Below are 566696 nucleotides of genomic sequence, written 5' to 3'. Positions count from 1 at the left end.
TTCTTGTTGCGGAGACCGCCAGCTCAACCCAGTTAACTGCCCGATTGGTACAGTGCTGGAGTTCCTGAAGGATCTCCGCAGGGTTGACCCACTCCACCCTGAAGGTCTACGTGGCTGCCATGACGGCCTACCGCGCCCCTCTTGGTGGCCAGTCAGTGGGCAGAAACCCTCTGGTTACATGTTTCCTCCATGGTGCACTAAGGCTGAGGCCTCCGGCCAGAAGAAGCTTATGCTAAGCGATGATCAGGATGCTATCCTAAGCCTCGAGTCCTCTGATCTCCTCTCTCCTGGGGGTCAAGACTCTGAAGTTTGGCCATTGGATGGGTTGTCCCCGATTACTGTCAGGCTCCTGTCTCCTTCTCTTGCTTTAGCTCTGCTCTTTCACACTAGGCAGAGATTTGAAAGTCTGGCGGCGTGGGCATTCTCATTCCTCAAAGCATTCTCTTAGAATGAACCTTAGACGTCTAAGGTTACGTATGTAACCCTGGTTCCTCGAAGGAACGAGACACTGCGTTGCAGTGCCACACTTCTGGCATCTCTGGCCGGCGCTTGCTTCATTCTTTGAGCCTGGTTGTCGGCTTCACCGCTCGTGCTTTTATGCTTCCTGGTCTCTGATGTCACACACCTATGACGTCTAGCCCATCCATTGGACTGATTACAAACGTTATTCAGAGATGTCACGCTGGAAGCGTTCCTCAAAGCACTCTCGACACAGCGTCTCGTTCCTTCGAGGAACCAGGGTTACATACGTAACCTTAGACGTTTTCTTGTCAGCATTAGAATGTTATTTCAAGGTTACAAAAACATTCCTCACAACATTTAAAACGTTAGAAAGAAAAAGTTTTTTTCTAAATGTTCAACTAAAAATCATCATGAGAACTTTTCGAGAACGTTGAAAAGTATTCTCTCAATTTTATGAGAACATATTGTTTAAATAAAGTCCACAAACATTTTTTCCTAACATTTATATGACACTTCAAAAATGTTAGTGTAGGTTGTGAGAATGTTCCCTGTTAGCTGGCTTCGTCTTTGGTGTGAACGTACCTTCACAGCATAGGCTTAAATGTAGCAACCTGTTGAATGAAAAATGAATATTATTTAGTTGGTGAAATTTTACCACTTAAAAAAAATATTAATATGTTTAGGACACATCAGGTTAGAAAGAAAGAGCGTGACTTGCTTCTCTGACAAAGTTCAAGAAACAACCAGATAATCAGATCATTGTGATTGAACCAAATCGCTTTGTTCAATACTTCATAATCTTCTTGTCATAAGCTGCACAGTGCGGCCTATGCTGTTGGCATCAATCACATCAACAACAAGTCTGATCTTGCTAAAATCAAGGTTTTTTTGTGCACTGTTCTTATTTTTTCTGTGATGATTTTGGTTTGATGGACATTTCTAATTTCCAATAAACTTCTAGCTGTGAATAACAATCACTCTCTGGAGACTAGATCTGGCAGTAGTGTACATTTTGAACAAAGCAGAGCACACAAACCACTTTGAATAGAGTTGTTAAACAGTGAGGGGTATAACCTTCATGATAATAAAGCCATTATGAGACCATTCCCATTTACTCTATTGCATAACTTTTCCTTACAGTCCACCGTGACACTCCTGGAGATTATTAAAGGAGAATGTGTGGTTCACAGGTTGAGAAAAGCTTTGCGTCACTAACCAGAAACAGCCTCTACTGGGTTGGGTGTAATAGTAAGTTTTGGTGACAGGGAATATGTGAAATCTTGTCTCACTGCAGGACCATTGAAATGGTTTATCATTACCAATGATACACATTGTCCCTTATACACTCATGATATTTGAATCCCAAATATATTGATATTGATGACAAAAAAAACAAAAAAAAACTGTGCATCAACTATCTATGTACAGTACAAGTATCTGTGGTAAACAGGACCAAAATGAACTGTTAAAAATTAGACCAATTAAAACAATTGCTTTGCAATTAACTCTTCTATGTCATGCTATTGATCTGTATTATGTCCCTTCCCTGTAATGTTAGTAAATGACCCAGACTTTGATCCCAGGATTGGGAGAGAGAGAGAGAGAGGCTAAATCAGTGCACAGCTGCTTAGTGAACTCAGCATGAAAGGCCTGTAATGGAATGCTCAGTCAGACGCCAATGCCTCCTGTACAATATTAACTGGGGCTCAATGTGCGTCATTCAGCAAACAGCTGACCCTGGGAGCACTGGAGCAAGTGAGAACCTCTTACCCTTTCTCTCATATTACTTTGTTTTAATATCTTGCCTACTTGCCTCTTCCCTCAAAATAAAATATGTGACAGTAATTAATAACAATACTCCTACTGCTCCTGTTAATATTGATGATGATGATGATGATCAGTGTTTTGGGTAACGGATTACAAGTAACGCAAATTACATAATCAGATTACTCTTTTCAAGTAACTAGTAAAGTAATGCATTACTTTTAAATTTACAAGAAAGTTACTGGAGGTTTCAAAAAAGTAATGCCAGTTACTTTGTTTTCCAGTTTATTGACTTACAAGTCTCCTGTCCCCATACTGGGAGAAATCAATATATATAAAAAAAAGCATGATATTCAAATGACGATTGATTTCTGCCATCACATTTATCCACGTGTGATCATTCGTACGATGAGACTGGCGGCATACGAATGTTTCATGAATTACACATGAACTCTGTCGTTAGTTGATTTGTGTGCACAGATCTGCAGTCATTTCTACATTAGATTGATAAATGAGGGCCAGTATGCATACATAATTCAAATTGAATAATCTAATGATTTAATAGCAAGGTTTACACTACAATAAAAGCAGCCTTGCATTTTGTTGACTGTCCCACAGCAGGCTGTGGAGTAAGGGAGGTGTGTGAGACCCAGCGGTCTGTTTCCCATTCCCATGGAGGACATGCAGATCAGGTTTCCTGTCACGTGTCAGAGTTGAGGCTGACACAGGAGAGTGCTACGTGACCACCACTGCATTGTGTCATGTTGTGATGACAAAACACTCCACCGCCCAAGTAGGCTTGACCTGTTTCTCTCCCACTTTAGCACAGTGTCATATAATTGAGTCAATTACATAATGTGTTTTAAATCATCAATTCAGTTACAAAATAATGACATGCATTCAATATTTGCTAATGAAAAAAGTTCTATATTTGCTAAGGAAAGCACCCAAATATTTAATACATTATTATGAGACTACAGCATTAAATCGACTTTGCAAAAAGTGGCTTTAGAAGTCAATAAATTGTATTTCCATACTATTGAACTAAAGCATACAGATGGTCTGAAAAACGTTTTTCAAGCAGTATACTTTATCCAGTTAATAATTTGTCTTTCAATTAAATTGACCATTATTTGTTTCATTTTTCAAGGAAGTATTAAATTTAAATTAAGTTTATCTCCTGATCACGCCTCCCCACACTGGTGCTGCGAATCTGGTAACGACGCCATTAGTAGGGGTAAAAGATGCACATGAAGCAGTTGTGGGATATCTAAAAGATATAAGGATATATTATAGGATGTTTTTTATTTATTTATTTACTTTATTACATAAACTATATAATAATCCATGTTGCACACTCCGGTACGGTAGGTGGCAGTATGCGCATGATAAGTTATGATTCCAATCCGCGATTAAACTACACCAGTAACTGGTGCACAGTAAAATTTGTATAAAAGTTATTTAAATATCCTGACTGGCACACTGCACAATTAAATGTTAACCCTTAAGTCAGATGCCCTTATGTTTGCTCTTCACAGAAAAGCTGTTAACCCCTGACATTACCCATATGGTATTTCAAAGGCCAGCTCTTTTTACAGTAAACCAGGTATGGAAGTGCATTCATCCCATGTTGCTCCTTTACACTTAAGAAAGATTAAGGAAATCATTCTGACACCGTGGTATAATGAGCACATTTGCACCCTAAAGTGAGCAGTCCGGAAAATGGAGCGTAGTTGGAGGACAACAAAACTAGAGGTATTTCACATTGCATGGCGGGACAGTAACCTATCCTACAGAAGCGCATTAAAAACTGCTAGATCTGATTACTTTTTGTCTCTTTTTAAAAGAAAACAAACATAACCCAAGGTATTTATTCAATACAGTGGCTAAATTAACGAAAAATAAAGCATCAACAGGTGTTGATATTTCCCAACAGCACAGCAGTACTGAGTTTATGATACTATTAGAGATAAATCGTATCATATCAGATGATTGAGAGTGCACTATAGATCCCCTGTGGAAAAATTCCACTCATTCTCTAATATCGGAGTGGAAGAATTGTATAAACTTGTTCAATCATCTAAACCAACAACATGTGTGTTAGACCCTATTCCATCTAAGCTCCTAAAAGAGGTGCTTCCGGAAGTCATCTTCTTAGAGAAAAATGGTATCTGTGAGGATTTCCAGTCATCATTTAGACCGTATCATAGTACTGAGACTGCTCTTATTAGAGTAACAAATTACCTGCTCTTATCTTCTGATTGTGGTTGTATCTGTCTATTAGTGCTACTGGTTCTTAGCATTGCATTCAAGACTACTGACCACAACATTCTTTTAAATAGACTAGAAAACTTTGTTGGCATTAATAAAAGTGCAATAGCAATGGTTCAAATTGTACTTATCTGACCGCCATCAGTTCATAGCAGTGAATGAAGAGGTATCATATCGATCACAAGTGCAGCATGGAGTACATCAAGACTCAGTGCTAGGGCCATAAATTTTCACACTTTGTATGTTACCCTTGGGAGATCAGGAAACACAGTGTTAGCTTTCACTGTAATGCTGATGATACTCATCTCTATATTTCTTCTCTATATATACTCATCTCTATGGCGGCGCGTGTGCACGCAGCGGCTCGGAGCTCTTGGCTTTTTTTATTTTTTTGTATGGTTTTGTATGTGTTTTCGTTGCTTATTCAAGGACTTGCAAAAAAAAATACAATATGGGCGGGCTGAAATGTTGGAGTTGGGGAAAAAAATCGGGACTTTATGCACCCCCAAAGCTGGATTCTATACCACCGGAGCTGCAGCGGCTCATCGGGGCTTTCACTACCCCCCCTCTGTGGCTCAGGAGACGCAGAAGACACCGTAAACAAAAGTGGGGTAAGCGGAGCGGTCTGCGTGCTAGGCTATATGCTAATCCACACAGACCGGCGTTGCCCAGCCTTCTCCTCGCGAATGCCAGGTCTCTCACCAACAAGTTGGACGAGATCCGCTTGAGGTTCGCTTCGGGGAGGATGGACAGCTGTGTGGCGATCGTCACCGAGACCTGGCTGGATAACAACATACCCGATGCTGCGGTAGAGCTAGCGGGGCGTTCTCTGTTCCGAGCCGACAGGACCGCAGCTTCGGGCAAAAACAAAGGCGAAGGTTTGGTGCTTTACATTAATAACTTGTGGTGTACTGCTACTAGTCTTATTGGAACATTCTGCTCCCCTGATCTGGAATATATGGCAGTGAAGTGCAGACCGTTCAAACTGGTCAGAGAACTTGGCTCTGTTATAATCATAGCAGTTTATTTACCACCGAGGGCTAATGCTAAATTAGCACTGGAGGAGCTGTACTGTCTGATTAGCACGCAGATGAACGCTAATCCAGAGGCAGCTGTGATTGTAGCTGGGGACTTTAACCATGTAGAACTGAAATCAGTGCTTCCCAAATTTTACAGATTCGTTGACTTTCCAACCAGAGAAAATAATACACTGGATCAGGTTTATTGTAACATTCCGGGAGCATACAAAGCTCATGCAGCTCCACACCTGGGCATGTCAGATCACATCACAGTGAAGCTGATCCCGGCTTATAAACCTCTGATCTGCAGGACTAATCCCACTACTAGAACTGTGCAGATCTGGACTGAGGAGGCCTCCTCAGCACTACAAGACTGTTTCGAGCATACAGACTGGGATGTGTTCAAACAGGGCGCTAATCTTGAGGAATATACTTCTGCTGTTCTGTCCTATGTTCATTACTGCACTGATGTTGTCCTGCCCACAAAGACCATTATGGTTTTTCCCAACCAGAAGCCATGGATGGACGGCACAGTGTGGCACCTGCTTAAAGCCCGGGACGCAGCTTACGGGTCAGGAGACAGGCTGGCTTACAGTAGGGCCCGGAAAGAACTGAAAAAGGGTATCCAATTAGCAAAACTCAGATATAAACAGCGCATTGAGGAGCATTTCAACAACAACAATCCACGTAATATGTGGAGAGGTATAAGGACCATTACGGACTATAAGCACAGTGACCGGCAGGTCAGCCATGACCCCACTCTGCCAGATACCCTGAACAGCTTCTTTGCACGCTTTGACTCAGTGAGCAGCAGAGAGACTGTACACCTCCCCCAACTAGAGGAGCAGCACCAGCCCCTAGTCCTGCAGCGGCACCAAGTGTGTTCTACCCTAAAGAACATCAATATCAACAAGGCTGCAGGACCCGATAAGGTGTCGGGTTGGGCTCTGAAATCATGTGCTGACCAGCTGGCAGGAGTTTTCCTGGACATTTTCAACCTGTCCCTGCAGCTTTCTATGGTCCCTGTTTGCCTCAAAACCTCTATCATTGTGCCTGTACCCAAAAAATCAGTCGCCACATGCCTCAATGATTATCGTCCAGTTGCCCTAACCCCGGTAATTATGAAGTGTTTTGAGAGGATCCTCCTTAATTACATCAGAGATGCTATCCCTGTTGGACTTGACAGCCTTCAGTTCGCTTACAGGAAGAACCGCTCTACGGAGGATGCTGTCTCGCTAGCACTCCATATAGCCATGACACACCTGCAGCACCCCAACACTTATGTTAGGATGCTATTCGTGGACTTCAGCTCAGCTTTTAACACTGTTCTCCCGGATAAGCTGGTGCTGAAGCTCCACAACCTGGGACTATCAGTTTCACTGTGTTCCTGGATCAGGGACTTTCTCACAAATCGTCCACAGTTGGTGAGGATAGGGAACTATACATCTTCCACCCTGATCCTGAACACTGGAACACCGCAGGGCTGTGTGCTCAGCCCGGTCCTCTTCAGCCTCTTTACTCATGACTGTTCTGCTATTCATTCCACAAACACGCTCGTGAAGTTTGCAGACGACACCACCGTGGTGGGTCTCATATCTGACAATGATGAGACTCAATACAGAGAGGAGATCCAGCACCTGATACATTGGTGTTCAACAAATAATCTTATTTTGAACACCAACAAGACCAAGGAGGTCATAGTGGACTTCAGGAGGTCCAGGAAGACGAAGCACGCTCCTCTTTGCATACGGGGGGATGAAGTGGAGCGTGTGGATAGTATTAAGTTCCTGGGCGTCCATATTTCATCTGACCTGTCCTGGTCTGTCAACACATCACACCTGGTGAAGAAGGCGCAACAACGTCTTTTCTTCCTCAGGAAGTTAAAACGTACTGGACTCTCCTCTCAGCTGCTCAAGAACTTCTACAGTGCTACAATAGAAAGCATACTTTGCTTAAGTGCAACGGTGTGGTATGGCAGCTGCACTGCAAAGGAAAGGAAGGACTTGGCACGGGTGGTGAGAACTGCTCAGAGGATTGTGGGCTGCCATCTCCAAGACCTGGACACGATATATGCTGTCCGAATCAGGAAGAAGGCCAGCCGCATCGTGGCCGACCCCATCCACCCGGGAAATGGACTGTTTGTACCGCTTCCTTCAGGAAGGCGGTACAGAAACATCAAGACCACCACAACCAGACTCAAAAACAGCTTTTTCCCCAGAGCTGTGAAAGCTATCACCCCCCTCCATTCCCTCGCAGTCAAACACACATGCAACCTCCCTATATAGCCACACACTTACTCGCTCACATGCACCCTACTCCTACTGATGCAAAATACTTACTTGAATACAAAAACTCTGATTGTTTTGCATTGCTGCACTATGTTTTTAATCTACTTGATTTTAATACTCTAGTATATATATTTACTCTGCTGCTATTGAATGTATTCTGGTGTCCGGTGTTTACTTGAGGTATTTATTTCTATTTTATATTTATATATTGCTTGTGTTTATATAATTGCTGTGTCATTTTTTGTATGATAACTGTTTTAAGCCGAGAGTCTCACACAAAATTTCGTTATGTGTGAGCATAATGACAATAAAACATTCTGATTCTGATTCTGATTCTGATTCTGATTCGCGGCCCAGCGAAACATACCAATTTGAAAAACGTCTCGGTTACGTATGGTAACCCTGGTTCCCTGAAGGAGGGAACGGAGACACCACGTCGGTGACCGAACAATATGGGATATCGCTTCGATAGACCAATCTACTTCGAGTGTAAACTAAACGAGCCAATTATTGCATCCAGCTGCCGCTGATCACTGCGTGAGTATAAGAGGGCAGCAGGTGCAATGCATACCATTTTTTCGCTGAGGAGCCGAGCCCGGGACCCGGTAACTCAGCGGCGGTACAGCAACCATGGCGACGGGACGTGGCGTCTCCGTTTCCTCCTTCAGGGAACGAGGGTTACCATACGTAACCAAGACGTTCCCTTTCAGTCAGTCACTCTCGACGCCACGTCGGTGACCGATGAATATGGGATCCCTATCAAAGCGCCATGGGTGCTGCCCCTTCCAGTGCCCTGTGCGAGCCGCCTGTGCCCCTATTAGGTGTAGGCCAGGGCTCAGAACAAGTAGCTCCACTCACCGTTGTCAAAGCACTACCTCACTGGGTGAGATTGGATAACACTGGGAAAACGTACCCAGTCCGCTTGGAACCGGGACACTGCAGAAGCCCCATCCTTCCCGAAGGAGGTCTCGGAGGCAAATACACATATAGCATCCGTTTAGGAGTATACAGAGAAATTTAAGGTGATTAAAAACCCTCTTGGGAAGGCAGAAACATGGGCTCTAAGGCTATACCATGGACTATACACATACAAGTACCGCTTAGGTCTCAATATGGAACCCACCCTTCCATGGTTCTCACGGATACATCATAAAGGCCTGGCACCGGACGTTCCGCCGCATCCAGCTGCTTAGGGTCATGGATAATGTTAATGTTAGGGGTCACCCAGCCTGCAGCTCTAAAAATATCTGTCAGCGAGGCGCCACGAGCCAGTGCCCAGGAGGAAGCAACACTTCTAGTTGAGTGAGCTCGCAACCTGAACAGGCAGGGCACATCCTGAGCCTGATAAGCCAGCGAACTCGCAGTGACCTTCGTTGCTCGAAGCGCATGGTCAGTGGCGGTTCGGAGTTCTTCCAGAAGTGCTGGATCGTGACCACCCTCGTGCAGGTCCTTCAGTGCCTTAGCCTGGTGCACCTGCAGTAACACCATAGCGTGTTCCCCGCAAGCCGCATAGGCACTGCCGGTCAGACCAGACGAATGGAGGAGGAGCCCACCGGCCGGTTTCTGGCAGTAAAAGGTGCCGTCCACGACTTGGTGAGCTCGTCATGCACGTCCGGAAAGAAAGGAACTGGGGTGGGGCACTGAGAACCAGCGCGCGCCACCCCGAGAAACCAATCATCCAGCCGCGAGGGTTCGGGACGCGGTGGGGGATTCCACTCGAGCCCTACCCTCCTAATATTATTCTATTTCTTTATTATCCGAGGTCACCGTAGCCACCAGATCGAGCCTCATTCCAGACCAGGTGGTCACTGCAGTCACCCGGATCCAGTACGTATTCAGCCCATATGGTGGATCAGCACCTAGTGATGACCTCTACAGCCCTGAATGTCAATGAATATCAAGACAACTAGATGAGCCCCAGAGACAGATCCCCAGTGAAAACCTTGTCTCCTAGACAGCCATCGGGACAAGACCACAGGAACCAGTTGATGTTGCGTTGATGGTGTTGCCATAGAAACGCACAGTTCCCGGTCCAAGGACATGAACAGCTCTAAAAAGAACATGGTGTGAATGCACATGATCTTGAATATTTGACAACAGCATTATCTAACCGACTTTATAATGTTTTGACAAGCTGACAAGACAGACTCCAGTAAGAATCCTCAGCATTGATCAAACAAGTCCACATGTAACCCATATTGAGTGGGAATCATCTTGGAAGAAAATTTTTTCATACTGATTTATGCCCTGCACCTGGACTAGGTGTATGAAAAGCACTTTATATTTTATTCAGCAGGTAACGCTCATCCTCGGAAAAAGTGAATTTGCACCTATAATTCAGTACTACCAATTTTGTGAACTCAGAGTTGAATGCTGTTTATTGTGATTCTGAGATTCTGTTTTATGTTAGTTTGTTAAACTAGTTTTTTCATGTTTTATTGGGAAATGTTTTCAGATGAAAAATTCAAGTTTTGTTGTCTTTATTTGATAAATTAGTACATTGAACTTAAATATAGATTTAATAACTGCAAATGTATTTATGTTTTAGGTTAAGTAAACAGACATATTCATAAACAATTAAGTTAATTAATTAAAAATTAATTACTTCAGTATTTCAATAAAGCTAGTACACGTAAACGTAGTGCAGTTTTTGCCTTCATTGCTCTATATATTTTTCATTTCATGTATCAATCTATAGCCATACATGGTCCATATTGAAGTATACTGAAAAAAAATGCACTAGTTTCCCATATGTGGAAATGTGTGTGCGTGTGTATATGTGTGTTTTAATATATCTCATTATATTTTAGCATCTTTCAATATTTTTTTGTTTCATAAGGGGAACAGAATACAAAACGTCCAAAAATGATACATGATAATGGCAATATTTTTGTACATTTGACTGTGAAGTGTCTTGTAAATTTATGGCCTCCTTCTGAGAAACTCTGCCATGGGAGACTGGATTTGTAATCGTGCTTCACTGAACGTGTCAAATGGCTTCCTCAGCGGAAAAAAGGAACAGGCCGAAGACACGTCACGTCACGCTCATCTAACTTTGGCAGTGTGTCAAATGCATAGTCCAGAATGTTTACATAAGAGATAAACAACTGTGTAGCCAGTGGAAGGGAAACGACCTCATTGCCTCCAATGATTTTGGGTCAGACAGACATGATAGCGTGCGTTGTCAGTTGCTGAGCCCTGGATTCTGCCTCATTTGCACTGCCTGTCACCTCTGTTTGTGCCGCCTGCAGCAAAGCACCATGGGGACCTGTGATGTCATCCATGTGTGAGTGCACTTAAGGCCTTTCCACTGAGCTATTAAAATTCAAAAGGCTGTGCGAGACAGTGTCATATCTCAGAGGAATGAACTCCTGTCTGTCCATGAGAAACTTTGATAAACACAAATTGAACAGTATCCTGTTACACACACTGCTTACTGTCAATAAACTGCATTTATGTAATCGAGAAACCCACCGATGACGCAGACAGAAAACCGTTTATTTTCATACTTGAAGATGTTTCCTTTTTTATCAAACTATAAAAAACGACTAAAACAGAGTACAGGCTATACAGGATGGATTGAGAAATGGTGACTGAATAGAAATGGAAATACACAAAAAAGCTTCACTCCAATGAATAAAAAAAGTATTCAAAAGACTTTTGAACGGCTTTAAAATCTATTTTAGAGTCTAACTACTAACTACATGGCCATTACCCTGCATCAATTTTTCATATTTAATCCATATTTTCACTAAAATGATTATGCTTCAGACATAGCTAAGTTATCATGGAAAAAAAATAAATTAGAATTGAACATATTTTAATTAAGTATTCTGTTCTGTTTATTTTCATATTCCTAAACAACTGACATGAGGGTGGTGGTGACTTATATACAACCATTTAAAAGTTTAGGGTCGGTAAGATTCCCTAATCTTGTTGAAAGAAGGCTTTTATGCTCAAGGCTGCATTTATTTGATCAAAAATACAGTAAACCATTAATTCTATTTGAATATATTTTTAAATGTAATTTATTCGTAAGATAAAATTTTGACAAAGTTGAATTTTCTGCATCATCAGTGTCACATGATCATTCAGAAATCATTTTAATAAGCTGATTTGCTACTTAAGAAACATTTCTTATAATCTACAATGCTAAAGGGTGTAATTTTGTTGTTGTTTTTTTTTTTGTGAAAACCAATTTTTTTTTCAAGACTCTTTGATTAACAAAAATGTCACAACCACCATCAGTACTAATAGGCCAATTTCAGTTTCCAAGTCAATCACAAATAGGTACACAACAGCACTGTTGGGAACGTTACTTTAAAAAAGTAATTAGTTATAGTTACTCACTACTTGTTCCAAAAAGTAACTGAGTTAGTAACTGAATTACTCTATAATAAAAGTAAGTCGTTACCAGGGAAAGTAACTATTTGCGTTACTGTACGAAAAAAAAAAAAAGTTGCTATATGTCAAAGATTTATTATTTTATTTTTTTTAGCAGTTTTAACAAGTCAGTTGAAATAAGTAGAACAGACAGGTGTTCGTACATAAATTTCGAGATTTATTGCACGTCAACAGACAGCAAGAGTTTTATCCTGCACTCTTTGTAAGAAAAGTGTTTTTGGCCACTAGCTTTGTAGATGCGTGTCACACATTACATGTACACATTACATGCACGTTCTTGCCTTTGACTACAATGAATTTAAAGTAGTGCTTATATCTCCACCTTGAAAATGCCAACTTTTCATCGGATTGCTCCTGACTCGCCATTTCTGCTGCGAATCTCTGTGTAGCTGTTGCGTGTGTGTGACTGTGTGTGTTTGGCGCCGCTGGCGCGTGTGTGTAAAAACCATAGACAGTAAAAGAAATGGACACAGCGACCCCATTGAAACTCGATTGAGACAAGTGAAGCCCAGTTTTAGCTATTTTTAGCACTTCCGTTTCTGACGCGCAGACTCAAACTAAGCTTGATGACGTCAGCAACCTGTCTGACAGATGTACATCTTCTAGTAGCTGTGCGGGCAAACTGCCATCATTAATCTTGCAGAGACGGCGAGCTTGAGCGGGGAGTTCTTTGGCATGAGTGAGCAGGAGTAAGTATTCTGATTAATTATTTTGCATAGTATTTTAAAATGTAACGCCAGTATGCCATATTAAATTAATTGCCTGCGAGCTTCTCCTCCTGTCTGTACGGTAATGCGCCAGAGAGTCGAGTGGTTATGACGCAATCGTTAGCCTATTTTTACAAAAACTGTTTCTACGGGGCCATAATTTAACATAGAAGGCAATGGAGCCCTTTATACATTGTCGTGTATCTTTAGAAATAAATAATGGACAAATGGAGTCTTTAAACGCCTCAGATGTAAAGTTAATCGCTGTCAAAGTGACGCCAAAATGAATGGGAGGTCAATGGGATGCTAACGCAAGTGATGTTCTGCTACAAGATGGCAGAACCCGGCCGACTTCAACTTCCGGTCGGCTTCCTTGCCGCCTGGTAAAAACACTGGCTCTGATTGGCTACCATGAAACACATGACTCTGCCTTAGCCAATCATAATCGCTTATCTCGTTATTAACCCACCTGCTCACTCGCTGTGTGAGCCAGGGGTGCGTTCGGATTGCATATTAAATCAATGCATAGTAACGCACCGCATTTAACGTTCAGTAACGTTAACGGCGTTGTAATGACGGGAAAAGTAATAAGTTAGATTACCCCGTTACTGAAAAAATAACGTTGTTACCTAACGCAATTCTTTTAAACGCTGTTATTCCAAACACTGCACAACAGCAAGAAAAAATAATAATAATTAAATAAATCCACTGGAATAGAGGTAATGTTGACACTGGCAATTAACTTCATGAATGCTGAACATGATTTATAAAAAAGAAGAAAAAAAAAGAAAATAACAATTACATCCATAAACATCGATTTTCATGTAGGCCTACCCTAATCTCACACGTGACATAGGCCTACACATTGAAAGATTCATGTATCTCTATGTATCATTCCCTATTCCCTATTCTTAACTGCTGTATAGCACTAAAATCCGTCTGCCTCTAACTATAGTCTCGTGTGGAATAACTTCTGAATTTAGGAGACAGAAAAATCCCCAGGGTGTAAAGACATCGAGGCTGTTTCCCCTGAATAACGCCCATCTAATGCAGTTAGCCTCTCCCCGCGGAGAAGAAAAACTCCTAATAATCCATTTGCGTCAGCAACTTCGGAAAAGCGCTTTTGTGTTGATTCATACACATTTCACTAATGATGAAAGATAGTCCCTCCACTGAATGGAAGGAGCATTGTTAGTCGCCATCGCAATCTGCGTAATTACGAATAATCACCGCAATGAAGGTTTCATTAGAAACCGATTCATCAACTGCTTTGGCACCTTTTCTCAGCCAGATATCCAGAAGATAAAAATGCTTTTAGGCAATGCAACCATTGACATTTACAAATAGTATGTGATTATGGAGATTTCAGTGTAGATGCATTATTACAAAAAATGTGGCTTAAAATATGTTGATGCGTTCGCATGAGTCCAAGGTTAAGGGCTTCATACCTCATGTCAATTCAAGGGCGCCCTCCTCTGGTCCAGATCTCTCACACACATCTGAGGTCATGTAAAACACAATGACATTAAGAAATACAGACATTTATTGACATTATTGTTTATAATAGTTTAAGCAAGTAATGCGACACAGACTGTAAACCTCATTACGATTATGATCTGTTCGTTTATACAATGAAATCAAGTGTGAGGGTCAACAAAGCCAGCTTAGACATTAGCCTTCAGGGGGGCTGGTTCACAAATGAGCTCAAACGTTTGTAATACAAAAACAGTAGGCTACGCGTTGGAAGTGGAAGGTTATTAACCGCCTCTCCAGAATGCTCTCTCTTCTCACAGTCACAGGGTCAATTACTCACTCGAATGAGCCACAAACGCTTCTCTGCAGACCTTCAGATCAGAGAACATAGAGTCGGACTGCTGCTGAAACCTGCGAGAGAACAATGTGCATCCAAATACACTATAGGGAAATGTACAATAACTGACACATGATTCAACCCTTTAGAGGGGATCCTAAAGTTCTTGTGCAAAAATAAGTTTCTAAAACTAAAAAAACCTTGCATTAGTGATGCCAAGATCATGGGAATGAATAATACAGATTATTTTTATATGCAGGGTCCAATATTAAATGTGCAGAATCAGTTTTGACATTACCTATATGGTCATTATTCTACAAGAATAAACTCATAATCTGCATTATGAATGTTTTGTCTAGGCCTATAATAATGATCATAATAATCATCATCACAATGCATGTTTTATTACAATAAAAATGATTGTTTTTTTGTAGTATTTATAGTTATTTTTCTTCTTACATATGCCATATTTTTACAAAATCGTTTTGCAATCTAGATATATTATTGATCTTAAATCAATTTTTATCTACAGTTTTTCTCATAGCAAAATCATATTTTATCTCTTCGGTTTGGCGTATGGACAAGATATGCATTTCTTTTGAGAATTAATCATTGTTGATTGAAATTGTTGTGTACACATTGTTTATTTTTATTTTTTTAAATTAAAACAGAATTAATTATGCAAACTATATATATATTTTAAAAAGACACATTTTGGTATGCCTTACTGATTTCCAGAGCCAAGCCGCTGACTAACCCCACAGTCCAAACTTCAGAAAACAGAGGAGATAAATCTGCTGCAGCTAAAAATGCAGAGCTTATAGACACAAAAACAGGCATTTTTAGAATCTAAAAGTGAAAAGGTGGAAAGCCAAACACATGTTTCTCCTCTCTGCCTCAGGCTGCGCTCTGAGCACTGGCTGTGACGTCAGTTCATCATCAAAAGCACACAGCGACTCCTCTTCCCTTCTTTTCACTCTCAGCCTCACAGCCTCTTTTATTCTTCAGTCCTCTGATAACCTTTTCACTTCGACTCTCAGAGCCACTTCTTTCTGCTTTTATAGTGCTTTTCTTCTCTCTCTTTCTCGCTGCACAGTGATATTTCATACCTCGTTTGCCATATGAAGAAGCAGCTGAAGGAGTGGAGGACGGGGAGGGCGGAAGCCTGGAGTGGGGCTAATGGGATGTCATTTCCATGATTTATTATGGCATTCAAAGGAATGACGCAAAAGACTCAAATTGAAACCAAAGCTGTTTTTGCTTACGTCATGTCTACCCAACCATCAACCCTCCCAGCAACTTCCCCATTACGATTTCAAGCACAAACACCACTTTCTCCTGCTTTTCAAAATCAAGTAGCTCCTCTCAGTGCCTCGTATTATGTGGCGTTCTGGCCAGATCGCTCTCTGGAGGGGCCGAGTACAGCTAAAACACATCAGCCTTTATTAAACATTGACGTTCCCAGCAGGAGAATGTGGATGCATCTGTGTTTCTCTGCTAATAAATGTAGGTATGTTTGCGTATTGGACTTGCTTGTTTGTGTACATGTGCATATGTATTCCAGTCTCCACAGGTTTGACAGCTTTGGAATGGACAGGTGTGTCAAAACTTCTGAAGGAAACAGTGTCCAGTGCATAAAGCAGTGTGTGTTTTATTTAAAGTACCATTGAAGGGTTGACAGATGTCACATATAAAAATAAATAAATAAAAGGTCTAATAAATAAAGTGACCCCCATTATTATGCTTTGGGTAGGAGGTTGTATTCTCAAAACAAGGCTAAAGAATTATAAAAGATAAAATATTACCAATATCCTACAAAATGAAAAATGTAGTTGATGTTAATTTGTCATGAATAAAATAGTTCAAGATAAAATATTTCAATATTATTAAATAAAAACAATAAAGTGCCACTGAATTATTTTTCGGTTATAAAAAAAAAATAAATTTTTGTATTTGAATTTACTTTTTATTAAAGGGTTAAGTTTTATGTTTAAGAAGGTATTATGTATTATGTATGTAGATATTATTAATTTGACATTTTAATGTTTTAATGTAATGAAAAAAGGTACCGCTGTCAAACTGTGCCTAGGCATTATGATTTCTTCTTTACAGAATTAAAGTGGGGAAAAAAAGGAAATTAAAATTGGCATTGATTGGTTGGCCTGCATATTGAAGAAATGTTCCTTCAGTAATGTTTAAAAACATCTTGCACTTCATGAATTTGTCTGAATGAATGTCCAGAGTAAGATCTTTCAAATAAAGAAGTTTTGATTTGTTTACAATTTTCTAGTCCCTAAATAATTTCCATGGTTTTAATGACTATACAATTACCATCACATAACAGATGTTTACATATACTCCACAAGACAAAATAATAACTGAATGTATCAAATTTAACCCATTCAAAAGTTTTATTGAAACTTAAAACAATAGGTGTCATTTTCTGGATGATCCACAGGGTTTTTATATTGTTGTTGTTCCTTTTTGTCTTAATAGACTACAAATGTTAAAGTGCATTTCACTTGTTCTCTCTGACCATAAGTGAACTAAGTTTAGACTGAAAGCCCCAATCCCTCTCGCAGTGTCACAGCTGTCATTATTGGAAATTGAGAAGAACAGAAACCAATAGACTGAAGGACGTTGGCAGGGACGTTTTTGCAATAAAGTTTTATCATGCTCTTGGAGTTTGTCCAGCAGTCTGGGTTTAAAGAGGGCTGAACACCAACTGATTCAGACTTTTGAACACACACACACACACACACATTCCTTAACGCTCTTGTCTGAGGAGATTGAAAACAAAATAATGAGTTTGACTGACCACGGCCTGAGGCTGAAAACCATTACATGTTCTTGGCAGTGTAAATCCAGTTATACAAGTTTTTCTTTAAAACACACCAAAATACAAATCATGCTGACAGACAAAGCCAAAGCTATGTTTCAATTTCAAGGAGTTGTGTGGATGAACACTGCAGCCGCAGCAGTGACTGATGGACTGCATGCCTCCAATCAACAGTAAAAATTTGCATTTGAGTACTGACTCCTTTTAACACATTGTTGGCTCCTTTTTATGCTACACTAGACTGTACGTTTTTTGTTGTTGTTGTTGTTGTTGTGTTTAAAGGGTTACTCCACCCTGAATTGAAACACAATTTGAGATATTTTGGATGAAAACCTGGAGCCTTGCGACTGTCCCCATTGACTGCTAAGTAAATGACACTGTTCTAGAAAGGTATGAAAGACATCGTCCGAATAGTCCATCTGCCATCAGTGGTTCACTCTTTGCTTTTTAATAAACGCTTTGATGTTGATTGAGAGAGATTGAAACTGCACATTGCGGATGTCCTTTTTCCTTTGTGCACGCAGACACGAGAGGTCTCTCACATATTGAGAGCTAATAATGAAACATATCGGGATCTAACTTAATGAAACGCAAATAAAGATAGTTGTATGTCGCCACCTACTGGAGTAGCCGTGTAATCAACAGAAAGAGCAGCCTGACTGGAGCGTGTCACTTCAGAGAAGGCTGAAAAGAAAGCCATTCGAGAAAGGAATGTGTAATCTTGGCTCTGGATAATAATCTCAATATGAATGTTGCTCTTGGTGGCAGTGACGGAGAATGACGCAGGAGCCGTCATGAGTCACTCACAGGAGATACAGGACTATGTGAGTGAGCGCAGATCTGCACTGCTCATGTAATGAGTGGAAATGATGCTGTTAAACAGACTGGAGCGCTCGTGATGTTTTTGTTGGAGCAGGACTTTCCAGGCATGTCTCCTGCCAGAGCTGTCGGGTCTTTCTGCCTCATTAAGCTGCACTGCGGTGTGATTGTGTGCTGAGAGGAGACACTGTAGGACTCTTATACCAACACTGTGGCTGTGAAATTAAACGATTCTAAAATTGCTATGAAATGCTGTTCGGTAATGGAAGCCTGAACAAAAATTAATCATCTGTGAGGGCAATGCTTAATTTAATGTGTCCATGTGATTTGATTTATTCAGCAATAAACTATCCTGTAAATATTATCTTATAGATAATTTTATAATAATAATAATAAATATGATTTAATAATAATTTCATTGTAATATTTTATTATTATATTTTATATAGGATATATATTAGGTATTAATATAAACTATATACTAGCTTGCAAATGTTGGTTAGATTAAAAAGAACAGCATTTATTTAAAAAAGAAATCTCCTGAAATCACCATGTAGAAACCTTAACTGTCATTTCTGATCAATTTATTACATCTTTGCTAATTAAAAGTATTATATATATATATGAACCCAATTTCCTCTGTAATTTAACCTTTATGTTTTTCTTTTCCTTTATTTTAGTTTGAAAGCCTATATTTATTTATCTTTTTTTCCTAATAATTTGTATATTCTGCAAGCCTGTTTTTATTAAAGGAACCATCCCAACATTACTGAAACAATCTAATCCAAATCACATGCAACAATAGCTCACCACAGAGACACAGATCTGAATCAACTACAAGCTTGTCAACAATTCATAGCCATCAGTTAACTAAATAGAGCAGCACAAAACAGAAAGTGCAAACACAATCCTGTTAAACCACAAACAAAGGGAAAAGGAAAAGAAACTGGTTTTATTTTAGAAAGATTTCCTGTCACAGTTAGTTGTAAAAGTGATTTGTTCATTAAATCATTGAAGTTCAGGTCTAAATTAGCAGTGATGTGCGTTTGTATTATTGATTGAGTGGGGAAGGGTCCTGTACGACAGCAAAGGCAGATTTCTCGTAACAGCAGAGGCCCAGTGCCAGGAAGCTTCAAAGGAAAAATGAATGACGTTACTGATGGTGAGTGGAGATTGATTGGAGACTTGACCAGAGGAAGAAAAGTTTCCAAAACAACCTCCATGCACTCATGCAGGCCTGTGCAAGTTCATGCAGAGCACATTTTCAGAGCACATTTTATTTGTGAGCTAAATATGGGCAAAAAGTGTCAAATACTGCTTTTAAACATCAGTACTTTTCTCTAAAACTTTGCATATGCTGATTTATTGGGCTGCTAATATCACATGGCTCTTGAAGATGCAATGCTGCGTAAAAGCATATTCATAATTTCAGACATTTTAATACCGCATGAAATATTCCACTGATAAAAATCACTGACAATGAACAGCCAAGACAGATATTGAGCTCTCATACAGTCCAGCAGTCAAAGACCACATTATTAAATCAAGATCAAGATGAAGTACGTGTTAATCTTCATAACCCCAGCAGGCGGCGCTATTTGTCAGGTTTAAAGAGTTAACAGAGGCTGTATGGAGACTTTTGTAATATCTCTACATAATAAAAGGGTATGTGTTGTTAATATATCCGTGCCTATTATGAAATTAATGTTGATTTCTTTAAATATGTTCTAATGACTATTGGTGACCATTGACTAGTTTTCAGCATGCATCCTAAATTAATAATACCACAACTTTCCACATAAACTAAACTCAAACGTGTAACTGATACATAAAACTTTTCTTTTTTTTCTTCAACTGAGGCAGATACCAGTAATTGTGCTGCTGCATCATTAGTTTGTGTTCATTCATATAATTAATACTTAGTAAACATTAAACTGATTTGGGGAATTTTATGCCTTTGACTTTACAGGTGCATCTCAATAAATTCAACTAAAATTATAAAATGTGTGTATTAAATGCAGTGCACACAGACTGAAGTAGTTTAATCTTTGGTACTTTTAATTGTGATGATTTTAGCTCACATTTAACAAATACCCACCAATTCGCAGTCTCTGCACTATTTATCTATTACAAAATATTATTACTCACCTATAAGACCTTAATGGTTTAGCTCCTGCGTACCTAACTAGTCTTCTACCATGCTACAATCCATCACGCTCCCTAAGGTCACAAAATGCTGGACTTTTGGTAACTAGTGGTAACTAGGATTTACACAAGCTTCAGTCTGGATCCATAACACCTCAGAAGATGATACCATCCCCTCAGATGATGCAAACCCTGAAACAACATACAGAAATACCAAATTTTGCTAGAAGTTTGATTGCATCATAATAATTGTTGTTAATAGTGTTCATATTTATATATATATATATATGAAGACTTTAAAACATTTTCACTATTGTTTGGGGGGAGACTGATGACAAACTGTAATTCACATCAGCCTGAATAAAATGTTCTGATCTATTGACCTGAAAGACAGATGTAGTGACAACAATCATTACAACCAGTATCCCTTCCGGAAAAGAAGTCTTTATTTGTAACTCTCACTTATTAAAGCAAAAAGATTCAAGGAAAAGCAAATCAAATGAGTAAAGACATTCTGAGCCAGAGACTCCAGAAACCATGATCAGGAGTGCAAACTAATGCACCCTCACACATTCATTTACTTCACATTAACTCATATACAAACAATCTTATTCATTCTCTATCAGTTAAAGTTTTGATTTACAAGAGGTCAGACGAAAAGAACATAGAAAAATGAAACAATCAAATTTGCTCAACACAGAGTGATGTGTTTAAAGCAAGTCCAAACTGCTATTATTTATTTACACTCAATATCCGGTCTTGCAACAATACAAGAAAAATCACAAGTCATCTCGTCCGGGTGCAGTTTGCTTTGCTAAACACACTTAGTATCAACCTGCAAAACTCCTCACACGTTCCAGAGATAATTGTGCCAAAAAGCAGAGCATGAATCCTGAAAGTCGAAGTTTCTATGCCTGTCGTAATCTATTGCAGTCACTAGGTGGTGATTGAAGCTGTAGCTTTAACAAGAGAGCACCTGAATCCAGCACATAAACTAAACTAAATCAAACTGCATGCAGAGTTATTAAAATAATAAAATAACATTCTTTTAAATATATAAACCATCAAATTAAATCTGCAAAGTAAACAAAACTACAAATGGTGTTTGACTGATCTGTGATATAACTTCACTATGCTGATTGGCTAACAAAACAGCTATCTCTTCTTTAGAGATAAAAGAAGAACATGCTGTAAACAGAGAGAAATTTGTTTTACATGTAAATCTATATTGACTGGCTCTTATAAAAGCATATGTGGAGCATACCACTTGCAGAGAAATAAAGGTAAAAACTGTGAAAAGCTTCAACTCTTGGTTGTTCACTGATCTTCGGACAGCGAGCACTCGGACAGTGAGCGCTCCCTCCTCTCACGAGTGGCCACGTAGTTCAGCAGGTCAATGGCTGTCACCACCCCAAACACCATCTGCCTCATCTTTGGGGATCCATTGCTCATGTCTGGAAGACAAGAACTGCAATTCAGACGGAGGAGTGGACCATCCACTGCAGTGACACCATGCATTTACAGTACTTCATCTGACTGAGGTCCGGGGATATTATCATTAACTAAACCTAAAAACAGTAGTGAATAATAATAGGGATATTTTATAAAAGGTTTCTGCAGGTGTTAAGATGGTGCTTCTTTTTTTATTTTGGTACAGAGTAAATAAAATGTAATAATTTAAAGGGAGTGCGTTCTCTAAAAGTACATTTTAGGGAGCACACAAATAACTGCATTAGCAACTTTTTAATCATTTGTTTTTTTTTTTTTACAAAATACATTTTTAAAGGTGGAACAACTCTGCTCCCAAACACTGAAATATCGAAATAAGTTTGACTGTACTTTCTGATCACAAAAAAATTAATAAAAATAAAATAAAATAAAAAAACACAAGGAAAGATTGTGACTTGTATCTTAGTCTTGTTTTCCAGTCCAAATGTCTAAAGATTATTGAATCTAGATACATTTACTTGGGAAACAAAATGACATGAGATGAGAACAGCTTCATTTAAATGGACAAGTTATTTTCATACCCCACTGATAGATATTTGTTCTTATTTTAATCATAAACTCACTTCATTTTGCTCAGTTTCAAGACTTAATCTCTTTATTTTACACCTCAAGTAAATTTTTATTGATTTAAGGACGTTTCGATATTTGTATTGGTAAACAAAAATACTGGAAAATCTATTTTGTTTTGCTATGAATTGAACTATGAATTTAAGACCTCTTAAGCACTTCAGAATCACTGTTTTAATGCTTAAGTTGAAGAACTAAAATGACAAGCTATATAAATCTACATAGCCATGAAAAAATACAAAAAAAAAAAATGCACAACAAAAACCATAATAGTACAATAACGATGCTACAACAGCACTGCTGGGGTCGAAATAATTGGTGTTACAGATGCCAAAAAAGTGCAAAAATAATTTGATCAAAGCAGCCCCATATTCTTATATAATGTTTGTTAATTGTCGTTTGAAAAAGCTAAGCTCACTGTAGTGTTGTTCTAGCACTTGGCCGAGTTTGCCACAGCAGCAGGTGTAATGTCCTTGAACAGGTTCACAATGTAGAAATTTCTTTGCAACAAATAGCAACAGAAGGGGAGCAGTGATCCGGAGTTCAGGAATTGGTGCCATACTGCATTTAGCTCCATGAATAAGACTGTTGTTTCTGAATAGTGCTACATTTTGTGTGGTAAGACTTTTGTACACTTTGTACAATACCTGTTAATTCGGTCACATGAAGAAGAGGCTTTGAAAATCCTTTACATTCCTTACACAAATAGTTTTGCTGTAGGTCCCACCTTTTAAAAGTGCCAACCTAAATGCATTGCTAAATAACATCTGTATTTACTGTAGTCTGCACTGCGGTGTGATTATGTGCTGAGAGGAGACACTGTAGGACTCTTATACCAACACTGTGGCTGTGAAATTAAACGATTCTAAAATTGCTATGAAATGCTGTTCGGTAATGGAAGCCTGAACAAAAATTAATCATCTGTGAGGGGAATGCTTAATTTAATGTGTCCATGTGATTTGATTTATTCAGCAATAAACTATCCTGTAAATATTATCTTATAGATAATTTTATAATAATAATAATAAATATGATTTAATAATAATTTCATTGTAATATTTTATTATTATATTTTATATAGGATATGTATTAGGTATTAATATAAACTATATACTAGCTTGCAAATGTTGGTTAGATTAAAAAGAACAGCATTTATTTAAAAAAGAAATCTCCTGAAATCACCATGTAGAAACCTTAACTGTCATTTCTGATCAATTTATTACATCTTTGCTAATTAAAAGTATTATATATATATATGAACCCAATTTCCTCTGTAAATTAACCTTTATGTTTTTCTTTTCCTTTATTTTAGCTTGAAAGCCTATATTTATTTATCTTTTTTTCCTAATAATTTGTATATTCTGCAAGCCTGTTTTTATTAAAGGAACCATCCCAACATTACTGAAACAATCTAATCCAAATCACATGCAACAATAGCTCACCACAGAGACACAGATCTGAATCAACTACAAGCTTGTCAACAATTCATAGCCATCAGTTAACTAAATAGAGCAGCACAAAACAGAAAGTGCAAACACAATCCCGTTAAACCACAAACAAAGGGAAAAAGAAAAGAAACTGGTTTTATTTTAGAAAGATTTCCTGTCACAGTTAGTTGTAAAAGTGATTTGTTCATTAAATCATTGAAGTTCAGGTCTAAATTAGCAGTGATGTGCGTTTGTATTATGGATTGAGTGGGGAAGGGTCCTGTACGACAGCAAAGGCAGATTTCTCGTAACAGCAGAGGCCCAGCGCCAGGAAGCTTCAAAGGAAAAATGAATGACGTTACTGATGGTGAGTGGAGATGGATTGGAGACTTGACCAGAGGAAGAAAAGTTTCCAAAACAACCTCCATGCACTCATGCAGGCCTGTGCAAGTTCATGCAGAGCACATTTTCAGAGCACATTTTATTTGTGAGCTAAATATGGGCAAAAAGTGTCAAATACTGCTTTTAAACATCAGTACTTTTCTCTAAAACTTTGCATATGCTGATTTATTGGGCTGCTAATATCACATGGCTCTTGAAGATGCAATGCTGCGTAAAAGCATATTCATAATTTCAGACATTTTAATACCGCATGAAATATTCCACTGATAAAAATCACTGACAATGAACAGCCAAGACAGATATTGAGCTCTCATACAGTCCAGCAGTCAGAGACCACATTATTAAATCAAGATCAAGGTCAAGTACGTGTTAATCTTCATAACCCCAGCAGGCGGCGCTATTTGTCAGGTTTAAAGAGTTAACAGAGGCTGTATGGAGACTTTTGTAATATCTCTACATAATAAAAGGGTATGTGTTGTTAATATATCCGTGCCTATTATGAAATTAATGTTGATTTCTTTAAATATGTTCTAATGACTATTGGTGACCATTGACTAGTTTTCAGCATGCATCCTAAATTAATAATGCCACAACTTTCCACATAAACTAAACTCAAACGTGTAACTGATACATAAAACTTTTCTTTTTTTTTCTTCAACTGAGGCAGATACCAGTAATTGTGCTGCTGCATCATTAGTTTGTGTTCATTCATATAATTAATACTTAGTAAACATTAAACTGATTTGGGGAATTTTATGCCTTTGACTTTACAGGTGCATCTCAATAAATTCAACTAAAATTATAAAATGTGTGTATTAAATGCAGTGCACACAGACTGAAGTAGTTTAATCTTTGGTACTTTTAATTGTGATGATTTTAGCTCACATTTAACAAATACCCACCAATTCGCAGTCTCTGCACTATTTATCTATTACAAAATATTATTACTCACCTATAAGACCTTAATGGTTTAGCTCCTGCGTACCTAACTAGTCTTCTACCATGCTACAATCCATCACGCTCCCTAAGGTCACAAAATGCTGGACTTTTGGTAACTAGTGGTAACTAGGATTTACACAAGCTTCAGTCTGGATCCATAACACCTCAGAAGATGATACCATCCCCTCAGATGATGCAAACCCTGAAACAACATACAGAAATACCAAATTTTGCTAGAAGTTTGATTGCATCATAATAATTGTTGTTAATAGTGTTCATATTTATATATATATATATATGAAGACTTTAAAACATTTTCACTATTGTTTGGGGGGAGACTGATGACAAACTGTAATTCACATCAGCCTGAATAAAATGTTCTGATCTATTGACCTGAAAGACAGATGTAGTGACAACAATCATTACAACCAGTATCCCTTCCGGAAAAGAAGTCTTTATTTGTAACTCTCACTTATTAAAGCAAAAAGATTCAAGGAAAAGCAAATCAAATGAGTAAAGACATTCTGAGCCAGAGACTCCAGAAACCATGATCAGGAGTGCAAACTAATGCACCCTCACACATTCATTTACTTCACATTAACTCATATACAAACAATCTTATTCATTCTCTATCAGTTAAAGTTTTGATTTACAAGAGGTCAGACGAAAAGAACATAGAAAAATGAAACAATCAAATTTGCTCAACACAGAGTGATGTGTTTAAAGCAAGTCCAAACTGCTATTATTTATTTACACTCAATATCCGGTCTTGCAACAATACAAGAAAAATCACAAGTCATCTCGTCCGGGTGCAGTTTGCTTTGCTAAACACACTTAGTATCAACCTGCAAAACTCCTCACACGTTCCAGAGATAATTGTGCCAAAAAGCAGAGCATGAATCCTGAAAGTCGAAGTTTCTATGCCTGTCGTAATCTATTGCAGTCACTAGGTGGTGATTGAAGCTGTAGCTTTAACAAGAGAGCACCTGAATCCAGCACATAAACTAAACTAAATCAAACTGCATGCAGAGTTATTAAAAGAATAAAATAACATTCTTTTAAATATATACACCATCAAATCAAATCTGCAAAGTAAACAAAACTACAAATGGTGTTTGACTGATCTGTGATATAACTTCACTATGCTGATTGGCTAACAAAACAGCTATCTCTTCTTTAGAGATAAAAGAAGAACATGCTGTAAACAGAGAGAAATTTGTTTTACATGTAAATCTATATTGACTGGCTCTTATAAAAGCATATGTGGAGCATACCACTTGCAGAGAAATAAAGGTAAAAACTGTGAAAAGCTTCAACTCTTGGTTGTTCACTGATCTTCGGACAGCGAGCACTCGGACAGTGAGCGCTCCCTCCTCTCACGAGTGGCCACGTAGTTCAGCAGGTCAATGGCTGTCACCACCCCAAACACCATCTGCCTCATCTTTGGGGATCCATTGCTCATGTCTGGAAGACAAGAACTGCAATTCAGACGGAGGAGTGGACCATCCACTGCAGTGACACCATGCATTTACAGTACTTCATCTGACTGAGGTCCGGGGATATTATCATTAACTAAACCTAAAAACAGTAGTGAATAATAATAGGGATATTTTATAAAAGGTTTCTGCAGGTGTTAAGATGGTGCTTCTTTTTTTATTTTGGTACAGAGTAAATAAAATGTAATAATTTAAAGGGAGTGCGTTCTCTAAAAGTACATTTTAGGGAGCACACAAATAACTGCATTAGCAACTTTTTAATCATTTGTTTTTTTTTTTTTACAAAACACATTTTTAAAGGTGGAACAACTCTGCTCCCAAACACTGAAATATCGAAATAAGTTTGACTGTACTTTCTGATCACAAAAAAATTAATAAAAATAAAATAAAAATAAAAAACACAAGGAAAGATTGTGACTTGTATCTTAGTCTTGTTTTCCAGTCCAAATGTCTAAAGATTATTGAATCTAGATACATTTACTTGGGAAACAAAATGACATGAGATGAGAACAGCTTCATTTAAATGGACAAGTTATTTTCATACCCCACTGATAGATATTTGTTCTTATTTTAATCATAAACTCACTTCATTTTGCTCAGTTTCAAGACTTAATCTCTTTATTTTACACCTCAAGTAAATAAAGTTTCGATATTTGTATTGGTAAACAAAAATACTGGAAAATCTATTTTGTTTTGCTATGAATTGAACTATGAATTTAAGACCTCTTAAGCACTTCAGAATCACTGTTTTAATGCTTAAGTTGAAGAACTAAAATGACAAACTATATAAATCTACATAGCCATGAAAAAATACTAAAAAAAAAAAAAATACTAAAAAAAATAAAGAACAAAAAAATGCACAACAAAAACCATAATAGTATAATAATGATGCTACAACAGCACTGCTGGGGTCGAAATAATTGGTGTTACAGATGCCAAAAAAGTGCAAAAATAATTTGATCAAAGCAGCCCCATATTCTTATATAATGTTTGTTAATTGTCGTTTGAAAAAGCTAAGCTCACTGTAGTGTTGTTCTAGCACTTGGCCGAGTTTGCCACAGCAGCAGGTGTAATGTCCTTGAACAGGTTCACAATGTAGAAATTTCTTTGCAACAAATAGCAACAGAAGGGGAGCAGTGATCCGGAGTTCAGGAATTGGTGCCATACTGCATTTAGCTCCATGAATAAGACTGTTGTTTCTGAATAGTGCTACATTTTGTGTGGTAAGACTTTTGTACACTTTGTACAATACCTGTTAATTCGGTCACATGAAGAAGAGGCTTTGAAAATCCTTTACATTCCTTACACAAATAGTTTTGCTGTAGGTCCCACCTTTTAAAAGTGCCAACCTAAATGCATTGCTAAATAACATCTGTATTTACCGCAGTCTGGATCAAATTTTGTTTGAGGGCATGTTGGCATCTTTTTGATTTGCTTCTACCACGTAAATATGAAGTTCAAAAGAACAGCACTGATTTCAAATTGACATCTTTTGTAAGAATTTAACGGTTTTCCCTGATACTTGATCAATTTAATGCATCAATAATAAAATAAATACTATTTCACAAATACATACATACATACTAACCCCAAACTTCTGAATCTTTTACGTTTATAGTGTATACAACTAAAATAAGAAAATGGAGAGCAGCAGACTGGTTAGGAAAAGGTCTAACAGAGTCAAATGACTTACACTGAATCTGTTCATGCACAACAAGGGCGAAATGGTCCGTCTCAAGGATACGTGAGAGTTTGCCCAGGTTATCAGTTAGGCGCACCTACAAAGAGAGAAACAATATGACTATTGAGCGATCACATTTCATCTGTCAGTGCAGCTTAAGTAGCACTGTGTGTACTGATAATGTCTTTGACATGTACAATTAACATGTTATTATTCTGCTATTATTTGCTTCTCCGTGCAAGCTTCAGAAATCCAAACAGCAGGAGTCTTTATTACAGACCACAACAACACTGGATTATGATGCCTCAAGGTTTATTTGAACATGTCGTGTGCATCCTTTTTTCGGTCCTTCTGTTGCATGTACAGTATGACAGAAAGGGGGGTGTGTCTGTGTTTGCGTGCCCACCTGTTTAAACTGTTTGTAGAGAACTTTGTTTATAGGATCGGATGGCCTGACCTTCCCAGCCAGAACGGACGAGAGCATGTTCCCCAATGTGACCATGCCCAGAATCTGCCTACAGGGAGAAAACCAGACACCAGACTGAGCCACACTGTACTCCACTTACCATCTGTCTTACCATTTAGGTATTTTTAGGTTAATGACATGATTCAGGTCTCAATCTCGGTCCTGGAAGTCCCCAGCACTGTGCATTTTGGAAATCTCTGTCTTGGAGCTTCTACTAATGTGCTGATGATACAAATCAGGGAGATGATTTGTATTAAGCTAATTCAAAATAACTAATAAATCAAAACAAACAAAGAAACAACATTTTATCGACCGTGACCTCCATGATGAAATATTTCAGTATGTGAATTAATAATTAATCCATACCTATATTACACACAGCGTTGGGTTTCCATGTTTTATGGGGACATTCAAAAGGCCTAATGGTTTTTATATTGTACATACTGTAGTTTCTAGCCCCTTTACCATAACTCTAACACAAAACTTTTTATGTTTTCGAAAGAAATTCTGTATGATTTAAAAGCTTGTTTCCTCATAGGGACAAAAAAATATCCCTGCAAAGTCAAAATTTACTGCTATTACTATACTTATGGGAGCATTTGGTCCCCATAACAAAAGGAATAACAGGTACACACACACACACACAAACACACATATTTAAAATGAAAAATTAGGTGGGGCAGAAAAATCTGGAAAGTTACAATTTAAATGAAAAGTTGAAAAGCATACATTTTTATTCTGATTGAGACTGAAAAAAGATGCCTGTCAAACATAGATAGTAAAGCACTTGGTTTTTGTCGCGAAATCATTATTTACAGCGTAAATAGCATCTATCACTAAGAAAATATGTTATTTGCACTAAGTGTAAATAGAATGTAATTGCTATTTTCAGGGTAAACAGCATCTATTATTTACAGTGTAAATAGCCATGCCTAAATAAAATCGAAGAAGTTCAGCATTAGGTTTTTATTTTTATATATTTTATATTTGTTTTACTGTTGTGTGACAATATCAGTGAGGAACTTAAATATAGATATTTTGGCCTTTTTAAAATTATGTTTTCATGCGTCAAATGAAATAAGCCAAGAAACCTATTTCTATATAAATTATTTTACAATGTATTTTTTTATATGTACATAAAAATAAAAATTACCTAGCATATCATTAAATGCTTTTCAATATATTAAGAACATTTTTTTTTTACACACAACTGCACACACAATTTGTTAAAGACATATTTAAAGGATTTTTCCTTCTCATTGTTTGACATCCTTATCAGTGTAGTCCATGATGTCTCAACTGAACCCATTACGTAGCACTGAATATGCATTAATTGTGACAATTAATTTTTTCAAGCGATTTGCACTGATATGATCTCCTCGAGGACATGGGAATAAAATCTTCAGAGGCTTGAGAAAATGGTCATGTTCTAGTAAAACGGGTTTCTGGATGAATGACCTACCCGGCCTCGTCCACCACTGGGGCTTGGTCAAAAGCCTTCTCTTTCAGGATCTGAATGGTCTTCTTAATGGACACTAAAGGCAGCACAGTCAGTGGGGCAGAGAGCCGTAGCTCCTGTAGAGTCAGATTCCACCACCTACAGAGAGACGAGCGAGCGGGTGGAGGGGGAGGAGAATAAAGACTCACGGTGAGAAGACACACAGACAGTAATTTGGGAAAGTGATCACGTCTCTACATTTAGAAGCTGAACTGTAGCTGTAATGCAGACTAGTGTAGTAACAGATGCATAGAGTGTCTATATTTGCACAGGATATCAGTGTGTAAATAACAAGGGTGCTTTCAAAGAAAACGTGCGTATGTGAGTATGTATTTACGCTCACCATGGCTTGTTGACTACAAGATCCTCCTCACGCAGGAAGCCCTTTTCACACATCCACTTGTCGCTAAGAAATTTAGACCTGAGGGTGAGGAGAACAAAGAATTTGTTTTAAAAAGGCACATTAACATAAAGCTTAATACATAAAATTTTAAAATAATTTAATAAAGTAAGGAAGGATAGATGTTAGAAATGCATGCCACACTGCCGTTACATGATCTCAGAGTGTCACATGTTTATTACCAAGTGGCTTTTCAGTGCACTGCGTCATGGGAAACGGAATTTACATACTATGTACAGTACACATACTCCATTCATTGAGGAATTAGTGTTTAGATAATCAACTAAAACAGATTTTTTTTTTTAATAATAAATCACTTCATTAATTAACTTTTCTTTATTTTTATTAGTTCAACGCAAGATTTAAGTTAGCTTAACATTTAATGTCAACTTTTTTATGATAGAAAAGTTAGATGACTTTACTGTCAAATGTTGCCATTTTGATTTACAATTTATGCATATATCCAATTCATTTGTTTAAATGTAATGAGATAAGAAACATTAACGTGATTTTTGGCATACAAGGCATTTGATTTAGAGTGAATGCTTGCCTATTTTAACAAACATTATTTGCAAATTGTTCAAACACATTGCAATTAATTGTAGTTCTTTTGCTATCATTATTCTGTAAAATCCCTTTTAAATCCTGGGCCGGCTGCCACTGATCGCAGTGAGAGTATAAATAGACAGCAGGTGCAATGCATACTCAGGTTTTTTTTTTTTTGCTGTCATAAACAATCCTGCTAGCTCCTTATCCCTCCCACCCTCGACGGTGGGGCAACCCAGTCCATATGGACAACACTGAAACCATTGCATACATCAGCTGAGTGGCAAGGTGGTCTACACTCCCATCGCATGTCACAACTCGCTCACCACCTCCTACATTGGAGTCAGACATTCTCGAGGTTGCTTCAGGCCATTCACATTCTGGGTCTGCCCAACAGTGAAGCCGACGAGCTGTCAATAGCTGCGCTCCCAGCAGAATGGGGTGTTTTGAATGTTTTTTGCAAAGTAATCTATAATGACAAATCGCACATCGTCAAAACAACACTAACGATATTATCACAGACGATATATATCGCACACCCCTACATGGAGGGAAAATTGGAAGGGAAGCATGACCTGATTATCAGGTTCCTTGGGGGGCGAGAAAGTTGAAAACTCCTCTTCCTCCCTCTATACCCTCTTTGGGACTTGACTCTGGTGCTCAGAGCGCTATAGCAGGGCCCATACAAGCCTTTGCAGTCAGTCAGTCTTAAGTTTCTTTCAATGAATACTCTGCTCCTGGTTGCATTGACCTCCATCAAGAGGTTAGGGGACCTGCACGCATTCTTGGTTGACAAATCATACCTAGAGTTTGCAGTGGTGGACGAAGTACACAAATTAAGCACCGGAGTAAAAGTACAGATATGTATAATAAAATATTAAACCAGTAAAACTACTCGTTTTTCAATTAGAAATTTTATATAGACTACTTAATTTAATTAAGTTGCGTTACATCTGTGAGAACTGGTAGAGGGCTGTGTGTCATATGTAGCAACCTAAGTGGATCCCATACGTGTATTATGCCCACATTATAGCTTTGAGCCCATGTTTTCTCAAGACGGTTTCCTCACCTCTAAATCTTCCATATGGCCCTAAACAGTCATCAGTATGTGTAAGTGATCCGAAACCTTGTTTGGGAAGGATGGGGTTTCCGCAATGTTCCTGTTCAGTGTAGAATGGGTACGTTTTCCCAGTGTTATCCTATCTCACTGTTGTACTTTGGTAGGGATCCCAATTTCATCTGTCATCAACATGACATCTCCATTCCCTCCTTCAGGGAACATGGGTTACATACGTAACCGAGACGTTATTTTTAGTGGACATTTATCGGTTTAATCTTATTAAACATCAGCGTTAGGGATGATTTACATTTCTTTTTTATATATCGAACATTTATACAACTTAAGTTGTACGATTACCTTAGTTTAGCTACGTTTAATATTTTGAGAAGCTACACATAACAAAAGAGCTTCTCAACACTGGTAGTACAGAAGCATCCAATTCCAAACATATCATTAAACATCACATTAGTATTGTTGTTGCTTAATCTACCAGGCAACATAAAACACACATTCACAGCACAGCTAAGCACACTACAATGTTGGGAACACAGAAACCTACATGTAGTTGCGGATGGAGTCGGGGAGAATCACCACACAGCGCTGGCCCTCCTCCAGCTCTTTGGCTGCATGCACTGCTGCAGCCATGGCTGTGCCTGAACTACCACCTACAAAGAGTGACAGACAACAGGGTTTAGATACGCACTTAATTTGACACATATGAATTGAGAGTGATGTGCTGCAAGTCACATACCACACAGAAGACCCTCCTCTCTGATGAGCAGACGAGACATGGTAAAGGACTCTTCATCATTGGACTTGTACCAACTATCCACCACCTGAGACGCAGTAAACGTGGTAAAAATTGAACTGATATTGTCTTACGTTGGCTGGAATGAAGTGCGTTTAAACCATCTATTATTTGCCATTTTCCTTAAAAGAAATTGTTTACACAGTATCATGACTAAATATAGTGCAGACAGCAAACAGAAACAGGAAAACACTCATGACGGTCAGTTTAGGAATTACAGCTGATAACATGATGACACAAACAGAAAACAAAATGTACATTTATAACCTAAAAACAGCTCAAACAACAGTTTTTAAGTATGAAAATTATAATAGTATACCAATTACACTAAAACATCACTGTTCTCAATGCATCTTAAAATTTTTCTCTCACTGTGCCTCTTTTTATTTTTTATTAAGGGTAAAACGTCTATGCACTTCAAGATCTAAATATCTGGAAAAGACAAGACATGCATCCTCTCTAGGCAGCTTGTGTCATTATAAAAAGGCATATTTTTGAACGATTCTGCTTAAAAACTATGCATACTGCCTGATTTTAATATGATGATAGAACCAGTACGCTACCATTACAAAGACATGTCAATTACAGGACGTAAAATTTAAGACTGATCATGGCGATAGGGGTAACTGCCATTAGTAAACATAAAACACACAACTGCATAAAAGCCTACTGCACCAATGCAAACTTACAGATCTGTCCAGAACAGTGGGGATGAAGTCATATCCGATGCCCTCAACCTCATATTGGGTCTTATCAGTCTTATTCAGCTCCTCTGGCTCAGCAAGGATAGAGCCCTCAGGGTCCACTCCAACTATCTGATGTGAAAAAAAATAAATAATAATTCATATAAGTAATTATTCAGAATTCAAAATGAACAACAACAACAACAACACTTTCAAGACTTAAAGTAGTTACTCATAAGAAATAGTAATGCAAGAGTATTCCAAACCAAGTGTAACATTAAATAATTAGCAAACAGACAGACAGAAAACAAGTTAATTGACAGGTGTATGAGATTTTATGTAGTGATCACAGAGGCTCATCACCTTGATATTAGGGCATTTCTCCTTCAGCTTGCGAGCGATGCCCGTGATGGTGCCACCAGTGCCAGCTCCGGCTACCAGCATGTCTATTTTACCTACAGCGAAGGAAAAATAGACATTATTCATAAGCAGTTATTCTTGACCTTTTGGTCAATATTCAAATGCCTATTTAAACAAACAAAAAAACATGTTTAATGTTGGACATTTGATGGGCTTTCATAAAAAGCATCCAAGTTACTGAAAACAGAGGCGAATGTTTAATTTTGACAAAACCACAAAGGTTTTAATTTACCATCACACTGCTCCAGAATCTCCTCTGCAGTGGTGTCATAGTGGGCAAGGGGGTTGCTGGGATTGCGGTACTGGTCCAGAATATGAGCGTTAGGAATCTCGTTCTTCAAACGCCAAGCCACCCCCACGTGAGACTCAGGAGAGTCAAACCGGGCTGAGGTAGGGGTACGAACAATCTCAGCACCGAGAGCACGGAGCACATCCACCTGGGAGCATGTGAGGACACAAAACACATGACTATCACAATGCACATTCATACACACCACAAATATTAGGTGGAACACACCCACACCTTATTTATCTTTATTATCTCACCTTTTCCATGCTCATCTTCTCAGGCATGACTATGATGCAGCGATAACCTTTGACTGCTGCTGCCAAAGCGAGACCGATCCCTGAAAACACACATGACAGTCACATGGTCTGTACCACTTTATATTATCAATAATCTACACTTCACTGATCAGTAAGTGTTAGATGTTAAATAACACTTAGCACACTGTATTTGCACAGTCATGCTTTGATTTTGGTGCACGACTAGTTGAGTGGCACATTAAAACTGGTCCTCCAGCATTCCAGTGCCTGACTTAAACTAAATGGAACAAAGGTTCTTCCACAAGGCACAGTTAAAAACATTCCGTGCCTGTTTTCAAAAGAAATCCTAAAATGAGAATAATCATTATAATGGCTAATGGTGTAGACACACACCTGTGTTTCCTGACGTGGGCTCAATGATGGTGTCTCCAGGTTTCAGGATGCCGTCTCTCTCCGCATCCTCTACCATTCGCAGACTGATTCTGTCCTTCACGCTACCACCGGCGTTGAAGAACTCACATTTAGCCACTAGACCGATAGAAATACAAAAAAAGAAAAAGAAAAGAAAAAAACCTTAGAAATCCAACTTTTCCATTTGCACATGTTATCAATTACACATCATCAACTTGCTCGTTTAGATTATAAATACACTGGTCAAGGAAGAGAAAAGAAATGTGGAATAAAGTTTTTTTTTTTTTTTTGTGCACAAAAAGTATTCTCACATTATGGTTAAATCACTGATGTCCATTGTTGGGAGGGTTATAGTTTACATATGGTTTATAATGTAATAGTTTACAGATTACAAGACACCCTATTTAAAATATAAAAAGTAGTGTAACTATTTCAATTAAAGTAATGTAACAGATTATATTTGATTACTTTTCTAAATTTCTAACAAAATGGGTTTTCAATGGTTAATCCTTTTCAAACATTGAAACCTTGCAGTAGGACTCTCAACACTCAACACAGACTCTCGAAATTCTTCATTCTTCAATCAAGATTAGAATAATGTCATTTTAAACCTTAGCCACACAAAGATTAAATCAAGATTTAAAATCATAACAAAAAATAGCAAATTAATAAAAGTAGTATTCAGATGTAACCCCCTTAGTAATCATTAACATTTTCACAAGTAACTAATTTAAATACACATTTTTTTCTCAGTAACTGTAACAGATTAGTTACATTTATTTTGGGTAACACTTTTTTTTTTAAGGTGTCCATGTTACACGTTACATGCACTAACTATTATAAAAACAATAAATCATGCATAATTACATGCAAGTAACCCTAAAACAACCCTAATCCTAACCCTACCTTATAGTAAGTACATGTAGTTAATTAATATTATTCTGTAATTAAAATGTGTAATTACACCAACAAGGACACCTTAAAATAAAGTGTAACTTAAAATAAAGTGTAACATTAAGGTGAGTAATTTATGATAGAATATTCACTTTTGGGTGAACTTTCCCTTTAAACCAATGGAAGCCATATACTGTACAACTAGACCATCATAATGGCACAGCCACACATGCAAATATGTGAAATGTACACCTAATCAGATGCAGTTAGTCAGGTTATTCCACGTCGGTAATGCCAAAGCTGATCGTCTGAACTGGTCGAAGGGTAATCTTGTTCACATGAAATCTCTAGATGTATTGAATCCACATTATAAAGCTCATTAAAGCATTTTGACTCAAAAGGCTTTGACTTCCACACAATAACACGTTCAAACAAAGCTTGTTAAAAGAAAGAGGGGCTTAACAGTCCTGCTACACTTTTGACCCATGCAGCTAAACTCGTTCAACTTTGACAAAATGAAAGACTGCAGCCATTTTGTGAGCATGGTTTTGTTGTTCTTTCAGTTTTGGTGTTTGAGTGGTTATCTAGCCTTATGACAATTGTGGAAGCAAAACAGCCAAACAAAAAATAAACTTAGTCATATTAGGTATCTTTTCAGAAACTTTCCTTTTTTAAATCTATCAGGCATTCTTTATATATTTAGCATCAAACAAACAATAAATTGTTCACATAAAGAAAAAATCTGATCAGATTAAAAAATATAATAATAATAATAATACTGCAGCCCAGCAGGTAGCGATATGCACTAAGATCGTAAATCACCAATAAAACAAAACTAGCATGTTACGTTTTATACACAACACAACATGACTTTTACACAGATTTGGAGGATGAATCTATGTATCAAAATTCCTTAAAGTCAAAGCCAGTCTGCAGATTTTGGGCAGTCGGAGAAAAGCGCAAGAGCAAAGTGTAGCTTCAGATTTTGATTCCTTCCAGTTGGACAGTCTGGTAGTGTGTGATCTTTAGTTTATAATGCCAAGTATTTATCTGTAACCATTTAGTCAGCAAGTATTATGAATTCAGACATACTACTCTTTTTACACAGTTTTTCATCTATAAGGGAAGTAGGCATATTTGGATGCAGCTCAAATCTAAAAGGAGGAGGAAACCGAACACCTGCGTTGCTCATTCCAGAACACAGCCCCTTACTTCCCAACACAGACACACGTGCCAACACATGCACTTCTCAGGCTGCCCTTAAATGATCATGTGATTTTCATGTCCTCACAGGGCACGAAAAAAAAAAAAAAATGAAACCAGGTGTGAAGATACCCCCCCACACCTATAAGGTACAGGTACTTACAAAGCTCACACTTGAGGCCTGAAGCTTTAGGAATCTTGTTCATGCGGACCAGTGGGGTCTCTCCAATCCTGCTTAAAATGTTGGGAAGGATATTGGGTGTCTTTGTTCTGTGAAGGAGCAAATTAAGTGGTTACACACAACCACAAACACACAGTAACATCCACCATCAACAAACCACAATGAAACTGAATGAGCTGAATCACAGTGACTCTGCAGACTGTGGCATTGCTTTGAGTTAAGATAAGGGTGTGGTAATTCACGTTTACATTTCTAGAAGAGTCATTCTTTCTCAAAGGACACTGCTGTTAAACAAAAGTTACTTGCAAGGCCATGAAAGTTTCTTTCAAAAACAACAACAAAAACATCTGACATTATAATATCAGGAACACAGATTTAAATAATACAGGTGATAAAAAGTCTGTAACAGAGTTAGAGCCTGTTGAGTAAAATCTACCAATATGTCAAGCAAAAGAAAACGGCAATGTAACTTACATCATCGTTTCTGTAATGTTTTCCCTTAAATGAATCCATTGCATTTCCTTTTTTTAATTAAAATCATGCTGTCTAGCATAATCAAAGATTTAGACTTTCCACTGACACCCTTTTCATTGACAAATATGAATTCTGAGGAAAGCGTGTCGATATCTTACCTTTGGAAGTGCTTGTGGGGCGACTCTGTATTTGGGTCACCAAGTTTCCAGGTGCATCTGCTGGGCAAATCTGGCCGAATCCATTTCCTCTCCATGCTGCCTTCGGATCCATTCTCAATGTGCTCAGCAGTCACACTCTGCACATGGTGACCATTGGTTTCATTCACACTTAACTTGTGCCCAGCCTTCCCGTTCAATACAGCATCTCTGTTGAAGCCAGGTTCTCCATGTGCAGCATTTGTGAGGACTTTGGCAGCATGTGGGCAGACGGGGCCAGTCCCAGCTGACTCAGAACTAGATGGTACTGATGGCATGGTTCACCTGTGAAAGGAAACATTTTAACCGTCGTTCACCAGGTTTTTCTTTGTATAGTACTACAAACACCCAGTAAACAAATATAAACATTGCTAGGAAGAATTACGCAACCCCTCCATCATAAATGTGGGCATATCGCTCTAAATGTTTATTCACTCCATTATGTTTAAATACTGTTCTCATGTTCTTATGCAACACTGACAGATCACAACATGCCTCAGAGGAAGCCAAACTAGACTTTAAAGTAGCATGGAAGTCTCCAACACCACCTAAAAGATAATATTCCTAGAACATTCCTTCCTTTTTAAAAGGTAAACAACATTTTTGACAAATATGGACGCCAAAATACAATCTTAATGTATGATAACGCAGTTCATTCAGAATGTGTGCAAAACCCTCAACTTCTTGGTAACAACATTAGATAAGAAGTATTAGATTAGACCCATAAATCTCGGCAATCTCAAACACGAAGATCAAGCGCTCTTATCATTAAACCAACTTCATTCAGGTGAAAGCGTGAATAAGCAAAAGTTGATCCCTAATAAATCCAAAAAATAAATAACTAATTAAAAAAAAAAAAAAAAAACTTTGGATCTAGGTGAACTGGAACAGTGTCTGCAAAAGACTTTTCTTTCAGATCCAGCAGATGTTGTAGGTCTCGCTCAGAACAGAACGGTTATACTTGTTCATGTTCATAAATTTGACAGGAAATGACTTTAATGCAATGAACCATGAACTGAAACACAACACCAACAAAGCCTTTCAACCAAATGTAAACTTTAGGATGGAGCATTTTCGAAGAGGAATAAAAAATATCCCAGCATTTTGCTTCATTTCACTGGCATCTGGGATGTTTTGATTGTAGCCTTAAGCATTAACTACGTTAAACGTGAATAAAAAATTCCAAGATTAGCAAAAAACATCCCTTCTGCTCTCATCTGACAGCATCATTAGTCACATAATCAGAACAGTCATACATGCATCGAGAAAAAAAAAAAAAAAAAAGCATTTAGCAATACCAGACAAAGTGGAATAAGAAACTTCTGCTTTCTGCTCTCAAGGGGAGTGACTTTTCAGACAACTGAGATTATACAAAGGTAGTATTAGTCTGTACAGGGGAATTCACTCTTTCAAACTCTGTTTATTCATGATACTGTACACAACAACACTGAAACAGTATCTCACAAGCGTAAAGCTTCACAAAATATTCTCAAACTGAAGAAAATGTTTGACAAAAAAAAAATGCTGGTTATATACAGGATGCCTCGAGAATTCTCAGCGACTTAACTCATACCAAGCATTCTAAACAAGTTTTTTTTTTTATTATTACCCCCCTTATATTTATACACTCTTCGACAGCCGTCGACATTACAGAAAAAGCAAGGACAGTTTTGATGTCATCCGGCTTAAATAGAAGAGAGATGATAACGGTTAATAAATAAATAAATGACTCAAAATAATTTTTTACAGAAGGTGCATGTAACATATATACATGTTAGTACTGTATAACATGTAAGAGCGTCATGTTAACGACAGAACAGAAGTAAGGTAAGATGACGCAATCGCGTGGCTATTGGCTTCATTGTGCTCGCGCCGATCGTGATGCTGTGACGCAGGGCTCGGTTTCATCATGCTCGCGCCGCATTCACATCACTAATGACAGACGTAAAAATATATATAACGTTATATATATGATAAAATGGATGTATAAAACTCTGGCAAAATACAAACGATTAAGATGTGTTCCTCATCTACGAACATCAGTGTGTATTAGCGGTGGCAGATTGATGCTCTTATCGTGTCTTTAGCGTTCTTAATAAAAGGGTTGTCTTAAGGTTTCGCGATTAAAACACGAAGGACAGTTTTCACTCACCTGACTATCAGATACAGAGGAACTGTGGAGCTGGTGAGGACCGACTACTCAGATGACCTATCCGTTTGTGAAAAGAAGTCGGCTTGCCAGCTGCTCACATGCGTTAAAGAGTCACGCTGGCGTCCAATCAGGTGTCAGCATACCTTGTTGGGATCGAGCGCTGATTGGCTGCGGCGGGGGCGTCTGTTCTGTTCTCTTAACCAATAGAATGTCAACTTTCAGTCGGGCCTTCGACAACGCTGTTCTGCCGTGAGCGCGAGGGAGTGGAAGTCATCACTCAGACCGCTTATGATTGTGATAAACCTAACCTCGGAACACAGTATTAATTTTATGGTGAGCATAAAACCTTTGATTATTTGCTAGAAAATCAAAAACTTACTGGTCGGAGACAGAGTTGGATGAGAAACAAAGTAACGTTAGGAGGCGGCGTTAACATGTTAATAAGAGAGCAATTTAGATTACGTTACACATAAATACCTAATATTTCGGTTTAAACTGTGTCTTTTTCTATCGGAATCTTAAAGAATATGTACAAATAAGATTATTGCAAAAATACCGTTAATATATAAATAGCTTTAACTACCTTTTTTGTTATTATTAGAAGCCAGTGGATAATGATAAGCGTATTTCAGATACATTTTAGATCAATTTTTAGTTGTACTTATTTCTACAAGTTAAATTTGACATAATATTCTAATGTTCAAGTTTAGAAATAATGGTTTTGAGTCGTGAGATTAAGTTATGTGTTTTGAAAACAGGTGTTGAATGGAAACCATCAAATAGTGTCATGATTCAAATGTTTTATTACACCTCCTGAGAAAGATAACATTTGAAAAGCCTAGTACTTAAATTGTCCTTAAATGATCTTTACACATGTATCTCTTTGTAGGACTAAGTTACCCAATCACTGACATGTTAGTTATATGGTAGAATCAAAAAAACACAGTTGTTGCAAGCGATCCTAAATTAAGCAGGACATTGGTTGTGTGACCTCATATGTTAGGTTTACATTGCCCTTCCCTGCTATTAAAATAGGTTTAGCAAAATGTTAAGTCACCTATAGGGATTACATAGATTTTGAGAGCAGCATGATCATTTCTGCAAAATGAAAAACATTAAATCACTAGGTCAGAAAATCCAGAAACTTACTAAATACTGCTTTCACTGTTGTCAACATGTAAAAGAATAGCATATAATAGAATATGAGAATAATTTAACTACTGAAAGGCAGTGAATTGATCAAGAAATCTTTATTGAAAAGCAAACAAAACTCGCATAAAAAGGTCAGAGGACAAAGAAGTCAGGGAGGAAATAAATTCAACATTTATCACATTTCATCAGGAGAGACTAGGGTAGGACTTGGGGTTTGAATGTTGGTTTCAAGAAAGAAGGACATTTTAAAAGCGTCCAGAGCGTTCTCTATCTCTTGACCTCCGTCTCTCTCGTTCTCTTCCTCCTCCTCCTCCTCCACCACCGCCGCCTCCTCCTCTATTACGCTCTCTAGAGCGAGAACGACGCTCACGGGAGCGTGAACGAGAGCGATGCCTGCTAAAGAGAGAGAATACATTTACTAACGAGTCCAAAACCAGTCCATTATACACTACCTTTAAGAAAAATAAATAAAAATGTAGTGTATATAAATGATGCTGTCACTTCTTTAACAAAAGAAACTGCTCAAATGTGTGTAAGATTAACCATTTGCACAAATTTAGTACGCTGTTATAATCAGATCTTTATAACATAATAATAATCAAGAACATATAGAGGCCTAGTGACAGCGATGTGAGAATTACAGGATATGTTCTGTAACAATCTTTATTCTTTTGAGGAGTTTTAAATCTGACAGACCTCTTCCTCCTGCGGCCGTACAGTTCTCTTCGGAGTTCCCTTGAGATTGGCTTCAGGTGCATGAAGTTGCAGAAGCCTCCTCGAGTGCACTCTCTGCAGGAACACACAAAGTACTGCAATCAGTCACAGTGAAGCCGGTGGAAGCAGGTTTAAGAAAACACCTTCAGAATCAACAAATCATGTGCAATGGGACAGGTGAAGGACTCCGGTTTAGGCACCAGGTCTCAGTAAACAACAATCTGAAGAGGGGAGGGAAGTACACATTTATCTGTGGGAATGCAGTAGGGCTGGACGATTATGGCCTAAAATCAAAACCTCGATTAATGGAACATTTCACCTCGATTACGATTAATGAACGATTATTTTGTTTGTTTTTTGTTTTTTTTGCCCTCATAGTTCACTGACAAGGTTTGTACTGTAAATATGATTGACTATCAGCAGTTATTTTATCTATGTTCGTAACATTTCTTACTAGGGCTGGGTATCGTGTGAATTTTATCGATTCCGATTCTTATCGATTCGTAGTTTCGATTCCAATAAGATAAAAAATCCAATATAAAAAAAAATGAAGTCAAACATTTAGATGTCAAACATTTTTACAAAGCATTCTGTTGCAGCTGAATAACATGAGCAAAAATCAGCAGCCTACAAAACACTGCAAGAGGAATTTTGCCTGTGATTTAAAAAAAATACCATAGCAAAAACAACTAAATTAGTATAAATTTAAAATATTAAAGTGTTAAAGAAAAGTAAACAGTCAGTAATAAGATAGGAACAAACAAATCAATTAGCAATATCATAAATAAATACAACTAAACAAAATTTCAGGTACAGAAACTAATTAAAAGTTTAAAAACACTACATAGTTTTCTTTTTATAAATACAATAAAGATTAATCAAGTAAAGTTATTAAATGTATTCAGTCAAGATCAGTGAATGATTTTCTTTTGTTCTTTGATTAACATTAATGACAGTCAGCGCGTTTATTAGGCTGTTGTCTCTTTAAGCAAAAATACTGCACATCTGTGTTTTCTTTCTCATCTGTTTATGTTCACATAAGACAAAAACGCCTGCGTTTATGATGATATACTTATGTAGTTTTCTGTATCGTAGTTTCGACTCGGAACAACCTTTTCTACAGTTAAAATACACAGAACAGTCCTAGAACGGACACAAACCGGGAACCCGCAGCGTGACCGCCGACCGATTCTCTCTATGCACGCGCTTGTGCTTCATGTGCGCTGCACACAAACATGCTATAATAAGTTTTGAGATTCTAAGCTACTTTAGTGATAAATCACAGGACAGCGCTGACAACTAGTTTCTGTGTTCCTCTGTGCGAGCGATCTTCACAGTTACTGTTTATGAGTGTTTGTGCCACAATGCAGCTGCGCGAACATGGTCGATATAATAATACACATCCGATCATCTAATCGCTTGAATGTCCAAACCATAAAACAAATACAACTGACAAAGTTTAGTGAAGGCTCACCGCTCACGCGCCATCACTATGTGTTGAACCGGTGTTCACCTCCATGTTTTGCTTTTATGCCACTGGACGGGGCAGAGTCATGTGGCTACAGACGCGCTAGTATGCTTTTAAAGGGGAAGTGTTAACAGGATTAAAAAACCGACATGGGAAATTATGTCGTTTAGAGGTTATGAATTTAGGTTTTGATTACTTTTCGATTAATCGTCCAGCCCTAGAATGCAGCATTAGAGGGAGTTGTGCGTTCCTGTAGAAGGGAACTCTGTTGCTCCGATTATTCAGAGTGCCTTACCCCATTTCATACTGTCGACAACAGGCCTCTCTGAAATCAGTGACAGGCGAGAGCTCAGCATGGATGGGCTGACCATTAAACCAGCGGTTATTCAAGTTAATCACCGCTTTCTCTGCATCTTCCTCACGGCGGAACTACTCACACAAAAGCAAAAATACAAATTAATTTTCATAATAATATCATCTGGGTATCACCTTGGTAATGCTATCAATAAGAAAACACCACATAAAAGAGTAAAAATGTAGATATACGTTGAACTGTTCAATTCTGGGTTTGAAATTCTAATTTTATTACAAGTTCAACAATGACAATCAGTTTTAAGCAGTAAAATAAAAATGATTTCGACGTAAACACACTGCAAACCCTCTCACCTTCACATAGACATTTCCCACCAAGTGATCTCCTAAATTATCACAGACGTTCATCTCCTCAACCTCTCCATATTTCTCTTCCATTTCAGTGAAGACTTCCTGTAAACAAAATTTTTTAAATGATATTGGAGCATAAATCTGCAATTTATTTTCTTTTTAGACTAGACATAACTTAAGTTACAAACAGGGCCAAACTGTATCATATCATATAGCATAGGCTCACTGAGGGCTGCATTTCGTTTGTAAAAAAAAAAAAAAAAAAAAAAAGTAAAAATTTTTTTTTTAAACAATTCTATTTGAATATATTTTCAAATGCAATTGAATTTTGAAGCTGAATTTTCAGCAATCCAGCCTTCAGTGTCACACGATCCTTCAGAAATCATTCGAATGTGATGATTTGCTTCTCAGGAAAGTTTTTTTTTTTATCATTGTTGAAAACAGTAGTGCTACTTCATATTATTGTGGAAGAAACCATGATACATTTTTAAATAACTTTTTCTGGAGAAGTTTAACAGAACAGCATCAATACGAAATATAAATCTTTTGTAACAACAAAGTGAGTGCTGCTTTTAATTTCTTTAAAAAGAAAAAAAAAATTAACAAAAAAAACAACATTTTTCAGAGCAATCATTTTTGAAGCCTTCACCAGATTAAAATAAATAAATAAAAATCAGCAAAGTTTTGAGAAAAATGGTTTGCTTGGAAATCAGACATTACAACTGTACAAAACAGCAATATCAAGCCTATAAAAAAATGCAGAACAGAGAATATTCACAATAGAAGTGTCCTTGACTTTGGTTTTGAACTCAAAGCTTGGAAAACACTATTTTAAAAAACTGTATCCATGCCATTGTTTCTCCGATTGTGGGAGCTCTGTGATGGCTGGAATCATAACTAAATTGAGGTTGTTTCAGGCATGACCTGTCGTCCTCACCCTCTCCCCATAACTTTCTAAAACAGCCCACCTACCTCGAAGAACTCATCATAGTGTTCCTGCATCTCCACATCACTGACAGCATCTGATGAACGAGAGGACACACATGCAGTCAGTTACAGTTACCACTGCAGTGACTCCTGGATGTGCTCAGTTTCTGAGTAAATGCATTTGAGCGAGACTTACTGATGCCATCCGCAGACTGGGCTGTGTTCTGTGGGTTTCGGTAAATGTTCAACAGAGCAATGGTCTGAAACACAAATCCAATGCGAATTACAATTCAGATCTAATAGAAAGGTTACACATTGGTACATTATTAGAGGATCTCTTGTGTACCTGACTGAACGTGGGCTTGTTATGGAGTCTCGAGCACCGGTCTCCATGGCGACACGCTCCGATTTTAAAGTAGAAAGAGCAGTTAACCCTGATTAAGACAAGAGAGGATCAAGATACACACATGCTCTCACTGTTCACACACACACGCGCGCGCGCGCGCTGGTTTGTTTGGATTGCAGTTCACACGACTTTTTCTTTTCCATGAGCGAGACATCAAACGTAGATAATTTAATAATTATAATAATAACTGAAACATAAAACCGTTGAGTTTTTGTAGTGGTCCTTATAAATACGGTCGATCGATCGATCAACAACCAACACAATGAATGAAACACAATGGAGACACGGAAAAGCTGAGGCTAACCATAGAAAATAAAAATAAACATGTAATATAATAAGTATTCAGTATATGATAGCTCTGCGGCTTCATGTAAATGTTAAGCAGCATTATTATTGTTTTTCTAGACGCAAGGTTGGCAAACAGGTCAGTGATGACCACGCGAGGCGTGAGACTGAAAATACTACTAATCTTAAAGTCTACCCATTATCACCGGTTTTTAAAAATGCATACGATTGCTGAGAATAATCGAATGCACACGATTTTTCGAGAAAATGTCTGTTAACGTGACTTACTTGTCTTTTTCTGTACCGAAAATCGACGCCAAGTATTCGGCCATTTTGAAAAAAGAAAGACGGAGGGAAGTTTTTCTTCTACTGGAGAAGAAGCGCTGAGAGGAGCGCGGAGGGAGCGCGTGGCGCCGCCTAGTGAGAGACGCGCTACCTGCAGGGTATCGGAAATCAAACCTGCAGGGGGGCAGGGTTTCATATTTTATTGAAGCATCCCTGGGCGCCGCCATTGGCTAGTGGACCCCCACCTGCTGTTAGCATTCCATTGACTCCCATTCATTTTAGCTTCACTTTGACAGCGAATGACTTTACATCTGAGGCGTTTTCATTATTTCTAAAGAAACACGAAAATGTATAAAAGGCCCCATTACCTTGTATCTTACGTTGTGGCCCTGTAGAAGCAGTTTTTGTAAAAATAGGCTAACGATTGTGTCATAAACCTGCGACTCTCTGTCGCACAGTAGAGAAATTACCATATGGACAAGAGGAGAAGCTCGCAGGCAATCTTTTACTGTCTATGTGGCTATCCGGGGGACGTGGAGGCATGACGTCAAGGGGGAAGCCCTTAGAGAGTCCATAAAAACAACGGGTCAAAATTATTCAACAACGTCTGCAAAACTCGGTGGATGATTCAGATTTCTTTTGGCACAGCTATTAGAAGACTTACAATTGTCAGACAGGTTGCTCATGTGACATATGTCATCAATCTCAGTTTGAGTTTGCGCAGTTTGCTCGACCCCCAGGAAGTGCGTGCTTCTAATTGACTTCACTTGTCTCCGTTGAATCCAATGGGGTCGCTGTGTCCATTTCTTTTACAACCCGAATTCCGGAAAAGTTGGGACGTTTTTTAAATTTTAATAAAATAAAAACTAAAAGACTTTCAAATCACATGAGCCAATATTTTATTCACAATAGAACATAGATAACATAGCAAATGTTTAAACTGAGAAAGTTTACAATTTTATGCACAAAATGAGCTCATTTCAATTTTGATTTCTGCTACAGGTCTCAAAAAAGTTGGGACGGGGCATGTTTACCATGGTGTAGCATCTCCTTTTCTTTTCAAAACAGATTGAAGACGTCTGGGCATTGAGGCTATGAGTTGCTGGAGTTTTGCTGTTGGAATTTGGTCCCATTCTTGCCTTATATAGATTTCCAGCTGCTGAAGAGTTCGTGGTCGTCTTTGACGTATTTTTCGTTTAATGATGTGCCAAATGTTCTCTATAGGTGAAAGATCTGGACTGCAGGCAGGCCAGGTTAGCACCCGGACTCTTCTACGACGAAGCCATGCTGTTGTTATAGCTGCAGTGTGTGGTTTTGCATTGTCCTGCTGAAATAAACAAGGCCTTCCCTGAAATAGACGTTGTTTGGAGGGAAGCATATGTTGCTCTAAAACCTTTATATACCTTTCAGCATTCACAGAGCCTTCCAAAACATGCAAGCTGCCCATACCGTATGCACTTATGCACCCCCATACCATCAGAGATGCTGGACTTTTGAACTGAACGCTGATAACATGCTGGAAGGTCTCCCTCCTCTTTAGCCCGGAGGACACGGCGTCCGTGATTTCCAACAAGAATGTCAAATTTGCACTTGTCTAACCATAAAACACTATTCCACTTTGAAATAGTCCATTTTAAATGAGCCTTGGCCCACAGGACACGACGGCGCTTCTGGACCATGTTCACATATGGCTTCCTTTTTGCATGATAGAGCTTTAGTTGGCATCTGCTGATGGCACGGCGGATTGTGTTTACCGACAGTGGTTTTCTGAAAGTATTCCTGGGCCCATTTAGTAATGTCATTGACACAATCATGCCGATGAGTGATGCAGTGTCGTCTGAGAGCCCGAAGACCACGGGCATCCAATAAAGGTCTCCGGCCTTGTCCCTTACGCACAGAGATTTCTCCAGTTTCTCTGAATCTTTTGATGATGTTATGCACTGTAGATGATGAGATTTGCAAAGCCTTTGCAATTTGACGTTGAGGAACATTGTTTTTAAAGTTTTCCACAATTTTTTTACGCAGTCTTTCACAGATTGGAGAGCCTCTGCCCATCTTTACTTCTGAGAGACTCTGCTTCTCTAAGACAAAGCTTTTATAGCTAATCATGTTACAGACCTGATATCAATTAACTTAATTAATCACTAGATGTTCTCCCAGCTGAATCTTTTCAAAACTGCTTGCTTTTTTAGCCATTTGTTGCCCCCGTGCCAACTTTTTTGAGACCTGTAGCAGGCATTAAATTTTAAATGAGCTAATTAAGTGGATAAAAGTGTAAAATTTCTCAGTTTAAACATTTGCTACGTTATCTATGTTCTATTGTGAATAAAATATTGGCTCATGTGATTTGAAATTCCTTTAGTTTTCATTTTATTAAAATTTAAAAAACGTCCCAACTTTTCCGGAATTCGGGTTGTACTGTCTATGAGCTGAAGCCGTCAAATGAAATGGGCGGGAATTATTTAAAGGGGTCCTATCATGCTTTTTCACTTTTTCAACTTTAATGTTGCTGTTTGAGCATAAAAAGATCTGCAGAGTTACGAAGCTCAAAGTCCAATTCAAAAGGAGATATTTTATTTAACAGAAATCACTCTTCAAAAACTACAACGAACGACTTTGGACTACAACACATATTTTCCGGGATTTGTGATATCGCAAAGATCGACCAATGGGACGAGACTTGGTTGAGCTGCACTAGAGAAGGCTGCGAGTGTTATCACTATGTCGGAGACACGCTTTCCCAAGGCAGATGAAATTAGAGTGGTTAGAATCATCCGGGTGTAAATTGCACTAAAATTTATTTGATTTTGAAGCTTGCAGGCGGCTATGGTGAGGGGCGTGACAATTCCAGAGGAGGCGCAGAGTGCTGTCAATCAAAACACACACTGGCCCTGCTAACCAATCACAGCACAGATCGTATACCAGAAAGCAGGTCTTCATTTGAAACAGGAACTATTCAAGCCAGACTGGGGAGAGAGGTGTTGTAATAATGTAAAATATGTGAAAAATAATATGTGAAAAACAAAGTATGAGAGCCTGTTCTAGTACATCCGCAAAACAAAATCAAGACTTTGTAAAAGAGCATAGTAATAACCCCTTTAAGGAAATGACCGACTTTAGTTCTAATATATTTTGTTTATGGCAAGAAAATTGCAACATTGCACAAATTATTACACATGTCTCAAATTTGTGGACATGGAATACAGAAAAGTGGGATTTAGCTTGTGTGTCTTATACAGTCAAACAAAAATGTATTCAGACACATTCAACATTTCTCACATTATCACAGTTTATTTGCTATAGTTTCGAAAATGGTAATAAAATATGACAGAGATAAACTGTGTCGGAACAAATTCATCTTGATAATGTCAGATTACTTTGATAGAAAGGTAGCCTGTGTAGCTAATTTGCTACAAATACAATCAACCAAAAATTATTCAGCTGTTAAATTTAAGTAGGCTACACAATTAGATAATACCAATTTAGGTCACCAATTAACAAGCAATCCTTAATTTGTCTGTGGTGCCCCCACATTTTATTTTAGTTTATTGGTAGTCCACTGTATAAAGAAGTTTTGCGTTTAATATTTGACAGTTGCTTTATCCTCACTTACATAAATGAACTTCAGTGTATTGCACATTTTTGGTTTGACTGTATGTTTTTAGACACACTTGAGCAAACTTTTTTTTTTTATAAAATTTTGTTAACCTGTTTTAATATGATTGTTACATGTGTACTTTTGGGTACTTTTCAAATTATTATTCATTTTAGAAAAAAAATTAAATCTTCCATTTATTTCTAAAATTTTAGAAAAAGTTGTGTTTGCTCAGTTGTGCTCCTTCCTTCAAAAAAAAAAAAAAAAATCTCTATGAAGAATTTCAGTCAGGCTTCAGACCCCCCATAGCACAGAAACTGCACTTGTTAAAATTACAAATGACTTGCGTCAGACCAAGGCTGCATCTCATTGCTAGTTTTACTTGATCTTAGTGCTGTGTTCGACACCATAGATCATGATATACTCATAGATAGATTACAAAACTATACAGGTATTCAAGGGCAGACTCTAAGATGGTTTAGATCATACCTGTCAGATCGCTACCACTTTGTTTATTTACATAGGGAGTCATCTTAATTATCACCAGTAAAATATGGAGTGCCACAAGGATCTGTTCTAGGTCCTCTGCTATTTTCAATATACATGTGGCCCCTTGGTAATATTATTAGAAAATTCTGGACTAGTTTCCACTGTTATGGTGATAATCCTCAGCTATATATCTCCACAAGACCAGATGAAACTAAATTATATAAACTAACAGAGTGGGTTGAAAAATTAATAGACTGGATGACCTATATATTTATACTATTAAATTCGGATAAGACAGATATATTTCTTATTGGACCCAAAAAACAGTACACAGAAGCTCGTAGATTAGAATCTGCAACTAGACGGATGTACTGATACTTCCTCTACAGTCAAAAATTTGTGTTATATTAGACAGCAACTTGTCTTTTGAAAATCATATTTCCCATGTTACAAAAACAGCATTCTTCCATTTTAGAACCATTGGCAAGTTACAGAACATGCTAAGAATCCATGCCGGTTTATGCTGGATTATTATAGAACCATATAAACACTGACAAACCACTGGGCTTTGACAGGGTTTTTTTTTTTTTTTTTTTTTTTTTTTTTACCAACAAGAAGTATTACAACTTGATAACTATATTATAAATTCCAATCACCCTTTGCCTGGACTACAAAGTTTCATTGCTTTCACCAGTTTGTAATTTACCCATTTAGATATACATCATGCTCTCCTACCTTTGTTGCTGAAGTACTGTTTTTGCCACGCTGTTCCTTTGTGTTTTTGCTGGAGTTTACTTTCTGGGTTACCTTGTATTTGTGCTTAGTTTTTTTCCCTGTTTTGGATCTTTGCTTTGGATATTAAACTGCATTTGGGTCTCCATAGTTTTTTCAGAGTCAGTCCATGACATTAAGTCAGTGATATCACTTTAACATATCTGAGCTGCAGTATTTTGGATACATCATCAGTCATCAAGATGGAACAAAGGAACCTTATGGTTAGTGCAGACACAAGCAGTTTTGGGTTAGGAGCTGCTTTGCAGTCCATGGGGATGCAGACATATTCTGTTACAGAACTTTGACTGAAACTGTCATGAATCCTGTCCATGCACTTCCGTTCGCTCACCACCAGAGATCACTCTTTCACTACTATGGACTCTTGCACCACACTAACTGTTGCACTTCACCCCGGACTACAGTTCCCATCATCCATTGCACTGAATGCATTGAATACACACACACACACACACACGAACACTAATCCAATCAGACATGCTACATAATCCATGGACTTCCTCTTTTTCACCACTGAGTATTGTTTGTGTATATCGCTGTCCTAATGGTAGCACATTATGGAGCCTGTTTTCTGCCCTAGTTTAGTCCTTAGTCATAGTCTTGTCTGCTTTTCCGTGTAACCTTATTCTTGTCTGTGTATCTTGGATTAACTCTTTGCCTTTCTGTTTCAGACTGTACTTCGCCTGGACTATTGCTCATGTAATTGGATTTCCCCTCTTGTCAAGCCCTCTTGGTAACGGTCGCTGTCTACTGACTCAGGCCTGTTTTGGATTACTCTCTTGTTTTGCCCTCTATATCAGTGGTTTTCAAACCTGTTCTGGAGGCACCCCTGCCCTGCACATTTGGCATGTCTCCCTCATCTAACACACCTTATTCAATTCATCAGCTCATTAGTAGAGACTGCAAGACCTGATTTGGGTGTGTCTAATAAGGGAGACATACAAAATGTGCAGGGCAGGGGTTTCTCCAGGACAGGTTTGAAAACACTGCTCTATGTACCTGTTTGCCATTGTCAGAATCCTGCCTGTATTATGACCACGCCTTTAAATAACAGCTTTGCAGATGGATCCATATGTATCCCGTCTCGTTTGCGCCATAACAGAAACAGAGTGCAGTTACTCCAAAATGTAAAAAAAGATTGCGTGGCATGAATGTGGGTATGTGACCAGTTTGTTCACTAACTGCAAGGGTTGTATTTATCCAGCAGACAGAAAAAAGTTTTTCAGTCCCACACTGAAAAAAAAAAAAAAAACTAAATTGTTTTAAGGTAAGTTGTTGCAAACCATTTATTTTAGTTACATTAAAAAAAGGAATTTGTTTTCAGTGCACTAGTGAACTCATGATATTAATCATGTGTCATTGTCAGGGACCAAGACAGTGAGGCAAGAGGACACAGGAGGCGGTTTTTCAAAAAGTGGGGTTTTATTACCCAAAATATTGAAAGTTACATAAGGACCAAAATTAATAACTAGGCCTAAAATGAGATCAACAAAACAATAACTGAATATAAGCTCAAATACATCGACTCATAACGCAAGGTTAACTAAACAAAAAACGTACTCGGTTACGAACGTAACCTCGGTTCCCTGAGATACGGAACGAGTACTGCGTATGGGGAAAAGCTCCTTTTTTCCTGGATACTGAAGCCTTTTTTCAATAACGCAGTTATAACGCATTGGTTTAATCTGTAAACTTTTTTAAACCAATGACAGCGCTGCGTAGCTGCGCGAGCCTGTGGCGATGCAGCTCGCCAAAGCCCGCCAAAATGGGCGGGGCGAATGGCTATATAAGCAGGCAATCGCCAGAGGAAATCAGGTCATACGACTGAAGCGACGACACTGAACCCGCAGCCTCGTGGCACGGCATATAACGCAGTACTCGTTCCGTATCTCAGGTAACCGAGGTTACGTTCGTAACCGAGTACGTTCCCTTTCGATACTTCACTCATACTGCGTATGGGGAACGAATTCAACTGCGCTGTGCCACGGTAGGGAACGACAAGACTTATCTTGAACACCCTGGGGTCCAGAGGATAAGTGAGAGGGCCGGAGCCATCGAACCCTTGACGCTACACTGCTAAGAGGGAGCTAGCTCCCTGGAGGTGGTATGATGACGGAGTCTGCTAGAGGCTGTCGTATCAAACCGAAAGAACCCGAGCATGCAGGGTCGGGATATCCAAGTTATAGAATCTGACAAAAGTGGACGGCGAGGACCAGCCGGCTGCCTCACAGATGTCCTTGATAGAGACACCACTAGACCAGGCCCATGAAGAGGCCATCCCTCTAGTAGAGTGGGCTCTTACTCCTATGGGGCACTCAAGGCCCATAGAGGAGTAACATAGAGTGATAGCTTCAACTATCCAACGCGAGAGGCGTTGCTTTGAGACCGAGGACCCCTTGGTGCGGCCACCAAAGCAGACAAAAAGCTGGTCAGATTGCCTGAACGGCTGTGACTGCTCATTGTATATCCTCAAAGCCCTTACTGGGCAGAGTAAATCCAGCTCTCGCTCACCTGACAACGGAGGCAGAGCTGAGAGGGAAATTACCTGTGCTCTGAATGGCGTCGAGAGCACTTTAGGGACGTAGCCATGCCTGGGTTTTAAAATGACCTTCGAGTCATTGGGCCCAAACTCAATGCATGCAGGGCTCACCGAGAGGGCCTGCAAATCGCCAACACGCTTGACCGATGCTAGAGCAAGTAGCAGAGCGGTTTGAGCGTTAGGGGCCGAAGGTCAGCTGACCGCAGCGGTTCAAAGGGAGGTCCTTTGAGTGCTCCAAGGACCGTGTGAAGGTCCCAAGTGGGAACAGTGAGAGGACGTGGGGGCTTCAACCGCCTAGAACCTCTCAGGAAACGCACAATGAGGCTGTTTCGACCCACTGATTGGCCAGCAATAGGAGCATGAAATGCTGCGATGGCTGCTACGTAAACCTTGAGCGTGGAAGGGGTGAGACCCTTGTCTAGACGCTCTTGGAGAAATGACAGTATCGGAGATACGTCACACTCACCAGGGTCTTTGTTTTGTGCTAAGCACCAGTCAATGAAGACTGACCATTTCTGGCGTAGAGGCGTCTTGTAGACAGGGCTCTTGCCTGAGCAATGGTGTGTAGCACGTCCCCGGGGAGGCTCAGAGGCTCCCATCGAGGGACCATACATGCAGAGCCCAGAGTTCTGGCTGTGGATGCCAGATTGTCCTGTTCGCCTCAGAGAGGCAGATCCCTGCCAGGCCTCGGCCCGCGTGACAAGAGGCTGGATGGTGTCGGATGGCAGGCCGCTGATTAGGGGCCTGAACACTGACGAGTGTGGAAGAGGAAAACTGCTCTCTTTTTGAAAATGTGAAATATTTATTGTGTTCGCCATAACAATGGCGCTTTGCGTGGACGCAACAACGGTGGGCCCAGGTCGCATAGCAGGCAGGCGAGAGAGCTTCTGGGGTGGTCCGGCCGTGGCGGGACTTGGCCCTTCCTCTTTCTTCCCCAACGATCAGGAGGATTTAGAGGGCATCAGGTCCAGCACAATCCTTTACCGGGGGCCCTGACGTCTAGGCGGTTTAGCGCGCCTAGTGGGGCAAGCTGGGTGCTGCTCCTTAGGGGGCGCTGCCTGGGGGGTAAAAGGGACAGGTTTGCTCTGGTGCTGAGTCGGCGCAGTCCTGGGGCGACTCGGGGCAGAGGTGGAGCGCTTGGCCAGGAAGTGTTGCATGGCTTGGGACGACTTCTGTGCTGCAGTGAAGCCCTCTGTAAACCCTTCTACGGCTGGCCCGAAGAGACCGGATTGAGAGACTGGGGCATCGAGAAAGGCCACTTTGTCGCTCTCCTTAATCTCTGTTAGGTTGAGCCAGAGGTGGCGCTCCAGCACAACCAGGTTGGCCATGGATCGTCCGATGGCCTGGGCCGTGGCTTTCGTGGCGCAGGGCCAAATCTGTGGCGCTGCGGAGGTCGCGAAAAGCAGGTTCATTAGGACTAGACTCATCCAGGGAACGGAGAAGCTTTGCCTGGAACACTTGTAATATGGCCATTGTGTGTAGTGCTGAAGCGGCTTGGCCTGCAGAAGTGTAGGCTCTGCCAGCCATGGCAGAGGTCGTCCTGCAGGGCTTGGAAGGAAGGGCTCTCTTGTTTTTCCACCCCACAGCCGCAGGGGGACAGAGGTGAGCAGCCACGGCCTCGTCCAGGGGCGGCAATTGCTCATAGCCCTTCTCCTGAGAGCCATCTACTGAGCTGAGAGCTGCAGAGGAAGTGCGTAGGCGGGCCGAGTAGGGGGCACGCCACGACTTTGTCAGCTCATCATGAACCTCAGGGAAGAACGGGGCAGAGCGCTGGCAGGGGGCCTGGCGGTGTCCTGGCGGTGTCCTGGCAGGTACCACTCGTCCAGCCTGCTGCGTGTCGGCTCTTCAGGGGGGGCCCACTCCAGTTGGAGTTCCTCAACGGTCTTTGAGAGGATGCGGCCCAGTCCTCCGTTTCAGAAGCCGCGAGTGACATGGAGTCGTCAAGCGGCTCGTCCTCCGATCCGCCAAAAGAGACAAGGTCGCTCGTTCAGCCGAGGGACGCTGCTCTGGGCGTGAGAAGAGGACAGGGGACGGCTCTCTCATTGTAGAGGGTGAGGCACGCGGGTGCTGAGCCGGCGTGAGCTCACCCAAATCCGGGCGCTGAGCCCCTCTTCCCCGCTGTCTTTTCCTGGCCGGCTCGCGGGAGGAAAAAGACGGGGGGGCGCGAGGGGCGGGATCGCTTTCATTAAGAAAGCAATCCACGAGCGCAGAGAGGCGAGACTCATGCTCTCACAAAAGCAGCATGAAGTCTCAGTGAGTGCAGCCTCGGCGTGGGGTATTCCCAGGCAGAAAACACACTCACCATGGCCGTCGTCATCATGCAGAGGGGCTCTGCATGTGCCACAGCTGTGGCGCGGCATGGCCGCTGCCGTTAAAACGGCGTTAGAAACGCTCTTTTAGAGCGGTGAAAACCGCTGGAAAAAGCTCTTTTGTGATCGCCGGATGGGGGCAGGAGATCGCTGAGAAGCGGCGGGAAGCGGCGGGAAGCGGGAAGCGGGCGACCCGAGAGCGACCCTAAGAGCGGCTGTCTGCGAGAACGCCGGCACTGCAGGCAGTCGGCGGTCTCAGCTGGTCCGCTGCGTTGCCTCTTCAACGGCGAGAGCTCGTTCTAGGCGAAGGCGTTCGGCAAAGATCCAGCGAAGTGAAGTCGTTGCTGAAGGAGTAAGATCTGATTTCCTCTGGCGATTGCCTGCTTATATAGCCATTCGCCCCGCCCATTTTGGCGGGCTTTGGCGCGCTGCATCGCCACAGGCTCGCGCAGCTACGCAGCGCTGTCATTGGTTTAAAAAAGTTTACAGATTAAACCTATGGCAGTGCAGTTGCACTGCGTTTTTGAAAAAAGGCTTCAGTATCGAGGAAAAAAGGAGCTTTTCCCCATACCCAGTATGAGTGAAGTATCGAAAGGGAACTGACCTGCCCCAAAGACACAGAAGGAAGCTTATATAACAGCTTGACAAAACCAAATGACATAGAAGGGGTAAACAAAACTAACACTTGGGAACTCGAGAGCTACCTAAGGACAAAATACCCCCGGCACATGGTGAGACATGGTATGGCCTAATGAGCTGGCTCCCAGATATAGGTCTCCTCAGCCGGTGACAGACGGTGGCAGACACACTTCCTCTGAAAAAAAACATATGTACATATGTAGACAATTGTTATTCAAGTCAGAGTCAGAGTCCATATGTTTTTGATAAATTTTGGACAAAGAAAGATCACCATTCAAGTGGAAATTAAATATGCCATTGAGGAATATAGAAATTATTGTGTGCATTAATTTGGAAGTGAGCGTTTACAGATCACAATGCAAGTGGGAGAAGCCATATGTTATGGTCGTCACGATTGCAGATGAAAAAATCCCAGACCAACACTGTTCATGTACCGCAGGGTAAGTTTAAATGAATGTACATTTAACCAGTATAATATGAAGAGAGTGAAATGTAGACCTTCGTTTGTGTTTTTGACCTACAATGTATATGACATGACAATAGTTCACTATTTAGGTTTGTACATTAGCACTGACTGATAGTTTTAGCCAGAGATACCTTGCTGAAGTACAAGATATTTTCGTTCTGCTTGAGCAGATGAAAATTTTACCTCAATGAGTGCATGACAAACAGAAAATTAATTTTGTCGATTTTGTCTTCATTAGGATTGGGGGTGAATGCTTAGGGACATTTTGCTCTCTTTTGTTTGGCTTAAGGAAATGTAATAAAATAAATGATATTGCCTATCCTCTTAGGATAACTGGAATCAGTGTTACAAGTACCCCATAGGATACATCTATGCTGCCTTCAAAAGTTTCAAACGTCACTTACAGGCTTTTGCATCTGAACTCTTCATACAGATTTTTAGTCTTTATTTGTTAGCCACTTCAGATAAAAGCATTTGCATAAAGCTCTGGAAGAGCCAGAACATTTTATGTAACTCCATTCTTTCAGATGAATAAAATCAAAGTATTATACAAATGTTTAAAGGAGTGATCATCTGCAATTTTCACTTTTCCACGAGAATCAATGTATGTTATGATTGCCTAACGATTATACACTGGCCGGGAAGCCGATATTTAAAAGTGAAGCGTTTGTTTACCTCGGGGTGTGTAAAATAGCCCACGTGCACGCGCACTCAAATACGAGATTTTGATTTCTTCATATGGCAGGATATACCATATATGGACACCGCAGCAGGAAGCTCGCCCTTCCCCTCTCCCCCTCATATTCAGTCGCGAAAGATTTTTAATGACGCGGTTCCTTCAACCCCTCCCACTGGCTTATCGTTACGTGTTTGTGCTAAACATTGTACGCCGAAATCCTTCACAAATTTGGGGCAATATCAGGCGAAGTTGGCATCGAAGCTCGGGAAAAGCGCCATTTCAACAAAATTGCCTGCAATTGAAACGGTAAGACTGTGTTTTTATTGCTCTACTGTGTGTAACAAACAGCATCTAACCGCTAATGCGGCTATTGTATGCTGCTATTGCGTCTGTCACTAGACAAATAAACGAAAGACTCGTGGTGAAGTAATTATTTATGTTCCCTGTAAACTGACTGCAAAAACGGACTTTTGACTGCATTATAATGATTTCTTAATTCAGAATATGACCAAGATTGCGTAGGTTGATGTGTTCGGGGAATTTGCCAGTTAATAGTAACATTTAAAGCCCCTTAAGTGAACGAAATGACTCGAAAAAGATTTGTTCATTTTGATGAACGAGTTTGAACAAGAGAGTCTAGTGTTGCCAGATTGGGTGTTTTTTCCGCTACATATTAAGGCCGGTTTACGGTGTGTTTTAGGTGTGTTTTCGCCTAGAAGGCTTTATAGAAATCTGGCATCCTACTGAACGAAGTTAAACTGAGAGAGAGCGTGGCGTTCACAGACACCAGAATGAACGACTTCACAGTAACGTTCATCAGGCAGTAATTGCGGTACGTTCAGTTCATGTTCGCCCAAAATATGAACGAGTTTATGAACTATCGTTCAATGAACGCGTTCAGGCACAACACTGGCAGGAGTATTAGCTTCGAGGTATGGGGAATGGCTGCTAACCTACTTTGCAAAAAACAAATGACTGAGATCATCATGAATTCGGTTATTGTTTATTTGTTGCCTAACGCTTATATATGAGGCGCCGTCTAGTTTGTGTGTGTGTGCTGTGCTCGTCTTATATTTGTGTGTGTGTTCTGTGCTCGTGTCTCATATGAGTAACGTTATGTGCGTGAGTTCATATACATGTATGTGTGACCACTTAGTATATATGCAAGCGTGTTTCATATGTGTGCGTGAATGAAGTTTGATTTTAGCCCTAAACGGCGCCTCATACTTATACACTGGCCGGGAAGCCGGTCGCGTTCATTCACAACTTGAGCCATGATGTCAGTTTGTAATGATATGCTAAAGCGTTACCTGCGGTGTCAACCCCCCCCTTCCTGCAACCAATCAACGCGCCCCTCATTTGCATTATTATAATGACCGTCCACGACAGCCAAAATATCGCATCAGATCTCGCGAGACAATAATGCCTACAGAAATAAGGGTCTGAGGAGCTCTGTGTTTATTTTTTTTCCACTTTTCTTTTTTAGAAGGGCCTGAAAGACTATAATACAGCAGTAGGTATCCAAGGTAATACGAGGGTATGACTCCTTTAAATTATCTGGGTAATTTTCATTTTTGGGTAAACTATCCCTTTAATTTGATGTGTTGATGAACATTAAAGCACATGTAAAGTATACCCAATTAGAGATGTAGTTAATATTTGATTGCCCTAAACTGCAAAATGTATTTTCAAATATATTTAAATACATGTGTGAGGGAATAAGTACTGGACCCAAAAATACAGACAGACACAGGTGAAGTTTATTTTCAGTTTCTTTATTATTAATGTGCTCAGGATGCTGGCAGTATACTCCAGGCCAGGAAGTGGCTAAAGTGTGTGTGGGGGGGGGGGGGGGTACAATGGGTCAGTGATGGGAATAGAAGATCAGAGGATGGTCTGGAGGCTAGCAGAGAGATTCCAAGCAGGAACTGAGTGAATTGGCTTACTGATATCACCTGGAATCAGTATAGCTGACAGGTTAGGTGGTCTTTTGAGGTGCTGCTTGGGAATAGAACCCCGGTCTACCAAGTGACAGGCAGAAACAGTCCACTAACCACATAGGAGTCAACCAGTGTGTTCTAGAAGGCATTCTGAGAAGTAATTGAGGAGTAGAGACCAAATTGTAACAGAGACAACACAATCCAATTTCCTTTATCCTCTTCCAATCCAGTGTACAAAACAGTTCCACAATCCAAATCCAGAGCAGCAACTTAACAGTCAAACTTACTGCCTCTCGATAGGGTTTCGGGCAGAAAGAGAAAAATCCGGTTCCAGGCAGAGTCAAGTTCACACATGCTTAAAGGATCAGATTCAGGAACTTGCTGGAATATTCACCAATGAGATGATGAGACAATCTGGCAAGGAGATTAGAGTAAAACTGGTTTATATAGTTAGTGAGACAGGTGAAACCAATGAGGATAATTTAAGAGGTGTTACAAGACCAGGAACAGGAAACTGGATGCTAGTTGATAAAATAAAAGATTAACAGGAAGTGGTGACAGAATCATGACAACATGTCTTACAAGACTAAACAGAAATTATATTAAAATATATTTTAGATTATCGTTAATGCTTACATTTGGTAGTACATTTGGCAGTAGACTTAAGGACAACGTGAGAGTAGGCCGGCCCGAACACAAGGCACTCTTCACTTACCGAAAATGCTTGGAGGTCCCCGACCCTCTTGATGGAAGTGAGCGTGATCAGGAGCGCTGTCTTGAGAGACAGGAACTTAAGCTCGACTGAATCCAGTGGCTCAAAGGGACCCCTCTGAAGTCCTGTCAGGACAATAGTGAGGTCCCAGGAGGGAATCAGGCGTGTCCTAGGAGGATGTAACCTTCTGGCACCCCTCAGGAACCTAACGATCAGGTCATGTCTCCTCAGGGACAGGCCGTCCACTGCATCGTGATGGGCTGAAATGGCAGCCACATACACTTTCAGGGTGGAGGGTGACAGCCCACGCTCCAGCCTTTCTTGCAGGAAAGAAAGCACGACTCTGACCGGGCATCTCCGGGGTTCTTCTCAGTGAGAAGATCGCTGCAAACCAGTCCTGGGACTGAATGTATTTGATAATGCGTTTCTGCATCAGCATCTTGAACGGGAGCTTGTGCAGGGCCTGATTCAGGACTCGCAGATCCAGGATAGGCCGAAGGCCACCGCTTTTCTTGGGTACGATGAAGTAAGGGCTGTAAAACCCTGTCCTCATCTCGGCTGGAGGGACCGGTTCGATTGCATCCTTTGCCAGCAGGACAGCAATCTCCTCGCGCAAGACAAAGGCGTCCCGGACTGCCTACGGAGTCTCGAGCATGCCATTGCACTTGGGAGGTCGCCGGGCGAACTGAATCGCGTTACCGAGTCACGCAGCGCAAGCCACGCTCCCAAACTCCGTACAAGTGGCACCAAAGGGACAGTCGACATACCCGCAGTGGTGCAGCGATGGGGAGTTGTGTCGGATGGCCCAGAAGGCATTGCGTTCCGAGTCATCATAGCCACACTCCTGGTGTTCCCGGAGGAACTGGCCAGAGACGCGTGGAGAGGCATTGCGTCTCCGAACCACGACCTCTTGACCGCAGACGAAAGGGGGCATCGTGGGTGAGAATGAGGAGGCAGTGCATCGCTCATCGTCAACCCGCGAGCCTTGCAACTCGGAGGAAAGGGAAATTGCTATTTTATGAAAGAGTGGGTGCCGCCGGCCATTGGACCAGCGGCGGAACAGAAAGAAACAAAAACTGAGGATTCTCCACCCGGCCCTCCTCCGGGGGAAGGAGTGGCTCTGTCTCCGCCAGCTCCTGAAGAGCAGTCTCCCACATCTCCGAGTTGCCTGTGTCAGGGCCGCTTAGTCGTCTTCCTAGAGGACTTTGCAGTCGGAAGTGACAGGGGGGGCGCCGCTCTCCTGCATGGTGCTCAACGCGCCGGCCTCGAAGAACTCTCAGCACGGGGCGGAGCTGGTGTGGAGGATGCAGGGGGGCGCCCACGGCAACGATCAGGCTGAGGCACTGCCCGCGACGGAATGGTGGCAACTGGAGGATCACGTCGTGGCGAGATGTGCTGTATGGCCTCAGTCTGCTGTTGTTCTGTCAGGAACTGCTGGGCACAGCCCCTGACAGCGTCGCCACACAGGACAGCCTGAGAGATGGGAGCGTCGAGAAAGTGCACTTTGTCAACGTCTCTCATACAGACCAGGCTGAACCAGAAATGGCACTACTGGACCACCAGTGTGGACATCAGCTTCCCGAGGGACTGCGTTGTGACTTCCTTCACCCGGAAGGGTGAGGTCAGTCGCCGTGCGCAGCTCCTGCATCAACCTCGGGTTGGTTCTACCCTCGTGCATTTGTTAAAGCCTTGGCTTGGTGAGTTTGCAGGATAGCCATGGCATGCAGAGCAGAGGCAGCTTGGCCCGCAGCACTGTAAGTCTTGGCAGCGAGAGCGGCCGACAGCTTACAGGCCTTGGGTGAGAGGCGCGGACTATTCCTCCCAGTGTCTGCGTTTTGCGGACACAAGTGCACCGCCAATCGCACTCTCCTGCTGGGGAATGTCGACGCACCCCTAGCTGCCCCGGCATCGAGGGTAGTGAGGATGGAGGAACGAAATGAGCTGCTTCCGGCTGTAAAAAGGGGCCATCCACTACTACATCACTTCCCCATGCACATCCGGGAAGAAAGGAACCACAGCAAAACGCGGTAGTGAGCCGCGCTCTACACCGAGAACCAATCGAACATCCAAGAGCACTCAGGGCTGGGCGGTGCATTCACCTCCATCCTGATGCTCACAGCTGCCCGGGCAAGCACGGCTATCAACTCTGGGTCCAATTCGGCAGTGGCGACAACACCCGAGGGGGGCAGCCCAGCTGAATCTTCATCCACAGAGGTCAACAGCCCATCCCCGATGCTGCAATCGACATCTGATCCCAGGCGGCAAACTGAATGACCCGTTGGGACTGCCATAAGACAGCCCAGCAAAATCACCCAGCAGCCGCACAGGACAAACACTGTGGAAGGGGTAAGAGGTCCGTGGGGCGTGGCCCGGCGGAGAAACTCTCACTGTCACCTTCAAATCTCCCAGAGCACTAGCCGGTGGTCCTCTGCTCATGGCAGAGAAACCGGAACGGGTAGTGACCGAGGGGTCTGCTCCTTTCCCTTTAAGAAAGGGGAGACGCGATCACAGCGTTGCCATGGTCACACACGCAGTGCGTGCATGAACCATCCACGAACGCACCTTCAGCGTGCTGAGTGCCCAGACACGGAAGACAACAATCGTGGCCGTTGTCAGAGAACAGGAAACGACTGCATCCAGAAGGACGCGGACGAAACGGCGTCTTTAAAAAGACGCGAATCGTCCGTGATTTGCTCTTTTAGGAAATCTGCTCTCTTAGTTGAAGCGCCCAGGGGAATCGCTGAAAGGGGCACCACTGTTTGCGCCATACCGCCAACCAGAACAGCTTCCCGACAAAGCAGATGAATGGCTTTGTGGAGTTTAACCGCTTTCATACAACCACTCGGCTCGGAAGCAAAAATCTAATGAGTGGATGCACCTGTCGCCCTATTTATACCCGTTGGCACGGGAATGGCTCAGGTATGTTAAATCCACTAGCCAATTTTCATTGGCGTTTGCTCTTAAACTCAGAGATGATTGGCCTCCCAAGTGAGACCCCATATGTCGTTCGACAACTCGTAGTGACCGACAGATAGGGAACCATGTTTATATTTATATATATATATATATATAGATAGATAGATATATAGATAGATATATATATATATAGATATATGCTATATTACCATTTGTATTTATTTTTTAAATAAATTAATTTGTAAATTAATTTTTAATTTGTGGTTACCATGGTTTAACAATAGTAACAACTGTCTTTGGATTTATAGAATCATGTTTCAAATCAATTTTCGTAAGGGTTTTGTTGTTGTCTGCCGTAGGTCCCCCTAAACCTATAATAAAATATGATTATTTTTCTGCTAAATTACTTATATAAAATTAGAATAGATAATGATGTCCTTTATACAGTGTTTTGAGTGATGACTGATGAGCAATGTGCTGCTGTTTAAAGGGTTAGTTCACCCAAAACGAGTCAATCCTTCGTTATCTGGCTCGGCTCGGTGTTCATCTTCAGTTCTCTCTTCACAGCAGTTCAGTCAGTGTACTGTTTGAGTAAATGACTTACTCCGGGATATTGGTTTGTTTTAACTCAGAGGGAGTGTCAGCCACATTAAAAAAGTTAACCGCTTAAATCATTTGTGGATTAATGCTTATTGGAGACGCGAAACATTTCAAACGATTCAGTTCGATTTGTTGAACTGGTTCAAGAAGATCAGGTTACATCAAGTGATTCGTTCACGAACCGGATATCACTACACCGTTGTGAACGCGCTCACAACCAGAGGTGGGTAGTAACGAGTTACATTTACTTCGTTACATTTACTTGAGTAATTTTTGGGGGTAACTAATACTTTTCGGAGTATATTTAAAGATGGGTACTTTATACTCTTACTTGAGTAAATTTTGGGGGAAAAATCTGTACTTTTACTTCGTTACTGTGGGCGACGCTCCTCTCGTTACTTTATCTTAATGCAATAAATGTTATAAATGCTTCAGTTTATTCCAAACGTGCCGTCTACTTTTCTCTGGGCAATGAGCGATGCCCATTCGCGAATGATTCATTCTTTTGTGTCAATTCTGTTTAAAGGCTTGATCAAACCAATTGGCAAACGAGTGAATTGGTTCATGAATCAGTTTGAATGAGTCGTTCAGTTCCCTGCCGCACGCGCTGAGCGTCTGAAGTGGTTCACTCGGAGTTGTAACGTTTAATAATAATAATAATAATAAACTTTATTACAGATTCACAGGTCCAAATGTTTAAGAACAGAAAGAGCGTTGAAAACGTGGCTGGAACTGCACTGAATTTAAATCTGCAAAGGCTATTATTTGCTAGCGATGGAGATCCTTATTAGATGAACACCGCGTGTGCTGTCTACTGTTTAACAGGTAATAACTTGGGCTCAGATGAGTTATCAGATGAGTCATTGCTAAAATGCCGGTTCTTCCTTCACTCGATCACTGACTGAATACCTCTTTCTGGCGAATTCTCTCGTCAGAAACATCAAAGTGCAGATGTGTGTACGAATCTGTAATTAAGATATTGATTTCACAGTGTTAACAGTTTCAGTGATTTTAATGGGAGTTTCTGAGAGTGATTGAAATCTAGAGTGTCAGTGAAAATGATCTTTAATAATGTAAATGTTATTTGCTCTCTTTCTGAACAATGAAAGATTAGTAGCAATATTTATATCACATTAACTTTCAATGTTAAATTCACATTTAATATAAACTCAGTCGTATTAAAAATATGTTATGGCATGACACCTATATCTGTTACTTAAGTAAACAGACAGGGTTTTATAATACATTACATAAATTGGAGTAAAGGCTGATGAAATATATACATTTATACACACACACATACATTACATACATTTTATCTATATATCTAAATAAAAATAGGCTCAGTATATTTGACCCAAAGTAACTAGTAACTAACTACTTGAGTAGATTTTTTATCCGATACTCTTTTACTCTTACTCAAGTAACTATTCAAGACTAGTACTTTTACTTTTACTTGAGTAAATATTTCTAGAAGTACTTTTACTTTTACTTGAGTACAGTTTTTGGGTACTCTACCCACCTCTGCTCACAACAGACCCGGAAGAGAAGACAATGCTAAATTAAGTCATAGTTTTTGCTATTTTTGGACCAAAATATATTTTTGATGCTTCAAAAAATTCTAACGGACCCTCTGATGTCACATGGACTACTTTGAAGATGTTTTTATTACCTTTCTGGACATGGACAGTATACCGTACATAGATTTTCAATGGAGGGACAGAAGGCTCTCGGACTAAATCTAAAATATCTTAAACTGTGCTCCGAAGATGAACGGATGTCTTACGGGTTTGGAACGACATGAGGGTGAGTTATTAATGACATAATTTTCCTTTTTGGGTGATATAACCCTTTAAGTAAACAAAGAAAAAACTATATGTGGCAGGGGGGTGTGGTTTAGCGAAGTCTGCAGCGGGAGAGAGAAGCAGGAGACGAACGGTAAGTGAGTGGTTTGGGCGGAAACGATCAACATCTGTCTCTTGTTTCAGTAATTGGTGTGGAGAGAGTATAAAACGCCAGGAGAGACAGAAGCAGTCGAGAGAGAGATGGACTGCTGACTGGAACCGGAAGGAGTTACCCGGAAGCGTTTGGCAATAGTGTGTGCTAATGTCAAAGTAAGAGTCACCATTGGTGTTTGTAAAGTTTATTTTTGTTTATTAAACTTGTCAGCAGTCCATCTGACCCCTTTGTCCTCTTCCTTTCCTCCTACGAACGTACTACACTATAATAGCATCTTTACAGCTGAAACTGACATGCACTTGAAACCCTGAAGAGTAGTTTTGCTACTCTGCTCCAGCTGTGCACTTCCAGTGTCCATTTCATTCTCTCACATTGATTTCTCTGATCCTCAGTGCAATTTGGTAAAGAAATCACTTAAATCTGTATGTGGATGTGTGTAAATATTCAAATGTAATCCCCTGTGTAATCGTAATAATTTTTAAGAGTAAAGGCCAATTTATACTTACGGCGTAGCATACGCATTGACGTGTACCATACGTCGTACCCTTCGCCGTACCCTGACGCGCACCTCCTCAAAAATGTAACTACGCGTCGCGGCGACGCGGACCGCAAGATCTGTGATTGGTCGGCTTGGTAGCATCGCATTTCCGGCTACGCATTTCCGCCGTGTTCTTCTGCACCGCCCGCCATTTTTAAATTCAGAAGTTCAGGTGAAAGTTCAGTGAAGAAAATGGAAATGGACCGACCGAGCGATTAGTTGAAGAAGTGCGGAAATACAGCCATGTGTATGACTCGTCTTCTGCAGAATACAAAGACTGCCAGATGGCAGCGAATTCGTGGAGAGAGATTTCCTCCAACGTCGGAATCTAAACACAGTGGAACATTAAAACCCGCCCCCGCCAACTAGCGTTTCGGCGGTGCAACTGCAGAGCAACGCAGACATAACGCAGAAGTATAAATGCTCACGACGGCGTCACCTACGTGCGTAGCCTACGACGTACACTACGGCGTACCCTCGACGCAGAAGTATAAATTGGCCTTAACTGTAATTTAATTACTCATTTTTTTCTTAGTAACTGTAACTGATTACAGTTACATTTATTTTGTAATTAAATTACGTAACGCTGTTACATGTAACTAGTTACTCCCCAACACTGCTGCCCAGTGAAATTTGAGCTTAAGATGCACACAATCTGTAGCAACGCAATGGCAACCACATCTCAGGCTGACAGATATGAGTAAAAATAAACAGGTATTTTCTACGTTTTTGAGCCATTCATTACAGTTTTGTACACATTGTCATCTTATAATTTAAATAATTGCATTTTACTGACCACAATAGTATTTACGATAATAGTTGAGAGAGGGGCAATTATCGGGATGAGGTCGATCTTCTATTGGTAGCCCCATTCTGGCCAGGCTGAGTATGGTTCTCGGATCTAAGTTCTCTCCTCGACGGCGCTCCATGGGAGATTCCCGTCAGGACGGATGTCCTCTCTCAGGCGGAGGGCATGATATTCCACCCCCGCCGGAGCTATGGAAGTTATGGGTGGGGCACATCTTGTAGCTTCTGGTCTCCCAAACGAGGTTGTCTGGTCTCCCAATCCAGAGCTCCCTCAATGAGTAAACTGTATGCCTTGAAGTGAAAAATGCCCAGTTGGTACAGTGCTGGAATTCCTGCAGGCCCATTTCTCCACAGAGTTGACCCAATCCACCCTGAAGATCTATGTGGTGGCCATTGCGGCCTACCACACCCCTCTTGGTAACCAGTCAGTGGGTAAACACTGTATGTCCAGAAGGTTCCCTCGGTTATATCACAGCCTATCATGCTACAGGCCATCAGTCCTCCTCCCTTCAGGGAGCCAGACCAGCAGAAGCTAAACTCTATGTGCCCAGTGCGAGTACTGGACGCATACATCCACAGAGCTTCCCTGTGGAGAAAGGCGAACCAACTGCTTGTTTGCTATGGTCTCCTTAAGAGAGGTCTTCTGGTCACAAAACAGACCCTCAGTCGGTGGATAGTGGATGCGATTACTATTGCCTATGAGTCCTCTGATCTCCCATCACGATTGGGAGTCAAGGCCCACCTGACCCGAAGTATGGCATCCTCCAACGCCTTCTTGGCAGGTGTGTCAATGCAGGACATCTGCAACGCAGCTGGATGGTCCGCGCCCCTCATGTTTGTCAGATTTTAAGGTATAGATCTACGGGCCACTCCAGGCTCTTCTGTTCTCTCGCCTTAGCTGTGCTCTTCGTATACACACTAGGCAGGGATTTGCAAGTCTGTAATGCTTTTATAATACTTTTACCTTTATATTTGATAAAAAAAATGCATGCAGCCTTAAAGGATTAGTTCACTTCTAAATTAATTTACACATAATTTACTCACCTTTATTTATTGTATTTCTTTCTTCTGTCAAAAAGAAATTAAGGTTTTTGCGGAAAACATTCCAGGATTTTTCTCCATAGTGGACTTCAGTGTGGTTCACTGGGTGGAAGGTCCAAATTGCAACTTCAGTGCAGCTTCAAAGCATTCTACACAATCCAAGACAAAGAAGAAGGGTCTTATCTAGCGAAATGATCGGTCATTTTCAAAAAAATTAAATAAAAACATTTTGTGTATTTCTCCAATGCGCATTTGTGCTCAGTGCAGTTAAACACACGCATGTAAACATGGTTCCCTGAGAATAGTGAACGAGACGCTGTGTCCTCTGAAGGGTGCTAGGGGAACGCTGTCAGCGTGACCGATGTCCGAAGCATAAATGAAAAAATGACAATGAACTTGATATTGGCAGGTGGAAGCTTATGATGTAAGCAAATGAGCAACTGCAGGCATAAAAAGGCACCTGTAGAATACGTCACCCTATTTTTTGTCTGAGGAGACACAGGCATGAAACCGAGGCATGGTACAAGGACACAGCGACTCGTTCCCTATTCTAAGGGTATGGAACTATAAGAGTGGAAGTCTCAGCATAATGTCTCCCTAAGTGAGAGGAGACCTAGCTACACTCAACGCCAGAGGCAGGTAGTGAGGCTCAAATAGAAAGAGCCTACAGCTCACATTACTACCTAAGCAGAGCTCTGGGGAGTGGAGGCTTCAGCAGGATGACTCTCTAAAATGAGAGGAAGCCTAACAATGCTTAACCCTGGTAGAGGAGCTCTTAAGAGTGGATCCCTCAGCATAACAACTCTCTAAACCGAGAGGAGTCCTGAAAAAGAATCTGAAAAGAAAGAAGCTTCAAATTAATATTTTAAAGTGCGTGAATAAATACAACCACCCCTATAGATTGATGTTTCACTTCCCATAATCCGTGACCGACAGAGGAGCATCTTGGTGGCAGGGATTTAAAACTTTACCAAGACTCAAACTGACAGAGGCAGAGACTGGATTTTTTCGAACAGGTAGGATATGTTATTTACCTGAAATAAGATGCATTTGGTTTTGAGTCAAGCGCTTCATTGTAGTACTACGCTGATATCTCTTCAGTACACAGCATGAGCAGGACAAACAGCAACGCAGAATATGAATAACTATGACTGGGATTGTTATATACATACTATTATAATAAGAACACCATTATAATAAAACGCTGTGAATTTTTAGAGTTTAGCTGCTGTGTTTCTGCACATTGTTTCGTGAAGAACGCATTCTCAAAAGGAGTTCATTCAGAGCCACACAGACACGTTAATTTGCATTCAGGCACTTTTTGCAAATAGCCTATAAGTCCTAATATTAACGTTATGTTGTATAAATAACAAAGTGTATTGTACATGCAATTATGAGTTTAATCCCATTGATTAAAAACTTGCTATCAAATGCTCACTCTACTGGTCATCTTCCGCGTGCGCAGTTTAAAACAGAAATGCAGAACATTAATAACTACTGTCATATAGGCTAACTTTATAATGAGAGCACTATTGTAAAAATTGTGAATTGTTAGGGTTTCTATCTAGGTGTTATATATAGGTGTTAATTATCTTTTAATCAAAACATAAAATCATTATTTTCCCCATTTGTATCTGCATGGCATTTTTTACACGTTTTCCCTGTGTGTTAGCATTAGTAATTATGGCTGTCGAATGTCTGACTTGACGTATTTTTCCCCGCCTTCAAACATATGATTCGACTATCAGTCTGTGGCGAGTGGGGCGGGGCCGAGGGACGTGGGAACAAGGAGGGAGGCCGGCAATGATTGGGAAATCAGTGACACCTGTGACCCACTGCCGGTCTCGAGTCCCACGTAGGAGATGGAAGGATATAAAACTGGAGCGACGACAGTGAAGGACGAGAGAGGACCAGGCCTGGGCTTTTAGTTGTGTTTTGGTTTTTATTTGAGCGCACCAGTCGTCCGTGAGGGGCTGGGGCGCTGTTTTGTGTTTATTTTTGTAATTAAAATGTCATTTGATTGTCCGCCGGTTCCCGCCTCCTTCTTGCCGATGATTATGAAGGTTTAATTCATTACACAGTCGAATGTCAGCAAGATTCAAAAATTCAGATTCGACTATGAAATCCTTAGTCGAGGACAACCCTAGTAGAGACACACTGGTTGAGTGGAGCCCAAGGTACCGGGGTCTAACCAATTCAGAGAAAGGGAATAAAGCTAATATGAGTATCCCTTACTGTACAGGATTTCAGAAAGTTTGCAGAGTCGTGTGCACTGACCACTTATATGGATTTTAAAAAGTGTGCAAATGGCTCAGCGTGCACACTTACCACTTATGTGGATGTTAGAAAGTGCAAAAAATATTCAACATGCACACTTACCACCATGTGGATTTAAGAAAGTAGACAGATACTTAGTGTGGTTTCCTAGCATCAGCTCACAGATTTCCAAAAGTACTGATTGAATGGGAGAGGCGAGCTCAAATAAGGCGTCAGCAGGATTACTCTCCTAAGCAAGAGGAAGCGTAACAACACCCAGCCCTGTAAAGAAACTCTTAAGAGTAGGGGCCTCAGCATGATGACTCTCTAGAATGAGAGGAGACCTGACTACACTCAGTGCTAAAGACAGTTAGCAAGGCTCACAAAAAAGGAGCCTACATACCAATAGCGGAGCTATTGAGAGCAAAGGCTTCAGCAGAATGACTCTCCTTAATGAGAGGAAATCTACACCCAATCCTAGTTTGAGGTCTTAAGAGTGGATGCCTCAGCATAATGACTCTCTAAACTGAGAGTAGACCTAGTCACACACTGCGACACAGGCAGTTAGTGAGGCTCAAAATATAAAGACTCTACATTCATATTACTGCCTAGGTGGAGCTCTGGGGAGCGAAGGCTCCAGCAGGATGACTCTCTAAAATAAGAGGAAACCTACCAATGGTCAACCCTGGTAGGGGAGCTCTTAAGAGTTGAGGTCTCAGTATAACTACTACCTAAAGCCAGAGGAGGCTCAAACAAGAGCCAATAATGTAGATAGCCCACATTATACACAGTTCCTATTCTGTAAAAAAATAAATAAATAGAAACAAAAAGGAATTCGGGAAAAAAAAAGGATTCCTCGTCAGATTCCTTCCCTCCCCCGCCTACAATCCCTGTGATTGGCATGATTAACTGCCTCGGCAGCCACGAGACCTGAATTGTGGGTGAAAGGTGCTAAATTCTCAAAGAGAATCAGGCATTCTCAATGCAATCACATCTCAAAGCGTGGCTATCTCTCCTCCTAGAGCCATACACACTCTGTTCAAACACTTAATTCCCTCAAGAATCAGGCAAGAAAAAGAAACCGCTGAGAATGCATCGCATAAAGTTTGTTCAACTCTGCCGAGAGGCGAACACGCTCGTGCAAACACTGGCAAAAAACTTGAGTACAGACCTCTGCTCTAGTAGTTTCGCTAATGCAACAGTGAGTGATCCTTCTCTCTTGTGAGTCAAATGCATATGTGCTTTGTACACAAGGCTTGAAGACAAAAAAGAGGATGATACAGTTGCTCATTTGCTTAAGTCATAGGCTTCCGCCTGCCAATGTCAAATTCATTGTCATTTTTTCATTCATGCTACAGACACCGGTCACATTGACAGCGTTCCCCTAGTACCTTCCAGAGGACGCAGCATGGAGTTTCCTTTTGAAAGGGAACTCCCATCTCATTTTCTCCTCCAACTCAAAAATCATCCTCAATTGCTAACAAAGTGCTGACCCAGTGTTTACAAAGTGAACATGCAAAGAAAAATGGTAAAACAGCAATGTAGGACAATTTAAAATGATTTTGAAGCTGGAGGAGAAAATGAAATGAGTTTTTCGACATACCCTAACTGTCATGAACTGGAATGCACAGAGTTAGACAAGACAAGAGTTTGAGGTTAAAAAAATATATAAATTGTATTTTTTTTTTTTTTTAATGTCCGAACATTTCGCTAGATAAGATGCTCCAGAAGGAAACAAGATGCACTAATAGTTGGGGGGGTAAAAACTTTTGAACACGATGAAGATGTCCAAATTTTGTTGAAATAGATTTTTTTTTTCAGTTAGTTCTGCCCTTTGCAAGCAACAGAAGATACTTCCCCTTTCCCGGAACACAAATTAAGTACAATTTACCTTGATCTTCAAATTCCAAAAGTTTTCACCCCCCAGCTCTTAATGCATCTTGTTTCCTTCTGGAGCTTTCAATAAAAAAAGTTGAACCTTTTTTAATAGTTGTGTTTGAGTGCCTCAATTGTCCTCAGTGTGAAAATATGTATCTCAAAATCATACAGTCACTACTGGAAAGGGTTCAAATATGCAAAGATTCTGGAAAACTAAACAATCTGCAGGACCTTAAAGATTTTTCTGAAGGACAGTTCTCAGTTTAACTGTTCAGAACAAACAAGGGACTCATGCACAACCATCACAAAACAGATAGACAGTCGTGGATCATCCAGGTAACCACACACAGTATTAAGAACCAAGGGTTCCCAAACTTTTGAATGGGGTTATTTTAATAATTTCAGCAATTTTTTTTGTGTGTTTTGGACTAAATGTAAACATCTTTTATGTACAATATCTTATTCAGGACAGTACTAAACAAAAAATAACATGCATCTAGAATGATCTCTCTTATTTTGTTAATTCACATTTTCACAGATTCTGCAAGGGGTTCCCAAACTTTTGCATGCCATTGTATACAAACCTGATTCCAAAAAAGTTGGCACACTCTCCAGACTGTGAGTAAAAAAGATATGGAATAATAAAAAAAATATCATAAGCTTATAATTTATTCTCAATAGAATATAGCTAACATATCAAATGTTGAAAGAGAGACATTTTGAAATGGCATGCCAAATATTGGCTCATTTTGGATTTCATGAGAGCTACACATTTCAAAAAAGTTGGGACAGGTAGAAATAAGAGGCCAGAAAAGTTAAATGTACATATAAGGAACAGCTGGAGGACCAATTTGCAACTTATTGGGTCAATTGGCAACATGATTGGGTATAAAAAGAGCCTCTCAGGGTGGCAGTGTCTCTCAGAAGACAAGATGGGCAGAGGATCACCAATTCCCCTAATGCTGCGGCGAATTATAGTGGAGCAATATCAGAAAGGAGTTTTTCAGAGAAAAATTGCAAAGAGTTTGAAGTTATCATCATCTTGATGATGTTACATCCGGTTTAAAGAGGAGATGTTACGTGTTTTTGACCATTCTTTCCATTGCCCAGAGGCTTCTCGCGCCTTGTCCTCCTTACGACAGGGACGTCGCACTGTCACTGACTTTTCTGTGGAGTTCCGTACTCTCGCCACTTCATGTGGATGGAACGAGCCAGCCTTGGTGGCCGTTACATTGAGGGGCTTGATGCCGAGATAAGGGACGAGGTGTTGGCCCGAGAGGTCCTGACTCGCCTTGATCCTCTGATCGATTCCGCCCTACGAGTAGAGAAGCTATTTGAACTGTGCCAACGGGCTCGCCGCGATCAAACCACGCCTACCCTGTCATCCACTGGCTGCTTTCCATCTACAGTCGTGGCCAAAAGTTTTGAGAATTACATAAATATTAGTTTTCAAAAAGTTTGCTGCTAAACTGCTTTTAGATCTTTGTTTCAGTTGTTTCTGCTATGTACTGAAATATAATTACAAGCACTTTATACGTTTCAAAGGCTTTTATCGACAATTTCATGACATTTATGCAAAGAGTCAGTATTTGCAGTGTTGGCCCTTCTTTTTCAGGACCTCTGCAATTCGACTGGGCATGCTCTCAATCAACTTCTGGGCCAAATCCTGACTGATAGCAACCCATTCTTTCATAATCACTTCTTGGAGTTTGTCAGAATTAGTTGGTTTTTGTTTGTCCACCCGCCTCTTGAGGATTGACCACAAGTTCTCAATGGGATTAAGATCTGGGGAGTTTCCAGGCCATGGACCCAAACTTTCAACATTCTGGTCCCCGAGCCACTTAGTTATCACTTTTGCCTTATGGCACGGTGCTCCATCGTGCTGGAAAATGCATTGTTCTTCACCAAACTGTTGTTGGATTGTTGGAAGAAGTTGCTGTTGGAGGGTGTTTTGGTACCATTCTTTATTCATGGCTGTGTTTTTGGGCAGAATTGTGAGTGAGCCCACTCCCTTGGATGAGAAGAAACCCCACACATGAATGGTGTCAGGATGCTTTACTGTTGGCATGACACAGGACTGATGGTAGCGCTCACCTTTTCTTCTCCGGACAAGCCTTTTTCCAGATGCCCCAAACAATCGGAAAGGGGCTTCATCGGAGAATATGACTTTGCCCAGCCTGACATAATGATCTTCAGCCTTGTGCTCGTCAACATTCTCACCTGAGTTAACAAGACGATTACTGAAATGAGGGACACTTCGCCGCTGCGTGCTCTGTAAAACCCAGAGCTCACCAGTCGTAAGAGGGAGACTGGTGAGCGCCTCTTCTCTGGACCCTCAACCGCGCTTCCGGACCACCTTCCCTATTTCTCTCCCTCGGCCGAATCTGCTGCTTCTTGTCCAGCCTTGATAGACTCTGGAGCGGAGGGGAACTTTATGGACAAGAGCTGGGCCTTGGAACAGGGTATTCCTCTCTTAGATCTTCGGGATCCCACTTCTATCTTCGCCCTAGATTGTAGCGTTCTTGCCCAGGTTAACAGTTCCACAGCACCGGTGAGTCTCACCATGTCCGGTAACCACAGAGAGACTATATCTTTTTTAGTTATAAATTCCCCGGAGACCCCTGTAGTTTTGGGTCATCCGTGGTTGTCTGAACATAATCCTCATATTAATTGGGCTAAGAATTCCATACTCTCCTGGGGTTTGTCATGTCATGTCAGATGTCTTGTGTCTGCCTCTCCCGTGTCTTCTGTTTCTGTCTTTCAGGAGGAGCCAGGCGATTTGTCTGGGGTTCCTGAGGAGTACTTCGATCTGCGGGCGGTTTTCAGTCGTTCCCGGGCCACATCTCTTCCTCCGCATCGGCCATACGATTGCAGCATAGAGCTTCTTCCGGGTACCATTCCTTCTTGTTGGGAGGCTCTATTCTCTCTTGATCCCCGAGCGTAAGGCTCTGGAGAAATATCTCTCAGAATCGTTAGACGCGGGCATTATCGTTCCTTCCACCTCTCCTGCGGGGCTGGGTTATTTTTTGTGAAGAAGAAGGATGGCACGTTGCGTCCCTGCATAGACTACAGACGCTTGAATGGCATAACGGTTAAGAACCGGTACCTGTTACCCCTCATGTCATCAGCTTTTGAGATCCTGCAGGGGTCACAATACTTCACAAAACTGGACCTTCGCAATGCCTCATCTTGTACCAATCAAGGAGGTTGACGAGTGGAAGACGGCATTTAATACACCTCTTGGGCACTTTGAATATCGTGTTCTCCCGTTCGGGCTAGTTAACGCCCCCTCCGTGTTTCAGGCTCTTGTTAATGATGTCCTTAGAGACATGCTAAACCTGTTCGTGTTTGTTTACCTTGACGATATTTAGATTTTCTCTCCGAATCTCCAAGTTCATATGCAACATGTAAGACAGGTCCTTCAATGACTATTAGAGAATGTCTTTTTGTCAAGGCGGAGAAATGCACCCTTCACGCTCAATCTGTCACATTTCTCGGTTCCGTTATCTCTTCCCAGGGTATTAGTATGGACCCTGTCAAGGTTCGCGCTGTTACTGACTGGCCCAGACCAGAATCTTGTGTCACTCTTCAAAGCTTTCTGGGTTTTGCTAATTTTTACCGACGTTTTATCCGAAATTTCAGTCAGGTAGTAGCCCCCCTCACTGCGCTTACTTCAGTCAAGACTCAATTCTCTTGGATGGAGGCCGCCCAGGCAGCCTTCGAACGTCTCAAATCGCTCTTTTCATCCGCTCCTATCCTTATCTCCCCCGACTTAGAAAGACAGTTCATCGTCGAGGTCGACGCTTCAGAGGTGGGTGTTGGGGCCATCCTCTCTCAGAGCTCCTCGGCTGATGATCAGATTCATCCCTGTGCCGTTTTTTCGCATCACCTTACTACTGCTGAACAGAATTATGATGTAGGTAACCGAGAGCTTTTGGCCATTCGTTTCACATTAGGGGAGTGGTGGCACTGGCTGGAGGGAGCTGTGGTCCCGTTCGTGGTCTGGACTGACCATAAGAATCTCGAATACATCTGATCAGCCAGGAGACTCAATGCCCGTCAGGCTCGTTGGTCCCTTTTCTTTATGCGCTTTGATTTTACGATCTCCTACCGGCCGGGGTGCAAGAATCTAAAGCCTGACGCTCTCTATCACCAGTTCCCTTCTTCTGAGTCCATACCATCTGAGGAGGGCATCCTCCCTCAGCGGGTCATAGTGGGCGCAGCCGTCTGGGGAATTGAATGCCTGGTTAAACGCGCCTTGTCTCGAATTGGCACTCCTAGGCTCTGCATTAAGGGGCTTTTGTTTGTACCTCCATCCGCTCGTCGCGCTGTTCTTCAGTGGGGGCACTCATCTAATCTTCCCCTTCAGTACCCCTCGTGTAAGCTGGCTCCTAAATTCATTGGACCTTTTCGCATCATTAAGGTTCTTAGCCCGGTCTCTGTCAGACTCCGGTTGCCTGCTAATCTCCGTCGTGTTCATCCCGTGTTTTATGTTTCTTTTTGAAGCCTGTTATTCACGCCCCCCCCCCTCGTCCTGTCATGTCCCCAGTTCGTGTCGAGGGCTCCCCCGTCTACCGAGTTCGTAGATTGCTCGATGTTCGCCCCAGGGGGAGGGGTCATCAATTTCTGGTTGATTGGGAGGGTTATGGTCCTGAGGAGAGATGCTGGATCCCCTCCCAGGACATTCTGGACAGCTTGCTTATCGACGATTTTTACTGCTCCCGTCAGTCCCCATCTTCTGGTGCGCCAGGAGGCGCACCTTGAGGAGGGGGTACTGTCATGATCCTGGCTCTTTCCTTCTCTTTTTTTCATCCCTTGCCGCCCTCTGCTGGTTGTTTTATGTCCTACTTTCACTCTTACCCTCTATCAACCCCTCATTACCATCAGCTGGATTTCATTCTCTCATCATCACACCTGTTCTCTATCTGCCTCTTTCGCCTTCGCTACATCTAGCTCTCTTTTTCGTGTCTGTGTTGTTGGATTATTGTTTAACCTAGATGCACGAGTGCACGAGTGTAACCGTTACTTCGCTGTAGTCGTGTCTTGTCCTGTCTAATCTAGTCCAGTTCTGTCTACACAGTGTTTCACATAGAGCCTCAGTATAGCAGTTGTGTTTACCTCTTCTGTGCTGTACCCGGCGGTCTTCGTAGAGGGTTGCAGAGTACTTCGCATCTCACCAGTGCCCCTGGTCTCTCCGTTCAAGAGCCGCCCGGATCTCCGGCTGAAACCCTGAGTTACCATTTTGAAGAAGCGGTCAAGGACCCTGAATTACTTTTGTGAATCTTTCAGTTCTGTTTGTCAGCCGTGCGGCTCATCCTTATTTACTCATTAAACAAGACTGTACCTGCTATCATCTCTGGACCCCTCTCTTTCATCACACATCTAGTGCATAATATCATCCAAAGATTCAGAGAATCTGGAACAATCTCTGTGCGTAAGGGTCAAGGACAGAAAACCATACTGGATGCCTGTGATCTTCGGGCCCTTAGACGGCACTGCATCACATACAGGAATGCTACTCAGTTCCTTCCTCATACAGGAAGCACTCAGTTAAGAAGCCTGCATCTCTGTTGGTATGGAAGTTGCATGAGTGCGTGTGGCATGGGCAGCTTACACATCTGGAAAGGCACCATCCATGCGGAAAGGTATATCCAAGTTCTAGAACAACATATGCTCCCATCCAGATGTTGTGTCTTTCAGGGAAGACCTTGCATTTTCCAACATGACAATGCCATACCACATACTGCATCAATTACAACATCATGGCTGCGTAGATGAAGGATCCGGGTACTGAAATGTCCAGCCTGCAGTCCAGATCTTTCACACATAGAAAACATTTGGTGCATCATTAAGAGGAAGATGCAACAAATAAGACCTAAGACAGTTGAGCAACTAGAAGCCTGTATTAGACAAGAATGGGGCAACATTCCTATTCCTAAACTTTAGCTACTTGTCTCCTCAGTCCCCAGATGTTTGCAGACTGTTATAATGATGTGTTGATGCCATGAAATTTAGAATCAACTTATTTTTTCCCTTAAAATGCTACATTTTCTCAGTTTAAACATATGATATATCATCTATGGTGTATTCTAAACAAAATATTGAAATTTTAAACTTCCACATCATTGCATTCTGTTTTTATTGACAATTTGTCCAACTTTTTTGGAATCGGGATTGTAGAGAAAAACCCTTGAATGTTTTCCTCAAAAATAAGGAAATTTTAATTCAGAAGTGAACTAACCCTTTAAGAGTTAGCACTTAAACGTTAACATTGCTAGCTCACTATAATTACCATGCAGCAATCTTAATAAAAAATAATATAAGCAGTTAAAATGACTAAAGTTTAAATTAAGTAATTAAGTAAAAATTTGTTAATTACATATAATTACAGACCTCTGGACATTTTCTTCATGTTCGCAAGTCCTCTGATAATATAGGCTGGCTGATGGTCGTCTGCTGTCTGGGATGTTTTAGCCGTGATTCCCATTCACTTACATTATAAGACTGACAGATTGCAATGGTTTGAGCTAAATTGAAGAAACAAAGTCACCTACATCTTGGATGCCCTGGGGGTAAGCAGATAAACATTACATTTTCATTTTTGGGTGAACTATCCCTTTAAAGAGGTAGCCTAAATCGCTTACCTTCTGTCCCGCTGCTGAGAAGAAAATAAACAGCTATGGTAATGAAGTGACAGGAAACCATGTCTATTACAGGAACCTCATCCGCAGTCAGTGAGTGATGAAACTACTGTCATCTTCAAAAGTTCTTGTCATCTCAGGTACTCTAGTAAGTGCCACTGAAAGATTCAGGATGCAAATCCTTAACAGATGCGTAAAGTAAACACACCCAAAAGATGGGATCTTCTCTGATAAATTAAACACACATACACAGAGAGAGAGAGCTCAGAATTTAGTAAACTGAAACCTTGTTCACATTCCCTCTCAATCAGAGCCGGGCAAACTAGTTAACACTTTGATGAAAAACTACTGGGACTTTTGATATTACTCTGTTATCTGTTGTTTCCATTTCCCAGTAGCAACATTTAATCCCTCAGTGAGCAGTGTTTTTGTGCTGCAGTGTTGTAGAGTAAATTGTGGTTGCTCATGTTGTACTATATATATATAATCTTTGGAGAGGATTCATTGGTCCAGTCTCCACTTTGCCCTTTTGCCTTTGAACATTATGGTTACCTAATTATGCTCACATCGTCTAATTAAAGCTTCATCACACGGGTGTGTGGGGGGCATTCTGCCACACTAGGCCTATATCTACCGTCGTCACTCGATACCAGACAGATGCTGCACACTGGTGATGGTTGAGTAGCTTTCAAATTAAAGAGCGATTTCACTCTGGAAAAAAGTTATATATAAATGTAATTTAATATTTTTACATAAATGCTATTATTGTTATTATAATATCCTTTCATTCTTGTCACATCTTTCTTTCTTTCTTTAGATGTGTAACTAATATAAGATAAATCAATGTCACAGATAAAGAACAAACTTCAAAGCTACAGGTTAGAGTAGACAGTGTTTTCACATTAAAATGTATTGTTATTTATTATTCACACTGATCAGCCACAAATAAAACCACTGTGAAGTGAATAAAATTTTATATATTGTTACAATGGCCTCTGTCAGTGGGTGGGATATATTGGGCAGCAAGTGAACAGTCAGTTATTCAATATCATGTGTTGAAAGCAGGAAAATTGATTTTGGCAAAAAGATCTGAGTGACTCTGACAAGAGTCAAATAGCAATACATGACTGGGTCAGAGCATCTCCAAAAAAGGCAATTGTGAGTTTTTCCTGGTATGCAGTGGTTAGTTCATACCAGTAGTGATGCATGGAATGACAACTAGTGGTCTACTGAGGGGGGTTTTGGCCCTTGGAAAAGTTTGTGAAATTATTTTTTTCTTTTCTTCAGATGCTATACAGTATTACTATAGTACCATTGCATTGCATTCAGCACAAACTGTGCTACAATACTTAAAATATATCAAACACAACGTAAAATAATATAAATAATAATACTTGCTTGTATTTTTTTGAAAATTATGTTAATGTCTGATTAAAAAAGTCACAGAAATAAGGCCAAAAAACCACATACTTTACAAATGTCCATAACACTTGAACACTGGATATTGTCAGCTAGAATTTTAGTCATTAGGGTATATAGTCATGTTCCTTGAAAATATTTTGCACATTTCCTACTATAAATATATAAAAACTTAATTTTATGATTAGTAATATGCACTGCTAAAAACTTCATCAGACCCTTATGATTAGTTTTGTGGTCCAGGGTCACAATTTACCAACCGAAGCCCTAGACCTTGGTGTTCTTCGACATGGCATGTTGACTGTGCTGCTAGTATCTGCAGGCATTTACAAGAAACTCTTTTGTGATTGTGGCATAACTTATTATTATTTGTACCTGAACAAAAATTGCTATATGTTGTGTCTTTTTTCTGTATTGCCATTTTTATATGTTTGTCTTTTTTCTGTGTTGCTTTGAAATGGGTCTGATGAAATTGTCTAATAGACTATGGTCATTTTTAATCAATACATTTTTATCAATTAGTCAATAAATACATGTGCACTGTACAGATAACGAAAGAAGCTGGAATCCTGAAACATAGTAATGGAAAGTAATTATATTACCATACACTTAGGGAATTTTTTTTTTTTTTTTTTTTTTTTGGTGTTTTAAACAGAATAACGTGCAAAAGACCTTAGTTTCATAACTGAGACTGTAATGTGCCTGTAAGATTGCAGTGAAAAAAAAATTCCCAAAGCATAGATCTAATTGATCTAACTGTAAAACTGTGGGGCTGTGATGTTTCTAGCAGGCCAGGATCCTGCGGTCGAGCCTATGAAACCGGAGGGAGTGAGTTACAGTACATGACACACAGTACACTTTAAAACGTTATGTGCTCTTCCAGTCACATATTTATGGTTGCATGGAGGGTTTCCACCTTTAACTAGGCCAGAATAATTTTTATTCAATTCAATAATAGCAATTTATGTTATTATTTAGACATAATGTGGGTGTGTGAGATTTTTTTTCTCTTGCATTGAATTAACAACGAATGATATTTGTGCTCTAGAAAGGTGTAACAACTGTATAAGTATGCAAAAATACAAAACCACAGAACAAAGCTCTCCCGTCCAAAAACATGTGAAGCTCATCATTACATGTGCAAAATCACACAGAACAGGATGAGTGCAAGCTGCGTAGGTAAAGGAAATGGAAACCACAAGTATAAGAATGAACATGATTGAAGAGCACAAAGAGAGAGTGACAAAAATAAGTGTTCAGTCGAGAGATTTGGATGGAGACTGTAAGGATTAGACTGAATTAATTTATATTTTGAGAACATCTGTGACATACCTGGCTTGTATTTACAATGGATTCCGCATACCTGAGAAAGAGCGCTTTGACCCTTTACATGTTGGTAGTTTTTATCCTGCATGTGAACATTGATACACAAGGTGTACAAGGTGAGTTCATAGTATGTATGATGTCCAAGACAAAATCAACTATTGACAACATTCAACTGAATTTCTTTTAGGAAAAGTTAAACAAAATGTGGGGATGCGGAAGGTATTATTCAGTTAAAAAATGTAAGTGGAAATGCAAAGATAATAAATTAAATTATATTTTGCAGAATCAAATGGAATTTAAGGTGACATAACATTGGTTTGTTTAAAACCACATATTATTTTAGATTTCAAGTTAAATTTTTGCAGACAGCACTGCAAAAAATGTATTTTATTGTACCATTCACTGCAGTCTAAAAATATTTTTCAGGCAAATTCTTTACAGTTGAGCTATTTCAACCTCTGAGTGCAGAAAAAACGGTTTGAAGCCTGTGAAAACCCACTGATAGAAAGAAATGATCAGCTCCATAGCATTTTAATGATGTTGTAACTGTTTTTCAATGTGTTTATACTGTACATTTTCTGCAATGTTATATATTTTAGGTCAAGCCCCCAAATGTCCTCTCTTGAAAGTTCATAGAGGGACTGTCCATAAAGCCTTCATAAACAAGCCTTTCAAGATCTCCTGCAATCTGACATATTGTGTTGAACAGACAGTGAATGTGACATGGACTAAACAAAACATGAGAGAATGGATTCCAATATCTGGAGCAGATCAAATATCAGCATCACAAACTATTCATCACCTGATCCAAATATGTTGACTTCATATTTAACTTTCACAAATATATTAAAGCATCATGAAGGCTCTTACAGATGTGAACTAAACTTACCAGACTTCTCTATGAATAGCCATCATATAAATGTTTCTGTCTCAGGTAAAGATTTTTTATTTCCACGTTAACAAAAAAGATTATGTAAGGCTGAAGCCATCAGAATGATATGTGATCTTTAAAGTGATTTTTAAACCATTGTAATGCAGTTTTTGAACTTTTACAGACAACATCACGGAAAATGAATGTAAGAGCAGATTCAATTCTAATCAAACACTGACATGCATGTTCTTCTTTCAATTAATTAAAAAAATTGCCCTATATACATATGGTTGCGGTTACAGCTGAAAGGGATACTCCACCCCAAAATGAAAATTTTGGGGTGGAGTAAGCGATTAATGACAACATTTTCATTTTGGGGTGGAGTATACCTTTAACATTGCTTCTCCTTTTTGCAAATTACACTATTTTCTTATATTTTCTTAGTGACAGTAGAAAGAGACAACACTGATAGCAGCTCTGGTTCATATCCATGGTGGCTGCCGTATCTCTTCATCTGTTTGGGTGTGCTGATTCTGGTTCTTATAGTAATGCTGATCTCAATCCTGTGTATTAATGGATGTAAAAGTAAGTCATTGTGTCATTTTCCATTATTTTGAGATATTTACATTACACTATGAGCCTAAATTTGTCCTTTTATTGATCATTGTCAGGTTTGAGAAGAAAGAATGCACAGAGATCAAAGGTTCAGGTATGTTTTATAAAAGACTGATAAGTGTAAAATATATGTACTGTACATTTTTTATTCTCACACTACCAATTAATGTGACACTCAGAACCGAACTGAATGCCTTTTAAAATATTATTGAGTTTTTGAACTTAAATTGAGGTAGCAGATGCAGAATTGTACCTTGATTTATGATTTATGAATGTATGGCACTAAAATTATTTTGAAAGAAGTTTGATTAACTTTAACTTTTGTATAAACTACCCATAACATTTTAACAAATGAAAATATATATACAAATGACATAAATAATTAGTATTTGACAGTGGCATCTGGTGTAAATTTTTCTAGGTAGGGCGCCATGTCCAAAAACACCCTTTTTGATTTATTCTAGTATAACAAAGGTGAAATATTAAGACTTAAATCATTTGAAATAAAGATAATTGTTTTACCAAGTTCAAGATTAAGTTTGGGGATGATTCTCACAAAGCTATGTTTTCTGCCCAACTTTTTCAAGACAAATTACTTTTCATAATTCACAATTTGTTTATACAGTGAAAGTGCAAAAACTTTGAGGAAGAAATAAAAGTCACATTTATTTTCTGTAACTACAAGTCAAGGTGAAATACCAAACAGGATCATATAGAGTTGACTGATTGTATGTATAAATATATAAGGATCCATTCAGAATCATTAAACAGAGCAAAACACAAATTAAAAAGCAAATAAAACCATTCTGAATGTATCGAATGTGGTGATCTGAAGGCAGCTCAACATAATCAGTGAACACTTCCTCTCAGAGTGAGTGTTGATGCTGTTTAAACACCACTGACTATTGCAAACTTTCAATTCAATTCAATTCAAGTTTATTTGTATAGCGCTTTTTACAATACAAATCGTTACAAAGTAACTTTACAGAAAATTATGTTTCTACAATATTTAGTAGTAGCTAGTAGTTTGTGCACGTTTGACAGGATTTTAGAAAAATAAAAATCATAATAATAATACAAGACGTAGTCAGCTAGATGATGAACTATCAATATTATTAATTAATAGTAATTATAGGATGCAGTCACACATGTAGCAATAATTGTTAGTTCTGTTTGTTGATTCAAGGTTAGGATCATCTGGGGTCCTCTGAGGGTCAGCATCATCTCTTCTCAGGTGTTCTGGATCCAGACTGGAGCTTGTGTAAATCCTAGTTACCACGGGATGTAAATCCCGTGGCAAAACATAGAAACAAAATAGAGACATCATAAGCATAGCTGCTGATCCAACAAAGTAAAATTAGTTTAACCCAAGCTAAAGAATAAAAATGTAGATGCAACTACACTCACAATTTAAGAGATACATTATTCGAATGCTTGGCGAAAGAGATGCGTTTTTAATATAGATTTAAACAGAGTGTGTCTGAACCCTGAACATTATCAGGAAGGCTATTCCAGAGTTTGGGAGCCAAATGTGAAAAAGCTCTACCTCCTTTAGTGGACTTTGCTATCCTAGGAACTACCAAAAGTCCAGCGTTTTGTGACCTTAGGGTGCGTGATGGGTTGTAGCGTGGTAGAAGGCTAGTTAGGTACGCAGGAGCTAAACCATTTAGGGCCTCATAGGTAAGTAATGATAATTTGTAACTGATACGGAACTTAATAGGTAGCCAGTGCAGAGACTGTAAAATTGGGGTAATATGATCATATTTTCTTGACCTCGTAAGGACTCTAGCTGCTGCATTTTGGACTACCTGTAGCTTGTTTATTGACGAAGCAGGACAACCACCTAGAAGTGCATTGCAATAGTCCAGTCTAGAGGTCATGAAAGCATGAACTAGCTTTTCTGCATCAGAAACAGATAACATGTTTCGTAGCTTGGCAATGTTTCTAAGATGGAAGAATGCGGTTTTTGTAACATTTTCAAAAGACAAATTGCTGTCCAATATAACACCCAGATTTCTGACTGTAGAGGAAGTAACAGTACATCCGTCTAGCTGCAGATTGTAATCTACAAGATTCTGTGTGGTGTTTTTTGGTCCAATAATTAATATCTCTGTCTTATCCGAATTTAATTGGAGAAAATTATTTGTCATCCAATCTTTTACATTTTTAACACACTCTGTTAGCTTAGATAATTGGGAAGTTTCATCTGGTCTCGTTGATATATATAGCTGAGTATCATCAGCATAACAGTGGAACTCCTATAAAAACATGCTTCCTCACTTACCAGACATTAGACCTTATACTTAAATGTGTATAATATAATTATGTAACAATTATAATGATAAAATAGTTATTCTAGACATAATAATTCATAACTGCCATAAGTAGTAACTTACATAAGTTCCATGTTATGATATAACATACTGTAACGTTGCATCTACAAATGCAAGCGATCCAATCATGTAATGTGACAAAAGACAATAGAACCCACTAATAACATCGCGCCGGATGCCAGTGTGTTAAAATCTCTTCTACATATCACTTTGGATAAACATATCTGATTATTGGGTTCTGCTGTCTTTTGTTGTGTCGTGCTGCTTTGAATATTACATATATTATCAAACTTCATTATATTTTAGTAAAACTCCAATTGGTATTCTATTTAGAATTTATTATATGAATATGATTACTGATTCCTAATATGATGTACTTACTTTGTACTTTATGTAAATAATTTGTTTGCATTTGAGGGTCACATCACCTGACAGCTGCACCCCAAAACACAAACACACACACACACACACACATTCTTCAAATGGCTGTTACACCCCTGGTAACTACCCTCCCTTTCACACTTTTGTGGTCTGTCATCCTATCACCCTTATGAAGAAACCGCCCAGGGTGTTTGAAATGTTTGTTAAATTAAATTTAAATGAACTATCATCATCTTGGTCCAAGAACACATAATTTCCCACAATGCTCTAATTTACCTAAAACAGAATTAAGCAAGAGCATCTTGGGTACCTTAAATAAAACAGCTAAGAAGTTATATTTTCTGTTATATTTTGATGTCTGTCTGTTTAATTTCTTTTAATCGAGCACATTCTGCATTTCATTTCAATTCAAATTCCTACTCTTAAATTGTAAAAAAGCCAAATCTTTGCAAAATTCTGGATTTTGCATATCCAAATGTACAGTACTGTATTAATGATTATGTTGTTATGTCTGCAGTATACAGCAACATCTGTCTTGTCATCATCAAGCCCCATTGTTCTGAAGCGTGATGAATTTGTCTGTGGCCAAGAACTACAGAAGCACTCTCGTGACAGCAACTCATGCAATTTAACATTACAATCCAGACAGTCAACATCACACGTGTCAGATTGTAGTGATGATCCTTTGTCTAACAGGAAAGATAGCAGGTCAAGTCAGGTTGTATATGCATCTTTGCATCACCTCGCACCAACACCATCATCTACCACATCACGTCAGACACAGGAGGAGTTTTCAGAGTATTCATCTATCCGGGTCTTCTGATTTTCTGTCTGCATAACCAGCAGACACAGTAAAACTACATTTTCAAGTCTTCAGACTTATATAATGAGGCAGTTTGTGCAACTGTACAATACTGTTAATCTATTCTTTCTAACAGGAAGCAGGAGATGTATGCATGTTTCACTTTCCTCATTACATCACGGAAAAGCATTGCTGTGAGTTGAGTGAGGTTTCTGTAAGTGAAACTCACACCACTAATCACATGTGTCTGATGCAACACTCCCATATCCTGGAGACTAGTCTAAGTGTTATGCACTAAAACTTAAAAATAATGTTTCCAAGACTAGAGATAGATTTTTTTCAATACTGTTGATGTTACAGCCAAATTAGTTGTTGCTAGTAAAGAAGCTGAGAAGGTTAACTCATACTTGGTACAGTAATAGATTATAAGTTAAATTGGGTGGAAAATGCAAATCTTGTTTGTCAAAGCACACAAGTGATTATATTTACTTATATATTCAGTATTTTTGATGTGGACAAATTTATACAGATAATGTTTTACAGATATTTTATTAGAATTTGTATGCAAGTTCTTTCTGGATACACAGCCTGTAAGATCTTGCAGATCTTTTGTTTCAAATGCAGTTTTGATCATAAACGCATATTTGAAGCACATCAATATGGGTTAATTTAACATTTTTACATGCCATACCTTAAACACATGAGGAATGGTATATTGCTTATCCCTGGGTTTGTGGATGTGTATGTTGTGATCTTTTATATTATATTTCGTTTGTTTATCATTGTTGATTCCACAGAAATTCCCCTGTGAATGGACGACAAAGAGTACTAAGAAAATGAAAAAATTCATAGTTACAATAGTAGCAGCTATGTTTATTGTACAACCTTATACTGATTTTCAGTTTAGGACTTTTTGAGCCATGAACAATATTTTTCTAGCAGTCAATGCGATATGGGAAAGAAATCAATTAAGCTTATTTTAAAGTAAGTGTGTGTGTGTGTGTGTGTGTGTGTGTGTGTGTGTGTGTGTGTGTGTGTGTGTGTGTGTGTGTGTGTGTGTGTGTGTGTGTGCTCTTGTTTTTGTGACATATCAGGACACAACTCTGTATAATGACATGGGTATGACACAGGTATTACAAGGTGAGGGTGACTTATGAGGATATAACCCATGTCCCCATTTTTAAAAACGCTTATAAATCATACAGAATTAGTTTTTTTGAGAAAGTAAAAAGTCACAAAGTTTCCTGTGAGGGTTAGGGTTAGGTGTAGGGTTGGTGTAGGGCCATATAATATACAGTTTGTACAGTATAAAAACCATTACGCCTATGGAATATCCCCACTTGTGATTGCAGTTACATTTATTTTGTAATTAAATGTTGTCATGCCATGACATATAATATCTACTCCACAACACTGTGAAGGATGATGGACCATTGCAAAGGGAGTCAAGGTTTTGACAAGCCACAGTGAAGCCGATAAGTCAAAGAGCCAAGGTGGAGCTATGGGCTTTGAAGACCGCTTCAAGCACTGATGCTGGGGTGGAGCTCTACGTTGATGGGAGTTTCTCTGTTGGTTTGGGTTAATGCTTCCTGTTTGTGGAGGGCGTGGGCTCATGCTCGTGTGAGTGGCATTGATTATGCTCCTCCATCTTACCCCCAGTGAAAGAGAAACCACTCTGTGAGAGCAATAGCTTAGCAAAATACCAAAACCTCCCTCGAGGACAATCAACAGGGAACAAGTTTTTTTTTATTTTCTTCAAATCCAAAAAAATGCAATTGAAACGTATTTGTCTTATTTGACTGGAAGTCCTACTTTTGTTGAGCTTGTTGAGCCCTAAGAACAATCTAACAATGTCAACGCATCCCTTGACAGAACTGAAAAACACCTAAAACCATTGAGGCATAAAGTACTTAGACAAGTTTTGAAGGTTAATCTAATTTTCTACTTTTAATCTTTTTAATGTCAGTTACATAAAAATGTAAATTGCTCTTAATTAATTTCTCCTAATTGGTTAACTATTAGTTGGTCAGACAGTCTTAATATAGTGGCTGTGTTTATACAGCTGGCCCCAGGAGATGGAGCTATTGCTCTAAATATTGCTTCAGTCTACTAAGAGTAACAAGTTTGAAGTCCTTCGCAACATATTGACATGATACTGAAGGTTTACGGAATACTTTCATTGTTTAACAAAACTGTTCAGATATGACTCAAATGTTCACAGAGGTTGACTGTATCTTTGAATAAATAACATTCTATTTACACTTTGTGAAATTATTGAAAATCAGTCTTATAATATCAGGCCTGTTTAAAGCTATGCATACTCTTAGAAATAAAGGTAAGCTGTTGCTAATGCAGTACCTTTTCTTTTACTATGGACTTTTAAGTGATCAATATCCACCCTTTAGGTACAGAAATTAAATACTAAATTCATATAAATGGAAATAAAGAAATATGAAATGCTTCTAATAAGGAAATAAAAATAAAAATAAAGAAACCTTAAAATAAAGCTAATAAATAAATTGTGACCAAAACAAACCAAATAAGTCAGTTTAATAAATACATGTGTAATGTACACATAATGAAAATGCTGAAGCACTGAAATAGCTAGACCACTGGTCTTTACAGCAGAGTGGAAAAGGCCTATAGCTGGGTTACACTGAAAAGCATTTATAGAGACAAAAAGTGTGCATGTCACGTTAGAATTATCAGAGTTATTAATATGTTTTAAGAATTTAGACATTCATGCAATGAATAAAAAATAAATGAAAACAAGTGATTTTCTGTGATGGCTGGAACATAACATCGCAGGTAGGGCTAGATTTAGGAGTGGACAAATGTCTCATAAGAAATTACCAGCTCATTAAATACTTACATATTCTTGTTTTGCTCTTTGTGATTTCCTCAAATGTAATATAACTGCTTGAAGTACACTACCAGTCAAAATGTTTGTAATGTTTTTTGAAGAATTCCCTTCTGCTCACTAACATACAGTAATATTGTGAAATATTTGTATTATTACTTTCTATTTGAATATATTTTAAAATGTAATTTATTCCAAAAATGAAAAAAAAAAAGACAATCATGTCCAAAGTCATGTGAAGCTCACTACATGTGCAAAAACACACACTGAGTGCATGTTACGTACATAAAGGAAATAGAAACCAAATGAGAGGACTGAAGAGCACATTGTTCAGTCGTGTGATTTGGATGGTGACAGTAAGGACTAGACTGGATACATTTATATTTTGAGATCGTCTGTTGTGTCCCTGGCTTGTATTTAAGATGAATTTGCTATATTTGAGGAAGACGACTTTGTTCCTCGCTTTCATCCTGCATGTGAGCATTGATTCACAAGGTGAGTTCATTGCATGTATGATGTCAAAGACAAAATCAACTATTGATGTTCTGATTTCCATTCACTTGTTCTGGCATAATCAACTGAATTTGATTTTATATATTTAATTAGATTTTTGTAAAAGTTTATACTGAACCTAAATGGTTCAGTTCCATAGCATTGTCTCATTTAAACATAATATTACTATTTTTGTGTTTATACATTTTCTGCAATTTTATATATTTTAGGTCAAGCCCCCAAATGTCCTCTCTTGAAAGTTCATAGAGGGACTGTCCATAAAGCCTTCATAAACAAGCCTTTCAAGATCTCCTGCAATCTGACATATTGTGTTGAACAGACAGTGAATGTGACATGGACTAAACAAAACATGAGAGAATGGATTCCAATATCTGGAGCAGATCAAATATCAGCATCACAAAACTATTCATCATCTGATCCAAATATGTTGACTTCATATTTAACTTTCACAAATATATCAAAGCATCATGAAGGCTCTTACAGATGTGAACTAAACTTACCAGACTTCTCTATGAATAGCCATCATATAAATGTTTCTGTCTCAGGTAATGATTTTTTATTTCTATGTTAACAAAAAGATTATGTAAGGCTGAAGCCATCAGAACAAGATAGGTAAATATATGAACCTTTAAAGTGATTTTTAAACCATTCAATTGCAGTTTTTGAACTTTTACAGACAACATCATGGAATATGAATGTAAGAGCAGATTCAATTCTAATCAAACACTGACATGCATGTTCTTCTTTCAGTTCATGAAAAAAAGAAAACAGTTACCATATATTCAGTACATATATATGGTTGCTGTTACAGCTTAACATTGCTTCTCCTTTTTACAAATTACGCTGTTTTTTTTTTTCTTTTCTTAGTGACAGTAGAAAGAGACAACACTGATAGCAGCTCTGGTTCATATCCATGGTGGCTGCCGTATCTCTTCATCTGTTTGGGTGTGCTGATTCTGGTTCTTATAGTAATGCTGATCTCAATCCTGTGTATTAGTGGAAGTAAAAGTAAGTCATTGTGTCATTTTTAAGTGACGTTTCACAAACGAATTTCGGGAGAAGCGTGCACGGATAATTAACACGGCCTGTTCATCATCATCAGCAATTACACTGGTTACCAATCAGCTCGAGAAAACGCCTATAAATAATCAAGTAGGCCTACATCCTACCTTCGTTATCTCTCGACTTTCAGAATTCGGTTCGCGCAGTTTGCCATCTCATCACAGACCCAATTTTCCATCCAACGAAGAGATCTAACGTTAGACCGGGGATTTATTCAGATCTGCAGCAATTCGCCAGCCCCATGATCACTCCTATCCCGCCTAACACAGCCGCCGAGCATCAAGTGTTATCGCGACACCTGCTCTTCTCAAACAGCCACACGCTGTGGCCAACAGACCGTGCAAAGCCCCGAGCTCGCCTCGCTCGACACCACCAGAGAAGTAATGCCATTTTTTATCCATGAAGCCAACAAGGCATTTTTTCAGAGTTGTTATCCACACCGAAATGTCTGAACCCATTAACGTTACACCTGCCTTACCGTGCATGTCCAAACCTCACTCAGATGATACAGACATAAGTTTCATTTAAATTTTCTGGCAGGATCAATTTATTTATGGAAATATTTCACCATTTACTGGCGCGATCACTCAGAATTGATCTAAAACGCAACTGCCCTCGTGTTTTCCGCAGGACAGCAATCGTGAGTAAATTTTCTGTTGTCTTTTAGAACTGTAATATGAAAAGCATGCAAAATAATTTTTAGAAACCATGTGAAAGTGAATAGCACATAACTGTGAGTTAACTGCTATAAACCTGTCTATTGGTAGAATGTGTTACAAGACTAAACATGCTTCTTTTTCAAAGCCTCTGTTTCTACAGTCCATACTACAACGTGAAAACAGCATCCTCAAATATATCCACTCTGGAGAGCGTTCAAAGGCTGGAAGGCCAAAACGAGAGGAAAAGATGTTTTTCAACAGGAACATATTAATGTGGACAAGGCTCGAGGAATTGTCTAATGTTACTAATCCCTCTACTTTCCCGTAGCCAACATCTACAGCAGCCGAAGCAAGCATAAGCTGCTTTTACTTGCAACACTGGCCTGCACATCCCAGTATTTGCATCCTATTACTTCTAACCCCCTCCAGCTGTCCTCCAGCTCAAGTAGCAGACATTAGCATAAGGCTGCCTCTGCTAGCAGTGCAGGCAACTCAGGTTCAAAACTTCACACACCCCAACCCCTGCGCATGGCCTACAGCTAGAGCAGCTGAAGCAAACGTGAGGCTGCCTCCATTTGTAAAAATGCCCACAACTCTTCCGCTCCCTCATGCTATTAATAAACCATTTTCTGTTCAGCGGCCTCCAGCTCCCGTAGTAAACACTAGCGTGAGGCTGCCTCCGGTAGTAGTGCAGGTTGCACATAGGTCCTTCAGGATTCCCTTCCTGTGACCAACAACATGTGATGCAAGTGCGAAGCTGCTTCCACTTGCAACCCAGACCCTTACTTTCTTCCTGCTGCTACTTACCTCCTTTTTCCTTTTCAGTGGCCTCCAGCTCCCGTAACAGACGCTAACGCGAGCATGCCTTCGATAGCGGTGCAGACCCATCCACAACCCCTTTTCCGACAACCCTCTCCCCTACTCATGGCCTGCAGCCCCACAGTCTAACCCCAGTGTGACATTGCCTCTCATATTGGCGCAGGCCCCTATACCCGCCGTTCACCTCCTCTTTCCCCCTCTTTTCATCCACTTCCGAAGCCGTCCCAAGTGTGAGCACGTCTCCGCAGGCGGCTCCAGCAGCTATCTTTCCTCCTCCTCTCTTGCTCCCCCTTCCTTCTCTGTTCCGCCCTACCCATCCCTCCGAACACCCTTGGCTCAGGCCCCGTTGTCCGCCATTCCCCTCCTTTCCCCCTCTCTCTTCCACTCCCAGAGCTGTCCCAAGTGTGAGCATTCCTCCGCTAATGGTGCAGGCCCCAATGCCCGCCATTTACCCTCTCTTTATTCCACTACCAGAACCGTCCCAAGCGTAAGCACATCTCCGTAGGTGGCTCCAGCAGCTATCTTTCCTCCTCCTCTCATGCTCCTAATTACTTCTCTGTTCCGCCATACCCTAATGTCTCCATATAAAAGATCACCGAACCCTCATCAGCCAACCCCCTTAACGCCAGTCCATCCCTGTTCACTCAAACTCATGACCCACCATAACTAACCCTCTTTAAACATCCCCTTATCCATCCATAATAGCCCATCCTCACTCCAGCATCCCAACAGTGCCTGCTCCTGCAGGAGCCTCTATCTGTTTTTCTCCACTGCCGCAGCAGTGCCCGCTCTCGCAGGATCCTTTTTTCCATATTTCCTCAGTGCCGCAGCAGTTCTCGCTCCCGCTCGAGTTGAGCGATATGGTCATTTTTCAAATCGTCATATCGTCAGCCTGTAAGATTGACAATGCACGATATTATCATGCATGGGTGGAGCTAAACCCCTTGTTCTTGACAAATCATAACTATTGGATGTTTTAAACCGCGCAGGTGCGCGAGAGAGAGCCTATGGAATCACCAATAATCAAAAGCCGCCGCCCCCTCCATCGGTTTCGGAGGATTTCACCAAAATCACTGGTCCGCTTCTACATTGCCCTCCCAGCCGTTAGATTCTCCCCAGCCATTAATATCCTCACCCCTTTTCGAGCTATATCATCTTGTCCTGGCAGCCTTTCTGTGCATCGTTATTCACTGCGATAACGAGGCTACTGTACATTGAATTAATAATGGCCGTTCTCATTCACCCACCTTAATGCCCTTTCAAAGACGTTTAATCTGGATCTCCGCTAACGATCAGTTCATCATAACCTCAAAACACATTCCTGAGGCAAGTTTTGCCTTTCAGAAATTCAGGCTGTTGGCACCGCAGGCGAAACCACTCCCAGCCCCAGTACCTCCTTATTCAGAACTAATATTCCTCTGAATCATCCTCTGAGACCCCTTCTCGAAACTTCAAGAGATTCTATTCTCCAAGCCATTTCCCCAAGTACCCTGCAGTCATACTTCACAGCATGGAAATGCTTTAAAGCATTCCATTCCGCCTTTAATCTACCGTTCCCTGATTTTTCCCTGCTCTCCATCACCTCATTTATATCACACCTCAACATTAACAAAACCCTCCAAGTCAGCTCCATCAAAAGCTGTCTAAGTGGAATCCAATTTTTCCATAAACTCATATTTGGTTCACCCTCACAAGCCAATTCACAGACCTCCCTTCTCATCAAAGGCATTCAAAGAGCCCACCCCACGCGCCCAGACTCCAGGCAGCCCATAACCTTCGAAATCCTGATTAAATGCATTTCTACGCTTCGCAAAGGTTACCAATCCATCCACACTGCTCGAACGCTAGATGCCATGTTTATTCTAGCCTTCTTCGGCTTTCTCAGATGCTCAGAGCTCACTACCACTTCCAGCTTTAATCCAAATAATCCACCCCACCATTTCTGATCTAGCAGTCCTGGACAATGAAGCCATGTCAATTCATATAAAGCAAAGTAAAACAGATCAGACCATGAAGGGCCACTTTATTTTTATTTTTAACCAATCACCTATTCTCCAATACCAAACTCTCCTAGCCTTCCTCCAGCCCAGGAAAGCCTAAGCTAAATCCCTTTCCGACCCTCTTTTCACAGATGACTGTAGCCGCCCCGTCTCCCGTCTTTGGTTCCAGAAAAACTTGAAATCTGTCTTGCGTTTGTCCGGCATCTCAGCTGACGATTTCTCCAGCCATTCCTTCAGAATCGGTGCAGCCACCACAGCGGCTCAAAATGGCCTTTCCCAACGTCAGATCCAAACACTCGGTCGCCGGTCATCAGAAGCTTTTAAGAGCTACATCCGATCAGACCGCGTAAATCTCAAGAAAGCCCATCAAACCCTCATCAGCCACCCGTTTTTTTTTTTTTCCCTAGCCATCTCCATTTCCCAATTCCAACAGCACCCCGCTCCTTCAGGAGCCATCATATATTTCCCCCGCTGCTACAGCAGTGTCAGCTCCCGCAGGAGCCTTCATGTGTTTTTTCCTCACTGCCGCAGCAGTGTCCGCTCCCGCACGATCCTTTACGTATTTCCTCACTACAGCAGCAGCGTCGGCTCCCGCAGAGCCCTTACGTATTTCCTCACTACCGCAGCAGCGTCAGCTCCCGCAGGAGCCTTTACGTATTTCCTCACTGCCGCAGCAGTGTCAGCTCCCGCAAGAGCCCTTTTTCATATATTATCCTCACTGCCGCAGCAGTATATGCTCCCGCAGGAGCCTCTCCATATTTTCTCACTGCCGCAGCAGTGTCCGCTCCCGCAGGAGCCTCTCCATATTTTCTCACTGCCGCAGCAGTGTCCGCTCCCGCAGGAGCCTCTCCATATTTTTCTCACTGCCGCAGCAGTGTCCGCTCCCGCAGGAGCCTCTCCATATTTTCTCACTGCCGCAGCAGTGTCAGCTCCCGCAGGAGCCTCTCCATATTTTCTCACTGCCGCAGCAGTGTCAGCTCCCGCAGGAGCCTCTCCATATTTTTCTCACTGCCACAGCAGTGTCAGCTCCCGCAGGAGCCTCTCCATATTTTTCTCACTGCCGCAGCAGTGTCCGCTCCCGCAGGAGCCTCTCCATATTTTCTCACTGCCGCAGCAGTGTCCGCTCCCGCAGGAGCCTCTCCATATTTTCTCACTGCCGCAGCAGTGTCAGCTCCCGCAGGAGCCTCTCCATATTTTTCTCACTGCCACAGCAGTGTCAGCTCCCGCAGGAGCCTCTCCATATTTTTCTCACTGCCGCAGCAGTGTCAGCTCCCGCAAAAGCCTTTTCCATATTTTCTCACTGCCGCAGCAGTGTATGCTCCCGCAGGAGCCTCTCCATATTTTTCTCACTGCCGCAGCAGTGTCAGCTCCCGCAAGAGCCTTTTCCATATTTTCTCACTGCCGCAGCAGTGTCAGCTCCCGCAGGAGCCATTACGTATTTTTCCATTGCCGCAGCAGTGCCAGCTCCCGCAGGAGCCTTTCCATATTCCCTTACTGCCGCAGCAGTGCCAGCTCCCGCAGGAGCCTTTCCATATTCCCTTACTGCCGCAGCAGTGCATGCTCCCGCAGGAGCCTTTTCCATATTATCCTCCCTGCTGCAGCAGTGTATGCTCCCGCAGGAGCCTCTACATATTTCCTCACTGCCGCAGCAGTGCATGCTCCAGAAAAACTTGAAATCTGTCTTACGTCTGTCCGGCATCTCAGCTGACGATTTCTCCAGCCATTCCTTCAGAATCGGTGCAGCCACCACAGCGGCTCAAAATGGCCTTTCCCAACGTCAGATCCAAACACTCGGTCGCCGGTCATCAGAAGCTTTTAAGAGCTACATCCGATCAGACCGCGTAAATCTCAAGAAAGCCCATCAAACCCTCATCAGCCACCCGTTTTTTTTTTTTTCCCTAGCCATCTCCATTTCCCAATTCCAACAGCACCCCGCTCCTTCAGGAGCCATCATATATTTCCCCCGCTGCTACAGCAGTGTCAGCTCCCGCAGGAGCCTTCATGTGTTTTTTCCTCACTGCCGCAGCAGTGTCCGCTCCCACACGATCCTTTACGTATTTCCTCACTACAGCAGCAGCGTCGGCTCCCGCAGAGCCCTTACGTATTTCCTCACTACCGCAGTGCCAGCTCCCGCAGGAGCCTTTCCATATTCCCTTACTGCCGCAGCAGTGCATGCTCCCGCAGGAGCCTTTTCCATATTATCCTCCCTGCTGCAGCAGTGTATGCTCCCGCAGGAGCCTCTACATATTTCCTCACTGCCGCAGCAGTGCATGCTCCAGAAAAACTTGAAATCTGTCTTACGTCTGTCCGGCATCTCCCGCAGGAGCCTCTCCATATTTTTCTCACTGCCGCAGCAGTGTCAGCTCCCGCAAGAGCCTTTTCCATATTTTCTCACTGCCGCAGCAGTGTCAGCTCCCGCAGGAGCCATTACGTATTTTTCCATTGCCGCAGCAGTGCCAGCTCCCGCAGGAGCCTTTCCATATTCCCTTACTGCCGCAGCAGTGCCAGCTCCCGCAGGAGCCTTTCCATATTCCCTTACTGCCGCAGCAGTGCATGCTCCCGCAGGAGCCTTTTCCATATTATCCTCCCTGCTGCAGCAGTGTATGCTCCCGCAGGAGCCTCTACATATTTCCTCACTGCCGCAGCAGTGCATGCTCCAGAAAAACTTGAAATCTGTCTTACATCTGTCCGGCATCTCAGCTGACGATTTCTCCAGCCATTCCTTCAGAATCGGTGCAGCCACCACAGCGGCTCAAAATGGCCTTTCCCAACATCAGCTCCAAACACTCGGTCGCCGGTCATCAGAAGCTTTTAAGATATATTGCATAAAAATGGCTTCACAGGCAAGGATATTGTGGCTACTAAGATTGGACCTAAATCAACAATTTATAGGATCATCAAGAACTTCAAGGAAAGAGGTTCAATTCTTGTAAAGAAGGCTTCAGGGCATCCAAGAAAGTCCAGCAAGCGCCAGGATCATCTTCTAAAGAGGATTCAGCTGCGGGATCGGAGTGCCACCAGTGCAGAGCTTGCTCAGGAATGGCAGCAGGCAGGTGTGAGCGCATCTGCACGCACAGTGAGGCCAAGACTTTTGGAAGATGGCCTGGTGTCAAGAAGGGCAGCAAAGAATCCACTTTTCTCCAAAAAAAAAACATCAGGGACAGATTGATCTTCTGCAGAAAGTATAGTGAATGGACTGCTGAGGACTGGGGCAAAGTCATATTCTCCGATGAAGCCCCTTTCCGATTGTTTGGGGCATCTGGAAAAAGGCTTGTCCGGAGAAGAAAAGGTGAGCGCTACCATCAGTCCTGTGTCATGCCATCAGTAAAGCATCCTGACACCATTCATGTGTGGGGTTGCTTCTCATCCAAGGGAGTGGGCCCACTCACAATTCTGCCCAAAAACACAGCCATGAATAAAGAATGGTACCAAAACACCCTCCAACAGCAACTTCTTCCAATAATCCAACAACAGTTTGGTGAAGAACAATGCATTTTCCAGCACGATGGAGCACCGTGCCATAAGGCAAAAGTGATAACTAAGTGGCTCGGGGACCAGAATGTTGAAATTTTGGGTCCATGGCCTGAAAACTTCCCAGATCTTAATCCCATTGAGAACTTGTGGTCAATCCTCAAGAGGCGGGTGGACAAACAGAAACCCACTAATTCTGACAAACTCCAAGAAGTGATTATAAAAGAATGGGTTGCTATCAGTCAGGATTTGGCCCAGAAGTTGATTGAGAGCATGCCCAGTCGAATTTCAGAGGTCCTGAAAAAGAAGGGCCAACACTGCAAATACTGACTCTTAGCATAAATGTCATGTAATTGTCGATAAAAGCCTTTGAAACGTATGAAGTGCTTGTAATTATATTTCAGTACATCACAGAAACAACTGAAACAAAGATCTAAAAGCAGTTTAGCAGCAAACTTTTTGAAAACTAATATTTATGTAATTCTCAAAACTTTTGGCCATGACTATACATTTCCAGCAGAATAGTTAGTTGTCAACTTAATAGTATATAGTTTAACAATATGAAGTGGCTTAAAAGTACCAGAACATTGTTTTTTTTTTTTTTTTTAATTTTATTGCAATTGAGTAAATTCCTTCTGTCATTTTGATTCAAATTCCAGCTCATAAATTGTAAAGAGCCAATTCCTAAATTTTGAACTTTGCCCAAACATGCATATAACACTAACAATTGTCATCTTGTGTTTATAGTATACAGATCTTCTGAAGCAGAATGAATATGTCTGTGTGCAGTACTCTGTGGCCCTGTCATGACCACACATCCAGCTGAACATTAGCACCTGAACAGTCTGCACTGCATTTATTAGGTGGGGGTGATGAATGATAATTTATCCTGCATGAGAGATGACTGCTTTAGCTATGTTATATAAGCGTCTCTGCATTGCTTCATAGAAACACCAATGTCCCCACTGACCTGAAGCTTTATGTAATTTTGCAATAATATACATTTCTATACAATATACAAATGTACAATAAAAGTTTTTCAAAGGCTTATATTTAAAAGGGAATCATTTTCCATATTGTTTGGAGCTTGATCAAATTCTATTATGAGTTCAGACAAATGAAAACACATAAAAAAAAATTACATGTATTGACTGTTGCATTTGATATTCTCCAGACATGCTATATACCAGGACAGTTTATTAGGAAATGCAATGACATTCCGCATGATTCACCCTAACTATAACCTAACACTTGATAAAAACCAGTAGATGAAGCCATGCATCTAAATGCTGATCTTGTCTACCAAGAATAACCCAAGATTTTGACTTTGAATATAAATGCCTTGTTACTTAAAATAAATACACGTATGTTTAGTTTTTGTCCATTTTTCTGAGCACTTTATAAGATAAGCATTTCCTAGCAATGAAGCATGTTTCTGTGTGAGTTGTGTTCAGAAGTCTCAGTTATTTAGTGTCGCCCAGTTCCCTCTGAAACCCTTTAATAATGCTGGTAAGTGTACGATGCATAGCATTTAAAAATCTGTTCAGGTTTTAAAAGTTGTGTAGTGTATTTTGACCTTAAACCTGGCATTTGTCAGACTGGAGGAGGCCAGCAGAGTCACAAGGCCAAAACAAATTCATATCAAATAAGTGTCAAATGAAGCTAAACAGAATTTGGGCTGTTAGTCACAGCTACACACAATCTTCTTAGCCTACTCTGTTATCACATGAACAATTGGCTGACTTTTTTTTCCAGCTGGACAAAGCAGTTGTACCAACCATCTGACAGAAGAACAGGTTAAGATCTTTTAATCAGGAATTCTATAGTGGAAAATGAGTTCGATTTGGAAAGTGCTGAAACACATTTTTCCTGGAACACAGATGGAAAAATGTCTTTGCCAATGTTCTTGTCAGAATGTCTGAAGCACTGTGAGGAACCAAAATAATGTGTTCATTAAACTGACATCATTTTAAAGGGTCAGCTCACCCAAAAATCAAAATTATGTCATTAATTACTCACCCTCATGTCGTTCCAAACCAGTAGGACCTCCATTTATCTTCAGAAAACAGTTTAAGATATTTTAGATTTAGTCCGAGAGCTCTCAGTCCCTCCATTGAAACTGTGTGTACGGTATACTGTCCATGTCCAGAAAGGTAATAAAAACATAATCAAAGTAGTCCATGTGACATCAGAGGGTCAGTTAGAATTTTTTGATGCATCAAAAATACATTTTGGTCCAAAAATAGCAAAAACTACGACTTTATTCCGGGTCTGTTGTGAGCGCGTTCACTGCAGTGTATAATATCCGGTTCACGAACGAATCACTCAATGTAACCGGATCTTCTTGAACTAGTTCACCAAATCGAACTGGATCGTTTTATACGGTTCACATAAGCATTAATCCACAAATGACTGTGTGAAGCTGTTAACTTTTTTAATGTGGCTGACACTCCCTCTGAGTTCAAATAAACCAATATCCCAGAGTAATTCATTTACTCAAACAGTACACTGACTGAACTGCTGTGAAGAGAGAACTGAAGATGAACACCGAGCCGAGCCAGATAACGAACAAAAGATTGACTCGTTCATGAGTCAAGAACTGGTTGTATCAGTTTTTGGATCACCAGTAGTTTTTTCGGACAATTCGATTCAATAAACTAGTTGAAGAAAATTGGTTCACCGGTTCTTTTGTGCTTGACGTAATGGCATCATTTGCGGTGATTGCCCTTGATTCAAGCCTTCGGTTTACCCGCGCTCATAACACTAGCACAGAATCAGTTCAGAATCAATCACCAAAAGCATCAGTTCGGTTCAGATGCTCTGTGTGTCGGTCTGCTTCACGCTGAATCACACATGCGCAGTATCATCAGCTCCTTGGTTCTCGAATTGGACGTGTCCAACAGAAACGGTTCTTGACTCGAGAACGAGTCATTATCTGGCTAGGCTCTGTGTTCATCTTCAGTTCTCTCTTCACAGCAGTTCAGTCAGTGTACTGTTTGAGTAAATGAATTACTCCGGGATATTGGTTTGTTTTAACTCAGAGGGAGTGTCAGCTTAAGTCATTTGTGGATTAATGCGTATTGGAGATGTGAACCATTTCAAACGATTCAGTTCGATTTGGTGAACTGGTTGAAGATGATCCGGTTACATCGAGTGATTCGTTCGTGAACCGGATATCATTGAACTGTTGTGTTTTGAACTCTCACACAACAGACACGGAAGAGAAGACAATGCTGACTAAAGTCGTAGTTTTTGCTATTTTTGGACCAAAATGTATTTTCGATGCTTCAACAAATTCTAACTGACCCTCTGAATGTCACATGGACTACTTTGATGATGTTTTTCTTACCTTTCTGGACATGGACAGTAGACACACAGCTTCAATGAAGGGACTGAGAGCCCTCGGACTAAATCTAAAATATCTTAAACTGTGTTCTGAAGATAAACGGAAGTCTTACAGGTTTGGAATGACAGAAGGATAAGTCATTAATGACATAATCTTGATTTTTGGGTGAACTAACCCTTTAACACTTAGGCATTCAGAGAGTTTTATGTGAAGCAAGGACATAAAATAAGTTTCCCTTACAGTAAATTTAAGTAATCCCACATTTATCAAGAATACTGAAAACTAAATACTAAATAAAAGAACTGCATGTACTGGACTTCATTTTTTTTCTTTCTTGTCTTTGCCAGCAAATTTGCATCACATTAAATCGGTTCTGCATGTGATGAAGTGCTAGGTTTGCAAAATATTTTAAAAATGAATTCTGTGACATCTATTAATTTTTCTTTGCCCTTAACAATTCAGTAAAAAAGCAGCAATAAACCATTGCAACAGGGATCCTCATATCTGGCCCACGAGATCCACTTTCCTGCTAAGTTTAGCTCTAACCCTAATCAAACACACCTGAGCATCCTAATCAATGTCTTCAGGATAATTAGAAAAGCACATGTAGGTGAGTTTGATCAAGGTTGAAGCTAAACTCTGCAGTGCATTGGCCCTCCAGGACAAGATTTGAGAAACCCTGCATTGGAATAAACTTCTACATGACAAAGTGACGTTGTGACATTTAATTGAACAGAATTTGACATATTTCATAATAGATTCAATAATGAAAGAAAAAATGTGCAGAAATGCACAATATATTTGTATACAAGTCAATATCATTTACAATTTCCAACTCGAAGCACAACGTTATTTCATACTTTACTGAATAGAAAGAACGAATTCATTCAAGTGTGGCCTATGCTCTCACTTCCTCATATGTTGAATCGTTTAACATGCATATGAAATCTTTGACTTTTTATCAGTTGTCACTGGATTGGACATGTGCATCAATACAAAGAACAAAGCAACATGATTTCCCAGTATTGAAAGCAGCTCATCCATAGTATCTATCAGCATTTATTTCCACACCAGACTGCAGATAATGCATTTCCACTGATATAGTGAACGCACTGACAAGCAGGTCAAGACCTCTTTTCCCACCATTGCTCTGGGACAGAAGAGCTTAAACTAAATTGTTCTAGTTAGTCTCCATACCTCTAGTTGTCTAATTCTAGTCTACTGTGAAAAACAACTGTATAGTGCTCAGTCTACCACGCTAGACTTCCATCCACCTTAATAATGAAGGGAGAAAGCAAAATCAAGATTATAAATTATAAAGGAATATATTTGATCACCATAAGTATCATAAATCCAAAAACATATGATAGAATGCTTTCTTTGCTTCAATAGATTTTACTTATTCACAATGATTATTAAATAATGAAGTTTTCTTGCACTTTCTTTGAGTGAACAGCTAGGTTTATTTTTATTTTATGTTTTTCATAGAATTCAAGAAGTTAAGAATTTTTAGATGTTTCATTGTCCTTTTATATTTAGGGCTTTGAATAGGTATTAAAACATACAAAGGCTAAGTTTTATCTCCCCTCTGTAACAAGATAAAATGCCTTCTGCGACCTCTATATTAGTGATGAATTTACAAATTCTTCCAAATGTAGCATCTTTCTTCATGCAAAGAAGACATGTCACTGGTTTCTTTGGCTGGAAAAGCAGGGAACACAATGACAGGAGATTTTAATCTTCAGCATATCTGTATTGTAAAGAGAACTGAAGTTTGTCATCTGTGTCAATCAAAACTATTGAGACCGAGCACAGATCTAACTGTAACATCAAGTATTTAAACATACACACAACAAATAAAAACTTGAATGGTTTCTCATATCAGTAGGTCAGGTCTGGAGAATGTGTGTTGAAAGAAGTACAGGTCATCAGAGTTAAGCAGAAATAGGTCACAGGAAGAGGCTCAGGTGCCTACATTTAACCGTCTGTCTCTCTCTCTGCTCGGCTTCTTCTCTGAACCTGATGCTCTTCAGGATCTGCTCATGAAGAACAACACAAACATACACAAAATATCAGGATTCATTTATTGCAGATCATGCACACATATATGATACAATGACACTTTTTCTGTAATTATGTATTGAGTGGCTTTAAGTAAAGCTAAAGAAAACATAATTTTCTTCTAAATAAGCAATTTTGTTTTAAAATGACAACATTAAAGAGGTAGTTCGGTTGCAGTGCATGATGAAAGTCATAGAAAAGGAAAATATATCACAAAAAAAAAACCTTTAAATATCACTAATGATTTTTTTAATAGGCCACTTAAGAACAGTGAAGCTGCTTATTTACTTGGAGATATATTTATATATAACAGTCTTTGAGAACAAGGTTTTTAATTATGATGCTTTCAAAACTGTACTTCCTTTTTAGAGCACAGATTGGAAAATTAAATGAACTGTGTGAATGTTTCAAGATTTCAAACGTTGCGTGGTGAGGTGGTTATCTTAATGGTGACAGGAATTTGTATCCCTTTAAATATTAGTATATTACTTTGTGTGATCTTGGCTGTTCTGGATTGTTCTTGTTAATCTTTTGGATTGCTTTCTAATTACTCACCATCTTTACGGAGGACACACTTCCACAAACAGAAACAGAGGCAGAGGACTAGAAGAAATGCTACAGTAGTCACAGAGATCAGGATAGCGAGCGCAGTGCCAACTGGTGAGAGAAACAAAGTAAACCATAGAGTGCAACACTCATTTTAGAGCATTTGTTACCTTTTCACTTTGGACCACTTCTGAAACTTTTATCATTGGATGTTTATTAAACTTTGGGCACTATTGATGTTATGGGTCTGATTTTTATTTTTTTCTTCATGTTAGTGTGAAGTGACATTCAGCTAAGTATGGTGACCCATACTCAGAATTCGTGCTATGCATTTAACCCATTCGAAGTGCACACACACACAGCAGTGAATACACACACACACTGTGAACACACTCCCGGAGCAGTGGGCAGCCATTTATGTTGCAGCGCCTGGGGAACAGTTGGGGATTTGGTGCCTTGCTCAAGGGCACCTCAGTCGTGGTATTGCAGGCCCGAGACTCGAACCCACAATGTTAGGGTTAGGAGTCAAACTCTAACCACTAGGCCACGACTTCCCATATACGGAGGTGTTGGGGTCATATAAATAATTGAATCATATTTGCACCATGCTTGCATCATTTATTTTCGACATTTTTTGAACACCATATAATTTTTATTCACTTTGATTTCAGGTTTTTTGTTTTTTTTTACAGAATTCTAAAGAAAATGCACTATATTGTGCATAGTTTCCATTAAATTATGTCAAATTGTAAAAGTATTCAAATATAATTTACTAGATTTGTGTATTTAGGATACATTGCATGCTAACTGTGAATTTAGTCTAAGCTAGACAAATCTGCCTGTTCTAAATTCCCTATGTGTGTTTATAGTGGAAGGACTATTATTATGAATGTGTGCCGATAGTTTATGTGAGTTCCGCTATTCCGGTTTCACTTTCATTTTCAATAGCTGATTGCTCCGCCATTTTCATCAGGTGTTAATGTGCGTGATTGAATGTAAGTTTATTTAATCATTCCTGATTATAGGTCAGCTATGTTTATTTCGTTGTTGGGTTTAAATATTCAGCTTGTGTAATCGAACCTTGCATTGTTTATAATGTTGTTATATTTAAGATATACCGTGATTCAAATATGTATGCTCACTACCGTTAATCCTCTCATGTTGATTAATGTATACTGTGACAGTAGCAAGTTGTTAGTTCCATTACATGTCTGTAATTCACATTTAGCAGATGTAAACTGATGTTGTTTATTCTGTTTATTTCAGAAAGACCACATTTAACACTTTGTGGCCACAATTTGTACAATATCCAGTCTGATTGGAGTCATGTTGTGCCATCTGCTGTGAACCCTAAAATACTTCAGATAAAGAGTTGAACAGTGCTCTGTCTCCTGTCACACTTCTTACCGGAGTCCCGTGGTGGATTAGCATCAACACCCCTACCGATCTATTAGTCCCGTTCATTTTGGTCCTTCGAGCCGGATGCTATATTCACTTCGGTGATATGGAGCAACAGAGCCTGCTTCATTCCCCTGATAAGACACACGGTGTTCGCACACAGGCGAGAGCACGTCAGCTTTCCACACGTCTGCAAGCTTGTAGCCTTGTAGCCTTGCCGAAGTCTCTCATACCAGACCCTGTTCTTCACGAAAGTTCATACCACCTACCAAGGATGGATTCCCCAGGAGCGCAGTTCGACCTCAGTGGACAGGCCGAGCCAGTCTCTACTGTGGAGCAGTTGCCCATTGGTGATCTATCGCTGGTGCAGTATGGAGAAGTTTCCGCTATGAGTCATCAGTTGGATGTTGAGAGATCAGTCAGTTATCTTAGCTCTTCAGTAGCTCCTCCAGGGTATCACAGCCCATCCGAGTGTGATTCATTCAGCAGTGGTGCTGCATCACCCACGTTCCAGGTAGATGTACAAGCCCAAACTATTTCACCACCTGTAGTCAGACCGAAGGCTACTGCAGTCTCATCTGTCCCGCTTCCGCATTTAGGCCAGTCATTTCAAGCTCAGACAGCCCACATTGATATTTCTCAGCAGTCAGTTTTGTGGCACATAACACAAGGCACCCTTCCTGCTGCATATGGTACACATGTAATGCCACAGCAGGGGGCTCTGTTCAGCACAGCAGATTCTACATGTCAGCTTACCTCATCACTGCCACATACTGTTACCTCAGTGAAGCTGCCTTTGACCACTGCAACGTATAGCCCTTTAGTGCCCCCTGTATATCAGTTACAGGCTCACATGCCGAGCCAAGCCACACGGCAGTCGTTTGCTGTCTCTGACCCGTATCGCCCTCCTCTACAGACCGTTGGGTATTACCCTGCTCAGCCTCCCGTTCACACTTCTGTGCAGCCTGGGTATCCCCCTTCAGTGGTTCGCCAGCCACCACCTCCTTTTCCGGTTTACCAGCCTCTGCCAGTTACACCCGAGCTACAACCAGTTCCCATTCCAGCCTTGCCTAAGCTTGTGAACGATAGTGAGAGGGAGTTCACAGACCTGAAGATGGCCTTGGATAATCTTCTCAATCCTCATACCGAGCTTACAGAGCACTATAAATACAGGGTACTGATGGAGCAGTTGGTTCTTGAGGAAGCTAGGTTGATTGCACAAGCATGCCGGCATCATCCTGCGCCCTATAAGGCAGCTATGATAGCATTGCAACGACAGTATGGCCAGCCTCATCAACTGGCACAGAGCGAGATCGCAGCTCTGCTGAACTCACCTGATATTAGAGTTGGGGATGCAAAGGCCTTTCAGAGTTTTGCACTCAATGTTGACTTGCTAGTTGGTATGCTGATGTCACTCGAGGGGCCACAGGGACGAGAGCTCTCTTGTACAGGACATGTCGATAGATTACTCAGTAAGTTGCCCAAACACTACCGAGACAGCTTTATAGAGCATTTACAATTGCGAGGCCGATTGCACACTGACAGCCTCAATCCATATAACCTGCATGACCTTGCTGACTGGTTGAAGGTAAAGGCGGAAGCACAGCGTTTATCTACCAAGATGGTGCAGCGCTACCAGACAGAGAGAGTACAGGTCTCACGTAAGGACCGCCAGTCTGTACCCAAGCCCCAGACTCGATCCACTGCAGTCTATCATGGAAGTGAACAGCCCATGGAAGCTAGCACAGGGCAGTCTGTCCATACCAATGCTGCTAATTCTCAGTCATCGGCCAGGACACTGAAGCGTTTGTGTCTGTTCTGTAAGAGTCAGGATCATTACCTGTCACAGTGTAGCAAAATCACTGAGTGCTCACCTGATCAGATTCTGAAGTGGATAATGGATGGGAAAAGATGCTGGAAATGTGGGCGCACAAGTCATAAATGGGAGGAATGTACTTTGAAGAAGCCCTGCAGGGACTGTGGTAATATACATCTCGGAGTGCTGCATTCCATTGCCCAGGTTGGTCCTAACAGTGTGCTGCTGACAACCTCTCATGAGCGTGCATATCTTACTTCTCCTAGTTTGACGGGCGTGTGTACTTGAAAGTAGTTCCAGTGCTTCTGTGGAGAGGCAAGAGGTCTATTTCAACTTACGCTATCTTGGACGGTGGGGCTCAGCGGAGTATCATCCTTCCTGCAGCAGTCCAGCAGCTTGGTATTGAGGGAAGAGAGGAGGTTATGGCCCTTCGCACCATCCGACATGACATCACAGAATTGAAGGGGCAGTCAATTGACTTGCTGCTTTCCACACAGTCAAGGCCAGAGGAGAAGCACAGCCTTACAGGTATCTTCACCGCGCCTCTCCTCACACTTACCGAGCAAACCTACCCCATCAAGAGGCTCCAGCGATGTTATCACCATCTCAGAGGGATCCCCATTCCATCTTTCGCTAGGGTCCAACCCTTAATTTTAATTGGGTCTGATTATCCTACATTGATTACCCCAAAGGAGCCCATCAGATTGGGACCAGCGGGCGGACCAGTTGCTGTACGCACGCAGCTCGGTTGGGTCCTCCAGGGACCAGATGGATTGTTCCCACATCAGATACCTTCATCTCAGTGTTTGTTCACTTCTCTTACACCACTCCGAGATCCTGTCTATCAGCATGTTGAACGGCTCTGGCAGCTCGATGTCCTTCCATCTCGCAGCGAAAAAGTGATAACTCGGTCTAAACAGGATCAGATGGCTGCAGACATGTTGGAGACCAGGACGCGACGAGTAGAAGTTGATGGAGTCTGGCGCTACGCTACTCCACTACTTCGCGCGCCAAACGCTCCACCGCTGAAGGGGACTATGGAATCCGTTTTGTCCAGCCTCAGGAACACTGAGAAACACCTGAGTAGAGACCCTGAGAGGGCTAAGGTGTACGAAGCTGAAATACAGAAGCTCCTTGACTCAGGGTATGTTGTCAGGGTACCATCAGAAGGCCAGCAGGTAGACGAGGAGTCGTGGTTCATACCACACCACCTTGTGCAGCATAACGGCAAATACAGGTTGGTCTTCAATTGTTCCTTTGCCTACCAAGGTATGTCTCTTAACCAGCAGTTGCTTCCAGGTCCTACCCTTGGTGCCTCACTGCTAGGAGTACTTATGCGGTTCTGGCAGTACGCAGTCGCCATCAGTGGGGATATACGTGGTATGTTCCACCAAGTGAGATTCCTGCCAGAGGATAGACCCCTTCTGAGGTTTATTTGGAGGAACATGCGCAGAAAGGACCCGTCGGACATCTATGAATGGCAAGTCTTGCCTTTCGGGACGACCTGCAGCCCCTGCTGCGGCACCTTCGCGCTGCAGATGCACGTTCGCTGCCAGCAGTTCGGGAATGAGGAAGTGTTGCAGTCCATAGAGCAGAGCTTCTACGTGAACAACTGCCTACAGAGCCTTCCCACTGCCAAGGAAGCCAAGATGAGGCCTCTCTTAGCCTCTGGGGGCTTTGAAATCAGACAGTGGGCCACTAATATCCCTTCTGTTGTCCAGCACCTCCCATCTAAGGCTCGTTCAGAGAGCATTGAATTGTGGTTACGGCAAAATCATTCAGACCCATTGGAGCCGGCTCTTGGCTTGATGTGTCACTGCCTAGAAGACAGCCTGGGTTACAGGCATCGTACACTAGCAGAGGATCATCCGACCATGAGGTATATTTATAAGGTCTTGGCAACGCAATATGACCCTCTAGGATTCTCCATTCCTTTCACCACCCGAGCCAAGGTTCTCGTTCAGAGACTCTGGACCAAACCGAGGGATTGGGATGATCCGAATCTTCCTGCAGACCTGCTGGAAAAGTGGAACGTGTGGGAGAAGGAGCTGCCTGATCTCTGTAAGCTCAAGCTTCCAAGGTGCTATCTTCCTGCCGACTTTGATGTGGAGAAATCAAAATTAAGCCTTCATGTGTTTGGCGATGCATCTGAGGTTGCTTATGGGTCGGTGGCTTATCTCCGTGCAGAGCAGTACGGTAAGATCCACAACACCTTTGTCATGGCTCGCTCTAAGGTAGCCCCCAAGCGTCAACTGTCGATGCCACGTCTCGAGCTGTGTGCAGCATTGACTAGCGCTCAGCTTGCACAGTTTCTCAAACAGGAGCTAACCATTGCCATAGAGACAGTGACATTATGGACTGACTCGATTACAGTGAGACTCCTGCCAGAGGATAGACCCCTTCTGAGGTTTATTTGGAGGAACATGCGCAGAAAGGACCCGTCGGACATCTATGAATGGCAAGTCTTGGCTTTCGGGACGACCTGCAGCCCCTGCTGCGGCACCTTTGCGCTGCAGATGCACGTTCGCTGCCAGCAGTTCGGGAATGAGGAAGTGTTGCAGTCCATAGAGCAGAGCTTCTACGTGGACAACTGCCTACAGAGCCTTCCCACTGCCAAGGAAGCCAAGATGAGGCCTCTCTTAGCCTCTGGGGGCTTTGAAATCAGACAGTGGGCCACTAATATCCCTTCTGTTGTCCAGCACCTCCCATCTAAGGCTCGTTCAGAGAGCATTGAATTGTGGTTACGGCAAAATCATTCAGACCCATTGGAGCCGGCTCTTGGCTTGATGTGTCACTGCCTAGAAGACAGCCTGGGTTACAGGCATCGTACACTAGCAGAGGATCATCCGACCATGAGGTATATTTATAAGGTCTTGGCAACGCAATATGACCCTCTAGGATTCTCCATTCCTTTCACCACCCGAGCCAAGGTTCTCGTTCAGAGACTCTGGACCAAACCGAGGGATTGGGATGATCCGAATCTTCCTGCAGACCTGCTGGAAAAGTGGAACGTGTGGGAGAAGGAGCTGCCTGATCTCTGTAAGCTCAAGCTTCCAAGGTGCTATCTTCCTGCCGACTTTGATGTGGAGAAATCAAAATTAAGCCTTCATGTGTTTGGCGACGCATCTGAGGTTGCTTATGGGTCGGTGGCTTATCTCCGTGCAGAGCAGTACGGTAAGATCCACAACACCTTTGTCATTGCTCGCTCTAAGGTAGCCCCCAAGCGTCAACTGTCGATGCCACGTCTCGAGCTGTGTGCAGCATTGACTAGCGCTCAGCTTGCACAGTTTCTCAAACAGGAGCTAACCATTGCCATAGAGACAGTGACATTATGGACTGACTCGATTACAGTGCTCACCTGGATCCAGTCTGAGTCCTGTAGATACAAGGTGTTCATCGGGACAAGGGTGGCAGAAATACAAGAGTTGACTGAGCTCCACTCTTGGCGATACGTTGACTCCTCGAATAACCCGGCGGACGATATTACCAGAGGGAGGATGCTCAAGGAGCTGGCGAACTCTGACATGTGGAGTCGAGGCCCAAGATTCCTCCGTGAACCACCCAGACCGTTGGCCAGTCAAGCCCCTTGTAGAGGTCAGAGAGGATACCTCAGAAACAAGGAAAGCCGTATTCTGTGGATTAGTCACAAACGATCGAAATCCAGACATGCTTGATGCATCTCAGTATACTTCTTGGAGTGCCTTAGTCAACGCGACCTACCGGTCCCTCCATGGGGCGGCCGCCCAAGATACTAGTAAAGCATCCTTAGAATATAGACGTGCAGAAGCTCTCAACTTGAGTCAATGTCAGGATGAATCCTTCCCAGAGGAATTCAAGGCTTTAAAATCAGGGAACCAGGTGCCCACAGCCAGCCGTCTGAACACGCTTGCACCCGAGTTCGACCCTGAGTTCTGTCTAATTCGTGTGGGAGGTAGGCTACAGCGATTGGATGGCTTCAGCAAAACCGAGATACACCCAGTGGTTCTAGATCCCCATCATCAGGTGACAAAACTCATCGTTAAGGACTTTGATGAGCGTCTACTCCATCCAGGACCTGATAGGGTCTTCGCAGAGCTACATCGCCTTTCTGGATCCTAAGGGGCAGGCAAGCCATCAAACGACACCAGAGAGAGTGCGTAGAGTGTCAGAAGTGGAGAGCTAAACCGACTCTACCTATTATGGCTGACTTACCCTCAGCTCGCCTACGATTGTACCAACCCCCCTTCTTCTCTACTGGAGTCGACTGCTTCGGGCCATTCATGGTTAAGATTGGCCGTCGGACGGAGAAGCGATGGGGCGTCATCTTCAAGTGCCTGACAACCAGATGCATTCACCTTGACCTGCTTAGCAGCATCGACACTGATGCATTCTTACTGGCATTAAGGCGCTTCATAGCACGTAGAGGAACCCCATCTGAGATCATATCAGATCAGGGAACTAACTTCCGGGGAGCCGAGACCGAACTAAGAGAAGCTTTCAAGGAGATGGAGCCCAGACCGCAGGAGCAGCTGGCTAGCTATCAGATAACTTTTAGGATGAATCCTCCCGCCGCACCCCACTTCAGAGGTGCATGGGAAAGGGAGATCCGATCTATAAAGTCTGCACTACGAGTAGTCATCGGGAGTCAGTCTGTGCCTGAAGATGTCCTTCAGACTGTACTGATTGAAGTAGAGGGTATCCTGAACAGCAAGCCCTTGGGATACATTTCATCCGATGTGGCAGACTTGGATCCAATTACCCCAAATATGCTTCTCATGGGGCGGCGAGACGCCTCGCTTCCCCAGGTGGTCTACACCCCTGAGCCCTTGTCCAAGCGTCGTTGGCGTCATTCCCAGACTATCATCGATCATTTCTGGTCTTACTTTACACGACACTTCCTACCGGGTCTCCAGACTCGCCAGAAATGGCAGAGGGTAACTCAAGATCTAGCTGAGAACACGGTGGTCATGATAATCAACCCGCAGCTTCCCAGAGCCCAATGGCCAATTGGTCGGGTTGTCAAACTGATACCCAGTGCTGATGGACACGTTAGGTCAGCTCAAGTACAGGTCCATGATCGCATATACCTACGACCTGTGGCCAAACTTGTCAGACTTCCGGCACTTCCGGACGGAGGTGAAGCGGACTCCAATGACTAGGGAATTTATCATTAGACATATTAGCTATGCTAATCTGGGGGCGGCTGTTCTAAATTCCGTATGTGTGTTTATAGTGGAAGGACTATTATTATGAATGTGTGCCGCTAGTTTATGTGAGTTCCGCTATTCCGGTTTCACTTTCATTTTCAATAGCTGATTGCTCCGCCATTTTCATCAGGTGTTAATGTGCGTGATTGAATGTAAGTTTATTTAATCATTCCTGATTATAGGTCAGCTATGTTTATTTCGTTGTTGGGTTTAAATATTCAGCTTGTGTAATCGAACCTTGCATTGTTTATAATGTTGTTATATTTAAGATATACCGTGATTCAAATATGTATGCTCACTACCGTTAATCCTCTCATGTTGATTAATGTATACTGTGACAGTAGCAAGTTGTTAGTTCCATTACATGTCTGTAATTCACATTTAGCAGATGTAAACTGATGTTGTTTATTCTGTTTATTTCAGAAAGACCACATTTAACACTTTGTGGCCATAATTTGTACAATATCCAGTCTGATTGGAGTCATGTTGTGCCATCTGCTGTGAACCCTAAAATACTTCAGATAAAGAGTTGAACAGTGCTCTGTCTCCTGTCACACTTCTTACCGGAGTCCCGTGGTGGATTAGCATCAACACCCCTACCGATCTATTAGTCCCGTTCACTGCCAGTTTATTCAAAAAACATTGATGATTTTGAGATGGTGGAAAATGACTCCATTCTCCATGATTCATGCTTGTACACCAGACAAATAAACTCGCCTGTGTAGAAAGTGTGAAAAGTTAACCCTCCAACTGGGTTTATTTTCTAAGATTCACTGGGCCAAAGTGCATAGTTGAAGAAACACTGTTACTGCTATAACAACTATTTCTCTAGATTCAAATAGAGAACATACAGGGAACATACAGTATGTGCAAGTAACTATACATTATAAACAGAGACAAACAAAAACCAGGGAATGCATTTAATGCATTCAAACACTGCCATGCAATATCAGGCCGCAAACCTCATTGTGATCACAATCTCTCTGCTCCCTTTCCATTCTTTACAGAAAATATATTTGGCTTTAAAGATTAGTTTTCCTGAGCGTCAGTCTGATTTCTGTTAGAGAATGTAGAGATGAAGATAGAGCGAGGGCCAGGAAAAACACTAAATGATGAGCCCCAAATCCTGACATACCAGAAATGTGCTGCATGTCACGCTATAAACCACACTTCATACTGTACATAACACTGAAATTACAACCGTACACGTATTAGACATGTCATGAGAAAAGTATGAGATTCGGTGCCAGGATTTATCCAGATTTCATATTTCACTGTAACTTGGTTTGGTTTTACCAAGCATCGCAATGATAATTACTGTATGACATATAATATCACACCAAGGACAAGATTTTGTACATTTTGTTAAATCATTATAATTGTCTCCCTTTGGTCCACTTGTAATGTTATTATTAAAGGGCTTCGTGAAACACAACCATATTTCAATTTGTCTGATAATTAAGATGACACTTGTTCCACTGCTCCGAGAGTGTTCACAGTGTGTATGTTCACTGCTGTGTGTGTGCACTTTGGATGGGTTAAACACAGAGCACGGATTCTGAGTATGAGTCACCATACTTGGCTGTGTCACGTCACATCACGTCATGTCACTTTTTTTTCCTATCTGTGCCTTTAAGACTCTCTTTAATTGACCTCATCATTTCTTATTCTGGCGTCATAAAAATAAAAATAGTTTTAAATTAGTGTTGGGGAAAGTTACTTCTAAAAGTAATACTAATTGCAATACATAGTTAATTTCTATGGAAAGGTACACATTACATTGCTTTAGTGTTACTTTTTATAACATGGACTTGGCTTGCTTATTTATTTATTTTTTATAACAAAAAAGTCAAAAGGTACTTTTTACAACTATAAAGGTATATTCACAGAAAAAGTAAAATTAATAAGCATTAGAATGAAGGAGGTACCTCTGCACCTCACAACAAATTTATCTCAAAATAGGGACAGTAGAGGCGTCAGTGAAAAAATGGTTAAGTAACTGATATTTCATTGTAAATTTAAAAGTAATGCGTTACTTTACTAGTCACTTGGAAAAAGTAATCTGATTATATGCATTAGTTGTAACATGTTACCCCCAACACTGTTTAAACCTGCTTTAAAAAAAGCCATTGATTTCACAGGATGGTATTTTCAATGGTATTCACAATGCTCAGTGAACCTATTTACCTCAAACCAATCAAGGAAAAATTACATTATTTTATTCAATATAAACCTTCGTAATCAAAGTGCATAATAAAATAGTTCACACTTACTTTTAGTGTTCATGGAAACAGCAATGGCAGTCTCCAGTCCTTTATGATGAACGAGACATTTGACAGAGACATCCTTCAGGAGTCCAGCCTGGATGGTCAAGGTGCTGATGACCAGAGTCGTCCCGTCACTCTGCTGGACAGAGGTGGTCACAGGTGGACCAATGGTCCGGTTATTCCCCTCCACATTCCACACTATTTCAGCCTGTGGCCGGGCCACGGCAGTACAGTTAGCCTCGATCACTCCCGGAGACGTGGTCTTGTAGCTTACTTGAGGTTTGGGCAGGACTGTAAATGATACAGTATTGAGGTTGTTTGGGTGTGGAACATCTTATTTAGTCAGAAAACACAGTGACATGTGAATGTCCATCAGTGGAGGAAGATGAATTGTCCAGAGTGTCAGGGTCATAGACAATAATTTTGCTATTAAGTATTTGCTATTCTTAATGCTGCTTTGTTTGTTATAGAATGACAAATTTTTTTATTTACATTTTTAGGATTGTCTACCTCAGCATCCTAAAATTGACCATCAATGTTAAAATGATTGAGACCAATCAAATAAAAAAAGGTGGGATTTACTGCTGTCTCCCTCAGCCCCTGATGTTAAAAACATGGCCCTGACAGCATTTACCAGCATTGGTCATTGATTGGAGCCATGCTAACCAGCCAAACTTTGACCTCTTGATCCTAACACATAATCATGCATTGACTCTACTGAATGACATTGTGTTGGCTTGAAAAGCAAGAGTTGGCTTTGTAAATGCCATGCCATCTCTGAGTGTTTGCAGCCCACATATTTTCATCAGTAGTTCAAAGCTACAGAGATGACCATTCAAACCACAGCATTGGCCCAAAAAGAGGTATACACTTGGCATTCCAACAGAGGACAAGCATTTCACATTCTTACAAAACCATGACCCCTACATAACTATTCAAGATTGCTATGAATAACAGATGAGCGAATATGATTAAACATAATGCAGACCTAAAATTTTTGTTTTGGAGCCCACTGACATTCTTGTATGAACAAATTATTCAAAATATTGTGATGCAGGTTTGGAACGACATAATGACAGAATTTTTGAGCCTTTTGAGCTAAACTATCCCTTTGGGTCTCCGTTGGTGGCTGCATCCTAGTTTGGACAAATGCAACAGTACAGAACAACGAGGTACGAAGTGAACATCAATCTGAGAGAGACAAGGCAGGAGAATGAGAGCAGCACAAAGAGAGAAGCACTGTGTTAGTGGAACAGTGACACAGTCATTCACTTTGGCCACAGTCTGAATAAATCATAGATCTCACAGTCTCACCCTCCTACAATCAGTTTCTTTCATATAACTCTCTCTCTCTGTCTGTTGTCCTCATTTTTCTCCAGGCCTGTGTGTGTGTTTATCCTGGCCCTGCCCTCTCTACCACTCTGTGCTACAGTCCTACCAGCTGCATACACTGAACTGGATTTATGTTTCACCCTAAAATCAGCAGTCGCCATAAACAAATATCAACAAGGTCCGTCTTGACCATTAGAGTTATGGACTGTTTTCTGGGATGGATTTTAATGGTCCTTTTAGTTGAACAATTTAAAAAGAACCAAATTCAAGAACAAATTCAAAAGGATATAAATGGATTTACTGTAATAAACATAAATAAGAACACTGAAAAAATATATATTTTCTATTTTTATTAAAAAATATACACACTTTCTCTCTTATTCGTAACATAATAAAGCAAAATGTTTCTTGTCATAAATGATTTACTTTATTTTGATAGTCTACATTGGACATTCTGACACATCACTTTATTTTTTAGTATGTGTACTTATATACTCTGAAAGAAAGTACTGGATAATCCAAGGTAACTACATGGTTTAAGGCTAGGTTTAGGGGTCGGTTCAGGGTTATCAGCTAGTTATTAGCCAGTTATTGTAATCAATTACTATAATAAGTACATAGTGTGTACATGTGTTACTGACATTCCACTAACTTATATAACTGTGATTAAATGTCAACTTACTTTCAACAGAGTATCAGTAGACTGTTAGGTTAGGGTTAGGGTTAGGGTTGGTAGAATAAGTTGATATATATTTGCAAACTTACTTAGAGTCAGTTAAATGTCTGTTGGGGGCCATCAAAATAAAGTGTCAGCAGATATTAAGCAGAGAGTCTACTAATATTCGAATGACTGATGGTCAACATGTAATCGCAAATGTTCTTATGTCTAAAGTGGACCATTGAAATAAATCGTTTTGATTCAGCATATTTTTAATTCAAAACAGCGACATTTGGCAAAGAAGTTGAGTAGTTTGAAACACTGGATACCAGGCAACTGTTGGCTGTGAACCAGTGCCGATCCTAGACTTCTGGGAGCCTGGTTATGAACAAATTAATACAAATAATTTGTCCGTGTTTCACTCCATCTTGAATCGCGTTCATGTAAAAGGTTTTGAGAAACAGTGTCTCTTCAACGACTCGGTATGCTTTCAACACGTTTTTTTTAGTCTTGAGCAAGACTGTACTACATTCATGATTTTACTGATTTTTACGTAGAAAGCACAACAGCGCACCACATTAAAATTTATTATTATTCATGTTTTCATAACCGCTGGCCAAATTCAAAAACTAAACTAAAATTAAATCATCTTTGAGAGCAAGGGGGCCTTTCGAAGGCCCTACGCAGCTTGCGTATTTTGCATATAGGGAGGATCAGCGCTGCTAACAACAAACAGAGCAAGCATCAAGAATATCAAATATTGGCCCTGAATATCATCATCAGCCAACATGACAAATATCAGAAACATCCAGCTTATCAAGATTTCACTGTAACTGTGGACTAAAGCCTTGAGGGACTTACCAAATATAGTGAGGCAGCTTACGGCGCTCTTAGTGCCGTCTGGATACGTGTGGAACTCACAGGTGTAGCAGGCCTCATCTTCAGCTCGGACCGGCCAGAACGTGAGCTGCGTGTCAGACAGGGAAGGGCTCAGGGTCGCGCGGTCCACAAACTCTTCTTCAATCACTGGGTCACTCTGCTTTGCAAAAGATGCAACTTCACGGGATTCTGCTTTATTCACAATCTTCTTCCATAGCACCTGCTTGACTTTCTCCGGCAGACCATACCGACAGCCCAGAGAGGCTTGTTTACCGCCCACTGCAGTCTTATTGCCCTCTGAGATCACCGATGCTGTAAATCAATGAAAATAAGTCACTACTATACTAACAGTAGCATGGTAACTTATGTAACTTATATACATAATTATAAATACATTATATACAGTATATATACACAATGTGTTACTTAATAGCATACTACTATACACTCTTTTAAAATGGGGTTTTGCCATAGAAGAAGAACCTTTCAGTGAACAGATTTTAAAAGAACCATTTTTAACAATCTGGAGAACTTTTTTTCCACTATAAAGAACTATTTGTTAAATATTCTTCATGAAACAACACAAACCAATAAAGAATCTTATTTTTAAGGGTGTATGTCACTAGATGAACTATTTTAATATCTGCCTTCAACAAAAGGAGAAACAGGTTTTGGGAGTGGAGTTAAAAAGAGGTCTCAGTGAGACCAGGATGAGATATGTTCACTGTCAATACATAACAATAGATGCCTAAGGAGCATCCAGAATACAATCCCCACATGATCAATTATGTTTTAAAGAGAGGGAAGGACAGTAGTCTCCACCGCAGCATTCCTAGAAATGACTGGCAGGTGCACAGAAACCATGAGATGTTGAGACCAGCTGGATCTTTGCCTGACCAAGCAGCTTTTTCTTATCTACATTCACATTCTCTTCCAGAATCCACAACACAAGTATGCAACATCCAAAACCACAACTATGCTGATGTGTTTTATTGTTCCCACAGCCTTATCTTATAAGAGCCAAAGAACAGAACCTGATGATACGTGTTGTTATCAGTGTTATCCATTATTATCAGTGTTTCAAAGCATATCTAAAAAAACAAAGTATTCATTAAAGTACGACTTGTCTTTCTAATGCAGGTAGCCTACATTTAGAATATCAAATTAGATAAAGTGCAAGCTCTCAGATTTCATCAAAAATATCTTACTTTGTGTTCTGAAGAATGAAGGTCTTACGGGTTTGGAACGACATGAGGATGAGTAATTAATGACAGAATTGTAATTTTGGGGCGAACTATCCCTTTAAATTTAAGAATGGATACTGGTTCATTCTTGAGTGAGTCAGCATTTTTAAGAAATCAGTCGTGTGACTGATTCAATGACTTACAACCTTTAGTAAACTGCAAAAGGACTCAAAAAACATCACCACCATTAATGCACAGACAACATGGAACAAAAACTTGATAAGCAATTAAAAATTCCCAGTGTTGCTGGAAAGCATGGATGCTCAATGTCAAAATGGAAGTCTCCTCTAAATACATGTTGCCAAAACTGACCTGTGACAGTAAGGCAGGTTTGTCCTTCCCTCGAGCCTTTGGGATAAAGATCAAAGATGCAGGTGTAGCAGCCCTCATCCCTGTAGCTGACCCGTTTGATGGTGATGGCACTGGCATCTCGTGGAGAAGGAGCTAGCTCCACATGCTGCTGTCCGCTCACACTGTCTTTTTCACCAGGCTGGTAAGTGATTAACGTCTGGTTCTGCACATCCAGCCAGCGGATCTGATGAACCGATTCTCCTCTGGCCTTGACAAGTGTACAGCTCAGAATGAAGGGCTGCTCAACCGGGGCCTCCACACGTATCGGAGCTGAAACCCTGCCTTGAGACACAGAAATACTGAAACCAACCGAAACACACTTACACACAGAACAAGAGATTACTACAATCACACACCTTGCAGTCTGGACACCATTACCACAGACACACAGATCTGTAGACATCTTGGCAAGGAGACCACAAACATTTTAGTCTAGTGGAAAGGAAATACAACATTTCAGTAACCATTGCACCAAATTGTAAGATGTAGCTGTAAAATTAAAAGTCCACAGTTTTATCTATCTTTAAGAAGTGTGTACCCTTTATATTGAGAGGGCATTTAACGGTCCAGCTCAGTCTTGTGGGATGAAAATGAAGACAATGATTTCTGTCAGTTAGGGATGTTTCCAACATCTTACTGAAGGGCTGCCATCTGTGTTTACATATTACAGACATTATAGAAAACACACACACACACACACACACATATGTACTGTATATATATATATATATATATATATATATATATATACACACACACTGAAATGCTTAAAATGAGTTTGTAAAGATTATCAATTGTGCTTGTATACAAATTTCTTTACCAGATTTAATTTTTTATTTTAATCTGGATTGAAAAGAAAGCAAAGCAGTCAACAAGTGTCCAGTATCAAACTACATGCAATATAAAACTTCTCCATTTGCATATTTCATAGTTTTGATGACTTCACTATTTTTCCAAATGAATAAAGAATATTTGTGTTCAGATTTAACATCAATAAATGTATAATTACATATTTCAGAGAGCATCAATTATTTGCGTTTGAGCAGTTTAATCCATAACTTCACTACAACAATGTTTAGTTAATTTAAACTAATATATTTTTATTTAAAATTTGATTTATTTGTTTTAAGTGGTCAAATACATTCTACAAGGAATATATATATAGGTAATAAATCTTTGATAAAGAGTATTTTCTGTGTTAAATTTTGTTAAATAACAGCTGATATATTTAAAATATAAGACAATATATTTTTCTGTAATAGCATATGCAAAAATATGATTTAAATACTGAAATAAAATCTAAAGATAGTAAATATTAGACCTAATCATTAATAAACTGACCATTTATCAATACTCAAACAGTAGAAATATCAGTTCATCTGAGAGTGGCAAATGAGATACAAAACGAGTCAAAAGTTAGGATGGAAGTAATCTAAGATGTGCTACAGATAAGTGTAAGTAATTAATAATATATTTTGACATACCTCCATGTGGTGTAGATGCCTCTGCCCTCAGCTGTACATGCACAACACACTATTCAACACACTGAACCAACTGGACTGTAAACGGCCCTTTCTCCACCCATCACTAAATCACTGCATATGCAGAGTCAAGCACACAGTGGCTCCGTCTCACAACTCACTCAGCTGCCTACTTAGACAGCACTGTCAGATATCATATGCCTCTCAGCTCACACACACAAACACACGTTTGTTTTTGTGAAAACTGGGTTCATCCCATAGGCGTAATGGTTTTTATACTGTACAAACTGTATATTCTATGGCCCTACACCAACTCTACACCTAAACCTAACCCTCACAGGAAGCATTTTTACTTTCTCAAAAAAACGTACTCGGTTACTAACGTAACCTCGGTTCTCTCTAGAAGAGGGAACGAGTACTGCATCTTAGCTAAGACGCTACGGGAAAAGTCTCTTTTCACGAAATACTGAAGCAAAAAATTATCCTTAATTTTGTATTTTTGTAAAGCGCATTTGCAGCAGTACACAGCCATAGGCAAGACGGCTCGCTCACTCATTGGCTGTTCTGCGGCAACTGCACAGCCTATTGAGCTTCGCGCCCTTCATGCCACTTCCCACCGAAACGGGTGTGGCCCAACCCTATAAAAGGAGCTCGAAAAGGCTGACTCACCTGATTTATTTCATCGCCGAAGCAAACCAGAGTGAATCGTACGCACGGCAGAGAACGCAGTACTCGTTCCCTCTTCTAGAGAGAACCAAGATTACGTTAGTAACCGAGTACGTTCTCTTACGAGAGCTCTCTCGTACTGCATCTTAGTTAAGACGCTACGGGAACCCCATGTAAGCCCCTGGAAGCATAAGCTAATGCTATGGCGTCAACTACCCATTTGGATAGAGTCTGTCTCGAAACAGCCATTCCCTTGGAACGCCCACTGAACGCAAGACTGGCTCACCGAGAGCACGTGCAAGTCACCCACACGCTTCACTGAAGCGAGAGCCAACAAGAATACTGTCTTGAACGACAGATGCTGGAGGCTAATTGATTGGATAGGCTCAAAAGGGGGACCCTTCATGGCCTCCAAAACCGCCGCGAGGTCCCACATAGGGACTGACGGAGGTCTGGGAGGATTCAGCCTCCTAGCTCCTCTAAGGAAGCGGATGACCAAATCGTTCCTTCCTATTGACTGACCGAGCGCTGTTTCAGAAAACGCTGCGATGGCCGCCACATAAACTTTGAGCGTGGATGGGGCCCTGCCCTTATCCAACAGCTCCTGTAGGAAGGAGAGAACCTCCGTCACCTCACAACTAAGGGGTGAACATCCCCGAGCTGTGCACCAGCTGGAGAACACCGACCACTTCGAGGCATACAGCCTTCGTGTTGATGGAGCTCTAGCCTGAGTGATGGTATTTAGCACTCCCACTGAGAGATCAGCGGGTAACCGTTGAGCGCCCACGCATGGAGGGACCACAACTCCCATGCAGGCAACTCCATGGCCACAACTGGGCCATGAGACCCAGCATCTTCTGACAATGTCTGAGCGAAACGGTCGCGCCGCAGCGGAGAGAACTCGCTGCGCGCTGAATGCCCAACGCGCGCTGTGGTGACAGCCGCGCCGTCATGGAACATGAGTTCAGAGCTATACCCAAAAACAGTATCGTCTGACTGGGGTACAGCGAACTCTTCGTCCAGTTGACACTGAGACCGAGTTTCTCGAGGTGATCGAGTAAAACGGCCCTGTGCTCCACGAGCTCTGCTCGTGATTGAGCCAGAATCAGCCAGTCGTCCAAATAGTTCAGCACTCGCATGCCTCTGAGTCTGAGAGGAGCGAGCGCTGCGTCCATGCACCTCGTAAACGTACAAGGAGCCACGGACAAGCCGAACGGCAGGACTGTAAACTGGTATGCCTGGCCCTCGAAGGCGAATCTCAAATATCGCCTGTGACTTGACGCTATCTGTATTTGAAAATACGCGTCCTTCAGATCTATTGACATGAACCAGTCTCCTCTGCGAATATGCGCGAGGAGCTTCCTGGTCATAAACATTCTGAAACTGCATTTCACCAATGCCTTGTTCAGCTGTTTTAGATCCAGTATGGGCCTGAGACCCCCGTCTTTCTTGGGCACCAGAAAGTATCTGCTGTACAGCCCCCCCTCGCTTTGAGCTCGAGACACAGGCTCTACAGCCCCTTTAAAAAGCGCGGAGGGCGTCGAAAAAACTGTAGCGAGTAGCCTCTCTTTATAATGCCTAGCACCCAATCCGAAACTCCTGGAAGCGCTGACCATGCATCTGCATGAATGGCAAAGATGAATGGATGCGAAGCGCGCTCTGTTGACTGGGCAACGGTGGCGCTTGGGTGCGCTGCACCATGGGCGTTACGCCTGTGGCATTTGAGGCGGGGAGCGCGCTGATCACAGCGGGCAGATCACTCCTCCTCGACCCCGTCCCAGTGCTCAACCGATTGGGGGAGGCCTGAGCAGGTCCCGTGGGACTTGTGATGTCTGCGAGTAACTGTGGGCTGCAAGTGTGCACATTTACCACTTTCGACTTGCTGTCTGCCTGGGCAGAGCGTACGTGCACGGGTTTCGTTTTTTCAACCCGAATTCCGGAAAAGTTGGGACGTTTTTTAAATTTTAATAAAATGAAAACTAAAGGAATTTCAAATCACATGAGCCAATATTTTATTCACAATAGAACATAGATAACGTAGCAAATGTTTAAACTGAGAAATTTTACACTTTTATCCACTTAATTAGCTCATTTAAAATTTAATGCCTGCTACAGGTCTCAAAAAAGTTGGCACGGGGGCAACAAATGGCTAAAAAAGCAAGCAGTTTTGAAAAGATTCAGCTGGGAGAACATCTAGTGATTAATAAAGTTAATTGATATCAGGTCTGTAACATGATTAGCTATAAAAGCTTTGTCTTAGAGAAGCAGAGTCTCTCAGAAGTAAAGATGGGCAGAGGCTGCGTCAAATTGCAAAGGCTTTGCAAATCTCATCATCTACAGTGCATAACATCATCAAAAGATTCAGAGAAACTGGAGAAATCTCTGTGCGTAAGGGACAAGGCCGGAGACCTTTATTGGATGCCCGTGGTCTTCGGGCTCTCAGACGACACTGCATCACTCATCGGCATGATTGTGTCAATGACATTACTAAATGGGCCCAGGAATACTTTCAGAAACCACTGTCGGTAAACACAATCCGCCGTGCCATCAGCAGATGCCAACTAAAGCTCTATCATGCAAAAAGGAAGCCATATGTGAACATGGTCCAGAAGCGCCGTCGTGTCCTGTGGGACAAGGCTCATTTAAAATTGACTATTTCAAAGTGGAATAGTGTTTTATGGTCAGACGAGTCCAAATTTGACATTCTTGTTGGAAATCACGGACGCCGTGTCCTCCGGGCTAAAGAGGAGGGAGACCTTCCAGCATGTTATCAGCGTTCAGTTCAAAAGCCAGCATCTCTGATGGTATGGGGGTGCATAAGTGCATACGGTATGGGCAGCTTGCATGTTTTGGAAGGCTCTGTGAATGCTGAAAGGTATATAAAGGTTTTAGAGCAACATATGCTTCCCTCCAAACAACGTCTATTTCAGGGAAGGCCTTGTTTATTTCAGCAGGACAATGCAAAACCACATACTGCAGCTATAACAACAGCATGGCTTCGTCGTAGAAGAGTCCGGGTGCTAACCTGGCCTGCCTGCAGTCCAGATCTTTCACCTATAGAGAACAATTGGTGCATCATTAAACGAAAAATACGTCAAAGACGACCATGAACTCTTCAGCAGCTGGAAATCTATATAAGGCAAGAATGGGACCAAATTCCAACAGCAAAACTCCAGCAACTCATAGCCTCAATGCCCAGACGTCTTCAAACTGTTTTGAAAAGAAAAGGAGATGCTACACCATGGTAAACATGCCCCGTCCCAACTATTTTGAGACCTGTAGCAGAAATCAAAATTGAAATGAGCTCATTTTGTGCATAAAATTGTAAACTTTCTCAGTTTAAACATTTGCTATGTTATCTATGTTCTATTGTGAATAAAATATTGGCTCATGTGATTTGAAAGTCTTTTAGTTTTCATTTTATTAAAATGTAAAAAACGTCCCAACTTTTCCGGAATTCGGGTTGTACAGAAACCACGCGCCGTGTGTGACATAGTGTATGTGGGCACTGAGGAGTGGGCACGTTTACTATGTGGCGCGCGCGACCGACCTGAGTCGATCTTATGTGCCTGAGCCCTGTGTGCAGGGCTGTGCTTACATGTGGAGATGGGCACTGAGGAGTGGGCATCGTCACTACATTTATAGCACCATCGGCCGTGGCCGGAACACCAGAAATAAAACTCTTTTCGGGAAATATCTGGGTAGCCGTGATAACGGCTTTTGTGTGCAGGCAAGCGGGCACTCATGCAGGCTTGCACGTTGCAGAAGACTCTGAGACAGTCACAATTCTTTGAACTGCAACAGCGGCGCGCTTGGGTGAGAGCTCGGCCGCAGCGGAACGTGTACACCGGCGCTTTCCTAGCAGTGCTAGGATGACTTCGGGGCTTCCGGCTTCACCGCAATCCTCTGCCGCGGCTCCCACGGCGCGGGGCGACGGCTGGAAGAGCGAGAACGGGGTCCCGAGCTGCGTTGCTGACGCTGTCGCGATGAAGCAGCTGGAGGCGGTGGGAGTGACTGAGAGCTTTGTGGGGCCGGTCTAGCGCGGCTCGCCGCAGAACCGGAGCGCTTTGGCAGGAAGTGCTTAAACGCTTGTGACGCTCTCTGATCCTCGACGAATCTCTCGACAAACTCGTTGACAGACGATCCGAAGAGGCCAGCAGGAGTCAGCGGCGCGTCGAGGAACGCAGCGCGCTCAGACTCTGCGATGTCCAAAAGCGTTAGCCACAAATGCCTCTCAGCCACCTTAGCGGAAGCCATAACCCGTCCCATGGCCTGTGCAGCAGACTTAGTAGCGTGGAGGGAGAGATCCGAAGCACTCCTCAGATCCGCGAGACAGATCGCTTCAGGTCCCATCTCATCCAGCTTGCGGAGGAGATCACCCTGGAAAATCTGCAGCGTGGCCATGGTGTGTAGCGCAGACGCAGCCTGCCCAGCAGCAGAGAAGATCCGTGCGAGCAGCGATGACGTCATGCGGCAGGCTTTCGATGGCAACGCCGCTTTCGTTCGCCGTCCAGCAGAGGGCGGGCAAAGGTGCGCTGCTATAGCCTGTTCCACCGGCGGAAGTCACTGGTAGCCTCTGTTTTTAGCATCGTCCAGTGTGGAGAATGCTGGCGAAACAGATAAACGAACTCTCGCCGAGAACGGAGCGTTCCTAGCTTTCGCCACTTCTTCGTGAAGCTCAGGAAGAAAGGGGGCGTGCTTAGAGCTGGGAGAAAGACGCTCGTCCGGGAGAAAGCTACCATCCAGCCGGGAACGAGAGGGAGGCGCTGGTGCAGACCACTCGAGGCCGAGGCTCGCTGCGGCCAGCGTGAGCACTCACATCAGCTCTTTGTCGATATCAGCCCGTCTGCTGGGCCTCTGAGCAGAAGGCGCGAGATCCGCGGAGCTCGCCCAACCCTCACTGCCCGAGGGTAGCAGAGAGCACGTGCCCTCTTCCTCCGACGCGGCCCTGAGATCCACTTCCTCGGAGGACGCGGCAGCAGACAGCGGGCGCTGACCATCGGGAAGCGATGCAGGGGAGGCCGGCGAAGCGGGGAGAACCGGCGAGCTCGGTAGAGCTGGAGGCGGCTCCGGTAAACGCTGGGAGCGGCGCTTTTTATGGCGCTGCGGCGCAGCGGAGGATGCAGGCTTGGAGAAAAATGCCAGGCGAGTCCTCAGAGTCACCATCGGCAGTAGCTCGCAGTGAGGGCAGTCGCAGTCAGCGAGCGCAAGCGCAAACGCTGCATGATCCTCTCCCAGGCAGGAGACACAGATGACGTGACGGTCTCCTTCGCTGAGCGGGGCTCTGCACGAGCCGCACGAGGGCATCTTTAAAAAGATGCAGCTCTTTTGTGAGTGTGCGTCGCAGGGCGATAACACACACAAGGATATAAAAGGATATAAAGGATATAGGCGCCGGAGAGCGCAGCAGGAACGGCAGTGGAAGGCGGCGAAGGCCAGCAGCTTCAGAAGTGGCTCGTCCCGCTGAGATGCCTATCAGACGGCGCTTGCTTCCTTCGTGGTCCAGCGATGCGTGAGCTTCGCTGAAGAGATGAAAAATCAGGTGAGTCAGCCTTTTCGAGCTCCTTTTATAGGGTTGGGCCACACCCACGAAGCGCCCTTATTGGTCTGATGTTGCATCAGCCTGCGCTCGATAGGCTGTGCAGTTGCCGCAGAACAGCCAATGAGCGAGCGAGCCGTCTCGCCTATGGCTGTGTACTGCTGCAAATGCGCTTTACAAAAATACAAAAATTAAGGATAATTTTTTGCTTCAGTATTTTGTGAAAAGAGACTTTTCCTGTAGCGTCTTAGCTAAGACGCAGTACGAGAGAGCTCTCGTAAGAGAACTCATTATGTATGATTTATAAGCGTTTTGAAAAATGGGGACATGGGTTATGTCCTCATAAGTCACACTCTCCTTGTAATACCTGTGTCATACCCATGTCATTATACAGAGTTGTGTCCTGATATGTCACAAAAATATGCCCACACACACACACACACACACACAGAGAGAGAGAGAGAGAACTGACTCAAATGGCAACAATGGCCAATATGAAACTAAAAACTTATCTTATCAAATTATCTGTATATAAAAGTACATTATATTATTAAGATTAAAAAAAGATGGAAAAGAAACCCCCTGTTTTATAGTGTACAATGCTTTATCTTAGCTTGTGCTGCCTTTCACATTTAAGCTTGGCCTAAACCACCATATTCATGTATTAAATAACAAACTTTTCTGCCAGATACATAAATACAAACTTAAGAAGGATTTGTGTAAAGACACTCAGAAACACTCACAATGTTCTCAGTCTGACCTCTAGTGTTCAACATGGGACTCACAAACCTATCCTCATTACATAAATGAACTATAGTGACAAGTATCACAACAAATATCACAAATTTTATCTGATGTCTGAATAATATTTGTTTTAACTATATATAGCCTAACTATATATATAATGGTGTTATATAATAATAAATAATGTCAAGAAATAAGAAGCATCTGTAAAATACTGTACAATTATGATAGGATTTACTAGTTAATTTACCACACCTTCATAAATTAAAAACAAAGGTAACCATACTGACCCCTATTCTTCTTAAGTGATGTAAGTGAGATTAAAATTAGAAAGCATGAGCCAAATTTGCTGCATAGTGGAAGCCTTGACCACAACACACCACAAATGTCACAAACGTTTGAGGCTCATCTATCACTCACCTTAGAGGGAAACAAGTTGACATTTAACCTGCATACTTTTAGTACTCACATATTTTTACGCACATACTGGTTAGAAAGAGGTCAGTAAACCACTGTTGCTACAGCAACTTTTTAGCTATAGATAGATCACCACAGAGCCACTTCTGCAAGCTGGTGGACAGATTAGAGACTTTTTTAAGACCCCTACGCTTGCTCTTGTGACAGTGAGAGGAAACCTTAACCTTAGGTCATCAAAGATTATTTGCAACTTCACCCTCAGTGGTGAGCAAAGGTTAATGTACTGTACAATAACCACACTTAACAAATAAGACCAACAATAGAGATATAATCAAAGAAAGTGTTATCATTAAAGAATAGTTATATACACTATATTTATGTCACGCATAAATAGAACATTAATAGAGCGCAGCAGGGATGATGTATTTTTGTAGGCCAAAACCCATTTTTATGAAGATTTTTTGTAGAATGCCTGAAATTAGGCCTGTGGTTATAACAGATGCCCAAGATATGTTATATTCGACAACATAAAATACATCAGTGATACCTCACACATGATTTTTTTAAAGCTTTAAAGTGTCTTGAAAAAGACAGGTTCTTGCAAGTGCCTAAAAGGGACTACAGAGGTCATTCGGGACATTAAACGTTGTCACACCGAACAGGAAAGCTAATCTAGTTAACTTTTACAGCCTCACTGTGTTGATAATCACACTCTTGCAAAGTATTCCAACTCAAAATGTCCAAGAAAATGTTTTATTTTTAAAATAAAAAACGGAAAGAGTTGTCAGAGTTGAAGTCATGTGACCAAGGTTCATTTATAGTTTAGCTTTTCATTTCTTCTGATTGTATTTAGCCTTCATAAAAGTTGACACCTTATCCTAAAGCCATTGAAAAGATCCTGCGCATCGACAGAACCAGGGTGATGCAGACTTTGCTGTAGCAGCATCCTGGGTTTTTACCTCCTTTGCTAATTAAAGGTTCTTTATCAGGTTTTATTATCTGGCATCCTTCTGCCCACCTGTGACCTTTTATTTCCGTGAATTATGACTTATCTTATTGACACAGATGGGTTCAGCTGCAAAACAGAGCAAATGCAAAGTACAGTATGAATAGGTAGTAGCATGAAAAATGGTTCTGTTTTCATTTTTTACTTATTTAAATTAGATAGTATCCTTAAAAGGCAACACAGTAACTATACCAACAACTGTAGAGAATGACTCTGAGTTTTAGTTTTTAGAACAATCACTATGAGTTTCAGAAGTTCTGATGGAGTCGGTCAGGATTGATTCGGTTTCTAACCCCATTTAACTGAGTATCTTGAATTTTGATCGTAGAGATCATAGCTTCAGACCCAATTTCAGTCAACTTGAAATGTGTGTGATTTCGGTGAACACAATGTTACATTTTAGTATATTCCTAACATAAAGCTTTAGCCAGACAACTACAGCACATGATGGTCATATGGACCAAACATCGGAATAATAGTGATTTTGGGACATAACCACAGCAGTTCACATTTAATTGCATTATATGTAAAAGAGCAGCCAGGACATTACAATACATTTCTTTTGTGTTTCATGAAAAGAAAGTTCCATGGCATGAAGGTGAATAACTGACGACAACATTTTCATTTTTGATCTGTATGGTAAATATAAAAGAGGAAATTTATTAATTATGATGACACTATAACCTGAAGTGTAGCAACACTTTTTTCTACATTTGAAGATGAAAATAGTGACTACAATTAAGAGGATTGCAAGTGCTGAGCACACAGGTATGCAATCATAGCAGTTTCAGTAACACCGGGCTCTACAGAGAAAACTAAAAGAGAAATAATATTCATGAGCTGTAACAAGCTGTATGAAGTCTGTGAAGATACAGCTTTTTAGGAATTCCAGTACATTGTAGTCAAGCAGATTCTGTTTTTTGTTTTTGTGAAGGTCATATAACAAAGAAACATTTTATTTGTATTATATTACATATTTGGTGTGGTACAAAATTGTGTGACATCAACAAAGGCTAAAAGTAGATTAGAAATATAACTCGACTAGTCAATAAGAAATAATGCAGTGTCATAAATACTTCTTAAACACCAGGAAAACTAACCTTGTGCTCCTCATTATCTTCTAATAATGTTACCGTGTCATTCTGGCTTTGCAAAAATAAAATAAAAATAAAAAATATCACTCCTTTGAAATGTTTCCCAGCTCATCCATAAGAGGGAAGTGACATCATTTGCAGCTGGACAATAGGTAGCTACTGTATGTTAAAGCATTTGTTTTGTATGTTTACTGAAAAAGGCCCGTCGTTATTTGTGTAACAGAATGTGCTGTCCATGTGAAATGCAGTGAATGTAAACATACCCAATGATGTAAATGTTGTGGTGTACTTTTTTCTCTTTGGTTCAGCCGTTGAGTCTTCAGATGAGAAAACTAAAGATTAGTACTACCAACACATATACAAATACCTGACAGAATACGATGATCGTATTGATACTGATAAATTTTTGCTAGAGATATTACGCTACCATCATGTTGATCATAAGACAAATGACCTTGAGTTAAGCATAAAATAGAAGAGTCATGGGGAATGACGGTGCAACAGTAGTTCCCGGAGTCTTCATCTTTTACATCTTCAGTGTTAAGCGTATCATTCTTCATTATTTGCAGTCCAGTCCTCTTGCTGTAAATCCTTAATACATGTTCCCTTAGGTGTATCTTAGCCAGTAAGATTGTCCTGTTGATTGTGTGGTATTTCCATTCGATTGAATTAATGGAAGTCTCCAGTGAAAGTTTAAAAACATTAAAAAGAGGAAAAGAGGAAACATTACAGTCCATCCTTTTAAAATAGCTATGTATGCACCTTTAACACAAGAGAGAATCAATTTCAAAAATCAATCACTTAAAGCAGATGGTTAATGGAGCCATCAGTTTTAGAACAACAGCCCATGAAGATGCTTTATGTTTAAACACATTTAACAAAGACAATGATGTTGAAGTGATTAGAGATCACTTGGATAAGTTTAAGGAGTGTTCATCAAAGCATCATGTGACAGTACTAGAGCGAGCGTTCAAACAGACACATTTCTGGGGGAAATTAAAACTGTAGGATGGAACTTGGAGGCTTGCAAGACGGAATATTGTTAAATGGTTATATTTGATTAAGCTTTTAATATTTCTTGTGTATTTGCGCACAAGAAATGTTTCTGTTAAACAAGAGCTGTCGCGACACATTCTTAACCACTTCCTTTCAAGACTTCTGCTGAACAGAAATATAGACCATCTGAAAAAAAAAAACATTCTCAGGACTAAAGCTGCTTTGATGAGTCATACTTAAATCAGTCTTTAGCTAACAAATATCTTAAACGTATCTTTAAAGGCAGTCCGTGATCCTCCCCAACTAGTTATGATTATCGCCTTCCCTAAAGCTGTTTGTCACAATATTAGGTTATTATTAGATATTAGAGGCTTAAAATAATCCTGCATACGCTCACATGCACTCTTAAAAATGCAGGTTCCAGGCGGGAGTTTCAGTGTCACTGATGCACCATTTTTGTCAGTGAACAGATCTTAAAAGAACTATTCTTATTAAAGATCAGAAAAGAACCTTTTGTGCAATGGAAAGATTCCATGGATGTTAAAGGTTCTTCATGGAACTAACAATGCCAATAAAGAACTTTTATTTTTAAGAGTGTGTGAAGCAGTGTCTCTGCAACAGTGCACCCAGATTCACCATTAAATCACTGTTCTGTTAACCGTAATGCATTAACCTATGAACACTGGCTACTTCTTTAAAAACAGCATAATGGCTGGTCTTAAAGATTAATGTTAGCTAATATACTTTATGAAGGTTGTCTTGAAAGAACATTTAAAAGTAACTGCCTTAAAATGAACATAGATAAGATTATAACTCTCACCCAAAGTCAGCTGCATGCGAGTAAAGATGATATACTGATCATTTCTCATCCCCGCTGAAATCCACCATAAGTACATGTGTCTGACATCAAAGCTAAGTTGTCTAATGCTTCCTGTCTTTAGAAAAGTGTGCTTTATCAACTCTAGAACTTCCTGCTGGCAGACAGTGCTACAGAGTTGGGGTGGAATTACTGAATGCACCTTCTCCGAGTGTCTCTTTTTCCCCCAACATCAAGGAACTGTAGGAGTTCTTGGACTTGACGTTTTTTCATACTGACCTCTACAGAGCTGATGGTAAAAGTGCAGAGGAAGAGTTAATTGCTTAATCTGCTCAAAGATGTCAAAAAATTATTTTATTATTATTATTATTATTATATATATATATATATATATATATATATATATATATATATATATATATATATATATATATATATATATATATAAAATTTTATATGTAAAATTTATACAGCCAGGTCAATGTCCTGTTAATAACGCAACAAAGTTTATAGTTAGAGAGTAGTATCAGTATCTACCTTGTGGTCTTGAAGGAAATGCACAACTTCCTGTGCCTAAGCAGTGCATCAACTGTCAGAAACCGAACATGTATCATATTTTTAAAGATATGGGTACATTTGTTTTCACCGATTTGAAACTGAAATGATATAACAGACACTGTATTAGTTTTCCAGGTCAGATTTGCATACCTGTGATGTATAAGAAATTAGTGAAAATAATAGAGCAGATCTGTCACAGAAAAGCTGTCGCAGAAGAGCAGATCACACACACACACACACACACACATATCTATTAGAATGATCTATAAGCTGTTTTCCCTGAGGGGCACAACAAAATTGCGCAAATCTCAAATCTTTCATGTTTTGCTTACTAACTTGACTTGACATCTGGTCCATGCAATGTATAAGCACACCCACATTATAAGGAGTAGAGGAAGCAGAATGACCACTGTGAGAACACACACACATGAAAATGAGCATGTCTTCATGTCATGCACTCGAAGGCAAATGAAAACCACAAAACACAGGAAATACAACTGAAATACAAGCAGTCTGTTGTTTGACTGCTTTACACCGAATCACTCTCTCCATCCCTCTCTCTTATTTCTTATTCTGTCTGACTGACAGGTTAGAAACTCTTGGTACAGACCGCACTTTTCCAGCAGTTTGCAGTTTGTGGTTGTAGCTTTAGTATTTTTCACTGCGGCATACAAACCATATAAAGCTTGTTGGAACAATGGGAAGTTGTTTATGTTGTGACCAAAGGTAGGTCATCTGAATAGCTTGATATCAGCCTAATGTATTGAGACCAAGCAATAGCAGTCTAATCAAATTTTGGACATAAAAAGTAGCCTAATCTAATATTTCTACATTGCTTATTATTGCAGTGCTAAAGTCTAGCGGGTGATTGGTGTTCTTTAAATTTTTTTCGTTTTTTTTTTACAAATGTTTCTGAAATGGAAAATTATATTAGTATTATATTAGTATATTATTAAACTTTACATATTTTCTATCCGCAGAAAGAAGAAACCTGAAAACACTGGTAAGCAAATACTTCATCTGATGTACTCTAAAAAAAAGCATGTTGCATCTAATGCAGCGCTTTAATAAGGAAGTGTTTTCTTAGATGTTTTAGTAGACTTTTGGCAGAGAACTCAAGCATGAGTTCAGTTTTATGTCAACGTTCTTAAATTCTCACTAAATGCTTCTCTGTGTGCACTTCTGTATCTGACAGTTTTGTGATGATGTAGGCCTATATTTAATTAAAGGGATAATCATTTTATACAGTGAATGGATACACTGTTCAGTGACATTTACATTTATGTTTTATTGAGCAGATAATGGCAATCAGAGAGAAACAGCAACAGACACAAAGGTAAGAATACAAACCACTCATAATGTTTTATCAGAGTTTATTCGATTATTTAACTATGAAACCATTTGTTTTCTGTCTATGCCCTCTAAATAAAGGCAGTTCGACTAAAATAAATAAATAATACAATTAAACAGAATGAATGTTGTTTATGTGTCAAGTAGCTCTTATTTTTCCAGTGCTGATGTTCAGGTTCACACTCCTGATAACATCTTACTAAAACAGGAAGGCGTTAGTTAAGATCTAATGACAGTTTCATTACAGGTATTTTTGGCTTTCAAAATTGTTCCATCTTAAAACAAAAACGGTTGATGTGTTTGCTAGTTTTGCATTTTGGGGCATCATAATGTCTGCTCTGAATGAGTCTCTTTACTGTAATATTCAAATGATAAACATGTAGTCACACTGGTTTTTCCTGTTTCTCCAAATGATGCTCTCAGTGAGACAGAAATAGAATCCAGGCAGGAAAGTGTGTCAAAGCAAATGACCTTCAACTTTAAGATGCTGGTGAATGCATTTAGAGGACAACTGGATTAACCCAATTCTTTTTGTGCATGTGTAATCACATTTGCAATTACTTGCCAGTCTTGCCTCATTCATTACGAAGACTCTGACATCAAGACATAGTCATGCAGGAGGTGTCGTTCACTTACATAATGATTCATTCATTTTGCTCATCATTTTGTGCTGCAATGTTAAAGTGAATAATAGTGTGTGTGTGTGTGTGTGTGTATAGGTTATAAATGAATGTATGTGACCATACTTCTCGGAAAGGTTAAATGGTTAACTTAAAAAAAAAAATTTTTAAAGCTTTTTCCATTCAAGCATTATATTGTCATTTAGCTCTAAAATTAAAGGCGCTTTACTGTCCAGACAGTCATTTACAGTAACTGACAATATTTTGTATGAAGGCTCTTCCGAACGTCATTAACGATGTCAATAACGCCATTTCTAATGGTCTAAAATCAAGTGCGTTTACAGATAACCAAGCAATGTCTATAATTGTTATTTCTTTGTTAAAAAAAGGCCATTTTATCATTTTAAATACTCTACATTTTGTTATTAGTCATTAGTTATTAGTTTTTTTTTTCAAGATTGGTCATAACTTTTTAAAAGTCATTTACCTAAAATTGTATATTTGATGTTTATTTCTTAAAATAATTAACTTGTGTACTGCATAAGCTTTTTTATTATTTTTATTACTTTATATATTATTTTTGAATTAGACATTTTCATGACTTTTAAAGTCAGTTTCATAAAGACATAGGTAAAATATAGATTAAATGCTTATTTATTTTTTAAATGAAGAAGCCTTTTTTATTCATAATATTGTGTTATTTTATTCCCTGATAGTTATTTCAGTTTTTCTTTAAGACTGAACTCTTTTTTAAGACAGTTTTAAAAATGGATCTTTTGAATCTGAATGCTAAGACTGATCGCCCAGTTTTTAATAATTAGTTGTTTTTAAAACAGTCTTATTAACTAACATAATGACTGTGCTTGCGCAAACAGCTCTGAATCTATAACCACAAGGCTACACCATCTTGATTTGATCTGCCTCTAGGACACGCAGCATGATGAAAAACACTATACAACAACGACACAAAGAAAGAAAGTCATGCATTGAAATAAAAATAATGTGTTTGTATGATTCAGTTTGATTCTTGCTCATAGTGTACAGATTATTTGATAGTAGTCCATTGTATACACACACATATGTTTTTTTTAACATTTGTTGTCTCTCTGACCCACAGACAGAAGATGTGCTGTATGCCTCCATTGACCATGCTAGCATCAGTCCAAACAGACCTGCTCGAGACAACGTGGTGGAGGACAACGACTGTGATTATGCTGTTGTAAGGCTCCCTCAAAACACAGCAGACATGTCCAAGCACAAAAGCAACGAGGACAGTTCAGATGATTATGTGCTCATGGGCTGAGCGCTGAGATGCTCGTGTGGATGAAATCTACACATTCAGCTGGAATGGACACCTGAGATACTCAAGCACAACTTTAAAGGCTCATCAGCTTTGTATAGGTTGCAGTGATATTCAGCTTTTTCGAATTTTTATTTATTTTTATAATTCGTTTATTTTAGGTCTGTTTTTGCCACTGCATTTTAACAGCATGAAGTAAAATATGTTAAAGACTTTTGATATCATTTAAGTAATTACTACCTTCATCTATATGCACAGTGAATAAAAGTGCATATGTGACCCTGGACCAAAAAATAAGTCTTAAGATGTCAATTTTTAAAAATTGAGATTTATACATCACCTGAAAGATAAATAAACAAGCTTTCCATTGATGTATGGTTTATTAGGAACAGACAATATCTGGCCGAGATACAACTATTTGCAAAAAAAATAAAATATTGAGAAAATCATCTTTAAATTTGTCCAAATGAAGTCCTTAATGCATATAACTAATCAAAAATTAAGTTGATATATTTACAGTAGGTAATTTACAAAATATCTTCATGGAACATGATCTTTACTTAATATTTTAATGATTTTTGGCATAAAAGAAAAATCTATAATTTTGACCCATACAAAGTTTTTTTTTTTTTTTTTGGCAATTTCTACGAATATATCCCAGTGACTTTAAGACCGGTTTTGTGCACCAGGGTCACAAATTATGTCTGTCTTCCTGTATGTATGTATGTGTGCTATATAACGGATAATAGTGATTTCTATAATGAAAGAGAGATTTATATTTTTCCAGTGATGAGATGAAAACTAAAACCCTGGAGAATAGTAATCAGTAGGTGACAAAGAACAATGTCATTAAAGAAGAGTTGTATGTATTTGATATGAAGAATCAGAAATTTACATTGTTGTATGAAACAGAGGAATTGTAATTATGTTTTACTCACTTCAAAGATGCATCTGGCATCTTAAAGTATTTTGGTCTTTCTGTCCTCCAAAATAAAATTCCAGTATCATCATATTGGATAACAAGTGAAAACTATAAAACCATATATATTCAGACAAAAGTCAATTATATAATTATGTAAAATAATACAATATAAGATATAATTATATAATACAATAAAGGAAAATGAAATATTCACATGGAGTTCATATGTGGTAATATTATAATAGTAATGCAATGTTATTGCAGTTTCATTAATATTGTGTGCATAATTGTTTTACAGTTTAAATAAATTTATAATAATAATAAAAACTGAAGAATGTTTATTAGCAGAAGACACTGTCAGCTTGCCCCACTATTAACAATAATAATAATAATGTTTTATTTATAAAGTGCCTTTCTCAAGCCCAAGGTTGATATTGAGCCAACATGTGTTAATTTATTTTTATTCTCATATATATATTTTTTTACTTTGTGCATGCTTTACACCCCTGTTAAAGGAATACTTCTAAAAAAAAAATGTTTTTTTTTTCTTCACCAGAACAGATTTGGAGAAATGTAGCATTATATTACTCACCAATGGATCCTCTGCAGTGAATGGGTGCCGTCAGAATGAGAGGCCAAACAGCTGATAAAAACATCACAAGTAATCCACATGACTCATCAGTTAACGTCCTGTGAAGTGAAAAGCTGTGCGTTTGTAATAAACAAACACATCAAGATGTTTTTAACTTTAAACCATCACTTCTGGCTAAAATCCAACACCTCTAGCCATCATGTTACTTTCTCCAGTGAAAAAGTCACCTCTCCTGAATCAGAAGAGAAATATGTACAGATCAAGCACTGGTTACAAGCAAAACCTTTACGAAACAGGATTTTTTTTTTATCTTATTATGGACGTTGCATTGAATGCATTGATGAATACAGTATGTTTTTATTTTTAACATGCAGCTTTTCAATTCATAAGACTGGAGTCCATCTATGTTTTTATCAGCTGTTTGAACTAATTCTCAGGGCAACTATTCATATGGTGTTTCCATAAGATTATGCTACCAAAAAACAAACACTAGATGGAGCAATATGCTTTGCATGTTGAATGCTATGTAGAGTGTGATGGCAGAGGATGAGAACAAAGGTACAACGCTTTATGATCTAAATTTGGATTGAATGAAAATTAACACTGTCATAGTTCTTGGGGAATCCCACAGCCAAATCAAAGCCCCAAAAGAAAAATCGATGACATCCCACCAGTTTCAGTTTCTGCAGGAGTCTCTGTGTGATAGCTGAGGGCGTACCTGATCTTTCCTTTCCAGTGACAAGAATTCAACTACCCCTAAGTTTCCACATCGTTCCCCTAAACACTGAATCACACTGAATGAAGGGGACAATGTGAGATTTCATCTCTAGAGGACAAGTGACTAAGATTCAAAGGGTCTGTATCTCCACAGCTTGACGACAATTCTCACACAGTTATTATAATAAAAAAACCCAGCACAGTCTCCTCGAGGAGGCATCTGTTTGAAGCAGGTACAAGTCACATACACTGACCATTTGAGAAGGGCCTGTTTGTTCAGATACAATCAACACTGCTGACGAATATGCGAGAAAGCTGAGAGTAGTTGATTTAACCCCTCTGCTACTGCTAAGTCATTTTGGACTGAAAAAAACCCCACTTAATACTGACTGGAGACCATAATTATATTGTAATTTATGAAATCATTTGTGAAATGAATGTACTATTTTAATTTCAATAATGTTTTTTTTAAAGTGCTCCTTTTTTGAAAATGACCTTCATGCAGTGTGTAACACAGCTCTAAGTGAATAAAAACATCCTGCAGAGTTTTCAATCTGAAAGTGCACCGTGTCTAAAGTTATTGTCTCTCAAAAGAAAAAATCGTTGAAATGAGTCGTTTTTAAAACGAATCCCAAGCTGTTTCATAGAGATGAAACATTAGCATACTGCCCGCCTACTTTGTTGATCTTTTCACATTGGTCTTAAAGAAAATGCTAATTAATACTTTGCCACTACAGATGCCGCTTTTGGAGCGGTAAAATAGCAGTTTCCCCGGTAACACTGTACACAAAGCAGCACTGCGCTCACAAACGCTGCTTTATCAGTCAGGCATGATGAAATGAAAATGAGAACAATCAAACCAGTTTAGCATCACGCAAAGGCGGGATTTGGAAAAATTAACCAAGTAAGGTAAAAATAAATGCATATTATAAGACAATGAAAGTGTTTTTGACCTTGCATGCATGTCCACCTGTTGTTGGGGCTTCTAAAACCAAAATATTAACATTTCATTACCCTTAATAGGGGCACTTTAATATTTGGTGTTTTGAGGGGAATTTCATCCTAAACGAACAATACCAGAGGGTTAAGAAGAGTTTATGTATTAAACTCAAAGACCAAACTATAAGGCCATACAATACTGAAAAGTACAATAATAAAGTTTATTTACATACTTTTAATTATGTGCAATGTACAATAGGTTCTCTACATTTGGCTTGGTTAGTATTTATCAAGGAAAACATTGTTTGCGGCTGGGTTTTGTTTCTTTTAACACTCTGATATAAATAATTATGTACAAATTTGATTAGTTCTGATGATTAATATCTAACCAGGCTCGTTTTCTACAAATCTACATATTAGTGATATCGCTGACGCTGAAGTTGTCCCAGTTATTCCTCATCACACATAAGAGAACTGTTCCTTTGTCATCGCCTTTCATCGTTTGAGTCAGTGTGACTTTTGCTTCTCAGTCAGGCGCTGTTTGCTTCGGGGATGCTCTCTTGAGATGACTATTTTTCCACTAGTATTGTTTTTCATGTGTAATTTTGACCACAGACATATCTTTGCCCTCAGCTCTCTTCTGGTATCCTGTTTCATCATGAAAAGCGAGTGTGTCTCAGGCGTTGAAGAGCTCAGCTGAGGAGTTGTAGATGGAGTTGACTCTCTGTATGTAACTTGCATAGGGTTCCACCTCTTCAACATCAGCGGGCTTCATACACACAGACATATGCTTCAGTGAGCCACACAGAACAATGGATGCACACCGTATCATTGAAATTTACACCCTGTATAGTGAATAATGGAGTTTGGTGTAGTTTTAAAAACAGAGCTTGATATAGACTTCTTACCTGGGGTGGTTTGTCTTCAGCTGCTGTCGAGATTTTGGATTTGCAGCAAAGCTTCTTCAGTACACTACAAAGACAATGCAAAGACCAACAGATAACGATAAGATATTTGTCAGTCATCATATAGTATGCAAAGTAGTTCAGTTCAATAGCGGTGAATCAAGGCAGTTAAACACCCCACCTTAAGTCGCTAAGCTTTCTGCTGAGTATGTAAACCATGGCCAGAGATACAAGAATAAAACAAACAGAACCGACTGATATGGCAGTAATTAACAATGGAGAAAAGTCATTTTCTTGTGTGCCGTTTGATAGACCTGAAAAGAGAGAGGATATGTTTACTATGTGATATAGTACATTTAACAATGTAACAAAATTACATTAGTCTGTAATATTGACAAAACCAATATTTCTTAAAATACTGTCAATTGTAACCTTATGGACATTTGGAAATTAACTCCTTTAAAACACTTTTCACACTCTGACTAGTTTATTAGTCTATTATAATGTCAACAGTGTCTATACATGCATATAATTCTGTCTCAGGATCATTTCACTTCTCAAAGGTATTGTGTAAAACACCTTCATTATTATTTTATATCATTTTTACATTGATTTGTATTTTTTACGCATTGCATCGTCTCATGTGTCACCTCAAACCCTTCACTGACAGCTGTCTCATTGTGAAAATTGTGAAAGTGAAAATTTGGATTAATAATTTGTATATAATAAATATGGAAGCGTTTTATCATTATCTCTCTCTTTAGTTTAGATCATCAGTTGCAATGATTGCAATCAAATGCACTAATTAAAATTTTTATGATGTATATTTATAGTATAAGACCCAGGTGGAAAACCATAAAATATAATGTATTAGAAAAACCTCAAAAGCAAATAACAACATTATGGTTTAAAAAACAATATAAAATAACATGGAGTCTCATAGTTTTTTATATCATATATCATATATATTTTTATATCAGCCCCTATAGGAAATAAAAGTGCCTGTAGATAAATAAACAGCTAAACAGAATGTACTTGCACTTATGAAATCAGTTCTCAGTTTCTTTTCATCTACGGTGTACTCACTTTGATTAAGATTAAGTGTGCTCTTGTGCTGAACCGAGCCGGACTCATCGGAGTATGTGGCCACACAGGTGAGCTCACTGATGGTGACATTGTCCGGCAGATATACTCGACTCTCCACAGTAAACCTGCCATGCTTCTCCACAGAGATGACATTGGAGGAAAAGTTCAGGGCAGGTTCCCAGTGAAGAGTGGGTGCTGTCTTTTGTGTGTAGTTGGCCCGACAGACAGCAATCCTTTGATTGATGTCACTGTCCAACTGGGTGGAAAGTTGCGGAACTAAAAACAAAAAACTTTAATTTAGCATTATAATACAGCATGGTATGGTTTCATTGTTTGTTCTAAATACTATTTGTGTGTGTGTGTGTACCTGGTATTTATCACGTTATGGGGACCAAATGTCCTCACAAGGATAGTAATACCAGTACATTTTGACCTTGTTGGGACATTTTTTAGGTCCTCATATGGAAACAAGCTTATGGAAACACAATGTGTGTGTGTGTGTGTGTGTGTGTGTGTGTGTGTGTGTGTGTGTGTGCCTGCCACGAACTGAAGAGATAGAACACTGAGACAGACACAGTAGTCTATAACTAAATTACAGTAACATCAGATCGTTCAATTATACGCAACTTGTGATTCAAACTAGTTTCACAGTTTTTCAATAGTTTTACAATAAATTGTTTGAACTCACCACTCACAGACACATTTACAGCATAGCTTCCTGCTTTATGTGAAAGATCACAAGAATAAAATCCTTCATCTTCTGTTGAAATCCTGGGAATGACTAAATAAACTCCATCTGAGGTGTTTAACAGCCTCTTTCCATCTTTACATGTGTCGTCCAGCTTGGGTGACAAACCAAGCCAACAGTTTCTTCCTTGCAGGCTGATGTTCCACAGAATATAAATAAGTTCATTCCATTTGATATCAGTGCCATTACCACACTGTAAAGTCACATTGCTGCCTGGAATAAAGGTCCGCTCTTTAAAATCTGCAGGAATAAATAAATTAATAAATAAATGTACAAAATTTTTGCATTTGACACTGAAAATTATATTTTAAATTATGAAAATATAATTCCAATAAAATAAAATGTGGCTGTTATAATAATAGATGTGAGATATTTTGTAGTTTTTTCTATATACAATATAATTACCTGGTGTGTGATTTCCTTATTTAACACTTAAAACCAAACAGCAGCTCTATTCTGACAATAGATTTAACACAATTGGTCCTTTTCATCAATACAGTTTACTTAAAAATGTAAATGTTATTCTGTTAAGACTTTATGATAAGGTTCATTATTTAATATTAATTAATACATTAACTAACATTACCAACAATGAGCAATACATTTGTTACAGTATTTATTCATCTTTGTTAATGGAAAATTAATCAAAGTACAACTGTTTATTGTTAGTTCATACCATAAATATATCAAAACTTAATTTTTGATTAGTGATATGCATAGCAAAAAATTCATTTGGACAACTTTAAAGGCGATTTTTTCAATATTATGATTTTTTTGCACAAAAAGTTGTATCTCAGCCAAATATTGTCCAATCATAATAAATAAAATAAATACATTTCGAAAAATTTACACTTAAGCGTGGATTTGTGGTCCAGGGTTCACATATACATACATATATATATATATATATATATAAACCTCTAAACAGTATGGTAAATAATGATAGCATGAGATCAAGTGCTTGCTTTTAGTGACTATTGGTTAAAAATGTATTTTATAATAGTTTTTGTTCTTAATTTGTACTCTATTCATGAAAAATGGCTGTGTATTTACCTAAACAAATAAAGTGTATGTTTTCTGACCTGTCAGCTGTTTAATCGCAGAATCTTTATTCTTTTGAGATGCAGTGTCTTGATCTCCTGGGACAGTTAGTAGCACAGAGTGTTAGTGACAGGTTAATGTGAGGCTCAACACATTGAAACACAATCATTCACTCCAGTGAGATTTCCAGTTCATTTCCATTACACAAAAGTGTTAGATATTAAAGTTTTAGTAGTAGCCATTACATTTACTGGTCAAAATGTCTTGTTTATGTTAGTCAAAAGTGTAAAGTTTTGCACAAATATTAGACAGATTTATTTTATCACAAGAAGACTGCACCCTGATTCTGAAGAAAATGGAGTTTGAACACCTGGCCTAAAGCAACGGCACCACACCACACCACCTACCACACTGAACAGCATTATTGTCAACACAAATGTCATTTAGTTCCATGCCAACTGCTCTAAGGTCTTGTTCTAGATTTACAGTTTCTTTTCAGATACAACTGTCAGCCTCAAAAACCTCAACAACTCATATCCCCCCAAGAATCCCCCCAGAGAGGAAGAGCGCCTCGTCATGGCACGTCTTCTCGAAATAGCAACAAACACAAAACCATCACATGCACGTGAGAGAACAGATTTCTCATCCACCATAAATATCCTTGCAGTCTAAGTGGAAAGGTATAGAAATAGATTTTCCACACATGAGCGACTAGGCCATAAAGATTTACTTGACACTTTCAATATACTTGGACTTATTTAAACAATGCCAAGGTTTTAACCATAAAACTAATACCCAAAAAAGTACTTTTTAAGCATTTTAGTACACTATGAAATTCCATTAGAAATAGACAGTAGACCAAAAGTGTCAATACCAGACAAAGATGATGTTAAATCAGAAGGCCAAATCATCCACGTACAAAGAGTAGTACTAAGACTATCTTAGAGAACTAAAGAGAAGATGATATTAAAACATATTTGAACTCACCTCTTGTCTGACTTCTTGCCATAAAGATACTTAGGAGGACAATCACCGTCAAAGTCCAACTCGCCATCACTACAAATCATCGGTCAGACTTCTCTTCTCTGACCTTTAAATGTCCTTTTTCTCTATACTCACAGGTTATTCGCCCTTCTATGTACTTGAAGTAAAAGTATTTTCAAAGCATCATTTTCAAATGCGATTCTGAAATGTCATGTTTTCTTTTTCCCGTACTATCAATTTAGATTTAGACCGACTCGATCCAGATCTTGAGGATAAATTAACGCATACTGATTTGTGGAGTTTCAAATGTTTTTCACATCTGCTTATCTCTCTATCGAACTTCACTCATTCTCTTTCACTTGTCTGAGTTCTCCTCCTTTTGTTTCCTTCAGCAGTGTGACGCTGTTGTGCACTCCTCCATTTTTTTTTTTTTTTATAATTTCATATCTTCTCCCACATGAAAATGCTGACTTCCTGTCTTGGTAACCACGGCTGTCATGTGAGAGCGCTTTCTTAGTGCATGAAGACTGCAGTTTAGCAGTGTGTGATGTGTTGATAGCAATACTTACTGGTTCATTTTGTTGTTTAGATGGTAGAGTGATGAGACTATTGTGGCCTTATAACCCTAATCTCCAAATCTATGAACAAGGCTGTTTTGATCGTTTTTATCCATTCTTAACTATGTTCGAAAAATGTCAAGTAGGGGATCACCTGAAAGACACTGGCACAAAATAGAGGTCAATCAGGACATTTTTACCCTAAAGTGGTAAATTTTAGAAAATTACAGTCTGGTTATACATTATTATGCTAATTACACAGCTACAGCTTAACAAATATATAACCAAATACCTAAGTGGACATGTAATACTAATCTGAGTTTAAATTATTTTATTGTCATAATGTCTCCTTCACTATGTCCACCAATCAACAGACCAAAATTTCCAATAATAGCGTGTTATTGAGAGTATGGGAGTTATTGAAAGTGGAGTTCTGATTATTTTTGTACATGATGCAGAATTTTTGGAACCAGTTTGAACTTTTGCAAATGTTAAACTATCTGTGATCACCGGTTCAGTTATGAACTGTATTCTCAAAACAAATAAATAAAATTATAATTTTTATTAAACACTACTTCTGTAAAACGGGCAGTTGTGAATTATTATGTCTAGAATAATTATTTTATAATTGTTAAATAATTATTTACATGGATTAGTCATAGAAAACCGACAGTTTTTTCCTTCAGACATGCAGGCAGTCAGTTGCTTTGTTTGGATATATGCATATTATTCATGTGTGATGATTGAGTGGAGGGCAATGGCGGTTTCATTACCGATATCAACGTTTTGTTCAACGACTCATGCGATGGGGGGTGGGGGGTGAAATGCAACAGTAGTATGTAAATGTCAGAGAAAGCATAAAGACGTTTTAGGTTATCTTACAAATTTCAGTAAGAAAAATAGCCCATTTCAACAAAGAAAACAAATGGTTTAGCAATGACAGTATTAAAAATGGCTTTGTGTGCATCTGTGTCTCTCACCATTTCTTGTTCTTTTTGAGACATCCAAGGTTTTGTGATCATGATAAAATGAGTATACAAGCCCTCCAAGACCATTTTTTTTTATAACTATCTGTAGTTAAGCTTTTGAGAGGTATAAAATGGCACCGATTTGTGTTAAAATAAGAGAGTGAGAACATCTAGTGAAGCAAGAGACATTAAAATAGTGCTGGTGTGTTGCAGTAGCCAACATTGAAATATCCAGTGTATTTTGCACAAATTTATTTGATTTTTCAATAAAATCAAAATACAGTATTCCAGAGACCAATGTGATAAATCAAGAAAAACAATTAAAAAATAATGGAAGAGTATTAAAGGCATAGTTCACAGAAAAAAATAAATAAATAAATAATAATGGTGTCATCATTTACTCAGATATTTTGGCTGTTTATGCCCATACAATTAAATTCAATGGGGTCCAAAACAACATTGGGAAATAAAAGAAGACATTTTTCAAAAATATATATTATAAATAGATTTTTTTAATTTAACATAACGTGTAAAAGTAGATAAATACGGAACTTTACTCATTCCAGTATTTTTTCATATTTCAGTATTGAATTTGGCCAATTCTCAAGTTTCGGCATAGAATTATGTAAGTGAATTTCTGTTGCTGGAAAATGTTTGCATGATAAATTGGTTATGAAAAATAGCACAGTCAGTTCATTCTTGTGCAGATGTTGTGCATAGTTCAGACAGATGCAGTCACATAGGATGTGGTTAGTCGTGCCCCTCTCCAATCACATATGGATGTTAGCCGTTGTCAGATCAAATGTGTGTTGGCGTGTTGAGATGTCTGATGAAGCGCTACAGATTAGAAAAAGCAAATACTGTTTGCAACCTGCAATGCAATCAGAAATGACCTTTTTCTGCTGACATATAACAAAACCTTCATTAGCAACACCTTCCACTCACATAAACACTTTACACTTCTTCATAGCTCTTTGTTTAACTCTCTGCTGATTTTACTGCATTAATTTAAAAAAGAAATAGAAAAAAAAAACAAAAAAAAACACCTGAAGATCTTGTGAGGCTAGTATGCCTTATGTCTACACAATGAAAAAAAAATCCACTTATTGGTGGGGTTATTATTAGTTTGAGAATGAGTTGGCAGCAGCTGGCTGAGGGAGTTCAAATGGGAATCATTTTAAAGGAAAATAATGTGAGACCAATAAGCCTTTATGCACTTCAGTGTGGTTTTCCTCATCTCAGACCTAAATGAACAGCTGTGGTCTTCTAGGGTCTTCTATGTGTCAGTGTGGTCGTTTTTAGTTGAGCTTGGTTTTGATTGCCACACAAGATACAATGGAATAGTATGTGTAATCAAAACAATATTAGTGCCGGAGATGTATTAGGTTGTACACACAATACTTTATGAAAAAATAAAATATTCCGTCTGACTGCCATAATACCGTACGAGTGGGAGCAACTCACATCTGTACACTCTGAGGAACCTTCCCAGAAATCACCTGTGCTACAGTGGGCCAGAGGAAAAATGCATTGCTCAGAGGCTGCTCTCTTATAGTTCACATTTATATTTAAATACCCTCGTCCAAAGCTTCCAAATGGGGGTTTTCACAGTGATTCAACAGAAGACCCATTTTAGGATCCCCAAATAACCTTTCAGTGATTAGTTACTAAAAGAACCATTTCCTAAGTCTTTTCACACAGCGCTTACTACCAAGTTATGGTTGTTCTAAACCCCTCTTTATAAAACTGATAGTTCCACTCCTTGATTCTGATTGGATGAGCTGTGTTCGAAATTGTTGTAAATTACTCTACAAACGTGAGCCTTTGAACTCATTAAATCAGTATTGCCGCAGATCCATATGTATTTCAGAAAAATAACTTTGTAAAATGCTGTGTATTGACATCTTTCTGCGGTTGAAACAAGATACCTTCTGATGTTCATTCATGTTTATTTAGTAAAGTGGAAGATATGATTGGTTCACATGCTGCTTCTGTCAAGGTAAAGAGCCTGAAAAAGGCTAGTACCAAAGCCAAAGCTGGGGTTTGTGGGGCCCCTGTTTGAAATAATGAAAATATCACAAAAAAAATAAATAGAACAAAGATAAATCAAACAATGTTTAAGTATTTCAAGTTTGTAGGTGTTCAGGTACAGAAACCGAATAATGAAATGTAAAATAGCATTGCAAAGTCCTCACTGTATAAATGAAATAAAGATTAACAGTAAGGACTCTGACAGCAGCAGGGGCAGTTTCTGCAATGGTAACACACAAAAGTGTGAAAAGGAGTGATTTTTTCACATTCAAGCACAGTGTTACATTTTGATGGATGAAGACCATTAGGACTCAGTGACATACAGGAGTTTTGTACATTATTAGTGTGCAATCAAACAGTGATTGCAAACTTGTGATCTTTGCACAAGCACATTTCAGTATGGTTACATGTCTGGCAAAGTGTTTTATAAAGGAAACTCACTGAGGAAGCATGTTTTTATAGGAGTTTGCAATAGTCAGTGGTGTTTAAACAGCATCAACAATCATTCTGAAAGAAAGTGTTCACTGATTATGTTGAGCTGCCTTCAGATCACCACATTCGATACATTCAGAATGGTTTTATTTGCTTTTTTAATTTGTGTTTTGCTCTGTTTAATGATTCTGAATATTTATGCATACAGACAACTACGTGTGGTCCTGTTTGGTAGTTCAGCTTGAATTGTAGTTAATAGAAAATGATAAAAAAAAAAAAAAAAACTTTTTTTTTTCTCACAATTTTTGCTGTTGTACTGTATATATAAATTGTGACTTTATTATTTTTTATTTATCTTAAAAAATGATTACAGAAAAACATGTTCTGTGAGAAGCATCCTCAAACTTGATCTTGAACTTGGTCAAACAATTATCTTAATTTAAAAAAATTTAATCTGAATATTTTTTATTTTTGTTATACTGGAATAAATCATACTAGGATGTATACTAAAATTATTAGACATGGTGCACTACCTAGAACATTTTTCTTTTATGCTATCCTCTGGTAGTAGGTTGAAACTGCTGGTGGGGGCCCCACACTGTCGTAGGCCCCTATAATTATCACCACGTTTCACCCAACTATAGACGGCCCTGGGTATTACACACTAAAGAGGGCAAAAAGGGTAGAAACTAATTCAGAAAAATCACTGAAATAACATTACTGGGCTAGTTTTCCATAGCAACTGGGCTGTTTTTATTTATTTTTATTTTTTTGCCAACCCTGTCCCCGTTAAAGAAACTCATGCATTAGAAATCTTGATGTGTGCGAAGTGTAGAGGGAATATTATTTACAAGTTTTCTGTTTCAGGTATGGTAAAGTATGATCATTGAGTTATGCAGTTTAATATTGTTTCTTATACAGTCAAACGTCCGCTTTGCCAAAACTGGTCTGGTTTAAGAGAGTACCCTACTGAGAGATAATGTGATGTATTTGCATGAGGAAATATCAAATATAACTAGATAAAAAAGTTCATCAAGACAAACTTTAAGTTGGCTTGAGAAAAGCCTGACCAAAAAGTTTAAAAAGTTTAAGCAGTTAAAAGTTTAAGTCAAGTTAAAAAGTTATTTAATTGCTATGTGGTTGCTAGGGTACCCGGTGGGATTGCTAAGGTGTTGCAAAGTAGTTGCTAAGGTACTCTGAGTGGTTGCTAGGGTGTTGATATGTGGCTGCTAGCTAACCCATAGCAGTTGCTAGGGCGTTGCTATGGGGTTTCTAAGGTAACTGGGTTGGTTGCTAGGGTACCTAGGATGGTTTCTAGGGTGTTGTTATGCGGTTGCTAGGGTACCCCAAAGTGGTTGCTAGGGTGTTGCTATGCAGTTGCTAGGGCGTTGCTATGGGGTTTCTAAGGTAACTGGGTTGGTTGCTAGGGTACCTAGGATGGTTTCTAGGGTGTTGTTATGCGGTTGCTAGGGTACCGGGAGGGTTGCTAAGGTGTTGCTATGTGGTTGCTAGGGTACCCGAGATGGTTGCTAGGGTGTTGATATGTGGTTGCTAGGGTACCCGGAGTGGTTGTTAAGGTGTTTCCGTGCGGTTGCTAGGGTACCCAGAGTGGTTGCTAAGGTGTGACAGCAGGTGGCTCTTATGGACCAGCAGCGATATAGCGTTTTGCTTACTGCTGAATACAAAGCAGCGCTGCACTTATAAAATACACTACGCCTACTTCCATATGCATTATACAGAGGCAAGATGAAAAGAAAATACCATCTAAATTTTTCTGAAGACAGTCAGTGCCACTCACATACAGTCACATTAACCCCCACCCCCAAATGTATGGCAAATCGTTTAAAATTGTAAATTTGTATCATCAGCATCATTATATTTTTAACTAGCTCAGGGTGCATTATGTCCCTAGCGGTAATATATTTATAGATGCAAACAATGGCCTTCAGCTGGTCTAAATGAACTGTAATCCACAGCTCCTTGGGAAAGATTGCTTTATTATCAAAACCAAAATGTTCAGCCTTTGATTCTGATTGGTTTAGCAGTGGCATAGGAATACTGATGTGAGCTCAAAGGTGTATGTTTATGGAGTAATTTACAAAGGCTTTGAACGTGGCTTAACTGATCAGACTCTAGGACCAGAACTATCTATAATATAAGAAATGACACTTGTGATTTAGAAGCAGGGTTATGAAACCTGCTCCGAAGAACTGTGCTTGCAGTGTTAACACTGCATTACGGTTCCCAATGTGTACAGGCTGCAAAAACAAGAGGATGCACAAGTCATTATGTAAACAGGTCATGCTGCATTTGTCAATGAGACAGCAAATATGCAAATAAGAACGTTAACCCGGGGTTTAAGAAAGTACAGTGCGAAACGTTAGTTTATGAATACCCAGGATTGATTGTTAACCATGGGGAAATTATGAGCAGTGTGAAACGAGAATATAGATAACATCGGATTCCATTTCTCTCAAAGGAGAATTTCAAATAATGAAAGTGCGGAGAACATTTAATTAATCTGAAATACCTTTTTCTCTTCCTTTTGTTCAATATAACGATTCCATGGATGTTAAATGGAAATTCTTCATAGATCCACAGAAGCCAATGAAGAACCACTGTTTTAAGACTGTATCAACTTCTAGTTCTATAATGAATAGTACGTTAAATGAACATAGCATTGAAATTAATGTGGATTGCAGCTATGATTATTTGGTCCTGGAAGAATTTGATGAGAAATATATATATATATATATATATATATATATATATATATATATATATATAGAACACCCACACAAACACATTTAATGTGTGAAAACTTAAGATCGCAAGCCACAGATAAACAATCCACTAAAATGTTATTGTGAAGGCTGTGTCATTTACGGCAAATCAGATCTTCTGCGGAGAAATGCAGTGTAATGGAGGAGCATGAGGTACTTTCGGTTGTCATGCGAATGTGTGAGCATGTATCTCACCACCTCTTTGCTTCTCTGCTTAGCACGAGAACAGACAAGTGCCGCCATTGGAGTTAACATCAGTGGTTGGAGGCAGTTACAGGCTAACCTAACCACATGCTGTTAAAAAAAAACGACCACAAGTTTATAGTTCTCACACCAGTGATTAATCTGAAATGGTGTCATAATAATAAGTCATTTAATTCATTATGTTTGAGGATGTGTTCGAAAATTGAGGGTGTGCCTATAAATACACAGAGGAGATTAATGTAGTACCTCATCTATGGATATTATATAATACAGTATTATGTATTTCATAAATACTATAGAATTAAAAGAGATCTCAACAATGTCACAAACTGTTCTCTGCTATAAACATGCTAACACTATAACACATTACTATTACAGCAAACAGAAAGGTTCAAATCTCCTGAACTATATGACAAACAAGTGGAGGAAAAAAAGTTTCCTCTGAATCAAGATATACAGTATAGCCTACAAAGGTTAGCAACTTCAGTATGATTCAGTCAGCATGGTTTAAGACTCATATGCAGACAGAGTTGAACTTCATCCAGTTAACAAAAATACTACAGTAGGATGTCACAAAAACACACTGTCACATCAAGAGGACAGGACAAATTAGAAACCAATAGCAAAAGTCAATAGTAATAAAAAAAAACAACAGTGAAAGAAAATAATACCAGAATTTCATAGATCGTCAAAACTTCCCGAAGCTACATGATACACAAGCTATTTTGCAAAGCGGAAGTAAGCTATTTTCTGTGACTGTGCACGTGTTCTCATTCATTAAAGCAAATCAAGGGCTCAATATGATTTGGCGTCCTCTGTTGACTAGAAACGTGGACTGCAAGCTCAGTTTTGTGTGTGTGTGTGTGTGTGTGTGTGTGTGCGTGTTTTAACTGAGATATCACACCTAGGGTGAAAGAATCATATCTAAAACTGAGAGTTTAGAATGACATTTTGTACCATAAATAGATTATATGTCATATTTAATATCAGCATGATTTCAAGCAAGGCTGCTGATATTCACTGCACGACTGTGTGAATGAGAAGTTGCATATATTATAACATATTATGTTACTTATATTACAAAATAGCATTCCGAACACTCTTTGTAGTTTATAGATGATCATAAACTCATATGTGACCCTCTTCAAATCCAGATGTGCAATAACAGAAAAAAGATTGTCATCACGTAGTTATATTAACTAATATGCAATAAATGACTAGGCCTACCTTATTCCAGTTAGTACTGCAACACCATGTCATTGCTGTTTAATAAGGCTGTTTTAAAATCTAATGAAATACTACACAACATTAAATTACATAATATAACTTGTATTAATACATTGTTTGTATACTTAGACCTATAACGTTACGTATATCATGAAGATAAAGGATTTAAACAATTTAGAGAACATACGGTAATATTGATATTATGGTTTAAAGTGTCAAATGTTTTAAGATAAATCACCTTAAATCTGAGACAGCTAAATGAGATATTTTAAGGTTATGTTCGGAGACTGTGGGATATTCAGTTTACCTCAGCATCTCTGCAAGCTTGTGACACGTCGGCCTCCAAACGTCTGTCTACATCCACGTGTTCATATAAATCTTATGTTATAATGAATACAAAGTTTTAGACCGGAAAAACAACAACTTTTGGAAATGAATGACGTTTTGGAGGACGTCGTGGGTTTGTTTTGAACGCCCTCTGGCGGTGCGACAGCGGTAGTGACGTGGTCAGATGTTTACGATCTCCATGGCAACAACTGTCCCGAACGCTCCCAAATAAAACACGCACCAGTTACACGCAGACATGAGCGTCTCTGTGACACGCACCTTTCAGAAGAAAAATGAGGGCAGTAGGGGATTCAGACCACAGAGGACCTATGATTATCTGTACGGTGAGTTACAGCTGCAAACCAATGGCCTGTTTGACCATTAATATATTCGGATGTTATAAGAGACTCCATATTGTGTCATTTATTATTTAAAAACTCTGATGTGTTGAACTGTGGATGTTGATGCTGCTTTAGACCCTGTGTACACATTGTCAGCTGATGTGGATCACGCCAGGGAGAACTTTCGGGCTCATGCCTCAGTGGATCGAGTGGTAAGTTGACAGACCCATCAAAGAAAGCAAGCAAATACATTTTTAAACAACTACAAACACAGAACAGTTAATCGTGTGATAATAGTGTTTCAGATTTTGCAGATTTATGTGGATACTGAGTCCTTGAACTTTGTGCTTCTACTTTCATGTAAACACTGGAGACCGGAAAACACAAACACAAAGTCGTTTTCCACTGCGAACTTAAGTTCAAGTTTGATGAACTCTGACTTTGATTGGGCAGAGAGAAAACACACTGACCCAAAACAGGACTCACAGTAGCCTGTATGTAACTCATTCTGGCTGAATTAAAAAAAAGTACGTCACAGAAATGATTTACTCAAAAAAGGGAATATAAAATTACATAATTACTTCTATTGTCTTTGAAATAGCCAAATTGGCAGATTTACTGGCAAAATGTATGTTAAACTAAAATATACTTCCAAGTTTTAAATCTACACACTTGTATGTCATTTATTTGAATATAACTGATATCTCATATCTGTACCAATGAAGTTGCAATTTAGTATATAACTTTAAATAAAAACACACTACAGTTAAAATTATAATCTTTACATGCTTTAGAATGTTATACTCAAAACAGAATCTTTCGTGTATAATCATGACAAAAGATTATCAAAACATAATAAATTAATATAAACACTATGCACAGTTTTTAGTCCACATGTAGCATGGTTCCAAGTTATAAATGCATTTTTCCAAGTACCGGTAAGTAAAAAAAAAAACGTAATACTTGCAATTAATTATTTTTTTTACACATGGAATGAAAAAAGAAGATTGCAAATATCTCAGCATGCAAGTACCGTATTAAGAGAAAAAAAGTCTTATGCTGGTTAAATAGGTTTGTAATTGTTTAGTTTGCAAATGACTAAAATGCTGCAAGTCTGAGGTGCTAAATTGCTTTAGGTAATTGAAAGATAATGGAGTACCCTGCTGACACTGAAGTGGTTATTTTGAGTTATTACGGGTCTCTCTGAAATACTTGATTCTGATTGGTCAATCGCCGCATTCTGCTCACTAAACAGTGAGTTACAGTATATTGTTCTTGGCAGCCTGTATCCACACTGTGCTGGTTTCTTGTCTGTCGAATCACAACACTCTCACACTATTTCAGCTCAAATCATTTATTTATTAATCTTGTTTTTTAATCTCTCAGGGCAATGTACAGCCAGTCGTTATCACATCATGAATTCTCTTTTGTGTAGGACAGTCTGGCCATCAGTGAGATATACAATACAATTATTTAGAGCTGAAAATGACTCTTTTATCTCATGGCCAGCACAATACCCTTTGTATCCTTTGGGTATTGCTAGTGAACACAAAAACATTTATTTGAAAATAATTAATGGCACTAATGTAAAAGAAATAACAAGTCTGAAATTTTGAATGATGGTGTTTTTGAATGATGTATTTAAAAAAAAAAAAAATGGAAATAACCATTAACATTTTTGTTTCATTCTTAACACATCAGAAACCTTAAAAGACTCATATCATGAGGAATGAAAATGCCTCTGATCTTTGGAAATAAAAGTTTATTGAATTAAAACATTCTGTAATTTTATGTACTCAAAACATCTTTCCCAGAAACCAAACGAATCCTTTTATTGAATGTAAAGTGGAGAGATGTTTTGTTCTGTATTTAAACATTATAAATGCACCAAAAACAGTATGTTATGACCTTGTTAGAGTACAAACAGTTGTGTTGTGTCTCTGTCAGCGGAAGGTTCCAGAATTTAACTCCATGTTTAGTAATCTGCCACATCACCCTCGTTTCACCTTACGCCTTGAAGCCACCGAGCCTGTGCCTGTGTTCATCGATCAACGCTGGCGAGGCTTGGCCGAGCAGAAGAGACAGGCCCTGCAGCAGCTGACGGGGTAAGAAATGATTTGCATGATAAAAATAAATCTATTTCTTTTTTGAATTGTGCATTTTTGTGATATTTAGCATTTAATAAACAAATTTCCCACAGATATCCACAGAACGATTGAGCTGTTTTCTGTTTTTTTCTTTTTTTCTTTTTTGAGTTATTTCTTTTTTGTGGATTCTTTTGGGATATTTGAAGGTTTTCTATGTTCTCTTGCAGTGCACAAAATTGATATATACTACTGTTCAAAAGTTTGGGGTCAATAAGGTTTTTTTATGTTTTTGAAAGAGTCTCTTACTCTCTGCACCATGCCAGGCTGAAAAGAAATGCAGTCAACAGTAAAATTGTGAAATACTACAATATAAGCAACTGTTTTGTATAATTGCAAAGTTGAAATTTTAAGTAGCTAAATAATTATAATATTCTGATTTGGTGCTCAAGAAACATTTTGATGAATGTTGAAAACATTTGAGCTGTTTAATATTTTCATGGACACCGTTATGTTTTTTTTTTTCAGGATTCTTTGATGAAAAGAAAATTCTAAATAACAACATTTATTTAAAATAGAGGTCTTTTGTACCATAAATGTCCTTAATGTCACTTTAGATCAGTACAGTGCATCCTTGCTGATTAAATGTATTAATTTAACTTTTGAGTGATAGTGCATGTTGTATATGCCAATATTGTTAATCCTGAATAATTTTGTGTCCGTGAAAGGGTTGTGTCTCAGACACATAGACCAAACCACACAGATGTGACAGGAATGGACCGCTGGAAGTTTTTCAAATGGTAGGATATAGAGAAAAGTGAATGTGAATGACAATAGCTAAACAAAAGCTGTTATTTTTTTTAACAGGTAAAGTGAACAAATAAGAATAATGTTTTTCTCTTTCACTTTCTTTCCTTCTTTTTTTTCTGCCATTTCCTTTCTCTCAGTCCTCTTATTCCTTTCGCTCAACAGATTCCTCCTGATGTTGTATTTGCTCTGCCAAAGTAAGTCAAATTGTGCTTGTCACTTCACCTGCAGCTTCTATTAGAGTTAAAATCTGGACTTTCTTACTATCTTTCTATACATCTGTCTTGACATTAATTTTTCTCACAGATCTGACTTCCTTTCTGCTTCTGATGGAGATGAAAAACGGTCCCCTACTCCGTTCCAGCGGAGCGTAGGAGTTCAGACTGATTATCGGGAGAGTGAGACACAAACAGACCCCTTCACTCCAGACTATGTGATTCGTCCTGGGACAGCCCCCCCTGAGCTGCTCACACTGGCCACACTCACATGGGGTAAACAGCACTTAACATAATAATCATAAATAATACGTATTTCTCACCAGTGCCTAATCAATCTAATACAGACTGACACTGAGACAATGTTGCAAAAACCTTTGCATGTGAAGCTTCAAGCATTTGCTGAGAGATGTCTTGGTTAGTCAACAGTGGTTGTTTTCAGGCCGTGGGCTGCCTGCAGGGCTGGCAGAAGTAGAGATGATTGAGAGGGCAAGACTGAAGAGAGCTTGGGAGACAACTCTGCCCCCGCTGAATGACCTCTCTCAGCTGGACAAGAGGAGAAGGATGATGGAAGAGATGGAGAGGAAGGAATGGGCATTCAGAGAGAACGAGATAGAGAAGTGAGCACTGCTTATAGGAATAGTTTTCTGAGTTTGATTCATTTATGCAGTATTTGCAGTGGTTTCTCTGGATAAGGTGGATATTTGGCAAAAAAAAAAAGCGAGATGCAATGCTCAGGAATGGTTTTGAAAAAAGCACTGTGCCCTGAATGAATGTCTCCTCTGCCATGTTGCCAACAAATAAAACAATTTTAAACAAAAGCTTACAATGCTTGCCCCGCCTCCAACGTCTTCTGATTGGTCTTCTATGTTTTGGAACTGGCTTTGATGATCAGCACTGTGCATTAAAGTTGAAATCCTTTTAACTTGACACAACGTCATATACGAGATGCTGAGAGAGACGGGAGACACAAGCATAACAGACATACATGTCCATCTAGAGCATGTTTACATAGAAAACAATGGAAAAGTAGTGCAATGGAATGGATAAACGGTTTCTGTGTGAGCAGCCCCTTAAGAGACTAAAGAAGTAGGCTACTCATAAATTTACTTCTACAAGCACAAACACATTCGTGTTGACTGTTGATGTTCTTCGTGTGTTTTGTTAGGCTGCAGGAGGCACGGCTGACCCTGCTGGTGCAGCTTCTGCGTCAGAGGGAGGAGAAGCAGGAGGAGGTCAAGATGGATCGTCTGGATGTGAGCTTTTCCCAGCACCAGCAAGAGAAGGAGGCGCAGATTAAGAAGATACGCAATGACTACATCATTTGTGAGGCCACAGTCAGATATACCATCAATCATACTTAAGTTGCACTAAAAAGGACCCATTCTGTTTGTGGCAGTAATGGTGAAATCACAACTGACGTTTTGTGGCTTTTAGAAAGAGTGTTTTGCTTTTAGACCATATACTGTAGATGCTACAAGCATGTGATTTTACAAATTTCTATGCTTTGATCTGAAAAAGGTGCATTTTATCAAATACTTAAAAAAAAACTACGTATTTTAATGCATAACTAGCGTAGCTTCTGATAGCGCTGCATGAGTTATCAGCCGTGTCATCTAGTGGTTGTGTGGTAAACCTAATATAAGTAATAATATCATTATTATTAAATGGTGACAATACGTTTCTTTAGCTGATCATATGCTAGTAAAATATGAAACATTGACAGAATAACCTTTAACATATATAAACATTTCAAACCTTTCTCTTCAGACCAAAAATGCTGATGAATCACTTTACCACATTTACATACACACAGAAAAGTGCTTAGAGCCTTCTACAAAAAAAATTGTGAGGCATGAGAAAAAGCCATCATTCCTACAAAACTACGAATTCAAATCTTCAGCCAAATGAAGCATAGAATATATTAAGAGCTGCCAGGACATCTGTTTTTAAACCAGATCACGTTTAAGTCGTTTTATTATTCTGATTTATGAAATAATAAGCATGTAGATCCTGACGTCATTTTATTGATCATTTTCCTGTTTCTAACAGCATTGCGGAAGCTGCTGGCTAAACGGAGGAATGTGGAGGGAAAGCTGCAGAGACGTGATATCATAAAAGATTACTCAGATTATGGGTTTCAGACATACGCACCTCGGTCACGGATTGGTCAGATCCCTGACCGAAATTCCAACCGCAACGTGGTCAAGAGTCACTTTCTCAGCACGTATGAAGGTCAGCTTCTGTTTACAGATGTTGTTTTCCTTGAGACAATTCAGGATACTGTAAAGTTTATAGTCTTTTTTTAAATTGAATGCACATAAAATTTTTATTCTATTATTCTATTTATATGTCTTTCTTTGTTCGATATATTCTGATATTCTTTATTTGTTTACTTTATTATTTGTAAATGTTATCCATAAAACTCAATGACCCTATTCTACTTCTGCTGAAATCAGAGTTTATTGAGGAGAAGTGTGCTGTCAATAACATTGTAGTTCTCATACCACTTAAAAAATATAAAAATAAAAAGTTGATAAATGTGGATAATTTTATAAAAGTACAAAAATCCAGTGTTTCTATAGTAATTTTAGTCAGTCCTGAAAACAAAAAAACACAACTTTTTAAACTTAAATAAAATAAAATAAAAATAAACATTCGACATCAAATTGCATTAAATATTTTTATTTATTTTAATTATTATTATTTTACAAAGCACTGCACATGACATGCAAAAAATAAAAATAAATAAATAAATCGTGTGCACGATTTACTAATTAGTTCCCTTGATGTACTGAAACATGCACACGATTACTATTTCGTTCCCACAATTTGTTAAATTATGCGCACAATTTACTAATTTGTTCTCACACGATTTAGTCTACAATTTTTTATCCTGCATGCCATGTGAGGGACTCCATATAATTTTTTTTATATACATTATATTATAAACGTTTTAAAGTAGAAAATACAATTTTTATATTCTGAATCAGATCATTCTGGTTATTAATCAAAGATTGATTTTTCTAAGCAATTACAATAATGTCTAAAACCTAGTTAACAGAGAATTGAGGTTTAAAAATTGCTTCAGATCAGAATATCATAGAGATTTAGGTGTATTTTTTTGTTGTTATTTCAGAAAATGTATTTTATTTAGTTTAAAATAAGTTATTTTACAAGCACGACCTGTTTAGCTGAATTTCGAATCACTACGGATGTGGTGAAGGCCTGCAGTGACATCTCTGTGTTTCTCAGGGCTGTTAGAACTGGAGACAGGTCTTTCTCCTTCTGTCATGGAGCCTCGAATCAAAGTGCCAAGACCTAAAGTGACTAAAGGCTTCATCTCACGCTCAGCCCGCAGAGAACTAGAGCTCATGAAGACTCATCAGGTAATGAGCAGCTGGCTGGAGGTGTATGAAGTGACAGATATCCTCCTGAACTCTCCTTTCCCACTAGGCTCTGAAGGAGGAAAAGGGGCGTGTGGTGGAAAAAAAGCCTTTGCGGTTCCTCTTTAAGAGGGAAAAACCTGCTCCACGACCTCCAACCCCTGCGGTGGAAGATCCCCCAGAGGTACAACCCACATACATGCTGTAGACAATTCAGGTTTTCCTTCTAAGATCTGGCTTTTGATGAGAAAGTATGCAGGTTGCAAGTCTGATGTGTATCATTTTAAGCATGTAGAAGTTATTATGAAAGATGTAAAGATGCACGTTAAGTGGGTCAAAAAGCACTCTGAAGTTCACCTAATTGCATTAAATATAAAGTTAAACTGTTACGCATTTTTATTTAATTGCACTTAGCATGCAGTTTCTCGAATATAATTTTTAATTATACTATTCCTGTAATAATTACTCTTTTCCTAAGTGTATTCTTTTTCACAACAGTAAGACTGTGCTCAAAAGTCCTAAAAGAAGCACTTTTCTAAAGAGATCTGAGGATACTACTACAGTATATGATGCACTGCCTTTCCTTGACCATTTATTTTGTAAGTCGTTTTGTATGATGCATCTATGACTCTGAGATATCGATGTAATGTCTATAACAGGGAGATGAGGAAAGGGAACTGGCCGTTATCTTTCTGCAGAAAGTGCTGAGAGGAAGATCCACACAGAATCAGGTAAGGCTCAGCGGGCGGAGCGTGGCTTTCTAACTGACGGCTCGTATAGTCGTCGATGTGACTAGATAATGATGTCTGATGGTTGGCAGATGTTCGAGGGAAAAGAGAAACGGTTGGAACTGATCCAGGAACTGCGCACCACCCACGCACTGCAGAAGGAGGAACAGGACAAGAAGGAGGTGGAAAAACAGGTCAAACTCGCCCTGCAGAGACAGAGAGACATCCAGTCTGAAAAAGTAAGACCGGAGATGTATGCTTACGATATGAAAATAAGCACCTGCTGTAGCATGTGAACTTTGACTGCTGAAACTACATACAGTACTTATCACAGTACAATCAAAATACAGCTGTGCTTTGGCATGTACCGCAGATCTTTTCTGGGCTTCTCAGCATGGGTCACATTTTCCTGTTTTGAAATGAAACCATTCAATGAAGTATGAAAACATTTTCTTTCCCTTTTTTTTCTGTCATTTTTAGAATTTAAAACCTTCTCCCAGTGAAAAATAATAAAAAACAATGAAAGCTAATTTTAACTCAGTCACTGGTCATTTGATACAGATACAGTTTGATCGTAAAGGTTTGTGGAGCATATTTTATTATTAAAGGAATAGTTCACACAAAACTGAAAATCTGCTGAAAATGTATTCACCTTTAGGCCATCCAAGATGAGTTTGATTCTCCATTCAAACAGATAATTTATTTTCAATAACAGAGAAATTTGGCATTACATCATTTATGCAGTGAATGGGTGCCGTCAGAAAGAGAGTTCAATCATTTGATAAAAACATCACAATAATCCACACAATTCTAGTCCTTCAATTAACATCTTTTGAATTTAAAAGCTGGATTTCTGTAAAAAAAAAAAAAAAATCCATCAAGGCATTTTTACTGTAAAAGGTCACTGTAGCCAAAATGTGAGTCACTAATCCATAAGTCAAATTTTATAGTGGAAAAAGTCCATCCCATACACAAATGTTTTTTTTTTTTTTTTTTTTTTTTTTTACTGTTTTCACTTGTAAACAGTGATTGTTCTCTGAATATTTTTCGGGTGATTCAGACGAGACGCCTTTTTCACTTCAGAAATCAATATTATGGACAGAAGACTCCAATTTTAGCCAGAACCAATGGTTTGAAGTTTTTAATCTCTTTAAGATTTATTTCATACTAACACACCTCAAAAAACATTAATTGATGGACTGTCTTGTGGATTACTGTGATGTTTTTATCAGCTGTTTTCACTCTATTCTGATGGCACCCATTCACTGCAGAGGATTCTCTGGTGAGTAAGTGATGCAATGCTAAACTTTTCATTTTGAGGGATACTATTTGATCATTTGTAAAAGCATAGCATACATTTCAATTAAAAGGAAGAATCGATGCTTACACTGAAGGAAAAGACTTTAGATTTTAAATATAAAAACAAATAAAAATAATCAATTTAACGTTAAAGAAAAAAAACATAAAATACATTATTGCCTTAGGACAAAAACAGAATAAATAAATATATATATATATATATATATATATATATATACACATATATGTTATGAGCCTATGTGTGGTCTAAAATAATAATTATAATAAAAAAAAGTCACTGAATGAGACAATGTAAGGATGAACTATGATGAGCTAGGATATCTCATGTACTAAACTGATTAAATTATTTTTCTTCCTTCTTCTCCCACTGTCTTTCTCTCAGGTGTCTCAGATTGAGTCCTGTATATCTGGGCTGTCTGGAGGAGTGATAGTGGACATGCTGGACTTTCTATCTAAAGAGCTGCTCCGGCTGCAGGAGGAAAGGCGAATCCATGCCTTCACCCTATTGGCTGAGAGAAACCGTCGTATCCGTGAGGCTGAGGAGAGTGGAAGACGGCAGATCGAGGAAAGGAGACGCAGAGAGGAGGATGAGATATTTAAACAGGTCACTAGAACATCCATTCACAATAAATGTGCTCCTAGTTCTACCTAACAAAACCATACACTACCATTCAAAAGTTTGGGGAATTATTTTGTAAAAATGAGTCAGTTTATGCAGCAAGGAATGTGATAAACTGACCAAAGGTGACAGTAAATATCACAAAAGATTTTTATTTTAAATAAATGCTGATCTTTTTCATTTTTGCTCATCAAATAATCATGAAAAATGTGTCAGTTTCCACAAAAATATTAGGCAGCACAAGTGTTTTCAACATCGATAATCATGAGAAATGTTTCTTGAGTAGCAGATCAGCATATTAGAATGATCTCTGAAGGATCATGGGACTGAAATTCAGCTTTGTCATATCAGGAATGTAACATTTTGAAACATTCATACAGAAACCCTTATTTTAAATTGTAATAATATATTTTTACTGTAATTTTGATCAAATAGATGTAGCCTTGGTTAGCATGAGAGACTTCAAATTCTTTACAAAGTAAAAAAATGACCTCTAACTTCTGAACATTAGCATATGTTAGTGAAAGTAAATGGTTTATTTTCTTTGGTAAAGCAAATTGCCATAGAATTCTTCAATGTCACGAGCCAATCAAAATGTGTGCCCCAGTCACATTGTGTCATATAATTCACTCTTGTACTACAACCAGCATCTTTGCATCTTTTCTATCTGAGATCTCATGTCTATCTGTATATCATTTGGTATCAGGTGGTCAAGATGCATCAGGACACAGTAGACATGTACCTGGAGGATGTCATCCTGGGCTCCATTAACCAGACAGCTGATGCTCAGGCCAGAGAGGAGATTCACCGCAAGTCTGAGGAGCTGAACAACATCACCTATGCCATTGAGGAGACGTATGTTCTTGGTCACGAATGCTGTGACATCCAGTTGAACCAGTTTTGAAGACCTCACAACCAGATTGCTTATTGTTGACCAAGAACCACAAACTAGATATTTCAGCAAGGTCAAACTATTTTAAATGATCAAAATAAAAACACTTCACTGAATGCTCTTGAGGAAAAGGGATAAAATATAAACCTTTAGATTTCAATATGTAGAAAAGATTCCCTCAGCCCTGTCCTGACATTCAAAGGCTGCAAGACATGTTTCTCGCTGACAGTTGTTTACGTCAGAGGTTTTATTAAATTCAAGATCATTTTTGAGCTACCAAGTGAATAGACCCAAACTGTGTGAATGCATTCTGTTATTATAACCTTGAACTCCCAATACATTCATAATTTCCTTGAATAATTTGTATAAAGACAGGCCATATAAAGTAAAGACCTTGATAAAATAAAATGATGCATGTAAGGTGCACATTAGATGACTTTTTTTGGCTTTCAGGAGGTCTTGAAATGAAAATATTCAAAGCCATGCTTAGATTGGTCTACAGGACGACTTCCTGTATGTCTTTCTCACTCTGTGTATACGTGCAGGAGGAACAGTCAGCAGTCTGAAGAGATCGTGGCAGAACTCGTCTACAGATTCCTCATTCCTGAGGTCCAGAAGACTGCTGTCAGAGAAAGAGGTGAGTTATTCAATCAGGCAGTTAATCAGTAAAATAAACCAAAAACAAAAAAAACCAAGCTATTACAGGACAAGCCAAGTTAGACCTTAATGTTATTATCTACGTAACCTTGTGCCATTTAAAAGAAGTGCACTGTTGTTTTTCTTTGGAGTGCAAAGGGATATGAGGAGCAGAATGCACCACCTTGCTCTTCTAGATACAATGAAAGGAGATGCTTACTAAAATCGTCAAGCTCTAAAGGAATAAAAAAAAAAAAGAAGCTTATGCTGTATACTATGTATATATATATATATATATATATATATATATATATATATATATATGAAACTATCAATTGAATAACAAATATAAAAAATATATTTGATTAATTAATTAAAAAAGTGCAATCATGTGAGGGTGAGTAGAACTGGGCCAGCAGGAAAAAAAATCACTAGTCTTGGGGTTTAAGTCTTTAAACTGGTATTGAAATATTACATTTAGCATTTCACCTTCAAGTTACATGAGGATAAGCAGGTGATAACAATGTCTATTTTTCCATTACTGAGACATTAAGTGTCATAAAAACTGGTCGTGCATAAAAGCATGCCGTTTCTGAGGTTGCAGACCACACAAACATAGAGAACAAAGACATATTCAAAAATGAACAGTTTTTTTAAGGCTAGTTCAATGTTCAGTTTTGATTTATAGTGACATTGCAAACATCTTTCTGTTCTATGTAGTGCACTCTATTAATGTCTTAAAAGATTTGAAAAGCCTCTTGCAGGTCTTTTCACTGCTAAAAACTGTCACATTACCAGTATGGCCTATTTGTTAAGATTGACTTTTTAATGACCTGTGGCTTTGACATGTGTTTGTATCACAGTGGGAGTCATGTGGCCTGTGTATTTAATGAATTATCCTCGCTATTTGCCACAGTCTGTTTTTAATTCCCTATTTCCCCATTATTTGCCTCTGTGTAACAAAGGTCTCAACTCTACAGCTTGCTCAGGTGACTGTAACCACATGACTTTGTACATACAGTACAACAAAATTGAAATGAATGATTTGTTGGGGATATTTCACCAAAAATTACTTTCTTTGAATCATTTACTCTCTCCATGTCCTACAATGCTGTATGATGTTTATTTCTTCTGTGAAACATATAAGCAGAAGAAAGTTACACAATGCTTTCCATTCATTAAAAGCGGATTGTGACCTGTGACTGTTAACCTCCATTAAGAACAAAAAGCAGCATAAATGATCACAAATGAACAAGTCTAAATATAAAAATAAGTGGAAAAATACATTTGATGAATGGTGCAGATGAAAGCATTCACAGAAATCAGTCTCCCATTAAAATCCTGGCAGGTATGAGTCATTTAATTAGTCTTTTAATAATATTGTTTAAACAGAAAAAACGAGTGCCATTATAAAAATAAAAAAAATGTTGGCTAATTTGACACCTTTCATCAAGTGATAGCTTTAACTGAGCTCTAGGTGGCACTATATTAAATATCTTTTTATTTTTGCCAACCTGTGTAGCTTAGAAACGAAGCAGATTTTTATCTGAATCCTTAAGTGCCCCACGTCTCCATGCATATCAATTTTCATAAGGATTTATTTCATTTTTCCATTTGGACGTGTTTTTTCAGGTTGTCTTGTCTCTCAGAACAGACATATGACTCAGCCTTGTCCCACCAATTGAAAAGCACTTTAAAAATGTACTATTTGCTCATTTTCTTTTAGTTCGTCAGAGCCAGAGAAGGCATCTGGAAGCAGCTCGTTCGATCATCAGTAGCAGCCCTGGATCTTCCGCGGTCTCCCAGCCCCCATCTCCCTCAGACAGAGCCTCCTCCGCAGTCCTGAATGACATTCTCAGCCAAGTAGAGGACGCTGTTCCCAGAACTGTGACCCCAAGAGACCCTGGACCAGCACAAAACAATCTGACCAGTGATCCAACATCAGCAGATGCTCCCGACGGGAATGGAAAACATGCAGATTGAGCCCATGAGCAGTAAAACAAAACATTAAATTCTTGACCTTTACATAGTCATAATAACTGACTTGATTTGTCCTACAGTACTTATAGAGACAGAAAGAGTGAATGAACTTTGAAAGAACAGTTCTAAGTTAATGGTTACGCAATAAAACCAGCATTTATTTTCTCAGTAAGTGCCACTTTTTATCATTAATAATGGAACACATCAAAGTCTGTAATTAATTGAAAGTGAAAGCATAGCTTAAAAGCAAAGACTTTCAGACATCTTCATGTTCATTTGTAAGAGAAAAACTCAATAAAAGACCATCATCTGGAACAATTTCCAGTATTGGCCTATTATGCTCTAACATAGTCTGGGTGGCTTTTTCTCTGAGCATTAGGTCCAATAGACTCATGTCTGAGAAATGTGCTGTATCTCCTAAAAAGATAGACAGAATGATAAGGGAGATTTAGTAGGCCTATACGCTGTTCTTCCAAGCTCAAATGAGGATCTGTAGATCTTATGTTCCTTATTAAATCGCTTATTCAGGTGTTTGTGAACCTAACCAAAACTCGTTTACATGAAAGGTCAAATTACAATCCTACAGTCCTCTGACTAGCTTTGTGAATCATCCATTTAATCCGCTTTGCATAACAACCTGCATTTAACTGAACAGGCACAAATACATTTAGCATTCTTCAGTGTGAGCTGGAGGCTCTGTCTCAGTTTTGTTGTTGTTGTTTGGCAGTGAAACAAAAAAGAGTTGCATGCTATTCTTAATCCAGCCAGTGTATTATTGTAGTGTGAAGATGACTATAAAAGCGGAAAAGTGGAAATGTGTACTTTCTGTGAATAAAGGTGTTCAGTTTGTGACCATAAATCTCAAAAGACAATTATAATTTTTCAAGAATGAGGATTGCAGTTCATTAGCAATTAGCAATGGAAATCTAGCGAAAACGCAAATTTCACTTATAAAGTAATTTAGTTTAGTCTGTGAGTAGCCTAATTTTGGAGTGCGGTAAAGTTAGTTTTAGGTTTGATATTTGCTGGATATTCTCCTAGGCTTGCTTTAGGGACCGTCTGCAAATTTACCTCTTAGTACAAAACGAAGTCCAATAATCAATACAAATTATGTTTCCAAAACCACAGAAAATGCCTTGTGGGCAAACTGACAGAAAATATTTAACCAATATGTCGCTACAAACAATATCTCCCTCACTGTATGTACGGTACACACAAGCTATTTTCTTTAAAAAATTACTATAATTCGCCAAAAGTTTTTTTTTTTTTTTTAATGTTCCAAAGGTTGTAGGACATTTGTAGTTGCAAGACTGACTTACTACAGGTGAAATTTTGCCAATATCTCCCTTACTGTATGTACAGTACATAATTATTCTTAGAAAACAATTACTGTAAATAACCATGAGGCTATTTTTATGTTCCAAAGGTTGTAGTATATTTGTAGTTACAAGACTGACTTACTATGGGTAAAAGTTTGCCGATATCTCCCTTACTGTATGTACAGTACATAATTAATCCAGGAAAACAATTACTGTAATTGACCAAAAGGTTTTTTTCATGTTCCAAAGGTTGTTGTACATTTGTAGTAACAAGACTGACTTAGTACAGGTGAATTTTTTCCCAATATCTCCCTTACTGTACATACAATATAATTATTCTTAGAAAACAATTACTGTAATTCACCATAAGGGTTTTTACATGTCCCAAACGTTGTAGTAAGTTTGTAGTTACAAGGCTGACTTACTACAGGTGAAATTCTGCAAATATCTCCCTTATTGTACATACAGTAAATAATTATTCTTAGAAAACAATTACTGTAATTCACCATAAGGGTTTTTTCATGTCCCAAATGTTGTAGTAAGTTTGTAGTTACAAGACTGACATACTACAGGTGAAATTCTGCCAATTTCTCCCTTACTGTATGTACATTAGATGATTAATCTTAGAAAACAATTACTGTAACTCACCCTCAGGGCTTTTTTGTGTTCCAAAGGTTGTAGTATGTTTGTAGTTACAAGACTGACTTACTACAGGTGAGATTTTGCCAATATCTCCCTTACTGTACGTACAGTACATAATAATTCTTTAAAAACAATTACTGTAAATCACCAAAAGGGTTTTTTCATGTTTAAAAGATTGTAGTAAATTTTTATTTACAAGACTGACTTACTACAGGTGAATTATTGCCAACATCTCCCTTACTGTACGTACAGTACATAATAATTATTTATAAACAATTACTGGAAATCACCAAAAGGGTTTTTTCATGTTCCAAATGTTGTAGTAAATTTTTAGTAACAAAACTGACTTACTACAGGTGAGATTTTGCCAATATCTCCCTAACTGTACGTACAGTACATAATAATTCTTTAAAAACAATTACTGTAAATCAGCAAAAGGGTTTTATCATGTTCCAAATGTTGTAGTAAATTTGTAGTAACAAAACTGACTTACTACAGGTGAGATTTTGCCAATATCTCCCTAACTGTACGTACAGTACATAATAATTATTTAAAAACAATTACTGTAAATCACCAAAAGGGTTTTATCATGTTTAAAAGGTTGTAGTAAATTTTTATTTACAAGACTGACTTACTACAGGCAAATTTTTGCCAATATCTCCCTTACTGTACGTCCAGTAAATAATAATTCTTTAAAAACAATTACTGTAAATCACCAAAAGGGTTTTTTCATGTTCCAAAGGTTGTAGTACGTTTGTAGTTACAAGACTTACTTACTACAGGTGAAATTTTGCCAATATCTCCCTTACTGTACGTACAGTACATAACTATTCTTAAAAAAAACAATTAAGGGAGATATTGGCAAAAATTCAACTTTAGTAAGTCAGTCTTGTAAATACAAACTTACTACAACATTAGGAACATGAAAAAAACTCTTTTGGTGATTTACAGTAATTGTTTTTAAATAATTATTATCTACTGTACGTACAGTAAGGGAGATATTGGCAAAAATTCACCTGTAGTAAGTCAGTTTTGTAAATAAAAATTTACTACAACCTTTTAATCATGAAAAAACCCTTTTGGTGATTTACAGTAATTGTTTTTAAAGAATTATTATCTACTGTACGTACAGTAAGGGAGATATTGGCAAAATCTCACCTGTAGTAAGTCAGTCTTGTTACTACAAATTTACTACAACCTTTGGAACATGAAAAAACTCTTTTGGTGATTTCCATTAATTGTTTTTAATAACCATTATGTACTGTACGTACAGTAAGGGAGATATTGGCAAAATTTCACCTGTAGTAAGTAAGTCTTGTAACTACAAACGTACTACAACCTTTGGAACAGGAAAAAAACTTTTTGGTGATTTACAGTAATTGTTTTTTTTAAGAATAATTATATAATGTACGTACAGTAAGGGAGATATTGGCAAAATTTCACCTGTAGTAAGTCAGTCTTGTAAATATAAATTTACTACAACCTTTGGAACATGAAAAAACCCTTTTGGTGATTTACAGTAATTGTTTTTAAATAATTATTATGTACTGTACGTACAGTAAGGGAGATATTGGCAAAATCTCACCTGTAGTAAGTCAGTCTTGTAACTACAAACATACTACAACCTTTTAAACATGAAAAAACCCTTTTGGTGATTTTCAGTAATTATTTTTAATAACCATTATGTACTGTACGTACAGTAAGGGAGATATTGGCAAAATTTCACCTGTAGTAAGTAAGTCTTGTAACTACAAACGTACTACAACCTTTGGAACAGGAAAAAAACTTTTTGGTGATTTACAGTAATTGTTTTTTTAAGAATAATTATATAATGTACGTACAGTAAGGGAGATATTGGCAAAATTTCACCTGTAGTAAGTCAGTCTTGTAAATATAAATTTACTACAACCTTTGGAACATGAAAAAGCCCTTTTGGTGATTTACAGTAATTGTTTTTAAAGAATTATTATGTACTGTACGTACAGTAAGGGAGATATTGGCAAAATCTCACCTGTAGTAAGTCAGTCTTGTAACTACAAACATACTACAACCTTTGGAACACAAAAAAGCCCTGAGGGTTAGTAACAGTAATTGTTTTCTAAGATTAATCATTTACTGTACAAACAGTAAGGGAGATATTGGCAGAATTTCACCTGTAGTAAGTCAGTCTTGTAACTACAAACTTACTACAACATTTGGGACATGAAAAAAACCTTATGGTGAATTACAGTAATTGTTTTCTAAGAATAATTATTTACTGTATGTACAGTAAGGAAGATATTGGGAAAAATTCACCTGTAGTAAGTCAGTCTTGTTAATAAAAATTTACTACAACCTTTGGAACATGAAAAAACCCTTTTGGTGAATTACAGTAATTGTTTTCTAAGAATAATTATGTACTGTATATACAGTAAGGGATATATTGGGAAAAATTCACCTGTAGTAAGTCAGTCTTGTAAATAAAAATTTACTACAACCTTTTAAACATGAAAAACCCCTTTTGGTGATTTACAGTAATTGTTTTTAAGGAATTATTATCTACTGTACATACAGTAAGGGAGATATTGGCAAAATCTCACCTGTAGTAAGTCAGTCTTGTTACTACAAATTTACTACAACCTTTGGAACATGAAAAAAACCTTTTGGTTATTTACAGTAATTGTTTTTAATAATCATTATGTACTGTACGTACAGTAAGGGAGATATTGGCAAAATTTCACCTGTAGTAAGTAAGTCTTGTAACTACAAACGTACTACATCCTTTGGAACAGGAAAAAACCTTTTTGGTGATTTACAGTAATTGTTTTTTAAGAATAATTATACAATGTACATACAGTAAGGGAAATATTGGCAAAATTTCACCTGTAGTAAGTCAGTCTTGTAAATATAAATTTACTACAACCTTTGGAACATGAAAAAACCCTTTTGGTGATTTACAGTAATTGTTTTTAAAGAATTATTATGTACTGTACGTACAGTAAGGGAGATATTGGCAAAAATTCACCTGTAGTAAGTCAGTATTGTAAATAAAAATTTACTACAACATTTGGAACACGAAAAAACCCTTTTGGGGATTTACAGTAATTGTTTTTAAAGAATTATTATGTACTGTACGTACAGTAAGGGAGACATTGGCAAAAATTCACCTGTAGTAAGTCAGTATTGTAAATAAAAATTTACTACAACATTTGGAACATGAAAAAACCCTTTTGGTGATTTACAGTAATTGTTTTTAAAGAATTATTATGTACTGTACGTACAGTAAGGGAGATATTGGCAAAATTTTATTGTAGTAAGTAAGTCTTGTAACTACAAACGTACTACAACTTTTGGAACAGAAATTTTTTTTTTTGGTGATTTACAGTAATTGTTTTTTAAAAATAATTATTTACTGTACATACAGTAAGGGAGATATTGGCAAACCTTCATCTGTAGTAAGTCAGTCTTGTAACTGCAAACATACTTCAACCTTTGGAACACAAAAAAGCCCTGAGGGTGAGTTACAGTAATTGTTTTCTAAGATTAATCATTTACTGTACATACAGTAAGGGAGATATTTGCAGAATTTCACCTGTAGTAAGTCAGTCTTTTAACTACAAACTTACTACAACATTTGGGACATGAAAAAACCCTTATGGTGAATTACAGTAATTGTTTTCTAAGAATAATTATGTACTGTACATACAGTAAGGGAGATATTAGCAAAATTTCACCTGTAGTAAGTCAGTCTTGTAAATAAAAATGTATTACAACCTTTGAAACATGAAAAAAAAACTTTTGGTGATTTACAGTAATTGTTTTTAAGAATTATTATGTACTGTACGTACAGTAAGGGCGATATTGGCAAAATTTCACCTGTAGTAAGTCAGTCTTGTAACTACAAATGTACTACAACCTTTGGAACAGGAAAAAAAAGCTTTTGGAGATTTACAGTAATTGTTTTTAAGAATAATTATGTACTGTACGTACAGTAAGGGAGATATTGGGAAAAATTCACCTGTAGTAAGTCAGTCTTGTTACTACAAATGTACTACAACCTTTGGAACATGAAAAAAACCTTTTGGTCAATTACAGTAATTGTTTTCCTGTATTAATTATGTACTGGGAGATATCGGCAAACTTTCACCCGTAGTAAGTCAGTCTTGTAACTACAAATATACTACAACCTTTGGAACATAAAAATAGCCTCATGGTTATTTACAGTAATTGTTTTCTAAGAATAATTATATGCACTGTACATACAGTAAGGGAGATATTGGCAAAATTTCACCTGTAGTAAGTCAGTCTTGCAACTACAAATGTCCTACAACCTTTGGAACTTTAAAAAAAAAACTTTTGGTGAATTATAGTAATTTTTTTAAGAAAATAGCTTGTGTGTACTGTACATACAGTGAGGGAGATATTGTTTGTAGCGACATATTGGTAAAATATTTTCTGTCAGTTTGCCCACAAGACATTTTCTGTGGTTTTGGAAACATAATTTGTATTGATTATTGGACTTCGTTTTGTACTGAGAGGTAAATTTGCAGACGGTCCCTAAAGCAAGCCTAGTCGAAAATCCAGCGAATATCAAACCTAAAACTAACTTTACTGCGCTTAATTTTGGCCACAGTTTTAAAACACAGAAGTGACTCTTCTTTTTAAGTATTTAACGTACTTTTGGGTTATGACTGTGTGATTTATGTTGTAGAGCTGAAACTAAAGATCAACAAAGTTATAAGTAGTCTTTGTTTTAATTAATTAAGGCTTAATTACCGGTATGCTATATCAAAACATCGCTGGCTTACAAACACTGCAAGCTAACTGTTACCTATTAGCCTGCTGCTGCAGCAGTAGTTGCATAATTTTCTATAAACAAATTGCATAATGCTCCATTTAGTTCGCCCCGTCTGTGATTGGTTGTCTTCTTTTATTTCCCTTCCCTCTCGACTTCGAAGGTCTGCTCTTTTGGCTGATCAGGAAACTCGGAAAACAAGCGAATGCATTCGCGACTATAGCGAGAGTACGTTTTCTCTCTTTTCCGTCAAGTGTGTCCTTCCCAGGACATCTGTAACCAGGAAGTAAAGTCTCTGGGGCGGCTGTAACTCACAATGCGTTCTTTAGGATCAGGACTTTAAATGCAAAACGGATCGTGTCATGATTGACGTCGTAGCTCGGTGAACTTGGTCATGTTGAGGCATTACGTGAAAGTCGTGCTGATATGACATGGTAAGTGCCTTTGTTTTCATTTAGCTACTGAACTAATTTAGTTCGCGGGACGTGACGCAACTGTTGAACGTGTATTACGAATAAATAATACCGCTTGCAAACTATAGGAATGAATGTCAGTCAGCACGGTGTGTGTGTTTGTCGTGATTTAAATATACTGTCCTGTCTCGAAATGCAGTTAAAGAGACGACTAAAGCAATTTATAAACTCCTGCTGTCCGTTTAACATGCTACAAACAGTCATTCATCAGTTATATATTGTACATATATATTATATATGTATATTCACCGCGATGCATACTGTACATTCTGTGACATTTGTGCAGGACTTGACTGTTGTAAATCAAATCAGTCCAGTCGTCTGCGCAGTTGCTTAGCTTTAACCCAGTGCCACCGTTGTATTGTGTTCTATTCTGAGCCATTGAGCATAATCAGTTATCACAGCAAGGTTTTTTTTTTTTTGAGCTCATTCAGTCGCAGCAATGGACCCTTTTGAGTCCAGGGTCACATATATGCTCGTAATGTAAAGCTTCTGTGATGTTAGTGAACTTACTCTTTGCCTGAAAGTTGTTTTGTGTTTTAGAATATAATGTCAGGATGCAGCCTATAGCTCATTATTTACAGCAGATGCATGTGTGTACTGTACTTTGTTTTATTTTCCTCATTGAATAAGAATAAATCTATAAAGAGGAAAAGTATTGGCTAAATGCCTTTATAACTCAGTGTCTGGGGTCTTAAAATCAAACTAATCTATTATTATTATTATTAATTTTTTTTTTTTTTTTTTTTTTTGCAGTATTGAGAATTATAACCACACACATTTGTTTAGCTTATGAATGCAGTGGCCAATCAGAGGCGTTTAGATAGGCTCTGCTAAAAATGCCAGAGTTTAGTTCAGTGTGCCTGCCAGAGGAGGCCTCTTTCAAAGAAACGATTGCCTTAAAAAGGAATAATGATAATAATTGCCACTGGAAATCCATTCCTGAAGGCAAATAATGGAGCAGTTTGTTTCTGACCCTGACCTTTTGTTGGCAGAAAAACTTTGCATCACAGAAGGTTTAATTAAACAAAAAGTCAATATTGGCTAGTTTGTTTCAGTTAGTCTAAATATCCGAGGAATGCTTTGTGCAGTTTGTACTGCTGGCCTGTCTCTAATGTGTTGACCTAGTTGCAGTTAGCTAAACATGAGCTGCTGCATGTGTGTAGTTTGGACATTCAGTAACGTTGCTTTTTCTGTAGGGAAATATATCATTACTGAAATTACCTTTCAGTAAAATAAATTATGGTATAAATCAATTAAGTCTCTTAATGAATGCAAATGATGATACACAATAAATACACAACATCTCAAAGAACCAGAAGGATGAACCAATAAGATGTTGCATTACAGTGAAACTATGGTACTTCAATTTGTCAAAATATCTTGTGGAGATCAACTATCTTGCATTCTCAGCACAATAATGGTTTATTAAGTAATATTGAGAGAAGAAAGATTTTAAGAGATGAAATTGCATTTTCTAATTTTCAATAAGCCTGTAAACCTCTGCAATTGATTTAGCCTGCAGAGCACAGACTGCAGTTATCTAGTATAGTAATATCTGCAAAATGAGTTGTGAATGGTTGTGAAGTGTTTATAACTGCTTTTTTTACCCTTTACAGTGACTATGCATCGAATATAATAAATCAAACTAATAAACAAGTAATCGACATGACTACAGTCCACCAATTAATGCCTTGTGAAGTGAAAAGCTGTGGTTTTCTAAGGAACAAATCCATCATTAAGGGATTTTTAACTTCAAACTGTTGCTTCTGGCCAATAAGAGTCCATAATACATAATAATGCATGTTGTGCTAAATTTCTCCAAAGCTGTTCCGATGAAGAAACAAACTCATAGTCTGAGGATAAGTACATTTTTAGAAAATATAATTTATGCATGAACTTTTCCTGCTATTTCTGTCAGGAAATCATAGTGAGCCAAATTATGCCTGATGTATAAGGACCTGCATATTTTAAGGAGCAGTTTAATCCAAGTTTTAAAGGTATATAAGGGTTGAAATCAGTGAAATTACAATGTATCATTCCATGCACGTTTAATGACATGACTAAGTGCATTTTTATCCTATTTTTTTTTTTTTTAGCTGCTGGATGTCAGTGCAGGCTGTTAATGTTGTCCCAATGTGAGTGAATGTTCTCTGTTCTCTCTCTCTCTCCCTCATATATATTCTGTCTTCCTGTCTCTCCCTCTCCCCTTCCCCTCCCCAACAAAAGAATTTCAATAGGTTTGACAGCTGGTTATATAAGTGCACTTATTTTTGACCTTCCTGGTAGGGATGTGCACGGATAGTCGAACATTCGAATATTCGTTCTGCTCTAATTATTCGATAAATAAAAATGATATTCGAATTTCGAAATGTGATTCTCCACGGCATATTTGAAGGTGTATGCAAGGAAAAAATAATTAATGAATGATTAAGGGGCCATTCACATATTGCGCCTAATAAGGCGTGGAAAAGGCTAGGCGCTGCCGCTTTCTCCTTCTTTCCAAAGCGCTCGGGCAGAAGCGCTCCTGAGGCGACGCGTTCTCTCCATGAAGACGGGGAAATTTCAGCAAAGGATAAATGGATTTGCAGCACAAAAAAAATCGCTTTCAGTAGCTCTGCTACTAAATTTATTTCAAAATGGCGATCCATATACAGCTATGATCAGCTGTTCCTTCATCTTGGCTGAGCTTTCAAAGTTGTTACAGGAAAGGATGAAGCTGAATGTTTAGTTCTTGTCACATGACCTGCGGTGCGCTTGCGGCATTCTGAAAGTTGAGATGTTTTTAACTCGATGCTGTTCGGACGCGCCTGGAAAAAACGGGACCGCGTCTTACCGCGTGCGCATCGCGACCGCGTCGCTTCCATTATGAGCGTGCATACCGCACGCCTACATTGGAAATAACGAACTAGAGCATGCAAAAGACGCGATATGTGAACGCCCCCTAAAAGAACTGCGGTCTTCTAGTACTTCAAATATGCCTGGAAAATCAAAGTGATCCAAGAACATTGTTGCAGCATCTCTCAAGCAATGAATATACACAGCTAAATTGGAGAATGCAGTGAAAACTCCTCTTCTCGCGTCTGCCCTAGACCCTCGGCACAAACATCTCCGGTTTCTCGATGAAAACATGAGAGAAGTAAGGAAAAAAACCTTTTTTGAACATTATCAGAACATTTTCCTTGATGCGAGTGGTGCGGATGCAGCCGCCGTCACCAACGATGAAGAAGATGCAATGCCCACTCGTCGGAAAAGGCTGAGCCAGTTCTCCAGCGATGATTACAGAGAGTCCAGCCGAGACGAGCGGGAACAGTTCTTGCTGGAGCCATGTATTCCACCAGATGAGGATCCCATTCAGTGGTGAAACGAAAACACGAAGCGCTTCACAAAACTTATTCGCTTAGCACACCGATGTGAGTCCCGCCAACGTCTGTGCCGTCAGAGCGCGTTTTCTCCGCGGCCGGCCTTATTGTTAACAGACTAAGGAGCCGACTTTCCCTCGATCATGTTTACATGCCCGTATTTCTTAACAAGAACATTTGAAACAATAGAAAAAAAAGCAAAAAAGATTTGCTGACAGTTTAAAAGTTAAGTGTAAGCTACATTCTTTACAATAGCCTAATTGCTGCAGGCTGCTTTACGTTTTTTCTTTGTTCACTTTTTTTTTTTTTTTTGCTTTTAATCTGTACTTTTGTTTGTTTGCACGCATTGTTAAAGGTTTTCAGCTACAAAACACGATGTGTAATGTTGTAGCTTATTATAAGCTTGTTCAAAATGACGAAAACAAATGTTGCTGAAAAATAACGTCTGACTCATTAAACTTAATTTAAATAAACGAATATTCGAATATTAGTTTTTTGTGAGCTCAAATATTCGAATGTGATATTTGTGGAAAACGCCCATCCCTACTTCCTGGTAATTTTACCGTATCCCAAGCAGCTTTTTTTAACACCAAAGTCTTGGAATGAGCATATTATACACTTAAATATAACAATTCATATAGAGCATCACAGTCCCGCCCACAGCGGGTGCCGGAAGTTGACGACAAAGCACTGCACCACGTTGCTGAGGTTATCGTTAACCGCTTTCACACACGCACACAATATATAAAATACACGATGATAAATGTAAAAATCAATACACAATACTTATATAAAAAACTATTTATTTACACGATTAATACTGAAAGAACTGCTATTACTGCACATTCACTATATAAAATACAATTAATTGGAGGAAAAAGTTCGCGCGGCCGTCGTCAGATTTGGAAGTCGCTCAAAAGGCTCTTTCGCGGTTGTGGCTTCAGTGAGGCACGGTGGTTTAAGGGATGAGTACCTTCTCATCCCTAGTAGAAATTAAAATATGAACACAGTCTTGTACCGTTGACTTTTTGGATTTTCTCTTAATTTTTTAACTCGAAATGATATGTTATATTTTTATGAGTTCAGCCGTAGCTGGTTATCCTCAGACATGCTTTAAAACTCTTTAGATACGGAAGTCAATGGGAGAAATGAATGGGAAATTTACTTCCAGCACCAAAGCTCTCTCGGGCTGTGGGCGGGACTGTGATGCTCTATTCCAGGGGTGTCAAACTCATTTCATGGAGGGCCGGAGCCCTGCAGAGTTCAGTTCCAACCCTGCTCCCACACATATACCATGTAGTTTTCAAATAAGCCTGAATGACTTAATTAGTTGGATCAGGTGTGTTTAATTAGGGTTGCATCTTACCTCTGCAGGGATCTAGCCCTCCAGGAATTAAGTTTGACACCCCTGCTCTATTCCCTGGAATAGTTTTCCTAAATACCCCCACCCCCCCCTCCCCAATTTTTTTTTTTTGGATTTTTAAAAAATGTCTATGACAACAACTAGCATGCTGTCCATGCATTGTGTGATATTTTCCAGTGATGTAGTAGGAAGACGGATGAATACAGCATTATGTGCACATACTCAAAATGTACACATCCGAGGACAAGATGAGCTAACATCCCAGTTCCATGTGTTCATTAATTGTTAATTAAGCACAGAAATGTGTAAATACTGACCTAAATGGTGAACCCAGGGTATACCTATGATCAAAAATGAGCCAACAACTAGGACAGGTGTACTTTTTTTTTATTTATTTTTTATACCCCGTTACCCATTATCTTGATGAATTTAAGATTTGGAGAAGAATAGTAGGTTTTCTGAGCTGTTGTTCCAAAAACGAATTTCACAATGCAAATCCTAATCAGTCCAGAGGATAATGGGTCCACAGTGTTGTTAATCGCAAGGGAAAGTGAACCGTGAAAGCTAGAGGCTTTGCTAATGCAGAGATCGAGCAGATAAGAGGCAGGGTAATCGGTGCAGTCAGGGAAGAAATCAGCACTTGAGAGCTTTCTCTCCTTTCTGACAAACCTGTACTCCGTTTGTATGTAGGCAATAGATAACACTCTCAAAAAATAGTGCATCACTTAACCAGCAGGTTATAGCTCTTTGGACCCAAAGAGTGAACTCGGTCTGACCTTCCAGAGTTCATCTGCGTCAACTGTCAGCATTAAGGTCCTTAAACACTTTAATCTGCACCAGTCTCCGTAAAATAGGTCACTATTCTGTGTAGTGGCCTTTCTTTGGTCATGTGGTGTGGAAGTAAATAAATGTACAGTGCAATTAAGAATGAACCCTGAGGTGCTGTAGTCGAGGCTGAATGAATGGCAGTTAGGCTGTGTGATATCAGTAAGATGTTAGTACAGGATTAAGAAATCTAGTTACAGTTTTCCAGATGATAGCTGAAGTGAAGGCAAAAAAAACATTACAGCAAAATGCATCACGTCAATATAAACCTGCATGAAACATGTTTAGAAGAATGTTGAAGCTGCTCTTTTTTTTAAGTAGCCTGTGCAACTTATTGCACAATATTGCAAGTCTTCTGAAGCCTTACCATACCATGGGAATTTCTTTCATGAAAATTCTTTTAGGAATTGTATTTATTCAACACAACATGTTGTCAGATGTTCTGTGCTATTTCATTAAACATTTTTTTTTCTGTCATGTAAAGCTGAATTTTCAGCATCATCACCCTTTAGAAGTCATTATAATATTCTGATTTACTGCTAAAAAAAAACATAATTTAGGCTATTTGAAATAGACATTTTTGTAACATTATTATTATTATTTTTATAAGTTGCTAAGACTTTCATGTCCTAAATTAATAAATATAAATGTTAACTGTTTACACAAAACAGAAAACAGAATCATTGAAGTTAAATGTAAATAATAAAATAAGCCATTTGTAACAATAAATGGCTATTTTATACATTATGATAAAAAAACATTTTATATTGTATGATAAAAATATAGGAAAAGAAGACTGAATAAGTGGTTTTTGTTATTCACCATCAACTCCCTTAAAAGGTTTTTCCCCTCATGCACAGTGAGAGAAATAAATCATAAAGGGACCTTCTTCTGCCTCTGAATAGGCATATAGACTGTTATGCTGCAGGTACTTCAGTATTATGGCTTCGAGCGGGAGTCTGACTTGACCAATGCTTGGTGGTCCCACGTGGATACCATGGCAACACATAATTTCAGCTTTGCTTGGCAATGCTGTGTGTGTATATGCCGTGTTCTCTCAAAAGCTTATTTAGGATAAAGGTATTGCCCTGGAGGACACGCTCTAGATTTCTGCGCTACATGGATCATGCAAAGGGTACGTTTCCTGAACTCTGCTCTGCTTTACAATTACATTCACAGCCTGCTCATAAATAGCTGTCTAATGATTATGGGATGATTGATACATGATTCATTCACTGTGATTTTATTACTGGAGCTTTCAGACAGCTTGGTAGTAAAAGGTGGCTTAGATTTAGTCATTTTTGTGAACCATGGATGTGATATTGGTAAGTTGAATACAATGCTGAAATTGTCTCATTGCATTGTGTTGTTTTTTTTTTTTCAAAATCATCTGACATAACTGTATTTCTTCTCTCAAATGAAAAGAGAATTCATTAAATTTGTTTTGCTATGCCTTTGAATTGTTTTGAAGATTATGTATGATTGAGATCAGCCTCTCTCTTGCTTTCTCTGCGTGTTTTCCTTTTAGAACCAGTTCAGATAATGCATGCTGATATTAAATATTTAAATATTTTAATAAATGATTATAATAATTTAAATATTAAAATTGAATGAAGATGTTGTATGTTTGTGAATGTGTGTATATATATATATATATGTGTGTGTGTGTGTGTATGTACATGTGCTACAAAAATATAATATGCAAAGGTGTAACAAATGCTAAATGACACAAAGTTGCTTCGTGTGAAATGAGTTGACCAAGGCAATTTACAATATTCCCATTCTGTACTGAGGCAGTGCAAATATTATGTCTCTGGATATTGTGTGCTGGAGGCAGATTCTGCAGTTGTGCAAGTATTATGAGGATGTGCATAAGGTTAAGATTAAAGCAGGAGCCGGTATTAACAGCAGTACAGTACAGTACAGTATGAGGAAGTGATAGTGATTGTCCTCATAGTGCTGTAATGGTGTTAATGGTAATTATCCATCCACCTATTTCTTGTTTGGAGTCATAGTAAATTAATCCGTAGTAGTTCAGTGAATGCAGACTAATTTTTGGATGTTCAGTAGCCTTTGGTTTTCAGTTTTAGGAAGTCCTCTCTATTTGAACTTGTTATTAAGAGAGACGTCATTGGTGGTCATGAGAGGCTATGTGCGATATAGTGACGTGTGCCTTTGTTGCAGTGCTTACTTCAGCTCAGGATGAGTAAAGAATTGGAGGAGCTTTCTCCCCTGGACGACTCGGGACACGGTGATGGCTCTGAGGAAGAAACAGAGGAGGATGATGAGCCCAAAATTTGTCAAGTATGCGGCGACAAATCCACAGGCTACCACTTTAACGCCATGACCTGTGAGGGCTGCAAGGGCTTTTTCAGGTGAGTGAGCAAACTGATTGGCTCGGTTGCAATGTGTTTTATTGTTTTTGTCTTGTTTTGCCAGGACACACGTCATCACAGTATGATGAGGGGCATAACATTTCCGTCACACGCTTGAGGCATTCGTCCAATCACAATGCACTGGATAGATAGCCAATCAGAGCACACCTTGCTTTTCAGACCGATGAGCTTTGTAAAAATCGATGCATTTCAGAAAGGTGGGGCATAGAGGAGAAACAAGAATGCATATTATGTGGAAAATAATGTGTTTTTTTTTTAACCTTAAACCGCATAAACACATTTCATTATACCAAATACACAAAATAATGATTTGCAAGTGTTTTTTTTTTTTTTTTTGAAAGCAGCCCTTGATAATTAAGTAATTATAGAGTACAGTAGACCATTTGAATTTGTGGCCAGCCCACACGCTTCACAACACGTCCTCTGTGAACAACTGCAGTCACACGGTAATTGTTTGTTTCCCAGGGTGCTTTCAGCATTTTTAAAAACATGGGAATTATATTGGTTTATGTACAAAAGATGTGAATATTCAAATGCTTTTTAAATAAAGCAGTATTAGCCTCTATTGCCATTGCTGCTCTTTTGGATCATTGTTGTCATATACAGACAAATATTGTAATTAATAGACAGCAGGGTCTGGTTTTAAATCAATAGCTCACACAAAAATAATACGTTTTTTTTATATTATTATTATTATAAGTATTTATTCACCCTCATGTCTTCGCAATGTTTATACTATATAAGATATTTTTGAAGTGTTGTTTCGGACCCTATCGACTCTCATTGTGTTGACTACAACAGCCAAAACGTTCTAAAACTGAACATTTTTATTAGCTCTTTTAAACAGCGTCATACAGGTTTGTAAAGACATGAGGGTGAGTAAATAATGATAGACATTTCATTTTTGGGTGAACTAACACCAGCGCTTGGGACAAAAGGGATATTTAAAACGAGGGGGACAAAAAATGCCATCCTGGTGCACTCCTGATTATATGTGAGCTAACATTTGACCTGTTTTATTCTGTTCTGTTATATTTATTCTGTTCTATTCTGTGGTACGCTAGTTAACCCTGATGAAAGTGTAGATGCTAAAGCGTGTACCGTATTCTTTTTGATGTGATTGACCCGAGTTTGAATCCATCTTTTGCCAAACTTTTATATCACATTGGCCGGTGTAGGGAGGGCTGTAGGTGGCATCCATTTAATAATTTGAATTCAAATTTGAATTTATACTCTATGTAATTATTGCATACTGTTTTATAATGTACTATAATACTGAGGTGCACTATTTGTAATAGGTAGTATAAATAGCAGAAAATCCAGCTATTTTAACAGTGTAAATAGAATCTATTTGCTATTTGCACATAGTGTAAATAGCCTCTATCGCTAAGAAAATATGCTGTTTTCACTTAGTGCAAATAGCCGCAGCCAAACTTTATTTGGAGTATCACTTGTGCACACCTTGCACATTTCTTAAAATGTGTTTTAATGTCACTATTGATATTGATTGTATGATTTTTGAACAATGTCTGTCTTCTAATGCAATATATTTAAAGTGTACCTAAAGTATACTTACAATAGTTTCACTTTAGCACAATCAGATATACAGTACTTCAGATATACTTCTTAGTTGGACTTACTTCCTCACAATTAAAGTGCATTTAGTACAAAATTAATAGTTCTGATTTAGCAGAGTTTAAGTATAGGATACTAAAAGTACAATTGGCAGATATTTTATAAAGTATGTAAATATATTTGTAGTATACTTTGCATGAAATACACCGGTAGACAGTCATGCTCTTATCTTGCGGTGTCTTACTTTTTCTGCAGTCAGTAAGATTGACTCTATACCTGTGTGTTTGTTTGTAAGGCGCGCCATGAAGCGCCCCGCACAGCTCTGTTGCCCGTTTCAGAACGCCTGCGTCATCACTAAGAGCAACAGGAGACAGTGCCAGTCCTGCAGACTCCAGAAATGCCTCTCAATCGGCATGAAGAGGGAACGTAAGTTTGATTGAGCTTTACTTTCCGTGTTCCCGAATCCTTAAGAAAGCAAAGCTCAAGGCAGTGTGATATAAGAGACAAATGTTTGATTAATGGTTACATTCAATAGCCTAATCATAATAATATAGAGTGATGAATGGTTCTTCAACAGTGTAATTTGTTGAAGATTATTTATTATTTTCTTGCATGTGTAATACAAGAAGCATGTTTAATGTATAAAACAATACTGTTCAAAAATGAATACTTTCAGCAAGGATGCATTTAATTGGTCAAAAGTTTTAAATAAATGCTGTTATTTTAGGCTTTGTATTCATCAAAGAACTACGGTTTGCACAAAAATATTGGGCAGCACAACTATTTCCAGCATTGATAATAATACGATTTCTAAAGGATCATGTGACACTGAAGACTGATATAATGACGCTAAACATTCAGCTTTGCATTAAAGGAATGAATTACATATTAAAAGATATTCAAATAGAAAACGGTTTAAATTGTAATACAATTTCGTAATGTTACAATTATTACTGTATTTTTTTTATACCTAATTGTGTATAAAAATGTGCTGGTGTAACCTTCAGTTCAGTTCATGCGGTTCTTTTCATCAGTGATCATGTCGGATGAGGCCGTGGAGAAGCGGAGGATGCAGATCAGGAGGAAGAGGATGCAGGAGGAGCCTGTAACGCTCTCCTCTCAACAGGAAACTGTCATACAGGAGCTGCTCACTGCACATCACAAGACCTTCGACATGACTTGCACCAACTTTATTCAGTTCCGGGTAACATATTTATCTTATTATGATTTGAGAGTCAGACAAAAGTGTCTACTGAATGAAATCTGTTTTTCATCAGAGGCTTTATATCCGCAGCCGTTAGATCGCGATCAGAAATCCATTTCTGAGGATGGTCTAGAACCACCACACAGTGGCAGGGTCTTTCACGCAGCCATGCACAAAACACTGTCTGAAGATGCACTGCCACAGAACATCAGCTTTTCCTCGCCCTCGACCCCTTCCTCCAGCTTTCAGAGTCCTCAGAGTAAAGAGCGGAAGCAACATAAAAGTGTCATTTTCACTACTCTGCCACATTTTACAGACCTCACCACGCACATGATCAAGAATATAATCAACTTCAGTAAAACACTCGCAATGTTCAGGTGAATACTGGCTCTTCCATCTGAAACAAAAATTAATCACTGGTGGTTTATAAGATTATAATGGAGTTGTTGTGTTTTGAATGGCAGAGCTCTGATCATAGAGGACCAGATCGCGCTGCTGAAAGGCGCCACCTTTGAGATCATTCTGATCCACTTCAACATGTTCTTTAATGAGGTGACGGGCATCTGGGAGTGCGGCCCGCTGCAGTACTGCCTGGATGACGCCATGAGAGGTGAGGGGCTTCGTAGATCTCCATTAACCTCAAGGTCACTATTAGAAAGGTTTTTTTTTTTTTGATAAATGCTATCATTCAACAGGGATGCATTGAATTGATAATAAGTGACATTTATGTCACCGTTGCAACAAAATAATTTTATTTCAAATACATCCTGTTCACTCAATATTTCTGAATGTGTGCAAATTTTATATATTTTTATGTATTTTATATATATATTAGGGGTGTAACGGTTCAAGAAATTCATGGTTAGGTTCGATACTACACAGTGGTGTCATGGTTCAGTCCAGTACGTTCGTAAGAAAGTAAAAGCTTTATTCATTGTATTATAGGCCTGTTTTAAAAGACCTTTTTAAAAACATTTTAACTCAGGAGAAGATGTTTTTTTTTTTTTCCTTTATTTAGTTCCAGCACACAAAAACACAAGACATCTCAAAAAAGAAAAGCAAACCAAAAAATGAATACAGACATATAAATAAAAAAATTAAATAACAGGATAAAAGAAATACAATTGAAAAATGAATTTGTATCGTTTTAGTATTTTGTGATCTCATATTAGAAAGCGTTTCAGATTATATTTTAAGATCAGTGTTCTATAGGATGGTGTCTTCTGAATTATTTTTGAATTGTGAATCTAAAACTTTGCTTCGATAATTAACAGATAATGTAAATATGTTTATCAGAAAAGGATGGGTTTTGAGAACAAAGTAAAATTCCATGAGGTTCTAAGTCAAGGGCTTTGTTCAGTTATTTTAATGTCTATTTTAAAGTCAACCCACAAATGTAGCCTTGAGATGGTCCTCAATGCAGAACACAAGATCCAACTCCAAGTCTTCTAGATTACAACCCGAATTCCGGAAAAGTTGGGACGTTTTTTAAATTTTAATAAAATGAAAACTAAAGGAATTTCAAATCACATGAGCCAATATTTTATTCACAATAGAACATAGATAACGAAGCAAATGTTTAAACTGAGAAATTTTACACTTTTATCCACTTAATTAGCTCATTTAAAATTTAACGCCTGCTACAGGTCTCAAAAAAGTTGGCACGGGGGCAACAAATGGCTAAAAAAGCAAGCAGTTTTGAAAAGATTCAGCTGGGAGAACATCTAGTGATTAATTAAGTTAATTGATATCAGGTCTGTAACATGATTAGCTATAAAAGCTTTGTCTTAGAGAAGCAGAGTCTCTCAGAAGTAAAGATGGGCAGAGGCTCTCCAATCTGTGAAAGACTGCGTAAAAAAATTAAGGAAAACTTTAAAAACAATGTTCCTCAACATCAAATTGCAAAGGCTTTGCAAATCTCATCATCTACAGTGCATAACATCATCAAAAGATTCAGAGAAACTGGAGAAATCTCTGTGCGTAAGGGACAAGGCCGGAGACCTTTATTGGATGCCCGTGGTCTTCGGGCTCTCAGACGACACTGCATCACTCATCGGCATGATTGTGTCAATGACATTACTAAATGGGCCCAGGAATACTTTCAGAAACCACTGTCGGTAAACACAATCCGCCGTGCCATCAGCAGATGCCAACTAAAGCTCTATCATGCAAAAAGGAAGCCATATGTGAACATGGTCCAGAAGAGCCGTCGTGTCCTGTGGGCCAAGGCTCATTTAAAATGGACTATTTCAAAGTGGAATAGTGTTTTATGGTCAGACGAGTCCAAATTTGACATTCTTGTTGGAAATCACGGACGCCGTGTCCTCCGGGCTAAAGAGGAGGGAGACCTTCCAGCATGTTATCAGCGTTCAGTTCAAAAGCCAGCATCTCTGATGGTATGGGGGTGCATAAGTGCATACGGTATGGGCAGCTTGCATGTTTTGGAAGGCTCTGTGAATGCTGAAAGGTATATAAAGGTTTTAGAGCAACATATGCTTCCCTCCAAACAACGTCTATTTCAGGGAAGGCCTTGTTTATTTCAGCAGGACAATGCAAAACCACATACTGCAGCTATAACAACAGCATGGCTTCGTCGTAGAAGAGTCCGGGTGCTAACCTGGCCTGCCTGCAGTCCAGATCTTTCACCTATAGAGAACATTTGGCGCATCATTAAACGAAAAATACGTCAAAGACGACCACGAACTCTTCAGCAGCTGGAAATCTATATAAGGCAAGAATGGGACCAAATTCCAACAGCAAAACTCCAGCAACTCATAGCCTCAATGCCCAGACGTCTTCAAACTGTTTTGAAAAGAAAAGGAGATGCTACACCATGGTAAACATGCCCCGTCCCAACTATTTTGAGACCTGTAGCAGAAATCAAAATTGAAATGAGCTCATTTTGTGCATAAAATTGTAAACTTTCTCAGTTTAAACATTTGCTATGTTATCTATGTTCTATTGTGAATAAAATATTGGCTCATGTGATTTGAAAGTCTTTTAGTTTTCATTTTATTCAAATTTAAAAAACGTCCCAACTTTTCCGGAATTCGGGTTGTATATAGCCTAATGCAAGCATGCATTTCTACCCTCACACAGCACTAGGGTTAGATGACGTATTACTAACCAAAGGTTCCCATGGTTTCCCATGGTTTTGTGTTCCTGTAAATAAGTGGTCTGTCATTCTGGAGTCTCATTATCAGACTTCTGTAATGCACAGTGGCATTTTTTTTATCATTCATTGCACTCAGTGAACAGTATATTGCAGAACATTGTATACATTGCATCAAGAGCCATGTGACCATGACCAAACAAAGCAGGAAATAAAGCACAACCACTTTGATGAAGGACTGAAAAGGTATCTGCCACAGACATAACCCTCCAGCTAAGAGGAGGAAGGGGAAGAGGGGAAACCCCCCCCATAGTGCTAGAGAGGTGTTGGGAGCACAGTGGGGCAGCAGGATAATGAGGGAGATGCAGGCAGAGCTAATAACCTCTCAGGGAGAAACTGAACCGAGTAGCCAGGCTTTCTTTAAAAATGATACTGTGAAGTTGTCTCAGGAAGCACTTCCTGCCTTAGTACGTGTCAGTCTGCGTTTATTGGCATTACTTTAAATGGGATTGTGTCAGTTCAACTTTCATGCTTATTTTTGACTTCAAATATAAGACCTATTTTAAAGTTATTGTTGTTTTTTAAATATAATATAAAAATATGCAGTGACTATGGAAGCTCGTTTCTACCAATAAAATAAAATATGTAATTGCAACTTTTTTCCTTTTTTCTTTACTTTTATATATTAGTTCTGAGTTTATTTTTCAAAATCTTTTTTCTTCTTTCCTCGGAATAAAAAATAAAGGTAATTCATCTTTTTATCTCACAATTCATTATATTTATCACAATTTTTTTTCTCACAAGTGTGAGTTTAAATTCTGCATTTACATCTAGCTAATTCCGGGTTTATATCTCACAATTTTGACTTTTGTGCAAAAAAAGTCAGAATTGCACTATTAAAAACAAGCAATTACTTTTTCTTTTTTTCAATCCCATGCAGAAACAAGCTCCAAATAAAAACTACGATTATCCTAACACTACAAACACTCCGTGGTGTTTTGAGCATCGCAAGAGCAACATCAGCAGTATGTTTTTGGGACAGGACTGTCTGGCCCTTGCCCAACTGCAGAAGGGAAAGTGGATCCCTTTACCATTACCTTTGCTGCTAGTGGACATGACACACTTCAGCATTTCTCTTTTCTCACATAAGTCTGAAATGTTTTAAGTGCCACACTGTAAAAATGTGTCCGGGAACAGAGAGAGAGTTCAGGCAGAAATGCAGTTAAACTGGTTAAAGAAACCTGTGTGAAAGACTTGTCACTAGCCAAGCATGACACCTTATCCTTCACTCATGTTTGTGTATCTTAGAAGTAGGGGTGGGACGGTACACATACTTTTTTGGTACGGGTCTTTCGGTTCGGTACGCAAGTGTATTAAGCCAATCATTGCTATTTTTTTTATTTTTCAGGAAATTCTGACATGAAATGCCGTTTTGGCGCTCTTTGATGTACGCGAGACAGATTGCTATATAAATGATCATCCCTTCATCTTTAGTTTTAACGCAAATTAAACCTGAATGAACACCTGATGTAATCACTCAATCAGTGTTTCAACCGCGGAAAGATGTCAGTAAGACAGCTTGTGAACAAAATGTCACGTAGCATTTAATTTACCTCAGGCAAGTCACCAATGTCTACAGCTCGTTGTTTGCTAGAGAAAGGAAGTCTAGAGAAGAGCATTTTGAGAAACAGGCCTATTTCACTTCATTATATTTTACTCTGTATCTGTTAGTGATGTCTTGATTTTTTTAATGCGTTTTAAAAAATATATATTTTATGAATCAAGTTATGGCAGCCGTCGTGTAAATGATTGCATTTCAACAACAAATGAAAATTGTATAATTTAGAAGTTAATTCAAAAACGGCATTATGTGCAATTTACATGTTTGCATACAGATTTTTAATTTGAGTGTTGATTGCTATAGGTAAAAATAAATAGTAATTGAATGTTGGGCTCTTGTAACCTTATAGAAAAGTAGAAGTGCTCCCTATAGCTTAAGATGAGGTAGATTTTTATCCCTAAGACAGTTTTAATTGTAATTTATTTTATTTCAAGAAAATGCAATTTCAGTAAACCATTGTTCAATGATAATACAAAAAAAAAAGGTTAGGTTTTTTCCCTCCTGCTGTACTGAAAAAAAAAACAGCTATGTACCGAAATGTCATGTTTGTGTACCGTTCCACCCCTGCTAGGCAGTATAAAACTGCATTTTCAAAGCTTATACTGTATTGAGTATTTCAATAAGAACCCATACATGGCATTATTAAAGCCTGTGGTGGCATTATTAAAAGCTTCAGTCCATCCTTGAATTTTTTTATTTTGATCTGCTTTTCAAGGCTAAGTTTCCATAGCAGCTGTAGAAGTGTCATTTCATTATATATTGACTAATTACTTTTTATCTCCAGTTTCTAAGAGGCAGCTGTTAAAGCCTTAAAATGAACTCTGAATTCAATGTCATCTTGTGTCATCACCCTGACAACTGATTTCATACAGCTGTCATTCACAATAGCTCTTCTGTTTAATGAACCCTTGCATTGTTTTATGAACCCTTGCTTTACCGTGTCGACGTGTGGTAGCTATCGCCTGGAAACGTCACAAAGTAACATCTCCAGTGCTTCTAGTCTTCAATCAGATTAAATGAAGATCAAATGAAAACCTTTGTGTAACAGAAGGCTGCAGTATACGTGTCTGAATTCAGTAATTAATTTAGAGCCAGTGGGAATATTTTCAATCGAACTCTTCCGAGAGCAAATTATTTGAGCTATGCACATTGACTATATTAACACTTGTCATATGTGACTTTTCTTTTTCTTTTCTTTTTTTTACACCGATGCAAATACTTAATGCTTAAATGCATGATTCTCACTGGGAACTCTGTCTTTGAGTATTATTTTGTCTCTTATCCCATTTATTTATGTTTTGAATTGATTGTTTGAATAAAAAACAACAATAATAATAATTAACGTTTGATGTTTTAAAAATGTTAAATTTTTGTTAAAGTTAGTTTTACTTTTTTATGTTTTAAGTTAATATTTCTAGTATTTTTAGTTTATTAGTGTTTATTTTAATTTAAGTTTTAAAACTTCATTGTATGTGATTGTAATTTCTTCAGTTTTTTATATGATTTTATTTAGCTTCAGTTTATTTTATGATTTGGATTATTGGTCATTTTACTTAGTTAATCAATATTCGTTTTATTTCACATTCCACTCATCTAGCAGATGCTTTTATCCAAAACGACTTACAAATGAGGACAAATCTTAATTTCAATTTATGTTTCCGTTTTAAACTACAGTTTGATATGTGATATTTCTTTTAGATTTTTTATGTTTAAATTTACTATTTAATCTTTTTTTTTTTTTTTTTTTTACTTTTATTTTCATTTTAACTTTTAGTTTTATTTAAATTTTAGGAATTTACGTAAGTTTACACTAAACGGAACAAAATCAATTTTCAGTTAGTTGCCGAGTTAATATTTACACGTTAAGTTTCATCTATGTTTACTAATTTCAGATTTTCCTAATATTTATATTTTATTTGATTCCATTTGCATCATTGAAAACGTTTCTCCTCTTAAAATCGAAACATCAATAAATGAATCTAGTGTCATTTCTCACCTTGCCGTAGGTACTGCACATGCTGTGAAGGCATTTAAAAGTAGTCATCCTCTTAATTGTATTTATTAGATTTTTTTTACACTTCATCCTTTCCCATGTTTTGACATGTTTCTCTTCGTTCCCTACTCTTCAGCTGGCTTCCAGCGCCATCTGCTGGACCATATGATGAATTTCCATTACGCTCTGCGCAAGCTACACTTACATGAAGAGGAGTATGTGCTGATGCAGGCCATCTCGCTCTTCTCCCCAGGTAATTCAGATGAAGTTCAGCATACACATCGACCACACACAGCCATCTGTTTCACATCTCACGCACGCGTGTGTGTGTGTTTCATCCCCAGATCGCCCCGGCGTGACACATCACAGCATCATCGACCGCAACCAGGAAATAGTAGCACTCACCCTGAAGACCTACATTGAGGCCAAGCGGTCCGAGCCAAATAAACAGTAAGAACTCTTTATTTCTGTCTTACTATAGGGGTAAAAAATCTTTGATTGCACTTTCATTTGAACCTTCTCCTCCTGCCAGTCTGCTGTACCCAAAGATCATGGCGTGCCTGACCGAGATGAGGAGCATGAATGAAGAGTATACAAAACAAGTGCTGAAAATCCAGGACATTCAGCCTGATGTGTCTCCGCTTTTACTGGAAATAATAAGCAAAGACAGCTAAGCCTTCACAGAGCAGATGAGACTCTCGCTAGGACGGAAATACAGTCAAAACCAGCGGGGACGAGGACTGTGCCTACTGATAATGAGCTACTGAACTGTCTGCAGCACACAGGGATTGTGAAATTGTATTTTTATAATTGTGCTACTAAATGTATCTGTGTTCCAGGAACCTTTTCACAAGAGAACTATTTCTTTAGTTCATAACCAGATGTAGGATGACTCGAATTATCTCTAAGATTCATTGCAATGATGAAGCTTGAAATGTGGGGTTAGATTGAGATTCAACTCTCTTTTCCCCAGTCTGCAGTGTGTAGAGAGGAGATGCTGGAAGAGAACACTATTATGGCTAGAAACGACAATGTGATGCATATTAGTCCATTTGTGTTCGTAGTCTGTCTCTTGACAAACCTGTTTATTTATTGTTCGTTTTTAAATGCAAAATAGTTTTATAAGTGAACCGCTGCGAGGTAGGCTATATGTTGTGTTCAGGTGATGTAAAAAATATGCATATATAATATCAGTGCCGATGTCCAATGTGAGAAGCTGTATTTGATTCAAACCTTTTCCAGACTAGAATGTAAACGGAGTTAAGAATCTCATAAAGAACGTGTTCAGGGTTTAGTTTACTCTACCTATTTAAAAACATGCTTTGCATAATCATTTTTAAGCACAATCATTAGCCATTATTATTGCCATCACAAATAATTGATATTTATGCTAATTTAATTATACTAATGAGAATGTTTGTTTTTTTTTGCATTATGGAAATGAGAAAAACAGGCTTACCTTATGGAAAATATCCGTATTTTTAATTTTTTATGTGTGTGTATTGTTACAGTTCCATCACAATTATTTTCCATTACAGTAATTTTTGCATTTCAGAAATGAGAGAATAGGCTTTTTATGCTAAATATCTTTTTTTTTATGTTCATTTTCATAATTATTTTTAATTACAGTAATGAAAAAAATAGGCTTACTTTTATGCAAAATGGGTGTTTTATTTTCGGACCTGGATAAGTTGTCAGATTTTGTGAGATCGACTGATGTGTTGCTGAATATGTGCTAGCTAGTCATGTCTGCCGTGAATGTTTTATATTAGTAACATAGCATACAGAATTTGTGCAACATATGAATATGATTCTGAAGAATCAGACAGGCTGCAAAAGTTCATCACACAGACACTTTCTTGAGAAGTGATTGCCTTTTAAAATGCTTCACTCAGCAGTGAGCGTTAACCTTTTTTCACTAAGTACATTCAGGGTTTAAAGCAGATTTACAGAGCACACGTCAGCATAGCTTTTAAAGGTAATTTTTACCTTTTCTGGTTCGTTTTGTCAGTAAAGCTAAAAAGGCTAACCGTGACAATCAATGTAAAGATTGTGAGCTAGTGTTATATTTGGATGTGACCTGAAAATTTAGAGCAGATGTTGAGGGTTCAAACTAGGAGTGCAGTATTTTTAGGGAAGGACCCGTTCACATATTTGACTCAAATACAAGCAGAGTATTCAGATTTCAGGTGTCTCTATAAAGCACAGACTGATTTAAAATGCCTTCATGTCGGCATGATGTGTAGATTAAGCACTTATTTCATCCTGTCTGCAATATGATGTCATGAAACGAGTCATTTCTACACAGTGCACTCAGGTTTTCTGTTATTTTCGAAGACCCAGTATGTGACCGTCTCAGGAAAATAAAATGTAAAATTGAATGAGAACGTGTGCAGAATCTTTTTCTATGTAACTGTGTCTATTTTCTTAAAAAGTGTAGTTTAATAGTAAACAAAAGAAAGAAAGCTGCTTTTATTTGATCACAAATATAGTATTGTGAAATAAACATGAATGAACATCAGAAGGTGTCTTGTTTCAACTGTGGAAATGCACACCGTCTTCCAAGGCCACAATGTTAATCTACTCTCCTCTCTGGTTTGTTTCTCAGATTCTGCATTATGATTGGTCAGATCACCTGTCAATCAAACTCCGTGCAAAGGTTGACCTTATTGACCTTCGAACAGTAGTATAACACAGATGCTTTTATCCAAAAGCAACTTTAAAGTGTTTTATCTGAACCCAGGCACTTACCGACGATCGCCTTTAAAGATCTTAGGAATGAAGAGTGATGAAAAACTTTAATTTTTTAATTAATTTTTAATGATTTCATTGCACTTTAAAAAATTCTAAATGGACTGAATTTGAGATTTGGGAGATTTTGAGTTGGGAAAAGAAAGACGCGTGGCAAAGCAGGGTCATTTCCAAGCTATCCTACTCTTTATTTAATGCAAATTACAGTACCAGGTAACTAGTCTCTGAATCCAAGTCACACCAAGGACCAAAACGGACATATTTACAAGGAGAGGAGACATTTAGCATACCTTCACAGAAAAAGAATATATTTAAAATAAAATAAAAATTTCAGTCACAAACAGAAGCATTCAAGTAATATCAATGTTATACAGGTTGTATTTTTTTTTTCCCGTTTTAAACCAAGACAACGTTTTTTCCCACTAAATGTACGTAATGCAATAGTCTGTATTCAGCCCACAGTCCTTAAAACACTTTTCTTTTCTTTTTTGGTAATTGTTTTTCACCCTTGAGTCTTTAAATTTTTACTCTAACTTGAGTCATGAGAAGTGGTCACACCATTCGTGAAAAGCAACACATCTGTGAACGCGTATCTTACAAGCAAGCTTTACACTGAGGGTCCGACGGGTGCTACGTGACATCTCTACTGCGTACTGCCAGCTGGCCAACGAGCGGAAACACAAAGAAATCATTATTGCCCCCGGGATGTCGCAGTTACATCACAACACGCTCAGAGTTGGTTCACTTTGGTAGTGGAACGAGTGTTAGGACATACATTGTGATGGGCTCCACAGGAACAGGACTTCCTCCACACACAAAAACACCTTCGTGCCAAAAAATGAGGAAAAACATCTACAGCGAATGTGGTTTCGGACAGGAAATGAAGTCGGCTGTCAGTCACTCAGACAGTCAGCACCTGCAGAGGGTCACAGGAAGGGGCGTGGTCTGTCTCTTGTGTGGACAGGAAGGATGTGGAAGCAAAGGCACTCCAAACTTTAGATACACTATACATTACTAGTTATAGTTACAATAATATAGCTGGCACCTAGTGTACAGATAAGACTGAACTATATGGCTGGAGAAAGCTCCTTGTCTACAGTATCCAACAAACAGGTCATGTCTGCCCTGATCTTTTAAATCTGCTTTTCAGGTTTTACTTTGATCCGTTTTCATTGAATCCCTCGTCTTTGTTTTTGCTCCTTAACAGTTCTCAGGTCAGCATTTTATGTACATAGCAGAACACTCACTCACTCACTCACATGCTCACAAATGATACAAAAAATCAAAACAGAAGTAAAAGTAAAAGCCAGAATTTGGTGAGGAGCAACTGTGCTGTACTGTATATACACGTCTGTCGTTTTCTTACACTGTTGCGTATTAAGACATTTTGGGAAAGAAAAAAGTACTTTTTTTGCAAGTTACGCTGAGACAGTAGTGGTTAAAACAACACAGCCATTGCGAATGGAGCGCAAACACAGTCTCTGTGAGGTCTGCGCCACATCGATGTGCTTCATCATGTGTTCTGTACGTTTAACTATGTGGATGAGAACAATGGATCTGAGCGTTACGACACTGACGCACACGCGACAATAAATAACGAGAGCAAATCAGGACAGACGGTGATCTCTAATTCTACCAGGCTAACTGAAAACAGCAGAGAAGAGTGAGATGCTTGCTCCAGCAGACTCTTAAGTCATAGACATACTGTATCATTTCGATTCTGAACCCATGATGCTAGATATAGATCTATATATAACTATATATATATTTATTTATTTATTTTACACAATGCAAAGTAACTGTGTATGTATATATCATACAAGAACACAGAGATGGAGACAGCACGTCTCACCTGTCAATCAAAATGTCTGCCCCTCCCCTACAGCCCGCCCATTTTATAAAACAAGATAAAACCGATTCTGCCGATTTAAAACTCCTGTAACAGAGTATTCCTCTGTTGTCTTTGTGGTTGGAACATGCTGCCTTTATATGTATACCTCTTGTACTGTGCCTTGTGTTTGTTAGATACGATTAGATGCAGTATTCTTGTAGTTTTGAATGCTTGTATCAATTTCACCCAATACATATATGCATATACAAGCTATATGTATATATATATATATATATATATATATATATATATATATATATATGTGTGTGTGTGTGTGTACTGTATACAAGGGGTGCTCCCAACCAAATTCAAGCCATGCACTATTAAAGGCCCAGGACGGTAAAAAGGGACAGAAGGTGTAGCTAGAGACGTCCAGGTGAGTGAAGGGGAGCCCAGATGTGAACGGAAGTGGATGGATCTGGCTACCAGATTGCTTAAATAACAAGATTGTCCTCTGAGTATGAAAAAAAAATAAAGTTTTGACTGGTCATGGACCAGGTTTTATGGTTAAACAATACTCCCCCCCTCAATGCTCTCTCTTTGTCACAGTCGTTCTCGTGAATTACGCCCGACGAGGCATTTCCACACACGTCATTTTGATCTCTTTCTGAACTTCGTTAAAAAACTAAAAAGATGTAAATGAAGGTTGTCTCTTGCAGTCTGAATACAAGTGGTGGTTATGTGACTCAATTCCTGCCCATTAAGCTGGTGAGCAGTGGGGTGGGCGTGGCCTCTGAGGCAGGGTCAGGTCTGATTGGCTGGGACTCTCAGGTTGAGGTGTTGGAGGCGGAGGCAGAGGCTGCAGTTGTGGTCTGACTGCGATCTCCAATATTGGCATCTAGACACAAAGACAAAACATTTTTATTTGTATATATTTTATGTTATAAGGTGATGCTCATTTTCCTGTCATATCTATTAAATTATTCAAAAATACATTCAAAATGCAATTCATCTATTATTTGAATGCAGTTCCTGTATGATGAACATACAACCTTCATGACTGTGTGTAAAGTTCAAAAAGTGTAGTAGAGTTTCAGATAATTTGGCAAGTTTAGCAAGGTTATTGTTTTTAGTTTGTTATATTATATAACATTAGTTTTTTAGTATTTATTATTTTTTATTAGATGTTTTATTATTTTGATTTTAAACTGATTATATCTATTTAGCTTTAATTCAGTTTTAGTCATTTTAGTACTTATTTAGTACTTTAGTACAAACTTATTCAATATATGAGAGTAATATAAAGCCAAAACGAGTGATTTCAATTTATATTCACTGTGTACTGTACATTTGATACATAATTGAATAAAAACGGACTTGATAAAACAGAGGTTCTAGCTTCTGATTGGTCGATACTGTAATAGCTATGACACAAAACCCCATGTTCAAAATAAAAGATGAGCAGAAAAAGTGTCGGAAACAAAGGCTGACCTGAAGTGGCAGAGGCGTTGGTGGGGGTGGAAGCTCCTGCCTGGTTACGTGCATGAGCAGGAATTAGGATAGAGGCCAGGGATGGGTTACTGGACAGCTCTGAGTCAAGTCAAACAAACAACATCAAAAGCTGACTACCTTGCATTTGACAGAACGTTTCTTTATAAAAGCACATGCCAAGTAAGGCCTTACCTTGAGTTGTGAAGTTGAATAAAGATGGTTTTTCACGCCCGTTAGGAAGTTTAACATTGGGATCCCGCAGCTCATCAAAGAAGGAGTGAGCGCAGGCCTCTAACGGGGTCAGCCGAGCGGTCGGGGTGTACTCCAACAGCCGCGAGCACAACGCAATGGCTTCAGGAGGCGTGCGTGGCCGAAACACCTGCCGAGACATTTCAGAAGTTTACTAAGAGTCTATTAGTCAAGTGTATCTTTTTAGTATGAATAAACTCTAACACTTTATTTTCAGTGTCCATTTCAGTTACATGTACTTACTATTACCACAACAATAAATTATGCAGAATTACATGCAAGTAACCCTAAGCCAAATCCTAAACATATATTAAGTATATGTAGCTAATTAATAGTCGAATAAAGTCTAACCAAATTATGCATAACTACATGATTAAAAAGTGTGCATTCAGACCTTTTTTGAAAGAATAACCACGTTATTGCACTATTGCATAAGCTTTCTTCATTCTATCTGAACGATCACTCGTTCATATGCACATGATTTTGCGATTCATAAAGCCACGACATGTCTGTAGCGAGCTATGGATGTTTTTGGAATCATTCATAGAATCTGAGTCATCTATGAATCACTTCGGAAATTATCTCAAGTAGGCTACACATTTAGGATGATTATATGCATGTTTTTTTTACAAACGAGGCCCAAGGTTGACATTATAACAGCCTGCCTTGAACAGGGCGACATCGTGTCCCGTTATGGGCTGCTAAAGGACCTGTAGACTTTCTCCTGGTTATTAAGGACGAAATGCTCACATGGTTTTGGTAGCTTTAAGTCTTTAAGGTGTTTGAAGTGCAAGAAGTGCAGTAATTGAAATTAGACTTGTTTATATCTGGCTCAAGCTCTGGTTTACAGGAAGCGGAAGAAAGGGAAGGTTTGAGTCATATGCATTGGGGCATATCCTGTGCAGAAGGTAAGAGTGTGTTGAAGGGAGGGGTCTGATTGGAGGATAAGACCAAACACACCCTGCAGCTCAGCTGTATACTTCATACAATGACCACCAGAGGGCGCATGAGAGGTCCTGCTACTATACTTCATGTGGACTACAGTGGTAGGTACATTTACTTGAGTGTAATGGCCAGACAAAAATATCAGTTTGAGATCTGCATCACAGTTTTCAAGAATGAAATGTTTTTTTTAAAGCAATAATAATTGTTTTAAAACATTTTGTTTGTGTACACTGCCCTTTCTAATCATACCGAAGAAAAAAATACCAAGACTCATTACCAGTTATAACATGTCCATCTGTAACAGTTCATTTGTCCTTCAAATTTGAGTCAGCAAGTTCAGTTTAATGTACATGAAAACATTTTTAGTTGCAAGGCATAACATACACAACTGTTCAAGGATTTGGGGTCAGTAGGATTTTGTCATATTTTTGAAAGAAGTCTTTCATGCTCACAGAAGTGCCATTTATTCGATGTTATCTATTTGAATATATTTTAGAATATAATTTATTCCTGTGAAGTCAAAGCTGGAATTTCAGCATCATTACTCCAGTCTTCAGTGTCACATGATCCTTAAGAAATCACTCTAATATTCTGCTCAAGAAACATTTCAGATTATTATAAATGTTCTAACAGCGGCTTAATATTTTGTAGAAACATTGATATATTTTTTTCAGGATTGGATAAATAAAAAATTGAAAAGAACAGCATTTATTTAAAATAACAATTAATGCACCCATGCTGAATAAAACTATTAACTGCTTTTAAAAATATCTTACTGACCCAAACTTTTGAAAAGTACTGGATACCACAATCCAAAAACCACAGAGTGAACAACAACTGTGAAAAAGTGTAATGAAGTCAGCATGCAATGTAGAGCATGTCTGATGAGGTCATTCAATTCAAATGGACGTGAGGATGTGACATCACTGACCGACATCAGCTCTGTTCCAAAACCTAAGCATGCAGCCGCCTTCTTATAACACAAAGCACACAGATACTGAGTAAGATATGCAGTTTTCCAACTATTTTTATTGATCAGTTTTATTTAGTATTGAATAAACCACTGTCATATTTATAGTACACGTAACAAACATAACGTTTATAATTCCTCTTTCAATTTCAGATTTTTTTTTTCACCTTCTCCTTTCTAAATCAGGCTATCTTAGGAGGCAGCATAATTAGTCCGCCTACCTTTTCTGAACCAGACTTCCTATGTAGGCAGCTCACTAGGATCGGGAACAGACTGTAAGGTCACTTGGCTAAGCATTACAACAGCTCAGAAAGAAGACGTCTACATACAGTACAGACAATCCTGACTCTAATGTTCCTTCTCACATCAACTAGTTGAGAAGTACGTGTCAAACAGCACTAAATGAAACGCAGTCGGCGAGGCCTGTGTGGTGCAGACGTCTGGGTGATGTGAATGGAGTCGGGACAATGAGTCGAGCGCACGGCTGGAGGTGGAGGGCGGCTGTGCTAGAAGTAGTAAAACAGTTGTCCTGTACCTGTTTACTCACCTTAGTCCATGGGTGGGCCTTAATCTGCGGGAATTTGAACTCGGTGTAGTTTGGGTTCATTTCCCGAATCTGCTCCCGTGTGGGAGTGCCCAGAACCTGAGACCACAAACACACACAAAAACACTCAACATAACAGCAGACTGTCACCTCAGCACTTCTTCTTTAAAGGGTCTTTACATTTAGTAACAGTTCTATATTTAACCATGCCAGCCTTCTGTTTAATACCATTTTTCTTAAGGGTGATGCACTGATTTTATTCAAACTAATTAAATGTATGTATATGTATATGTGTGTGTGTGTGTGTGTGTGTGTGTGTTTAAACCAAAGTGTGTGTGTGTGTGTGTGTGTGTGTATTTTTTTTTTTAAGGTTACATTGAAACAACTGAATTGTTTTTTTTGTATTTTTTTCAAACCAAAGTTTCTATACTCAAGTTTTCAAATACGGTATATTTTTATTGATTAAGCTTGTTTTAATCTTTAATCTAATACTTTAAATCTAATCAACTAAATGTTATAAAAAAAAGTGAAACAGTACTAAACCATTTCAATATTTATTTCTTGAAAATAACAACATCTTATCTAATAAATTATGACTGTCCCTCAGATGTATTGTCATTAGGGATGGGCGTTTCCCGCAAATATCACATTCGTATATTTGAGCTCACAAAAATCGAATATTCGAATATTCGTTTATTTAAATTAAGTTTAATGAGACAGACGTTATTTTTCAGCAACATTTATTGTTTTCGTCATTTTTCATTTCTGAAAACCACGAAAACAATGTGTGCAAACAAACAAAAGTACAGATTAAAAAAAAAAAAAAAGTGAACAAAGAAAAAACGTAAAGCAGCCTGCAGCAATTAGGCTATTGTAGAACGTAGCCTACACTTAACTTTGAAACTGTCAGCAAATCTTTTTTTCTTTTTTTCTGTTGTTTTACATGTTCTTGTTAAGAAATACGGGCATGTAAACATGATCGGGGGAAAGTCGGCTCCTTAGTCTGTTAACAATAAGGCCGGCCGCGGAGAAAACGCGCTCTGACGGCACAGACGTTGGCGGGACTCACAACGGTGTGCTAAGCGAATAAGTTTTGTGAAGCGCTTCGTGTTTTTGTTTCACCACTGAATGGGATCCTCATCTGGAGGAATACATGGCTCCAGCAAGAACTGTTCCCACTCGTCTCGGCTGGACTCTCTGTAATCATCGCTGGAGAACTGGCTCAGCCTTTTCCGACGAGTGGGCATTGCATCTTCTTCATCGTTGGTGACGGCGGCTGCATCCGCACCACTCGCATCAAGGAAAATGTTCTGATAATGTTCAAAAAAGGTTTTTTTCCTTACTTCTCTCATGTTTTCATCGAGAAACCTGAGATGTTTGTGCTGAGGGTCTAGGGCAGACGCAAGAAGAGGAGTTTTCACTGCATTCTCCAAGTTAGCGGTGTTTATTCGTTGCTTGAGAGATGCCGCAACAATGTTCTTGAATTCGGCCACTTTCTATGATTCTCCACGGCATATTTGAAGTACTGTAGAAGACCGCAGTTCTTAGGGCCCATTGACATATCGCGTCTTTTGCGCGTTCAAGGTCGTTATTTCCAATGTAGGCGCGAGGTATGCGCGCTCATAATGGAAGCGACGCGGTCGCGATGCGCATGAGGGGCGACGCATACATTTTTTCAGGCGCCACCGCACCGCATCGAGTTAAAAACATCTCAACTTTTCAGAATGCCGCAAGTGCACCGCAGGTCATGTGACAAGAACTAAACATTCAGCTTAATCCTTTCCTGTAACAACGTTGAAAGCTCAGCCAAGATGAAGGAACAGTTGATCATAGCTGTATATGGATTGCCATTTTGAAATAAATTTAGTAGCAGAGCTACTGAAAGCGATTTTTTTTGTGCTGCAAATCCATTTATCCTTTGCTGAAATTTCCGCGTCTTCACGGAGAGAGCGCGCGTCATTGTTGCTTAGCAACGGCAGACGCCTCAGGTGCACTTCTGCCCGAGCGCTTTGGAAAGAAGGAGAAAGCGGCGCGCCTAGCGTTTTCCACGCGTTTTTAGGCGCGATATATAAACGGCCCCTTATTCATTCATTAATTATTTTTTTGCTTGCATACATCTTCAAATATGCCGTGGAAAATCACAGAAAGTGACCAAATTAGGTTTTATTGTGAACATTTTTTTTTTTTTGCGAAATTCGAATATCATTTTTATTTATCGAATAATTAGAGCAGAACGAATATTCGAATGTTTGACAATCCGTGCACACCCCTAATTGTCATTCCAATGAATCAAGTTTGCTGCTAATAAATACTTATTATAATTCAGTGTGCTTGTCTACCTAATGGTTAAATGTCAAAAGTGACTGGAGTATATTTCTGTGCTCATTTCTGGTCAATATGCAATTTTGTCAAATTATGCCAAAAGTGTGAAAGTATTATTCAATTGTGTAATATATAAACTATACTAAAATGTCATTTATATCACTGTCAAAGAATAATATACAAAAACAACATATTATTTGAAGTGATATAATAGTAAAATAGCTGTTTGTGAACTGAAGTTTCTGAAAAATGACTGAAATGCTGTGTGATGCATTGTTTGTTAAAAAGAAGTATACTTTTAAATACTTTTAAAAAGAGCATTTATCATGGTAATAATATACTTATTACCCCATAATTTACTCTCCCTCAAGCTATCCTAGGTGTATACAACCTTCTTATTTCAGACAAATAAGATCAGAGTTATATTAAAAATGTCCTGGCTCTTCCAAGCTTTATAATGGCAGTAAATGGGTGTCGAGATTTTAAACCCCAAAAAAGTACATCCATCCATCATAAAAAGTGCTCCACACAGCCCGGGAGTTAATAAAGGCTTTCTGAAGTGAAACAAAGCACTTAAGTACGAATTAGTGATGGCCGGATCAGGTGTTTTGTGCCCTTGATCCAATCCGAGTCATTGAATATTGAGTACCTGCCGATACCGAGTCCTGATCTGATTCTTGTATATTAATACAGGAATGTATGCTTAGTGCACACTTCCAGTGCATTACAATTATTTAAATCAATCCAATATATACAGAGTTGTGCAGAGAGTAAAATAAATATATGCATGATGTATATTTGTGTATCTTACAAAATACACTCTCTATGTATATACATATATGCACACACTGTAAACAGAATATGTTGTAAACAGACTTTGTGGTCACAATTATGAATATGGGACTGATGATATAAACGTCTTGTATTTTAATATGTACAATAAGCAGAATAATTGCAACATAAAGTGGAGAAATGGTCAGAAAGAATGAAGCTCGTACTATCAACAAAACATAACGTGTTAATACAAAGAAGTCTCTGAAAGTCTGAAGGCCGATACAAGGTAACAATAAATGATTGAGTGATCGTTACAAAAGTGCACATAAAATACACTGAACAAGGAAGCTCAAGCGTGTGACACGCTAGAACAGACCTTGAATGGAACGCACAGGATTCAAAGGCAGCGTAAACAAAACTTGGTTTTCACAAGATTAGTGTATTCTCAGCAGGGTTTACCATCTGCTGGAACACCACTCTCTTGTGAATACACCGCTTCACTTCAGAAAGCCTTTATTAACCCACCGGAGCCATGTGGAGCACTTTTTAAGATGGATGGATGCACTTTTTTTGGCTTCAAAATCTCAACCCCCATTCACTGCCATTATAAAGCTTGGAAGAGCCAGGACGATTTTTAATATGACTCCGATTGCATTCATCTGACAGAAGAAAGTCAAATACACCTAGGATGGATTGAGAGTGAGTAAATCATCGTGTAATTTTCATTTTTGGGTGAACTACCCCTTTCAGTATGTATTATACCAACCCTTTTCAGTATATCCTATCAGTATAATATATATAATTACACATTTACTTCTAGTGTCGTTAAAATTTACTGATGAATATACTAACAGGCATTCATGGTAAACTAAAATACACTTTGATGTAATTTCTATTGAAACTTCCATTGAATGTACTAGTAAGAGTGAAAAGTTTTAAGATAGTTTACCTTACAAAACTGTTACAAAAAACCCATAAATCATGTTAACAGTCTTGTATGAAACTCTCAATCTAACTCACCCAACTGTTACGCAGCAAGTGTTGCTCTTCCTACAGACTCATGCACACACAGTGAGATTAAATCACAGTTTTACAGAAGTGGTGGTGGTGTTGGCGGCAGTACCTTGATGATTTCCACCAACTGATCCACTCCACTGTCCCCGGGGAAAATGGGCTGTCCCAGCAACAGTTCTGCCAGCACGCAGCCAGCTGACCACACGTCTGCAGTGAAAGCAGGTCAGAGAGATGCTGATTAGCCAGAGGTCATCCTAAACTCACTGTACGGCCTTGCAAAATCACCAACAACACATCAAACAAAAAAAGCACAAAACAGTGCTCTACATGAGTGAAGAAATCCACGAGTTCATGAAAGATCCTTCAGCTTCATAATCTTTTTATAGGGCCTATTTTCTGAAAGAATGGTCAAATGATTTGACTTTTCAATGGCCGATACAATATTTAGAGATCAAGGTGGCCACTATCATGTAAAACCAATTGAATCTCAGTCAATAAAAATGTAAAAGGAGATAAATAAATAAACATAACTAAAGCAACTAAAATTACATTAACAAGATTTTAGTCAAAATATATAGGTTAAAAATGCAAATGTGAATTATTCAGGCTGTGGATAATTACTGATAGCCCCAGAATTATGCTGATATTTGGCCTAGCTGATATATATCAGTGAATTTTCTTGTGAAAAAGAAGCACAATTAATTGTTTTGAACGTGTACTTCACATCTTTAAAGTAGATTTTTTTAAACTGTATTTGCAGATAATATCAATCAATAAATCAAAAGGCAAAATCAAAAGTGTACTTAAAGAGTTCCCTTTCATGTATGTTTCTTAACACACTTCAAAAATGCACTTTGTAATGTTACATTTTTACATTTTAAATCATTTTTGTTGAGTCTGATGTGTTATCTAATACACTGAAGCACAGGTAAAATACTAAAATACTAGTTTAATAATTTTAGTTCATAAACATGCATCATTAATTATGAAATTATTGTTATTATGATAACTCTAAAATTAAAGATATACTTGAGTCCTGATGAAGTGTGCCAAAAAAAAAAAAAAAACTAACTAATGTTTAGCTAACTGCATTTGTTATAAATCAAAATATAATACCTTTTTATTTAACTGCAAATAACATGCAATTAAGTGCCGGAAACATTATATTTACTTAATAACACTTTAACAAAAATGCTACAGTATAGTTATTTTCACAAGGGTCACTTTTGTCATGAATTTGCATATTTATCATGATAAGAGGTGATAGCAACATAACATAGAGGAATAGTTTCTTGAAGAAGAAATGATTTGCATGGCAGAACGGTTAAAGCTCATGTACCTATGCTGGAGGTGTAGTCGGTTGCTCCAAAGATGAGTTCGGGGGCTCTGTAGTACCGTGAGCATATGTAGGAGACATTGGGCTCCCCACGTACTAACTGCTTAGCACTGCGAACAAAAAGACAGATTGATCAATCTCTGATCACACACATCACCATTTCATTAAACTATTCTGTCTTGTGGAGTGTATTGGCAGGATAATCCCCTAAAAGTAACCTAAATGAGCTTAGAAATCTAAAGTGACCAGACAGCTTAAGGTGATTTCTTTGTTTCGATGGCAAGCAAGTTGCTAACATTTTAAAAGCATCTCAAGGCCGCTTGCAATGTACATGAAGACTGCTGCTAATCTGTGTCCTCATTCAAGGAAATCTACATTATGTTTTTGTATAAGTCCTCAGTATAAGGTATTCATTAACAAGAGGCAAAATCGCATGTCCTAGTTTTCAAACGCAAGGCAAAGGAGAAATGGATACCCAAATATCACATCACCTAAAATCACTAGTATTCTTAGGCAGGGAAATGTGAAAATCAGGCTAAATGAAAAGGCTGAGGTCAGCACAGATATCGCTGAGCATAGCGAGGCCATCTGGAGGCTGTAAATAAGGGATTATCGGGTTAAAAAAAAAAAAAAATGCAGTAAAGTGTTGCTTTCAGTTCATAGATCCACTGGGGCCGCACTAGACCTTTGAAAGGTTATCAGAAAAAGGTTGTATCCTATGAATTGGCTATCAAGACATTGCCAACTGACCTGCCAAAGTCACAGAGTTTGAGCACAGCCGTGTCTGGGTCCAGCAAAAGATTCTGCGGTTTGATGTCCCGATGGCAGATCCCAAAGGAATGGATGTAGGCCAGACTCCTGAAGAGCTGGTACATGTACAGCTGGGAAGTAAATATACACAAGTCGTGAGGTTAGTAAAGCAGTCACAATAAAAACAGGTCACAAAAAAAGGTACCCTAAAAATGCATTATATATATATATATATATATATATATATATATATATATATATATATATATATTGCTTGTAATATTAAATGATTTACAGAAATTCTAATGATAATTCTCATTATAAAAGGTCATAAAAGTTGTCTATTTGACTATTCTGAAGTGATATGGCGCCACTGACATTAATGGCATTTTATCATATCCAGTTGTCCATTTTTGGAGCTTTGAAAGAGGGGAAGATTATCAGAGGATAATGATTTTTGATCTGTTCATTACCAAGACTTGGAACATACTTCATGAGTAATATGGAGTACTTTTATGCTTCTCCTATGGTGGAGAGTCCTTAGTCTAAATTCACATTCATTATATGCAATTTTTTTTTTTTTGGAATAACTAGAATATTGTATATTCTTCATCAAAATTTTCATGGAGTTACAAAATTCAATTAATTTACGTGACGTATTCAGGTTTAGAAATCACACTTTGAAGGGATAGTCTGTCATTAATTACTCACCCTCACGTCATTCCAAACCTGTAAGACCGTTCATTTTCAGAACACAAATTAAGATATTTCTATGCTTTGAAAGCAGAGATGATGTCATCACACAGGAGGAGGGGGAAGAAATGCCAACACACACTCGGCTGACCCATATACTCACCAGTGGGAACAAAACCTAAGGTTTTCATTCAGGATGTACACAAACACACAATAGGAAGCATTAGGAACGATCCGCACCTTCACATAAACCATGGGAAGGGTCTGCTTAGCGCGGCTGTAGTGTCTCGCCACTCTGTAGACGGTCTCAGGGACGTAGTCCAGAACCAAATTCAGATACACCTCATCCTTCTGTGGACAGAGAACAAGAAAGCAAACACTTTAAGTCACAGAGCTAAAAGTGTCAGGCTTTATAGCACATACGTATATAACTTCAGTGAATCTATATATAAAACCAGCTCAGGATAACGACTCTGAGTCAATGTCTATACTAAAAATGTCCCATACTCCCCATCCCTCCATTTATCTCCATGACTGAACAACCAGCTTGCGAACCGTAAAAAAAAAGCTGCAACAGAAAAACAGCTCATTCTCTGGCATGACGTCATTGTGGACGTTGACTGCCATGCATTGTGTAAAACTGTGCCTGAAAGCGAACGATGATTGTGTCCATCATTTTTACATAACACACATGCTCAGACATTGAAGTCATATCCTCCTGAAGAACTAAAGAAAAGGAAGAGCTCAATAGGGTGGCCTACAGGGCCACTCTGCCCCCACGTCTGATGTCACATCCTGTCTATTATGCCCTTCTTCCTTCCTCCACAAGTTTAGCTGTAAGAGAGTCTATTTCTGCTGGATCTGACATTCCTGAGCTCATTTACTTGAGTCAAACCAACCAACTCTGCTACACCTGTCAAGATACTTAAATATAAAAAGAAGATATTCAAATATATAAAGGATATATATATATAGGGATTGTTTCACCCAAAAATACAAATTCTAACATAATCCTTTTGGTTTTACTCGTATAACTTTATTTTGTTGAATAAATGAAATATAAACCATTTTATAAACCATATAACCATTTTAGCCAGGAATTTTTTAATGTATTTATTTATTTTTTTGACAGCCTCTTTTTCCATTATGTGAACCAGTACTCCAAAAGTTTTGTGATGTATCTTCTTTGGTGTTTCACTAGAGCAAGAAATGTTTGAAAGGAAGGTGAATAAATGATACAATTTGGTAAACTATTCCTTTATTAATATCTGGGTCAAAATAGAAAAAATATTTCTAGTAACGCAAGTAGTAAAATAAATAAATCTTGAAAATAAATAAATAGAAGTTACTCTGATAAAAGCATGGAGATGCTTTATTAAGAGATGCATAAATATGAAACATAACGATATATAAAAGATATAAAATCTACAAGATATGAAATATAAAAGGATTATTTCAAAAAAACAAAAAAGAAAATAAACATCTGTCATCATCTACAATTTTCATGGCATATAAAATTCCTCAGTTGAAAACATAAAGAAAAAAATAAAACAATGGTACTATAATGTGGTAATATATGTATATATTTTTTTCCGAGTTCTACACTGTTTTGACATCTACATTATTCACTTACATAACATTGTTTTGTTGAATAAATGAAAAACAAATCATAAAAGTACCATAATTTGGTCATTGTAGTCATTTTAGCTTGCCTTTTTTGTCTTTGTGTGTTTTGTGTTTCGTGACAGCATGAAAATCATAAGGTTTGGAGCAACATGAGGGTGAGTAAATGACAAGTTTTAGTTTTTATGACCTATTCCTTTATCAAAATCTGCATTAAATCTGAAAAAAAAATTACAAGCATCAATAAATTAATGATAAAAAATATAAGTTCTAAGCGACAAACTATTCAGTGACTGCTGTTCTTCACGAATCTGTCAGTGCCACTCTTTCTCTCTAACCGAGTCGTTTTTCTTTCTCCGCTTTGACTCTGACTTGAATGATAAGTAGTCTCTAATAACAGATCTTTGATTTTCTAAAAAAAAAAAAAAAAATGTGGGGAAAAAACCCCCCAAACCAACCCCTGACTGTGCTGTGCAGCTTAAATTAGTGGTAGCGATGACTCACGCTCCACCTCACTACAGCAACAGCATCACTTCCTCAATTACAGCTGATCGGAGAGGCTCTGAGATGCTCCCATCAGATTACAGAGCCATGTGATTGGCTGCAGCTCTGTGGCCACATGACACTTGTGAGCGTGTGATTGGGTGATCTGTAGTCAATGTCTCCCTCAGTGAGCGAGCCACAGGTAGAGACTCATCTGTCCCCAGGCCCTGCTATTACAGTCTCTTCCACAAACAGCTCCTGTCAGAGCCAAACGCACAGGGAGGTGAAGCTATATGCACTAATCTCAGGGTGTAAAATTCCAGTAAAACTAGTAAAGCTGAAGATAAATCCTAACTGAAGATAAATTCTAGTGCGTCTAGTGAAACTTCAGACCGGTTTGGAAAACAGTGCCACCTTTTTGGAATAAAAAAAGCTATGATTCCAGATCTGAATCTGATTCCACTTAACGATTCTGTTTCTTTAGTGAGCCAACTAATAATTGTTTTAGTCCTAAGTCCTTGAGAAGTGGGTTGTAAAGACATAAAAGACATAAAAACATAACAGTGCTATTACTGTTAACTTATTCGATTACTATTTTTATGACCTTTTCTCACCGATTGGTTCATTAGACTAACCAAACTAAAAAATTCAGTAAACAGGGAATCAAGACAGCTTCGTCTGATTCAATACATGGAACATGTCCATAAGAGCTTTGCGAATAAATCTATTTAAAAAAAATACGGAAGTCTATATGTATGTAAGCATATTCAAGAGTCCTTCTCTCTCTACCACTCTCTCTCTTCCTATTTTTGTCTGAGTCGTCTATGTAGATGTATTTTTTGACTCATCCGTGCCGATCTTGCGTGGCACCACTGTGAGGAAAAATCAGCGGGCACTAAGTATGGCAGAGAGATCATGGGTACCAACGGCTGGCTGGTGGTTGTCAAGGCCCAGCAATCTCCTCATGTGTCAGTACCTCTCTAAATACTCTGTAACACCATTCATAAATGGACCGTTTTAATATGTTCTGTCGGTTAAGCTCAAAGTCTCCAGCTCAATCAGCTGAATGTGCTAACATATACACACTAATACCACACACACACACACACATTTCTGTTTGAAAACCTAGTGACCTGCTATGTAGGCGGCATTTTAAAGCATAAAACGAACTCCAGACATAAAAGCGGTTTCAAAATGCCAGTTTTTTTTAAATAGACTTTAAAGTTTTCAAGTACACAAGTGCACATATAGTTCATTTAAACACTTCATATTTACAAGGGAAGGACTTTGTCACTAATACATCTTGCAAGGAAAACACAGCTATATAACCTCATTGTCATTGAGACAAATATTTTAATATTATTAATATTATTAATAAAAAATCCTGCTAAATAACCTGTAATGGTCTTACTTCTAACTGACTTTGGCAGGTGTGACAACAAGCAAGCTGCCAGTAGTAGGCCTGTCACGATAACAACTTTTTGTTGTGCGATATATTGCCGCAGAAATAATTGTGATAAGCTATATTTTTGTCATTTTAAAGACCATTTTATGCCACTGAATACATAATCATAATGCAACATAATGTAAAGGCCTACATGCTTACCAAATTACAAGAAACATTTAATTTTCAAGAATATTTAGATGATGGAAATTAAGTATCAAAATATTACATACCTTAAAAACTTGAATAAATAGTAAATATTTTTTTTCTAGCAAAAAGATCAAAGTAACAAAAAAAATGCGCAAAGAACTTTTATGGAGTTTTTTCCATCTATAGGTTTTTCCCTGACCTTCTTTTCTCTGTAAATTAAGTGTGCGCACTATTGCTGAAAAACACAATCATTACTTATTAGTCAGATGTGCTTATGGACAAAGGCACAGACATCTAAACAAGGTCATATCTGCAGATGAAACTTTGTTTGTAGAAGCATGTTTTAAATTTGAAGTAGCAGCTCGTGACTACACCACGTTATGTACGAGAAGCTAAAAAACACACAGGCGCAAGTGGAATATACAAAACATGGTGACATTAATAAAATATAATGCGCTATATATTGCGTCACCATTATTGGGGTCATGTACATATATTGTGCGATAAGTCTATATATTGATTATTGCGACAGGCCTAACTGTCAGACCCTGCAAATGAGGTTCTAATTCACTAAGGATGCTGCTTTCAAAGCCTACAGTGTGTAGTCTGAACAGCAAGTCTGCTCACTATGTTTTGGAACGGAGCCTGTGACTGTAGGGAGTGTCATCTGAAGGGGTCTGGAGTCAGGCTCCAGAGCTGAGTACTGTCCACATTGTACAACAACACTTCTACTAATCGTGCCACTTAGCAGAAGTGGAAGTTGTTTGGAGAGAGAGAGAGCAGACCAGGTCCAGACATGACGCCACCTCATATGTCGAACAGTCTCTTTTCAAGCCTGATTTTAATCTCTTTCTCTCTCTCCAGGCCTACGTCATCCTCTTTTCTCGATCTTTGTGTTTTATCTCTCCATGAGATGCTCTGGGCTCTGATTTCATGGTGGTTTACACTAGACAAAAAAACACAGCGCTGCTGCTAAAATTACAGTATAGGGAGAAGCTAACCAGTCTACAGGCTGACTGCTGGGCGCTGTGAAGGTAGAAATCTGTCACTGGTGGAGACTGACCTGAAACATTTATGGTACTGATGGAGGTTTACAGCAAAGAAAGCTTCATTGATCATGATGGCAGTGATTTAGCTGCATTGCTTCAATTTTGTCTGGTGTAGATGCATTGTAATGTTTGTTTACACAAAGAATGATAACTTTATTAGTGTCCACACCAACAAATGATAATGTTTTCTTTATTATAAGCACATGCTGCAGTTTTGTCCTCTGCAAGATGCAATCTGAGGGTCTGATTATAAAATGCACCAAACCTTTGTTCCACTTTCAAGTACTTAGATTTGTGTACATAACATTTTCCCAGCAGAAGTAGTCTATGTTGTTTACTATGAAGTCATCTTTGTTATTGTTTGTTCGGGGAGGACTTACAGACCACAAAATCAGCGTGATCTTGCGTTACTTCCTTATCACTTCTCGCGTGCGTTTTGTTATGCAGCAACTGAATGCTAGGGTTGGCAAACGATGCATTTGATAAAACGCAGCTGTTCAGCACAGCTGGTGGCAGAGAAATTACACACTGCACCTTTAAGCTCAGCTTAAAATTGACACCTTTCACCTTTAACATAAAAGTGATGATGGTCAAATGTCAAGGGTTTCTTCTCAGTGAGAGGACTGTTACCATATCATTAGCATCATAGACACGACCGCCTGTCTCCACCATTCTTCATCTCTCTCTATTATCTTCCCTTCAGCCCTCCTAGAGCTTTTTTTATTATTTTGTTGTCCTGTTCTCCATGCACTCCCTGTCAGCCTTTACCCCGGTGCTCTGTGATTCTGGGTTACAGAGAGGCCAGGCATGCATGAGCGGAAACCAGCTACTGACGTTTCGAAAGCATGTTTCTCAGAGAAGAAAAAAACGGTGGTCAGGTGTTTTTGCAAAGTCACGGCGTGTGGGCGAGAGGTCGAGAGGGTATATGTGATAAAAACGAGACCAAGAGAGAGGTAGATGTGTGGTTGGAGGTCAGGCCTTGCTGCAGCGTTGACAGTATTTATGTGTGTGCGTGTCTTAATATCTCAGTCAGAGATATCTGTGACAGGTCTATATATGCCTAGCAGATAAAGCAGATAATCACATGGGTTCTCAGAGTGGATTTCTGTCAGGTCAGCATCTGGACGCCATTAGACTCCATTAGAGATTAACAAACACAGAGAGGCATGGGCCAAATAGTTCATAAATCTCTTAATATTATTAATTTATTGATTTTCTTTCTTTCTTATTTTTTAAAGCTATTTGGCTACATTAAATATATAAACCTTACCATTAAAAACTTGACAATGAAGACTGGAATTTTAATGTTGAACATTCAGGTTTGACATCACAGAATAAATTACATTCTAAAATATATTATTTTAATAATATTTGTCAATATTGCTGTTCTTACCTTATTTTTGAACAAATAATTGTCGGAGACTTCTTTCAAAACATTTAAAAATCTTTCTGAACCCAGTCTTTTGAACGGTAGTGTTTGTTTTGATATACATGTATTTTAATTATCTATATTTCTTATGTATTTCTATGTATATATTTAATAATATAGCCATGCATGCTAATAAATCGACACATATTGTTACAAAAATATATACAGTTTAAACTCATTTGCAAACATGAATAGAACTTACCAACATGGACAACATTTAGTTAGTTTAAATCAGAATTGGATTCTGATTTTGGAACATCTCTGAACTCTCAAATGCACAGCTAAATAAAAATCAATCTAAAATTATTGCAACAAGATGTTGCTTAATTTGAGTTCAACAGCAACATAGTTTGAAGTACACTGTGAATATTTACTGTATATTCACAGTGTCCTAAAAGGACCGCACAAAAACATACCGTGAGGTAGAAAATAAGATGAAGTGATACACTTGCCTTATCTCCACTGGAGTAGAAGAAGTAACGCAGACGCACAATGTTGCAGTGGTCCAGTTTTCTCATGATCTGAAGCTCACGGTTCTGCAGAGAAAACACAAATAAGAAAACAGTTTGACTGAAGCTAATAATATGTTCAGCTGCGCATTGAGCTCAGTTTACCACCTTTTACCATATTTAAATCCCCCACACTCATTACAGAAATAGTGTAAAAACTGCAAAGATGCCATACGGGCTCACTGATGTCCATTTGAAGCCTTGTGATCCAGCAAAAACTATATATTTGGAAGTAAACTCCTTTTATTCATTCATTTTTTCCAACACTAAACTGCTGAAATAGAAATGTGATAATGGCGGATACATGTTAAGTGCAATTCAAATAAAACACACACACAGCAACCAATAAAGTCCTCGAGAGTTCCCCGTCTAGAGGACTTGGGTCAGTTTCTGACCCACATCTGACCAGAATAATAGACCAAAATAGAGCAACTGGAATGGCCCGTAACCATAACAACCAGAGTCATCTGGCAGCTTCCATGAGAGAAACTGGCTAATCGACGATTTTATTTAAAGCACCACCCACATGGTGTGTGTCTGAGAGAGATGCTTCCTCTACTTACAATGAGAGCAGCAGAAGGTGACAGCAGGGCATTAAATACATGAAGACTTCATATCTGATACAACTTCAAGACCTTTGAGGATTTGTTTAGTCAAGGCCACGCTGACGAAATAGCAGGGCAAATACATTAAATGTCTGTTTGGTTTGTTTGGTTGCATGGTGTGAAGCGGTTCGATAAAACTAAGTTCACTTCTGGGTTAAAGTGGTCACTTTGGTATGGTTCGCGATTAGTATGAAAAGAATCTGTACAGACTGCTTCACATGCCATCATTTAAATCAATGCTTGGTCAGAATAATTATAAAATAGTGCATTTATTATAGATCTTTCTCTCTGAATACATTGCCTTTGCACAGCAGCCTGAATCCTTCAGATCTCTTGCAATGCATTTATCAGACAAATCCATGCACATTTTAAAAACATTATTGTGTGAAACAAATGCTTTAGTCTTACAGTATAAATGCAGTCTATTTGACCTGCTGCTGTGTGTTACTGACAAGAAAAAGAGCACTTGGTAGAATTATTTCATTTATTTTAGTTCTTCAATATTGTTTGCTTTAATAATCACTTGAGAAAACTGAAGCAATATGTATATGATTGGGAAATATGTGAAAGCATGTACTAATTAAATAGTAAATGTATATTAATATTTACTACAGAAAATGTAAAGTTGTGCATTTAGGATTGGTTTCTGCTGTAGTATAGTAATTCTGAAATTTCTGGGGTACTGACGTTTTGGTATCCTGACAATGAAGTTGTGAAAAGTAACCTGCGAGGACAGAGGGAGGGGTGTGGAATCAAACTTGGGTTTGTGTGTGTGTGTCTGAGACTCTGTTAGCCTGTAAATCAATCACAATCACATGGTGGGTGGTAATTTGTGAATACACTAGTCTCTGCCAACTCTGCATACAGTAACTCTCATCAGGGCGGACTACACAAATACATCGCTTTGCTTCAGAAAGCCTTTATTAACTCCCAGATCCATATGGAGCACTTTTTATGATGGATGGATGCACTTTTTGGGGCTTCAAAAGCTCAACCGCCATTCACTGCCATAATAAAGCTTGGAAGAGCTGGAACATGGTTCATTTAAACATATACGTCATATACACTTAGGATGGCTCGAGGTTGAGTAAATCAGAGTAATTTTAATTTCTGGGTGAACTATCACTTTAACAGTTACTCTTTCTTGTGATCATTTGGTGAAAATCTGGTCTCAAACATTTATCAGATTGAATGTACTTGCATACAATGGCTGTTAGCTTAAAGTGATGGTTTCTCTCATTAAAATTAAACCATTTTATGTTATTTTACAGAATATACATGAATACTGAACTAAACATGTTCAAAAGGCTGAAAAATATGCTTAGAATAAGCAAAAATTGAATATTTTAGCTACTGTTCATTGTGCAGCCCACTAAAACAGTTATAGTTAGTTAGAATTGGTATATATGTATAGTTATAATTGTTAAGGAGAAAGCAAATAGTACCTTCGCTTCATGCACACAGCCAAGTACACAATCACTTCCATGGAAAATGATCGATTCCTCTGAAAAGCCCCCATTACATCACTTCAGCTGCACTATTACATCACACAAGCATTTGCGTAACCTAAAAGCAGCAGTGTTGATTACTGGCTTCAGCTGACAAAATCAGTATATGGATGCATGCATATAACAAATAATACACGTATCCACTGAATTCAAAGTAAGAAGCTTGTGGGACACCGAATATTGAGACTATTCTTGCATGCTAATATCATTTATATATGTGTGTGTTTGTTGCAGGGTAAAGGTCATACAGATAAACACTCCTACAGATACTGACACACTTCACACGTACAGATCCTTTCTTGGACAAACAAGAAAGGGAGCAAACTCCACTGAAGAGAAAGGTGGAAAAGACTGACAGATATAACCAGGGTTGCCAACTCTCACACATTGGCTCTCACTGCCCATTTAAATCTCACGCCAAACTGGCTACTCTGCTTGCGATAGTTAATTTGAAACCTTCCGTGGTATTGTTAGCTCATGTTTAAGCTGCTTGAATACATGTTCTTATTAATAAAAAAAAATTTCCTTCATTTTTTTTAGCATTTGCAGTGTAATAAAAGTTTATTTGTCCATCAAAGTAAAACACTTTTTTAAGTAAAGGTTATTGTAACGGTTATCCAATTCATTTCCTGGTGATGACATGAGAAACAAAATTTCAAGGAGCAGTAAACCTAGTTGTCTTTGCTTACCTGCTACTGAAATTGTTTTGGGCCCCTCTAGGCCTGAAGGCCCCTAAAATTATTCCCACTTGCCACCATATTAACGACAGTAGTCCTGGAACCAATGAGTGTAGACTTTGCTGTTTCATCTGGAGCAAAAGTGTGACCCACTGGCCTTTTACTTCAAAATACAGTGAATTTGCCCAAAAGGTATAATCATGCCTGTACCTTTTAGAACAACCTTCCTGTTGGAAATGTGCCAGTGATGACTTAAAATGCCGCCTATACAGACAGCACCACTATCACCCTAGAAGACCTGACAAAGTGTCAATGGAAAGGGCACACAGCTTCACAGACAACACACACACACCCATACACACACACCAGTGTGTCAATATCTCTCTCAGGTCACTGTACACACGCTGTCCTTCATATGTGACTCATTCTGTCTCACACACGCCACACTGATGCACTACAGCTCTCTGATGGACATGGCTCATCCACGCTGGTCACTGTCCCAACGAGACAAAGTCAACTTTTTCACACTTGCGGAAATCGCTCGTTGACATGAGTGACCTAAATTTCATTTACACCACCATCTGATCTTACAGTCACTCTCAGCACGACTCTATTTATGTGTCTCTGCACAGGAAAGGTGACATCCTTCTCCTGTCAATCATACTTTTTTGCAGCAATATATGGAAGAGATGTTGCCTGTCCCCTTCCTTCTTACTTAAAGTGCACTTCTACTCCAGATGAAACAGCAAAGTCTACACTCATTGGTTCCAGGACTACTGTCGTTAATATGGTGGCAAGTGGGAATAATTTTAGGGGCCTTCAGGCCTAGAGGGGCCCAAAACAATTTCAGTAGCAGGTAAGCAAAGACAACTAGGTTTACTGCTCCTTGAAATTTTGTTTCTCATGTCATTACCAGGAAATGAATTGGAAAAATACCCGTTACAATAACCTTTACTTAAAAAAGTGTTTACTTTGATGGACAAAGACACTTTTATTATGCTACAAATGCTAAAAAATGAAGAAAAAAATTAATAATAATTTATTAATAAGAACATGTATTCAAGCAGCTCAAACATATATATAATTTCTCTTAAATGTTCCAAAAATATTTTACAGTGAAATATTACAAGAGTAATATTTATTTAGTTTAAACTAGTTATTCATTAATATAAATAATAACATTTATTATTATTATTTCATAGCCGTATTTTTTGTTTAGTTTTTTTAGTGCAACCCTATACCAATGTTGTGGGTTCAACCCATAAGGAGGCGGGACAAGTTGCAGGACATTTTGTTGATTGCCTAGTATCTGTTTTTCCTCCACCAACTGTGAAATTTGATTCAAAACACTGCTTCTCATAACTGTATATTGAACATTGGATATATTCTGAATGACTGTTATTTAAAAATTATTATAAGGATATAGGAAAAGAGAAAAAGTCACTTTGAAAGTCTTAAGAAAAGGTTTGAGCTCCAAAGCATTATATTCAGTAAAGAAACTAAGAAGCGGCGAATGCCTCAGTCTTACCTTAAATCGCTTGTCCTGAAGGACCTTCTTAATGGCCACCAGTTCTCCTGAGTCACAAAGCTTGGCCTGATAGACCACGCCAAAAGAGCCATTCCCGATGACCTTGGTGTCGGTGTAGCTGACCTCCTGCGGCCGGTCAGGTCCCTGTCCAGGGGTCGCCACCACTGTGGTCACTTTACTGCCATCTTTATCTCCTGCAGACAGATAAAGAGAGAGTTGGAGGTAAGAGAATGACTGATGTTACAGTACAAAAAGGCAATCGGAAAACACAACAAGGTCTCAGCAGTAACAAGTTCCCAACCTAATAAACAATTTCTCCAATTATATATACAGAATAAAAAAAAAAAACATGCACCGGCTGGTGAACAAGTTCTGTACTACTCTATATTTTTCCCTTCTAATAAGCTGTGATTGGATCACTCATTTGAACTACATCAGTTCAATTCATGAATGAATCATTCACCAAACTTCACCAATCCTGATTCACTTTTATTATTCTATAGAGAGTGATCAAGGTATTCTTCAAGATCTCCTTTTTTATTCCACAGATTAATGAAAGTCACACTTCTATGGAGTAAATGATGGCAACATTTTCCATCCTGTGTGAACCATTCCTTTAATTGAAAAAACAAGGCAGCTTATCTAAATAGCTAACAGAACTGTTCTGTAAATAAGGACCAAACTGGGACAAAATGGAAAAGAAAATCTACCTTGAGCTTATGCATTTTACATTACTTTTCTTGGCGTAAAGGAAAGTACATATTTGGTGCTGGGGAGGATTACTTCAGCAGTTGATTTAGGATGAAAGTGATTATATTGCTTACAATGCAAACATAGCACATGAAATATAATCCTAAGCATGATGTGGAGCGGTTTTCAGACTGACTATTCTTTCCTTCAGAGCTGTTATGGGTAATAAACCCAAGAAATTAGTGCCAAAGCATAATGCCTTTGGTTTATCTTTGTTTAAAACATTAGGAACAGATTTAAAGTAGTCAAAAAATATTTACCATATGCATTACCTCTTAAAATGCAACTTGAGCTCCAAGGACTTGGCTGAATATACTATGCAAGGATAAAAATGCGTCAATAGATTCTGCATATACAAGAAATATTTAATTATCATTATAAAAACATAATATAAAATGACTCGTACCATGATTAAATTTAGGTCCCCAGGACAAAATCAAATCATGTGCATACAGTGATGTATGTATGTGACTGAGGGATCTGGTCCAGTATTTGTGACTACTTGGATCAGCTTCTTCGAGTTCCAGTACAAAGTCCCAGTTAGCTCTGTTAAAGGTTAACCGCATAGCATCCAATTGTCTTGTGCCTCTTCAACCCACTCACACCCACAGAAGCCCCACACAACAGATTCTCCAACTGGCCTCAAATCATGCCTCCGGATCAACTGTTTTCCAAATCTGCAGTTAGTGGCTGATTGTGTTGCAGCAGTGTGCTTTTAAAGAACAGAATCAGGTCTAGTGTGCAGCTTATGCCACATTTCCTTCCTCACCACCTGAGACTTTAACAGTCAATGCCAACCGCATTTATATGCCACCAAGGCTGGGCAAAAACATTGATTTTCTGATTAACTGTGATCTTCGTTTGAATGTTCTGATATCGAGTTTTAAAATCCCAAGATTGAATTTTAGATTTTTAAATCAATGGCTTTCTTCAGCAGATTCTCGTTAGTCATTATTTGTAGCATGCCTCTCATTCTACAGCTTTAGCTGAGTCAGTAAATCCAGACTGCTGGCCCATGGACAAACAACAAAAACCTGAATACTGTGAATGTCAGCTCGTCTCATTAGTATATATATATATATATATGCTATATATGCTATATATATATATATATATATATATATATATATATATATATGCTATATATATATATATATATATATATATATATATATATATATTAGTTCAGCCATGAAAGTCCACTTGCATTCTTGTTGGTTCATTCTCTTCAATGTTCCCAGCCAACTGGATAATACTCATTATTCCTATATAACCAGCACATACTCAATAAATGTTATGTCTGCACGATATGCATGTCCTCATCTTAGTCCTCCCCCTCCCCAGCACCACCTGCCTAGATCTGCTGCTATATATTAATATAAATGAATGAAGTTCAAAAGAACAGGCACAGCATTTATTTGAAGTAGAAATCTTTTGTAACATTATAAATGCCTTTATTGTCAATTTTACTATACTACTGCATGCTTGGTGTATAAAAGTATACATTTCTTTGGAGTAAAAAAACAAACAAAAAAACATACGGACCCCAGACATTTGAACAGTTGTGCATATATGTGTGTGTGCGTCATAACCCTAAATTAAATACACTTAATCAATTTAACTTACTTCCATGATGTGATTTTAGTCAATGTTGATTGACAGGTCGACAGGTTATTTTTTTTTACACTAGTATAAAGAAGAATCTTTGAGTTTCTGTGTATAGCGATAACGTGTAATGGCCAAAAGTATTTAGATATGCCTGAAAGTTAAAATAAAATGAATCCCAAGTGAGTTGCGGTTGTGTAATCAATAAAATAATGAATACATATAAAGGATAGCTTGTATTTCAAATCGAACCAGGAAATCAGTGCCAATACCCATACCCTTTCTCACCATCTCCATGGCAACTGAGTCGTCTCTGAGCCTGAAAGATGTTGTGGCCCACTTGCTAAAAACTCACCCACTCGTCTGCACGAATACACACATGCACACGGAGAGTGTATCAAGGGTGACATTCACACATTCCAAAAATAACACCATAAAATGGCCATGCGCGAGTGCCAGCGCAAGTGGAAATGGAGATCTGCTGGAATGTCTAACGTAGAATTAAAGATCTTGAAGTATGACGATCTTCTTTACAATGTGAAACTATGTGCATACTATCCATTTAACGTTCTGACTTGAAGTGTTTGCTAAAGCTGAACATGATCTCAGGACAAACATCTTGTCAAACTGGTTCATTGGGCTTTTTTTCTTTATTCAAGACAAGAAACCACTTCAAATATCCATTGCTCTGTTTCAATACAGAGGAAACTAGATTCACTACGCATAACAATTACCAATTCAGTCAGTGCTTTGATACACCGGTACTTGTTACTCCTGTCAAACAGATGATTTAAATTTCTTGCAGTTACCTAAAAGAATCTAGATTGTTCTAAGAATAAGTATATGAGATATGATTTCTGAAAGATCATGTGACACTGAACCCTTGAGTATGATGCTGAAAATTCAGCTCGGCATCAATAAAATAAATTAAATTTTAAAATATAAATCAGTCATTCTAAATTGTACAGTATTTTTTTTTAGAGGCAGTGGTGAGCATAATTAAAAAGTCATTAATTATTCCAATCTTTTGACTGATATAGATCATGTACTGGCAAAATCGTCCCTGCTAAGCAAATGTATATATGAATTTTACCAACTCAATGTCTTTTAAATCACAAAATCTATGAAAATATACACTTTAGTCTTGGTCAAGACTGTAACGAATGAAAGACTATTTCAGCTGGTCAATTAAACCAAACAGAAAGTTGTACAAAGAAAATAAAAATAACAAAAAAAGGACTGAAATGACATAAGCCGTAATGACAATGACGTAAGAATGTTCACATGAACTCAACATAGTCTGCACCTTCATATAGTTGATCAAATATATCAATATCTCTTCATATTCCACTTCTGGTGACAAATGGTACCACCGAAGGGTTAAACATCAGTGGCTGTAAAGTGATCCGTTCAGGCACTTATCCTCTCCTGTTTTCCATTGACGTAAACTCTTTATCACTCCTGGTTGTGGTGAGGCATGTTTAGATGTTACCTCAGAGGTATGTGATGTTCAGTGCGCAAGAGAAGTGCGCACTGAAGATTGACACAGAGAGAGGAAGGCCCCATCGAGAGTGAACATGTGTGAACACACACCCAGAGATTCATTTACGTGTGCGCACATACCAGATTACAAACACACAGCAGTTGCGGGCAGAAGTGTAATGTCTGTGAGGAATTGTGGATTACATATATTACTGCTTTGCTCTGAGCATCGTGACCCATGTCTTGACCTGTGCTCACAGTGCTCTGTGACCAGTTACACTGTGCTCTCACTCAGAGTTCAAATACTTTACCAAGCAGTCCGTTTGATCACTACATATCCAGCACACCACAATATCTCCAAGTGTTGTCAGATATGAGTTTTTCTGAGGCCAGATGTGAAGTGAAAAACGATTTTTTTATATTAAAAGCTTACTGCTCTATTTTAAAGTGTTTGTGTATAATTTCAGTAAAGTTCCTAACGTGATTTTTTTTTTAAGATATTTTTTTCGATTTCATTGCTGTGAAATTTTAAATAAGTAAAGGATGCAGTGTGCAAAGGTTAAATCTGCATTTATAATTTCAACGGCCCACAGACAGTGGGTCTTTAACCCCAATTACAGAGAGAGGAGGGTCAGCATGACATGCTTTAGCACAGGTAGAAATCTCACTCTTTCATTCATACACACTGCTGATGTGTGGGTTTGATAAAGAACTGGTTACAATTAACTACACACACACACAAAATACTTTTTAATATAAGACTTGAGAGTGTTGTACAAACCTCAGAAGAACAATTCACCACAAACTATCATATGCACATTTTTAAATGAACTCTTATATACCAAACAAACTCCTTCAGGATGACAAAAGACTCTATGCTTCACATTAACGGTGCTGATCACCCGGTGTCAGTTTATTTGGAGGTAATGAGCGGCTGGAATGAGAGCTGGTTTCCACAAGTAATCAAAATGTCATGTTGTTGTATTTCAGTAACTCTGTACGTTTGTTCTTTGTTATCTTATTGAGTTTTCAGATCGCTGTAGATTTTGCCAATCATGGCACTGCCTTTCAGTAGTTTTTGGACGTTAATGCCTTTAAAACCCCTCTTTCACTTGACAGAAGTGAGCTGTTGTGACTTCAAGCATGTGACTTTCAGACCAAAAGATTCCGGAGTTTCTTTGTGTGTGTTTCAATTGGTCAATGTTGTTCAAATGGTTTAAGATGTGGTAAAATGTAGCAGACTTGCCATTTTATTTAAAGGCTTTTTCTCTCTGTTTTCGTTAAGAGCGTAGAAAGTTGATTGTATTTCTGTGATGTTAGTTATATACCGTTTTATATTCAAAATTGATTTTTATTAATTTTTTTGTTAATTGGGCAGTCAACGAAAGCAAATTCTTAAGTTATTTAGTTTTCCTTGATTTATTTTTGATCTGGCACCTTAAGTATTTATCTTATGTTTTTTATTGTATCTCACCCCTATCAGAAAAAAAAAACTATGTTCGTTGTAAAACTGAAAAAACAACACAATGTAACACAGCAGCCAAAGACATGCATCCATTTGTTGCATATGCAAACAGATAAAAAAAAATGTTGATAGAAAGAGCTGTCCTGCTTACTGGGGTTTTTTCTAGGCTTGATTGTGTTTATGGGGTGCAGTCTAACATGAGTTCAAGCTTTGTTTAAAAAAAAAAAACAATTTTTCACAATTTACCTTGATTCCACAACGATCTGCCCCTTCTCTTACAAACGCCTAGATAATTTCCTTTTATCACGAAGCCCCTCCCTCAGAAATATGCGATGGTCTGAGATTGGTCAGCTGGCTCAGTGTGTTGTGATTGGCTAAACCGCCACGACCATGTCTGAACATCCCGCCCCTCTCAAGCTCAGAATGTGCTTCGTAAATAATGACGTCCTCTATAGTGCTTATCAATTTGAGCCCGATTGAGACCCAAAGAATATTAACTATGTTTTTTGTTTGTTTTTTAGATGTCTTTTAGATATGCTGTTGTTTGTAAATGCTTAAGTTTTCTTTTCCTTTTCTCTAAGCAGAACATGGCCTCGTCCCCTTAGTTGCATGTTCCCGGGGGCAGGGTTTATCTGGGTTTTACTGACATAATAGACCCAGGAAGAAGCTTGTTGTAGTCCCTTACCAGCCGTTTTTGTAGGCATTAAACTGCCAGAATTTTAAAAGACGATAGATATCTCTGTTTGCAACTTTGCAGATATTGTTTATGCTCAAACAGCAACATTACAAACTAACTAATGTTAAAAAAGTGAAATCGCATTCAACCACCCCTTTAAACCGCTCCTAGGACCTATTTGAACATGTGCTCCAACACCAAAATGATACAACCTCTGTGTATGTATTTCTTTTGGTTAAATATTGAATGTGCAGCCCTTTATTGGATTCAAGGTACATTAGTTCATGAATTCAATGGGATTCAAACTAGGGATGTAAAATATCGATTAATTCCATGATCGATTGTCGTTTATATTAACTATAAATCGATTAATCGTTAACCACAATGCTACAAAATGCATCTATTGCAGGCAGCAATCTCTGGCATGAAATGATGTGCAAAAGCCATACACACACACAAAATGATTTCTCACTTGAATTAATGGCATTTTATTATGAATAAAATGCTAGTAGCAGGATTATAAAATGAATAGATGTGGTTATAATCATTTGATAAAATCAAGAGAACGCGCCATACATTTGAGATCATTTTACTTTGTTGACTGTTTTCTGGCACGGAGACCACTAAACGAGACTCTTTAAATGGTTTTGTGGTGGGCGTTGTTGTATTTTAAAATACAATTGCAATGTTTTCAACTGACATTATGGCATTTAAAACTATCCCAAACGTAACTGTGGCTTGGGTGTGACTGCGCTGCGCATTAAGTGAACTGCTTTCATCGGCGCTGCTGCAGCAAAACAGTTGCTCACATTAATTTGATCCTGCTGGATTCTGCTCTAGAAAATGTCAAATTTTGAATTTTTGATTTCCGGTAGGCCTAGCGTATTAGTTTTTAAAAATCCGACATACGTTGCATTAGATCATGACAGTGCTTGCGTGCATGCATACGAGGACGAGCGAGCGTGGCTTTGGCTAGATTTATTTGGAGATTACTGCTCATGTGTCATTCAGCACAAATCCAAATGTTTCCATATTCGCTATTTATCTGAATTTTAAACTATTATTTATAATGTAAACTGCTTACACATTCGCACGGAAAAGATGATCCTCTTCATATGAGCAAAAACGTCCTTGGCATAACAGCAGAGTGGACCGGTATACTACGGTCTAGTTAAACTGACCAGTGTAACCGTTTAAATGTTTAATTGACTGTATTTTACTTTGATAATGAACAGACTGCGATGTAAATTTGAATCGCTAGAATTTACGTGTGCTCCAGCGCAAAAAAAGAAAAGAAAAAAAAAAAAAAAAAAAAACCTTTTCGCAAAAGTGTTTACTCATTTCTGCACACTCACAATAAAAACAGAATATTTGTGCTCTTATAGGGTTAGGAAAATGTTAGGTCATGACCATGCCTCTGGATGCCGTTCGAGATATAGCCTTCATTTAAGTGGCTTTGTTCTGGTTTCTTTTCTTAAATCTTCACAGTCTAACCTGCTAATTTCGCAGGTTTTTTTAATCATCTTTCACTTTTAATCGTATCTCTTACTGTGTGTGGTAAACATGGGAAAGGAAATGAAAGATTTCATGAATTAAGAATTTGTTCAATTTATTAATTTAATTCGATTAATTAATTTAACAAAATTAAAAATGAGCCACACGCAGCCCAACTTTAAATCGGTTAATAGACCATCGACAGCCATAATCAATTGCATCTCTTATCGACAATTAATAGATAATCGATTAATCGTTTACATCCCTAATTTAAACCCACAGGCTGTTCAAGCTTCAGGAACAACACTGCTCAGTTGGATAAAGTTAAACTTTTCTCAACTTGCACATGATCACAGGACACCCTGCCACCATCATTGAAAATCAATGACTTCCTCTGCTTTGTTGCTACAGAGCATTGTATGTGTTGTAGGCCCCTTATGGCTATGGTCTGATGTGAGATTTTTGGTTGATGTTTAACAGACAGCCGGTGTCTAACTGCAGGGCAATGACACACAGAAAACCAGCAGGATACAGGACAAACACACACACAAATGCACGCAAAACTTTGATCTGTAACAGCTCACTACTGCCATGCTCCAGAGTGTGCCTGAAAAGTATCTGTATAAAAACCACACACACAGTATTCAAACCTCTGGCTACCCTGCCTGTCCAGACAATGGCAGATTATTCTTGAAGTGTAATATTTCTGTCTGTATCTTTCTTTTTTTACATAAAACCCACACGCACTACACAATTCAAATTGGCTATCTCAGCTACCAGGGTCATCCAATGGTCACATATCAACACGTGAGAAAAGACAAAGACATACGAATGAGACAGGAAACTGCAGCGGTTCAGGGAAGAGGTCCAGGACACTCCACTACTTCCATGAGCCAAAATCACCATAAAGAACACAAAGCAAAACAGCAGAACCCACAATCAGAATTAAAGGGAAGAAATATTATAAGTGTTTGTAGAGTCTCGTATTCTGTTAATTTAACCAAAGTTTGTAAGTTAACCAAAAAATCTGCAATCTATTGCTCACTCTCGTGTGACTTTCGTCCATTTATGAAAACAGGAAAATATTTATGAAAACTAAAGTCCATTCTTTCAAGTTTCAAAAAGTCCATAAAGACATAGCAAAAGTAAACCATGAAGGATGCAGTTTAATTAAAATGAAGATATAATATTTAATTTAAGCTTTTACTATTATATAAACATTGAACAATGATGCCTATACATGAAGCACATCAAACAAGTGCAAGAACAAACCTCATTGGCTGAAATATGCTTGAAACACGAGGAAAAATTTCATTGGTTCCCACCCACACCCAATCTATCTTAACTGTATAATAAACTTAAATTCACTAGCAGACACTTTATGCAAAGCTACTTATGTTGTATGCAAGGTACAAATTCTAATTGTTCTCTGGGAATCAAACCCAATAGTCTAAGCCTCAGACGTCACGCCCACAAGACTGCTGGCTGAACATCTGATGGATACGGCGCACTTAGCTGGAAACACTTCAGGAGTTTCCAAGTCGTCGGACTGGTTGAATTCTAAAAGATTTCAGGGAAACGTGTTTTACGTTCTTTAGTATTCCACCTGGAAAAAATACCGTGGCTTCAAACCTCCTCACGAAAGAAGAAAGCTGACAAAAGCTGAATTTTAGTATGTGAAAAATTAAAAGTTTGTGGCATAAAATCTTTTAAATATGTCTGAGTGTATTACACACCGGTCTGTTACTGTGGCGATATTTCCACACCCCTAAACATGACGTGGCACAAAATAAAATGTGATTGGTTGTTTTATCTGTCAGTCATATGGCCTCTCGGGTGGGCGGCCTTTCCTTTGTCATTCAACGCGACCAAGGTCCCCAGACCTTCTGGCATCAGTCAGAAGGTCTGGCTACAGGAAACTACGAACCCATAACTTTACTGTTGCTACCACCTTGCTCTACTGTTTGAGCTACAGGAACATGCTACCATCTAATTGGCTGTAATTATGCCCTATCATACGTTCCTTTCTCTTTCAGAATAAACAACATACTTGATGTTGAAAACATTTCACAGAAATAACCTAAAACTTTCAAACAATTGTTATACCATCTGGAATTGCAAATCTATTTATTATTATAATTAAATATTGTTGTCTGTAATAGTTTCACTTTGTATGCTAGTGTTGTTTATATATTTGAGAAAGTCGACGTGTAAAGGAATGAAAAATATGGAAGGCTTTACGCATGAAGGGAGTAGCTTTGATTGGCAACTCAATCTGAAATTCTCTCAAGCATAAATAAACATTCCTTCAAGGCACGATGAACTAAATTGCAGCAATCACCTTTTTATCCCTGCTGAGGTGTGTAGTAATGTGTGTTTGCATGTATGTGTGTGTGTGTGTGTGTGTGTGTGTGTGTGTGTATACATGCATAAATCACCTCCAACAGAAGACATGCATACCGAGACATGTATTGCAGGTAAACATCATTCAATGCTCTTACCATCAGTAAACTTTGGGAGAAGCTAATTTTAATGTGTAAAGGTAAAAGCAACTCAAATAGTAGCTAAACTCCAGTCAAGCTACTGAAAAAGCAGACAGCTTCACTAAAAGCTACTAATAAAAAGCAGCTAACTACACTGAAGCTATACAAGCAGGCGATATCTTTAGAAATACATAACTGTCAGATGAATCAGATGATATAATTTATTTTTGCAATTAGTGCAGCATTTATCTGGCATGAAAAATGAGGATCTCAGTTACCGTGGTTAAATGATGAATGACATAACTGATTAAATATAGAGCACTGTTTGCAATGGAAACAATGACATCTGCGATGCTTAATGTTGCAAAATTACAACACAGTCCAGAATGTGACGAGATTTATGTAATGGGCCAATGCAGGCAGCCACAGGCAATGTGTATTGTGAAGACCGACCAACATTTCAATTGTGCTTCTGAATAAATTCCATATTGTGAGCATCACTATGACGTTACTTTCATATGATTTTCTAAAAACTCAAAATCAACTGTGGGCAGCAGATTCAGATTTTTTTTTACATATATGCTAAGCGTACAATTAGTGTGCTGTAAATTTCGTCATCAGCATAATACATGCACACTGTATGCAGCCAGGTTTATCTGATCAACATTTTCTGAAGTGGTGTACTACTTTAGGCATCATAGCTGCTTTAGCATCAGATATTGCCTTTGTGAATTTACCTCAAAGCATCTATTCCTTGTTTTTCCATTCATCTTTTTATTTTTATCCAATGTTTTATAAGAGAAAAACATATTCAACCTCCTACACAGTCTTTTTTCATTTTACAAAGAAAATTGCAGAGATCTCAAAATGGGTACCAAAGTTTTCAAGTCATTTAGGGAATTGTGGATGGGGGAAGTGAGAGAGAAAGAGAAAATGTGTGGAATGTACTGGCCAATAATTTGGGTCGCTGCAGAAAATCTTAGCTGCGAATGCAGATTTTATCAACTGGTCCATCACAGTGAGACAAACTGTCCTACCCTCCATTTTAACATAGCTCTTCACATACCCAACAGAATTAGGCCAATGAGAAGAGACATTTCAGCTAAAACTGAGGATGTTCTTATGACCCCATGCCGAATGTTAAGAGTTATGGTGTGTACAGAGATAACAAAAGCTAAACAGACAACTTACAAGTTCTCAAGTGTCAAGCACTTCCAAATGCTTCCCGTGTAGCTACTCAGACCAAGTAGACTGACCAATAACTTAAGTGCCACTTCTCCCACAACTTGGAACTCAAGAACTACGAGCAGTTACAGAATAAGCCACAATTCTGATGTGAGTTTAGCAAAATGTAAATCAATAACCTGCTTCTCTATACTGAGGCATGTAACACGGCTGTAAGCTGGATGTTATTGACTTTCAACAGGCCAATCTATGCAATAATTAGGTTTCTATATGCAACAGATGTTTCTCTATGATTTCATTCCTCTATGGAGCCCTGAAGCACTCAGTTTATTGACAATTGGGAAACACATTCTGTGATAAGACTAAAACATCAATGATAAGAACATCAATGATGAGGAAAAACATCTCACTTCTCTTTAACCAGAAATCTATGATCAAAGTCAGATCATTTCTTGATGTCACTTTTTATCTCTAGGCAGCAGTAGGAGCCATTTCATCTTCTTCTGTAAATGACAGTCAACATTACAGAAAACCTTGACTTGCACTAACACTTTATCTTCCTAGAAAATTCACTGACATCTCCCTGGCGTAGAAACTTGTTCTCGGTGCATTCAACTCTCTTCCAATTCTATTCCATCACCAGCCATTCATGCATGACATACATTAGTGTCATCTCCGAGGATAAACAGCTCTGCTGGGACCAAACCCACACTACACACTTATTGAAGACCCCAGACCTGAACTGAACGTGCTTTGGGCCACATTTTGTTGAAGACAACCTATTGTTTAAATGGATAGTTCTTACAAAAAAGAACATTCTGTCATCATTTACTGACCCCCCATGTCATTATAATGCTGTATTACTTGATTTTTTTCCATGAAAAACTAAATTGGAGATGTTCACTAGCATTTAGGGTAAGATTTTTTTAATGCTTTTGTCAAGTCACGCCAAGGCTGCATTTAGCCCATACAATAAAAATACAGTAAAACAGTAACATTGTAAAAATGTTACAACTGAAATCTTTCCATTTATATTGCACATTTTAACTTATTGCATGGCCCTGTGGAATACTTGATTCTGACTGGTCAGTTGTGGAATTCCAAAGTATGTTATCATTGGATAACAACCGGTAAAATCTAATAACACAGGCTTATCCGGATAACAGCAGTGGGCGCTGTACTCTTGCTTGAACAATTTTTTTCTTGGTGGAAGCTTTGAGTTTTAGCTAATAAAATATTAAAACTCGATTAAAAATGGTGTACAATTGTTTATGTCATCCTGGTAGCGCGGACTCGCTCTTGAGGATGGAGGATGCTGTGATTGGAGCCGTTTTATTGTTGTATCTTGCGGGTTTCACAATAATGGACATGGAATGTTGACATATACTTAAAGTGATTGAAAGTATGAAAAGGAGGACTAAGATTCTCTAATGACAACTGGCAGTGCTACATTTGCTACAAGTGCCAGCACTACAGCGTGCGTCCGTCCGTCCATCCATCGCTGTTCTCCATACTTGCGAAATAAGGTTAAGGTCGGCTTTCATCGCTGCTATTTCTTTGAAGTCTTTGAAGGCTTGGTGTGTCCCAAATTTTTGAATCAATTTGACTACAATGTCTCTTTGGGTAGATAGAAAAAAAAAAAATTCATCCGTTAAACCTATTTCACAGAAAATGCATACAATTATACAGATATTACTTTATTTTTCACTATATTAGCCAACCCTAACTGTAAAGGATAAACATCACTAACTGAGGCCATATGTCGTATGAAGCCTTTACTAGTTTTACAGTATTCTTTACTAGCAACCGCTATGTTCTTGTGATTGAAAACAACCATCAATCACTAAAATGGTAAAAAGAGACACCCAAGAAGACAATGACCAAACATTTAGCTTTATGCTGTAAAATTAACGTGGCGTCTAGTTACACAAATATGGTCGGTCGAATGGCTTTTAAATGCTAAACAAGGATCTCATTGTCCCTGGACAGCTGCCTTTTCCAAAAAAAAATAAAAATTAAGAAGAGGGGGTTGGGGAGGCAGTCTGAAGAATCGCACGTCCCACTTCAGAACCAGCTGCTAAGGCCGACCACTAATGCGGTCTCCTCAGATCAGCTGCCAAGTCACACACATGTGTGCATGCTTGTAAACGAGACAAGCTGTGAGCAAATCTCTTCATGTGCAAAAGAAAAGAACACAACACATACTAAACAGAGTTCCTTCAAAGTTTTGCAAAAGGGTGGCTTCATTGGAAATACAAAAATGAAGTCACTTAAAAGTTTTTTTTTTGTGTGTGTGCGCAGAAAGGGATTTAACTCAGAGATATCAAACTGTGAGTTTCTGGTCTGAACCTACCTTGAAATACATCCTACCATGTCGTCATCACAGCCTGAAGTACTGCCACGTCCATCTTTTTGAAGAACACACCCTTCTCCTCTCCCTAGGTAATATCTGACTCATGGGTTCCCTCTTCCAAACCTACTAAAACCTCAATTTATTGTCAATGAGAGAACCATTTGCTTACTGTATATCAGTCCAAACAGAAACCCTGTGTAAAACCTGTTTGAGCACATCTGTTGAGACTGACACCAGATGAATGATGACATCATTGCTGGCATGTGGTGCCTGGCTTTTCTCGTCTTCAAGATCTCTGCCGCACTTGATATCTGTTACTAAGGTGACAATGTCACACATCAATAGACTTCCTTAGATAAGAACTTAACAAGAAAACAAAGAACATGGATCTGCAGCACCTGATAAGCTTTTTGGTTGAGCCCCTAACCTAAAGAGGAATTAACAGAAGACTTATAACATCATGAGCAGCCTTTGTACCATTAGCATGAGCATAAACAGAAGCAAACAAGAGACCAATAAAAGACCTCAGATGAACAGATTACTGTATATGAAAGCAGTGTCAGAGCCTGTGTATCTATAACATAGCATTTACACTCAGCATTTTCCCTTTTTGCCTTTGAGCAGTCTGTAAAATGGTCCTGTGGGAGCTTGGTATTTCGAGTCGCTCTCTTGACAGGCTCAACTAAATTTACCTAGAGGGAACTTAAAGGGATACTCCACCCCAAAATGAACATTCTGTCATTAATCACTTACCCCCATGTCGTTCCAAACCCGTAAAATCTTTGTTCATCTTTGGAACACAATTTAAGATATTTTGGATAAAATCCGGCAGGCCTGACTGTCCCATAGACTGCAAAGTAATTTACACTGCGAAGGTACAGAAAAGTATTAAAGACATCGTCAGAATAGTCCATCTGCCATCAGTGGTTCAACCATAATGTTAGGAAGAGACAAGAATACTTTTTTGTACATGAAGAAAACAAAAATAATGACTTATACACCGTAGCACCATTTTGGAGAACATGAGCTGAACGTGGGTAGCATATGCTCTTCTGTGTCAGCCGCGCCACAAGGATACATTTTCTACATCTATTTACGCTTCAATTTGAAAGAAAACAGCACATCCATGTGAAAAGGTATTCTCGTCGCTTCATAACATTACGGTTGAACCACTGATGGCACTGAAGTCTATTCTGATGATGCTTTTCATACTTTTCTGGACCTTGACAGTATATTTTACTTGGCAGTCTATGGGACAGTCACAAGCCTCCAGGTTTTCATCCAAAATATCTTAAATTGTTTTCCGAAGACGAACAAAGCTTTTACAAGTTTGGAATGACATGGGGGTAACAATTTTCCTTTTGGAGTGAGGTATCACTTTAATCTTAAAAAGTCCCGCAAAGACTGCTCAGAAAATTATACTTTCTGGAATTAATGTGTAGTACTTTACAGAGAAAGAACAATACAACTTAAGCCTAGCTCCCTCTGTGCAATTCTGGCCACGTTTTGGTCATCTGGGACAAAAAAAATGTACATCCTACAAGATTCCTATAATCCTAGGCTAAAATCTGTATTCTTTGATTGATGGTTTGACATGTTCACCCACAGCCGATTAATGGCCGTTGTGATCAAATTTTACCTCCAACTAAATTCTGGCAGTGTCAGAAGATTTGGCACACAGTCCTGCAGTGTGACTTCTATGAAAAACATCAAACTGTCTCTGACAAGCCATGATCAGAATTAATGTTAAAGATTTCTTCCATCCACTGTAAACTCCGGAGCTCCCGGCCTCTGCTCATAGAATTTGTGCTATTTTGCCTTGGGTATGATAAACACTGTTTTCATGTTGGTGTGTAGTGGTGCTTACAATATTCTTCTTATATATGCCGCTATTGCCACCGTTCATACTTTTCATGATAACCAAAATTTCAGTCTTGCATGTAATGCAGCTCACAGTCACTGAACATGTATGGGTTGATAATGTAAAACTCTGGACAAGTTTTCTTGCACGCACCCGTTTTAATGTGTCTTGACTGTCAAACAGTCTGAAAGGGATAGTTCACACAAAAATAAAAACTCGGTCTAAGCAAACAGTTGGTAGTAGTTGCCATTGACTTCCATAGTAGGAAAAAAAATACTGTGGAAGTCAATGGCACCAACAACTGTTTGATTACCAGCAATCTTCAAAATATCTTTTATGTTCAACATAAAGCAACTCATACAGATTTGGAACGACACGAGGGTGAGTAAATGATGACAGAATTTCCATCTTTGGGTGAACTATCCCTTAAATGACAACTGAGATCGCACATGACCTGAAAAGTGGAGCGAAAACATTTTTATCACCATCTTGTGGCTGTCATAAAGTCATAAACCCCGCCCTCTCCATGTAAATGAATGGGACAAACTAAATCAATTTTCACTTCAAATAAATTTTTCACAAAGACAGTTTCCATCATTTTCGGGAGTTATTACCACGCTTGCATATGTTCAGGTGTTTGTTTTACTGATCAGTTTGCTTTTAGTAAATTATTTGATGCTATAAAAACGGGGTGTGGCATCATGATTGTGTGCTTGCGATTGGGTCTGAGTTTGGATGGGACTTTGAGACTCCGCTCCAAATGAATCACTACTGCACAGGCTCGGGCTCCAAATATTGTCATTTTGCAAGATGAAAGCAGCCATACCAAATTCAGTTTCACTTTTCTATTGTGGAAGGAAGAAGAGATGTGTCAATCTTTTTTTTCCCCTTACAGTCTATGGTAAAATCATTTTAAAGTTCAAAATTAACTTGAACTTCTCATTTAGAAATAATGTCGTTGATCCTGAATTTACTTGTAGAATTTAACTGATTATAGTTTGTTTCGTTTTTAAACTTTAGACAAAACAGAATATCATTTTTACCATTTAGCAGTTGTTGGCCATAACACGAACATTATTATCTGCATATCAGCACTGTTCACATCCTTAATCAAAATCATGAAGACCGAAACTATCCTTTTATAATCAGGTGTTTGACACAAGACATACAGTTCTCAAAGGAGATGAAGTTAACTTTTAATTAAAGTACTGAACTGCACAGCAGCTTGTTCTTAAGACCATCTACTTTGGATTGTACAACAGTTCATATTTGTTTATTATATCTGCACTTTGAACAGCTTCCTTGCATCATACTTGGCAATAAGGCACAGTTACTTCCTGCTGATGTTTTCATGAGAAATGTCTAAGTCCACATTACTTCCAGTTTTCACGGTTTCAAGGTGCTGTATGCATTTCTGCGACCATAAATGGATTATTGTTTATTACAATGTAAAAATAAAGTCAATAAGCACAATGTAAAGGGTTACATTTATAGAGCAGATTTATAGACACACAAATTTCTTTACAGTGCTAACATTTTTCCTTTTGAAACAGGAAATAAAGAAAGAAAAAATAAAGTCCTTTCCTGTTTCAGTAATGTCTAAGCTTCATGTGCGACTTTTGGTTAACATCCTATATCAAGAATCATTCAATACCTTTATACCTATATATACAAACACCACTAATGGAAAAAAAAAATCCAATACTGCCTTCCAAAAGCTTTTATGAGCACCCGAAAAAACACTGATCAACCTCTAAGGTGTAAAGCTAACTGACCAGGGCTAGAATTTTTTATTTTGTTGAGTTTTTAAATCCAAATATCTCTGAAGTTATTTTATAACACAATCTGCAAACTTGTTTAAGGGGATAAAATACTCAACTTACTTAACCGCTGCGGAGGCAATGATGCCTCCAGTCTGTAAGTTACTCCTGAATGATACTTGTGCTTGCAAAAGACAGTATGGATTAGGGCTGGACGATTAATCGAAAAGTAATCAAAACCGAAATTCATAACCTCTAACTGACGTAATTTTCCCATGTCGGTTATTTCGGTTTTTTAATCCTGTTAACACTTCCCCCTTAAAAGCATACTAGCGCGTCTGTAGCCACATGACTCTGCCCCGTCCAGTGGCATAAAAGCAAAACATGGAGGTGAACACCGGTTCAACACATAGTGATGGCGCGTGAGCGGTGAGCCTTCACTAAACTTTGTCAGTTGTATTTGTTTTATGGTTTGGACATTCAAGCGATTAGATGATCGGATGTGTATTATTATATCGACCATGTTCGCGCAGCTGCATTGTGGCACAAACACTCATAAACAGTAACTGTGAAGATCGCTCGCACAGAGGAACACAGAAACTAGTTGTCAGCGCTGTCCTGTGATTTATCACTAAAGTAGCTTAGAATCTCAAAACTTATTATAGCATGTTTGTGTGAAGCGCACATGAAGCACGAGCGCGTGCATAGAGAGCAGCGGTAGGCGGTCACACTGCAGGTTCCCGGTTTGTGTCCGTTCTCGGACTGTTCTGTGCATTTCATCTGTAGAAAAGGTTGTTCCGAGTCGAAACTACGGTACAGAAGACTACATCAGTATATCATCATAAACGCAGGCGTTTTTGTCTTACGTGAACATAAGCAGATGAGAAAGAAAACACAGATGTGCAGTATTTTTGCTTAAAGAGACAACAGCCTAATAAACGCGCTGACTGTCATTAATGTTAATCAAAGATCAAAAGAAAATCATTCACTGATCTTGACTGAATAGATTTAATAACTTTACTTGATTCATCATTTTATTTATAAAAAGAAAACTATGTAGTGTTTTTCAACTTTTAATTACAGTTTCTGTACCTGAAATTTTGTTTAGTTGTATTTATTTATGATATTGCTAATTGATTTGTTTGTTCCTATCTTATTACTGACTGTTTACTTTTCTTTAACACTTTAATATTTGAAATTTATACTAATTTAGTTGTTTTTGCTATGGTATTTTTTTTAATCACAGGCAAAATTCCTCTTGCAGTGTTTTGTAGGCTGCTGATTTTTGCTCATGTTATTCAGCTGCAACAGAATGCTTTGTAAAAATGTTTGACATCTAAATGTTTGACTTCATTTTTTTTATATTGGAATTTTTATCTTATTGGAATCGAAACTACGAATCGATAAGAATCGGAATCGATAAAATTCAAACGATACCCAACCCTAGTAAGAAATGTTACGAACATAGATAAAATAACTGCTGATCATATTTACAGTACATACCTTGTCAGTGAACTATGAGGGCAAAAAAAAAAAAAAAAAACGGAAACAAAATAATCGTTCATTAATCGTAATCGAGGTGAAATGTTCAATTAATCGAGGTTTTGATTTTAGGCCATAATCGTCCAGCCCTAGTATGGATGTACACGTGCAAAGATAAAAGGAGTTGTGCTGAGGGTGCAGGAAAGTTTCCACACACCCACAGAAGCTTACAGAGCCAGATGATAATGGAGTGGGGTGAAAGGTGACACCTACCTTACCGAATCCACAGAGAGACACAAGAGAGAGTGTTTTATACTGCTCCGGGAAGCCACTTTGGACAGCTAAAAACCAGCTCAGATTGAGGCGCACAAATCAGATCAATTGGGTGAATAAAGATCAATGAAGAACTAAATGTGTGAGCACACAATGAGACTGACAAATAAAGATGACAATTGAGCCATAAAAATAAGCATGTGCTAGAAGTCTGACTAAATGTGTTCCTTGAACTTTGTGAAGTAGTCTATTATTTGATCACACACCTTGAAGTCAACATGAAATGTTGTTTTATGGGTTAAAAATCATTTGTTAATAGGCCTATAAAATTCGAGTGATATGACAATTAGAGATAAGACTGTACAGAAACTGAAATCTACTTGCTTATACACACTATATTCAGTCACGCAATGCTGATATTAACATTAACAATTTGAGAATGAAGTATAAACAATAATAACAATTTGCACGGTTTGATGTGATATGAGCTAATTTAGATTAAATCACTCAGTTGGTAGTGCGATTTATTGTAAATAACTCAGTTGGTCAGAACAAACGTGGCAGACTTGTGAAAATGTCTGGTGAAAATGCTTATTTGGGTCATATATTCCAAGATGTAGGCTAGAATCTGTTAGTGCAAAGTACAAAATCCACACTGGTGTGGTGACTGACTGCCACACATAGGCCTAATCCATCCTAAAAACATTATGCCGGAGCACAACCCATGCAGGGAAGCTCGTTCCGCACAAGCTGCAATTGCAGGTTTTCAAACAGGGATGGCGACAAAGAGGCAAAACTTTGAACAATACTACATTACATCTCAAAATAACTAGCTATTGTTACACTGTGAATGCACAAAATTGTAATGCTGGACATATAGCAATAAGGTATGAAAAAATACATCTGAATGGGCACATTCCCATCTCTATTACTATGACAGAAGAGGGGACAAAAAGGCATCTGTCTGAAAACAGATGGCACAACTATAGGACCATAACAACAACATCCATCATATTAAGGCTGCAATGTCGGTTGAGGTAAACTAAAATTAGCTATTTATATGTTACTGATGATTCCTGCTTGTGAACATTTTTGGGTCAACTGTGTAGCTTTAGGAGATTGGCTAAACAACCACCAACCCGATTTAAAAAGGAAACTTCCAGTGTTTTCAATCTGGCCCCTTAAAAGCACTTTTATTAAAACATTACATATATTTTATATAATAACTGGTACTTATGTACTGGTAGTTTTAAACAAATATATAAAAATAATCAATCAATCAATAAAAAGTTCAAGCATTGTACAAAGTAAGAAAGGTAATGAAACTGTGAATTAAGGGTGTTAAGGGTGAGCTGGAGTGTGCTGGGTCTGCACAGCTAAATAAATACTCTTTAAAATAATAATATTATGATTAATATAGACATATGACGAGACCATGTGATTTATTTTGTTACAAAGTTGTGTCCAGATCACTGCTTGCTATAACTACTAGGATGAAAGGTAGGAACCCTTCTAAAGGGCCACAGGATCAGGAGAGCAACAATTTTAAAATAACTTATTTTACTGCTACTTTTTTTTTAATTACAAGAACAAAATTCAATAATACCTTATTAAAATTATGGCTAGTATCTTTTTAATTACTAACTGATACATATTCATTAGTATTTTTTTTTCTTCGCTAATTGTGACAATCCCAAATGTTTTCAATACAAGTAACGTTGCAATGTAGTGACATTTAAAAATTGTACATTATAGAAACTAGGCAAATACTAACAAAAGAAATGTTATAATATATAGTTACAGTCAGATTAGTAACGAGTTACTTTTACTTCGTTACATTTACTTCGTTTCATTTACTTGAGTATATTTTTGGGTAACTAATACTTTTTTGAGGATATTTAAAGATGGGTACTTTTACTCTTACTTGAGTAAATTTTTTGGAAAAAATAATTACTTTTACTTCATTACTGTGGGTGACGCTCCTCTCGTTACTTTATCTTAATGCAATAAATGTTAGAAATGCTTCAAATTATTCCAAACACGTCGTCTACTTTTCTCTGGACAATGAGCGATGCTCATTCGCGAATGATTCATTCTTTTGAGTCAATTTTGTTCAAAGGCTTGATCAAACCAATTGGCAAATGAGTGAATTGGTTCATGAATCAGTTTGAATGATTCGTTCAGTTTCCTGCCGCATGCGCTGAGCGTCTGAAGCGGTTCACTCAGAGTTGTAACATTTAAGAACAGAAAGAGCGTTGAAGAGGTGGCTATGGAACTGCACTGAATTGAAAGCAATGTGCAAAGTCTTTTATTTGCTAGCGACGAAGATCTTTATTAGATGAACACCACATGCGCTGTCTACGGTTCGACAGGTATAACTTTATATAGGTATAACTCGATTACAGTACACGATACCACTGTGACATTAGTTTGTTGTTAGTGTGACTTAGAAGGGAGCCAAGTTGAATGCAGTTTCCAAAAGACAAAAAATAGCTGATTAATATTTTATTAATATTAACACAATCACATCGGCGTGAGAACGCTCAGTGAGTCATATCATCAGCTGCTAAATTCAGATCTGTGTTCGCTGGCTGGCACTGAGCCAGAGATAGATGTGTTTTTAAAACGCTGCACATTATAACCAATCACACACGATTCTGTTGAGCTTTTGAATGCAACCAATCAAAGGATATGAGTCATCGCTAAAATACATTTACATTCACATTTAATATAAAGTCAGTCGTATTAAAAATATGTTATGGCATGACACCTATATCTGTTAATTAAGTAAACAGACAGGGTTTTATAATAAATTACATAATTAGGCTACTTTGACCATCGCATATTATCATTATTAACAATCTATGAAAAGTGAGAATCGAGATATTTCATTATATAGTTCATGTGTCTGGGAATGTTTCTAATAAAAATGAAAAAAATAATAATAATAATGCTTAATAATTTGCCTATATGCTGTTGTGGCTGCTGTGTCACATGACGACCCCCATATGCCTAGACACAATTTATTATGATATTTCCACAATATTTACGCTTGCAGAAATATACTTCTGCGAGCAGACAGAAGAAGATCCGTCAATGTGCATTTGGTTCGTTATGTTATGTTATCGTTCGGTAACTTAGCGGTCATGTGAGGAGTTTTCTCTCTTCTCTGTGTCAAAGGTTATTTATACATATATAATACATACTTTAAAATATAATTTATTTCGTGATGCAAATCCGAATTTTCATCAGCTGTTACTCCAGTTTTCAGAGTTATGATCCTTCAAAATATAATTCTAAAATATTGATTTATTACTTTTTTGTTTTGGTGCTTAATATTTTTTTGGAACCCGTGACATTTTGTTTAGGATTATTTGATGAATAGAAAGATAAAAAGAACATCATTGATGGTAAATCAACATATTGGAATGATTTCTGAAGGATTATGTGACAATGAAGACTTGAGTAAAGGCTGATGAATATATATATATTTATACACAGACACATACATACAATACATACATTTTATCTATATATCTAAATAAAAATAGGCTCAGTATATATGACCCAAAGTAACTAGTAACTAACTAATTGAGTAGATTTTTTATCCGATACTTTTTTTACTCTTACTCAAGTAACTATTCAGACTAGTACTTTTACTTGCGTAAATTATTTCTATAAGTACTTTTACTTTTGTAGTTTTTGGGTACTCTACCCACCTCTGGTTACAGTAAAACTATACTCATGATGTGTCAATTACATTCATATCACCCATCCTATTAATACCCTATTAATTACTAGTACTTATTTAGTTAGTCATAACTACTGAAATCTAGTATCTTTTCCAGGTTTTATAATGATAATTAGAATAGACACCAGTATCAGTTAATTAGATCTATATTGCAAAACTACTAGTAATATTTAAAACTTTCTAAAAAATTGTAACTATAAAGTAGCAATTCTAACTAGCCATTTTATACAAGAAGTGTAAAACATAAAAAATAAATAAGAATTGTTACTAGTGACATCTGTCATAGTTACTAATATCTCCAAAACACAAAAAATACAGCAATAACTGGACCACATAGTAGTTGGAGGCAAGCAGATAAAGCTGATAAAATTATAAAATCTACAATATGTTACCAATACCATTACTGTAATTACTAGTATGGCTATAACTACATAGATATTAAACTAAAAAAAAGTTACTAGTTATTATTGGATTGCTTAATTTTGAAAAATACTAGAAAACATCAAAACATGCTAGTAAATACTTCAGTCCTTACAAATAAGCTGTCGAAGGCTGCCATACTGGGTGACTTGTAATGAGAAAAGTAACAAATATAAAACAGATGCCAATTTAAAAAAAGAAAATGGTATCATGGCGAGCTGCTGTCAGAGGGTTAACTACAGCCTCAACTCCGTGGCTGTTCATCTCCAGACTCCTTTAGACCTTCTTAACATTAAAACGCACAGAAAAAAGTTCCCTCGCCACCAACCCTGCCCTGAACCAGTGGCAGTCATCTTTCCGTTTAACCCACGGCGGGGCCCGGTCTCGGCTCAGCTGTGGGGTAAAGCACCGATTTAAATTGGGGCACGTCGTATTTCACCCAAAGGTGACACTCGAAGGCACTCAAACCTCAGCTCATGTGCCCGACTCGGTCGATGCGCCACTCTCGCGTATTAAAGCGACCAGGCTCGGTCAACAGCACGCGTGGCCTCGCCAAAGCCCTAAAAGCAGATTTCCCGGTGTCCGAAGATCATACTTACTGCTGACTTTCATGCTGCCGAATCCCGACGGCTGCGGCACTGGCTTGCAGCTCTCTGCGAAGGAGGTGGTTCTGGGCCGACCAGACATTTTCCGATCCGAGATCCCACGCGTCTCTCAGAGTAAAATACGCTCGGTTGTCTTGAACAAATCCGTTTCGACCCACGGCAAACAGTTCTCCTCCGACTTAAATAATAAGGAAAACGGTGCGAAAGCAACCCGGCCGTCCGCGATCGGTTTCTTCAGTGAGCTCTCATGTGCTTTCAGATCATTTTCCTCGGGGTCGCTTTTCTGTGGCTATCGGTGTCGTCTTCAGGGATGAAATCTCAGATAAATTCGCTCGTGAATTAAGGATCATGAAATTGGCCTCTTCCCAGTTTCCCTCGAAACAAAAACCCACCGATCCTCGTCTCTTGTTTTCTCTCTGACTGGAACAGAGATTTACACAAACAACACAGTCCGTGTCTAAAATACCCTCACGACGCTGAGAAACTTAAGTGGTTTTTCATCACCATTCAGTATTTTTCATATACTGAGGTGGAGACCCAGCGATTCTGTGGCACCAGCCATGGCGGCTTCCTTGCTCTAACCAACGATACTGAGAATTTCCCAATTGCCCAATTTCAAGACTGCTATCCTCCTCGACCCACTTAACTCCATGCACACGGAGGAACAAATAAGAAATCCAAAATATACACGGGTGATGCAAGAAACGAGCCCAAACGCGCGGTTCCGAAAGGAAACGGTGTATCAGAAACCTCACGGTAATTCAGAAATGTCCTTTTTTATTTCTTCTCCGTCGGTCTGTGCTCGTTCTCTTTGTCACTCAGACCGAAGAACGTAAACTGCGCTGTGTGCGCAAGAGTTGTGATAGAGTTGAACGGGAGCACAGATGGGGTTACGCCACACCGCTGCGTCAGGAATCGGAAAAATGTGAACGCGCAGGAAGGCCTGGGGAGGTCTGAGCCAGCCAATCCGGCGGCGTTCCTTACGGATGGGCGGGGCGTTGGCGATACACTCAGCCAATCGAATGCTTTTGTCCGCAGAACACATGGCGTAATTTCCCAATCTGTCAGGGTTCTGCAGCCGTGGATGACGCGCTGAAATCGACGCGGGCGCGTGGAACGACTGATTGTGAAATCACCCAATAAGCGCAACCGAGGAAAAGAAACGGACCAATCGTGAAGAAGCACCAACGGCGCAAAAGTAACCAGGCTGCACTGTTGCTAGTCAATCCATAGACATCATGAGTCAATCTATTCCGCGCCATTGGTACAGTGTCGTTTTCAAATCACTCACATCTATTTTTTTATTATAATTACTTAATTAGCGTGTCAGCGTAATGTGTCTACCCACATGAAAAAATACTTAAGTAATTTATAGTATAGTGTTTTTTAACTATACTATAACTTACTTGAATTAATTCGTTGTGGTAATATTAAATTTGCTGTGGTAATAATATTATTGTAATAAAAAATAAATGACTAATATATTATACACTACAGTTTACTCTAGTAAAAAACAAAGTATTACAGTATTTAATTTATCAGTTCACATAGTTAATACTATAGTATGCTGTTAACAAAGTGTTGTAAATACTATAATATACAGTATACACTTATACACGTATACACTAAATATGGTTAAAAAAAACACTATAGTATTTACTATAAATTACTATAGTATTTTTAATGTATGGCCTTTTTAGCTATAAAAAATCATATTTTCTAAGTTAAATATTTTATTAAAAGAGTATAGTATTAAATGAGATTCAAGCTCAGCCACTTTATGTATTTTAACTTGTATATTTACACAGGAGAATTAAAAAGGATACAATAATAATAATAATAAAAAGTCATTGCAGTTTCATGTAGAATTGAATGTGTAGCTACTTCAAAGTTAGAACCTTAATAGCCTTTCCTTTGCAACACTATTTTACAATCCTACTAAATAATTTTCTAACCCGAAAGACAAAATAATTTTCGTCCAAATTATACTCCTTTTTGTCCAGTAGGTATTCTTGGGTCAGCAAGACTGTTGTCTGGCAGTGAATGTGCATCTTGTGCTGAAAGAGAGGGGATGCTGTAACGGCACAATGCTAAGACAGCAGAATTACTGTGATCTTTTACTATTGCTCTGGTTAAAATACTGCTATGTCATTTACAAGTTTGTCTGGCTTTTACTTAAAAGCAGTTCCATTTGCATTTTCATGGAACACCTAAAACATGTTCTGTTCACACTGTCTGACATTACAGATGTAGGGCAGTTTTAAAGGCTTAAATTAATGGTTTATCAATAGCTGAGTTTTGAGTATGAGTTTGGTAATTTCATTATACTTTTATAGTAAATACTGAATTTGATTAATGACGATCGTACCATGTTGGCTTTGTCCTTTGACTGGTGTACAATCAGGAAAACTATTTACTGGGGCATTGCTAAATAAGTTCTCTGCTATTAATTTTTTTCTTTTTGAATCTGACGGCTTATGCGTTAGAAAAGTGTTAGAAGGTTGTTATTTAACTTTTTGCTTTTACAGCAGGGAAGTATAAATATTCTAGTGCAAGGATGATGTACATAACACAATAATGTTTCAGCTAAAAATGATTGCACATTCCTGCAGTGGGCTTGCATAACATTGCATCTAACATAATTGCTTATTTACATTTTATAGATGGGCAGATTCTCCCTTTCCCCCGGGCATCAACATAATTGTGGTTTAGATCGACATTGCAATGTTTCATTTGCAACCATTTTACTGTATACATCCTGAATGTTTCACAATGTCTGTGCTACTTTCTGCTACCACTCTTTTCTGTGATGTGATCTTCCTGCTTTGAGCACATTTTACAATGATGTTTCACAAATAGCCCTACATCTGCAATAGAACAAGTGATGCAAGTAATGCAAGTTGCAGTTTTCTTTTTTCCTTAATGCAAATTCTTCCTTGGGCAGGTTTAGATGCGTGTTTGCACACATGCACAGATGTATATACTGTTGTACACACTTTTATTCACATGCACAAACAATGATAAACACATCTTTCATTCAGTCTCAGTATGCTTATGCAATCATGTTCATGTATTTGTAGATGCTCAGTCCTTTCAAAGAGAGATTACATAAAAAACTTATTCAAAGAGAAAACGTTTACAAGAGGGACACAGAGATATAAACACATTCACATACACTAAAATATTTACATAAATGCAATATATGCAAAAAATAATTCAGTTTCTGTTTGAAGAAATAACATGATGCATGCTGCTCAGGTTCTTTAGTCATATTTCCTCTTTAGAGTTTAAATTAGATAAATAAGGAGATAAACAAATATATAATAGCCTTGGTAAACATTATTGTTTATAAAAAAATCCACACACACACACACACACACACACACACACACACGACTAACCAAAAATAAATACTATAAACAGACTAACTAAACTAAAGCAACGACTGTGTAAAGATGTATGTAGCACAAAATAAATCATTTTAATATTGCAAGAGAAGGATTTATCAATGGGAAAGATATGATTTCTATGATAGCCTTTTTTAATAGCACAGGACTCCAAGAGCTATTTTAAATGATCAAGGAACATAATGAGAATTCAAAAGCAATACAAAACAAATTAAAAGCTAACTTCACAGCTGTTTGTTTTCATTTTGATCATGTACATTTTGACAGTTTTTGCATTGGAATATGTCCTCCTGATTTAATCTCTCTTTTAAGCTGCACAGTGTTTCTAAATAAATTAACGTAATTAGGATTTTAAAAATCAGTCATATAACCCATGGTTTCGAATTACATTTTTTAAAAAGAGTATGGATATTCCTGAAACTAAATAATAATAGCTTTATTGAAGAAATAAGTGTAAACAAAGTTGGTATTGGCTCACTTTCCCTCTCCACTCACTCAAATGGCTCATTTTCATTAGTTATGTAATCAGAAAAGAGGTAAGCAAGACCACCAACCTAATTTTTTATGACCCAGTACATTATAATTGATATTTTCATTTGCATGATATAAATTTTATGGCTAAAAATCTCAAAAAAATGTTGTGATCAAGTAAACGGAATATGTATACATAAAAATTTCCAAACATATTTTAATAATAACAATAATAATAAAAACACATAATTCCAGACTCAGTTTGACATCTGAAAACCTGAACTAAAAATTAAAAAATAATAATAAATACTGACCTTGACAGAGTTGTCTCTGTCATATCCTTTCCTATTTTTATGATTTAGTTAAGTAATAATTAAAAGAAAATTCTAAACGAATTTTGCCATTAATAAGACTATTAGATATTCTTTACTTTAGACACCACCAAAAAATATAATTACATTTTATTAAACATAAGTTTTACATAGAATAGGTGTATTTAAGTGCATTTTTTAATGTAAAAGACTGGTCAAAAGTTCGGAATAGGATTTTTTTTATTAATCTATGTGTCTAATTGTTTTCTATTTTAATATATTTTAAAATGTAATTTATTCTTGTGTTGGCAAAGCTGAATTATCAGAAGGCATTACTTCAGTCTTCAGTGACACAGGATCCTTCAGAAATCATTCTAATATACTGATTACATTAGTACTATTTGAATTCTATTTCTGATAAATACGTTTAAAAATATTTTTTCAAAAGAATGCAGCCCTGCTGAGCATAAGAGACTTCTTTCAAAAAACACACACACACACACACACACAAACAGATAGTCTATATCTGAATAATTTAATTAGGTCCAAACAAAACAAAAAGAGCATCATGTCAAATACAACTTGTGGATGTGCAGTCTGTTCAGACAAAGGTTGGTTTAACGTCCACTTTAAAGTTCACAACCGGATGTGCTGAGTGGTAGAAGTCCTCATCCTCGCTGTCAGAGGTCCCTGAGGTGAGGCTGTCTGTGGAGTCGTAGGGGTGATGACAGGCTCCGCAGTAGGGCCGCTGGTAGTAACAGTAGTCCTCTGAGCTGCTGGAGTCAGAGTCTGAGTAGTCATATGGCTCCTCTGAGTGTTTAACCCCCTCTATCAGGCCAGCAGAGGCAGGCTGAGGAACCTGTCCCATGAAAGGCATTATGGAGCATTTGTGAGAAGAACATTCCCAACTCTCCTGTCCCGAGCCACATCGTGCCTGTGCCTTTTCATCCCTTCTCCTCCTCCTTCCCTCATGCCACAAGTCAGGTCTTTGAGAGCCATCGTCCCTCAACTTTTCATGGTCCATTAGTGCTGATGCCCTTCTGCGCCCTGGAGGAACCGAGCCTGGAAAATAGTAAGGGGGAGGTCCACCTCTCGAGGAGTGAAAAGGAGGTCTGCGTTTACGCATGAGATAGGGTGAGATGGTGGGGAAGAAGAACTGTAGAGGAGATTGAGGTGAAAGTGCCGTGTTCAGTTCATCCGGATTGAGGTCAGGTGATTTGACGGAGTTGCTTATGGCATCCACACTCAGGTCCTGCAAGATCTCCTCTAGCTGCTCATTGGTTACAAAACCCAGTCGTCCTGTTGGTGACATGGCAGGAAGCTCAACAGAGGCCGATGGCACTGTAGACTCTACCTGAGGTGAACTACATAGAGCGGGACCAAGTGGAGAGGAACCCTGGGCTGTATAGTCTTGATCTACAGACCCATCTAGTGGCTTCTCCGAAATCTCTTTTCCAAGACCTGAGTTTCTGAGATTGTTCATAGTTGTAAATGGATCTTCTGTGCTTTCATTCAGACTTACAGCCCAAGAGACCTCATTAGAAGGGACATCTTGAGGAGATGAATACCTCAGGTGTGATGGTGAAGACAGAGGAACTTCTGAAGCTACTGCACCTTCAGGGGATGTTTGCTGTGAGGTAATGTGAGCATGAATCGGTGGAGGAGGTACATAGGGAGGTGGAGAGAGAACTCTGGTGTTAGCAACTTCTGAGTATTTCGTTAGTGTTGGAGAATCAGGAGATACCACTGTGGTTTGGGTGGAGGTGGAGTTGAGGTTCGTGTTGGAGGAGTCCATTTCTACTTCGTCGAAGGGGTGGCTAGCAGTCATCAGTTTGAGCAGCTTGTCCTTGGCATTGTTCACTTGTTCCTGTAGGCTATCAATAACGGCATTCTTCTGCAAATATGGAGGACACATGGGAAAAAGGTTTAAAACTTCATCATTATCTAGAACGACTAAGTAGGTGTATGGTTTAGGTGCCAATTTTACAGGATGTGAGATCACAAAGCGATGGCTTGAGGAAACGCAAAACAAAGGACCTAGCCTCATTCGTGGGGTAGTGACGCAAAACACACTGCTATCCACACCCAACGCTGGAATTCATCATCACTCGCTCACACAATCCAGTAAACGCAGTGTGGACAAAACTAGTTCCATCATTTTACTCAGAGCAGTGTAATCAAATTAACTCAGAGATTTTGTGTTGGCTTGAAAAAAATCATTTAAACCAAGACCTATCTCTAAATGCAAGTCCTCTTATCTGTCTGTCTGTCTGTCTGTCTGTCTGTGGCTGTCTGTCTATGTACACAAAATATTATGTATTCAAAGTGCTCTACACAATCCCAGCCAAGAAATAAGGGTCTTATTTGGCAAAACGATCTGTCATTTTGTAAAAAAACAAACAAACAAAAAAACAACAACAACAATATATATACATACACACACACACACACACACACACACACTTTTTAACCACAAATGTTTGACTACTTAATGCGTGAAGTCGCGGACACGCATTGCAGAGCTAGTGCAAGATGAGCATATATATAAATGGAGAAAAATCCTGGAAGGTTTTCCTCAAAAACCTTAATTTTTTTTTTCGACTGAAGAAAGACAAACATCTTGGATAACATGGGGGTGAGTAAATTATCAGGAAATATTTATTCTGGAAGTGAACTAATCATTTAAGATGAAAATAACATCACACATACATCTGAGGATGTGGATAAGCAAAGTTTACTTTGGGCTTCAGGATAGCACATGTCCCTCTAGATTTTTTGGTGTGTAGGCTATAAATGCTAAAAGGAACAAGAGTGAAGTGAAAAGCTTTGCTCCGAATAATGAAGACGTAATAATTATCGTTACCTCATTGATGAGTCTTTTCATGGAGTCATTTTCTCCAAGTAGATAATAGACCTCATCCTCGCTGTACATGGAGTGTGTGGTCTTGCTGGGACTACTGAAGTATTTGGCCATTTGACTGGGGTGAGAGTTTGTCTCCTCTTCAAACTGCCTCCACTGGGTCAGCTAGGGGGAGGAATAACAATGATGAAGATGTAGCTACAGCAAGAGTTTTAAATTATATACATTATAAAATATTCAGTTACTGAATTATTTAATTATTGTGCAGGTTTTTTTGAGGGGGGGGGGGGGTGTTTTCATCAGGCATTATCATTTCTCACTGAGCAAATGTTTTCCCTTTTTGCCAGCCTTTTAACCCTAAACCACACACTCTTTGGTTCTGATCGATCCACAATGAACTGGGGTAATATTACCCAAAATCCAAACAGTCATAAAGAGCCAACATTAGCAGTGTCCTCTCCGTATGAACAGGACACATTGTGTAAACACATTTGACTTACGCCAGGATCTGCCTCTCCTGTGCTAGATTTATAGATTTTTTTGTGTCTCAACATAAGCTTCTAGATTAAGTTAGAAACTCCAGAAACAAAGACTGACTCAGAGTTTGATTGCAAATCACAAGACATTGGCAGTGAATTTATCGGGACGTACTTGAGGGACAAACAGTAGACAATTGATGGCCATTGTGCAGATGAAGATGGCTCCAGACACTACACTGTAGACCACATTGGGCCAGGCGTTCAGGTGAAGAGAGACAGGTACGGCCACAGCGCTCGACATGGTGACCAGACAGACAGCACCTATGATGGTCATAGATTGGTTTACTGGAGGTAAGCTCACATTGCTTGTCAGGCCGGCAAGATATGTGCCGTACAGGAGGAGACTGCCCTGCAAAAGAGCAAAGAGAGTCAGTGTAAGCATTTAAACTGTAATGTAATTCACTCCTATGTAGGCCAAGCTGAATTTTACCTTAAGCACAGAGAGCAAGATTACCCACAGGTCCGAGTAGAGAGAAGAACAGGAGTCCAACTGGGACAGAGAGTAGGATGCGTCCCTTTCTACAACCTGACAAACAAAGAAACAACACAAAATACTTTACATGCCATAAATGATTTGAGCTTGTATCAGTCATCCTTTTAATGGCTCTTCATATACCTCTATATTAAAACAATGGCTGTGAAGCTTCAAAAAATTAAGTATGAATTCCCTTCTTTTAAGAATGACCAAATGAGGCGCTTTTCCTCACACCGAACAATCACATAATGATAAAGAAGGCTTAAAATACAGCACACAGTGGACTACTTCTATAGTGGTGAATTATTTTGTCCATTTTTGAGGATGACAGATATATGTGAAAGTGGATGTACCTTCACCATAGCACTGATAGAGTTTGAGCACTTAATCGGATCCGTCAGACCCCATGCTGCTAGAACAACTACATCCACTAGGACCAGCAGAGCAACCAAACCCATCAGCTGGATGTCTCTAATGATCTGAAACACAAGAGAACAAAGCACCATGGTGAAGCCAGCGATATAAAGCAACGATTCATAGCCTGTTCATGCACAAACATATATCACAGCTCACCACTCTCTTGTCGGGCACACGCTGAGTAAACACTCTGTAGAGCCGCCATGTTTTCCCAAGAATGGGGCCGAACACCAGAGAGCTGCCGATACACAGTGTCCACATCCGCGCCTGAGATGGAAATTAAGATGGTACAGAAAAATGATTCACACCATTTAACACGAGAACAGCTTTTAACTACACAAATCATGACACTCTTTGTTAAACTAAACTTGGAACCTGTTAAAATCCACAATGAAGACAAAAAAAAAACATTTGTTCATCTCTCATCAATTTAAAATAACTGTTTTCTATTTTTAATATATTGTAAAATATTATTTATTCTGGGCTGCTTTTGTTATAAGCAGGTACTTAGAGAAGAGGGTCTTAGTTTTTGAACATCAACTCCATCAGACTACCTAAATAACTCTGTGTGTGTGTGTGTGTGTGTGTGTGTGTGTGTGTGTTTGTTACCTGTAAGACAGCTCTGGATCCTGCTCCTGACAGCAGCGCTCTTTCCTCCACGGCGAATAAGAAGCCGCTGCTGTATGTGAGTACACTTCCACACAGAGTCAGCACATTCAGATTGGGACTGGACATCTTCACTATCCTGTGTCAGAGGTACACAATCAAAATTCAAGCTGCCGGCTAAAAAAAGACCACCTGTAAAGCAAGAAACGAGTTCGAAGTCATTTTTGAGATCAAGAGACTGTGTACCTGTTGTTTTTGAAGCGCAGCGTGAAAATGAGGAAGAAGAGCGAAAGCAGAATCCCGCAAGAGAGCAGCGTCCAGACTGCAGCACGAAGAGCAGGAGACAGCGATGGACTCTGTGCATCCACACCCCGCTAGACACAGACAAACAGCACAATATAATCAATGGATACGCTACTGTCTTTTTTCAAGTTTCTTATGCACACCATGACTGCGTTTATGTGATCAAAAATACAGTAGTGACAGTAATATTGTCAATATTATACATTGTCAGTGTCACACGATCCTGCTCCGGAAACATTTATTATTTTTATTCTTATGTTAAAAACAGTTGTGCCGCTTAATATTTTTGTGGAAATTGTGATATTTTCTTTTCTGGATTCTTTGTTAAATCAAAAGAACAAAATAAGAAAAATACAAAATAGAATCGCTTGTGTGAACTGTTTGTGAATGTAATTGTGACTGTCTCTGAGCGTATGCAGTGGTGGATGGGGGTGAGTGAGTGAGTGAGTGTGTGAATGTACCGCTGCGAGCGCACACAGTCTCTGCAGGACGTCCCAGCCCTGCTGGAGGTTCACTCCGGGGTAGATGAAGCAGACGCCAGACTCACAGTGAGAGCTGCAGTTCAGTCCTGCTTCCATCACTGGCCTGAGCTCGATCTCAATTCATACACACATCCTAAAGGACAGAGAACAGACAACTGTTTAACTAACAAGTCACTGATCTTGACCAGCAGAGGCATTTAATATTTTGTCACTATAAATACAGGAATAAAAATTTACAAAAGATACATTTATAAAAATATAAAAAAATAAAACATTGAACACTCAATGTTGTGTAGTCATAAGTATCAAATGTGTGGGTTAAACAATGATGTGGAATACTTGATTCTGATTGGTCAAATATGCCATTCTGTGCTCATTGTGCAAATTGTGTCATTTTTAATTTGTGTCATTTTTCTAAAATCACTGTTTTTAAATATGTTTTTATAAAAACATACCACAATATTTTAAAAATACTTTAAGAAAATGTATTTAAAATATACTATGCATTAAAATATGCTAAGATTAATTTTAAGTACACTGTAGAAGACACATGATGGCGCTGTCATAGTGTCTTCAGTCTGTAATACAGTCAAAATTAAATCGAATAAAATAGTTACTCTTAGTTTAGCATGTCTTGGCAATTTGTCTTTGTAAAACTGTGAAAAATAGTATGAAATTATCTGTGGTAATTTATGACTTTTACTATATATTTTCCTATTTGTTAGAGAGATGTAAGGCACAGTACAGATACAACCCTCATATAATAATAATAATAATAAGACTGAATTGGAATGAACAATATTCCAGAGAGCCAGTTGATTTATGTGTAAATAGTATTGATAATAATCACAGTAATTCTTCAGTTCACCTTCAGATTTTTGAGATTTGTTCTACAAACATCTGACAGATATACTGAAGCTTTTACACTTTACTAAAACACAAAATGGAAAAATTTAGTTTATACATTTGACGGATATATAGTATATACATAGTCAGTGCATCTAAAGTTTGTATTATTTGAAAAATCTAGAAAAGAAAACACTGTTTGCAAACCCCACAATGTGTACACAAATGAGAAAAGATTTTTTATTTTTCTTATGTTTAATTATATTTTGATACCAGGCATCTCTGAGTTCCCATAAAGAAGCTGTATAAACTTTCGTTTAAAGCATGTTATTGTGCCTAGATTCAGTTCTGAGCACATTTAATATAAGAATATAAGAGATCAGTGAACCGAGCACAGAGACAGAGGTTCCTCCCACGTGACGGTTAACATTAGAACATAAAAAGTACAGGCTCATTCTCCTCTTCATTACATAATTATACCTCTGAAGTTTAAAAACTGTAATCATGTTGATACTCAGTCCATAATGAAAAAAGGAGGGAAAAGCTCAGGCTTTCCTCCACAACACAAAGTTTAAAGAGCAGCAAGCAAGACACTAAATCCACATGGACACATGGACAACTAACTTAGTGTATATATTTATTTGTTAAATTATTTATTAATACTTCTATTCTGTAAATCACACCAATTTTAATAAAAAATAACAATAAGATTTAAATGTTACAAAATATTTATATTTAAGATAAATGCTGTTCTTTTGGACTTTCGATTCATCAAAGAATCTTAAAGAAATGTGTCAGTTCCTCAAAAACACTAAGCAACACAAAAAGTTTGGAGGCCAGTAACATTTTATTTTATTTTATAGAAAGGCATTAATATTTCTTCTCAGTAGGTTCAGTGGGTATTTTTATAAAAGTAACAATAAGACATTTAAAATTTAACAAAATATTTTTATTTCAAATACATTTTTTTTTTCTTTTTATATATATATATATATATATATATATATATATATATATGGTAAGAAATTTACACAATATAACAGTTTTTACTGTATTTTTAGTCAGAAACATGCAGCCTTAGTAAGCATAAGAGATGTTTTGCAAAGTAACATTTACAAAATCTTTCTGACCCCAAACTTTTAAATCATACAGTATATTGAATATTTGTAATTCAAATGTGAAAGCATCATTTGTCACACTACAGGACCTGTAGTAAAGGTAAATGAACTAGTGAAGGTAAAAGGTGTTCAAAATGGTGAAAATACAGAAATGGTGACCGTTTACAGAACCTAAGATATACACTAATGAATCTGAGAGACTGTATTTGTGTCAATATGTTTAAAGTCTGACCTGAAGCCCCACATGAAAGTGTGACTGAGCTTCAGAGTGAATGAAGCAGTGACTGCATGAGCTCTGTGAGTCTATCAGAGAGTGACAGCGTCTGGTTGAAGACTGTCTGTTCAGGGGCTTGCACATCTCCAAGCACCTCACAGACACACGGTTACTAACAAACAAATGTCTCAGGAAGCAGACAGATACAAACCCTGTGCTGTAACACGGCGGGACTGAAATATGAAGTCAAAGCAGAACTTTTAAAAGAGAAAACGTAGTCATCTAAGAGTCGCCCAACACTCATCACTTTCATATACTGATGCAAACCCGACTAGCATATATCCAACACCAATACGCAGTTTCAACATAATAAGAAACAAGAGCTGTAACGTTAGTTTGCTACAGCTGTGTATTTTAATATGGAGGCATCTTTCAAGCAACTACACGTGTAATTTAACATGTGATGCAGGTCTAGGCTAGTCTCAGAAGATATGTGAGACTGAGAATTGAGTCCAAGAGGAAAGAATTCTTAGTTGCAACTTTGCAGACTTGAACTAATGAGTCAAAATGAGTCACGGACTGATGAGCCTCAACCTAGCTGCTGTTTAATACGGAGGCAGCGTGCACTGATTAATATGGAAAAATATATATGTCAACATATCATAAAGTGCATTTGCCATCTAGGCTACTTGTCTTGTCACAGATCTAATATCACACCAAGTTTATCACATCTTTCTGTGAGCAAGTTGTTGTTAGTTATTACTGTTGTAATTAGTGTTCCTGTAGCTCAATTGGTAGAGCATTGCGTAAGGTTGGGGGTTCGATTCCCCGGGAACACATGATAGGTAAAAACTGATAGCCTGAATGCATTGTAAGTCGCTTTGGATAAAAGCGTCTGCTAAATGCATAAATTAAATTTAATTACATTTTAATTTAATTAATGTTTTTGAATTGATTTAGCCGTATTAAATTAAATTAAATACATATTTTAACTTAGATGTCACCATATGAAGCATGTTTTCAATCTGTCTGCCAAAGCATTTTTACAACGCAGTTTTCTGGCACTTTAGATTGTGTCTTTAGGTGTTCAAGATCATCAAAGCATTAGTTTAGGCATTATAGTGTTACTTAAATTAAATCTTCTGAGCTAAAACTTGAATTTATGTGTCAATGACTTTGAAAAGGCTATGCGTTATAAAGTCAGCTGACTTTATAAAACTTTAATTCCTTTTGCAAATGCAACAGCCAAAACAAATCTGGCATTCACATTAAATCCACATCTTTTTTTTAACATCAGATGAGTTTAAACATGCAAGCCTTACGCAGTCAGATTCATGTGACATCTCTTGTCCGGGGTGGTTTGCAAATTCCTGTAGTTCCTTCCTAAACTTGTATTGTCATCTGTCCCAATATAGATCTGTAGTTCACAGTTTCCTGCAGGCACGACCGGCACAGAGAGGCATTTCCGACCATTTTTCACTCTTCAGTTCAGAATGGGGAGATGGTGTAGAGACAGAGCAGAGCCTGTCTCATAACTAGCTCACGACTGGTCAGTTAAGACAGGATAACTAGCACAAAGAGGTCATGTCCGCTTTGCTCTTCAACACAAGCTACACATATACACTGTCTTAGAGTCTGTCTTAGAGAAAACACAGGGCTGTGTCAGATTTATTCCCCTTTGAAGTACACTTATCTCTCATGAAAGATTAAACACTGTATTTAGCTGTTTTGTATTTGAAATAAATGCAGATTCTCGTTTTAGTCATCCCAGTAGGCCTGGGATTTATAGGTAAATAACTAGGCGTACTGTTTAACCTTTTTTTTTTTTTTTTTTTCTCATGCTCTGGAATAAAGTACAGACTTCAGAGAAGTGAATGAGACATTGATGACTGCAGAAAAGCACAGCTAGTGTATTTGAGGATCATATATGAACAATCCCTCACTCTCTTTTAATCCGTTTAGCAATTTAATCTAAGCCGATCAAGCAGTATAAGAATGCCAGTTATTATTGGTTTACCCCCCTCGACCCAACGCCTACTGAGAAGACGACAATAAACCGCGAAATATAATACTACAATTATATTAACTGCGTTCGTTTTATAAGGAAACTTAAATTTACTTAGCTTTCTTTGTTTTGTTTTTCTTAAGCATGCGACTAGGGACGTCCAAATACATAACTTAAATAAAAAAATAAAATAGGCTAGTAATATTAATAGCCTAAGTAACAATATAATCACTTAATTAATAATATTTAATGCAGCTGTTTTATTATTATTTAGCCTAATTTAAATTATTATAAATAGGCCTGCATCGTTTCTCTGGATTACAATCGTGTTTTTGTAAACAAACAAATTTCCAGTTAAATTTAGGTGCAGCATCTGCAACATGAAATCGTTTTAGGGAAACGGAATTGAGCAAACCTGTGATCCATGTGAATGAAAGGTGCTCCAGTCCCGATATCCTCGAGCGGTCCGGTACAAACATCACAAACGATCATCATCGTCATCACCGCAGCGAAAGAAGTCAGGGGTGATCCGAAGACTCGGTCTGGAGTTTAGAGTTTTTGTAGTCTGTTCCATCAAGGATGAACAGCAAAGTGAATGAACTCCAGAAACACTGAGAGGGAGAGGACTGAGTCAGGCACAGAAAGAGAGGAGGAGGCTGGGAGAGAGGGAGGGAGAAAACTCCTTCTGGAAGTGCACTATAAAAACTGGATACGCTAGGTTGTGCCTAATTACTTTTACTTTGGAATAGGTGTAGGCTACTCTTATGAATTCATGTTAACTTTTTTTTATTTTTTATATGCTAGCTATTTTTTACATTAAAATTGCACTGATTTTGTTACTAGGCTATTTTGTGCAATGCAATGTTTATACATTTTAATGTTATAAAACGAGATTACTACTCAGTTAGCCTACTACTTTTGCACTTTATCCAGCTTAAAAGAAGATAGCAGCTGCAGAGTTCATTGTTTTCTGACTTCTCATAACGTGTGTTAGTTGATTTAACTGGGGGTCTCGTGGGACAGGGCGGCGTTTGGGATAGGGTGGACTCTGGAGTAGCTAATCATAAAAACAAAAAATATCATTATACACTTCAGTGGAAAGAAATACAGCCCTGTTTATCTCACTTGCTCCATTACGCAGTAGCGAGACCATGCATGGTAGCAAAGCAGACTTTTTCTTTTCTTTTCTGTCCTATTGTTTTTCTTTTTTTTTTTTTTTTACTAGCGGACTGATGATTTGGGGGCTTGGTGAGTCGGTGACGCGCATATAATAACTCACAGAAACTCAATACGCAATAAGAACCATAAGAGGTTATTACAACTTCACAAGTTTATTGTGTGAGTCTCGTCATGCGTTTAGCTTTGCCTTGGAAAGGAATGAAAAAAAAAGAAAAAAAAACTGTTGGGTGCTTTTTGTTTCTTTAGTCAAACAACAGTAGCCTACAGTATAAACTAGTCCTTTTAGTTCCGTTATCATATTCCATGGGCCAGTTTTGCTACTAAAAATCACATGCAATGCAATTGTCTGTTACGTTTTTTAAATATAATTATTACATTTTATTATTTTAGAAATGTAGAGCACCTCGTGTTTCTGTCAGCGTCAGTTGTGATGGTCACCAGCAGATGTAGCTGTCAGACTCATACACAGTCAAATTCAAACACAGACGCCTGAAATGAGGTTAAAACATTTAAAAGCAATATCAAATTGGGCACAATATTTAAACTGTTCCTCTTATTTAAATAATATTAATTTAAACTAAATTTTTAATCCAACTATATTAAGGAAAATGGATTTTGTGATAAATATGGTTGAACTATTGGGTAGAATTTGAATCCTCGATGTGCAGGCTGGCATCAGACATTAAATGGTTTAGAGATCTCCTCGTCTCTTTTCTAGTACTGGAGGTTCTCGGACTGTTAAGTTCTTTCTTGGGCTTCCAGGCTCATATTGCAAAGACCTGCTAAATTTTTCATCCACATGGGGCCACAGTATATGGCTGTCTACTCAGTTACGGAGTGAGGAAAGAGGAGATGGTGTATAGTCAGTATGCCCAATAACAACAGCATATGGCCAGTGATAGCTGCACTAATTTAGAAAAACTTTGCGCTTTAAAACAGCATACAAAGCTACATAGTCAGATGAACACTTTCAAGATTTTCTTCAGAAAAAGAATCAATAAACATGCATTTAATAGCTGGATTTACATGATTCCCAAGGTCATGGAAAACCTGTAAAAAAAAGAACTAAGATATTTAAAAAAAATAATTTGGACATAATAGCCTATAGAAAATAATGATTAGATGGGCTGCATTTTCTATATTGTGCTCTATAAGATGTAAAAGCAACTAAAACCACATATTTCATTGGCTAGATACTGATTTTGTGTTGTGTAAAGGTTGTTTATAAGCCATATAGGTTTTTCTAAAGGGGGTGGGCAAATTGCTCTTTTCAAACGAAGCATTCAAAATGATGAATCTGTAAAATTATTATCAAAAATCACATAAAAACTCAAGGAAACGTAATGAAAATTAACTGAAATTTATTGGTCAAAACTCTAGGAACCTATAGCTCTAACACTGCATTCCTCGCTGTTTTTGTTTTTCTTGAAAATGTATAAAGCCATAAAACCTCTGTATACAAAGCTTTGCATTGCCCTAATTGCAGTCTATGTTTGATATCTCTGTCTGTGGAGGTTACTTTATATATTAGAAAATATAATTCCACTTGACCTGGTCAAAAGTCATTACAACACACTACAAATATCTTCATGGCTGTGCTGGATTTCAAGATGTAACTTGTATACACAAAGAAATCACCGGTGACTTTACGCATGATGACAACACTTACCTTGGTAATTCATAAAAGGTCAATATTTTAGAGAATAAAAAACACACAGAATAATCCTAAGAACATAGTTCCTTGTTCCACCCACCCACTCTAGTCATGAAACAGCGATTACTCACCTCCTGTGGCAGGCAGTCCTGCCCAAAATGACAGGTTATGGATGCTCATATGCTGCTGCGTGAATGTGGCTCATATTCTAACATGTTTAAAGACTGTTTTTCCAGAATGAGGATCTGTCCTGTGCACTCGACAACAGCACATTCTCTACAGAGTGAGCACTGGACATTGTACAACACTAAACTTTGTTCATAGCTCTCAGCTTACAAGCATTTAAATGTGAATGCTTCAATTTCATCCTGGCGTTTTTCATGCATCTCAAGTTGCAAGTAATTGCAGCTATACAGGTACACACACACTTGCCAAGTGCAACTACTAACTCATCCTCAGCCATTGCTTAATAACTTTACACATTCAATATGTTCTCATGCTTTCTGTTTTTAAAACAGCCGCACACATTTTTCAGTGTCACAGGAGTTGTTTTTCAGCATGAATTGGTATGAGGAAGATTCTGAATTATTTAATTATAGAGTGTAGATTTAGTTGATCTTTCCTCAGAAAAATGCATTTATCCCTCATTATGTGAAGACTAAACCTCAGACACCCACACAGCAGTCAGCTTGCACATTCCTGTGGTTAGGTAGCTACTACACACATACAGTATACGGAGTGTTCAATATGTTGTGCATGTATTACGAAGCTCAATGAATGTTTAATTAAAAAAAAAAAAACATTTTTTTTTTTACCTTTTTTCAAAATATCTGATACAATTTATTAACTGCCCTCAGAACTCTGACATACATTAGTCAAATCAATTTAGAAAAAAACTGATTACAGTTTAGAGGGACCGTTCAAGGACAAAATATAAAAAATATACCCCAAACAGCCATGCATTTAAAATGTGAGACAAAAGTGAGAGTGAAATAAAAAGAAAAATAACTAAAATAAAATATAAATTAAATAAAAGGCTAGAGGTGCATTAAAAAAAATCATTCACAAATGTAGATGCCCCTTAAACAGATATAAACTCTAAAAAAAAAACTAAAAAAAAGAATTCAGAGGAAAAAAAGGTCAGAATTGCAAGCTATAAACTTGAAATTGTGAGAAGTAATTAGGATTGATATAAACTTAAGAGTCTGAGAAAGAAGGTCCAAATTGCAAGGTATAAACTTGCATGATGTTTACTTAAAATTGTAACATATAAAATCAAAATTGCAAGAAATAATAATATATTAGATGGTCGTAATGCAATAAAGTCCAGGAAGCTTACCCAAAGTACATCTCTATAACTTTTGATAGGTCTTAAAGGGTTAGTTCACCCAATAATCAAAATTATGTCATTAATAACTCACCCTCATGTCGTTCCAAACCCGTGAGACCTCCGTTCATCTTCGGAACAAAGTTTAAGATATTTTAGATTTAGTCCGAGAGCTCTCAGTCCCTCCATTGAAAATGTGTGAATATTTTACTGTCCATGTCCAGAAAGGTAAGAAAAACATCATCAAAGTAGTGCATGTGACATCAGAGGGTCAGTTAGAATTTTTTGAAGCATCGAAAATACATTTTGGTCCAAAAATAGCAAAAACTACAACTTTATTCAGCATTGTCTTCTCTTCCGTGTCTATTGTGAGATTTCAAAACACTGCAGTTTAGTGATATCCGGTTCGCAAACGAATCATTCGATGTAACCGGATCTTCTTCATCCAGTTCACCAAATCGAACTGAATCATTTTAAACGGTTCGCGCCTCCAATAAGCATTAATCCACAAATGACTGTGTGGAGCTGTTAACTTTTTTCCCTCTGAGTTCAAATAAACCAATATCGCGGAGTAATTCATTTACTCAAACAGTACACTGACTGAACTGCTGTGAAGAGAGAACTGAAGATGAACACCGAGCCGAGCCAGATAACGAACAAAAGATTGACTCGTTCTCGAGTCAAGAACTGGTTGCATCGGTTTTCAGATCACCAGTAGTTCTTTCGGAGAGTTCGATTCAATAAACCGGTTGAAGAAAACGGTTCACCGGTTCTTTTTGCGCTAATGACGTTATTTGCGATGACTGCCCTTGATTCACCCACCTTGATTTACCCGCGCTCATAACACTAGCACAGAATCAGTTCAGAATCAATCACCAAAAGAATCAGTTCGGTTCAGACGCTCTGTGTGTCAGTCTGCTTCACGCTGAATCACACATGCGCAGTATCATCAGCTCCTCGGTTCACAAATCGGATGCGTCTGACAGAAATGGTTCTTGACTCGAGAGTGAGTTATTAATGACATAATTTTGTTTATTGGGTGAACTAACCCTTTAAGATTGATCATTTGTCTCAAAATATATATATATATAAAAAATTCTCAAAACTTGTAGCAAGACATTTAGAGGCTTTTCTGAACTCCACTATGAACATGAATTGTTTGCTCACAAGGCAACAGAAACTAGAAAAGAGATGGAAGATGTGAAAAGGACCATTTTAATACATTTTAGCATTAAGCAAATGTGCATGCTATGAGAAAGCTTCATCTCAGAACTCAGAACAGTATATACTGAGATGCAGTGAAGTGAGGAGAGAAGCTTTCAGTGCACTGTCAGTAGGGTGCCATAGGGCTTTGAGCTCCTAACAAGTGTTTAAAAAGTGGTCAAACAAGCTGCAAGACAAATAACACATCTGTCCCTCAAAGCCCATCAAGGTTTAAACAATCCTCAGAGTGAAAGCAGGACCAAATAAAGTGGAAAAAGAGTGGCATCAATTTGTGTTACCATGCAGGCCTTTCTCCTTCAAAGAAAGAGTGTCTTGTATAGAATAAAACTTTTAATTTGGAAGGTGAAAAGAAGGTTCCTCTGTATTCAGTAGCAGTGATGAGATGGGATTTTCATATGCAAATGCAAGAACTCAGTCCTGTATATTCACTGGCCAAATCCCCGACCGTCTGAACTGAGAAGTGTCTGGCTAAAGGATTCTGAGGCGAATCAATCTCGCCAAATAAAACAGATTTAAATTTCAATGATATCTTGAATCCAAAAATTTTTCTTAACTGAAGTTAGAGGTTACAGAAGCAACAGGTAATCACGCTGAATATGTTCAGAACTTCATACATTTACAAAATATTAGACAGAAGCATCAGGACCACATTATCACAAATGAAAAGTATTCATTAAGAGACTGGAAGATGATATATAACATGTTGAAGAAGAAATAGGTGTCTTGGCAATGAGTTACAAATTAATTCTCATGACTTATTAATGTATGGCCACATTTTATTAAAATAATCCCTCGTTTCAGTTAAATTGTGGCTATGTTGTACTAATTTGCTCCCTTGTTTTAGTGTTATTAAATTATGCTCACGGTTTAAAAAATTGGGGGTAAAAAAGAATAAGGTTTTCACACCTTATGGTTAGGATTAGGTTAGGTAACCAAAGTTTTTTTACAAGAAGTTGATCCAACTTGATCCTCCTGTGGTAAAATGAACATGGTCTCTGCCATCTTTTGGGCTGGACTGCAGGCGTTGAGCAAATGTCCATTCACTAGACCACCAACCTCATTGATCGTGGGCTGGCAGGAGGAAAACCATGTTTTCTTCTGCAATATCTTGGTGTGTGTTAGAGGTGGAACAGCAGAAGAGCTAATGATGACCTCAGTGGCCGAGGCCAAGGTGTGGTGAAGCAGGATGTGCTTTATGGCACTGCCATGAACTGCAAGGTAAACTCCAACTCTAACTCCAGCTTTATTTATAAAGCACCTAATAAAACAACTAAGTTGACCAAAGTGCTGTACAGTAAGTTCAATTAATCAACACTTCCAGCACCATCACACTGAACACTGGGTCCCCCCAAGGATTTGTGCTAAGCCCCCTCTCCTTCACTCTGCTGACCCAGGACTGAACTCCGTCACACAACTGCAACCTCTTCATTAAGTCTGCAGATGACACGACTGTGGTGGGTCTCATTAGCAACAGAGACAAACTACAGGAGTGAAGTGAGCCACCTGGCAGGTTGGTGCAGTGACAACAATCTCTCTCTGAATGTGGAGAAGTCGAAGGAGATTGTTGTTGATTTCAGGAGAGTGCGCACTCTGACTGTCAATGCTGCGACTGTGGAGAAAGTGAGCAACACCAAGTTCCTGGGTGTGCACATCACAGAGGATCTTTTCTGCACTGAAAACAGTCAGTTGGCACTGGTCAAGTTAGCACAGCAGCATCTAACTTCTCCCACAAACTGAGGAGAGCCAGAGCCCCGCCCCCCATCATGTGCACCTTCTACAGAGGCACCATTGAGAGCATCCTGACTAGCAGCATCAGTGTGTGGTATGGAGCCTGCAACATGTCCTGCCGGAAGACCCTTCAACGCATAGTGAGAGCAGCTGAGAAGATCGTTGGTGTCTCTCTCCCCTTGTTTAGTCTGCTGCCATCAGGGAGGAGACTGCGGAGTCTCCAGGCCAGGACCAGCAGACTGAAGGACAGCTTTATTCATTAGGCTGTCAGGAAGCTGAACTCCCACCTGACCTTGCCCCCTCTCCCCTCTTTTTCCCCATGCACCACTGAACTCTGATCCTCTGACGCAATTTCAATTCTCTGTATGTATTTGCTATACATGTGGAAGAATTGACAAAGCAGACTTTGACAAATGCATTCATAAAGGGATAGTTCACCCTTTAACAGCAAATTGCTGGACATCTGGCAATATATATTACTAGTTTTCAACTATTCTGATGTTTTGCTGGACAAAAGTGCCGATTTTGAATGCCGTTGCCTAGCATCCACCTGGTGAACCTCCGCTCTCTACCTAACAAAACAGACAAACTCCTCCTGCTTTCCAGGACAAAAATAAGGATTTCTCACACTCTGCTGCCCTGTGTTTCACGGAAACCTGGCTGAATGACGCCATACCGGACAGGGCGTTAAATCAGCTGAGTTTCCAGCTGTACAGAGCAGGTCACGTTGCAGAATCAATGGGGTAATCGTGCAGTGGCGGGACATGCTTTTACATCAACGAAAGATGGTGTACAGATGTAAAAGTGTTAAAGATTGCAAGCCATTCTATTCACCGCGGAAGTTTTGCTCGTTCATTCTCGTGAGTGGTTACATTCCTCCGCAAGCGCACGTGAGTTCAGCTTTTCTGAAACTCAGTGATCAGATCACAGAGACAGAACAACAACACCCAAACTCTGTTTTAATAATTATTGGGGACTTTAATAAAGCAAATCTCTCCTGTGAACTGCCAAAATACAGACAGCATGTTACATGTCCCACCAGAGACATGTGGAGAATCAACAACTGGCAGACAATCAGAATGAGTTTTACTGCAGGTTTGAAAAAACAATACAGAACGCTAATTAAAGGGTCTAATGCACACCAGTATATGTGTGTATTGGAAGAGCTAGACGATGAATGATGACGTGTGACGTCATGGTAGTGGTGTCCCAATCCTTAGGGGAATATTTTCACCCCTACTCCTTGACACTCTGTTTTTAAGGGACAAGGAGAAGGGGTAGGCGGAGGGGTAGGGGAAGGGGTATAAAATAGAATTGGGATTGGGCCTTAGTCTACATTTCAAATTTGCACATAATTTACCTGCACTTATGTCTACTGGAATATACCTGCACATACAATTGTACATTTGTATATTGTTATTCCTTATTAAGTTTCCTTTTTTTTCTCTATGTTTTCGTTCTGTCGCTGTCATTCTGTTGCACTGTGGAAGCTTCTGTCATGAAAACAAATTCCTTGTATGTGTAAGCATACCTGGCAAAAAAAGCGAATTCTGATTCTGATTCAAGTGGACGATAAAAGGAATCAATCTTTCGAATCCGTATACGTTTATTTGTGTGCACTCAGAATAACGCTGTGCTTCTGTAAAATAATTAAAGCAAACAAGATGCAGGTTCTGCCATTTGGGTCATGTGAATTTGAGCGTGATCCAGGTTAGCATGGATGATTTACATGAAATTCAATGTGTGTGCAATGAATATAATGATAAATTATTTTACTCAAGTTGGCATGCTGTGATCTGTAGCCTAATGTATTTTTTATTTTTTTACTGTAACCGTCAAATTGCAGCCAAAAAAATACAACCCGGGAGTGGGCGGGAACGGGATTCATTCTTCCAGGATTGAACGGGACGGGATTTCCCCCCCCCAGTTTTTTCGTGGGATTGGGATGGGATTTTTTTTTTTTGCAGGAGTGGGACGGGACCGATTTGAAAATCCACTCACATGTCACCCTCTAATTCCCATCCACTTAGATCATAAGAGTGATACAACGGTTTAAGTTAAAAATCTTGATTTGTGTTCTACTGAAGAAACAAAGTCACAAGTAGATAAACATCAAATTTTCATTTTTGGGTCAACTATCCCTTTAATGATTCCAATGTCTATGATCCTAATGAAAAGCTTACTGTAGCTGTCTATTACTGCCGGTTTCCCTAGAAATTATACTTTACTTCTAGATTTGAATGTAAGAGGCCTGTAGAAATGTTTTGAAAGCTCTGGCTTTATTCCATAAAAATATTAAATATAAAAAAAAAACTGACCTACACACAAATCATTATAATGATTTTTTATTGTTATAGTACTCTACATAAGAAGTGCAAATACATCTTTATTAACCATTAGTGGAGTGAATGTTATTCAAATCTTTCTTCATCTTAAATAAAATACATTCTATCTTGTCACTGATATATAGAAAATATCATAAAAGATTATTTAGTATAAAAGCCTCTGATACAAATTTTAAAACTCTGAAATAATGACTGCAATAGTTATTTGCATAGTCAATATTGGTTAAGCCTAAGAGTGTAAGACACATGAAGAAACTAAAGAAATCGAGATTATAAAACGGAAAGAAAGGGGTTTAAAATTTTACCTTTTGGGGCACAACAGCTTCTCCCTGGAGCAGTACCCTTAAAAGGACATTTATTTATTTATTTTTTACCCCTAATAGTAGTCATACATACCCTTAAGGTTCTATTATGTATCTTACTAAGGGTAAAAAAAAAATATATGTAATAATAATAATAATAAAGATGTCCTTTTAAGGGTACTGCTCCAGGGACAAGCTATTGTACCCCAAAAGGTACAATTTTGGCCCCTTATTTTTCTTTGTGCAGGAAGATTTCGAATAACAAAATTCAGTTTAAAAATACCAGAAACACATCACAAATTTGTCCATTGGCTCTGTAACAATATCATATATTTCATATAAATGCAGAGTGAAGAATTAACCTCCAAAACAAAGTCAATGGTAACCTTTGTCACTGTTTATGTCCCGGTTTTTGAATGCAACCGCAAAGTGTATGTAAATTCAGTACTAACACAAAAGCTTAATCAAGATCTTTTGCAGACACAAGCGCATGTTTTTGAAGATGTAGCACTGTTTTACAGTGCTGCAGTATAGTAGTTACAAACATGACAAAAACTTTATTCTAAAATCTCTCCCAAACCCAGAAAGCAAGTGTTCTCTATGTTTATTTCACAGTAAATCTTTGTGCGTAATGTGAAAAAATTATGTTAGTGCTCTCCTGTGAGAGACAAAACAAGCTACTACTAAGCAAAAGATATGCATGTACCTAAACTGTGTCTTCTAACAGATTACAAAAGTGCAAGAGCTAAACAGATTGATGACCAAGGCAACATAGTTAATATAACTAACAGCTATTCTGAACCACCAGTGTTTTTGATTTTGCCTTTGTAGGAGAAACTATCTGCAGATGTCTTTCCCAGAATGCCACTTGCTCAATCACTTGGCAATAAGATTTGGCTTCAGCTGAGAGGTTTTCAAGCCAGCTGGCTGTAAAGTTCAAAGTTCCTGCAGATAACACTTTAAGTGAGAGAGAGGAGATGACGTGTGTGAGGTGAGCGAGGTTATCCCAGCAGCACTCTTTGAAGTCGATCGGCAGGCACGCTGTTGTCTTCGTCTGAGTCAGCGTCGCTCTGAGGGTTGGAGCTGCAGGGAGAGGTGCATTCTGGGGAGCACAGGTAGTGCATCAAGGGCAGGCGATACTTCCCACAGAAATCCACAAACTTGATGTGACGAACGCATGAGTCAAAGTAAACACCTGGGAATGAGGTGGTGAGATATGTTGTTGTTAGAAAAGATCTATTCACACCAAGGGTGATTTAAACACCAAAACAAAGCACTATAACAATAAACTTGAATATATTGAATTGAATATATAAATGACTTTGCTTTCAACCCCTCTGGATGCTCTTAGCTTATATTTATTAAAACTTTTATATCATGTTTCTCGTCCCACCTGCACATTTGGGGTTGGGGCACTTGCTGGCCATGTCTAGGTAGTTGACTAGATGGCTCGGGAGGTCTTTATGTGAGTATGGGAGGTTCTTGCTTTTGACGGTTCGGCCAGCCATCTCCAGCAGTGACGGGGGGTCATAGGTCATGTCCTTGATGAAGCGTACCACCAAAGGATTGCCTCTGAGACTGAGCTCCTGAAGGTGCACCAGGCTCAGGATCTCTCTCGGAAGATACGTCAGCAGGTTATTATGGAGACTAAGAGAGCGCAGGGAATGGAGCCTGGGAGGGTGACGAGAACAACAGGGCAGGCCAAAAATATTTCTTTCATTATTAATACAACTACTACAATTACTACTATTAAGTATTGGAATATATCACAGCATATACAGCATGCAGAAGAAGTGATGAAGGCATGCTTTGATCTTCTGCAGACCGATAAGCAGAAAGTAGGGATGGGCATGATTAATCGACTATCAATAATTGATCGTTAAGAATTTCTTCGATCACGTTAATTTGTTATCGATTAATCTAATGCATTTTTTTATCTAATGCATTTTTTTTTATCTAATGCAGGTTGCGTTGCGTAGTGTGAGTCTTGAAGCAATTAAATGAATTTCACTGTGTGGCAGCAATTAAATATTTTACCACCAGGGTGCAATATTTGACACCCTACTCGGTTATCTGTGATCTTCCGTTTTGATTTCAAAAGAATAATCATGAAGAGGTCACTCACGGCGAAGTGTGGCGTGGGACCATTTTGATTTAAAAAGCGAAATAGTTAACTGCAAACATTGCGATGCCGTGTATAAGTACAACACGACCACGACTCAAATGATGAACCTGTGCATCCCGGCAACGTCAGTTCCCTCAGAGCGGGTGTTTTCGGCAGCTGGACTGAAGGTCACCAGGTTGAGGTCGCGTCTGACCCCAGATCATGTCAACATGCTTATATTTCTCAACAGAAGTTGTATGCTAGTTACTAAAGTTAGTTATTTTTCACGAGGCTTTAAGTAGCATAATTTGTTAAGTTAGCGTAATTGTTAGGAAGGCTAATATCTGGCCTTTTCTTCTGGCTTGGATAGTTTTGAGTTACATTTTGACAAAACCTGTCAGATCTAAGTATTATTATGTTTTTTTATGTTATTGTTTAACAGGATTCTTGTATTATTATTATTATTTTGAAACAAATGAGGTCTCTGTTTAAGAACGCCGGCTCGCAGCTGCAGGTTCCGCTGCTTTAGAGCACCACATATGCACGCGTATATATGTTCGGTTTGCCTGAACGTAGTTTAACTGTCTGCCACAAGTTGATCTTGTAATAAAGGTCTCACAGAGAGATAAAAATATCAATGATTAATCGATAGTCGATCGTTAATTCTCCCGACGATCGACTAAGAAAATTTAATCGAATGCCCATCCCTAGCAGAAAGGGGTGTTTAATTCCCGCCCACATGTAGAAATCGAGTATTCAGGCTGTTTATTCATTTTTCTTCCCTCTTGACATCTCAGGCTTACCTTTTGAGTTGAGGTGGGACGCTCTGGATGCGGTTATCACACAGAACTAGGTAACTGAGGCAGGGTAAGTTAGCTAGTTCAGCAGGGATGGAGGAGATCTGGTTACCGCCCAGATACAGCAGCTCTAAGCTAAAGAGAGAAAGAAGGGTTGTCACAAAATGTTATAAACAAAACAATGTCAAAATAGTGACGGAATCATAGTAAGAACTTGGTTGTACATTAATGTACTGTAACTAAATTTAAATAATGTACTTATTTGGGCCTCACTGGAAGTTTGCTATTGTCCGCTAGAGGGTCCTGACCTCCTAGTAAGAACCACTGTATTAAAGTACATTACAATAGTACAACAGTAATTCTGCCCTATGGTTACTGCCACTGACGAAAGATAAGTGGAGCTTTCTTATCCTTGTAGGAGGCCTTCCAGTGAGGAAATGCAGACATGCAAAAAAGATCACCACCAACACGCAAAGGCTATGACGAAATCGCTCACCTTCCGCTTCTTTTAAGCCAATACAGATCAATGTTTCATGATAATCAAGATATCTTCTTCAAACATCCTGTTTTTGGTGTATCGCAAACACTTCTGTCCTAGACAACACACGTCCAGTACTTTATGAGATGACTAGATCAAGTACATAGTTTTGTACCTTAGTTTCTTCTGCCTCAAATCAAAGTTTGTAACACTGTGATTCATCTCAAGAGCTGATTTAGTTCATTGCTGAGAATCTGGTTTTAAACTCCCATGGAAATGAAAGGAATTCTTCCTCTAGAAAAGAATGAGGCACTGAGAGCAAAGGAGTGCGTGAGAGATCTAGCATCTTACCCTACTGGCCACTTTGTCCATTTGTTGTCCTCCCTGAAGAGAGGCATTCATGATTGCTTCAATACCTCATTCCTTTCACCAGCCCATCTCGACTTAGTCTCTACGATTACCACAGCAGGCAGAGATGGCAGAGGGAAAAGGACCAACTCTGTGTGTGTAATGTGGGCCAACAGGGCACATCTCTTTATGATGGGACGGCTCGCAGCCAAGTCGGCCTCAGCAGACTCACGGTTCCAGCACGGCTCTACTCAGGCCACATGGCAAACTGATCCTGCGGCTCGGAGAGCTTCCTTTACACTCTCACTGTCAGTGATAGTAATATATTAATATTAAACTTATTTCAAATAACTGTTTTATAATTGAATAAAATGTAATTTACTCAAAGCTGAATTTTTTTTCATGAAGTCACATGGCGCGTCAGATTCTACAGCTGCAGACTGTATGATGTTTGTCTGCTGTTTCCCATATCAGTCATTGCCACAATCAGTAAATAACGTACCGTAACCATCAACTACTAGGCTAGTAGACCGTGAGTCACATTTCCTTGACCTTGCGAAAGGGGTTTATTATTATGCACGTGACTAATAAATGAGATGATACTGATAAGGTTCAGAGTAAACTTGCCAGCACAAGGAAGCAGGTATTTGGTAAATAAAGGTTAGCAGAGAAATGCATCTGCTAACTAGTAAAGACGTTCGGACTTTGAACCAAACTAACCAACTTCAAGATAAATTACATCATTACAAATTGTTTTTAAGTGGAAAAAACAGTAAATGAATACTGAAAACAAGACCAACTATAAGACTTCTATGACTCTATTCACAGCCTGAATAAAAAAAAAACTACAAATTTGACTAATATGTTGATTAGTGCTGTCAAACGATTAATCACATCCAGAAAATAAGTTTTAGTTTACATATTATGTGCGTGTCAGTGTATATTTATTATATATATATACACACACGCACATGTATATTTTTGGAAATATTTACATGTATTTTTGCAAGGGTGATGCATGCATATTTTTATATTCACATCCCTCTTTTTATTTCTGAGGTTCAACATAAAAATCATCCATATTAGTATGGGACACGTCACATCCAGAATAGAAGATTAGAGTCCCTAATAAATTAAACATGAAAAATGGTTTACTCTGGTTTAATATGAGAGTATGACCTATAAATGATCAGTGTCTGATTAAACGTTGTGTTATTTCAAAAGATATATTACCAGTCATACTTTTGGACAAGTTGGTTAACTTTGGTACATAGTACCCCTCAAAATCCCTGCTGTTGTGATATCAGGACACAGTCAGAACTGCTGCCTTCATACAACACATTTGCCCCTCATCTTTCATCTGATAACTTATTCATCATCACCATTATAAACACTGAAACATCCATATAATCAGTCAACCTACATGTCAGAGAGACCTTTTCTTTTTTCTTCTTTTTTTTTTTTAAACAGTATCTTTAGAAATATGCTCAGACCCAACTCAGACACTTAAATTATAAGTGTCTCAGACCCAGACAATTATAACTGGGTTATGTAGGCAACACAAGACAATAAAACTGAAAAGAGTTCAAGTAATTTGATCAGTGAGAGAGTTGCTACCTAAATGCTAGCACGTGAGGTATATTTACAATCAGGTAACAAAAACAGACCCACAGTGATAATAGTAACTTTTGCCTTGATGACATATATGACCCTGGACCACAAAACCAGTTTTTTGTAGCAATTTAGAAAGTTAGGTGAATTAATCATTAAACTTTAATTACACCGAGCAAATCTGGCAAAGTGTAACTTAGTATGGTAATGTTAGTCCTAGAGTAAATTGGCGGCCTCGAAGTGAGATGCCTGGGCTGTGCAGTGTTCTGAGAAAGTCAAGTGCAGATGTTTGTGCATTACCTGGCGAGACTCTCGATCTCTGCTGGGATGCTCTTCAGTCTGTTTCCTCCCAGAGACAGAGACTGGAGCCGCAGCAGCTGCAGACACTGGCTCGGCATCTCCTCAAACCGGTTCCCACTCAAATTCAACACTTCCAGCTGCAGAGAGCCAAAGTGCTTGGGCAGAGAGAACTCATTCAAACGATTGTTCTTGGCTATGAGGGTTTTGAGTTTGGTCAGTCGGGTGATGTCCTCGCAGATGACCGACAGCGCGTTGTTACTGATGTCGAGAAACTCCAGGTTCGAGAATAAAGAGATGGACTCGGGTAAAAAACTCATTCTGTTGTAACACAGGTACAGTTGCTTCGTGTCTTTCCGTCGTTTTTCGCTGACCGTGTCCAAACTATTATTGTTCAGATTCAAACGGGACAGATCTAAAACACTCTCGCTGCTGCTGGCTCCTTCAAAACCCTCCATTTTAATAGCCGATAACGGTAAATAAAATAAAAAAAAAAAACTATTTTTTTCTGGTTCACGCTGTTTCCCAACACTATGTCCGAGTTTACTTCCAACGCCAAGCGTCCCGATCTTCCATGCGTAACCTTAATAATAACTCAGCATTTACACATTACAGTCATTATCAAAGACGGTCTGTCTATCAAGCGTTCACAATTTAACATTCATGTTTAGGGGCTCCACTGGCGTTTGGCTCCGCCCGACTGTGTTAACCCTTTACTAGAACTATGGCAAGCCGTTCTAGTTTAAAATACTCCCACCGTTACTTATTAGAAAGCTCTACAATTAAATTCTTACTAGTAACAATGCCAATTACAGAGCCCTCTAATTCAGTTCTTACTAGTAATAATAATAATAATGATAATTCAGTACACACACACACACACACACATATATATATATATATATATATATATATATATATAGAGAGAGAGAGAGAGAGAGAGAGTGCTTTTCTAGGCACTCAAAGCACTTTACATTGTGAGGGGAAGTCTCCTCATCCACCACCAGTGTGCAGCATCCACCTGGATGATGCGATGGCAGCCATTGTGCGCCAGAACGCCCACCACACACCAGTTTACTGGTTGAGAGGAGACAGTGATGAAGCCAATCAGCAGATATGGGGATTGTTAGGAGGCCATGATGGTCAGAGGCCAATGGGCGAATTTAGCCAGGATGCCAAGGTCACACCTCTACTCTTTTCAAAAGACATCTTGGGATTTTTAATGACCACAAGGAGTCAGGACCTCTGTTTAACGTCTCATTCAAAGGATGGTGCTTGTTGACAGTATAGTGTCCCCATCACTGTACTGGGGCGCTAGGACCCACACAGACCACAGGGTGAGCACCCCCTGCTGGCCTCACTAGCTCCTCTTCCAGCAGGAAGCAGCAGCAACCTAGTTTTCCCAGGAGGTCTCCCATCCAGGTACTGACCAAGCTCAACCCTGCTTAGCTTTAGAGGGCAACCAGTCTTGGGCTACAGGGTGATATGGCTGCAGATGTAATTGTACTGTAGTAACAATTATAAATTAGAGTGCTCTCTAGTTTCCAATTACAGAGGTCTCTAATTCAGTTAGAGACTTCTATAATTCAATTGTTACTTGTATGAATTGCATTTAAGAGCTGTTTATTTTTAATTCTTACTAGTGACATTTGAATTAGAGAGCTCTTTAATCATAACTGTTACTAGTAAGAACTAAACTAGAGAGGTCTATAATTCAGATCTCTAATTAATTTAGAAAGCTGTTTAATTGTAATTTTAATTAGTAAAAGTTGATTTAGAAAGCCCTCTCATTGGAATTGTTACTAGTAGGAATTTAATGATGGAGCTCTCTAAATGAATTATCACTAGTAAAAATTAAATTATGACGATCTGAGAATATTTTAATCTAAAACGGCTTGCCATACTAGAACTATCGCGTTGCCTAACATTTTATACTTTAAATAACTCGAACAAACTTTCCTTTCTTCTCTTCTAGAACGACATATCCAGTTTCTTATCTTTAAAATCCATGAAATTAATCAAAAGCATTTATTTTCTTTAGTTTTTAGGGTCCTTTTGCTGGTTATGCAAGCACAGCTTATTTCATTATGCAAGAAGTCAGTGAGTTTCTTTTCATAACCAATCCATCCTCTGTTTTATCTATAGAGTCAGTTCCAGGTGGCAGGGGTTTTATAACTTTGACTGTTTTTTTTTTAACAGATAGATAGATTTAATATTACAAGGGAGTACATTAATTAGGATATTTGTCAAACTATATTGTAACTGAATTGTAACATGTTTCCCTCAGTGTTTGCTATAGCTGAATTGATTAAAATCATAACTGAAAGCTATAAAATATAAATATTAGATTAAAACCTAGAAAAAAAGTGACTGAAATGAACTAAAATAAATAAATAAAAAACTTTAATTATAATGAAAGCTGAAAATATATAAACAAAGGTTGACTATAATTCTAATAGTCTTTAAATAATACTAAAATAAACCTAGAAACTACAGATGTCTACTGGCTCACTTTTCAGGCCTGTTTAACCTCACAAAACTAAACTAAAACTGAAAACTATACAATAATTAAAATGTGATGCAAAGTTACTATCAGCAGTGATTTAATGGCATTTTATTGACCACTGAATCTTATTACTGGTGTAACATCTGAACAAAAAAAAATAAAGAAATTATAAATTGCAACGAAATAAATGGATTAAAACAGACATTAAAGATTATGAAAACCTATTTAAAAAAAAGCTTTTTTTTGGCCAATAGTATGTCTTTCACGTATCTTACAGTCACTTCTGAATTGAGGGAAATATGTAAGCCACGTTCAAAACAGTTATGCAGGAAACAATTTCTTTCCAAAGGGAACATAAAAATAAAAAGTCCACATGATAGATTGTAATACATTTTTGTAAGGCTTAAGATATCAAAGTGTTGTACCTTTTATTTTTATTATTACATTATTATTAGCACAAATTACATTTAAAATAATAATCAGAGAATTCAAACAGAACAAGAGTTTTTACAATAAAATGTTTTAATTCTGCCCCATTGAATAAGACAATCATACAGACATATAAAAGGCAATTGCTAGTTGTCTACCATAATACTGGAAAATATGGAATATGTCCTATATCAGGTGGTTTATACCTACAGAAGAAGCCACTTCATCCATGTCACATGGTTTGTTTGTGTATATAAGGCACTCAATACCACAAAGGATCCGTACTGTTAGTGGAATTTAGTGGAAATGAAACAAACACACACACACACACACACACAAATGCATTTTGCACACATACACACAAATTCTCTAGAGTGGGTAAGAATGCAGCTACACTACAGAGGCAATAGCGAATCTAATCCTTATTCTGACAGCTATTTTACGTAAAAGGTATAAAGTAGTTGCTGGGTCCAGAGTAGTGGTACACCTGGAGGTTTTCGTACAACAATTTAAACATCCTAAACATCAGGCTTTGGTTTCAGATCACTCCATCTGTACTCAGTCCCAACAGCTCTATTTCTTATAAATCTGGCTTGTAAGTTCATTTTTGGTGGGACTGAGCACAGCGTGAGAGTTTCAGCATGAACTGCCTCTAGCAACTAATATAAATACAAGCTCAAGCGTAGCCAATGCATCCGTGCAGCAGTTTTCTTCTAATGGAGGTGATCTACTCTAATCGAAGTCGCTAATGGCAGAAAAAAGCATGTTTGCCAAGTAATAACAACTTGGTGGTTTTGTTTTCCCAAAATGATATTCAATTCAAAGGTATTGCCTGCTCTCTCCACTGAGCCACGCTGTCTCTGCTTCTAGTGTTGTATATCCTACCGAGCATCATCTACCGTCTAAAGCAAGAGAGCAAAGCAGCAAACAGAGGAATACTAACATTAGCACCTTTACGAAAGGTCTCAAGACTATGACTGCCTTCAAGATGAGAGTGAAACTGAGAGCAGCCACAATTAGCTTCATTTAATTTGCATTTATATCCATCAAGCTCCTACTAGCATGAGTATCTACCCTCTGACTGAAGGTAATCCATCGTTCTGATGCTCTAAAGTCACAGTTTGATGGATGAACCCATGTTGTTTTGTTCTCTCAGCATCACTCTCGTTCCCTTTCCTATTCTTTATTCTTCTTCTATTGCCATTGTCTCAATAAAAAAAAAACAAAAAAAACAAAAACAAATGTCCACATATAACTGTAGATAGACAAACAAATAAATGGTATAAAGAATGATATATAAAATCAAACAATAGTGAATAAAACAAGGGCCCCCCGTTATAAAGTGCCAAGGCCTTGGAGTGACACTATCAATTTACAGCACTTAAAGACACACAAATGAACAAACGAAGCTAATGAAATATGTAGAAAAGTAAACCGTAACATAAAAAAAGAGAATAGATGCGGTATGGATAGCAATACAAGTAATAACCTATCTATAGAAAATGGTGTGATTCTTCCATTAACAGTACATAATCTCAGGAATCCTGATAGTGATCAGTAGGAGAGGAATTTGTCCATGTCATCTCCCTCCTCATGTCTCTGTCCTGGTTTAGACCTCCTTTGTGCTGGTCTTCATCTTCTCCACAGTCTCCTGAAGGAAGGAAATCGTTATAAGTCTGCCTCAGGCAATAAAACTGACGGCATCAGCTTATATTTCACTCTCAAATCAAGAAGCAGTTCTTAAAATGACACGTAACAGCCCATGAGGAAGGTCACCACCTGCTGTTTACAGCCTCTAAAAAGTGTATTAGTCAGTTGAAATGACAAACTAAGTCCTGCCTCGGGCTCAGAGAAACCTGCCTGGACTTGAACTAGCCAGTTCTGGATTTTTGTGTCAATGATATCTATAAATCAAAACACCACTTACTATGCAAGTCCCATGATTTTGTGGTTAATGTTACTTCACTTTACTTATTTTAAGAGCATAAGTGTGAGAGCGTTAAATTCTCTTTAAATCAGCAGGCTCCAGTTTGACTGAGGGATTAAGTGTCTGTGTGCCTGCATCGCATTATGTTTAGTGATAAACACGAAGAAAAAAACGCATTTTCTGAATGCTGTCTTATAAGGCATAACCGTAATGTTTAAACTGGACATGCAAAAGTGACCATTTTTTAAAAAAATTAAACACAGGCAGTTATGTTTAAAATATTGGCCTACTTAAAATATCTGGTAAGTTGTTTTTCAGTTGATTAAAGCTTTATTTAATATGAATTCATTTTTTTGTTTTTTTTTGTAGTGTATATTTTATTAATCTTTTCCAGTGCTGAATGAAATAGTAATGTATTCATTTATTTATGGCATTCTTAGCCTTTATTAGCCAAGACATTCAAGGATAGATAGGAAGCAATTTGACATTTAATCTATAATGAATGAGATCAGTCAGCTGACCTGATGCTTGTTGAGTTCAGCCACACGGCGGGTCCATTCCTCTTCAGTCATCTCCTGATCCCCGTCAGTGTCAATTACTGGGCTTTTCTCTGAGGAGAGAGTCAGTCTCATTATCAGTTTATTATCAAATGGGATCAGTACTGCTCATGCGGGGGTGACAAGTCATATTTCTATGGCCTGTATTATTGATGCTTCCTGAAATATAATTAGGTCCCAGTCTACTTTCACTTTGACTAGAGAGCAAACTGGCACAGCTTACCCCACTCTCTCTTTTTCTATCATGAAGTTGGTGATTCAAACTCACCATCACAAGTCATGGCGGTGCAGACCCAGTTTCCACATGCACAGACGCAGCGGTTGCACTCCACCTGCGTCTCGGCTCCATCCTCATAGGTCTCATCTTCCAGAGCACACTCTGTGATAACACAAACCATGTTACCACAATCGTTTTCGAAATAAGGCTCCAAAAATTAAATCTTGATTACCAACACTCTTTTTTTATTCCCTATAAACTTAGGTGAAATCATAAAAAGCAGTCTTGCATTGCATGGCTGTGTCTGCAACCAAATAACTGTATTCCTGTGTCCCAGATTCCCAAATACAAAACAGGAAATCACTGTGGAATGACTACACTGCTACAACCCTCCAGGAGAAACTAGGGTAAATGAATATGACTGAAGAGTGCGGTTCTCAACCATCATGGCAAGTCAAATCAATAGCAGAACCCAGGACATCTGCTTCTGATTCTGATCCCATATGACATTGCTATAGTTTACCTTTATAAATGTCATATATATCTTTCTTCTGATAGTAGTTTTGTTTTTGTCATTTCTGTAAGTTGTTGTTTTCAAGATCTCTATTTAACTTTAATTTATTTTTATATTGTGGTTTTAGAAATGTTCATCTTTCAACTTTAACCTTTTTTAGTTTCATTTAATATTTATATTTTATTTGATTTCAGCTTCATTTCAATTACCCAAAACCTTTTTTTGTTTGTTTAATTTCTGGTTTTGTGTTTGCATGTGTAAAGGCTGCTTCATATGATGCCAGAGAAGGCAGCTCCTCCCACTGAACCTTCACCTAGTTCTGCATGTGGAGCCGGAGGAACATTCTGTGGAAGAGCGGAAAACCCTGCGTTCGCTCCCTCTCCACCTCACAGAACTACAGTTCTGGGAAAACTCTGGAATGTAACTTTGTCTATAAGAAGAATCTTCAATAAGGAAGCAATTCGTCCAATTTCTCCTTGACAGTAAAAAATAAAAAAGCACCATGGCTTTATTTACACTGCTAATAAATCTTGATAGTCCACATTGTCATTATGCAAGTGATGAAATCGTTTGTTCACATATGTGGCTTGAATTTCAGCTGTCATGTGTTTTTGTGCTGCTCAGAGTTTCTGGATGCAACAACATTTCTGACTTTCGCCTGCTGGCTCAACAAAGACTTTGTAAACTTTGTGCTGGTGGATGCAGACTGATGCAAGACAGACAGAGACTCACTCTTCTCAGGAGGGTTGAAGCCTGGTTTCAGGCAGTTAAGGAACTCATCAAAGCTCAGTTTCCAGTCGGCGTTCTCATCTGAGAGCTCAATAAGAGCATCCACACAAAGACTCCTGAGAGATAGATGTAGGGATCATTTATACATTCCTTTCAGAACAACACATATTATTTAATGTGATCACAAGGGTCAAAAATATAAGACTTGTTTGTGTTTTCAATACACTATCTGGCTAACCGGATGTGTGGTGGTGCACATCTGTGCAGTGAAATGTTTGCTTGGCTTTATCAGTGTTTGTAGACTGATTTTTTCCCCCTCTGGCTCATCCTGACAGACGGATGGACACAAACTCACATAACCTCTACTGTGAGGGAAACATGAAGAAGTCCAGTGTGACAGAGATGATTATAACTATGGTGCAGGTTAGGGATTGTTCACTCAAAAATGTAAATTCATTCCTCATTTAGAAAAGATGATATTTTAAGCTTCTCTTTTGAATGCCAATGAACAGTTCTGTTAAAATACTGCAGATAATATGCACAAATATGTCACACCAGGACTGCATTTTGTAAACTACTGTTTAAAAGTTTGAGTTTGATAAAGCTACATTTATTTGATCAAAAAGTTTGACTAAAATCAGTAATATTGTGAAAAATTATTATTATTTAGAATAACTGTTTTTTTATTTTAATATATTTAAAAAATTAATTTATTCCTGTGATCAAAGCTGAATTTTCAGCATCATTACTCCAGTCTTCAGTGTCACATGATCCTTCAGAAATAATGATTTGCACCTCAAAAACATTTCTTACTATTATCACAGTTGTGCAGGTTAATATTTTTGTGGACACATTTTTTATTATTTTATTTCATTTATTTTTTCAGGAAAAATTATTTGATGAAGAGAACGTTCAAAATGAGCAACATTTATTTCAAATACCATATTTGTAGTCATGTAAAAGTATATATTTTTTTAAGTGAAATTCTTACTGACCCCATCTTTTTGAACGGTAGCATACACGTGCGCACTAGTTCTGTGTGATTATGTGACTGTGTGTTTTCACCTGAGCAGACGGTTGTTCTCCTCTTCAGCATAAGAGTTCATCTGAACCGCGGTTTCATTGTGCTGAATGAACTTGAGCAGCTCTGCAGAATCCAGCTGAGAGTCTCCACTATCATAATTCTATAAGAGACAACAAATTATTTTTGCACACTTCAGTTTCAGAATTGAACAGGAAATGAGGCTGAAATGGGATTGGGACTCTTTGAGTGCTCTCTGTGCAGTTTGCTCTGACAGCTGTTCAAACCGTTGTGTTCGAAACATATATATATATATTTCCAATGTTAATAACTGTGGGAACACATCATCCCATTCTGTGAAATATCTATAGTGATAAACATGCACTGACACCTAAAACAGCCATAGATAAGTCGTCAGGTTATACACAGACCAGTGATCACACATCAGCTACTTTGAAACTTACACATCGTGCTGTCAGTTTAATCTTATCTCAGCAGTTTGTCAGGAGAACGTACTCTGCCTGATTCAGCAGATTTAAACACGTTCACCAATAAACAAGATGTAAAGAACATATTTATGATTGAGTCAAACTTTCACCAATTGGAGGAATAGTTCACCTAAAATGATTATTCACCCTCATGTTGTTACAAAACTCTGTTTCTTCTGTGGAAGACAAAAAAGTTTTGTGTAACGTTTCCACTCTTTTTGTCTATACAATTAAACATCTGAGCCCACTGACTTCTGCTTCATGGAAATATACTGTATATATATATATATATATATATATATATATATATATATATATATATATATATATATATATATATATATATATATATATATATATATAATTTTTTTTCCGTTCCACAGAAGAAAGAAAGTCATACAGATAATAACAGAAATTCATTTCTGTGTGAACTGTCCCTTTAATTATTTTAGAGAAAGATGTCTAACAGATAAAGCTGATTTGATAAGCATATGGATTATTGGTTTGGTGATAGTGTTCGGTCAGATGTATGGATTGTGCTGACAGTTTTACAGGCTTGTTCATCAGCTCTCTGAGTGCAAAGGTGAGCTAATACTGAAACAGACTGATTCATCAAAGAAGCATGAACTGCTGCTACGCAAACAGAAGTGGTTTTAGGTGTATTTTATACGCCTTAGGAGGCTGTCAGAGAAATGATGTGGCGTGTCCTGAAGACACTCTGAAGAACGGCAGGAGGCTGCAGAGATCGCCTGCTGGAGGGTAATATACACAAAGCCCTGACGATGAAGGGACCAAAGCAAATGGCTGCTTTTATGCTGCAAAAAAGTCATTTCTTTCATTGAAATATACTGAATATGCTTCAGTCAATATGCTTCAAACATTTGTGTTTGTACATTTATAGACATACGGAAACCAAAGTGTTCACATATCATGTTCGGCTTCTGTTATGATGTAAATAATTCTGCATGTTGTTGGGCTTTATATGTTGAGAATATTTTGAGTATATTTAGAGAACATTTTTTAAATGTTAAGCCAAGACACCCAGATGAATAGGGTAAAAATGTAGTTAAAAAAAAACAAAACAAACACCCTAATAAACACATCCATACTTCACTAGTTGATTGATTACTTTAAGATTTGCAGACATTTTAATTTAATAAAATGGCATAAATGTGCAAATAAGTCATCTAACTGTCTAATTAAATATGCACTAGTTTGCATAATGCTCAAGAACACTTGAAAGGCAGATTCAAAACAGCAAGAAAATTAACACATTTGCACCATGTTTTTAGGAATAAAATGTTAATGTCAGGTGAATGATCCATGAATCCCCTTGTAAAAAACTTCAGAATACAAATAAAACTGAAAAAGTTTAGTGTAAGTGCTACTGAAGTGGCTTTTCGCTTTGACAAAACCACCTTTGAAGTTATGTATTGTAACTGTAACTCTACAGATAAAAATAATAAACTATATATATATATATATATATATATATATATATATATATATATATATATATATTATTCATGTTTTATCATGTTAAACTCTGAAACAACACATAGACACAAATAGCCCAAAATATCTCAAAACTGATCTTTGGACCCAACACTGAAAATTTGTGACTTAAAATACTTCTCTATACAAATTCTTGCTGGTTTAAAGTTGTGAATGACTGTCTGCACACACCTTGAAGTACTTGAGGAGGATATCAGTGAAGTTGGAGCCCTTGGTGAACCAGCCATCTGGAACAACCTCGGTCTGCAGCCAGTCGATCACACGTCTGCGCAGCTCATTACGGTCAGCGACATAACACACAACTTCATCACACACACACACACACACCACCAGATGAGAGGATAATAAACAGTTAGAAACAAATACAGATACACAAGTCTACATATATCAGTCATGTATTATATCTGGATTTGTCAGATTTAGTTTATCCTCTTAGGATCCAGCAACTAACTTCTGTCCTCACCAGAGAACATTTGATTAATGAGATCCACTCCTACATCTCGAAGAGGACTTCTCAGAAATGTTTGGGAGTTTGGTGACGATGCCAACTTCCTATCCTGGGTTTTCAAAATGCGTGATATATCATGTCTGATTTCATAAATGTCTGCTATTTGAATTAAAACAATTTTAAGAGAAAAAGGAAAAGTATGGCAATTCTCTGCCAGGACATTATCTGTTAAGTTTATGGACCCTAAAACACAAAACAATGCAATGTAAATTCAACATACAGGTAAAACACCTGTGAAAAATCAATACGGAAAATTCCATGATGGAATTTCCATGAAAATTCCAAGTACATTGTGTTCTATTTTATAGACTTAAGTGTAGGCATAATATTTTGTAATCCTGTAATGTTGTTTGGTAAATATTTATTTGTGATTTAAAATAGCTTCTTACATAAATACCTTAAATGTTTTAAAAGCACTAATTAATCTTTATGTTCATTTCAACACTTATTAAAATCAAAAGTCAAACGCGTTAATATTATTTTAATGGCCCTGAGCTAACACATAGTAAGCAAACAATAGACAGCTGTTTTTGTATAAACTTTTGTTAACTAAGATCAACAGATATACTGTAACAAATGTATTGTTCATTATCAGTTAAAGTTCGCTTAAGTATTAACTGAGTTTAACTAATCAAACCTTATTTTAAATTGTTACCATATTATATAAACAAATCATTCCTTAACATTGTGTTTGAATTCTGGTTAGTAAATTAACTATTTCAATGGAAGTTACAGTTTCTGAGGCAGATTAATAGTGTTTTAATAGTGTCTTCGTTTTCCTATATAGAGAACATACAATAAACTCATGCTACAAATACTAGAACAACATAAAAACGGCAAAGACTAAATAGTAAAAACTGCATCCTGGGAGGTTAAATATATTTTCTACATCTAAACAGTGCACACGTACTTCCACTGTAGCCATGTCAGAGAGGTTATGTCTGCTCTCAGTATCTAGGAGCTCATAATAAGTTGGTAATTAATGTTAATCTGTGCAGCAGGCAGATAAGTAAAGTCATCACAGAGCCCTCCGGCTTGGCTCTGAGCCCGTGCGGGGTCATAATATAACTCACCTGGGCTGGCCTCGGCTTTCTCCTGCTTCTTCTCTGTAGGACACAAGATAAACAAGATAACCCTGAGTGAAGCGATGCCTCGCCGCTGAACAGTCTGCATGCAGTTATAGCTGAATCTTCCCTTGGTTATCACTTGAGCAGCAGCTTGCATCATAGATAAGAGGTTACAGCGTCACCTCAAACATGTCGTAGTACAAGAATATAGGGGTCAGAATATCATGATATCGCTTGATGGTAATAAGTCAAGTTCAGAGTACAGTAAAGAGTACAGTCGTAAGAACTGGTCCCATTGGATCTTAGCAGGTGGATATGTTCACATGAGTTAATACTTAATGTTCCTTCAGCAGAAATGTGTGATGAAGTTAATGCTCTATTTATCAGAATGATTTCTGAAGGATCATGTGACACTGAAGACTAGGAGTGATGATGCTGAAATGTCAGCTTTGCATCATAGAAATAAATGACATTTTAAAACATATTCAAACAGTTATTTTAAATTTTACTATTTTACAATATTACAGTTTTACTGTATTTTTGATCCGAAAACATTAAAAACTCAAACCTTTGAACAGTAGTGTGTATATATGAACCTTATAATATAAGAAAAAAGAAGACCATCATTGCCAAATATAATTGAGATTTACATTAATGCATTTACACCAATAAATGATAAGGTTTCCACAACCTCGCTTCATGAGCATTTCCAGACTTTATAGAGGGCTCTCTATTAAGCATGTAAGTAAACATTAGATTAACTATAATATTGTGATGTCTATGGTACTCTGGTGGTTCTTAGGTTAAATTATGATGCATTTTTGTCCTAATTGGTTTATTTTGTAGTCATTTTTTTCATAGTTACACTTTTTAACTAAAATAATGCTCACTGCTGGTGAGTTTTGTTTGCTAAGTGATCATATTTGTGCATGCATTTTGAACAATTGGTACTAAAATTTCTCCAGGGATATTAATTACCACTGCAAACACCCTGCAGATTAATTGTTTTCTAAAGATTTAATATCTTTATTATAATGTGATGATAAAAAGTTGTGATCAGACTTGAGTCACTCACAAATCTTAGCTTAATTCTGAAGCTAAGAATAATATTATGCTAACTTTGCTATCTTAGCAAGTTTATGCAAAATCAATGCACACGTTATAATTTGCAAAGGAAACAGAAAGGTATTTCCAATCTATATAATCTTGCATTATCTATTATATTATCTATTATATATATTATATTATCTATTATTTTCCTGCATGTTTATCTCCACACACCTTTGCAGTGTCCGTCGTGGTCTACTTGGATCTTGAGTCCAGTAAGGCAGGCGTCACGGTGCAGCTCGCAGTGGTTTCGGTATGTTTTTCCATTACTGCCACACACTGAGCGCTTATGAGACTTGCATTGCTGCAGGAGAACACAACATACTGTTAACAACACAACAGCTTCAACTATTTCCTATTAACTGCCACATCAAAATCTGATCCTTACATAATGTGTATATATATATATATACAACCCGAATTCCGGAAAAGTTGGGACGTTTTTTAAATTGTAATAAAATGAAAACTAAAGGAATTTCAAATCCCATGAGCCAATATTTTATTCACAATAGAACATAGATAACGTAGCAAATGTTTAAACTGAGAAATTTTACACTTTTATCCACTTAATTAGCTCATTTAAAATTAAATGCCTGCTACAGGTCGCAAAAAAGTTGGCACGGGGGCAACAAATGGCTAAAAAAGCAAGCAGTTTTGAAAAGATTCAGCTGGGAGAACATCTAGTGATTAATTAAGTTAATTGATATCAGGTCTGTAACATGATTAGCTATAAAAGCTTTGTCTTAGAGAAGCAGAGTCTCTCAGAAGTAAAGATGGGCAGAGGCTCTCCAATCTGTAAAAGACTGCGTAAAAAATTGTGGAAAACTTTAAAAACAATGTTCCTCAACGTCAAATTGCAAAGGCTTTGCAAATCTCATCATCTACAGTGCATAACATCATCAAAAGATTCAGAGAAACTGGAGAAATCTCTGTGCGTAAGGGACAAGGCCGGAGACCTTTATTGGATGCCCGTGGTCTTCGGGCTCTCAGACGACACTGCATCACTCATCGGCATGATTGTGTCAATGACATTACTAAATGGGCCCAGAAATACTTTCAGAAACCACTGTCGGTAAACACAATCCGCCGTGCCATCAGCAGATGCCAACTAAAGCTCTATCATGCAAAAAGGAAGCCATATGTGAACATGGTCCAGAAGCGCCGTCGTGTCCTGTGGGCCAAGGCTCATTTAAAATGGACTATTTCAAAGTGGAATAGTGTTTTATGGTCAGACGAGTCCAAATTTGACATTCTTGTTGGAAATCACGGACGCCGTGTCCTCCGGGCTAAAGAGGAGGGAGACCTTCCAGCATGTTATCAGCGTTCAGTTCAAAAGCCAGCATCTCTGATGGTATGGGGGTGCATAAGTGCATACGGTATGGGCAGCTTGCATGTTTTGGAAGGCTCTGTGAATGCTGAAAGGTATATAAAGGTTTTAGAGCAACATATGTTTCCCTCCAAACAACGTCTATTTCAGGGAAGGCCTTGTTTATTTCAGCAGGACAATGCAAAACCACATACTGCAGCTATAACAACAGCATGGCTTCGTCGTAGAAGAGTCCGGGTGCTAACCTGGCCTGCCTGCAGTCCAGATCTTTCACCTATAGAGAACATTTGGCGCATCATTAAACGAAAAATACGTCAAAGACGACCACGAACTCTTCAGCAGCTGGAAATCTATATAAGGCAAGAATGGGACCAAATTCCAACAGCAAAACTCCAGCAACTCATAGCCTCAATGCCCAGACGTCTTCAAACTGTTTTGAAAAGAAAAGGAGATGCTACACCATGGTAAACATGCCCCGTCCCAACTATTTTGAGACCTGTAGCAGAAATCAAAATGGAAATGAGCTCATTTTGTGCATAAAATTGTAAACTTTCTCAGTTTAAACATTTGCTATGTTATCTATGTTCTATTGTGAATAAAATATTGGCTCATGTGATTTGAAAGTCTTTTAGTTTTCATTTTATTAAAATGTAAAAAACGTCCCAACTTTTCCGGAATTCGGGTTGTATATATATATATATATATATATATATATAAGATGGCGACTAAATGTAACACTCTGGATGTAATTAAATGTTTCTCTGATGCCTCTGGCTGGAAGCTGACATTAAGCCTGTAATAATATGAAAGCATGGGGCCCAGCTGGTGGCGGGACAATAGGGTGAATGTCTGTGTGTTATATGGAATATTTTTGCTGTATAATCTGCTGAGTTGAGTAGACACACGACATGGCATATACATCACACATGACCCCAATCCCACACACACTACTGTTATTGTATAAAACAATTTTGACTTGAAGTCTAACAATAAAAATCAGCAACAGAAATCAACTTAATATTTGCTATGATGGTGGAAAAACATCAGGAAAGGGAAAAGTTTCTAATGGTTAGAATTTATTGATGGTGAAAGAAGTGCACTTGTAGTGTACTTCAAATTTTAAAAGTACAGTATATTAAAGAAAAACTGTAAAAGCAGATATTATTAATAAAATAAAAGTCTTAAATAGGGCCCACTTTCATGAATGTTTCCTGAAACATTTAAGTGCCCTTTGTAATAATGTTAAATTGAAAGTTTTATTTTAAACAATATTTGTTTCAATAATCAATTGTCATTTTAGATTACACTTTTTGATGTATTGATTAACATACTAAAACACATATAAAGTACTTGATTATAATTTGACTGAAGAATGTTAATCGCTAATGCAATAAACTGCAAGTTCATAATTAAAAATGTGTAATAAATATATATTTAAATACATGACACACAATTTTCTACAGAAATAGCACACATTATATTTTAGTTTAGTACACTTGAACCATATTTCAGAGACACAGAATAGAAGCAATTATGAAATTACATATAAAGATGTACGCAAGGCCTACTTAAGTATGCCAGAAAGCACTCTTAAGCTTCGCTAGTTGCATTTAATATAGATTTAAGCTATAATGCATTTTAACTTATTTGCAATTGTCTGTAAATGTTGCATTCAGTTTGTACTGAAGTATATATTTTTTATATATATGTAAGTATAACTATTTTATTTCCACAATGAGTAACGTTCTATCTGTTTTTAGAATTAGGCTAAAACACAGCTGTTTCCCCAGTCATGGAAAACCAAAAAATGTCATAGAATTTCAAAACCCTAAAGAGTCACTGAACTTACTGAAAGTCATTCGAATTTCCATCATGAATATACTTCTTTTTCTTGATTTACTCCGCTTTAAATATTTCATCAGCTAGAATCTGCTTTGTAGGAAGTGCACTGACTGCAGTCTCTCTAAAATGTTTAAAATTCCTCATCCAGTCATTCAAAGGCACAAAAGTCAATGAAGTTGACTAGTCAAGGGCTGCATATTTCATCCAGGTTTTCATGAATTTCTTTGAAAAGAGGCCTTACCTCAATGCACAGACAGCTGGGCTCTCCTTTCTCATTGACGGCGCACTCTCTCCCAGCACCACAGAACACATTAGCACACACCTTTGATTTGCTCTGAGACTCCTGCTGAAACACAGAAATAAACACCATCAATAAAACACACAGCTGCAAACTCTAATGAGGTACTGGGCAGGAATAAAATAAGTTTGAGCACATACAGAATCTCACCACCAGAGGGCGGTATTATTAACACATAATAATATACAAACTCAAACTTGCATCTCTATATTTAGTATGCATAATATTTACTTGTAAAGGATGTGTTGTTGTCTGACATCTTACAAAACTAGCCACTAAACTTATAAGTGTTGGAAACAGAAACTAGCACTGGTACAGTACCACAAACTCACTTTCATCACAAACACCAGGCAAACACACATACACTTGCTGTTTCTCTCTCGATCACACACAGTGTTTGTCAGTGTCTGGGGACACAAGATTGATAACTATCTCCGAAAATGACCGAACTCTCCCCACAACAAACACTCGTGCCAGCAGTGTCCCTGACAACTAGCGGTTCTCCTTCAAAACTAGGACAACTACAGATTTGGGACAGCTACCTCTCGTTCTGTAACAAATGTGTGCCCCACAAAGTGCGAGAGCATATCTGATTAACTGTGTTGGGGAGTAACTTGTTACATGTAACAGCGTTACGTAATTTAATTACAAAATAAATGTAACCGTACCTGTTACAGTTACTGAGAAGAAGAAAAAATGCAATAAAGTTAGCCTACAGTTAGCCTACTTCTGAAACTGCTCATGATAACCAAGGGGTTTAAATCTGAATATTGTCACACACAGATATGACACCGATGTTTTCAGTCATAGCTATGCAATGATTTGATTTCAAAAACAGTATTATTATACTACATCTTAACTAAAACAGGTGCTAAAGTCTGATTTTGTGGAGGCTGTACTTTATAATTAAATTATTATAATCATTATTTTAAGTGATGAAGGCTTTTGAAAGTCTGACAGTAATCAGAGTTGAGTACTACTTTAAGGTTAACTCTGCCTGCCCTAAATGTTTGAAACGGTTTAGAAAAATGTAGATTTAATTATTATTTTTTTTTTTTTTTATTTGAGAAAAGTAATTAAAAAGTAATCAAATGTAATCATTCACATTACTTTATTAAAGTAGTTAAAATAGTTAAACTTCTTATTATATTTTAAATAAGGTAACATGTAATCTAGTAATAATTTCAAAAGTAAACTTCACAACACTGCTAACAAATGCAATTTAACGTTCATTTATATTATGTACTAATATCTGCGAAATGAAAACTAGCTTTTGTTGCTATTTAAACTGCTATTTAATTTCTATAAATTAGAACATACAAATCTAAAACATAATTACAAATATAAATCGCAACATAAACATTATGTAAATATGCCAACATGACCAAATGGACTAAATTATAATACAAATGCGAGTGTTAATACAAACATAACTTCGATTAATTATTTATTTTGATAGAATTTAAGATAAAAAGTGACAGAATCAAAAGACGTTAATGTCACAAAATATTTTAATTTCAAATAAATGCTGTACTTTTAAGCTTTCTATCCATCCAAGAGTGCTGAAAAAATGTATCACGATTTCCACAAAAAATATTAAGCAGCTGTTTTCACCATTGATGATGATAATAACAGTTTCTTATTATTCAGTTATTTTAAATAGCAGAATTTCACAATATTACTACTTTACTATATATATAAACTTTTCAAAAATCTTACCAACCCCAAACTTTTAAACGGTACTCTATGCATTTTAGGGTTAAATCATCATTATCCATAAGACATAATTGAACAAAAAGCGATCAGAAGTGATGTCGAGTCTTCGACCAGCAGGTGGAGCTCTGATATCAGGTTTGTTGATTACAGCACGATTAACGGGCCGTTCGCACAGGACGCAATCTTTCCTTTAACTACACTGAACACAATGAAATTCGGATTTCAACATATTTCCACAATGTTTAACTCGACACACAGCATCTTTAAGCGTCTTTAAAATGTAAGAACGCATCCTGTATAAACGCCCCAGTAAGAGTTCAAGTGTATGTTTAAAACAGACACTGGATCCCAGTTCATAACAACACCAGACTTATTTGGTGTTTTTTCTCTTTAAACTCTTTTGTCCTACTGAACTTGTTCTCTGGTCATATCTCTGAAATGTTTGATTTATGTGCAAGGCCACTGAATCTGCCTCTAATTCCCAAGTCTTTCCTCTTACTCTTTGTGTTCCCAGCTACAGGACCCCAGTCTCCACATCACAGCAAAGTCATGTGAACACCGTGCTAGCCAATCACGTGCTGCCAAGTTGTGCCTGGAGTAACGATTTAGGAGTTTCCTGAAATATCCCTCCTGCTTTCCAAAACCTCCCTAGCGTCCAACTATAATCAAATGCAGTCTGTGCGTATATATGTGTGTATGTGTGTGTGTGTGTGTGTGTGTGTGTGTTTAAGAAGTGTGTCGTCACATTTCAAATCTTGCCTGTTCTTTCCCATGAACTGTGATTCCTGGTTCCACCCTGACTAACCTCCACACACACATACACACACACACACACACACACACACACACACACACACACACACACACACACACACACACACACACACACACACACACACACACACACACACACACACACACACACACACACACACACACACACACACACACACACACACGGGCGGACCCTAACCCCCCTTCCAGCTCATGCATGAGTCATATACAGTGTAGGCAAACTTTCCAGGGGAGATTTTCCACGTTCAGAGGGAGTCTAAAACAGATCAACAGTCATTTCTAATCACAGTCTGCTCCATATGAGGTCATCAGAGGACTTTCAGACACAGAGCTGGCATATTAAAAGTTTATGGGATATTCATTTGAGAGAGTTTTGTCCTGACAATAGAGGTGGATACTATTGCGGACCAGCGGTAACAGAGGTGCATTAAAGGAGAGAGAACAAAACCGAGCCTCATGCATAAATGAATCTCCTTCTCCACAGGGAAGCCATGCTGACATTTAAACGAATGAACGTATCGTGCTTTAGCTAAATCAAATCAAAAAGCAGATATGTTTCCATGACAACCAGGCAGAAGGGCTTGAAAAGAGCCATACAATTTACTGTAGGAGAGAGTCAATGAGAGATGGGGTACAAGGCGCCTGCAGCTGAACTATGACCTTCAAAATAACCCTGCAAGCATGATGCTGTTACACTGTCTCTGATGATTCTTCTCCAACTTATGATATCTCGGTCTTTCTGAAAGTTGTGTTCTTTATTGATTTGCTTACATTGCACACACACACACAAATTGTTTTCCATGCAGTAAAAATATCCAAAATGGTGTAAAAGCAAAATGGTGCAAGCTAAGAAGACTTTCCAGAGAAAATACACAACAATTTAAATTTAGGGGTCAGTAGGAGTGATTTATATTTCATTTTTTCAAAAGAAGTTGAGCAAGGAAACATTAAAATAATTAAACGTGACAGTAAATACATTTATAATGTTAGGCAAAAAGAAATGTTTTTGAGCAGAAAATCAGTGTATTAGAATGATTTCTGAAGGTGATCTGACACTGAAGACTGGAGTAATGATGCTGAAAATTAAACTTTGCATTATAATACTTAAATTATAGTTTAAAATATACTCAAATAGAAAAACTTTCTTTATAATATTTCACAATATTGCTGTTTTTGCTGTATTTTTATCAAATAAATGCAGCCTTGCTAAGCATGAAGACTTAACCTCTAAACCTCATTAAACTGTATTAGATTTATGTCAATAATTCATTTTTTAAACAATTTAGGGGAAGAAATAATGAACTTAATGAAATCACACTTTTTCAGGGATGTTAAGGTATTTTTACTGGAAAACAAAACAGAAAAACAACATACTGATTAAAAAAACTTTTTTGCAGTATAAATCCAATCAACGTCAGGTGCTCAGGAGTTGTGGTTAAAGTGTTTACAGATCAATAGTTGAGTGGGAAATTAGTCTTTCCCCCTAGGCACATCTGAACAGTGTTGCTGTTGTTTCTCCTGAGGGCAGTTTTGGCAGACCGAGAGGCTGCGGTTATTGCCAAGGAGAGAGGAGAGGGGAAAGACAGAGAGCAAACATTCCTGGTGCAGAAGAGTCGAGGAATGTGCGGTTGTGTCTGACTCACAAATCATGACCAAATAGAAATGTGACCTTCCGCTCAACTGAATCACATTAAATATAGCTAATACATACACTAATGCAGTGCTATATGACAAATTACAGTGTCGGCAGATGTCACGGTGCCATAATGAGAGTTAAAATGCAAATCAGTTCACATTCATATTAAAATATGAAATCAATCTCCTCACTCAATACTTATAATGACATGAATTACTCTCTGTTCCCCTTTGACCCAATGGTGTAGAATTGATTTTAACACTGGTAAAAACTTTACCAGTTTCTTTATTCTTTATTTCTTTATATTTACAAATTCTTTAAAAAAGAATCACCTACTGTATATAAAGTATGCAGGTGTGTATTCAGATGCAACACACAAACCACATCATTTCTGGAGTAATATTACATCAGCCTGACCACTAGACATTCTCAGCGCAGATGTTGGTCAGTGGCTGTTAACCAAATGCTTACAGTGGTAATATAAGTTTAATATATTTAAAAATTGTTATTGTGGGTTTGTGCCTCAGGCAAGGAAGAGGCAACTTAGACGGTTGAAACGGCTCAGAGCATGTGCATGTGTCTGAAACTTGTGTATTGACTGTGTGAGGTGGCCATTGTATTGGTAACTGTATTGATAGGTGCTTCTCATATTTCTGAACCATGCCTCACCATCAAAAGTCTGCTAGTGTTGCCTGAAATTTGCAAACTCTCACTGAAAATGAATGACTGTATGTGTGAATTACTTAAAATGTAAATTCTGTCATGTACCCCCCCTCGTGGTTCCAAACCTATACGACTTTCTTCTGTGGAACACAAAAAGGAGACACTAATGACTTGTCCAAATACCCACACTAGCGCGACAGGAAGTAAGTGCGCAAGATTGTCTAGATCTTAAAAATGGCAAAGCGCAGTGCCCTTAACGCACAATAAATCCATACTCTTGAATACTGCTCCGGAGCGGTATTCAAGGCTTAGTGTATCCCATCATGCATCATGTTGTGGAAATATCAAGACTTTTTGCCAAGATCGTGAGAGTGACTTCCATATGCTCAAAAAAAAAAGAAAAAAAAAGAAAAGAAAAAAGGAAGTCAATGGGAAGTGATACTGTTTAGTTACCAACATTCTTTAAAGGTGCCATTAACTGAAAAGACAAAATTCCCTTACACTTTTGATCTGTAAGAGGTCAGAGGTCATTGTACTATAAAAACATCCTGTAAGTTTTAGAACTCAAAACATTCTCATTAGTCTACAAACAGCTTACTTTTAATCCAGTCTGCCAAAACGACAGCTTGTGGAATGTTCTGCTCTATGATTTAATAGTGTGGCTAATTTCTGCCTCTGCAGAAGAAGACCAACACCTGCTTCTGCATCACTGCCTGATTAGCCCCGCCTACTGCTTCTACATCACTGCCTGATTAGCCCCACCCACCAATTCTACAGTACTGCCTGATTAGCCCCGCCTACTGATTCTACATCACTGCCTGATTAGCCCCGCCTACTGATTCTACATCACTGCCTGATTAACCCCGCCTACTGATTATACATCACTGCCTGATTAGCCCCGCCTACTGATTCTACATCACTGCCTGATTAGCCCCGCCTACTGATTCTACATCACTGCCTGATTAGCCCCACCCACCAATTCTACAGTACTGCCTGATTAGCCCCGCCTACTGATTCTACATCACTACCTGATTAAGCCCCACCCACCAATTCTACAGTACTGCCTGATTAGCCCCGCCTACTGATTCTACATCACTGCATGATTAGCCCCGCCTAATGATTCTAAATCACTGCCGGATTGGCACCACAAACCAATACTACATCACTGCCTGATTAGCCCGGCCTACCAATTCTACATCTCTGCCTTATTAGCCCCGTCTACAGATTCTACATCACTGCCTGATTCTACATCACTGTCTGATTGGCCCCACCCACGAATTCTACATCACTGCCTGATTAGCCCCGCCTACTGATTCTACATCACTGCCTGATTAACCCTGCCTACTGATTATACATCACAGCCTGATTAGCCCCGCCTACTGATTCTACATCACTGCCTGATTAAGCCCCACCCACCAATTCTACAGTACTGCCTGATTAGCCCCGCCTACTGATTCTACATCACTGCCTGATTAAGCCCCAACCAACCAATTCTACAGTACTGCCTGATTAGCCCCGCCTACTGATTCTACATCACTGCTTGATTAACCCCGCCTACTGATTATACATCACTACCTGATTAGCCCCGCCTACTGATTCTACATCACTGCCTGATTAGCCCCACCCACCAATTCTACAGTACTGCCTAATTAGCCCCGCCTACTGATTCTACATCACTGCCTGATTAGCCCCGCCTACTGATTCTACATCACTGCCTGATTAAGCCCCACCCACCAATTCTACAGTACTGCCTGATTAGCCCCGCCCACTGATTCTACATCACTGCATGATTAACCCCGCCTAATGATTCTACATCACTGTCTGATTGGCCCCACCCACCAATTCTACATCTCTGCCTCATTAGCCCCGCCTACTGATTCTACATCACTGCCTGATTAACCCTGCCTACTGATTATACATCACTGCCTGATTAGCCCCGCCTACTGATTCTACATCACTGCCTGATTAACCCCGCCTACTGATTATACATCACTGCCTGATTAGCCCCACCCACCAATTCTACAGTACTGCCTGATTAGCCCCGCCTACTGATTCTACATCACTGCCTGATTAAGCCCCACCCACCAATTCTACAGTACTGCCTGATTAGCCCCACCCACTGATTCTACATCACTGCATGATTAACCCCACCTAATGATTCTACATCACTGTCTGATTGGCCCCACCCACCAATTCTACATCACTGTCTGATTGGCCCCACCCACCAATTCTACATCACTGCCTGATTCTACATCACTGTCTGATTGGCTCCACCAACCAATGCTACATCACAGCCTGTTTAGCCTTGTCTACTGATTCACACTCATAGTAGGTAAATGACAAGAGCGCCAAACACAGGTCTGTGCAGAAACCAAATGATAAATGACCAAAATATGTTATTTTGTGTTCAATACAAAATATTGTACAGGTTTAGAACAACTTAAGGGTGAGTAAATGATATAATTTATTTTTCTGGGATAACTACTGTATCCTTTTTTGGGACGATGAGTGGCATGAACAGCTGAAATCTCTCTGGACGGGACAACAGCTGTTCATTACGACTCTGCAAACGGTTGAGACAGTGGTACTGTGGGACTAACAAACACAGAGAAACTAAAAGGTCAGATTATACAGATGTACCGTGCTAGATAATCAGCACACCGCAAGGCAGTTATTACACTCATTTTAATTATTTCATTGTTTTAATTAAAATGACCGATTTAGGCCACAACAAGCTGTTGATGGTCAGCCCAGAAGTTTAGTGGGTAATATATTCTACACTCATTCAAATGCATCTCTGAGGAAAGTGTGGAGAAGGCATAATCAGGAAAAAACAGAAAAGTAGAAGAGACAAGAAAGATGGAAAGTGTTGAGGACAGCTAGAGGGAAAAGACCCAGTGTCTTGGGAAGGAAGAGAGCTCCAATTAAATAGCAATGCCTAGGAGGAAGAGTCTTCAGCTACATGTCACCCTTATAAGGTTCTGCATTTATAACCTTTTCTATTTGAAGTTCACATAGATATATAAACATACAATACATCTCATATGTGCAATACTGTTCAAAATGTTGGTGTCTGTAAGAATTTTGTATTTTTCCATTCTCACCAAAGCTGTTTTTATTTAATCAAAAACAAAGTTAAAAAACATTATTGTGAAAAATTATTATAATTTGACATAACTGTTTTCTATTTTAATATATTTTTAAATGTAATTTATTCCTGTGATCAAAGCTGAATTTTCTGCATCATTTCTTCAGTCTTCAGTGTCACAGGATCCTTCAGAAATCATTATAATATGCTGATTTGCTGCTCAAGAAACATTTTGTGTTTCTTTTATGAATAAACAGTTAAAAATAACTACCCTTTGGATCAATTTAATGCATAATTACAAAAAATAAAAATAAAAAATACTTCCGAACCCCAAACTTTTGAATGGAAAACCCTTTTGATCTAGAATTCCTATAACTAAACTACAGTATGTGTCCTACACAAGCTAAAACAACTCTCAGATATGAATGCTGAATTATAAGTTGGTGACTTCTAGGGCTCCTGTATTCCAAAGAGAATTTTTAAAGCAAGAACATGTAAAGACTTCCTGCGTTCTGAGGTTTGTAAACTGATGGTATACTGTGTGCCTCAGCAGAAGCAGTAACTCACAGAAACTTCATTTTTAATAGCTGAATTCCTGATGTAGTACTACACTACCCAAATTCCTGAAGCGAGATCCACCCATCAAAAATTCACCGTTACCATAGAAACAGGAATGGTGGCCACAGCCAGGAGTTCTTGCAGGCGAGCTGAGTTTGCTTGCCACATACCACTGAAGAGATAACTCTCATAAAAAAAATACATCTGTCATCATTCATTCACCCACATGTCACTCCACACTGACAGCTGAGCTTTCCTTGCTCAGTGGAACACAAAAGGAGAAATTCGGAAGCATGAGAGCAACAAAACCGTTGGGGGTAGCCATTGACATCCATAATATTTTTTCCATATTATGGATGTCAATGGATACCAGAAACTGTTTAGTTACCAACATTCTTCAAAATATCTTTTGTGTTCAGCAGAATAATCAAACTCATAAAATATAATACATATATAAATTTCACTATGGGGATATTATATATGTTATAAACTACACCTACCCAGATAATGTATGTATTCAATATATAACTGCAAACTCACAGTAAGAACGGGGTGGGTTAAGCAGAATAAATGATTTCAAAAGACTCGCATACGGCACCAGATACATTATATGTAATTTGAAGGGGTTCAATTAATAAATAAATAAACATGCATGGATGAATCGGTCACCATAAGATCAAGAACTTGAATTTAGAAAATTGATAGGGTGAATGCCTTTTCATTTTGGTTTGTTACTTTGAATGCTTTTTTTTATGGAATGGCCAGATATGGAGAAAATGAACAGGAAAGACGCCTCCACATCCAAGGCCGCTTAAAAAAATCATTTTCCTGTCCTTGTCTAGTCCGCGGAGACATGTTTGTCACATCTCTGTCATCCGGCTATCTGTTCTCATTTGTTCCTATGGACCTTGTGGAAGAACAGTACAGGGCACCTTAAAACACTCCTCTCTTTCATAATAGTCCAGATAACATGCTACATTGCAAATGAAGATAACAGTCGCCCATTTTCTCTTACAATAAAAGCAGAATCATGTCCTGTCTCAGTGAAAGAGTCCCACATGGCTTCAATCTTTCATTTACTTTTCTCTTTCCTTTTATTCCTCTTTCTTTATCACACTTTGTGCTTACTGAATTCTATAAATTAGGCTTCCAGGAGCAGAGCATTGTGCAGTGCTGACTACAAGTGTATAGAGGGCAAATGCAGACTCTCAGCGGAGAAAGGAATAAATTGCAGAATGAATAGGCTGAGAGAATGACAACAGGAGAAGGAGGAATATTAGTTTCAAGGGACGAATTAATGGGTGCATACAGAGAGCAGTGACTGATAGATTGAGGAAAGCCTGAACCCAGGGCTTCAGGTTAACTGACTTCACAATGCAAGGAGGAAAATGTAGATGACAGCTTTTTTTTTTTTCTCCGCTTGATATTTCCCTCATCACACATGCTGGATCTCTATTCACCCAGAGAAAAGCACATTTCTGGACTTCCTCACTCCACAAACTGATTTAAAGAGTGTGTGACTACAGTATCTTATGGCTTCATAATGGAGATCGTCATCAAAACAGAGAGAGAATCATTACCTGATCGTCTCACCACAAAAATGACTAAACACCACACTTCCCTTCACAGTGTATGCACATATGCAGTGCAAAAATAGGGTGGTTGTCAGAAATTCCCCCTAAAAATATGATGTTTCATGATATTTTTGTGCCTGCATATTTTACATTTATAACATGCATTAAACTAACTGATATAATAATTCCTTAAAATACCTGCACAGTGCTGAACACACAAACACAATGCATTACACATGAAGTGTAGCATAAACCCCATCTGTACATAATAACTGATAAATATAATAAAAAAATGATAAAGTACTATAGTAATACTTGTATGAAAGTTTTTCTGCATTCAAAAAAGCAATATTAGCAATACTTTTCTGTAAAAGAACATGTATTGCATTATAAAATAACTTTAACCGAAAGTGAAAGGCAATTTATAATTTTTAAATCCAAATAAATCTAATAGAATTATAAACATACAAAATCATCAAAAATGTTTCGAAGGAATTTAATACCTTAATTTCACATTATAGTGATCAAAAGTGACAGTAAAATCATGTATAATATTATAAAAGAATGCTGTTCTTTTGAACGTTCTATTCATCAAAGAATCCTGAAAAAAAGATAAATAAAAATATTATTAAGGAGCTCAGTTTTCCAATACTGATAATAAAAAATGTTTCTTGAGCAACAAATCAGCTTATTAGAATGATTTCTAATGACTGAAAACCCAGCTTTGTGATACAGGAACAAATTACATTTTAAAACATATTATAATAGAAAATACATAAAAAAAAAAATCACAATATTACTGTTTTATATTTTTCCTTGAATAAATACATCCTTGGTGAGCATACGAAACTCAACCAACAGTTAACCAAATATCAGGTGGTGTTTACTGTATATAAGCATAATTGCGTATATAATTATGCAATGTATTATGCAACACAAGCATAATCATGCCAAGAGTGACATTTGAATTGCATCTCCTTCTGATCTGTGTTCATGTTTATGTGATTCTTCCATATCATTGTTCGCTTCCAGCTCTTAGTTAATGGCATCGGAATAATTAGCAAACATCTTTTAGTTACCAATTGCTGAACCACCAGGTCTTCAATGACCTTTTACCAACACAAAAGCAACTCAAGCTAAACACACACATTACAATATTTCATTAGTAATTCTAACATTATATTTTACATTTCAATGTAAACTATAGCCAGTGGAGCTTTGCAAATGGATACAATTTATGTACCAGCACTAACATTATGGCAGCACACCATGCGTGAGTCATTTCACTCGTGAAAATGTACTTGTAAGTTGAATCTTTAATTACCGAAAAAGCTGCATGCTAAAAAGGCTGATGTTTACCGATGAATTTGCTGGAATCAGATAATATGCTGTCCAGACCGCATCACAAATGCGGGGTGCACTTCAACAGAAGACCTGCGTCAGTGCAAAAACATCATCTGACATGCACAGCTAGTGGTGCCGCTTATCTTAAGACAGCTTTCACTGTCTTTGCTTTTAAAAGCAGTTCAGTAACCAAAAGGCATGAGATTGTCGGGTTCCTTTTAGCATGGTGGTAAGAGTTTGGAGAACTGAATATAAACAGAAGCACTGAAGAGGGGAAGGGAGCTTGTGTTGGAGCACTGAAGACAATCTGAAAACAAAGAGATACAGCAGATACAGTACTACCGGTAAAACATGATGGCAGTGCAGGAAAATGATTACAGTGAATGCAAGAGAAAAAACTACATGTACTGGTCTTGTGTAGCAAGTCTTTTGACTTGCAGCCATCAGCAAGCAGCCAAATTTTGTTTTAATATGCTGGAGAGAGAATGTAAACTCTGTGACACCACAACAATAAACTGGCATGGAAAAGAACTCATGCAAATTCAAATAAGTGTATTAGAGTCGCTTCATGAACAGTGTAGACTTTGTAATTAGAATTTCTGTCAATCCAAAATTAAAAAGACACAGATTTTTTTGACAGAAATGAGTCAGAAAACCAAATGCATTTTATGAATATCTAATAAGGGAACATCTAGTTGACTTGGCACTAAGTGCTTCAAATAAAACTCCAAACATCTTCAACGCCAATGGAAAATTCAAGATAATGCGCCAAGAAAACCCCTCCAGGAAACTATTTCCAGAGACCGTTGACTACAACTCATTGCCCCTGCTTGTTTAGCTAAAGGGTTCATTGTTTTCTATGTATACCAATAAGTTGTGCTGATTAGAATGAGCTGTTTTCTCATAACTAAGTCAGCAACTGTGTGCGCTTGATTAGACTCACAGATGGATGCGACCCAAACCCCTGTAGATGTGCGGAGGAAACCCCAAAGGAGCCTGTTTGTTTGTATTTGAACATTATTTCTGAGTCAATACTGCCAGAGTGAATGTCACCACCCAGAGAAAACCTCCATTGATCTCCCTCCAGGAGCATCAACATCTCCATAACTCAAGCATAAATGTCACCCTGTGAGGAAACAGCAACACGCTGACTTCAGCTGTTCTGAATGCTGCTGGGCGGAACTGTAAATGAGTGAAGCAGGGGATGTACAGAGGAAAACGAGGGGGAAAAAATGGCAATGATCGTAAAACATAGAATGGTGGTGTACACAGATGTAAGTATTACGGGACAGCATCAAATTTAACCACAACAGATGTTCACTAGTCATTAAGGTATTTCATAGAGGTCAGCGTAAATGCTTTCTTTTTTGTCGGTGTTCATACAGTATATGGGTCAATGACAAGATTACAGAAATGACACATTGTGACTTTAAAATATCCTAATACCTTTTAAAAATGTTCTGGCCCTTCTAAGCTTTATAATGTCAGTGAATGGGAGTTGAGATTTTGAAGCCCAAAAAAGTGACACCCATTCACTGCCATTACAAAGCTTGGAAGAGGAAATTTTTTAATATAACTCTGATTTTATCTGTCTGAAAGAAGAAAGTCATATACACCTTGGATTACTTGAGCATGAGTACATCATGGGGTAATTTTAATTATTGGGTGAACTATCCCTTTAACTGTTTTAACTGTAAATAAATAAATAAATAAATAATAATAATAAACAATGTCTTTATAGAATTCCAAGTTTTTAATAAGCTTTAATAGGAGTTTCAATCTCCAGACAATGTTTACACATCCCAGGCCAGGCCCACAAAAAATAACTCAGAAATTAAAAACATCATCATCATAAAAGGTGTATCCATAAATCATAGTCATCTGTATGTATTTTTTAATTTATGTATTTTTGAATAACTTAATCAAAGAGTGTGTCATTCTACTGACCCATATGTATTCGACAGCCCCAAGAGTCACAGAGGATAATTACAATTTCTAGCTGAAGGCTTATTTTAGAAATATAATTAACTCTGTCCCCAGGATGCATAAACACATTGATCTTACAATGCAAACAACCTGAGAGGATCATACATTAACTCCTGAATCACTATAAAAATATGCGCTTTCACAGGCACACAATGCTTGTTTTAGTGGTTTGCATGGTGAATAGATGTTATCAAAAACATAACTGCTGTGGGACTGTGCCACCATGATGACTAATCCCACACGTTATCGCTAATGTGTCATTATTTTCAACTTGGAGATAATGTTTTAAAAAACAATTGTTCTTGCGTGTACACATAGCATACTTCACCCTTGCTCTATAAGGAAGATAAACGGTTGCACATGGCAGGCTGGGAATTCGAATTGAGATTTTTGCTCATAAGAATGCAAGTGCAAAAAAGCAATCCTTCTCTAGACAAAGCCAAGCTTTCACTTCCTGACCTTCCCCCACACAGACACACTAAACCCAAGCAGAGTCTGCAGATACAGTGCTGCTGGAGCTCACACATTCTCTGCATCGAGAGGAACATGCTGGGAAACGGTGGACTGGAAATGAGCAGCGATGAGAGGATGCGGGAAAACAGATTGCAACCGAGCTAAAAAGCACAAGAGACTACAAACCACACTCAAGGCCTCCTTCTAGCATCACTATAAGCTGATTACGTTAGATGAAAGGCATGTCAAATAGCATCTCTATTACCATGGCAATCTAGCAAAGCCACAGCTGAGCAAGAATTCAACACACACGAATGCAAAGCTGTGCACCAGGATACACTTACATGGTCAAAATAATAAGAAAGAGAGGAAAAGGAGATACAGCATGACTATCATACCACAAAAAATATGATTGGTCTGGCCACTTTGTGCTTTAGCTGTCTAGCCAAGAAGAAATGAGGCAGCTGTAAAATAATTGCATCAAATTTAATTTCATTGTCTACTTTTACCTAAAATTGCAAGAGCTACAACACAGGGTTATGGAAATATGATTTTTCACAAAAATGTATCCCATACTAAGGGAATTCTCAATGATTTGAGAATATGTGGATGATTTACTTTAAAAAAAATAAAAAATAAAAATGATCACAAATGAGTTGCATACTGCATTATATATACAATAAACTGTTAAGAAATGATAATGAAGACATTATACTACCTTGTTCCAAATACTAATTGATTTTGCTTAAATACATCGTTCACATTTTCCTGCACCCAAGATAATGCATAATGCATAAACCAGCCTATACATTTTTAATATTCAGAAGAATATTTTTTTGATTGTTTAGAGATGTTGTGTTGTGCTTAATCATTTGTGGTTAACTGTCAGTCAAATCATCTACATGGTTTCATGCAATTCATCATCATCATATAATATCTATAGTATTTTAGACTTCCAAATGTTTCCTTTTTAGTTAAACTACATTTTATTTGCATGTGCAAAATTAGCTTTTTGCAAAAAAGCTTTAATATAACTGCTTTACAATATGAATTTGTCAGTGCACCGACAACTGAATATGCATGCATGCAACTTTTCAAAATTTTCTAGAGTTAATTGGAAGATGTGGCACATCTTACCCCACTCTTCACAGTGCAGTGTTTTACAATACAATGGAGAAACTTGCTTTGCAAATAGTAGGCAACAATGTGTAGAATGCATCCATATAAATACAGTATAAACACAAGCAGCAAAACCATTGTATAATACAGCTCTAAATGACAAGCAAAGCATAGCACACCCTAATGAGGCAGAGTGTTTAGGTTTGTAATCAATGGCCTTGTTAGATGGTGATTGTTGTACTGCTTACCCAGCGCCGTTACACAACACTGAGAAACACTGGGCTGTGGTATGCTATTTTCCAAAAAGCCAAATAAATATGTTGGATTATTAAAGCCATAGGAATAATTTAGATGAGACAACTTTTTCACACAGGTTTGAAGTTACAAATTATGGTGAATGATGGTTTTGTTTGTTACAAACACATAGCTTTTCAGTTCGCAAGACATTAATTGGTGGACTGGAGTGGTGTGTATTATTTTGTGATGACTTGTAGATTATTCTCAGCTGTTTGGACTCTGATTCTGATGGCACCCATTTAGTGTAGAGTGGTTCCCAATCCTGGTCCTGGAGGACCCCCAACACTCCACATTTACATCTCGGATACCCTGAGGGTGAGTACATTTAAATTTCAGGTGAACCATTCCTTTTATTTCTTCACTTTACGAAATGTAAATTCAAAAATAAGCATTGGCCTAAAATCTTGTGCATTTTGGGTGTGTATTTCATTTGTTTAAAAGATGATGTCACAACTAATGAGCTCGAGTTCTCTCTAAAGTATGCAATGGTATGATGTCATTTCTTTTCTCTTCCCTCATTCATCTTTTATTTTCTTTCCTCTTTTCTTATACACAAGCTTGCAGAGCTCAAAGTCTGAATTCTCCCACAGACAACAGAGTTAGTTATTTCCACTCCATAGAAATTCCTCCTAAAGAGAGAGCAGGGAGGACAGAGAGGAATTCATCTCCCCTGAATTCTCTCATGGGACATTCCAGTAGTCTGTCCCATTTCAAATCTCTCAGTTATATAGGTCAGAGGAGCTGTCACAAATATGCAGCTGAAATTCTACATGCTTTTTCTTATGAAAAACAAAAACAACAACAAAACCCTTCTGACTGTTGCATCAAAACTCCCAACATATCAATCAGAGAAAAAGGTATGCGTGCCATCCCATCTGTGAATTCTTCACCATTTTTCTCCTTTATTGAAATGGAATGCCAGTGATGTCATTCTACTTTAGTGCAGCACATTCCAGGTTGTATGGAGCTCTCAGTAATCGGCAGCGCTGAGGCCTCAGGAGCGTGCTCTCAATGACACACACAAAGGAACCGAGTGTGTGAATGTGGCAGAGCTGTTAAAAGTTCAAATGAGCCATGCAGATTCTTCTGTAGCAGTGGGATAGAGACAATATGAATCACAAATGTTCATTATAGGGGGTGTATACAGCACTCAAGAAAGATAACAGCATTCTTTTCTCATTTCAATTGTCCATAAGAACTAAATAGGCTTTTAAAAAGCCATCTAGAAATAGACTTGCTCTTTCTGAAGGAATTAAATACCAGTGCTTGCAGACAACTGAAAATGACATTGTATGGAATTTTGGCCAAATATTTTCAATACACACAACAAGATCATAGACCCCTTTGTGAGGGAACATTTTTAAATGCAATGCAATGCAATAAGATAAAACTACTATTGTCTCCAAGTGGATTTTAATAAAGCAAACTTTTAAATATGATAATATAATATTAATCAATAAGTGCTGTTACTGCACTAAGTATGAATTCTCATAAACCTCGTTGACTGAATAAATCCAAAAAACGATCCCATCACTGAAGTGACACAATTTTAGTGTCTATTCAGCAGTCTCCAAATCTGGTCTTGGCAATAAGACAGTGAATGGATGCCAGCGCACTGCGGGCAGCATGGGACAGTCTTTTTCCTTTTTATTTCCTACATTTCGACTGCTGTAATTACATTCTCTCTCTATTTCTCTTCTCCATCTCTCTCTTTAAAGCTTCCCATCAAGTGGCACCATCTCTCGCTGCACCTCAGTGAATCGATCCATTTTACTCCTCTCTGGCCTCTAGTCTTTTGTCTCATTTTGGCTGTTGCTCAGGACTACAGCCAGTCTTCTGCTTTTTGTAGATCCCGCCAACTTCTATCTTTAACCCAAGTTACTTTTCTCAATCTATGTGCCACCTTCCATCTATATCTAGGCTCTGTTCTAGCCAGGCCTGTCTGCTGCGGTTCTCTGTGAAGGGTCATGGACTGGGAGAGTTACCTTAATGGCTGACATGTGTTTGCAGAAGGAAGTGTGCTTGTTTTCAGTCCCACATTCTTCACAATGGTCTTGTTCTTTGCACAAGGCACCATAGTATGGTTAAGGACCTGTCTGCAAGTGGATGGATGTTGTATTCTCAATCAGAAATGGCCACGCACTGCTGTTTTCTTAGCTTTCATTAAAACCTCTTTAGCTGTGCATTATGGTAATTTATTCAAAGGAGACAGGGGTGTTTTATGGTCCTGTGAGACCCGAGGCACCACCCTCTTGTCCCACACTAGACATTTGACGCAAGTCTGTTGCATCTTAAGTAGTCATCAATTGCACACTCAACCTACTTTTTGTTGCCTTTACATTGCGCAAGCTGTATTTACTGTATAACTCTCTGAATAGTTTAGCATGGTAATGATTATGACAATGCTGATGTATTTGGTGTTAGAGGAATCGATTTGCTATGCTGCTGCTGTTGATGCAGAGCAAGTGCAGAGATTTGTTACTGCCAATACATCCACAGGCAAGCTGCTGTGAACATCTACTGCTGCCACACAACATACATAAGTTCACATACTGTACATAAATTACCCGGAGCATCTATACAGGTGGAGCTGGGGGAGGTGGAGGGTTTCTGACTTGCGTAAAGCAGACACTGAACCAAAATATTTAAATGATGATTAGCAACCGAGACTAATCAACTTGTGCCATGTAGTAAATTATTTTATAGCTATCAGATTGCATTAAGGTCATATCAGCTTATGCCATCTATACTTAATGAATGAATTATATATTCATTGTCTGAAATGTTTGTATTTACCGGACAAAGCATTATGGTAGATTGTTTCAAATGGAAATCGAATAGGAAAGAATATGGAGAAATGGTAACATTTCAAAACACTGTTCTGTTATTAATGAATAGCTACACAGGAACAAATGAGTAGTGCACTACCATTCTAGTAACTACTCTTAACTAACAAGAAAGTCTAATTAACAAATTTGTAAGTAACAGCACTGAAAGTGGTAGTTCACTATTAGCTAATCAGTACTGTTTTTCATACCTCTCAGAAAACTAGTCAGAACTACGATACGCAGGTTCATTATTAATGTAAATAATGCAAAATGTATAATTCATTCTAAAGTGAAGGTCATGGTAACCCACAAGTAATAACACAAGTATTACCAAACCCTTCAGGAGAGATTAATAATTATTTGGATCAGTATTCTAAAGTGAAAAGCATGTTAACTCCCTAATATTGACTCAAGTGTTGCCAAATCCATTGGAATTAATTACTATACAGAACCTTACAAAAAGATCAAAAGTTTACATTGATATCAGACGATATTAGGGAGTTACCGTGATCTTCACTTTAGAATACTGATCCAAATAATTAGTAATTCATTCTGAAGGATAACACTTGAGTTATTACTATCCAATACTTTACAAAACCCTCATTTCTAGAGAGTTTTCATTCACTTACTTATCCAAATAATTAGTCATCCCTTCTGAAGTACAGGTCCTTCTCAAAAAATTAGCATATTGTGATAAAGTTCATTATTTTCCATAATGTAATGATAAAAATTAAACTTTCATATATTTTAGATTCATTGCACACCAACTGAAATATTTCAGGTCTTTAATTGTTTTAATACTGATGATTTTGGCATACAGCTCATGAAAACCCAAAATGCCTGTCTCAAAAAATTAGCATATTTCATCCGACCAATAAAAGAAAAGTGTTTTTAATACAAAAAAAGTCAACCTTCAAAAATTATGTTCAGTTATGCACTCAATACTTGGTCGGGAATCCTTTTGCAGAAATGACTGCTTCAATGCGGCGTGGCATGGAGGCAATCGGCCTGTGGCACTGCTGAGGTGTTATGGAGGCCCAGGATGCTTAGATAGCGGCTTAAGCTCATCCAGAGTGTTGGGTCTTGTGTCTCTCAACTTTCTCTTCACAATATCCCACAGATTCTCTATTGGGTTCAGGTCAGGAGAGTTGGCAGGCCAATTGAGCACAGTAATGCCATGGTCAGTAAAACAGTTACCAGTGGTTTTGGCACTGTGAGCAGGAGCCAGGTCGTGCTGAAAAACGAAATCTTCATCTCCATAAAGCTTTTCAGCAGATGGAAGCATGAAGTGCTCCAAAATCTCCTGATAGCTAGCTGCATTGGCCCTGCCCTTGATAAAACACAGTGGACCAACACCAGCAGCTGACATGGCACTCCAGACCATCACTGACTGTGGGTACTTGACACTGGACTTCAGGCATTTTGGCATTTCCTTCTCCCCAGTCTTCCTCCAGACTCTGGCACCTTGATTTCCGAATGACATGCAAAAATTGTCCAAAAGTCCAGTGCTGCTTCTCTGTAGCCCTGGTCAGGCGCTTCTGCCGCTGTTTCTGGTTCAAAAGTGGCTTGACCTGGGGAATGCGGCACCTGTAGCCCATTTCCTGCACACGCCGGTGGCTCTGGATGTTTCTGCTCCAGACTCAGTCCACTGCTTCCGCAGGTCCCCCAAGGTCTGGAATCGGTCCTTCTCCACAATCTTCCTCAGGGTCCGGTCACCTCTTCTCGTTGTGCAGCATTTTTTGCCACACTTTTTCCTTCCCACAGACTTCCCACTGAGGTGCCTTGATACAGCACTTTGGGAACAGCCTGTTCGTTCAGAAATTTCTTTCTGTGTCTTAGCCTCTTGCTTGAGGGTGTCAATGATGGCCTTCTGGACAGCAGTCAGGTCGGCAGTCTTACCCATGATTGCGGTTTTGAGTAATGAACCAGGCTGGGAGTTTTTAAAAGCCTCAGGAATCTTTTGCAGGTGTTTATAGTTAATTAGTTGATTCAGATGATTAGGTTAATAGCTCGTTTAGAGAACCTTTTCATGATATGCTAATTTTTTGAGATAGGAATTTTGGGTTTTCATGAGCTGTATGCCAAAATCATCAGTATTAAAACAATAAAAGACCTGAAATATTTCAGTTGGTGTGCAATGAATCCAAAATATATAAAAGTTTAATTTTTATCATTACATTATGGAAAATAATGAATTTTATCACAATATGCTAATTTTTTTAGAAGGACCCGTATTTGTTTCTTGTTAGTTAACAATAGTTACTATATTATTGCTCATTTTTTCCTGTTTAGTTATTCATTAATGATGGAACAGTATTCTAAAATATTACCAGAGAAATTAACAGAGCAGGATCACACAGAACATTTTTTAAACATTCTCCCTCAGTGTTAAAGTAAATATTTAAAAAGTTCAACATTTCCATATTCACAGTTCTCTGATGTTGGTTAATGATCTCATGACATGCAAGTAAATAAAAAATAAAATAAAATAAAAAATCATATGTACTTATTTTGATTATGGTTGTTTTATTTACTTTCATTTCACACTTTCTATGTTTTAATTAATTATTAGCGTTTCATCAACTCAACAACCCCCTGCAGTTCCTTCAGGAGACCCCAGGGTTTTAAAATGTTAAGTAATAATATAAATATTGATATTTTAAATATTAATATAAAATGTTGGTTTAAAGGGGATGAAATAAGATGCTAAAAACTAAGCTAAAACCTCTCAACGAAACTGCATGCAGAAACTTTCAGCTAAAATGTTCTCTGCCTCCTTTAAAGCTAAAGCAAAACCTTCAACAAATTCTCTATCTACACAGGAATATATATATATATATATAAAATATGCTATAAAGTCTGATCAGTTTTTTATGTTTGTCTGTGTACACATGTTAATGGGGTCTTTGGCTGTATGAAAAATGTGTTCAACTTTTAAAACCGTAAGATCACAGCATTCTGCTACTCTCTGTCTAGCTGTTGAACAAAAGAACACCCCTGATAAATGTAACAGGGTCTGGTGGACCCTAATTACACAGGGCTTCCTTGAGACCGTCGTTTACACATCCCATTATCAACATGTAATTTTGTGGAAAACAACTACAAGCACCATAAAAAAAATATTTCGGTTATTACCCAGAAAATAGTATTTTTATTACATGTTCTTTGACTCTCCTTGTCCCTATATCACCTCATGCACTAGTATCAGAACTAGCAGAGCTAAATTTCTTGATCCCTTCTGTAATTTCTCTCATCACCTCATCCTTCCCACCGTCTTTTCCTCATTCTCATTACAAGGCTCTTTCAAGCTCTGCCAGCAGGGATGGCTATACAAAACAGCGCCATAAAACACCAGCACAAAGCCAGTGACAAGACACTGCTCGTTCATAGAGAGCCATGGGGGAGGAAAACGGGTGAGAGAAAACAGATGGTAAACAATGCAAACTACAGAAGGTGATGAAGGAGATATGAAAGAAAAGAAAGAAAGAGAGAGAGAGAGAGAGAGAGAGAGAGAGAGAGGAATCAAGATAAGAGTGAAAGCACATCAAACGTGAGATTAAGATCGAAAAAAAAAGGAAAATAACAAAAAAGAGTGGATATGGATAGTGTTTTTTTTTCAGTGTTAATATGCAGCAGATGGTTTACAGTCAATATATTACAGCTCTCAAGAAACACTGAGCAACACAACAACCATAAGTTTGCATCAGCCCTGTTCTTCAAACAAAAGACTTTTGTGTTTGCACTAAAGTTCCGTTTTAGCATTCGGCTGTTTTTGTCAGTCTAAATCGACACACAGACAGGTCATACAGAACATACAGATTTTTTACATTTCTATTCTTCTTTTGGGTAATATCCTGAAGATTGGATTCAATGTGAAATGGAACTAACTATACTATACTTTTATTGGTAGCAAAAATACTATGTACAGTAGTATTCAGAGACTGAGATGAACAGGTTAAAATGTCTGCTCTCATTTAAGCTCTTTTCCCTGTGCCCCACTGGTGTAACCAGATGAGCAGTGTTTATACCCTTTTTATAAAAGACTGACCAGCTGTTTGTGGACATTAGACTCACACCCTGAGGGAGAAAGAATTCCTTCTGCCAGAGCCTCATTGCAAGAGATTACTGAAAGCATTTTAGTGAAGCTTATAAATACTGATTGTGCTGACAGGAAAAATGCTGTGTATCATTATATTGGGCCATGAAGACATCAAGTCCAAATCCAATGTGTGAGTAACATCCTGTTTACTAAAGGCTGAAATACACTACACAACTTCAAAACTGAAAAGGCTTTGAAACACTAGGCATCATTAGTTTGGCGACTTGGCATCATACAACTAAGAACTAATCAACTTTTATTCAAGACACATAGGTCCATAGAAACAACAACATACAGTATATATATATATATATATATATATATATATATATATATATATATATATATATATGTGTATAGAATAATTCACTACAAGACTTTAAAGTCACTCCGAACACAACAAACTCACATAGCTAACAATTTGAGTTCTAAAAAGCGTTCAAAATACAAAATATATTTGATATTAGTTTGATATTGCTGTAATATTTAATGAAATCTGTAAATTCAAACCTGCAGACTGGCTCTAACTTTCAGCAACTAGTGTTGACTCGTCCAGACTGTAAATTGGGGCAAAAAATCTGGAAAGTCATGTAGTGTAATCTAGCTTTCATCTGCTTTGCTCCCTATGGAAACCCAAAGTCATTTGTATGCATTTTGGTGGTTGGTGGAAACTAAAAATTTTAGATATACCAAAAATGGTGAACTCCTATTACTTATATTTGGGGGAAAGTGTCACGCACTCTTCTCAATGAAAGAGCCCATTGCTAATTGATAAAGTCATCACATCACTGCAGCTGCCATTCGAAGCTCTAGTTGCTCTCCACCTTATTCTTAAATGTGGAAGTAAGCCATTTTCTGTAAATGTGCAAGACTTCCGGTTCATTAACCTCTGTGGGGATATATGAGAAGAATAACAAGGTGCATTTAACAGTAAAACTGAAAAGTGTGTTCATAATTAAGATAATACATTAAAATAATATGGTAAGACACACCAATTTGCAATTTCAAGCATCAAATCAAGCTATTTTGTACAGTTAAAAATAGCTGGAAGCCGATGAAACCAGAAGCCTGACCCATAAAATTTACCAATGGCTGTGGCCACAAAAATAAGGTGGATAGAAAGAGTCAGTGTCCTAAGATGTGTGCTAGGACTGTGCATGTACATTGGCTGATCTAAAAAATATGATTTTTTAGTTAGTTGTTGTTTCAGATTTCATTGGTGAGTTCAAATTTGAAATCAAATCATAAGCTTGGTGAACAGTTTTAGAGAATTTGACGTTTCCCCATCAAGGCTTGCGATCATTTTCTCGTCGTTAAACTAGCAATAGTGGATTCAGTCATGCCGAGTGCACCTGCACCGTGCACTTTAGACCATGCGCATAGATCTTTAAAATAGTGCCCAGTGTCCAAATTATTGTCCCAAATTTTTGCATGTAAAAAAAAATAAAAAATCAGGTTCTATTTTCTGCCTTTTTGCATCTGTAGCAAGCATTTTGATAGGAATGGAAATACCTGAAAAAGCATATACAAATTTCGGAATCAAGGACCTGTGTGCAAGGACCTTTAAAGGGACTTTGGTGGAAATAATAAAAATGGCATCCAATAGAGCTAATGACTAAATATGCACTGTACACTTCCTTGTCTACTGAGATGCACATATTGCTGTCATTGAGAATGGTTTGGTTATTGCCTAAATGGTTTAGAGTTTAGCTTGCTAGCTTTAACAGTTAGCCCCTGCTGGTAGATGTAAAAAGCCTCTTTCTACTTTAACGGCCATTCAGAATTAGTGTATTGTGCTTAATCAGTTTTGGCTAGTAACATTTACATTGATTATAATGGCTCCAAGGTCCATTGAGATGGAACGCTCACAGACTTACTGACCTCCTTGGTAATTTCTCAGCTCACGTGAATGTGTTCTGGATCATTAGACATGACGTTATGCTGCATTGGCAGCCTGTCTGCAACCAGTTTCCATATGAGGGGCCTTGCCTTCATACAAAAACACTGTCAAGTCATTGACTGACTGGGCTGTGAGGCGGCTGGCTTTTCTGTCAGAACCACTAACATGCATTAGGAACAAATGCATTTACATTTCTTTCATTATAACGCCACAAAAAGACAAAGGCATTACATCGGGAAAAATCAAAACAACATTTTCACTATGGTCTGATTTGTATTTTCCTTAAATACACCATTATTAGTTGAAATCACAGCAGCCAATCATTAAAGCTTAGTTACTCTCTTAATAAAGCCCACTTAGCAGGAGAAGGGCATTGTGACCCTGACAGTGTTCTCTTTCACTACACCTCTCTTTTTCCCTACCTCACACTCTCTTTCTCCCTGATTTTCTTTTTTCCCTCGGTAACTTCTATTTTTATCAGGGCTTGGAGCACAGTTGATTCACCTGCTGTAAGGCAGCAGTGAAACACAGGTGGAAAGCAACTCAAAACTCTGCGAGCACTCTTTTTGATCGTAGGATGGGATTTAGGTAACTGCATTATCCTGCCTCTGCTATTACATTTAGTGATGTTTGAAAAAACCCAGTGCCATGAGAATAGCTGAATTTCATTCTCTTCCGCAATTTGTGATAATGTGCTTGTTTGTGAGTGTGTGTGTGTGATAATGTTTCACATTCTGGACTGTCTTCTTCTATTTTCTTTGTATACTAATGCATGCTGTAAACAACAGAGACTGACGGATAATACTGAGAGGCAAAGAAAAAAGCACTCCTAAATTTGCTATGTTGGCTATTTTTTTTTCTTTTATTGCATGTACCAGAGTTTTTCTGTAGAGTTTGATCCCTAGGCATGCCGATTATTTTTGCATAAAGTTCACACTAAACTTTACTTCTCTCATCATGTACTTGACTTCACATTACTCCAAACCTGTAAGACTTTCTTTTTGAGAAAGATTAAAGAGCTTTTAGAATAATGTCCTAGTGTTTTATTTTGTCCATACAATGGATGTTTGGTTACCAAATTTTTTTTCAAGCATCTTCTTTTATGTTCCACGTAAGGAAGAAAGTCATATAGGTTTGGAACAACACGTAGGTGAGTAAATGATGACAGACCCCTTAATGGTTTAAAGTTTCTTGCAGACTACCAATAGTAAAACCTGCAATAAAGTGCAAAACAGTAACATTCTTAACTTAAAAACCCATTGCTTGGCAATAATATGCACACCTTTCAGTTAAGACCTACCGCAAAAGATTGTTGAGAAATTATATTTGCATATACATTTTTGCCTAAAGTTTATAGTTTGTATTGGAGCTGGTTTGGTTCTCTTTATAACTTCTCTTTAAATCCATATGGAGAAAATTAATAGCAAAAATACATCTTTATATGTGCTCTACTGTATATTAAAAAACAATCATGAACAATGAAGAATATACTGTTTCTTTGCCTTAGACTTCAGACATACAGTATACATGCACACAAATCCACTTGAACTTACAGTGAGCATACTCTACCAACCAACTACAAAATGATCCCAGCACAAATTGTATTGTAGGAGTAGGAAATTCAGTGTTTTAATTTGGGGTGACACTCCTTAAGAGCTTGTCTATGTAAGCAGCACATCATGCCTTTAGGGAACACAAGCTCTGACAGCTCCAAAGCCCCCACTGAGTGAGATACAAGAAAGAGACAAACCACATCATGCGGGTTGCATGACACCCATTATGAGTTGCTGTTCTTTTAGCTTAAGTGTTTTCTTATCAAGCCTGTCAGCATGAAATCACTTACAGATAATTCTAGAGCAGAGACCATATCATATTGTGGATGTTGTAATACAATAGCATGGTCTAACAACAACTACCCTTCATTTAAATTAAAAAATAATGCTTGCGAACACATGATCTCATGTCATACATTTTTAAATCTAAAGCCACTTTGCTTTTTGTATAATTGTGCTTGTTTGAGAATCTGCAGATGTTTTACACAGAAAGTGCATTCTTGATGCATGTGTCACTGACACAAGAGACAACTTTCACCAAAATGCATGTTGTTTCTTAAAATACATAAAAGTAGAAGGCATTCTCTTGGATTTAATGAAAAATGAATGCATAGGTAATTTCCACAATACAGTGTAAGAATGTTTTCATTTATAAGTGTTGAGTTCCTCTTCTTGTGTGGCTTAAATGCAGCTCACCTGGCAGGTTGCTTAACGAATGAACACAATTAAATCAACACTAAAAAACACAACATATGGCCCCCATCAGCAGCTGCATCTGAGCATTGAAATCAGTGTAAACTCACTGGACAAACACCTCCTAACAGTTTGTAATTTGGTTGGTTTTAACAGCTGTCTGTTTACGGCTCTTTTGATTTTCCAATGCAAAGACCACCAACCTCTCACCACACACAGAGTTCATTAACCACACAAACACAAACCAGGTGATGTAAATGTACGTTTTGTGACAGATGCATCTTGACAACTCAGCTGGTCCACCATTCTTTATAAACTGGGTAAAACGGTTAGTATATTTTACAAGTAAATACAATTTCAAATACTGCTTTTCTACTGCAAAACCTCATGTTATTATTTTTTTTCCCAATATCCCGTTTCTTTGTATTTGTGAAATTTACTAGTGACTTCTGAATGAAAAATGTTTCACCACCAACTTTTGTTTTTCAGTGCAAATGTGATTTTTTTTTTTTAATTATTTTAATTACAAAAATTTATTTATTATTACAAAAAGTGTCAATAATTTCTTGTAAATGTCACAAAGTCTGGTTTCAATGACTTTCAAACAATGTGGTAGCCTATGTACAATGTATTGTTTACCAATTAGAAATGACCCAAAGACAATCAAAGCAAAACTCTTCATTTTTATGTTTACCTATGGGTCTTATTTTTAGTTCCAGGGGTTTTGGATATTATACTGATATCTAGATGCCTGGATGCATTACATCTGTTTACTCATGACACTTCACATTAAATATATCAAATAAAAAATTTAGTAATTAAGTAGGCTACACAGTAAATTACACGACTGATCACGTGATGTCAACATGACGGCGCCCATGAATTGCGACCCGCTCCATGCAGAAATGCTCATTTCCCCCCTAGACGACTGATGTCTGGAGTCATCTAATGTTTCTCTGTGTCATCAAAACTGCTTTTCGTTATGTGTAAAACTTTTCCAACTAGCAAAAAGCAGAAAACACTGAGTTCAGCATTCAACTAGAAACCATTAGTCGCTTGTTTTGTTCGAAGTTAACAGTTCATTAAGTTCGAGTTGGATTCCATAAAATAATATAAACCGGTTCCCCATAAACACTTTTTTTTGAACGAGCTCTTCTCCTCAATGAATGCAGGTTTGCTATAACTTACCTCGGCATGACAGCAGACTACAGCCAGGAGTAAAAACACGGGGAAACAGCGAAACATCTGTAACGGGCGTTACGGGCGGAGAGAAGAGAGAGAAGAAAACACATTACACACAGAGAAAGCGTTCCAGGCAGTACGACTCAAGTTGTTTAGACGCTGTAAAAGATTGCAAATAGTGTTAAGGTTTCTCACCATTTTTGTAAAAAGAGCCGATTGAGTGAGCTGGAGGAGGAAAGCGCTGCTTCTCGCTCCGCTGTGGATGTGGATCTGAGGATGTGAGGATCGCAGGAAACCCGAGCCGCGCGCAGGAATCCGCTTCTGCCCCCTCCGTTATGGAAAGCCAAATGGGTCAGAATACGCGTGCTTTTCAACGCCGTATTCATTTTAAAACGCCGTTTTCATAACGCCGCCAGGCGTTAAATAAGCGCCGTTACGTGATAAGTTAACGCCAGACGCCACCAGGCGTTAAAATAACGCCACACGCCGACCGACGTTAAGTTAACGCGACACGCCACTTAAGATGCAAATTTATTCGCTCATCTACATGGACACACCTCTCATGGCTACGAGGACTCTACGGCAAGTCAGAGCATCCAGTTTGCAAGAGCGCGAAGATGGCAAGAAGAGCCCTTACAATTGTACATATAGGGGATAAATGCCCCTGAATAAGCTTTTGTCTCATGAAGTCTCATGAAGTGAAAATGTGGAAATGATTTTATTCAACAGTTAAATTAATAAGGAAGTAATATTATTATTTTATTATTATATTATATTTTGAGTAGGATATCATTTCAATTTAATAAATAGTTGGCCATAGTTTTACAAAAATAGAAATTCTGTTTATTTACATTTACTCAACCCAATGTTGTTTCAAACCTTATGTCTTTATTGCGTTTGAGGAACATAGGAAGATATTTTGAAGAATGCTGATAACCAAACTGTTTTAGTCTGTAAATATATGTTGATTCAGATGCAACTTCTGAAACAAAGCATAGCATGTGTAAACCTAAATTAAATATACATTTTTAAAGCTACATTTTGATTCTGTTTTCTCATTCTTTGCTTTTCTCATTTAACACAATTTGGCTATATGATAAAATATCTTTTGAGGGTACTTTTTCTTCCTTTTTAAAACATAATAACATATGATAAACTGAAATCATACTCAAAAGTAGATACCTGAATTTTTACAATAAAGCACTTACACACACACACACACGTCTGGTCAGCTATCCTTGTGGGGACTCTCCATAGGTGTAATGGTTTTTATACTGTACAGACCGTATTTTCTATCGCCCTACACCAACCCTACCCCTAAACCTAACCCTCACAGGAAACTTTCTGCATTTTTAGGTCAATTTAGGTCCCCTCCGTGACACGAGTCCCCATGAGTCTGTGTGTATTCAGGTTTAAGTCCCCACCAGAATAGAAAAACAAATACACACACACACACACACACACATATATATATATATATATACATATATACATATAATGAATATTGTTATTACATGACACAAATGAGTGTAAATTTGGAAATTATTACAACAGTTAAATAATAAATTTCTTGTAATATATTCCAAAATATATTTATAATCTGTGTTGGAATATATATATATATATATATATATATATATATATATATATATATATATATATATATATATATATAATGACCTTTTGGATGTATTTCATTATAAATCTCTTTGTAATCTATAATAACATTACATTTATTTCATATTTCTATATGTCCTTCTTGAATATTAAGCAATTTTGGCCACATTATAAATACTTTGTGAAATTGCACATGCTAAAATATAAGCATTATTAATGTGTTTAATAAAAACATAAACATTAATTAGTGAAAAGAAAGAATTATTTAATAAACAATTAGAATGATTAGTACTTGTCTCTCATTGGACTGATTAGCCTATCTCTCAAAACCTTTCTTAATTAGTTGTACAGTATTGCATGATTTGTAGATTATATTTAATACACTTTGCGTAAACGTTTGCAATTAGTTTTTAAAAGGTAACATTAAGGTCTTAAGGCGTCTATGCTTACATTCCTTTATATATATATATATATATATATATATATATATATATATATATATATTCAAAGAGTTTTCTTTATTTTCATGACTATGTAAACTGTAGAGTCAGACTGAAGGCATCAAGGGCTATTTGAGCAAGAAGGAGAGTGATGGGGTGCTGCTCCAGATGACCTGTCCTCCACAGTCACCGGACCTGAACCCAATCGAGATGGTTTAGGGGTGAGCTGGACCGCAGACAGAAGGCAAAAGCACCAACAAGTGCTAAGCATCTCTCTGGGAACTCCTTCAAGACTGTGGAAGACCATTTCAGGTGACTACCTCTTGAAGCTCATCAAGAGAATGCCAAGAGTGTGCAAAGCAGTAATCAAAGCAAAAGGGGGCTACTTTGAAGAACCTAGAACATGACATATTTTCAGTTGTTTCACACTTTTTTGTTATGTATATAATTCTATATATAATTCCACATGTGTTAATTCATAGTTTTGATGCCTTCAGTGTGAATCTACAATTTTCATAGTCATGAAAATAAAGAAAACTCTTTGAATGAGAAGGTGTGTCCAAACCTTTGGTCTGTACTATATATATATATATATATATATATATATATATATATATATATATATATATATATATATATATATATATATATATATATATATATATATATATATATATACATTATAGGGCGATATTTGACTCCTTAAAGATTAGTTTTTTAACCTTTATAATCCCCTTTTTCAAACTTTATTAAATGTATTCCATATTTTAAAGCCAAAACATTTAGATTTTAACTTAGCATCAACATTTCATCTTTGCCATGCACTTAACTTTTTTTGTTGCATTAAGGAATATTTACAGACTTCATGCATAATAACGATGTTATGAGATTAATGTTTAAAATATGAAGTTTTGAATATAGAAATATTAAACAATTTAAATGACTCAATTTATAAAATGAAACTGAAACCGCCAGTAGGTGGCAGCATGTCACTGAATCATTTATTAAATCGATTCGTTCAAACGTCTGATTCATTTATGATTTTAAGACAGCACCGGATGTAGTGTCTGGCGCGTTTTTTAGATTGTTAGGTCATTATTAATCTCTTTATCAGAGAACAACAAAGATGTCTGGTGTACCTAATAATTTTAGAAGACGTCTCAGTGGGATTAGGGATCGCATAAATGCCCAACTTGACAGTTTACTTGAAGCATCACCAGCAGAGCTTGGAGAACAAAGTCTTGTGGACAGGTAGGGAATGTCTGTCTGCCTATCTATCTATCTATCTATCTATCTATCTATCTATCTATCTATCTATCTATCTGTAAAATCTTTAAATAAAATCTATTTATTAGCCCTATAAATTAATTGGATGATTTAATTCGACAACTTAAATCATGACATTATAATAACAAACAATAAGTATCAAACTTACTTTATCTCAGATCATTAATTAGGTTATAGCAAATATGTTTAAATTTCGTAGTAGAGTTATGTTTAAATGTTCTCTGAAAGGTTTGAGATGTTCCGCAACGAACAGCCGTTGCATGGTCCTGCTCGTCCCAGAAGGACGCGGAGGAGAAATGTGACATGTACATTTAAAGTAACTCTTCTCCGCACTGGTATTGATCGGTTATCTTCTTTGAGAGGTAAGTCCTTTGCTTATAATGCTATTCATGAAATTGTCATGTTGATTGTAAACAAATTAAACTAACAGCATTTCACATTGTTGACCAATAGATGCCATTGCCAGTCAGAGACTTGTTGTACAGAGAGAGCAGAGTGAGACACAGTTTGCAGAAATTCTCAGAAGCACGTTTCCACAGCTTCAAGGGAGAGAGTTTGAATTATGCAGGGTTGATGCACAGAGGCAGGTTTCACGTTTGAGTCTGGAGTCAAAAACCCCAGCAGCCATAATTGCTAGTGGGCAGCTAGGAAGATCGGCACTTTATGTACAAGAGAAGGTAATCTAATCTAATATTCAAAAGGCCTCTTTGTGTCTGCAGTATTATGTAGAAACTGTGTTCCTATTGTTTGATCTATTTCATATCAGTCTTCGTTTTTTGGACAGCCTAATATTTTATTGCTTCCTTTATATTATGTATAAACAAAAGTGCTACAAATAGTGCAATAGTACATTCAAATGAAAGATCACAGTTGTTCAATTTTACAGAGTACTTATGCACTTGCACAAGTGAACTCCTCTCCAGCTCCAGCCGTGGCCTCCTTCTCATCTCCAGCCGTGGCCTCCTTCTCAGCTCCAGCCGTGGCCTCCTTCTCAGCTCCAGCTCCAGCCGTGGCCTCCTCTCCAGCTCCAGCTCCAGCCGTGGCCTCCTTCTCAGCTCCAGCTCCAGCCGTGGCCTCCTCTCCAGCTCCAGCTCCAGCCGTGGCCTCCTTCTCAGCTCCAGCTCCAGCCGTGGCCTCCTCTCCAGCTCCAGCTCCAGCCGTGGCCTCCTCTCCAGCTCCAGCTCCAGCCGTGGCCTCCTCTCCAGCTCCAGCTCCAGCCGTGGCCTCCTCTCCAGCTCCAGCTCCAGCCGTGGCCTCCTCTCCAGCTCCAGCTCCAGCCGTGGCCTCCTTCTCATCTCCAGCCGTGGCCTCCTTCTCAGCTCCAGCCGTGGCCTCCTCTGCTGCTCCAGCTCCAGCCGTGGCCTCCTCTCCAGAAGTTTCAGTGGCATTTTCTTTACTCAGTCCAGACACAGATATTTATATCTCAGATGAAGATGAGTATGAGTAAGTCAATTGATGTTGTTAGACATGTATTTATACTGTAGTTGGATCAAAAGACGGAGTAACATTCTCTTTTATTTATTTTTTTCAGTGTTGACCTGAAATCATTGTTAAATACAATGTCAAACAAAGTGGATTTTACAGCTGCACCCATTTCCAACCAAATCAATGTAACACGATGCAACATCCTAGACAGTGGCATCAGAGCCTTCCGACGCCAACGTTTTAACCCTGAGGCAAAACTAGATGTTGTGTTCAGAGATGCTGATGGGATTGGTGAGGGAGCCGCTGATGAGGGTGGACCAACGAGAGAATTTTTAACTTTGCTGATGAGGGAAATCCACTCATGCGAAATATTTGATGGAGAGGACTGGAAAAAAACACTTGCCTGCAATTCCAAAGGTAACCTCCTGCCTAATTTGTGTGTGTGTGTGTTTACATTAAGCATTTTGGAAAAATAGTTTGCCTCCTTTATAATTTTCTGTAATTCTGCACACTTTCACATTGAATGTCATTAGGTCTTTATAAAAATCATCTTTAATTATTAAAATTAAAACATAGTCCCCTATGAAAAAAGTGATTAATTTTTTAAGAAGCACCACACATTTTCTAAGCATTGTTTATAGACATAATAATGCTTTTCCCATGTGTTACAGCACTGTACAATGGAATGTACAAAATAGTTGGACGGATGATAGCTGTGTGCCTGATACATGGTGGTGTGGAGCCAAATTTTTTTTCAGAAAGACTGTTCTGTCAGGTGTGCAACCTTCAGCCCCCAGTACCAGACCTTCAAGAGATTGCTGACTATGACTTCAGAGCAAAGATGACCAAGGTTAGTTTATATATTGCACATTTTCATTTATGCCAGCTGTTGCTTTGTTAGTAACTGTAATTTGGCGATAGTGGTAATATCTTAGAATGTTTAAATTGTTAACCTTAACCTTAAAAAGCTCTTACTTAAGGGTTTGTGTGTGCATTAAATATTTAAATGTTTTATATAAGTATTTTGTTTCTTGTATTTAATGGCTAATTTTGTGTTAAATTCATTGTCAATTTAGATCCAGTTGGCACAGAATGTAAATGAAGCACAGTGTGCTATAATGGAGGCGTCTGACCAATTAAGTATGCTGGGGTCTCTATGGCACATCCAGACGCTAGAAGACAGAGACAACTTAGTGGAATCAGCTACCAAGTTTTTCATCGAGAACAGGTTGAGGGATTCCTTGGAACAGTGAGTATAAGAATGTACAGATATTTTCACCTGACAAATTACCAGTACTATTTTGTCATTGTTTCACATTTGGTACATGTTTTGCTTATCTAGATTTAAAGAGGGCCTGGAGTGTCTTGGGCTTTTACATTTGATGCAAAAGCATCCTCAGCTCTTTAAAGAAGTATTTATGTATGAGGAGAAGCCACTTTTGGCCGAAGACATATCTGCTTTGTTTAAAGCAGAACTTTCTCCAGTTGGCAGCAACAGGAGAGTAGTGGAGAGTAGAACAATCTGTTTCTGGAGGGACTGGCTCATAGAAGTGGAAGGTATGAGATCAAACTGAAGCTATGTTGGATCTCTCTCTCTCTCTCTCTCTCTCTCTGTCTGTCTGTCTATCTATCTATCTATCTATCTATCTATCTATCTATCTATCTGTCTGTCTGTCTGTCTGTCTGTCTGTCTGTCTGTCTATCTATCTATCTATCATATTTTTTTAAGATAAATTAAATAAAAATGTATATATGTTTGATGAAATCCCATAGCTCATGTGTGCTTTTAACATATTATCCCTGTATTAAAATGTATTTAGTTGCCACTTGAACAAATCTTTCATACACTTTTAAATATATACTGAACCATAGCACACCTTTAACTAATACACTTATAAAACACTTGTATATTTGGTTTACTTTATCTGACTACACTTAAAATCAATTTATATTAAGTGTACTTATGTGGTACAGTTGGGAAAATGTACTTATATTTATTAAAAGTTTAATTTAGGATTACTATATAAAAATCTACTAAGATTGAACTAATTTTTAATGTAATGAAATCAAACTTTAGAAGTACACAAATAAAAGTCCTCTGTATATTTTTGTGATAGGATACTTTATTTCAATGCACTAAAAATGAATTTGAGTATTAGTGCTACTTAATATACTTTTTCAAGTGCAAGTAGAAATACACCTTTAATTAGTGTCTATATAAAATATAATCTTATTTAGCACAAAAAAATGAATTTACTACAAAAGTACTTGCTTGTTTTTAAGTATTTTTAGTACATTCAACTATACTTTATTGTTATCTGGGATGAGGATACTTATATGGGTTTGGAAGAACATGAAGTACAATAAACTGTGACAACTACTTTACTGGTATTCTGTATCTGCAAAATGGTCATTAACTTTTTTTTTTCCTGTTCATTTTTACTAGAAGGAACTGCATATCCCCTCACCTTAGACAAGATTCTTGGATTTGTGTCAGGATCTACTGCTATTCCGAGGCTAGGGTTCCCAGTGGAACCCAAATTGGAGTTCTTACACCCTCAAGAGAATGAGGCCCCTAAAATTTTTCCAGAGGCAAATACCTGCAGCATTGTCTTGAGGCTACCAATCCATCCCAGCTATGAACTCTTCAGAGAAAACATGGAAAGTGGTATTTTGCAATCCCCCACTTTTGGAGTGATGTAGAAAAATTGTGTTGGCTGTTACTGATGTAATAGTTTTAAATATTTTCATGTTTTAAAGTTTTATTATGAAACATGAAGAGCTAAATTGGCACACCACTGCTCTAAGAGTAGAAAAATATTTATATTCTCACCAAAAGTGACATTTCAAGCCTACAAGCTCTTCATCAGACAATGATCACATACATCAAACTAGAGTGACATGATCACCCACATGACCCCCCGCCCCCCAAACCGAATGGCAATCAGATAAAGGCAATAAACATAAAAGTGAAAACAACCATTAACTACAAATGCTGAACCTCAACATATTAAAAAAAAAAAAATACTTGCAAAATATACATAAAAGAACAATACTTTATCTCTCACAAAAATCATTAAATAAAATGCCTGATGTTAAGAAAACAATCAACATCAAGATAGAATCAAATGTAAATTTGATTCTATAATTTATGTATACTTTACAGCTATTTTTTTTATATAGGCTTAGGTTCAGAATTTGTAGTTAGTGGTTGTATTCACTTTTAGGTTTGTTTATTGCCTTTATGTGAGGTGATTTCCTGATTGCCCTTTTTTGGATCATGTGGGTGATCATGTCATTCAGGTTTGTGCTATATATAAAACCTGAACTATGTATGTGTTCATTGTCTAATGAAGAGCTTGTAGGCTCGGAATGTCACCTTTGATGAGAACATAATACTTTTGGAGCTGTGGTGTGCCAAATTTCTTCTTAGTTTTAGGTATTTACGTGGTTGAGCACTCACATTAAGCCCTTCAGCCTGTTGGATGTGTGCACTTCGATTATCTAAAGTTATACAATGGACATTTCATCATACAGTTCTACTACAGCTTTTTGATGTTTGTAGGGGTTGCTAAGTTTTGTCCCTTTCTCCAGTTCTGCTCTGTCTTGGGATATCTGATAAGAATCCACATCTGAAAGTATTCAGATTATACTACAAATTAATGAAATTTACATCACAATTACAATAAAAAGTTGTTTATTAATGTGATTTAGTGTTTTTTTTTTTTTTTTTTTATCTCAGGGATATGACTAGCCCTTACATAAACTATAAATGAGTCAGGAAAGTAGAGGGGAGATACCGATCAGAATATGACACATGCCATGTAAAACACTTCAAACAAGTAACAGTGACACTGTTAAATGTCAATTTACATTCTTAGGTTTTCCACAAAAGAAAGGACATCTTTAAGTACATTTACTCCAAGATTTTCCCGGGGACCTTCAAGTGGATCAATTTGTTCTGTGAGTTGTTTCATCTCATCATCAGTCACAGTGAACTGGTTTGGAGGTACGGTAACTCGTTCAAGCCAATGCACATGAGATACCGCTCCAGATACAGAATGACTGTCACCACCAACAAGCTCTGCTGAATTAGTCTCTCCTCCAGTGGAGTCTGAGGGTCTTGCAAATATCTCCTGCATTGCAGTACTTGGCAGACTCTGTTGTGCCAGGCAATCCCGGACAAAGATTTGTAGAGGTGACTGGTGTCTCTCGGTTCGTAAACCATGATTGTTCCACTGGTGTTTAAAATTTGTCAAGTCTTTGTTAATTCTTGGGATGTAGACATATTGCAGAGCCCACATGTGCATTTCATTATCTACATCCACAATGCCCTCACTCTCAAGAAAGTGGAAAAGGTCATAGTACACATTTGACACCCCACGCCACAGATCGACCCAAAGTCTTTCAATCCTCTGATTGTGTGTACTTCTTCCTCTAAGAGCACTCCCTCGTTCAGTGCCTCTGAACAGGTTCATGAACAAGCACACTGCATTGTTCTCTCCCCCATGGTCAGTCCTTACTCTGGAAGGGACTCCATATTTGGAAATGGCATCCAAGAAGCAGTTCATGACAGTGCTGCTGCGATTGTTGTTAGATGCTTGGAGAAAGGTGACAAGCCGACTGTAGCCATCAATGGCACCATGAATTACTATCCTCCATCTAAATTAACACAAATACATAATTACTTAGTTGAGCATAAAACCTGCATTAGACAACAACAAAATATCCAATGAAGGGTGTGCTTTAGATGTTCTACAAGAGCACTGTTACATCCATTTCAACAACCCTTTTTATGCAGCCATACTGATTTCTGTTAATCAACTGCTTAATTCTGAAATTTAGACTTTTAAAAACAAATTTTAAATTTAGTGACTTAATGGCATTTTGTTAAAGCAACAGAAGAATAAAGTGGTTAAGGCATAATGCAATGTTTAAGATTGCATTTAAAAAGAAAATTACCTTATTAGTTTGTGATTTCCATCAAGATGCCATAAAGAATTAGGTCCTGCGACACGGTAGGACCTTCTACGTAGTCTCTGAGACATTGCTCTGAGAGCTGCAGCCCTTGGGTTGACACGATGCATACTGCTCCGCACTCTGCACCTCTGAACCCGAATTCCCTCTGTCCTCAGTTGTGCTCGAACTGCCTCTGGTCCAAGTTGGTCATTTCCAGCCACTATATCCCTAATTTTTTCATCTAAATCTGCATCAGATATATCTGAGTATGAGGAAGACTGCAACAGATTGAAGCACCTGGAAATATATATCCAAGCATTTTAACATTTAATAGGAGCGCTAAAATAAATCAAAAGTTGCACTCAGCATTTTTCCCAACTCATTATGATCTAATGAGATGAGTACTCCAGTCAGCCTAAACATATGACATTTTAATCTAGGTGGAGCAAATTCCCAAATATGTTTCTATTGTTATAAAATGCTTTGGATAAAAGTGTCCACTAACTGACTAAATGTAAATATAAATAAAATTCACTTTATTAATCGGGTTACACAGTGTAATTACACATTTAAGTACTAAATAATAATAATAATAATCTAGATGCACTTACTATAGGGTTGTGGTTAGGAATAGGATTAGGGTTTAGTTTATGGTCAGTATCATGTAATTATGCACACTACATGTAACATATGTAACTGGGATAAAATAAAATGTTTCCATCATTTTATTAGTTTTGCATGACAAATACACCTGTGAACAGGGTATAATGTGTGTAGTCAATGGATATTAGTTATTATATTATATAACTTACCTTAAACGTCGCTTGACTGTGGATATGGAGGTGTGTAGAATTTGTGCAATCTGTTTTACAGTGAAGCCACAAGACAACAAAAATGACAGCTGATCCTGTGTAATGACATAAGATGGTGCACCTCTGGATCCACTACGAATCAGTGGAGGTCGATATACAGTGCTGTCTGTAGAATAATTATAATATATTGCTTTTATAAACAATTATAAACAGACTTCTTAATTTTTCCAATAGTTTGTATGTCTGTGTGATATGTTATGCTTAGCAAAATTATTCAAAATATATTACTGTAGATGTCAAGTTACTGGCCATCAAAATCAGACAATCTAACTGAAGTTTACTGTGAGTAATTAAGATTGTTTGATTGCATTTACCATCCTGTGCTCTTGGTTCAGAAGTTTGAATCTCCTGAATAAAATCTGATACTTCATGGATGATCTCATCTGCTGCCTGAGTATGTAGAAGAGTCCCCTTTGCCCATTCCAGGCTCCTCAGCATGGTTTGAAGTCTAAAAAGTAAATGTTTTTTTTTTATTATTATTATTTTTATATTAAATAAATTAATAACAATACATAATTTTTTGCTTTGTTTTAAATAGTATATCATGCTATGTTTTTTTAAAAAGAAAGAAAAATAACCTCAAAACTTATTTTAAAGTCTAAAAAATGTTGTTCTAACATGTTGCTTTAGAAAGAAATATTCAATTTACATTTAGGCTACACTGTCAATTTTTTATTTATTTATTTATTTATTTATTGAAGCTGCATCTGAATCATTATTTACATACATTTAATGACTAAAACAGCTTGGTTACCAGCATTCTTCAAAATATATGTTCCCCAAAAGAAATATAGACATTTAGGTTTGAAACAACATTGGGGTGGGTAGATGTTAATAAAAAGAATTTCAATTTTTGAGAAACTATATAGCCAATATATTTTAAACATAAACTAAAAAAGATACTCACTGCTAGTAGGTGTCAGTAAATGTTTAAAAATCATTCAGTCCATTCGTTCAAACGACTGATCATTTTCAAAGTTGGAATTATTTGTGATTCCTGTAATAACTATATGAGACAGTTCATTCTGGCATTTCCAGCAATGCACATTTTGTGTGTCTACCTAATCAAACACACCTGATTTAACTCATTAGCTCATTAAAAGAAACTCAGGGGACTGAAAAGGCAGTGTCAGATAAGGAAGACATACAAAATGTGCAGTGTTGGGGGATGCCCAGGTCCAGGGTGGAGAAACACTGTAATGCATCTTGTTTGCTTCCAAACAACTGCATAAAATGTATTAAGATGACTTAACATAGTTCTGGGGCATAAAAGTTAGTAAATTGTGTTAAAAAAAATATTGTGCCATTATTGTGCCATTAAAATTAGCAAGTTAAATCAACAGCTCATGTAATCGTGTCTATCAAAACGTGACCGTTACAACTCTAACTAAATTATTTTGGAGAACATAAACACAATCTTTACCTGTTTAATGATGACTGAAAAACAGCAGGCCCGGGATTATCAGACAGTAAAAGGCGAGTGCAGTCATTAACAGTGTGTTTACACTGCAAAACAAACGCTCTTCTTGCCATCTTCGCGCTCTTGCAAACTGGATGCTCTGACTTGCCGTAGAGTCCTCGTAGCCATGAGAGGTGTGTCCATGTAGATGAGCGAATAAATTTGCATCTTAAGTGGCGTGTCGCGTTAACTTAACGTCGGTAGGCGTGTGGCGTTATTTTAACGCCTGGTGGCGTCTGGCGTCAACTTATCACGTAACGGCGCTTATTTAACGCCTGGCGGCGTTATGAAAACGGCGTTTTAAAATGAATACGGCGTTGAAAAGCACGCGTATTCTGACCCATTTGGCTTTCCATACTCCGTGACGTGACGTGGCCCGTGGAAAGCCGTGTAGCAGATCCAGATTAAGAGCACACACTCACATTCACACACTCCTCAGAGAGCGAGTGACCGACTCAAACTGCTGGAGGTTACAGAGCTACATGATCATTAATCGCATGCTTGTGAGGATGCAAAACAATATAATAGCCTATTGTTTCAGATCAAAGGTAGAAAAGTTGTAAACTCAAATATAGACAAAACGTACGTAGTCTACATAGAGAAATACAATGAGATTGATTATAAAGTGTCATACGCCTATAGATTAATAAATAAAGACAGCTGCGTCCAGTGTATGAAAGAATAGACCCAACACAATTGCAGGTACAGTTTTAATATGAAAATGAATGGAAATCTATTTTGTATAATCGCTGTTGGTTATCGTTGAATGAAGAGCGTTTTATGGGCGAGATTTAAATTTTCTTCAGCTATTCTTATGTTCCAAGGACTGAATTGTATTAAAACGAGACGTTTTTATTTATTTATTTGTTTATGTATTTTAAGTAGTAAAGTTCACATTGTTTTTGTCATGGTACGTTTAAACTGCCTTTAGGTGTAGATTGTATTGATATGAAATATATATTAAAAAAAAAAAAATAAGAAATATGATGTTCTTAATGCAAGAAATGATCATAAACAATGGCAATGTTTCTTGAATATATATATATATATATATATATATATATATATATATATATATAATTTTTTTATACTTTTTTTTTATAATTTTCTTTCCATTAATTATAAATTAATGCCTCACAGTTGTTGCATTACCTCCATTACGTTGGAGAACCTGTTTACCAGGGAGATAGTTTGAGATGAAATGTGATATGCAAAGAAAACTAAGAAAAAATAAGGTATGTGTATATGCACACACACACACACACACACACACACACACACACACACACACACCTATACATTTATAAACTTTTATTTCAATTCTGGAATTACTAGATTGCTTGTTACTGCACTATTTTGATCTGTATGTCTGTCAAATAAAAAAAAAAAAAAAAAAAAAAAAAATAAGGTAAATATCAGCTGTCGGGAGAAAATTCTGTATTAAAGTTGAGATCTGAACATTGATGGAGGGTTCCATGCAGTGTTGTTTTTTAGTACTATTATCTTCCCTCCTTTTTGAAAAAAAGGTCAACACATTTGAAAGTTTGTGGAATAAATTAAATTAACTATATTTCTGACAAAGATAAAAATCTGACTGTATTATGGTAAATAAAAATTCTGTGATGATTTACTGTGATGATAAGCCCTAATGGGCTTATCTATCGTGGTGGCAGGCAGCCACTGCCATCCTAAGATAAAACCTTGCCAAACTGTCACTTTAGCATCCCATTCAATAAAATGTAAGCAGTGGTTCATGGATTTCTTTTCAGCAGCTGTGCTTCATGACGAGATGAAAGCCTTTGTCCCATGAAATAATGGCAAGACAACAGCAGCTCCTTCTATTGAGTTCTCCTCACAGGCTACACACTCATGAACCACCAGTGTAGTCTGATTCATGAACAAATGGCTCTTATGAACTAGTTCTTTTTATTGTATCAAAACATACAGAACCAGTGTAGTTTACTAGTATTGTAGCATCATAAATAAACTACTAAAAGAAAAAAACTACTGAACAAATTACTATTTCGGCTAACTCAGAGGTCCTTTTATAAATCATATCTCAACTGGACAGGCATGTATGTGTCTTCAGTCAAATTTTTTTTATTATTTTTTATAATGCTGCTCTTTTTTTACCTTTATAACATACCGAATACGGCATGAAATAACAAAATACACTTTGTCATTTAATTTAATTATTAAAAAAATAAATTATTATTAGATAAACAGATAATTATTTTGTTGTCCATCTGAGGAAATGCATCTGTTTTGCAAATCCATGGACTTTAATGTGTATGTCAGGCCATAAATCAATAAACTGTGCTTGAATGCTTGATTCATTGTTGCCACCTCTCATAGTCTTTATGCCAACCTCATAATTAAAGGGGTCATGTGATGCTTTTTTAAAGATCGTTATTTTGTGTATTTGGAGTAACATAATATGTTGACATGCTTCAGTGTTCAATAAACACATTATTTTTAAAATACTATACATTATTGCAGGTCCTCTATGCCCCATCTCTCTCATACACTTTGTTTTCTAAGTCCCTTCTTCTGACAAGCGCAGTCTGCTCTGATTGGCCAGCTGACCCAGTGCATTGTGATTGGCCGAACACCGCAAGCACTCGTGGGAAATGTAACGACCCTTTCCATAATCACGAGCTTCATCTTTCAAAATAAATGTAAAGACAGTTGGAAATGTACTTAGTTTTACCATCAGTTCTGGCCATAAAGAGGAGCAGAGTGTCGTGACAGACACAGTGATGAAGCTCGTATGTGTTTGCAGTAAACAAGCCACGGAACGGTTAAGACAGCTGACTCCACTGTGTGACTGTCTCTCTCTCTCTCTCTCTCTCTCTCTCTCTCTCACACACACACACACAAACGATGCGCAAAACTCAGCATTTGAACATTCAATGGAAAATACTAAAACTAATAACAAAACATACTTTCAATTGCTGACTCAGAAGCGTCAGATTGTTGTAGTATAGTCAGAATGACCTCCTCTCCTAAGTTCACCAAACAGTCATCCATAAAATGCATTGCTGTTCTGTTGTAAGTAATCTTAAAGATTCCTAAATCCTAAATTTTTATGACATGACTTCTTCAACACTAACAGTGCTTACTGAAACCACACCTTTCTTTGCGTGAACATTTGGGCGGCATTACGCAAATACTTCCACCTAGTGATGTAGACGTGTGAGTACGTGTTTGAATGAACCATTTTTGGGGGTCTTAACTTTGATAAATAATATCTCTTTGGGTTTGAGACTTTACTCTTTGCAACTTTACAGATCTTCTTCATGCACCAACAGCTTGTAACACTCCATAGTGAAAGGAAAGGTTTAAATTGCATCATATGACCCCTTTAAGATTTTAAATCTGCCCCCCTTCATGTTGTTCTAAAGATTAGATTTTTAGGGAGTAGAAGACTCTCAGCAAATAAAACAGAATTTCATGTTATTATAATGTGGCTTCAGACTGAGTTGATGATGACAGAATTTTCATTCTGGGTGAACTATCACTTCAGCCTAACAATTCATTAGCTGCTTCTCATAGCAACAAGTCTCTCTTGTGGTTGGTCTAGATGAAATGCAGAATTTCGATGAGATGTTTGCCAAATGACTGATCAAACTGAAATAATATCAATGGCAATTCCACATAGGGCCCTCTTTTTTTTAAAAAGAGAAAATGAGCTTTGATGAATAAAAAATGGTGGAGGTACGGTGGTATGCTGGAGTTGTGTCAATGTACAGTATATGCTAATTTGACATGGATTTCTACTGCAATAAAAGTGTGAAACAGAAGTGCACATTGAAATAACGGCAAAATACTTTGCTTTCGAGTAAGTGTTCAAGTACATTCGTTGAGCCACATATAGATCTGTTTTTGTGAGACTTGCCAGTCACGGAGAGCAAATAGAAGCTTACCTAATGCAGTCTTTGTCCTCCTAATGTCTTTCAGCCTAGAGTGCTTGGTAATCAGAAGAGCACATAATTGCCTCTCCACAGCTACTTTTCATCAATGTTTATCTAACAGTGTCTGCATAAATTCACTTCATGAATGAATAACCTGTCACAAATGCATCTGCTATTCAATCTCCTGTTCTACACCTTTAACAATGGCCAGTCAGATGGTAAAACACATGTTGGTTTGAAAAGTATAGGTATGCCCGTGAGGAACAAAGAAGAGTGTGGCAATTCACAGTAAAATAATTACAGAATTTTTTTTTTATTACACATGTTTTTATATTCACTGTAGTACAAAGGGTTCATGTATTATAGTTAGCCAGATGGCTTTAATGCCACTAATTCAATGAACTGTGCAACAGCAGTGGCTCCAGAAACATTAAGAGATCAAACACAGCTTACAATCAAAACTGTTCTAAAAATATATGTGGGTGGATTTTAATAAGTGGAAAACAGGGGATGGAGTTTTTCACTGATGGAAGCATTAATATTATAGACTTTACCAGAAGCAATAATTTAAGGTTAAACACTGTAATTGTAAACACTTTGTTACAAACACCATTTTTTCCCACTTCACAAAATGCTAATCGATGGACTGGAGTGTTGTGGATCACTTTTGATGCTTTTATCAGCTGTTTAGACTCATTTTGATGGCACCCATTAAATGCAAACGATCAATTTGTGACCAAGTGATGCAATGCCAAGTTTCTCCAAATCTGTTCAGATCCAGAAAAAATATATATTTTTGGATTTTCAGCAAATGTTCGTTTTTGGGTGAAATATTTCTTTAAGACAGAAAATCCTTCTTTATTCTATTTAAAATCAATTTGACAGATGTGGTTTCTTGATTGAGTGTTCCATCAGCTTTGATTGGCCCAAAGCCCCTGTGCTGTACCTAGATGATGTATGAACAAAAAAAGACTTTATTTTTAATCTATATATTATGCATGTCTGCACATCCATGTCAGAGGACATTGAATCACTGTCAATCAAGTACTTCGAATGAAAGTTTTAGACTTATTCATCAGCAATGATATGACATTAATTATGGTATGATTTTGACAGTAATAAGTCACAGTCTCAGCAGATATAAGAGTGAAAACTAGTCTGTCAAAGTAAGACAAGTTCCCTCCCATCACAGAAAATGCTGTCAGAATCATATAAGCCAGATGTCCGACACAGCCGATCAGTCTCATACAGCACAGGAAGAGTGTTTCACGATACACTACAATAGATTCTTCATCCCTATCATGAGTCTGTTATACTGTTATACTCTATAACCATAATCCTTCAACATCTCCTTAACATACATATTCTTCTCAGGAAAATGAAACTAATCAACAGCATAATGCATGCTTTACCATTTAATATCTTCATGCAAAATCTTGTAGTTTGTGCAATCAGCAGAGACTGAGAATGTGGAATTCTCTCACAGAGATGCAACACCTCCTCTTTGTGGTTGAAGTGTGAAGTGCTGTTTTTTTAGTTCATTATGATTTAGCGTGCTTTCTAGCATCAATAATAGGAGTTTCATGGCTACTTGACAAATAAATATTTAAATGATAAAGTAAATAAGTAGACATGGAATGGCTGTATAGTTTTTAAAGTGCGATGAGTTTTAGAATGTAAAATATTTTAGTTCGTTTGTAGTGAATGTGAAGTGCTTCACTTTATATATATTTCGTGCTTTAGTTCCAAAACATTTGGATCCCACACAAAAAGAAGGGATCCTTTATTTATTTATTTAGATAATTATTATTATTTAACTTCTGATTTAATGTTAGATGCTAATAATGCAGCTATTTGCATATTTACCTCAAGTCACAAAATATAAGCTCATAAGCAGTAACTGATTAGTGTGGTTCATGTAACCTTCAATGGTTTATTGCTTCCAAAATGGTACAATAATTGGAACAAAATACATTTTTACCAGCAAATGTGTTTGAAACAGAAAGAATAAGAAAACCCTCTGCTTTAACCTCTTCCTCATTCAGTACATCTACAACCCGTTAGGATACCGAGCAGACAGTTAAGCAGTATTATACAGAATATATTTATTTCTATTAGTCATAGCTCTTTATGGTCAGTCTTGTATATGTGTGCATAGGTAATAAACACTTAGATAAATGTCAGTGATAAAAAATGGCAAGGGCAGTTTTAGTTATTCAATTTAATATCAAATAATTTTAAAGTTGTGTCATTTTCTTTCTGTGCTTGTGCCCTTGTTTTGTTGTGGACTTTTAGTTTGTAGTTTTAGCTTGTCCTCGTCATTTGTCTCGTTTGTGTGTATCTGGTTTACACCTAAGCCCTTGTGTTTCCTGGTGACCTCATTTCAGTTGTCTTGTCGGGGCTCAATTCTGTTCCTTCTATTTGTGGATTCCTGGTTGTCTTGTGTTTTTGTTTCAGTGTAATAAACCACTTGCATTGGATCCTACAGTTCCTCATCTCTGAATCTGTTTATGCAACAATTTGTTCTATCATTTTAAAATTTGATCTTGTCAGTGTTGTGGATGTTTATTCTGAATGTGACTTCATAAACGGACTGTAAACCAGTCAAAATAATTTCAGTTTTGAGGAATGCTCATGGATTGAGCAGCATTGAATCTCATAGCAATATTATTAGAACTGATTTTTAAAAATCACACAAAATAAGGGATTTTTCTATCTGTACGTTTGTAAATGTTGGTGAAATGGTTAATGACATGTCAAAGATGTCTGAGATGACTGGCTATTGAGCAAAAGCCGCAGAGGTTTTTTAGTTAAAGAGCAGCAATCATGCAAGAAGATACAGCATTTACAATGCGAATTTCCTGTATTGCATGTTTGTAAGGCAAATGTATTTGCAACTTGATGGGCTCTAGGCCAGATCAGAAATATGACAACAAACATAAAATTATTATGTTTCCAGGCAAGGAACATTTTGAGAGCAAACTAGACCAAATAATTTGAAAAGCAAGCAATTTGAGAGCAAACTAGACCAAACAATCATTACACTGGAGAAATACCCAGTTTAAAGAGAAATCAACTTAAGTACAAGCCAGAGCATAAATAAAAACAGCAGAGAGAGAAAAAAAGAAGAAGAGATTATTTTAGTAAACACAAAGCAGAATATGAAAAAGTGTGTGCTGCTTGACATAAACACAGTGACAGGATGTGACAGTTGTGCTGTGGAAAATGTGCTCTGTGGTTTCACTGGTCACTGCAAATAAAAGCACAAAATTAAATATAATATATTTGTATACAATACAAAAAATAGGTATTGTATTTAGGTTACCCATGTTTGCATTCACACTTTAAATCTTTAACATTTTTTTTAAAGACAGCATTAAAAAAATTATATATGTGAACATATGACTAATGCAAATTATTTTCTGTGTAACTGATAATGTGTGATTTATTTTCAATAATCTTCTACTGTACAAAATGTTATTAAGGATATTCGCAAATGCTGTTTTAAGCATTGCCCTTTGTCTTCACTTCTTCCTTTACTGCTTCAGTCTCTCAAGCAGATGAGTAAGAACCTGAGCGGACAGTAAGACAGTAAGTTTACACTCATTAAACTGACTGAATGTCCTGCTATGGCAAATTTTCAAACCAGGATTCTTGGTCTGGATATCTGCGTCGTCATTATTCTTCTGATTCATGCAGGTACCACTCATTTGTTTTTTGGACTTTTCAAAGCTGATAAACGAAACAAGACCCTATGTTTGTATTGTGATGCATTTATTGAAAACTGATGATTGCATTCAAATTCATTCCCATCACGTTAAAAGCTACCACATGAACAATATGTTCTGTGTCTCATGAGATTTTGCAAGTGTGCATTTTTTTTTCCCAACTACATGATCTACACTAATTTATTGACTAATGAAGTTACTGTAAACCAGCATTTTTTGTGATTTTCTGTCTGTTCATCAGATTATTCCAGATCTAATCGAGAGCAAAAGATACGGCAGCACATCTACAAAACAGTGTTTGTGGGGGAAACAGTTACACTTCACTGCAACAAAACCCAATATGATGATGATTTTATTTGGAAAATGAACAACTCTGTTATTTTTAGTCATAACTCTAACAGTAACAGAACAATGAGAAACTTGAGCTCAAACAGGATTCACATTGACACTGCAGCTCCAAGAGAATTAACAATAGATCAAATACAAGCGTCTGATGCAGGAAACTACAGCTGTTACCCAGCAGCAATGAGCTGGACATTAACAGTAACAGGTTATCACATGATTTCATTTACTGATTATATTTTCTGTAAAAGAGTTCACTCCAGCAAGTAAGTTTGTAACTATAGTGACTTAGTGATTAGTGCTGGTTGACAGATCTCATAATATTTACACTCTTCAGAAAACCAGATCAGACCAGAATCATTCAAACATATGCGGCCGTACATCTTCATCATCATCTCATGTTGTGGAGTCATTATGATCTGTCTGATCATCACCATCAGCATCTGCATCCACAGGTAAGATACTGATTTTTAATTAATATGTCTTATCCTCAGAAAGACTGACATGCTCTTCCAGCTCCAGCTCATGTTATAGAGTGATGAACAGTTTATTTCATACCCGTTTAATTTTTTCTACTTTTCAAATCATGTGCTACGTTTCAAATGTATATTTGTAGGTAGAGTGCAAACAGGCAGCTTTGATGGCAAAGGTTATTTTAATTTTCTCTGCCTACCATTGCTCAAAAACAGCTCTTCACTTCGGATTACAGTTTGTGTGAATAGTGAATAACATCTATACTATTTGCAATTACTGTAAGCAAGATCTTAGTGCTATCAGTTAATGTAAATTGTATCAATTGTTTTTAAAATTGTAAATACAGCGCCTGCCATACTTTTATGCACAGCATTATGGATATGGGCCTATACTTTTATATATAGTCTCTTGTTCAGGACCAAAACTTTCAATTTTAAAAGAATAAACTCTATGACATAAATATACATTTCAAAGATGTCTTTTTTTTAGATTTTAGATTTGTAAAATATTTCTTTTGAATTGAGCTGCATTCTGTTCTTCTCCAAATGTTTAATTGTAACAGGAAATCGTGTCAGAAGATCAACTCTAGTTCAGAAAAGCAGGATGTAAGTATGTTTACCACAGCGCTGGCTGGTTATTACTGAGCACATATATCTGCTCTAGATTTATATTCTTGTCTTTGTATTTGAACATGATCTGTACAGGCGATGATCTCTGACTGTGACAAAGACACAATAACAGCCTGTGTAAGTCAGCTGAACTCAACACACACCTAAACTCCTCCATCATGTTACACACCGTTTCTGTTAACTGGCCTCCAACAGCAGCTGCTGCAAAACATAACGCTAAAAAGTTACAACTAATTAATTAAAAAAATATATTTTGTATTAATCAATTGTATAATCACTTATAAAATGTTCAGCAGATATTTGAACAAAAGCTGGAAGGCTTGTTGTTTGTGTTTCATTGTTTTATCTTTGTCTTCATCAGGTCTACAGTCTTCATAAAGTGTCATGAACGTGATCTTTTCTTCTCAAGACAGCAGTGTCTGTGTCTGACACTAATCTTCTCAATACAGAAAGAAGATTGTCAGTCATTTCGATGGATTCTAGAGAATGAGACCATCATAAGAAAAAAAGTACAAACAATCAACGTGTATTTGCATCTAAAATGCTTATTAAAATATCTAGAAATAAATGTAATTTTCATACAGAAAAAATCTGAGTTTTAATTTTGATACGCCCTAATTAGATTTATCAATATAAATTGTGTGTTGTGGTGAAAATAATGCAGAAAAGATCCATCAGGGTAAACAGAGTGATTGAAAGGTGATTTGATGCAATAAAATGTTTATCAAATGTCATCACAGAAATAATATTGGACTATTACTTTTGACGAATTGCTGTTGTGACTAACTGAAAGTATAGTCAGAACCGACTTCAGAAGTCATTGAGTTCTTACTGCAGAAAAACACAAGAGTTATAACAAACACTGAGCTGCAGTAATGCATAACTACTAACAGTAAAGCTGAATGAGAGACTTTATTAAAAATGAGCTGTCCAAAACAAATAGCAATGAAGAAACATTTAAGATATTCCATCTTCCTCATGAACACACACTTGTCTTGAATAACCTAAACAATACAGACATAACAAAACTGTATTTCATTTTATTAGTTTAATTAAAAAATGAAGGTTCCAATAGCAGGGAAATCCCTATAATACACCAAATACTTGCAAACTGCAGTTCAATGAGCATGAATAATACCATCAGTTATTTATGGTGTTAAACCACAGCTGTGCAATATAATAATAATAAAATAATAATAATAATAAATTATTAATTTCACAATCAAATATTCAGCTATGTTATCATATATAGATTAAGCACTATCACATAAGCAAGAGAAAATGTCAAAAGTTTTAAATATCAGGTATAAGACTTTATTTAATCTCAAATAAAAATACTGATCAATGTACACATACAAAGACAATGTCAAATGTAGCTACAAACCTGAGAAATCACGCCATTGATCCTGTGATGAGCGAGGTTTGAGGTTTTGATGTGGTGTAAAATTGTAATGATTTGTAATATAAGAGAGGCTAATCAGAGAGCTGAGAATGGGAAATGATGAACGTCCTCTCAATCAATATTCATGTATTTCCAACACTTTTGCATAAGCTCAGTAAATTCATATATTGTTTACCCATTTTCAGGGATTCAAGTGGCAGAGTGTCATAGAGTTTGTAAATGTGCTTAATTTTCTTTATACATTTCACTGTAGCATCATGAAGAGTGAATGGTGTTGTTTCTCTGTCATTAGCTCTCTGTGGCTACTTACTTCCCACTTGTCTTTTCCTGTCACTCAGTTAGTGAATCATGAGTGATAGTCCTCTTCGCTTCTGCTTATCACATTAATATACTCTAAAAATGAGAGATATTACAGGTTTTTTTTCATTTGTAATATTTTAAAGGGGTCATATGTGGTTTTTTTTTTAAGATCATTATTTTGTGTATTTCGTGTAACATAATTTGTTGACATGCTTTAATGTTCAAAAAACAAATTATTTTTAAAATACTGTACAATATTGTAGGTCCTCTATGCCTCGCCTCTCTCAAACGCGTCGTTTTCTACAAAGTCCCTCCTTCCACAAGCACAGTCTGCTCTGATTGACCAACTGACCCAGTGCATTGTGATTGGCCGAACACCACAAGCACTCGTCGGAAATGTAATGCCCCTTTCCATAATCGCGAGTTTCATTTTTCAAAATAAATGTAAAGACAGTTAATAATGTCCTTAGTTTTACCATCAGTTAAAGCCCGAAAGAGGAACAGAGTGTCGTGGCAGACACAGTGATGAAGCTCGTATGGGTTTGCAGTACACAAGCCAAGGACGGTTAAGACAGCTCACTCCACTGTGTGACCCTGTCTCTCTCGCTCTCATTCATTAGCAAATACTTAAAATAATTACATCCAGTAGCTGTTTCAGAAGCCCCAGATTGTCGTGGCAAAGTCAGAATGACCTCCTCTCCTAGGTTCATGAAACGAATGTCCATAAAATGCATTGCTGTTCTGTTGTAAGTAATCTTAAAGATTCCTAAATGCAACTACTTTCAGACGGCCAAATAAAGTGCTTTTGCTTTCTCCTATAAACACACAGCATCTCTCTGACATGACTGGTGAGGTGGTTCTTTAAGTTTATAAAATCTCTTTTTTCCAAAGATATACCTCAAGCAGTGTACTGTTTTCAGTAGGCGTAATGTATTGTAAGTTGCTTCAGAGGCGTAAGGTATTGCAAGTCTTACAACAATAAAACAGTGCACTGACATAAAAAAAGGAAATTTACTTTTGCTACTCAAGTACTTTTAAAAGCAAATACTTCTGTACTTTTACTTAAGTAAAAAACTCTCTTTACAACTTTCACTTTTAATGGAGTAATACTTTGAATTCCACTCAAGAAATGGAATTGTGTGATTTGTCCACCTCTGTCTAAATGTCTAAATTGCCCCATCATATTTTTATATACATGTACACTTTTAGATTTCATCAATTACCTCTTGCCCAGGATGCAAACAAAATATAAACTCTATCACACAAAAGGTAAATTTAAAAGATTTAATTTTGTGAAATAATTTGTAAGTATTTAGTAAGAAATAATTGATGACGGACAGTTGAATTATTAGAAAAACTCTGCTTGGCATTAGGGCAGCATCACATCACCTCTGGTGTGCATTATTTTTCTAATAATTCAATGGCCCAGAGTCAATTATTCTGCTTATACTACGGTTACCACACCTCAAGACACAGATCAGATATATTTAAAGGGATTAGTCCGGTTTTTGTACTTAAATCACTATTGTGAGTTGGATTATTTCTTCCGCATCTCATCCAATGCTTCATTTGCTAGTTCCAAAACATAATTTTAAAGCTGGTAATGGAGGCTTGAGCCATGATAGCATTTTAATGCAGTTTTTAATGAATTTATTAGAAAGAGAGTGAGAGAAACAGAGACACACAGGCAGAGAAAGAGAGAAAGCTTGCGTGAATTAGGCTACCTCTGTGCATTTCTAAACATTCTTCTGCTGCAGCGTCTCTAAACAGCACTGTTATTACAACGTTAGTGAGAAATGTCATGTGTGGCCTTTAAGTTGTTACACTATATAGGCTAACTGATGAAATCATCAGGGCAGCGCTAACAACACCTTTTTGTGCAAACTGCTTGACCGTTACAGTTAACTATGAAAAGTGATATGGAAATGTAATGCAGTCAGGAGAGCTGTCTGGAATACGTTCACCGTGCGTTTCCCAGAAAATAATTGCACGCCTCAGAACATTCGTCAGCCAATCAGATTCAAGCATTCAGTGGACCCATAGCAGGGTATATAAAATGCACTGTTATCATATTTCAACTTTAAGATATACAGTATCTCACAAAAGTGAGTGCACACCTCACATTTCAGCAATCAAATTGGTATATCTTCTCAAGGGACAATATAAATGAAACATGGATATATTTTAGAATAGTCAATGTGCTGCTTGTATAGCAGTATAGATTTACTATGCTCCAAAAATAACTTAATATACAGCCATTATTGTCATTATAGTTGGCAACAAATGTGATTACACTCAAGTGAACATGTCAAAACTGTGTCCAAAATGTCAATATATTGTGTGAGCCTCATTGTTTGGAGTCGTTATCATGTAACCATGGTTCCCTGAGAATAGGGAACGAGACGCTGCATCCTCCAGAGGGCGCTTTGGGAATGTGGCCAGTGTCTGAAGCATGAATGAAATAACGACAATGAACTTGACACTGACAGGCAAAAGCCTATGACTTAAGCAAATGAGCGACTGCGGATATAAAAGGGCACCCATAGAACACATCATCCTCTTTTTTTGTCTGAGGAGAGACAGAGATGCAGCATGTCGTTCCATATTCTCAGGGAACCATGGTTACATGCGTAACATGAGACATTCCCTTTCAAAAGGGAACTCCACGCTGCGTCCTCTAGAGGGTGCTTTTGGAATGGTATACAAACGCCGCCATGCTGCGGGGTAAGTGCCTAGGTAAACCTCCCAAGTCAGGATTTGAGGAACAGCCTCCTTACCAGTGAAACCGCTGACTTTATGCCAGGCTCAAGTTCATCATAAACTAACTCACCTGCCAAAGTCTGGAGCTCTAAGAGTGGAGGTCTCAGCATAATGACTCTCTAAACCGAGAGGAGACTTAGCTACAATCAACGCCAGAGGCAGGTAGTGAGGCTCAAATAAAAATAGCCCACTACTCACATTACTGCCTAAGTGGAGCTCTGGGGAGTGGGAGCTTTAGCAGAATGACTCTCTAAAATGAGAGGAAGCCTAGCCACACTCAGCTCTTAACAGAGAGGAAGTCAACAGGAGCACCCTGCTCACCATAACCCTCCATGCTGAGGGGAGCGTTGCTTCAAAGTGTGTTAGTAGAGACACAATGGTTGAGTGGAGCCCAAGTACCAGGGTCTAACCAACTCAGAGAAAGGGACAAAGCTAATACACGTAACCCTTACCATACAGGATTCCAGACAGTGTGCAGAGACTTGCGTGTGCACTGACCCCATGTTGATTTTAGAAAGTGTGCAAAGCTGCTAGCGTGCACACTTACCACTTATGTGGATTTTAGAAAATATGCAAAGTGTTCACATGCACACTTACCACTATGTGGATTTCAGGAAGTACACAGATGCTCAGCGTGTGTACTTAATATCCTAAGCATCAGCTCTGGGGAGCGGAGCCTTCAGCAGGATGACTCTCTAAATGAGAGGAAGCCTAACATGCTCAACCCTGGTAGGGGAGCTCTTAAGAGTGGAGGTCTCAGCATAACGACTCTCTAGAGCGAGAGGAGGCCTAACAACACTCAGTGCTAAAGACAGTTGGTGAGGCTCACAAAAGAAGAGGAGCCTACCTACCAATATTAGTGTCAAAGCGGACCTATGGAGAGTGGAGGCTTCAGCAGAATGACTTTCTTAAATGAGAGGAAACCTACACTCAATCCTAATTTGAGCTCTTAAGAGTGGAGGCCTCAGCCTAGCGACACTCAGCGTCAAAGGCAGTTAGTGAGGCTCCAAATAGAAGAGCCTACACCCCTCTACTGCATAGACGGAACTCTGGGGAGCGGAGGCTTCAGCAGAATTACTCTCAAATGAGAGGAAACCTACAACGCTCAACCCTGGCAGGGGAGCTCTTAAAAATGAAGGTCCCAGCATAACTACAATTTAAAGTGAGAGGAGACCTGGCTACACTCAGCACCAGAGGTAGTAAGCAAGGCTCAAGAAAGAGCTTTCAAACTCATATCACTGCAAATGACGGAGCTCTGAAGAGTGAAGGCTTCAGCAGGATGACCCTTAACCGAGGGGAAGCCTAACACTCAACCCTCTTAGAGAAGCTCTTAAGAGTGGAGGCCTCAGCATGACAAACCTCTAGAGCAAGAGGAGGCCTGACAACACTCAGCGCTAAAGACAGTTAGCGAGGCTCACATAAAAGGAGCCTACAAACCAATAGTGCTTTCTAAGCGGAGCTTTAAGGAGCGGAGGCTTCAGCTGAATAATTCTCTTAAACGAGAGGAAGCCTAACCTTGTTGAGGAGCTCTTAAGAGTGGAGGTCTCAGAGTGGAGTGGAGGTGTATTTTTACACTAAGTCAGGCGCCTCCTTCACCAATAATGTAAATAACCCACATTATATGCAGTTCCCATTTTATATATACAAAAATAATTATGGAAGAAAAAGCATTTCTCGTCAGATTCCTTCCATGCCGCCTACAATCACCATGATCGGCCTGAATAACTGCCTCGGCAGCCGCAAGACCGAAACGCGAGTGAGAAATTCTCAAAGGAATCAGGCATTTTCAATGCAAACACATCTCGCAGCGTGGCTATCTCTCCTGAGAGCCGTATACACTCTGATCAAACACTTAATTCCCTCAAGAATCAGGCAAGAACAGACACAGCATCACATTAAACTTGTTCAACTCCTCCGAGAGGCAAATGCCCTCATGCAAACGCTGGCAAAATCTTGAGTACAGACCTCTGCTCTAGTAGTTCCGCGAATGCAACAGTGAGCCCATCCTTCTATCTCTTGAGTCAAATGCATATGAGCTTCGTACCCGAGGCTTGAAGAAAAAACAGAGGATGTGTTCTACGGGTGCGATTTTATATCCGCAGACGCTCATTTGCTTACGTCATAGGCTTCCGCTTGCCAATGTCAAGTTTATTGTTATTATTTCATTCATGCTTCAGACACCAGCCACGCTGACAGCGTTCCCAAAGCGCCCTCTATAGGACGCAGCGTAGAGTTCCCTTTCGAAAGGGAACTGCCGTTCTTCCCAGTTTCTGAACAGAGGGCATCGTTCTGCTTTAGAATGTCACATACATGTTGGAATCCATGTTTCGCTTAATGAAGCAAACATTGACAAGCTGACCTTCCACTTTTGCAACCTCTAAAACCATGCTGGCAGCACTCTGCGCCTGATGCACAGCACAAGTACTCGACTTCTTTGATCGACCCTTGCAGGGCCTGTTCCAAGTTGAACCCATCTTGGAATAACTCTGTATGACCCTGGCCACTGTACTTGTGTACTGTATGTGTTACCGATCTTCCTATAGCCTACGCCATCTTTGTGGAGAGCAACAATTCTAATTCTCAATGCCATATTGAGAATTAGAGGTGCCATATTGAGCATCCAGTGGTCCATACGAGAGAACTGTACTCAAAGCACCAAACCTTAACTCTCCTTAGCTCTAATACAAGATACACAAGGTCCTGTCAAGTAGACAAAAACATGAACATGATGAATAGGACATGTAGCTTTGACACTCAGGGTGTACTCACTTTTTTTGCCAGCTATATTGACAATAATGGCTGTATGTTAAATTATTTTCAGAGGATAGTAAATCTATACTGCTATACAAGCAACACATTGACTATTGTTACGTGTATGAACAGAGGTGGAGGCAAGCAAAGGCTCGTTTTATAAAGCGTTACTTTGAACAAACGAGAAAAAACCCCAGCAAAACTGCCAATTCACCCCCTTGTCCAGTTTTCCTCCAGTTTGCAAAAGTCCCGCAACTGCTTCCAGCAACACAACAGCATTATACCGCTCAGCTCATAAGGAGCACAGATGAATGAAATTGGCACCTAATAAACAAAGACACATAACATAACCTTTGGCCACTAGGGGGCAGCCGTAATTAGTACAAGCCATTACTTGAAAAAACTAAATAAAATTGCATCCATATGCATTCATGCACTATTCTAAAATATATTCAAGTTTCATATCTATATTTAATTTCGATATACTAAAATGGTTCCTGAAATGTGAGGGGTGTACTCACTGGTGATATACTGTAAATGTAATCACCTTAAATATTGTTAAATATTGGCCAAATAAGTGAACTTGTACTGAATGAGGTAAAAGTGTATTAAAAGCTCCTAAGCTCTAAAAATGCAGGATTGCCATTAAGCTCTCATATAGTTGGAGAAACCCAAATTCAGTGATCAGCCATGCTTTTCTTATGAAACTGAGGCAAAAAGATGAACTCTAGTTTAGAAAAGGATGATGTAAGTATATTTACAGCACAGCACTACTATTATTATTAAGCACATGTATCTGTTCTTGTTTGAGATGTTCAGTTTCTTGGAATATATGTTATTTCTATTTGAACATGATCTGCACAGGTGAAGATGATTGCAGACTGTGACAAACACACAATAACAGTCTGTGTAAGTCAGCTGAGCTCGACACAGCTACACTCTTCCATCATCATGTTTACCACATCATGTCTGTTCACCGGCCCCTAACAAATATCACTGACACACTTACACCTATTGATGGAAAGAAGTTGTGCAATCTAACTTCTACTTTATTAAAAAAGTTTTTTTGTATTTATTTATTTTTTATAATAAATTTAGTGAAGTGCAGTGACATACAGCCAAGTATGGTGACCTATACTCAGAATTTGTGCTCTGTATTTAACCCATCCAAAGTGCACACACACAGAGCAGTTAACACACACCCGGAGCATTGGGCAGCCATTTATGCTGCAGCACCCGGGGAACAGTTGGAGGTTCGGTGCCTTGCTCAAGGGCACCTCAGTCTTGGTATTGCAGGCCCGAGACTCGAACCCACAACGTTAGGGTTAGGAATCAAACTCTAACCACTAGGTCACCACTTCCCCATAAACCATAAATATACATTATAACTTATACATTATTTTTTCAGCAGATATTTGAACATAAGATGAAATCCCTGTTGTTTGTGTTTCATGGATTTATCTTTGTCTTCATCAGGTCTACAGTCTACATACATTTTCATGAACATCTTATCTTCTCAAGACAGCAGTCTTTGTCTGACACTCATCAGATGAACATCTTAATACAGGAAGATGTTTGTCAGTAATTTTCATGGGTTAGAGACTGGGACTGTCACAATAATAATACATGCAGTACCAGAGGATCTGAAATATTTCAGTGTAAATTTCATTTTCATACAGTTTTAATCTTTGATGTGCACAATTACAGATCATTTATCATTATCAATATAAATAATTAGGATGTTGTGGTGAGTGCAACAGAAGTTATTGAAAGGTGGCATATTGAAAAGAACTAATGAGAATTTAGAAATCATTTCTTGAATATTACATTTGACAGATTGCAGGAGAACACACAGTGGTGCTATCACAAACACTGAGCTGATGCAGTATTGTAGCATTACCAACAGTAAAGATACAGGATAAGAAAAGACAGTCTTTATGTTGATGCATTTCCTCTAAGAGTCACATTTACACTCTATGATAAACAGGTAATATAAGCATTTGATAAAAATATTGATCAATGCACATAAGACTATGTCAAATATGGCACTATACAAATCCCAAATATTATGAAGTTTAATTCTGTGATGAGTGAGGATAGAGGTTACGAGACGCGGCGGTGGGGGAACCAGGGTAGGCGGATTAATGCGTGAATAAAACACGGGCTTAATTTTGGACACATGGAAGGCGGGATGAATCCTCCTGTACGCCGGAGGTAGTTTGAGGCGGACTGTCACCGGACTAATGATCTTGGTGAAAGGAAACGGGCCAATAAATTTGGGAGCTAATTTATTAGAAACGGAGCGGAGCGGAATGTTGTTAGTAGAAAGCCACACTTTTTGACCCACGACGTATATGGGAGGCTTCGACCGGTGGTGATCGGCCTTGGCCTTAGTGCGCTTCCTCATATGGAGCAGAGTCTCGTGGGCTCTGAGGGTGATAACCCGAAGACAGACTAACCGTTGCTCCTAACAATTTGCAAAATTCTTTCCAAAATTTGGCTATAAATTGGGATCCCCTGTCAGAAACCACGTCTACCGGGAGGCCATGTAATCAAAAGACATGATCAATGACAGTGACCGCTGGACAGTGACATCCCCGGGCAAGGGGATGAAATGTGCCGCCTTCGAGAACCGGTCCACTATGGTCAAAACGACCGTCATGCCATTAGAGGGTGGGAGGGTGGTAACATAATCTAGAGCGATATGTGACCAGGGTCTCGAAGGGACAGACAGCGGTTGAAGAAGCCCATCTGGAGTTCGGTTAGATGATTTACCACTGGCGCAAACTGAGCAAGCCAAAACAAAATCGTGAACATCGCGAGCCATAAGTGGCCACCAGAATCGTTGCTTAACTAAACCCTTGGTTTGGCTTATCCCTGGATGACAAGCACCATTAGAACAGTGACCCCACTGAATAAACTCGGACCGTAACTCTTCCGGCACAAATAAACGATACGGTGGGCATCCGGGCGGAGGCGTTACCCCTTCTAAGGCCGTCTTGACCTTCGATTCGACCTCCCATACGAGTGCTGAGACGACTATATTCTCAGGTAAAATACACTCGGGAGTCACCGGGCGTTCGGAAGGATCAAAAAGACTGAAAAATATGTTTTTGGAACCCGGGCGGCCGAAAAAAAGTGCCCACCGAGCCTGCCTGGAATTGAGTCTTTTGGCAGTTCTGATGTATTCTAAGTTTTTATGATCGGTCCAAACAATGAAAGGTACCCCTGACCCTTCCAACCAGTGACACAATTAGCTGTCAAAAGCTAATTTGACAGCCAACAATTCTCTGTTACCAATGTCATAATTGCGTTCAGCAGGAGATAAACGATGTGAGAAAAATGCGCAGGGATGCATCTTATCGTCCGAGGCAGCACGTTGGGAAAGAACTGCACCTACTCCCACCTCTGATGCGTCGACCTCCACCACAAACTGCCATGTGGGATCAGGGGCTACTAAGATGGGAGCCAAAACGAAGCGGCTCTTGAGGTTGGTAAATGCAGTTTCGGCTGCATTAGACCACCTGAACGGAGTACTGGGGGAGGTCAAGGCAGTCAGAGGTGAGACTAGTTGTCTGAAATTACGAATAAAACGTCGATTAAAATTGGCGAACCCCAGAAACCTTTGTAGGGCCTTACGGGAATCTGGACTTGGCCAATCTATCACAGCCTTAACCTTGTCAGGATCCATACGTAATCCCTCAGACGAGACGATATACCCTATGAAGGGAACAGACTGTGCATGGAATACGCATTTCTCCGCCTTGACAAAAAGACCATTCTCAAGTAATCTCTGGAGCACTCGTCTGACGTGTTGCACATATTCCTGGAGAGATGAAGAAAAAATCAGTATGTCATCCAGGTAAACATATATAAACTGATCTACCATGTCTCTCAACACGTCATAAACGAGCGAGTTGGAGAGCCCGAACGGCATCACCAAATATTCAAAGTGCCCCCTAGGGGTGTTAAAGGCGGTTTTCCACTCATCCCCCTTCCTAATGCGGACCAAATGATAAGCATTACGTAAATCCAGTTTTGTGAATATGGATGCTCCCTGTAACCTCTCAAAAGCTGAAGACATCAATGGCAAAGGATAGGTATTCTTTATCGTGATGTTGTTCAGCTCTCGGTAGTCAATACAAGGTCGCAGAGAACCATCCTTCTTACCCACAAAAAATAATCCCGCCCCCGGTGGAGAAGAGGAAGGGCGGATGAACCTTGATGCCAAGGAATCAGAAATGTATTTCTCCATGGCCTCCCTCTCCGGAATAGAAAGAGAATAAAGCTTGCCCTTAGGCGGAGACTTACCTGGAACTTAGTCTATGGCACAGTCATAGGGATGATGCAGAGGAAGAGAAGCAGCGTGGGACTTACTGAACACTTCCTTCAGGTCCAAGTACTCTGTGGGCACGTTTGATAAAACCATGGTCTCCTCCTGAAAGACAGAAACAGGCACACCAGGACAAGCAGAAACCAGACAAGACTCATGACAACTTTCACTTCACAAAGTGACGGTGTTGGAACCCCAATCCACTCGTGGATTGTGTTTGACCAACCAGGGGTGACCTAAAACAATGGGAGCGACAGGGGAGTCCATGAGGTAAAAGGATATGGTTTCGGTGAGGTTTCCTGAGGTGAGGTGAGTTATGGGTTCAGTGGTGTGAGTGACGTGTGGCAGTTCCTGGCCATTGAGTGCGGTGACATGGATGGGACGAGACACGGGAAGGACAGGAAGGTTCAGGTGATGTGCAAGGATAGTGTCAATGAAATTACCTTCGGCTCGAGAGTCCAGAAGGGCATGACAGTTGTGAGTATGGTTATCCCACCACAGTTTCACCGGAAGGAGAGTCGAAGATGTGGTTGAGGAATTCCCGGCGGAGATCCCACCCGATAATAGCCTCAAACTTACTACCAGGCTGGCTCTTTTACCGGGCATGAATGAAGGGAATGACCCGAGCCACCGCAATATAAACACAGTCCCTGGGACCTCCGCCTCTCTCTTTCCTTCCAACTCCATTGAGTGTTGGGGGCAACTCGAGGAGGTAGATCTCCTTATGAACACAGTCGGCCAGCAGATGCAGGAATCGATCCCACTGCGCCTCCTCATTCTACTGGCACGCGGCCGCCAAGGTGCGGAACTGGATGGAGTAGTCCGACACCGACAAATTCCCTTTGAATTCCCAATTGAATACCCTCTTCATCTCCTCGGAGAGGCCGTGGAACGAGGTGCAACACGGATGATGGTTCTCCCACACCGCCATCCCCCATAAGGCGGCCCTGCCAGAAAGCAAAGTGAGAGCAAACGCAACCTTGGACTCTTCCATTGCGAAGGTGCGGGGTTGTAAGGCAAAGTGCATGGAACACTTGTTAATGTAAGTTCTGCAAAAGTCAGGCTCACCGGAGTAACTCTCTGGTGCCGGAAGTCGCGGCTCTGGCCGGAAGTGGTCATGGGAGACCTCCCGGGGGGCGGGCGGCGCAGGCGGTGCAGCGGGAGAGGTGAGCTGATGGATCTGCTGGGTGAGCTCGGACACCTGTGTCACCAGCGCTTGGATCGTGCATCCGGTGTTTACAATACTCTCCTGCTGCTGATCCATGCAGTTGACACTGTGGTGGATGAAGTCGGAGAGTGAAGTGGTGCTCGCTGCTTCCATGGTGGGTCAGAGCATTCTGTAACGACCGGTGAAAGGAGTGGCAGGAAACAAGTGCAAGTAAATGAATATTTAATGATATGAATGACACAGTACATGAAGATTGAAACACAGATGATACTTGGCCGGGGATACACAGTCCAGGAAGATGCAGGTGAGTGGAGGATCCGAAGTGCGGTGATGAGTTGGCAGCAGGAGAGGGTGACACAGGAACTGCGGGGAATCGAGTCGAGAGGTAAGTGATGATCCGATGGTGAGATATGATGAGTGGACGGGGTTCCAGGGAGACACGGACATCCAAACGCAGAAACACACAAGAGAGCAAAACATCAGACGAGTAACAGGAAACAACGCTCTGACAAACACAAGACGCTAGACAGGGCAATATATAGGGAGGAGTAATGAATGACAGCTGTTGCTGATGACAATTAGCGGAGACCACAAGGAACACAAGGAACAATCAGTGCTGATGCGTAACACACAGAATTCACCCACATAGTGAAAAACCCCTAGATCAGATATATATATATATATATATATATATATATATATAATAAAAGAGAGGCTAATAAGAGATTTGAAAATGAGAAATAAATTGGAAGTGGGACTGCTCATTCAGTGCTTAGGTATTTAAAAAAAAGATTGGGTTTAATGGTTCAGGTTTTTTTTTTTTTCAGGGATTTAATTGGCAAAGTGTCATAGATTTTGTAAATGTGCTTTATACAGTATGTTTGACTGTAGCATGTTGAATAGGGTGAATGATGTTGTTTCTCTGCCTTTAGCTCTATGTGGCTGCATAATATATAACATATATGTCACTATTTCATGAGTAATGTTGTCATATATGTTGTCATAAAAGACATTATGAAACGGAACCGTGGAATTTTTGATTCTGATTGGTCAGTGGCAACATTCCGAGGTATGTTATCCCTTAATAACCACCGGTAAGCTGATAACACAGGCTCATCCGGGTGACAGCAGTCGGAGCTGTACTCTTGCTTTAACTTTTTTTTCTTGGTGGAAGCTTTGCGTATGTTTAGGGTCTGTGTATCTTTTTGGTCATTCATGTTTTCCTGTAGTTTGTCAGTAGGAAATATCAGTTTACATTTCCAAACATTATTTTTGCCATTCATTGTAATAATTCAGTGAGATTTTTGTTTGCATAAGGAGTCTGAAAACAGCCAGTGCTCTACACAGTGATCTGATCTCATCATCATCAGTCTGTCTGGAATAACATGAAGAAACAGAACAAACTGAGACAGACTCAATCCAGAAGAACTGTGGCAATGTCTCCAAGACACTTCATGGAACCTACTTGGAAAGATACCCGAAAAACAATGCACAAATGCACCCATAGTGTGATCACATCAAATGTTGATTTAATTTAGTTAATAGAAGATCATTAATAAAACCTATTTATGACATTATTTTTGACTGCATCCTCATTTTACAGCATTTTTACATTTTTTAAGTGCCTAAAACTTTGCCCAGTACTGTAGCTTTGCAGGTTTCTTGAAACATGTTTTTTTTACAAACACACAGTTAAAACAACCAGTGCAACATCAAGGATCAAGAGCCCAACAAAACAAAGCACTGGGGCCCGTTCTTCGTGCGTCGCTAACTCAGTTAGCTGGATTTGAATGTTGACGATTTGACGTGATCTTGGATCATTTGGTTCTTCGAAGCTCATCTCGGAGCTGTTGTCATAGCAACAGGTCCGTAAGCTTAAACCTGCTCGGGAGCAGGCTTATTTCATGTAAACAGGATTAGATCGCTTCTTTTCAACCAGAACTGATACTCAAAATATGTCTGCTACCACCGCTACTTTATTACAAGAGTATCGTACTGATCCAGGGACAATAATTTAAAATAATAATCATTAAAAATATTATTTAAAAATAATATAAAAATGCTGTGTAGTCCATAACAGCCTACTATAGACACAGCCAGTTTTACTCACTGAAATTTTTATTTGTCATAAAATGATTACTTCATAATTGTATTAGAGTCTTACACACATGCTATACAGATAATAGAGTCATGCATTATTTTGAGTGATGACTGCTATTATAAGAGTGACTTGATGGAGTGCAGGAGATGCAGATAACATGATATTGACCCTTAAGAAACTTTCATTAATGCTGTCACGTAACAAATCTGTCCAAATATAAAATGAAATGAATAGATAATTTCTACATTGAAATAAAAATGTAAAGACTGTACAACTATTATAAATTGCGAATATAAATAATTGGGAATCATGAAAAAAATTCTAATAAAATAAAACATGCATCTATTATCTGTTTCATGTATCTATTATAACATTTATGTAGTTTTGTTTGCTTGGCTGTTTCCTTATAAAAGTCCAGAAATTTGTCAAGTTTTTTGTCGGGTGTCATTTTAAATTATATGACGTCATTACATTGCCGTCTTGCCACCAGCCAATCGCTGCACTGCTGATCATGGTTTCGAGTATCGATACATATCCCCTTTTAAGCCAACACATGAACGTGCAATTATCTCAGATAACTCAATCCAGCGATACTAATCATACACAATAGGTGTGTTCGAAGAACCCAATTAGCCGGATCATCATTAGCACGATGATATCATCTTGGATGTGTCATTTGATCTCGGATGTAATAAGCGACGTACGAAGAACCCAGGTTGTGCGCGCGCGTCCATGTGAGTGGAGGCGCGGGAAGTGACGAGGTTTCGCGAGAGCTTGAGGATCCAATGGTGTTATAAAATTTTACTGACGAGCTCATTTAAATACTTATCATTGGTGAAATATTTGTAAAACCCTCTGATTTAAAATAATAATAACGAATTATTATAGAGATTAATTTTGGATAATTTTTCACAGCACATATCTGGCAATTCTCTGTCTGCCATAAGGAAACGCCGCCTCTGGAGGAGGGGGATCCGCCAAAATGAGGTGCCGGATCGGATCCGACACAAATTAAGCCCTGTATTTAACTATTCATGATACTGAGTACTGTATGTGCATGAAAAGAAATTCCTGTTCAGACAGAAATGAATTTTTATATGGTAAAAATTAAGTGTTGTTTTATGGGTTGTAATAGTGCATATCAGAAATACAGCAATAAACATGAAATTATGTTTAATCAACCAGATACAATATATTATGAACATAACAGACATAAGGTACACGTGTATTGTAAGACAATCTAATCTGAAGTGACTTACCATTGAGGAGCATCACAAGTAATGAGCCAACTACAACAAATGTTCATACCAGAGGTTATAACAGACTAGATCAATACTTTCAAGAGAAATATACAGAAGAACAAGTCAGACCATAAGAAAAATGTAGAGTTTGTTTTAGAACACACAAAGCAGAAAATGAAATGTTCAAAAAGACAAGCAAACACAGTAGGTAGTGACAGGATGTGATAGTTGTGCTGTACAAAATGTGCTCTATTTTGACAATGTAATAAAATACAATGCAAGACTGAACAAAATATAGTTGTCCATTCAGTTTGAGAGCTTACAGTAATACTGTAATTGTCCAGAACTCTTCCCATGGACACAACCCCTATCTCCTATCTGTAGTTTTATAAGCAGACTGAGAAAATACTTAAATGGTGGTCAAGTCACCTTTATTTATATAGCGCTTTAAACAAAACAGATTGTGTCAAAGCAACAGAACAACATTAATTAGGAAAACAGTGTGTAAATAATGCAAAATGACTGTTAAAGGCAGTTCATCATTGAATTCAGTGATGTCAGTGATGCAATCATTTGCAATCAAGTCAACGATATCACTGTAAATGAAGTGTCCCCAAACTAAGAAAGAAAGAGGTGAACAGCGGGAAGGAACCAAAACTCCATCGCCGATCAGAAGCATTAGTACATAGTTGAGCTGTGGGGCTATCACCATTTTAATAGTACTGATTTTTATGACAGACAGAGCAACAAGCAAAGACACTAAGAAAAGGTAATCCACAGGGTGAAACAGAAAAACAAAACAAAAGTAACATGCAATACTGCAGCAACCGAGGCTAAAGTGAGCATGGTATAAATAACAATGAGCTAGGTAAATGAAAAGCTGGAGGTAATGAAACAATAATCAGGGCAAGGGGTGATGGGAACTGAAGTCCAGAACAAAACAAACAATAAAGCAGCAGCACACCAGCCACTGGCTATGACAACCCCTCCTCTCATTCTTTATACAGTCGTGGCCAAAAGTTTTGAGAATTACATAAATATTGGAAATTGGAAAAGTTGCTGCTTAAGTTTTTACAATAGCAATTTGTATATACTCCAGAATGTTATGAAGAGTGATCAGATGAATTGCATAGTCCTTCTTTGCTATGAAAATGAACTTAATCCCAAAAAAACCTTTCCACTGCATTTCATTGCTGTCATTAAAGGACCTGCTGAGATCATTTCAGTAATCGTGTGGTTAACTCAGGTGAGAATGTTGACGAGCACAAGGCTGGAGATCATTATGTCAGGCTGATTGGGTTAGAATGGCAGACTTGACATGTTAAAAGGAGGGTGATGCTTGAAATCATTGTTCTTCCATTGTTAACCATGGTGACCTGCAAAGAAACGCGTGCAGCCATCATTGCGTTGCATAAAAATGGCTTCACAGGCAAGGATATTGTGGCTACTAAGATTGCACCTAAATCAACAATTTATAGGATCATCAAGAACTTCAAGGAAAGAGGTTCAATTCTTGTAAAGAAGGCTTCAGGGCGTCCAAGAAAGTCCAGTAAGCGCCAGGATCGTCTCCTAAAGAGGATTCAGCTGCGGGATCGGAGTGCCACCAGTGCAGAGCTTGCTCAGGAATGGCAGCAGGCAGGTGTGAGCGCATCTGCACGCACAGTGAGGCCAAGACTTTTGGAAGATGGCCTGGTGTCAAGAAGGGCAGCAAAGAAGCCACTTCTCTCCAAAAAAAACCCATCAGGGACAGATTGATCTTCTGCAGAAAGTATAGTGAATGGACTGCTGAGGACTGGGGCAAAGTCATATTCTCCGATGAAGCCCCTTTCCGATTGTTTGGGTAATCTGGAAAAAGGCTTGTCCGGAGAAGAAAAGGTGAGCGCTACCATCAGTCCTGTGTCATGCCAACAGTAAAGCATCCTGACACCATTCATGTGTGGGGTTGCTTCTCATCCAAGGGAGTGGGTTCACTCACAATTCTGCCCAAAAACACAGCCATGAATAAAGAATGGTACCAAAACACCCTCCAACAGCAGCTTCTTCCAACAATCCAACAACAGTTTGGTGAAGAACAATGCATTTTCCAGCACGATGGAGCACCGTGCCATAAGGCAAAAGTGATAACTAAGTGGCTCGGGACCAGAATGTTGAAATTTTGGGTCCATGGCCTGGAAACTCCCCAGATCTTAATCCCATTGAGAACTTGTGGTCAATCCTCAAGAGGCAGTTGGACAAACAAAACCCCACTAATTCTGACAAACTCCAAGAAGTTATTATGAAAGAATGGGTTGCTATCAGTCATGATTTGGCCCAGAAGTTGATTGAGAGCATGCCCAGTCGAATTGCAGAGGTCCTGAAAAAGAAGGGCCAATACTGCAAATACTGACTCTTTGCATAAATGTCATGTAATTGTCGATAAAAGCCTCTGAAACGTATGAAGTGCTTGTAATTATATTTCAGTACATCACAGAAACAACTGAAACAAAGATCTAAAAGCAGTTTAGCAGCAAACTTTTTGAAAACGAATATTTATGTAATTCTCAAAACTTTTGGCCAAGACTATACATTAATTAAATATTTATTTAACATGATTTGCTACTTTTCAAATATATTTGTAGACAGTGTCCATTTAAATTGAATAGAAATAGCCAGCTTTGCTGACAAAAGTTATTTTTATTATCTCTGCCCACCATTGCTCAGAAATTTTATCTTAAATACAAACAGCTCTAATTACAGTTTGTGTAAATAACATATTAACACTTTAACAGTTTGTAAGTGTCTAAACAGTTAAACAGTGATTAACTCTTGTCTGACATAAATGTAAATTTTAAAATAATAAACAGATAATTTATTTGTGATATATAAAATGCTCTGTGGTCATTTTATTCCATCTTTGAAATGTTCCATTGTTAAAAATCCATCACATTAAATACTGTTAGGGGTCAAATGTGAACTTTTGTGAAAAGTGTTTTTTAAGAGACTTTAAAGGACTAAAAGGCCATACTTTTGACAGACTTCACACATACTACATAAACAGTGATCAGCCACTGCTTTCTCTTGTGAACTGAGCTGCATTCTGTTACAAACACACACCTACACTCCTCCATCATCATGTTTACCACATCATGTCTGTCACCGGCCCCCAACAAATATCACTGACACACTTTTTGCTGGAAAATATGTTGTGCAGTTGAACTATACTCTATGAAATCACTTTTGTTTTATCTAATTAATTTTTTTTTAATTTTTCATAAATGGACAGCTAATATACAAATATACATGATCATTTATGAACATAACAGCATGTTGCTAATCTGAAACTACTCACCAATGAGAAACATCACAAGTAATGAGCCATCTAAAATAAATGTTCATACCAGAGGTTATAACAGACCAGAACAATACTTAGTTTCAAGACAACTATACAGAAGAACAAGGCAGACCATAAAAAAAAAACATGTAGAAAAAAAAGAACAAGAAGAGATTATTTTATTAAGCACACAGCAAAAGATGAGCTGCTCAATAAGAGAAGCAAACACGGTAGGCATTGAAAGGATGTGAGAGTTCTGCTGTGGAGAATGTGCTCAGTGGTTTCAGATAAAAGTATAAAACCAATCATAATATTTATATACAATACATGAACATTCAGTAATATAAGTACTGTATATGTGAGCATTATATTTAGATTTCTTGTGTTTGCTTTCCAAATTTGAACACTTGATCTTCAGCGTGTTTCTTTTTTTTTTAACCAAAGACTGAATGACTAAATAAATAAAATAATAATAAAAATAAATATGTTCTTATCTGCTGCATTGCACTTGCCCGCTTCTTCTGTTACTTTCTCTGCATTACAGCATGTCTAAATGCATGTTTAAAGATCCTGCGCAGACTGCAAGACAAACACACTCCTTCTCAGCACTTAAACTGAACTTCCTGATTCTGTCATGGCAAATTTACAGACCAGGATTCTTCATCTGGATCTCTGTGTCGTTAGTATTCTCCTGATTCAAGCAGGTACTCTTCACCAGTAAATAGGGTGTACTTTATGTGTGTTGATGATTCAGAATAATTTCTTTAAAAAATAATGTTTTGTATTTTAATGTATGAAAAATATATTGTGCACATGCTGTTTTTCTATTTTCTTTTGCATTATGACAGTGACATTGTTTTCACAACGTCTTTTTGCAGATTATTCCAGATCTAATAAAGAGCAAAAGATTCAGCAGCACATCAACAAAACAGTGTTTGTGGGGGAAACAGTTACACTCCACTGCAACAAAACCCAGTTTGATGATGATTTAATTTGGAAAATGAACAACTCTGTTATTTTTAGTCATAACTCTAACAGTAACAGAACAATGAGAAACTTGAGCTCAAACAGGATTCACATCGCCCCCGCAGCTCCAAGAGAATTAACAATAGATCAAATACAAGCGTCTGATGCAGGAAACTAGCTAGCTGTTACCCAGCAGCAATGAGATGGACATTAACAGTAACAGGTTATCACATGAATTAATTCATTCATTTCTTTCTTTTTTTTTTTTTTTGTAAGAGAGTTTCTGTAAAAGAGTTTAATGCAGCAAATATAAGTTTGTTTATAATAATAGTGAGTAGTGCTGGTTGACTGATATGTTAGTTTGACTCTTTTATATCTGTCAGAAAACCAGATCAGACCAGAATTATTCAAACAAATGCCGCTGTACATCATCATCATCATCATCATCTATTGTTCTGGAGTCATTATGATCTGTCTGTTCATCAGCATCAGCATCTGCATTCACAGGTAAGAGATACTGAGTTTTTATTACCATCTCTTACCCAAAGAAAAACTGACATGTAATTTCAGCCTGTGCTATAGAGTGATGAACTCCATATCTGTTTCTTTTTTCTTCTACTTTTTAAAATTATCTGTTACAGTCTTGTCAAACGTATATTTGTAGGCAGTGCCTATTAAACATGAGTAAAAATAGCCAGCTTTGATGGCAAAGTTTATTCTTTATTAACTCCCCTCATCATTAACAGTGTGTGTAAATAACATTTACAATTTTGACACTTTGTGAATGCAGAGGTGTACATTTATTGAATATTTCATTTAATTTGTCAGGTTTTTGTACTTAAATCGCTATTGTGAGTAGGATTATTTATTTTGCATCTCCTCCAATGCTTCATTTGCTGGTTCCAAAATGTAATTTTAAAGCTGGTAATGGAGGCTTGAGCCGTTGATAGCATTTTAATGCAGTTATTAATGAAGTTATTAGAAAGAGAGCGAGAGAGACAAAGACACAGAGAGAGAGAGAGAGAGAGAGAGAGAGAGAGAGAGAGAGAGAGAGAGAGAGAGAGAGAGAGAGAGAGAGAGAGAGAGAGAGAGAGAGAGAGATTGTGTGAATTAGCATTCAACGGCCCCTTAGTCATACAGGTATATTAATGCACTGTTATCATCTTATTTCAACTTTAAGATGTACAGTATCTCACAAAAGTGAGCACACCCCTCACATTTCATGCTGCAACTATATTGGTATATCTTCTGAAGGGACAATACTATAGAAATGATACATGGATATATTTTAGAATAGTAAATGTACTGCTTGTGTAGCAGTATAGATTTACTATCCTATGAAAATAACTTAAGTAGACAAAGTAGACAAAAACATGAACATGATGAATAGGACATGTGGCTTTGACACTTACAGTAGGGTGTACTCACTTTTGTTGCCAGCTATATTGGCAATAATGGCTGTATGTTAATTTAATTTCAGAGGATAGTAAATCTATACTGCTATACAAGCAGTACATTGACTATTGTTACGTGTATGAACAGAGGTGGAGGCAAGCAAAGGCTCGTTTTAAAAAGCGTTACTTTGAACAAACGAGAAAAAAAACTGCCAATTCTACGGTGGCCGAGACAGCTCAACACGCTGCAACTTTAGAAACCACATGCAAATTAGTGGTGGAAATTATGATTCTTTCTAGAGATTCGTTCATTTTCAGTTCGTTCACCAAAATGATTCGTTCAGTGATCATTTCTTCGTATTACACAAAATATGCCAGCAGGTGGCAAAAAGAGGGTGTATTATGTGTTATGTCTTTAGTCAACGAACGTATTCACTTGTTACAAAAACTGATATGGCTTTATTAAAATGTGTGTATAATCGCATTCAATATATAAAGTCTAATTAAGTTGTTTAGATCAACAAAGCACAAGGTTTTCTTGCCTAATTAGCATTTTAATTGTTTGGTCAGACAATTTGTATATTATACCCTATATACACATTCATAAATCGGGGATTAAAAGTGAAATTGCTAAATATCAAAACAAGCGTATGTGCACAGTAACCCTAACTGTGCTTTGCATTTTCCGAGATTGACATGCTAAATGCCTGGCAGACTAACCCGGTTTACTCTCATTCATTTTGTTCACGAACAAAATAAGCTATGTACCAGTTCATTTCATTCACGAACGACATGTATCCGTTCATTCAGCTCGTTCACGAATGACATATGTATCAGTTCAGTCATTTCATTCACGAACTATAAGATCTCTAGATCTAGTTCAGACTCATATGAAACTCGTTCATTGAAGGGCGTATTCGTTCACTACATTCAACAAATCACATGCTCTGTCACATCTCATACTCGAAGGCTATTGGCTCGAGGTTGAGTAATTCTTTGACAGGATGAAATGGTTCAGTTACCCGGTTCACTGAGCAGCGCATGCGCTGCTAATAGCGCCACGCTGCTGTGGAGGGAGGAACTTCAGTGAACGAGAAATATGAGTCAGTGGATTACGTGAACGAGAACGATTCGTTCACCTAAAAGATTCGTTCAAAAAGAATGATTCGTTCACGAACGACACATCACTAATGCAAATTGAAAAAACATCAGCAAATGAAGAAAACATCTTCATCAGTTTGACAACACAAGTGTTGCAAATCATCACAACACATGCATATAACGAAACGCGCTACAAATCCTCACAACACATGCATATAACGAAACGCGCTGCAAATCATCACAACACATGCATAAACGAAACGCGATGCAAATCATCACAACACATGCATAAACGAAACGCGATGCAAATCATCACAACACATGCATATAACGAAATGCGCTGCAAATCCTCACAACACATTCATATAACGAAATGCGCTGCAAATCATCACAACACGTGCATAAACGAAACGCGATGCAAATCATCACAACACATGCATATAACGAAACGCGCTGCAAATCATCACAACACATGCATATAACGAAACGCGCTAAAAATCATCACAACACATGCTTAAACGAAACGCGATGCAAATCATCACAACACATGCATATAACGAAACGCGCTGCAAATCCTCACAACACATGCAATTCAAGTTTATTTGTATAGCGCTTTTTACAATACAAATCGTTACAAAGCAACTTTACAGAAAATTATGTTTCTACAATATTTAGTAGTAGCTAGTAGTTTGTGCATGTTTGACAGGTTTTTCGAAAAATAAAAATAATAATAATAATACAAGACGTAGTCAGCTAGATGATGAACTATCAATATTATTAATTAATAGTAATTATATGATGCAGTCACACATGTAGCAATAATTGTTAGTTCTGTTTGTTGATTCAAGGTTAGCATCATCTGGGGTCCTCTGAGGGTCAGCATCATCTCTTCTCAGGTGTTCTGGATCCAGACTGGAGCTTGTGTAAATCCTAGTTACCACGGGATTTACATAGAAAAAACATAGAAACAAAATAGAGACATCATTAGCATAGCTGCTGATCCAACAAAGTAAAATTAGTTTAACCCAAGCTAAAGAATAAAAATGCAGATGCAACTACACTCACAATTTAAGAGATACATTATTCGAATGCTTGGCGAAAGAGATGCGTTTTTAATATAGATTTAAACAGAGAGAGTGTGTCTAAACCCCGAACATTATCAGGAAGGCTATTCCAGAGTTTGGGAGCCAAATGTGAAAAAGCTCTACCTCCTTTAGTGGACTTTGCTATCCTAGGAACTACCAAAAGTCCAGCGTTTTGTGACCTTAGGGTGCGTGATGGGTTGTAGCGTGGTAGAAGGCTAGTTAGGTACGCAGGAGCTAAACCATTTAGGGCCTTATAGGTAAGTAATGATAATTTGTAACTGATACGGAACTTAATAGGTAGCCAGTGCAGAGACTGTAAAATTGGGGTAATATGATCATATTTTCTTGACCTGGTAAGGACTCTAGCTGCTGCATTTTGGACTACCTGTAGCTTGTTTATTGACGAAGCAGGACAACCACCTAGAAGTGCATTACAATAGTCCAGTCTAGAGGTCATGAATGCATGAACGAGCTTTTCTGCATCAGAAACAGATAACATGTTTCGTAGCTTGGCAATGTTTCTAAGATGGAAGAATGCAGTTTTTGTAACATTGGAAATATGATTTTCAAAAGACAAATTGCTGTCCAATATAACACCCAGATTTCTGACTGTAAAAGTAACAGTACATCCGTCTAGTTGCAGATTGTAATCTACAAGATTCTGTGTGGTGTTTTTTGGTCCAATAATTAATATCTCTGTCTTATCCGAATTTAATTGGAGAAAATTATTTGTCATCCAATCTTTTATATTTTTAACAAACTCTGTTAGCTTAGATAATTGGGAAGTTTCATCTGGTCTCGTTGAGATATATAGCTGAGTATCATCAGCATAACAGTGGAAGCTAATTCCGTATTTTCTAATAATATTACCAAGGGGCAACATGTATATTGAAAATAGAAGGGGACCTAGGACGGATCCTTGTGGCACTCCATATTTTACTGATGATAAATGAGATGACACCCCATTTAAGTAAACAAAATGGTAGCGATCGGACAGGTAGGATCTAAACCATCTTAGAGCCTGCCCTTGAATACCTATATAGTTTTGTAATCGATCTATGAGTATGTCATGATCTATGGTGTCGAACGCAGCACTAAGATCAAGTAAGACTAGAAATGAGATGCAGCCTTGATCTGACGCAAGAAGCAGGTCATTTGTAATTTTAACAAGTGCAGTTTCTGTGCTATGGTGGGGCCTAAAACCTGACTGAAATTCTTCATACAGATCATTTTTATGCAGGAAGGTGCTCAATTGAGCAGACACAACTTTTTCTAAAATTTTAGACATAAATGGAAGATTTGAAATAGGCCTATAATTTGCCAGTACACTAGGATCTAGTTTTGGTTTCTTAATGAGAGGCTTGATAACCGCCAGCTTGAATGGTTTTGGGACGTGACCTAAAGATAACGACGAGTTAATGATATTGAGAAGCGGTTCTTCGGCTACAGGTAACAGCTCTTTTAGTAATTTAGTGGGTACAGGATCTAATAAACATGTTGTTGGTTTAGATACAGTGATAAGTTTATTTAGCTCTTCCTGTCCTATATTTGTAAAGCACTGCAGTTTATCTTTGGGTGCGATGGATGAAACTGAAGTGTTAGACGCTGTAGAATCTACATTCGCTATTGTATTTCTAATGTTATCTATTTTATCAGTGAAGAAATTCATAAAGTCATTACTATTTAACGTTGGTGCAATATTTGAATCAGGTGGCGTCTGGTAATTTGTTAATTTAGCCACTGTGCTAAATAAAAACCTTGGATTGTTTTGGTTATTTTCAATGAGTTTGTGGATATGCTCTGCCCTAGCAGTTTTTAGAGCCTGTCTATAGCTGGACATACTGTTTTTCCATGCAATTCTAAAAACTTCCAAGTTAGTTTTTCTCTCTTTGCGTTCAAGACTACGAGTTTCTTTCTTGAGAGAGTGAGTATTACTGTTATACCATGGCACAGTACGTTTTTCTCTAACCTTTTTCAATTTGATGGGGGCAACAGCTTCTAATGTATTAGAGAAAATAGTGCCCATGTTGTCAGTAATTTCGTCTAATTCATGTGTATTTTTGGGTACAAATAGCAGTTGAGATAGATCAGGCAGGTTATTTGCGAATCTGTCTTTGGTGGCTGGAACAATAGTTCTGCCCAGACGGTAACGCTGAGACATATAGTTAATATCAGTTATACGCAGCATGCACGATACAAGGAAATGGTCTGTAATATCATCACTTTGGGGTACAATATCTATAGCAGTAAGATCGATTCCATGCGATATAATTAGATCTAGTGTATGATTAAAACGATGAGTGGGCCCGGTGACATTTTGCTTGACTCCAAAGGAGTTTATTAGGTCAGTAAACGCAAGTCCTAATGTATCATTTGCATTATCAACGTGAATATTAAAATCTCCCATGATTAGCGCCTTATCAACTGTAACTAGAAGGTCTGAGAGGAAATCTGCAAATTCTTTTAGGAATTCTGTATACGGCCCTGGTGGTCTATACACAGTAGCCAGAGCAAGAGATACATTAGACTTCTTTTGCATGTCTGACAGTGTAACATTTAGCAGAAGTATTTCAAAAGAGTTAAACCTGTATCCTGTTTTCTGGGTAACATTGAGAATATCACTATATATTGTTGCAACACCTCCGCCACGACCAGTCTGACGGGGCTCATGCTTACAACAGTAGTTTGGTGGAGTAGACTCATTTAGACCAAAATAATCATTTGGTTTTAGCCAGGTTTCAGTCAAGCAGAGTACATCAAAACTATTTTCTGTGATCATTTCATTTACAATAACTGCTTTGGGTGTGAGTGATCTAATATTTATGAGCCCAAACTTTAAATATTGTTTTTGTTCATTTACTTTACATTTTTCTGGTTTAATTACGATAAGATGTTTTCTAGATCCTATATTATATTTTGACCTCACTATTCGGGGAACAGACACAGTCTTAATAGTTTTTACAGCGCAAGTACTTAAGTCATTAAGCGGGTGGAACAAAACTCATCATAATAGTTATTAGAGAATTGTCTTACTAGTCACATGGAGCGAAGTGTCCTGGAGATGTTGTCAGAGAGCAGCTCCGCTCCGATTCTGCTGGGGTGTAATCCATCAGCGCGAAACAGCCTAGGACGCTCCCAGAAAAGATTCTAGTTATTAACAAATAGCAGTTTCTGTTCTTTACACCATGACAACAACCATTCATTTAAAGCAAAAAGTCTACTGAACCTTTCGTGTCCTCGTCGATACGTGGGCAGTGGTCCTGACACGATGATCGTCGCCGCGGGCGTCGTGCTGCGAACCGTCTCGATCAGGCTGCTGAAGTCCCTCTTCAGGGTCTCCGTCTGCCGCAGCGTGGTGTCGTTAACCCCGGCGTGAAGCACGACCGCTCTGGGGCTCTCATCGGCCTTCAGGATCGCGGGTATCTGCGCAGAAACATCGAGAACACGAGCACCAGGCAAACAATGAGTGTGCACTTTACCTTCAGCTAAGGTAGCACTTACGTGTCGGACGATGGAGTCTCCGATGATCACAGCGTCGCGTCCTGTCTCGCGGAGGGGAGCGAAGCGGTTCCGGATGGAGATGTCGAAGGCAGGAGGGGGAGAAGTCGTCGCCCGGGACCCGGCTCGCGTCCTCCGCTGTGGATGCACCCAGGGTCCGTGGTGTCCCGGCGTCGCAGTGAAGGACATCTGGGAAGATCGCGTCCTGGGTGCACCGGGCCTGTGCAGAGAAACACATGGAGTAGACGTGGTGGGACTGTTAGCAGATCGCTGTATACTTACCCCGGACTTGTGAGCGTCAGCCCGGGATGATTCCAGCGCGGCTCTCTGCTCTCTCAGCTGGGCCTGCCTCACCTCCAGGTCGCGAATCAGCTTTCCCACGGCCTCGAGCTCGAGCTGCACAGAGTGGAGACATTCATCCACCATTAAAGCAAGTAACAGTGAGTACAGCAGTGGTAATGTGTGTGAATAGAGTATTAGCAATGTAAGCGCAGTTAGCTGCAACCACGCCGCTGATGCTAACGGGCTAAAAGCTAATAGCGGACCCGGGAGATCAAAATAAAACTAGTGATAGCGAGGCGCTCTGATTGTTTTTGTTGTAGAATACAATAGAGGATATATTCACACGTTATATAAACGGAAACGATGATGTATAAAATTGATTTTTGAGTTAAAAATAGTCAATGAAAAGAATATAGTGACGGAGCTCAAACGCAGTACAGCCGCCAACAACAAAAGGAACAAACAGAAACAATTAACAAAAGCACTGCAAATAGCACTGACCACAATGGAAATGTTTCAAGGAGACCTCAAAAAGTGTCAGACCTGACTTGGATTTGTTTATCGTGCAGTGGTTCTTGTCAGTAGAGTTGTTGGTGAACTGAAAGGTGAGGTTTTTTTTTTCATGGTGTTTTTTAAACACCATGATTCCTTTATCTTTTGGATATTATTAGCCTAAATAAGCTGAATAATTACATGATTAAATGTAAAACGTTACTTAAGATGGCTAACTTTAATATTCTCAACTAAATATAATTTCAAGGTTAATGAAAATAAATTTGCAATGCTTCATTAATTGTTTCTTAATGTGTATGTGCTGTGAGGATTTGCAGCGTTTCTTAATTTATATGTGTTGAGAAGTATTTGCAGCGCGTTTCGTTGTATGCAAGTGTTGTGAAGGATTTGCAGCGCGTTTCGTTGTATGCAAGTGTTGTGAGGATTTGTAGCGCGTTTCGTTATATGCATGTGTTGTGATGATTTCCAACACTTGTGTTGTCAAACTGATGAAGATGTTTTCTTCACTGGCCGATGTTTTTTCAATTTGCATGTGTTTTCTTAAGTTGCAGTGTGTTGAGCTGTCTCGGCCACCGTACAATTCAGCCCCTTGTCCAGTTTTCCTCCAGTTTGCAAAAGTCCCTTAACTGCTTCCAGCGTCACAACAGCATTATACCGATCAGCTCATAAGGAGCACAGTTGAATGAAATTGGCACCTAATAAATAAACAGACATAACAAAACCTTTGGCCACTAGGGGGCAGCCGTAATTACTACAAGCCTGTTGCAACACAGTCTCACTCCCTACTCGTCAAATGTCTGACGCATGGTCAAGGGATCTGGCGTCACTTTTTTGACGCACTGGGTATACCTTTGGCGTCATTTTTCAACGTGCAGGTTAGTCCGATAGACTTCTATAGAACTCAACTCAGCGTTTAAATTTGACGTCTTGGGTCAGCACACCGCAACTCGTTGTCTGCCTTGTATGGGTCGAGACTAAATAAATAAATAAAAAAATAAAAAAAATAGGCTACAAAAAATTATATATGACAGGGCGAGTCAAATGGAGGCCGCCAGATCATTTTTATCTGGACCTCCAACTGGTTTTTGAGGTTTAAAAATCCTCGCAATCTGATATCAAAATGCTCTCTGTGCAAAGGTTTAGCACGTTCATCAGCGGTGAGTTTAACAACACTCAACTGCAGGACAACAGCCGAGATCTCACGAGGGGTCACAGAAACATTTCCAATGTATGGTGCACAGAAAAGTATATTTATTTTGTACATCATTTGCAACTGCTTTTTTTTCACTTAATTAGAAGCACCAAAAATTTAATTTTCCTCTGTAATAGGGACTAATGAAAAGAGATTTAGAATTTATTTTAAAATGCAAAGTTGAATCTAAAAAAAAAAAAAAAAAAAAAAAAAAACTTCTCTAAACACTTAAATGTGTCCCATAAGGCAGTGGCTCCCAATCCTGGTCCTGGAGAACCCCAACGCTGCACATTTGAGATGTCACCCTGATCAAACACACCTGATTCACCTCATCAGCTCATCAGTGAAGACTCCAAGACCTCAAATGTGTGTGTGTTAGATAAGAGAGACACCAAAACCGTGCAGTGTTGGGGTTCTCCAGGACAAGGGGTTGGGAACCACTGCCATCAGGTCATGAAAAGTTCGACACACTTGTGGTCATCATGCTCACTAGAACACTTGGGCTAAATACAGGAAATACGTCAAATAAGTAATCAAGTGGTCAAGTGCAAAGATGGCTAGTGTGGGTATTTGGACAGTGCAAAAGTTTAAGAAACAACAAATGCTGTACAAATGATAACAGCAGTTTGATAAAAAGGTCAAACTATCACAGACTTACTGCTGCAAATGTCTGCCTCCGCAGCTTTCTGTCTTCTCCATTTCTGAAGGAATACCTCTCCACAAACACCGCTGGGATGACTGCTTCCTTTACATTTTTTCAGCTAAAAAAAAAAAAAAAAATTAAAAATAAGAAGGGGGGGGGGGGGGGATAAAATAGAATTATAAACAGAATTTTAATAAGGTTATGTGAGTAAAATATGTTTTGTATTTTTTTGGATTTACATAAAAAGGTATCAAAAGCATGGTACAGTAAATGTGATTACTGTTATATCTGTCATATAAAAGCACATCAAAACACTACCATTAAAGTTGTACAACCATAGTTAGTTTGATGATTATTGTATTGTTGTATTGATTATTAATATACCACAGTAAAAGTAAAGTTACTGTGGTAAAACATGTTAAATGTCCTGTTCCTGGGTTTTAACTTCAAATTTAATTTGTTAATATTGTACGTGTCGTGGTTACCATGATTTTACTACAAATTTACATCTTTGAACCTGAAATGAATATAAAATGGATTGAAAGTCTATGCCACGTCACGTGACAGATAGAGTTTAATCACACTAGTTAGCAGGTGTGTTCATTTAGTTAAACGCAATGAAACTCAAAGACAGCCCCGGATGACTGATATAATACAGCGAGTAAACAATACGGCGCTAATCTGATTAATAAAGAAGACAGAATACATTTTATAAAAGGCATTAAAAGAGCGTATTTACGTCTACTCACCGAACCTGTGGCATATGTAAACTGATGGCAAGTATCGCGATGTGTGCTGAATGAGACTTCTTGAACGTGATTTCATAGCGATAAACTATGAATAAGCAATATGTAAGAAAACGGTTAAACTGCTTACTTGCATGCGCCTTGGAGCATTGTTAAACTCCCCTATTAATGCCGTTTTTCCTGCAGTTGAGCGTTGCTTTGGTCAAACTCACTGCTGAATGCTGTTTTACCTGCAGTTGAGTGTTGTTAAACTCACCGCTGAATGCTGTTTTACCTGCAGTTGAGTGTTGTTAAACTCACCGCTGAATGCTGTTTTACCTGCAGTTGAGTGTTGTTAAACTCACCGCTGAATGCTGTTTTACCTGCAGTTGAGTGTTGTTAAACTCACAGCTGAATGCTGTTTTACCTGCAGATGAGTGTTGTTAAACTCACCGCTGAATGCTGTTTTACCAGCAGTTGAGTGTTGTTAAACTCACCGCTGATGAACGCGCTAAACCTTTGCACAGAGAGCACTTTGATATCAGATTGCAAGGATTTTTAAACCTCAAAAACCAGTTGGAGGTCCAGATAAAAATGATCTGGCAGCCGCCATTTGACTCGCCCTGTCATATATGATTTTTTGTAGCCTATTCTTTTCTATTTATTTAGTCTCGACCCATACAAGGCAGAAAAAAATGCAGAACTGCCCATAGCTGAAGCTCTCATATAGCTGGAGACATCCACACACAGTACAGAAATTCAGTGATCAGCCATGCCTTTCTTATGAATTGAGCTGCATTCTGTTCTTCTCCAAATGTATCACTGTAACAGGAAACTGAGGCAGAAAGATGAACTCTAGTTTAGAAAAGGAGGATGTAAGTATATTTACAGCACAGCACTACTGTTATTACTAAGCACATGTATCTGTTCTTGTTTGAGATGTTCAGCTTCTTGGAATAAATTTTATTTCTGTTTGAACATGATCTGTACAGGTGAAGATGATCTCAGACTGTGACAAACACACGATAACAGCCTGTGTAAGTCAGCTGAGCTCGACACAGCTACACTCCTCCATCATCATGTTTACCAGATCATGTCTGTTCACTGGCCCCCAACAAATATCACTGACACACTTACACCTCTTGATGGAAAGAAGTTGTGCAATCTAACTTTTACTTTATTATTATTTTTTAATATATAAATTTACAACCATAAAAAAACATGATCACATACATTTTCAGCAGATACTGTATTTAAACTTGTATGAAATTTATGATTGTATGAAATCCCTGTTGTTGGTGTTTAATGGATTTATCTTTGTCTTCATCAGGTCTACAGTCTACATACAGTTTCATGAACAGGAAGATGTTTCTCAGTCATTTTCATGGGTTAGAGATTGGGACTACATGTCACAATAATAATAAGTGCAGTACCAGAGGACCTGAAAGATTTCAGAGGAAATTTCATTTTCATAGAGTTTAATCTTTGATGTGCACAATTACAAATCATTTATCATTATCAATATAAATAATTAGTGGCATATTGAAAAGAACTAATGAGAATTTAGAAATAATTTGTTGAATATTACATTTGACACACTGCAGAAGAACACATAGTGGTGCTATCACAAACACTGAGCTGATGCAGTATTGTATGGGATTTAAATGCTGCCATGATTCAAAACTGAAAATACAGGTCTGAAAGGTTGAAACTAAGTGTTCGAAAACTCAAAATCTTACAAAAAAAGTTTTGCAAGATCGAAAAATAAGATTTGCAAGCTTGCAAAATGTAAAAAAAATTAAAATATCTCTGCAAACATTATGTTGTTTTTGAGATTTCCTTCTTCAGAACTGCAACATTTTTTTACGATGTTGCGCAAATAATTTTTCAGAGTTTCAAATTTGTCAGTGTTCTCCCACTGTATTAGATTGTTTTCCAGGTTTGAAACCTTGTAAATGGTGATCTGAAAACTGGTGTGCGAATGTGTGAAGAATTTTTTTGAAACTCTGAAAACAGAGCTTTGCAGGCTTGCAAAGTGGTAAAAAAATTACATCTCTTCAAACGTAATTTTGTTTTTGAGTTTTCCCCCTTCAGAAGTGCAACACTCTTTTTTTTATGGTGTTGTGCAATCATTTTTTCAGTTTCGAATTTGTCACTGTTCTCCCAGTGTATAGTTTGTTTTCAAGATTTGAAACCTTGTAAATAGTGATCTGAAAACTGGTGTGCAAATAGGTGAAATAAAGTTTTGAAACTCTGAAAACTGAGGTTCGAAAGGGCGAAACTTATTACATTACATTACATTTGCACTCCTATTGCAGACTATTTTTTCAGAGCTGAGTTTACAACACCCACTTTGCGGAGATACGCACACACACAGTTGCGAGCTTGTGTCTCACGTGATTTGTGGCAGTGTTGTCACGCAAGCTCTGCTCTGAAACTCTGAAACTCAGACTGAGCGAAAATGAAGCTTCGCAGCCTCGCAAATAAAAAAAAAGCCTGGAGGGAGGGCCTTCTGCTCTTGGCCAATGCTTTGCTGTCTGCTGACGTACAGTCCAATCACAAGTCGTATTTACTGGAAAGGTGGGATTGACCGACTGCTCCGCCAATGACAAAAGCGCACAGGATACGCAAACATGCACAGATTTATGTCCACAAGGCGGTCCAGTTCTAAAATAAAGGTTAACCCTCTTATCGCTGAAATTCACCATACAATTGCCAGTAGCCACTGAGTTTACCACTGGTAGACCGGCGGTGCATCAGTATACACACTCACCTCACTTTTTTCTCAGCTGGCGACTCACGTTCCTCAAGAAGTGAACGATTCACTTTCCTCACGACTCATTTTCCTCACGCAGTGGACCACTGACTCTCTCTTCATGTAGAGACCGAATATTACAATTAAAGTGACTTCAATAGTGCATCCAAAAGAATATTTAGATATTATATTGAAATATTCAGAAAGGTGTACAGTGTATTTTTTACTTTTATTAAAATATTTCAGTAAAATTAGAAATAATTGCCTATTACAAATTTATGAATGCATGGTTAACTTTTTTCTGCAATCACTATAGGCTATATGTATTGAGACGTTTTAAAATCTATATTTTGTAAAAATAAACCTGAATTATAATCTTAACATCTGTATTTTCATATATTATATATATATATATATATATATATATAACATAAATAAGTAGGCTAATAAATATATAATGCTTAAAACATATGATAAACTATTTGTTCTCCACCACATGCTAAAATTGATACTGTGTGTGAGTGAAAGAGAGTGCTTTCTGCATTGAGGATATTCTGTAGTCTCAGACCTTCGTTTGGGTAAATCTTTACTGGATTGTCTGTACCCAATCCTTATTTTCAAGAACTGGCTTAAAACACATCTCTTCCAAATGTATTTGACCTTCTAACTTTAACACTCACTATTCTTAAAAAAAGAATCATATTAAGCTTTCTATTATTTTGTATTCTATTATACAATTAACAAAGGCAAAAAAGACCTCTAACTCTAGCTTGCTCTATTCTTTTTCTATTCTATCTGTTATCAGTATTTCTTTATTATTTTATTTAAAAGCCTTTGTTACGTGTAAGCTAACTGAGACTTGTTATAGCACTTGTATATTTGTTGTTTTATATTGCTTCCATTGTCCTCATACGCTGTTTGTGACGGATTGAGAGAGGATAGAGCTGACGGACCGCCTTGTGGACATAAATCTGTGCATCCTCTGTTTGCGTATCCTGTGCGCTTTTGTCATTGGCGGAGCAGTCGTTCAATCCCACCTTTCCAGTAAATACGACTTGTGATTGGACTGTACGTCAGCAGACAGCAAAGCCTTGGCCAAGAGCAGAAGGCCCTCCCTCCAGGCTTTTTTTTTATTTGCGAGGCTGCGAAGCTTCATTTTCCCTCAGTCTGAGTTTCAGAGTTTCAGAGCAGAGCTGCGTGACAACACTGCCACAAATCACGTGAGATGCAAGCTCGCAACTGTGTGGGCGTATCTCCGCAAAGTGGGTGTTGTAAACTCAGCTCTGAAAAAATAGTCTGCAATAGGAGTGCAAATGTAATGTAATAAGTTTCGCCCTTTCGAACCTCAGTTTTCAGAGTTTCAAAACTTTTTTTTCACCTATTTGCACACCAGTTTTCAGATCACTATTTACAAGGTTTCAAATCTTGAAAAACAAACTATACACTGGGAGAACAGTGACAAATTCGAAACTCTGAAAAAATGATTGCACAACACCATAAAAAAGAGTGTTGCACTTCTGAAGAGGGAAAACTCAAAAACAAAATTACGTTTGAAGATATGTAATTATTTTTACCACTTTGCAAGCCTGCAAAGCTCTGTTTTCAGAATTTCAAAAAAAAAATTCACACATTCGCACACCAGTTTTCAGATCACCATTTACAAGGTTTCAAACCTGGAAAACAATCTAATACAGTGGGAGAACACTGACAAATTTGAAACTCTGAAAAATTATTTGCGCAACATCGTAAAAAAATGTTGCAGTTCTGAAGAAGGAAATCTCAAAAACAACATAATGTTTGCAGAGATATTTTTATTTTTTTTTACATTTTGCAAGCTTGCAAATCTTATTTTTCGATCTTGCAAAACTTTTTTTTGTAAGATTTTGAGTTTTCGAACACTTAGTTTCAACCTTTCAGACCTGTATTTTCAGTTTTGAATCATGGCAGCATTTAAATCCCATAGTATTGTAGCATTACCAACAGTAAAGATACAGGATTAGAAAAGACAGTCTTTATGTTGACGTATTTCCTCTAAGAGTCACATTTACACTCTATGATAAACAGGTAAATTAAGCATTGGACAAAAATACTGATCAATGCACACACTCAAAGACTATGTTAAATACAGCGGTACAAATCTCAAATATTATGATGTATTATTGAATATATTGTTCAAATAATATTGAAAAATTTTGCTCAGTAAATTAATAGATTGTGTTTAATGTTTCAGCTTTTTTGATACTTATTTTCAGGGATTTAAGTGGCAAAGTGTCATAGATTTAGTAAAAGTGCTTTATATGTTTGACTGTAGCATGTTGACTAGGGTGAATCATGTTGTTTCTCTGCCATTAGCTCTCTGTGGCTGCATACGGAAATGTAATATATGACATGTCCCTATATCATGAGCGATGTTGTCATATATGTTGTCTTAAATGTACAGTATGGGATTTTTGGCCACCAGGGGTCACTCAATCAAAATAACAACAAAAGACGTACTTTGATGACGTTGGGAAAGAGCGTGGGCTCATACACGGGTTTCTTGTATACAAACAATACCTGATGCGCGCGCATCCAGAAGGGAAAAAAACGCTATCTGTTATGCCGAGTTTAGTAAGACAACATTGTAATTAACGTAGATTTCGCATTGTTTGTAATTTCTTGTTGACTCAATAATAAATTGCAATTTCAGAGTTGGATCTGTTTGTTTGTGTTTCATATTAATATAAAATTATGTAAAACGTCCAGCTGTTTACGAATCAAAATCCGGACATATTGTGAACATCTGACACCCAGCACTGGCTCGGTTAGTACAATTGACCACGCAACAACTCCTTGGCATTTTGACTAGAGACAACACCACCACTATGCTACTAGCCTAAACCCTTTACTCCGGTACGAAGAGCGCGGGTCTTTTGCCTCCTGGTTGCGTGCACAAGCAGTGATGACGTCGCCGAGAAGTACATGTATTCCACACTCATTCTAACTTAGTATTTTGACAATCACGTCTTTTCGAACGGAGAGATATATGAATTATCAGACCCCTATCAAATCAATATTCCATCTACTATAGCTAGTAGTAATATATGTAAAAAAAAACACGATCGCCTTTTGTTTATAATTACGTTTATACTATGATATCGAACAGGATAGTGAACTGCATTTGAAGCTACTTTATCCACCTAGATATAGAACAAATGTGGTTTTACATTATACTATACATGAGAGCTAGTCCATCTGCGTTTTACACAAGACATCATCGTTTCACAAAATATACGGATAGATACAGTTAGCTGAATGGATGCATACCTGTTTATTAGAATGCAAGTGAGTTCGGCATCTCTCTGTAGTTTCAGCTTGTCACGAAGCTCTCTTCATCTTGGAAATGCAACTCCAATATTTACCCATGTCTTGTTTCTTCTCTTGTCCCAAAACCTTCTCGGGTCATTTATTTCACCCGTACGTTTGCGCTTCACAGAACGTGCAGGCAAAGCATAATCATGATCCATAACTAAGTTATTGATTGAGGTATAAATACTAATATAAACAATATAAATATAAAATATAATAGTCTCGATCAAGGCTAGCTTCTACTTTTTCTTCTTCGTCTCTCCTTTGCTTCTGTTCACCTTTGTATTTGGCGGCTCCGCCGGGTTCTGCAGGAAGTTAGATAAACTAGAGGGGTCAAAGGTTATATGACGTCATAGACGGGCGACAAAACGGAAATAAAGAAACGTGCCGTGTCTTCTAATTAAACTATAATTTTCTCCGGATTTGAAAGTTTGTGGAAACTGTCGGGATAATGTAAGTACACAACTAAAAAAAATATATAACATAGATATAGGGATTTCTGCTATTTTTAAAGCAGAAAAATTACATATTGTGCCTTTAAAAAAACTAAATATTATTATTACATATATACATTCTCAGTATATAAGAAGTTACAAGTTCATACCATTTTAAATATGAATTAAAAATACCTAGATGATTTTTATAGTGTATGTTAAAACCATATATGTGAACAATATATATGTAATTTATAAATGTAAGTATATTTGAACAACATATATGCAAACATTCAGTATTCTTATATAGGATGTTATTTTTAGACCATGAAATAGGCCAACCCATAGTAAAATTATTATATATTTGCATATATTACAAAATGTATATGATGGATTTTTATATGGTTGCTTCTGTTACGATAAATATTGACAATATATGTCTAATCTATACATGCATGTTTATTTAAACAGCATATATGCAGACATTCTGAATGCTTAAATAGGATTTTTTTTTAAACAGCTTGAATTATAAACTAATCTACACCGTCCACATTTCATTTAATGTATATCCCCTTTTTAACACTTCAATTGGTTTTTATATTTTTTGTTTGATGACAGAGTTCTGACACTCCTATATTCTTGTCTTTGTGTGAGCATTCGCTCAGGATCACACAGTTCTTCATGCACAGGAGTTGCTTTGTGTGTGGCGCTTGCAGTTCGGAAACCTACAACATCACCTTCACATATACATTTCTCCTCCACATAATCTTCACCACATCATCGCAGCATAAATGTAATCTGATTTTAATAAAGCGATATCTGAAAATGTACGAATACGACATATACAACAATATAAAATGAGTACATACATTCAGACGTAGGCCATTATTGCAAAATAACCCCAAACTGGAATAATGCACATGCACAAGACTACTTGTGAAAATCAAATAAATACACATGCATACATGAAACATTAGTTGAAATTATCTAATTTGTAGATTGGATTAAAGTTCGTAAAGCTTTGAAACTGTGAACTGTTTTTGTTTATTTGCAATGAATATTTAGTGCTCTTGGTCACAAGAAACATTTTAAGCTTTGTGTGGTCAGTTTTTCCGGCCACACAATCATGCTTGCTGCAACCAGATCTCCCCTGAAATCCTTGTCATATGAAAGCCTGTAGGCTGATTTTTATTTGAAGGAGTCTCTCACATTAAATGAGTAATTGCAGAGTTAAGGTTTATGCTGAAAGAAGCATTTTGTAGTTACATGTGCAGGGGTATGAGCTAATAAGTTTCACTGCAGTTCACTTAACGGCCACCGATGTCGCTAACAACAAGGGGCTCTGGATTTAACCTCTTCCTCTTACCAGCACATTATTCATTTTGAATAATGTTACATAATAAACTCACAGTTAAACAAACAAAAAAGAAGCAGAGATCATTTTGCAGTTTTAAAGAATGCTCATGTATTTAATAAATCTCATAGTATACTGTATGTGAATGTGTGACATTCATGACAATGATTGAGACCAAGTGTTGAGAAGGTGACATTGGCCTTCATACAGTTCCTCAGTGTTGCACATATGTAAGGCCAGTGTAGTTTTATGGGTTGTAATAGTGCACATCAGAAATACGGCAATAAACATGAAATTATGTTTAATCAACCAGATACGATATATTATGAACATAACAGACATAAGGTACACATGTGTTTTGTAAGACAATCTAATCTTAAGTGACTTACCAATGAGGAGCATCCCAAGTAAGGAGCCAACTACAACAAATGTTCATACCAGAGGTTATAACAGACGAGATCAATACTTTCAAGAGAAATATACAGGAGAACAAGTCAGACCATAAGAAAAAATGTAGAGTTTGATTTAGCACACACAAAGCAGAACAAGAAACGCTCAAAAAGACAAGCAAACACAGTAGGTAGTGACAGGATGTGATAGTTGTGCTGTGGTAAATGTGCTCTGTGGTTTCACTGGTCACTGCAGACAAAAGCACATAACTAGACATATTTGTAGAGGAGAGAGAGGCACAATCAAACTCTTTTTGACTTTCTCTTTAATACACATGTGGTTCAGAGTACAATTTTGTTATTCACAGTAATTTCACACAAATATGTCACTCTGTTTCATAATTACAGTGTATACATTTTTACCTTAAAAAAATGTGATAACATGCCCTGTAGGTGGGGTTCACTGTAACATCTCAGGGGCACATTGCAGCATGACCACAGGACAGCTTGAAATGTTATCTGATCTAAATATATATGCACACACACACACACACACACACACACACACACACACACACACACACACACACACACACACACACACACACACACACACACACACACACAGGGCTGCATTAAGAGCTCACTGGGCCCTGGGGATATGAGTTACTGCAGGGCCCCCCCCACCACTTTAGGTCACCAATTATAGAGAGAGAAAAAACCCCCCGCATTTTTCTAAGACACTGCTTAAGTTGTTTTACATAACTATAATCTAGAATCATTCAGAGTAACAGTTGCCTATTCCTTTACAACATACAATTAAGAAAATAGCTACTTGGAAGACTTAAAGCACTGAATAATATTATATTGTATAAAGTAATCAAATATACAATACATAGTTTTCACTATAAATTCAACATTCATTCTTATTTATTTTACAAAAGTGATTCAGTCAAGAGCAGTAAATTACTTTCTTTTTTGATGTTTGATTAACATTGACACAAATGGCGACAGCAGCTTTATTAGCAACTTCTGTCACTTTAAGACCTAAGGGTCTGAACTCAAGTCAAGTGCCCTGTGCAAAACCATCTCAAATTCACCATGGTCTCAAAACGAGCATTTACAAAATAATTCTCTCCTGGTGACATGCCCCCACGGAAGAAAATTTAGTTTATAATACATTTTATTTTTAACTTAAAAAAATACAACATATAACATTTAAAACTCATTGGCTTAGACTGCATTTGAAAATAAAATAAACAGTACAGTTTTCTGTAGCCTTGTGCAAACTTATTCAATAGAATTAGACTTCTAGAATGTTCTTTCCAGTGCATAAAATAATATTTTTATTTTAATCAGACAACATTTTAAGGAAGTGTAGTGGAAATATCTTTATATAATTATACTTCCATTATAGTTAACTTTCCAGTGCAAAACAATAATACATTAAAAAAAATATATATTAAATAATAATTATTTCCCTCCTCCGGATACATTATTAAGAAACCCATCAGAAATGATTGACACATTATGAGGGAGCGGGAGACAGGAACACAACAAGGGGGAACACTGGGGAGATGTATATGGAATGTTAGGCTAAACCTGTACTATCTCTTTTAATATAATCACTTTCCTATCAACTATATTTGAGTTTTAAAAATCCACATGATTACATAGCCTACCATATCAGCCTCTGGAGTCGTCTGACGGACAAGGAACCTTGACCTCGCTCCCTCCTGTGACCGCAGATGCGTGCTGCTTAATATCACACACTCTGCCATGACAAATGGAAAAAACGCAACAGCATATGGTACAATTGGCCTGGTATTCATTCTCCCTCGCGCATTCCAGCCACGGGTAGTACTAGTCTTTTTCCCACTCAATTCTATATTTTTGTGCTCTTTTCTTTTTCGCCGGCTGCTCGGAGGTAGTCATTTTTACATTTCCTGCTGTTGTCACTTGACGTCATCGTTGCTACTATACGTCATAGTCAAAGTCAAAGTCACCTTTATTTATATAGCGCTTTAAACAAAATACATTGCGTCAAAGCAACTGAACAACATTCATTAGGAAAACAGTGTCAATAATGCAAAATGATAGTTAAAGGCAGTTCATCATTGGATTCAGTTATGTCATCTGTTCAGTTAAATAGTGTCTGTGCATTTATTTGCAATCAAGTCAACGATATCGCTGTAGATGAAGTGTCCCCAACTAAGCAAGCCAGAGGCGACAGCGGCAAGGAACCGAAACTCCATCGGTGACAGAATGGAGAAAAAAACCTTGGGAGAAACCAGGCTCAGTTGGGGGGCCAGTTCTCCTCTGACCAGACGAAACCAGTAGTTCAATTCCAGGCTGCAGCAAAGTCAGATTGTGCAGAAGAATCATCTGTTTCCTGTGGTCTTGTCCTGGTGCTCCTCTGAGACAAGGTCTTTACAGGGGATCTGTATCTGGGGCTCTAGTTGTCCTGGTCTCCGCTGTCTTTCAGGGATGTAGAGGTCCTTTCTAGGTGCTGATCCAGCATCTGGTCTGGATACGTACTGGATCCGGGTGACTGCAGTGACCCTCTGATCTGGACACAGACTGGATCTGGTGGCCACGGTGACCTCGGAAAAAGAGAGAAACAGACTAATATCAGCTTTAGATGCCATTCTTCTAATGATGTAGCAAGTACATAGGGTGTTATGGGAAGTGTTTCCGGTTCCGGTTTACCTAATTAATGCAGCCTAAAAATCCTTTAACGGATTTGGATAATAAAAGCGTATTAGTATGTTATGTGTATGCCAGGTTAAAGAGATGGGTCTTTAATCTAGATTTAAACTGCAAGAGTGTGTCTGCCTCCCGAACAATGTTAGGTAGGTTATTCCAGAGTTTTGGCGCCAAATAGGAAAAGGATCTGCCGCCTGCAGTTGATTTTGATATTCTAGGTATTATCAAATTGCCTGAGTTTTGAGAACGTAGCGGACGTAGAGGATTATAATGTAAAAGGAGCTCATTCAAATACTGAGGTGCTAAACCATTCAGGGCTTTATAAGTAATAAGCAATATTTTAAAATCTATGCGATGCTTGATAGGGAGCCAGTGCAGTGTTGACAGGACCGGGCTAATATGGTCATACTTCCTGGTTCTAGTAAGAACTCTTGCTGCTGCATTTTGGACTAGCTGTAGTTTGTTTACTAAGCGTGCAGAACAACCACCCAATAAAGCATTACAATAATCTAACCTTGAGGTCATAAATGCATGGATTAACATTTCTGCATTTGACATTGAGAGCATAGGCCGTAATTTAGATATATTTTTGAGATGGAAAAATGCAGTTTTACAAATGCTAGAAACGTGGCTTTCTAAGGAAAGATTGCGATCAAATAGCACACCTAGGTTCCTAACTGATGACGAAGAATTGACAGAGCAATCATCAAGTCTTAGACAGTGTTCTAGGTTATTACAAGCGGAGTTTTTAGGTCCTATAATTAACACCTCTGTTTTTTTCAGAATTTAGCAGTAAAAAATTACACGTCATCCAGTTTTTTATATCGACTATGCAATCCATTAGTTTTTCAGATTGGTGTGTTTCACCGGGCTGCGAAGAAATATAGAGCTGAGTATCCTAGCGGTGCTAGGAAGCTCTATGGAGGTCTCAAGAGCGGCTAGTACCAGTGTCCCCTGCCGGTCCACCACTTCAGGGCACCGAACTAGTGGCACTAGGTGCACTGAGCTTCGTAGAGCCACAGATTTGTCTCCCTGTGCGACTAAGCAAACGGCCCATGCCTTCGGCCATTCTATGTAACAGCTTTAGTCAGCACGGGGAGGCATCTGTGGTTTAATTTGACGGGCATTGAAGAGGCATTCGTCAGTTTCTCCCTCGCCTGGAAACTAGCAGTGCTAAGAGGCTCGCTACCTCTACGGAGATTTCTAGAGCAGCTAGTAGAGTCGTCCCCTGCCGGTCCGCAGCTTCAAGGCACTGAGCTAGTGGCTCTGGGCACACGAGGAAGCGGTTGCGGAGCTTCGTCGAGACATGGATTTGTCTCAAGGGGAGGGGCCATTGGCACCGTATTACACAGTGCCCGTCTCTCTTCAGTGCCCTCAGGAGACCGTTCTGCCAACCCTGCCGGTGTTTCAGGGCGCAGTGATCTCCAGCGAGCGCTTCTCTCAGTTACCGCCTGGAAATTAGCGGTGCTAAGAGGCTCGCTACCTCTACGGAGGTCTCTAGAGCAGCTAGTACGGTCGTCCCCTGCCGGTCCGTCGCTTGAGGGCACTGACCTAGTGGCTCTGGGCACACAAGGAAGCGGTTGCTGAGCTTCGTCGAGACATGGATTTGTCTCAAGGGGAGGGGGCATTGGCACCATATTACATGGTGCCCGTCTCTCCTCAGTGCCCTCAGGAGACTGTTCTGCCACCCCTGCCGGTGTTTCAGGGCGCAGCGATCTCCAGCGAGCGCTTCTCTCAGTTACCGCCTGGGAACAAGCAGTGCTAAGAGGCTCGCTACCTCTACGGAGGTCTCTAGAGCAGCTAGTACGGTCGTCCCCTGCCGGTCCGCCGATTCAGGGCACCAAGCTAGTGGCTTTAGGCACACAAGGGAGCGTTTGCCCCTTCCCGTTACCATCACAGAACCCCTCCATCCTAGCATCTTCTTGTGCTTTGGGAGGTGGTGGTTTCCAGCAAGATGTTAGATGTTCCAGTGTTTCCTGCCATTGTTCAGGACACGGAACATCTGACATCCCCTTGAAAGGAATTGTTAAAATTGGTACCACTCTCAGAGAGTCTGGCAGCATGGAACTTCTGCCGGGCTTTTCTGCGTGGATATTGAGCACAGTACGGATAGGATACAGGATCCAATTTATTTGTCATCCTCCACGTTTCAACGGCGTGGTCTCCACTTCCGTGAAACCAGAGTTGATGCAGGTACTGTCTCGAGAGCTACAGACTCTTCTGGGCAAAGAGGCCATAGAACATGTTTCTCGTCCAAAGAGAGAGTCGGGCTATTACATTAGATACTTCCTGGTTCCCAAGAAGGGTGGTGGAGTGTGTCTGGGATCTTCGAGGCTTAAACCGTACAGTCAAAGCGCTCAAGGGAGATAATATCTCTCCTCAATGGCTCGCCATGGGCGATTCCGAAGAGTAGGGACCTTCTGTCTTAGGCAGGGGGCACGATATTCTATCCCAGGCCCGACCTGTGGAATCTTCATGTATGGTCCCTGAAGGGTACCAACTGAGGAACCCAGGGCTTTCGCCCGAATGTTATTGATACCATTCTTAGTGCTAGGGCTTCCTCCACCAGACAGAGTTATGCCAGTGAATGGGGTGTATTTGACAGGTGGTGTGTGGTACACAATGAAGATCCAGTCAACTGCCACATTGCTTCAGTTCTGGACTTCATGCAAGAGAAATTGTCAACAGGCACATACCCTGATACTCTTAAGGTTTATGTGGCCGCTCTTTCGGCTTGCCACGCCTTGATTCACGGGATGCCACTCGGGAGACACCCTCTGCTCTCTCACTTCCTTCATGGGGCCAGACGACTGAGACCTACAGTGAAAACCAAGATGCCTTCTTGGGACTTAGCTATAGTTCTCGAGGGTCTGGTTGAAACCCCCTTTGAACCTTTAGACTCTAAAATGGTTTTCCTTTTGGCAATAACTTCTTTGAAGAGAATTGGGGATATGCAGGCTCTGTCAATCTCAAAGCCATCATGCTTAGACTTTGCTCCAGGGAGGGTAAAAGTGATTTTGCATCCTCATCCTGATTACCTGCCTAGGTTCCTTTTCGGCTGTACATCCGGTCATTCTAGAGGCCTTCTGCCCTCCGCCATTCACAAGTCGGAGCATGAGAAATCTTATAGACTGTGTCCAGTCCGTGCTCTTCAGACTTATGCCCACCGCACTAGCCAGTGGCGTAAGTTGGAGCAACTGGTTATCTGTTATGGTGTGGTAACAGAAGAGCAGCTGCTACCAGGCAGACAATGTCTCACTGGGTCAGGGATGCTATTGCTTTGGCTTATGAGGCGCGCGGTCAAGCTTCGCCTATAGGTTTTAGAGCTCACTCCACAAGGGGGGTCGCCTCCTCTAGTGCTTTAGCAAGGGGTGACCCCCTACAACAGGTTTGTGATGCGGCAGGTTGGTCCTCTCCGCACACATTCATAAGATTTTATAGTTTTGATGTCCATGCTACTCCGGGCTCTCTTTTCCTTGAGTCAACATCCCAAGCTAATGTCTGAGGCCTTCTTGTGGTTTGGTAGCACACCTGCACAACGTTAGGGGTACAGACATTTTTCAAGCATGGCGGTGTGGGTATTCTCATTCCCAATGCACTGAGCTGCGCGTTCTCAGGGAACAAGGTTACAGTCAAGTAACCGGGAACGTGTCTCAGGTTAGGGTAATTGATAACTAATTTAAACAGTAAGAAATTAAAGCTGGGCTTATATCAAAATCTCTAGGTATGACTACAGAGCCTGAAATAGTAAAAGGTCAGCAGAGAACAAACAACACAAAACAGATAAATTTGAGGAATGTATTATAGAAAATAAGTTAATTAAATTCCCTGCCTATCTAAGCTGGCTTCCTGAGTGCACAGCGCACAATAAACCCGAAATAAATAAACTCAAATAAAGAAAGAGTCCATGAAAGTTCTTGGTGTGTGTGTGTTTCTGGGAGTATGTATGTTCTCTTCACTACCCGGGAAGTTTTACATGTGTTCTTATCGAGCGCCAACCTCCCGCTCTCTCTCGTGAGGCCAATAAGGAAGTGACTAAAACTGCAATTCATCTACTGGCCGCTTGAGGCTGGCTGCAAAAGGGAGTCAGTCCCATAGACTCCCCATGTTAAAATGCCCAACTTTACAGCAGGAAAAAACATGTTTACAGCCTGGTTCAAAAAATGATTTTGGTCTAAATAGCTAATTTTGCCCTTCATGACAACTCTGAGGGGGGGGGATTTTTTAAAACTCATCCGTTTAAATTATATTAAGACCTAAAGTTCTGCATAATTAAGGGCGTGGCCACTTGAGTGACAGGGAGATTGCCGCTGCCTGACACTGCCGTCGCGCTAGGTGGGCGTGGCTACAGCAACTAGCTCCCGCCTTTTTGCCCATTTTTGATTGTCCGGGAGAGTCGCGCGGTGACGCGCTGCCAAGATGGCGACGGCCCGCTCTACACACTTTAGGCTTCAAAAACTCTCTTCAGGAGTCTACGGGTGACGTCACGGACACTACGTCCATGTTTTTATACAGTCTATGGTTCTTATCTGTATTTCAAAAATAAAGGCACAGGATGATGATGGTTTCAAAGATGCCACGGCTGGCCACACCATGCTCTTGGTCCGTTCACTTCTGCGGTTGGCTCGCCACGGACCACCAGGGTCAGATTCAGATGGTCTTTCCCTTTGTAAAAAACAATCGGAGGTATCTTGAGAAGCTCGCTGTCATGCGACTTAACTCTCTCTCTCTCTCACAGCTTTCAACCTAATGTACACACCATGTTTCAATATTTGATACAAGATTTTTCTTTGAATTTCTATTCTTCAGAGGATATTTTTCATACCAGTCCTTGATGCTTTCTAGTTGCATCTTCACCGGAGGAAAGGCGTGTTGTTAAATAGTAAATTCCCTGGGATGTAGGCGCCACCCACAGGCAGAGTAGAGAGTTGCACTCCAGTAACCTTGTGCGGGTTACACTCTGCTCCTAATTTATTCACGTCCCTGTGCATGGCAATGTTCAAATGGCTATCACCGGAGGGGACAGAACAGGGGGATGAGTTGAAGCATCACTCTCACTTATGATGTCGTTCCACACAGTGGACTGCCCTTTAAAGAATGACTTCACCACTGTGACTAAGGGGTTTCCAAGTTCAGTGTAATCCAGCCGCCTAGGTGGCTGACGATTCCTCACAGATCTCCTGACTAGGTCATCAGTATCTGCTTGTTCCTCTCCTTAATCTCCTCTTCTCCTTCATTTTCAAGAACATTTGTCTCATCACACTCTGGCATATCGGAGGGGACTCTAGGTTGTTCAGGGCAGTTCTCACACAAGCCTTCACAAGGTTGCCTTGTTTGTCTCTCTTTTCACAGATCCACTTCCAGGCAGATCTTTTATTTCCACTGGTTCATTTCCAGGTTAGTTCATGTTCAGTGTTACTCTGTCGAATGGAGCAACATCAGGTAGTCTACTCTCATTAGCTGGAACATCATTAGTCACCTTGTTGAGGTCTGTCATCAGATTCTCTTTAGAATGGCTTGGACCATGGTGTCTTGGAACATCTCGCGAGACAATATATCTGGTTACTTCTGGAACTGGTTCTTTTTGGGACCAGGTAACAGGAATGATATCATCCTCATCAGAGGACTGAATCAACTTCTTTTGGTTAACTGCAAGTGTTCTGATGTGTCTTGCAGTGCTTGAGTGGTTTGGGTTGTTCTTCTGGTGTTACATGGAGGAACCTACATGGGAGTTATCTCGATGCAGCGTGCGCAAGGGGCCTTCTCCAGTCTCTGGTTTTACTGTATAGACTGGAAGGTCTCCAGTTTTCCTTACTACCACATGGACGGGGGACTCCCATTTATCAGCAAGTTTGTGCTTTCCACGAATGCATATGCTCCAGACAAGTACTCTGTCTCCAATGTCCAGAGCAGAAGGAGTCACACGCTTGTCAAACCTTATTTTGTTCTTCCCAGCTACCTTGCCAGCACTCCATTTAGCGATTTTGTGGCTCTCCTCGAGGTGGGATTTGAGTTGCTTTACATACTGGGAGTGTGACTTCTGTTGCTCTTCTTTGATAGGTAAGCCGAATGCAAGGTCAACTGGCAGGCGTGGCTGGCGTCCGAACATTAACTAATATGGTGTGAACCCAGTCACTTCACTTCTGGTACAATTGTACGCGTGAACCAAAGGCTTCAAAGTCCTTCCAATGTGACTTATCATGGTTTTCCAGAGTGCCAAGCATGTCTAATAGAGTGCAGTTAAAACGTTCCACCAGGTTGCCCCTTGGATGATACAGATTTTTTCTAATTTTCTGTATGCCTGCAACTTCACACAGTTGTTTGATTAGCCACGACTCAAAATCAGGACCTTGGTCGCTGTGCAGTTTCTCTGGAATATCATAATGGATGATGAAATTGTCCCATAAGCACTTTGTGACTGTTTGAGCCTTTTGGTTTGGTGTTGGGATAGCCACTGCGTATTTTGTGAAGTGATCTGTGATCACAAGAATGTCCTTTGTGTTACTTCTGTCCAGTTCTATAGACAAGAAGTCCATGCATACCAGTTCAAGTGGTCTTGTTGTCATGAAGTTCACTGAAGGTGCTGCCCTCTCAGGTAAGGTTTTCCTGAGCACACACCTGTTACACATCTTGATTTTCCTCTCAATGTCACAGGCCATCCTCGGCTAGTAGAATCTGGCTCTGACCCAGTCCAGCATGCTGTCTTTTCCCATATGACCCATGTTGTCACGCAGACTTATTAAGACTTATTGTCTCACGAAGTTCTTCAGGTAAGACTAGCTGGTACTGCGTTTGGCCTTCTTCTTGGCGTGTTCTATAGAGAATGCCGTTCCGTAGTTCAAGCCTGGTCAACTCTCTCAACAACAGAGGCAGGTCTGGAAGCAAGGCTCTCACAGTGGGTGGTGGTTTCTCGTCACGCTCAATCTGCGAGATGACATGTTTAATGCACTGGTCAGCTTTCTGTTTGTCTCTGAGAACTGCCTCTTATATGTCAAGTCAAGCCAAGTCACCTTTATTTATATAGCGTTTGAAACAAAATACATTGCGTCAAAGCAACTGAACAACATTCATTAGGAAAAAAGTGCATCAATAATGCAAAATGACAGTTCATCATTGAATTCAGTGATGTCATCTCTGTTCAGTTTAAATAGTGTCTGTGCATTTATTTGCAATAAAGTCAACGATATCGCTGTAGATGAAGTGACCCCAACTAAGCAAGCCAGAGGCGACAGCGGCAAGGAACCAAAACTCCATCGGTGACAGAATGGAGAAAAAAACCTTGGGAGAAACCAGGCTCAGTTGGGGGGCCAGTTCTCCTCTGACCAGACGAAACCAGCAGTTCAATTCCAGGCTGCAGCAAAGTAAGAATCATCTGTTTCCTGTGGTCCTGTCTAGGTGGTCGTCTGGACAAGGTCTTTACAGGGGATCTGTATCTGGGGCTCTAGTTGTCCTGGTCTCCGCTGTCTTTCAGGGCTGTAGAGGTCCTTTCTAGGTGCCGATCCACAATCTGGTCTGACCCTCTGATCTGGATACAGACTGGATCTGGTGACTACAGCGACCTCAGAATAAGAGAGAAACAGACTAATATTAGCGTAGATGTGTCATGGTTGGTAAACCATGTCCTAGGGCTTTGCACTATGTGGGTGGAGTTTGTGTGTGTCTCACGTCAGCACTGATCATTTCTGTTTCATGTGGGCGTCTCCGTTAATTGTTCATCTACAACAGCTGCTACTCATTACCCGATCCCTACATATTGCCCTGTCTTTCGTCTTGTGTTTGTCAGAGCGTTGTATGCAGTCCCATTGTTATTTCCTGATCTCTCGTTCCTGTTTCATGTGTTCCTGTTTCATGTGTTCTTCTGGTCGTTGGATCGTCTTCATAACCCCATCCACTCCTCACCGTCCACGCACTTCACTTCACTTCACCTTCACGGCTCGCTTATCTCAGTTCCTGTGTCACGCTCTCCTGCTGCCTCTACTCACCGTCACGCCCTGGACCACCATTGGACATTGTCACTTCCCGGATCGCTATCAGACTTACTGCACTCACCCATCATCCTGTCTTCCTGTTACTTGTTTGTTTGACTGCTCATTAAATTATCATTTAACTCGCACTTGCTTCCTCCCCTTCTTCCAGTCGTTACAAGATGCCATTCTTCTAATGATGTAGCAAGTACATCGGGTGTTATGGGAGGTGTTCCCGGTCTCGGTTTACCTAATTAATGCAGCCTAAAAAAATCCTTTAATGGATTTGGATATTAAAAGCATATTAGTATTTTAGAGTAAGCCAGGTTAAAGAGATGGGTCGTTAATCTAGATTTAAACTGCAAGAGTGTGTCTGCCTCCCGAACAATGTTAGGTTAGGTAGGTTATTTCAGAGTTTAGGCGTCAAATAGGAAAAGGATCTGCCGCCCGCAGTTGATTTTGATATTCTAGGTATTATCAAATTGCCTGAGTTTTGAGAATGTAGCGGACGTGGAGGATTATAATGTAACAGGAGCTCATTCAAATACTGAGGTGCTAAACCATTCAGGGCTTTATAAGTAATAAGCAATATTTTAAAATCTATATGATGTTTGATGTGCAGTGCAGTGTTGACAGGACCGGGCTAATATGGTCATACTTCCTGATTCTAGTAAGAACTCTTGCTGCTGCATTTTGGACTAGCTGTAGTTTGTTTACTAAGCGTGCAGAACAACCACCCAATAAAGCATTACAATAATCTAACCTTGAGGTCATAAATGCATGGATTAACTTTTCTGCATTTGACATTGAGAGCATAGGCCGTAATTTAGATATAGTTTTGACATGGAAAAATGCAGTTTTACAAATGCTTGAAACATGGCTTTCTAAGGAAAGATTGCTATCAAATAGCACACCTAGGTTCCTAACTGATGACGAATAATTGACAGAGCAGCCATCAAGTCTTAGACAGTGTTCTATGTTAATATATGCAGAGTTTTTAGGTCCTATAATTAACACCTCTGATTTTTCAGAATTTAGCAGTAAGAAATTACTTGTCATCCAGATTTTATATAGACTATGCATTCCATTAGTTTTTCAAAATGGTGTGTTTCACCAGGCCACAAAGAAACATAGAGTTGAGTATCATCAGCATAACAGTGAAAGCTAAAACCATGTTTCCTGATGATATCTCCCAAGGGTAAATATATAAAGCGTGAAGAGTAGCGGCCCTATAAGGTCATATAAGTACGATTTAAACCATGCTAATGCACTTCCACTGATGCCAACAAAGTGTTGAAGTCTATGCAAAAGAATGTTGTGGTCAATTGTGTCAAACGCAGAACTAAGATCCAATAGAACTAATAGAGAGATACAACCACGATCAGATGATAAGAGCAGGTCATTTGTAACTCTACGTAAGTAGAGCAGTCTCAGTACTATGATACGGTCTACATTCTGACTGGAAACCCTCACAGATACCATTTTTCTCTGAGAAGGAATATAATTGTGAGGATACTACCTTTTCTAGTATCTTGGACAGAAAAGGAAGATTCGAGATTGGTCTACAATTAACTAGTTCTTTGGGGTCAAGTTGTGTTTTGTTGATGAGAGGCTTAACCTGTTAGCCAGCACCCCGACGCCCTCGTCCTGAAAGCCCCTAAACTTGCACATGTCAGTGTTTACGAATAGATTAAATGAAACGGGACTAATTTAATCTTGACAAACTATGTATCATTATAAAGATCTAAGCCTTAAGCATCGACGACAGATCGCTGTTTTTCAATGGAAAGCTTATAAAGACTGTATTTGCTACATTTGTGTAAGCAGTACACATGAAAATATGAGCAATGGAAACGCTGTACATACCAGATCCTTCGTAATAACGAGTCATAAACACATGCACAGCTGTAAATCCCGGTTAAGTTAGAAAGGTAAGGGTCCACTGAACGACATCTAATGGAGCACGTTTAGTCCAACGAAGCATTAATGTTGTAATATGGATCATAATTCCTTTGTTTACGTTTCAGTTCTTCAGCAACAGAATTGTTTGTGTCCGTTATGGAATAACTCACGGTCTGCGTCTTGGTAGTAAAAAAACTGCATGGTTTTGCAGCGTACAGTGTCACAAACAGAATGAGACAATCCACCGGAAAAAAGAATGAATGAAAGATAGGCGAAAGATAGTATATTTGAATTTTGGCGCTCCCTCGTGACGTGCTCTGACGCACCTGTCAGCTGATGGAGATGGAACTTATAGCGATCGCCTTTTTCTTTGTTTCTTTTATTTTTCAACAGTTTTTATATATGTGAGAGTGTGTTTTATGTTGAATGTGAATGTATCTGCTTGGTTACCATCTGTTTGAGTGCAAATCAGCCCAAATCAGCTCGCTATTACTGTATGATCACGGCTATCAAAGTGAATGCGTCTATATGAATAGAGAGAGTGGATTATTTACTTTGGCACATTTGTGTTATTACCATCTGTATAAGTGGCCATCAGCACTTATTTGCATCGTAATTCATAGTAAATGCTGCTTTTCTGGCAATCTCAGGATTTTCTGTAACTGGCAAACAAAGTTAAATCTTTTTTAAATTTTTCTTGTTATTCTTATTTTTCTTACTCAAATATTCTTATTGTATTTTTCTAGTGCTCAAATAAATCACTTATATGATGTCTAAGTTCCTCTTCAGGAACTCGAGCTGCGTCAAAAGCGCTTTGGGGAACGCGTCCAGCGTACGCGACTCTGAATATCGTGGTAATCAGTCCAATGGAAGGGCGTGACGTCACCGACGGGGTGACGTAAGCGACCAGGAAGCTATAAAAGCACGTGCCACGCAGCTGGCGTCAGCTTCGCGTCTTTCAGCAAGCGCTCTGTAGTGGGGATGGGAGAGCACGGTTATAGAGCGATGCCCCGGGTGGAACAGACGCTCGCGAGCTATCTGTCCCCTGGCGCGGCATCGTCTCTAAAGGCCCCGGCATTGCCCTCAAAGCCACTAAGAACAACTTCGGCTTTGGTGGGCAAAGGGTATGCGGCTGCAGGTCAGGCTGGTGCGTGTCTGCACACCATGGCGGTGTTACAGGCGTACCAAGCCGACCTGCTTAAGGAGCTAGACGAGGGAGAGGAGATCAAGTCCCATGATATCTCTGAGTTAAGAAGGACCGCTGATCTCTCCCTCCGCACCACCAAGGAGACCGCCCGAGCGATTGGGCAGTCCATGGCAGCTATGGTGGCTGCGGAGAGGCACTTATGGTTGACCCTGTCCGATATGAAAGAGCGGGACAGGGTCTGCCTCATGGACGCCCCGATCTAGCCGACTGGCCTGTTCGGCGACGCAGTCAATTCTGTCGTCGACAGGTTACAGGAGGCCTGCAAACAGGCGGCGTTCCATAAGTTCCTCCCTCGTCGCTCCCTCGGGGCATCTGGGAAGGAGATGCCCCAGCCGCACCCTAGCTCCTCACACCGCGAGGCCCAGAAACAGAGCGTCGCCTCTCTTGCTCCTCCGCGTCGGGAACGAGAGTCTCAGCGACGCTCTAGGCCGAGGTCTTCTAAGCCCAAATTAGATCTAAGGGCAGTTATTGAAGCTAAGAAGTCCTCGGTCAAGAAACGCTGACGCCAAGGGCCCGGGGTTTCAGAGGGCAGCCTCCGCTGGGATAGAACGGCACACACCGGAGTCCACAGTGCCCGTCCCACCTCAGTGCCCTCTGGGGGTCGTTCTGCCAACCCTGCCAGTGCTCCAGGGCGCAGCGGCCCCGGGCGAGCATCGCTCTCAGTATCCTCCGCCCGTGCGCGTAGCGGGGCTGGGATGCTCGCCGCCCCTGCGGGGGTGTCTTACACCAGAGGTCAGTCTCGAGAGACTGATTCCCTTAGTAGATTATTTAGCAGCATGGAAACTACTGCCAAATGTATCTCGTTGGGTCCTGCATATAGTAGAAAAAGGCTACCGCATTCAGTTCGGCTCCGTGCCGCCTATATTCAACGGGGTCGTTCACACGATAGTGGGCCCCAGGCAGGGTCTGGTTATGGAACAGGAAGTGAAAACCCTATTAGGGAAGGGGGCCATCGAGGTGGTCCCTCCTCAGGACAGGGAGTCCGGATTTTACAGCCGGTATTTCATAGTTCCAAAGAAGGATGGGGGGCTGCGTCCGATTATAGACTTGAGGGTCTTAAATCGTTCAATTATGAGACTGAAGTTCAGAATGCTCACAATCAAGCATGTTGTAGCTCAGATCAGGTCTGAGGACTGGTTTGTCACGATAGATCTCAAAGACGCATATTTTCATATCTCCATCCTTCCACAACACAGGAAGTTTCTGAGGTTCGCTTTCGGGGGCGAAGCCTACCAATATCGAGTACTTCCCTTTGGCCTCGCACTCTCACCCCGCACGTTCACAAAGTGTGTAGATGCGGCTCTGGCCCCCCTGCGCATGCAGGGCATCCGCATTCTCAATTATATCGACGATTGGTTGATCTTAGCTCAGTCAGAGCAGATTGCGTTTCGACATCGAGATGTCGTTCTCGCACATATGGGGGAGCTGGGTTTGAGACTGAACGCCAAGAAGAGTGTACTTTCTCCGGTTCAGAGAACCACCTATCTAGGCGTAGTATGGGATTCGACCACGATGCAGGCACGATTGTCCCCTGCTCGTATCGAGTCGATCCTCATCTCAGTAAAGAGAGTCAGAGAAGGCCAGTCACTCACTGTCAAACAATTTCAGAGATTGTTGGGTCTGATGGCAGCTGCGTCCAACGTGATACCTCTTGGCCTGCTGTACATGAGACCCCTACAGTGGTGGCTCAAGACCAAGGGATTTTCCCCGAGGGGCAATCCGCTTCTCACTATCAAGGTCACGCGGCGCTGCCTCCGTGCCTTAGACATGTGGAAGAAACCTTGGTTCTTGAATCAGGGCCCGGTGCTGGGAGCTCCTTATCGCCGTGTGACACTAGCGACGGACGCGTCCCTCACCGGCTGGGGTGCGGTCATGAGTGGCCACCCTGTCTGTGGTCTATGGAGCGATCGCCATCTAACATGGCATATCAATTGTCTAGAAATGCTAGCAGTTTATCATGCACTGAAGCACTTCCTCCCAGACCTGAGAGGTCACCATGTGTTGGTGCGCACCGACAACACATCAGTGGTCTCTTACATCAACCACCAGGGAGGTCTGCGTTCGCGCCCTTTGTACAAGCTGGCGCACCAGATCCTGGTGTGGTCCCAGAGCAAACTCCTCTCATTAAGAGCAGTATATATTCCTGGGAAGTTAAATATGGGAGCGGCAGTGTTGGGAAGGTTACTTTGGAAATGTAATAGGTTACAGATTACAAGTTACCCTGTTTAAAATGTAATAGTAGTGTAACTTTTTCAATTACTTTATTAAAGTAATGTAACTAATTACTTTTGAGTACTTTTTGATTACTTTTCTAAATTTGTGAAATTTAAAAAAATAATAAATAAAAGCATATAGATCAACTTAAATACAGTTATCTAATAAACATGTGACGTATTCTGTGTAATAAACTCCTGAAACATTGGTGTTTTTTTAAACTGCTGTCTCTTTGTATATGATATGATGATAGTTTTCTTAAAAATAAGTAAAATGCACATGAAGTGACACAAAGCAGTTCTAGAAATTATGTTTATGTGTTCGTGTACTCCTATATTGAGGCAGCAGAGGTTGAAAACACTGCGAGCTTCAGTAGGCCTATGTGTAGTAAATGAAACCATGTCTTTGCCATTAATTTACAGGAGGGGCGGCCTGGGAAAAAATTCAGACTGGAAAATTCAAACTCATACAAACAAATTCATGGACAAATATATTTTTTTGTATGGACCTGACATAAAAAAGGTTTAAATCTTTAATTTGGGGATATGCAAAATAATTAAAAGTGTTCTCCTGAACTGCACCTTCACTTCCATTTTTCTCTTCAGTCTCTTTATTTTGCCCTGTTATCCATCTCTCGTGACTTTAATACTCAAGATTGAACAAAACTATACTTTACAATACAATACTCTACAATACAAAAATATCTTTATAGAAAAATCCTAATACTGTACACGAGTCATGTTTTTCCCTTACAAAAATTAACCTTGCTTTTATTAGCCTATATAAAAGTAAAATAACCTTGTTTTGTTTTTGTTTTTTTGCAAATGGATTTGTTTTTATTTTTAAATAAATACATTTGTAAAATAATTTTACATTTTTGGTTATCACATTTAAACAATAGTAACCATTTTCTCTGGATTTATAGTTAAATATTAAAATGTAAATTTAAATCGGAATTATTTTCAGATAAATTCCTACTGTAACATTACAAAAGATAATAATAATGTCCTTTATATAGTATTTTGAGTGATGGCTGGTGAGCAACGTGCTGCTGCTTGATAAAAAAAAAAAAAGAGACAAAAAAGCATCTTTACAGATGAAACTGACCTAAAACCCTGAACAGTAGTTCTGCTTCTCTGCTCCAGCTGTGCGCTTCCACAGTCCACTTTATTCTCTCGGATTAGCAAATGATCGCTTTAGTACATTCGGCAGGCAATTATACAATAATGATATTAAATAGTGGGGTAAAATCGGCTGCCAGGCCACCGGGAATTGTCCCGGTTCTCCCGGTGTCCAGTCCGCGCCTGATTTCCACAGACAGGCAGAATGTACAAGTCATATAGGCTATTGCATTTTTGGGGCTTAATATTCACAGACACTAGTCGATGTCATGTTTTGATTCAAGTGTACTGACCTACTTTTGATTTAGTCATCCAAAATGTGGCATATTCCGTCCGCGTTAGGCATTCCGTTTTTATGACTGGATTCTACGAACCAGACTGTGTTTCCGCATCCCGGAAATTATTAGGGCGGTATGTCTCAGAATAGTCAGTGCAATTTGGGAAAGAAATCAGTTAAATCTGTATGTGGATGTGTGTAAATATTCAAATGTAATCCCCTTTGTAATCGTAAAAAATTTCATAAGTAACTGTAATTTAATTACTCATTTTTTCGTAGTAACTGTAACTAATTACAGTTACAATAATTTTGTAATTAAATTACGTAACGCCGTTACATGTAACTAGTTACTCCCCAACACTGGGGAGCGGACATACTGTCGAGGCAGGGGCCGAGGCCCGGGGAATGGAGACTTCACCCACGGGTGGTAGATCAGATATGGAGAGTGTTTGGCAGGGCTCAAGTAGACCTTTTTGCGACTCAGGAGACGTCACAATGTCCCCTCTGGTTCTCTCTAGTTCATCCAGCTCCTCTGGGACTGGACGCTATGGTACAGACCTGGCCGAGGCTTCGTCTGTACGCTTTTCCCCCTATCGCTCTGCTCCAGAGGAGTTCTGGCGAGAGTACGCCGGGACGGGGCCCGTCTGCTATTAGTAGCCCCGTTCTGGCCGGGACGAGTATGGTTCTCAGATCTAGTTTCGCTCCTCGACGGCTCTCCGTGGGAGATACCGATCAGGACAGACTTACTCTCACAGGCGCAGGGCACGATAGTTCACCCTCGCCCGGAGCTGTGGAAGCTGTGGGTGTGGCCCCTGAGGGGGCACAACTGTTAGCAGCCGGTCTCTCAACTGAGGTTGTTGAGACCCTTCTCCAATCCGGAGCTCCCTCTACGAGGAAACTGTACGCCCTGAAGTGGAAGCTCTTCACTTCATGGTGCAGAGACCGCCAGCTAGACCCAGCAAACTGCCCAGTTGGTACAGTTCTGGAGTTTCTACAGGCTAGGCTCTCTGCAGGGTTGACCCACTCTACTCTGAAGGTCTACGTGGGACTTGGTTGTGGTGTTAGAGGCAATGTGCAAACCCCCGTTTGAACCTATTCAAGATATCTCAGACAGACATCTCACGCTTAAAACCTCTTTTCTGTTGGCTATTACCTCTCTGCGGAGAGTAGGAGATCTTCAGGCCCTCTCTGTGGCCCCTTCTTATCTTGAGTTTGCACCAGGCATGACTAAAGCGTTCATATACCCTCGAGCGGGATATGTTCCCAAGGTTCCCTCTGTTACACCACGACCTGTAGTGCTGCAGGCCTTCTGTCCTCCTCCCTTTCGGGAGCCCGACCAGGCGAATCTAAATTGTATGTGTCCAGTTCGAGCACTGGACGCATACGTCCACAGAGCTGCCCTGTGGAGAAAAACTGACCAATTGCTTGTGTGCTACGGTCCCCCCAAGAGGGGTTCTCCTGCTTCTAAGCAGACTATTAGTCGTTGGATAGTCAAGGCTATCAACGTTACCTATGAGTCCTCTGGTCGTCCCCCGCTGTCTGGAGCCAAGGCTCACTCTACTCGGGGTATGGCGGCCTCTAAGGCCTTCTTAGCAGGTGTATCCATGCTGGACATCTGCAACGCTGCGGGGTGGTCCACGCCCTCTACATTTGTTAGGTTCTATGGCCTAGATATGCCAGTCACTCCAGGCGCTTCTGTCCTCCTGTCCTGAGCTGTGCTCTTCGGATACACACCAGGCAGGGGTTTGGTAGTCTGGCGGCGTTAGGACTCGTTCCCCAAAGCGCTTTCGACGCAGCTCGAGTTCCTGAAGAGGAACGTCTCTAGGTTACGTATGTAACCCTAGTTCCTCGAGGGAACGAGACGCTGCGTCTCGGAGACATACCCCCGGCACCCCTGCCGGCGCTTGCTGGTACTCGAAGCTGACGCCAGCTGCGTGGCACGTGCTTTCATAGCTTCCTGGTCGCTCACGTCACCCCGTCGGTGACGTCACGCCCTTCCATTGGACTGATTACACACGATATTCAGAGTCGCGTACGCTGGACGCGTTCCCCAAATCGCTTTCGACGCAGCGTCTCGTTCCCTCGAGGAACTAGGGTTACATACGTAACCTAGAGACGTTTCTGTCTAGTGTTTTATAATGGAAAAAAACTATGCAAAAATGTTTGCAGGAGTCTCATTTTTCATGATATCTTATTCAGATTTGAAATAGAAACTCATGAGACATTGCTCCAGGTATCATTTCATGTATTTTTATATCAAAATAAAAAAATATTTAAATATTTAAGGTAAAAAAAATTCCTTTAACTTGTCTATAACTTTTAATATTTTTGAGCATTATCAAATCTAGTTGATAAAAAGTAAAGCCCAAAGGGTCTTCTTTCCAAAGACACCAAAATTATGTTTGTAACACACTGAAGTAGGAAACTGTTACAATTATAAGTTTGGTAGAGCAATTTCAGCTGTGAGTCCCATAATGGGGGGTGCTGGCTAACAGGCTCTGGAGTCTAAGGGTATTTTTGGGGCCTGGAGAAGTTTTGTCATGCCCTGACATTTGTGCTTTTTTCAGTTTCTTATAAATATCTGAATGGGTAAAGTCTAATCTCACTGTAAACAGCACAAACTGGGCTATAATAATATGTAAAATGCATGTATGTACATGATTGTGTTTTTAAGAAAAAAAATATTATGCGCGGTTAGGGAAAAACTAAAAATGTTAAAACACTTGAAAAAGGCAAAAAAAACACATAGAGAACATTGGTTCCCGGGACTTTTGAGAACTGGAACTTGTAGCCTAGAATTTTTCTTTCTAAATTATGTAAAAATCTTCTTGTTTACTCACTTACAGAAAACAATATATTGATTTACATTTTCTAAGACACTTTTTGTTGGTAAAAGTCATATGCGAGTAGGCGTCAACTATCATGAATATCATTGTAATTTACACCTGAGAAGACAAAGTGCATAATGAGCTGCATAATGAGCCATTCAGTCATCTGTGCCACTGAGAGGAAGGAGTTACAAGAAAGAATGTGAGAACAAAATAAATCTATATAATTTTATGTTTGTAGTTTATTTAGAATATATTTAATTATCCCACAACATACTTTAATATCCACTTGGGGGAGCAGTTAAACAGTTTATTAGGAACAATCAAAGCTGACTTAAAAAAAAAAAAATGGCATCAATACTCCAGTCACACAATCCTTCAGAAATCCTTTTAACAATCTTATTTTCTACAAAAAAAAAACATTTATTGTTGTTATTATTATTATTATTATTATTATTATTAATAATGTTGAAAAGAGCTGAGAATATTTTTTAGCTTTTTTAGGGGAAATAAATTGAAAGAACAGCATTGTTTTTACATTTGTTAGCCTACAGTTATTTATTTGTTACATTTATATTATTTACATCAAGCTTTTGAATGGTATAGTATTGTATATTGTTATTGAAACTTCATAATGTTTCACTTGATTATATATTTAGTCAGGAATTTGGAAAAAGTCTTTGGAAAAAGTTTAACTAGTAAAATGTTTACACGTTATGTGAAAACTAGTACAAGTATATAAATAAATAAAAAGAGACTTACTCATGTTTATGATCTCTGCTGAATAAAGTGCTTCATTCTTTTTTTTCTGAGGAAATCCATTTCTCAAAACCTCAACCACATGACATCTTTTTGGGGTGAATTATGTCTTATTCCTCTCATCGCAAAGCAAACAGTAAAATAAAAACTTGAAGAACAGTCTCGCTGCTTTTTCTTCTGTGTGGGCGTATTCAAAACGCGCGCTTCAGTTTGAATCTGAATAGCGCGTTCAGCGCGGGGGCGTGGTCACATTAGATATAATGAAGGGAGACATGAAAAACAGACATCGCGTTGTTTTCATATGGATTACTTTATCACAGAATATCTGTTTTTGGCGGCACTTGTTTAATTTAAAAGTAGACATGTCAAGATATAGATATCTCTCTCATGTCTCTTCGTTGAGTATACACGGAGTTACAGTTCATTTTAATGACGTGTTTGAAAATAAAGATCAGCGCAGACAAAGGCTGCAGACAGCACACCTTGTTTGTTATCTTTATTTTATAAGTGCACAAAGTTTTGTTGTTATTATGTCTGTATCCAAAAAAAGTAGACCCTTTACAGATTCGATTGATGCACTGCTCTTATCTGTACGATTAAAACTGAAAGTGTAATTTAAGTTCTTTTCGGGGTTATCAGGAGAAAATGACTCAAAACGCGTATCCGCGTTCATCGACTTCAGAGGGTTACTAACTGCTTAATAATATGTGTGGGATGATGGGAAGACCTCCAATCTCATCTTCCTGCTCAAAACTGTCAGGTACAGCATCTCCAGAGATTGCAAGGCTCTTGACGAGGGAGATACTTCCATCTCTGCCCATTCCATCATTGGCACAATAAATAAGTTGGCACAGATGGCACGAACAACCCCCTGATCCATAGCCTCAATGTTATCTGTATCTGATAGATGGTGTTGTGTGAACTGGCAGATCCTTTCCCACTGTTTTTGAGATTCCCACTGTTTTAGAGATGCAAGTTGCCATGGGGATGTCGCGATAGTCCATCAACATCTCCATTCTGCTTTCCCGGCTGGTACTGGAGCTTAAAGGAGAAGGTAGAGAGAGCAGCTAACCACCTGTAGCTGGTTGCATCGAGTTTGGCTGAGGTAAGTATTTAGGTACGGGGATTGCTGTCAGTGACTACTGTGAACTGATTGCCATAAAGGTGGTCACTGAACTTCTCTGTTACAGACCATTTCAGCATTAAAAACTCAAGCTTGTGAGCTGGATAACGGGACTCACTATGTGATAACCCTCTACTTGCATAGACGATGACACGCAGCTGTCCCTCCTGCTCCTGATATAAGGCCGATCTGAGGTCGGTGGAACTTGCATCCGTGTGAAGGATGTAAGGGAGTGCAGGATTTGTGAACGCCAGAACTGGGGACGTTGTCAACTTGCTGATGATCATCTTGAATGCCTGTTGGCAGGCGGGAGTCCTACGGTTCAGAAATGGTTCTTTGGGGTGGTGCCCCAAGTACTAGACTGAGGACTGGGAGATTGCGAAGTTTTCCGGGGAAAACTTGAGCCCATACTCCTTTAGGCGGTTGAGAACCTTGGTGAGTCTGGCTTCATGATCTTCTAAAGTTTTTGAGAAGACTTTCAAGTCATCCAGGAAAACGACAACTTCCTTCAAATTCATGTCTCCCATGCACTTTTCCATCAGTTTCTGGAAGGTACTTGGGGCGTTTGTCACTCCCTGAGGCATGCGATTAAACTCCCAGAAACCAAGTGGGCATACGAAGGCGGTCTTTGGCTTGTCAATTTCATCAACTTCAATCTGATAGTAGCCAGACTTTAGATCGAGGACGCTGAACCACTTGGAACCGGAGAGTGCTGTGAAGGTTTCATCCATCCTCGGAAGTGCATAGGTGTCTTTCACTGTCTGCAGGTCCAGTTTCCTGTAGTCAATACAGAGGTGCACCTGGCCATTCTTCTTATTGACTACAACAATTGGAAATGAGAATGGAGACCCACTTTCACGAATCAACCCAGCATCGAGAAGCTCTTGAAGATGTTGACGAACAGCTTCTACAACATGTAGGTGTATCGGCCGAGCTCTGAGTTTGAATGGTGTTTGATCGGACAGTTTGATGTGATGCTTGACTTTGTCTGTCCTTCCAAAGTCAGAGTTGTTCTGAAGTCCCAACGTTGGCTTTGGTTGTTCCAGACAGTGGCACTTCAGTTCACCAGATACTTGTTATACAAACACACTCGATGTAGCATTTGGTATGAGCAGAGAGAAGAGTCCAGCACTCTGTTTGTGAGACAGAATGACCAGCACTCTGTTTGTGAGACAGAAGGACCTGGATTGCACTGAGCTCAGCAATCACACTCTTAGCTGAGATAATAATGTCATGTTCTGATTCATTTGAAACCACAACTCGTAATCTGCCTGGTAGATCAATGAGACAGGGCTTTACTAGCAGCCCTCCAGACAGAGAAGAGGATGAAGGGTTTCATCCTTTAACTGATGCTACTCCCTCCAGAACAACTGTTCCTACAGCTGGAATGAGTTTTCAGTCTCTGCCTTGCATCCTCACCAGTCTGATGTTACTGTCATGGCTTCATTCCTGTCTCAGTTGAAGTACTTTCAGCACTGTTCTTTAGGGACAGGATGGTAGCTTGCTGGACTCTTCTCTCTGCTCATACCAAATGCTACATCGAGTGTGTTTGTATAACAAGTATCTGGTGACCTGAAGTGCCACTGTCTGGAACAACCAAAGCCAACGTAGGGACTTTATATTCAGCTCCAAGGAACTGTTTTGGGAAGGTGATTTCGACTTCAACATATCCAAGGTAGGGAACAGATTGACCATTGGCCCCTTCCACTTCCAGAAGGTTATAGAGTGGTTTGATCTGTTGCTCATGTAGGTATTCATCATAGAAGGACTTGGTGACTGTGGTTACTTGTGAACCTGTGTCAAGAAGACCTTGTTTGCCTTGGATGTTAACTTGGCCTGTGCTTCTCGTGCCTATAAGTTTTTGTGGAACTATGAAGGGATGTTTTCTAACATTAGATTGGTTAAGGCAGCACTGAACTTGGGTTTGGTGTCACTTTTATCCTCAGCAGGGCGTTGGTGAACTGCTCCAGCCTCAGTTTGCCATGCAACTGAGACTCCATCTAAAAATTCCTATTTTCTGGTGAGGCCATCCTTAAAAATATTTTGGTTTGCAGTAACAGTAATTTAGAAAAAAAGGTCGGTAGGTCGGTCTACATATTTTTTTTTCAAGTTTCAATGTAAAAAAAAGGAAAATTTTGGTCATGGTGATGACGTAGGTATGAATTTAAACAAATTAGCATATCGTGACTTCACTGACTGGGTCTTCAACCCTTGCCTTCGGGCGCATAATTGCAAACCTCATTTTGATGCAGGCTGTATAGACCACAAACAAATTTAAATATTTGTCAAAAACATGTTTAATGCATGAATTTCAGGTGAGAAAAAAAAGGAGGTACTGTTATACTGTTTTGCATGCATCCAACGCTAGGTATAAATGCAACCTACAAATGAGAGACCGTTTACTTTGCTTTATTGGGTTGTCACTTTTGTGAAAAAAAATTTGATTTGAGAGACAAGTGTTCGTTGAATCGTTGGTAAAATCGATTTCGCATGTCTAAATAAGTTTTATACAGCAAATAACACCAAATATAGGTAATCTAAGGAAGCTGCCTTATGAGCCCCGGTACTACACAGTCCGTGTTCCATTCCATCTCGCCGCGCGCACAGCCGTGTCTACACAAATTTCAAAGACGGATAAGCTCGACACGCTGTATCTGCCATCTCATCTTTCACCTCGTGTACGCGCACCGTCCGCGCAGTCTCAAAAAACAGTGTGCTGATGGCCGAAGTATACTTGATCTTTATCAGTGGCGCATGAGATGCGATGACGATGTATGTGGCATTGCATTATAAGACTATATTAGCCTATCCAGTTGAAGCCACAAAAAAAAAAAAAGAGAACATCAATGTGGAGAAGATCTTGTTTACATCAAAACTGACACCAAGCCATTCAAACAGAACGCATATTTTGCTCATTTTCTAGAGGGACACCGTTGGACTCGCGTCTCGTGCCAAGTTAAAGCGGTGTTGAGCTGTTTTAATGTATTTTTTAGATGTATTATGGTGCCCGAACCCATATGACTTTGAACAGTGACCGCGAACATTTTGTTTACTGCAGCCGCAGCCATCATTACCAAGCGCGAACCGTTGACTCTGAAAGTGAATGAGAGTATGAGACGAAGCGCAGGCATAGTGTGACATCCGTTATAGACGTCACGGGTTTTTTTTAATTAAGGAAGATAGCCTTCGTTTGTATGTAGGCCTAGAAAATTTATATATTTACAATACTTACTTAAATATAATTAATATTATTTTATTGCTTTTACATTAGTAGTTTGAAGAGTAAAATAAAAAATGGTCTTTACGCAAATTTACAATCGGCAAGTCGGTCAGACTAAAAGCAAAAAAAATAAAAATTGAGTCGGTCCTAAATTGACAGGGTCGGTCGGGTTACGGCAAACAAGAATATTTTTAAGGATGGCCTGAGTGTTCTTTAGCCTCCCAGAGGCGCCGCTTTTCTTTCAATTTATTTCTTTTTTCATTATTTTTTTATTACTTCAGGCTGAGGAAATGTGACCGTCCTCGCCACAGTTGAAACAATACCAAGGTCTCAGCTGGGTGCTTGTCTTTGAGTTGGTAGGTTTCCAGCTTGGTGCTCTGGGGTCAAGTTTAGATGCTGGCCCTCCTGATTGATGCTCAGGGTTCCCCTTGGTCTTTGGGACCTTCTTGGCTTTCTTAGACATCAGCGTGTTGAGTTGGCTCTGCAGAGACGCCACCTGCTGTTTAAGCTCTGTCAATGGGTCGGACTCAGGCTGGAATGCTGCTTGTTGACTGCAGACACATGCACTCTGAGAACTTGCCATAACCTGCTGTTGGTGTGAGCCAAGGTGCAACTTCATACGTGTGGCTTTAGCTGCCTGCCTATCCTCCTCAGTGCAAATTGATAACAGGAGCTCTGAAAATGCTGGTGGGTGACTTTTCTTCGAGGTTGAGGTCAGAGAGCAAAGGGTTGTCCCAACACCCGCGACAAAACTGTTTGAGAATGTGTCTATCTGCTTCTCCAGCAGCAGCTCCTCCTCTCTCAACAGCAAGGTTCTGGGCAGCTTGAAGGCGGCAGAGGTAAGTAGAGGCCTTTTCACCAGGATCCTGAAGATTATTCATAAACTGGGCGAAAAGCTCCTCACCATCCTCAACGGTTCCAAAGGCTGCGTCCAGCAGTTGAAGGTAGGTTTCAGGAGTAGCTTCAGGGCTTAGTCTTTCGACAATATCCGCTGCAGTGTAGAGCAAACTTTCAACGATTTTCTGTGACTTCTGAAGATTATACAGGGTGGGGTCTTTCCTGAGAAGCTCAACATGTGAACGCCATGTGTCATAGTCTGTTTCACTATTGGGTCTGGGGAGCTTGCCTGCGAATGAACGAAGCTTGATGGGAAAGTGTGAATGTGTGTTTAATTCATCTCTCCTCACAATGTGCTCAACAATGATCTTTTGAATTTCAGGTGGATTCGGGTCGCTCTCCAAAATGGACAGACTTCGTTTCACATCAGCTGGTGGGCATGGCTCAGCATCACTATGAATGAACCTTTCCAAGAAGAATCTGGGAGCAGCTGGTGGTGTGGGGGTTCAAATGTGTCAAGAGACATGTTGAGCTGTCTGGCTCCAAACGCATTATCACCACTTCCATCAGTCTCGATTGTCTCACTGATCTCTGACATCATCCACTCAGTTTCGCTAACTTCTTTATTTCATCAAGGTAGGCTTTGGTAACACTGCAGCCAATTTTAGTTGTGTACACACTTGCGAGAGCTGGAACGTCGAATTTTATATCTGGATTGTCCTTAGGTTCATGTGTGTAAGGCAGAAGAGGGGCTAAGGCTTCAATAGCAATGCCATCTTGATGGTTTTTATAAAACTCTGTAACTGTCAGTAACTGGAACAAGTCTCATACTTCTTAAGGAAGTTTACAATCTCATCTTCTGGTGATTCATGCTAACCACTCACCATTACTGTATTGGGGACTTTGATACCTGAGTTTGTTATGAACTCCATGTTTGGTAAAGAGCAATCTATAAACGTGATAAATAGCTTACACACTTGAAAATAATTTCACACACGTGTAATGTGGTTCACTGCTAACACATAACCAGACTACTGGCTGGCTCGCCACTTGTAACCAGTGTCTCAGGTTAGGTTAATTGATAACTCATTTAAACAGTAAGAAATTAAAGCTGGGCTAATGTCAGAAGCTCTAGGTATGACTACAGAGCCTGAAATAGTAAAAGGTCAGCAGAGAACAAACAACACAAAACAGGTAAATTTGAGAAATTATACAAAATAAATTACATTTAATTACATTCCCTGCCTATCTAAGACAGATTCCTGATTGCACAGTGAACAATAAACCCAAAATAAAAAAAACTAAAATAAAGAGTCCATGAAAGTTCTTGGTGTGTGTGTTTCTTGGAGTATGTATGTTCTCTTCACTACCCGGGTTGTTTTCGTGTGTTCTTATATGTATTTCAAATGAAGGCAAAGGATGATGATGGTTCCAAAGATGCCACGGCTGGCCACACCAGGCTCTTGGTCCATCCACTTCTGCGGTTGGCTCTCCATGGACCACCAGGGTCAGATTCAGATGGTCTTTCCCTTTCTAAAAACAAATCGGAGGTATCTTGAGAAGCTCGCTGTAATGCGGCTTAACTCTCTCTCTCTCACAGATTTCAACCTAATGTACACACCATATTTCAATATTTGGTACAATATTTTTCAAGATATCTTCAGAGGATATTTTTCATACCAGTCCTTGATGCTTTCTAGTAGCGTCTTCACCAGAGGAAAGGCATGTTGTTGTTTTTTTAAATAGTAAATTCCCTGGGATGTACGCGCCACCCACAGGCAGGGTAGAGAGTTGCACTCAAGTAATCTTGTGCGGGTTACACCAACTTTAGACAATATACAATTACATAACTGTAGAAACTTCCAAAAGTTTTCTTTTCCTACAAGATTTGAATTACATTTTCCTACATTTATTTAAATTTTCATGTGATCTTAACAGCCCATCCTCATACAAGTCATCAATTATGCTAATACCCTGCTGGTGCCAGCACTCCAGCATCTTTTTTCCAATGCAAATTGCTGAGTTATACCATAATGAAGAATATTTCTGTAAATTATGAGATCATTTGAATATTGTCAATTCTAATCTAATCTCTAGAATGAACAAGAACAGGGTTTGTAATATTACTAGCAGACTGAGAAAATACTTCAATGGTGGTAAAGGGTGACCATTTTATATTCAGCATTTATCCGGTCAGTTTGATCTTTTTCTTGATTCCAATATTTAGCTGTTTTTGCCAAAGCAAATGACAAATGGTATAATCAGGAAAACCCTGTCCTCCTTTCTCTTTAGGGGCAACCAAGGCTAAAGTGAGCATGGTATAAATAACAGTGAGCTAATAGGTAAATTAAAAGCTGGAGGTAATGAAACAATAATCAGTGCAAGGGGTGATGGGAACTGAAGTCCAGATCAAAACAAACAATAAAGCAGCAGCACACCAGCCACTGGCTATGACAACCCCTTCTCTTATTCTTTATACGTTAATTAAATACATTTATTTAACATGATTTGCAGCTTTTCAAATATATTTGTTGACAGTGTCTATTTAAATTGAATAGAAATAGCCAGCTTTGCTGACAAAAGTTATTTTTATTATCTCTGCCCACCATTGCTCAGATATTTTTTCTTAAACACGAACAGCTCTAATGGGCTAGGTGCACAAGATAGCGCCGGTGAGCTTCAGTGATGCGAGTGTGTGCATACTTATTTCCGATCCTGCGACGCTCGGATTTACTATAAGGGAAACTTACATACGAAACTTGGCTAGATGGATATAATTAATGTTTTTCAAATTTAACAGCGAATAGTGGTATATCAAAGACACGAGGAAACATCCTCTCTGAATTTTTGCGTAGCTCTGTGTGGAAATTAATCAAGATACAACGCGGAGATTGCTTTATTCTTCCGTTGATTATGCGGATCAGCGTCAGCATCAGGTTAATCAGTCCACAGGGATTTCTTCTTTCAAACACAAACCACTCAAATATGCAACTGATACTTTACATTTTCGGATAGCTGATTTTGTTTTGACTGTTAAATATAAGATCATAGGTTTCTGACTGTCAAAGTATGTATGTTTTATTAACTTTATTTGATAACAGTTTATAACTGTGTACAATTTAATGTAATGCTATTATGGTAGGTTTGCATTAATTAAAAGATCACTGTTTGCATTCATGTGTGTTTTTATCAATGTTTATCTGTTTTGTAAAATATCTGCAGCATAAATAATTTTGTCTATAAGCAGCGCATGTATTTTGTTACGAATTCTTCAGATAAAACAAATATTAAAATTAGTCATGTGTTAGTTGTAGTATTTTACAGCCCGTTTTTTCATTTCAAAATGTTTGATGCAAAGTTGACTATGTCAAATAATAAAATATGTTGTGAAAATGATGATGAAACTAATGTATGTGCACAATTGAGAAATGTGAAGATAAATCACAGCCCATGTCTCACAAGGTGAACATTTTCAACAAAAAAAATAATAATCAATGTAATACAAACATTTTCGAGAAATAAGTAATTTTTATATTTACATAATTGGTAAGGTAAAAATAAATTATGTATCTGTGTGTACACACCATGAGTTACATTTTCATTTCGTGAACAGTAGGGAACATTAGAGTATTTAATTCATTCACCGGACCCAAACATACACAGTTTCAAATGCACTGGCTCAGTTAACATTTATAGGATAGTAATAATAGCAGTGAAAATCTTATTTGCATTTGAAGTGATATTATAAATCCTGTAAACATATATAGAAGGTAATATTTGGATTTCTCCAGTTCTCTGCACTGGCGTTTAGCACAACGGGAAATATCTACGGACACACTCGCAAGACCGGAAATCCAAGATGGCGGAGATATGCAACTAGCCCATTACAGTTTGTAACTAGCCCAAATACAATTTTAACTCTTTTTACATTTGTAAGTGTCTAAACAGCCCCTGCCATACCTTAATGTTTACAAGCACTTTCAGATCTCATTGATTAACTCTTGTCTGACATCAATTTCGATTTTAAAATAATAAACAGATAATGTATTTGTGATATATAAAGTGCTCTGTGGTCATTTTATTCCATCTTTAAAATGTTTTTAAAAATAAAAATCCATCCAATCCTTTAAAAATCCATCACAATAATATTGTTAAGGTCCAAATGTGAACTTGTGTAAAAAGTGTTTTTTAAGAGACTTTAAAGGACTAAAAGGCCATACTTTTGACAGACTTCACAAATACTACATAAACAGTGATCAGCCACTGCTTTTCTTGTGAACTGAGCTGCATTCTGTTACAAACACACACCTACGCTCGCAGATGGGAGTTTTACTTACTCAAACATGTTCTGAGGGCAGAAAGGAAAATGATTGGTTTACAGATTCAACCAATGAAATTGAAGCAGAGGCGGAGTCAGGAAATTTGAACGTATGGAAGGAATACGTCAGACAGATACGTTACTGACGCTTCGTGGGAGGCATTTATTGCAAGTTCATTGCAAAGTTCATTTACCATGTATTTTCATGAAAAAAATTAACATCTCTAACATTTAATAAGATAATTAGCAAACAAAGATGCACAGAACAAGTAATCATGGACTAAATATTATATAGCATGCATTTTCACTTGACTGCTTCGTAACCGGAGTAAAACTTCCACGCTGTCTGTGAAACGGATATGAGCGAAAAAAGAACTCTTCTTGACATTACATCAGTCAGTTAGCGTTAGCATTAGCATTAGCACTGCTCTCAGGGCAGGAGTGCTCAATATTGATATTACATTTATTTTTAATGATCTGTGTTCTGCTTACAGGGCATGAGTATTCAATATTTAAATATATGCTATTTTTAATGAACTTTGTGCTGCTCTCAGGGCAGAAGTACTCAATATTCATAATACTATTATTTTACTAAACTATGTGCTGCTCTCAGGGCAGAAGTACTCAATATTCATATTACTATTATTTTACTAAACTATGAGATGCTCTCAGGGCAGGAGTAATCAATATTCACATTACTGTTATTATTATTGTATTATGTGCTGCTCTCAGGCAGGAGTACTCCATATTCATATTACTATTATTTTACTAAACTATGTGCTGCTCTCAGGGCAGGAATACTCAATATTTATATTACTATTATTTTAATAATCTATGCGCCGCTCTCAGGGCAGGAGTACTCAAAATTCATATTACTTTTATTTTACTAAACTCTGTGCAGCTCTCAGGGCAGGAGTACTCAATATTCATATTACTGTTATTTTTAGTGTATTATATGCTGCTCTCAGGGCGGGATTGTTTAATATTCATATTACTATTATTTTGCTAAACTATGTGCTGCTCTCAGGGCCCATACATTTGTTTTTATTACAGCTGTGACTGTTTCTTGTATTTTTTCTTCTCTTTGCAGAATAACATTCTTGGAAAAGGCAGAAGCCATCAGTGGTCCCTTCTTGGAGAAAGGAAATTTCTGGACTTTCTTTGTAAACTCCTCTAGTTTTATTTGAGCTTTCATTTTTCATGAATTGCAATATAGCTGTTTGTAAATGTAAAAAGGTCTGCAAAAGTTTACAGATCAAATTGCACGACAAATAAAGTTTTGTCTCATAAAAGTAAGAGAACTGATTCTGAACTACTGTGCTGAAATTAGTGTCAGAAACTCCATTCTCACTTCATGTTACCAGTTACCTGTTAGGTTTGTTTGCATAATGCCAGCCTATGGATGTCATCGGCTGTCCTCCAAACGTCTACTACTGTAATCTGCCCTCAATCACTGTAGTTGTAGCTGAGGAGAAAAACAGAGTACAGTAGGCTGTAGAAATGGCAGGGTTTAAGGATGTATTATGTGTCATTAAGAAATGGTCAATTTTGAGGGAGTTGTAATGTGATTTTTATGATTTTACTAGTAATTATGTTTGCTTACATTGCTAAATTTCAGATGCTGGGAAGTGAGCTGTTCATATATGTAATGTTTGCAAGTTTGCTCCACAAAAGAAATTGGTCCAGGAAACATATGAAAATGAGGATGTTCATGATTCAATGTCCAAAACTAAAGACTTCAGGTAAAATAATGTTTTTGTTTTTATTTTTATATTTTTACTTATTTTTTCAAAATCATCAGTGTAAATTGAAACCAGACTCTTTATGCATTTCAAATGCAGGAAGACGTTGCAAACACTTTGAGACTTTGAGTAACTGGCTTTGAGAAGATATCTTTCAAGGCGACCTAGGGCCTGGTTTAAAGGGAGCACGTTCAGACTACAGCAGTTTAATGATGCACCTACCTTTTGCAGCGAAATCTTCCTGTGTGTTGTACATGCATTTAATTCACTGGATTTGTTTGTAATTGTAATTGTTTAAAAAAGGAAAGAAGTCATAATTATACTTGATTATTTTATTGTAATATTGGACCTGTAAACTGATTATTTTCAATCAACATTTCATTTTGTTCTTAAACAAATAATCTGTACAACAGACATTGAATGAAACAACATTTACAGCACAATATATATATAATAACATTTTGTTTATTTTTAGAATTACAGGGCTTAATTTCTCTGCAACAGCCTATGAGAACATTAAGTGGTTGCACATAGATTGACACCCAGAACTTTTGAAATCACATTTATGTATCACCAAGTCAACTCAGGACTTCTCTCACAATTCAGATGGCAATTGTTATTCATACGAACATATGTAAAGAATTATTTACATCACACCTCAGTGATAACTTATGGATTTGATGATTTATTCACAGTGGAGAAGATAGATGTGTGAACCTAGGAACGCACTGCAGACATGGCCAGTTGCATGGTTTTCTGCTCTAAATAAAATGTCATAACTCTTGGAATAATAGATTTAAATGTAATAATATAATATTTATTATTTATTTAAATCTCTGGTTGAAAAGGAAAATAGACCCAATATAGCTGAAATGGTTTTCTTAAATTTTATCTCTCAAAATGATGGGTGTTATTAAAAATGTGGAGATTAGCATTAATAAGTAAATGCAACCTCTTATTTACACGAGGCAAACAAAGCTACTTGGTTTGCATTTTTAAGTATGTAATTGTAGGGCTATAAATATTTAAAAATTGTGTTGCATATAATGACCCATTTCAAATGTATACATGCTTTTCTGGTCTTTTTGTTCTTAATAAGCATCCAATCACTGTGAGATTTTCATGGGGATTGTGGGAGAAAAAACAATGAGATTCTGGATTCAGATGGCAATAAAATCACAGACTAACCCCTGTAAATGTTGATAATCACTAACGTTGCCCTGAGAGCAGCACATAATACACTAAAAATAACAATAATATGAATATTGATTACTCGTGCCCTGAGAGCAGCACATATTTTAGTAAAATAATAGTAATATGAATATTGAGTACTTCTGCCCTGAGAGCAGCACATAGTTTAGTAAAATAGTAGTAATATGAATATTGAGTACTTCTGCCCTGAGAGCAGCACATAATATACTGAAAATAACAGTAATATGAATATTGATTACTCCTGCCCTGAAAGCAGCACATAGTTTAGTAATATAATAGAAATATGAATATTGAGTACTTCTGCCCTGAGAGCAGCACATAGTTTAGTAAAATAATAGTAATATGAATATAGAGTACTTCTGCCCTGTGAGCAGTACATAGTTTAGTAAAATAATAGTAATATGAATGAGTACTTCTGACCCAGAGCAGCATATAATACACTAAAAATAACAGTAATATGAATATAGACTACTCCTACACAGAGAGCAGCTCATAGAACAGTAAAAATAACTGTAATATGAATATTGAGTACTCCTGCCCTGAGAGCAGCGCATCGTTTATTAAAATAACAGTAATATGAATACTGAGTATTCCTGCCCTGAGAGCAGCACATACATCAGTAAAAATAACAGTAATATGAATATTGAGTAGTCCTACCCTGAGAGCAGTAAGTTACACTAAACATAACAGTAATATAAATATTGAGTACTCGTATGGGATTAAATTCCCACCAAATATATAGCGGTCACGTATGTGAAAATATAACGCAAAAATAAATAAAATGGTCTGGGACTCTATGAATAGAGTTGATTCAGCTGGAGTCCTTGCTAGGATGTCACAACTTGGACATGTTGTGAGAAGATCTGTCCTCTGTCCCTTGTGCATTTGGACACCAACCACAAGCTGATCAGGTAGGTTAAATTATTTTTGTAGATGTTAATTGTAAAATTAATATATTTTATTCTGTTTTCAAAACTTTTTAGGTACTGTTTGGATAAGATGTTTTTTTTTAATTTTCAGATATGGCTTAGTAATATTTGGGGGCATAGATGGCTACTCAAGAAAGGTAAGTGATAGATTGAGCCTATACAGTCATTAAATAAGTGTAAATATGTTGTAGTCATACAATTTTGTAGATGCTAATAACTTTACAAAATGTGTAATTCATCAGGTCATGTATCTGGGGGCTGCAACCAGCAACAGGGCAGAGACTGCTCTAGGTTTCTTTCTTGAGGCAGTAGGGAAGCACGGAATTCCCTCACGGTATGTCTATCTATCATAATATCACAGTCTTAAAACCATCATCAAGCATTTAAACTTAAACATTAAATTTACTGAACTTTCTGGCCAGGCTTTCTCAAGCCAACATCAGAGATGTTCTTGTCTTTTTTTACTATCTGTCTTAACGTAGGGTAAGAGCAGACCAAGGAGTAGAAAATGTGGACATTGCGAGGTGGATGTTCACAGTTAAAGGCTGTGGCAGGGGAAGCTTCATTTCTGGCAAAAGCGTTCATAACCAAAGGTATATTTTTGTTAGGATGGGTAATTAACTCAAAAAAAATAACTTTTTTAAAAATGTATTTATAAAATGTTGTTTTTGTCTTGCTTTTAGGATTGAACGGTTGTGGAAAGACGTTTGGATGTCTGTTTCAAACGTGTATTACGACGTTCTACATGGTTTGGAAGACAGTGGCTCTCTTCATCCATCCAATTCCATTCACCTTTTCTGTGCCCATTATGTCTTTCTTCCACGCCTCCAAAGAGACCCGAGTACTTTTACAGCTGCATGGAATGACCATTCAATCAGACTGGAGCAAAATCTTTCCCCCAATCAGTTGTGGGAAATATGAATTGCACAGAATGCAGTCGATGTTTCATCAAACACAGAGGTATGATAGTAGTGAATTAAAAAAAAAAATCAATATACAAAATACAATGTATGTTTTGTCTTTATTTATTTTTTTTATCCAGGACCTTGACATTTTGCTGCAAGATGAGACTTACCCACTGGAGGAGAACACTGGAGTAGTGGTCCCTCAGGTTGAGTCTCTGCTCTCAGAGGATGAAATGGCATGTCTCAGGACAACCATTAATCCTGTCTCAGAGTCCAGAGACTTTGGCCAAGATATATACTTATCAGTGTTACATTTTGTGCAGCAGCTTATTGAATAGCACTTTAAAGCTTAAAGGAGAACTCCGGTCAATTTTAACATTGAGCTAATTTTTTTGTATATTTGGAGTGCTGTCAATACAGAGAACAACGACAAAAATCGGTGTTGCCTACACCGTGTTATCCTCTTTTTAAAATTTGCACCCTGTTGACGTCAATGGGGCAAGTTTTAAACCTGCTTTTAGCCTCTTAACATCCTTGATGTGTCATTACAAGTGCACAGCCAATGTGAGTGATTCCTTCAGAGTGAACACGGGTCAATCTGACTGCAGTAGATGTGGAAGATATGAAGAAAAATTGTACAACAGGCTTTCAATTTTAAAAAGAGGATAACACTGTGTAGGCAACACCGATTTTTGTCATTGTTCTCTGTATTGACAGCACTCCAAATTTACAAAAAAATTAGCTCAATGTTAAAATTGACCGGAGTTCTCCTTTAAAGTATCAGACTGTAATATCTGTAGTATTATAAGTATTAAACTGTCCATAGCACACAGAATGAACAAAGAATTGTAGAATTTTTGTTAAAAAAAAAGTAATGTGGTAACTGATGTGCACAAATAAAACAAAAGCAAAGACTTTTAAAAATACTTTTATTTGAATTACATTTTCAGATACCTACTATATAGGCATACCTCTACACAAAGGTTCCCTTTGAAAACCTGGTACTTAATGAAATGCAACTTTAGCACCTTACAACATATATAGCATTACTTAAGGGAGAGCTCTATAACAGATGGGTTCATTTCAGATAGAGAAATCTTAAAAGGCTCACTTTTAACATACATTAAAATACAACTTATAAAAGTTGTGCAGATCTCCAACAGGTTTGAGATCGGAATTAACAAAAAGTAACACTAAAATATATGCTACATGTAACCACTCAAATCCAGTACTAAAGGATGTTTAAACCCTGCTAAAGGCTTCCCCTGATTTAATGGCTTGTATGATTATGCACTTAAAGTCTTCATACGTAGTCATGTGCACTACCGGAAAAGTAATTGTTTGAGTGCAAGCACTCACTATTGGGTAGCATATGGTGTGCTGTGGCATTCGCTCTTGACAAGCATGGTCAAATTTAAAAACAATCTTAAATGTGTTCTGTTCTGAAAGCAGTAGTGACTTATGGCCCTGGCCAGTAATCCACTGCATGACTCTAGGGACAGTGAGGTGGGATGGCTCCGTTTCCACATCTGCTGCATCTTCAGTACTCTCTATAGCTTTATGTAAAAACACAAACAAGTGTTATGAAAACAAAGGACTGAGAGACTGGTTTTATTTGATCAAGTCTGAAATCTCAGTAACACTTTACAATAAGGTTTTATTAGTTAACATGAACTAACCCTGAGCAGCACCTCTGTTCAGCATTAGTTAATCTTTGTTAACGTTAGTTAATAAAATCAAGTTCAACAAAATTTGTAGGTACATAGTCATACAAATAATTTTGTTTAACTTGGTAACATAAATTTTAATTGTGTAGGGGTTTGACCATGTACATGACAAAGTGCCTTAAAAAGCTTTAAAAATATTGGTAAGGGTTTCCATGCTCTGTATGACCAGCAACATGCATCTGCCCATTTCCTGATCAATGGTGCTATCTGTCTGTCTTTGTTCTTGTACCGCTGGCTGCTGCCCCTGAACCTGCACTTGAACTTGTGAACGTGGTGTTACAGGACTCTGATTAAGAGTCTGTGTTAGCGCAGAGATGAGGCTCTGTGCTGCACTAACCACATCTGGGTACTCTGCCTGCTAAACACAAAGTTAACATTAAGATTTATGCAATAAATAATGAAAAAAAATGTTATATTGTGCATTCAGAAAGTATTCAGAACACTCAAGCCAACTTTTTATAATGTTCTCATTGTAAGTACACTCAAACCAATGACAACAACATACATTTTGACACATGTATAAAATATTAAATAAAAAAGGACTTGTCCTGGAAATACAGAAATGTGCCACTGAAAGATCTGAATACTTATGGTAATGTGATGATATTTCAGGGATTTACATTCCATACATTTGCAAAAATGTCAAACCTATTATCATTTCATCATAATAGGGTACAGAGTAGCAAAAATGTAAACAATTTCAGCACAAGACTGCAACATATCTGTAGACAAAATGAGTCAGACTATTTTATGAATGCACTGTATTTACATTTAAGGTATTTAGTAGGAATACTTATTATGTTTTGGCAGACATTAATCCACTCGGTTACCAGGCGGAATTTCTCAAAACGATAAGACAAAGATAATTACACCCACAAAAGTTTTGGGAACGGATTTATTGACGTGGTGACGACTGATCACTTCATACTGATTTCATTGACTATCGTGGAAACAGACATTACAATTGGCGTCCCATTGAGTTAGAAATACGAATAGGATAAATATTATCATCATTCTTATGGAAAAGCAGGTCAAGAAGTCTACACTATTTATAGTTGACCATGAAGACTTACTACGCTGTTACAGCTAGCAAAATCATCTATTCACACCAAGCCAGTCTTTCTAGATATACGGCCAATAACCGTAATGCCTCCGATAACTAAACACAACTAAAACAGGTGTTAACGGGCTAAATGATGGCGTACTCGGAGAACACTTTTTTTTAACTTGCAGAGCATTCATAACACACATAAGACTATGTATCTATCACCCACTACCAATATATTCATGTTCAATTACCTGAGATTGTCCAGCATTTGCCAGCTGACGCTGATGATCCATCTTCACACCTGTAGAAATTAGCCACAGCATCCATCCATGAGTCGCATTGGAGTGACGTCAACTTCCCTCTTCGATTGATTGGCTAGAGGATGAGCTGTCAATCTAGAACTAGTGGACCAATGGTGATGCTAAGACCCGCCCCTGATTTACATGAAACTCTAACGGCAACTTTTGGAAACGCAAGCGCAGAATGTAGAAAAACAAGAGCAAAGGAGAAAAGAGCACAGGCATACAAAAAATGAAACGCAAGCGCAGAATGTAGAAAAACAAGAGCAAAGGAGAAAAGAGCACAGGCATACAAAAAATGAAAGAGCAGAAAACATGATTTTGTGTGCGATTCAGATCATTTTGAATGCATGTTTCAGTTTTGAGCAATATAATTTTAAACTTGTTTAAAAGTTTGATTCACGCTTATTATTTTTATTTCCGTGACCGCGTTGTTTGAAATTCTGGTTAACTTTGCATTTATTTTATTTATTTTTGCAATATATTTTCACATACGTGAGCGCTATATATTTGGCGGGAATTTGATCCAATATACTCACTCTCTCAAGAAAGTAACTCGTAGTCTTGAATGCAAATGGAGAAAAACTAACTTGGAAGTTTTTAGAATTGCATGGAAAAACAGTATGTCCAGCTATAGACAGGCTCTAAATACTGCTAGGGCAGAGCATATCCACAAACTCATTGAAAATAACCAAAACAATCCAAGGTTTTTATTTAGCACAGTGGCTAAATTAACAAATTACCAGACGCCACCTGATTCAAATATTCCACCAACGTTAAATAGTAATGACTTTACGAATTTCTTCACTGATAAAATAGATAACATTAGAAATACAATAGCGAATGTAGATTCTACAGCGTCTAACACTTCAGTTTCATTCATCGCACCCAAAGATAAACTGCAGTGTGTCACGGCTTACGCTGCTGGAAGGAACACGAAGCCGAGGGATAAACGAAACAAGGATTTATTAACTCAAACATAGGCATGGTAAGTAGCAAAATAACAGGTGGCAAGAGGCAAGTGGCAAGTAACAGGTGACAAGTAGACAAGTTGACATTTAGACGAGTAGACCCGACAAAACAGAACTGCAAGGACAAGGCTTAAGTAGAAGGGATAATTGGGGAAACACAGGTGGATGGCATGACTAAATTAACAGGGACATGGAACACATGGGGAAATGACTAGACACACCTGGGAACTAATCAAAACCACACACGGAAGACAGAAACTGGGTCACAGGGGAAAAAACACACAAAATAAGTCCAGGTGTGTGACAGTACTTCCCCCTCCCGGTAGGTGCGTCCTCGCACCGTAGAAACAACAAAGGGAGGCGTGGGTGGGAACTTGGGAGGAGGTTCCGGTGGAGGACAGCCTCCCAGGAGGGGGCCAGCAGACAGGGACCACAGAGGAAGAAGCCAGGGAGGAGATGACGGAGGGAGGAGCCAGGGAGGAGACAGGAAGGATGTGAAGCAGGAGGTACCCAGCAGGACCCAGGCCACAGCCATAACGGCCCAAGGTGGGGCCGACGGTGGAAGGAGCCATGGAGGAGGAATGGTCACTGACTCCAGGGACTCGACCCACGGCAACGGAGCAAGTGGAGGAGGAGCCCGAGGCGGAGAGCCGAAGAGCCAGGGTGACGGGGAGGAGCCGGAGGTCCTAGGCGGAACAGATGGCTCTGGTGACTGACGCGGCGATGTGGATCCGCAAGGCCGCGGTGAGGCCAGAGTGACCGAGGACTGAGGTGTAGCCGAGGGGATGAAGGAGCCTGACGGAGCCGGAGGGACGGAGGGATGAGGCGAAGCCGGAGGAGTGGAGTCCCGAGGCATAGGATGGACGACGCCAGACCAAGGCGGAGCCAGAGGGACGAGGGAGCCAGGCAGAGCCTGCGGACTGCCGGGCCACGGCGGAGAGGAAGGAGCTAGGAGCCATGGTGGAGCCGACGGGTCAACGGGCCGAGGCGGAGTCCAGGCCTCAGAGGCTGGAGGCGGAGGTGAGGGAGACGATGACCAAGGCGTCGCTGGAGGATGGCGGTCCCGCTGAGCTCGCACCACAATGATGGTAGGCTGAGGGCGAGCAGAGGGGCAGCCAGACGACAGCGGAGGAGGAGGCAGGAGTGGGTGGGAGGGTGGGAATTTTGGAGGAGCAGGCATTGGAGTAAGCTCTGGGGCTGGAGCCAGTCCTGGGCTTAACGGAGGATCAGGAGCCCGTCCTGGGTTTAAAGAAGGATCAGGAGCCCGTCCTGGGCTTAAAGGAGGATCAGGAGCCCGTCCTGGGCTTAACGGGGGAACAGGAGCCCGTCCTGGGCTTAACGGGGGAACAGGAGCCCTTCCTGGGCTTAACAGAGGATCAGGAGCCCGTCCTGGGCTTACAGGAGGATCAGGAGCCCGTCCTGGGCTTAACGGGGGATCAGGAGCCCGTCCTGGGCTTAAAGGAGGATCAGGAGCCCGTCCTGGGCTTAACGGAAGATCAGGAGCCCTTCCTGGGCTTAACGGAAGATCAGGAGCCCGTCCTGGGCTTAACGGGGGAACAGGAGCCCGTCCTGGGCTTAACGGAAGATCAGGAGCCCGTCCTGGGCTTAACGGAAGATCAGGAGCCCGTCCTGGGCTTAACGGGGGAACAGGAGCCCGTCCTGGGCTTAACGGGGGAACAGGAGCCCGTCCTGGGCTTAACGGGGGAACAGGAGCCCGTCCTGGGCTTAACGGGGGAACAGGAGCCCGTCCTGGGCTTAACGGGGGAACAGGAGCCCGTCCTGGGCTTAACGGGGGAACAGGAGCCCGTCCTGGGCTTAACGGGGGAACAGGAGCCCGTCCTGGGCTTAACGGGGGAACAGGAGCCCGTCCTGGGCTTAACGGGGGAACAGGAGCCCGTCCTGGGCTTAACAGAGGATCAGGAGCCCGTCCTGGGCTTAACGGGGAATCAGGAGCCCTTCCTGGGCTTAACAGAGGATCAGGAGCCCGTCCTGGGCTTACAGGAGGATCAGGAGCCCGTCCTGGGCTTAACGGAAGATCAGGAGCCCTTCCTGGGCTTAACGGAAGATCAGGAGCCCTTCCTGGGCTTAACGGAAGATCTGGCATAGGTGCGTTGGAAACCCCCTCATTTTGACCCATTTGGCGCTCCACATTTTGCTCCCTCGTGGTGGGCAGTGTCGCCGGCTCTCGCACCTGGTCTGACGGGTTGCTCTCTGGCTCTCCGTCATCGGTGGGCTCGGGCTTATGCCTCGTACCGTGGGGAGATTGTAGGCTGGGCTCTGGGTCCAGAGTGGACCTGGCGAGATCCTCCATTGGGCCGACCGTGAGAGGTGACCCATTTCTCACCAGATTCCACTCTATGAAAGCGGCGAAATCCTCCCGAGGACCATCTTCGGGCGACAACGCTCTGCACCTGGAGTTCAGGCTGGCGTGATAAAAGGTGCAGAGCGCGTGGTCCGGGTAGCTGGTGGCATTAGCTAGGAAGAGAAACCGTCTGGTATGGTCCTCGAGAGACAGTCCCTCCTGCTCCAGCAGGAGGAGGAGGTATTCGGGGCGATAGAGGGGATCCATGACACACTACGGAAAGAAAAAAGACTGTGAAAAAACAGAAAACAAAACGGAGGGAAAACACGCAGTTTTTTAAACTTTTTCAGGTCGGGTCTTCTGTCACGGCTTACGCTGCTGGAAGGAACACGAAGCCGAGGGATAAACGAGACAAGGATTTATTAACTCAAACATAGGCATGGTAAGTAGCAAAATAACAGGTGGCAAGAGGCAAGTGGCAAGTAACAGGTGACAAGTAGACAAGTTGACATTTAGACGAGTAGACCCGACAAAACAGAACTGCAAGGACAAGGCTTAAGTAGAAGGGATAATTGGGGAAACACAGGTGGATGGCATGACTAAATTAACAGGGACATGGAACACATGGGGAAATGACTAGACACACCTGGGAACTAATCAAAACCACACACGGAAGACAGAAACTGGGTCACAGGGGAAAAAACACACAAAATAAGTCCAGGTGTGTGACACAGTGCTTTACAAATATAGGACAGGAAGAGCTAAATAAACATATTACTGTATCTAAACCAACAACATGTTTATTAGATCCTGTACCCACTAAATTACTAAAAGAGCTGTTACCTGTAGCCGAAGAACCGCTTCTCAATATCATTAACTCGTCGCTATCTTTAGGTCACGTCTCAAAACCATTCAAGCTGGCGGTTATCAAGCCTCTTATTAAGAAACCAAAACTAGATCCTAGTGTACTGGCAAATTATAGGCCTATTTCAAATCTTCCATTTATGTCTAAAATTTTAGAAAAAGTTGTGTCTGCTCAATTGAGCACCTTCCTGCATAAAAATGATCTGTATGAAGAATTTCAGTCAGGTTTTAGGCCCCACCATAGCACAGAAACTGCACTTGTTAAAATTACAAATGACCTGCTCCTTGCGTCAGATCAAGGCTGCATCTCATTTCTAGTCTTACTTGATATTAGTGCTGCGTTCGACACCATAGATCATGACATACTCATAGATCGATTACAAAACTATACAGGTATTCAAGGGCAGGCTCTAAGATGGTTTAGATCCTACCTGTCCGATCGCTACCATTTTGTTTACTTAAATGGGGTGTCATCTCATTTATCATCAGTAAAATATGGAGTGCCACAAGGATCCGTCCTAGGTCCCCTTCTATTTTCAATATACATGTTGCCCCTTGGTAATATTATTAGAAAATACGGAATTAGCTTCCACTGTTATGCTGATGATACTCAGCTATATATCTCAACGAGACCAGATGAAACTTCCCAATTATCTTAGCTAACAGAGTGTTAAAAATGTAAAAGATTGGATGACAAATAATTTTCTCCAATTAAATTCGGATAAGACAGAGATATTAATTATTGGACCAAAAAACACCACACAGAATCTTGTAGATTACAATCTGCAGCTAGACGGATGTACTGTTATTTCCTCTACAGTCAGAAATCTGGGTGTTATATTAGACAGCAATTTGTCTTTTGAAAATCATATTTCAATGTTACAAAAACTGCATTCTTCCATCTTAGAAACATTGCCAAGCTACGAAACATGTTATCTGTTTCTGATGCAGAAAAGCTAGTTCATGCATTCATGACCTCTAGACTGGACTATTGCAATGCACTTCTAGGTGGTTGTCCTGCTTCGTCAATAAACAAGCTACAGGTAGTCCAAAATGCAGCAGCTAGAGTCCTTACGAGGTCAAGAAAATATGATCATATTACCCCAATTTTACAGTCTCTGCACTGGCTACCTATTAAGTTCCGTATCAGTTACAAATTATCATTACTTACCTATAAGGCCCTAAATGGTTTAGCTCCTGCGTACCTAACTAGACTTCTACCACGCTACAACCCATCACGCTCCCTAAGGTCACAAAACACTGGACTTTTGGTAGTTCCTAGGATAGCAAAGTCCACTAAAGGAGGTAGAGCTTTCTCACATTTGGCTCCCAAACTCTGGAATAGCCTTCCTGATTATGTTCGGGGTTCAGACACACTCTCTCTGTTTAAATCTAGATTAAAAACACATCTCTTTCGCCAAGCATACGAATAATGTATCTCTTAAATTGTGAGTGTAGTTGCATCTGATCAAATGTGCATTTTTATTCTTTAGCTTGGGTTAAACTAATTTTACTTTGTTGGATCAGCAGCTATGCTTATGATGTCTCTATTTTGTTTCTATGTTTTGCCGTAACTAGGATTTACACAAGCTCCAGTCTGGATCCAGAACACCTGAGAAGAGATGATGCTGACCCTCAGAGGACCCCAGATGATCCTAACCTTGAATCAACAAACAGGACTAACAATTATTGCTACATGTGTGACTGCATCATATAATAACTATTAATTAATAATATTGATAGTTCATCGTCTAGCTGACTACGTCTTGTATTATTATTATTATTTTTTATTTTTTCTAAAATCCTGTCAAACGTGCACAAACTACTAGCTACTACTAAATATTGTAGAAACATAATTTTCTGTAAAGTTGCTTTGTAACGATTTGTATTGTAAAAAGCGATATACAAATAAACTTGAATTGAAAAAAAAAAACTCCCATCTGCTCTACACTCCTCCTCCATCATCATGTTTACCACATCATGTCTTTCACCGGCCCCCAACAAATATCACTGACACACTTCTTGATGGAAACATGTTGTGCAATTTAACGACTACTCTATGAAATCACTTTTGTTCTATCTCATAAAATTTTTTGTAATTTTTCAGAAATAAACAGCTATAAATAATGCATGATCATTTATTAACATCACAGCATGATATATGAACAGGAACTAAAATCCCTGTTGCTTGTGTTTCACTTGTTTTATTTTTGTCTTCATCACATCTACAGTCTTCACAGTTTTATGAACATGATCATTTCTTCTCAAGACAGAAGATGGAAGATGTTTGTCAGTCATTCTGAACAGATGTCAGAGACTGTTTTAATGCTAGAGAATGGCATTCAGCATTTAAAAATTATTATTATTATTATTATTGGCCTAATTTCTTTTGCAATATATTATTTTCAAATGGGTGAGGAATTAAATTAGTGATGCAATTGGAAACCTCGTTAAGATATATGTTGATATGTGTCTTCTGTTGTTTGATCATGTCTAACAATTGAGGTTTGAGGCTGGTGCTTTAGGATGCAAATGTTACTGATAATAATAAAATCAGAATTCAGGAATGGAAATGATGACTCTCTTCCAGAGATTCAAAATGTTCCATCTGTGGTTAATGTAAAGTGGTGTTCAGTTACCAAATTAAACTAAAATGCTGCTCATGCCATGCTCTTCCATTTTCAATAATATAAGATGGCATGAGCTCAGTAAATGAATGTGTCATGTTTACGTTTTCAACTTTTTGGCAACCATTTGCAGGGATTTAAGTGACATAGATTTTTTAAATGTGCGTCATTTGCTTTCTATGTTTCACGTTAGTTTGTTAAATAGGGTGAATCCTGTTGTTTCTCTGTTATTAGCTCTCTGTGGCTCTGCTTGTATATTCCTACTCCTACTGAACAATCATGTGTTCAGCATCATGAGTGCCTTTTGTAGTACTCTGCTCTTCTGCTTATTACGTTATTGCACTGCAAAATTTTAATTGAAGGCATGGCTTTGGTTTAAATTAGATGTTTAAAAAATTATAAACTTATTTGCTAAGGATAAAATTAGCTCAAGTAATGTAAAAGCGAGTGTAATTGCTTTGCCATTTACCAAATTACAGATATAAAGACATTTACTTTATTCTGAGTGCATGTCTTAATACAAAAGATAATGAACAATACATCAAATACAAGTATCTGATGCAGGAGACTACAGCTGTTACCCAGCAGCAATGAGATGGACATATCATATCAAATGCTGCCGTACATCATTATCTCATATTTTGGAGTCTTTGTGATTTGTCTGATTATTACCTTCAGCATCTGCATTCACAGGTTAGAGACAATTTTTTTAATTGCATTTTTTAAATAGTATATTAATGAATATCCTTCACGTATTTCCAAGCATCCAGACATATATGTTTTAAATCATTATACAGTGGTTCTTCAGGCAACTCCAGGCAATTTATCATTATTAAAACAAACTGATTTCATACTGTTATATGCTGGTCAGATTAAAACAGTCTTGGACACATTTCCCCTGCCTTTATCAATTATTTTTTTGTTATTGCTGTTCTTTTTTTCTGGACCCATGACTTTAAATCATAAAATTTTATTCATTATTATTGTTATTATTTTTTCCCCCATTCCATTTCAATATTTATTTTGTGAAAACTATTTAATGCATGTTTACACAACTATGAATTGTGGAATCATTTGCATCATGACCAACAATTATGACACTGTACGTTTTATCAAAATAACAATTTTTCTTGATTTTGGTATTTGTGCACGTGGTTATAGCTAACACTAATTGACAACAGTGAGAAGTTTAAGATGAAATATGAATATAATGATTAATGAAAATAACAAACTGTATGCCATTTACAAGTTGAGCTGAATTTAGTTAAATTGTGCAAAATTAAGTGTATTTATTTATTTTTTATTATTGTGTGCATCGGAGATACATTAAAAGATAGCAATAAAATGAGTCGTGATGTAATGGAAATGACACTTGAAATGGTCTTAACATAATTTTCCATGTGTGTTGCATCAGTGTGTGTTGAACATTGTGATTGGAGTGTGAACAAGAGGTGGTTAAGAGTGGTTTTACAGTTGTTGATTAGATGTATATTATCATAATGAACTGAGATGCATCCTGTGATGTTCCAGATCTTCATAATTTAACAGGAAATCGAAGCAGATGATGATTAATTTTAACTTGCAGTTTATTTTCAAAGGTTTTCTTTGTCCTTCTACTTTTGCATGATCTGCATAGGTGAAGATGCTCTCACACAGTAAGAGCCTGTGTAAGACAGTTGCTCAACTTATCACCCATCTACACACCTCCATCATGTTAACCACATCATGTCTGTTCACTGCCAACCAACAACAGCTGCTTCTGCTACAAAACACAACACATATCACACAATGTTCTTTACACATCTTTACATCTAGTTAATAATGGTGTCGTTTTCATTAATCGGTTAAGCAGATATTTGAACAGGAGCTGAAATGCCTGTTAACTGTGTTTCATTGATTTAGCTTTGTTTCCATCAGGTCTACAGTCTTCACGTGAACAACATTTCTTCTCAAAACAGCAGTGCTTGTTTCTGACACTCATCAGATGAGCATCTCGCAATACAGGAAGATGTTTGTCAGTCATTTTCATGGGTTAGAGTACAAGACTGTTCAAAAATGAAAGCAGTCTTGTACTGAAAGCTGTGTGTATTTGTCCCAGAAATGTCATTTAATTATCTGATTTTAAATATTAACCAAATACATGGGGCAGGGATATTGACACATTATACTGATTTAACTTCTCAAGACACAAGAACAGACATTTTAATATACTGCATGCTAACTTGATATCAAGAATACAGAAAATATCCATCAAGTAAACAGTGATTGGAAGGCAATTTATTACCAAGAACTGATTATCAAATGTGAACTTGCAGAAATAATTTTAGACTTATTGACTAACTGACAATATAGACAGAATCAGTAGCTCTTGAGTTCTTACTGCAGGAAAACACAAAGTGGCGCCATAACAAACACTGAGCTGCAGTAATGCAACAGAAGCAACAGAAGACACACAGGAGAGTCCTACTGAAAATTTTCTGGCCACAAAATAAAAAGGTATAAGAAGCATTTAACATATTTCACTTTCCTCATAAACACACACCTCTGTTTGGATCTGCTTATTTTGGATTAACAGTAAATATTTTTATTTATTTTTTTTTACCAGAGGGTTGTTCCATAAAACAAGGTTAGAAAATAAGCCAGGCTTATTTTGGTTAGTCAGACTTATTGTCTGTGAATTCTGTTTCATAAAGCAAACTTAAAATAGTTCAAACTCAGTTACCCTGGAAACTTATGCTGGGAAACTAGCCTGGTCCGGGGCAGGCTAACTGTCAGGCTAAGCCTGAGTTGATGCTTAACCAGAATACCGTTTTAACACTGACCCACTAGGAATGTGATATTACATCGGACTCTCTGGCATGCTGCCATTTTATTTCATGTAGGCCTAACCACTATCAGTCCAACAATGAAAACAAATGCACTTTAAAAATAAATGTAATTCGAACATACAAAAAGTGAAACAAATGTAAAGAAGTAATTGTAGGCCTATTTGTTTAGTTGGTGTGATTTTTGTAATGAATCAATTAGCCTAAATGTCTATAAATAGGGAGCTCCACCCATGTAGGAGGACGCATAGTCATGGCGTGTCCTTTCATTGATGAGGTGGTGGATGAGGGAGCGATAATCATACGCAGGGCATTTCAAAGAGAGCGTACTTTCAGGGACAGGGTAGACCCGTTGGCTTTTTCTGACTACTACAACCCGAATTCCGGAAAAGTTGGGACGTTTTTTAAATTTTAATAAAATGAGAAACTAAAGGAATTTCAAATCACATGAGCCAATATTTTATTCACAATAGAACATGGATAACGTAGCAAATGTTTAAACTGAGAAATTTTACACTTTTATCCACTTAATTAGCTCATTTAAAATTTAATGCCTGCTACAGGTCTCAAAAAAGTTGGCACGGGGGCAACAAATGGCTAAAAAAGCAAGCAGTTTTGAAAAGATTCAGCTGGGAGAACATCTAGTGATTAATTAAGTTAATTGATATCAGGTCTGTAACATGATTAGCTATAAAAGCTTTGTCTTAGAGAAGCAGAGTCTCTCAGAAGTAAAGATGGGCAGAGGCTCTCCAATCTGTGAAAGACTGCGTAAAAAAATTGTGGAAAACTTTAAAAACAATGTTCCTCAACGTCAAATTGCAAAGGCTTTGCAAATCTCATCATCTACAGTGCATAACATCATCAAAAGATTCAGAGAAACTGGAGAAATCTCTGTGCGTAAGGGACAAGGCCGGAGACCTTTATTGGATGCCCGTGGTCTTCGGGCTCTCAGACGACACTGCACCACTCATCGGCATGATTGTGTCAATGACATTACTAAATGGGCCCAGGAATACTTTCAGAAACCACTGTCGGTAAACACAATCCGCCGTGCCATCAGCAGATGCCAACTAAAGCTCTATCATACAAAAAGGAAGCCATATGTGAACATGGTCCAGAAGCGCCGTCGTGTCCTGTGGGCCAAGGCTCATTTAAAATGGACTATTTCAAAGTGGAATAGTGTTTTATGGTCAGACGAGTCCAAATTTGACATTCTTGTTGGAAATCACGGATGCCGTGTCCTCCGGGCTAAAGAGGAGGGAGACCTTCCAGCATGTTATCAGCGTTCAGTTCAAAAGCCAGCATCTCTGATGGTATGGGGGTGCATAAGTGCATACGGTATGGGCAGCTTGCATGTTTTGGAAGGCTCTGTGAATGCTGAAAGGTATATAAAGTTTTTAGAGCAACATATGCTTCCCTCCAAACAACGTCTATTTCAGGGAAGGCCTTGTTTATTTCAGCAGGACAATGCAAAACCACATACTGCAGCTATAACAACAGCATGGCTTCGTCGTAGAAGAGTCCGGGTGCTAACCTGGCCTGCCTGCAGTCCAGATCTTTCACCTATAGAGAACATTTGGCGCATCATTAAACGAAAAATACGTCAAAGATGACCACAAACTCTTCAGCAGCTGGAAATCTATATAAGGCAAGAATGGGACCAAATTCCAACAGCAAAACTCCAGCAACTCATAGCCTCAATGCCCAGACGTCTTTAATCTGTTTTGAAAAGAAAAGGAGATGCTACACCATGGTAAACATGCCCCGTCCCAACTATTTTGAGACCTGTAGCAGAAATCAGAATTGAAATGAGCTTATTTTGTGCATAAAATTGTAAACTTTCTCAGTTTAAACATTGGCTATGTTATCTATGTTCTATTGTGAATAAAATATTGGCTCATGTGATTTGAAAGTCTTTTAGTTTTCATTTTATTAAAATTTAAAAAACGTCCCAACTTTTCCGGAATTCGGGTTGTACCTGCATGAGCGGTATAGATTCTCGAGGGAAGGGATAGCATATATTTGCAGATTACTGAGCCCACACATCGCAAATAGCACACGGCGCAATAAAGCGCTCACAGTCCCGCAGACTGTGTGCATTGCACTTCGCTTTTTTGCCAGCGGAACATTTTTGTACACAGTTGGAGATGCAGAGAACATCAGCAAAGCACCTTCCCTGGCCACAGAGCGATTCACAGTATTAAACAAGCCTTTTATGGAATCGCTGGTAAGTTAAAATAAGAACTATATAGAAAATGGAAATATTTATTGTCTGTTAATGTAAGACATGGCAATTGACAGACAAACACTTAACTTTTGTAGCTTTCCCAAATGTTATCGGAGCTCTGGACTGCACCCACGTGCGCATAAAGCGCCCGTCTGGTCCGCGTGAAGCAGACTTCGTTAATAGGAAATCATTACACAGCATCAATGTACAGGTACAATCCCACTGAGATTATATTGTAGGCTAGAAGCGATTGTTCTTTACAATAAGCTGGGCACCTGTGTTCTATTCTATTCTTTTTTTATTCAGGTCAATTCTCAGGAGTTTTGCTGGGAGACAAGGGATATGCATGCCTGCCTTATCTCTTGACTCCCTATCAGGAGACGCAGACTGAGGCACAGCACAACTACAATATTGCCCATGCACGCACAAGAGCTCGTATAGAGATGGCATTTGGGCTCATCAAGTCAAGGTTCCAGTGCCTGAATTACCTCAGAGTGCTTCCACAAAGGGCATGTGACATTGTAGTTGCATGTGTTGTGCTACATAACATTGCCTGCCTGAGGAGAGAGAGGCAACCAAGGATGGTTGTAGAGCAAGACTGGGACATTGAAGGCATTTTTGATGACAATGAAATAGGCAGGGTTATAAGAGACAGTTATGCCAATAATTATTTTAGTTAATACTGTCCAAACCATGTTATAGGTTTTCACTTTCCCCTTAATTTACCAGACACACAAGTCATATTTTTTTTTTTTTTTTTTATTTAGGTTGAAGCTGCCTGTTGGGAGTGAAAACATACAATTAAATGTGGTCAAAAAACAAAAAGGTCATGTGTCATTGTTTTAAATATGGCAGTTCTACTTGCATTTTTCTCAAGCTGTTGGATTTCCAGCTCCAACTTTCTCATCTTAAGTTTTTTATATTGGATGTCAGTATCTATGGCCTCCATTTGTTTCAGGAGATACCTTTTGTAGACTCCCTTTATGTTCTGGGTCTTGTAGGAACAGAAATGTATTTTATTTTTTTCAATTTGATCTAGTGCTCTTGGCACTTTTTTGTAATTTCTTAATACTCACTTGGTCACATGTCGTCCCAGACTGAGAGGGCTCTGGAAGGGTGTCAGCATTCTGTTGCCAATAATGGAAATACACACAATTTAGCACCTCACAGGTAGGCTATTAAAAATATAATTTGCAAATTTGTGCCTACCTCAGGCCTCCTTGAACATACTGACACAGTTTCCTCATCCTCCTCAACTGTAGATGGGCCTTCAACCTAAAACCATTAATTAAACTTGGTTTAACCACTTCAGCTGTTATTTTGATTTTTTGAGAATTAGGCATATGCAATATTGGACCCACCGGTGGGTCCCCAGAGTTGATGTGGTTAATAAATAACCACTTGACAAATCAGTGCTTTAAACTCATACTGTCATACTCACAGGGTTCAGCATGATGTCTGGTGGATCCAGAAAGCACACAGAATTTGGCATCACTATAAAACAAAAATATTTAGTTAGGAATGGAAGAATAAAAATAAATAAAATAAACAAAATACCTTTTAAGTAGTGATCTCTTATACTAGATGGAATGGATCCAGATGCTGTTCCCCCCTCTATTCCCTCAATGACAGGCCTCCCTTTATTCAGGTCTAATGCCAGCTCCTCTGCAGGAGTAAAGTTGGCTGTTGGTGGCCCTCCCCCAGTGCCAGCAACCTCACTCTTCTTTTTGGCAGCTGCAATTATTAAACATCATGAGACTGGGCAGTTGTACATCAAGCTGGCTATGCTTAAGTACTTACATAGATTTATACTTTATAATTAATACTTACCATTCTGAACAATATTTTTATATTTTATTTTCACCTGCTGCCATGTTCTTTTTTCTTCACTTAATTTGCTGCTGTAAAAGTTACACACACACACACACTCACACACACACACACACACACACACACACACACACACACGCTGTGACAAACATTTAATTTAACTTTAATAAAATATATAAAAATATAGTAAAATAATAATAAAAGTAAAATAAAATATAGTAATGTAGGCCTACATTAATTGCTACTTACGCATTGAGACGATCAGCAATTTCCTGCCAGCCTTTTTCTCTCGTTTTATTAATTGCTGCCGTATTTCCTTTTTTTGTAATCATGTGTTTAAATTCTTCGTAAGATTCGAGAAGTAATTGCTGCTCAGTTGCCGTGAACATCGCTGCTCTCTCTTTCCCTTTAGTTGCCATGTTAAATTGATGAATCTATGCTCCACCATCAGGGATCTTAAGAATAGCGTGCACGCGCAATTATCTAGACTAGATAAACCTGGTTCAAATTAGTGAGATTGCGTGAACTTGAATTACCTTTTATGAAACCGCCTTAAGCCCCAACTGATTTGTTAAGTTAATTCAAGTCGGGTTTTGGAGCTTAATCCCCGCTTTTCTAAGCTTCTTTTATGAAACAACCCCCAGGTGATGTCCCATTGAGATCTCTTTTACAAGGGAGCCCTGGAGCAACAGTACACAAGTTACACAGAATCACAAAAACAGACACAGCAATCAAAACTGATTTACAGTATATGTAAAACAATTTAAAATAACATAAAAAGGCTTATTGAAAACATGTGCATTGTTCAAATTTCGATTAAGTAATTGTTTAAAATGTTTAAGTGGGATAAGAACAGAAAGCTTCAAACCTTTTTGAAGTAAATTCCAACACCAAGGAGCAGCATAACTAAAAGCAGTCTTGCCAAATTCTGTTGTTACACGTGGGATATTTAGAGCCAGAATATTAGCGGAGCGAAGATTATAAAGGTGATGATTCCTGGTCAACAAACTAGAAAGATAGCTGGGTAAATTACCATTAATTGCTTTAAAAATAAAAATGTGCCAGTGGAACCATCTACGCAGAATTGTGTTGAAGGGGTGAGGAGACATGGCTAAGTGAGACCTCTTCTGGATATGTTTCTTTAAAAATGTCACCTGCCTTGATGAAATGGTCATTGAAAGCATTAACAATATCATTCTTGTTTGAGATCTGTTCGGTGTCTTTAACTATATGCTTGGGGAGAACACTGGGAGTCACTGGGAGATAGTTTCAGAGATGTTATTGTCTTCCAAAATTTAGATGGATTATTTAGGTTTGAGGACATAGATTTGAGGTAATAATCAGATTTGCACTTTCTTACAAGGTAAGTGCACTTGTTCCTAAGATACCTAAAATTAGTCCAGTCAGATTGGAGGTTTGTGTTCTTTGCTAAAGCCCAGGCTGCATTTCTCTCACGGATCAGAGAAGACAGTTCATTGGAGAACCAGGGGTAATCATGACCTTTAATTCTATAGCATGTTAGAGGGGCATGTTTATCAGTAATCGAGAGAAAAAGTGAGTGAAAGTAGTTCCATGCCACATTAATATCCGGTATAAGGCTGATTCTAGAGAAATCGCAGCTGTTTAATTCATGTAAAAAGGCTTGTTCTACAAATCTTTTAAAATTTCTTTTACTGAGGATGCGAGGCTTACATTTAGGGAGCTTGGTGTCCCTAACACATGCTATGGTGCAATGGTCACTAATGTCATTAGAGAATACCCCTATCTCTTTATATTTTTGTGGAGTATTGGTGAGTATTAGATCTATTAGGGTTGACTTATCTGGAAATTTTATATTAGGACGGGTAGGGAAGGAAACAAGCTGATTAAGATTTAGCTCATTACAAATATTTTTCAGGCAGTCAGAATTAGCAGAGAGCCAGTCGAAATTCAGATCTCCCATAAGCACAATTTCCCGATCCCGTAATTTGACTAATACATCAGCTAAAGAATTTAAGGCCTCCTTAGCAGCAGAAGGAGGCTTATAACAGGCAATGACTGTAAGGAGTGATGTGGAAGAAAAATAAATATCAATAGACAAAAACTCAAATATTTTAAGACGGGAGATACATTTACTTAATCTGCAATTAAACTTGTTTTTAATGTAAATGGCAACACCACCGCCCTTACTTTGTCTCAGATAAAACCAAAACATCGGGGTCTGAGGTAGACACCCAGACCCTGACAAGGTCCATTTTTGGCACGAGACTTCTAACATTAATATGGAGGAAGCCAAGACCATTTCGTACTTTAAAATCAGATGGGGTAGGTAAATTAATACATGGGGGTGTAGGCCCAGGATTTGGCTTAATGTTACCTGACATTAAAAGAAGTAGAATTATACAGCTTTGAAACTGTGAAAATCATGATTATGCGATTGGCCAGTTAATATTAAAACATCAAACATTTCAATGAAAGTTTTACTAGGAACACAAAATGATAAGTTAAAAGGAAATAAAATGACTGGCTGGTAGAATGCAGTGCACAAAAAATGCATAAGTGCAATATAGGAGAGTTCAGGATAAAAGCCATTTATGTCGTCAGGGACTTGGTCAAATGGAACAATATATGTGGTAATATTAAAAGTCATTAATAGGAGAACAATGCAAAGCAGGAGGTACATGCCATGCATTGTTGGTCTTTAGCGATGTGCCCAAAGTAATCCACGGAAACAGGAAACAGCTGATTGAGTTTGCACTTTTCAAGCAAGTTTGAGTGCGAAGTTAAACCACCCCGGGCAGATGAGCAGTCCAAACTTAGCATTGAGTGTGAGGTGGAAAATGCTCACGCGTCAGCTAAGCTGAATGCAGGAGAGAAAGCTGTATCAGCGACTGACAACGTTTCCCATTCGTTTTCACATCAAAAAATGGTTAAGGCAAAAAGCATAACTTTCCTTAATAAGAAGAGTTTGGGTGCGTTCATCAATGAAATCGATTATGCCAGCGCGTCTGTGAGCGTGTTCCTTTTTCTAGATGTTCCTAGTTCCTGATAATAAAGATATTACTTTTAATTTTTGTTTGGAGCAGCAAACAGTGACGTGTCATCAGGCTTAACAATTGAATAGAATATATGTTGAACATCACCTGACTAAACCAGAAAACTAGTCTCATCACATGATCCACTTGTCAGAGAGAGCAGTATGAACTGATGGTGTTATCTGTCGACTTTTATGGTAATATGCTAAATTAGCTAGTTGTTTTTTTTATTGTTTTATTGCATTTGATTCAATTTTATTATCCAATTAAAAAACATGTCTGCCTATTTGATGGACATCTGTTATGATCATCTTTGGTACCTCCTTTCAAGCCATCTTGAGTAGAACTGTTCCATATTTAATGCTCGAAACTGAAGAGTCTATGCATTTTACAGAACACAGAAGTTTGTTGTGCATAACATTTTCTGAAAACTGTTTCTAGCTCAGACTGAAGATGAGCTAATTTTGAGATATGAAGTAAGATCTGTAAGATGGTCGAAACTGAAAATCATGATTAAGGGAAATAGTAGCAACTGAGATATAAAGTCAAGTCACAGTTCTGAAGTATCAGTTACCTTTTATCAGTCACTTCTATCTCAAGCTGCATTTTCTTCTCTACAAATACCATAGCTATTTAAACATTTCTCAGTGACAAGGTGGTCCTCTTCCTATTCTTGAAAAAACGAAGCATGTTTCCATTCCAAAACTATTTTATTGCCAATGCATGACAGCATGTGAGAGTGTCTACACAGGATTTGCTATTGTGAGTGACAATGTCCTTACTAACATAATGATTACCAAATGCAATGATATAAACATAACATAAATGTTTACAAATGTGTCCTCACTAGTTAAAAGTGCTCATAAAGCGACCAGTGATGTGCATGGGATAGATTAGGTTTAAGGTTTGGGGTCAAGTTACATCATTGAAAATATCATTAACCTGATATATAACAATTGAAGTCTAAGTGTTTGCCCCCCATCCTCGTTCTTATTGTTGTTGTGTACATCTCATTCTTGTTTCAGAAAAAAAAGAAGTAGGCTACACAGTTTTTAATACCAAATGAGCTGTGTAAAATTTTCTGCCCCTGTAGTTACTAATTCCCAAATCTATGAAACTGCAGTTATATATATATAAAAAAATACAACCAGGCCTGATTTCTGCCAGACCTTTTCAATAAAACGAAACACTTACAAATAACTTTTTTTTTCAGAAAGAAATTCTGCAGTAGTGAACCTTCCCAAAAGTAGACAACACAGCCCAGCAATGACTCATTCAGGAAGTCACAAAAGACCCATGGACAACATCGTAGGAACTGCAGGCCGGCTCTTGCATCAGTAAAGGTCACTAACTATCTGAAAGTCACTGGCCAAAAATATCATCCATGGCAAAACAACAACAACTACAACAACAACAACAAAAAATTATAACCCCCCCAAAAATGTAGGCTAGTCTGAATAGCTGTTGGCTGAAAATGCTGGATCATGCATATAGTTTAATAAATACTTGTACTGTATTTGTGTCATTGTAATGTGTAAATAATAGCACTTTATAAAATGAAAAGACAGTGCTGTATGATGAACGGTGTATCATGATGAACAACACCCTTCAATATTCGCAGTATAGTTTGGCGTAGGTCTAGATGCTCTCAAAACAGCCGGTAAATGAGAAAGATGCTCTTCTCAGGATGTATGTGGGGTGTGTCATGAACACTTCACACTCTGGGCAGCAAGAGTTTCTTATTACAGCATACTTGCACCCACATCTTATGCACATGCTAATGACAATACTACCTAAATTATTCAAATGCATATTAATATAAATATTAAACAATAACTGATGTTTAATTAGCAAATGAAACTGGCTTCTTCTAACCACAGCAAATATAAATACATACATGGTTGTAATTACACCAGTACTTCTGCTAGTAAACACATTGTGTGTTTTGTGTGTGTGTGTGTGTGTGTGTGTGTGTCCGTGTGTGTGTAAAAACCTGAATGGAACTTAATTTCTTGATTCTGAAAGGCATTTTTGATATACATTCATATTATGAATTCATCTTCACTATGATATAATATGTTATTATGTAAAGTGTTATGGCGTTCTTTTTGGAAGTCTTTTAACCTCAGAGGGTACTAAACTCTGCACTGCAGAGGCACGTGACACTTCTGTGCTGCGGTTGAGGTGTAAAATAGTTGAAAGTAAACTTCTGATGCCATCAAGGCAGCTGCTGTTGTGCCTTTGTCCCATACAATTATTCAAAAGTATTGTTGTTCACGTTGAGTAACTCTGTGAATGAATCACACAGTCATAAAAAATACAGTATTTTAGCACCAACTTGGCGAATATTCAGAGTTAGAACAACTGCAATAAACAAGTAAAAATTAAACAGTAAACATTTTACCTTATAAGTTTAAACTGCATTAAGGCCCTTCATTCTAGTTTTAGCTTTACTACCAGATGCTGGCTAAATCGCAAAAGATCCACATTAGAGCTTATTTAAGGCCTTTTTTTTCATTATCAGCTGACTAAAGGCTCTGACACAACAGTCTGATGGTTGGTCAACATTGGACTGTCACTGAACATCGACTGGCCCAGTTTTTGCTGTGTGTTCTGCACATTAATTGGACAATGTTGGGGCTTTTTGGCTGATTGAGAATCTTGAGATAGCCTCGGTCGGTGTTGGCACCATTGATGAGAAAGAGATCCCTGATTAGCTGATCAGCTTTCTAAACCAGCACACAATAAAAAATAAATAAAAATAAAAGTGACAAGGCAAGCAAACAACAAAGAAAGGAGGGCACAGAGCATTCTAATATGTGAATATTTTTATAACGACATGGCAATATGTAGTCTTACTAATATAAGTGAAGGCTAACAGATTGTAATAATTAGTTAAAAATTTACTTTTTAAGGACAGATACAGCTGTTATGGACAGTTTACTCTCACTCAAATTTTTGTCCAGGCAAAGCTGATGTGAGCTAACACCGCCATCTACTTTCATGTTGATTTGGTGTGTACCAACTATAAGATGATCAAAGATTGTTTACTGTATGCTGTGTGGTACGAATACAGTCCATTTTCTTGTACTTGTTTTTTGTTTAAATGAATTTATAAATTAATTAATTAAAAAGGGAAGAAAAAATTAAATACACATCTAAATTAAATGATTGAACAAAAAACAAATCATAAATGGCGTAATGTGATACATATGCTTCAAAGACTGGGCAAAATAGGGATGAATTCCAAAAAATCTGTCAATGATTTGCTGCTGACGTGCACAAAAACTAGCCATTTATTGGGCATTTCTTGTCCTCATTTCTATGGTGTCCTTTACATCTATTAAAAATAACATCTTTATTTCCCTCTATATTTTTGAAAGGTTTCTTTTCTTGTGTTTTTGTTCAGCCATTTTGTCAGTGCTTTATTATAGACTTCTATGATTGCTAATTCACAACAAATGAAGATTATTAGTTCAGAATACGATTCAATAGGTTATATTTCAGCACGAATTTCGTGAATGAACAGCGACTCTTTAGTAGCACGTAGAACGCGTTCATGTCAAGTAAAGTTTTTTGGAAAAGCGCGTGGATTTGCGGAGAGCATTTATAACCTTGCACGTTGAGAGCGCTCTTCAGAGCTAAGATACATTGTTATCGGGAAACTCGACCCAGATCAGATTTAAGCATTTATTAAAGTGAATCGGTTCAAAGGTGTCATTAGTTCGCAAATCGGACGAGTCATTAGTGGACAGATATGTTCATATGCTCCGCGCATATAACGTTACTCCCAAATATATTTTTAGGTCGCACAGATTAAATTTCAGGAGCATATGCGACTAAAATGTTGGCAATTTCGAGCCTTGTAGAAGCTGCTAAACTTTCTAGCTAGAAGTAAGCAATAACCAACATGGCATTACTTTGCTAAGTTAGCCCAGAATCGTTTAACATTAATGTTAAGGAAGCATGAAAAAGTGATCAATTGATTGGTCAAATTTTACTAGACCGTCAGTCAACTGAAGCTGTTCACGTGAGTAGATGGTTGGGTGTGTGCGCATTCAGAACGGTGCGCGTACACTTTGAACTTCAATCGTGACAAATTATTGGACTACTTGCAGAGTGACATGACGACATGAATCAGACACACAAAAAACGTTGACAGCAGTGAGCGGTCATTATGTTTACCAATACCCGAACCCCCCCGCCCCACCCCCAACCCCCCCCAACCCCTGCACTTTTTTTTTTCACGAATTGTATAGTGAATAAATGAAATAATCAATGTATAATATGAAAGCACATATTTTTGTAAATTTCGATAAAAGTATTAATTATACTATAATTGTAAAATACTGTAAACTGATAAACTGTTTGGCATGATGACGTTGAGTGTCTCCAGAAGGGCCAGTTCCATCTAGCAACATGTTAGCAAACGTCTTTTTTTAAGAAACTTAACAGTAATAAAAAAAATCCTATTAAAAAAACCCATTGAATCTGGGACGATGGAACCAGAAGTGCTTAAATCTTAACTTGCCTACAAAGTGACCACCTCTCAGTATGCATCAGGTGATCACTGAAATAACTTTGAGTCGTTTGGTGAGCAGATGCTTATGCCGCTCCAGTTTTTTTTTAAATATATATATATATATATATATATATATATATGTATTGTCAAATTGCACATTTCCATTTCTGCTTTAATCTTGTGTTGCCACATCACAAAATTTATGCTTAGAGAATATTACTATAATTAGTACTACCTAGTTCCAGCAAAGCAGTTTCAGTGGAACATGACCGTGTGAAAAAGCCAACCTTAAGAATATCATCTCCCTGTGCCCTTTAGGCCCAATAAAGATACTTCCTGTTTCTCTCTGTGGTTCTAGGTCGACAGCCTTGTGATTCCAGATGACTTGTGCCATGACGACTTTCCAGACAGCGATTTTCAAGTGTTTTTTTTTTTTTTTTTTTTTTTGACGGCTGTCCCACTCTTCTAGATAATGTTTACTCCATGAACATATTTCTTTACATCACTTTTTCATTTTCACCCATACTGAAGAAGTTGTCCTAGAATACAGGAAGTGTGTGGGTCATGAGGCTTGTCTCACAACTCATCAATGAGGCCATTTTAACACACATTACTGAGTTCAGGGAGTGAATTTAAAGATAATATTAGCCTTGCCACCAAATTAATTAATGGACTGAAATTAACTGTAGGAGGATATGTGTATGTGTATATTTTGGGAGAATTTACACTACACAGTTCTGGCTTGTTTTGTTAATACTCGAAGGTGGCGATATCCCAAAACATCAGTCAATGCTTACATAACATTGAACGTGAATGATTGAAAGGGAACAAGTTTGCATAGTAACCAGAGGCCACTTTTTGTTGATCGCTGCCATCAGCTACTATGGGGGCAGCAGGCACGTGCACACATAGACATCAAAGTGGGCTTGAGCACCTGCCCTTTTTTCTAGGGAGTTTTAATAAGTTTTAATTACGAGTTATATGACGACATGAACACTTTTTACAAATTTGTATCTTATCACAGTAATTACGATGTGGCGTGAATGCACCTTCTATCAAGCTCAGATGCCTTTCTCCCCTCCTGCATGGTGCGCAGCACAGCTATGAAGGTATTTTTTGAGAAAAACACCTGAGCATCTGTGATATTGGAATTTTTAGTTGCAGAGAAGTGATATTTTATAAAAAATATTTCAGGAGGAGCACGCGCAAATAATTAATCCATCAAGTCCATCATCAGTAATTACACCATTTATCATACCAGCACAAGAGAGAACCCCTTTAAATAATCAAAGCACCCTTAACTTCATTATCTCGTCTTTCAGCATTCACTTTGCTCCTTTGCCATAACAGACCCAACTTTCCCTGTCCAAACAACAATACCTAAAATCAGGATTTTCAGTTCCTCTGCAACAATTCACTAGCCCCAGGATCACTCCTTCCCAGTCATTGCTGCTGAGCCCCAGGTTCCAGCATGGCACCCACCCGGCTAAACAAACCAGCCACATGATTTCCCCAACACTGAGGCTTAACCTCGCCTCCACTGCTGAAACTCTTAACTTCCCTGGCATCCTCGTATCATTATGCTGCACCAACAATTCATCCGATCATGTTTTAAACCTTAGGCAAATGCTGATTAATTCTGGCGTATAGTTCTCACGGAGGGTAAACAAAGCGAATCTGTACGATCTATTCATCACCCTGAAAATCAGCCAACCTCACTCCTAAATCCAGTCCAGCCACCAAGGCGGCCAAAAGATCAAGCAAAGCCCTGAACTCGCCTCACTTGACACCACCATCGCTCCACACAAGACCCTGATCTCCTTAAGTGCTGGGTCGCAGTGGCAGGCCTTCAACGAGCCTGGGCCACACCCAGAGCTTCGACTCAATCTTTCACCGTGGCTTTTCCGGAGACAGCGTCATATGCAACCAGGCCTCCAGTATCAGATGCTAGCGTTAGGCTGCCAACACTAGCGGCACAGGGCGGATTGCAAATTAATTTTAAGTTAAAACCTTTACTTAAATATTTTAAACTGTGTCATGACAAAAAAGGATGTTGATGTAATTCCATAAATATTACGCAAAATAATTATCATTATTGGACAAGTCCCGCTACAACTGACACCTCTCTCCAAGTCTCTACAAGCTAATACCCGCTCACTCCCGCAGGAGCCCCTATTTTCACATCCCACTGCTGCAGCAGTGCCTGCTTCCGCAGACGCCACATTCTCTTTTCATATAAAAGGAAAGCAATTGTGAGTAATTTTCAGTTGTCTTTTGACTGTATTGTGAAGAGAGTGCTAGTAAATATCATAACAACAGCATGGAAGTGAATAGCACGTATCTGGACAATTAACATTATAGGTGTAATCATAGATGTGTGTTGGTACAATATGTGTCACATGACTAAGCATGCGACATTGTTTTCAAAGCCTCTTTTTTTACAACCCACACTACAATGCTAAAACAGAATTTCAAATTTATCCGCTTTGGACAGCATTTCCAAAAAGCTGTCTCAGTGTGGATGGAAGACCAAAACAGAGAGAAAGATGCGTTTCAAACAAAACATATTACTGTGGACAAGGCTTGAGGAATTGACAAATCTAGCAACAAAATGGCTAGGTTGACAACACTGCAGGCTACCCAGGCATCCACCCTGCCCCACCAAAAGTCAAAAACCCTTCCTCCTTCCTGCGGCAGCAGTTGAAGCAAACATAACGCCTCTTCCGCTTGCAACACAGGCCCTCACATCTCAGTCTTCCCTGCTTAAACAGTTTCCTTTCTTTTTTTCAGATGCAGTAGCAGTTCCCACTCCCAGTTTTCTTTTAAGATACCACAGCTGTGCCCGCTTCCACAGAAGACACTTTCTCTTTTCAGATGCTGTAGCAGTTCCCGCTCCCACAGGAGTTTACTTTATCAGATGCCACGGCAGTGCACGCTTCCACAGAAGCCTCTAGTTCTCCCTTCTAAAGCCTCAGCATTGCCACTACTACAAGTGGTCCAGCACCCCAGCAATGTTAAGCTTTGCAAATGGGGGGGGGGGGGGTATCAATGCCCCTCTCTGGCTGCTATCCTGTACTAATTAAATCTTTGGGGGAAGCGCCCTGTGTCTGCCCAGACAGGGGGAGTACCCCGGGCTTGAGAGTAATTACCGATGCTCTGAGCCATCTCCCCGCACAGCACGCCAAATTTGCATAAAATTTACTCAGTTTATTATATGTAAGTGTGAACTTGTGAAGTGATGTATTATTAACAAATTTCAGGAGACGTATTAGTAGATAATTAACATGGCCAGTCCATTATCAGTAATTACACCATCTATCCAACCAGCACAAGAGAGAACCTCCATAAATAATCAAAGCAGCCTTACCTTCATTATCTCTTGTCTTTTAGCATCCCTCCACCACCCAGACTCCTCACCTTTAGCCCATTTCCTAAACCAGCATGGGGAGGAGCACTTGGGGGGAGGGCTCTGGGTCCAGGCTAAAAGCCGAGCTCGGACCTCTCTCCACAGACAAAGGGAGTACCCCAGGCTCGAGAGTAATTACCAAGCTCAGAGCCCTCTCCTCAGACAGTACACCAAATACGCATAATAGGGATGTGCACATCGATGCTGCAGTATCAATATATCAATAGTCAGAAGCTACTATTTTGGAATCGATATTTTATGCAAAGTATCGATACTTAAATATATTTATAATTACTTCATAACTAAATGTTTTAGCAATGTGTGCATGCCGATCGGGACAGTGTGTGTATGATATATAAAGAGAAGCTCTCTCGCGGACGCGGTGGTATGACGTTAACATCGATCTGCAACTCCACGCAGTGCAATGTGCCATTCACCATCACAACATGGCGCGCATGATCACGACTCGCGCAAAATATGGCAGAAAGCAGAAAACTCAGCGTGGTGTGATGCTACTTCTCATCAGCTGAAAAAAGTATTGCACGATGCAATATTTGTGATAACAGAGTCACACACTGCAACAATACATGCAACCTTTTTAAACACTTGCAAACAACACACCCTGAAACTTATAAAGAGGCTGAACAAAAACAAGCTTCCCAGTTTTTAGCTGCCCAGTCTCCCTCTGTCCGACAAAAGACATTAAAGGAGAGTTTTTATGGAGTCAAACCTTATCCAGGTACAAAGAGCACAGTCATTAACTTATTAACTGTACTCCCTGTCCCTGTCATAACCATTAGGAGAATATGAATAAATATAAAGTGTGTATGTTTGTGTGGGGTGTCCTGGTATTCCTTACATTAAGAACAAAACATACCAATACATTTTGACTTCCTGAGGACTTTTTAGGTCTCCACGAGGAACGCAGCTTATAAATCATAAAGCATTCTGTTTTTTGAAAATGTTACAATGAGTTATCTGTGATGGGTAGGTTTAGGGGAATATGTTTTTACAGTACACACACACACACACACACACACACACACATTTTTTTGCATGGTTTTAGTTTTTATTTTAACTACTATTTTTAGTCTATTGTTACAATTATTGATGAAAATGCTATATCTAACAGTTTTTTTTTCTGGAAATCATCTCGCGACTCCTCCCTCGCCATATTGATAAATAAAATAATATATGTGGGTATGAGTGTGTGGTGTGTTAATCAATATTTTTTTGTAAAATGGCCAGAATGTGTATGTAATTTGCCTTTAAGTGTAATTATATATATATATATATATATATATATATATATATATATATATATATATATATATATATATATATATATATATATATATATATATATATATATATATATATATATATATATATATATATATATATATATATATAATAACTTTATTTTGAAAAATCACATACACTTTTAAAATTATAAGCAGTATCGGTATCGTTAAAATTGTAACAAAAAGTATTGGTATCGTATCGCATGGGGAAAATGTGGTATCGCTCATCCCTAAAACATAACCTTTACTCAGTTTATTATATTTAAGTGTGAACGTGTGAATAGCCACACATGTGTATCAATAAATTTAAGGTCACAGACAAAAGTTTCAACATTTTTTTTCTCCCACAAATACAACAGTCACACCTTCTCAAATCCTTCATTGCAGGTGCACAAATCCTTTTCTATGAATCACAAATCAAGGAACTTGTATGCTAATGTATTGCCACTATTGGTGAAAAACACAATCACACACCTGCATCAAAAATGTGAAGTCACGGACAAATTTTGCACATCTGCAAATATGTATGTAAACTCTTGCAATGAGATTTGCACACTTGTAGAATGTTTTCTTACATATTTTTTTCTTGGATGCTTTTCTCACACAAACACAAGTGCATAACGACACAATGTATTGGGTTTTTGTTATTCTTTACAGTTCTTTGTTTTTATGTTCAGTTTTGTGGATCTTATTGTCTGCAACATCGGGGGTGTATTTATCAGAAATTATCAGGGAGTTAACCAGGGAAGCATAATAATTCTACACTGCCTTTTTAATCACAGGTTATGTCTCTGACATCCATTACATAACAGTGAGCTAACGTGAAAATATTAAAGAAATTTGTTATGAAACACCAATGTTATTGTAACGTTTGAGCCGATGAGACGTGAGGATCCTTCTGCAAGCTTTTATTGGTCAGAGATGTTGTCGTAACAGGCATGGGTCAAACAATGGCAAACAGGTATATAGAGGCAAGACACAAGAATAATCCTAGGCCAAGTGTGGTTCTTCGATGAGCAAACAATATTCATACAGGGTAATCCAAAGGATAAATCCAAAAATCCAAAAACAAGAATCAAAACCAGGTAAAGAATCTAAAACAAAACATATCTATCATCCACCATAGCCCAGCGGTGAGGAGGTAGTTCAGTTGACTAGAAGACCTGAGTTCGATTCCAGCCTCAGGCACCCATTACAACAAAATTGAACCATGGAAGCAGACCCAGCAGAAGGACCCCACCTGCCTCCAATGTGGATAGTATATTAGCTGCTCTGTCTGACCAAGCCTCCACCATTCTGTAACACTAATGAGCTGATGGTATTTCAGCCATCTGTTCCATATTAATGAATCCTGACTCTCTAACACATTCTTCACTCAAAGACCAGAACGTGAGTAAACAAGGACCTTCGTTTTACAACATCTTCCAACATAATTCACCATTTGGGGCGCAGCGATGTCGGCAACATCCTGGCATGGGTGACAGTTATTACACCTATTGAGACTGTCCAGGAATACCCGCGCAAGCCTCAAAGAAGAAACAAAACACCCACATTCCTAGACACACACACAAACTTTTCTTTACGCTCTTTATGTAAGTCCTTAATAATATGTATTTTGAATAGGTTTGTACGTTGCATAGAATGGTTAATCCTGTTATGCGAGGATTATAAGTTGCTGACTTGTAAATTGGAAATGTTTCTCCTAATTTTAATGTTCTCAAATAGAATCATGAGTTGTAAACCTACCCCCCTGACCAGGTCGTAAAACTTTATGACCTAACTGACAGAACAGCAAAGTCAGATCACTGGTACCTTTTTTCAATGTATTCTAAACTGGTACCTTTTCTCAATGTATTCTAAATGTATTGAGTATTGCTTTTTGGTGCATTAGATGTTTTCCCCATATAAATTGGAGTATCTGCAGTTTTATCATGTGTTAATCAAACTTTAAATGTTTGTAATTCTGCATATGAATGTAACGTTGTGTTTCTATCAGTTATATATGTTATTTTCGATATCTGTTTGATCGTCATGCTTTGACGGACTCACTTATATAAAGGAAATTAATGAAAAATTTATTAATCTGGAATTACGAACTTGCTAGAATATCACTGCTGAAATCTGATAAGCCATAACTTATTAGAGTGGGTGGTTCCCCAGAGACAAAGGAACGTTTTTCCCGCTTCAGATCGTGGAAGTTCATTGGTTGTTCACGCAAACAGAGGCGTGAACCAGGCAAGCCATAAGAACTGACCCAGGAAGTTCCTCCCTGTCTTCTCTTCGTGTTGTTTTTGCTCTTCTTCGCACTCTTGGTCCGCTCTTCTATCGCCGTTGATCTCAGCACGGCGGCTGAGAGAACAGCCGTTCTCATGGCTCGTTCGGGAGCTTTCACCTCCATAGCTTTCATCTCCGTTGTTTTCATTTCTTTTACTTAATAAGTTCCTCTCTACATGAGGAAGATGAATTCTAAGCTCATTTAGTTTGTTGGACCTTTCAAATATTGCGCGATTCCGCAGCAGCCCCGGAAGACACGAAAGAACACGCCTAGCTACAAAGGACCACGCTCACACGCACACTGGTCTGGTGAGTCACAAAGTGACCACATGCAAGTATCATTCTCTATGGAGATTTAAATGCTGCTTAAAGTTTGTCTATTACCTTTTCAAGGTGATTTGATTCGTTGTTGTCTTTCAAGGGTTACTGTCTGTGAGTTTGCATAACTGAGCGCGTAATTCTGTGATCACGCCTATTCTCTCATTCATCCTCTCACTCATTCTCTCTCTCTCTCTCCCTCATTTGGATTCCGTTATGTCTTGTACAAAGTTTATTGTCTGTATTGTCGTACGCGTATTTACTCTGTGTGATTTGTAGTTTGATGTATTATTAGTTCAATTATTAAAAACCAATATATATTCATGATTGCCCCTGTCACTCACATCCCGAGTCAATGAAATGTCTGATCTTTAGCTACAAGCTCTTTACTTTTTAGTAACCAAAATTTCATAGTGATAGGATAATGTTTTCATGGCCAGAGAATATTTTTCCTTGAATTATAAGAAGTGATAACTTTATTGAAAGTTGATAAGTTAATCTTACGGCCGTTTGCTGGACAAACCACTGTTTGATTTGCGGTAATTTACAGTAAGAGATATCAATAATTTTAATGTAACTGTCATATGAGATATATATATATTAATCATATTCCTGATTAATTATTAAAATTCCCTATATATATCATTTGAGTTAATTATAATGTACAACCCAGTGCGGCTACAATTCGCTGACATGGGCATATCTTAACCGAGACCTTACAATGCTTAGGTGAGCAAACTGAGTCTCGAACCTCTCCAGTGTTTACTGTTCCAGCTGTGAGACTCGCACCTCTAGTTCCTGGGCTTCTGTCTGATCCAATACTACCTGCACCAGAGAGGTATGATGGGAATCCTGAGAGATGTCGGGGCTTTGCCACTCAGTGCACTCTAGTATTTGGATTACAACCTAACAGTATCCCTACGTAGAGAAGTAAGGTTGCATAAATCATCACTCTGCTCATTGGATTGGGCTACGGTTTTGTGGGAACAACAATCCCCACTTACTGACAATTCTGACCTATTTATTGCTGAAATGAGGAGGGTCTTTCATCACCCTGCTAGTGGGGGAGAAATTGACCACAGGCTGCTTCAGATCTCTCAAGGGACAAGGAGTATAGCTGAATTTGCTATTGAGTTCCGCACGTTAGCCACTGAGAGCGGTTGGGACCAACGAGCCCTGAGAGCAACGTTCCACCATGCCCTGTCCCCTGAACTCAAGGATGAACTGGCCTTCTGGGATCTGGCTCCCGACCTAGAGTCCCTTATTGACATTGCTATCAGGGTGGACAACTGCATTGGAGAGCGCGAACGGGAACACTGTGAGGAGGTCTGGCTGCCCTAGCCCCAAGCTTCTAGCAGTACCCTTGATCCACCTCCACTCCCCAGGAATTTCGAGGAACCCATGCAGCTGGGAAGGACCAGACTGTCACAAGCCGAGAGGGAACGACGCATGAGGGAGAAGTGCTGTTTGTACTGTGGTAAGCCAGACCAACTGGCTTACCACAGATCCAACTGCCCTGAGCTGACGGGAAAAGATCACTCTCGTCAGAGAAGAGGGGTGCTGGATTTTTCTTTGTGGGGAAGAAGGATGGTGGTCTTCGGCCGTGAATTGACTACCGGGGCCTTAATCGTATCACGGTAAGGAACCATTATCCGCTGCCACTGATGACCAAGGAGATGAATGGAAGATTGCTTTTAACACACCTAAGGGACACTGAGTATCAGACTGCCTGGAGCTCTCAGTTGATCTGGGCTGAGTTTGCACACAACACTTTACACCACTCTTCCTTAGGCATGTCCCCTATTGAATGTCAGTTTGGTCCCCCCCCCCCCCCTGTTCCCTGAACCAGATCCCGAGCTCCGTGTACCAGCTGTGGCTCAACTCGTCCAGAGGTGTCGAATGGCGTGGCAGAGAGCATGAGCAGCCCTATTAAGAGCCACTCGACAACAGCAGAGGCATACTACCCAGCACTGTAGAATTGGACCATCATTCAGGCCAGGACAGAGAGTGTGGCTGTCCACTAGGGATCTACCTCTGCATGTTGAGACTCGGAAATTAGCGCCTCGCTTCATTGGGCCCTTCAAGATCCTCAAGAGGATCAACCCAGTGTCCTACCGACCCCTCCTACCCAGGTCCATGCGCATTCACCCTACCTTTCACATCTCCCGTTTAAAACCTGTTATCTATTCTCCTTTGTCTCCAGCTAAGAAACCCCCTCCACTTCCTCGCATCATTGGGGGTCAGCCGGCTTATACCGTGAGCCGACTGCTGGACTCTCACCAGGTCCGTGGGAAAACCCAGTGTCTTGTGGACTGGGAGGGGTATGGCCCAGAGGAGCGGTCCTGGGTGCCAGCCCGAGATATCCTCGATCCAGATCTCATTAAGGAGTTCCACCGTCGTGGTCAACGCAGCTAAGGGAATGTCAGGAGCCGTTCGTGGAGGAGGGGCTCCTGTAAGGCTCCAGCCTCTAGTTGCTGCTCATGTAATGACTCTCCCAACCATTAGTCGCCGCTGTCACTCGTAGTAGAACTCTTTGGGTCACCACTAATTAGAGATTGATTTCTATCACCTGCTGGTCATTATCTTGTTTGTGTTCTGCCTATTTAAGTGTGCCTCTTCCTTAGACTTGTGTTCAATCTTGAGCTAACCTATCATGTATAATCCTTGCCTAGGAAGTCAAGTTTGTTAAGCTTCTGGTTTTGTTACTGTTCATCTTTTGTTTTGTATTTTCACTGAGGAAGCACGACTTCTTTTATGTTGTACTTTGGGAACTTGGAACCTTCAGTAAAGCCCTTTTGTTCGATTGACAAAGACTGCTTGTTACTCTTCTGCTTTTGGGTCCAATGGATATCTATCATCCACCATAGCCCAGCCAGTAAAGAGGTAGTTTAGTTGGCTAGAAGACCTGAGTTCGATTCCAGCCTCAGACACCCATTACAAGTGGTCATGTCATCTGTAACTGAGGAATACTGGAGTAAGGGTTGCCAAGTTTTCACAACAAAACCCTTCCAATTACTACTCAAAACGAGCCCAATTGTGTTTCAAGGGGGGTCTCCAAATATTATTAATGTTGTTTATTTTAAGTTCTGTTATTGTAATGTCATTTTTTATGTATATAAAGTGTAATAACACTAACAGGCTGTTATGACTCTGTCTGTTAGAAGAGATTTCTCCAAGCAAAAGCACGGATGCTGACTATGAGGGGCAGAATCATCATATGGCCAACTGTCAATTTTATTGAAATTACTGTAGGTAACCCAAAATACATTTGATTTTACATTTATATTTGCCAGCATGCATTTGCCAGATGCTTTAATCCAAAGTAACCTGTGCAACGTTAGGTACACTTTTTTTTTCTCTCCCTGCTGATAGGCACCCAAACCAGCTTTTCTTTGATTGGCCAAAATTCTCTTGATCTCTGAAGAGTGCCCACCGTTGACTCTAGATGCACAAATCACTTTTGTGTGATTAATTCATACATTCATGTTGAGAATAATGTTCAAATATAACATTTTGAGTATAGTAATATTCAATGATTTAAATAACTGTAGTGAAACTAAAACTGCCATTAGGTGGTGGCAAGTTACTGAAAACGCAGATTAATTGATAAATGAAACAACGCTGTGTTTGAACGGAGATGTGCAGAGGTTCAGTTGTGAGTTTGTTTGAAACTATTTTAGTTGACAAAATAGAGCAATATCAGGCAATATTGTTATAGTCAGACAATGTAAGACAAGTAGGCTATCCATGGCCATAGCCAGCTATGAGGTCACCGAGGTCCAGACCTCAGTAAATTTTTCATGTTCGATAATAATATTTGTTCTCTGATTGACTAATTTGCTTCTAAACTTCTAAACTCCTCATATGAATGTCTGCATGTATAATTAAGAACGTTTAGCATCCGTGGTATGAAAATGATCGCTGCAAGATGCTTACGAAGTGAACGAGTCTTCAGAGTGTTGCGAGCGAGAGAGAGAGAGACTCAGCCTCCGTCCTCCGTGTTGCCATATCCAGCTATTATAAGCATTTTTTTTTTTTTACTTTTTACTTGTTTTTCCACTAAATTTAACACTTTAGAAAGTTAATAAAGTAGGAAGTTGCGGTTTAGGGTCAGCAATATTTATCTTATCTAATTTCCAAAATTTTTGAAATAATTTCGGTTTATTTTATTTATTTATTGGTTTTATTTTATTTTAAAAGCAACCTCTGGCAACATAGCATCGCCGGCATTAATCTGCCAGTTATCAAAAAAGGCAGCGGCTATTTACACTAAGTCCAAATATCTATAGATTCTATTTAAACTATATTAAATAGCAGGATTTTCTGCTCTTTATACTATTTACTGCAAATTATCTGCAGCTCCGTATTGTAATACATTATAAAACAGTTTGCAATAATAATTTTTTCTAGTTTAATGGATGCCACTTTATTGGGACAATAAAGCCCTCCCTACACCTACCCTTAACTTTTTGTCTATTTACTTAATTTTCATTGTAAGAAAATTTTTTCTGATGTGATTTGAAATTTGAAAAAGGGAGAAAAAAATATGCCAAAAGGTGGATTCGAACCTGGGTATTTTGTAATCTTTACTATCCAAAAATAACACATTTGGTTGGCAATATATATGATATGTTTGAATGAATAATAAACAACGAAAAAAAAATTATCCACCCCATAAATATAGTATTAACAAACTTTGATGCAATAAATAGGGTATTATTTTAAAATGAGCATGCCTCCAAAAACATCTACATTTCTGTCTCTTTTCAAGTATTAGAGTATATAATTAGTTGTATTTATAGGGGTTATTATAGCACAATTTTATAATAGGGGGTTATTATAGAACCCCGCCCCTGGACCTCACTGATTTTCAAAATTTTATAATAGGGGGTTATTATAGAACCCCCCCTGGACCTCACTGATTTTCAAAGCCTGGCTACGGCCATGCAAGTAACTTAATATTAACTTTTTTGTTTATTGAAATCACTCATTCTTACTTGCCAACAATCCCCTGCTATTACAGTTACGTCAGCCTCCTTTTCTGTACTGCAGCCTGGCTCGTTTTCTGTCGTTTCTATAATGTAAACGTTCTTATTTCTATAATGTTAATGGTCATCCTTTTGCAGTGTCACCCCAAGCAGTAGCAGTTTCTCGGGCAGGCTTAAAGTCCAACTGAAATCAAAATTGACCGTATTTATTTTGTTTGCCTAAATTGATCATTTTGTGGTGAACAATTCATCCATGCAAGTCAATCCACACACACAAATTTTTTGGCTTCGTAATCTTTAATCAAAATCTGAAAATGCCCCTCCCCTCTGCATTGGAGGACCTTCCCTGATGACGTAGGATTGACGGTTTGGGTGTCTGCTTCACATCAGTAACCACACCCCTCCAACGGACAGTAGACTACCTGTGTGTAGGCTTCCTGTGTGTTTGTGAGCATTAATAGAGCGTTAAACTCTGTGCTATTAATGCTCTGCGGACTGCGGGTGTCGCTGTTGGACAGTGTTTTCTCTACTTCCTGTTGGCCTGCTGGCCTTGCTGTAGCTAATCGTAGCTCCGTGTAGCTTTTTTTTTTCTCTAAAATCTTTATCTTACTATCACTCTCTGTTTTTAAAAAAAATAAAATATAACTTAATTCACACCATATTTCTGATATTATCGATCAATCTTATTAGATTAATTTTGATCGTTCACTTTTATTTTATATCTGTGAGTGCAGTACACCTGCATTGCATTAGCACTCGTTAGCTTGTCATTAGCGTTTTCATTCGAACCTATCCCTGTTTTCTTTTCTCCTCTCCTCTCTCTCGCTCCAGTTTTTCACAAGTTCATCAAACAACTGTGGTAAGAATATTTCATCAAGCACGGTGAGTAATGGCTTCTCCTGCTATTGTTATTTGCACCTCCACATGTACATGTACAGTTTATCTATCTCTGTCGCAGATGAGGGATTCACATGTGATAAATGCAGGGAAATAGTTAGGCTGACAGAGAAGATTTCAGAATTAGAGACACACATCCAAACTTTTTAAAACTTTAATTGAGGACAGTAAGAATGTTAGTGCTCTAGATACGGCTTTGGATGCGTCTAGCTCAGGGATTCCTGTACATTGTTCGGTTCCGCCAACAACAGAGCCCCTGCAGCAGGGCAACTGGTTGACAGTGAGGCAGTGTAATCATGGGTCAAAACACCACTTTTCTTTTCCAATCAAAACATTAAACAGTTTCTCCCCACTCAATGATGCACTCACTGAGAAACCTGATGAAAGTGCTCTAGTTATCGGTGATTCTATTGTACGGAATGTGAATATAGAGACACCAGCCACCATAGTCAAATGTTTACCGGGAGCCAGAGTGCCTGACATCTTGGCAAATGTAAAAGTGCTGGCTAATGCTAAACGTAAATACAGTAAGATTATATATATATATATATATATATTAAGATGTTATTCATGCCGGCGCTAATGATGTTTGACTTCGCCAGTCAGAGATAACTAAAAATAACATTAAAGAGGTGTGTGAACTTGCAAGCACGATGTCAGACACTGTTATATGCTCTGGTCCCCTCCCTGCTTACCGTGGTGACGAGATGCATAGCAGATTGTCATCACTCAATGGCTGGATGTCTAAGTGATGCCCACAGAATAACATAGGTTTCATAGACAATTGGACAAGCTTTTGGGGCAGACCTGACCTGTTGAAAAGATATGGTTTTCCCCCCTTCTGGGGTGGCGCCACCCTTTTCTCTAGAAATATGGCAAATAGTCTTAGTGTTTATACTTGACTAACTGGGGCCCAGGTCAGGAAGCAGACAGACTGGCTAAACCGACCGTCTGCTAGCTGCCTCACGTCACAGAGGTCAGCTAATTCTCAGCACATAGAGACTCTTTCACCTAGATATCACACTATAGAGACTGTCTGTTCCCCGAACTAGAAAATACAAAAAACGTCCAAACCAAGTTAAGATTAAAAATGTAATTGAGGTTCAACTAATAAAAAACAGATGCAATACGGATAAACAAATGATAAAGCTTGGCTTATTGAATATCATATCCCTTTCTACGAAAACACTTTTTGTAAATAATATGATCACTGATCATAATCTAGATGTGCTCTGTTTTACAGAAACCTGACTAAAAACTGATGATTACATTATTTTAAATGAGTCCACCCCCCCAAGATTACTGTTATAAACATGAGGCGCGTGTAAAAAGCAAAGGGGGAGGTGTTGCTTCAATTTATAACAACGTTTTCAGGATTTCTCAGAGGGCAGGCTTCAAGTATAACTCGTCTGAAGTGATGGTGCTTCATATAACATAATGATAAATCCCCTGTTATGTTTGTACTGGCTACTGTATACAGGCCACCAGGGCACCATACAGACTTTATTGAGTTTGGTGATTTTACATCCGAGTTAGTTCTGGCTGCAGATAAAGTTTTAATAGTTGGTGATCCATGTTGGTAATGAAAAAGATGCATTGGGATCAGCATTTATAGACATTCTGAACTCTATTGGGGTTAGACAACACGTTTCAGGACCTACTCATTGTCGAAATCATACTCTAGATTTAATACTGTCACATGGAATTGATGTTTATAGTGTTGAAATTATGCAGCCAAGTGATGATATCTCAGATCATTATTTAATTTTGTGCAAACTTCATATAGGCAAAATTGTAAATTCTACTTCTTGTTACAAGTATGGAAGGACCATCACTTCTACCACAAAAGACTGCTTTTTAAGTTATCTTCCTGATGTATCCAAATTCCTTAGCATATCCAAAACCTCAGAACAACTTGATGATGTAACAAACTATGGACTCTCTCTTTTCTAGCATTTTAAATACAGTTGCTCCTTTACGCTTAAGGAAGGTTAAGGAAACCAGTATGACACCATGGTATAATGAGCATACTTGCACCCTAAAGAGAGCAGCCTGAAAAATGGAGCGCAGCTGGAGGAAAACAAAACTAGAGGTATTTTGTATTGCTTGGCGGGGAAGTAACCTACTAGTTAATTATAGACCAATCTTGAATCTCCCTTTTCTGTCCAAGATACTAGAAAAGGTGGTATCACCACAATTATATTCCTTCTTAGAGAAAAATGGTATATGTGAGGATTTCCAGTCAGGATTTAGACCGTATCATAGTACTGAGACTGCTCTCCTTAGAGTTACAAATGACCTGCTCTTATCATCTGATCGTGGTTGTAGCTCTCTATTAGTTTTATTGGATCTTAGTGCTGCGTTTGACACAATTGACCACAACATTCTTTTGTATAGACATGACAACACTTTGTTGGCATTAATGGAAGTGCATTAGCATGGTTTAAATCATACTTATATGACCACCATCAGTTTGTAGCAGTGAATGAAGATGTATCATATCGATCACAAGTGCAGTATGGAGTACCTCAAGGCTTTCACTGTTATGCTGATGATACTCGGCTCTATATTTCTTCGCGGCCCGGTGAAACACACCGATTTGAAAAACTAATGAAATGCATAGTCGATATAAAAAAAACTGGATGACGAGTAATTTCTTACTGCTAAATTCTGAAAAAAAACAGAGGTGTTAATTATAGGACCTAAAAACTCTGCATGTAATAACCTAGAACACTGTCTAAGACTTGATGGCTTCTCTGTCAATTCTTCGTCATCAGTTAGGAACCTTGGTGTGCCATTTGATCGCAATCTTTCCTTAGAAAGCCACGTTTCTAGCATTTTTAAAACTGCATTTTTCCATCTCAAAAATATATATAAATTACGGCATATGCTCTCAATGTCAAATGAAGGAATGTTAATTCATGCATTTATGACCTAAAGGTTAGATTATTGTAATGCTTTATTGGGTGGTTGCTCTGCACGCTTAGTAAACAAACTACAGCTAGTCCAAAATGCAGCAGCAAGAGTTCTTACTAGAACCAGGAAATATGACCATATTAGCACGGTCCTGTCAACACTGCACTGGCTCCCTATCAAACATCGTATAGATTTTAAAATATTGCTTATTACTTATAAAACCTCTACATCCCTGAAAGACAGCAGAGACCAGGACAACTAGAGCCCCAGATACAGATCCCCTGTAAAGACCTTGTCTCAGACGACCACCAGGAGAAGACCACAAGAAACAGATGATTCTATTGCACAATCTGACTTTGCTGCAGCCTGGAATTTAACTGCTGGTTAAGTCTGGTCAGAAGAGAACTGGCCCCCCAACTGAGCCTGGTTTCTTCCAAGGTTTTTTTTTTCTCCGTTCTGTCACCGATGGAGTTTCGGTTCCTTGCCGCCATCGCCTCTTGCTTGCTTAGTTGGGGTCACTTCATCTACAGCGATATCATTGACTTGATTGCAAATAAATGCACAGACACTATTTAAACTGAACATCACTGAATTCAATGATGAACTGCCTTTTAACTGTCATTTTGCATTATTGACACACTGTTTTCCTAATTAATGTTGTTCAGTTGCTTTGACCCAATGTATTTTGTTTAAAGCGCTATATAAATAAAATAAAGGTGAAAGGAGAGATGGCGAGGACGTGCATTTTTGGTTGTGGCACTCACGAAACTACGGAGCCCCGCACATGACATGCAAGAAAAAATAAATAAATTGTGCGCACGATTTACTAATTCATTCCCTCACTGTACTGAAACGTGCACTTGATTACTATTGTGTTCACTCGATTTGCTAAATCGTTTGCACGATTTAGCAAATCAAGGGAACGAATTAGTAAATTGTATGCACAATTTATAAATAGAGGGAACGCAATAGTAATCGTGTGCACGTTTTAGTACAGTGAGGGAACGAATTTGTAAATCATGCACATGATTTAGCCTACAATTTTTTCCTGCATGTCATGTGCGGGGCTCCATATGAAACACTTTTCCCATTCCCTAAAATTCCCTTGTTACGTTCCAGATGGCTCGAATTTTTCATTTCGAAGAAGGAGGGATAAGAGAGAGGTCACGGATGTGCTTGAAGCACTTTACGCCAGAATGCTTCAAAAATTGGAAAGAACAAGAAATGTTCTTTAAAAGTAGAAATCTACTTTTCTAGATCCAGTCAGGTGCTAGTTGGAAAATAAAGCCACGCCCACTGTTTTTCCTCATTTAGTATTACGTTTCTCTCTGAAAAACATCACAACACTGGAGAAAACTCGTTTGCAACTTCCGGTTCACGAAGACTTTAACACCAGGGGCGTTGCTAGACCTAAAGCTCTACTGGGGGACAGGCCCCCATTAGTTTTTCTATAACTTTTTTCTTGAAAGTTGGCTGTGTGCAGGAAGTGTGCAACACAGTGCACTGTACAAACTTAATTTGCTTAAACCACTATTCCTACAGTACAGCAATACTGAGGAAGGTAAACATGTATGTGTTTAAAAATATTTAAGTATCTTTAACATAACATGAACATTAATATTGTTTAAGGCATAAATGGCATACACTGTATGGAAATAATAAAGGCAGAGAGATTTTTTCTTGCACATCTGCATTCTTCTACATTACACAGTGATAGCAATGAATAATTACATCTTTTCAAGAATTTACAATAACAACAATAATAAGAAACCAGTAATTATATGGCTGCATCTAAAATAAAGATCATATTTAATCTACAAAACAAAACAAGCCAAGTCCAAACAAGGTGGGTTCATTTTTTTGAGCATCAAACTGTATTGGCTTTAATAGTACATAGTTATCTAAGCCATAGTTACTGCCAACTTTTTATGTAATGTCCTACACTAGAACTAGTGAATTAAATATCAGTTTCTTATCTGAAAGTACCAAACACATAAATGTTTTTCTCAGCAACAATGCTGTTCTACAGACTTCACAGGTTTTCTAGAGAATTTTTCCTATAATGTCTGAGACTAATGTCTGGCTGTGGATGTACAGTAGTTTGTTTATCAATTCTTACCTTTCAAACTCATCATCTCTCTTTTTCCTTTCCCTGCTTTGAACAAAAAAAAAATCTGATGTCCATTTACAGGTGGCAAAAAATGATTGAGTCAAAAAAAGATGATATTATTTAGAAATGTACTTTAGTTTGGTCATGTTCCAAGTCCAAGTCCAAGTACCATAAATTATTTTTTAAGATAACATGTTGCAATGACTGACCCACCCTAAAAACTGAAAACAGATAAGATATATATTTTTTTACGTTTATCATTTTTCTGACAACCTTAAGTGAAATCACGTCTAAAACGATTAAACATCAATAATATAATTTTTATTATTATTATTATTATTCTGTTTATTTTTTTACACACTGATAGAAAATAATCTTTTCCAATTACTTTAAACTGATTTTTACATTTTATGGGCATTTTTACCCTTTATAAAGCCATTTTTTCTAAACGTCAAATTGAGTCAAATTCTTACATTTAATCAGCGAATTAGAATAGTGAGACATTTGGGCTGTTACCAAGCAAATTAAATCAACACAGAAGCTGCATCTGAAGTTGCATTTAGATGTATTTCCACACTGTTTAATGCAGGACATGAATGCATTTAACCTGCAAATGCATTTATATATATATATATATATATATATATATATATATATATAATATATCAAACATAAAACGTTGAATTATGATATTATTTGAAATTATTTAAAACATGAAAAAAATCTATATGTGGCAGCAAATCACTGTTAAGTGAGTCATTGCGATTGAACCAAATAATTTAAATGGTTGATTCATTCAGGAACAAAACACCTTCATGTTACTCAGAGACACAAAACAGTGTTGTGGCTGTGTTTGGAATGATTTTTGATTTGGCAATATGGTGTCTAAAACGTAAATCTCTTAATTAAAGGTACAGGTTGTAGGACCTGCCACTAGAGGGCACACTATCAAAACAATAACAATCGCGTGGTTTGATGACAGTAAGAAGGAGCGTGGAATGATGGGATGTGTTGTCTTCTACCCAACCGCTGACGGCCATCAATCAGACGGAAAGATAAATTATGGATTTAACGTGAGTTAAACGATTTGCGAGAGTAGATTACATACAAAGTCAATGCAAAGACGCGATCAGACAATGGATCAGACCCATCCTCGCGCGGGTCTAGAGACGCGATGCCCCGCGTTAGGCGTATATGCCCCATAATACTAATCTTGTTGACCGTTATAATAGCATACATTTTCTGTAAAGATACGAATCAAAACAACTCACCTGTCGAGTAAAACACAAGCGAGATCGGCATCTCTCCATTCTGTCATTCTGTCTTACCTTAGAGTCGGTCCAGAAAAATTTGGTGATGTTAGTATATCGAAGCTCTTCTTTAAGGATTCTACTGACACTTACTGAAACAACTGCAGCTTTTAACTCCAACCTTGGAATAGTTGTAATGTTTATCAGGGACACACAAGACTTTGCCATTGAAAAGTAAACATGAACATCTTTTCAGATATGAGCACTGTCCATATCCACTAATATTGGCATCTGAAAAATGATGCAGCTCTACTTCCTTCACCTTTCCAAACTCGGGAAGAGCATATGTGCGGGGAAGACTCACTTTCTTTAAGTTGCTCAAATCCCTTTTCCAACACTCCCACCTTGGCTGCAACTCAAAACTTGGTGTATCATCCCAGTCTATACCCTGTCTGTATACTTCCTGGAGTATCTTCCTTCCACAGAGGATGAATTGAGCGAAGAATCCTAATGAGTTGTACAATGATACAATCGTAGATAAGATTCTGAATTGAGTTGCTGGCTGCTCCATGAGACAAACTTAAAGCAGTCAAGTTCCACATTCCAATCCCCAGTGTTCACTCTATCAAAGAATCATCAAATGACAGGTCAGATTCTCTCATATCATTAGCATGTTCTGAAGGAGGGATACTTTCCAAGACAGCTTTATCACTGGACACAAATTTGTGAAGTCTAAGACCACCAATAACACAAAGTTCTCAGGCTTCTCGAGCAAGCTGAATTGCATCCTCTATTGTCTGTACACTTGGAACGCCATCATCTACAGAAACATTTTTCATTACAAAGTCCAAAGCCCAAGGGATACTGATCCTTAATACTCAATAACACAAAAATGGTGTGCACATCCCAAACATCCAAATAGGATGCAGGTGCAAGACAACTGAATAATATAATCAAATAAAGAAGTGAAGTCTGCACACTGAAAACTACTGCTCCAGAGGAATTTAATTAAACTCAAGCAACGTTTCGACCTTCAGGTCTTAATCAGGCACGTGCCTGATGCCTGATGAAGACCTGAAGGTCGAAACGTTGCTTGAGCTTAATTAAATTCCTCTGGAGCAGTAGTTTTCAGTGTGCAGACTTCACTTCTTTATTTGGTTATACTGATCCTTAATACCTTCAGCCAAATGCCTTAATCCATAATTCACACATCCTGGAGATGAAGACGCTCCAAAGAGATGAACATTCATTCTGTATTCTTGAGGTTGTTCATTCAAATCTCAATTTCCCCCCCACAATAATCACAGAAAATATCTATCTGCCTTACACACATGGAACTGATGGAACATTTTCTCTACATTACATATTAAAGCAACAGGGTACCAGTCTAATTGTTATAATTGTTATAATAATCGAAGTGAATAATTTAAAGGTCCCGTTTTTCATGCTTTTTTGAAGCTTTGATTGTGTTTACAGTGTGCAATATAGCATGTGTTCATGTTTCGCGTGTAAAAAAACACAGTATTTTTCACACAATTCACCTATCTGTATACCGCTGTTTTCACTGTCATAAAAACGGGCTGATGACTTCCTTGTTCTATAAAGTCCCTCCTTCAGAAATACGTAACGAGTTGTGATTGTGCTAGCGCTAGTTTTGAGAAACAAGTGGGCAGGAGCATGTGCTCTTTTTACATAAAGAATTGTGAATGCAATTACCTTTTTACCCAAAGTCAAAGTGTTTTATTTTGTTTTATTTTGCAATGTTCAGAACAATGGCCAAAAAATTAGCTAGAAGGTAAATTATATAAAATTACCAAAAATAGAAGAGACTTTAAATTCTAAATAGAATTTTGCAAGTACAATAATATAACTATAACATAAATTACAAATGTAGATGTACAACTTACAATATACTACAAACCTGCTTACACTTTTGCAACCTAACACATTACAGGTGTGTATACTGATACACAGATGTATCCAGTGAATGGTTGTGGGCCACTGAATATTTGAAAATGCAATCATCAACCTCATGCTGGAATTGTGGCAGTACATGTGGTGGCAAACTCCGCATTCTGTGTTCTAGATTTTTGCAGAAAGCTGAGATGGCATCATTGGTGTTTTCCTGTGATGCCAACTTTTCCAGAGTTTTGGCAATGGTGCGCATAAAGTATGTGGACTCCTCACTGGAGGGTTCATCCTGCATCTTCCTGTGCTTCCCCGGAGTCTTTGGAGTATTTGGTTTCTTTCTAATGGCTGTGGACTCAGTTCCACAGATCTTGGATTCAGGCAAGGGTGTACTGGGCCGTAGCTCCACCTCAATGAATTTGGACTCTTCATGGGTGCCAGTCCAGGTGTCACTGTTGGTACCATCTGAGGGTGTACAGGAATCACTATCAGCCAAAGATTCCTTAGAAAATAAAAATAAAAAGATAAAAATCAAAATGCGAATGATGTGATACCATAGATTCTTACAACTGTTCACCAATCACCCATAGCAATAACAGGACAAGGCTTAAACAATACCCTGCAAAGTGGTAAAATGGCTCTATTCAGAAGCACTTTATGGCACATTGTAGAAGATAATGGTTTAAATCAGTGGTTCCCAACCTTTTTTAACTCACGGCCCAGACCACCAAACACATATGTTTGCGCGGCCCACTGCAAAAAATTAACTGACCCGCTATTGTTGGGTTAATAACTTAGTACTCAGAAGGTAGATTGTTAACTGTCTTTATTGAATGAACTGGCAATGAACAGAAAATAACTCGGGCTGGCACCACTTGGCACAACTACTGTTGTTCTGTAGCATATGCAGAAATATATAAGATAAATTGGCGGTTTATTCTTAAACCAATCAGCAAGCTTGAATAGTGGAAGCGTAGTTACAGTTTAATATTTAATATTTTAAACAATTTCATATATTTTTTCTTATTTAATTATATATATATATATATATGAAATGATGTTATTAAGTTATGACTTTGACATTTTTACAGATATGAACAATATTATTATTTATTTTAATAGTGTCTTGACTCAGTGTATCTCAGTGTGGTTTGGAAACAGCACCAGTCAAGACTGCAAAGCCCTGCAGAGAGTTGTGCGTTTAGCTGAGCGCATCTCCGGGTCTGCTTTCCCCTCTCTGCAGGACATCTACCTCAAATGCTGCAAAAGCAGAGCTGTTAAAATCATCAAGGACTCCATCCACCCCAATAACCATCTTTTCACTTTGCTGCCATCTGGTAAGCGCTTCTGTAGTCTAATGGCAAAAACTGAGAGACTCAGGAGGAGTTTCTTACCCCAGGCATCATGCTCCTAAACTCAAAACCAGCCTCTTAACATCTTCATGTCTTCACTTAATATTCACTTTATCAGTAAGATATTCATCATTCACTTCCTCACATTGACATACTGAAAGTGTCAACATGTTTTCACATTTGCTTCCAGTACATTCCTGTTTATCTTTATATTTAAGACTACATTATAATGCACATATGCACATTGCCTCTTGTACATCCCTGGGTATATTAATATTTAAGAATAAAGTGTACTTTCATGCACATTATTTTCCATTTTATATTTAATTCTACAGTATACATCTTTTTATATTTTATTCTTATATTTTTATTGTTTATTTTTATTTCATCCTTTCATAGCTATATTTATGTATTTTTTCATCTGTGTTGTATTCTTTAATAATTGCACTGTCCATGGAGTGGACCTGACTCACGCTTCACTGCTGGTTATATATGATCTATATAATTGTGTATGTGACTAATTCAAATCTTGAATAGTAATTGGCGGCCCACCTGCAATACCATCGCGACCCACAGGTTGAAAACCACTGGTTTAAATGGTTTAGCACCTCAGTATTTGAATGAGCTCTTGTTACATTATAATCCTCCATGTCCGCTTTGTTCTCAAAACTCAGGCAATTTGATAATACTTAGAATATCAAAATCAACTGCGGGCAGCAGATCCTTTTCCTATTTGGCGCCTAACATTGTGCGGGAGGCAGACACACTCTTGCAGTTTAAATCTAGATTAAAGACCCATCTCTTTAACCTGGTTTAAACACAACACACTAATATGCTTCTAACATCTTAATCCGTTAAAGGATTTTTAGGCTGCATTAATTAGGTAAACCGGAACCGGGAACACTTCCCATAACACCCAATGTACTGTACTTGCTACATCATTAGAAGAATGGCATCTACGCTAATATTAGTCTGTTTCTCTCTTATTCACCGTAGCCACCAGATCCAGTCTATATCCAGAACAGAGGGTCACTGCAGTCACCCAGATCCAGTACGTAACCAGACCAGATGGTGGATCGGCACCTAGAAAGGACCTCTACAGCCCTGAAAGACAGCGGAGACCAGGACAACTAGACACTATTTAAACTGAACAGATATGACATCACTGAATTCAATGATGAACTGCCTTTAACTGTCATTTTGCATTACTGACACACTGTTTTTCTAATGAATGTTGTTCAGTTGCTTTGACGTAATGTACAACCCGAATTCCGGAAAAGTTGGGACGTTTTTTTAATTTTAATAAAATGAAAACTAAAGGAATTTCAAATCACATGAGCCAATATTTTATTCACAATAGAACATAGATAACATAGCAAATGTTTAAACTGAGAAATTTTACACTTTTATCCACTTAATTAGCTCATTTAAAATTTAATGCCTGCTACAGGTCTCAAAAAAGTTGGCACGGGGGCAACAAATGGCTAAAAAAGCAAGCAGTTTTGAAAAGATTCAGCTGGGAGAACATCTAGTGATTAATTAAGTTAATTGATATCAGGTCTGTAACATGCTTAGCTATAAAAGCTTTGTCTTAGAGAAGCAGAGTCTCTCAGAAGTAAAGATGGGCAGAGGCTCTCCAATCTGTAAAAGACTGCGAAAAAAAATTGAGGAAAACTTTAAAAACAATGTTCCTCAACGTCAAATTGCAAAGGCTTTGCAAATCTCATCATCTACAGTGCATAACATCATCAAAAGATTCAGAGAAACTGGAGAAATCTCTGTGCGTAAGGGACAAGGCCGGAGACCTTTATTGGATGCCCGTGGTCTTCGGGCTCTCAGACGACACTGCATCACTCATCGGCATGATTGTGTCAATGACATTACTAAATGAGCCCAGGAATACTTTCAGAAACCACTGTCGGTAAACACAATCCGCCGTGCCATCAGCAGATGCCAACTAAAGCTCTATCATGCAAAAAGGAAGCCATATGTGAACATGGTCCAGAAGCACCGTCGTGTCCTGTGGGCCAAGGCTAATTTAAAATGGACTATTTGAAAGTGGAATAGTGTTTTATGGTCAGACGAGTCCAAATTTGACATTCTTGTTGGAAATCACGGACGCCGTGTCCTCCGGGCTAAAGAGGAGGGAGACCTTCCAGCATGTTATCAGCGTTCAGTTCAAAAGCCAGCATCTCTGATGGTATGGGGGTGCATAAGTGCATACGGTATGGGCAGCTTGCATGTTTTGGAAGGCTCTGTGAATGCTGAAAGGTATATAAAGGTTTTAGAGCAACATATGCTTCCCTCCAAACAACGTCTATTTCAGGGAAGGCCTTGTTTATTTCAGCAGGACAATGCAAAACCACATACTGCAGCTATAACAACAGCATGGCTTTGTCGTAGAAGAGTCCGGGTGCTAACCTGGCCTGCCTGCAGTCCAGATCTTTCACCTATAGAGAACATTTGGCGCATCATTAAATGAAAAATACATCAAAGACGACCACGAACTCTTCAGCAGCTGGAAATCTATATAAGGCAAGAATGGGACCAAATTCCAACAGCAAAACTCCAGCAACTCATAGCCTCAATGCCCAGACGTCTTCAAACTGTTTTGAAAAGAAAAGGAGATGCTACACCATGGTAAACATGCCCTGTCCCAAATATTTTGAGACCTGTAGCAGAAATTCAAAATTGAAATGAGCTCATTTTGTGCATAAAATTGTAAACTTTCTCAGTTTAAACATTTGCTATGTTATCTATGTTCTATTGTGAATAAAATATTGGCTCATGTCATTTGAAAGTCTTTTAGTTTTCATTTTATTCAAATTTAAAAAACGTCCCAACTTTTCCGGAATTCGGGTAGTATTTTATTTAAAGCACTATATAAATAAAGGTGACTTGACTTGACTTGATAATGTGACAAATGAATTTAACGGCTTGTGTTAATATGTTGAGTTACCTGAACAAACTGAACAATCAGTGGCCACTTTAAAAAAGCAAAATGTTTCTTTTTATTCTGAAAAAAAATTGAAGTGCTTTCTTTCCTTTTTGTGTGAGGCTGTAGAAACTGCAGGCAGTTCAGGATCCATTGCTGCCTGCCAGTCTTTTTTCAGTTATTTATCAGTTTCATGACTATTTGTAATGCCAAAATGTTTTACTTTTTGCTGTACTTGACGTACACTAGATGCTAGCACATAATATTAATAACTTCCTGTTTTCATAAACCAAATTTTCTTTTGGTACACACACACACAATTCTAACACATGTCATTATTTTTACAATGGCCAAAAAGAAAATCTTACTTGATATGACACGCCACATTTCAGCTTTTACCACGCGGCACGATTTTTCCATAATCTCATACAAGGCCGGACTTTCCTGGATCATGCTGATCAATGTGTCTTCACTTGCTTCGTTCCAGACAGCCATATCTTTTTTTAAATAATCATGAATGATAATCACGAGAATTAATCACGAGAAATGCAAACAAATGAGAAAAGATGACTGGTTCGCTGGCTGAACAGCCAATCAGAATGATCAGATGGCCTGACTGACTGACAAGCCCCGACGCCGATTCAATATATAGAGTCGGCCACTACAAAGCCGACGAGGACCAATTTCAGCCAATGGTGCGGAACACACTGAGAAGAATTAGGTGGCCGACACACGAAAACTGCCCGACGGCCGACCGGCGGTTCGGTGGGTTCCAGGCATTAGGATGCACACAGGCCACAGGGTGAGTACCCCCTGCTGGTCTCACTAACACCTCTTCCAACAGCAACCTAGTTTGCCAAAGAGGTCTCCCATTTACATTAGGTATTGACCAGGCTCAACCCTGCTTAGCGTCTATGGGAAACCAGTCTTGGGCTGCAGGGTGATATTGGTGTGACCTCAATATCACATTGTATTATATATAATAAAAATACACACACCCACACACAGACATTTAAAAACATTTAAATTACAAAGTTTGCATGAAAAACTAAATTTTACTGAATGTAATTGTGTTTTTTTTTTTTTATTACACAATGTTAAAAATGTAAATAATCATCTCCCAGTGCAGGTCACAATAACAAGCAATCATTGTAATTATAATTGTCAAATCACAAGTTTGATTGATGAAGTTAAACTTCATCCTCCTTCATGAGACATTTAAATGCTTCATTGAACACTTTAATAAAGACAAAAGTGCCCTACCTCAGAATACTAAAAGTTAACATTTAAGTTTAAATAGTTGAAGATTGGTCAAATTATATGTTATTCAAATATCTATTAAATCATCTTATTACTTTACTGATGATGACATATCATTCTGTGACTTGAACTAAAACAAGTTGAAGTCAGGAGAAGAAATAGCAAGATGTCGATTGTGTTTAATTGCTCATGAATTGAGCCAACAACCTTTCAGTTACAAGCCTACAGTATATCTGCATCATATGTTATAGTGGTTTTTGGTCTGTTTGCTTTAGGTCTACTTCTTCTATGACGCTAAAAACCTAAACAACAATCTGTGCACATTTTCTTCCAACAGCTTTGACCAGTGGAATTTATTCACCACATTGCATCATTTACCTACAAACATGATCATTCTACAGAGCTTTTCATTATCACACAAAATAATATTTTTATGACAAGTGCTATATTCTCTGTATGGTCACAGCTAAAGGGGTATTGTTAAACATAAGTGCTTTTTTGCTATTTTTATTATTTTATTTAAAAAATATATATATTTTTAATTTAAATGTTATTGCTCTGTAAACTCAAATTTCTCTCTTCCACTGGACAACAGAGCCCACAATACTATGCTGCTAAACAGAAAATGTAACTATGGGAGCTGCACAGTAAAATGGTGTAGAGGTGTTTGTATCAGAGCATCAGCAGAAGAAGTTCAGTCAAAAGGGTGAACATCGTTCTTATTATGAGGGTGTAGCTCAGTTATAAGTGATTCAAAGGTGCTTACATCTTTTAAAATTAGAGCTTTTGTGAAAGAAGCCTAAAAATAGACAGTTGCTTGTTAGCATTGGTCCACAAAATGTTTCTCTGGTACGGAGGTTCTAGAATACAGGAAGTGTGTGGGTCATGAGGCTTGTCTCACAATTGTCTGCCTGCTGGTGTAATATCTTAAACTCGTAAACTAAAGTATTTAAAACAACATTTAATTTCATTATTTTTATTAATATGCACAGCTTCAATGATATCATATTTAAGAAAATACTTGGAATATATTGTCACACTTACAGGAATTTAACTAATAAAGGCATTTAAAATGGTGGAAAAACAAAGGAAACGATCAGTCACAGGACTTAAATATCTTTTATTTAAATAAATGTATATACAATTTCATATACAATCTTGATTTTCTTATGTGTCAACTGTAGTATATTTCAAATATAATAGAAACAATACACAGTCATAAATATTCTTAGGTTGTCAAAAAGCAGCTGTTAAAATCATTTCTTAAGCTGTCTCACTCTCTGATAATAAGGTTGTTCTCTGGAGCTCAGTGGTTCTCGGTGGTGTCCCACTCTCATGTAACCACTTCCCCTCGTTCATATCTGCTGACTCTCTCACTTCAATCAGAAAAGCTTGAAATGCTGAAGAAACAGTAAGATTGTTTCTACATTCTGCTATGAAGATTTTTCAAACCAGGATCCTACATCTAAATATGTGTGTGATGATTACTTTACTGACCAGTCCAGGTATGTTGTAATGTTGGTTGTCATTGTTTGTTTTATTTTGTGTTGTGTGATCTCTTTGTGTCTGTTAGTGGTGAATAAGGACTAGAGAAACTGGTGTCTCATGAGCTTTTGCATGTTTGTACTCACACACATTTTACTGCCTGATGCAGTTACTGTAAACCTGCAGTGATTGTGATTTTTTTGTCTGTTCATCAGATTATTCCAGATGTAATCGAGAGCAAAAGATACGACAGCACATCTACAAAACAGTGTTTGTGGGGGAAACAGTTACACTTCACTGCAACAAAACCCAATATGATGATGATTTAATTTGGAAAATGAACAACTCTGTTATTTTTAGTCATAACTCTAACAATAACAAAACAATGAGAAACTTGAGCTCAAACAGGATTCACATCGACACTGCAGCTCCAAGAGAATTAACAATAGATCAAATACAAGCGTCTGATGCAGGAAACTACAGCTGTTACCCAGCAGCAATGAGCTGGACATTAACAGTAACAGGTTATCACATGATTTCATTTACTGGATTTCTTTTTTCAAATAAGTGTATTTATTATAGAGGAAATATAATTGTGTTTTCAGCCAGTGACTAGTATCTAGTGGAGTACTGGCTGACTGATATGTTAATTTGACTGTTGTATCTGTCAGAAAACCAGATCAGACCAGAATCATTCAAACAAATGCCGCTGTACATCATCATCATCATCTCATGTTGTGGAGTCATTATGATCTGGCTGATCATCAGCATCTGCATTCACAGGTAACAGACTTTAACACATGATGAACTGACGAGATTGTTTATTGATTCTAGATTTCATATGTGAAGAAGAGACAGTTACTCTAGTCTTCTCAAATGGTAGTAAATATTTTTGACAATTTCATCAGTATGCATGCATATATTTATTTCCCTTGTTTTATTTTCTTGATTTAAGAGACAACAAATGAGCAGAGTTGTGCAAAGTATATCTCGGTAGTATTTATTGTGGCCTAAAACCAAATAAGAGTACAACACATGTGATATGTGAATGTGTGTTTACAGGAGATGGAAAAACAGCAAAGATTCAAGTCAAAGAGAAGCCGGACAGAACATTGTGAGTTTGTTATTTTTACTTTTGTTTTCAAATAAAAAAAAATTTAAGTAGTAAATGATATTTCTAAGTAGTAAATGATCCACTGTTTCCTTAATTCAGTAAATGATTATTATTATTATTTTTTTATTATTATTATTATTTCACTTTAGTCACAGGCACCAGCCAGAAGAAGGATACAGACTCAAACCAGTCAGTACTTTGAGAGATACAACTCAGTATATGGACAAATATGATGTAATTTATTATTAGGGTACAATAACAGTACATGAATAATCATACTAATACAAATATTAAATGTAACTTTAATAAGAACTGCTAATAAGTTAAGACATGCACTTGTCAAGAACTAACCTTAACCCTCTGTTGTTCATTTGGGAGTCACACTTGTGTTGTTCGTGGTCAAAAGTGACCTAACACCTGGAAATAAATTTTTTTCTTCAGTAAAATCAATGTAATATATTTTTGTTCCATAATATTTTTATTTTTATATAATTTATTGTTGCTAATTAATATTTATGCAATAATTATAATAAACTTTAATAAAATTATAATAAACTTTCCCACTGATTTTTTTATTTTTATTACTTTTCAATTAAGGCAGTATTTCATGTTAGAATACAGACAGTGTCTTTAAAATCCAATTTTTGAAAGCAGGTCAGTGCCATCTGGTGGGAGTAAAAAAAGGAAACATCTGCAATTCCATAGTTTAGCCACTAGATTCACATGTATATATATATATATATATATGAGAAATAGACCTTTTGTGTACATAGAAAAATTCTTAGATCTTTGAGTTCAGCTTTTGAAAAATGGGGGCAAAAACAGGAGTGCATTTATAATTTTGTTCAATGTAGCTATATATCAAAGGCTTAAAAAGTCTCTAGGTATATTTAGACGAAATGATTAACATTAGCCAAACATTTATTAATTTGTGGATTTAGATATATATTTTGACATTCTCAAAGAAAAACATACTGTAAAGGTTTAGATTATTTTATTTATTAAATTTATTATAAGTTTTTGCATTAAAGGGTTAGTTCACCCCAAAATCTTCTACTCACCCTCGAAGTATCCTAGGTGTATGTGATTTTCTTCTTTCAGACAAATCCATCAGAGTCATATTAAAAATGGTCTTTGCTCTTTCAAGCTTTTCAATGGGATGAGTGGGTGTTTGTTGTCAACACTTGAAAGAGTGAAATGATGTAGAACTGGATTTGCAGGCAGATGACATAGTACATCAGCATTGCGTGGTTAGTAACAAACGTGGAGACAGAACAAAACAAAACACCAGTCACGAATTAGAAGCACAAAACAAGGATTTGTAAAGAAAAATGTTGGAGGATTTCGCTATAATTAGGGGTGCACATAAGTGGTCCGCAGGTCTGCATGCTCGACCAAAATAAGAAATGCACTGTGTAAATAAGTTCAGAGCATGCGTTTGCGTACCGACATGGTTGACATCTGTTAATGCAAAATTATAATTTTAGATTGACAAACTGTACTATATAAGATTTGTATTCAAACTGAAAGGATAAATCTAGGCTACACGCTATGTTTTCAAAGCACAATGCAAAACTGTGACATTTCATTCACTGCTGTCATGCTCTACAGATGGCAGTTCTAAACCCAGAAGCACATGTACTTACTTGCCAGCAACCCACCAAAATAAAATTCTGCTGATTTTCAGTTTGAAAATTATGAAAGTTCAAATAATAATAATAATGATAATAATAATTTATTTTTTAAGTTTACTATAAGATAATTGTATTTGTATTTAATATATTTTATTTTTAACACATTTATCACACTTTATTGTTTAGTTTATTATTTTATACATACACACACAAAAAAAAAAAAACTAAATAAATGGCAAAAATATTATCACTATTATTAATTTATTTTTTATAGTTATATTTGATGGGTCAATGGTTTGATTTGGAGGTCCAAACACACCCTTGCCATGAAAAACAGACCGTTGCTATGGAGGCGGAACGGACAATTTTTTTTTAGTGGAAGCAATAGAATCGTTTTTATAATCAATAAACTCATTTTTAAATCAATATTTTGTGCAATGTAATAAGCGGGATCATGTATAGCGAGGCGGTTTTTATAGCGAATAACAACCCCTTCAGGCTGATTTTTCACCAGCAATGACTGCAAACTCACCTGTTGGCCGCTCATAGTGTTCAAATCGCCCCTCACGCTAGCGTTTCTCTTCTCTTCTGTTTCCATGTCGGTGGCGGCGCCAAGCAAGTCGCTAACAGCGCCACCTGCTGTTGTGGAGTGCGAATTACATGACAGTTTACTTGCATGTGTGTGGAATTTGTGCCAAAAGTCGCGTGACAGTTTTTCGTACTTGTAGATATTTGTTTTGTACTTGTAGAATTTTGTTTTGTACTTGAAGGTTTTTTTTTTTTTTTTTTGAAGGATTTTTTTTTGTACCTGAAAGATTTTAGTTTGTACTTGGAGGATATTTTTGTCATTGAAGAAATACGTTTCTTTGTATATGTAAAACGTACTGTATTTGTTTGATAGCTACGTTTTTTATTTGCAGAACAAAATGCATTAGTTTGTGAGTGATGTTTTTTATTTGCAAACCACACTGAGTTTGTTTGTGAATCGTTGGGTGTGAGTAAAACACGTTTTGTGTGTGTGTGAGGTTTTGGCATGATTCTCAATCTGTATGGCTGTACTAGAGCCTTGGTGGTGTTTGGAGCACTGAGATTGGATTGCCCCTTGTGATCACTTGCGCGTGTGTGTGTGTGTGGTGTTAAGAATAAATCACTTTACAGCTAGCCTACCTGGCCACGGGTAAGTTTTAGTCATTTTGTTTTGTGTGTATTGTATTGAGTTGTAGTTGTTTAGTTCTATTGAGCTATATTTTTAGTCTTAAGTGTTCTGAGTATTGTAAACCTAATAAACATGTACATTAATACCTTCTAGTCTCTGCCCTACCTGGTAACGAACCTGTGTGTCTAAAAATCTGTTAATTTGTTAGTTCCCGTCACTTTAAAGGGGTGGCATAGTCCGCATTGATAAATCACCTTAGGGTTTTAGTTTCCTATAGGGTCCTATATTAATCTCCTCCCGCTCTGCTACATTACGAAGGCAGCATATTTTGGCTGCCACATCACCAAACTTCACTGAAGGCCATCTCGATGTGAAGGATCCTTGGAAGGCAGCCTTCGTTTTGCATCCTTTATTCAGCTGAATTTGAAGGATGCATGGGATGTATCCTCCATGTACGAAAGCCCTCAATGAATCTGGAAGCATTACCAATACTATCCAGTGCATGGCAGCATACCCTCATTTAAATTCATTGCAAGTAGCCTATTGCATCAGCCGTGTAGCTAATAGTGAATTGTTCATTTTATAAACTTAAATTTAACTATTGTGTACATTTTGATTGTTACTTTTAAAATAATGCTGCTGTTTGTTTATGTGTTTTATTGAAATGTTTTAGTTTTCATATAGAAAAATATATGATGCACATGTTCTTGACTTTGGAGTAATCATTTATTTTGAATCTTGTGATTAAAGTATATTTCATATTAAATGCCCAGAAGTTTCAAACATTATTTTTAAAATCACAAACAGGAAATAACTCGCATAATACAATTAAATTAATAACTGTATCTACATTAATTACACAAGATTAATATTTTTAAAATGATTATATCATTATAAAACGCATACATGCATAAAGCATGACTTATCCTGTGTAATAAAAGCAAATTACCCCTTAAAAGCCGTGATGTGGATCTACTCTGTTAAGAACAAAGGCTCTGTGGCTGTGCCTCATCGTTACAGTCGGATGCAATGTTCTCTGCGTCCATCTTCATTACTGTACTAAAATTGTATGGATGGATGGACTAGATTAAACTGAACGAGATGCTTCTTTCCGTGACACCGCTGCATGGGCTAATTCTCTTTTCCTCAGTCTTCGTACAAATAGCAGGTGAGTAGGCTGGTTTACATGAAAACGGATGCCACAGTGTTCCTGATGGGTGCGCGAGGACATTTTCTCTGCTTGCAATGCTTAGTCTGTTGTTTGTAAAGGTGTTAAAAGTGCTGCAGAATCATTGATATTGTTAAATTTTCTTTGATTAAATATGCTGTAGGCTATAGAAAAAACGATGTTGCGATCATTAGCCTTCAATGATGCTTTATATATTTTCTATTTTACAGCCCTGATGTAGATGTATTCATTCAAAAATAGCCAAATTCCGTGATGTTCTGCTTTATACAGCAAGTTCTATTTTTGACTGGATTGTTTCGCAAACACAGACGGGGTGAATTTATGAATGAAAGTGTAGAAGTTCTGACAAAACTAAGTTGTTACGTGTCCACACGCTTTTTTAAGTGGGTAAACGTGTTTGTGTTCGACACTTATGGAAGCAGATTAGTCTCAAATATAATTCACGCAAAAAACACGATTCACACATGCGTAGACAATTTCACATGCATGAAACCTAATTCACGTACACACAAAAAAAATATATTCACAAAAAGCAATTCACAAGCGCAAAATATAATTATATATTTATAAAATACATTTCACAAATGCAAAAAACTATTTGTAGATATACAACTGTGCACAAAAACCTTTGAATGTTTAAAATGTACGAGTGTCTGAATGTACGAATCGTCATTTACTACGAATCCACTCGGATTTGTGTGTGTGTGTGTTTGAGACTTTCCTGGCAGAGCTCTCTTCCCACGTGGGTCTGTCGTACTCTTTAGCCAATCAGATGCGAGCTTACCATTCAACCAATCATATCATAAGCCACTGAGTGCATTCAAGGAGCACGATTCTGCGCACCTTTAGCGCAATATGGATTAATTAGAACGGAAATTAAGCCTTTACATCAGTAATCCAGCATGGCGAATGAAGATTGAAGAATGAAGATGCTGTCTTCAACGCACTGTTCTTCTTTTATGTACTGCAGGCTAATATGCGTGCCAACTCATTTCATTCATTCCATAATATATATTATAAATATGCTTAACTGGCTGAAATCAGAGAAACTGTCAAGTCGGACATCTTAAAGTTGTTAGTCAGGAGGAGAGGGGCCAAGAGAGAGTGAGGATTTGGAGGCAACAGAGACGAAGAGAATAGAGAAAGAAAATGAGCAAATAAAAAATCTTGAGGAAATCTCGCTGCAGGCTGAGCGACTTTTGCGCTGCACTCGAAAAGTTCCAGATGCATCCTCTTTCATTGTATTTTATGTTTGAGCCTATGCTCTTTGCAACTTAATTATGTTGTGGATCGTGTGTAGGTTATTTATTGTCGCACTTGAAAAGTTTCAGATTGATCCTCGTTTTTTTTATTTTATATATTTCGGAGCTTATTCTCTTTAATGATGTGGATCGTTTGTAACTTCATTGCAATTTAATTCAATGTACTGTCGTTCTAATTTCCATAACCGTTATGTTATGCAGCGGTTCCCAAACTTTTTTTCCTGTGCTCCCCCTCTATGTCCCAACCGGGTTGGTAAAAAAAAAACGCAACAAAGCTGTCTTTTATCGCCATATAAAGAGTCATGAACAGAGAACATCAACAAAGTTTCAATATAATGCAACAAAGCACAAGCTTCCACTTTTAAGAGGACGAGTGACAGACACAGGCTAAGTAACAGAAAGCACAGTTATTTTCAGCCGCGTAAAAGAAACAATAGGCTAGTCCTATTAAATGACCATGGAGCTAGCAGCAGCATCATCTCAACCCGCGGCCCGTCACGAATTCAAATGCGTCCCACCATGCTAAACACAATTTTTTTTTCAATTTACAATTATTATTATTTTTTACATTAATTTAAACATTTACTTAAGATATGTAAGCTATAGCCTAATGTTTTTTTATGTTAAATTATTTTGTGTTTCATATATTATTTTCAGACATGATCAGACTCACATAACATTACTCATTTAACGAACACATACAAGCGCCCACTTTGGCAGAATTCAATCAACAGCCATTAGTTCGGTAAAATTGAGCATCATAATGGACACATTTGTTTTTAAGGGAGAAAAAAAAGAAATGTGAAAAATGCCAGCGAATGAACACGTAGAAAAAATAATAGTCGCAGTATCAGTAGTGAAGGACAGTGCTGGATTTTCGGTTTGCCCCGCATTTTACTTGAAGTTCAGGCAAATGGGAACACCATATATTACATAGCAATCATCCTTAATTGAAGAAATGTGGCAAAACATCTCTGGAGAGAACCTTATATTATTAAATTCGAATGTGCTTTCCATATTTGGATCAACATAGGCTACATTTGTGAACACACATTTTCTGCAATGTCGCGTCAAGTCTTGCTCCCGTGCGCATCTTACAGACTGCATCTTAAGCCATATGTTAAACTTTCCGCGTCCGCGGGGAGTCCGTTATGGACCGCTTGGTAGGCGTGACGTAATCATTGTCATGGGAGAGTGTGTGCGGAGGCTCTGAGAGGACGAACGCGTACCTCCCATTTTTTTATGACCGCACGGACAGGTGCGCGTGGTCAGTAGGCTTCAAAAGCACAATTGCACATGTAGAGGCAGTGTGAAGAAGCCCATTGCTACTCGAACCTGTGCAATCCGCTTGCACTTGGACTTGGACCATAGTGCGGCCCAGTGGAAAAAAAAGGTTGAGAACCACTATAACAGATACAAATTAAACAACGTTTCTAAATATGTGATGTTGTTTATCTTGATCGAACTACATTGCTTCAACGTAGTGGTTAACAATGACTAGAGGCTACATGTTTTAAAATGTAGGCTATTACTGTAAGAAAGTACACACTGACCTAACAGACATCAATTTATAAAACAAGATTATTTAGAATTATAATTTAACTCTATATACTCTCAAAATGTTACTTTTGTCTTTACAGGTCTTTCTTTTTACTATCCTGATTGCAGTTTAATTTATAATTACTGTAGCCTAACTGTCCTGTTACAACTGTATTTATTTCTAACTAGTTTTCTAACTAGAAAAACTGTCTTGATTGAATGTGTAAACGATAAAATGTGTAAACTCAGACTTTTATGAAATAAACTAAACTCTTACCCGTGCTTCCCGTTCTTCATTCGCCATGCTGGATTACTGATGTAAAGGCTTAATTTCTGTTCTAATTAATCCATATTGCGCTAAAGGTGCGCAGAATCGTGCTCCTTGAATGCACTCAGTGGCTTATGATATGATTGGTTGAATGGTAAGCTCGCATCTGATTGGCTAAAGAGTACGACAGACCCACGTGGGAAGAGAGCTCTGCCAGGAAAGTCTCAAAAACACACACACACAAATCCGAGTGGATTCGTAGTAAATGACGATTCGTACATTCAGACACTCATACATTTTAAACATTCAAAGGTTTTTGTGCACAGTTGTATATCTACAAATAGTTTTTTGCATTTGTGAAATGTATTTTATAAATATATAATTTTATTTTGCACTTGTGAATTGGTTTTTGTGAATATATATTTTTTTCACGCACATGAATTTTTTTTGTGTGTCTGCTTCTATAGACACTAGGCTAACGTTACATAGTTTTGCTTCAGGTAGAATGATAAGGCTAATTATATATACATGCCACTTTCTGAAACAACCTTACACAGTTTTGATAGCGTTAATAATGAACACAATGTTAACATAGCCTGCCTGTGATGACATGCCGACTGCACACATACACATGCTTAGTCTTGGGATTTCCACAACTTCCCTTGATCATCCTCACAACTTATTGCTTGTAGCCATTTTGTCATCCTTTCCGGTTCTGTATGTTTATCAGGAAGGATGTTGAACTTCATTTCATAATTTGTTAGTTTATTGAAGGTACAGAAAACGACACAACAACTCTTCGGCATGATTGTCCCGTGTATTTAAATTGGCGCCAACGCAAAGTTTTCCCCCACGGGCTAAATTCACATCACATGAAGGGGCGTTCCCGGGGGCGTTCCCAGACCAACCGCCTGTATCTAAGTTATTACAAGGAGAGGGGGACTTATAAGGGCATAACCCATGTCCCCATTTTTGAAAACGCTTATAAATCATACAAAATGAGTTTTTTTGAGAAAGTAAAAATGCACAAAGTTTCCTGTGAGGGTTAGAGTTACGTTGGTGTAGGGCCATAGAATATACCTGGAATATACAATTTCTACAGTATAAAAACCATTACGCCTATGGGATGTCCCCACTTTTCACAAAAACAAACATGTGTGTGTTTGCGTGTTTCTGTGTTTAAAAACAGAAACTTTACCTTTCTCACACATATATAAACGATTCATCAAACTCATTACATCAGTACTAATTATTATTTGATAAATTATTGAATAATATACTCTTATTTATCTCAACATTTGTAAGACACCATCTGAAGAGTTACATTTTTAATTTTAAGGTTATTTTTTTATTCACTGTAAAAAAAATCCAATTACAATGTTGGAAGGGCAAAAATATCTGTTGAACTAATTTTCTTGCTTGCACAAATAGTGTGTGTGTGTGTGTGTGTGTGTGTGTGTGTGTGTGTGTGTGTGTGTGTATAACATTATATGAAGGGTTATTTTTAAATCCAGTGAACATTCAGACTGTCAATGTTGACTTAACTAACAAAAACAAATCCAGCCAATCCACCTTTTTCCTCAATGTGGAAGTAAGTCTATAGGTGAGACTTCTGTTTCATTAGGCGCTATAGGTAAATTACGAGGAGAATGACAACGTTCAGTAAACAGTAAAACTGTTTGCAGTACAAGCCAGTGTGTTCATAATTAAGATAACAGATTACAAATAATATGATAGGTCACATCAATTGTCAATATCAAGCACAAACTGTTTTGTACAGCTAAAAATAGCTGGACACAAATGAGACCGGAAGCTGCGCACAGCTTTCTGGGTAGTCGCTGCTATGTTTAGGGACATGCTAAGTAGCGTACAATGACAACAAATACCACCAGAGGAAAAAATAGCTGGTTTATATTCTATATTAAGAGCTGCTTGCATTTTCTTAGAATAAATGTACTAATATGAAATGAATCCATTGTGTTCCTTCAAGTGATCATTGTTGTGGCGGAGGACACGACACATAAACAGCGATACACACTCAATTAAAACATATGCGCATCTTCTATCGCAGTCAGGACCACATTGCTTTCCCTTTTTCAGTTTTTAATAACTAGGTGGCATTGATATACCTGCCAGACAAAATAAACACACTATAGCTTGAACTCAGCCAGTTGATCATGTATTTCAGTTACTATTTCGGTTCTCAGTAATAGTCCTCATGTTTCTTATGCTTCTCTAATCACTTCAGACATTTTGGAGAGTCGTGGCCTAATGGTTAGAGAGTTGGACTCCCAATCGAAAGGTTGTGAGTTCGAGTCCCGGGCCGGCAGGAATTGTGGGTGGGGGGAGTGCATGTACAGTTCTCTCTCCACCTTCAATACCACGACTTAGGTGCCCTTGAGCAAGGCATCGAACCCCCAACTGCTCCCCGGGCGCCGCAGCATAAATGGCTGCCCACTGCTCCGGGTGTGTGCTCACAGTGTGTGTGTGTGTTCACTGCTCTGTGTGTGTGCGTTTCGGATGGGTTAAATGCAGAGCACAAATTCTGAGTATGGGTCACCATACTTGGCTGAATGTCACTGGCTGAATGTCACTTCACATTTAGTGAAAATCACGGAATATTCCGCCATGATTCCAGTTTAAAACGGGCAATAAAGTGTGTGAGACGTGAATTGCAATTGTATTTCTGAGATCATTCTGCACGTGCATGAGCCTGAGTGACTTTGTGGGATAAACAGCAGAGCCAACTTCTCAAGTTCACGCATCAGGTAAGGTGCACTAAATAAATGTTACTTTTTAGACAAAATTTATTGACAAAATCATACAACATATTTAATGTTTTTGAGTGAATATTTAGAAGTGTTTTGTAAGTTATATTTCTGAAGAAAGGTGGATATTTATGTTAAGTGTAGTCAAGTTCACTAGCCAGAGAAGTGGCACTGAATACATATTTGTAATTACTTTGACTGCAGTTATCATTCAAAACATATATTAAAGAGTAACTAAACCCTAAACCAACTTTTTTTAGTTAATGATCTGTAAGAATGGGGCTTTATTAATGCTGTTCATTGATTCGAGTAACTTTTTTGACATTGGAATATAAAGTGTTTTAATTCTACAATATATGGTGTAAAAACGTCTGAGTGCTGCCCTCTTCAGGTTGAACGGTGGCTACTGCAGTTGATTTTTCCTATTGGATGTTGCGGTGGCAAGTGACGTAAGCGGTGGCAGGTGACGTAAGCAGTTTCTAGCTCATCACGCCCCTTGGTACGAGCTACCACGCCCTTGGCAGTATAAAACCATCTTGTTACGTCAAAATCACTGTAGTGAGTTGGAATTGCGAGTATTGAAAATGACCAGGATAGACTATTATAGCATCTATTTAGCATAGCAATTATATAGTTATTTAGATTATTTTGTGTAGCCTATGTAGTTAATTAGCATAGTTGTTAGTGTAATGTTGGTATTGTTAGAAGCATAGTTAGTTAGTAGCATAGTATTGCATCAGGTAGGATAGGATAGCTTCAAGTTAGCGTAGATTTATCTGTATTTAGTACAGTGGTCAGGATGGTACGTAGGTGTAGTGTTGCTGGTTGCGACAGCACTGCTGGACTGCATAGTTTTCCAGCAGACTTTAAAATTAGGCGCCAGTGGTTGCATGCACTTGGCCTGGAAGACCGCGATTTCCCGCTTAGAGCTGGAGTGTGCAAACTGCATTTTATGCTGGATTGCTTCTCCAATGCAATGGAGGTAGAAATCGGCTTCTCCACACAGCTCGCGCTGAAAAGCGACGCGGTGCGGGAGTTAAGACTGCAGTTTGAACCAGCGGCTCGAATTGATATGGCTCAGGCCACAGACACCTCGACATCTTCCACTTCAGGTGAAGGAGAAAAGTCCTCTACTTCAAATGAACGCTCTGTTGCAAAGCTACTTGCGTCACTACAGTCACTCTCCATTTTAGCGACTCTGACAGCAGCCGTCAATCGATCTGTCACTGCGGGTCTCAGGTTCATGCCCCACCCGCTCAGCCCCGCCGTCAGTTCATCCCCTCTATCTCCGCTGTGCTCTGCCCACTTTTCAGCATTTTTCAAATATTGCCAGTGGGTGGAGTCAGGCTCTGACCAGGGGTTTAGTTACCCTTTAAAGGTGCGATAGAATGCATTTATACAGTATTTTAAATTGTTCTGTGATGTCTTCAGAGTGCATATGTGAAGGTTTATCTCAAAATACCCCACAGATAATTTTTATAGCTTTTTGAAATTGGCACTTTAAGGGTATGAACTAGTGATGCGCTGGTCAGATCTTTTTCCAACCTGCGGGTCCCGCTATTCTGAGATTATTTGGCCCGCCCCGCAAATAAAGTAACATTCCTTTACCCGCCCCGACTCGCGGGGACATCATGCAAGTTACATTGCTACATAGACCTTCGTATTGTTACCTTATCAAAGAAAATAATAAAATATGAAAATATATGGCGTTATTTTACTGACAAATTTAGAGAGCGCATTATTGTAGCATGAAAGCACATTAATACATTAATACGGGAGGGAAAATCTCTCTGCTCCCGCGCTGATTGTCTTGATCTCACACAAAAACCGGATGCGTGCACTCAGATATACGCTGCTCTCACCCGAAAACAGTGCACACACTTAAAACGTGTCTCTCATCTCGCTCAAACTGTTTCCTCTGTACGCTCAAATCTCTCTGGGCTCATGCCCTGTAGATATTAATTCTTTTAGCACCTGAATTAAACGTGGTCAAAAGTTATCAACCAATCAGATTTCAAAGATGAAGCTGTAATTTCTTTACAATTGAATAGTAATAGAAATTAATCAGGTGTTTGGATGATTTGTATATAATCTAGTTTAACAGTTTGGTCAAACCCTTCTGAACAATTTATCTAAACACACAAAAAAGCATGTGATTCTTAAAATTTATGTGGTCATATAGGCATATTGTGTACTTGGATATATATATATATATATAAAACATAAATTCATATAACAATAAATGCTCTAATATTTAAATGCTCTAATATTTCATATAACAATAAATGCCTAATTTTATTTTAACAATTTTAATATATATTCAGTGTTGTTTTTAGTTCAGTTTTTTTTTCCTCGAAAATCCACTTGATAGTAGCAATACATTTAATGGCAATCTTCTTTAAAACAGCAAATATACAGTTATGTGATAGTTACATGTAATTACATTGTCTGCAAATGCATTAAACCCAAAGAATATAATGTAGTAATGTTATGGCAAATATGAAAAATACATATAAATTATTAATTAATTATTTCATAATTAATTAAAAGTTATATTTGGTCTCCATTTCTTAAGTACGGGTGCTGGTCACATAATTAGAATATCATCAAAAAGTTGATTTCACTAATTCCATTCAAAAAGTAAAACTATATGTATATTATATTCATTCATTACACACAGACTGATATATTTCAAATGTTTAATTCTTTAAACTTTGATGATTATAACTGACAACTAAGGAAAATCCCAAATTCAGTATCTCAGAAAATTAGAATATTATTTAAGACCAATACAAAGAAAGGATTTTTAGAAATCTTGGCCAACTGAAAAGTATGAGCATGTACAGCACTCAATACTTAGTTGGGGCTCCTTTTGCCTGAATTACTGCAGCAATTCAGCATGGCATGGAGTCGATCAGTCTGTGGCACTGATCAGGTGTTATGAGAGCCCAGGTGGCTTCGATATTGGCCTTCAGCTCTTCTGCATTGTTGGGTCTGGCATATCTTCCTCTTCCCAATATTGCTATTTGTAACTGTACACTATGGCTTGTACACTTTTTTTTCTACCACATCTTTTCCTTCCCTTCGCCTCTCTATTAATGTGCTTGGACACAGAGCTCTGTGAAGAGCCAGCCTCTTTTGCAGTGACCTTTTCAGGGTTTTTCCTGGGTCAAAATTGGTCTTCGGTGGTGGCTGACCGACATGGTCATCCACACACAGCAAAGAGTACTCTAGTACCCACATGATCCGCAAGTCCAATATTGATAATAAATGTTAAATTTAAACAAATACAAAGAAACAGTTTTTTTTATCCTATTCATGAAAAAACGAACACTGTCATCTTTTCTTGCCCTCTTTGCAAAAAAAGCTGTGATTTTTCCATGACTGGCTTTCATAGTTAAGAAAGATAAAATCCCTTTTTGATAGACCTGATAATTATTTTAGTATAATCATATCAATTAAAAACATAACGTTAAAAGGTGTAATAGTGTATTTTTTTACCATATAAAATTTAAGAAAATTAGCAGCTAGCTAGCAACTCCAGTCATCTCACTCCAGTCTAACTTTAAACTAAATTATTTTATAGGTAATTTACTACACACTGTCATAGGCCTATACATACTGTGGATTATTAAGGCTAAATTTTACTTAACACTCTTGCTAAATGGGGTAAGCACACTTACTTTCTCATTTCAGATGTGCATGTTCTTCTAAGAAGTAATGATTTGTTATACACCGATTCAGACACTGACGGGCAGACCAATTGCTTTAACCATTCATTATAATGAATCGGCTCAAAGGAGTCATTAATTCACAAATCAGACTTTAGCGGATGTGTTGTGTGGGAATCCTGGCTGTTAGGACATCGTGAAAAAGTTGTCAACACACACACACACTCAAAACATCTCATAACTGTATAGATTTTTTTTTTTTTATATATGGTGCTGAATAATTTTTGGTCCCAATTTTATTATTATTATTAATCAATTTCACTAGTGGTCCACTGTATGAAGAATTTTTGGGTATAATATGTTGCAGTTCACTTTATTTTGCTATATTCACCTCAGTGGCGGATCTAGAAAATTTTGCATGGGGGGGCAAAGGGGTGGCAAGAGGTCTTGGCAGGGTGGCAGGGGTACATGGAATCCCTATATATGAATTGCTTTAAAAAAAACACAAAAACAATTTTAAACTACAGTAGTTATTGTTTAATCATGCCCTTACACACTACAACGTTTTTTAATTCACAACACACACACACCAGTTATGTTTAGACTACTTAATTCTATTGTATTTGTTATTTCCCCAGTTGTAACCTGGTTTCATTGCTGTGATATCTGAGAGGAATTGGATTTAATAGGACTGCTTAGGCTTAGCTAATCAAATGATCGATCTCCTAACTGGCACTGTATTGTGTGTTGTAACGTAACAGCCCAAACTAAAATTGGGTATTTTTATTTAAAGTAATTAATTAATTATTAAAGCGATTTAAGGGAATAAAGAAAAAGAAAGGCTTGTTGTATTAGTGAAATAATTGTAACTATTTGCAACTAATATTTTATTTTTAATTTACATAAATGAATCAAGGAAATTATAGCATATTTTCAATTCAAAAAGGCAAAATTTAATAAATAAATAAAAAAAGTTGAACTTTTCTATTGTAAAACAGTCAAATATTAAATTATCTACTTACATTTTACCAGGCATTTGTTAACTTATTTAATAATTTTGACATTGATGAGCTAGACTGCTGAACTTTTAGTCTTCCTAACAACAAACAGAGCGTTGCGTAATGTAGTGCATCAGAGCAGCATCAATAATAATATCAAGTGAATCTCTTATCTGCATCTTAACTTTATTGCCAATAATAATGACAGGTTTGCGAATGTGAACTCGGTGAGCTTGCGCAAAACACATCTTCAGCACAGCGACTCATTTAAACGCCTCTGATTGGCCGATGTGATCAACAGACATGTCTGTGATTGGCTACAATGCTCAACGTTGCAAAAGCACGTCAAAAGTACCTTTAATGCAAAGGGAAAAATATAAATAAAAATGTAATATGCACTGTTCATGATTAGTTAATCGCGGCCGCTGTAATCTTATTCACATTTGTTTTTCTGATTAATTGTTTTGCTCTGTGAGAAAGACAATTTAACAAAATATTCGGGGCTTTACTAAAAACTTTCGGGGCTTAAGCCCCATTAGCCCAGCCCTAGCGCTGCCCCTCAATATTTTATATTTTTTATTAAGCTGTTCTTGTCTTTACTAAAATCAAAATCAGGCTAATCAAAGAGAAGAGTGCTCTTACATATCACGAGGGAGCGATTTGACCGCTTATTTTGCCTGACGTAATAGACTCGCTGTTTTTGACTCTAGAGTGGGGGGGGCACCTGCCCCCCCTTGCCCCCCTGTAGATCCGCCCATGACTCACCTGCATAAATGTATTATAGTGTCCTGCACCTACTAGTAAAAAAATATATTAAAAAATATATCTGGTGTCTGAATAATTGCTGGTTTGATTGCGCATTAATTCTTGTTAAAACTACAAAGTAATTCAGTCAAGAGCAGTGTGTGATTTTCTTTCTTTCATTTTCTTGGATTAACATTACAGCAGCTATAAAGCTAAATTAGGCGCGGTCACTTTAAGAGACAATGAATCCATCCAATATAATACGTCAAATTTTTTTCTAAACTTTTTACTTTCACTTAAGACATAACCGACAGTTTTTTCGAACATACTTTCCAAGTCGGTATGAATTTGGCGGTATTTGTATTTGACGGTACAAGAGCAAAATAAGGCAAATTCTCAAGCGTTTTGAGACGCCTCTCTCTGCATGAGCTCTGAGCACCAGAACACCTCAGTGCTGAATTGGGCTCTTTCACATCCTTTTCTGTTTGTTTAAACTGCGATTTGTAGTTGTTCGTTCAGGTGCAGGAGGAAGTTCGAAGAGAACTTCACAAAGGAGAGCTCGGTTCAGTGTTGCTGTCCGCTATACGCGGCTCTCTCTCCGCGTGCGCAACTAACACAGCGCGCGAGTAACAGCTTCTCAGTTCAGCTTTTCTGCGTCTTGTGTTTGAATGCTTTAAACTCTTTTTAATGTTTAAATCGACTAGTGGCAAGGTTTAACAACACGTAAAAATGGTAAGCTTTTGTGACCACAAGCAGCAGTGGCCTGTCAACTGTCCTGAGCGTCTTTTTAGGCTGGCCTCAGCCAGACGGTTGAGATCGCCAGGGGCCCCCCCTCGGCCGTGTGCCCCTATAATCGTCACCAACTTTCACCCCAATAGCGACGACACGGGATCAGCTGATTTTGATGTGAGGGAGAGAGCAAAGACAGAACTGAAGCCGAAGAGTGCCCGGGCGGGGGTGGGGCGCTGTGCTTGTTCTCTCCGTCACTCCGTCAGTAGCCTGCTTCACTCACAAAACCCAATTACAGATCAAATAAGGCTTTGGCGGGACAAAAAATCGTTTTGGTGGCCGCCAAAAATTTTTAAATGTAGGAAAAACCCTGCTTTTGTGTCTTGCTCTCCTTGTGCAAGGTGTCAATGGTCATCTTTTGGACAACTGTCAAATCAGCAGTCTTCCCCATGATTGTGTAGCCTACAGAACTAGACTGAGAGACCATTTAAAGGCCTTTGCAGGTGTTTTGAGTTAATTAGCTGATTAGAGTGTGGCACCAGATGTCGTCAATATTGAACTTTTCACAATATTCTAATTATCTGAAATAATGAATTTGGGATTTTCCTTAGTTGTCAGTTATAATAATCAAAATAAAAAGAAATAAACATCTGAAATATATCAGTCTGTGGTTAATGAATGAATATAATATACAAGTTTCACTTTTTGATTATGTAATTAGTGAATTAATTAGTGAAATCAACTTTTTGATGATATTCTAATTATATGACAAGCACCTGTATAGGTTTAGGGAATAGTGCATCTGACCCATATCTAAATAGTTCTGTCATAAATCAGTTATCAGTTATTTACAAATCATCCAATTCATCCATTAATTTCTAATACTATTAAATTGTAAATAAATCACAGGTCCATCTTTGAAATCTGATTTCAAAACTGAACTTTTGACAACGTTTAATTTAGTTGCGATAAGAATTAATATCTACAGTGCATGAGCCCAGAGATTTGAGTGTGCACAAGACACAGTTTGAGCGAGAGGAGAGATACATTTTAAGTGCACGCACTGTTTTCGGGCAAGATCAGCGTATATCTGAGCGTACGCATCCGGATTTGTGCTAGATCAAGAAAAATCTGCATGCGAGCTGAGAGATATATACACTTTAATATTTTTTAACTACCACATTCCTTTTTTTGTGCATTCTGGTAGCACATGAAGGCAGCAATAGTGAAAACAGGCAGAGACAATGCTAGCTTTAGCAATATTAGCCTTAACCAAGAAGCTCTTTTGGAAAACAAAATATGATGCATGATGCTTAATTTGTCTGTAGTCTGGATGTTTGCGTACAAAGCGTTGGTATCGATCCTTCTTTCAGAAGCAATCTTTGCAAAACTCCAGTTCTGAACTGACCCTTGTTTGTGAGGCAGACGAGTCTGGTGTAAAATGTTAGCACAAATGTATGGGACTTTTCTGTCACCTTATCACTTCCTGTTCCCTTATTTGGTCACCTTCCTCCTTGTTGAGTAATTGATTGTTCCCCACCTGTCTCCTGTTCCCTCATTATCCTTCTGTGTATTTTTACCCGGTCTGTCTGAGTCTGTGTTACGGAGTCCTTGTTTAATGTCTTATGATTATTCATGTCCGTCAAATCAGTCTTGCCCTTGCCTTGTCTTATTGTCTTGTTTTCATGTTTGGATTATGTTTGGTTTTGACCCCTGCCTGGACTGTTTACCCCTTTGGATTACCCTGTAACAAATGACTTACCTGCATTTGGTTCTATCTCCGTGCCTCATTGGATCCCGAACGTGAAAGAAGGACTCCGTCACAGTAGGAACCAGCGGTATGTCAATTTTCCGTTCCCCAGCCAAGATGGCGGAGCGGCGAACCAAGTACCTTCGGTTGACCGCCCTCCGCCAAGAGGGCAATGAAATGGGTGCCCTGGCTCAGGTGTTCTGGTCCCTGGCCGAGGGCATGGGCTACAACGATGTGGCCCTCAAGGACTATATCAATGGCGGGCTGGATGATCCAGTGTCTCATGAGGAGATGGCGCAGTTAGAGACACTGGAATTCTGGGAATTCGTGCGCTACCTGCCGCATCGGCTTCGGTGGGATGCCCCAGCCACTGCTGTCTCTTCCGGCGGGGTGGTCGTCAGCCCAGCACCACTGCCCAGGATGGCAACCAGCCAAGCGCCACAACCCAAGATGGCCACCAGTCCAGCACCACTGCCCAGGATGGCTAACAGCCAAGCGCCACAGCACAAGATGGCCGCTAACCCAGCGCCAATGCCCAAATTGGCCACCGTTCCAGCGCCACAGCCCAAGATCAAAACCAAACATAATGCCCAAATTGGCCACCGGTTCAGCGCCACAGCCCAAATTGGCCACCGGTCCAGCACCACAGTACAAGATGGCCGCCAGTCCAGCGCCACAACCCAAGATGGCCGCCAATCCAGCACCACAGTACAAGATGGCCGCCTGTCCAGAGTCATGGCCCAAGATGGCTACTTGCCCTGCGCCGCTGCACAGGATGAGAGTCACAGCTGACCTTCTGGAGTTGAGTCAGGTTCCAGTTGACCCTCCAGAGCCGAGTCTGGTGCCAGTGAACTCTTCAGAGCCGAGTCAGGTGCCAGTGAACTCTCCAGAGCCGAGTCAGGTGCCAGTGAACTCTCCAGAGCCGAGTCAGGTGCCAGTGAACTCTCCAGAGTCGAGTCAGGTGCCAGTGAACTCTCCAGAGCTGAGTCAGGTGCCAGTGAACTCTCCAGAGCCGAGTCAGGTGCCAGTGAACTCTCCAGAGCCGAGTCAGGTGCCAGTGAACTCTCCAGAGCCGAGTCAGGTGCCAGTGACCCTCCAGAGTCAGGGCTAGTCACCCATGACCCTCCAGAGTCAGGGCTAGTCATCGATGACCCTCCAGAGTCAGGGCTAGTCACCGATGACCCTCCAGAATCAGGGTTAGTCACCGATGACCCTCCAGAGTCAGGGCTAGTCACCATGGACTTTCCAGAGACTAGGCTGGACACCGTTGACCTTTCAGAGTCAAGTCAAGTCACTGGTGATTTTCAAGGACTGAGTCAAGTCACTGGTGATTTTCAAGGACTGAGTCAAGTCTCTGGTGATTTTCAAGGATTGAGTCAAGTCACCGGTGATCTTCATGAACAAGGGCAAGTCACCTCTGATCTTCATGAACAAAGGCAAGTCACCATTGATCTTCATGAACAAAGGCAAGTCACCATTGATCTTCATGAACAAAGGCAAGTCACCATTGATCTTCATGAGCAAATACAAGTCACCAATGATCTTCATGTACAAATACAAGTCACCAATGATCTTCATGAGCAGTGTCAGGCCAGCACCAATCTTCTGGAGTCCAGTAAGGACACCAGGGGATTACCAGAGTTTCATCGTCCCGTTGGTCCAGCCGCACGGAGGTCTGCTCCGCCTTGGGGGGCTCTGGTCCTGACCACATGGCTGTGGTGGTCTTCCGCTCTGCCCTGGGGGCCTTCCGCCCTGACCACACGGTTGTGGTGGCCTTCCGCTCCGCCCTGGAGGACTCTGGCTTCGTCCACAAGGACGTGGTGGTCTTCTGCTCCGCCCTGGGGGGCTTCCGTCCTGACCACACTGTTGTGGTGGTCTTCTGCTCCGCCCTGGGGGGCTTCCACCCTGACCACACGGTTGTGGTGGTCTTCCGCTCCGCCCTGGAGGACTCTGGCCTCGCCCACAAGGACGTGGTGGTCTTCTGCTCCACCCTGGGGGGCTTCATGTTGTTTTTTGTTTTTTGTTCTTGTGTTCACTCCTGTCCCTGTTCCTCTCTGTCAGTCTGGCCCTCCGTCCCTCCCCCTGAACCTCCTCCGGTCCTCCTCCCTCCTGGTCTCCCTGTTTGGTGTTCACACTTCCGGTGTCTGTTCCCCATGTTTTTCTTTTCTGGCCCTCCGTCCCTCCCCCTGAGCCTCCACTTGTCCGCCTCCCTCCTGGTCTCTGTTTTGTGTCTGCCGTGGAGCGTCTGGGAGCCGCTCCGTAGAGGGGGGGTACTGTCACAGTGTCTGGGTTGTGTCCCTGGGTTTCCACTAGATGTCCTCCTTTCTCACGGTGTCTGTCACCTTATCACTTCCTGTTCCCTTATTTGGTCACCTTCCTCCTTGTTGAGTAATTGATTGTTCCCCACCTGTCTCCTGTTCCCTCATTATCCTTCTGTGTATTTTTACCCGGTCTGTCTGAGTCTGTGTTACGGAGTCCTTGTTTAATGTCTTATGATTATTCATGTCCGTCAAATCAGTCTTGCCCTTGCCTTGTCTTTTTGTCTTGTTTTCATGTTTGGATTATGTTTGGTTTTGACCCCTGCCTGGACTGTTTACCCCTTTGGATTACCCTGAAATAAATGACTTACCTGCATTTGGTTCTATCTCCGTGCCTTATTGGATCCCGAACGTGACAGTTTAGGGTAGCCCTATAATATGAAATGTACAGTTACAAATCCTTGCAACAAATGAACAGTCAATATCAATGCTCCCTGTGCTGTTTGATGGATTAATAAATGTTTATTGTGTATGTGTGTGTATTCCAAAAATGGTAACAACTTCTGTTTCTTCACAAATTTAATTTAATGTAATTTCTTCTTTTTTTTCTAGGTAAATTGAGCTTTTCTTTCTCTATAAGGAAGTGGCCAAATGTTTTATTGGTGCTTTGTCATCATTGCAAGTTATCAGATGGTGGCCAGTCAATGCTTCCAAGACACCAAACCACTGGCACATGACCAGACTGCTCCACTGCAACTACAGTTTTACAGTTTTTACTATAATTATAATGTGCTTTATTGTTCTCATTGGCATATATGCTAATATTAGACTGTTTCTTTCTTATTCCGAGGTCACTGCAGTCACCCAGATCCAGTCCATATCTAGCCTAGATCAGATGGTGGATCAGCACCTCTACAGCCCTGAATGTCAGCGGAGACCATGTGAACTAGATGAGCCCCAGAGACAGATCCCCTGCGAAAATCTCATCACCAAGAAGGTCATTGGGACAAGATCACAAGAACCAGCCGCCTCTGCTCAATCTGAACTGTGTTACAGCCTGGAATTAAATTACGCCATGCTGGTTTCATCTGCCCAGTGAAGAACTGATTCTGCCTCATTTTTTAAATTTGCTGACCCCCAGGCCATTCAAGATGTAGGTGATCTTTTTGTCTTTAAGCCTCTAGGTTTAGTCTGTTTTAGCGATGCACGGCTGATATATAAATATATTTTTTTAATATGATTGATTTTTAGGAAAATCTGGCAAGCAACTTTGTTTCTTTACATTTATGTTTGCCATATTATCCAATACATTGACTGACAGTCCGTCTTCTTACAGTTAAAAGCCAATTAGTGCAATAATATAAGTGCTGTAGCGTAATTCATAAAATATTCTGCCAATCATGTTCAAAAAGGAGCGTGACGCTCTAATCCAAGAAATGATAGTAGACATAAGATGACTTTTTTTCTATAAGGTAATTTACAATGTTTTTGTTATATATTATCATGGGCTGTAATAATAAAATAAAGTAAACAAGTAGGCTAGTAATATATAGAGTATATACATTTGGTTTGAAAATATTTTATTAGGCTATAAATATGTGACTGTTACAGCCTATTAAAATATTTTATACAATATGTGACTTGTGTTCTTCTCCTTTTCAATCTCTGTAATCCTATTCTGCTCAGAGGTGATTAGAGATGAGTATTGTTCCCACTTAAATTTTTGTATAATAACTTTTTACTCTTTAGATAAAATAGTAGTTTAAGTTTAGTATGTAACAGGCACATTTATTGGTAATAAATAATTGATAATAAATCATATTGATGATAATAAATCATCAAAAAATATTGGGCTTGTTTTTGAATCTTCAGTTGGGTTATTTGTCTCGTAAGAGTTGGCAACAGTGGTGCACACACACAGCAGTGAACACTGCACAATAAGCTGTTGGGTTTACCGTCCCTTGCTCAACGGTCTCACGTAATGAAATTAGACCTTGTGTGTTTTTGACAGTATTAGCACAATCAGATGATAACTACTGTAATATAACTAAGTAATCAGGTGCTGTTTGGCCTTGTAGTGTACGCACGCTTCGATCAGGTGTACGCACTCTGAAAAAGCATATGTCAGAACAGCACACAAATTAAATGTTTAACCGGCAAGGCAAGGCAAGGCATGCACATACAAATAATGTACGTTTGTGATTGCAAATAAATGCAGTCTTGTGAGTGTACTCTACCGTGAGTTTCAGCTGGAGCTGGAGCTGGGAGACATTGTACTGTGCATTATTTGAGGTAGATGCTGTTTTGTTAGTAAATGTTTCTTTATATTACTATTGTTGCCTTCTTTGTCCACTACTGCATATTGCATCTGACACTGGTGTCGCTTAGTTTTGTAAAGTGAGCCCACACTTTAAAATGTTTAAATCTTACAGTGATGACTGATTGCACGCAAACACACACCTTACACACGCATGGATATCACACTAACGTCGAGCAAACATCGGCCCCATCATTCAGTGAAGGAAAATGACAAGCAGCAGCTTCTAATTTGCCATTAACATTGAAATATACAGAGATTAAAAAAAAACACGCACACAAAAAAAATGCAAGTATCAATATCGTTTGTCTTGAAGCTTATTGATAGTCTGGTATTGACCCAATTAAGTATCAGTCGAAAAATATTGGTTCTTGCTACCCATCCCTAGTTACTGTACCACATAGTGCTATGTTCCTCTTTGACAGATTGTGTATAACATCCTGAATGGAAAAGAGAGATTTGTGAATCACACTGACCTTCTCTGCATATACACTATTTAGAACAGAATTGAGCAACTGACAGAAAATTCTCAGCAAACTCAGAAGACTTTAGGTGCCATGGACTACAACTGTAGTATGAAATTATTTCCCTCTTCTTGCCAGTAACATTTTTCCAGTCACAAAAACCTTCTTTTATGAAGTAGGTGGAATCTTCTGAAACTGAATATCTAAGCCAAGGATATTTCTACTCCCACTTCATATTATAGTGTAATTGCTTTAAACCTAACTTTGTTTTTGAGTAATTATGGATATCTTTGAACCACATGGTCTTTAGAAGGCAGTACTTTTCTTCATCTGTTATCTGTTTCTTTTTAAATTTGGCTGGATCAAATTCATTTAGAAATGTGACTTTCTGATTGCCCTCAGCTCTTTTTTTCTCCTCTCTCTCTCCTCTCCTCGTGACCTCTTTTCCAGCTTGGTTTCTTCTTGCATTGCTCTGTTCGTGCGATCTCTCCAAGTCTTTTCCCTTTATGTGCTCTTTCTCTCAGCCTATTTTTCTGTGTCTCTCTGCTTTCCATAGCCTGCTCCCTCTCTCTCATCTTCTCTTGTCTCGCTGTCTTCAAAATTACATTTTGTAATCATCTTGTACTACTCTTTGTTGTCTCTCTCTCTCTGTATTCACTGTCTGTCCCTTCCCATTCCTCTATCCTGTCAAAATGTATTTAAATTTAGTGCATTGTATATTTGATTTTGAGTCATTCTATAATTAGGGGTACATTTCATGTTCATGCATTCTAATATCAATTTTTTACAAATTTTAGTTATAAGTCTTTTATCTTGGAAAAAATTTGCATATTCTATACTGGAATTAGCAGTTTTTGTGCTGTCTGGTTTGGTAAATGTGAGGTTTTGCTCATCATATTAGCTCTAAAAATACATGTTTCTGTATATATTTCTTCAAAATATTTGTCCAAACTATTTGATAAATTATGAGAGGTGTTTTAAAATTTTTTTACTCATGCATCTACATTAAAACATACATTTTAATGTCCGTGAAAGCAGTGTCAGCTTTGTTACTCCTTATAAACCCCCCGAAAAATCATCAATGATTTGTTCCAAAGCCACATGTTCAACATCACATGATGTATTTTCCTTTTTTGGAGGGAAATTTGAAGACAGTGTGGAAAGTCATAACTTCTTCTCTTCAATATTCACCTTTGTAATTATAATATTACATTTTTATGGTGGTTTTTATGTTAAATATTTTAAATGTGAATTAATCTTTCAGAAACAAAAGCTGGGGATATCTCTAGAGATGGATAACTTTGGCAAGGACGGTGAATAACACTAAATTCAGCATACTGTGGATTTATGTAAAAGAAAAGTATCCTCCTTCACGATAGCATCCCACAGTACACCCATTATGAAGCCCCAAATTCATATTTTCAAATCAGTTAGATAACCACAAAAACTCTGGTGAATAGACTCAAAAACTTTCAAACAAATGTGTAATCAAACATGTGGGACTTCATTCATGTTTCATTTGACTCAACACAGTTTTCAAAATAATGATTTAGCGCAGTAAGGGGATATATTATTCAACCACCTAATTTATTTGTCAAAAAAAGAATATACATTTTTGACTTTTTGGCTGACATGAAATGTACCCCTAAATATAGAATGACTCTTTATATTAAAATGGGAGTTTTCATCATTTTAGATTTAGATGATGGAAATCTATAAAACTATAAAACAATTATATATATAAGCACAATATATATATATAAGCACAATACACAAGATACTTCTATTTTCAATATAAATAATACTTTATTGGATAAATCTAAGACAATATAAACTAATCTAACACATGGACTTACACACTCACACATTCAGGAAGTTGCAGGAATAAAAAAAAATGAAAGAATGAGATTAAAGAGAGTGAAAATGTGAAGTCCCAAGTTTATAGCAATATATGCAATTGCATAGACCTGAACAACCATCAATCATTTAATTAAAAGTTACAATTTATATTAAATGCACCAGTTCAGTTAGAATCTTAGGGGATTCCCTTGTTGCTGTCATTGCAGAAAGGGGTTTCCCAAGTTTGTTGATTGGTTGAAAGTCCAGTATTCTTTTGAAGTGACATTTTGGGAAGCCAATGGTTGGGTGTTGGATGAAGATACTGAGTTGAAGTTTTGAGGTGTACACAGATGCGAGGTGGCAAAACTTAACTCAGAACACAAAACTCTCAACAGAAAAGAAAAAGAAAGAGAATTAGAGTGTGACAGGACTGGATTAATTTCTCCTCATGATTTACAGATCAGCTGGCAGGTGTCTTGACCAATTAGACATTGTTTTAGCATGGGGTATTACTATGTTTCTCCTCCCAATACATAAATCTACATGGTCACAATGTACAAATTTTCCCCCTCTTGCAGAGTATAATTTGGACATGATTTCTTTACCAATAATATAATAAATTTTACTAAGAATTGATTGATAAAAACATTTAAAGCATGAATTTTCAAACTCATACATACCCAACATGAATATAAACCTATAAACTATTCACTAGTTATTCAATGAGTGATTAGGACATGATAGTCAAAGGTGTGGTTTACATAGATAATATGTAGTTATGCATATACATGATAAGTTGCCCATAAGTCCTTTTAGCATAATTTTAGTGTATATACTGTACAGATGTAAAGAAGTATTTATGCCATTCTGTGAATACGAGAAAGTGTTTTTGAGGATTAAAAGGTCTCATGAGGAATCTCAGTCTGGTTCTTGTCTTTAAGATGGGGAAGTCAATCCAAGGAAGTTTTTAGCTCATGATTTCTATCATGGATTTACATTTGATGGTCATGCTCTGTGTCTCTTTGACAATTAATCTTGGTTACTTGTCCCAAAATTGACAATCTCCTTCCTGAGTTTGGATCATCAATAAGTGTTCTTTTGTGTTAATGCTGTGGGAATGCTCAAAGCTGCTTGGTGGACTTCCTTGTGGCACCAGGGTATCTTGGACAGATGTTATCTTGTTATACTGGGACTCTTTGTGGAATTTGGCTCTTTGGGTTGTTTCAACACCAAATCTGATCTAATCTTAAATTGTCTGATTCGCTCTGATACACTCCACTTTTTTTTTCTTGGTGACATAATTTGTAATGAAATGCATGGAGCTCTCTTGCTTCAATTCAGTTTAAAGTGGATTGCAGATATTAGGGGTGAGTCAATCCTAATATCAGACCATTGGACCCTTGCAGGGTGTCTAGGTGTTTCACCTACTAAAGAAGGAAGGAAAGGGATAGGTTAAAGAACAAAACAAAACAAAGCTGCTTTGGGTTTTCCTAGCATGATTTGCAACTATGTACTGTTGAGTTAGGATGTCAAGTGCGGCTAGTATTTCATGTTTACCTTAACTTAGTGAGAGGTGTTTATGGACATTGTTGCATGTTCTTTCATGGTTTATGTAACTCTAAACAGTAAAAAAATGGCAGTGTTATTCTACATTTACTCTTAAAGAGTTAATTTAACAACAGATAGTGAAAGATACCTCCTAGTGTTGGTAAAAATGATTTAAAATGAGTTAAATTCTGCGTCATTAACTTTACTCTGTTAAGCTCCACCCCTCAATCCACCCCCTGCCAAGATCTGAACAGGACAGTTTTCTTGTCTCCATTTTCTTTCAGCTCCCCCTGACAGGTAAATTTTTTTTATTAGTATTACTGCATAGGTTTCATTAAAGTGATTATTACATTTTCAGTATGGATATCTTTCTTACAAAAACACATCAATTTGCTACAGGAGGCCTTTTTTCACCCCCCGGAGACACTTTTTATTGAGGATGGGTGCTTTTTATTTCAATTCTTTTGGACTGATGCACTGCAACACTCGCTGAATGCATTAAACAGCTTGAAAGATCAATTTTTTATATAAATCCGACTTGATTCGTCTGAAAGAAGAAAGTCATATACCTAGGATGACTTAAGGGTGAGTAATTTATAGGCTTATTTACATTTTTGGGTGAACTAACCTTTTAAGTGATATATCCTTTCTCATAAAATTGCATTCTTTTTTTGTAACATTTTTAAAGTTTGGTGTCCCAGCTGTACCTGAGAAAATGAAAGTTTTTGAAGGGTCAGGGACTGAGGTGGAGGATGATGTTCTTGAGGATGTAGTCAGAGATCCCTCAGTTGGAATTCTTACCATAAAACATGGTGCAGGTTTGTATTTATTCCATTACTCATTAGAAATGTATGTAATACTACTAATTAATAATAATTTGCATAAAAATATATCTGCAACCAGACTGCAAACAGGATTCTGCTTCTCCACATGCCTCTCATGGGCAGTCAGGTAGGTTCCTGTCTTCATCCACTTACTCCAGTGACTTTAAAAAAAAAGAAAGAAAGAAAAAAAAATTATATTTTTATTTTTAATCTATTTTTAAAAATGAACATGAATTTGATATTTCTTATTGACTGAAGTTGATTATTGAGACTTTTTTTAAGATTATGAAGATACACGATTTTTTTTTAATTATAATTTTTAAGTTGGTGGAAACCATTCTTGTCCAAAAAACCTGGGGGAGATCATATAATAAATGATTACAAGTCTTTGGGGGACGAAACAAAAAGGAAAATGGTTAGCATCTTGGCAGCTGACATGACAGAAAAGAATGGGTAATCTTCAAAATTATTACCTGGTATATATATATGGTCGTTGGTTAAAATCTTTTTACAGCATTACATTACCAACAAGGCAGGTGAAAAAAGAATATGCCAGAGGAATAGAGACACTATTGTTCCCTTAGATCAGTGACCCCTTTTCCAAAAATGTTTGCGTAAGTGTCAGCTTGAATTATAATTCTTTGATATATCGATACTGATGGGATTATCGAAAGTATCGATACTCAATTAAAATATCGATACTAAGGTGTTTTTATTTAACAGTGATTTAACAAAAATAATGCATACAATATGCATTAAATTGGAATAATAACCTATTTTAGCAAATAATTGTGTGGGAGGGATTTTCCTGCTCATCTGAACCATAGACTCTATCTGAACCATAGACTTTATAAAAACATGGACGTAGTGTCTGTGATGTCATCCGTAGACTCCTGAAGAGTGTTTTTGAAAAAGTGTGCAGAGCAGGCCGTCGCCATCTTGGCAGCGCGTCACCGCACGACTCTCCCGGACAATCAAAAATGGGCAAAAGGCGGGAGCTACTTGCTGAAGCCACACCCACCTAGTGCGACGGCAGTGTCAGCAGCGGCAATCCCCCTGTCACTCAAATGGCCACGCACTTAAATATGCAGAACTTTAAGTCTTAATATAATTTAAACGGATGAGTTATAAAGAAAAATTCACCCCCTCACAGTTGTCATGAAGGGCAAAATTAGCTATTTAGACCAAAATCATTTTTTGCACCAGGCTGTAAACATGTTTTCTTCTGCTGTAAAGTTGGGCATTTTAACCTGGGGAGTCTATGGGACTGACTCCCTTTTGCAGCCAGCCTCAAGCGGCCAGTCGATGAATTGCAGTTTTAGTCACTTCCTTATTGGCCTCACGAGAGAGAGCGGGAGGTTGATGCTCAATCTGAACACACGCAGATGTTGCAGAATCAATCAGTTACTCAGAACGTTTACTCACTTCTGACATTGCATTTTAATAGAGCTCCATTTCCCAAGAGTAGCCTAAAATAAGAAAACATTGATGGTATTTGGGAATAGCAGCCCAGAACAACGTAGAAAAAACATATATGTTTGAGTTATTTCACAATAAACATGTTGAAATTGTACCCTAGTTTGTGAAGTACATTTATTAAATTTTAATGTTAAAAAGTTAATATTGCTCACGTTCTGTTCTGTACTGTTAATATAAATCATACACTCTCCAAGTAAAAAGGTTGCATTTTAATGCATGCAATAGCCTAATACTTGTAGGACCTTGGTGAACAAACACACGAATATACTGCACAAACGGCTACACCATTAATGATTAGCTAAAGGGGAACAATCCTTAGACTGTGTGGACCTGTTTCCTGTCGAGGAAAGAAATTGCTAAAACCCAATGTCAGCATTAAGAGAAGTGATAATGTGATTCCACAACAGAGGACGTTTGTCATCAGAAAAACTAATCATGAGGTAATCCATACAGATGATTAGCAACAAAGGATCCATAAAGCCTGTCCCATGACTGAGCTTCTTGCCTGCTTGTGAATCTTTCTACTGACTGAACTTTTCAATAAACAATCTCAAAAGACAATCATTGAGAAATCTAAAGGGTTAATTATATTCAGAAATAACAAATGCTATGCCTTATGTGTGTTTGATATGCGGAACTTATGGCATCGATGCATTACGCATTTGATTTCTATGCCTGTCATGATCCTGTCTCTTTTCTTTCTCCCTCCCTTTTCACTCAAATTCATTCCCTCTTCCTACTTCGCACTCACCTTTCCTCTGCTCTGTTAATCTCCTTCAGCTGCTCCTCATTGTACTATTCTATGCGCTTGGCATTCCCGCACCTGTTCCCCCTTCTCCTTTGATTAGCACTCCTCCTTCTTTCCCTCTCCTCCCTACCTGCCTTGCCAGATTATTCCTCTATTCTCGATAACGTTGTATGTCTTATCCCCTATCGTGTCTTAGTCCGAGTCCTAGTCCTGTCTGGTTGGGGATTGCTGCATCGCTGGTTGTCTGTCCTGGATTTACCATTGTGTCTGCCTGTGTCCAGTGCGCTTACCTCTCGAGGCTGTCCGTGCCCGTGTCCCTACGGCGTGGTCAAGAGAGGAGTGAGAGCCTAGAAGTATTGCCGCTGCTCGTCAACGGATCTGCCTGTCTCTCCCTACAGTCCTGCTGCGGAGCTGTCCACCGTACTGATACCGCCTGGGCGGTCGGTGTTTTTTTGCTTTTCCATTTTTGAACAAGTGAAAGTTTTTGGTTCCAGTTTTTTCCCTTTGGGAGGTTTTTTTTCGTTTCTACTTGAACTGTCAAGCTCCTGTGTTTTTTATTAAAGACTGTATCTGCTCCGCGAATTGCTCTCTCTGGTCCTCTTTCCTCACAACAGAATAATCTGGCCAAATATGGACCCAGCAAGAGAGAATCCGATCCAGACGGCCGTCAAGATCCAGGGGGCTATGCTGGGCAAGCACGAGGAGGAATTATCGGCCGCGAGACAGGCCGTGGAGACCCTGGCCGCACAGGTGACGGATCTCGCCAAACAGCTCCACCAGTGTTGTCTCAATCCGCCAGCCTTGTCCAGATCTATTCACTCCACGGAGCCTCGAATTAACAACCCGCCGTGCTATTCCGGTGAGCCCACCCAGTGCCGTTCCTTTTTAACGCAATGGGAGTTTGTGTTTTCCCTCCAGCCGTCAACCTATTCAGGAGACCGGGCAAGGATCGCCTATATTATCTCTCTTCTCTCCGGACGAGCTCGCCAGTGGGGAACGGCAGTCTGGGAGGCCAAGACCGTGTGCACCGAGCGCTTTTCCCTCTTCAAGGAGGAGATGATCCGTGTCTTCAATTGGTCTGTCTACGGGGAGGAGGCCTCCCGCCTCTTGTCTTCTCTTCGTCAGGGTAAGCGCTCTGTAACAGACTTTTCTATCGAGTTCCGAACATTGGAAACCTCCTGTGGCTGGAATGAGCCTGCGCTGCTCGCTCGCTCTCTGGAGGGGCTCAACGGCGAAGTAAGGGATGAGATATTGTCCAGGGAGGTCCCTACTCATCTGGATTTACTGATTGACCTTGCATTACGCATCGAGAAGCGTTTCGACCTCCGCCTCGGCGCTCGAAGTCTGGAGTCTGCTCTACTGGCTTCACCACCCGCCGATCCCCTTCCACTCTCCTCCTCAGAACCCGAGGCCATGCAGCTGGGCGGCATCCGCATATCCACGACGGAGCGAGAGCGGAGAGTTGTCAGTCGTCTCTGCATGTATTGCGCTTCACCTGCGCATTTTGTCTCCACATGTCCGCTAAAAGCCAGAGCTCGTCAGTAAGGGGAGGGCTACTGGCGAGCGCAACCACTCTGGTCTCTCTTCCTAACTCCTGCACCACCTTCACTATACATCTTCACTGGCCTGGTTCCTCTACCTCCTGCAGCGCCCTGATTGACTCTGGGGCCGAGGGCAATTTCATAGATGAGTCTTGGGCTTGCGCACAAGGTATTCCCCTGAAGGAGTTAGACGCACCCTCTCCCCTCTTTGCTCTAGACGGAAGCTCTCTCCCGAGGGTTAGCCGTGAGACTCCACCCTTAACTCTCACAATCTCCGGTAACCACCGTGAGACCATTTCCTTTTTAATTTTTCATTCCCCATATTTCCTGGTAGTTTTAGGGCATCCCTGGCTAATACAGCACAACCCTCAGATAAACTGGATTAACCCTTGTGGATTGTTCAAATTCACTACCCTTTCGAGTTGTTCGGGATGAAAACATCCACTCAATTAAACTGCTGTAAAAATTTATCAGATTCATATTTTTTTCAAATTTTTTTTGGATAAATCTGTTAATCAACCTCAGTCCTGATCAAAACTACCAAATGTTTTAAAAAAATCCAAGATATTAACTCTTTAATTGCCAAGTTCATAAATGATGTCACTGATTTGGGGGAAAAACACACAAAATGACTTATTTTCAATATAAAAGTAATTGTGGCTGGATTTTTTTTAAACTTTTTATAACAGTCTTGGGCATGTCAAAGATTAGTAGCAACACTGGCTTTGATGCATTTTTAGTTTTTGTGCAACATTAGATTTAATTTTTTATTTGTTATTGGTGGCTGTTTTTGCCCCGATGACTTCCATTATAACGAAATTTTTTGATTGCAAAGCCATGACACCATGTAATCATGCCTTCTTGATTGTTTGTGGTTTTCCCTTTTGGGAAGAGGTCAAATTTGTTATTTTTACAGTTGATCACTGTTAATGGTGGGACCATTAACCATTTATATAGGCCTGTGCAAAAAAAGGCTTAGTTTCTCGCTTGTATATGGAGTTATATGGAGTATAACAGCAAATTATAGTGATTGTGTGTGTGTGAGATTCTTGATTGTTGGTGGTTTTCCCTGTTGGGAAGAGGTAACATTTGTTATTTTTACAGTCGATCACTGTTAATGGTGGGACCATTAACCATTTAGATAGGCCTGTGCAAAAAAAAGCTTAGTTTCTAATTGTAATTCTGTAATTAAAATTCTAATGCTTCACAAAAACTAACAATGCATCAAAGCCAATCTTGTTACTAATCTTTGACATGCCCAAGACTGTGATAAAAGGTAAAAAAAAATCCAGTCCACAATCACTTTTTATATTGAAAGTATGTAATTTTGTGTGTTTTTTTTCCCCAAATCAGTGACATCATTTATGAACTTGGTAATTAAAAAGTTAAAATCTTGGATTTTTTTTAAAAAATTGGTAGTTTTGATAAGGACTGAGGTTGATTAATAGATTTATGCAAAAAATATTGAAAAAAATATTTATCTGATACATTTTTACAGCAGTTTAATTTAGTTGATATTTTCATCCACGAACATCCCGAAAGGGTAGTGAATTTGCCCACAGTGTACCGTTGAGTTTTTGAAAAATTTCAAAGCATTTTCCCAAAATATGGGTCAAAATAAGATTTGTCACCAAAAATCATTCCATTAGCTCAAATACAGAGAAAGTTGTGGCCAAAATAAGACTCAACTTTACCCCCTAGTGGACGAAAACGTCCCCAACAACACACAAGGGTTAAGGGTACCATTCTATCTTGGAACGTTTCTTGTCATGTTGACTGTTTAACCTCTGCTATCCCTCCTGGATTCTCTGTCTCTGTTTTTCAGGAGGAGCCAGGTGATTTGTCTGGGGTGCAGGAGGAGTATCACGATCTGCGGATGGTGTTCAGCCGATCTCGGGCCGCTTCTCTCCCTCCTCACCGTCCCTATGACTGTAGCATCGACCTTCTCCCGGGCACTACGCCACCTCGTGGTAGACTGTATTGCCTGTCGAGTCCCGAATGCGAAGCTCTTGAGAAATATCTGTCTGAGTCCCTGGACGCAGGTACCATAGTTCCTTCATCCTCTCCCGCGGGCGCTGGGTTCTTCTTCGTGAAGAAGAAGAAGAAGGATGGTTCTTTGCGTCCCTGCATAGACTATCGGGGCCTTAATGACATAACTATTAAGAACCGTTATCCATCACCCCTTATGTCATCAGCCTTTGAGGTCTTGCAGGGAGCAAAATCCTTCACGAAATTGGACCTTCGCAACGCCTATCATTTGATTCGCATAAGGGAGGGTGATGAATGGAAGACCGCGTTTAACACGCCCCTTGGGCACTTTGAGTATCGTGTTCTTCGGTTCGGTTTTGTAAACGCCCCCGCCGCCTTTCAGGCGTTGGTCAATGATGTCCTTAGAGACATGCTCAATATTTTGAGAGGGCTTTCGGTCGTCTTAAGACCCTTTTCACATCCGCCCTTGGTCCCATATCGCTCTAGATTTCATTTCGGGTCTCCCCCCGTCGGACGGTAACACCGTTATCCTCACTGTCATCAACCGTTTCTCTGAGGCGGCCCATTTTATTCCGTTATCCAAACTCTCCTCCACCAAAGAGACCGCCCAGATTGTCGTTGAAAATGTTTTTAAGTTACATGGTCTTCCCTCTGATGTTGTCTCTGATAGAGGTCCCCAATTTGCGTCGCAGTTTTCAAAGGAAATCTGCCTTTTGATCGGAGAGTCCGCTAGTCTCTCGTGCAGTTTCCACCCTCAGACTAATGGTCTGGCGGAACGAGCCAATCAAACCATCGGCCGCATGTTACGTAGCCTTGCGTTTCGCTATAAAGGTAAATCAGTAGCAAAACTCGAGAGGTTGAAGATCTGAATGTGAGAACTTGTCATATTAATATTTGTATTTGTAAGTTAAAATTTACACTCACAGCTCTGATGTGAAAGTTGAATCTTTCAATTTGCACACACAGACAATGATCAAAACACTCGTGTTTTGAATTGGAAGATGTAGATTAATAGTCACAAATGTGTAGAATGACATTCACACAAAGAAAATGACATACACACATTTTTACGACATATTTACTTTTGCACTTTACTTCAGTTACGCTGCACAACGTCAAGTCGGCACTTACAACCTCTCAGATCTGGAAGTACAAGTTCAAATCCTAGCGCTCTGACTTTTGCTACTCTTATTGCGGTATTCTGTTGCAAAACTCACTTGTGCACTTGTATATGCAGATGTGAGAGAGCAGAGCTGGGGGCGGGGCTTTGGTGCGAATGAAGACATTTTATTGGTCGATGCCCGACCAATGAACAACGCCAATTTTTTTCACTGAATATCCTTAGCTTTGACAGGATTTTAAGACACTGCATTCATTTTGCCATTCAGGTATTATCTAGAAGACAAATAATGCAACCTATTTTATATGTATATCCCACTGCATATTGCAGAGTAAACTCGCTGTACAAGAGCATACTTTGACATACTTTGATCATACTTTGACCACGCGGTCACGTGGTTCATGTAGCTATCAATAGTACTAAACTGAACATTTTGTCAATATACTTGAAATGTATTAATTGGGACAGACAGCAGTTTCCTTATATTTGCAGCGATTTCTAGTAATTTGTAACCTGTAAAGTGCATTGATTATGCATGGATAACTACGTTGACTCATGACTATGCCTTACAATAGCATTTTATACTGGAAAATGGAACAGCATTATGTTCTCATACTCCTCCTTGGCAGTTAAATGTGACTAAACAATTAAGTGTAACTTTTAACCAATAAAATAACTGTACTACATGTTAACTCAGTCCTGTTTAGTTAATTTGAAGAGATCATGGTACTAAATAATATGCGCAATAATTATGATCCATGAATGACCATTTGAAATATAACATTTTCTGATATGGTTATTATTTACACTACAATAACTGTAGTATTTAGGTTTAAATTCCAGTGCAAAGAGGCACGCTTTAAATTAGAGGCATTTGGTGGCCAGAAAGATAATATTCATATGAAACTCCATTGCTTAAACACTAGATGGCCTTGTTGATGTTTAATAAATACATGTATTTAGCTCTACTAGTTGCTCAAAACAGTATTTCTGGTCATAAGTGCTTATTTTTTAGGTTTTGCTGTTTAATGTACATTTAGACATTATTAAACACTCGATTTTTATTTAAAAAAAATAATAATAATAATAATGTTGCATTTAAAAAGGTTCATTACTGACAAGCAAATTGGGAATTTAACCCAATGCAGAAGTTAAAATTATTTTTACAAAACATAAAAATAATAAAAACAGCATTATATTGCAACTCTGGTAGAGTGATATGCAGTGGGATATACATATAAAATATGTTGCATTATTTGTCTTTTAGATAATACCTGAATGGCAAAATGAATGCAGTGTCTTAAAATCCTGTCAAAGCTAAGGATATTCAGTGAAAACAATTGGCGTTGTTCATTGGTCGGGCACCGACCAATAAAATGTCTTCATTCGCACCAAAGCCCCGCCCCCAGCTCTGCTCTCTCACATCTGCATATACAAGTGCACAAGTGAGTTTTGCAACAGAATACCGCAATAAGAGTAGCAAAAGTCAGAGCGCTAGGATTTGAACTTGTACTTCCAGATCTGAGAGGTTGTAAGTGCCGACTTGACGTTGTGCAGCGAAACTGAAGTAAAGTGCAAAAGTAAATATGTCGTAAACGTGTGTATGTCATTTTCTTTGTGTGAATGTCATTCTACACATTTGTGACTATTAATCTACAACTTCCAATTCAAAACACGGGTGTTTTGATCATTGTCTGTGTGTGCAAATTGAAAGATTCAGCTTTTCACATCAGAGCTGTGAGTGTAAATTTTAACTTACAAATACAAATATTAATATGACAAGTTCTCACATTCAGATCTTCAACCTCTCGAGTTTAGTTACTGATTTACCTCCATATTTCGCCACCCGGCATCGTGGTCTGAACAACTTCCCTGGGCTGAATATGCTCATAATTCACTCCCATCCTCTGCCACCGGGTTATCTCCTTTTCAAGCCAGTCTCGGATATCAACCACCCCTGTTCTGGTCCAAGGACTCGGAGTCCAACGGTCTGTCGGCTCAGGCGTTTGTACAGCGCTGTAAGCATACCTGGAGGAGAGTAAGATCCGCTCTTTGCCATTCTAGAGACCGGTCCGGTCCCTATGGGTCGCTAATCGCCACCGAGTCAAGAGCCCTAGAGCACTGTCATGATCCTGGATCTTTTCTTTCTCCCTCCCTTTTCACTCAGATTCATTCCCTCTTCTCCTCCTACTTCGCACTCACCTTTCCTCTGCTCTGTTAATCTCCTTCAGCTGCTCCTCATTGCGCTACTCTTTGCACTTGGATTCCCGCACCTGTTCCCCCTTCTCCTTTGATTAGCACTCCTCCTTCTTTCCCTCTCCTCCCTACCTGCCTTGCCAGATTATTACTCTATTCTCGATAACGTTGTATGTCTTATCCCCTATCGTGTCTTAGTCAAAGTCCTAGTCTTGTCTGGTTGGGGATTGCTGCATCTCTGGTTGTCTGTCCTGGATTTACCATTGTGTCTGCCTGTGTCCAGTGCGCTTACTTCTCGAGGCTGTCCGTGCCCGTGTCCCTACGGCGTTGTCAAGAGAGGAGTGAGAGCCTAGAAGTATTGCCGCTGCTCATCAACGGATCTGCCTGTCTCTCTCTACAGTCCTGCTGCCGAGCTGTCCACCGTACTAATACCGCCTGGGCGGTCGGTGTTTTTTTGCTTTTCCATTTTTGAACAAGTGAAAGTTTTTGGTTCCAGTTTTTTCCCTTCGGGAGTTTTTTTTTTTTCATTTCTACTTGAACTGTCAAGCTCCTGTGTTTTTTATTAAAGACTGTATCTGCTCCGCGAATTGCTCTCTCTGGTCCTCTTTCCTCACAAAAATGCCTTAGTGTAATCATTATTTTAGTTGGTAAGGTTAGTAATGTATTTGTGAGAAAGATGTATTTTATTTATTTATTCTTTATTTGACAGGGACAATGGACAATAAAGTATTACCCCAGAATTAGTTACAGAGCTAACTTTCATCTGCTGTCCCTGGGCAGGAGTAAACCAAATTCTCAATAAAAATACCATACAAATTAAACACAATAGAATACAAGAAGTATAAAAACATCTTCAAAAATCATTACCTTGTATAATCAATGATCACAATGATCTGGCTCTCAATGAAGGCGGTCGCATTTTCTCTCCCTCTCCTCTCCCTTACCTTCCCTGCTTTGCTCCTCTTGTCTCGTATACCCTGAGAGAATCTCTCCACACAGCTCTCCAACTAAAAATCATGGATTTGATAACTGGTCTCTCAACACAATTGACACCATCTTCTCGACGAGAAATTTGGGTTCGGGGGAACCTGACTGCCCTGCCGGAATGTTCGCAGCTGGCTACACGATGGACGCATGGGAGAGGTGGCGGGTCATGTGTCTGGTGGCTCTTTCCGTGGAGGACATTATATCTACCTTTTGCTGATTGGATTAGGCATTGCCCTGGGTTATCGAGGAACTCAGAAAATGGTGACAGCTGTCCAAAGCCTCACAAGGCTGCCCATCATGATCGAAGCAGTGGGCAGAGCGGTTAGCACTCAGGCTGGGACTATTAACCGCAATATTGATAACATCATGGAGATGAAACGCAACATGGATAACATCATGGAGAAGCTCCCAGCTTTGGAAAAGCAATGGGCTAGTTGCATATCTCCGTCATCTTGGATTTCCGGTCTTGCGAGTGTGTGCATAGATATTTCCGGTTGTGCTAAAAGTCAGTGCAGAGAACCGGAGAAGTCCAAATATTACCTTCTATATGTTTACATGATTTATAATATCATTTCAAATGCAAATAAGATATACACTGCTATTATTACTATAATATAAATGTTAACTGAGCCAGTGGATTTGAAACTAATGTATGTTTGGGCCTGGTGAATTAATTAAATCCATATGTTCCCTACTGTTCACGAGATGAAAGTTGAACTCATGGTGTGTATACACCGCTACATAATGTATTTTTATCTTACCAAATATGTGAATGTACAAATTACTTATTTCTCGAAAATGTTTTATTATTATAAAATTATTATTATTTTTTATATTAAATATTTACCTCGTGAGACGTGGGCTGCGATTTATCTTCAGAAGTATCCATTTCTCAATTGTACACATACATCAGTCTGTTTCATCGTTATTTTCACAACATATTTTATTATTTTACACAGTAAAAAATATGTGACTAATTTTAATATCTGTTTAATCTGATAATTAATGCAAAAGAATAACAATATACATAGCTGCTCATAGACAGATAATGATTTATGCTGCAGATCTTTCACAAAACAAATAAACATAGATAAAAACACACATGAATGCAAACAGCGATCTTTTATTTAAGGCAAACCTACAATAATTATTTTATGTTTAATTGTACAGTTAGTTATAAATTATGTTATCAAATAAAGTTAATAAAACATGCTTTATCAGAAATCTCTGTGCGTCTTGTTTGACAGTCAGAAACATTGATCTTACATAATAGTCTGAACAAAACCAGCTCTTCAAAAATGAAAAGTATTCCATATTTGAGTGGTTTGAGTTTGAAAGAAGAAATCCCTGTGGACCTGACCTGACGCTGATCGCATAATCAACAGAAGAATAAAGCAATCTCCGCGTTGTATCTTGATGAATTTCCACACAGAGGTACGCAAAAATGTAGGGAGGATGTTTCCCCATGTTTTTGATATACCACTTTTGGCTGTTAAATTGGAAAATCATTAATTATATACATCTAGCCAAGTTTCGTATATAAGTTTCCCTTACAGTAAATGCGAGCGTCGCAAGACCGCAAATAAGTATGCACACACTCGCGTCGCTGAAGCTCACCGGCGCCATCTTGTGCACCTAGCCCATTGGATCGATCGGAGACCAGAAATGGACAAAGAGAGTAGCCGTGGAATTGGAATATGTTTGTATGTATGTGTGTGTCCATTAGGTTTTAGATCCATGTAATAGAGTAGCTCAATAAATTCTTGTTTCATTTATAAAGAAGTATTGTCTTGTGTGGTGTATTTTAAGATTGAACTTTGCCCAGATCCTGTGCTACCTAGCTCATAGCTTATAAATTTTCATTATGTTTGTATTATCATTGTCCATGGAGTAATATAAACAGAAATGTAAAAATATACTGATTTTAACATTCGCTGGACGAACCGTTGATGAAGTATAAACTAATTAAATTTACTGCCCTTTAAAAGTATCGTATTGTATCGAAAAACAAAATAAGTGGTATCACCCATCCCTAACAGAGAGGCTAAAGAACGACGTGCATCATTTGAAGGTACGGGATGAAATTATGAAATCTCCTACCTTTTTAGTATTTTATATAGCTCATTATGCCATCTTTCACATGAGTTCTGTTGCTACTAAGTTCCCTTTTTCAAGGTTTATTGTTCTTTAAGCAGTGTTTTAAATTGTTTTGTTGTTCATCAGGACAAGGAACGTCTACTGCAGGGGGGTCCGGTGGATGGTCAGAGTTTCATCCAGAGACCATCTTGGGTGAGGATGAATGCGAGGAAGTAATTACATTCATTGAGCCATTCTTCTGATAAAGAAACCATCAAGTATCAAGTAACCATGGACATTTCATTATCGCCGCAACATGGTTCTTGAGCCCATGCAGTCAAGTGATATATTGTCTTTCCTCTATTCAAAGACATTAAAGGCTTGGTAAAGTGTTTCATACTTTTAACAATTTAACAATACAACAACATGTACTGATGTCTAAATATAAGTTTATTATTAAGCCCATTTAGATTGAGCAAGACTTTGTTCAGATGTTTGGAGATGGAGTTTAAGGCAAGCTACTGGAGAAGTGGACCACTGAATTCAAGAAAAAAGTGATTCAGCAGTGCAAAAAGCTTCCAAGCACCAGTGATTTGGAAGAACTACTGCTAGCATCTGACTCTCATCTCCTACTGGTGACTCAGAATAATTTTGCTGAAAAGTTTCTGGGTTAAGTTAGTATGCTGTAAGTGGTTTTGTTTCATCCATGGAGGCAATAGTTTTTGAGATTCACAGTCAGGCCCAGGATCACACAGAAGGCAACCCGGCAATGTTCTGGCAATTTTCCGGGTCCGACGAGCAGTGTGAAAGGGGCTATTGACTCGTGGTCCAGGGAAGGTGGTGGAACTCTGTGGACTTAAAGGTGGCATGGAGATGGCTTCCAAATTAGGAGTGGACATATCAGAACATGCCTATTCTGTAAAGTAGTGATTTTCAACCTCTGGGCCGCGGCCCCCTAGTGGGTCGCGATGGTATTGCAGGTGGGCCGCCAATTACTAATAAAAGAAATAATAATATATTTCATATATATATAATTAAATAACAAAAAAATAATGTTAAACTGTAACTATGCTTCCACTATTCGAGCTTGTTGATTGGTTTAAGAATAAACCGGCAATTTATCTTAGATATTTTTGCTGCATATGCTACAGAACAACAAATTCAAACATGCATAAATGCTGTCAACATGTTTCCTCCTGACTGTTTGCTATAAATGTTGTTACACCTTTACTATAGTAATTATTTTGACTTATGTCTGTTCTAGAGACGTTACAACTTTTTGATAAAGCTGTATTTGGTTTTCTTTTGGAAATATGTTTCAAATTCATCCTAAATGCATTTATGACTGTAAAGCATATATGTGTGCGTCAAAACTGTGATTAAAATTGTGGTGTCGTCTGCCAGTTCTCCGAAGAATCACACTCAGTCAGGGATTTTTCTCTCAGAAGAAAAGACTTTATTTTACAGAAAATAAAGCCGAGAGTCCTTGCAAGGAGATCTCCCGAATGTTATTTGGTATCACCCTTAAATGCACTAAATGGGGCGGTTCCACATAGTCAAACTTTTCCTTATGATTACAATTTTAATACCTCCCTAGAGAGGAGAGGCCCCCTGCTTGATTTATTCTAAACAAAGGCCCTGTATGTATGTCTGACCATATGTTTCTCCTCAGTTTTGTACATTCCAGCACGTAGCTTTCTATTACCTATAAGATTATAATGGAGTAATAACTAGCAACTAAAATGGCTAGATTCACATTGATTATATACTTGTTTAATTAAAATCTTACTAATAAAAATCTTCCACATATTCTCCCCTTTGAGACTTAATAAGTCTCACATTTTTCTTATCCAGAGTGCTACTTCATAATCCAGTCATATTAGTTACACTACCTAGTGACTAAATAAGTCACATTGTATTATCACCAGTGACTAGATTATGAAATTCCACTCTGAGGGATTACTGGACCAAACATCTCTCTCCTTTTTTAACGAGGAGGGAGTAAAAGATCCAGTCTCCCTATTTCCTTCTGTAATAGTACACAATGTTATAAGCGTGAGCGTGCAATTGGTTCAGCATTTGCCTGTGGTTATCACAGTTATGTATAAAAGGCATAAAATACATACATTACATCACTAATGGAATATCACAAGATTATACAAATTGATTACATTGTCACTTTTGTTCAAAGGTTGTAAAGTCAATGGAAGGGAAGTCAGGTTGCTTTCTATCGGTTGAGTTTGAGTCTGCATTATGAGATGCATTAGGCATAGGATGGTCTGTCAGACTTATTCTCTGTCCTCTCCAGTTTGTCTGACAGGAGGAAAGAAGCTCCTTGTGTACCTTTTGGGGAGCTCTCGTCAGTTTGCACTTCATCATGTGTCTCTGATTTTTCCTCATTGCTCTCTCCTGCATTGTCTGGTTGACTGTTTTCCTTTCTTTCTGCCATTCCTGTGGGAACTCTAGTACAGTGGTTTAGATGATACCAGGTTGTGCTTCCTTCCTCTTGGACTGCTGTTGGAGTAGCTCTCACCACTGTGTAGGGTCCTTCTCTCCGGGGCTCATTCCATTTTCTCCGGAATACCCTCAGATAAACTTGGTCCCCTGGAACAACTGGACAGGCAGTCTCCAATTCCTCTCTGGGCTCTTTTCTTTTTTCCTGTAAATAGATAGCTTTATGTATGGCAGTTAATTTCTTCATATAAGAACGAAGTTCCATTTGTAATTGTTCTAGAGGCAGTCCTTTATAGGGACCTCTACAATATGGCACAGGCATGGGTCGACCCGTAAGCATTTCATGCGGTGTTAAATGCGTGTTCCTGTTAGTTTGCATGCGATAACTCAGTGCGAGCGGTAATGCAATTACCAAAAATCAATCCAATTAAGTTTAGTACTTTCACATATTTTGTTTATTTTGGCCTTGATAACTCCATTAACCCTCTCCACTGACCCTTGTGATTGAGGTCTATAAACGCATCCTAGTCTCTGTTTTATTCTTAATTGTTGCAATACTTGTTTCACAGTTTTTTGTATGAATGCCGACCCATTATCTGAACTTATTTCTGATGGAATTCCAAATCTAGGAATTACCTCTCTTGTTAGAAATTTTATTACCGTTCCTGCTCCTAGATCTGCGGATGGTACTGCCTCCACCCATCTGCTAAACCTGTCTATGATGACCAGCATGTATCTTTTGCCTTGTACACGCTTTATCATATCCACATAATCGCATACAAGATGTTTAAAGGGGCCTTCAGGTGTTGGAATATGGCCTATTGGTGTCACTATGCCTTTTCTTACATTGTATTTAGCACATACTTCACATGTGGACAAAAATTCATCCACCATTGCATATAAATAAGGAGACCAATATCCTTGCTGTTTAATTTTTCTTACTACTTCTCCCCTTGCACAATGGTCAAAACCATGTGCATCTGTAATAAGAATATTCAACAGTGAAGTAGGTGCAACAATGTGTCCTTCATGTGTACGCCAGATGTCCTGTGAGTCTTTTTTAGCTCCCCTTTGATGCCACATTGATTGTTCATAGGGGCCTGCTTGTTGTTGAATTCGAATAATGTCATCCAATTGAGGATGAGGTTCGATAAGCACAACAGGTGCTAATACTGCTACCTGACATCCTGAAGCTTTTTTAGCTTCTAAATCTGCTGCATTGTTTCCTTTAATGACATAGTCATTTCCCTTCTTGTGTGCTTGACATTTGATTATTGCTAGTCGTTTTGGTAGCATCATAGCAGAAATCAATTGCCCTATTTGTTCACTATGTTGGATGGGAGTCCCATCACTCTTTTTGAAACCTCTTTGTTTCCACATTGCTCCAAATAGATGACATACACCATGAGCATACGCTGAATCTGTAAAAATGTTAGCAGTTTGTCCTTTTGCTAACTGACATGCAGTTGTGAGAGCTTTTAATTCTGCTAATTGAGCAGAGCATGGCTGTACACAATGTTGTGATATTACAGATTCATATTCTTTTTTGTTTTTCTTCACTACCGAATATCCTGTATGATTTCCTTCGTGATCCCTAAAGCTAGAACCATCTACGAAGTAAGTAACTTCTGCTTCAGAAATAGGTGTTGATTCAAGATCTGGTCGTAATCTAGTAAATTCCAAGGACTCATTCACACACTCATGAGGTTCTCCTTCAAAAGCCAAAGGAATTAATTCAGCTGGATTAACTGTCTGGCATCTTTTAATGGTAACATCTGGATATGTGAGTAATGAGGAATAGGCTAGAATTCGAGCTTGTGTCAGAACAAATTTCCCTTGTTCTATTAATTCCACAACTTTGTGATGGGTATATATAGTCACTGGGTACCCCATAGTTATTGTGGATGCTTTTTCATAAGCATAATACACTGCAGCTAAACCCTGTTGGTAACATGGTGGGTATCCCTGGGCTACATTGTCTAACTTTGTGCTGTAGTATGCTATAGGCTGTTTTTTCCTTCCACTACAGGTCTCTTGCATCAATACAGCTGATGCATAACCATCAACTCTGTTTGCCACATATAGATGAAACATTTTATCATATTCTGCCATTCCCAGGGCAGGGGCCTGTTGTAATTCTTTTTTTATTGCTTCAAATGCTAGTAAGGCATCTGTGTTCCATTTTAATGGATTGCTTAAATGTTGTAATCCTGCTTGTTTCATCATTTCTCTCAAAGGCCCTGTCTTTACTGCATAGTCTTCTATCCAGTCTGCACTAAAGCCAGTCATTCCTAAAAAAGTCATCATTTGTCCTACTGTCTGAGGTAACGGTGTTTTACTTATACCTTCTAACTGAGCTGGAGCTATAGCTCGTGTGCCAAATGCAATTAATCTTCCCAAGTATTCCACTTGAGGCTGGCAATACTGCAATTTGTTTTAGACACCTTGTGTTCTCCTTGTGCTAATTTTGTCAACACCTTCATTGAATCTTTGTGACATTGTTCTAGTTTGGTAGAACAGATAATTAAATCATCCATGCATTGTAATAGTGTACCGTCTATTACGAGGTCTTCTAAATCAGCCTTAAGAATCTTGTTGAATATATGTGGTGAATGTTTATATCCCTGGGGAATTCTAGAATATGTATATTGTTTATTTGAAAATGAAAATGCAAATAGATATCTACTCTCTTCTGCAAGCGGTACACTGAAGTAGGCAGAGCAAAGATCAATTACAGTAAAGTATTTGGCATCATGAGGGACATTTGTCAGTAAAGTGTGCGGGTTTGGTTCCTCAGCTGGCATATCTTCCGTTATTTCATTTATTGTTCGTAAATCATGAACAAGTCGCCATCTGTTTTTGTCTGATTTGATTACAGGCATAATTGGAGTGTTACAGTAACTAGTAGTTTCTATCAATACTCCTGCCTTCACTAAGCCTTCAATTGTGTCTTTTATTCCTGCTTCAGCATCTGCCCGTAAAGGATATTGTGCTTTTCTAGGTAGACGTGCATTTGGTTTAAGTTGAACTCTTACTGGATTTGCTGATTTTATTAATCCAATATCTGTGTCATGCTGAGACCATAGTTCAGTTGGTACCTGACATTCCATTTCCTTAAATAATTCAGTCTCAGTTGTGTTTATTAACTCAGGTGCTGTAGTCATCTGTGTCTCTTTCTTTTGGCTGATATCTACTTCCTGTGAAATTCCCAGCAAACTGGTTGCACACAAAATTTTGATGTAATTTTTGTCAGCTGAATGAAAAATTAATGGGTTTTCTGTTGATTCCCATTTGCTTTGTTCTGCCCTTTTCATCATTGGTGCTAAATCTTTTGCTTCCCAACTTTTTCCTACATATACTGCAATATGCGGGACAGAGTTATTTACATTGAACCATTTTTTGACAAATTCACCTTCTGGTATGTTTAAAGCTGCTCCCTGTTTACCTATGATGATGTACTGGGAGGCTATCTCAATTCGCTGTCCTTTTGTTTCTTTTTGCCATTTCTGTTCTATATTTTCATCCCTTTCTTGATCATACATCATTGTGCAATGAAATTCTGACTTTGATAGCTGTGCTTCAGGTATCTGTGCTTCAATAAACTTTCCCCATTTATTGACTCTCTGTCTCACATCTTGTTCTATCTGTCCTATCCAATAAACATTTGCTTTTGGCTCTGCAACCATCATTTGTGTTTCTGTTCCTATTGCATCAATATATATTCCTTTTGGAGAACACCAAATTTGTAGTCCTAATTTACATAATGCATCTCTTCCTAACAAATTAATAGGAGTTTGATTTGATACCAGAATGGGCATTGTTATACTTTGATCTTTTGTTTGTAGACACACTGGAGCTGTTATGGGTATCAATTGCATTTTTCCCGAGAATCCTATTGTCTTTGCAAATTTTCCAGACATGGGGAGATGTGAAGCATATTTCAAATTAATGCAAGTTAGATTCGCGCCCGTATCAATCATCATCGGAGTATCTTTTCCCTCTATTTTAATCTGCATAATAGGCTCTTGATCAGCTTTTGTTGATAAAATTGGAAGCTGACTCTCCCCTTTAGGATTCTCTGGGCACCCCTAATAGCCTGGAGTGGGACCTCCCCAAGGGTTTACTGGACCCTGCACTGGACCCTGATTAGGCTGTTGCCAGCTCACCTCCCTTCCACCTTGAGGTTGCTGTGACCATTGACGAGTTGGACAGTCAGCTTTATTGTGCCTGGGCTGTCCACAGCCCCAGCACAGACTTGGAGGCATGCTTCTGCCTCTGCCTCTTTGACCTTGCTGTATGGGGTTTTTTCTCCATCCCATCTGTCCTGGCTGTTGAGTATAAACATTTATTATGGGCACAGAGTTCAAGTGTTCATTTGGAGGGACTGCTGTAAGTGGGCTTGACTGAAGAGTTGGTTGTGGAGCAATTACTGGAGGCTTTATAGTCATTTGTTCGGCTGCTGCATTGGTTACTGAAGCTTGAATATTTTTCTTATTTTTCTTTGTGAATTCTTCAAGCTGTAATTGAGTTAGTTTACGTTGTAACTCTTTCTCTTGACTTTTGAGTTTTTGTTCATTTTTTCTGTGTTGTTCCACTGCATGAGACACATGGTCGCAAAACTCTTTGTGTGTTTTAGAAGTTAAACCGACCACATCCTCCAGCTTGCTTTTTACTGCTGGCGGCATAGCATCAATCACAGCTTGCCTAAACAATGTTGCCATTAATGGGTCTCCCTCGGGATCCCCCTCAGTTTCTTGTTTCCACCTTTTCAACTGTTTCTGTACATATGTGGTTGGATTCTCTGCATCCCCGATTTCTTCTCCCTTCAGTGATTTAGGATTCAGACTGATCGGATACTCCGCACGCAATGCCTGCCATACTGCTGGGCGGAATGCATCAAAAACAATCCCATCCATATTATGAGAGTTCACTGCTCTGTTTAGAGTCATTCTAAGGAGAATTTCATCCATCTTTGTCCCTCCAATAATTCTAGCCAGTAGAGCTTTGACATCACCTACTGACAATAGTTTTCCTGTTGTTTCGTCCTCAAACATTCAAATAAATTTGCCCGCGCCCTCATTTATATCAGGAAGGCGAGTGACAAGCCCCTCAAGGTTCTGTGAAGCCCAGGGGACATACTGTCCCTGCTCACCCTTGATTAAAATTGGGAGCTGTGCGGCCAGTGGTCTAAGTGTCCCTTTTTCTCTGCCCTGTTCCCATTTACCGTTATCAAATAACTCCTCTGCCTGATTCTCATCCTCACTACCATAGAATAACTTACTCTTTCCTCTCTCCAACTTATTTACCTCTTGTATCTTTTTCCCTGATTCTCTAATTTTCTCTTCCATTTCTTCTTCCATAGCTTGTACTTGTGCTACAATATCGCTATCTTTCCTCCTCTTTTTTTCTAATCCTTCCTCAAACCAGGTTTTATCTACCTGATTAGCTTTCATTTGTTCTAATGCTGTACGTGCTTGCCTGTAACAATCAAGATGCAAACTTTCTGCAACTTCCTTTCTGGGTTGCCTCTGTGTTTTTACAGCTTGTTCCTCTCTATCATCCATCTCTATCTGCCCTTCTAACTCTAGTTCTCCTGTTACTTCCACTGTTCCCTTGAGTATTGGGAACTCTCCTTGTACTGGCAAATAGGGGGGAGGCTCTGAAAATCACTTTTCTTTTCTCATGTTATCTTTCTCTGCCCCCTTCAGGGTTTTCCTAACCTGTTTTAGACTTTTCAACATATCCTCACCTTCTTTTTTAAACAGAGAAATTACTTCTTTCTCTTTTTCCCTCTTTGTTTCTATTTTTTCTCTTTTCATATTGATGCTTTTAGTTTTATAGTTTTTTATCAGAGTTTCCATTTCCTCACACAATGCCACATCAAATGTCCCTTCCTTTGGCCATTTTGTCATCATATTTTTTGTTCTCTTCTGCCATTTTTTTGAGATTTTGTTTATTTGCTCTTTACACAGTGGATATTTTAATCCAATTAATTCCACTGGTGTGGCTGCCATATCTTTATTTATATTATTACCATCAAAAATCAACTTTTTAGTTTTATATAGTAACTTGGTTACAATCTCTTCTTTTCCCTTTCACTTAATTTAACTATTTTTCCTTTACCAATTTCACCCTACTTTTTATTCTTTATTGTGTGTCATACCTCTTTGAATTTAGTTTTTTATTTTGTCTCATGCATTTACACTTTTTTATATTATTTGACTGTCTATTTTATTTGCTCTATTTTATTATCACTTTTTAGATAACAATTTCTAACCATAATTCTTTATTTTTTACTTCTCTTTCCTTTTTTGTCCACCCCTGTAATACAACTTTAATGTAGACACTTCATCCCTTGCTCCCACTCCCACTGCACTGGGCTCAAAGAATTTTCTCCCCTTTCACACAAGCATCCAAATGCAAAAACCTATTATATATCTTGATTCAAACTTTATTGATACTATTTTCCTAAACTCATTCACACTTTCTACACTCTTTATTGAGCCAGAGTGCTTATTCTTGCATACTTTCTCCCTTTATCTAAGGGATAATCAGTCATTAATTGTCCTTTTATTATCAAGGCTCATCATACATTCATCCCTCTCAAGTGGATCTGGGTTGAGTCCAATTCTGCCAGGTCACACCGAAGTGACGGTCCAGGAACGGTGCTCAACCCTTACCCACCCAATACGGAATTTATTTGTTCATACATTCATCATCGTTCACACATTCATTCGTCCGGACACAGTTACATCCACACAACAAAACACCGCTCTTCCTAGAGCATCCTTAAGGGCCCACCCGTTCAGACCTTTGAGACTTTTCACTTTATACTTTCTCAAAGCGGTATCCGTGGGACTTTTCCTCGCGAATCCTTAACTAATCTGCTTCTGCGTTTATCACTGTCCTTCCTAGGCCCAGCTCTCCAATAAACACAGACCATTGCATACAATGTCTTTCTGCCTACACCATCTTTGTTTTAAATCAAGGTGACCTTCCAAGGCTTTCCTATTAATAAACCAAATATGTGCATGCAGTTATTTCTTCTGGAGTAAAACCCCTTTTTCAATTTAGATATCCTAATATTTTTCTAAATTTGGAAGAGCAGATTTTAAGTGTCCTTACCACTCAGAACTGACCTCAACCAACACAAACAAATTTTATAAGCAAAAATGCTTACCTTATTTTATGGTGGCCACCCGGTTGTGTTGATCATCGGTCAGCTCAAAAGCGGTTGTCCGCTCTGCTGCTCTTTTCCAGTCCCATCTGGGGTGCCAAATATGTGGTGTCGTCTGCCAGTTCTCCGAAGAATCACACTCAGTCAGGGATTTTTCTCTCAGAAGAAAAGACTTTATTTTACAGAAAATAAAGCCGAGAGTCCTTGCAAGGAGATCTCCCGAATGTTATTTGGTATCACCCTTAAATACACTAAATGGGGCGGTTCCACATAGTCAAACTTTTCCTTATGATTACAATTTTAATACCTCCCTAGAGAGGAGAGGCCCCCTGCTTGATTTATTCTAAACAAAGGCCCTGTATGTATGTCTGACCATACTCCTCAGTTTTGTACATTCCAGCACGTAGCTTTCTATTACCTATAAGATTATAATGGAGTAATAACTAGCAACTAAAATGGCTAGATTCACATTGATTATATACTTGTTTAATTAAAATCTTACTAATAAAAATCTTCCACAAAATCGAAATAGCAAAATTGATCAAAGAAATCACGATGTTTTTTGTTTTTTTGTCCATATCGCACAGCCCTAGTGCATTCAATAAAGTTCAACCTAGTTCGTACAGTTAACAATCTAGCTTCTAAGTACTAAGTTATTAACCCAACAATAGCGGGGTCAGTTAATTTTTTTTTTGCAGTGGGCCGCGCAAACATATGTGTTTGGTTGTGAGGGCCACGAGTTGAAAAAGGTTGGGAACCACTGCTGTAAAGAATGACTTTATTATCTGTATAAAAGTAGCATGTGAGATGCAAGAGTTTTGTAAGATCAAGGCTATCGCTGTGAAAGATGAAGGGTGAAAGGTGGAACACTGATGGAAACACTCTGTTTTGATTACCACTACTATGCATTTTCAGTCAGACTGCATCCAGACTGAGTTTTAAAGGTGATGAATGTTAACGAGTTGTGTTATTTCAAAACATTTCATCTTTAAATGAAATATGGTACAACAGATTCTGCACTGCATATAGTGCCCTATTGCCATTTTATGCAGTTGTAATGGTTTTGGTTTGTTTTTTTAATGCATGCCTGATCATGTTTTAATAAACAAAAAAAAATGGTATGTTGATGTTGTTTTAAACTATTGCAACACCAAATTGGTTTTAAAATTGTGCTCGATGAGAGGGATTTTTCAATAATAAAAATGTAAATAAACTCTACAAAAGAGAAATATTAACACTACTTGGTGTTAATTTCCCATTCATGTTAAATTGTGGTAACACCATTTAAGAGTTCATTTATTTTAGTGTTAAAATGTAGTAACACTATTCAGTGTTGAGCAGTTTATATTACTTACTCCAAACGGAGTTAGTGGTGGAAATTATGATTCTTTTTAGAGATTCGTTCATTTTCAGTTCGTTCACCAAAATGATTCATTCAGAATCGTTCACTGATTCGTTCAGTGACCATTTCTTCGTATTACACAAAAAAAGCCAGCAGATGGCAAAAAAAGAGTGTATTATGTGTTATGTCTTAAGTCAACGAACGTATTCACTTGTTACAAAAACTGATCTGGCTTTATTAAAATGTGTGTATAATCACATTCAATATATAAAGTCTAATTAAGTTTTTCAGATGAACAAAGCACAAGGTTTTCTTGCCTAATTAGCATTTTAATTGTTTGGTCAGACAGTTTGTAGGCTATATTATATATTCACATTCATAAATCGAGGATTAAACGTGGAGTTGCTAAATATCAAAACAAGCGTATGTGCACAGTACAGTACTTAACTGCACTTTGCATTTTTGCGAGATTGACATGCTAAATGGCAGACTAACCCAGTTTACTCTCATTCATTTCGTTCACGAACGAGATAAGCTATGTACCAGTTCATTTCATTCACGAATGACATGTATCAGCTCATTCAACTCATTCACGAACGACATGTGTATCAGTTCAGTCATTTCGTTCACGAACAATAAGATCTCCAGATCTAGTTCAGACTCATATGAAACTCGTTCATTAAGGGCGTATTCGTTCTCTACATTCAACAAATCACATGCTCTGTCACATCTCATACTCGAACGCTATTGGCTCGAGGTTGAGTAATTCTTTGACAGGATGAAATGGTTGTTACCCGGTTCACCGAGCTTCGCATGCGCTGCTTATAGCGCCGCGCTGCTGTGAAGGGAGGAACTTCACTGAACGAGAAGTACGAGTCAGTGGATTACGTGAACGAGAACGATTTGTTCACCTAAAAGATTCGTTCAAAAAGAACGATTCGTTCACGAACGACACATCACTAAACGGAGTTCATTTTACTCTGTTTAAAATTGAACACTATGGCAAGAGTAATTTTATCACAAATTCTGAGTGGGACCAAATACTGTCGGGTCCAGTGTTAAATTGAACTCTTAAAGAGTTATTTTAACACTTTAAAATTTACTGTGTATGTAAATTTTGTACCTAGAATTTGGTTATTTTAATTGGAGGAAGAATATATTTGTGTTAAAGGAAAACTACACTTTTTTTAAATGGGCTCAACTCCCGTGGAATTAAACAGTTGAGTTTTACCATTTTCAAATCAATTTAGCCGATCTCCGGGTCTAGTGGTAGCACTTTTAGCTTAGCTTAGCATAAATCATTGAATATTATTAGACAGTTAGCCTCTCGCTCAAAAATTACCAAAGAGTTTCTATATTTTTCCTATTTAAAACTTGACTTCTGTAGTTACATTGTGTACTAAGACCGATGGAAAATGAAAGACTGTGATTTTCTAGGCCGATATGGCTAGGAACTATACTCTCATTCTGGTGTAATAATCAAGGAAAATTGCTGCCATACCATGGGTGCAGCATGCGCAGTGATATTACACAGCACCTGGAAATAGTCCAAGGCCAGTTTTGTGTATTTGCAGCAATAGCAGATTTGCTGGGGACTATTTTCAGGCACTGCATAATACCATTGCACCTGCTGCACCCATGGTATGGCAGCAAAGTTCCTAAACTGTTTAACTCTAGGGGATTTGGCAAATGAGCCTATTTTCAAAAAGAAAAAGTTGAGTGTTCATTTAATGGTGTAGTGTATGTGTGGTCCGATCTGTTTCAGTCTGTGCTGTCTGTGTTGTGAACGGCCCCCTAGACTTGTTATGGTAAAGAAAAAGGCCCATTTGTATGTTTTTTTCAGATGTTTCTCATCTGAGGGTCTGTATATTTCTGCTAGGCAGGCACATTCTTTTCACACACAGGCTATAAGATTCAATAGTTTGATTTTCACATTCTTCATGTGCTATTTTACTTCCTTTAGTGTTAAAAGTTCTGAAGCTCTAGAAGGAATTCCTGATTTCCAAGATTTTTTCTTATCTATATACTAAATAATAGCACATTTTCCTTTGAATTTGCCCTCATCTTGTGTTTCTTTTGATTTATGGAAACATTCATATTCTTGTTTATAATCTATGCTATACCATTTTGAAATTTCTACTTTCTGTTTTTAAATGTATATATTTCGGCTGACATGTGAATATTGACACCAAGATGACCAGAGTGGTCTAAAAAAAAAAAATCTGTTAATTTAGGAGTTCCCCAAAATCCTAGACATTCAGCAATACAACATGGTCTGGTAAAATGATAGGTGAAAATGGTAAGTGTTACTGTGGCTCAGTGGTAGAGCAATGTCAGTGCAAACGGTTGTGGGTTTAATTCCCAGGGAACATATGTTAGGTAAAAACATTTTGCCTGAATGCACTAAGTCGCTTTGGATAAAAGTGTCTGCTATAAGCATAAAATTAAATTTATTTTTAATTTAAAATCTGTTAAATGACAAAAGTTTCTCTTATATTTGGCACATTTTTGGTAGTCATATGAGTCATTTATTTTCCTGTTTCTCTAGCAGTAAAGGCTGCGCATTTATACCACTCATTATTTTGGGCTGTATCCCGTAATGCATCATTTTGACTATTATCTTCATCACCTTGAATATCATAATCTGTGTTTCTACGATATTTGATTATCATTGGTTCTTTTGAGTTGATATCATTATCACTTGTGTTCAAAAATTGAAAAGTCAATTGAAGGGAAGTCAGGTTGCTTTCTATTGGTTGAGTTTGAGTTTGCATTATTAGATGCATTAGGCATAGGATGGTCTTCAGATATGTTGTCAGACTTATTCTCTTACCTCTCCTGTTCGTCTGACAAGAGGAAAGGAGCTCCTTGTGAATCTTTTTTTTTGAGTTCTTGTCAGTTTGCACTTCATCATGTGTCTCTGGTTTTTCCTTGTTACCTTTTCCTGCATTGTCTGGTTGTCCATTTTCTTTTCTTTCTGTCTTTTCTGTGGGAACTCTAGTACAGTGGTTAAGATAATACCAGGTTGTGCTTCCCTCCACTTGGACTGCTGTTGGAGTAGCTCTCACCACTTTGAAGGGTCTCTCTCTCCTGGCCTCATTCCATTTTTTCTGGAAAACCCTCAGATATTCTTGGTTACCTGGAACAAATGGACATGCAGTCTCCGATTCCTCTCTGGGCTCTTTTCTTTTTTCCTGTAAATAGATAGCTTTATGTATGGCAGTTTCTTCATATACGAGCAAAGTTCAATTTGTAATTGCTCTAGACGCAGTCCTTTGTAGGGACCTCTAGAATATGGCACAAGCATGGGTCGACCTGTAAGCATTTCATGCAGTGTTAAGTGCGTTTCCTGTTAGTTTGCATGTGATCGCTCATTAGTGCAAGAGGTAATGCATCAATCCAACTGGTTTAGTACTTTCACATATTTTGTTTATTTTGGCCTTGATAATTCTATTAAGTTTTTCGATGCAGCCTTGGGCCTGTGGATGGTAGATGCATCCTAGTCTCTGTTTTATTCTTAATTGTTGCAATACTTTTCACAGTTTTTTGTATGAATGCCGACCCATTTTCTGAACTTATTTCTGATGGTATTCCAAATCTAAGAATTACTTTAGAAATGTAATTACAGTTCCTGCTCCCAGATCTGTTGATGGTACTGCCTCTACCCACCTGCTAAATCTGTCTATGATAACAAGCATGTATCGTTTGCCTTGTACTTGCACTGGTGGTGGGTGAGGAGATACCCCCTCACAATGTAAAGTGTGTTGAGTGCCTAGAAAAGCGCTATATAAATGTAATGAATTATTACTATTATTATTACTCGCTTCATCATATCCACATAATCCTTTTCCAAATGCTTCAAGGGCCCTTCAGGTACTAGAATATGGTGTATTGGTGCCGCTATCTCTTTCCTCACATTGTATTTGGCACAATCTTCACATGTGGACAAAAAAAATCATCCACCACAGCATGTAAATAAGGAGACCAATATCCTTGCTATTTATTTTTTGAGTCTTTTTTAGTTCCCCTTTGGTGCCACACCAAATCACACTTTGGTGATTGTTCATAGGGGCCTGCTTGTTGTTGATTTTGAATAATATCATCCAATTGAGGTTGAGTTTCGATAAGTACTACAAATGCCAATACTGCTACCTGACACCCTGGATCATTTTTAGCTTCTAAATCCGCTGCATTGTTTTACTTAAAGACATAATCATTTCCCTTCTTGTGTGCCTGGCATTTGATTATTGTCTTTTTGGTAGCATCATAGCTGAAATTAATTGCCCAATTTGTTCACTATGTTGGAATTGAGTCCCATCACTTTTTTTGAAACCTCTTTATTTCCACACTGCTCCTGAAAAGATGACATACACCATGAGCATATGCTCAATCTGTGAAAATGTTGGCAGTTTGTCCTTTCGCTAACTGACATGCAGTTGTAAGAGCTTTTAATTCTGCTAATTGAGCAGAGGAAGGCTGTACTCAATGTTGTGATTTCACAGGTTTAAATTATTTTTTGTTTCTCTTCACTACTGAATATCCTGTATAATTTCCTTCATGATCTCTAAAGCTAGAACCATCTACGAAGTTAGTGACTTCTGCTTCAGGGATTTGTGTTGATTCAAGATTTGGTTGTAATCTCGTAAATGCAAATGACTTATTCATGAGGATTTCCTTCAAAAGCCAAAGGAATTATGGCATCGCTTAATGGTAACACCTGTATATGCGAGTAGTGAGGAATAAGCTAAAATTCGGGCTTGAGTCAGGACAAATTTCCCTTGTTCTATTAATTCCACAATTTTGTGATGAGTATTTATAGTTACTGGGTACCCCATAGTTATTTTGGATGCTTTTATATAATATTATATACATTTTATATAATATTATATTACATAATATACTGCTGCTAAGCATTGTTGGTAACATGTTGGGTATCCTTGGGCTACATTGTCTAAATTTGTGCTGTAATATGCTATAGGCTATTTTTTCCTCCCACTGCAAGTCTCTTGCATCAGTACAGCTGATGCATAATCATCAGTTCTGTTTGCCACATATAGATGAAACATTTTATCATATTCTGCCATTCCCAGGGCAGGGGCCTGTTGTAATTCTTTTTTTATTGTTTCAAATGCTAGTAATGTATCTGTGTTCCATTTTAATTGATTGCTCAAATGTTGTAATCCTGCTTGTTTCATGATCTCTCTCAATGTCAATGACTACTGCATAGTCTTCTATTCAGTCAGCACTAAAGCCAGTCATTCCTAGGAAAGTCATCATTTTTCCTACTGTCTGATGCAATGTTGTTTTACTTATGCTTACATGCCAAATGTGATCAATCTTTCCAAGTATTCAACCTGAGGCAGGCAATACTGTAATTTGTTTTTGGACACCTTGTGTCTTCCTTGCGCTAATTTTGTCAATACCTTAATTGAATCTTTGTGAAATTGTTTTAGTGAGGAAGAACAGATAATTAAATCATCCATATATTGTAATAGTGTACAGTCTATTATGAGATATTCTAAATCAGCCTTAAGAATTGGAGGACCTCAAACAACGATCTGACAAACAAGAGATGAAAGACAGGGCATTAAGTAGGCTGGTGGAATGAGCTGCAGCTGCCGCTGATCATCTGATCAGCGGTAACATCCACATGAAACAATCAACATGATGTAACATTTAGACGAGCAGGAAACAGTGCAATCATGAACAGCCGAGGCTGTGTTTGCCAAACTGAAGGGCTGCTTCGTTTCGGCCCCTATCTTAATCACCCCTGATCCATCACGTCAGTTTGTGGTGGAGATCGATGCGTCAGAGGTGGGGGTAGGTGCGGTGTTATCCCAACGTTCTCCCTCAGACGACAAGATGCACCCGTGCGCGTTTTTTTCATATCGATTATCCCCTGCTGAACGTAATTATGATATTGGTAACCGAGAATTGTTGGCAGTCAAGATGGCATTGGAAGAATGGCGCCACTGGTTAGAAGGCTCGGGGGTTCCTTTTATAGTATGGACCGACCACAAAAATGTAGAATACATTAGTACTGCCAAAAGGTTGAACTCCATGCAGGTTCGGTGGGCACTTTTTTTTGGACGTTTTGCTATTACTCTCTCGTACTGCCCGGGTTCCAAGAACATCAAACCCGATTCTTTGTCGCGCATTTTTGACCATTCCGAACGCCCGTCTACTCCCGAGTGTATTTTACCTGAGACATTAGTGGTCTCCACACTCACATGGGAGGTTGAATCGAAGGTCAAGACGGCCTTAGAAGGGGTAAAGCCTCCGCCCGGGTGCCCACCGAATCGATTATTTGTGCCGGAGGGATTACGGTCCAACTTCATTCAGTGGGGGCATTGTTCAAATGTGGCTTGTCATCCAGGAGTTAAGCGTACTAAATTTTTGGTCAAGCAACGATTCTGGTGGCCACTTATGGCTCGCGACATTCACAGTTTTGTTTTGGCTTGCTCGGTTTGTGCCACTGGTAAGACTTCAAATCGACCCCCTGATGGGTTACTTCAACCGCTGCCGATCCCTTCGAGACCCTGGTCCCATATCGCACTAGATTTTATTACCGCCCTCCCGGCCTCCCAGGGCAACACGGTAGTTTTGACGGTGGACCGGTTCTCGAAGGCGGCCCACTTTATTCCCTTGCCCAAATTACCCTCAGCCAAGGAGACAGCGTTGACCGTGGTAGATCACATCTTTCGTTTACATGGCCTCCCGACAGACGTGGTTTCCGACAGGGGACCCCAATTTGTGTCCAAATTTTGGCATGAATTCTGTAGATTACTGGGAGCGACTGTAAGTCTGTCCTCAGGGTTTCATCCCCAGAGCAATGGTCAAACCGAGAGAGCCAACCAAGATTTGGAAAGGGTGTTGCGATGTTTGGTCTCCAAGAATCCTTCCTCCTGGAGCCAACAACTGTGGATGGTGGAGTACACCCACAATACATAACCTATATCAGCTACGGGCCTATCTCCGTTTGAGTGTAGTGTAGGATACCAGCCACCCATTTTTCCCAGTCTGGAATCCGAAGTTGCGGTCCCCTCCATTCACGCCTTTGTCCAGAGGTGTCACCACACTTGGACTAGAGCCCGCGAGACTCTACTCCAAGTGGGGGCCTGCACCAAGGCTAAAGCCAACCGCCACCGGTCTAGGCCTCCCGTATACGTCGTGGGTCAAAAAGTGTGGCTTTCTACCAAGAACATTCCTCTCCATTCCGTCTCTAATAAGCTTGCTCCCAAATTTATTGGCCAGTTCACTGTCACCAAGATCATTGGTCCGGTGGCAGTCCGCCTTAAACTTCCTCCAGCATAGAGGAGAATTCATCCCGCCTTTCATGTATCTAAAATAAATGTCTGACCAGCCTGACCATACTTCTCAAATAAAGGATTGTTTACTTGCAACTTGCTTCCTGTCATTTATGCGATCGTGACACGATCGCTATAAGTTCCGCCTCCATCAGCTGACAGGTGCGTCAGACCGTGTCACGAGCCCTCAGGAGGGAGCGCCAAAATTCAAATACACTATCTTTCGCCTATCTTTCATTCATTCTTTTTTCCTGTTGATCATCTCATTCTGTTTATGACACTGTACGCTGCAAAACCATGCCATTTTTTTACTACCAAGACGCAGTTTCCAACCGTGAGTTATTCCATAACAGACGCAAACAGTTCTGTTGCTGAAGAACTGAAACGTAAACAAAGGAATTATGATCGATATTACAATGTTATTGCTTCGTTGGACTAAATGTGCTTCATGAGATGTTGTTCAGCGGACCTTTACCTTTCTAACTAAACCGGGTTTACAGCTGTGGATGTGTTTATGACTCGCTATTATGACGGATCTGTTATGTACAGCGTTTCTAATGTTCATGTTTTTTATGTGTACTGATTACACAAATGTAGCAAATACAGTCTTTATAAGCTTTCCATTGAAAAACAGTGATCTGTCGTCGATGCTTGAGGCTTAGATCTTTATAATGATACATAGTTTGTCAAGATTAAATTTGTCCCGTTTCATTTAATCTATTCATAAACACTGACACGTGCAAGTTGAGTGGCTTTCAGGACGAGGGCGTCGGGGTGCAGGCTAAGAGGTCAAGCTGTTAACTTTTTTAATGTGGCTGACACACCCTCTGAGTTAAAACAAACCAATATCCCAGAGTAATTAATGTACTCAAACAGTACACTGACTGAACTGCTGTGAAGAGAGAACTGAAGATTCTTCAGAACACCGAGCCGAGCCAGATAACGAACAAAAGATTGACTCGTTCTCGAGTCAAGAACTGGTTGCATCGGTTTTTGGATCACCAGTAGTGATGGGAAGTTCAGTTCTTTTCCGTGAACCGGTTCTTCAGGACATTTCGATTCATATTTCTATTCAATTCGCACGCGTCCTCGAGAACGAGTCAATCTTTTGTTTATTATCTGGCTCGGCTCGGTGTTCATCTTCACTCCATTCTAAGGGTACTGATGCCATGAATAGATGGGACAGACATTTTTATTATGTCCGGGTTTTCCACAGGCCCAGCACACACCTGGAGGACCAGTATAAAGCTGGCTTCTTCCTCTCTGGTCTCACTGTATGATTTTTTTTCTACACCCCATTGGTCCTGGCTGTTGAGTATAAACATTAATTATGATGTTTAGGAGCAGGGCTCGGGTGTGCATTTGGAGGGACTGCTGTAAGTGGGCTTGACTGAATAGTTGGTTGCGGAGCACTTACTAGACATCATTGTCATTTGTTCTGCTTCTTTCTTTATTATTTCTTTATTGCAATTTTAGCCAGCAAAGCTTTAATGTCCCCCACAGCCAAATGTATGCCCATAGTTTCTTCCTCAAACACCCTGATCCACTTTCCGGCCCCCTCATGAATATTTGGGAGGCGAGTGACCAGCCCCTCGAGGTCCTTTGAAGCACAGGGGGCATACTGTCCCTGCTCACCCTTGATTAAAATTGGGAGTTGTTTAGCCAGTGGTCTGAGTGTCCCCTTTTCTCTGCCTTGTGCCCAGATCTGCTTGATTCTCATTACTGTAGAACAACTTGCTTTTTCCTCTCTCCAACTTATTTACCTCTTGCATCTTTTTTCCTGATTCTTTAATTTTGTCTTCTATTTCTTCTTCCATAGCTTGTACTTGTTCTTCAATTTTTCTCGTTTCTCCTCATTTTTTCTAACACTTCCTCATGTTTGGTTTTATCTTCCTGCTTTGTTTTCATGCTTTGATGTAGGTTTTGCTAGATGGTAAGAGGACAATATTTGCTGAATACGATTAAGCTTATCCTTGGGCAGAGAAGCTTTCATGCTCACGCAGTCTAAAAGTATAACCAAAAATTCAATAGATGTAGATGGAGTGACAGTTTTCTCTTCCAACAAAGGAACATTGATCCTTGAGAATAATTCTTTTAGCTTCAAAATACAGCGACCTAGGGGAGAACTAGAAAAGTCAACAACTAGAAAATCGTCTAATAAACGAAGGATGAATGGCAGTTTACATTAAGTAGAATCCAGTGCTTCAGATAGACTTTTTGGACTGCTGCGACATGCGAAGGTGAGCCGCACAGCAAAATACATTTTTGACTTCCACCTGATGCCAAAGAGATGCCACTGGGAGGGATGGAGGGGCATGACTTTAAATACATCAGTAATATCTTCTTTGCCCATCCAGCCACCTTTCCCTGCAATTTTAATAAACTGAATAGCATAGTCTATCGTAGCCTAGGCGAGCACGAACATGTTCTTGGGAATTAAACTATTGATGCTAGAGGTTTCGCCGTTATGGGAGAAGATAAGTCTATAATCAATCTTTTCTTTTCCGAGCATTTTCTAGTGGTGATACCTATTGGGTTAATGTGGTAGGCTTTAAATGGGTAAGTGAGAAAAGGCCCGATTAAATAACCATTTTCCAATTCTTTTAAATTAGTGTATCGACTACCCTAGGTTATTTGAAGGCTGATAACACATTTTTACACACATGAATGCCTGGTGGAAGAAAACTGAGACCTGTCAAAAAACCTTGATTCCGGGTAAGAGAAAATTTACAAAACATCTATTAGGATGAGAAGATACATTCTTAGAAGATACATTCAAGCTTGTGGACATTGATAGGAGTAGAAAGGTGTTTTTTCATCTTTTTCAAGGACCAGGTTTGAGACGCTTTGAACCTGCGAGGGCAAACAGCTCTGGGGTGACTATCACCACAAATTGCAAAGCAATTCAAAAATTCACACTTCATGTAAGCACACACTGATTTGTTGAAATTAATACATATTGGAATACCGGGTCCTTCTAAAACTCTGGCGTTGTTAGGTAAACCTTAAACTCGAGAGACTCCGATTTTGGAATTAGATTGACCAGCTTTCATATGCAGTACGAGGACATAAATTATGTGGTATGAGAGAAGGAGCCACAAATGGAGCAGGAGTTAGTCTAATGACCAGTGAAGTGTCTACTTATCAGTTCAAGATTGATAATGGACAAATCCAGTTTAACATTGAAAAGTTGAATATACATTGCTGATTTAGCGGTGAAGGACTTATGGTATTCATAAAACAGGGAACCGCCATAATTGAAAGCCAAATCTGAGATAATAGCCAAATATATATCAAGTTCAGATCTTCTTTTTGGAGATATCCCCACAGTCAATGATCCTTTTATCTATGACCCCAGAAGAGCAAAGCAGTATTTTAACTAAATTGATATCATTACCTGCTAAGATCTACTGTCTCAAACTTGCTGGCAAAGCTGCTGCAGGTGAAATGAATGGGGGTCCACTGGATGGTGCAGGAGTTGCAATCGCCAGCGTGTGATGCGGTGACACGTCACACTGGGGAACACCTGGAGATTCTAAGGGGAGTAGTGAAGACTTCTCTAGTGCTGCTACTCTGGTGTCTATTTTGTTGATTGAATCTTTGATGTTGAAAAGAGCTGCAAGCACAGGGTCCTGTCCTTCTTGGAAAATGTTAGATATTTTTGCTGAAGTAGTTGAAGAAGTTGCTGTAGGTATGGTGCTTTTTCTTTTAGCCTTAGCCTTCGCCAGGGCTGTGTTGGACGAACTAGGTGGTGTTGGATCGGAATCGGACAATGCTAGGAAAAAAGTAAACAAATCTTGATGAAATATCCTGAAGGTCTGTATATTTCTGCTAGGCAGGCAAATTCTTTTCACACACAGGCTATATGTTTATAATGGAATAATAACTGTATATATAAATGGCTAGATTCACCTTGATTATACTTGATTAATACAAATCTTTATTAATAAAAATTTCTACCAAACTTTCCTATATACCTTGAAGATTCATAAAATCCTGGAAAGTTTCCAAAAAATATGAAATTTTTAGTTTTTAAAGTTTCTGAAATGTACTGAAAATGTTCCACCTTTTTGCAACCCTAGTTGTAACCTTGTTTTCAGTCATATGCAATACACATATATATGTAATATATCTCAAATGTTTTAGGGTTTCATGACTACTAAAGGTATTTTTTTCAGCAGGACCATGAGCTGGAAGTCGAGTGACTATGGCTCACTGAGAGACATGATTGCATAAAAGCATTTGATTTTTTAGAAAGATTAATTTTGTCATTTAGTCACCCTCACATCATTCCAATCCTATATGACTTTATTTTTTGTGGAACATATAGTGAGAGAGATGTCTCTGTCACAGCTCTGCTCAATGCTGCTTGTCCAACTGAAAATCTGCATATAAAATGTTTGTTAATTCTTGTATTGTGTGCTTTTTTCTGTAAAGGTGTAAAAGTTATTGGTCATGATACAGCAGTCGTATATGGAGAAAATGCCACATTGTTGTGTCAGCTGACTGAGACTCATGAAAATGCTGATGTAACTCGTATTATATGGAAGAAGAAGACAAAAGAAAATGCTGAAGAGAAGACCTTCTTTTCCATTCGCCCAGGTCCCAAAACTGAACACTCAAATGGATTGGGGGACAGAGTACAATTCATTGGGAACTTTACAGAGAAAAATGGATCAATTCAGCTACTTAGAATGGGGCTTTTGGATGATGGGATCTATACATGCATCTTCAACTTATTTGCTGTTGGGACATATGAGACTGACATCAATGTCACAGTTTTTGGTATGATGGCTTGTACATTTTTTCAGTGATTTGAAGCAATAACATCATGGCTAAATATATGCATATCTCTGTAATTTGATTCATAACCAATTATTTAAAATATATATATTTAAAGGGGTCATATGATGCATTTTCATGTGTTCCTTATTCTTTAGTGTTATGTAGCTGTTTTTGCATGTATAATATCTGCAAAGTTACTCACAGTCTCCCACAAAATTATTTTTTTCTGTCTAAAAGAGAAGGCTGACTGAGACCTGTAAAAAATGCTGAACAAAATTTCCCTCACATATCTATATGGAAATATTTGCATAATGCTGCCCAAATGTATATGCATAGAAAGAAAGCATTTCAGGTAAAGCAGAAGTGTTATTGTTGCATGTTGAGATGCTATGTGTTTCTATGCAAATTCAAAAGAACATTTGTTTGGCCTTCCGTAAGTATATACAATTAGGAATCAGTGCTTAAGATTTATTTACAACAGTTCTAGAATAATACAACCCAAATGTTTGAGTGTGTGCAGCACATTTAGTGGAGGACAGTACCTGGGAGAGTACAGTAGAGTGCACAAAGGCTGTTTAAAAAAATGGGGCAATTCCAACTTTTCTAGGACAATCGGGCACTTCTGAATCAGAGTTCATAAGCATGTTTAATTAATTGCATTGACTATTAAAATGCAGAGTTTTGTGAAGGGCAGAGCAACGAATATTGTTTGTAATTTTTACAATCACGATTGCAGAGATAGAATTATGTTTACAAACTTAGCATCCTCTGTTATCCACATATAACTGGCATTAAGTTGAACATATCTGCTACATGTTCTGTTTCAAATTGGATGCTCAAGCAGAGCTGCAGCAGCATGCCACCATTGTGTTTTCAAATTGGCAGCGTAGCATGCAGCTTACCATTCCAAAACATTCTGCTCAAGTTATGCAAAGTTTGATCTAATAGATTGGCTTGGTCTTGGTCATCTGAATTTTCAGAATGTAACTCGAGCTCAAACTGATATGATAAAACTGACAACATTATTAACTGTATTTAAAATTGGAAGTGCAGGAGCTAATATGCTTTGAGGTCCACTCATAATTTTATATAAAAATATTTTTAAATCATATGCTTACAATGGAGAAGATGAATCACTTGCCCTTAGGACATTTAGACAGGAGGTAGTAGAGATCCAGGGTGCATCAGTCTCATTTGAAGTGACTGCCTCTGTGAATCCGAGCATTCGTCACAAGATACACACTGCATTTACAGCACAAGAGCTGAACATTGCCAAGCAATCCTGCCCTGTGGACATTTTTAAGCACAAGTTTGTACATCTGAGAGATGTTCCCATGACTCCTTTTAAAGAGGTACAGCCCATGCTCCTTATTGGTTCTGATTACTCAAATCTCGTTACACCGATAGCTCCAGTACTTCTGGGCCCATTAGTTAGTCCTGTTGCAGTTAGTACAAGTTTGGGCTGCGCCATCCAGGGTCCAACTACATTCCTTGACCAGCCATTGGAGACTACTTGTCTGAACGTCTCACTGATCCGCTCTCCCAAACAAGATCTGTCTCATCATGTTGAAAAGTTATGGCAAGTAGACATACTTCCCTTCCAGCCTGTGAAAGACATGACACGTTCCAAGCAGGACAGAGATGCTCTTCGAATGCTGGAAACAAAAATAAAGAGAGTAGAAGTGGATGGAGTCTTTAGCTACGCAACTCCTCTTTTTCGCAAAGGGAATGCAGAGGTCTTTTATGCAGGACCTGAATCAGTCATGGCTCTTCTAAGAGCCACTGAGCGCTGTTTGAATTGACATTAGGAGCTTGCAGAAGTCTACAAGAACAAAATACACAAACTGGAGCAGGCAGGATATGCATCAAAACTCACTCCTGAAGAGGTTAAAGCAAGAAATGAGTCATGGTTTATTCCCCACCACCCTGTGCATCACAACAAGGAACTGATAAGAACAGTTGAACACAACCCTTCAACTGTTCTTATCAGTTCCTTCAAGTTTCACTGAATGATCAGTTACTCCCAGGACCTATATTAGGTCCCTCATTACTGGGAGTTTGCCTCCAATTCAGACAATATCCTGTGGCCATCAGTGGGGGCATCATGTCACGGACCATCGTGAAGGCAATGAAGATGTGGTAGATTCAGTATTGAAATCCTTTTATCTGGATAACTGTTTGCAGTCCAATGCAAATGCACAATATTTATAGAGTGTCAGAGTCTCAATATGACCTTCTTGGTTATATTTTGCCTTATACCACCTGGGTTAAAATCCTTGTTCAAGCTCTGTGGACAAATGAAAGAGGCTGGGATGACTGCATTGAAAAGAAGATGCTTGACAAATGGCAAGAGTGGACCAATGATCTGAAGTATCTTCACATGATAGGGATGCCAAGGTGCTATTTCCTAGTCGTCCAGAATCTGGCAATGACATGATTGAATTGCATGTATTTTGCGATGCCTTTGAGATGGCTTACGATTTAGTGGCATATCTGCACTTACAAGACAAAGAGGGAAATATTCATACCTCATTTGTTATGGCTAGATCCCGTGTTGCACCCAAAAAGCAACTATCAATGCCCCAACTGGAACTGTGTGGTGCCCTTAATGGTGCACAATTGGCTAAACTCCTCTTAGGTGAAATTACCCTACCCATCCATAACATTGTTCTGTGGACAGACTCCACTACAGTTCTCACTTGGATCAAATCTGAATCCTGTCCTTACAAGGTGTTTGTTGGCACATGGATTGCCGAAATACAGGAGTTGACCAGTTCAGAGAACTGGATATATGTGGAGTCAGAGCTAAACCCTGCTGATGATATTACAAGAGGGAAATCTCTCTCTGAACTCTCTCATGTATGCCAGATCCAAAGCAGTACCCAACATGGTCAGACTTGGTAAAAGCTACATACCAGTCTGTACATGGAGCTTTAGCACCCTCAATGTCAGCTTCACAATGCATTAATACTGAACTGCTTCTTCTCAGACAAGCTCTGCAGGATAGTTTCCCTGATGAAGTCTGTGCACTTCAAGATGGCAAGGTCATACGTGCTAGCAGTAGGTTATGTACTTTGTCACCTGAATATGATCAAACCTTGGGAGTAATTCGGGTAGGAGGTCGCATTCGCAAAGCTGAGAAACTTGATGTTGATACTTTGCATCCTATTGTATTGGCACCTGATCATCCCATCAGTAAACTCATAATCCAAGACTACTACTACTACTAGTAGTATTTCTATTAGTAGTAGTAGCCCATTATTGTCATTAGTCACAAGTGCCAGTGAAATTAGCCATAAACCTGTCCATACATACATACATACATACAATATGACAAGGGGGTGGACAGGACAGGAAGACAGGGAATTGAGGAAGAAATACAGCATAACATTAGGGAAGTGAGGAGTAAAACAACAACACCCAGACTATGCTCCTTTGGGAGTACAGTGTGTGAACAGGAAAACACCTCTGCAACAAAAGCACATAATCAATACAAACACATGACTTTGCAACTGGGGACCGAAATTGGGGGGTCGAGGTAATCCAGCACAGGCAAGCAGCAGACCGGTCCATTCGACATTACAGCGCTGGTCACAGACCCGCTTTTCAGACTAGCGGTACAAAGCGGCGAAGGCGAGGGATGGAGGGTCGGGGGTTAAATGCATATCTGTATATATGTAGGTATGTGTGTGTGTATGTATGTAAGAGTTTGTGTATTTGTAGGCCTGGAGAGTTGTGATTCAATCTAGGATAGCGTCACAGCAAGTTGCCATGGAGACAGCCTTGATCAGGCCCAGATAGAGTCAACAATCAACAGGTGTCTGTGGAAGTGGAGCGAGGAACGCAAGAGCATCTCACTGCAGTGCTCCTCCGGGAGAGTTGTTATTCCAACTGGCCAAGGCCAGTGCTGGTAGAGGGAGCCGAAAGAAGATAAGATTCCAATTGTTTGGTCTTGGGGCGAGTAGCCTCATTCTAATTTCACGGTCACTCTCTTTGTCCATTCTGGTCTCCAAACCTAATCCAATCAGCAGAAGACCTGTTATCATGGTTCCGAATAGGTAAATATATTCAATGTCCTCCACGGAAAGAGCCGTCAGACACACGACCCGCCACCTCTCCCATGCGTCCATCGTTTAGCCAGCTGCGAACATTCCGGCAGGGCATGACAACAGACTTCTTCATCCCAGTTCTGACATGCCTTGCAGAGTTGCGAAGAACTTACTGGATTTTCCGAGGTAGACAGTCCATAAAGAAATATCAACACCAGTGCAGAGAATGGATGAATGGCGCCGTAATCCAGTCAACCCTAAAATGGCTGATCTTCCCACTGCTCGCCTTCATTTATTCCAGCCTCCTTTCTGGTCGGCTGGTGTCGATTGCTTCAGACCATTTACCATAAAAATGGACAGAAGACATGAAAAACGATGGGGATGCCTCACCACAAGGTGTATCCACTTAGACCTGCTTCATAATATGGATACTGACTCCTTCCTTATGGCTTTGCGTCATTTATGAATTTCAGAGGTGGGAATCGAGAACTCCAAGAAACCTTCTCTGCACTTGAGCCAGAAATCAAAGAAAAACAGAGTAAACAGAGTATTTCTTTTCAGTTTAATCCTCCACATGCACCTCATTTCGGTGGAGCCTGGGAGCGTGAAATACACTCTATTAAATCCTGTCTTTGAGTAGTACTTAAGGATCAAGTTGTGTCTGAGGAAGTATTGTCTACTGTTCTGGTTGAAGTAGAGGGAATACTAAATTCTAAACCATTTGGGTATGTATCATCAGAAATATCTGACATAGACCCAGTTACTCCAAATCTCTTGCTGATGGGACGGCGGGATGCCTCTCTCCTTCAAGTGGTTTATGGCACAAGAGAATTGCTTGGAAAGAGAAGGTGGCGACATAGCCAAGTCATAGCTAACCAGTTCTGAAAACAATTCTTTCAGAACTACTTCGTAGATTCAGAATCTACACCAAATCTATCAATTGGACAAGTAGTTATGGTTATGGAATGTCAACTACAACAAGCCCTCTGGTCAGAAGGCAGAGTAAACCAAGTTGTTTCCAGCAGCGACGGAACTCTTAAAATGGCGAATGTAACTACTGGAAACCGTGTTTACTGTCGCCCTGTTTCTATACTGATTGTTCTACCAGAGATGCCCACTGATATCAATGGTTTCTAACTTCAGAGAACAGGGATATTTATCTTATTTCTAATTTGCTGTATAAGTTAGGGGGCGGCTGTATAAAATCCCTGTTGAGCTCTTATTTTGAATTAGTTGGTCATATCACATGTGGGCGGAGTCAGGAACATGCACAGACAAGTTCAGTAAAAAGACTGTCGCTGCAACGAGACAGATTATAGTTTGTTTTGATATGTGTGCGTTCATGACAACGTAAGTTTGCCTCTAATATACATTGTTATGTGAATGTATAATATATAGATGTTTGTATGCATATTAAATGCTATATTGTTTGCTGTGATATTTCTGTACGGGCTAATAGAGTTTTGATTAACAGATGGAAAAATACGTGATAAAGTTCGGTGTTCACTGCATATATTAATGATGCTGTAATGGATCGCTGGAATATTTGTGCTGTTATTATATTAATATTACAGTTTGATGGTGTTGTTAACGATATGTATAACTAGACTTATTTGATTGTATTTAGCACCATATCATGTCGTTCCGTTTCTTTTATTAGTGGAGCAAGAGCGCCGCCTAGTCGGCATTTGTGTAAATTCAGTCTGCATGCATCAGTTCTCAATTTAGTATTGCCTTATATATTGGCAAGCGTTGTACTTGATATTTGAGAAGTTTATTTAATTTATTGTTACACTTCAGAGAGCATTCTGACCAGCTGCATCACTGAGTGGTACGGCAACTGCTCTTCTTTGGACCACAAAGCTCTTCAGCGAGGGGTGAGAACAGCAGAGCTCATCATTGGACATAAACTCCCAGCCTTACAGGACATCTATCAGACTCACTGCTTGAGAAAGGCTCGCAGCATCATCAAGGACCGCACTCACCCTGCTCATCACATGTTTGCTACACTGCCATCTGGCAGACACTTAAAATCCATCCGATCACGGACAACCAGACTGAAGAACAGCTTTTATCTTCAAGCCAGCAGAATTAACAATGTGCTATCCTTCATCTAAAACCGAAATACATGCTGCTCTACCCCAATAATCATATTAGTATCAGGGCTACTTATGAATACTTATAACTCTTAACACTATCTACCTATATTGTATCTGTTACTGTCGCTTACTTGTGTATAATGCTCTGTCCGTGTCAATGGGCACTGAAGTCACTCAAAAATCTCGGTGCTCTCCACGTAACTCTAAGACTTTTATGTCTTGTTATTGTCTCTGTATGTCTGAGCCTCGTCACAAGCATTTCAATGCCCAGTTTTCCCCAGTGTTAACTAGGCAAGTGACAAATAAATGCCTCTTGACTTTTGAATAATACAGTTGATAATGCATATCGGAGCAAAAACTAAGCCCTCAGGTCAAAATAACTGCTCAGAAGAGCTCAGAAACTCGTTTGCATCAAGCCACACATCTGTGAAAAAAATCTGCTTCATTGAAGGTCCATAGAAGCATGTAGTCTCTGTTACCCCTAATGGAAAAAGTTTGAAACAACCAGGACTCTTTCTAGAACTGGCCTTCTGGCCAAACTGAGCAATTGATGCAGAAGGGCTTTGGTTTGAGTGACCTAAGTGACCTAAAACCTGATGGTCACTCTAGTTGAGCTCCATGATCATATGTGGAGACAGGAGAAACCTACAGAAGGACAAATATCACTGCAACACTCCACTGATCTGGGCTCATGTAGGTATTGCAAGAGTTAATCCTCTCATCAGTGAAGACGTATGAAAACACACTTAGAATTTGCAAAAAAGCACCTAAAGGACCCTCAGACTCTGAGAAACAAGATCATATGGTCTGATGTACCTGAATTCTAAGCATCATGTTTGGAGGAGACCTGGCACTGCTCATCACCTGCAGAGTACCATCTCAAAAGTAAAGTGAGCTGGTAGCAGCCACATGCTGTGGGGCTGTTTTTCAGCAGCAGGGACTGAGAGACTCGTTAGAGTAGAAGAAAGCTCAATGCACCAAAATATAGAGATAGCCTTAATGAAAACCCAGTCCAGAGCATTAAGAACCTCAGACAAGGCAGAAGGTTCACCTTCCAACAGAAAAATGAACCTAAGCACACAGCAAGAGTGGCTTATAGAATACTCTGTGAATGTCCTTGGGATTTAACCTAATCAAATATTTCTGGACAAACCTGAAAATGTGTGTCTGCCCCCATCCAACCGAACAGAGCTTGAGAAGTGAAGAGAAGAGGAGAAGAATGGCAGATAATTGCCAAACCCTGATGAGCAAAGCTTGTCACATCAAACAAAAAAAGACTTGAGGCTGTAAAGGTGTTTAGCAAAATATTTAGTTCAGGGTATTAATACTTATGCAATGTACTTATTTAATTATTTTTTTAAAATAAATTAATGAAGTTGTGACAGTTCTGTTTCTGCTTTTTCAATATGGTGTGTAGATTGATGTGGATAAAAAGGAATTTAAAGCAGATTAACAAAAGGCAGGAACATAAAAAAAAAAGTAAATATGAAGGGGTACGAATACTTTCGCAAGGCACCGTATACTGAATGGTTTCAGGTTACAGTTTTTCATAGCAAATATTATAGAAACCATATAGTTAGGCTACTTTTTTACCATGGTAGTGAGGTGTTGTATCTGTGGGTATCATGATCTACAAATGTATTAAAGATGAAAATATGTTATAATTTTCAGATACTAAAAGAAACGGGTACTATTTTAGTTAATGAAAATAAATGTAGGGCTACATCTGCATCCCAACTCAAGTTCCTGCTACTCTCAACTCAAATAGCTACTGTCAAATGTGCATTTCTAAAACTTGTAATAGTATTAGTATAACGTGTGCATATAATATTCTATATATATATATATGTATATATATATATATGTGTGTGTGTGTGTGTGTGTGTGTGTGTGTGTGTGTATACTGTATATATATATATATATATATATATATATATATATATATATATATGGGAGAGGAAAAAGTTTTGGAATCTCTGATGTACAGTATGTGAAAACAATGTGTTTTGAAGATTAAAGAGTGCTGTAATTCTATTACACCAATACACACAATAATGATCTTTGAATAAAGCATCATATGACCCTTTTAAAATTGTGCATGTTTGCATACCAAACTCAAAAAACTTTCATCATATGAAAATGCTATGTGCTAGCAAAATGTGTAAAAGTAATATCACATGCTTTTAGTAGTTATGAAAAGATCAAGAACTTACTAAGCTATTTTAGTTTTCACAGTCCACTTTAAATGATTCAGGGTTTTTTTCCATTTCCAATTTAGCTCGTCCTTCAAATAATGTAAGAGGAGAGGTGCCTGTTGCTGGTTTTACAGAGGCCACCTTGGTGTCATGTTTTGCCTCTAATGCAAAGCCTGCAGCAGAAGTGATATGGAGATTAGGAGATCTAGAAAACTCTCTGAAGACTAATACCAACTATACAATGAACTCAGATGGGACTGTTACTGTTGTATCCTACCTACTTGGTGTCCCATTCAAACATTTAAACAAGAAGAATGTCCAGTGTGTGGTCAAACACAACACCCTGAGAGATGAACTTGTGTTGAACTACACAATAAACATCCACTGTAAGTACATATGCTCTGTCAACCAACAACTTGCATATACAGATGAAGAAAGAGCATATTTTTGCTAGAGAGAAGTTGAATAAGTGATTCATATCAGTTGCTGCTCTGACAGAAATGGTTTATTTAGAAAAGCTTTCATTAGACTGATTCATATAATGTGTACTATTCAATCTTATGCGTAGTGACAAGTTTCTGTAAATAGTTGTCAGACTCTGTTCCTGTCATGTGGTGTGTTTTCCTCCCCCATGTGCTCCAGGTTATCCTCATGCCCTTATTTGGTCCTTCCTGTTCCTATTGTGTTCCCTGATTAGTATTTCATTTGTTCCCAGCTGTGTTTAGTTAATTATCCTCATTCCCCTGTGTACTTAAGTTATAGGTCTTCACCTGGTATTGTTGATGTCTACCTTCCTGCTACGTGTGGTTCTTGGTTCCCTCTATGTCATTAAAACTTTTTTATTGATGTACTCCTCATTTCTTGGAGGGTTTTTACGCTGGGCTCGTTTGCTGCCGTCTGAGTGTGATTGTTCCCGCTGCCGCCCACAACGTTGATCTACTTTCACACTCAATAGTTGTATCAAACCCAGGTGTGTTTGCAGTCACCTTACATCATCGCAAACGCACATGGAAAATGCCTGGGGAACACAACGCGACTGAGCATAGTTGTAATTTTTTTTGTTATTTGGTGCTATTATTAATTAATTTTAATTATAAAATATTTATTAATTTAATTTATACTTTTAGGAGTGTGTGGAATCAACCTCGGCCCTCTCGTGTGTTGAGGAAACAATGATAATGACAGTGTTACGCATGCGCGGGATACTTTACTTCCTGAACGAGTGCACACCCAAGTCCGTGTTTCTTGCACATTCACACGAACCGTGCCACAGTTCGGGAGCAACCGAGCTCAGACCACCTTCTCCAGGTAGTCTTGGGTTCGGTACCGTGTTCCCATTAGCGGTTTTTTTTTTTTTATGCGAACCGTGCCCCGTTCCGCACTAAACTGCCAGTGTGAAAGCCCCCTTGGTCTGCATTCCCTCTTTGCATTGAATAATGAAAATAATGTTGAAGTTTTTTTCTTCTTTTTCAACTTAGATCCACCATATTCAGTTGTTATCATTCCTGACAGTCCAACAAACATTAAAGAATTCCAGTGTAAAGTGGATAGTAACCCAGAACCAACCAACTACAATTGGACTAGGTAATGGAAACATTAGGGTGACCAAACGTGCCATTTTTCCAGGACACATCCTGGCCAGGATTTCTATATTGCCTAAAATATCAATGTTTTGGCTTTGTTTGCACTGCGCAGACCAATTGTAGTATTACAAAATACCGTAATAGCTCCAGAGAGCAGACGGCTTATTGTGCTTTTGAATTGCTCTCACATTACTTTGATGTCATACATGATGTATGCTCAGTGCTGCTTCAACTCGAATACTAATATAGGGTGACCAAACATGCCATTTTCCCAGGACACATCCTGGCCAGGATTTCTATATTGCCTAAAATATCAATGTTTTGGCTTTGTTTGCACTGCGCAGACCAATTGTAGTATTACAAAATACCGTAATAGCTCCAGAGAGCAGACGGCTTATTGTGCTTTTGAATTGCTCTCATGTTACTTTGATGTCATACATGATGTATGCTCAGTGCTGCTTCAACTCGAACACTAATATGTATACATATTTGCATCGCTTTGACCATTCTCTGTAGATCCCACCTTCTCACACACCACTATTGGTCGATTATGTACAATGTCTGCATGTTATTGTTCAAACGATAATTTTCTTCATTAAGTATGAACACAGGAAACCAAAACCAAAACCACAACATAGAAATCCTGACCAGGACATGTCCTGGGAAAATGGCACATTTGGTCACCCTATTTTGTGACATTACTGTAAAGAACTTTTAAGCACCTTTATTTTAAAGAGTGTAGCGCATGATTTTCCAGATCCTACCAAAACCAAGCTAGACAGAGTGTCAGGATCCAGACCACATTAAAAATACACTGAAATGCATTGATGAGAGCATGCACAACCCAAGGAACACTTGAGTTGAGACTGCAAAGTCTCAGGGTCCTGCTTAAAGCATGTTTCCATCAGTGTGGTTTGAGACCCTGTCCACATGAAAACGTAGGGTGACCAAATGTGCCATTTCGCCAGGACACATCCTGGTCAGGATTTCTATGTTGTCTAAAATATATCCAGGTTTTGGCTTTAGTTTCCTGTTTTCATACTTAATGAAGGAAATAATCGTTTGACCAATAACATGCAGACATTGTACATAATCAACCAATCGTGGTGTGTGAGAAGGTGAGATCTACAGAGAACGGTCAAAGCGATGCAAATACGTATACATATTAGTGTTCGACTGGAAGCAGCACGGAGCATACATCATGTATGACATCAAAGTAACGTGAGAGCAATTCAAAAGCACAAGAAGCAATCTGCTCTCTAGTGCTCTTACGGTACTTTGTCATACAACAATGGTCTGCGCAGCGCAAACAAAGCCAAAACATTGATATTTTAGGCAATATAGAAATCCTGTTCAGGATGTGTCCTGGGAAAATGGCATGTTTGGTCACCCTATGAAAACAGGTATTTTTAAAACCCAGGCTTTTCCTATGAGGTTTGGTTTTTCGTTCACATTCAGGTCACTGAAACTGAAACTTTTTTTAAAATCCTGCCAGAGTGAAGATTTTCAGAAACTCCAGTGTTGTCCTGTAGCTTTGGCTCAGAGCCCTCCTTCAAGACAACATGCCAAATATGCTTACTATTTGCTAAATCCTATTATATGTAACTCGTTAACTGACAAATGTATGTAACTTAAAGTCAGCATGAAGTGGCAGTTTCAGCTGAATTTGCTACTGGGTACTGGGTTGAATTTCAATATGAAACATTTAAATTGGCCCTCGCATTCCAGAATGGAGGCAGAACTGAATGTGATTGACTGCGGAATGGATATGTTACAGATGTCAAGTAAATTTTGTGTTATGACATCTTACCCTTGTACATCCTGAGTACCGTCACATTCTATCAGCACTCACCAGATCCTGCTTATTAATCTTTTGTATCTGTGTTTTAACAGAGTGAATAAAAGTGATCCATATTACGAAGGTAAAAAGCTTCCTGTACTAAATCTGACCCCTGACTTTAATGGCTTGTACATCTGTCATGCTTCAAACCAGTATGGAAGTTCAATAGGATCTCTCTATGTGAATGTTCATATGGGTGAGTATATATATTTGCTTATATAATAATATATATATATTATACATTTAAGCATTTAGCAGTAAAAATACAGGTATTCATGCAAAACTTTATCAGATAAAATTATTGGTTAAAAAAGACTTCTACTGTATGTGGAGATTCAAAACTGTGATACTATGATGTGTCAATCCATGAATAATCTAGGATAAATACTGTAAATCTGTAACAACCAGTTTCTGTATTAACAGTTATTGTCAGCCATTTCAAATAACATTCTAGAAGTTTTAACTTGACAACTTCTTTCCTAGAAACCAACGCCATCTGTTGGAGTCTGTTCTGTGTTTTCATCGCTGCTTTTCTTGTTGCTGTATTCATATTTGTGTTCATATGGAAACATAAACAGTGAGTTTGAACAATTGATTCTTCACAGTCTGTTAGAGTTTTTTTCACATTTTAATATTGCATCTCAAAGTTAAATAATGTGACAGTGAAAAACAATGTGTTTGACAGTCACAGTCAATTGGAATATATTTGATGTTTCATGTGCAGTTAAAGGTGGGTTAAGCGAGTTTTCAAAAATGCTTTAGAAAACTGATTTGGGCCGAGTAGCAAAACAAAGAGTAAGGGGCATGTCTACTCATGATGTGGAGGAGAGAGCGTTCAGTGCACAGGATAGACATTAGCCAAGCCGAGTGACAGAAAGATAGAGATGGCGGATGAAAAAACCAAAGAGAAAAACGTCTGAGGAACAAAAGAAGGCATAAGGCAATAAGGCAAGATGTAGGACCCGTGCAAATATCGGATCTGCTTTCCAGCACTGGAGAGAACTCAGTGAGCCGATGGCCTGTGATCGGATACTGAGGTTGCTTTGTTTCTTCTAGATAGGTCAGTAACATCTTGTCTGTGCCGGAACAGCTAAAGTCTGTCTAGTACACTGGACGGACAAAGCGACCGTTGAAAATCATTCTAAAATTGTGTCAATACATCATGAATGAAACGCAGCAGCAGTTTTCTGTTGGGGATTTGTCATGTCGTGCCACCACGCATCAAGTGCAGACCATATATATATATATGCGTGGTGGCATATATGTATATATATATGATGTAGACTGCATCACTGATTATAATGAATTCTATAGTATTCTGTCGTGCCATGCAACTCGTGTCCGGTGTAGATACCGTGTAACACTGGTTTTGTTTCACAGAACAACTCACTGCCTGGGTTGCGTACGTATGTGTGGGGTGGAGCTATCAAAATAGGGGCGAGACCCTATTTTGAGGGTAGGGGTGATTTAAAATGTCAACATTGGCTACCAGAAATCGCTTACCCCACCTTTAAGAAGAGTGGGATTTTGGACTAATTTTGGGTTTTGGTTAGCACAGACTAACAAGCATTATGCCTGAAGTCAGTTCTACTTCTACTGTTTCAAGTATTTATTTGCTCTGCTGTCTCAGTGTTTCATCAGTGCTAATCAATGCCTGTGATGTTAATGGATGTAGTGTAATGTTATGATTTATTAAGAGCCATTATTTTTTATAAACCCTACATTATCTATATCTGGGGTGTCCAAACATGTCCCTGGAGAGACACTGTCCTGAAGAGTTTTTAGCTCCAGCCTTAATTAAACACATATGAACTAAAGTAATCAAGAGCTGGATTCAAAATCACTCTCTATAGCCTCATTTACTATTCCCTACAGTAGTGCACTGTAGAGGTCTGCTACCCGACTCAAGCCTGACGGGTCCCGAAAAACTTTCTGGCTTATAATACATATATACATACAGTATAATCACTTTTTACAGAAATAGCACTAATTCTCATGCCGCTGTGTTGACAAAATTGGCCTCACGTTTCACAAGTAACTTCGCTGAAAGATGTAATTACTTACTCCAAAACCTGCCCATAAACAAACAGTACTGAGATTAGAGAACCTATTATAACATTAAATTAAATTAAACTCAGTATTATAATGAACAGAAACCATTTATGTTATAAAAGGCAAAAGGGATTTCAATCGACTGCTGCTGACGCAGCTGACTGACACCTTGTCCTTATGTTGTGTTGCTTAAAATAACACAATTTACAGCAAAGTAACCCAGAATTTTTTTCGAGTGTACATATTAAAAAATCTATAATAAAATTTATATCTGTATGACTTACGCTCTACCCACATTGGACCAACAGTTTGAAAAATAGATGGATGGATGATTCAGCTGCAGATGCTGTCATCCGGGAATTCATTCAGAATGACCTACACAGTCTATTATGTGTATTCTCTAGCTGTTGAGTGTACATTGGTTGTACTCATACTATACTGTACTGTAATCATTATTGCTATTGAATCTTTTGCTATTGAACGTCTACTATGATTTTGGACACAAAAGGGCGATTTCAGACACAGCTAAGGTCTTCAGACTCCCTAGAAACTTCTAGGCAAGCGTGTTGGAGCAAAATTCTGCAAAACATTGTGCTCTCCAGGGATGGAATTGGACAACCCTGATCTATGGTGATGAGTCATACATTACAGCACTAAACAGCAGACTTGGTGAATCTATTGCTGCCTCTTTTTCTTAATTTTAGGGAATGGATTCAAGTAGTACAGCGTTCCAATGATGAAAGAGATCAGGTGTGTCTTGTTCTTGTTTTACAATACTATGTGTTTCAATTTTATTAATTATCATATAAGCTAATTTTGCCTAAACTTTTCCTACAGGCTGATGTAGAATGTCAATCCAGATGATCAGACTGGTGATTAATTGTGATTTGACATTATTTGTTTATAAAACAAAATTTGTTTATAAAATAAAACTGTCCCTACTAACTGCATGTGATAGCAGTTATGAATAAATGTCTGTTTAGGGGTAATTTTTAAAATTACATGTTTAATTGTATCTGTGTTGTTTTTAAAGTCAAATAGCCTAATTAAATTCAAGCAAATACTTAAACCAGTCAGAAAACTTTAAACTGTAACCAAAAAACAAAGTTTACAATTGTATATAAATTATACATAAAAAGTGATAGGTCCACAATATTATGACAAAGTCATTATTGTCAAATATTGCTCTTATATTAATGATGGTTAATTGAATATATGTAAAAGCATTTTTTGGTTTGGGTAATGTCACAACATATTCCTGCCACACTGGCAAACGTGTCAGTCCATGACCTTAATCTAATCTATCACAAGTTATAAAAAATCCCCAGTTATAATTACTGAAGCTGCTAAATTAATGTCTTAATTATAATTTCTGCACTTAATTGTTTATGATGGGAGTTTAACAAAACACTGGTGTTTTCAGCTAAATACTTCTGATTGGCTATTGTGTTAATAAACTCATCAGATAGGTGTATGATTGGTTATAATGCTCAATGCTGCAAAAATAAATAAATAAATAAAATGCATAAAAAGCCATTTGATGCAAAATGCAACACCTCTCTCCCCAGTCTGATTGGCTCGAATAGTTCCTGTATCAAATTATGCCCCACCTTCTGAAGTACTAAATATGCTGTGATTGGTTAGCTTGGGCCAGTGTGTGTTGTGATTGACAGCACTCGCTGCCTAGTTGGGAAATGTCACGCCCCTTACCATAGCAGCCTGTGAGCTTCAGTGTAAATCTTGCATCAAAATCAAATCAATTTGAGCGCGATTTAAACCTGGATGATTGTAACCAGTTCATCTGACTTGGGAAAGCTTGCGTGTCTCTGACATAGTGATAACACTCGTTGCCTTCTCCACTGCAGCACAACCAGGTCTCGTCCCATTCGTAGGTATTTGTGATATCACAAATCCCAGAAAATATGTGTTGTAGTCCAAACGAGTCTAGTTTTTGAAAAGTAACTTCTGTTACATAAAATTCTCAAGTGGGCTTTGAGCTTTGTAACTTTGCAGATCTTTTTTATGGTCAAACAGCAGATTAACTAAAGTTGAAAAAGTATAATAGGAACCTTTTAACATTTCATTTTAATCGCTACAGTCATAGACCTAGTTAATTTGTGCAGAGACCATTTTGTTGACCCTTTATCACAAATTTGTGGAGCTTTTTTGTTAGTTTTGGTGGCATTTCTGCTACATGTTCCCATTAATTCCCGGCCCTTATGGATTTGCAAATCTTAATGAATTATTAATAAATAAAGTAAAATACAATTTCTGTTTGTGTTCCACAGAAGCAGTGTCGCCAAGTTTCAACTAGTTTTGGCTATGATTTGACTAGATTTAAGTAGAAATTAGGCTGGTTTTCCCTGCACAGAAAAATAAAAAGTAAAATAAATTCATATACATCTAGGATGGCATGAAGTTGAGTAAATGAGAGAAATCCGAGAAGGGATCTGGCTGAGAATAAAACCAAGAATTATATTTTTATGGCGAACAATGTCTGCCTTGATCAACCAATTGACTAAATGAAACATCCAAATGTTTTATCCAAAAAATAATTTAAGGAAAATGTAATTTGTATGGCAATCTTCTCATCTAGCAGGCCTGAGTGCTTGGCTATGGAGGATGCAGCTGCTCTTTAAAATGCTGAAAATGCACTGCTCAAAATGCTGAAAGCACATAAAAAGATGCAGGTGAATACATTTTCAGTCCAGTCACACCATTCCACGCGACAGACAGGCATGCATCAGCAGCACAAGCACCAACACCACAGCCGGATACACATAGCTTTCTGTTTGACCAAGCAGCCTTGACAGGAAGAGAAACCGAACTACCTTAACTGTTAAAGGAATGGTTTAAGGAACAGGTGGGGGGTAGTAACACAAAGATTAATCAAAATAGGACAGTTTGTAGGCTACAGTAGTCCTAACAACAACATGTTCTGTGCAAAACAGCTTTAATGTGCAACAGGTAAATGCAGGCTTAAACACTTCTCATCTAAGTGTGATGCAATAGCTGCTAAAATTAGTGTAACTGAAATCAGTATGTTAAAATAACCAGCCAGAATGTTTCATGATTATGCCTAGCTATCTTGCAATCACTATTTCTTGTAGAAATACAACCTCAGCTTGAAAATGGTGCTACTGTATAAAAACATTTTGTATTTACAGTGCTGTACAGGGTCAGTCGGCCAAGCATGTAAATCTCGATCAGCAATCAGCAGATACAAAGCACGGTTATAGGTGCACATACGCTTGTTTTCATATTTATAATACAGAATATAACTCCATGTTTAATCCCCAATTAAACCTCATTCTTTGTTAATCTAAACAATTTATTTAGACCATTTATTTAATGCGATCATGCACACACTTTAATAAAGCCAAATCAGTTTGTGTCACAAGTTAATATGTTCATTGACTTGAAAATGAACTCAGAGGGAGTGTCAGCCACATTAAAAAAGTTAACAGCTTAAGTCATTTGTGGGTTAATGCTCATTGGATACGTGAACCACAACACAACAGACACGGAAGAGAAGACTGTAACAAAGTTCAGTCTTATAAAGAGGAAGGAGACCGGGGTCGGCGTATGGGGCTCGTGGGATACTTTATTTAGAAAAATTAAACAAATAAAGAATCGCGCCAGATGCGCGTGCACTTCACGGTCCGTTTCTACGTTGCACTACTGCAGTCTTCGTGTCTCTGTGTTGGTAGCTCTCAAGCTCCTTACTCCCACGAGTCCCCAGCTCTCTCACTCCTCGTCTGTCCTCCGCCAGCTTAAATGCCGGTTCCCCACGCCAATCACTGTAATGAGACCCAGGTGTTAATCGTCTTTCACTTGTTCCACTTACCACCGCTCGTCTCCTCACACTCTCTCCCATTGCAGACCTCGCTGAACCACGCCTCCCCCGCCACAAACACAATGATGAATAAAGTCGTAGTTTTAGCTATTTTTGGACCAAAATGTATTTTCGATGCCACATGGACTACTTTGAATATTTTTTTCTTACCTTTCTGGACATGGACAGTATACCGTACACACAGCTTCAATGGAGGGACTGAGAGCTCTCGGACTAAATTTAAAATATCTTAAACTGTGTACTAAAGATGAACGGAGGTCTCACGGGTTTGGAACAACATGAGGGTGAATTATTAATGACATAATTTTCATTTTTTGGTGAACTAACCCTTTAAAACATAACACATAACAACTGCTGGCATATTTGTGTAATATGAAGAAATTGTCACTGAACGAATCAGTGAACGAATCAGTGAACGAATCTGAACGAATCATTTTGGTGAACGAACTGAAAATCAACGACTCTCTTGAAAGAATCAAAATTTCCACCACTAAATTCTATGCAACATAAATGGATTTAAAAAAATGTTGTTTTTAGTGACCGGCCCTGCAATAAAGTGCAAATTTCTTAATTCGCCTCAACCCGACCTGCAGGTTACCCGGGGGGCCCGGGGGTTATGAGATGACCCGCACATCACTAATACCCAGCAAATGCATCTAACCACCAGCTTTATATGCAGTCGTATGTGCTTATCCACAAGGCAGGAAGCACCTGCTTATCAACATCCTTGTAAGATAATTCACGGAAAAAGGCACAAAACCATTTTAACTGACTTTTAAATTAAATGTTCCCTCCTGGTGAAGTGACCTTTCCAACTCAATCCGAGCAGCTGCATCCTTAGCCATCTTCAAGAAATGACTAAAAACACATTTTCCATTTTTATTTGACCCTCTAACTCTAGCACTCTCTATTCTAATTCTATTCTTTTTTTAAAAAAAACTTGTCCCTTTTAGACAAGCACTCTATTCGTTTACTGCTTGTTTTATATATATATAAGGGAAGTCGTGGCCTAATGGTTAGAGAGTCGGACTCCCAATCGAAAGGTTGTGAGTTCGAGTCCCGGGCCGGCAAGAATTGTGGGTGGGGGGAGTGCATGTACAGTTCTCTCTCCACCCTCAATACCACGACTTAGGTGCCCTTGAGCAAGGCATCGAACCCCCAACTGCTCCCCGGGCGCCGCAGCATAAAAGGCTGCCCACTGCTCCGGGTGTGTGCTCACAGTGTGTGTTCACTGCTCTGTGTGTGTGCACTTCGGATGGGTTAAATGCAGAGCACAAATTCTGAGTATGGGTCACCATACTTGGCTGAATGTCACTTCACTCACCTTCACTCACTCACTCATATATATATATATATATATATATATATTAGTGCTGTCAATCGATTAAAAACTTTAATCGATTTAATCGATTGCGATTAATCACTCTGTGATTAATCGCAATTAATCGCAATAAAAAAAGAAATGTTTTTGTACGTTTTTAATATATTTTTTAATGTAATAATTTCACAGTTAATCAAATGTGTAATGTAGAAACAACATAAAGACAGTATATTTTAAATACTTGTTTAAATGGCATCTTTTTATGAATGAAGGCCAGTATTACTGATATTAATACAGCTACTGATTTTTTTTTCAATTTTTTTACATTTATTAATAGGCTTCAAAAATATAACAGTTTTTAATTTAAGTAAACTTAAAACAATGCTAACATAAACCCATAATAAATGTCATGTTTACTCCTGCCCTTCCTGTCTTAACAGTTAGGAAATGTTTGTTTGGGATGTTTATTGTTAGTTCAAGTGCTTAAGAGAACTGAATTCTGGCGCCCTGTCTATGCATTGTGTGTGTGTGTGTGTGTGTGTGTGTGTGTGTGTGTGTGTACGTGTGTATGTGTCACATAAAGGCATTCACAGACAGCGCATTCTCTTTTGTCTTGCCGTGCTTGAAATGTTTAAAAGCATTTAAATGAATTAGAGCGTGATCATATAATGTAAAGCTAGCCAACGGATGGCAGAAAATACGGATGCTGCGTTAATTGCGTTAAATATTTTGACACGTTAAACCAGACAAAAATTAATCGCATGCGTTAACGCGTTAATGTTGACAGCACTAATATATATATATATATATATATATATATATATATGCGCGCACACACTATATATATATATATATATATATATATACACATACATACATACATACACACACTCACCTAAAGGATTATTAGGAATACCTGTTCAATTTATCATTAATGCAATTATCTAATCAACCAATCACATGGCAGTTGCTTCAATGCATTTAGGGGTATGGTCCTGGTCAAGACAATCTCCACGGCCTACCTGAGCATTGTTACTGACCACGTCCATCCCTTTATGACCACCATGTACCCATCCTCTGATGGCTACTTCCAGCAGGATAATATCATTTCAAATTGGTTTCTTGAACATGACAATGAGTTCACTGTACTAAAATGGCCCCCACAGTCACCAGATCTCAACCCAATAGAGATAATGCACCATGTCACAAAGCTCGAATCATTTCAAATTGGTTTCTTGAACATGACAATGAGTTCACTGTACTAAAATGGCCCCCACAGTCACCAGATCTCAACCCAATAGAAAATCTTTGGGATGTGGTGGAACGGGAGCTTCGTGCCCTGGATGTGCATCCAACAAATCTCCATCAACTGCAAGATGCTATCCTATTAATATGGGCCAACATTTCTAAAGAATGCTTTCAGCACCTTGTTGAATCAATGCCACGAAGAATTAAGGCTGTTCTGAAGGCGAAAGGGGGTCAAACACAGTATTAGTATGGTGTTCCTAATAATCCTTTAGGTGAGTGTATGTATATATATATATATATATATATATATATATATATATATACTGATTTTCAGTTTGAAAATTCTTAAAGTTCAAGTTAAAATAATAAGAATATTAGCATTTTATTTTTAAGTTTAGTTTAAAATAATTGTATTTGTATTTAATACTGGCTTTTTATTTTAAAATAAAAGTACTGACACTTTATTTAGTTTATTATTTTATGGAGAAAGAAAAAACTAAGTGCAATGTTGTCACTATTATTATTAATTTTTATTATTATTATTTATATTTATATCTGATGGGTCACATTATGTGCCGTGTGAGGAACAAAAACCAGGCTGAAAAACATGTGCACGCCTGCAGATATACATTCTTAGTGTAAAATGACATCAATTGCACCACAATAAAAAAAAATAAAAAAAAACACAAATGAAAGCAATGGACTAAGACCATGCTGAATAAAGTTGTAGTTTTTGCTATTTTTGGACCGAAATGTATTTTCGATGCTCAAAGAAATTCTAACTGACCCTCTGATGTCACATGGACTACTTTGAAGATGTTTTTCTTACCTTTCTGGACATGGACAGTATACTGTACACACTTTCAATGGAGGGTCAGAAAGCTCTCGGACTAAATCTAAAATATCTTAAACTGTGTTCTGAAGATGAAGATGAAGATGATGAGGTCACACGGGTTTGGAACGACATGAGGGTGAGTCATTAATTACATAATTTTAATATTTGGGTGAACTAACCCTTTAAGTGAAGTTCTTAAATGCAAAAGATTAAAATTAGAAGGATTATATTATAATTGATTTGTCAAAATATGTCAGTTGTCATACCAATTGTTGCTAATTAGTCCCTTTAAGGCAAGTCATTTCACTCGGTGACCATCTATGAAATGCCTCTCGAGCATGCAAGTGCAATTCCAGCTTTTTGAATGGGAAAACATCAATCTCTCCAAAACTGTTCACTAAGCTTACGGTTAAATTTCATATTTGCAGTCACAAAAGAAATAAGACAACAACTATGCCATATGTGTATAAAGCTTATTTTTCAGGCTAGATCAGCATGCTCAGTCCACTGCACGCTCAGAACACTGACTGTTTCTACAGCAACCAGGGCGCTTCTAACGGCAGATGCAGTGACACACTGACTTTACCAGTTAGCAGTTACCAGTTGAAAGGGGTCATATGACATTGCAAAAAATGTAATGCAATGTGTTTGTTGTTTGTGAGGTTTAAGGTTAAAAATCGAATTATTTTCCACATAATGTATATTATATTTGCTCCTCCATGGCTGGCCTTTCTAAAACGTGTAGATTTTTACAAAGCTCATTGTTCTGAAAAGCGAGGTGTGTGCTGATTGGCCAGCAATCCAGTGCATTGTGATTGGCTGAATACCTTAAGCTTGTGACAGAAATGTTATGCCCCTTACTATACTGTCATGTCGTGTTACCCGGTGCGAAAAGACAAAAACAATAAAACCCATTTTAAATTAGCCATTTGTTGCATCCAGAGGGAATATAAACATAAAAACCATGTCTGCTTTTGTGATTGGAGAAATGACAAACAACAAACGCTACTCTACACTGCTCAAAACTCTCGTTTGAATCATCAGTGGCAAATTATTTAAATATGAAAACGTACTTACAGGCTGTGCGTCAGAAGCGTCAGACTGTCCTTGGACCTGCCCCACTTTATAGAAACAGACACAGAAATTTGAAGGCTACTCTCACAGGAAATAGTCCTCATCATTCCGGGAAAATGCGCTGCAAACATCTGAATATTTGGGTTGAACTGTTCCGGAACTGTGTTGATGTATGGTTGTGTCCTCTTTTGGAAGGCCAAACAAAGTAGTTTCACTTTCACAACAAAGCACACAGCGTCTCCACAACATGGCCACAGTGGCAACAGTGACAATAAAAGTTACACCTTCTTTCATTGCGTGAACATTTGGGGGGGTGTTATGCAAATCTTCCCATATTGTGACTTGTTTCACTCGTGAAAAATCCTCTCACCGGCCCCCGCTCCCTCTAGTGAAGATATTACTGCGCCAAGACAAAGTGCTTACAAGCACTTGCCATGGTATTCCGCCACACAATATAGTTATCCATTTTACACGCTTAGAAAAGTGCAACGTTTTGTTTTGTGTTACCGTCCTAGGTCGAGTTACACTACGCGAGTAACTGTATTTAAATAGGGAAAACGTGGAGGTGTTTGGTAGCTTCTCTGCTTGGCCCATATTGAATGAATGGGCTCAGCTAAGTGCTTTCAAAGTGTCACCGCGCGCCAAAGCGATTGAGTGCACGCACTGAGACGAGAGAGGTATGTATCAACTCGTCTTAGGTAAGGGAAAAACATAGTTTAATATGAAAACACGGTGGAGTATCCCTTTAAACTTTTCAATTATGGCTGGAATGTGAACATAAGGTACCATTTTAGTTTTCGGATACAGTACCTGCACTTACGTACTATGAAATACCAGAAGTCACATAAGTACCATCTAGTATCCACAATGTGTTTGTAACTCTGTGTATGACATTCATATTGTCTAGTACAGAGTCTTAGAATAAGGGACTACAGAACAACAGTATTTAAAACTACAGCAGGATCCTCAAAGTCTGATTTACTCTGAACCATCCACAGTTCGAGCTGAGCAGGACTGGGCTTTCGACTCGGACTGGCCACCTCTGAGATGAGCCAAGGTAAGGAATGAGATTAATTGTCACAGTACAAAACAAAAAATATGGCTGCCAATAAAGGATGCTACTAAATTATGTCATCACACTGTAATAAGGACTTTGCAATATTTGGTTTTCTATAGAAGGAACCTTTTGCATATTATGGAAGGATTTTCCGGACTATTTTCAAATGGAATTGCAAATTGTATTTTCATTTGCGTTTTCAAAATGTGGACGCATAAATTGTGAGATAATAAGCAAGTCTGGAAATTCCCTCCGCTTTTGTCAATAACACTCTTCCTCTCAAGGATAAATCTCTCTGATCCTTCACAGGAATGTCTTATATATTTGAAACATCACAGTCTTTAATTGCCAATAGTTCACGTTTAATTTGAGACTGGAAGCTTGTGAAAATCCTCTGATCAACTCTATCGCAAGGGGAATCTGGGAGGCATTTCTCAGGAAGATGGTGGTGTCATCAGCCAGCTGACTAAGAATGAGACTTCTTTCAGCCAATGTTATCCCTTCCAAGGCACTGTAAGAGACATGTAGAGCTAAGAGTTGAGAGGCGATCAAAAACAAGTATGGAGAGATTGGGCACCCTTGTTTTATTCCACGTGACACTTTGAATCTAGGGGAAGTACCAAATTTCAATTCTATTGCACTACTACCATTTGTATACAGGGTCCTGACAGTTCTGCAAAAGCCTTCTCCAAATCCAATTTTTTTAGTGCTTGCAGGATAAAACCATGTTCAAGGGAGTCAAATGCCTTATAAAAATCAAGGAACAGAATAAAGCTGTTGTCAGTGATGAGCTCATTATAATCTAATAAATCTAGCATTAATCTAATGTTTTTTGCAATATGTCGTTTCCTCATGAATCCTGATTGTGATTCATCTATAATAGTGTCTAAAACTTCTTTAAGTCTATTAGTGAAAACTAGTGCAAAAATTTTGTAATCGTTATTTAAGATAGTGATAGGATGCCAATTCTCTAGACAGTTTCTGTACTTTTCTGGTTTTGGAATCAATGTGATGACACCCTGTGTCATAGTTGTTGGAAAAGCTTCTTTCTCTAAGCTCTCTGAGAAAACTTTTACTAGAAAGGGGGTAAGTAATTCATCAAACATTTTGTTTAATTCAGCAGTTATTCCATCACACCCTGGGCTCTTGTTGTTTTTGAGATTTTTGATCGCCTTCAGCACCTCCTCTTGGGCAATGCTATCATCACAATAGTCTCTGTCTTCTGGGGATATAGTTTTACAATGGCTAATAAAGGTCATAAATGATTTAGTTGTTACCTCACAGTAATTAGTTGTGTAAAAATTGTTATAGAAGTTATAGCAGTGGATGGCTAACTCTTTTGGATCTTCAGTAATTTTTCCCTCCACTTTAATTTGATCTACAGTAGCCAGTACATTTCTACTCTTTTCAAGTCTAAAGAAGTAGGCTGAGTTTTGTTCGCCCTCTTCTATGCATTGTTTCCTTGATCTTATATGCTCCCTTAGCTTTCGATTTATAAATGTCATCTAATTTATTTTGTAATTTCGTATACTCACATCTTTTCTCATTAGATAGAGACTCTTTTTGAGAAAGAAACGCTAGCTTCTCAATAACCTCGTCTTCAACTGCTTGTCTGTTCTTGGCCAAATCACTTCCAAACTTCCTGAGAAACTTTCCCAACTCATATTTTAGAAGCTCCCAATTTGTCCCATAATCTTTCTGAGAGTCTGCTTTAATCCAAATCATCGCTATATTAAAATCCCCACCCACAACTAAAGAGGCATAAGGGTATTTGTTCAACCAATGTGGTATTTTATGCTCTATGGTATCAAGAAGCATGTTATTCTCCACAGAAGGGTTGTATCTACAGTATATATGTTTATAATGACCATGGTATGATTGTTTTTAGTAATTACCATTATGGGAAAATGCCCTGAAGAATCTAAGTCGGTATTTTGAATATCCCCATTAAAATTGTACCTAAAGATTCCTACACCAGCTGAGTGTTCTGATCCATGTGCTAACCAGGGATGCGTTTCCCGTACAACGATGCAACTCGCTGGTTTAACTACCATAGTACGATGCATCTTTAAAGAAATCAACTAGCTAGTCACTACTGTTTCCCGAAACCATAGTACCTGTGTCGCAGATCCATCGTTCAAACTATGTTGGTTTGAGCCATCGTTCTTCTTCTTCTTCGATCTAATGGCAGACGGGATACATGAGGACATGCCGCCACCTTAAGCAATTTGGTTTTATTTTATCTTTTCTTCGACTCGAATTACGCTTTTGAAATGATGTTACGTAGGAGTCGAGTAATAACGAATCATTCATTTGTTCTGCAATACATTATATACACACACGGAGTTAAAAATGTGCTCTTTTCTGATCTCAATGTCAATAATTTCACAATTTCATATACATACTATTTCTTAGGCTATTTAGCTAATACTGATATAGGCTACTTAACCACAATTTTAAAAATATATTTTTTTTAACTGTGGTGTACTGTTGTGGACACCTGATGCTTATTGTGATAAATTTTTCCTATTTAAGTCTCCTTGCCATTCTGCCATGTGTTAATGAAAATTAGCCGAAAACCCCAATTTTCAAACCATGAACTTGCAGTTCTTTTGGAGGAGGGGGAAAATAATTAAGTCCAGCTATTTTCAAAGCTGCAAAACAGCATTACAAATGCTGACAAAAATAAAATCTGTGCAGAAATCACTCAAAAAAAATTATGCTGGTTATGGATACGAACAAAGCCCAGAAGTCAGGAATAATGGAGGGACTTCGCAATTGTGACAAAACGGACGGCTACGGCACGTAAGAGGGAAGCAAACAAGACTGATGGGGTATCAATACAGTTCCTCCTCTCCCTCAGAGGAAGAGAAAGTTTTGGCCATCCTGGGGCCTGTTGCAATGGAAGGATCCTTGGAGGTATACATGTGTATCAACCAGGCCTTTGCCTTCAAAATTCAGGCCTCCAACATCAGGCCCTCTCCAGTCTGGCCCTCCAACATCAGGCCCTCTCCAGTCTGGCCCTCCAACATCAGGCCCTCTCCAGTCTGGCCCTCCTACATCAGGCCCTCACCAGTCTGGCCCTCCAACATCAGGCCCTCTCCAGTCTGGCCCTTCAACATCAGGCCCTCTCCAGACTGGCCCTCCAACATCAGGCCCTCTCCAGTCTGGCCCTCCAACATCAGGCCTTCTCCAGTCTGGCCCTCCAACATCAGGCCCTCTCCAGTCTGGCCCTTCAACATCAGGCCCTCTCCAGTCTGGCCCTCCAACATCAGGCCCTCTCCAGTCTGGCCCTTCAACATCAGGCCCCCTCCTGCCTGGTCCTCTAACATCAGGCTTCATATCGTCAGAGGGCAATAAGAAGAAACATTGCTTTAAATTCAGTTGTTAACTACACTCCATTATTATGCTGTTGGAAATTTCTGGAGGTGGTGGGTGATGGCCTGATGGATGGGTGATGGAGGCACACATGACTCTTTTGTGTGGGCCACTTCTGCAGTTTGCAGGTGGCTGAAGAGGATGCATGGCTCTGGTGATAACTGGCTGCTGGGAGACAGGATAACTTCTTCACCCATACCTCCTGTCACCTGTGCAGCATCCAGCCACCATTGCAGTTTAAATCATTTATTTAATCTGACATAACATCTGTTAAATATTTGGTTTATTTGCTGATATGAACACTTAAAAACACGCACAAAAAAATAATTTTGCAAACAGTGTCTATACTGTCTGTCTGTCTGTCTGTCTCTCTCTCTCTCTCTCTCTCTCTCTCTCTCTCTCTATCTATCTATCTACCTATCTATCTATATCTATATATATATATATATATATATATATAACGTACATATACGTACATTTTATATAAGTGAAAACCTCTAACACACTGTTTTACCAATATTGTTATACGACAAATATGTCTTTTGGAATGTTTTTACAAAGGTAACTCACTCGACAAACTCACCGTTTCTTCGCACAAACGAAACGATGCGGTTGTGTTCCAATCGGCATGATTAATGCTTTCAGAGGGCACTTAGAAGGGAGAATAATTGCGAGGGCCGCGTTGCTATATAGTTTCAAACTGCATTTGTAATAAAAATAATGAAGGCGAATTAGGTAATAAACTTTAACCACAACTTTAAGTCTTTTAAATCATTAAAAGTGGATGGTGAAATCGTCTAAAGGAATTAGGGCATAGGGTCGATAACTCTGAATAGAACATAGCCCAGGTGCGGCGCAATCAATGACGTCGACACAGCAAACTAACGACGAACTATGCCTCTAACCACAGGTGGAGAGCTGTCGTTCCAACGACACAAGTTTGAGATGCAATTTGCGAATGTTCGTTTGAACTATGGTTTCGGGAAACACCAAATCGTTGAACTACGTTGGTAACGACGGAACTTGCGACCATAGTTGGCTAACGATGCTTTCGGGAAACGCACCCCAGATTACTGCCTACTGTGACCTCCAAAAATTACAGTCATTGGCTGTTGAGTGACATTCTTGAAAAAAGCATATGTCTTATTTTTCTTTGCAAAAAAAAACAAAGTCTTGCATTTCACACTATTTTTAAGACCCCTGGCAGTAATAGACATTAAAGACAAAGACATAAATTAATATCAGGTATAACCTGAAAGCTGGAAAAAATACACAAGATTCTCTCTAAACGATTAATTAGAAAGTTGTTGTAAACTCTGCAATACAAAAAACAAACCCCTAGCAAAAGACAATGGGCATGTGGTAAATTCTGTATGATAAATCTACCCCCAAAATAAAGGTATGTCCTTTGAGGAAAACATTTAAAGATATTTTCTCTACGTGTAGGCTATATAAGAGCCATTAACCTTACAAGGAACTGATTTTTTTGTCTTGTGCTTTTTATCTGTACCCTTGTATTTTTCGTTCTACCCACCTTTTCTGTAGTCCTAAACAAAAGTTGATATTCAGCATTGAGATCATTATGTCTATATTTGAAAATAAAACGGTTATATATCCATCTACTGAAGAACCATATTAAAGTCATCCAATCAGTAGGAAGTTGCTACCATTTATACGATAGTATTTATTTATATGTATTTAGTATATATTTTTTATCACATTTTGGTTGTTGTTTAATATTTACAGTAGGTGTTTTTTTTTTTTGGTAACGTTACTCCTTAGATTAATCTAGAAGTAGAGCAGACAACATTTAAATTCATTTCAACTGAAAATATGTTATCCAAACAAACTTAGTTAAGATTTACAAGTGCAAACCTAAGGCATATAGAGGAGTTCAGAGGCCTGGCTTACATATCATTCACTGTTACCCTTTTACCATCAATATGCGCAAAATGCCCTCTGAAACCTGCTTTCTTCCCCTCCTTCCTTGCTTGTTCCACCAGCGGCCACAATTTGTTCCTGGCATCCTTGGCATCTTGGGTCAGGTCTTCAAAGATTTCGAATTTTTTTTCCTTGAGTATGGTCGATGTTCTGGCGTCCTTCCAAATCTTGTCCCTGTGGGTTCGCGATAGAAACTGCACAATGATACAGCGGTTGAAACGTGCCTCTCCCGAGCGGGGTCCCAGTCTGTGAGCGATGTCCACGGAAAAGGCCAGTTGGTCTGCGATGTCTGGTGAGACCTGGCTGAATAGGTCCACCATAAGTTTTTTCACATTTTCTCCCTCTTGTTCCTTTACCCCGGCGATGCGTAGATTCCATCTCCTCTTGTAATTATCAAGTTCATTGCACCTGTCACGGAGCACACAGTTTCTTTCTCCAGGAATCCAACCTTTTTCTCTTGGGTTTCAATTTTGTCTGTTGCTTCTTTTATTTGTTTCCCCATATATTCCATAGCTTCAGTGACACTTTTTATGGAGCAAGAATTATCTTTAACTGTCGCCTCCAATGACTGCAACCTCCTCAGCGACTCTTCTTGAATTTTTTCAACCCTCTACATTACTTTTAGCAGAACAGAAGTGGACACAGTCTGAACTTCATTATCATCAATTGTTTTACTTCTCTTGGCAACTCGCAGCTTCAGTGCATTTGGCAATGGTTTCGCCGAGTCCGAGCCCTCCTGCTACGGCAAAGTTACCTCCATCTCGCCTACATGTTGCGGAGCCTTCTTGTTGTATGAGTGCATAATGCTGCTAATATCTTCCTCTTTGTCCATTTCTCAAAAATTTAAGGGTAAACTGAGTGCTACTGGTCGAGTAGAAGAAGTTACACTCCGTTTGTAAAGCCGAAAAAATAAGGACACACGTAGATAAATATCTTCTTCAAAAAGTCTCAGATTTTTCAAGTGTTAGGATAGCATTTGAAAGCCCTCAGTTTGTGTTAATAATTAAAAAAACACGAGGTTTGCTTCTTTACATTGCAGAGCGACAACAGAGTAATGTTACCTCTATGCCATCTCGCCGTCCCCCCTCAGTTAGAAAAGTCCCGGAAAGAGAATTGATTAGTTTATCTCATGAGTCTATCGGGTCGAGTCGTTCCTTAATCACGTGACAGACACATACGCTATTTCTGACATTTCTGTCACTGTTTTTGTTACTGTTTCTTCAGGATCAGTGGTGTGTTATTATTTTATAAATAAATAAAACCCTGTTATAAATAAAATATGGATGAATTTGTCTTTTTGACTGTCTCAGTAAATAAACACTAGGCTATATAATAATAATCCAAGCCTACAATACAAAGTATTTATAGCTTAGTTTGTTCTTTTTTAATCCAATTTTGAGTTTGCTGGTATAATAATTGCTTTTTCTAGGCAAATTTGACATTTTGGTCTAATATATGTACAAGCAGATTGCTCAAAAAGGACATGACATGACATGACATAAATTAAAGTTCTATACAGTTCTATACAGTTCTATAGTCCAATGTGAAGGGTGAACTCAAAAGACATAAATCATACATTTTTGAAGATTAGAATCCACTGTAAAAAAAAAAAAAAAAAAGATAAAAAAATTATCTTCTTTATCAAAGTGATTTTGCAATAATATGGACAAAATTTAAAGCATAACCAATAAATATAATAAAAAATAAGTACTATGCACCCATTTGTAAGGAAGGATGTAAATTAACTAATTACTCTAGCCAATGTTGTCATGTCGCTTGACAAAAGAACGAACCACCCCGAAGACCCAAAAGATGAACTAATCAATTCTCTTTCCGGTTCAATACTGCATTGGTTTAGCGTATGGGTATATCATGTGATTAAGGAACGAGTCAAAAACCCGATAGACCCTGAACTATGAACTAATCAATTCTCTTTCCAGCTCAAGACTGCATTGACTGACACAGGTGAATTACTACTGGCAGAACCATAGACAGTAAAAGAAATGGACACAGCGACCCCATTGGATTTAATTGAGACAAGTGAAGTCAATTAGAAGCACGCACTTCCTGGGGTTCGAACGTACTGCACTGACTGAGCTAGATGACGTAGATGTCACGTGAACAACCTGTCTGACAATTGTAAGTCTTCTAATAGCTGTGCCAAGGGAAATCTGAGTCCCCCACCGAATCTTGCAGACGTTGTTGAATAATTTTGTCCCGTTGATTTTATGGACTCTCTATGGGCTTCTCACTTGACTTCATGCCTCCACGTCCCCCCGATTGCTTCATAGACAGTAAAAGATTGCCTGTGACCTTCTCCTCCTGTCCATACAGTAATTTCTCTACTGTGCGACAGAGAGTCGCAGGTTATGATGCAGTCATTAGCCTATTTTTACAAAAACTGCTTCTACTGGGCCACAATGTAAGATACAAGGTAATAGGGCCTTTTATGAATTTTCGTGTTTCTTTAGAAATAATGAATGGACAAATGGAGTCTTTAAACGCCTCAGATGTAAAGTTATTCGCCAATGTCGGTGCTCAGGGATGCTACAATAAAATATTAAACCGTGCCCCCCTGAGCAGAACAGTATAGAATATTGCGCATGCGCGACTGTATGAGCTGTGATATATCTACATGTGTATACACTGACAACACATAATAGACCTTTTTTGCCTGCCAAAGTTGTGTTGAAATTTACACCAAATAACCAGAGCTGTGAATGTGAACAGCAGATACATCATAAAAACATCCCAGTGCTGTTATACTTAAAAACAGCATTTTTGCATCATGTGCCAATTAGACTAGAAGAAAAAAAAACATCAATGCAATATTGCGCATGCGCGACTGAACGAATCACCCCCCGAGACGACTCGTTCTTCCCAAGTCACTTTAAAGATTTGTTCAAAATGAACTAATCATTCAAGAACGACACATCACTAGTGGCAGCTGGCCAGGGCAGCCTTGGCAGGCTGCACAGTGCATCTGTGTGCAGTATGCAGTGTCTCGGAGAAGAGAGGTTGATAATCAGTTAGCAGTGAGTGTAGAAGTTTGACACCAAGTCGAAAAAGTCCATAAGCAGTCAGTTAACCCCACAACAACCACATTGTTACGTTATTTACATCCGCAATACTTTGTTGTCTCATAAAACATTTTTATGATCGTCAGGTCAGATAAGGGTCTAACGTTAGTCTAGCTCACTGATTACACAGAGAAAGGGTTCACAATTCACAAATTAAGACCCACACCATCCAAAAACCCAGCTACATCTCTGATTTGACTCCCACTCCGTGCAGTGTAGAGAACAAAACACATTAAATGAAAACCGTAGCATTTTAAATTATGAATAATGTCCATGGTCCCCCTCCTGAAACTTCATGCCACCCCAGGAAAAAATCTCTAGATCCGCCACTGCGTCCACCACCCTGACTCCTCACCTTCTGCCCATTTTCTAACCCAGCATGGGGAGGAGCACTTGGGGGGAAAGCTCTGGATCCGGGCTAAAAACCAAGGGGGGATTACTGAGCTCTGGGCCCTCTCCTCGATCAGCATGCCAAATACGCATAACTTTTACTCCGTTTATTATATGTAAGTAGAGTTGGGTATAACACGTTATATTAATTTAATTTAATTACTTTTCTTGGTTACACATTAAAGTGTTATATTTTAAATGTATGTAATTTGATTACAGTTACTTATGCCAATAAAATTGATCCTTAAGTAACAAATGCAGTGTTAAAAATTATGAAGTAAAAATCATGTTTTGCGCGTCAATATGCCCTTTAATAAATCACTGAAGAATGTGAGCTAAAATGCAGACGAGTCCTACAACAAGATGCAATGAAAGATCGTAGATTTCAGTTCTTAAGAATCATATTTCAAAATGTTGCACTTGACATATTTTATTCTGGCATTATATTTTGGGATAATTTCAACAAGTTTATGTCACAGGAACACTTATATAAGTAAAAAATGACTCATCGGAATGAGATAATCTACTGCACTAAACCGTTAGTTTAAAGTGGGCGGGATTATTCACATATCTACTGCCGCGATTTGTGAAAAGCGTTTTACAGATTATTTTAAATCACATTTAGATTAAACATTGCTGTGACTACTGCATCTTTGTTTTTATTAAAAATTTTCATAAGTGGTTTAAAAAAAAAGAAAGAAAAAAAGTCTTCATTAATGAAGCAAAAAATAAATAAATGTTTTAAAATAATTTGACTGTTTTTATTCATTTTGAGGAATACTGAATCTGTTTTTGTGCATTGAGATCTGTAAATGCATTTACACATTTACCCTAATGATGTTTTATTAACAAATTTCTTGGGAGGAGCACATTCAGATAATTAGCCTAATTAACACAAGAGGAGCACAATCTGTAATAAACCCAATAAACAAGACGAAAGGTCTATGTATACACAGCAGACCCACCACTGTTCTTTGACAGATTTTCAGCATTCCTCCACCACCTCATCTACTTACATACAACTCTTACAATCCTAAACTGTAAGGGAGGATACTCTGTGTTCAAGCCAACATTCCGAGCTCAGAGCCCTGCCCTTGGACAGCATGCCAAATATGCTTAACTTTTACTCTGCTTATTATTTCATGTTCACACATCACACACAACGCCACTGCACTAACTCCCAATTTCTCTCAAAATGGAAACACGACTGCTTTTAGTCAATACATGTGAAACAAAGTAACTTACGTTACTTACTTGAAAAGCTAACTTTGATGTTTCCTTCTAAATTAAAATGTTATGTTTCTTTACAAATAATTTGATTACTTAACTCGCTTTGAATGTAACATTTTACCACCAGTAGTTTTGTTTGAGTAAAAAAGGTTCAGTGCTCCGATTTGATCTCAAAGTTGGTCACTGCGCTGATCATTTGCTGTGCTGCTTGGTTTTAAAATTACTTCTGTATGAGCTGTGATATATCTACATGTGTATACACTGACAACAAATAATAGACCTTTTTTGCCTGCCAAAGTTGTGTTGAAATTTACAGCAAATAACCAGAGCTGTGAATGTGAACAGCAGATACATCATAAATACATCCCAGTGCTGTTATACTTAAAAACAGCATTTTTGCATCATGTGCCAATTAGACTAGAAGAAAAAAAAAGATTTGCTCAAAATCACACTTCAGCTGTCTTTTTCTGAACTTATGTTTCTACTATTGCACAACCTATATGGAAGAAAATGAAAATATATATATATATATTTACATGTATTGGGTGTGTCATAACGATGACAACTTGTGGGTGAACCACGGGCGCAAAACAACTTTGTCCTAAGCATGTGCACAAATCTCTGACACAACCTCATATTTCATCCCTTCACATTTGACATGAACATCTGTTCTGGGTGAAGCCATTACAAATGGTCACAGGAGACACACTTGACGCATACTAATATTGAATCATCAGACCACATGAGCTAGGAGCACACAGGGCCTTAGATTGAAGGACACAGACCAACATAACAGGACACTTACTCAGCCTTATTCTGATTGGTAGTGATACAATTTTGTAATAGAAAAATAAGATGCAAATGATGACAGGAAATTATTTTATAATTTTAGATATGCTCACCATAGCTCCATTATCTCCCAGCACCAGATCACACACTTTGAAAGCAGAAAAACAGCAAAAATAATCAGTGCTTGAAATTTCATCTGCACACCCCTACCAAAAATGGAGCATCGCGTTAGTTCAGCCAGGGCACGTTAGTCACGCTTGCATCAGCTGACAGTCAGCTGTTCCTGACATGTACCAATCTAGTCTTGACACCTATCACATGTGGTCTATTTAAATTCCCATTCTTCAGCGTCTCTTTCATCACATCGCTAAGCAGGCATTAAATTTTAAATGAGCTAATTAAGTGGATAAAAGTGTAAAATTTCTCAGTTTAAACATTTGCTACGTTATCTATGTTCTATTGTGAATAAAATATTGGCTCATGTGATTTGAAATTCCTTTAGTTTTCATTTTATTAAAATTTAAAAAACGTCCCAACTTTTCCGGAATTCGGGTTGTAAGACTAATATTCAAACCTTGAGCTGATCGCCGAAGCAAGGGAAACCTCCCCCACATTAGGCACTGTTTCTGAATTACACCAAACTGCCAAAAAAGTGTGAAGCGGCGCTACGCACTGCATCCGCCAACTGCACGCAAGAGCAGAGTCTCCCGCACAGCGCTGCATTTGCGCAACAATGTAAAGTGATAAACCGCTCATCCATTCAGCTGTGACACAGAATTATTGATATTGGCGTGTTGTGTGACACATGAGAACATTAAAGTTTCTGTAGTGATGCTGGCTGAAAACATCCACAAATAATGTTAAGTGCATTAAGAGTAAACTGGAAAACGCCAACATAGGTATGTCAATTCAGCAAAGGGAAATAACCGCAGCCTAAGACCTTCTTTTTTCATTGAGCTATTCACTATCATAATTTTTTTTATTCTGACTTTCTGAATTTTATTCTGACTGAAGTGTTTATATGGAGCATTTTCATTAAGACTGGACATCATCCTAAGTTTCAGAAGGGTGTATGCTTCCCCTGCTGGACTACCACCCTCCATTATGCAACTTACAGCATTAATGCATATTACATGCTCCTCGTGCCGCAGCAAGGGGTCGTATGTATAACACATTTGCTTAAAGGGGGGCTACAATGGTGTTTCATGGATTCAGAGTTGTTCAGTGTTAAAGAGATGGATTTTCGTGCTAAACATGGCCAACTTGGATGAATGGAGTTTTCTGAGCCAAAAATCTTACTTATGGGTTGTACAAGTTTCGGTAGTTTTTCGATCATGGATCTAATGACGTAGATGATGGTGGAACTCCTTATGAGCATTTCTCTCGGGAATGCACACCTGCGTTCATGTCGACCAGAGGAGAGCGAGACCTCGCCATAAATGCAATTCATCAAGAATTCGTTGGCAAGCTCTGCATAGAATTTGTTTGTGAATGTCCCCAAATAAGTGCGTTTTGGATGTGAGGGAAAGTTTACCATGTTCAGCTTCTCAAAGAACCTAGCATTACATGAACCGTGGATTTCAGTGATGAATGTTTTATAAACAAGACCAGGTTGATGCTGGACTTGCACATCGTTTGCTATGAAAACATGGTAAAGACCCCATTCAGGTAAGTACAACTGCATCAGATTTCTGTCTTTTGTCGGAAGTCAGCACATGTGAATATATGTTAATGAAAACAACATGAAACATCAGTATTATAGCTCCGCCCACAGCATGCCTATAGGAGCTTGGTTTTCCAGAGAGAATCGGAAGCTGTATTTTTGTCTTGCAGATATAACAAGGCTGGAGACTTTGGAGATGGGGATTCGGTACTGCTCTATGGGTACTCGAGATTGGCATGAGATTTAAGCATTTTAAGAAAAATGCTTGTTGCACATCCTCAATTGCTTAACTTGGGGTGATGGTAAATGCATAAAATTGGATAATATACAACTGCCATCGTATCAGACTGCTGCTGCTAGGGGTGTGTATGCTTCCCCCTTTACAATCACAGTTGCTTTAAGCATTTTAAGAACATGCTTGTTGCACATCCTCTATTGCTAACTTTGGGTGACGCTCCCACCCCCCACCTTAATGTGATTTTTTTTTTCAGCATGTTAGACACTTAAAATTGGATAATATACAGACTGCCATCGTATTAGGCTGCTGCTGCTGCTAGGGGTGTATGCTTCCCCCATACAGTTCATTCAAATATTTTGCATAACCAGCTAAAGCAACATACTTGTTGTATGCTTCTTTTCGAGTTTGGGTAATGCTTCCCCCATAAATATAGAATCAAGCAACATTTCTCATTGCTCAGTCAGGCCACGTTAGTCACGCTTGCATCAGCTGACAGTCAGCTGTTCCTGACGTGTACCAATCCAGTCTTAACACCTATCACATGTGGTCTATTTAAATTCCCATTCTTCAGCGTCTCTTCCATCGCATCGCTGCTTGCAATCAACTCCCTCCTCCAACCCCAACTCCACCAACTGAACCTGTAATCCGATCTAACCTTGTTCTTTAATTACAGTCTCTTCATTGGAAGCAGTTTCTCACATTTTGTTTACAACTCACATAATTGTGAATTGTAATTATATATGCTTATAATGGTTCTATTCTGTACCCCAGGGGGGTTTGTCTTGCTGCTCTCCCCGCTCTGATCAAGCATGGCTGCATAGACAGGTGTGTGGAGTGTTGCCCAGAACATAACCATACCACCAACACTAACTGTATACAATTATAATTGTCATAAATATACTTGATGGAAGTGGTCCTGATTGAAATAGCATTGCGATTATATCATGTTTGACTCAGAGTAAAATTTCCAGCAATCCATCAAGTCTTGCCTACTTTATTAGGCACACCTTGCTAGTACCGGGTTGAACCCCCTTTTGCCTTAATTCTTCTTGGTATAGATTCAACAAGGTGTTGGAAACCTTCCTTAGAGATTTTGGTCCATATTGACATGATAGCATCATGCAGATGCTGCAGATTTGTCGACTGTACATCCATGATGCTATAATATCCCCTTCCACCACATCCCAAAGCTGCTCTATTGGATTTAGATCTGGTGACTGTGGAGGCCATTTGAGTAAAGGGAACTCATTTTCTAGTTCAAGAAACCAGTCTGAGATGATTTTTCAGAAAAACATAATTTTAAAAGATAATGTTGTAGACAGAGATATATTTCTGCTGTGGCCAGTAACTTAGAAGTGTGGTCGATCAATACCAGGTGGTATTTGATAGAAATGTAGAAAGACTTCAGTATAATTTCACTTTGAACATAAGTTGCACATTGTTACTTTCAACCCCATAGGTTGGGATGAAAGTAACACAACAATATAAGCTTGATTTTTTTTCTGTTACTCTTATTTTTCTTAAATATACCTGATTGTGACCCTTGTTAATATGTAACTGCAAACATATTTTGTCCTTTATCTTTGCAAAAAAATATTTTCATATTTTCATTTTAAATTTAAGTTTCATCAGATGTCTCAAAACCTGACTGTTTTTTTTGTCAATTTGAATGTATTTTTATATAAAAAAAATTCAACAGAATGTACAATATAAAAATTAAATTACATAAGCACAATAAAAAAAACTCTAAACATAATGTAATAGTAGGCCTATTTATGTTTCCATCCAGTTGTTTTTATGCATAAATTGAAAATGTGCATTAAAACATCTGGAAACACTGCAAATTCATAGGTGGAGGTGTAAAGGCTAAGATATGGCTAAAATATAAATATAAATGCGACGTAGCAGCTGCCCAGAGAGTGATGTTCCTCTATGTCCAGAAACGCCCTCTCAAAAACATCTGGATAAAACCAGACCTCTGTCTGTCTTTCTGACCCTCACTCAGACATATTTTTTTGGTATAATATGACATAAAAATTTTGTAAGAAATGATGCAAGACACAGAATATTCACAATATAGCATGCACTGGAACAAAATAAATACTTTTTGTCACTGTAGCGGGACAAAAGTTACAATTGTTACTTTCGTCCCACGTTACTTTCGACCCCGCTCTCCTCTAACTGATTTCAGTCTGGATTAGTAACCATGTAGCATTGTTTAGCTTCGATTCTCATTTTATTTCACTTAAAGACAAAAATTAACAATTAAAAGTCCTGATAACAGTTAGTGGTATCTTGCTGGGGAAGAAAGATACTTTTTTTTTTACACAAAATGATTTGTTTGAGAAATAAGGTGTGTGAACGGTGTGGAGGAGGACATAAACAACACTATGAGAAAGATGCAGAACAGCAGGAGTATTGTTTCAAATTACTTCTCACAATCCAAGTAAAATGAAATTAGTGGATGGGGAGTGAACAGCATGAGCAACAGAGCGAGCCCTTAGAAACCCATTAGTTGCCTTAGCAATTGCACTGAAAGAAGTAGATAATCAGTGTAATGGTTAACCCATTCAATGCAAACATGTTCAAATGTCAACAAGATCCCAGGAACATGATAATGGACCAAGAGCAACACAAAGTTAAATCTTCTGAAACTAGTCACGGTACATTTATTTGTTGACCACATATAACCATTTTAAGCCATCCAACAACATCTTTTCTGTTTACTCTAAATGAATAATGCTAAAAAAAAAAAAAAAAAAAAAAAAAAACATTCACAATTTCATGTGATGTATATAAAGCCTGAAAATGAAAATACTATGCAAAGACTTGGTGCTATAAAAATGGTGAGGTACCTATGGGGAAGTGAGACTACTAGTGGAGACTCAGGGAAACAGAGACAGGACAGCGTGACAGTACCCCCTCCTCCACGGAGCAGCTACCAGATGCTCCACCCGAACCCAAGAAGAGACCAAGGAACACAGAGACCAGGAGGGAGGTGGAGCGGCGGAGGACCAGGGGGAGGGACGGAGGGCCAGGTAAAATGGGGAAACAGAGACAAGTACTGCAAAAAACAAAAATAAGGAGCCCAGGAGGGAGGTGGACCGGCGGCGGATCAGGGGGAGGGACGGAGGGCCAGGTCCATAGAGGGAAACAGAGAGAAGAGGAGCAAAAAACAAGAGAGACTGGTAATTCCGTGGTGTTTAGACTGGATTCAGGAAGATCAATGATGACTTGACTCTGCTCATGAAGATCATTGGTGACTTGACTCTGCTCATGAAGATCATTGGTGACATGGCTCTGCTCATGAAGATCAGTGGTGACTTGCAATTGTTCATGAAGATCAATGGTGACTTGCCTTTGCCCATGAAGAACACTGGTGACTTTGAACATCATACTTTTGCTAAGTAAACTGCCAACATTTTAATTTTTTATACAACGTTAACCCTTCAGCTACGACAGTTCAATCCCGACTGGCTTCGTTAAGTTTCATTAGTGACTCTGCTATTACTGTATTTTCAAATATTTTTTTTTTAAATGTACTTCCAATTAAATAACAGCAGAAGTAATTCGGCTAATATAAAGTGAAATATAATTATCTTACCTTGATAGTTTAGAGAGTTTATTCATTGACATGCAGGCGCAGACCGTGTTGAAGTGGCGAGTAGCAACGTTTTTTTTTTTTTTTGAATGAGAAGGGGCGGGAAGACACGCATGCCAATCATCACATGACTCAATGACCGCATAACACAAGTGCTTTTAGATTATAAGAAGAAAAAACCCTTTGAGATACTTATACATAAAATAAAATAGGATTAATCATAAAATAAATAATCTTGTATATTATATATGATATAACCCTAAATGAAATAAAACACGAAATAAATACAATTAAATCAATTTAATTGTAAGGGTTATGTAGCTACCCATAACTGCATAAAAATAAATAATCTGCAAAAAAACATGTATAAATATATCCTAATATAGCCTACAAGTGGCCCATCTGGGACCCACAAATAGACAAAAATGGGCAGCCTAACTGGGGCCCATAACTGTATCCAAGCTGGGGCCCACATTCAGTCCATCAAAGTCCCCTCTCTGAGCCCATTCCCAGTTGACAGCCACATAGCCCAGATAAATCCCATGTGGGGCCCACATGGACATGTTGGCTGGGCGTCGGGCCTCCACAACCTAGGTAGGCTATAGCTGTGTGAATTTAAAGTTTTATTGTTTCTATTCATTTATCTAATCAATCTATATGCACAAAGACAATACAACCATTTTGTCCCCTTTTTGTTTTAAGCCTTGATGAAGAGAGCGCAAGTTGCTGGAGCCTTGAGGAGGACAGTGATGCACGCATAAAGGAGTGATTGATTGTTTGCGGCACTGTGTACAAACAAATACTTCACTACACAATTATTTCGTTATTTTCGCTTAAGATTATTAGCGTTAGGCTATACAGAAAGATCTGATATACGCACTGTTACTTACAACAGCCATTGTTTTTATTTTATTTTCACATGGCATTTGAGTTCATGATTTTAATGTTGTTGTTTTTTTGTGGCAGACTAAAGACTAATGACAGACTGTTATTTTCAATAAAAATATGTTTGGTTCATGTTTGAAATTCATTATCTTTTTTATAGGCTACAGTCTAATATAGAAGCCCCCCATCCGGTCACCCGAGACCGCAGACACCATAATCACTTAAAACATTTAAATATGAAATTCATGAATACAAAGGATGAATAAAAGGATTTTTTTTTTACAATTTTATAGTCAAAATGTGTCAATAGTCTTGACAATGTTTGCTAATTGTTATAAAGACTTTATGTGTATATCTACTGCAGCAGCATTTTCAAGTAAAGACAACTGATTTTTATTTTTTAATAGACATTTTTTTCTTAAACTTGGCCTGACTAGGCTTGAACAGTTGTTCTGATGAAATAAGACTAAAGCCAGGCTAACACTACAGTAGAGGCTGACATTTTTTCGGGAATCCCACGGGTCACGGGATTCCCGTGGGATTCCTGCAGGATGGGAGTCATGTTTGCTATTAATCACGGGATTTGGACGGTACAGGATAAATGGTTAACGGGAGCAGACGGGAGCGGGAATCAACCAATAGCAAAGACGACATGGTCGCCAGTTGGTGCTGCAATACATGAGTGACACTAAGTTGACACGTTTCCAGTGTCTTCTTGACGTCTGGCAGGAGATGTCAGGTGGGCTCGTACCAGTTGCCAAGAGGCTGCTAGCTATCCCCGCAACAAGTACTCCTTCTGAGCGTAGCTTCAGTGTTGCGGGAAGATGATAGAGGAGAGGCGTTCTACACTCAATCCAGAAAATGTAGATGCACTTTTGTTCCTACACAGCAACATATAACTAAGATGGACTCATTATGCAAGAGCATAATTGATGAAAATCGTTAACATGTAATTAAAAAAAACTATAAATGTAAACTATAAATGTATTGTTTACTCAACAATAAATGAGTAAAATGCAGCTTTATGTGCTGTTTGGGTTTATTAAACTATTGTAGACATGGTTTGAACTATGTACTGTTTTTCTTTCATTTGCTGTCTTCCATTTTCTGGAGAAAATCTAGAAACAGGGGCTCAGCAGCTGGTCTAAAACAGGATGGAGAGCAGATTAAATCAAATTCTATGTATTAACTTAACACTAATTGAAGAAAAAAAATATATGGGAGCGGTACAGGAGCGGGAGTCAGTTTAAACAGGAGCGGGATGGGAGTGGGAGTCAATTTACCAGGAGCGGGATGGGATGGGATTATTTTTTAAACTTTGGTCTGGGAGTGGGACGGGACAAGATTTCTTTCTATGGGAGTGGGACGGGACAGGAGTGAAAATCCACTCCCGTGTCATCCTCTACACTACAGGAGTTATAAAATCCTAACCAATTATAAAATCTGGTTGTACCACACACAATCATTGGAGAATCATTGCACATTAT

At 38.6% G+C, this 566696-nt stretch overlaps 15 protein-coding genes and 2 long non-coding RNA genes across 27 annotated transcripts; 9 read left to right on the top strand and 8 right to left on the bottom strand.

Moving 5' to 3' along the window:
* Positions 1-20952: 20952 nt before the first annotated feature.
* On the bottom strand, positions 20953-40640 carry cbsb (cystathionine beta-synthase b). Of its 2 annotated transcripts, XR_009422416.1 has the most exons (16): positions 40486-40640; positions 38298-38618; positions 37648-37754; positions 35370-35504; positions 34977-35056; positions 34663-34867; positions 34374-34465; positions 34017-34142; positions 33271-33355; positions 33079-33184; positions 30857-30934; positions 30478-30612; positions 28956-29064; positions 28562-28646; positions 26203-26836; positions 20953-21371 (listed from the first exon to the last, which is right to left on the bottom strand). XR_009422416.1 is itself a non-coding variant. In XM_059499672.1 (15 exons), the coding sequence occupies exons 2-15, from the start codon at positions 38609-38611 to the stop codon at positions 26700-26702; spliced, it is 1794 nt and encodes a 597-aa protein (XP_059355655.1). In that variant the 5' UTR covers positions 38612-38618; positions 40486-40640; the 3' UTR covers positions 25807-26699. The 2 variants fall into 2 exon arrangements, 1 of the variants encoding a protein (XP_059355655.1); XM_059499672.1 differs by lacking the exon at positions 20953-21371 and having other exon boundaries at positions 25807-26836.
* A 1079-nt stretch (positions 40641-41719) lies between these two features.
* u2af1 (U2 small nuclear RNA auxiliary factor 1) lies at positions 41720-46533 on the bottom strand. Of its 2 annotated transcripts, none has more exons than XM_059499671.1 (8): positions 46389-46533; positions 45756-45843; positions 45606-45669; positions 45455-45504; positions 44486-44584; positions 44115-44248; positions 42334-42426; positions 41720-42030 (listed from the first exon to the last, which is right to left on the bottom strand). In XM_059499671.1, exons 1-8 carry the CDS (start codon positions 46430-46432, stop codon positions 41883-41885), a joined length of 720 nt encoding a protein of 239 aa, XP_059355654.1. In that variant the 5' UTR covers positions 46433-46533; the 3' UTR covers positions 41720-41882. The 2 variants fall into 2 exon arrangements, with proteins under 2 accessions (XP_059355654.1, XP_059355653.1); XM_059499670.1 differs by having other exon boundaries at positions 41720-42033; positions 46389-46532.
* Positions 46534-81826: 35293 nt separating this feature from the next.
* On the top strand, positions 81827-87949 carry si:ch211-214p13.8 (B- and T-lymphocyte attenuator). The gene is made up of 5 exons (XM_059499334.1): positions 81827-82042; positions 82526-82881; positions 83242-83382; positions 83469-83506; positions 86644-87949. Exons 2-5 carry the CDS (start codon positions 82674-82676, stop codon positions 86947-86949), a joined length of 693 nt encoding a protein of 230 aa, XP_059355317.1. The 5' UTR covers positions 81827-82042; positions 82526-82673; the 3' UTR covers positions 86950-87949.
* A 1965-nt stretch (positions 87950-89914) lies between these two features.
* Positions 89915-91305, top strand: LOC132094671 (uncharacterized). The gene is made up of 3 exons (XR_009422373.1): positions 89915-90298; positions 90517-90867; positions 91169-91305. It is a non-coding gene; the product is annotated as an uncharacterized LOC132094671 (long non-coding RNA).
* Positions 91306-102368: 11063 nt separating this feature from the next.
* On the bottom strand, positions 102369-128208 carry zgc:113337 (uncharacterized protein LOC503741 homolog). 2 transcript variants are annotated; one of them, XM_059499669.1, is made up of 9 exons: positions 128117-128208; positions 120881-121046; positions 119935-120047; positions 119753-119828; positions 119358-119678; positions 117784-118113; positions 114939-115223; positions 104275-104376; positions 102369-103694 (listed from the first exon to the last, which is right to left on the bottom strand). In XM_059499669.1, exons 4-9 carry the CDS (start codon positions 119820-119822, stop codon positions 103636-103638), a joined length of 1167 nt encoding a protein of 388 aa, XP_059355652.1. In that variant the 5' UTR covers positions 119823-119828; positions 119935-120047; positions 120881-121046; positions 128117-128208; the 3' UTR covers positions 102369-103635. The 2 variants fall into 2 exon arrangements, with proteins under 2 accessions (XP_059355652.1, XP_059355651.1); XM_059499668.1 differs by lacking the exon at positions 128117-128208 and having other exon boundaries at positions 120881-121098.
* A 4904-nt stretch (positions 128209-133112) lies between these two features.
* si:ch211-214p13.7 (uncharacterized) lies at positions 133113-136263 on the top strand. The gene is made up of 4 exons (XM_059499333.1): positions 133113-133440; positions 133695-133717; positions 134013-134050; positions 135802-136263. Exons 1-4 carry the CDS (start codon positions 133412-133414, stop codon positions 135985-135987), a joined length of 276 nt encoding a protein of 91 aa, XP_059355316.1. The 5' UTR covers positions 133113-133411; the 3' UTR covers positions 135988-136263.
* Positions 136264-139351: 3088 nt separating this feature from the next.
* Positions 139352-144530, bottom strand: LOC132094972 (cell surface glycoprotein CD200 receptor 1-A-like). Of its 2 annotated transcripts, XM_059499675.1 has the most exons (7): positions 143922-144530; positions 142976-143032; positions 141834-142133; positions 141146-141421; positions 140241-140373; positions 140063-140126; positions 139352-139923 (listed from the first exon to the last, which is right to left on the bottom strand). In XM_059499675.1, the coding sequence occupies exons 1-7, from the start codon at positions 143986-143988 to the stop codon at positions 139831-139833; spliced, it is 990 nt and encodes a 329-aa protein (XP_059355658.1). In that variant the 5' UTR covers positions 143989-144530; the 3' UTR covers positions 139352-139830. The 2 variants fall into 2 exon arrangements, with proteins under 2 accessions (XP_059355658.1, XP_059355659.1); XM_059499676.1 differs by lacking the exon at positions 142976-143032 and having other exon boundaries at positions 143922-144529.
* An 8099-nt stretch (positions 144531-152629) lies between these two features.
* Positions 152630-166010, top strand: cfap91 (cilia and flagella associated protein 91). The gene is made up of 17 exons (XM_059499674.1): positions 152630-152791; positions 152924-153000; positions 154736-154893; positions 155601-155672; positions 155820-155876; positions 155986-156170; positions 156337-156514; positions 157063-157220; positions 157947-158129; positions 159150-159283; positions 159351-159464; positions 159940-160011; positions 160101-160247; positions 161711-161932; positions 162654-162802; positions 163385-163476; positions 165202-166010. The coding sequence occupies exons 1-17, from the start codon at positions 152704-152706 to the stop codon at positions 165456-165458; spliced, it is 2343 nt and encodes a 780-aa protein (XP_059355657.1). The 5' UTR covers positions 152630-152703; the 3' UTR covers positions 165459-166010.
* Positions 166011-172198: 6188 nt separating this feature from the next.
* nr1i2 (nuclear receptor subfamily 1, group I, member 2) lies at positions 172199-191560 on the top strand. The gene is made up of 9 exons (XM_059499667.1): positions 172199-172624; positions 180398-180588; positions 182480-182610; positions 183219-183388; positions 183479-183765; positions 183853-183998; positions 190251-190367; positions 190459-190564; positions 190647-191560. The coding sequence occupies exons 1-9, from the start codon at positions 172622-172624 to the stop codon at positions 190786-190788; spliced, it is 1293 nt and encodes a 430-aa protein (XP_059355650.1). The 5' UTR covers positions 172199-172621; the 3' UTR covers positions 190789-191560.
* A 1469-nt stretch (positions 191561-193029) lies between these two features.
* LOC132094962 (glycogen synthase kinase-3 beta) lies at positions 193030-241298 on the bottom strand. Of its 2 annotated transcripts, none has more exons than XM_059499665.1 (11): positions 240429-241298; positions 216790-216983; positions 212415-212498; positions 206025-206135; positions 205092-205222; positions 204345-204451; positions 203115-203212; positions 198887-198994; positions 196380-196566; positions 196188-196286; positions 193030-195594 (listed from the first exon to the last, which is right to left on the bottom strand). In XM_059499665.1, exons 1-11 carry the CDS (start codon positions 240514-240516, stop codon positions 195524-195526), a joined length of 1278 nt encoding a protein of 425 aa, XP_059355648.1. In that variant the 5' UTR covers positions 240517-241298; the 3' UTR covers positions 193030-195523. The 2 variants fall into 2 exon arrangements, with proteins under 2 accessions (XP_059355648.1, XP_059355649.1); XM_059499666.1 differs by having other exon boundaries at positions 198899-198994; positions 240429-241296.
* Positions 241299-245139: 3841 nt separating this feature from the next.
* On the bottom strand, positions 245140-255259 carry LOC132094961 (probable G-protein coupled receptor 156). The gene is made up of 10 exons (XM_059499664.1): positions 254904-255259; positions 250285-250438; positions 249767-249894; positions 249524-249659; positions 249071-249181; positions 248851-248976; positions 248453-248548; positions 248135-248371; positions 247487-247648; positions 245140-246517 (listed from the first exon to the last, which is right to left on the bottom strand). Exons 2-10 carry the CDS (start codon positions 250399-250401, stop codon positions 245225-245227), a joined length of 2406 nt encoding a protein of 801 aa, XP_059355647.1. The 5' UTR covers positions 250402-250438; positions 254904-255259; the 3' UTR covers positions 245140-245224.
* Positions 255260-264836: 9577 nt separating this feature from the next.
* lrrc58b (leucine rich repeat containing 58b) lies at positions 264837-270581 on the bottom strand. The gene is made up of 4 exons (XM_059499661.1): positions 269886-270581; positions 267155-267283; positions 265641-265918; positions 264837-265442 (listed from the first exon to the last, which is right to left on the bottom strand). Exons 1-4 carry the CDS (start codon positions 270338-270340, stop codon positions 265249-265251), a joined length of 1056 nt encoding a protein of 351 aa, XP_059355644.1. The 5' UTR covers positions 270341-270581; the 3' UTR covers positions 264837-265248.
* A 2218-nt stretch (positions 270582-272799) lies between these two features.
* fstl1b (follistatin-like 1b) lies at positions 272800-313746 on the bottom strand. Of its 2 annotated transcripts, none has more exons than XM_059499662.1 (11): positions 313614-313746; positions 313425-313481; positions 285878-285982; positions 282642-282771; positions 281367-281399; positions 279957-280087; positions 277827-277945; positions 276765-276877; positions 275570-275680; positions 275266-275354; positions 272800-274468 (listed from the first exon to the last, which is right to left on the bottom strand). In XM_059499662.1, exons 1-11 carry the CDS (start codon positions 313614-313616, stop codon positions 274427-274429), a joined length of 933 nt encoding a protein of 310 aa, XP_059355645.1. In that variant the 5' UTR covers positions 313617-313746; the 3' UTR covers positions 272800-274426. The 2 variants fall into 2 exon arrangements, with proteins under 2 accessions (XP_059355645.1, XP_059355646.1); XM_059499663.1 differs by having other exon boundaries at positions 285878-285979.
* A 2542-nt stretch (positions 313747-316288) lies between these two features.
* Positions 316289-321891, top strand: LOC132094957 (uncharacterized). Of its 2 annotated transcripts, none has more exons than XM_059499660.1 (8): positions 316289-317124; positions 317216-317439; positions 317649-318205; positions 318294-318604; positions 318946-319037; positions 319264-319436; positions 319530-319744; positions 320634-321891. In XM_059499660.1, exons 1-8 carry the CDS (start codon positions 316977-316979, stop codon positions 320888-320890), a joined length of 1977 nt encoding a protein of 658 aa, XP_059355643.1. In that variant the 5' UTR covers positions 316289-316976; the 3' UTR covers positions 320891-321891. The 2 variants fall into 2 exon arrangements, with proteins under 2 accessions (XP_059355643.1, XP_059355642.1); XM_059499659.1 differs by having other exon boundaries at positions 318859-319037.
* An 11053-nt stretch (positions 321892-332944) lies between these two features.
* On the top strand, positions 332945-463156 carry LOC132094669 (uncharacterized). Of its 3 annotated transcripts, XM_059499332.1 has the most exons (6): positions 332945-333090; positions 333361-333669; positions 333799-333916; positions 334498-334540; positions 334640-334681; positions 334926-335562. In XM_059499332.1, exons 1-6 carry the CDS (start codon positions 333021-333023, stop codon positions 334950-334952), a joined length of 609 nt encoding a protein of 202 aa, XP_059355315.1. In that variant the 5' UTR covers positions 332945-333020; the 3' UTR covers positions 334953-335562. The 3 variants fall into 3 exon arrangements, with proteins under 3 accessions (XP_059355315.1, XP_059355313.1, XP_059355314.1); XM_059499330.1 differs by lacking the exons at positions 334498-334540; positions 334640-334681; positions 334926-335562 and adding exons at positions 462595-462646; positions 462796-463156; XM_059499331.1 differs by lacking the exon at positions 334926-335562 and having other exon boundaries at positions 334640-334777.
* On the top strand, positions 354539-355407 carry LOC132094667 (uncharacterized). The gene is made up of 3 exons (XR_009422372.1): positions 354539-354634; positions 354809-355119; positions 355280-355407. It is a non-coding gene; the product is annotated as an uncharacterized LOC132094667 (long non-coding RNA).
* A 2596-nt stretch (positions 463157-465752) lies between the features above and the next one.
* LOC132094956 (nectin-1-like) lies at positions 465753-540983 on the top strand. 2 transcript variants are annotated; one of them, XM_059499657.1, is made up of 9 exons: positions 465753-466604; positions 524458-524805; positions 533232-533534; positions 534627-534732; positions 536625-536767; positions 537055-537148; positions 539328-539373; positions 539461-539495; positions 540912-540983. In XM_059499657.1, the coding sequence occupies exons 1-8, from the start codon at positions 466538-466540 to the stop codon at positions 539485-539487; spliced, it is 1134 nt and encodes a 377-aa protein (XP_059355640.1). In that variant the 5' UTR covers positions 465753-466537; the 3' UTR covers positions 539488-539495; positions 540912-540983. The 2 variants fall into 2 exon arrangements, with proteins under 2 accessions (XP_059355640.1, XP_059355641.1); XM_059499658.1 differs by lacking the exon at positions 524458-524805.
* The last annotated feature ends 25713 nt before the right edge of the window (positions 540984-566696 follow it).

Source organism: Carassius carassius, chromosome 19 (genome assembly GCF_963082965.1).
Source record: "Carassius carassius chromosome 19, fCarCar2.1, whole genome shotgun sequence".
Lineage (NCBI taxonomy): Eukaryota > Metazoa > Chordata > Actinopteri > Cypriniformes > Cyprinidae > Carassius > Carassius carassius.
Note: the sequence above shows the minus strand (reverse complement) of the source record. Positions and strands in the feature narration are given on the sequence as shown.

Coding starts and splice junctions, on each gene's coding strand:
- LOC132094956 (XM_059499657.1), top strand. CDS start 466,538: ATGCTTCTTTCCGTGACACCGCTGCATGGGCTAATTCTCTTTTCCTCA. Junction 534,733..536,624: donor ACCAACTACAATTGGACTAG/GTAATGGAAACA, acceptor GTGTTTTAACAG/AGTGAATAAAAGTGATCCAT. Junction 539,374..539,460: donor CCAATGATGAAAGAGATCAG/GTGTGTCTTGTT, acceptor CTTTTCCTACAG/GCTGATGTAGAATGTCAATC.
- lrrc58b (XM_059499661.1), bottom strand. CDS start 270,340: ATGGAGGGTTTTGAAGGAGCCAGCAGCAGCGAGAGTGTTTTAGATCTG. Junction 267,284..269,885: donor GAGATCGAGAGTCTCGCCAG/GTAATGCACAAA, acceptor TTCTCTCTTTAG/CTTAGAGCTGCTGTATCTGG. Junction 265,919..267,154: donor GTCCCACCTCAACTCAAAAG/GTAAGCCTGAGA, acceptor TCACCCTCCCAG/GCTCCATTCCCTGCGCTCTC.
- cbsb (XM_059499672.1), bottom strand. CDS start 38,611: ATGCCATCAGTACCATCTAGTTCTGAGTCAGCTGGGACTGGCCCCGTC. Junction 34,466..34,662: donor GATTCTGGAGCAGTGTGATG/GTAAATTAAAAC, acceptor CCTTCGCTGTAG/GTAAAATAGACATGCTGGTA. Junction 30,935..33,078: donor GACTCCATCCGCAACTACAT/GTAGGTTTCTGT, acceptor CCTCACCCTCAG/GTCTAAATTTCTTAGCGACA.
- nr1i2 (XM_059499667.1), top strand. Junction 180,589..182,479: donor GGCTGCAAGGGCTTTTTCAG/GTGAGTGAGCAA, acceptor TTTGTTTGTAAG/GCGCGCCATGAAGCGCCCCG. Junction 183,766..183,852: donor AAAACACTCGCAATGTTCAG/GTGAATACTGGC, acceptor TTTGAATGGCAG/AGCTCTGATCATAGAGGACC.
- cfap91 (XM_059499674.1), top strand. CDS start 152,704: ATGAGCGTCTCTGTGACACGCACCTTTCAGAAGAAAAATGAGGGCAGT. Junction 155,673..155,819: donor CGCTGGAAGTTTTTCAAATG/GTAGGATATAGA, acceptor CCTTTCTCTCAG/TCCTCTTATTCCTTTCGCTC. Junction 156,171..156,336: donor ACTGGCCACACTCACATGGG/GTAAACAGCACT, acceptor GGTTGTTTTCAG/GCCGTGGGCTGCCTGCAGGG.
- LOC132094957 (XM_059499659.1), top strand. CDS start 316,977: ATGTTCTCTGAAAGGTTTGAGATGTTCCGCAACGAACAGCCGTTGCAT. Junction 318,206..318,293: donor TCAGATGAAGATGAGTATGA/GTAAGTCAATTG, acceptor TATTTTTTTCAG/TGTTGACCTGAAATCATTGT. Junction 318,605..318,858: donor ACTTGCCTGCAATTCCAAAG/GTAACCTCCTGC, acceptor CATGTGTTACAG/CACTGTACAATGGAATGTAC.
- LOC132094962 (XM_059499665.1), bottom strand. CDS start 240,516: ATGTCTGGTCGGCCCAGAACCACCTCCTTCGCAGAGAGCTGCAAGCCA. Junction 203,213..204,344: donor CGACTACACCTCCAGCATAG/GTACATGAGCTT, acceptor CTTTCACTGCAG/ACGTGTGGTCAGCTGGCTGC. Junction 195,595..196,187: donor CAACGCCTCTGCCACTTCAG/GTCAGCCTTTGT, acceptor CTTTGTGTCTAG/ATGCCAATATTGGAGATCGC.
- u2af1 (XM_059499670.1), bottom strand. CDS start 46,432: ATGGCCGAATACTTGGCGTCGATTTTCGGTACAGAAAAAGACAA. Junction 44,585..45,454: donor ACTATGATGAGTTCTTCGAG/GTAGGTGGGCTG, acceptor TTTTGTTTACAG/GAAGTCTTCACTGAAATGGA. Junction 44,249..44,485: donor TGGGAAATGTCTATGTGAAG/GTGAGAGGGTTT, acceptor TTGTGTGAGTAG/TTCCGCCGTGAGGAAGATGC.
- LOC132094972 (XM_059499675.1), bottom strand. CDS start 143,988: ATGGCGAGTTGGACTTTGACGGTGATTGTCCTCCTAAGTATCTTTATG. Junction 143,033..143,921: donor GGCAAGAAGTCAGACAAGAG/GTGAGTTCAAAT, acceptor TAACTGTCCCAG/GAGATCAAGACACTGCATCT. Junction 139,924..140,062: donor CTGAAGACAAACCACCCCAG/GTAAGAAGTCTA, acceptor GTGTGTATGAAG/CCCGCTGATGTTGAAGAGGT.
- zgc:113337 (XM_059499669.1), bottom strand. CDS start 119,822: ATGTTTGTGGTCTCCTTGCCAAGATGTCTACAGATCTGTGTGTCTGTG. Junction 118,114..119,357: donor AACCTGCCTTACTGTCACAG/GTCAGTTTTGGC, acceptor ATTGATTTACAG/CATCGGTGATCTCAGAGGGC. Junction 103,695..104,274: donor GTGTGTCCTCCGTAAAGATG/GTGAGTAATTAG, acceptor CTTCATGAGCAG/ATCCTGAAGAGCATCAGGTT.
- fstl1b (XM_059499662.1), bottom strand. Junction 277,946..279,956: donor TCCTCCTCAAGTACTTCAAG/GTGTGTGCAGAC, acceptor TGTCTCTTATAG/AATTATGATAGTGGAGACTC. Junction 275,355..275,569: donor CACCGCCATGACTTGTGATG/GTGAGTTTGAAT, acceptor CTCTCTCCTCAG/AGAAAAGCCCAGTAATTGAC.
- LOC132094961 (XM_059499664.1), bottom strand. CDS start 250,401: ATGGAAGCAGGACTGAACTGCAGCTCTCACTGTGAGTCTGGCGTCTGC. Junction 248,549..248,850: donor CTATCAGTGCTATGGTGAAG/GTACATCCACTT, acceptor TTTGTTTGTCAG/GTTGTAGAAAGGGACGCATC. Junction 247,649..248,134: donor GTCTACTGTTTGTCCCTCAA/GTACGTCCCGAT, acceptor TCCTCCCCCTAG/CTGACCCAGTGGAGGCAGTT.
- LOC132094669 (XM_059499330.1), top strand. CDS start 333,021: ATGGCAAATTTTCAAACCAGGATTCTTGGTCTGGATATCTGCGTCGTC. Junction 333,917..462,594: donor ATCAGCATCTGCATCCACAG/GTAAGATACTGA, acceptor GTGTGTTTACAG/GAGATGGAAAAACAGCAAAG. Junction 462,647..462,795: donor GAGAAGCCGGACAGAACATT/GTGAGTTTGTTA, acceptor ATTTCACTTTAG/TCACAGGCACCAGCCAGAAG.
- si:ch211-214p13.7 (XM_059499333.1), top strand. CDS start 133,412: ATGGGAAGTTGTTTATGTTGTGACCAAAG. Junction 133,718..134,012: donor GAAGAAACCTGAAAACACTG/GTAAGCAAATAC, acceptor TTTATTGAGCAG/ATAATGGCAATCAGAGAGAA. Junction 134,051..135,801: donor AAACAGCAACAGACACAAAG/GTAAGAATACAA, acceptor TCTGACCCACAG/ACAGAAGATGTGCTGTATGC.
- si:ch211-214p13.8 (XM_059499334.1), top strand. CDS start 82,674: ATGGATTCCAATATCTGGAGCAGATCAAATATCAGCATCACAAACTAT. Junction 83,383..83,468: donor GTGTATTAATGGATGTAAAA/GTAAGTCATTGT, acceptor GATCATTGTCAG/GTTTGAGAAGAAAGAATGCA. Junction 83,507..86,643: donor CACAGAGATCAAAGGTTCAG/GTATGTTTTATA, acceptor TTATGTCTGCAG/TATACAGCAACATCTGTCTT.